At 44.6% G+C, this 576,716-nt stretch overlaps 1 protein-coding gene across 2 annotated transcripts; it reads left to right on the plus strand.

The window, feature by feature from the left end:
• The first annotated feature begins 93,406 nt into the window (after positions 1-93,406).
• On the plus strand, positions 93,407-461,627 carry RASGRP3 (RAS guanyl releasing protein 3). 2 transcript variants are annotated; one of them, XM_069234699.1, is made up of 17 exons: positions 93,407-93,678; positions 203,907-204,062; positions 247,002-247,104; positions 247,766-247,828; positions 261,527-261,658; positions 286,510-286,657; positions 295,390-295,563; positions 296,823-296,939; positions 343,870-344,145; positions 350,207-350,284; positions 378,001-378,114; positions 386,562-386,677; positions 395,026-395,173; positions 425,163-425,199; positions 430,576-430,701; positions 443,728-444,095; positions 457,454-461,627. In XM_069234699.1, exons 2-17 carry the CDS (start codon positions 203,993-203,995, stop codon positions 457,460-457,462), a joined length of 2,079 nt encoding a protein of 692 aa, XP_069090800.1. In that variant the 5' UTR covers positions 93,407-93,678; positions 203,907-203,992; the 3' UTR covers positions 457,463-461,627. The 2 variants fall into 2 exon arrangements, with proteins under 2 accessions (XP_069090800.1, XP_069090799.1); XM_069234698.1 differs by lacking the exon at positions 93,407-93,678 and adding an exon at positions 202,468-202,543 and having other exon boundaries at positions 203,905-204,062.
• The last annotated feature ends 115,089 nt before the right edge of the window (positions 461,628-576,716 follow it).

Raw genomic sequence — 576,716 nt, forward strand, 5'->3', positions numbered from 1 at the left:
GGTTATCATCTCAGCCTGTCAATTTCTACATAGAAAAGATGACTGTGTACACCAGGTACTTACCCATGTGCATGTGCTTGATTAGCCACTGATGATGATCTGTAAAGTTTTCAGCAGAGTAGGAAGGCTGTGCGTAGTATGACCTTTAGCACCTTCAGGCCTTGGGTTTTTACAGTGAGTAGTCTCTCTCTGGAGAGGTATGCATAGAGTGAACACTGTTCTTAGTAGATACTTTTTATTAATGTGTGGTGTATTCCTCATGAGAGATTGGCTATCTGCAAACAGTGTGGTACAGGGTAAAGTCTCTCCAAAGGCTAAACACTCTTATTAGTACCTATTTTTCTACTTATGTTTGCTTCATATCTCCCAAGAGGTTTGCCAACTGTGAAGAGTTTGATACAGGCTAAAGACTGTTCATAGTAGGGCATTAGTTATGTAAAAGTGGTTAAGTCTCTGGAGTAAGTTGATTTTCTCTGAACACCTTGGAACTAGAGATGGGTGCTGCAGTGCCCACTCAGGGCACTCACTATATGTTACATTGGAGACTGCGGGGGAAGCCCTGCCGGGTCCACAAATGTGCCCATCTTGGGTATAGCAGGAGCCACCATTGCTCCCACCTGCAAGAGCAAGTATTTTCTTCTGCTCCTGCTTAAGTGACTTGAGGAGGCCCCTCCCCTTTCTAGTGAAAGCCAGGCCTTATGTGGCTCAGGAAGGGTCACACATCCACTCCCCTTTTTTAAGTGGTGGCCCAGGGGATGGGTGCCTGGGGGCCACAATTGGCTTGAGGAGGGGCCAAATGGCCCTCCTGCCCCTTCATTACTATTCATCTTCGGATGATGGAGTCCCTAGGGCCTTATGTGGCTCAGGGAGGTGGGCTGTGTAGCCTCCCTCCCCTTTCTAGTGAAAGCCAGCCCCCAGGGGATGTGGTCCCCAGAGTTTTAAGTGGCTTGATGAGGGGGCCATGTGCCCCTTCCCCTTTTTAAAGAATTGGACCCAGGGGCTGGGATCGTTGGGGTTGCAATTAACTTGGGGAGGGGGGCACGTGGCCCACTTGCCCCTTCATTACTATTCAGCCCCAGGCGATGAGTATCTGCAGCCTTTAGCGGCTCATTGAGGGGGGCCACACTTTTAAAAGTTGGTCCTCATTGGATGAGGTCCCAGGACACAAAATGGGCTTGGGGATGGGAGCCCCACTCATGCTTCTCTCCCCAAGTAATAAAACAAATGGCGAGCAGCAATTTTCCTTTTTGTTCTGGCGATCCCTTGGTAGTGCCACAGGATCGCAGACATCAAAAACAGACACATTGTCTGTTGTCCCTGGGGGTTCGGGGTCCCTCTAGGGGGCAGCATTTTTTGGGGCTCCCTGCATGCGGGAGCAATGCTGGCTCCCGCTAGAGGGGAGAGCCAGCAGGGACTGCGAAGGCATTGGGGCTTCCTGCAGCCCCCCAAAAAAAGAAACTGGTTTCACTCAGTGAGGCCAGGATACCCACAATTTACTGGCTGGGCCCTGGGGGATGGGGCTCCAGAGGGTGAAACCAGCTCAGGGAGGGTGGCTGCCTGGCCCTCCTCCTCTTCAGTAATTGGGCAGGCCCAGGGAATGGTGTTCCTGGGGACGATATTGGCCCAGGGAGGGGGGCTGCATACCCCACTCCTAAATCTTAAATATACAGAGCCCTGGAGGATGGAGACCTGGGGGCTAAGTTGACCTGGAAAGGGGGGCCACATGTCCCCCACTGTCTCATTTTTTATGGCTGGACCCCAAGAGATGGTATCCCTGGGGCCAGAATTGTTCTGGGAAAGGGGGCTGCTTGCCCCCTCCCCATTTACTATATGGATAGGCCCCGGGATGGGTCCATGAGGCTGTAATTGGCCCGGGAAGGAGGGCTTCTTGCCCCCCCATGCTGCCTGCATGTGGGGGGATTGACCCCATGGCCTTGCCACCGGTCAGGCCCTGTGACCAACCATCTGCTGCACATGGCGGAAGGCCATGCATGATGTGGGGAAGGGTGCTTGCAAGGAGTTAGTGACAGGGCCTGGCCACAGGCCAGGCCCAGAAGCCGATCTCCTGCCATGTACAGCCAAAGGCCGTTGAGTTCCTATGGCTGACCCCCGCCATGCACGGCAAATGGCCAAAGGCTGTGCATGGTGCGGGGTCGGGTGTCTGCAGCCAACCCCAAGCTGTGATTGGCCAAAGTCTGTGCATGGTGCAGGGTTGGGTCCCTACATTCAAAGGCCATGAGCGGCAGGGTTGGATGAACTTAAGGTAATTAAATATTACTCAACATTAAAAACCCCTAGAAATTCACTGAAACCCAAAGGTTACAGGGACGATATAGTTAGGTGTCAGATCTTACACACACAAAACCATAGAAATTCAACAGTTATAGTTATAATTATCTTAGCAAACTATAACTTGTGCCTTACGGTAACTATAATTCGCCCCCCGCCACCATGCACAGTTTCCTCATCTATAATGTTATTGCAAATGTTGCAGTGATAATATCAATGATGCCATAGAAGATGTCATGAATGATGTAATATGTGGGGTGCTTACCGGTGCATGGTGAGGGCACGAGTTATAGTTACCTTAGGGCATGGGTTATAGTTACCTGAAATAGCTCTAACAGCTGAATGTTTATGATCTGGGGCTTGTAAATTCTGAACCTAACTATAATGTTCCCATAACCTTTGTTTTTTTCAGTAAAATTTTAACATTAGGTAATATGCCCATTGGCTTGGGCGGTGGAGGCAGAGCCTGGCCGGGCACAGTGCTGCCCCACCCTAGCTTGCTGCTCCTATCCACCTCCCTCTTCCCATTCGTTGTCCAAGTCCATACCACTCCTCCCTCATTACAGCCTTGTGTGGCAATTGTTCTGCCAATGCCTTTTCTGCCTGTCCAGAACAGTTAAGTTGCTATTCCATCCACCTCCACCCTACCCTCTATTGTCCAAGCCTTGAACCAGCCCCCTCCCCCCTGTCCTGCATGATCCATTGTGCTGCCACTGCCCTACATTTAACCTGATGTCCCTAAACACTCCTCTGCCCAATTCTATGCATCATCATTGCCCTTCTGCTTAGCCTCTGTGCTTAGATTGTTGCCCCTACCCTCCTTTCCTCTGCCATCTGTCTGTGTGCATGCTCCTTCCTCTTTGCCCAACGTGTTCCATGGACCTTTCACTGCCCCTCCTATCTACTTTGAGTGCTCCGTTGATCTGCCACTGCTCCTCCAACCTGCCTAGCAAAGCCAGAAGGCTACTGCCCTTCCCTGCCACCTCCACCCTGCCTGTCCGAATTCCATGTCTGTGTGCCCTCCTGCCTGTCCTCAATGGTCCATTTTGCTGCTACTCCCTTCTGCCCTCCATGCTCTGTTGAGCTGCAACTGCTCCAGATACCTGCTCTGTGTGGTCTGTTGCGAAGTTTCTTCCCCTGCCCTCTTTTGTCTGTGCCCCACCCCTACCCCTCCTTTCTGTCTTCAATGGTCCTTTATGCATGCCCCTTCCCTCTTGCTCAATATGCCCATTTTGCTGACACTAACCCCCCCGCTTGCCAGGCATGTCCTATCTACCCTGTGTGTTCAGCTTGCTGCCCCTGACCCCTCCTCACCTTCCCTCCGTTGTCTGTGTGCATGCCATTATAGTCTCACTGTTGCCCTCCATGGTGTGTTGTGTTTCCAGTGCCCATCCTGCCTGCCCTCCATAGTCAGTTTGCTGTTCCTGACCTGCCTCCTTGCCCCCTGCCCTCTGTTATTCATGTGCAGGCCTCTATCCCCTCCCTCCTGCCTTGTCTGGTCCGTTGTCCTGCCTCTGCCTCCTCTCTCTGCTCTTCATGGTCCATTATGCTGCAGCTGTCCCTTCTGTATGTCCGGTATGGTCAGCTTGCTGTCCTTGCCTTTTTCTCCTCTCTGATGTCCATGTGCATGGCCCTGTCCCCCTCCTAATGCTTGCCGTGGGCAGTTGCGCTGCACTGCCATCCCACTTGCCCTATGTTATGTATTGTGCTGCTGCAAACCCTGACGCCAGCCCTGTAAGGTCAGTTTAGTGCCCCTCCCCATCTTCCTCCTGCCCTCTGTTATCCAAGTCCATGTCCCTACCCCATTCCTCCTGCCCTCCGTGATCTAATGTACCATACTTGCCAACATTTTGAACTTGGTAAGAGGGACATTTTGAAAAAAAAACCTGGGGGATTGATTTTCCTGATTGCCTTACATTGAAAAATAGGAGCTTTTAGTCAGGAGTCAGACAAAATAAAGCCCTTTTGGGCTTAAAAACATCAGGAGCCTTCTGCCTGAATCGGGTATGTATGGTTGTACTGCTATTGCTTCTTCCTTCTCCCCTCAATAGTCTTTTATATTGCCTCAGCCTCTCTTGCCTCTCCTGCGTGGTTGGTTTGCTGCCCTTGCCCCCCTGCCACCCTTTCCCCTTCCCTCCATCGTCCGTTGTGCTGCCACTGCCCCTCCTGCCTGCCCATAGTAGTCAACTTGTTGCCTCTGCACTCTTCTCCCTGCACTCAATTATCCAAGTGCATGCCCCTGACATCTGCTTCCACACAGTATTCTAAAGAACAACTAGATTGCTATCATTCTATATTTATTGCAAAAATGTGGCACGCCTGACATCATTTTCATGTAATCAAAACTGTAATAGCTAAAGCATTTTCTTTAGGATATATAAAAATGAGAGAGTCTTATCCCCATAGACATTTTGGTTAGTGTTCTAAAAAAAATTAAACGAGGACATATTTTCTGGGTTCTCAAAAAGCGACAAAGCATGTTTAAATGATTTGCTATCTATGTTTTTTTACCTAGTTGTCACTTGATTATATGTTAAATTTGGCAGTCTGCTGCTGGTGTTGAAAGTGCATATTTCAGTTTGAATGTCAGAATATTTTAATGAAATAGAAGAGGAAGATGTTTGAGAACTCACTTAAAACATATCCTATTTTTTTTTGCTACAGCACTGACCATAATTTGTGTGACAAAATGAACCCACTCATGTTGTTTCTTGCTAAATTAAATATTTTACGTTTTACCAGTTTGATTCAATCAAGATGGCGTCAGGTGTGCCACACTTTTGTCATAAGTAAGACTGTTATCACTCTAATTGTTCTTTTGAATGTCAGGCTTCATTCTCATATGGCTGAGAAAAATAGTGTGAATGTACAGAAAATATGCTCTAATTTTAGGTTATAGGACACCTTCCATAACCTCTATTGGAAAATCATGGGAAAACAGGTTCCTATCAAACATGATTTATGAAATCCCGGCACAGGGCTTTTTCACATGGTAAAAGCACCTTAGAACACACCACAATTCCTAAAATCAGGATGGTGCTATCAACAAATGATTTATATTGTAACTAAAATCTGATATCACCCTTTATACATTCTTCTTTTTGTGCCCCACAAAACCTGGCTTTCACTACAATGCATTTCAATGGTGTGCTATCATGTATGTTGGTCTCAAGATGGTTGCCAGCACTTCCCGGTTGAGGTTCTGACAGCCAATCAGATCTTACAATGAGATCTGTGCTTAAGCTCCACCCAAATATCTATATTTATTTTTCCTTTAATAACTCCAAAACTACTGAATGGATTTATACCAAATAATGAAAAGCATGATCTGCGCACCAAGCTCTAGCTTCCTGCCAAATTTGGTGTCATTCTGTTCAGTGGTTCGAGCTGTAGTCATATCTAAATACCCTAAGAATGCATGGGGAAGATGTGTTTTGGGACCCCACCCTTTTCTCTGCCCCTGCTTGACAAATTACCTAAAACTTTCAACACAGCAGCTGAACTAACTGGCATACTAGTTTCGGAAATTTTGTGAAGATTCATCAAACAGCGTCAAAGTTATTGTCAAAACAAAAAACACATTTCCTATGGATACTATAATTACTTACTGGCGAGTGCAAGGATATATATGTATGTATATATATATATATATATATATATATATATATATATATATATATATATATATATATATATATATTATATATGTATATATATATATATATATATATATATATATATACATATATACATATATATATATGTGTGTGTGTGTGTATATATATATATATATATATATATATATATATATATATATATATATATATATTATATATAGCTGTAGTCTCAATTCTGCAACGTCCTGTTACATCCATCAAAAGCAGAGCGGTGCAAGCAGCGGGTGCAGGGCCCACCACATATCATCCAAAACAGCAAAACTGTGAAATCACATAAAATCCACAAAGGCTCGCACTCCAAAGGTCATTCTCCAAAGCTTTATTGGCAACACATTTCGACCTGCCGGTTTTCCTCACAGCCTACACCAAATTCTGCACTATCACCCAAATAAATATTTAACCAACAGTGAACCTCAGAATAAAACTTACAACAAAAAAATACAATTTCTTTGCATGCAATGATATTCAGAAAAATAGAAGATATTTGTAGCAACGCTTTCACTCTAAACTTGTGGATAGTATTTATTCTCTAATTTATGGACCTGTGCAAACGTCTCAGATCGTTACTGGCCAGGTGGCCTAACAAGCATTCACAATTCAGAATTTCCATATGTAGAATAATCAAAAAACGTTATTTATATTAATTATTTCCAAATAAAAAAAGAAGATAATAGGTATAAAGGCCCAGTGGCTGAAAAACATCACTGTGCAGCAATCCTTTGAGAGAAAAAAAAGCAAACAAAATAATTGGGCCCACACCATCCTATGGCGATGAAGCAAAGTGACAGAGACTTCACAAATGAAAAAAGAAACAATATAAAAATATATATATAAATAAAATACATTTTACCTTCCACCTTCGTTTATAAATTGCAACCTCTAATTCTACATATTGATGATTGTCACAAACATTAGATGAGAGATGTCATAGAACACATTTTCAAGACCATCCAAACATTCAATTCAAATCCACTTGTGGGATGGAGTTTTAGCCAAGATGGACATGAAGCTCTTCATCCAGATTGAGACCTCCAGAGCATTTGCTGTTGAAACGGATGATATACTCTGATTCTAGCATCCTTAGACTATTCTCCCTGTCCCCACCTCGAACATTTGGGTCACCCTGTCAAAACCAAAAAATGACAAAGAATCAAGGTCCTTTTGGTGAAAATGATTCCAATGTCTGGCAACAGGATCACCTTGATTATCATTTTTAATATCCCGCAAATGCTCCAAATTCCTCTTTTTAACCTGAATAATAGTGCTGCCTACATATTGCAGACCACATGGACATGATAGTAGGTAAACATGGAAGTCACTGTTGCATGTTATGAATTTACCTATTTTCATAGCTCGCCCCATCGGTAATCTATAGGACTTACAATCTTTGCTACCCTTGCATGCTTTGCATCTACCACATTTGAAGAAACCTTGCTGTTTATGTAGCCAGCCCTCACTCCTTTGGATGCCCATTTATATGCGCACCAAAATGTCCATAATTGACATAGATTTCCTATATCAAGAGGTGCTGAAATACCCCTTACCGATCATTTAATCCCATTTAACCAAAGGCCAGTGTTTACTCAACATCCTTCTTACTCGATTGGATGCAGCATTATAAGTGGTAATCAGCCTGGCCTGGTTCATGGTCGTTCTATGTTGTTTAATTAATAGGCCCTCCTGGGGTTGTTTCTTGACCTTTTCACAGGCAGTTTGTAGTACCTGTTGTGGGTAGCCTCTGTGTTTGAACCTGTTAATCATCCTCTCTTCCTTGTTCCTGTATTAGGGAGGAGTACTACAGTTTCGTTTAGCTCTAATTAACTCCCCAAAGGGGATGCTCCATTAAATCTTCTAGTGGTGACCACTGCATGCATGCAAAATACTGTTTCCAGCAGTCCTCTTACAATGAAAACTGGTTTTAACTCTGTTCTGCACTATTTCAACATGGCTATCCAAAAAATCCATTTGAGTGGGGTGTATTATGTGAGCTAATTTTAAGTATATGTCATTGTTGTTAAGATACACTAAAAATTCCTCTAACTTCTATCTGGGACTATCCCAGATTACAAACAAATCCTTTACGTAACCAGTGCAAAATGGTATATGTTTACTCCAGGCCTCATTTTTCTCTGTCCATATCCTCTGCTGCTCCCACCAAACCATGAAAATGTTAGCAAAACTCGGTGCAAAGCAGCTTCCCATTGCAGTCCTGATGAGCTGCCTATTCCACTTGTTTTTAAAAAGAAAAGAAAATGTTTGCATGCTTGCACCCCTAAATCATGGGCTATACAAGTGGAGAGCAAGACCACATCAATAGTCACCAAATGATAATTAGACTGTCATGATATGTCGGAAATTTTGGTCAGAAAATCAAGACTATCCCTGCAGTAGCTAGGTAAGTTTAAAACATAGGGCAGCAAGAAAACATCCAAATACATTGATGTATGTTCCACTAAACTATTGTTGGATGAAATTATTGGCCTACCCAGGGGTTCATTTTGCCCTTTTCAGTCGGATTAGAAATGTGCAGAAATTGGTATTCTTCACTATTCAAGAGACCTCTATCCCTCCAGTCTTGTAGTAAAGAGTAATACTTCACCGTGGCCTGTTGGTAATTTTTCTGTGTGGTCATCTCACAACTATCTGTCGTATGCGATTGTCTGTGAGCTTGCTGTGTGTGCTTATTTATGTCCCATAGAACGTTACCCCTCTTGTCAGATAGTTTTATGACAAAGGTCGGATCTTTTCTTAAAGTATCTAGGGCCTGTTTCTGACCCGACATCAGGTTATTGGCATATGTATTATGTGTGCCCTGCCAATTATGCATAAGGTCATGAGTGACTACTTCTTAAAAAGTATCACTGTTGTCATGTGTTGTGATGGGCTTGCACGTAGATTTTGGCTTGAAATTGTTTTCACTTGGTCTATCAATCTCCAACCCTAACCACATAGGAGGTACCTTTCAGAATCCCAATCCACAGAATCACCTTCCAGTTCTCTCAAGGTAGCCAACCCCTATGTCCCCAAGGCACAAATCATCAAAGGTATGATCAATAACAGGTGTAACAGTAGAAACAGCAAAAACATTTTGTTGCTTGTCTTTCTGTTGCATATAAACTTTTATTAATTTGAACTTTCATACAAACAAGAATAAATCAATGCATGTTTGGATGTAATCAAAATTAGCAGTAGGGCAAAAAGTCAGACCCAGCTGTCATAGAGATTTCTCCTTGGTAATCGGTTCATGTGAAGATAAATTAATGATATTCAGATGCTCAACCATTATTTCTTTTTGGCTTGCCGAGTTGATCTCCCATTTGGCATGATGTCTTTTGGTCTTGCCCCCTCCTCTTCGAGTTTTCGGTCTCTCCTGTTCCTTTTTCCTTTTTCTTTTCCTGCACGAGGTTTTTTACCTGGGCCCTGATTGATTTGTAAATATACATATTTATATATCTATATATATCTATATATATATGTATATATATAGATATATATATTCATATGTACACCTACACACACACACACAATATTACAGAGTGTCAGTCGTCACTCAGGAGTTATAGTTAGGGCCTAGATACCATAGGAAAATCGTTTTTTGGTTTCCTAATAACTTTGGTGCCGTTTGACGGATCTTCATGAAACTTTCCAAAAAAAAGGTTCATCTACCTCAGCTCCTGCATGACAAGTTTCACTGTAATCCCTCAAGAAGAGGCTGAGAGATAATTGGGGAAAAGAAAGGTACCAAGTAATCTGATTGGCTAGCCACCACATTGAGAAATGTATTGAGAGTGCAATTACAGGATACATAGACTCAGTCCTAGTGTCCTGAAAACAAAAATAATATAAAGAATAAGGGGGCAGAGTAGGGGTACCCTAATCCCCAATCCCTTGCGAGATGGTCCCAGAGGGACCCCACCTTGGGTCAAAATGAAAAAAATAATCAGGCCACCAGTTCCACTTTATTCTCATGGGACACACCAGTCAGATCCGGCAGGAGTCTGGTGGAACTCAGTGTGGCCACCATGTGGTAATGTAGGAGTACTTCAAGGTCACAAGAGGTACCATAAAGCAAAAACAAAAGCCTCATTACAAGCCCACTCTCTTTAGACACCTAAGCCTCATTAAGTGGCCAAGCCCCTACTATGCACACACTTCACCCTCCAGACACCCAAGTCCCATTAGGTGGGAGGCCCACTACTATGTGCACCCTTTGCCTTGTACATAAGTCTTCACCGAGAGCCCAGTTCCTCTATATACCCAATGGGCATTAAGTGGCCATGCCCCCTACTACCACACCCTTCGCATTCAGACACCCAAGTACCATTAGGTGGCCAAGCCGCTACTATGCGCACCCCTCGCCATGTACAGAAGTTTTCTTGGAGAGGCAATACCCCCAGACACCCAAGCGCCATTAGGTGGCCAAGAGCCTACTGCACACACCTGTTGTCTTGTACAGAAGTCTTCATAGAAAGTTGACTCCCTCCAGAGACCCACTACCCATTAGATGGCCAAGTCCCTCCTACTGACAACCTTTGCCTCCAGGCACCAAAGCATCATTAGGTGGCCAAGCCATACTGTGCACACCCTTTGCCTTGTACAAAAGTCTTCACAGACAGCCTACTGCTTCCAGACAGCCAGGCCCCATTAGGTGGAAAAAGCTCCTACTTCGCACACCCTTCACCTCCAGACACCCAAGTCACTTTAGGTGGCCAAGCCCCTACTATACACCCCCATTACTTTGTACAGAAGTTTTCAATGAGGGCCCATTGCCTCTAGACACCCAATGCGCATTAGAGGCCAAGCTCATGGTATGCACACTCTTTGCCTCAAGACCCCCTAAGCTCAGTAGGTGGCCAAGCCCCTACTACGCACAATGCTCACCTTCAACAGAAGTCTTCACAAAAAGCCAACACCTGCCAAACACCCAATGTCAATTTGGTGGCCAAGCCCCTACTATGCACACCCTTTACCTTAAACAGAAGTCTTCACCAAGAGCCAGCTCCCTCCACACACCCAAGCCCCATTTAGTAGTCAAGACCTTACTATGCATACCCTTTGCCCTGTGCACAAGATATCATAGTGTCCACTCCCTCCAGATACCCAAGCCCTATTAGGTGGTGAAGCCCCTACTTTGAACCTACTCCCTCAAGACATGCAGGTCCCATTATATGATAAAGCCCCTACTTTGCACACCTTTCACCTTGTACAGAAGACTTCATGGAGAGCCCACTCTCTCCAGACAGCAAAGTCTCCTTAGTTGGCCAAGCCCCTACTACACACACCCTCCGCCTTGTCACCAATGTGCTGGCACACTTTCTACAGGCTTCCCTCATCACAAGCACCTTTTTTCTATAGTGCAAGTGTGTTTATGTTGTGCTCAGGATAGTTTGTGTGCATGAAGGGGTCCTTTCCTTCATATAAGCTACTCTTTAATTATATTTCCTCTAAGCATGCACACAACCAAAGAGAAAAAATTGAAAATAAATAACATTATTTCTCCTTGTTACGCCAGCTCATAGAGGTGCATTGTTTCAGAACAAATCCATGTCTACAAGTGATTGTACATATAGATTTGCATCGAAACCCATGCATGGAATCATGGAAATCCCCAAACAACACCAGTGGAACACCCCCTTGATGTAAAGTATTGCAAGGCGCTGCATTGAATTACAATAAACCACATATGATTTATTTTAGTTAACAAATAGAAATAGATACTTTGTGTCAAGTTTGCATTAAAAAGTAACACAAACCTATTGCAAAATCTTTATAACTGTATTTTAAATATATTGTTAAGTGTTTTAGTTTTACTTACAGTTATAGCCATACCCTTAACTTTGATCATTAGGAATAGAATACAATGGCAGACTATTATGATACCCCAACACAAAGACACACACATGATAAACAACATGATTTTTTCTATTTTTAAACCAGAATACGTGGTTCTAGAAATAATAATTTTGTCTTCCTTTTATAGCTTTTTTAAACGTTGTTTGTTATTGTTTAAAGCCTTTTGAGGTAATTTAACAAAAAAGCTGAAAGAAGGCAGAATAACTAGGAAGATGTAAAAAACAACATTTTGGCACTTTGGTGCTCAATCAATCAATCAAACATTTGTAAAGCGCGCTACTCACCTGCTAGGGTCTCAAGGCGCTGAAGGGGGAGGGAAGGACTGGTACTGCTCAAATAACCAGGTCTTGAGGCATTTCCTGAAGGTCAGGAGGTCCTGGGTCTGCCGTAGGTGGGCAGGGACGGTATTCCAGGTCTTGGCGGCGAGGTGGGAGAAAGATCTGCTGCCAGCTGTAGTTCGATGGATGCGAGGGGCGGCGGCGAGGGCAAAGTCGGCGTAGCGGAGTTGGTGGGTGGAAGTGTGGAAGGTGAGCTGCTCGTTGAGATGGGCCGGGCCTGTGTTGCGAAGAGCTTTGTGAGCGTGGATGAGGAGTTTGAAGGTGATCCTCTTGGTGACAGGAAGCCACTGAAGGTCTCTGAGGTATGCTGAGATGTGGTCGCGGCGAGGGATGTTAAGGATGAGGCATGCAGAGGCGTTCTGTATACGTTGTAGTTTCTTCTGGAGCTTGGCTGTGGTTCCTGCGTAGAGCGCGTTGCCATAGTCCAGTCTGCTGCTGACGTGGGCGTGGGTGACCGTCCTTCTTGTTTCAGTGGGGATCCATCTGAAGATCTTGCGAAGCATGCAGAGGGTGTTGAAGCAGGAAGATGAAATGGCGTTGACTTGCTGGGTCATGGTGAGCGATTAGTCTAGGATGAAGCCTAGGTTGCATGCGTGGGTGGAGGTTGTTGGTGCAGTTCCTAGGGTGGCTGGCCACCAGGAGTTGTCCCATGCGGAGCGGTTGGAGCTCAGGATGAGGATCTCTGTCTTGTTCGAGTTAAGTTTGTGGAGGCTCTTCTCCATGCAGTTGGCGATGGCATGCAGTTCGTCGTGGAGGTTGGTTTTGGCGGTGGCGGGGTCCTTGGTGAGTGAGAGGATCAGCTGGGTATCGTCGGCATAGGAGACAATGTTGAGGTTGTGGGATCCGACAATGTTGACGAGTGGTGCCATGTAGATGTTAAAAAGAGTTGGGCTGATAGAAGATCCTTGGGGAACGCCGCAGATGGTTTTGGTGGCTCCCGACAGGAAGGGAACCACAAACGTATTTTGGGCAGGTGTTGATTGCTCCCTGACCACCACTATCTTATTGCATTTTCTCAAATGGGTGACCATATGCTGATAAGTAGGTATCATGCCAGGTAACTACTGTAGGAGTTGTGGTGGGACACTGTCCATAGGAGCTACAGCGGATCCATCTGAGGAGTAGGTTGCCTTTGTTGCATTCTATTGCTGTTCTGCTTTTGCCAGGGCTATGGGAGGAATGTTGTGCATATGTTTTCAATGCCACTTGTGCCATGTGAATATGTTTCCCAGTACAACAAGAGAATTCCTCCTTAAAGATGAAGCACTTCACGTTTCTAGCAGTGACTTTTTTCACTGAAGGATGATTAAAAAAAACTGCCATACAAATGATTATTTAGTGACTGGTGGAGTCCCTTCTTGCTTCTCCTGAAGATCCCCCGGTCTTCTCCTGATGCCATAATGAGCTGAATTCCCTTTATTAATGTCTAAAAATACCCAAAACACAAGAGCGCCCAACATAGAGTATCTTCACAGACAGGTGTTATTTCCAACGGAGAATGAAAGGGTGGCGACTTCATGGTGGAGGAACACAGTGATTTCAACCAATCAGATGTCTTTCATGTGTGTGTCATAGGTCTTGCGGTACTCCTGTGATACTACGGTGTTATTCCAGCTGGATCACTAAACTTACAAATAAGGCAAATTTTACAGAAGAAGGCCCAAGGGTACTCATTATTTGACCCAAGTAAAAAAGCTTTAGGCTTAAATTTAAATGAAAATCACTATTCTGTACTAAGCACAACTTTTGGACAATCAGATCCAGAAACCTTACTCTATTATGCACACATAGGCTTTCCAGATCAACTGGTTACACCTCTAGTCTGCAATGTTTCCGTAGTGTTTATTTCAGTGAGTTGTACCTACTTGGCTAACCAATATTATGACAACTGCTCCTGGTGTGTGTATGTGTTTCTGCTTCAGTGTGTCTGCATTGAGATTCCGCAGATGGCCCTAGACCCGTCCAAATCCTTAAAGACTGAGCAAAATGAAGTAAATTTTTATGAGAACTGTATGTAGGAGTGCATGTGCACATGTACGTATTGAACTAAGACAATGATACAAGAAGCATTATTCTACTTATAGTAAAGTCTGACTGAACCAAACTTGTTTATGGCCATTTTACATACACGTGCACATGTCCGTGTGTGTGCTGACACATATGCGTGTATGCCCCGAGCACACAAGTCTGTCTCTTTGTGTGTTTAATTCACCTTAATATTCTTAGCACCCACCATCTTTATAGTGATAGTAAAACTGGAATGATCCTGACAAATTTCATCCTATAAGTACTGTACATATATGTATGAGAGAAAGAGAATTTCAATGGCTGCTTATTTCTTTTTGCTTGGGGGTTGCGATTCACGATAAGGTCTTTGACCAAAGAGTTAACATGCATATTCATTTTTGATGCAATTTTTATCTGTCTTTCAGGGCTTGCCTTTTGTGATCAATGACCCCACCTCAGTCAACAATAATTCTAGTACTCACTTGAAAAAATATTATTTTAAATAAGACCCAAGGGCAAAGATTTTGTATATGTGTCCATGATAACCTGAAGCACTCTTTAATGTTAGAACTTGAAAGGGTCCCAAAATATTGGAGGGTTCCCCTTAAATTATTGATGGTACCCACAATGGTATCATCCATACAAGACCTGTGCCGCCCAGTTTGTAAAAAAAAAGAAAAAACTTACTTTTCGGTTCAGTAGAGCTCTGCCATATAATTTATTGCCAATAAACTTTAAGTGGTGGAGCTGTGAAGAACAATTGCTAAGTACAGCAAACCAGTAACATTATCATGACAAGTGTTTAATTTGTAAACTAATAAGGGCCTGATTTAGAACTTGGCGGATAGTACACTCCGTCATGGATGTGACGGATGTCATGGATGTGACAGATATCCCATCTGCAGTATTACGATCCCCATGGGACATTTTGGGATCATAATGTGGCAGACAGGGTATCCATCACGTTTGTGATGGAGTATTCTCCTCCGCCAAGTTCTGAATCAGGCCCTAAGTGGCCTTGCCCAGAGTTTTTCTCAGAAGCCCGTGGCCAGCGCTAGGAAGATCAGAGTGTCAAATACCAAATCTGTGTAATCTTAATTCCATCTCATGGCTCCTTCATCCACCACCAGGCGCAATCTGCCTCTTTTTTTCACTGTTGTAGGTTGGTTTTCATCGCTTCTTTTTACTTTTGTCACTGTTTTTCTACCGTTCTCATCCTCCTGCTTTCCTCCTTGTGTGCTGTTCTTCCTCCTTCTCTAGATCAAAGTTTGTTGAAGAAAAAAGTGGAGGACTCTTAAAATAAAAAACAGTCGGCCCCACCTGCAACCACTGATCAAATTAAGCACTGATCATAACCACTTAAGGACCAAATGAAGGCTTCACTGGGGGACTGGCAGTTTCCCAAAATATAACATTTAGGAAAGTGGCAACAAATTATGCATTTTAAACACATCTTGTCATGAAATCTGGTCAAAACTTGATAATGTTTTAGGACCAGTGAACAAAGTATCTTAGTGGTACACCCGATAAGCCCACCCGGGAGCATATATTATTTTCCACATTCAACAGTAACCAATCAGCACATAATTGCCGTTTACCAATGGCTAGGGGTTAGATATATACAGTTTATACATCGGCCCTGTATGATCGTAATAACATTTCCACACTATGTGGTAGTTAGATGCAGACATTTTCCACAATCTCGGAGTCTACAGATATTGCCAGCTTCCAGAGTGCTCAGTTATGCTCACATTCAAACATGGACAAACACGAATGGGCATAGACATAAACACACTGAGGAACACACATGCATACAGAGGCACGGGCACAACTCAGGCCCCTGCAATCCCTCCAGCGCAGGTTGGTCCCCCAACTCTTCATGGGACCCAAACTCATCAAGGGGGGCAATTCAGCCCAAGACCAGTAAATATCTGAGACTGGGGTGCCCTCTTCACATTTTGCAGGAAGGCCACATCTTTTTGTCACTCCACTGTACAGAGGGACACACATTCACACACAAAGACACATTTAAACAGAGGCACAGGAACACATTCATACACACACACCGAGCCACACGTGTACACAGAAACAGACAGAATCACATGCCCACAGACACTCAGAGAGTAAAATATACATGCATCCTCATACACACAGAGAAAGGTACACAAGACCACGGAGATATACTGTATACTCTCTCACACATACACAAACGCATGTGGATGTCCAAATGTACAGAGACACATACACACACGAAAATGCGCGCTTAGATGTATCAGTCACGGAAAGGCACAAACACACACAAAAACAGAGTTGCCTCATAAAGATGAATGCAACCAGAAAATGCACATAGAAACACACAGCAGATGCACAGACATGTGCAGATAAGAGGCACAAGAAAACACGCAGAGACATACATACACACAACCAAAATCTCTCTTAACTCAGGCCTTTTTCTTTGTTTAGGTTTTTTCTCAGGCCCTCATAACTCTTTCACCTAAACTTCACTTACTTATCAGTATTTTGTGTGCTATGAGTGCTCCGTGCAAACTTGACTCAAAACAACATCCAGCAGGGCAGATCTCAGATACTGTGTCCTAATTACAAGTCACAATTACTAATCCCATGAGGTCAGGAAATATGGGTAATACTCAGTATTGCTGACTGCATAGGGAACTGGGTCTTAATGCAAAAGGCAGTATTTGCACACCTACTCCCACAGATTTTTCACACGATCTGTTCAATTACTTTGCAATGTTTTCAGTGACAAAATACGTCCAATGAAAAACTCAAAGGTTTCGGTTTTGCCACATATCCTAGACTACTGATGCAGAATGAAAGTCCTATTTCTACCCAAATCAGAATTACCAAGAAAGCTGTAATGAGAGTCTGAGAGCCAATATTGCAGGAGGATGACAATCAGAATGAAATCTGAAGGCACTACTGTAATGTAGTATGACGTCCACGAAAGGAAGTAGTTTCTTTCAAGTTTAATGGCGGAAACAGAAGATACAATCAAGACATATAAACATCCAAACCTCCAGTCCTCAACATCTCTCTCCCTCTGCAGCTCCTTGCCTCCCCCTTCTAGCAACCTCAAGATTCCAAGCTCTAAAACCATGACTACAGATGAAAGTTCTGAGCCATGAGAAACATGAATACAACCAATACAACACATCTCCCTCCCATTTGAATTAACAAAGGAAAAAACAGGAAAACAAACATTTATAAAGAGTAAAGTATATTCTATAACTTTCAGGGCAAAATATAGTCTTTAAGATGAGAAGGCACCTTAACAATCCTTTTAGGTTTTGTTGAAACTTCATCCTCCAGAGAATGCAAGCTTCTACTTTGTCGTGTTTTGAAATTTTCCAAGTCCATGGTGTTGCCACAAAATCTGACGACTCTATTTAAATTCCAAATTCGACCATCTTCAGTCTTCACCGCATTGGTGAAGAGTTTCAGGACCTTCATAGGAGAGGATAACTTCTTCCCATAACCTTTAAGAAGAGGTCTATTGATCATGACCCAATCACCTATTTTGACGACAGTTTTTTTCACAGAGTTCTTTCTGTCAAAATGTTGTTTGCTTATTAAGGATTTCTCTTGTTCCTTACCTCTCCAATTGACATCTGTAACATTCTCCCTTTTTCCACTCAAAAATTAATTGACCCAATTCGGCTCAAGAACCGTATTGCCTCTTCTTCCACGAAATAGAACAAAAGGCATTTGACCCGTGGTGGAATGAGGAGTGTGTCTATACACAGCTATCTTTTTCATCACTTCTTGTTTCCAATTCAGCTGTCTGTCTTTAGCCATGGTGATTGTTTCTTTTATGACACGGTTAAACCTTTCGACTAAACCATTACATTCAGGGTGATATAAAGCACACAACTTGTGTTTGATACCACACCCCCTAAGAAAACTCTCCATTTCTTTTGAAACCAATTGACCACCATTATCGGTAAGAAGTGTGCTAGGAATGCCCTCCTTAGTTAGCAAGTCTTTGAGAAAAGCAATTACTTTCTCTGTTTCAATGCCTTTGGTGAAGCAGATTTCAGGCCATCTCGAATACATGTCGACCACCACAATGATATAATCAGATGAACCTCCACTATGTATAGGACCCACAATGTCCAAAGTTATATCCTCCCATGGTCTTTTAGGCTTACTTCTTATCAACATAGGCTGTACCCTGGGTTTCATGACTTTTTCGCTTATCGCACAGTCACACAATCCCGAACCACCCTCTCAACTTGAATATCCATCCCAGGCCACCAATAAGATGACTGCAGCCTTTCCTTGGTTTTGGACATGGCCAAATGACTACTTTGTGCACGATCAATTAACTGATTTTTCACACTGGACGGAGGTATCAACCTCGTACCTCTAAGAAGTAAATCATGATCTACTGCCAATTGATCCCTCACACACCAGAATGCTCCACATCTTTCACTACCTTGGGTTTTACTTCTCCAACCTGTCTGTATTAACTTCATCACCTCCTGTAAAACCATGTCCGATTTGGTCTCATCACGCCACCCTTCTTTCATAATCTACTTCACACACTCTTTCAAACTCTTCCAACTCCCCATCCAAACTAGGCTCATCAGGATTAGATGAAGCAGGTTGCACTAATCTGGATAACATATCAGCAGAATAGTTGTCTGAACCTGGAACATACTTCACCATGAAGTCATACTCCTGCAAAGCTATTATCCACCTCCAGTAATGGTATGACCTAGACAGTCAATTGTATCAACCGCAAACTTACACTTCTCAGCCTTAATGGTTAAATCATGCTCAGAAATTCTACTTAAGACTCTCCTGAGAGTCTCATTCTGCTCACAATTGTTTTTACCATACACCAAAATGTCATTTTGGTAAACGCAGACACCACTAATTCCTCTTAATACCCGTTCAATAGCCCTCTAAAAACAGATGCAGCAGAGATCAGACCGAAAGGAAGACGAATAAATCTGTACGTTCCAAAGGAGTAATAAATGCTGTCAGGTTCCTGCAAGATTCGTCTAGTTTTATCTGGTGAAAGGCTGAGGTTAGATCGATTGTGGAGAAAACCTTGGCCCCTGACACCATAGCCAACAATTCAGATATATTAGGAAGCGGGTATTTGTCTACAACCACATTCTTGTTAAGTCTACGTAGGTCCACACAAAGCCTAATGCTGCCATTAGATTTTTGAGCAATAACAATAGGGGACAACCAATCAGTCCCCTCCACTTCCTCAATGACACCTTGATCTTTCAACTTCTCAAGTTCAGAACGTGATTCATCCCTCACCGCAAAAGGAACGTTCCTAACCTTACTGCAATAAGGCACAGCACCAGGAAGTAGATTGATTTTATGGGAGTACCCTTTCATGCACCCGATTTTACTACTGAAGACCTTATCAAACTCTTTGCGTAATTCCTCTGAAAGAACAGAAGCAGACATAATGCTTCCCTCTGCAGACTTCTGTAGTTGTCTTAATATAATAGGGGGAGAACTGTTAGGGTCAAGCATCACTCCCAGGTCTTTCTGGTGCCACCAGCTTATAATACTATCCCCCTTTTTAGATACATAGATCTTCCCTGAAGCGTAACGTCGTTCATATTCAATTAATCCAATAAAATATCCATGAAGATATATTGGCTCACCACCATAAGCACACGGGGTGATATCTGGCCGCAACAATTTGACTTTACCTTTTAACACATGCTGATAAAATGTGTTAGAGACCATAGTAATCTTTGCCCCGAGTGAAATAGCACCTTAGTTTTTCTTCCTTCTAAAGTGATATAATCTAGAGGCCCACCCAAACTCTTCTCTGAAACCTGTAGAACTATTTGGCCACTTGCACAGTCTGAGTCATCGTTGACCTCATTAGAGTGATCATCAATGACACTCAGTGTCTGCTTAGATCTTTTTAGATTGCAAACAGCTGAAAAATGTCCTTTCTTCTTGCAAAATAGACAAGAACTATTAATAGCTGGACAAAGTTTGCTGTTTGCTAAGTGACCTTCTCTGCCGCATCTATGACATTTCTTTCTACTAGTACCACTTGTTTCTCTGCCAGAAAACTTGTTAGGTTTAGATTTTGTACTACCAACCACATTGATATCTTTTGAATCACTACTTTTGACAACTTGGACACATTTAAGGGAGTGCTCAATTCTCTTAGCAAGTGATACCACTTGATCAATTTGAGGATCATCTAATAACCATAATTCGTCACGTACTTTTTCAATATTACAACCCAACATGAATTGGTCACGAATCCTTTCCTCCAAAGTTGATCCAAACTTACATGAAGACGCTAAACGCCTCAATTTTGTAACATAATTTTCAACAGTTTCACCCTCCATTTGTTGCCTCTTGCCAAAGTAGTACCTTTCTAAGATAGTACTAACCTTGGGGAGATAATGAAGGTCTAACTTTCTAATGCATATCTCATAATCATTGAGATTGATAGCTTCACTATCTGGAAGATCGGGAAGATAATCAAAGATTTCTTGACCCTCTGTTCCAGTGAAGCAACAATGCCGTTCTTCTTTCATTACTTAAGGATGTACCACAAACCCTGGCATATCTTTCGAAAACCTTTTTCCATTTTCCCCATTTGATGGGAGGTTCTCCAGGAGTGGAAAGAAAGAAAGGTGGAGATGCAACTTTCTGCATTACAATTAGCTACGAGCTTCAATATACAATACACATATGTGGCATCAACTTGATACAAGGCAGCAATTAAGTGAGCAACGAGAGATGACAGTACGAGGTCTCCCTGGAAGAAAGAAAATTAAAGTTCTGAGCAATGAGAAACATGAATACAACCAATACAACAACTACCCGTACTATTGGTGAGTTCCTGTGGAAACATTAGCGGGGATGCTTAGTACTCTAGGAGTTTGTTCACTCTTCTTAAAGCCTTCTTCAGGCTCGTGTGTGCCTACGAGAAGAATGGTTCACCATATTTAATTTTGCCATTCTTTTGCTTCAATCACCCACTCGGTGTCCCCCACTGGGTGGGATTATGCTATTCAGATGTAGCACAGGCAAGCATATGGCCCTTATGCATTCCGAATAAGCCCTCTTGGAAGGCCACTACAGCTGTCATTACTTGAAAAAACTCCCTGGGTACGAAGAGGATGGAATAGCTCTGATGCCCTTGCATCACAGGGGTCTACCTAACAGGCAATTTATGTCATGGTTTAGACACCAATGCGAATGCATAAACTGTTTATGGAAGTCAGAAGTTCAAAAGCTTCTTTCTTAATTTGAGAAAAATGACCAAAGAAATTTGGGCTTTAACATGTCAAAGCATAAGGACAAATAGAAGTGATTCTGAAACCAGGAGTGGAACAGATATGACATAGATTACAAACCCAAAAACCGAAGGTGGGGTATATGGGGCGGGCGGGCGTACTTGGTGATCTTTATTGAAAGTACTTTTTCTGGATTACTATTTTTCTTCATATTTTAAAATGAACAATTTGAATTTTATGATAAGACCACGTTATTTATTTAAAACAGATTTCTTAAATTAGAGTTTGGCTGATGGGTACACCATCACAAATATGATGGCTATCCTGCCCACCTTATCACAGTTTGAGATGTATATCCTGCCGGCCTAAAAAAGCAAACAGGGTATCCGTCTCATTTGTGATGAAGCAGGGCCGGCTTTAGAGAAGTGCAAGCGGTGAGGTCGCACCAGGTGCTGGCCTGTATTGGGTGGCACTGACCTCAGGCGGGCACTGTGTTTAGCAATAACTTAAAAACTTGTGATTTAAAAGCACCTGCTGAAATGTTCCTTGTGCATCCAGCCTCCAGGAAGCAATTAAAATGTCAAGATACCTCTTGTGATTAATGTTCCTGCTGGGTAGGAGTTTTGGCTAGGGGCAGCTTTGACTTGCCATAAAGTAGTGTAGATAGTTAATGTACCTGCTGCAAAGAACAGAACTATAGTTTATCTGGATAGCTGAGTGGGTTATTAAAGTCAGTCTGTACAAGATTGAAACAAATGAATGTATATGAGAGAGGGTCTATGAAGAGATGAGGGGCACATTTGCCAGGTGGTAGTAAGGGAATCCAAGGGGGGGGGTCATGGGGTCGGGACGCCACAAAAGACAGTCATACAGAGCACCACAGCGATAAAGCTGGCCCTGTGGTGGAGTACCTGTCTGTTAAACTCTAAATCAGGCCCAGAATGTCTTACTTCTCCTGGCCATGCAGTAGACTTTAAAGTATTTTTGAAGGAACACCCAACTAGTATGGCTGTGTAAGTTATAGTTCCGGAGATGAACCAAAGGTAAGGGGATCAAAGACCACTAGTTGCATCACACAATGTACCAACCAACAGTACAGTTCCTATGCTGGAAAGTGAATGGAAGAAATGTATCCCTGTATTCCTGCTGTGACAATGTGTTTTTTAATTGAATTAAGTAGTTGAGGCTAATGCCCTGCAAATGACTTAACTTCTTCATCAACAATGAAATTCTTCACATTTGGCATGAGGATCCTTGTTATGAAAGGAGGAGGGGGATTAGTAGTTAATTTTATGACTTTGAACTGTGGTCAGAATGGTCAGGGCCGATTAATATTGGTGTCAATTAGTGATTTGATGTGAGGTGCCGTAGCATTAAAATGTGACCCTTATAATGCTTCCTGGCTACCCCAAGGTCATTTTTATTGGAGAAAAAGTTTAGGCTTTTCCATGTTTTATCCAGCATTTTTAGACATTTTTATTTTATCATAAAGTTCGCTTAGAACAACGGACCAGAGGGTTAGGATCTTTTTGTCCTTTTTTGAAGTGCAAACTTATCAAAAAGTTAATTTGTGCACTCATGGCTTTGAGTAGTGGTGACATTGATATCGTGAGTGAAAGACATCGGGGGCATACTACTCAAACCCATCAACTCGAGGGTGTTCATGTCCATACTTTTAGTGTTACAAAACCAGCTCATTGCCGTCTTATGTTAAAAATATTGCTAGCTTTGCTTCTTAGTGAGAAAATTCTCTTTCAAAATGATTTAATAAAGAACAAAGCCTTAGATGTGAGTTGGTTTACTTCAATGTTAAATAAGGTCAATATCAAGTAAGAAGGATGTAAGGGCATTCACTCTGGTCTTATGTAATTTTGGGACGGTTCATGGCTGAAGCTATTGGATTGGAAAGATTGGAAAGAGCTGTGTTTACAAATGTCGCTAGAGATAAAAGCCTTGGGATTGGAGTAGTGGCTGAGTTGCCTAGCATTCCAAACTATCATTGCTTGCAATGTATTCCTTAGTAGCCTGGAAAAAACGTAATCCCCACTGTCATAGGACTATGTTGGTCTGTTATTGCTGGGTGAAAATCAGTGGCACATTCCAAAGCTCTTTTGCTGAGAAAATAATGATCTGGCTATTACCGAAGAACAAAAAGGAACCAGAAAATTTCCATTTGGTAAAGTAAAATTTAGGGCGGTTTCAAAACGTGCTTCTTTTGAGCATGACATATGTTATTTTGAAAGGAAGGAATCATTACTCTTTCTTAGCCTGCACAAACATGACATGGAAATTTGTATTTTTTGATTATGTCCAACCCAGACAATTTAAAATGACTTCATTTTGTACTGAGTTTAACGAGAGATAGTGGATGTCTCCTAGAATGTCAAAAAGATCAAGCAAGGTTTGAAATCCTTCAGATTATGTCTAGGTAGACTGATTTGCATTGTTTGTGTTGAGCACAAAAAACACTCAGCAGGACATTTGGAGCAGCACTAGGCCAGTAGGCAACCAGTGACACTGGAGCAAGCCAGGACCTGAACCTATCTATTTAGATGTGGATGATGTCCTAAGCAATCTTGAGTGAGGTCAGCTACTTAAGATAAAACATTTTATCTGGATTGGTTGAATGGCTGGAGCATGTTCTTATCGATCAATGAGAAGCCTGGCACGCTAAACTAACTACTAGACCTGTCTGAAGGCAAGCATTTACAAGTTTTGTTCAATGGAGCTTTGGTGTTTAAGAAACTTTTAGGGTTTTGTGGATTTTACAGACATACTGCTCCAACTACCGTCCACTTGGACATTACATCTGTGACAATAGGTAGCAGGTCAGAGCCCGGCTTTCTCGTACAAAAATTGCATCTGTGAATTAAACAGAGACGTGGCAGTGCTGAGCATGGACAGAACTTCCACAAATGGATGCAGACCCACAGCATAACTCCAACCTGCAGCAACCTGGTTATTAAGTTTAAGAGAGGCACACATGGGTATTTCTGAACCACTCGTCTGGTGGTGGCCCACAGGGACTTCGGATTTGCATCTGCTTTATTGGCTTGCTTTCTGGGTTTGACTTGGAAAACTTCCACCTCCAAGTTTTCCATCCCAAAATCTGCTGGAATGTCTGTGGATCAGACTGCAGAGTGCAGAGTTTTAGCCCCTTTGTCTCGCATGATTTTGTTGCCTGTGGTCATTGCCATGCCTTTCCTTTCCACTATTGAAATTATAAGGTTGTCTTGGCATTGTCTTTTTTTAAAGAGATACTTTCTAAAATACAAAGCCTTAAAATAGGCACAGCATTTTGAGTCACATAGACATCTATGGCCCATATTTCCGTTGCCAGAGTTTTGACATCTCAGGTCAGGACACAGTGGTCTAGCTGGTGATATTCCTTATCTCAACTACTGCCAGTCTACTGTCCCTGTGGAAGTGCAAATAGGTAAAGAAGCAACCTCGCTAACCACAAAAAACAATGAAAAAGTGAAAAGAGGAGAGAAGCAGGCACGCCTAGTTCTGGATCGTGTTGAGTATATTTTCCATCTTTACATTTGATAGACAAGGTTTAACTTATTGTTCATTTTCCTAAAACTGTCTTCCATCTCCACTATTGTTAAACTGTTCAAACTTAAGGATTTATTAAATCCAATGCAAATCCAAAAATGGAAATGGCATGAAAATGGGAGAAGTGTTTCAAATGTTCAGCCTTCAGACTAATATGATGGTGAAGAATCTTTTCATCCTCGCCCGTAAGCAGCCATACCAAGAAAACTGTTGACCCTCCACTTCATCCCAATAGTTCATCTGACAAGCGTGAGCACCAAGGTCCTGCTTAAAGTCCCTATTAAAGTGTGAAGATCATCCACTGACCACAATCTGGTCAAAGTCTAGGAGGCGCTTGCTTAAATGATGGCAAGATCGTTATTGCCTCTTGCACAGTGACCGCACATGAAAAGCAATCATGTGACAGACACTTTCATAACATATGCAATACCACAAATAATTTATAACTAAAATCATGACCTACGGAGGGTGTTCTAAGACTTGAACAAATAAGCATTGGTTTGAATGCAATTGTAAAAAAATGGCAATAAAAATTCAATAACAGATGAGTGAGTCCTTAAGCACTAAGGGCCTCATTTACAAGCTCTTTATGCCACTCCTGCGTCTTTCTTTTAACGCAGTGGTGGCACTAGCAGTGCACTACACTGCCCCATATTTATAAACTGATGCATTGGGCCCAATGCGTAAGTTTGTAAAACCCTGCGTCATATTAAACCTGCACCAGGTATAATGTATGCATGGTAGGCGTTCTTACTGGAAAAAAACACACAGAACTGACACAGTGAAATCTACAACATTTCTGTGTATCATTCTGTGACTTCAAAAATTTTCCACCTGCTCAGAGCAGGCATAAAATTGACCCAGTGCTTTTTCTTATGGGAGACTCCTCGTATTGCTGGAGTTGCATCAGTTTAACAATGCTACTCCAGCAATGTGCAAGTTTAGTGCCAACAGATGCGTCAGAATTTCTGGTGCATCAGTGAAAACGTGCACCATGGAGCTCTGTATGGTAAATAAAACACATCTATGGCATGGTTAGGGGATGTGCAGGAAGCACAAGAAATCGGATGCATCAATGGAAATGCGTCAGATTCTTTCAAATGAGGTCCTAACTGTCCTCTGGTGGCCATATCAAAAACACAACTGCCACTGTCAGCTCACCCCAGGACCCACATCTCCCTCAGCAATCTCTGACAGAAGGAGGAAGGCATCAGAAGGGAAACAGGAGAAGAAATATAACCACTATTGACAAACCCAATAGATCTGGTTTGTCATTGATTGGGAAGTTTGTGTGTGGCTGAGTGGAAAGGTCTGTGCTTAAATGTAATAGTGACTCAAAGTGTGAATGGTTGAGTGAGTCTGTGAATGGACAAACGAGTGAGTGACTGGGTACACTGCGTCATCAAAGGATGAGTAAGGGATTGGATGAATTAGTGAGCAGTGGCAGGCTGGCAGAGCAGTCCATCACCACCAAAACCGACTGCATCCATCCCAAGTGCCAGTTACTCAGCCTTTTATGCACTTATTATTATCTTATTTACCTATGTATCTATTTGTGTGCTCATCCATTTGTCCAACCATCCATCCATATAATCACTCACCTGTTCACCCTTCTATTAAGTCACTCGCATATTTATTTATCGATCCATTTAGTTACCCAAATATACATGTTCTAAGTGGCACATTCTTCCATCCATTCTCCCAGATTATTGCCTTTTTTTAATATTATGCTGCAAATTGTATTTGTCTCTTAGGGTCCATGTAATGACTGAGTTGCATTTACTACCAACAACTAGAAGTGTTGTTTAACTGGATTGGTAATTAAATTGACCTGGTTGGCAGAAACCACACACCAGTAATGTAGAGTGGGCCAACAAGTGCTTATTTTGTGTTGCTAGGTGCAAGTAGTGGGTAACAGTACACATTTTGAGGGACAGAGACTTTGGGCCAAATGTACCACCCTCAGTGTTTCAACTCACAATTTGCATTTTTTTGCAACTCGCAAGTTGCAAGTCACAAACACTGATGTACAACAGTGTCTGAGACATTGTTTGGGATTCCCAAATGGATTGCAAGGGACCTGCCTCATTAATATTCCTGAGGCAGGTCGCAATTTGCTGCCCATGGAGAATGGTAGCACTCACAGGCATGGTGGCCTGCTGGGGTCAGCAGACCACCATGCCTGTGACTGTTTTTTAAATAGTGTAGTTTTTTTGTTTTTTTTAAATGCAACCTCTTTTACTTAAAGGAAACCGGGATTGATTTAAAAAATAAAAATGAAAAGTTTTCTTTTCATTTTTTTAGAGTGAGCAGTGGCCTGAAAAAATGTTGCCGTCCCATTGGCAAAGGGGAAGGGGTCCTTTGGTGACCCCTTCCCATTTGCGAATGGATTACCGCCTTCTTCAAGGAGTCGGTAAAGTATGAATATTTTGCAACTACATTCCCGGTCACAAAACATTCATACATAACAGTGCGACTCACTATTAGGAAGGGATGCCCTTTGCACGGCCCTTCCTTATAGCGCCGTGCAAATCCTATTTTGCGACCGACTTGCAAAATTAGGTTGGTACATGCCAAAATGGACCAAAAACAAGAGGAAGAAAGATAGAAAAACAAGAATGAAAGGAGAAGAGAAATGTAGACTAACCGTGAGAAAAGGAGGAAACAGAATTTTTTTTTTAAGTACTTGCATGAGGGAGATAAAGACACAGGAATCATAGGATGGTGGAAGAACAAGGCACTGGGCAGAATCTTGACGAGGCAGTACTGTAATGAAGTAAACCTGCCATTCAACCGCAGCATTGGTGAGCTCCAGAGAAAATCGTTTGGCCCCTGCTCTTCTTATTACTTTTTTCACCACTAATGTCAGGAAACTACTTTCACGCAGTAATATGGATAGAGGAAAGCTAGAATAGCATGCTTCACGAAAAAGCAAAGTACAGCAAGGCCCTGAAAGCCAAAATGAAACTTTCAGAATGTTAATACTGTTAGGAATGCGTCTGGGACTGCGTGACTGGGATATACCAAAGACTGGAATGAATAGAAAGCATTGTAAATAGAATGTTAGAGCACAGTGCAAAGCAGCGGGGGGCCAATAGATATTTAAGATGCTGTTGGGCGCGGCCATGTACAACGCCTATTTTTACAATCAACAATATTTGGGGTGGAGGGGAGTCCAAAAAAAGGCGTTCAGTGTTTCTACAATTATTTCTCCTATGTATAATTTTTGGGGCGGATCCAGTCTGCAAGCTCTCTCCTTACTGTTTGGTATTTTATAATAACTGAATAACTGCAGACGAATTGAACGGCCACGCTGCAGAGTACATGATTCTCATTCGTAAATTGCTGTGGTAACGGTGGCAGTTACGGAAAGCTGATGAACATCAGTAGGCAAGCAGGACTGTATCCGAAAGCCTCAGTGCCACATACGCCAATGTATGAGTGCGAATGCATGACTTTGAAAATATTCAAATATATTCTCAGGATGGATGTCAATTCACCAAAATGCCAGAGGTAGCGGAAGTGACATCACTCTCCCTTTGGCAACCTCTTTCACTCACATACACATACACACACACATTCACACTTACACACACACTCTCTCACAGACACACTCTCATCCGCACACAACATACATTTAAAAGCATTTTTACTTCCACAGCTGCCATGGAAGGGCATGTTCCTAGCTAATTCTACCCAATTTTTATTATGCTAATAGAGAATAATATGTTATTATTCACTATTACGGTAATACAAATTGACAGAAAACAAAGAGAGTGAAGTCCCAACTGACATTCAAACGAGCTATAATTGTGTTCCTGGCACTGAATTTGCCACCTCTGAAGCCAGGGGTCGCAAAGGCAGTGCCAGGGGTCGCAAAGGGTGAGCCAGGGGCTGCAGCTGTGACCCCTGGTGACCCCTAAATGATTCCATGATTCTTAGTAGCAGGCTTGGAAAGCTAAGCCACTAAAGACTACAAAATAAATGATAAGTAGAATGCTTGAATAAATCTCAGCCACTGTAACTGTCCGGGGCGGCATCCTAGTCTATCATTTTGTGCCCACTATGCCATCACAAACAAGACCCAGTCATATGCAAATCAGCCCTGATCCTGCTCCAATAGGAACTGTACACCCTGAACTGCCAGATCAGGTCCATTCTTAACCAGTATCGGCCAATTTGGACCTCTTCAGTAGGGTTCATCTTGGTTCCAGTAGCAAAATGAGCACGAGATCCATCTCTTGAATACCCTTCTCATTTAGGAAAAGCTTAGTCAAAAGCAGGTCCCAACTGTACTACTGGGAATATCATGTGATACTTGGTAAATCCCCAATACCGCATTATATAAAGGATACAACTCTGCTTTGGAGAAACAGTGCTTAGTGTGCAGTCACTTTCTTCATATTTTTACATTGTTTTTTCTGGAGAAAACCTTTCCCCAACACCCACAGAAAATTTAGCACTGCTATACCCACAACTCCACCTTGAAAGGGGAGCTACTCCAGACATTTACTGAAGTAAATCTCTGACCATTTCCAGAGCGGGAAATGGGCTGGAGAAGAGTTTGTGAATGCCAACATGATCACAAGTTTGTTGATGTTCACATATTCTCATGCCTTGATCCTCCCACTCTTCAGCCCTTGAATGGGATTTCCTTCTGGGTAGTTTTTCACAGTCCAGGTGTACAGGAAAACCACACCTGCAAGGTATCATTTTATATATTCATGAGACTAGCACTTCAATTCATTTTCAGCCATAAACACAGGTTTGAGATACCACAGTGGTTCCCTGTCTGTGTGCAGCAGCACCCTGGTGCACCATAAAAACTAGCCAGGGGTGCCACAATCCATAAGACATGCAAATGTTCATAATGATAAAAAGCATGTAGTTCTTTGAAAATCAAATCTGCAGACACTGAAATATGCCCACATTGGCATCATACACTTAGTCCTGAAGTGTCTCAAATATTTTTAAAAAGATACTGGCAGAATCAATTTTTTATATGCTTAGAGGGGCAACACTTAAACAGTATGAAAATAGACACAATCACATGAGTAAGTCCACACAATGAATGGTAATGATCAGAAGGAGTTCTTCATTCTTTATGTTCTTTATTCCTCTTCATACCAAAAGTGCAGCCAACACGTTTCACCCAAAAAGAGCTTCATCAGGGCATAGTCTGTCTCCAGGGAGAGACTCCAAAATGGACACCTATGATAAGTTCCGAAATCTTCCAATAAAACACTGCAATAGAAAACAAACACTGAAGTGTATATTTATGTCAAGTGTCACAATGATACTTTACAGCACTTAGGGTTATACCATTCTAGTGCTAGAAAGTATCATTGTGACACTCAACGTAAATACACGCTTCAGTGATAATTTTCTATTACAGTGTTTTATTGGAGGAGTGAGAAACTTACACAGGTGTCCCGTGTGGAGTCTCTCCCTGGAGATGGACTATGCTCTGATGAAGCTCTTTTTGGGGGAAACATGTTGGCTGCACTTTGACATGAAAAGGAACAAAGAATATAATGAATAAAGAACTTCTCATCATTATCATTCATTGTGTGGACTTACTCGTGATTGTTTCTGTTTTCACACTGTTTATGTGTTGCCTCTGTAAGCATATAACAAATGTTCATGGGTTTAGGCCACTTGGTAGCTGACCTATAGCGGTGGTCATCAAAGAGAAACTTTGTATGGATACTATGGTTTGTGCAGGATAACTTTCCCTAGCTACAATTTTTTCTCAATCAGAATCTAATGTTTTAAACTCTGCAGTTCTGTACAAGGCTGTGGCCATGGGGGCGCCCAGCGGGGCCAGGCCAGCCCATATTTCTGTCTGTCCCCCTCCCCCGAACCTCAAATCTGAGCCCCTGTATTACTGGGACTTTTAAATGTTGCTTAATATTTTTTTGTTTTTTTAGCTATCCAATTTTTAATGCTGCTACTGTTGGGGCCCGAGCAGCAGATCTCGGAGTCCCTGGCTCGACCTGTCTAGATATTGTACACCTACCAGGCTGTACTGCGCAGCTGCAAGGGAACTGGGTAATGCCGCTCTGGCTGACAGGAGCATCTTCGTATATTTCCCTTCGATTCTGCATACTGCCAACTCGGCCCATATGGAATGGTGACAAAAATGCTAAGTGAGTAGTCAAATAAAGCAGTGGGCTGGTATAGCAGTGTTGTGCACTCTTCCCACACCGTGCCTGTGTCTGAAATGATTCCTTACAGAAGCCGAGGCTGGAAAGAAGAGAAAACTAGCAGAGGCAGGTAGGAGGATCGAATAAACTAGTTTTAGAGTCTGTCAACTTGGCATTAACTGGAGCAGACTGAGATAATATCTCTCCATATATAATTTTTATGGCTTTGCAGCTGTAGAGACGTAGACAATAGACTTTTTCTAAAAATTATACCAAATTTCTTGCTTGAAAACACCTTCTTCCATGGTTAAATATGGTTAGACAATCAGTAACACTCTTTAATGATCTTGTTTATTTTTTTGAAGTGGGATGAAATTGAGTTGGGTGTCTCTAAAACAAACATGCCCATTCAAATGTATTTAAGATTGTTTTCCGGTGTCAATAAGGTCATGACTTAAAACATGTAATGCAAATGCCTGCGGTTCGCACAACATGCCACCTAACAAATGTATAGGTGCCTTCTTGTAAGTTTTCAGTTAGTTCATCCAGACATAAAAAACACATAAAAGGAGAATCCAGACCTATTAGCTTTCCCAGTGCCTGATAGTAGTATCAAATAAATTGGCAACAACAATAATTTTCTTCTGAATAAGTAGAATAAAAATATGAGACTTTTAGTTAACGATTACCAAGGTCCGTGGAAAGGGTGTTGAGAGTGTCTCAGTCACTCCTTTTCTCCCCTTTACTTTCCTCTGCAGTTTCTATTGGCTTTCATTCTAAGAGACACTGATGCATTTTTCTCCTCTCCATCTCTCTAAAATCCTCCATTTATATATCAACAAGTCGTCTATTTCCTCCTCAGCACCATTTTCACTCTTTCCTGCGCTTAATTCCTTTTATTTCCCCCCCTCCACCATCTCTCCTGCACATATAAATCACTCACTCACCTGTAAGGATTGCATTTTCTTTTCTTTTTGTGCGGTCAGTATTTCCATCACACACTTTTCAATAGGATCATAGATACAGTGGGTACGTATGTGATCATTGCTATGCACGTTCTGTGGAGAGGCCGAAGACTGGATGTGAATGTAGTCTGCACACCTCTATGATGTACTGACAGTCACCGTAGGAAATTCACGCTGCCTGCAGAATCAGCATAAACAGTTGCCCACTACCTGAATTCGGCCAGACACTTAGAGGTGACTCCGGTCGCAGTATGCAATATACAAAAGTTATGTCTTGCATGATAAAAAAAAAACTACAGATAAAACTCAATAAAAAAAATAAAGTACTCTTATGTAACATGGAGTAAAACATGTCAAATGTAAACAGGCTTTGCATCATTGCCAATAATTAACTTTTCGATTTTTTGAGTCATTATCGAGAAATCAATCAGTGTTTTTTCCTGTAAAATTAAGCACATTTCAAAGTCCGTATTTGTTAGAAATTGGTCTCTAGTTGGTGGAGGTGTGCACCCGGTCAAAATAGAGACCACAATCCTAGTCAGGGTAAGTCACAACACAACCTAAATTATCCTATGCTCACCCTCTGGTAGGTTGGCACTGAGCAGGCATGCTTTACGTAGGAGGCAATGTGTAAAGAATTTGTGCAATAACTCATACAGCAACACAATGAAAAATACCACAAAAAGACTCCACACCAGGTTAGAAAAATAGATTATGATTTTATCAATAATGTGCAGAGGTTGAGATATTGATTTTCAAAGAATAAACGGAAAATACTGCTTAGAGTCCAATAATGTTTTCAGGAGTTACTTTAGGCTGTGCTGTACTGGGGCACAGTCAAAGTCCAGGCCATCTGCGATGGAGCACAGGCTGGCTACAGGACCCATGCAGGCCCTGGGGAACAAAGAACCTTTCCTGTTCGCAGCAGCAAGATGCGTGGTGAGATGTGTCAATCAGGCCCTCGCAGGGAGAGCGATGCGTTGATCTGTCCTATGCAGTGAAGCCAATGCGTTCGTTCCAGAGCTGTGATGTGTTGGTTCTGAAGTGCGATGTGCTGGGTTTTTCCAAACAGTTGAGGGATGCATCAATCTACGTAGACTGCTGTGGTGGTGAAGAGCACTTCTGATGCGTCAGGCTCTCAAGGCAATCCGGTGGTTCCTAGAGTGATGTGCCAATTTTACTTCCGCAACCGGGTCAATGTGCTGGTTCTGCTACACACAGACAGAAGATTCACCGATTTCTGTGTTGCAGATCTCTGGGTCCACTTCCAAGGAACCAGACACAGGAGCAGGGATAGATATTTAGATGTCCCTGAGTCTCATGCAACAGGAGGCAAGCCAACAAGCCCTTGGAGATCACTTGTGGTGCAAGGCAGAGTCCAACTCTTCCTCAGCAGAGTCAGGGAGCAGGAGGCACAGGGGCAGCACAGCAGAAAAGCAGTCCTTCCAGGTCAGCAGTCCAGCAATCCCTGTCGCAGCACAACAGTTCTTCTAGATTCCAGTCATAGGTCCAGAAGTGGCTGATTTGGTGGGGCACAGACCCAGTACTTCGACCCAAATGTGCCTTTGAAGTGGGGGAGACTTCATGGAGTGGCTTTGAAGTGCACAGTCACCCCTTTCAAACCAGTCCTGTCTGCCAGGCTATCTGTGGGGAGTCATCTGTCCTTTGTGTGGGGTCAGGTCACTACCTATTGAAGTGTAAGTGTTAGCCCCTTCGTCCCTTCATGCCCAGGAAGGGCAATCAGAATGCAGATTATGAAGATGGGAACTTATCACACCTAGCTAACCTGTGTTTATGGCTGTCTGGAGGTTGACATATTTCTGAGTGACAGTCATTACAGTCAAGTGAACAGAGACAAAAAAATTATGAAATGGTTACTCAAAGATGGAATACATCAATGCCTCATTGTATCTTAATGCTGAGTACCTGAAAATTATATTTATGACAAAAAAGAATATGCCCAAGCTTAATCACTCTGTGGAGGACCAAAGCTTCGATTGGACCTCACTACAAAGTACTTAAAGACTCTGACTATTACCATTGCAGACTAAGCCAAGGCACTTTCCTATCACAATAGAGCATCCCCAGACTTAATAGTATTTTAAGACAGAGTACCTAAAGCCTATATCTTATCTCAATACAAAATGCTCAAAGACTTTGTCCAAGCCATTTTCCTATTTCCAGATGGAGAATACCAAAGGCTCTTTTGTATTTTATAAGAGAGCTTAAAGTTTAGTTAACTAACAATAAGAAGTGTCACACTGACTGTCCTATTGTCACCAGCCACAGGCAGACCCATCTCGCTGTTTGGCAACCACTGTCCCTGGCTCCCTACTGTGTGGCAAGCTGCATTTTTCATGGCCACACTGATGGTTGTGGTGGCTCTTATTTCCCTCCCACTCCATGCTAGACGTCCCCAAACATCAGGATAACGGTACCTTGCCCACAACAAGATGGCAGCCATCACTGGACACTAGGTAAAGATGGCTGCCATCTTTGAGTTCACGAGCGACCCCTAAACTTTCAGCAGTCATCTTGCTGCTGCCTCTACTTAAGGGAGCGCTGAAGTCATGCAGCACATGAGATTCAATTGCTGACATATTTGGCAGCTCTGCATCATTGCGGCCACTGCAGTCCAGCTTCTGGACATTCCGGCTTCTTGCTTTCAGGTGAGGAGTGAAACAGGCTCAGGGCCATCAGCACGGGCCGCCCCAATTCTTGTTTGGTGGTGATTTGACGGACCCATCAGGAGGACCTTTGGAGAATGGTAGAGAATAGTCTTATTGATTTGTATGCATCTCCTGCACTAGGTTATTTGGAGAGATCCTCACATTGGAATCTTCTTATGAGGATTGGAACCTAATTGAGAGAACCTTTGGCAGTTGAGAATAATCCGCAGAAAAACTGTGACTTGGCCTAACTAAAGAAACACTGAGACATTATTATATTTGGCACTTACAGGCACCTAGCTTGTTTTGCCTAAGTGTGATGTAACAGCCAGTTGAGAAAAGGAAACTGGTTACCTACAGTAACTCTGCATTTGGAAATAGCGTATGTATGTAAGATACGTGTATTGCTTATGCTAAAACTTATAAAGTGGGTATGAAAGGTGTTTTGTGATTAAGCACATATCTGATTATTGAGGAGCAGTAGTCTGTTGAGATGAAAGGTGTGATGATACTAACCTTAATTACAACTCATTGGTTGTACATCCTTGCTGCCTGATTTCCATACCTCTTGATGTTAAAGGAGAGGCCAAGAGCAAAGTACAAATTAGTTTTGGTGTACACGTTTTTGCTTTCTTTTTGCAGGTCTCCTTCCCCGCAGGTACCCTTCCTACTTTTCCTTCCCCTCATCTAGCCGCTCTGATACTCTGTAGAATACCAACCAGAGTTGGACTTCTGGAAGGCACTGGTCCCTAGAATCACCTGGTTATGATGCCTAGTCTACCACTGCATGGCATACCTAGCAGTTGTGGCCTGTCACCAGACTAGGTAGCCCAGAGTTCTATTCCACCACCATGTAAATTAGCATACAATTCTGGCTATTATCTATTTAGAGAACCATATGGCAGGATCGTATCTTAATACCAGGTGCCAAAAAGGTCTGTCATCCTATTCAGTCACCATGAGGTGTACATTGTGGGTCTATCCAATCTTCAGTGGACCATACCAAGGCGTTCTCCCATCATTGTATAAGGTATTGTATAGTTCTTTTCCCCCACCTGTAAAGGTCAGTTGCCACCATGCTAGTGTGCAGAAGAGGTGTTGAAACTGCTGGACAATGATACCTTAATATTTGGGCCTTAATTTGGAGTATCGCAAAGATTATTCTATGTTTGTGCAAAACCTTTATTCCCCTCCATGGACTGATTTAGGGTGTTTCACAACCACCGCACTATCAATGTTTGTACATGTTGTAAAGCTGCATGGTTTTAGCACATGATCAAAAACATGATTGCGGTGCATGACCAAAAATTGTTTAGTCTTACAGCTTTTTTCAGTGACTGCAGTGTTCACAAATAGACAAATCAACATCAGCAGGAAATGAAGCAAGAGAAAATAAAATGAGCGCTCATGTCACAAGTTCACTTTTTACTGCATTGTCAAGCAAAAGCATATTGTTACTACCAAAGCTGCTAGAAAAACTGGCCCTGATGAACAGTATCATTTGGAAGGAAAGATGATCCTGTGGCATCCTCTGTTTTCATCCACAGTAAAGAAATGAAGACGAGCGCATATGTACCATTACAAGCAATATTTGATGAAGAACTAACTGAGCTAAAGAGCTTGCAAAAACATATGTGCACCTTTTCAGCAACCATGTGTCATAGTTAGACTCTCGCTCCTAGCGAGACTGCTGGTTTAGGGATGACTGCACTTTTGTTTGTAGGTGATTGAGTCACTCCTACACCAAGTCGCAACTGTCAGCTGAACCCTCCCAGCTCACAAGCAGTACCGCACCAAAAACTCAAACAGTAAAAGTGATTTCTGGCAGCCTTACGCATGGACTCTAGATTGCTACATCTCAAGGGAGTCGTTGTGGAACAGAAGTTACCCTTTTCTTATGTTAGTAATAAGTCTCAGTCACACCTGGACAATAAAGGAGATGCAGGAGAGTTTTAAATATATTTATTGAAAGGAATGCAAGATATGATAAAATGCATGAGTTGCAATGTATTGGATAATGCATAATAAAAGAGGCATGATTGTAAGGATGAGATTTGTAAATACAAAGACCCCCACCATCTTGCAATAAACATGAAATGTAAAATCCCTAGCATGGAGAACCTAAACGCTAACCTACTGAGAGCTAGGTATGATAAACCTAATCTGCCAGTACTATGTCCATGAGAAGCACCACCAACCCTCGTTACCTTGGAATGAGGTCTAGGTCAGACTCCATGGGGACACAAAGGCTAATTCTGCAGCAGGGGGACATGCACCATAGAAGGCACAGATGGCATCTGGTAGGAATCCCTCTGATAACCTTGTCTGTGTGAGGTGTATTTATACAGATCTTGTAGGACCCCTGACACAGGTATGTTCCCAAACAATAGATAAGGGGGCAGGCTTGTGGTGGCAATTATGTAAACAATTCCCACCAAATGTACATTATGTTCCTGTCACACGTAAGTGGGAAAGGGACATGATGTGAATCCCTGCATACATCACTTGATTATGACGCTAATAGTGATGCCTTCACAGAGTGGCACTGATAATGCAAATCAAAACATTTCTTTAACTGCAAACAATAACAGCCATCCTAAAAGAAATAATAAAATAAATGGGCTAAGACAGAGCAAGCTAAGTAGCTTAAAAGTCACTAGGTGACGGGGGCACAGGCCTGCAAGCCAAAGGGCTAAGCTAATCTCCTTGTTCCCACTAAAAAACAATATGGATTCACCACACATGCAAGCAAACCCTTGCCTCAGTCCCAGGATATTGTGGATTTACCCGCCAAGGTAATTGCCATCTCTACATAGTCCTATGCCATTTTACATGTCAGGAAACAGCTGACTGGTTTTTGTTATATTTGTGAGTCAGTGTATAAGCTTGGGTGCCCCAGTCGCAACCCTAAAGTGTCAGCACCCAGTTGATCTTTAGGTTGCTGGGAGGGGATATTTCTCATTGTTACAGATTTGACAATTTTGTTTCATTGTTCATGGAACACCTTGAGTTAGGTGGACTATCTCTGTGCAACAAACTACTAGTATCAAACAGAGTTAGAGGAGGTGGCACTGTAGTATGCTCTACGACTTCAATATTTACCTAAAATAAGAAAGTTGATATAGGGACCAGATGTAACTTTTGTATGGATAGTCATTTGATGGGTGACTATGGTCGATTCTGCATTACATTGCTGCCTTCTCCACAAACATTTTCCAGAGTCATTAGGTTCTTGTTTCTATATAGAGCTGTTTCTAAACACTATAAATTGAAGGTGTTACAGTTACTAAGCTTACTGACCTCAGAATGAGAAAAGACTGAGTCAGCCTTCCTTGGATTTGACCTCACTATTGCTACTACTCTTTGTTTAGCTAAATTTGTAGAGGTTGGGGTTATAGTGTTGCCTATGTGGATTGCATGCATGGCTGTTTTTTCCTTTGTTTAAGGAGCCAAGGTCTGGTTTGCTGGTGTTTGCAATAAGGGGGACATGTTTTTGATAGGGATTCAGCTTTTTGCTACCTCTTTGAATGCTATGAAATTGTGAATATTTGTTAACTTTGCTGGCAGTAAATTACTGGGTTTGACTTTCTGTAGATACAGTGATGTGCCATCAATGGGCATCTTCTTTAAGGGTGGAACATACAGGGAGGTTGCCTAGCCTAGGTAGAATAGTATCAAGATGATAGTGGTGCAGACTTTCTGAGAGTAGCTTAGGAGAAACAAATATGACAGAGGGTTGGCATAATGAAGAAAGCGTTTTCTGTAACTTTCTTCACTTGTGGCCTAGTGATAGGTAGATACCAGGTTTTTTGCATGCCATTGGAATTGATCTGGTTTCTGAGGCCAGTTGATCGTATAGTGGCCATTTTCCAATTTGCCACAGTTTTTGACAAGTTAAACCTCAGGTGGTTGTTTAGTACTATTTGACCAGGCTCGTAGGCAGTGGTCTAGAATAGAGGAGAAAAGGTCAGACTTTTGACCTTCATGGTGCATTGGGAGTCTACTACATGAATGTAACAGGTCTGATAGAAGGATCAAATGAGTTCTAGTAGTTGGCTGTGATGTGGAGAGATAATGAAGTATTGTGGTCCTCCCTATTTAGTGTAGTAAGGAGTTGAAGAGTGCGGTGGGCATGATGATGCTTCCTCTTTTGGTGTGATAAGAGGAGATCCAATCTATGAAGGTTCTTTGCATATCAAAAACATCCAACCCTAGAACCCATGTGGGGTGGTGCACTGAATCAAAGATAGTAGATGGGTTTAGTCATGATAATCTATATGTATATATATATATATATATATATATATATATATATATATATATATATATATATATATATATTTAATTGGAGGGACGGGGAGCCAATGAAGGTCCAGAACCTATGCTCCAGATATCAACAGAAAAAAAACTGGAGGTGCTCTTCTTCTTGAAAGAAGTGAATAAAGAGAAAAGAGGTTGGACATGTCCTTTGGAGGGAGTCCTCACACTAGAGAAGTGGCGCCCTCACACACACCCCAAAGGATGTCATGCTTAATCATCGAGCGCACCCCTCATCCGTCTGGCTTTGCAATGCCCAACAGGCCTGCGAGAGGGCTCTTTGGCAGAGATCGTGTTAGTAATGCCATAATGATGGTAAGGCATAGTGACTGTTTACTGTTAAGGTCCCACTGGCAGCGTACACCGTTCTTAACCCTGCCAGGGGGACCTTAACATTAAATAGTCACTTCAGTACCCCTAGTTGGTTGTAGCACCCCACTTTTCTTTTTAATTCCACTTTTTTTCACCACACTACACAAGAACACAACCCCACACACTATACCTGGCGAGAGAGAGAGAGAGAGTGAGACATATATACAAGTCTTTCATATATGCACAGCCCACAGGCATCTGATATAGTTATAATATGGAAACCTCAGATTCATAACAGTATGAATCCCTTTGATATATGTATAGTGCTCAGGTGTTGGATGTATAATAATTATATCTTACTCTTACATGTTGTTCCATACTTCATTTTTGAAGACCCTACTTTTTGTAAATAACAGGTGTTCCTGTTACCCAGCTTGCTGGTACTCACTTGATTGACCGAGAAAGGATCGGAGACTAACTTGGCCTTGCTGGCTTCAAATTTGTCACCTGCAGATCACAACAGATGCCAGGGGTGAGCATTAACTCACTAAGCCATTTTGTTCAATGTATGCATACCATGCAGACACAACCTGAGGCATGAATAACACTTTTATCAGATAACTGATGCAAATTAGAGGCCTGCATATTGTTTAAAGGCCAGGGGCTGTGCACCCCTTGCAAATATCAGAGACCTGAGGAATATACTGGGCATATATGGTGTAAACAGTGTATTTACTAGAGACTGTACGCACTTGCATAAATTTGCAACATGCATACTGTTCATGCACGAGAGACCTTGCTGCACACTGCACATACCTGACTGTGCAGCCTCCGGAGTGTGCAGATTGATGGAATTACAGCTTGATACTCAAGTAATGACAGAAATCTGTCATGTCTATGTCAGGGTGCCATTTGGCAGTATTAACTCATCAATAACCAAATATTTTGCAGACTAAATGTATGCTTTTTTGAAAACCTCAAGGGTGAGTACTTGAGTGAGAAAGGGTAAGAACTGTATTGTTCAGTAAGTTCCTCTGGGATGAAGAGGGAGATAATAAAATAAATATAGGTTTTTAGGTATTTGTTGAAGCCGAAATATAGCTGCAGGAAGCAGCAAAGGGCTTTGCCATGAATATGTTTTTACGTAGAAGGTGTGGCTCAAAAGTAAGGTCCTATACATAAAACAATGTTTTGATGGGGGTCAAGAGAAGACCAGATTACAGAAACCAGAAGGCTGGGAAAGGGAGAAGGAAGGTATTGTGATTTGAACAGTACCACATACAACTCTTATTTTCACATTTTCTATTATCCATTTGCATAGATTAACAATTTAAGTCACTGGAAGAAAAAGTGATTTTCCCAGAAACAAACAGCATGCTGGTCAAGATGAGAAGCAATAACCCAAAAGACAGCCTAACTCACCTTTGTCTTTAAGATGCATTACATTCATATTTGACGAATGGTTTCAGGGAGTTGGGCTTTTGAAGCATTATCTACACTTTAGTATGTTCATAATGAACTAAGACACCCTACAGCTTCAGGGTCACCAGCTTTTACAGCATGCACCCTGGCTCAAGTGTACCCCACCGTTCACCCAGCATTAATAAACCACACATACTGAGCTTCCATACATGACGAAGGCAAGAGACCACCATTTGAGGATCTGGTCAGCCAATGGACAATCTCCCCACAGTGCACAGATTAAAAGACTTGTGCCTGTACAATATTAATCTGCTGCTTAATAGACCTGTCATTGTACAACCAGCGTTAATCGGCCTGTAGCCAATCTGTCTCGGAATGGGTACCATGTTGGGTGTCCTCCATTCATGAGAGCCCCACGAAACAGAAAGCAAACGGATGGAACACTTGCAGAGGGCACAAAGTTTTTAGTTCACCAGGAAAAGACCACAAGGATAACCAGGATAACTGAAAGGCTACGATGGTACAGCATTTACAAGCCATGCAGAGGACCTATATCCCACTAATTTAGTTAAACATTTCTCATCTTAGGAGTGCAATAAAATAAAATAATAACATTCTTTGTCCCCTTAACATCACCTTCACATGATGACTACTCCAAGAACCTTTCAAATGTTTCTATAGGTTTCGCTAATACATTCTTTGTTAATACCACAAGTCCCACAACACAGTCATAGAAATGGAAGTAAACTTTCATTGTCAGTCTATGGGACACAGAAAATGGCCTACAGAAAGACTACATGCATCTTATTTACATGCAGAAATTATAAAAGGTTCTGAGACTCAACTGCTGTGCACCGATGTCACTATATTTGTTGGCTCGGTAGTTTGAATATGGGCTGTATGAAATCTGATTATTTGTTCAAAAACTACAAACTATTGAATAAGAGGATCATCAAAACCCACAAGTTTGGAGTTTCAACTGCATCAACAGTTCTGCAAGGGCAATGCATAGATTCTGCCTTTTAACAATCACATATTTAGAGATCGGGCCAGCCAAACACACATGCGCACTGGGCTCTCTCCAACAGACACCAGACAGAGACTACCACTCAGCCACAGCAGCATGACAGCAGTGTTCAGATTGGCCACAGAGCAGACTAGGAGCCTGTGCGTGCAGCTGCAGTGAAGGCAAGAGATGCAACACGGTGGTGGCAGTGATAGCGATTCAGGTAAGTTTTGTTTTTTTTAATTAATTTTTCTCCCCCAACCCCGCCACGTGCGCCTTGCCCATGCCATGTGCCTCGAGCGGCTCCTGTACATAACTTCTGAAGAGTGACCAGCTTCACCTAGTCGCGCAAAGGATTTAATCATCCTTATCATTAGCCACATCTTCAGGTACACCTAAAAGAGCAGGAGCATTTATTTGAGTACTTGATAGCTCCATAATGGGCCTCTCAATTTACTGTATCTTGGCCCTTGGTATAATGGAGTGCCGTTCTTTGCCATGTGATCGAAATTAAGTTGGAAACATTTGAAAATTTTATTTGATGGCTATTGGAATAGTTAGATTTCTAAGGTAGTGTCATTTGGGTGAAAACTGCATGTACACCAGGTTTAGCACTACCCTGTATAAGAACATGGGCGCCAATTGTCTTTTACCTGGTTGTGTCTGTTGAAAACTGTGCTTGGTATAATAATGCACACTTGCCACTGTTTAGACAGAAGCTGGGAAATTAGTGAATCTTCTCTGCTATTTGCACAGCTACTGACCAAATTGTGCATACAGTCTTCTATTTAACCAGCTATCTGATGAATAATTAAGTTACTATTCTATTTGAACAGCTGCTGGATAAACAGTATAAGCTGCCTGGTAAATAATGGTTATTTGCTATTTGCCAGGCTGCCATCCAAATAGTACAAACTACCTGCTACTTAACAGAAAACCAATTAAATAGTGACATTTTTGCTATATGCACGGTCACTATCTAAATAGTAATTAATTCCTGCCTGCTATTCTCTCAACAGCCAAGTAAATTCATAAGTTGGTTGTGCTATTTTTTTTTTTTGGTTGATGACCAATTGTGCATAATGTCTGCTATTTTGCCAGGTAAAGTGTGAAGATTCTTGGCAATCTGCACAGGAGCTGTACAGATAGTGCCTAATGTTTGCTAGTTAGCTATTGGTTAGTGCGAATAGTGAAGTTTATTTGCTATTTTCTTGACCACTTGTCAAACACTACATAATGTCTGCTACTTGGCCACATAAACATGAAAGTTTATTTGCTGTTTGCATGGCTGCTGGTCCAGCAGTATATCATCTCTGTCATTTAGCCTGCAGACAGATAAATAGAGAAGCTTCTTTGCTATTCGGATGGCCGCCGGTCAAATAGAGCAGAATCTCTACTAATTAGCTAGCAGCCAGATAAATAGTAAAGTTGTTCTACTATTTGTGTGGCCTCCAGACAAACAATGTATGTTCTCTGTTGCTTACCCAGTGGCTGAGAAAAAGCTAAAGTGTATTTGCCATTTGCTAGGCCTCAGGGCAAATACTAAATACTTTCAACTATTTAGCCAGGAGTCAAGTAAACAGCAGCGAAAAGTCTCTATTGACCCAGCGGCCGCTAAATAGCCACTACGATTAAAAAAATATTTCCAAGTCCTTTCACAATTCCAACTAGTACATAAACTAGCCAAAGCAGTTTGCAGATAACCACGTGGCAGCCTGCAGATCGTTTCACTGATGGTTTCAAAGGATGTTGTGATGAAATCCCAATGTACCTATTTATGGCTCCTTTCATTTTCCATTTCGTCCTTCAGATGGCCGCCAACCTGGCAACCAAACGTGCAAATGGCTGGTCTATTTATAGCACGCCCTTCGATAACATGTAGTCTTTTACAAAAAACTCTTATCTTTGATGAAGGTTTCCATGTCCAGTGAACACCCTTTCATGTCCTCAGCCAGAGCCCAGAAAAAGAACTTTCAAGGAGCCACACGGCCTGTGGGCAGCTGAGCTGTGGCTACAAAAAGAGCACTGTGATTTAAAATATCAGGACTTGAAGAGTTTCAAAATGCAAATTATCTAGTAACACATTTCTGGCTGAATGCAAACATTTTTCTCATATGGCAACCAGACGTTTCTCCCCAGATTCTGTTTTAACTTGATTAGGCAGAAGACAGGTGAAGTCTTCTGGTTGGGAAGGAGGCCATATGCATCTCTGAATGTAATTCATTCTTTTACGGCTTTTAACGCTATGTGGTGCCTCAGGGTATACAGGCCCATATTTATACTTTTTGACGCTAAACTGCGCTAACGCAGTTTAGCGTCAAAAAATGTTGCGCCGTCTAACGCCATTCTGAAGCGCCATGCGGGCGCCGTATTTATGGAATGGCGTTAGACGGCGCAATCAGACCGGCGCTGCCTGGTGTGCGTGGAAAAAAACCACGTAGACCAGGCAGCGCCGGCGTTGGGAAAAAATGACGTTAGGGCGTCTTAAAATGGCGCAAGTCAGGTTGACGCTAAAAAATTGTCTTAACCCGATTTGCGCCATTTTTTCGACACCCAGACGCCATTTCATGACTCCTGTCTTAGTAAAGACAGGAGTCATGCCCCCTTGCCCAATGGCCATGCCCAGGGGACTTGTGTCCCCTGGGCATGGTCATTGGGCATAGTGGCATGTAGGGGGGCACAAATAAGGCCCCCCTATGCCACAAAAAAAATAAAAAAATAAAAAAAATTATACTTACCTGAACTTACCTGTACTTCACTGGGATGGGTCCCTCCATCCTTGGGTGTCCTCCTGGGGTGGGCAGGGGTGGCAGGGGATGTCCCTGGGGGCAGGGGAGGGCACCTGTGGGCTCATTCTGAGCCCACAGGTCCCTTAACGCCTACCCTGACCCAGGCGTTAAATTCAGGCGCAAATGCGGGTTTTTTTGACCCGCCACCTCCCGGGCGTGATTTTTGCCCGGGAGTATAAATACGACGCATTTGCGTCGCCGTCATTTTTTTAGACGGGAACGCCTTCCTTGCATCTCATTAACGCAAGGAAGGCGTTCACGCAAAAAAATGACGCTCTTTCTTCATACTTTGGCGCTAGACGCGTCTAACACCAAAGTATAAATATGGTGTTAGTTTTGCGCCGAATTTGCGTCGAAAAAAACGACGCAAATTCGGCGCAAACGGAGTATAAATACGGGCCACAATATCATCATAAAATGTAAGCCCAGGTTAATAAAAATCATTTTGCAGCGTTAAAAAGCACATAACATTCATGGTCCAGCGTTGACAATAAAAGTCATTATTATGACATTTTCTGAATGTAGATTCCTAAACAACAGAAGTGTAGGCTGCCAAGATGTTTACCCTCATATCCAGAATGCATCCAATGCAGCTTGAATCCAGTGCACGATTGGGACTAAACTAAAAGCAACAATAACTTGTTTGTTATTTAATTTTCCATAACTCAAGTTTGTCATGTCTAAGAGCTTTAAGGCGGAGTGAGCCTTATCAGGATTCGATTTTGTGACCTGATGCTTACTTTTGCGATGGTGATCACTTAACTCACTGAGCCATCTTGCCAGGAAAGCTGTGACAATTAATAACGTATAGCGGCAATGTATGTGCCTTCATTTTCCTTGTTTTGTGTTCCAGCATTCTGAAAGAAATTATAAAAAACACGTATTAGCAGCCCGACTTTGTTAGCATCTATTCTAGTCAAGTAACAACAGAGAGCAAGCCAAGAGTGTATAGCTACACAATTTATATAATATCATACCTAGCGTAGTTTTCAAGAACATTGAAATATTAACAAAAATATATGTCAAATATTTTTATTTCGCACTTTAAAATATACAAAATTGCATGTATATGTGTGTGTATATATGCAAAGTAATAAATAATAAGACAAAATAGATAAATACATTCAGTTAAAAAAAATATCCTCCTAAAAATAAATAATAGAAAAAATGTAAATGAATACAAATAATTAAAGCAAATAAATATCAATAATAATTTACAAATATTATACAAACTATAGTCCTAATTAGGTCTTAGGGGGTCTGACCATCGGAGCACTAATACGGCCGGTGGTGGGGGTGGCTGCGAAGCCGGCGGCCTCCCCACCACCATGTAACTTCCCTGCCAGGTTGGCCGTCATCGACAGTGCGCCTGCACTGGCCTTGACTCTTCCTGAGAGCCGAGGCCAATGCCGTCGCACTGTTGGTGCCGGCAGCACTCCTGGAATGCGCACTGTCTGCCATGGCAGACAATGCGAATTCCTGGTATGCTGACAGGGGAGCCCCTGTAACCCTGTTCCTGCCTTTCCACCAGCCTTTTCATGGCAGTGACCCCATCATGGAAAGGCTAATTGAATAAGTCAGTAAACTTTTGCCCATTCCTAGAATGGGATTTCTCTTTTCAGAAGGGGAGTGTTGTAGGCATCCCTGTCAAATACTGATTCGATATACGATGTATAAACGTTTTGGGACCAAATTTAATTTGCAAAACATTGAAAAGTTACCGTTTCCCAAGTCGGAGTGGTAACCTATTCACAAAAGAGTAGGGTTCCTCTGGGGTTCCCTTCCTCTTTGCCTCTTTTTGAAACCACACTCTGCACATTGGAGAAATAGCTCAATAAGTTGACTGTTTGTTGAAGAAAGAGTTAATTCACCGGTCACAAGTTTAAATCCTGACAGTCGCCCAGCCTTCTGTCTTCCCAAAAGGACGGTGTTATTTACAACACACAAATCACTGTAAGCACCTAGGTGGGTGAAGAAGAAAAGGCTGGCAGGTGAGCGACCCCACACGTCGGGAGTTGCGAGGAATGGGTTTATGTCCAGGCTGGATTGCACCAGTGCAGTGCATGTCGAGTTCATTGGGTCTTCGCTGCAAAGACTCCAAAATGTACTCAGCAGAGGAGCTCGAAACATTTTCAGAAAACAAAGGTGCGAACATATTAGACGTGCTTCTATGCCAGGGGCCCTCCTTTATACAGAGTGCAGCTGAACATGCACCAGGTAGAGTGGTTAAGGGGCGTCGCCCTTGAAAACCTTCCTTCACTATGTAGGTGTCCATCATAGATCCTGGAGGGGTCCAAGACGCGTTTTCAGTTTACGAAAGTAAATATGTTCCATTAAAATGAATCATTTGAGCATGTATCTTATCTGGAGAGGTCTAAGTGGGCCTGGGTCTGCTAGGGCTGAGCACTGGCAAAGCAACAAAACAGAGATTGAACAAGTACCCTCTGGAGTCCTCCATGTCTGTCCCACACCAGCAGAAGGAAAGGAAGTTACATCTGTGCCTGTCCAACACCAGAACAACAATGGAACATCACACGTGTTCTCCTTTGTGACACAGGGCCAAAGGAACACAGTGGATACTGTAGTTTATCATTGATGTCCCAGCACCTACGATGCTATTCATTCCACCTGAATAACCAAGTTATTACCACTGCTCACATTTACATAGACCATGTAAAGCACTTTATTGATTATGTTCTAGGTTAATGGAGTCGTATAAACTGTTAAATAAATATATTATTTGCATAAACTACTAAATAAATATCTTGTTGCCTGTGGGTTTGGTGGTTCTTTGTCCAGTAAGGCCATAGCCGTGACTGATGTTAAGCACAGGATTCTACTTCACATGCATTAGTCTATATCCTTAATTATACAGGCCTCTTGTGAAAGTTTCCTAGAAAGCTTCTTAGACCGCATTGTTTTAGAGTCCAAAACATTTTCATCCCACCTCTGCACTGGATAACCTGAAACCTGAAAATCTGGCATAGATCCTGCCCTCCAGTGTCTACACCGAATGCTTCTGTTTTACTATATATAAGCTCGCTACAAGAATTGGCTATTCATTCTTCTGATCTGTTTTTCTAACATGACCAGTGATCAGAAAAAATAAGAAATGTATGGCAACGTTTATTTTTCTGCACGCTATAGGTCAATACAAGAAATATAGAATCTATGTGAATGTTTCTACACATCCTGAGCTAAAGCATTGTTTAATCGGACTTACATTAAACGGATTCTAATATATTTTTGAAAAATTACCAACTGTTTTTGTTGTGTTTAATTTCACACCAATTATTGTGTTTGTATTCTTCATGGCTGCAGTCATAATATCTCTTTCTAATTAAAAATACCAAGCATTTACGAGTTTTTGCCTAGTTCTATATGGTCACAGAGCTTGTCAGTGACTTGCAATATCCTTATAATGTAGAGCAGAGGGCACTTTATACCATATATAATACTCAAATGCAATCACGGGCAGAATTTTGTAAGTGGATGTCCCAGTCATTTGATAGTAAATGCATTTTTGACATTGTATTTCACACTCTCCCATCCTGGAAGAATCACTAGAAGTACAAATACTCATGGCCAAACATATCTGATCAAATGGACAGCAGGATGTGCCTGTGGAATCAAGGGTGTTGATAATGTATTGCAGGACGCACACAGCAAAGTTAAATTAATAGTCGCAGTCTAACGAAAAAGAGCTAAAATTTATCAGAGAATCAAAAGTAACCCCCGAAACTAGCATCTAACTGAAGAATATAAAATCAGGCTTCTGGATGTCAGATTTTACATTACTTTCCACGACTTGAAAGAGTATTATTCATAAAGGAAGAGAATTCTACATTTGCATGCCTAGAGCTCAGAAGAACTGCCAATAAAAAATATTGAACCAGGAAGTGAAGACTTTGGGTCAAGTTGGAACCTCAAGAGATAACCAATTTCTGAACCTGATAACCCAGTGTCCCAGAATAAATAGCCTCGAAGGCAATGTAGTCAGTCTTTAAGCCAGAAAGCATCACAAAAAGAGGACGTTAATCCAACCTAGACAGCAGAGGTAACAATTATGCTTAGTTTGTGGCAGTGTTTGCTGGTGGTGGGCATCAGCACGCATTTTAAGAGCCTGGAGCTTATTGTTCATCATCAGACTTTCCACCAGGGCATGAGGAGGAAAGGCAGATGAAGAAGTAAGAAGAAAGAAAAAGAGCTAGTAAAACAGTGTCAGAGGGAGTAACCAGGGCCGAAAAATAACATGCAAGAGTGAAACATGTAGTCTAGGGTGATGAAAGAAAGTGGAATAATGGACAGGCTCCCAAGAAAATGTTCGGGCTCCTCCATGTAAATATTTACAAGTTAAGCACTAGAAAAAGTGGTGTGCATATTACCGAAGGCATGCAGAAGGTCTAAAGGAATCCCAGAGCCAGTGATGTTGAGGAGTGGACTGTGCTGTGAATAGGAGTCTTGTCCCTAGGAAGATAGAAAGCCCCTTTCCCAACTTCTGTACTTAGGATAGACTTAACACAACTGGGTGTAGGGGTCAAGAATTAACCTATGGCTTTCCTAAAGAAAACTGCCTACATTATATCTTGCTCCAAGCATAAATCAGTTGTTTGTCACAACTGATAAAATTGTATTGGCCACTGGGCCCGTTATACTGTTGAAGCTACCTCTTCCCAAGCCAACATAAAGCCATTGAACTACTTTCTCTGAATCATCGTATTATATATTATTGTGTTATGTAGTGTTAATAGATATTTGTATAACGCTGTCTTGCCGTTAGTTCAGCCTTGCAGTGTTCTCTGGTTTGATGTAAATGTATAAACACATCCTATCTGCCCAATTCCTGCCCATTTCCTACATTTCACTTGAGTCAGTAGAGAGATGACAAAGAGCAACAGGGTCCCCCTAAGGCCACTGCTTAGTCTAGAGGATGACCAATGATAAATCCATCAGAGTGAAGATGTGATTTACTGGAAGCGTGTTCAGGTATGCTGGTGTCATACAGTAAGCTCGCCTCTGCTGAGGAGGCAGAGATAGAGGATGGCGGGGGCAAAGCCTGGAGAGACTGAAGCAAGGGCTACTTACTGGGCACGACTGGACTGAAAAGCAACATGAGACCAAGCAAAAATGTTCAAACCAGCCCCTCCGGCAGGAGGCCACGACTACAGTGCAGTTGGTGAAAGGCATGGATGAACCATAGCATCCTATCCAGCGGTGGAAGCAGCCCCGTAACGTGCAGCCCACCTGGAAACAGCAGGAAAGCAGAATGGGAGATCTGGCTATGTTACTGTATAGCACACGTCTTCATTACGAAAATAGTAACTGGCATCATGTGGTGAAAGTCAAGAACATTAATAAACCAAAGCGGAAGTAACATGGCACACTCAATGACCTTTGATGACATCATAAGGTTGGCTCCTGGTCCCACTGTATGACCCTCAACAACCTCCTATTTGCTGTTCAGGGGGTTGAGGGAGGGCAAGAATGGAAAATACAGATGTTAAATATGGCTGTAAGAGCTCTGCTTACTTTCTATGCCCTGCTGCAGTACTCCTGACTCCATAGACGGGTAGTAACAAGGGCTGTGCAGGGATGGCAAAGTTAAAGCCAGGAGTAGAAGCTAAAGCTAATTTATATTCATGGTGAAAGTGCATGCAAGTAAAGTGGAATCCTTTTATTAATAGCATTGTGAATTAATCATAGTTGTTTTTATTGTTTTTTAATTGTTTTTTACAGTAAATCGGCCATTACATTCGTCATCATACAGTTTCAAACAGGAAAAACACAAGAGAGAGATAACCACCTTCTCAATCTGTAGACATACATATAACATAGCAGTGTCAGTCGGTCTAGGTAGACACTGGCGTATATAAGTTGTTGCTGATCCTAGGAAGCAAAATAAACAACAAAACATTTGTGTTTCTCTCTCACCTGACAAAGCCCGTCTTCATCCCCTCCATTGTGTAGTGTAACTGTGTCCAAGTAAGACCCACAGATGAAATGTACTATTCTAACAGTGCATACTGAAGTATTAGGCAGTCTGGGCTATCAATTCCTTTAACTTAGTCAAGTAAGTATCCAATCCCTCCAGTAAATTCCATCTCCCATCCCTAGCTCGTGCGTCTGCATGTATTGAGAATTCTGCAGAGGCCCATCGTACCACAACTGTCTACCATGTTGCGAGTGGGCCATCGCGACCTTCCAGGTCATTGCAATGCGACGCTTTGCCAAGATAAGTGTTAAACCTTGAAAGCCCATCACTTGATTTGTTTTTTTTAGCACCGGCCCCACGTGTTAGAGACAAAGAGCAGGGTCACATGGTAGAATAGAGTTAGTTATGCAGGAGATGCAGCAAGTCACAGATTGCCAGTATACTGAAATCACTGGAGATGTCCATACCATATGAGAAAGTCAGGTCCATCTTGCCGACATCTGGGACAGTGCGTGTCCACTCCTGGATACATTTTGCCTACTCTGACTGGGGAAAAGTATGTATGGTGCACATAGTTAAATTGTGTGAAACGAAACCTGGTGTTTCATGGTAATGATTTAATGCAGCTAAAACTTCTCCGCTAGGCACCATCTGTCAGTTCCACAGAGAGTTTATGCTGCCACCACTCCCTGAGGGGCTGAAAGTGGAGGCCTGACTGGCCCCGGTTCAGAGTTTCATATATAATTGATATTGATTTTTTCGTGCTTTGGCTGGTCAACAATACCTCCAGTGGTTCTGCTGTCCACTCAAGATCTGTCTCAATATCCCACAACGTACTTGCCATGCCATGGAGGACCCTATATAATGGAAATTGTCCTCGGGGCAAGTCTCCTCCCTCCACCAAGTCATCAAATGTGCATAGTTTGCCGTCCACCACTATGTCTCCCATGTTGTGTATCCTGCTTCTGTCCAGGCATCCACTGTATGTAGCGCCCACAGAGCTCTGCAGGGCTCTGCGGGGTGGTGTCTCCCCCAAAAGTAAACTAGGGGCAGAGGCGACACCTCTGCGTCGGTGGAATACATATGTCTTCCAGCACCATATTGGCATCTTTACTAATACGTTCGGCTCTGTTCTATGGGGAGCACAACTTAAAAGTCACCCTAGTAGTGAGCTCCCTCCGTGGTCAATCCCCAACATACCTCTTTCTGGGCAAATCCCATAATGTATCCACCGCAATGGCCACTGATCCGGGCTTCAGCGTACTATATAGTTCATAATGTGAATTACTCATAGTTATTCTGCAGTCAACTCATAGTAAACCACGTAGCTCACAAATTGACTATTTTCTGCTTCAAACCTCCCTCTACTGGGCAGAGACCTGGTAGGAAAGTGGATGACCTTTCATCAGAGAGGAGAGGTAGACCAGTGGGACCACCCCCGCAGTAGTGAATCCAACGTCATGGTAATTTTGGGCAGAGTATAAATGATGACGGCATGAGCTCTGAAGAAAACCGTTGGGCCATTTCACTTGTTATACTTCTTTGTGATTGCGCACTGTTGTATCTGGGTGTTCGGTACACCCTCCTCCCTAGTAGCCTGTTGTGGATGTGCTGGAAAGAAAACAACACATTCTCCTTAGATTAGAGGAACTCTGTTCGAGCACACTCTCTTTCATTCAAAGACGCTTTGATGAAAAGGTTACACATTACCTTTGAACTTGCTGCAGACACGTCAGCAGCCAGCACATGCCTAGCATATGCTGAGCCTCCAAGTGAAATACCTTTTACGTACGAAACAAAAGACGAAATGCGATTATTTGTACGCAGTAGGCCAATAATTCGGAGTCTGTCAACCAGTCACGAAGAAAATATTCCAAAGGTTTGTGCGAAGGCTAAAACACCGACTTTAAGTATAAGGGTGTTTGACGTCTGCGCTGGACGGTACCCTCGTTCCATGCAGTGCACCGTCACAGGACGCAGTCTGCAAAAGGTATTTATGGATGGAAAGCACCAGACGAAAATTTTACGGACCAAAATCTTTTTTATGTGCCGAGAACAAAAATACAGAAGGGCAAACTATCTATTCTTCTCCGCTGTTTAAATAAATGGGCAGAAGAAAGTCAACGATTAGAACGGAAAGACGTTCACCAGCTCTAGTTCAGTAAAAAGTAGATACATTTTTGCGGTAATTTTTGTTGTGCACCTTGTCATATAATTACTTTATTGCACTTCTTCCGCGAGGCAAAGTACAGTACAGTTACTTTCGGAGGCCGACACTTGACTAACGGCCCTTGGAACCCAAACTGGCCCGAGTGTGTCAACTATTTCTGTCTCCGGCGACACAACGACACGGTAGGGCGGCTTAACTCGGTAATAACAGGATTGGGAGCAAGCGAGCCAGCGACCTCGGAGCAGATCAGCTGCTCAATTGCCGAAGGACGTGTGTACCATGATTCTTGCATCAAGAATCAATGCAATTTAAAAATAGCCAATTCTCCCTCCAAGGGAAATGCCAGGTGCTTTCAGTAGCCCATTGCACCTTCAGATTGAGAAACTTCCATCCAGGCTCCAAGGGTGGAAATTATGTCGTCTTAGTTGTCAACCAGAGAAGGGACGTGGGCAATTTGTTTGTCAAGTATGGTTCATGTGGTAAGCATTTAGTGTGAATAACTGGATTGAAATCCGACTATTCACAATTTTGATATTCCAACAATGGAAAACAAAAGTTGTTTCGTACTGTTCTTCTATCACTATGGAAAGAACCTCAAGTTTTCATGTTACCCTGCCTAACGTTGTCTGTGAAGACCCAACCAAGGTAGCAGAAAGAGAGTGGGGGGACTCACTGGACTTTTCTTGCTTCTCCTGCATATCCGGAGACCCGAAGAAAGCAAGAGCATGCAGGCGGGTCTATAGTGCACCAGCCACGACAGTCCTCTTTCAGCGCGGGTCTCTGCAGAGTTGCATAGACAGGGGAATGAGAGCAGTCGGTGCAGCACTAGCTTTCCACTCCTCAAGTGAGAGCTTGGAACTAGCTTCCCACTCCACAGGCGAGAGCTTAGAACTAGCTTTCCACTCCACAGGCGAGGGCTTAGAACTAGCTTTCCACTCCAGAGGCAAGAGGTTAGAACTAGCTTTCCACTCCTCAGCTGAGAGCTTAGAACTAGCTTTCCACTACTCAGGTGAGAGCTTAGAACTAGCTTTCCACTACTCAGGTGAGAGCTTAGAACTAGCTTTCCACTACTAAATTAAAAGCTTAGAACTAGCTTTCCACTACTCAAATGAGAGATTAGAACTAACTTTCCACTCCACAGGTGAGAGCTTAGAACTAGCTTTCCACTACACAGGTGAGAGCTTAGAACTTGCTTTCCACTCCACAGGTGAGAGCTAATAACTAGCTTTCCACTCCTCAGGTGAGAGCTAATAACTAGCTTTCCACTGCACAGGTGAGAGCTTAGAACTAGCTTTCCACTCCTCAGCTGAGAGCGTAGAACTAGCTTTCCACTCCTCAGCTGAGAGCGTAGAACTAGCTTTCCACTCCTCAGGCGAAAGCTCAGAACTAGCTTTCCACTGCACAGGTGAGAGCTTAGAACTAGCTTTCCACTCCTTAGCTGAGAGCTTAGAACTAGCTTTCCACTCCTCAGGTGAGAGCTTAGACGTTGGCTTTGGGCTGGAAGAAGGAGGGAGGGTGCATAAAATCGGGCTTGGTGGCAGGAGGAGGCATGGTATTTTTTCCATTTGGGCCAAAAGGGGACATATGTGGTGGCAGTGAGTGACAAGAGGCCAGATATTTTCTTGTTTTTACATTTGCACCCCTTAGTAGCTGTGGCAGATGATTTGATTGTGGGGGGGCACATATACCATAAAATTGTTGATCAGGATGTTTATCTCTGGATTCTGCGTGACATTACTATCTATTTGATGTCACTGAGAACCACTCAGAGAAAACCAACCTCGTTATTTACTGTTAACCATCTATATATATCAGTATATTTTGCATCTACACACTGTGAGCACAAAGGCACAGAAATCTGTGTGAGATTTTAAGTATGGTGTTGCAGAAGAGTTAAAGGTAGCTTCATACTCAAATAGCTAGCTCAGTATCACACTAAAAAATGTCCAAGAAAGTATATTATATTGGGTCCAATCAATGATCTGCACTTTTGCCTTATAGCCTGCTATTGTACCTGTTTTCAAAGGCACTAAACCCGGGTTATAGGCCCGAGCCACAGGTAAAGGTCCCATAACAAGGGCAAGGGCATTTTGCAACCAGTATATTCAGAGGTGGAAAGGATATAAGGCTATTAGAACATTCCACTCACTGGGGGAAACATTTTCTAAATTAAAAAGGGAGAAGTAGAAAGACAAATGTTCGAGTAGAAGACTTATACCAGCCATTGTTAGTCCTGAGCCACTTCATTGTCTTTGATGGACCACTCAATATGCTTTAATACCGTATAAAGATTCTCTCCCTGATTCACAAAGCTCTTTCTGTGAGTAGTTGTATCTTACCCTTAGTGAGATTTGCATTTGATTTTCCAGGCCTACTTCACAAAGAATCATCTCTATTCATACATAGGTTTCTTTTATTTCAGACTTTAGATTAAGTTGCTCTTGTATATTCAGTCCTCATTTTCAAGGAATATTCCATCTGTAGGTGTGGATTACACCAGGTTTAGATGTCATTTGCTCAGAAGTTTCTAAGAGAAATACTTGCGTAATCTTGTTTCTCTGATTAATTATGTCTTACTTCTGGAAAAGACTCACAAAAGGCTTCATGAAGCAAGCCTGGATTTTCAGGGTTCTTAAAAAACAGCACTAGTAAAACAGTTGCAGCAGTGATATTTTTAAATGTAACATTTTCACTAGAAGCATAAGACAACATTTTTTTATTATTTCAATTTTTGTGGCACATTGTCACTGAAAAAAAACATTACACCAGCTTGCCAAGGCCAAACCTATCAGCTTTTCCAAAGTTTGCTTGATTATGGCTATAAGTACTAGGCAGTTCTAAAGTCAAAGCGAAGATCAATGGTAAGCAGTTTAGAAGACCCTCTTAACGTGTGGGAGATGTGGTACATCTATATTGTCTTCTTCCTGAAAATGTTCTGCACAATGGTCTCTAATGACCAGAAAATCTAAAACTCAGTACCAAGAGCAGTTTGGCGTTCAAGGGCCATCATAATTCATTCAGGTTTCTGCACTCCACAATGCCAATGAAGATGGAGAACTGACTTGGTCAATAGTTGCCACCTGCATTTAGCAAACAAAGACCTGCTGACACCTCTCTTGCTTAAGAAAACTGACTACGGTCATCTGTACACTGTCCACGGTGCCAAAATCTAGAATCTCATGTGTCATAGAAAACAATAACTAACTGCAGTTATCCAAAGTTATTCCCAGGAGACCGGTGCCACCCCCTTTGAATACTGATGTTACAGAATACCAAGGCTGCCTTTCCTTGCCACCTCATACCTCTTTCTAACAGAACCCTACATTTATAGCCTCTTTATCAAGCTCTTGAAAGTTTGTTTAATCCCTGCTTCTTGTCTGTGTCACTGTTTTTCTATCTTTCCGTTTCCTCCTTTATTCTCCCTTTTCTGCCTTTCTCCTCTTGCTCTGGTTGAAAGCCTGATGATGAAAACTAAGGGCCTGATTTAGAATTTGGGGATTGATACTTCTTACAAATGTGATGGACATTCCGTCCTTGTTCTTACAAGTGCGTGTAATAAAGTTGAAGGGAAATCCATCATGCTTGTGACAGGGTGTCCGTCCTCCAAACTCTAAATAAGACCCTTCGTCCTGGTCCCTAAAAATAACTGCAGATGACCAGGACCTTTAAACACCAGCACAAAATCAGCATTATTTAGGCCCACCTTTATCTCCCTCATTGTTTGGACCAAGTAAGTAGAGATAGAAAGCATGACTATTTCATTCCAGGATAACCCAAAGGTCCTCCTTGCAAGTTGTGTTGTTTCACCTACAGTGGTAACTCCAGGATGAATAAAACAGTTTAAAATAATGAGGTACAGGGACCACAAATATCGCGTCTGAAGTCTCTGGCCCTGATATGCAGGCCCTGGAGACGCTAGGCCTCCTGGAGAGGCTCCAGGGTCTGAGGCTGCAGCAAGCATCACTGCACAGCTCCACCTGCTGCTTGTTGTAGTCCAGTAGGGGGTAGTTTATGCCTGTGTGTGGAGTTTTAAACTGCCATTTTGGTCTGACAAAATAAACCTTTTGCCAGACCCAAACCTTCCTTTTTATTTCATACAAGCCACCCCTAGGGTAGGCCCCTGACAATCCTGAGGGCAGGGTGCAATGTATTTAAAAAGTAGGACATGTAATTTTAAGTTTTGCATGTCCTGGTAGTGAAAAACTCTTACATTTGTTTTTCACTACTAAAAGGCATAACTCTCTCATAGGATAACGTTGGAGTTACCTTATTAGACTTAATACGCTGTAATTTTCAAAAGGGAGCAGGTTACCAGTTCAAGTTTAGTGCTTTTGGAATTGTATTGAAAAATCCTCTCATGTTGTAAAGTCAGATTTTAAATTACAGTTTTGTAAATGCCACTTTTTGAAAATTGACATTTGTTCTACTTTAGCCAATTAGAGTCTGTAGCCTGTCTCTGGGTCACATGACTGGATGTAATCGAGAGTTTGGCTTTGTGTATTCTTCCTAGACAACCACCCAAATAGAGTGCTTAGGTGAGCCTGGATGGGCCATCACTGGCAGGGTTAGTCTGGAGCCAGCACAGGGAAGTTAGGACGCCTGGAACTTCAAAGATAAACGTCTAGAAGCTTCTCCCACTTCAATGGCAGAACTGGGTGTAAATACTGGACCCCAGATATCAACTCTTCAGTACACTTCTGAAGCTGTGGATACTCTGCCAGGAAAAGGACTGCTGTGTTGCTGAAAAGACTGCCACTCTGCTGGACAACTTTTCTGAAAGACTCGTGCCCTGCTGTGCTGACCTGCTGCCTGCTGCCCTCTTGCCTGGGTGAGAAGGACTGGACCTGCATCTTTTGAACGCAGGACCCCATAGTTACTCCAAGGGCTAGTTGGATGGCTTCCTAACTTGAGCCTTAGGGACACAAGGCTCCAACCACGTTGATCTCAGCACCTGGACTCTGCCATCCGTGAGGCTACACTGCCAAGTAATGCCACCCTAGTCCTGGACCCTGGAAGGAGGCCTAAGGGGCTCTGCCAGCCAATGAGGATTCAGCAGAACCAACGCATCTCCTCTGCTGTGCGGCACAACCCTGAGCAGAACAGATGCATCACCATTGCTGCATGGATTGGCTCTGTGGCAAAAACTTGCATTGCATCAAAGCCTGTCACCTCATTGGAACTGCCTGTGTGGCGCATTTCCGATGCAGGCCTTCGTATCCTTCATCAACTGAAGCCTCGACAATGACGCAGGACTCTGCATCGCAGCTCCTCTGAACCGATGTATCACCCTGACTGTGAGAGGCATCCACAATGCCAGACTTCACAACACAAGCCCTCATTGAAGGGATCCTCAACGGATGTATAGGTCCCCGCACCACAGCCTCTCTGCATCTTGGAACCGACGCATCGCTCCAGCTGCATGATACATCTTTGAGGCTGACTCTTGCAATGCTCCACTATCCAGAATTTAAACTACTTTGTTCAGCAAGCCTAACTGGGTCCCTGGAGCCAGCCTGCTTTCCATCATGCTTGGCCTGAACTTGTGACTTTGTTCTGGTCCAACATGACCAGATATCCACAGCTGGTGCTTTGTGCCATTTGGCGCTATTTCTACTGCAATCTTTAAAATTGAATATCTCTGGTTCTATTGATTGGATTTTTTTCGTTTTGGTGTTGTTTTATTAATTTAAAATTACTATTTTTGTAAATCTGGTGTGGGATCCTTTTGGCGTGTGTTTTCAGTGAGTTACTTTTTGAAGTGCTGCAGAAATACTTTGCCTGGGAGTTAAGCGCGACTGCTCTGTGCAAAGCTTTGTCCAGACCAAGCTTGAATACTGCCCTGTGTCTGTATGGGACTAATTTCAGTCCTGTTACTGCTTCTGGCTCACCACTTCTGCTGAGAGCTCTGATTTCACATGTTCACCTATCCCTTTGGGAATGCTACCAGAGTATTTTACAAGTACATGTTCACTCTCATATGTAAATATTCAGTTGCAGAAGAAAGTAAATGTGCCAACATGCACAGTGTTTATTTGTTTGTGTGTTTTTGTGTGCTATTGTTATGGTACAAATCATAGTTATGGCCTAAGGTTCCCTTGCATCTATTTCTTCTACAGTCTACAGAAGTCAAAAGGTTAATACCCACTGCTCTAGATACTGAGCTAGGTTGAAAGAACCTTTTTGCAGCTGGTGTACAACACCCTTTAAGTGTCCAGTGACTGACTGAACCAAAGACAGGGCAAGTTGTTACAATGAGAATTCCCAGTTTTTGACACTATCACATGAATAAGGGGGCTTGCTTGTGTTGGTCAAAATAAGGCCCACCAGCTCTACTAGCTTGAAATGGTTTTACACTCATGCTGCATGGTCCTGGGAGATCCTCTGTAGAATGCCCTGGACTGATTAGTACACTACTGCCAATGGGACAGCCTACCCTTCAAGGAGAACTCAAATATAATCCCATTACTCCCAGCAATCACTCTCCTACCCAGTGTACCCAGAACCTGATCGCACCATCACTTACTGCCTGTCTGGCTACCTCTACACATGTAGTCTGATACTACTAAATATCACCATCACTCCACTACCTCATCCTAATGAAACCGGCCTCTGACCTGATCCCAACAGCACTCACCCAGTGCACCCAGACTCCAAACTCTGCCCATAGTCCCAGAGAATTACCTCCATGCAGGCAGTGTGCCAGCCTGCACCCTTCTCCTTTCTCTCTTTCTCTCTTGACAAAAGCATCCTCTGTACTCCATTATCAAGCACAAGACCCCCATATCCTATGCAATAAATTTTGACCCATGATCAACCGCAGGTAATCCTCCAAAGTAGGCAATTTTGTGGACCACTCTGCAAAATCATACTAGATTTGATCAAGTCCCTAAATATAAAGTCACCTTAAGATTTATGGAAATCATGGTTCTCAAATTGCAATACATTTGGTTTCACCATCACATTAAGGTGTGGTTGTTTGTCAGAATATCTATAGCAAAACTGTCACCTGACATTGTCGTTGTGTCCTTAACAGTGCTTTAAATGGAAAAATAGAAGTGCAGGTACTCTGTAATAGAGTACCTGCTTGTTTCTGAGAAGTGCCGGTACTCTCCAATTAAAAGTATTACGTTTTTCCTGAGATATGCCGGTACTCTCCCTCTCAAAATAAAAAAGTGCCGGAACTCAGTAGATTTTCTAATATTAACTCCAATGAGACAATATTTTTGTAAATGCTATTTATGATATAATAATTGTGTGAGATGATATTTTGGTTATGGTTTTGTGGTACCGTACTCTTTTTTTTTAAAAATATTTTTTTATTAACATTTTGTTTTTACACAGTTTCATATTTGTTCATTTTACATGCATTTTTTTGCTTATGCTGTTATATTCTTCTTTTTGCTCATTGTTTGCACTCTTTATTATCGTTGGTCTTAACATTTATTATTCAATAAATTGTGCACATTTACTTGTTAAGGTATATTTCCTTTCTGCAATTCGCTGTTCTGTGTAATCAACAATCAAACAACAAACTTGGACCCCTTCTTCCTTGTAACTTGGGAGAGTGGTGCTTGGGGTTAGGTACAGGAAGGTAAGGGTGGTGGAAGAGGAAGGTGAGGGGGAGGGAGAACCCGAGGTATGCAATGTACAATTTCTATTGACAATCGTATTGAGTTAGTTGGAGGTAGGGAAAGGAGGAAGGGGAGAAAAAAGAAAATCAAGGGACCTCAAACGGTCAACTTTACGGCTTCGTGCGAATGGCTTTTGTGATTGCTAGCTTGAAGGTACTATAATGTGCCCGTTTTTGAGTGAGGGAAGATGGCAATCCAGGGCGCACCGGCGCACCGCGGAGGTGGCGGGTCACTCACGTTGCTTACTATTATTGTCAGTGGATCGGGAGTCAGAGGTCCAACTGTCCTCCCACCTTTAATCTTGGTGCGATCTATGTGTGGTTAGGGTCTGTTTTTGGGTGCCTGTCTATGTGCTTCCACCATTTGGTTCCATCCTCGGTGTGGATTGAGTTGCACTGGTTTCTCCTACTGGGCTTGCCAGCCTCTTATTTATACTCTCCCAGCTCGTCATTAAATTCTCCCACCCCGGGGCTATAGGAACCTGGCAAATATTTCTGGCTTCTTCTGCTTTTAGGACCTATAGTTCAGCTCTAGACCATGTCGATATATCCCTTTTCCAGTCAGACAGTAGGGGGTGATCTGTGGTCTTCCAGCCCCTCGAGATTAGTCTCTTATAAAGAGCCATGGAAAGGTCCAGAAAGCGCCCCTCCACTTTTCCGCAGAGCGCAGCTGGTCTGAGGCCCAGCAGGCACAGCTCAGGGGTGGGTCTCAACTCAGACTCAAACAATTCAGACAGGGTGGGCAATATTTCCCTCCAGCCCGTCTGGATCGCCGAGCAAGTCCAAACCATGTGGTCAAAATCTGCCCCTCCTCCTCCACATCTCGGGCAATTCCCCAAAGCCCCTCCATATATACGGAACAGTCTGTTAGGCGTGAGGTAGGTTCTGCGCAAATAATTATACTGAATGTATCTTAACCGTGTATTACGTGATATTTTTCGGGGGTAGGCTAGTGTTCTCCTCCATTCTGAGTCAGTTAGTTCCCGCCCAATTGTGCCCTCCCACCGTCCTCTCAGCGGCCGTAATGGATCCAAGGCTGCCTCAACTTGGGCCCGATATATTTTAGTGATCAGATGTGATTCCTCCCCTAATGTCAACAGCGAGTGCAGGACCTCGTGTGTGGTAGGCTCCGCGTTCACCGTGCCCCAGTGGGTCTTAAGAGTATGTACTAGCTTCCCATAAAGCAGGAACTGCCCCCCGGGAACCCCCCCTTCAGTTAATTCAGTAAATTCCCTCAACACTCCCTCCTTGAAGAGTCCTCCCACTACTTCTATTCCGGATGACAACCATGGGCCAAGTCCGGTATTTCCCGGCCCTTTCCCCCTGGGTTCTATGGCAAGCACCGCCAGTGGCAAAGCTGGGGAATATGGAGGGCCCACTCCCACCCTCTTCATGCATCTTTTCCAGCATGCCAGTGCCACTTTTATCATTATATTGTTCCCAGGGGGGGTTATCTTTCTGTTTGTCATGCATGTCGCAATCCACGCCGTGTCTATTGCTCCTTGGGCTGTATGTAAATCCAGTTGGCCTTGGCCCGCAAGCCAGCTAGGTATCCACTGTAATTGGGATGCCAAATAGTATGCCTCAAAGTCGGGGGCTCCCAGGCCACCCGCGTTGGGTGGTCTGCAGATAGTTGCAAGTGTAGTTCGCCTGCGCCCATTGTCCCATATTAGTTCTCTGAGTAATGCGTTCAAATCGCGGAACCAGGTTCGGGGTATTAGCAGTGGCAAGTTGGCAAAGTAGTAGAGAAGTCGGGGGAGCATGATCATCTTGGAGAGCGCCACCCTGGCCATCACCGACAGCCTCAGAGAGTGCCAAAATTCTACAGAGGATCTCAGGGATCGGAGCGCGTTACCAAGGTTGCCCTCTCTTAAGTCTCCCACGTCATGATAGATCTGGATCCCCAGGTATCTAAATGTCTGTGGGGCCCATTTCAGGTCTGTTGGGCATGTTGCAGGACAACTATATCCAGGCACCAGGGGGAACACATATGTTTTATTGCGGTTAAGTCGTAATCCTGACACTTCTCCAAATTCCTCCAGGGCGTTCAGGGCCCAGGGGAGACCACTCGCCCCATCTCTAAGATAGATCAAGATGTCATCTGCATATAGCGATATAATGTGATCAGTTGGTCCCCACTGAATCCCTCTGTCTGCTCCCTCCCCTCGCACCCAGGCCGCCACGGGCTCCATCGCCAGAGCGAACAACAATGGGGATAGGGGGCATCCCTGTCTGGTTCCTCGGTGTACTGGGTAGGCACCAGAGACTGTCCTGCCTGTCTTGACCCTTGCCAGTGGGGATGAATATAACAGGTCCACCCATTCGACCCAGCCCTCACCCAGGCCCATCTTTAGCATTGTCGCCCTCAGGTAGTCCCACCTAATTGAGTCGAAGGCCTTTTCAAAGTCCACTGCTAGCAGGGCCCCGGTTGGTGGCTTCGATTCACTGGGCATATGTATGATAGAGAAAATACGCCTAAGGTTTAGGGAGGTACTGCGACCAGGTATGAAGCCGTTCTGGTCAGGATGTATCAAGGTGGGCATAAGAGGCAACAGCCGGTTGGCCAGGATCTTACTGAGGATCTTAAAGTCACTATTTAGCATTGATAGTGGGCGATAGTCTGTCACTGATGCCTCCTTGCTGTTTGTTTTAGGAAGTGGCACTACCAGTGCTTCACGCAATGTATGTGGGAGTTCTCCGTTCTTTGCCGATTCCGTATACATTTCTATCAGCCTGGGGACTAGTAAGGTTTTATACTTTTTATAAAAGTCCATAGGAAGACCATCTGTTCCGGGGGTCTTCCCAGGGGCCAACTGTGCTATTGCCTCAACCGTCTCATCCGCAGTCACTGGGCCCCCCAAGCCGACCCTGTCCTCTGGGCTCAATACCGGTAAAGGTATCCGAGTTAGGAAATTGTCAAGGGTCCCCCTCTCCATGCCTGTGGGCCTCCTACATAGGTGTGTATAGTAATCTCTAAATGCGTCGTTAATGGATTCTGGGCTAAGTCTGCGTGTTCCCCCCCCTGTCTAGTACACTTGCAATAGGGTCACTATCTCTGTTCGGTCGCACCAACCATGCCAATAGTCTACCAGATCTTCCCTCCTCTGACTGTATGGATGCCCAGTATCTTTGCATACTATGGCATCTAAGTCGCTCTTCAGCTTGGGAGTGCTCTCTACGTGCACGATCGTACTCTTCATCCACTTGCCCTGCAGGGCCCTGTCTCAGCTCCCCCTCATGTATGACCCTCTCCAGCGCGTTTAATTCTCTCTCAAGCGTACGTTTTATCCCCACTGACTGTCCAAGGCAGTGACCCCGCGTTCCCACTTTGAGAGTCTCCCACTCTATGCCTCTGGCGGAAGTGGATCCCTGGTTAGTTTCTATATGTTCTGTTAGGAAGCATCTTAATTCCTCCCTGTATGCCTGATCTTCAAGCGCTGTCGGGAGCATTCTCCATGACGGTATGGGTGGTCTTTCCTGTGATACTCTCAATGTCAGTAATAGAGGGTTGTGATCTGATATTGTGCGGGCAAGGTATTCAGCATGGGTCACTCTACGAGCCAGTCCCGCAGTGCAAACTATCCTATCGATTCTGGTGTGTACCTGGTGAAGACCCGAATAAAACGAATAATCCCTGGTCGCTGGGTGTTGTAACCGCCAAGCATCTACCAGCCCCCAGGCGTCTAGCCACCCAACTAATTTTTTTGCTGTTTTGGTTGATGTTGCTCCCTGTAGTGGGGGGGTAGATCTATCTAGGTCAGTGTCGAGCACTGCGTTGAAGTCTCCACCTACTAGTAATTCCCCCGTGCGTTGCCGTGTAAGGTGCCTAGACAGGTTCGTCATAAATGTTGTTTGGTCCTGGTTGGGGGCGTATATACAACTCAGGGTCAACTGGAGTCCCTGTAATTTCCCTTCCAATATGACAAACCTCCCCTCATTGTCTATGTTGGAGGAATCGATCGTGAAGGGGACCCCGCCCTAATCCAAATCAGGACTCCCCTTGTGTAAGCTGAATATTCTGTGGCAAACACCTGTCCCCTCCATCTCCGCCTTAGTTTCTCTCCCTCTCCGGGTGCGAGATGGGTTTCCTGTAGCATAGCTATCTGCACCCCTCTCCTTTTTAGAAAGGAAAGGATTCTATGTCTCTTAGCAGGAGTACCCATCCCCCTGACATTCCAAGTTATGATATTGTAGTCCGCCATCCTATTCTCAAGGCCTGTTGTATGAAGGGTCGGCACGCCCAAGGCCCCGATCGATTCCCCCACAAGTTTGTACCTTCCTCATGCTCGTACCATTTCGCACGTGTAGCCGACATAACTAATAACCGCAAACCCCAACTCCCCATCCCCAGGGCACCTCCGGAACTGTAGGCTGCCCTATAAGTTCTGCAACACTGCAAATTATTCAAACACATCACCGCAATACTCGCCAGTCAGGACTGACAGGCAAGAGTCAGGTCCGGGGGAGCGGCCAGGTCCGGAGGGGCCATTTTGCTTCTTGTCTTGTCTTGCCTTTCAGCGCTGGTGTGGGTACAATCTATGCAAGTTCGTCAGCGGTCTGCGGGGTCACTCTTGGTGCGTAAGTCGAGTCCCCAGAGCCATCGGGCGAGGACACCACCGTATCGTCCGATTCTTCTTCGGAGATCTCCCGGGGCGGCGACTCTCCACCCACCTTGGCCGCAGCCTCCAGGGCCTCTCTCTTGCCAGTTTTCCTCTGTGTCCGCGTTGGTGCTAATCTCTGGCGGTCTCTGAGTCTTTTCCCCTTCGAGGCCCGCCGGGTCCCGCTCACCCCGCGGTTTTCCGGTACTGGTCGCGTCGGCTGTGTCCCCGATCTTTCAAGCCATTCCCATGCCTCCTCTGGGGTTTGGAAGAACGTGGTTTTCCCCTCCGCAATCACTCATAGTCTTGCTGGGTAGAGCAGCGAGTACTGTATCCCCTCTTCTCGCAAGGTTCTTTTAACGGCTAGGAAGGAGGCGCGCTTGTTTTGGACCTCTAAGGTGAAGTCAGGGAACAATGTCGCTTCGCCATTGGCTACTTTAAATGGGCCCATTTCCCTGGCTTTCTGCAAGAGGATGTCTCTGTCCCTGTAGTGCAGGAGTCTAGCTATTACTGCCCGCGGTGGCCTGCCAGGAGCTAGTGGTCTAGCCGGTACACGGTGAGCTCGCTCCAGTGAGTAGAAGGGGGTCAGACATCCTGGTGCGACAGCTGTGCTTAGCCATTTCTCCAGAAACTCCACCATATTCGGCCCCACGGCCCCTTCAGGGAGGCCCACCACGCGAATGTTATTCCTCCTATTTCTGCCTTCTGCATCTTCAGCTCGCTGTTCAAGCTTCGCCACTCTGCCAGCCAAGGAGGTCACCTCCGCCGATACATCATCTTGTTTTGGGACTACTTCCGCTAGCGTTGCCTCCGCTTCTTTTACTCTGTCAGCCAATTTGTGATGATCAGCTCTAAGGAGGCCCACCTCTATCGCCACCTGATTGATGTCGCGCTGTAATGTGGATTTGGTGTCCTCAATGGCACCCAGTATTTTGTCTAGAGTGTCTTGCACTTTGCTTTGCGACTGGCTTTGCGTGGTCGATTCATTTTCCCCCAATAGTGTATGTGCCGGAGGGTCCATGGTTTTACTCTTATGTTTGCCCTTGGGGGGCATTGGCTAGGCAGGTAGGGGCGACTCAATGAGGCTAGCGCCCAGTGCGCTCAGGCTCAGGTCCACCAGTGGCCCCCCGCGGACCGAACGATCGTGAGTACTGTGAGAAGGTAGCCTCTTTGTAGCCTTGTTACCCCCACTTTTGGCCTGTTTGTGAGTGTATGTCAGGGTGTTTGTCACTGTTTTCACTGTCTCACTGGGATCCTGATAGCCAGGCCTCAGTGCTCATAGTGAAAACACCATGTTTTCAGTATGGTTGTTATGTGTCACTGGGATCCTGCTGGTCAGGACCCCAGTGCTCATAGGTTTGTGGCCTATATGTATGTGTCACTGGGACCCTGTCACACAGGGCCCCAGTGCTCATAGGTGTGCATGTATATGTTCCCTGTGTGGTGCCTAACTGTCTCACTGAGGCTCTGCTAACCAGAACCTCAGTGGTTATGCTCTCTCATTACTTTCAAATTGTCACTAACAGGCTAGTGACCATTTTTACCAATTTACATTGGCTTACTGGAACACCCTTATAATTCCCTAGTATATGGTACTGAGGTACCCAGGGTATTGGGGTTCCAGGAGATCCCTATGGGCTGCAGCATTCCTTTTGCCACCCATAGGGAGCTCTGACAATTCTTACACAGGCATGCCACTGCAGCCTGAGTGAAATAACGTCCACGTTATTTCACAGCCATTTTACACTGCACTTAAGTAACTTATAAGTCACCTATATGTCTAACCTTTACCTGGTAAAGGTTAGGTGCAAAGTTACTTAGTGTGAGGGCACCCTGGCACTAGCCAAGGTGCCCCCACATTGTTCAGAGCCAATTCACTGAACTTTGTGAGTGCGGGGACACCATTACACGCGTGCACTACATATAGGTCACTACCTATATGTAGCTTCACCATGGTAACTCCGAATATGGCCATGTAACATGTCTATGATCATGGAATTGCCCCCTCTATGCCATCCTGGCATTGTTGGTACAATTCCATGATCCCAGTGGTCTGTAGCACAGACCCTGGTACTGCCAGACTGCCCTTCCTGGGGTTTCACTGCAGCTGCTGCTGCTGCCAACCCCTCAGACAGGCAGCTGCCCTCCTGGGGTCCAGCCAGGCCTGGCCCAGGATGGCAGAACAAAGAACTTCCTCTGAGAGAGGGTGTGACACCCTCTCCCTTTGGAAAATGGTGTGAAGGCAGGGGAGGAGTAGCCTCCCCCAGCCTCTGGAAATGCTTTGTTGGGCACAGATGTGCCCATTTCTGCATAAGCCAGTCTACACCGGTTCAGGGACCCCTTAGCCCCTGCTCTGGCGCGAAACTGGACAAAGGAAAGGGGAGTGACCACTCCCCTGACCTGCACCTCCCCTGGGAGGTGTCCAGAGCTCCTCCAGTGTGCTCCAGACCTCTGCCATCTTGGAAACAGAGGTGCTGCTGGCACACTGGACTGCTCTGAGTGGCCAGTGCCACCAGGGGACGTCAGAGACTCCTGCTGATAGGCTCCTTCAGGTGTTAGTAGCCTTTCCTCTCTCCTAGGTAGCCAAACCCTCTTTTCTGGCTATTTAGGGTCTCTGTCTCTGGGGAAACTTTAGATAACGAATGCATGAGCTCAGCCGAGTTCCTCTGCATCTCTCTCTTCACCTTCTGATAAGGAAACGACCGCTGACCGCGCTGGAAGCCTGCAAACCTGCAACATAGTAGCAAAGACGACTACTGCAACTCTGTAACGCTGATCCTGCCGCCTTCTCGACTGTTTTCCTGCTTGTGCATGCTGTGGGGGTAGCCTGCCTCCTCTCTGCACCAGAAGCTCCGAAGAAATCTCCCGTGGGTCGACGGAATCTTCCCCCTGCAACCGCAGGCACCAAAAAGCTGCATTACCGGTCCCTTGGGTCTCCTCTCAGCACGACGAGCGAGGTCCCTCGAATCCAGCGACGCTGTCCAAGTGACCCCCACAGTCCAGTGACTCTTCAGCCCAAGTTTGGTGGAGGTAAGTCCTTGCCTCACCTCGCCGGGCTGCATTGCTGGGAACCGCGACTTTGCAGCTACTCCGGCCCCTGTGCACTTCCGGCGGAAATCCTTCGTGCACAGCCAAGCCTGGGTCCACGGCACTCTAACCTGCATTGCACGACTTTCTAAGTTGGTCTCCGGCGACGTGGGACTCCTTTGTGCAACTTCGGCGAGCACCGTTTCACGCATCCTCGTAGTGCCTGTTTCTGGCACTTCTCCGGGTGCTACCTGCTTCAGTGGGGGCTCTTTGTCTTGCTCGACGTCCCCTCTCTCTGCAGGTCCAATTTGCGACCTCCTGGTCCCTCCTGGGCCCCAGCAGCGTCCAAAAACGCCAAACGCACGATTTGCGTGTAGCAAGGCTTGTTGGCGTCCTTCCGGCGGGAAAATACTTCTGCACGACTCTCCAAGGCGAGAGGGATCCGTCCACCAAAGGGGAAGTCTCTAGCCCTTTTCGTTCCTGCAGAAACCTCAGCTTCTTCTGTCCAGTCGAAGCTTCTTTGCACCCGCAGCTGGCATTTCCTGGGCATCTGCCCATCTACGACTTGCTTGTGACTTTTGGACTTGGTCCCCTTGTTCCACAGGTACCCTAGATTGGAAATCCACAGTTGTTGCATTGCTGGTTTGTGTCTTTCCTGCATTATTCCTCTAACACGACTACTTTGTCCTTAGGGGAACTTTAGTGCACTTTGCACTCACTTTTCAGGGTCTTGGGGAGGGTTATTTTTCTAACTCTCACTATTTTCTAATAGTCCCAGCGACCCTCTACAAGGTCACATAGGTTTGGGGTCCATTCGTGGTTCGCATTCCACTTTTGGAGTATATGGTTTGTGTTGCCCCTATCCCTATGTTTCCCCATTGCATCCTATTGTAACTATACATTGTTTGCACTGTTTTCTAAGACTATACTGCATATTTTTGCTATTGTGTATATATATCTTGTGTATATTTCCTATCCTCTCACTGAGGGTACACTCTAAGATACTTTGGCATATTGTCATAAAAATAAAGTACCTTTATTTTTAGTATAACTGTGTATTGTGTTTTCTTATGATATTGTGCATATGACACTAAGTGGTACTGTAGTAGCTTCACACGTCTCCTAGTTCAGCCTAAGCTGCTCTGCTAAGCTACCATTATCTATCAGCCTAAGCTGCTAGACACCCTATACACTAATAAGGGATAACTGGGCCTGGTGCAAGGTGCAAGTACCCCTTGGTACTCACTACAAGCCAGTCCAGCCTCCTACATTTGTTGTGCAGTGGTGGGATAAGTGCTTGAGACTACTTACCACTCTTGTCATTGTACTTTTCATAAGAGAAAAATATACAAAACAAGGTCAGTGTATATACACATAGCCAAAAAGTTTTGCATTTCCTCTTTTCACTCTTTTCTAAGTGCTGAAAAGTACTTCTAAACTTTCAAAAAGTTCTTAAAAGTTTAAAAAGTTTTTTTCTGTCTTTCCAAAAAGTTCTAAAAACTTTTGTCTCTTTCTCTATCACTTTAACTCTCTCAAAAAAATGTCTGGCACAGGCCAAAGTGTTGATCTGTCCAAACTTGCATATGACAACCTTAGCTGGAAAAGAGCAAGGAGTCTCTGTATAGAGAGAGGTTTGAGTGTAGGGAAGAATCCTGCCTTGGAACTGTTAATTAACATGCTTAGAGAACAAGATAAGGCCAGAGGTGGCCCATCTGTTGAAAAAGTACCTAATAGTTCCCAATCTGATTCAGGGACTCCCCCAGGAAAAGATTCAGGAAAGAAACTTTCTAGCCTGCCCATTACTAGACAATCTAGCATAGATGGTAATGACGATGAGCCACACCAAATAAATAGTGTGGTCTCACATCATAGTAAAAGCATTTATTCACACCATTCTGGTAGTAATGTTTCTGTAAACCAAGCTGTTAAGTTGGCTTCTGTAAGGGAGAGGTCTCCTTCTGTTCATTCCCATCATAGCTCTGTTTCTAGAAATGTCCCTCCCACCAACCCTGATGACAGAATGTTAGAGAGGGAACTCAATAAGTTGAGGGTGGAACAAACCAGACTGAAGCTTAAAAAGCAACAGCTGGATTTGGATAGACAGTCTTTTGAATTAGAGAAGGAAAGACAGAAGTTGGGTTTAGATACCCATGGTGGCAGCAGCAGTATTCCCCATAGTCATCCTGCAAAAGAGCATGATTCCAGGAATCTGCACAAGATAGTTCCCCCTTATAAGGAGGGGGATGACATTAACAAGTGGTTTGCTGCACTTGAGAGGGCCTGTGTTGTACAGGATGTCCCTCAAAGGCAGTGGGCTGCTATCCTATGGCTATCATTTAGTGGAAAAGGTAGGGATAGGCTCCTTACTGTAAAAGAAAATGATGCTAATAATTTCCAAGTTCTTAAGAATGCACTCCTGGATGGTTATGGCTTAACCACTGAACAGTACAGGATAAAGTTCAGAGAGACCAAAAAGGAGTCTTCACAAGACTGGGTTGATTTCATTGACCAGGCAGTGAAGGCCTTGGAGGGGTGGTTACATGGCAGTAAAGTTACTGATTATGACAGCCTGTATAACTTGATCCTGAGAGAGCATATTCTTAATAATTGTGTGTCTGATTTGTTGCACCAGTACTTGGTGGACTCTGATCTGACCTCTCCCCAAGAATTGGGAAAGAAGGCAGACAAATGGGTCAGAACAAGGGTGAACAGAAAAGTTCATACAGGGGGTGACAAAGATGGCAATAAGAAGAAAGATGGTGAAAAATCTCAAGATAAGCACGGGGATAAGGGTAAAACCAAAGATCCCACTTCAAATCTTAAACACGCTTCAGAGGGTGGGGATAAAACAAATTCTTCCTCTTCTTCCCAACCTGCACACATTAAAAAGCCTTGGTGCTTTGTGTGTAAAAATAGAGGCCATAGGCCAGGGGATAAGTCCTGTCCAGGTAAACCCCCTGAGCCTACCACCACTAATACATCAAGCTCTAGTGCCCCTAGCAGTAGTGGTACTAGTGGTGGGACTGCTGGCAACAGTCAAGCAAAGGGTGTAGTTGGGTTCACTTATGGGTCCATAGTGGAAACTGATGTAATCAGTCCCAAGACAGTTTCTGTCACACCTAGTGGCATTGGCCTTGCCACACTGGCTGCTTGTCCCCTTACAATGGATAAGTACAGGCAGACAGTTTCAATAAATGGTGTTGAGGCCTTGGCCTACAGGGACACAGGTGCCAGTTTCACTTTGGTGACTGAAAACCTAGTGCCTCCTGAACAACACATCATTGGACAACAGTATAAGATTATTGATGTCCATAACTCCACTAAGTTTCTTCCCTTAGCTATAATTCAGTTTAGTTGGGGTGGAGTTACTGGCCCTAAGCAGGTGGTGGTATCACCTAGCTTACCTGTAGACTGTCTCTTAGGTAATGACCTAGAGGCCTCAGGTTGGGCTGATGTAGAGTTTTATGCCCATGCAGCCATGCTGGGCATCCCTGAGGAATTGTTCCCTCTCATTTCAAGTGAAATGAAAAAGCAAAGGAGAGAAGGCCTGAAAACTCAGGATCCCTCTCCATCAACAGGTAAAAAGGGTATCACAGTATCCCCTAACCACCCTACCATTCAGGATACTATTCCTGTGGTGGGAGAAACCTCTCCTGGGGTGGCACCTGTTCCAAGGGAATCATCAGCTGGCAAAGCTGGACTCCCTGAGGTGGAAGTACCTCTCTGTGGGATAACTAACATTGGTGAGAAAAACAGCACCATTTTAGTTAACATGGAGCATCCCTCCAACCCTCCCAGAGAAACTTTAGTGCAGAAACCCTGCACTACCTCACAACACTTAGGACAGCATCCCTGCCCTAGTGTGGAGCTCATAGGACAGCATCCCTGCCCTGCTCCAACTCAAGAGAAACAGCATCCCTGTTCTCTCTTCCAGCCAGATGGACAAAGTTTTTGCCCAGCTATGGCTTTTCTGAGACAGCATCCCTGTCTGGCATTTCCATCACTACAAATAGGTTCAGTGGACAATTCCCACTGCTCTAAACTAAAACTTACTGATAGAAACTCTGAAAATACATCTTCACATTGTTGCTTAGCTAAAAAACTTCAAACAGGGTGGTTTACATCCCCACAGGGAAGTAACCATATAGTGGATGATAAAGGGAGTAACCAGTCTATTGCAGAGCTACTCTCTACTTATCACCACTTAGACAATAAAGTCTCAACTGGCCAAGGTTAGCCTTATTGTCCTTCGTTTGGGGGGGGGTTGTGTGAGAAGGTAGCCTCTTTCTAGCCTTGTTACCCCCACTTTTGGCCTGTTTGTGAGTGTATGTCAGGGTGTTTGTCACTGTTTTCACTGTCTCACTGGGATCCTGATAGCCAGGCCTCAGTGCTCATAGTGAAAACACCATGTTTTCAGTATGGTTGTTATGTGTCACTGGGATCCTGCTGGTCAGGACCCCAGTGCTCATAGGTTTGTGGCCTATATGTATGTGTCACTGGGACCCTGTCACACAGGGCCCCAGTGCTCATAGGTGTGCATGTATATGTTCCCTGTGTGGTGCCTAACTGTCTCAATGAGGCTCTGCTAACCAGAACCTCAGTGGTTATGCTCTCTCATTACTTTCAAATTGTCACTAACAGGCTAGTGACCATTTTTACCAATTTACATTGGCTTACTGGAACACCCTTATAATTCCCTAGTATATGGTACTGAGGTACCCAGGGTATTGGGGTTCCAGGAGATCCCTATGGGCTGCAGCATTCCTTTTGCCACCCATAGGGAGCTCTGACAATTCTTACACAGGCATGCCACTGCAGCCTGAGTGAAATAACGTCCACGTTATTTCACAGCCATTTTACACTGCACTTAAGTAACTTATAAGTCACCTATATGTCTAACCTTTACCTGGTAAAGGTTAGGTGCAAAGTTACTTAGTGTGAGGGCACCCTGGCACTAGCCAAGGTGCCCCCACATTGTTCAGAGCCAATTCACTGAACTTTGTGAGTGCGGGGACACCATTACACGCGTGCACTACATATAGGTCACTACCTATATGTAGCTTCACCATGGTAACTCCGAATATGGCCATGTAACATGTCTATGATCATGGAATTGCCCCCTCTATGCCATCCTGGCATTGTTGGTACAATTCCATGATCCCAGTGGTCTGTAGCACAGACCCTGGTACTGCCAGACTGCCCTTCCTGGGGTTTCACTGCAGCTGCTGCTGCTGCCAACCCCTCAGACAGGCAGCTGCCCTCCTGGGGTCCAGCCAGGCCTGGCCCAGGATGGCAGAACAAAGAACTTCCTCTGAGAGAGGGTGTGACACCCTCTCCCTTTGGAAAATGGTGTGAAGGCAGGGGAGGAGTAGCCTCCCCCAGCCTCTGGAAATGCTTTGTTGGCACAGATGTGCCCAATTCTGCATAAGCCAGTCTACACCAGTTCAGGGACCCCTTAGCCCCTGCTCTTGCGCGAAACTGGACAAAGGAAAGGGGAGTGACCACTCCCCTGACCTGCACCTCCCCTGGGAGGTGTCCAGAGCTCCTCCAGTGTGCTCCAGACCTCTGCCATCTTGGAAACAGAGGTGCTGCTGGCACACTGGACTGCTCTGAGTGGCCAGTGCCACCAGGTGACGTCAGAGACTCCTGCTGATAGGCTCCTTCAGGTGTTAGTAGCCTTTCCTCTCTCCTAGGTAGCCAAACCCTCTTTTCTGGCTATTTAGGGTCTCTGTCTCTGGGGAAACTTTAGATAACGAATGCATGAGCTCAGCCGAGTTCCTCTGCATCTTTCTCTTCACCTTCTGATAAGGAAACGACCGCTGACCGCGCTGGAAGCCTGCAAACCTGCAACATAGTAGCAAAGACGACTACTGCAACTCTGTAACGCTGATCCTGCCGCCTTCTCGACTGTTTTCCTGCTTGTGCATGCTGTGGGGGTAGCCTGCCTCCTCTCTGCACCAGAAGCTCCGAAGAAATCTCCCGTGGGTCGACGGAATCTTCCCCCTGCAACCGCAGGCACCAAAAAGCTGCATTACCGGTCCCTTGGGTCTCCTCTCAGCACGACGAGCGAGGTCCCTCGAATCCAGCGATGCTGTCCAAGTGACCCCCACAGTCCAGTGACTCTTCAGCCCAAGTTTGGTGGAGGTAAGTCCTTGCCTCACCTCGCTGGGCTGCATTGCTGGGAACCGCGACTTTGCAGCTACTCCGGCCCCTGTGCACTTCCGGCGGAAATCCTTCATGCACAGCCAAGCCTGGGTCCACGGCACTCTAACCTGCATTGCACGACTTTCTAAGTTGGTCTCCGGCGACGTGGGACTCCTTTGTGCAACTTCGGCGAGCACCGTTTCACGCATCCTCGTAGTGCCTGTTTCTGGCACTTCTCCGGGTGCTACCTGCTTCAGTGAGGGCTCTTTGTCTTGCTCGACGTCCCCTCTCTCTGCAGGTCCAATTTGCGACCTCCTGGTCCCTCCTGGGCCCCAGCAGCGTCCAAAAACGCCAAACGCACGATTTGCGTGTAGCAAGGCTTGTTGGCGTCCTTCCGGCGGGAAAACACTTCTGCACGACTCTCCAAGGCGAGAGGGATCCGTCCACCAAAGGGGAAGTCTCTAGCCCTTTTCGTTCCTGCAGAAACCTCAGCTTCTTCTGTCCAGTCGAAGCTTCTTTGCACCCGCAGCTGGCATTTCCTGGGCATCTGCCCATCTACGACTTGCTTGTGACTTTTGGACTTGGTCCCCTTGTTCCACAGGTACCCTAGATTGGAAATCCACAGTTGTTGCATTGCTGGTTTGTGTCTTTCCTGCATTATTCCTCTAACACGACTACTTTGTCCTTAGGGGAACTTTAGTGCACTTTGCACTCACTTTTCAGGGTCTTGGGGAGGGTTATTTTTCTAACTCTCACTATTTTCTAATAGTCCCAGCGACCCTCTACAAGGTCACATAGGTTTGGGGTCCATTCGTGGTTCGCATTCCACTTTTGGAGTATATGGTTTGTGTTGCCCCTATCCCTATGTTTCCCCATTGCATCCTATTGTAACTATACATTGTTTGCACTGTTTTCTAAGACTATACTGCATATTTTTGCTATTGTGTATATATATCTTGTGTATATTTCCTATCCTCTCACTGAGGGTACACTCTAAGATACTTTGGCATATTGTCATAAAAATAAAGTACCTTTATTTTTAGTATAACTGTGTATTGTGTTTTCTTATGATATTGTGCATATGACACTAAGTGGTACTGTAGTAGCTTCACACGTCTCCTAGTTCAGCCTAAGCTGCTCTGCTAAGCTACCATTATCTATCAGCCTAAGCTGCTAGACACCCTATACACTAATAAGGGATAACTGGGCCTGGTGCAAGGTGCAAGTACCCCTTGGTACTCACTACAAGCCAGTCCAGCCTCCTACATTGGTTGTGCAGTGGTGGGATAAGTGCTTGAGACTACTTACCACTCTTGTCATTGTACTTTTCATAAGAGAAAAATATACAAAACAAGGTCAGTGTATATACACATAGCCAAAAAGTTTTGCATTTCCTCTTTTCACTCTTTTCTAAGTGCTGAAAAGTACTTCTAAACTTTAAAAAAGTTCTTAAAAGTTTAAAAAGTTTTTTTCTGTCTTTCCAAAAAGTTCTAAAAACTTTTGTCTCTTTCTCTATCACTTTAACTCTCTCAAAAAAATGTCTGGCACAGGCCAAAGTGTTGATCTGTCCAAACTTGCATATGACAACCTTAGCTGGAAAAGAGCAAGGAGTCTCTGTATAGAGAGAGGTTTGAGTGTAGGGAAGAATCCTGCCTTGGAACTGTTAATTAACATGCTTAGAGAACAAGATAAGGCCAGAGGTGGCCCATCTGTTGAAAAAGTACCTAATAGTTCCCAATCTGATTCAGGGACTCCCCCAGGAAAAGATTCAGGAAAGAAACTTTCTAGCCTGCCCATTACTAGACAATCTAGCATAGATGGTAATGACGATGAGCCACACCAAATAAATAGTGTGGTCTCACATCATAGTAAAAGCATTTATTCACACCATTCTGGTAGTAATGTTTCTGTAAACCAAGCTGTTAAGTTGGCTTCTGTAAGGGAGAGGTCTCCTTCTGTTCATTCCCATCATAGCTCTGTTTCTAGAAATGTCCCTCCCACCAACCCTGATGACAGAATGTTAGAGAGGGAACTCAATAAGTTGAGGGTGGAACAAACCAGACTGAAGCTTAAAAAGCAACAGCTGGATTTGGATAGACAGTCTTTTGAATTAGAGAAGGAAAGACAGAAGTTGGGTTTAGATACCCATGGTGGCAGCAGCAGTATTCCCCATAGTCATCCTGCAAAAGAGCATGATTCCAGGAATCTGCACAAGATAGTTCCCCCTTATAAGGAGGGGGATGACATTAACAAGTGGTTTGCTGCACTTGAGAGGGCCTGTGTTGTACAGGATGTCCCTCAAAGGCAGTGGGCTGCTATCCTATGGCTATCATTTAGTGGAAAAGGTAGGGATAGGCTCCTTACTGTAAAAGAAAATGATGCTAATAATTTCCAAGTTCTTAAGAATGCACTCCTGGATGGTTATGGCTTAACCACTGAACAGTACAGGATAAAGTTCAGAGAGACCAAAAAGGAGTCTTCACAAGACTGGGTTGATTTCATTGACCAGGCAGTGAAGGCCTTGGAGGGGTGGTTACATGGCAGTAAAGTTACTGATTATGACAGCCTGTATAACTTGATCCTGAGAGAGCATATTCTTAATAATTGTGTGTCTGATTTGTTGCACCAGTACTTGGTGGACTCTGATCTGACCTCTCCCCAAGAATTGGGAAAGAAGGCAGACAAATGGGTCAGAACAAGGGTGAACAGAAAAGTTCATACAGGGGGTGACAAAGATGGCAATAAGAAGAAAGATGGTGAAAAATCTCAAGATAAGCATGGGGATAAGGGTAAAACCAAAGATCCCACTTCAAATCTTAAACACTCTTCAGAGGGTGGGGATAAAACAAATTCTTCCTCTTCTTCCCAACCTGCACACATTAAAAAGCCTTGGTGCTTTGTGTGTAAAAATAGAGGCCATAGGCCAGGGGATAAGTCCTGTCCAGGTAAACCCCCTGAGCCTACCACCACTAATACATCAAGCTCTAGTGCCCCTAGCAGTAGTGGTACTAGTGGTGGGACTGCTGGCAACAGTCAAGCAAAGGGTGTAGTTGGGTTCACTTATGGGTCCATAGTGGAAACTGATGTAATCAGTCCCAAGACAGTTTCTGTCACACCTAGTGGCATTGGCCTTGCCACACTGGCTGCTTGTCCCCTTACAATGGATAAGTACAGGCAGACAGTTTCAATAAATGGTGTTGAGGCCTTGGCCTACAGGGACACAGGTGCCAGTTTCACTTTGGTGACTGAAAACCTAGTGCCTCCTGAACAACACATCATTGGACAACAGTATAAGATTATTGATGTCCATAACTCCACTAAGTTTCTTCCCTTAACTATAATTCAGTTTAGTTGGGGTGGAGTTACTGGCCCTAAGCAGGTGGTGGTATCACCTAGCTTACCTGTAGACTGTCTCTTAGGTAATGACCTAGAGGCCTCAGGTTGGGCTGATGTAGAGTTTTATGCCCATGCAGCCATGCTGGGCATCCCTGAGGAATTGTTCCCTCTCATTTCAAGTGAAATGAAAAAGCAAAGGAGAGAAGGCCTGAAAACTCAGGATCCCTCTCCATCAACAGGTAAAAAGGGTATCACAGTATCCCCTAACCACCCTACCATTCAGGATACTATTCCTGTGGTGGGAGAAACCTCTCCTGGGGTGGCACCTGTTCCAAGGGAATCATCAGCTGGCAAAGCTGGACTCCCTGAGGTGGAAGTACCTCTCTGTGGGATAACTAACATTGGTGAGAAAAACAGCACCATTTTAGTTCACATGGAGCATCCCTCCAACCCTCCCAGAGAAACTTTAGTGCAGAAACCCTGCACTACCTCACAACACTTAGGACAGCATCCCTGCCCTAGTGTGGAGCTCATAGGACAGCATCCCTGCCCTGCTCCAACTCAAGAGAAACAGCATCCCTGTTCTCTCTTCCAGCCAGATGGACAAAGTTTTTGCCCAGCTATGGCTTTTCTGAGACAGCATCCCTGTCTGGCATTTCCATCACTACAAATAGGTTCAGTGGACAATTCCCATTGCTCTAAACTAAAACTTACTGATAGAAACTCTGAAAATACATCTTCACATTGTTGCTTAGCTAAAAAACTTCAAACAGGGTGGTTTACATCCCCACAGGGAAGTAACCATATAGTGGATGATAAAGGGAGTAACCAGTCTATTGCAGAGCTACTCTCTACTTATCACCACTTAGACAATAAAGTCTCAACTGGCCAAGGTTAGCCTTATTGTCCTTCGTTTGGGGGGGGGTTGTGTGAGAAGGTAGCCTCTTTCTAGCCTTGTTACCCCCACTTTTGGCCTGTTTGTGAGTGTATGTCAGGGTGTTTGTCACTGTTTTCACTGTCTCACTGGGATCCTGATAGCCAGGCCTCAGTGCTCATAGTGAAAACACCATGTTTTCAGTATGGTTGTTATGTGTCACTGGGATCCTGCTGGTCAGGACCCCAGTGCTCATAGGTTTGTGGCCTATATGTATGTGTCACTGGGACCCTGTCACACAGGGCCCCAGTGCTCATAGGTGTGCATGTATATGTTCCCTGTGTGGTGCCTAACTGTCTCACTGAGGCTCTGCTAACCAGAACCTCAGTGGTTATGCTCTCTCATTACTTTCAAATTGTCACTAACAGGCTAGTGACCATTTTTACCAATTTGCATTGGCTTACTGGAACACCCTTATAATTCTCTAGTATATGGTACTGAGGTACCCAGGGTATTGGGGTTCCAGGAGATCCCTATGGGCTGCAGCATTCCTTTTGCCACCCATAGGGAGCTCTGACAATTCTTACACAGGCATGCCACTGCAGCCTGAGTGAAATAACGTCCACGTTATTTCACAGCCATTTTACACTGCACTTAAGTAACTTATAAGTCACCTATATGTCTAACCTTTACCTGGTAAAGGTTAGGTGCAAAGTTACTTAGTGTGAGGGCACCCTGGCACTAGCCAAGGTGCCCCCACATTGTTCAGAGCCAATTCACTGAACTTTGTGAGTGCGGGGACACCATTACACGCGTGCACTACATATAGGTCACTACCTATATGTAGCTTCACCATGGTAACTCCGAATATGGCCATGTAACATGTCTATGATCATGGAATTGCCCCCTCTATGCCATCCTGGCATTGTTGGTACAATTCCATGATCCCAGTGGTCTGTAGCACAGACCCTGGTACTGCCAGACTGCCCTTCCTGGGGTTTCACTGCAGCTGCTGCTGCTGCCAACCCCTCAGACAGGCAGCTGCCCTCCTGGGGTCCAGCCAGGCCTGGCCCAGGATGGCAGAACAAAGAACTTCCTCTGAGAGAGGGTGTGACACCCTCTCCCTTTGGAAAATGGTGTGAAGGCAGGGGAGGAGTAGCCTCCCCCAGCCTCTGGAAATGCTTTGTTGGGCACAGATGTGCCCAATTCTGCATAAGCCAGTCTACACCGGTTCAGGGACCCCTTAGCCCCTGCTCTGGCGCGAAACTGGACAAAGGAAAGGGGAGTGACCACTCCCCTGACCTGCACCTCCCCTGGGAGGTGTCCAGAGCTCCTCCAGTGTGCTCCAGACCTCTGCCATCTTGGAAACAGAGGTGCTGCTGGCACACTGGACTGCTCTGAGTGGCCAGTGCCACCAGGTGACGTCAGAGACTCCTGCTGATAGGCTCCTTCAGGTGTTAGTAGCCTTTCCTCTCTCCTAGGTAGCCAAACCCTCTTTTCTGGCTATTTAGGGTCTCTGTCTCTGGGGAAACTTTAGGTAACGAATGCATGAGCTCAGCTGAGTTCCTCTGCATCTCTCTCTTCACCTTCTGATAAGGAAACGACCGCTGACCGCGCTGGAAGCCTGCAAACCTGCAACATAGTAGCAAAGACGACTACTGCAACTCTGTAACGCTGATCCTGCCACCTTCTCGACTGTTTTCCTGCTTGTGCATGCTGTGGGGGTAGCCTGCCTCCTCTCTGCACCAGAAGCTCCGAAGAAATCTCCCGTGGGTCGACGGAATCTTCCCCCTGCAACCGCAGGCACCAAAAAGCTGCATTACCGGTCCCTTGGGTCTCCTCTCAGCACGACGAGCGAGGTCCCTCGAATCCAGCGACGCTGTCCAAGTGACCCCCACAGTCCAGTGACTCTTCAGCCCAAGTTTGGTGGAGGTAAGTCCTTGCCTCACCTCGCTGGGCTGCATTGCTGGGAACCGCGACTTTGCAGCTACTCCGGCCCCTGTGCACTTCCGGTGGAAATCCTTCGTGCACAGCCAAGCCTGGGTCCACGGCACTCTAACCTGCATTGCACGACTTTCTAAGTTGGTCTCCGGCGACGTGGGACTCCTTTGTGCAACTTCGGCGAGCACCGATTCACGCATCCTTGTAGTGCCTGTTTCTGGCACTTCTACGGGTGCTACCTGATTCTGTGAGGGCTCTTTGTCTTGCTCGACGTCCCCTCTCTCTGCAGGTCCAATTTGCGACCTCCTGGTCCCTCCTGGGCCCCAGCAGCGTCCAAAAACGCCAAACGCACGATTTGCGTGTAGCAAGGCTTGTTGGCGTCCTTCCGGCGGGAAAACACTTCTGCACGACTCTCCAAGGCGAGAGGGATCCGTCCACCAAAGGGGAAGTCTCTAGCCCTTTTCGTTCCTGCAGAAACCTCAGCTTCTTCTGTCCAGTCGAAGCTTCTTTGCACCCGCAGCTGGCATTTCCTGGGCATCTGCCCATCTACGACTTGCTTGTGACTTTTGGACTTGGTCCCCTTGTTCCACAGGTACCCTAGATTGGAAATCCACAGTTGTTGCATTGCTGGTTTGTGTCTTTCCTGCATTATTCCTCTAACACGACTACTTTGTCCTTAGGGGAACTTTAGTGCACTTTGCACTCACTTTTCAGGGTCTTGGGGAGGGTTATTTTTCTAACTCTCGCTATTTTCTAATAGTCCCAGCGACCCTCTACAAGGTCACATAGGTTTGGGGTCCATTCGTGGTTCGCATTCCACTTTTGGAGTATATGGTTTGTGTTGCCCCTATCCCTATGTTTCCCCATTGCATCCTATTGTAACTATACATTGTTTGCACTGTTTTCTAAGACTATACTGCATATTTTTGCTATTGTGTATATATATCTTGTGTATATTTCCTATCCTCTCACTGAGGGTACACTCTAAGATACTTTGGCATATTGTCATAAAAATAAAGTACCTTTATTTTTAGTATAACTGTGTATTGTGTTTTCTTATGATATTGTGCATATGACACTACTGTAAGTGGTACTGTAGTAGCTTCACACGTCTCCTAGTTCAGCCTAAGCTGCTCTGCTAAGCTACCATTATCTATCAGCCTAAGCTGCTAGACACCCTATACACTAATAAGGGATAACTGGGCCTGGTGCAAGGTGCAAGTACCCCTTGGTACTCACTACAAGCCAGTCCAGCCTCCTACAAGTACGCCGTGCCCCGTTCCCCGGTCTCGTCACATCTACTCCATAGGCAAGAAACCAGTTTTGGGCTAAACCGGGGATAGCATGCTTTCGTAGCTTTGCGTTGTTGTGCGTATAAGCGATTGGTGTAGCAAGGCCTTCCGGTCTGGGTTGGTCCGGTCAATCAAAGGGGGCTCCGCACCTGGGAACAAGGGCATCCGGCCCCCAACACTGGTAGATGACGGCAGATGGCACAAGGCGATTCCACGCTGTCTCGCCCCACAAAGGACAGTCAGAACTCATCTTGTGCGGCTCTGGGTGTAGTAAGTCCCGTCGTCGGCTTTCGGGGGCTCCCGGGCAGCAAACACCAGAGCTCCGGTCGTGCGTTCACCAGGGGGGCGCACCCAAAGCAGACCCCTCACCGGACAGCCCCGGGGGGCCCCCCGCCTCCGTGTCTTTCCGCTGTGCGTAGTCCCTCAGTCAGGGAGCATCAGGCTCCGCCTCCCGAGCAGGAGGCCGACTCGCCACCGGCAGGTGCCCCCACCGGGCGCCCCGGTCTGCACCCCTCCTTCAGGGCGGGCCCGCATTCAAGGCCAGCGCCGGGCGCAGCGTACCGCTCGGTCCGGGGCCGCGGCCGCAATCCGGCGGCGACCCACGTGGGTCCAGGCCCGCACCGGGGCGCACGAGTCCGCCGGAGGCCGCCCCCGGGGTCGCGGCCGCACTCAAGCCGCCCCGGCAGCGTCGGCCGCTCACCTGCAATGCTCCAACACGGGGAGCCCCCCGGCACAGCGCGTCTCGGCCCCGCCCGCCGGCCGGGCCGCGACCTCCCCACAGCTCCGAGCAGCCCCAGTCACTCGGGGCTCGCTCCAGGGGGGCGAGACCGCACCTCCGCGGTTCCCCTGTCCACAGCAGTCGTCCCACTCCACTCTGGGCACCGGACCGCCCGCTTCAGCGCGTCCAGGCACCGATTTAAAGTCGGCCCCTCCGGAGCCGATCAGCTAAGCGTGCGCCATGCTCGGCTCCGTGGCCACGCCCCCATTTGTGGTACCGTACTCAAAGTTCATATGTCCCTTAGGGTTGAAAGGAAAGGTTTGCACAATTTTGTTTATAAATGATTAACATTTTCCTAGGTACACTCTGTTGTTGTTCATCTGCTAAGTATGATCATGTTTACAGAGGATGCATTTCCTGTTCTTATTCATCTAAATGATTTTATCAATAATAGCTACTGAACCAGCTGATCGACTGATCTAAAGTAGCACTAACAAGTCATGTCATCTATTGGTTCTTTGGGATGCAGCAGTGCTGTGTTTGGAGTTGTGGATCTCATGGTCAGATTTTAAAAAAACAATCTTATCATTTTCATTACATTTCCACCTTCCATCGTATTTTTTTCAAGCACCACCAGATCTGTGAATGGACCAACAAATGGATCCTTAAATCCTTCAAGTGAAAACTGCAAGATATAACCCAGCTCAACTATTGAGGGATCTAACTACCTGGAACTGCACCACCTAGTAAAGACCCTTCAATTCCTAGGGTAAGGTCTGAGAGTAGAACCCATTGAGAAGCCTAGAGAGTTACAGCAACTTCATGCAAAAGCCCTTTCCTTGTAAACCCCCTCCTTTCAAATACCAAGCCATCAAGTTTATCTTCGTCATGGAGTGAAGAGGCAACACTGGAAAGAGGAGGAAATAGGGCACTATTGAAACTCTCCACTCCTCTGACACTCTCATACTTTTCAGGAGAGGATACCAATTGGAGCGGGGCAATGTTGGAGCTATCATAATGACCTGGACCATCTCCCTTCTCAACCTCACTAGGAAGAGCCGTATCAGAGAGAAAGGAAGAACCATATAGAGAAGATCGGGAGGCCACCTTCATGAAAGAGCATCAACCACCCATTCCTTCTTCTCCCTCCACCTGGAACAAAACCTTTTATTTATTGCATTGTTCTCTGAAGCAAACAAATCCAGGATCGGAGCCCCCTCCCCATTTGCCTATCAACTTGTGAAAGATGGTCGGGTGAAGGGAAAAATGGATGGATGAAGGAATCTCCAGTCTTAAAAGATATGTTTCCATATTGTCTCTTCCCTGAATACAAACCACAGACAGAGATATCACAGTCTTTTGGGCACATCGAAAGATCTTATCAGATATCTTGTCCAGAGACTGGGATTTTGTTTCCCCCTTACTTATTTATATTGATGAATGCTTTTTCGGAAACATTGTCTGCCTGGACCAGAAAATGTTTGTGCTTAAGGAAGGGACTGAAGGATGTAGGATATTTCCTTCTTGCCTCCAGTTCTCTCCAGTTCGACAACCTCTGAGCCTGAATCAAAGACCAGGTTCCCTTGATCTAACAGGAACCCAACCATACACCCCATCATTACAAGGTTGCATCCGTTGGGATAACTATGAGTTGAGGCCTACCCTTGCTGATGTTTTTGAAGCTCTTATCTCATTGACTGAGACACTGGAATCCTGATGTTCAGAGCTAGAGGAAATGTGCTTGAGTGACTCAAAATGTGCTTCATCAGAAGATGCCTGGGGTACCAAGAACACAGTCACCCCTGGGTCTCCCTGAAATTGCATCCAGTGTGCCAATTTTGGAGTTTTAATGCTGTCAAAACCAGGTTGAGATTGTGTTTTGTGCATTCTTGATTATGGCAATGATACAATACCCAACGCAGTTTGCAATTTTGCTCTGAGGAGAGAAACTTGACTTTTCCCAATTTACTAAAAACTGTGTTGCTGAAGGACCTGGATGACACTGACCGTATTATGAGACATCACTTCTCTTTATGACACCTGCAGCAGACAGGCATCCAGATATGGATGCACATATATCCCTCTTTCTACAAAATCACATTTAGAGGAACCAACACTTTTATGAAAACCCTTGGTGAGGAGTATGAACCAAAGGGTAGAACCTTGAACTGAAAGTGTTGCTCCTCTACTGCAAATATGAGAAACGTTGATGAGATTCTCGCACAGGAATTTGAAGATATGCGTCTTGTAGGTAGAGGGAAGTGCCACTGTTGAAGAAAGGTCTGAATTCCATCTCTGACTGGAATACCATCACTGTCAGGATGACTTCTTGTCTTTAAGCCCAGTCTGCTTGGAAAACTCAACTCTGGAATAGGTTTTCCTAGGCTGATACTGATACTTTCTCCTTTGATCTAACCAAGCGTTGCATTCCCACTTCAGAGAAGATCTGCTTGAGAAACCCCAGGCCTTCTTACTAGAAGTAAAGGATCTACTTATGTAAGGAAGGGTGTGCTTGCAATCCTTACAGGCCTTAGCAATTATAATATCCAGTTGGGCCCCAAACAGCATTCTTCCTTCTAAGGGAATTTTCAAAAGCGCAGATGTTTTCGTTGCCTCTATTTTCCATTCCCTCATCCATAAATTCCTCAATGGTGAAATTACAGCATCTGATACCATAGCTGTGGATTTGATGACATCTGCTGAAATATTTACCAACAATTTCAAAAGTAATTCCAGTATCACCAGCAGATCTGAACAGTAAGTGCCTTTTTGAATGGCCTCTGATAGCTCATCAAACTCCTTGGCCATGGACTAAGGTACATAGGCAGAGTATGTTCTTGCTTTCAAAGTCAAATTCTCTGGGGAGAAAGTCTTATGCAAAGCTGCTTCCCCCTTCTTCTCGGTTACATCCATTGGAGCACGGGTCTCAGGATTCAAGATTGCTCTGCTTATTAAACTAGCGAGAGTAGCAACCACCTTCATCTTTTGTGGCAAAGAATCCTCTGCCTCCTTCCTCATATACAGTTTTTGAAGAAACCTTGTAACTGACTTTTTTTAGCCAAATCCAATCTGAAACAACCAGAACCTTGATCTTACAATGAAATGGCATTGCCAGAGAGCAAGGCTGAACATACAGGTCTGTAGAATCCCTCATAGGCAGAAAGGAAGAAAAAACAGAATTATCCCCCACATCATCTCCTCTCTTTTGACATATTTCCCTGAAGAAGTTGAATGAATATCTGCATCCGACAGACCAGACGAAGAACTGAGATGATGGAGATTTCGCCCTCTTGGACTTTGGAGTCTTAGATAGTGCTCTAGCCACTGCCTCGTCAATTGTTTGCTGAAACCTCTTAGCTCACCCTTTCCTTTCCAAAGTAACCTTATATACAGCGGAGACTGGAAAGAAATGACTTAAGATGCAATTCAGAGTATACTAATGCACAAATCACTGTTCACTTTGTGCATTAGTGTAACCAATGAGGATAACGCTGGACCGCCAACCATACACTGAGGATCTAAACCATTTAAAAAATATATAAATAAAGCTTTAAGTTGTCCACTGGATCCCTACCTCCACGCCAGAGTCTGTCAAGGCTCCACAGAAAGCAGCACTGCGGGTCTCTAGCCTCTGAACCCCGCTCCAGGATAATGCTCCCGCTCTCCTGGAGGTTGTTGCCCCAACTGTGCTGCAGCCAACCAGACCACATCCAGGACACTCCCAATGGAGATGCTCTATTCTCCACTTCCACAGAGCATGCCTGCTGCTACTGAACCAGACTGCATTGCTCACAGCCAACCCTGGTCTCTCCTGATACACGCCAGAAAAAATCCTTTAATGATAAAGTGTTTGGTGAATCCTTATCCCCCGAAACACAAAGATGCTGCCGACATGGCCCCTCCACTGCCAGACAGTGTGTGTCTTTTTGGGAGACAAAAGCAAACAGGAGGGTTTGGGGAGGAGGGGCTTTTTATGTAAAAGAAGGAGGCTGTGTCTATGGAGTCAGGACTGCCTCATATTGCACAGGCTTGAAATGATGGAGGGACACTGGGGTAATGCTCTCGACATAACAGGCATGTTATAGAAAATGTACACCAGTGCAAAAAAGACACCATGGAAAAAATAATTTGCAACATTTTTGCTGCATATATTTTAGAGCGTGGGTCAGGTAGTTTTTGCATCTGCATGAATCATGGATTAAGCAGGTTGCATACTGTTTTCTTATGTTTACATAGAAATGGTGAAAATGCAATTTCTCCAATTTTCAAATCTGTAATGTAAGATGAAGATTGAGGCAAAATCATTAGGACCCAGGTTTATTAACCGAATAGCAATAATAATGAGAAAACAGGTATTGTTTCTATTTTTAACAAGTTTTCATGGACTAGGGTTTCTTAGTTTAAATGCCTGCTAGACCCTTCGAATTATTTATATGGAAACCATATTCCCCGTGGTTAGCAGTGGTTTCTTAATTCATGTTTGCCCCGCTTCAAAATGTTTTGTGTGATACAGAATGAGGAAAAATGTGTTTTTGTACTTTAAGAATTACTCAAGCACGCAAAAAGTGCCAGGTTCATTTGCCCTGTGTGTGTTTTACATCTGTAGAAAAAAATATAAATTATATTCCCCTCACTCACCTCCCCATGTAAAATATGGCAGGCTGTTACTATGACTATTATTTACTTGATTTAGAACAGATTTGTGGGGTGAGTGCTACTTTGTGCATTACCTCAATGCCTCCAAAAGTATCTGTTGTTTTTGTTTGTAATAACAAGCATTTTAGGGTTCTTGTGCATGAGCTGTGTGTAGTGATTTGAGCGCTTAATTCATAAAACAAATAAGCGCAGAGGCCCTAAGCTTTTCTTAGGAGACTACCGAAGGAATTACTAAATGGCAGGGTTATCAAATACCAAATTCCCCTTGTCTTGATTCAACTATATGCCACTTTCTTCCACCACCATACACTTTCTGATTCATCCCTCACTTGTGTAGGTTTTTAGCCCCGCTTTCTCCATTTGTAATTGTTTTTCTATATTTGTGTTCCTCTTTTTTTCTCAGTTCTACCTTTCTCTTCATTACTCTGGGTCACAGTCTGATGTAGAAAAATAAGCCCATGCCCCCAAAAAAGAGTGCCAGTGCCCAGCACCAGCAATCACAAGTCCAAATTAGGAATGGATTAGTCCTTTGTCATGGCCTATATTTTTACCGGCATGGCAGATATTTTTATCTGAAAAAGTCAGTGAAAAATAGTTGAAAGCATTACAAATATTTTTTTTCCATTTAAGAATAAACTGGGACCTGGAAATACACGTATTAAATATTCACAGAGTAATTTAGCACCATTTACACTAGCTGTATAATTAAGACAACAGAGCATAAAGATGTTCAGTTGCAGAATACTGCTGGTTCTCTGTTAAAAATGGGCATCAAAATGTAAAGGCTGTGGTATTTGTGAAAATCCCAAAGGATGTGTACCTGTATTAACATTATGGGCATAACCGTACTGCTCTTTTGTGAATTAGTCCATAGATTAACTTGTCTGGCGTGAAGAGAGGAGTGTGTGCAATTCTATGTCCAGTACCACCCTTGGTTTACATGCTCTACATAGTGCCAAACTGATCATTCTGACAAGTATAAATAACTGGGGATATCCAAATGACTCCATGTGTGGAAAAATATGTGTAGTGGTGCACCTACAGTAAATAATAAATTGATAAAGTCCAAATCAAACTGTAGAATGTTCCATAGTATCTTTATTGTGCTTGTACAGTAGACATTTAGATCAAAGTGTTATAGCAAAACATCACAGCCAGCGCGTTTCGTTCACCACTGTGAACTTCTTCAGGGCTGTCATTTTACAAAGACAAAAACCTACATAAAATCACAAATACAATACATAATATACCAAAACTAAAATAAACCTAAAATACAAAGATCAATGTGCAGCTTCCAAACACCGAGAGATGGTATTTTTGTTTAAATACATTATCCTACCACCTACATTGATACAAAGGACACAATGGATTTTAGAACTGTCTTAAAACAATATTAAAAACAATCACAATATACATTGTGGACTGACAAGCAAACATGCCCCCCCACATGTCTCATAGCACATGTTACAATTATATCAAACACATCCAACAAATTATTCTCAATATTGGATATACCAGTCATAAGAGATTTCATAGCATACATAAACAAATGGAAGAGATACCAGAGTCCATAGGTCCAAAAGTAAATAAACATGGTTCAACACATGTTCCAGTACATGTACTAGTAGAATTCATGACATAACAGACAAAGGAAAAGAATGAAGTTGACAAAATCAATCTTTTGAATTAATATACATTTTCTATCATGATATTGTTTTGACAACAAATAGGAGGGAAAGAAAAACACAATTATCGACAAAAATGCAATACATCATTCAGTGGATATTAGTAAGACACATACTATCAACTAATATGTCTATCGTGTGACCATCTACATATATTTATAACAACAATTATTAATACTTACTGTTCTTATTTTGTACATCCAATACCATGCTATACATCCAGTGAAACTGTAGTTCACCACATGGAAATATACCATATATGGGTAGGGTCCCATTAGATTACACACCCTGGATCCTTTAAACATCAGGTCAGGCCGCCTCCATACTTCTCACCTAATGAGATAATATAGTGCATCTTCTAAGTAATCCAAACTCTAAAGTAATATCAAATAGAAAAGAGACCACATATAGCAAACAGTGCCCCTTAGGGATAGATTCTTGTCAGTTTGATAAGCAATAGCGGAGTTAATCACTATTGTCAACCAATAAATGGACAACTAATACTTTCATGTATTTCCTCACAGCATTTCCTTCAGACCCCAGTCACACACAAATAACATGGAAATTATTCATTATCTCAACTTATTCCTAATGTTCCATCAAATTATATGTAAAAACACAGGTCACTGCAAACATTGTGCCGTCCCTGCATGGATATACAGTTCTTGTATTCCTATTACATTAGGGGTGCCCAAAAGCTGTCAAATGCCTGCTACACCAAAAGAGTATTCCAAGACACTCAGTTTTCCAGGCTATTTTAAATCTAAAGACCTCCACTTTGTACTGTCCAATCCATAAAAACTGTACTAATTTGCTGGAAAGACCTATTATTTCTCAGTGCAGATCCTTGTTGGTATCGCTCTTATATTGCCACCTTTTGAAGCCATTTGTTCCTAAAACCTGAATGTATGTGAGAAATTCTATGCTTTTTGTAGTAAGAAACTTGGGAACTTACCATTTGATCCCACTATGAAGATAAAGGTGAGATTTGACATAGAGTCACTGTACACCAATATATCCCAGAATTCAGCCTTAGCAGTGGCTGCCGATGTCCTCAACAAACAAGATATCCCACATAATAGTACCCACATATTTATGTGTAGAACTGTGTTCAATTTGTCTAACAATATTTATTTTCTATTTAAATCAGACATATTTATTTACACAGGTGAAAGATGTGATCAATGGATGCAGCTTGGCATCGAATTTGCAAACCTATACATGGTGTATTTCAAAGATGGATTTGTGGCAACAACAACTTAATCAAGTGCTAAATAAAAAAGCATTTGCAATGCAATGGGTCTCGCATTTGCTCAAGTGAGAGCGATTAGCATTGCAAATTCCTAACAGGGTTTTTCTTACCACTTAAATTGAAAATGAAAAGTAAAACAGTTGCCAAAAGTGAGCCGATTCAAAGGGCCATGGCCGCCATGAGCATGAGCGCGAAGGAGAGACACAAAAAGAAAAAGAAGTTTGCTCGCTGTCAAACATATGGGCAATCGTGCAATTATGCATTTAACAGGGGTAGTCTGCAAGGCAGTAACAAAACTGCAGCAAGGAGGGACAAACGAAAAGCATTTAATTGTCCTTTTGGGCCAGACGACACAATATTGTCTTCACACTATAGATGCTGATTAGCAGGGCCGGCTTTAGCACTGGTGTTGCCCAGTGCAACAATCTTTTTAGGTGTTCGCCTTACCATGACCTCCTCCTCAGATTCCTTCTCTACCACCTGGCAAAAGTGCCCCTCGTCTCTCCATAGCTCCTCTCTCACATCCATTTTCATTTCTTTTAAAATGCTGGTAAAGGCTGGCTTTACTAATCAATTCAACTATCCATATAAAATACAGATCTGTTCTTTGCAGTAGGCCTATTATCCCTCTGTGCTACATTTTGGAGAGTCAAAACTGCGATAAGACAAATTCTAATCTCTCTTTAGCAGGAACATTCATCACAAGAGTTATCTTGACATTTTTTTTGCTGTCTAAAAGCTGGACACACAAGGAACTCTGCAGCAGGTGCTTTTAAATTGTAAGTTAATTGCTCAACCCTGTACCATTCTGAGGTCAGTGCCCCCCTGCAGCTCAGCGCCCAGTGCGGCCGCACCAGTCGCACTGCCCTAAAGCCGGTCCTGGTGATAATTCCTTTGAGGAGGTTTCCCTTTCTGCTGATAGTGATTCCATAGACAGCCATGTACCCACATACATGTCTATATGCATGAAACTTATTGTTAGTTTGCAAAATGTTTAAATTTATGTGGTCACTTCTAGGAACCAACTGAAACATTTAGGAAAGGATTTGTGGAAATCATATATTGGAGACCCACCTCACTATCACACCAAACGATACAGCATGACTTCATTTAAAATGGTAGGGCCAAGTGGGTGGTAATTGCAGTCCTGATATTAATACAAGCTTAAATCCGATTATTTAATCTTTTTGAGTTCAAGTCGTGATGTGTGTACTGTTTCCTAAACTCAAATAACAAACTCAAAGATCGCTGGTAGCCAACAGGCTTTCCATTCCCAGGCACACTACTTATGGCACAGCCCATGGGCTTGAAAAAGTTTTGACCCTATAAAAGCAAATGTGAACACAACAAACTGTTGAATACTTAGATACTATATCTGTTTATTTACGATCCATTGGTCAACATGTCATGTCATTTGTCAAGATACTTGTGTGTGACTGGGGTCCAAAGGCAATGCTGTAAAGAAACATATAAAGTACTAGTTGTCCATACATTGGTTGTCAATGGTGACTAGCTCTGCTATTGCTTCTCAAACTGACAAGAATATACCCCTGTAAGGCATTGTTTGCTTATGTATCAATCTGGCCCTCTGGCCCTTAGGCTGCAGTGTAAGGGGCTGCTTCCAGAACTGGATGGACTGCCATGACCCACCCATGACTCCTTAGCCCCATTATAATATCTGCCCCCTGCTCTGGTTTGCTGTTTTACCCTTTTGTGTGGGGCTAATTTTGGTGTCCAGTTGGGCCCTGGCTGTACAAGAATGTTTGAGCAAGGCATCTTATCTGTGCCCTGACAATTTTTTGTGAACTGGTGTAATGGAGTACATAATGTGCCAGCGACACCAAAAGCTTTCTAGAAGTTGACCTTTGTAGTGCTGACCGACCGTTTTAGCATACATTTTATAATATAGCCACACATCAGCAATCAAATGGTAATGATAAAGCCAAAGTGTTATCCTATTTTGCAGATATGTTATGAAAAACAACTCACGACTGCAAACTTTAAGAAATGTTTGGGGACAGATACACTGGGGCATACTTACAAGACCCTAGCACCACCAGAGTGTCACTTTTTTTGACGTTACGGTAGTGCTGTACACTGCGCTGTATTAACAAGGTGGCGTTAAGCCACTTTTTTTGCTTTAGCGTTGCCTTGTAAATACGACCCCTTCACATGCTGCACTTTCCGTGGAAGGGGCATGCAATGGGTGTAGCTGCGGGCGTTCCACAGCAACACCTATTGCATTTTGACATGGTCCCAGATTTACAAGAAATCGTAAATCTTTAGCAGCTCCAAAATCTAACGCCATCCCAATGATGGCATTAGCATTGCACAACCAGGAGAAATGCTCTCATTTCTTCTTGTTTTTTTCTCTTTCTATGTGTGCTGCATTCTGCGGCACACATAGAAAGTGCAAATCACCATTGAAGATTATTTTTGTGCAGGAAGGATCCCTTTCTTGCACAAAAACAATCTCCCCCTCAACGCAGCCATGCTTGAACCATGGTGCAAGGGTGGCTGCGTTGGCGCTAGGCAGCTAATTTAGGAATGCGCCATTTTTGTGTAAATGCAGCACATCCCTGTTTCAGAACTCACGTAGCGTGGCGCTGCCAATTTTGGTGCAGCGCCGCGCTGCCCCAGTTCTTTGTAAATATGTCCCATTATTTTTTAACATGCAGCGCAGCGACTGAAGTTGCTGAATTGCGCATGGAATAAAAAGCAGCGCAGAGCCCTATTTATTAAAAAAAACACGGCCACCTGCTGCTCACTAACACTGCGCCTCGAATAATTCTTGCCCCATGTAAGGGAGTGTGTGTGCTTTCTTGCATAGAATGTGTACTAAAAGCATACCCTTCAGTACAAAATCACATTTCTACACAAATTCTTAAACATTTCACACATTGTAAGTGTGATGTACAGTGCAGCACGCATGCAAAGGGTGGAATGTTGGGAGACATTAAAGCATTTCTCCTTAGTGCCTTGTTCAAAGGGTCACACTTTTATGACACAAAGCTTTGCCTGGCTTTCTTAGTAGATCGTGGTTTGCTTCATAAACTATTGGGGCAAGCACTAATCCGCCCATGTGACGTCCCCTTGACGCAAAGTGGTTAAATGAGCGCAATGCCCCAAGGTGCAGAGAAAATTATACCTATCCAGCGCAAAATACCTTTTACGCTGGACAGAAATTAGCCTTTCAAGATTTTGCACTGGTTTGTCTCACTTTGCATGAATCTGCCAGTTATTGTACAAAATATGCTGTACCTTTGTAACGGAGCAGAGCGGTTGCACACTACGTTAACTGTGCACGGGGAGTTGCAAGGTGCACTGAAAACTCTATAATATAAATACACATAACATAACAATCGGGCGTTTGAGTTCAAGACACGAATACATAACTAGAATTGTCTTTACAAAGGGCTCAGCGTTAGAGCCCCAACCAATCACTTTATTCGGGCTATGCTATCAGTTGCACAACACACAGCAAGCTTCCTGGCATTCCTACCCAGTGAGCCTCTAGCTTGTGACTCGCTTGCTGGTTACTGACTGGGTGCAAAGAGAGAAACGCCGCCTGGGCCAGCGGGGTTTTAGTGATGTGCCGCCGTCAAGAAACGGTTTTTCAAGAAAGGCAATAATGATTTTCGGATCCCGGCCCCCCCTGGCGAGGCTGCAGGGTCTGTCAGAGGAGGGGCATGTGACCAGCTGAGGAGCACAGCCTCGCCGCGAAGGGAACAGCTGCTCGCTGCACGCGCTCGCATTTGGCAGCTGGGCAGGGGAGGTGGCGTGAGCGCGTGAACACCTCGGCGCAGCAGAAGCACAGTGAGTGACGGGGGCATGGCCATGGCATGCGTTGTATTTTACGGTACACGTTGAGAGGGTGGCGGGCCACGAATAAATGGAACGGGGGTCCACGGTACCAACGGAAGTTTTTAATTTGTAAGCAGCGTTTGCAATGAACGTAGCCAACCTGCCTTGGTGACAGACTGTCATGTGAAGTCACGTTCAGCTGTTGCGTTCTGTTACGTTACATTACAAGATGTTATTTTACTGTATCGCTATTTGTATCTCTACCCCTTGTGAGGCTTAAAGTGATTGCCTTTGTCCGTTTGTATTTTTTATGCAGCGCTTTATATCCCTAGCTAGGTGGTGAAGAGCGCAGATTTGCATTGAGTTTCTGTGCGCCCAGGAAAGTTTTACGCTATGCCAGGTTGTGTCACGGCATGCTACGTCAGGCTGTGTTATGTTGGTCATGTATGGTGTCTACGTTATGTCATGTTGCACCAATGGCTCGAGTTGTTCTTGGTTACCAGGAGATTGGAATGGAGGTCCAGCTAGCTGTTCTGAATCTTGGGGGGTCCGTCGGGTGCCACACCACCTCAGCCTTCCGGTACCCGAAGACGGTACTTCCTCAGCAAACTTTCCGGTTCGAGTTATGTCCTCATTGTCGCCGAATGTTGTGGTTGTGGACTTGTAACAGGCATCCCTTTGGGTCGGTTGGCGTCGCAATGCAAAGGACTCTGGTGAAACTCAACAGCTGTCCCCTCACAACCAGTCCGCGGACTTCTGGTTCTGTTACACCAACAGAAAGACGCTGGTAGGTGGCGGACTGAGGGAGGACACGTGCACAGGGCATCGCCGTGACTAGATAATATGAGTACATGAGTAAATGGCATTGCGAAATGCTTTTGGAGTTTTTCATTTGTAAATGCGTGGTTTTAGATAAGTGTCAAGACCGCACAATTACTTTTTAAAATATCTTTTAATGTGGTTTATCCTGTCTTTTTACATCAGGAATTGTGCATATTCTGTCCAGAGACTGCTGTTAAATGTTAGTATAAATCCTATTATGGTTTGAAAATGTATTGCTAATGAACCAAGAGCTAGGAGTTTAAACGGTTATAGGCACGGGAGAGTTCGCAGGGAACCGCCAGGAAGGGTCAGTTGCCCTTCAGAGGAAGGAGTGATGCAGTCGAGTCGCCCTGCTTTCGTGATATGTTAGATGCAAAGAAAGCCACGATAATCCCAATACTTAACAAAATGCGTCTTTTAGATATCGCATGCCCTTGAGAGAAATTTGCCCTTAACTGAAAAATTCGCTTTCAAAGTGACTTTACCTTTAGATAATGCAATAATTCTGCCTGGAAGCGAACGAAGCACACACCCAATTTTGGCTTTACAAATAGAAAGGAAACGCTCCGAATAATGTTTCTATTTTATTGCATCATTTTGATGCACTAACATTACATTGAAATTGTTTAATGAACCAAAGAGAAGTCAATTCATTTCTGTGAAGTGTTGTATTGTATCGTATTGTGTATTACTGGATAGAGGCTATGCACTGCTTTCCATACTCTATAGCTCTCAAAATCAAAGCACTCATGGTATGCACTACACACACTCACGCTGCATGATGTTTTAGGGATCCACAAGGAAGATAGCAAACATGTTGCTGTTGGAAGCGATTGATGAGTGCATCTATTTTGCAGGTAAGGTCAGTGTTTGGAGATGTTTAAATCCTTTTCAAGACTCATCCCTCCTGGAACGCTCACCCTCCCACTTACGAGTGGAATTTCTCACACATAAAATTGCATCATATGTATATAATAATGCTTGACGCAGGTAAATGAATTTGTGTGTGTAAATTCACATTTGGCAAAATCATTTTTTTTCTCCAGATTTGAGTTTTTGTGAAATTCAAAGCAGGCTCCAAGAGCTCTGTAAAGAGACAGAAGGAAAGCTTATGGTAGTAAACAAAACACAATAGAGAATTTAAGTGGGAAAGCCAACACATTCATAGGGAGAGCCAAGCCTGAGTCAGAGCATGGGTCTGACTTGGCCCTAAGAGCCGAGCCGAACGAACAATGTGAAGTGTCAGACCACTGAACTTCTCAAATTTGCATACTCCCAATCAATAGGTGTCAAATATCAAGAGCGTCACTCAGTGAATAATGCTGGGGGGGGGTGTGAGTGTGAAATTTCCCATCAAGCAACGAGGTGTACCCAACTAAATGGATCGGGCTGGCTGGTGGACAGTAGTAGTTGTTTGGAAAAGTAAGGTCAGTCAGAGTAGGGCCTCAGTGAGATAGGCTGTACTAGGTTGTCCACTGTAGTCAAGTTCCTCTTCACAACAATGTAGGGCAGAGAGGCTAAGAACAGCAGGTCAGCATAAGCGCATACCTAAGATCAACAGACCAGGTGTGGGTTGGACAGTGAGACCTGGCTTTTTAGCGCCCGGTCCAGCACAGACCTCCCTTGGAAGAATAGAGAAATCACAGAGACTAGGCTAGGTGAAAGTTGCAAAATAATAACATGTTGGAGAATACCTAGCAGTTTGTAATGCTACAAGACACCTACAACTTTGAAAAAGAATGCTTGAAACTACCTGAACCATACAACCCTTGTACAATATGGCAATCTATGCAGCGAGGAGTCAGAAATCCCTCTTTTTTTCTCCCTTTTAACGGACATTATAGACATGGTATCACAAATTTGAAGGTATGAAGATTACACCCATGGATGTATGTGCTCAAAGGCATTGCAATTTGTGTTGTTTTATTACGATATACAGTTGTCCTCTGTTTGGCTTCAAATGATTGTTAAACTTTGAGCTACCATTCTAACTGTGGCTTTGCTGCCATTCTAAGTGTTTGTAGATTTGGTAGGTGATGGAATGGAAACTCCTCCACATTGTCATGGACGTGAGGAATTTTGTGTCATAGGCAAAAACAGATCATACGTGTGCACCATGACATAGGACTGGCTCACGGATTGCGGTCTTGTTGGACTGGGAGAGGCACCCAAAGTGCTACCCTCAAAGTGGTGAAAAGCTACTACCTTTCCCAGGGTTTACTAAGCACGAGTGTTGTGGTGGCAGCATGCTTTGTAATGATCAGTAGGTGTGAATAGGTAATTTTTCCTGCGTCAGAGGAGGAAGGCCTACAGCCTCAACCATTTCAATTTTACCTGCTTAACTCACCCTTGGCCTTCATCGGTTTAGTGTGTAGTGCTGGGCAGTGCATGTGTGGTATATATGTGGTGGGTGTATGTGTGCCTGTGTCTGGTACAATACAGAACTAATAAAAAACTGTGCATAGATTTGATATATGCATGTACTGGGTAGATGTGTGCCTTTGAGTGGTACAATACATAAAGGATCTAATGCTGTGCAGTGAGTGTGTGTTGTATGCATGTGCTGAGTAATTGTGTGCCTGTGAAAGGTACAATAAATGGGGCCCTCTAGGATCCATTTTGGGAGACCCAGACGTGCATGGAGAAACATGAGGAGAGGAGGTAGAGGAATCCTTCCAGACATTTGTGTATTGCTGCATTGCTGTCAGCTAGGTGGGACACATGGGAGAAGGTAGAGCCAGGCTCCACCGGTACACTTCTTTGATTCAGAGAGAGGTCACAAGGAAGGGGCCTGGGCACATATCAGGAAGTAGATGGGGCTGATAGGAGAATCACACAGAATAGGGCTGGGGCCCTGGGCTAAACTTTTGATACATATATCACTGTGGCTTACATCCTGGTGTGAACTCTAGTCACTCTCATAGCCTCTGTTGTGGAGCTTTCAGGACACACTGCTGTGACAGACTACTTTCTGGAGGAAGAGAGGGTAGAAGAGTGGGTACATTCAAAAGAAAGTACACCCCCACATAAACATCAAAGGCTCAGACTCTAACTCACATTTGGTGTCTGGAAATTGACTGTAAGAAGGGGAACTTGAGTAAGCGTTGGAACCAGGCTAAGGCAGAAAGAGAATGAGAGACACAAAGTCCAAGTTGGCACCTCCACCACCACCCCATGCTCATCAGATGATATACGGTCTTTAGTTAGATGCAAAAAGAAAGGAGCAACAAGGAATAAAGCTTACACAAGGATATCTATAACAAAAGCTTTAACTCCTAAAGCTTTCTTAATTAAATCTTCAAATGAGATCTAACAAAAATTGCCATCTGTCATTCAGCCTGCAGAGCTCTGTGAGGAGGAGAAGCTCTCAAAGAATTCAGCCTGTGATCAGTACTGGGGGCCAGGCCTGCTAGCCTCCCAGCTGGGTGAGGGCACATCACCCAGGAAATCCAAGCCAATCTTGCCTTGAGCACCAGTGCCTGCCTGCTTGACAAGATCAGTATGCTCTTGAGGAAGAGGAGAGTGTTGGAGGGAGCATGGTCCAGTGGTGAATCCTTGTGAGTGGACTTCCTTAGTGAGGTGTGAGGAGATTGCTGCACCAATCAGGTGATTCCTTTTGTGCAGGAAAAAGTCAGCAACCCTTGTATGCCATAGGAGGTCTATCCTAAAGGGAGTTGTGTTCTTTGCTGTGCCGAACGGGTCATCGCCTGTGTGCATTGAGGGACTTATGATTCCGTTTGCCAGGAGGGTCCACCATGGACAGATTGCCATGCTGAGTGGGCAGTAGCTCATGTCCTGCGCTGAGCTGTTGACTCTGTATGCCTGGAGAGGCTGCTGTGAAGAGTCTGCTGTGCCGATTTTATGGGAGCCTGTGTATGGTGGAAAGACAGTGATCTGAGAGGTGGTTACCAGGACCAAGCAAGAAGTGTGGCCTGGTCAGGATCATCACAGGAAGAGAAAGGCTGCTGTGGGGACCCCTGCAGGCCTGCACCATGACAGAGATTCAGCGTGATGAGTTTCACAGTACCTTCCCCCATGCACTGTGGGATAGACCAAAGAATTTAGTCAGCTTGGAGGAGCCACAAAGAACCTCCAGGTGCTACAGCTGCATGACTGCTAGTGAGGAACTTGAGGACCACCGAGCGCTGCCCACCTCGGCCACTTGCATAGAACTCATCTGAACCAGCTGCTGTCACTCCAGTGCCATGGAGGGGACCCTCTCAGAGGCTCCGGTCACTCCAATCCAGAAGATGCAGGTAAGACTGATTTCAAGCCAGACGGCCCAGGGGGAATTTGCTTGCTACACTGCGCTTTAGTTTGTCTTTAAGACAGAGTTAGAGTTGAACTCTTCAGCTTCTGGCTAATAGTGGGGCTTACCATGGCTGTTGCTTGTAGTGAATGGGAAATACCACTATCACTACAGCAAATAGGGAGTGAGGCATGAGGGGCTGCTTAAGAAACACTAGAGCCATGACCTCAGGGGCACTGTGGAAGATGTTTATGAATGTTGCATTTCCCTTTGTGTTGGAAGCAGTAAAATATACTTCTTTTGTCATAAAAGTGAGTATTTTGGCTGGATAATAATTTATTGATGTTGCCATACATATTTTGAGTTGTGAGCATGCGTTCACCCTCTGTATCAATTTACCACCCCACCCACAAGGTATCCTTGTACCGGTCAAAACATGCTATTAGTGAGAGACAAGTGCAGAAGGAGTACTTGGCTCAGTTGCTCAGGATCCATAGTAGGTCGGGCTCCAGGACATCCAAAGTAAAAGGTCTCAACCCTCACAGTAGGGCCCTGTAACCACTGCTTGCCTTGTGACCCTCCGAACAGGGTTCTGACAGGAGGGATAATCAAACCTTTTCACTATGGATATGTAGCTTGATGATATGATATAAATTGTTGGCATAACTTGAAATAATGTGCCACTGATGGAGCAAACGCTTAACTGTATGGCTTTGAAAAGTATTTATTGTATGATGATGACAGGAATTGTGTCTAATGTGTACTGTTATTGGATAATGTGTAATTGCAGTTTGTGCTGGATGCACTACTGATCTAGTAAACATTCTGCATGGCTTTTAGCTGATTGATTGCCCTAAGTGTTTTCTCCTCACCCCCCGGCATGTGACAAAACACCATGATGAAATGACGTGAACGGAAATATTGATAGAAAGGGTAGATGGAACCAGGAGGAGGGAGGAAGAGGATGAGAGACACTTAGTCCAAGTCAACACCTCCATTACCACCCCATGCGCATCAGAGGATGAGGGGCCTTTTATTTAGAGGCAAAAGGAAATAAGCAAGTAGGAGCAAAGCTTTCAAAAAGATATCTATAATAAAAGCTTTAACACCTAAGCTATCTTAATTAAACCTTACATTTAAATCTATCATTACATGTAATGCTCTGGTGCGGGTACATTAACCATTCCAGCTGGCCAGTATTTTCATGCAAGGTAGGTAAAACAAATCACAAAAACAGTACAATTTAGTATTTTTTCTATTTAAAATATAAACAAAGAGGCAACATGAAAAAGTATTTTAGAGCTGTCTAGACTATTCCTAAATATTATTAATGAAAACAGAGACAGCTGTGCTATGTTAGAGAAAACAAATGCAGAGAGTTAACAGAAGCTGCTATTTAAGTACCACATCTTGGTCCTTCCATATCCTCAGATCTCACAAAATCTCCAGTATTTTTCTATGTGGTACGTGGTAAGGATTCCTGTATCACTTTTACCAAGATGGGAACACCTGCTTGATATCCACAATAATGGCTAGAATCCACAGTCAGATGCACCCCCATGGCACTTGAGGACAGGTACACAACAGTGGGTGTGATTAATGAGTTTGATGCATGTGTGTTCGAAGCTTCTCCACTTGAACACATGCTAAGCTGTAAAAAGAGGCTACTGACTTTGAAGGGCTTGTACATCTATCTCCTGAGCAATGAACTATGATAAATCTGTGTGATGGGGAAGCACTGTTTCTAAATCTCATCAAGAACCCCAATACTACACAGTGACTTTGAGTTGTCTTATGTGTGCTTAGGAATCATACCAAGAAACAGGTGCTATAATGATAAACATTATATCTTTGGTATGACCCCGTGGCTTGGTCACTGCTGGCTATAAGAGAAACAGAAAGAATGAGCCATCTCAGAATGATATATAATGTTGACATGTATGTTCCAGTTCTAAGGTCACAAAGTCAATGGTGATTCCAGCAACTGTGTTAGACATATCTCCCAACTTATAAGAGTATTCATTATTAACAGTGGTTCAGAATGCCCAAAATGAAGAGCCATAACAACTAATCATTGGAATGCTAATGAACTGTCAGTTAAAATATCTGTTTTGCTGCTATTCTCAGAGTACAGACAGAACTACCACAAACACTGGCCCTGTGACCCACTGTCACCTTGCAGAGACATATGGTTGACAGTCCAAGCAGAGCCTGAGGCAAGTGGGTGATGCACTGCTGGGGGGTTTGAAGACCGGATTGACATGCAGACGCTATGTCTGATATTTCTCTGAAACACAAGGGGACTCAGATAAATGAAAACCGATGTTCCAGTTGGGGAGCACATAATTCAAGAGCTAATTAGATTTGCTGAGCACTGTCTCCCAAACGTCCAAGCACCACACCCAAGGCCTAAGAGGGGCATAAAACTTCAATGCTGGGAGTTGATCAAATCACTCTGGTCATCATCTCAGGCAGTCAGTGCATTAAGTGAGATGAAAAAGGTGTGAGGTCTCTAAAAAGGAAACTGGCAAAGAAGTGTAACTAGGAATCCTTTCTAAGAGACATGGCCAGTATAATTAAGGGTGCGGCTTAAAAGATAGAAACTAAAATTCGGTTCTTCACAAAGAATGCCACCACACCAGTGTTTGGGTATCTTTCTGTTGAATTTTGTGTTATTGGATCTGGACATATAACACGCAAACTGACATACCCTTAAAACAAGCCTGATATATTGGCTTTGCTGATGCTTGTTAGGAGTATCAACATTATGATTTTATTGTGAATAATTAGAATGGAATATGTTCAATTCTAAAAATATAATATGAGACTAAGAAATATTGCTAAAATATATGGATGGGGAGGTGTCTCAATCACTTCTGTTCCACTTCATGCCACTTTCTTCTGTTGTCTCTTACTATGTCAGATACTTACTCCCTTTTTATCTCGCCATCTTTCTGAAATCTCTATTTACACATCAACCACATTATCACTTTCTTCTTCACACTGTCTTGTCACTCTCTTCTTCTGCATGTACTTCTGTTCATCTTCTCGCTTCACCAACACCCCACACAACCAATCTACCAATTCGGTTTTACGCTGTGCATTTTATGCTATTTTGTGTTGCTAGGACACTGGTGAAAATGGTCATTTGGTACATTTCCATATTCTGACCATTTGGATTCTGTTTTTTTGGAGACTATGCTTCTTGTTATGACATGACAGACTAATACTGGAAACAATGAGATGTTTCCAACTGCTCAAACACGAATGTGGGAGTTAGGTGGTTGCTCCGTAAAGTTAAAACCACCTTCAAGTTTGATCTCGAACAGTCAAAAGGCCCAGAGTACAGATAAGGTGTTTTGCAGTGGTCTATTCCAATGCACAACTTCAACTGGATTTGCTCGGCACAGACTAAGTTAGTAAACGCTACCACAATAAATGTGGTGATCGTAGCGCAGCTGGCAACTTACAACTGACCCTGGTCAGTGCATTAGTGAAACATAGACTGTCTGTTTGAAGCCACCAGTTTTCCTTTCACTGTGTAGGCAGCGATCCAACCTGCATTGGAAAAGGTGGTAAAGGAGCCCATGCAGAAGGGTACAGCGAGTGACTGCACCTGCCTGCAAGGAGATGTTTTGGCATCCCTAGGTCCTCCTCTACTCTATTTGAAGGGCCGCCTTTGAGGGGTTGACTGACTGTGCACCACTTTAATGTGGAACACAGTCAGTGCAACCCCTGAAATCTCCTTTGAATTTGCAACACCATATATAATATGGCACAGGCCCAGAGGCAAAGTGCATGAGGCCACACTCTGATGCAAATGATGAAGTGCACCATTATTATGTTATGTTACATGTTATGTTATGTTATACGTTATTTTATATCGATATGTATATGTGCATCAATCACCTGAGAGGATGGTGGCACTATATGTGCACCAATATGATGTGTATTTCAGAAGGTGCAAAGCTTCTGCACCCCCTTCTATGATATCTAATATTGAAATGTCTTTGAGGTGCCTAAAGCAGCACACATGCCTGTCGCGTTCACGGGGCACTTTTAATAATGTAGCCATTAATGACAGTTCTTTGATGTCTGTTACATAAACAACTGCATTTGTCTTCTTCTTCATTATCTTCTCTTCATATGATTTTTTTCTTATTTTTATCCATTTTCTTCTGCCTTTTCTTCTCTTCCATTTTCCTTCTGGTTCCTATTTTTCTTCTTTCTTTTCTTCTTCTGCTTCTTGTTCTTCTTCCTCCTACTCTTTTTCTTTTTGTTTGCCTCCTTTTTCTTCTTTATTTTCTTCTTACTTTTTTCCTTCTTCCTCGTTCTTCCCCATCTTTCCTCTTTTTCACCTTTATTATTATTATTATTATTATTTTAATAATAGTAGTAGAAGAAGTAGTAGTCGAGGTAGTAGTAATACTATTACTACTACTAGTGCTACTGCAAGTACTACAACTCTGGTACGTAAAACTGCACCTTGAAAACCAACAAGCTACATTGCATTGGTTGTCTCTACATATGGGTCACCTACTCCTAGATCCCTCTGACATCATTCATCATATTTAAAGTTTCAAGTTTATAAGTTTTTGATTTATGGTATTATTGGCAAACAAGCATATTATGTATACTGTATTTTAAATGATTATTTCTATCATATGTAACTGTAATACTATAAACAATAAAATCAGTTATCAAAATTATACCACCATCAATAATAAGCTTTTTTAAAATTCATATAACTATACTACATATAAAAATTATCGCTTGATTTTTAGCTTTTCCAAACATTTCATGTAACTTTCTAAGCATACTGTTAAAAAATACTCTGTTTGATGCATAGGGTAATGTACTCACAATTGTGTATGTAATCTGTAACAAGAGATAGATGAGGAATGTTCAGTCTTCTCATAATCAGTATTGGACCTGGCCCTTTTTGCAGAGTTATTACCAAACCTTTGCCTCTGACCTCCTGTTTTTGATTGGGTGCTGCATTTCCCTTTTGCTGGCTTTGGGACTCTGGGTAGGTGCTCCCTGTCTACATTGTATTGGTGATTGGTTTATCCATCATTGGCATATTTGATTTACTGGTAAGTTCCTAGTAAAGTGCACTATGTGTGCCCAGCGCCTGTAAGTCAAATGCTACTAGTGGGCCTGCAGCACTGATTGTGCCACCCACATGAGCAGTCCTATCAACGTGTCTCAGACCTGCCACTGCAGTGCTTGTGTGTGCAGTTCTGAACTGTCAGTTCGATCTGGCAAGTGTACCCATTTGCCAGGCCTTTTACTACATGCTAGTCACCCTAAAGTAGTCCCATGGCTCCCCATGGGCAGGGTGCAGTGTATTTAAAAGGTAGGACACGTACTGATGTGTTTTACAGGTCCTGATAGTGAAATACTGCTAAATTCAGTTTTCACCATTTCACAGGGTAACAGGGGAATTGCCTTGAAATATCTAAATATAAGTTTAATTTCCCATTGGGAGCAGATAGAGAAAGGGAGTTTGGGGTCTCCAAACTCACAATTAAAAAATACAACTTTTGGTGACATTGGTTTTAAAATTGTAAGTTTTAAAATGTCACGTTTAGAAAGTGGGTATTTTCTTGCTCAACCATTCTGTGCCTCTGCCTGTCTGTTGAATATACCTCTAGATCAGGATGACAGTTGGGCTGTTTGTGCATTCACTTTAGACAGTCACACAAAGGGGGCTTAGGTGTGCCCTGCATATCCTGGTGAGTCTTTCTAAGCTACTGTGGTGGGAGGAGCTGTCACCTGCACCTGAATGGGATTGTGCCTGTCCTCACACAAAGCAGTCTCCAACCCCCTGGAGAGTGTCTGTGGCCATGGCTGGGAAAGGCAGGGTCTTGTGCAATGCACACACTTCTATGTTTGCCTACGTCGAAGGCAGAAATGAGTATAAGTGCTGGAGCTCTTACACCACATACCTAGAACACTTCTGGACTGAGCACATTCTGCCAGGAAGAAGTGCTGGTCTGCTGCTTGCTGTTTCTGTCCTGGGAGTGAAAGGACTAGACTTGGCTTTCTACATCCTGCTTTCCAACGTTCTCCAAGAGCTTTAACTGATCTTGACTCCTGTTAAGAAGTCTCGGGGACCTCAAAGACCTCCTCTGCCAGCACCTGGGCCTTCTTGCAGAGAGTACTTGCAAAGATGTGCCAAATTCAGTTCCTGAGCCCTTGGTAGGGATTTCTGGTGCAATCAAGAAGAAACCAAGCACATTGATTCCCGAGCAACTTTGAAACCGGCGCCGCTATCCTACTCCACACCGCTGCCTGCACTGGAGCTGTGGTCCCTGCTTAGTAAAATGACAGCGACCAAGGCCGCAGGCCCAACGCCACTGCAGCCCCTCCAAAGACCCATCACAGCGTGAGTCCAGAGCTCTGTGTCACCAACATCCGTGGCACCCAGCTCCGATTCCACTTAGCACCTGTGGCCTCGTGGTGTGATGGCAACAGCACGAAGTTGACACCTTACGTCTTGACCTGCTGGATTCATCAACCCTGCCTTGTAAGGAACCGACGCCTCACCACCGACACTGCATCACCTCCCCTGCAACCATTAGGAACTGATGCCTCGCCTCCCCTACCTAGCAGTACGGAACCAACACCTCACCTTCTCTGTAGCAGTAAGGAACCAATGCCGCATCAACTCCAGCGACACCTCACCTCCCCAACTCCATTCAACAGCTTTGTTTTCTCATAGTTTCCCAAGGTACTGTACCTTGGGTCTGTGCAACTCCATGACCAGCCCGCACTCCCTCGCGAGTGGGGTCGGACTGTTGGTAACGACTAAGTCCAGACATCGTGATAGCCCTAATAAGAGCTATTGTGTTTCAAAGATTTAATCTTAGAAAATTCGTATCTTTACTTGTGTATGTTGGTTTATTGTTGTTTTGGTCTTGTTTTACTCAGATAAATATTGGCTATTTTTCTGAACTGGTGTACAATACTTTGTGATGTTTTCACTGTGCAAATACTTTACACATTACCTCTGAGATAATCCTGACTGCTTGAGCCAAGCTATCAGGCCGGTGAGCAGACTTATCTTAGCTGTGTGACTCCCTCACCCTGCATAAAGTGAGGTTCCCTACTTGGACAGGGAGTAAACCACTGCCAACTAGACACCTTATTTCTAACAATCAGTAACAAAATTCTCCATCTTTCGATATGTAGAGTGGTTCAAAACAGGATTGGATGCTGTAATATTAATACATTCAACCTGCATTATGAACATGTCAGTGAAAGATCAGCGCAGCGATTAAATCCTATTTTATTTTGCAATATTATCTAGCCCATTCTCATTTTTAGCACACACCTCCTTATTTCCTCTGAATGCAAATTTAGCAAATACGAACGAGAACAGCTTTTGCTTCAGGACTTCTCTCATGGTTATCTCTGATATTGCTTGTACATTGTAATGAATCGCGATCTTACCAGGTTTGCTTGGTTTCCACTTTAAAGACTTGTTCCATAAATTTCCTGTCTCCGACCATTCCAGATTGCTATCTAAAATATTGAAACTTAGCTATAGCTTAGATGTCTATTTATTCCAATTTGGATCAAGTGTAGGCATTATATAATTACATATCAGATATCTACAAACACCAATAGGAGCTGTTTTGATAGCGGTACCATCAATTAAAAATTATTTTATACTTTTCAAAAATGATGTTCACCAGACCCAGATCTAATCGTAAAACATGAGTTAGGGACCTAGGTAGAAGATTCATTTTTTCCACTCTGTTCAGATTGAAGTTCTATACCGTCTTTTTCCTTGATGACTTCACTCAAAATCATAACCTGACGACTTTTGTTTCGCAAGTTCATTCATTATGTAGCTGAAATGCTGAGGCCTTCGTCGCACAGAACTAAAACCTCAGTATATTTGCCTGCAGTTCCCTTCCTGGGCTCAAACATTGTGCTAGTGCTCAGAACGTTCAGTCGTTCAGTTCCTCATTGACAAATAAAAAACACCATAAATACATGTGGGACTAGATCATGTTATATTTTATTTATATTAGATTTTTTTGATTTTGGGCCCAATTATGACCTTGGCGGATGGGATACTCCTTCATAAACGAGACGAATATCCCACCCGCCTTTTACAAGTTCCATAGGATATAATGCAACTTGTAATATGGCGGACAGGATATCCCTCACATTTGTGACAGAGTATCCCTTCCGCAAGGTTATAATCAGGCCTTATGTATTTAAAAAAAAGATTGAAAAGATTGTGCCATGGTTAACACAATCCAGTCACATTTCGCAATTTTAAACAGAATACATCAATGAACTGAATAACATACACTTTCAAATTAAAACAACTTTACTTTCCACTGTTAATTAGCACCCTCTGAAACACAATCATAACTTTGCCATACCGTACCCTAACCAGAAAATAGTCTACTTTGTAAGCGTTGGCATCCTACAAACCATGTTTATGGTTATGGTTATACATTATTTGCCCACTTTGCACTCTGCACAACATCCACTTGCAAGAACATCTGGCATGACACTATCCTAAAGTCAATTCAGGAAAAAATTTAAAATGGCTGTGCCAGCCTATGGAAATCCAGAAACTACAAAAAAGACTAAAAGTATCACAAAAGAATACTAATGCAATACAAACATGGCAGTCAATACCGTCTCCCAGCCCATCAGACCCTACCTGCCATGAAACCCTCTGCAAAGGATTCCTGAATGGATTTCTTCACTTTTTTATGACTATAAACAAAAGTAATTATAGAAACCACAAACACTCTCTGATGATGATTATTATTATTATGTAGTATTATTTAGAACTTATTAAAATTTTCACCCAGACAGACACCAGTCCTACAGACAACCACAAATGCAGGTTTTCTTGCTCAAATCCATACTTAATTTTACCCGTCAGAAACACAATTAGTAGAGTATGGGACTGAAATGCACTCCCTGGAATAACTGAAATACCCATATCATGAGCACAATCAGGAGTGCACACCTTGCACTTGGAAGCAATCAGCCTTTGGAAGTAGCCCCTGTGGGAGAGACAAAGGGCTAAGCCCTGCCTCATGATTCCGACTGCACATCAAAGACCACGGTCTCCATCTTCTCACACACTTCATTAAGGTAAACGGTGGTGCTCAGGAACAGTCAATCAGCAGGTCTCTGTTACAAAGGTCATTGCTGCTTAATTAAAGCAGGCTTGTATTTTCCCTCCAATATCTTACTGTCTGATATAAAATCACAAGCCCTGGAATGACAGCAGCACAGTTTTCTAGTCTAGAGAGGCAATTTCTCAGATTTGATCTTGTGGCATGCTTTACTAGATGTGATTGATAATGGATCCCCTGGGCCTCACATCCGTCCTCTTGCATTCGACATGGAGTGATATCGTTCACCAAATATATTCCACATGCAGATACACCACTCATTCAGGGATGTCAGTGCAGGGTCTGGGCCTATCAGAGTGGCAGAAATTTACCTGAAGGAGTCTGGTAGGCCTTCCACTCTTCAAGAACTAGAAAGAGACGTATCTTGTGCTACCAATCAGAAAAATAGTATGCTGTCACCAATGCTCTAAGACTAGACCCCACAAAACAGACAGCACCCGCGTTTTCTAGAAGGCAAGCATGATGCACCCTTCCATTCCACTGAGCCACATTCGGGGTCTCAGAGCCTTTCACACATCTCAGACTTCAATGCAAGTGCATAAGTGTCATGTGAACTTTGCACACAAAAATCAGGATACCAGTGAAAACTACAGCTAAGTTTACTGAGGGATGTGGTACAAACCTGTAAAATCACAAAGGAGACATTCCCATCTCAATATCCCAATTGCAAAATAAAGGGCTAGAAATCTCAGGGTGAGAACTCACATTCGTAAGAAGTGGTAATGGGATCCTACTCTTCCATGTTAAGTAATGCACATAGCAAGAGTAAGTACAGAAGAGGAAATTGATGAAAAAGGGGTCTCATAATCCTATTCAAAGGGCCACAGAGCAAGCAGGGGCTACTAGGCCAAACCATAGGGTGTTGAGGCCTTTTACCACTGATTTCCAGGGGCCCAGCCTACTATGGATTCTGAGCAACTGGACCAGGTACCCCTTCAGCACTTGACTCTAAGTAGTAGCCCATGTTGATCAGTCCAAAGCTTCCCTCAGAGAAGTAGACACAGGGTAGGTAAAACAGGTTCACAACTGAAAAAACTCGCAAAAGCAGCAATAAATAATTGTCCAGTCAAATACTTGGTTTTATATAAAAAGGGGTATTTATATACAAACACAATGTAAAATACTACAGTCATAAACAACACATACAGTTCCCCCTGGTTAGGGCTCTAAGGCTTAATAGGTGGGTCCCCGACTCCCACTCGCTTCTCTCCAGCAGTCCCACTCTGATTCTTTATTAACGTCAAAAGTCTTCCAGTGCCCAAGTGCTCTCTGACAGGTAAGTTTCCCCTGGTGCCCTCTGGCCCGATAATCAGTCTTACCCACACCAGCAGGATCAAGCAACCCACCAGCTTACGGGAATGCAGCAATACACAAATTTGTCCAGGGGAATTCCTCTACCTCCTCTCCTCATGTTTCTCCAGTCAGCCCTGTGTCGTCCAAATTGGAATTCAGAGTCTTCCATGCATTGTTCCATTCACAGGTACATATGCACCCATGCAGATAACACCCACGCACTGTTAAGCACTACATCTTTTATGTATTGTATCATTCGCAGGCACACATATACATAGGCGGTCATTCCAACCGCCGCCCGCCATGCGGTCACCGCCGAATGACCGCACCGCGGTCAAAAGACCGCAGCGGCCATTCTGGCTTTCCCGCTGGGCTGGCGGGCGACCGCCAAAAGGCCGCCCGCCGGCCCAGCGGGAAAGCCCCAGCAACGATGAAGCCGGCTCCGAATGGAGCCGGCGGAGTTGCTGGTGTGCGACGGGTGGAGTGGCACCCGTCGTGATTTTCAGTGTCTGCTTTGCAGACACTGAAAATCATTATGGGGCCCTGTGAGGGGGCCCCTGCACTGCCCATGCCAGTGGCATGGGCAGTGCAGGGGCCCCCAGGGGCCCCACGACACCCGTTCCCGCCATCCTGTTCCTGGCGGTATTTACCGCCAGGACCAGGATGGCGGGAAGGGGGTCGGAATCCCCATGGCGGTGCTGCAAGCAGCGCCGCCATGGCGGATTCCTTGGGCCAGGGGTAAACCGGCGGGAAACCGCCAGTTGCCCTTTTCTGACCGCGGCTTTACCGCTGAGGTCAGAATGGCCCTGGAAGCACCGCCAGCCTGTTGGCGGTGCTTCCGCAGTCCCCGGCCGCCAGGGTCGGAATGACCCCCATAGTCCATTCATATAATATACATGCACTGCACAACACAGCATTATTCCTGTATTGTACTAAACTCAGGAACACATACACAGAAATTGTGTACCACACATGCATTGTGCAGTACTCCATACCAAACCTCATGCAGACCAAATGTGAGTTTAGCACATAGCAGCAGAACTTTAAATGAGTCAGCCTGAAGGCCTCACTCCAGTGACAAAGGTAAAAAGGACCAGTTCACACCTACTGATCACTACACACTATGCTGCCACTACCGCACTTGTGCTGCTTATTTCCTGGTAAAGACAGTAGGCTTTTACTGCTATGAGGGTAGCGCTTTGGGAGCACCTCCTGGTCCAAAAAAATCCAATAACCATGAGACAGGGCTATCTCATGACACACATGCATGATCTGTATTCACCCATGACAACAAAAATCAGCATTAGGGATCCAGACATCATATCGGTTTGGGGCACTTGGTGCGGAGATGCATATTCATTTCCATACAAGGTCCCAACAAGAGGACAGGAGAGAAATCCTGAGAAAGGGATAAAAGAAGTGCAGTATTATTTTTTTATTTATTTGTGTCATGTAACACTACTCGGCTCCATAGATTTTCAGCATATTTGAGTGTAAAATATATGGATACAAAGGAAAAATGTGAACCATGACAGACACCCAGAAGTGTGCATGATAACGAGATTTTTTCCTATAGTAGGCTGGCAGAGCTTTTTCTATGTAAGAACATAGATTCATGTAAAAGACTGAAATACTGTGGACGGGTGTGGTTTCTACTGAGTAATCTGGAAGTAAATAGGAGATGAAAAAGACTGAGAGCTTGATGTAGAAAGCAGGAGCACAATTGTAGATGTAAGGCCTGATTTAGAGATGGGAGGTTATATAAACCTCGAACTTCCTCTCAAATGTGGTAAATTTGCATGGCAGAAATACCATCGCCAAACCCTGCCAATGTGATTGAAAGAATCCTGGACCTCAGAGCTCCTACACCACTGACCACAACAGCTAAATGACCTCCCCAGATCCATCTCCAACTTCAATCCCTGAATCACCTCTGGCGCAGACACCACTGCCTTCCTTAAGACCACCAAGGCCACCAGAAATAGAACACAAGCAAGTTGGCACACAAGAGTGCAAACTCACAAAGCGCGAATGCAAGCAGCTAGGATGAAATGGAGACAAAGCCAGGACAACACTGACAAAGAGCAAATACAGATCAGCTCTCAGGTAATAACAACAACAAACCAGAGTTGGTACACAAACCACCAATGCTCCATCCTCACCAAGTGCATTAAAAGTAGCCCCAAAAGCGTCAAAGGAATATTGCCATCATGAAAGATTTCACCTTTCTGGCAGCAAGCTCTATCTGCGGTGGCTCCCCCACAAGACCTCTGCATCCAGCTGTTCCTCTTCTTGAGTAGCAACATCTCTACCATCTGTTATAATTTCGAACCCAAACTGGATCCCTCCACCCATAAAGACACCCTACCCATCACTTCCAATGCCCAGAAGACTACCCTAACCTCCTGATCCACCATCACCTTTGAAGAAACTGCAGTGACCACATGCTATATACACTCTGAAGTACCATCAGACCCCTGCACTCATCACTAAAGGACTGGACCCCATCAGCTCGGACTCATCCTAAATGGTTCAGTCCTCACAGGCACCTTATGCCCCAGTTCTACCACTCCTAAAAAACCCTGAGCGAATCCTAAAACACTAGCCAACTACCTGCCCATATTTCTATTCCCTTCCCAGTGAAAGGTATGGAGAAGATTATGAACAAACATCTAGCTGTCCACTTCAATAAAAACAACTTTCTCAACAGCACCCAATCTGCCTTCAGACCCAACCACAACAATGAAACCACCCTCATCACCACCACAGATGCCATCTGACTGATTATGGACAGAGGAGACACCCTTGCCCTTATTCTTGTAGAAGTATCCTCTGCCTTCGATACTATCTCCCACTGCATTCTAATTAAACACCCACACTATGCCAGCACTCATGGACCAGCGCTCCGCTGTAGCTACTCTATCCTCACATGCTGAACCCATTCTGTCAGCCTGCCTCCTTTCACCTCAGCCTCTGCAAAACCTATCTACAGAGTACCACAAGTATCCTCGCACAGCCCCACGCTGTTCAATGACTGCATGGCCCCACTAGCCAGCATCATTAACACCGACTGAATCAACTTCATATCCTACACAGATGACACACAGCTCATCCCTCTCCAACAAAACATTTTACACCTGGGCTAACTGCTCTGCCTGCATGTCCATAGTTGCCAGATGGATGAAAACCAACTGCTTCAAGATCAACAGAAACAGGATAGAAGTAATCATCATAAGCAAAGATACCTCATCACGGACTCCACCTGGCGACCTCCTGATCTCAGACCCACACCCAACTCCACCACCCATGAGAAAAACCATGGAATAGAAGTCAACAACCAGCTTGCTTAGACAGGTCAAGGTGATCAAGAAGATTTTCAAGAGGCTTCTCTTCAACACCCACAGAACATCAGCCAGGACCTCCTCACAACCAAGATGGACTACTGTAATGCACGCAATGGAGGAATCAACGTGCAACTGACCATGAGACTCCAAACCATACAGAACTGAGCTGACAGGCTCAGACTCCCACCCCGCACCCACATCATTCCACACCTCAAACACCTCCACTGGCTCACAACCCACAAACAGGCACTCTTCAGACTCTTGACACACACACATTCAAAGCCTTGCACAATATCTACCTACTGACACCTCTGCCCCACTAAACTCCTACTTGTACATATCTCCTGTGGACGCAGAACAAGACCCGGTTGGCTGTGCCTTCTCCAGCCTCACTCCTTCAGCCTAGAATGACCTACCTCTGTACATCAAGGCTGCCTCCTCAGCTCTTGAATTTTAGTAGAAACTAAAGACATGGCTCTTCACGTTGGCGTGGTCAACTCCGCTCCTGCTTTTCATCACTAGGAAATCGTCATGGTTGATTCATGCACTCTACAAACACCAATAACATAATATTAATCATCAGCCACTAATGCAGTCACTAATTCTGGAGTTCACACAATGATGCTTTATGCCTGTGGGTGATACTTCTGTGAGTAATTCTGCCACATACCTTCCTACCAAGGACTGAATTACTGCATCCACTGGAGTCTGACCGATTTTCTGTTACCATAAATCTTAAACTGGGCCTTTATTCGTGAAGTGCAGGTAATAGGAGCAGGTTTGCCACCCTTTTATCCTTGTTTTCATTTCTCTAGAACTGTGCTTTTAAATCAGTAGGCTTATGTGCTTTTTTAAATTACAGACACAATTAGGTAGCATTTGACTGAGTTATACATGTTTTCAAGAGCATTCTATTAATGAGCGTTCTTATGAACAGCTGTATTTAATGGTTATTTTCTTTTACTTCCTCCGGGCACCTCTTTTTCGAGGCCGAGCATCCCTCTATTCTTTGAATGCAGAGCAGGCTCTACCGGAAGGAATGAAAATAGACGACCTATTCTTGTACACTTAAATGGCAGGCGGGTTCTGCTTTTTAAAAATTTCGTATTCATTGTTGTTGCTGTATTACTAAGGAGCACAGAAACAAACGGTTCAATACTGAGCGATCTTACCTCTAAATCAGCACCGCAGGAGTATGCACACAGGTTGCACTAGTTTATAATTTGGGATTCCTGCTGTCAATGTTTATTTTTGTGATTTCTGCTCGTGTTTTTCCAAGTTCTGAAATTCTCTATTTATCAGTGTCCGCAAATTCATCTTCCCAAAATATGAGCCTGTTTAGCCAACTGTATTTATTTTTAAAGTGCTTGTAAAACATGCGTATTTCATTTGCAAGCTGTAGTAGACTATAGTGTTGGTAACTCCACCATCGCTGTATATCGATAGTCCCGCCAATAGCGGATTTACAACATTCGCCGGGATTCTGAACATTTTACAATACTTTATTTCTTTTACTATCATTTTCATTGAAGCAGCAAAAATACTGAAGTATATTGGTGTTAATTTATTTAAACATGTAGCGGGAAGGGTCTTTTCATGTATTACTGCATCTTCAAATGTTAAATGGATAGATAATCAAAAGGTGGATTTGCCCACATGCATAAGCTTCCACTTGCCACCTACCACTCTGGATCCTCCATTTCACTTTAGATCTGTCTCAGAACATTTTGAAAGACAAGTAGGACTTGTCCCATCCACTGACAATGGAGTGGAATTTGTAGATGGTAAGAGAGGTATACAGATAATTAAGGCTGAACATTTCTTTTTTTTTTTTTTTGGTCAGCTCTATTCCCCAAGAGGTCCATTTAAAATTTTTCTTTTTTAACATGTAAACTCCATTGAAGACAGTATAGAATGAAGTGATGTATTCCATCACTTCAGTAGATGTATATTTTTTAAATCTCTTCTACAGACATCTTCAGCTGTGTCTTGGCAAATTTCCTGTTGCATCCAAGTTAGACTTAGAGTGGTCTTTGTGTTCACCACTTGTTCATTATAGAATGGCTTTCTTGTCTAATTATTTTAGTTCCACGTTCCCTATTCGATGGCTTTCCTTCTATATCTTCTCCTTGTCTCACCAAAAGAGAATTTTGGTCTCACTGTCTTCTGACTAGATGAGCTGTATCCGTCTGCTGCTGATTTCATAACCTTGCACTGGAGGGCATGAGGGACTGTTTTTAACTCCCTATATGTGTCTCTACTTGCAGTGTCTATCCCTGTAAGGCCATACGTACAGACAAAAGTGTAACTGCCTGCTTACTAAGAAGCCAAAGATGCAAGACAGTTTGCAGATTGGTCCTACCCCAGCCTTCATTTGTATTATAAACCCTCCATTATTTTGCACGAACGTTGGAGCATCGGAAACGCACTCCTTTTTAAACACTAGTAGATAAAAAAGTTTTCCAATTAGCAATGGTGTAGGAAAGTACCATCTTGCCTGCCATATTACCCCCATTTTTAAATGTATGTAAGTTTGTTTTTGCCTGTCTCACTGGGATCCTGCTGGCCAGGACCCCAGTGCTCATAGTTTGTGGCCTAAATGTGTAGTGCCTAACTGTGTCACTGAGGCTCTGCTAATCAGAACCTCCGTGCTTATGCTTTCTCTGCCTTTAAAATTGTCACTATAGGCTAGTGACCATTTTCACCGATTCTAATTGGCACACTGGAACACCCTTGTAATTCCCTAGTATATGGTACCTAGCTACCCAGGGTATTGGGGTTCCAGGAGATCCCTATGGGCTGCAGACTTTCTTTTGCCACCCATAGGGATCTCAGACAAATCTTACACAGGACGGCCACTGCAGCCTGAGTGAAATAGCACACACGTTATTTCACAGCCATTTTACACTGCACTTAAGTAACTTATGAGTCACCTATATGTCTAACCTTCACTTGGTGAAGATTAGGTGCAAAGTTGCTAAGTGTGAGGGCACCCTTGCACTAGAAGAGGTGCCCCCACATAGTTCAGAGCAAATTCCCGAACTTTGTGAGTGCGGAACACCATTACACGTGTGCACTGCATATAGGTCAATACCTATATGTAGCTTTACAATGGTAACTCCGAATATGGTCATGTAACATGTCTAAGATCATGGAAATTTCCCCCCATACCAAATATTGCATTGGGGTGCCAATCCCATGCATCCCCGTGGCTCCACCATGGACCCGGGGTACTGCCAAACCAGCTCTCTGGGGTTTTCTCTGCAGCTACCGCTGCTGCCACCCCGTAGAGAGGGTTCTGCCCTCCTGGGGTCTGGGCAGCCCAGTGCCAGGAAGGCAGAACAAAGGATTTCCTCTGAGAGAGGGTGTTACACCCTCTCCCTTTGGAAATAGGTGTTAAGGGCTGGGGAGGAGTAGCCTCCCCCAGCCTCTGTAAATGCTTTGAAGGGCACAGATGGTGCCCTCCTTGCAAATGCCAGTCTACACCGGCTCAGGGAACCCCCAGTCCCTGCTCTGGCATGAAACTGGACAAAGCACCACTCCCATGTCCATCACCACCCCAGGGGTGGTGCCCAGAGCGCCTCCAGTGTGTCCCAGACCTCTTCCATCTTTAATCCAGAGGTGTGAGGGCCCTTTGGAGGCCTCTGAGTGGCCAGTGCCAGCAGGTGACGTCAGAGACCCCTCCTGATAGGTGCTTACCTGACTAGGTGGCCAATCCTCCTCTGAGGGCTATTTAGGGTCTCTCCTGTGGGCTTTTCCTCAGATAACGACTTGCAAGAATTCACCAGAGTTCCTCTGCATCTCCCTCTTCAATTTCTGCCAAGGATCGACCGCTGACTGCTCCAGGACGCCTGCAAAACTGCAGCAAAGTAGCTAGAAGACTACCAGCGACATTGTAGCACCTAATCCTGCCGGCTTTCTCAACTGTTTCCTGGTGGTGCATGCTTTGGGGGCTGCCTGCCTTCATCCTGCACTGGAAGCCATGAAGAAATCTCCAGTGGGTCGACGGAATCTTCCCCCTGCTCCAGCAGGCACCAAACTTCAGCATCACCAGTACTCTGGGACCCCTCTCATCCTGACGAGCGTGGCCCCTGGAACACAGGTGGTGGACCCAAGTGACCCAGACTGTCCAATGGTCCAACTGTCCAAATTTGGAGGAGGTAAGTCCTTGCCTTCCCTCTCCAGACACTAATCCTGTGCACCACGTGAACTGCAGCTGCTAGGGCTCCTGTGCACATTTCCAAGGAATCCTTCGTGCACTGCCAAGCCCAGGTCCCCAGCACCATGTCCTGCATTGCTCATTTCTCTGAGTTGACCTCCAGCTTCGTGGGACCCTCTTTTGTAGTATTGAGATGACTGCCATGCTCAGGCTTCTTGAACCCAGGTTAAAGGACTACTTCTGCGGGTGCTGCCTTCTTGTGCATGGGCTCTCTACATTGCTGAGGGCCACTTCTGTCTCCTCTCCCTAGTGGCGACATCCTGGTCCTTCCTGGGCCCGGGCAGCACCCCGTTTCTTCAACCGCAACCTTTGCAGCTAGCAAGGCTTGTTTGCGGTCTTTTGCCAAAGAAACAACTCTGCATCCTCCGTGGGACATCTTCTGCATGAAGGAGAAGTTCCTAGCACCTTTCGTTGTTGCAGAATCTTCAGCTTCTTCCATCCGGAGGCAGCCATTTTGCACCTTCATTTGGGGTTTAGTGGGCTCCTGCGCCCGCACACTTTCACAACACTTGGACTTGGTCCCCTTTCTTTGCAGGTCCTCAGGTCCAGGAATACGTCTTCAGTGCTTTGCAGTCTGTTGTGGTCTTTGCAAAATCCTCTGTCACCAGCTCAGTGTGTTTCTGGGGAAGAAGTAGCACTTTAATCCTACTTTTCAGGGTCTTGGGGTGGGGTATCTTGGACACCCTTAGTGTTTTCTTACACTCCCAGCGACCCTCTACACACTACACTAGCCTAGGGGTCCATTCGTGGTTCGCATTCCACTTTCTTAGTATATGGTTTGTGTTGCCCCTAGGCCTATTGCATCCTATTGTATTCTACATTGTGTGCACTAATTTCTGACTGTTTTGCTTACCTGATTTTGGTTTGTGTGTATATTTTGTGTTTTTTACTTACCTCCTAAGGGAGTATATCCTCTGAGATATTTTTGGCACATTGTCACTAAAATAAAGTACCTTTATTTTTTAGTAACCCTGAGCATTGTGTTTCTTATGATATAGTACCTCTATGATATAAGTGGTATAGTAGGGGCTTTGCATGTCTCCTAGTTCAGCCTAAGCTGCTCTGCTATAGCTACCTCTATCAGCCTAAACTGCTAGAACACTACTAATCTACTAATAAGGGATAACTGGACCTGGCACAAGGTGTAAGTACCATCAGGTACCCACTATAAGCCAGGCCAGCCTCCTACAAATGTCTATTTTTGAAAACTGCAATTGAAGTGCAAAAGGATCTGTTGATAATACACTAAGGTGAATTGCACATCAATATGTGTGATTTGTTCGGCATGGTCATAGACGAGTGCTGGACGAATGTTAGCAGGCCTTTATGAGTGGCTAACAAATGTCATTTTGTTAAGTCACTGTTGGAACTGTAAGGGAAATAAGGGGATGTAGTGAGAAAAAGTAAAGATAGTTGGTATTGCTATTGGTGGAGTTACACAGGTGCACGTGTCAAACTCAATGTCTACAGTCAAATATAAACACAGGGTAATTTGTGCACTGCGGGGAACAATGGCAGAGTGTTTTGAATGTTTTTTCTAGGCCAAAATTACTTACAAATAGGTGACTTAGGGGGTCATTCTGACCCTGGCAGTCATCGACCGCCAGGGTCAACGACCACGGAAGCACCGCCAACAGGCTGGCGGTGCTTCCTCTGTTATTCTGACCGCGGCTTTACAGCCTCGGTCGCCCAGCCGGGTCCGGCGGTTTCCCGCCGGATTTCCCCCGGCTGGGCTGAATCTCCATGGCGGCGCTGCTTGCAGCGCCGCCATGGAGATTCTGACCCCCTTCCCGCCATCCAGTTCCTGGCGGTAAAACCCGCCAGGAACTGGATGGCAGGAACGGGTGTCGCGGGGCCCCTGGGGCCCCTGGGGCCCCTGCACTGCCCATGCCACTGGCATGGGCAGTGCAGGGGCCCCCTAACAGGGCCCCAGCAGGATTTTCACTGTCTGCTTTGCAGACAGTGAAAATCGCGACGGGTGCAACTGCACCCGTCGCACCCCTGCAACTCCGCCGGCTCCATTCGGAGCCGGCTTCCTCGTTGCAGGGCCTTTCCCGCTGGGCCGGCGGGCGATCCTTTGGCGGGCACCCGCCGGCCCAGCGAGAAAGCCAGAATCGGAATGAGGCCCTTAGTGTATTTTATGTGTGAGACACATCAATTGTTTTTGTACCACAAACCAGAGGGAAGTGGATGACTGTCCATCTCAATTACAACCATGAACAACATATCTATTGAGAAAAGTAAAATTCGCAACAGTGCACCTATCTATGCGTTTATAAGGCCATCTAAGAGTAAACTAGCAGCACAGATGCGATAATTTACCAAGGTAACTATAATAATGTTCTAAGCTCTGCTTTGCTCAACACTAGGTGCTGCATGAAATGTTCTCCCTGTGGGGCATTCACGATGTTGTGGGGTTCTAAGGGGTTTGAATGTTGCCAAGGCAGTTGTTGGCCGTGCCTAGCTTGGGATGGTGTGAAAGGAGTTTTTCTCTAACGAGTACACTTCTTGTTCACAAATAAACTGCTGTCCATCTAGTTTTCTACAGTAACATCCTAATTTCGTCTTTCTAAGTGAATGTACTCACATTTAAAATTCTGCTTGTACGTTGGAATGTTATCATCATCATATTGCCTCGCAGTGATGGGTTATGTGTGTTCTGGGTTGGTTAAACAAAAATGTAATGGGTGTAATAGTTAAATTAATTCAAGCTACTGCTAATTATTCTAGACCATATTCCATTCCAGCATTTTTGGCCACTGTGCCACTACGGAGATCAACAATATGCAATCATTCTTGGTCCATTCCCAGTAGATTCTACCAACAAATACAAGAGTCTGAGGGTAAATTTTCAGGATCATCCTTATATGAACATACTCAGAAAAAGAAAAGGATCCTGAGGAGACATAACTCCTACGTAAATAAATGTAAGGAAAAAATATTGCACTTGTTTTTAAAGGAACACCAGGGGCCTTATTTATACTTTTTGGTGCAAAACTGCACTAAGGCAGTTTTGCCCCAAAAAGTTTTGCACCAGCTTGCACCATTTTTTAGCACCAACTGGGCACCATATTTATGGAATGGTGCAAGCTGGTGCAAAGGGTAGGCTAGCTTAAAAAAAATGACATTAGGCAGTTTTGAGTCAAAATAAATGATTCTGACCAGATTAGCATCATTTTTTGACGCTAAGGGGCATATTTATACTCTGTTTGCACTGAATTAGCGTCATTTTTTTTTACTCTAATTCAGTGCAAAACTAACTCCATATTTATACTTTGGTGCTAGACCCGTCTAGCACCAAATTTATGGAGTTAAAGTCATTTTTTGGAAGTGGAAACCTACCTTGCCTTAATAAGATGCAAGGTAGGTGTTCCCGTGCAAAAAAATAACTCTATGGCCTTAACACCATATTTATACTCCCATGTAAAAATGGTGCAAGGGAGGGAGGAGGGGTCAAAAAATGGGTCAAAGCTTGCTTTGCCCCATTTTTTAAGACCTGGGTCAGGGCAGGCGTTAGGGGACATGCTGGCCTATTTCCATGGTGGAACACCACGGAATAAGCCCAGAGGTGCCCTCCCTAGGCCCTAGGGGCACCCCCACCCACACTAGAGGGACTGCGAGGATGGGGGCCCCATCCCAGGTAAGTACAGGTAAGTGCATTTTATTTTTGAAAGTGCCATAGGGGGCCCTGAAACGGGCCCCCATACATGGCACCCGGTGCAATGGCCATGCCCAGGGGACCCCTGTCCTCTGTGCTGGCCACTGGGGTGGTGGGCATGACTCCTGCCTTTTCTAAGGCAGGAGTCATGTGGCATGGTAGGTTTAGCACCCTAAAATGACGCTAATCTGGTTAGAGTAAATTTTTTTTACTCTAACTTGCCTAAAGCCATTTTTTGGTGCTAAACCCTCTTCTTCTATACTGCCAGCCCCACCCGACTAAAGTCATTTTTTAAAACTCTAGCCTACCCTTTGCACAGGCTTGCACCATTCCATAAATATGGTGCCCGGCTGGTGCACAGAAATGGTGCAAGCCGGTGCTAAACTTTTTGGTGCAAAACTGAGTTAGTGCAGTTTTGCAGCAAAAAGTATAAATAAGGGCCAATATTTTGTACGTTTGCGCCACTTTTGCGTCATAAAATGACGTTAATGCGGTGCAAAAAAAGTTTAAATCAGGGCCTTGGTCCTGGATGGGTCTAGCACCAAAGTATAAATATGGAGTTAGTTTTGCACCGAATTAGAGTAAAAGAAAATTACACTAATTCGGTGCAAACAGAGTATAAATTTGCCGCAGAGTATAAATATGCCCCTAAATATGGCGTTAAGGCCATAGAGTCATTTTTTGCACGGGAACGCCTACCTTGCATCTCATTAAGGCAAAGTAGGTCTCCACTTTCAAAAAATGACTTTAACTCCATAAATTTGGTGCTAGAGGGGTCTAGCACCAAAGTATAAATATGGAGTTAGTTTTGCACCGAATTAGAGTTAAAAAAAATGACACTAATTCGGTGCAAACAGAGTATAAATATGCCCCCAGGTGTCAAAAGCATGAGAGATGCTCCTTGGAGGGTTACCAGTCTAAAACAATAAGGGCCATATTTATTCTTTTTTAGCGCCGCATTTGCGCCGCATTTTGACACAAAAGTGGTGCAAACTTACAAAATACAATTGTATTTTGTAAGTTTGCGCCGATTGTGTGTTAAAAAATGACACAAATGCGGCCCTAAAAAAGTATAAATATGGGCCCAAGTGAAGAGTAAACATTGGAGGGGAACGCTCATGAGAATATAATTGAGGGTTAAGGGCCAGATATAGAACAACGCCTTGGTTTTTCATAATTGGTGTAACCTGATTAGCTAGAAGGAATGTCAGCAGGACTGACCTAAGTGCTGTATCCTACGGCTAGCGCTATATCCTTGCACAGAAGGATGATGCTCTGGCTAAACACTGACCATATCAGGAACGTAGTTACCAAGAGTTGTGTAAAAAAAGGGTTGTACACAGATGAGTCGTTAATGACAATATACAACCACTGACTAAAATGTGTGTGGACACATGTAAGGCTTCAGTGTGTTATAAACATGTATTCACACATATATTTTCTGTTCTCTGGCAGAGTAGAAGCTATCTGTGCCTTGTCAACTGGAATTTCCACCAGTTCAGAGGAATCAACTATGACCTTATTGATGGAGTCCTAGATCAAAGAACTCTTACTTAAGGGTAGTGTAGCCAGAGCTATTAAATCAAAAGAGTTCAGTCCTGTGCAAAATCACGTTCTTAGATTTGATCAAATAGTTGTTACAGAACAGTGTCTTCGGAATGTTAAATTATAGAAAAAAGGTTTATGAGAGCAAGAAACATTTCTTTGTCATGTTTAGAGCAGACACTTACCTCTGACAACATTATGTGCCAGCACAGACATGGAGACTACTGAATGAAAATACATACGACCAAGGGTTGAGCCAGCATTGCTAAAAATATTTTTTAAAGTCATACTAAACTGAATTGCGCTAAAAAGATTACATTGGTCTCACTTAAAGACTTCAAAGAACTTCAAAAATGCATGAAATTGTGGCTTCACTGTGACATTTGGATGCTAGAAAGTGCCACTTCCAGCTGTTTAGGGAAAATGGATCACAGCAGAAACAAAAACAATGATACATTATTTACAGCTCCATGTTCACGTTGCCAAATAGGTACAAGGAAAAGAGTGGTGTGAATGTGGAAATATTGCATTAACACATATCCAGACCCTCAAATGTGCCACAGAACTCACGAGAATTATGATTTGAAGCATTTCTTCTCCCAGAAAATCTAAAAAATCAAACACCACACTAACAGCACCAAAAAAGCGAGCAACCATCATCCATCTGTACCCTCCAGGCATGTACCCAAACTCAGAGCAACCATCATGACCAGCTATTTATAGACCATAGATAAGTCAGGATTTAATTTGCCATGAAATATTAATCTAAAGCAAGATAAAATGAGGAATTAAGTGTTTGTGACTACATTACAGCTATGAATCCAGTGAGGAGGGTGCTGAATATCACTTATGTGCTTTTACCTTGTAATAAAACTCTGTAATCACTGCTAATGAGTTGATTATATAACCTTCTGTGCTGGCCTCTCTCCTATAGTATCCCAACACCACCATTCTACAAATACTCTGCACCAAAGCGTGACCCAAAATGTATAACTGCACTTCCAAAACACGTATCATGAAGATGCACATTCTGGTACTCTGTGTCTAAAAGAATGGGTGCTGGTGCCCAAAGCTCTGTTAAGAAGATATATTAAATGCCGTAATTAACAATGCCAAGGCTACGTAATCTTAAATCTACCTCATGCCACTTTAATCCACTATCAGACACTCCATGCTCCATTATCTCACTCTTGTAAGTTCCTGCTTTTTCCTTATTTGAATTTTTTCTGTCTTTCTCTCCCTCCTTCTTTCCCGTTTTTGTTTTTTTCCCTCTCTCACTTTTGGAAAATGTCTGATGATAAAAAATTAGTGCTGGTCCCCAAAAATGAGTGCCGGTGGGCCCCACTAGTAAACACCCGCTCAAATTAAGCACTGTGCTGCATACAAATGATCCATGCACAAGTGCAGGTTTGGCAACAAATCAATCTAGATACTAAAGAGAGTCTGAGTGAATCTCCTTCAAAACACCAACACTCTCTGACCTCACTGAGATTCCTATGCAATACAATCACACCAATTTACGGACAATTGTACATCTAACCTTCCTTGCAAAACAGTAGACAATACAGTCACAATCCAATTGCAAGAACAAATTAGTATTAACTCTTTCCTACCTTTAAACCACACTGTAGCACAGATACAGTACCATTCTGGTTTTTAATAAAGTTCAGCTTATCATTGGGAACAGCAACTTCTTCATCCTAGTCATCCTTCAACTGTCTGTACCTTTCGGTACCGTGAACCTTCAATTTTGCAGTCTTCTTATCAACACACTTGGGATTTGGCGACACTGTACTCCTTTTGTTCACCTCCTCTTCTGGTTCACTTCCTACCTGATGAACTCCCCTTGCCCCAACAGATACCACTGCATATGGAGTACCCCAGAGAATACATCCTTCCTCTGTTGATCTTCAACCTGTACATGGAGACACTGCTAACCGCAGTATCAAAATGTACCTATAGGCCATTGCCACACAACTTGACAAGAGATGGCATTAAGTGGCTTAGAGGCTGTCTCAAACTCATCCATGCTAGAATGTCAAATAGCTATCTGAAACTACCCTGTAGCAAGGCAACTTTCACCCTCATCTTCCTTGAAATAGGATAGCTAACCTGCTAGCTTAGTTACTTACATTCCATACCAGACAACTGTGCTCTAATTGTGGTGTTGACACTTAAACCAAAATTCATGTGAATCTGGGAATATTGCTAGTATGGTGTTATCTTGCTAAGAAAAAAACTACAGCAGAGACAGTCCCAAATTACACATGATTTTCATTAAACTAATGCCTAAATTGGATGGAAGGCATGACGGAATCAAACAATGAGTCTAATGACAAAGGGACAAATTATGAGTTTTGCAGCCTGAGGACCGCCGAACTCCTGGCGGCCTGACCGGCAGATTATAACCCTGGCGGTCGGACTGCCAGGGGAAAGCAGCCACTGCTAGGACCATGGATCCTGGCAGGGTTGTGTCATAGTCAGCCACAGCGGCACTGAGTTCAGTACCACCCTCCTGATCACGAGTCCTCTTTCCGCCAGCCTTTTCATGATGGGGTCCCTTCCATGAAAAGGCTGGTGGAAAGTCATTGCTTGGGGCCACAGGGGGACCCCTGCACTGTCCATGGCATGGGCAGTGCAGGGACTCCTATTCCAGCAGCCTCGGATTGCATACTGTCTACAATGCAGACAGTGCACATTCTGAGGGTGCTGTTGTGCCACGGCTCTGGTCTGGGCTCCCTAAGGGTCTGACTGGCAGAAACGTCATAATATGATGTTTCCTTCGGTCAGCCCAATGGAAACATAATAATACGTCTGGGCAGAGGCCACTAGTATGACAGCAGCCTCCTTCCCGCGGCTTTGGCGCTCAGATCATTCTGACCACCAAAGCTGTAATGAGGCCCTAAGTCTTTGTGGAATATGCTGAAAGCTATCACAAAAACACAACAGAGTGGTGTTCAGCGGCAAATCTCAGAGGCATATGCCTCAGGCCATCAGAGTACCAATCATCAGCAGATACGAGTGAATCTCTTTACTACTTGTCATGTTCAGCCTCACAATATTGGCCATGTGTAGCCCTCCATTGGATCAAATGCCATGGTATCACAGAAATTTTCCACTTAATTCTTATGCAAGGACACATAATACAGTGCCAGCAGTCAAGCTTAGTATCATTGAATGAATTCCACACTACACCAGCCCATGCGTCATCATTGTAAGGGAAGGAAAAGAGTTTTGTGTGGTGGGTCAGTGGGGCCATGCTCATATTGCGAAACAGGATGAAGGAGCTGGGAGAATTCTTGCTGTGGGTGTAGATGAAGTGGGTCATATGCACTAAGTGGACATTGAAAGAAGCATCTGTTTAGTTCTCAGGTCACAGATTCCCAGGGACATATGAAGGATTGACAGAATAAACACTAGTGACTGATCTATAATGGATTCTTAATAGTCTATTTCAGAAAGTACACACACACAGACCACAGGAGAGCTGGGCATGTTTGGGGACGAATAGATTGACAGCAGGCAGGTTTGCAATATGAGCACAATGGAGGGGTCATACAGAGGTTTACTGGGATAACGTTGATACAGAGATTGCATTATATGGTTTTGTGTGATAATGTGTCTTATGTGATCAGCATGAGCCATCATAGACTAACATTGACTTTAATGCAGCAGTACAAGCCTCTCTGAACCACAGAGAGTGAAAGCAGCATCACACACGACAGTCAAGGCCAACATAAGGATGATGGATATAATGTGGCATTTTAATGTGAAAGCAAGGTCTTTTTGCCAGAAATCCATGAAGCTGCATTAGCAGTCTGCTGGGCCCATGCCACATCAGATCAATTATATCTGTTCCTTAGTCAGGAGACATGTCCATGATATAGTGATAATTAAGGAACAGGTACTGCTGGATTCTTGGTAGGTATGTCTTTCCCCCATCAGAGGCAGGTGTCAACAACCTGTCTAGTGCTGTGCCTCTGTGTAGGGTGCAGGTTCACTCTCATACATACAGTGATTGCAGTGAGGGTAGTGTTCGATCTAAGGTCTAAGAAAAAACGTACATAAATGGTTGTGCTTCAGGTAGCAGTGACCAAAATATTGCAGATGGTTCCCACTCCTTCCTTCATTTGGCCCCTTTGGACTAATTAGAACCTTGTGTAGTGCCTTTCCAATATAAGTGTTAGTAAAGAAGCTCCTGGGCCAGTGTAAACTACCTCTGCTCTACAACAGTCCCAGAAATCCCTGTTTATCCATACCAGAGTATTAGAGTCTAGGCTTTGTAGGGGTTACCAGTGATTGTCCACTGTTGATAGTTATCTGCTGACAGCTATGTTGCAGAGCATGAGGTCCACATAAATATGTCTTATGCCTTCAGTGGATTAAACCGACCCACCCTCTTTAATGTAAACTCATGAATATCTTTCTCTGCTTTAATACACTAATAGATTTATCAATGGTGCACCATATTCGGTCATGTGCTCCAACCCACTTCCTCTGATCCTAGGTGATTGATTTGTGATAGGGTATCATCAACCATATTTTCAATGGGTAGCCACTCTCACGTGTGATGGAAAGGGAGAGCCATAAGTGTGTTGGAGTAAAGTTTAGGGGTGCTGTGTTGTGTGGGCTTGTGTTTGCTCCTCACCGAGCAAGACACACTTCTGTATCTGGGTCTTCTCTTTCCTGTAAGCATTCTACTGGCAAGTAAGATACTACATCCCAATACAAAAAATCAAATGGGATATGAAGTGAAGCATATGTTTAGGTCAAATATCACCTGCATGTTGAGGCTGGTATATCTTTTGGCTACAGCAGCTGATTGGCCATCTTTGCAGATTTGTGATGGTGAGGTATATGCAATCTATCTTTAAAGGGCAGGCACTGATGACATATAAGTCTGTTTTTGTTCATTGTAACTGCAGTTTTGTCCATGGGATTTTAGTGGTAAATTGATATTGTATGCCAAATGATGATTGATGCATCCATGACTTGCCATAGTGCCTTGTAAAAATATAACTGTTTTATGCTAATTTCTTCAATCACTCTCTGATGGGACCTATTAAGATAGTATCAGAGAGTGTACAGCAATGTTGTCTTGGCTGACATGGCATTTTTGTCAGAGGGTAATACACTATGTTGATGAGGTGTTTGAGTGTGCTGTTGAGGCCTTTGGTGAGTTTCAGTCGCTGTATTCAGTGGGATCTCATTTTCATGATCCTTCTTTTCCAGTAAGCTCTTCTACCTGTACTGATGTCACACAAGAGTACCAAATGAAGGGGCTTATTTATAGGCCCCTAGCGCCGTATTTACAAGGTGGCGTTAAGCAGCTTTTTGTGGCTTAAAGTCACCTTGTAAATACTGCCCCTTTCCACGCAGCACTGTGCATGGAAGGGGCGTCCAATGGGTGTTGCTGTGGTCGTACCTCAGCAACACCCATTGCATTTTGACGCTGCCTCAGATTTATGAGATTTTGTAAACCTGAGGCTGCGCCAAAATTTAACGCCACCACCAGGGGTGGCGTTAGTAGGGCGCAATGAGGAGAAATACTTTTATTCCTCCTTGTTTTTTGCTTTTTCTATGCATTCTGCATTCTGCAGCACGCATAGAAAGAGCAAAATGCCAGAAATGATTATGTGTGGGAAGATGTCCATTCCTGCACATAAACAATCATTTAAAAATGAGGCTTTGGCACTTCTGTGCCAAAGCACCATTAGTGATTGTTTATGTGAAGGAAGGGACACCTTCCCGTACATAAACAATCATACCCCTCAACGCAGACATACTTGCACTTCTTTCATTCTCACCGTATTTCTTTCCTTCTTGCCTTCTTTCTTTCCTTCTTTTTCCTTCTTTCTTTCCTTCTTTCTTTCATTCTCAAAGGCAAGAAACTGACATCCATTTGCACAAAGATTGGCTTTTGTATGTCTGTGATAGCCAAGATCTTTTGAGTTTACTAAAATAATGTGTATGACATAGTTACTCATAGGGCTTTTCAACCACTTGTCTCTGGTTGTGTCATTCACATTTTTCTCCAACCCACTCGAGCATGCATCAAGAGGCAATGCATCACCTCCACTTCAGCCATTGGCTGACTTTACTATGAGGTAGAACACCTTTAGTCAAAGTTTTTGTTTAGATTAACAAACTCCCGACAGCTTCCCAAACAATATAGACCCATATTTATACTTTTTTAGCGCCGCATTTGCATCATTTCTTAACGCAAATGCGGCGCAAACTTACAAAATACAATTGTATTTTGCAAGTTTGCACCAATTTTGCATAAAAAAATGACGCAAATGCGTCGCTAAAAAAGGTATAAATATGGGCCATGGTTTTCCAAAAACCATCGAAAACAAGAAATGCAAAAGGGTGGCGGACAATGCCAGACCTATTGTCTTATCCAATGCTTGTTTCTATTTGAGATGTTATTTTATATCATTGTATAGCTAAGCAATACCGTGTAGTCTCTTAGTATTGCAAATTGAAAAATAATTACAATCCTAAAAATAGGGAGTACTCATGGGGCAATGCCTTTTTTTAAATTCTAAAATAATGTGCATGTATCATGATTTAAAAAAAAAAACAGGATCTAAATATACTTCGTTAAAATTAGCTAAAGGGAAGGAAAGGGCTAATTGAAAGGAACAGCTGCAGAATAATTCCGATTTCAGCACGAAATTGTGCTTGACCCAGGGCATCTTTACAGATCTTTACAGATATTTACAGATAAAGCAGAAATGATTGAACCATGTGACATCTGACAGTGAGCTGAAGAAATGCGTACACAAGACCAACAAATTTATTTATATCACTTAATTTTTAAACTTGCAGAACAACCCATGATAAAAAATGGGCACATAGCCATGAAAACATGTCACTGAAATAGTTTTAAATCTTTGGGTGGCTTACGCACCTGTTACCAAACAAATCCCATGATGCAACAGTGAGAAGACTGAAGGTCCGATGTTGTTTACGACAGTGATCAGTGTTCCACAACAGTGACTCATGGGAACAATCTTCTTGGTGTGCAAATCTTCAAACCTTTTATTCATCCCAGTACTTCCATTAGTGAAAAACAATGTGGCTAACTGGTGGTAGCCTTTGTAGGAAGCTGGCTCTGTATATACTATACCAAAGTAAGGTATAGTGTGCACAGAGTCCAGTGGATCCCCAGAGGCTTTACAGAGGCTAAAGTTGATAATACTAATGCTCTCTTTTGTGATAGTGTGGTCGAGCAGTTAGGCTTATCAGAAGGTAGTACTAAGCATTTGTTGTACACACACAGACAAGAAATGAGGCACACATTCAATGACTAACACCAGGACAATATTTTATGTGTCAAAAAATATACTTTGCTACTTTATTCCTAGAACCAAAAAGGATCGTTGTTGCAGGTAAGTACAGTTTCAAGAACATATCACTTTCAAGTATCAAATGTACTTAGTTTAGAATTCCCAAGTTGAACAGTTTACAGGTAAGTAATACTTTTCAGTTTCAAAAGTGAACACAGTGCAATTTCTCATAGAAAGCAATGCGGTCCTAGGGGAGGAAAAGCAACAACACAATTTGCAGGTAAGTACTCAACTTACAATACCAGTCTTTGAGGGGTAAGGTGTCCTCAGGGAAAAGTTTAGGAAGACACCAAAAGTGCACCACCAGCAACACGGGGCCGGCCGGGTGGAGAGGTCAAAGTTGGTGTGGGGTGCCGAATAGAATTGTATGGAGACTTGGGGCACTTAGAAAGAAACAGCTTGCAGATAGTTACCCTCGACTTCTGGCAAAAACAACTGTCAGGGCACTCATGAATCAATGATTTAAAGTTCTCAATGTGTCCAATCTTGAATATATAGTCACAATGACACCATGAAAGGTTCGAGCCCAATTTATTCTTGAGGCATAGAGTTCATCATAGCAACCAAAGGCAGTCCTTAAGGTCAGTATTCATGTAGCAACCACAGCCAACACTTGTTTCGTCCACTGAGATAACACTCTCAAAGACTTCATCAGGGCCTGGTTAAATTGGACAATAATCCAAAAGGGTCTTCAATAAAGCGGTTGCATTATCTGATGTGATATTGTGAGTCAAACGTAAGTAGTAACATGTAGTAATCTCCTATTCAATCCTTTCGTGTTAATTGAAGCTGTAGATAATAAAGAAAAGAACACCGCGGTCATGTCATCGCGCGGCGTTCTCAGTACCGGTGTTGCGAATATATGTCATTGCGACTATATATTCAAGATTGGACACATTGAGAACTTTAAATCATTGATTCATGAGTGCCCTGACAGTTGTTTTTGTCTGTTTAGTTTCCTTGGAAACATTAGAGGAATAAGGAAGATCCTCTTGCCAGGAGCACCGTGCCACAACTGGATGGTTATTAATACTGTGTGGATTCATTGTGAGCGCCCATATCCTATGAATGTCTTCCTACTTGCTATTGTTTTGGTACCCTCGACTTCTGGGCACAGACCTGGGGAGTTTAGATGAGCACCGTGGGTGCCACATGTCAGCACAGTGCCCAATGGCCTGGGCATGGCCATTGGGCACAGTGGCATGTAAGGGGGCCCAAGTTAAGCCCCCCTATGCCACTTAAAATAAATTACAAAAAATACTTACCTGTACTTACCTGCACTCACCATAGATGGGTCCCCCCATCAATGGGTGTCCTCCAGGGGTGGGCTAGGGTGGCAGGGGGTGTCCCTGGGTGCAGGGAAGGGCACCTGTGGACTGCTTCCATGGTCTTCCACCATGGAAAAGAGCCCACTGGCCCCCTATCGCCTGCCCTGACCCAGGCCTTAATTTTTGACGCACATCGGGATTTACGTCATTTTCTGCCTCCGCCTCCCAGCCGTGCGCCATTTTTGCCTGGTTGGATAAAAATGGCGCACAGGTGTTTAATTCATTTTTTGGACGGGAACGCCTACCTTGCATGTCACTAACGCAAGGTGGGTTCACGCATTCAGAAAATGACGCACACTGAGAAATTTTGACATTCGCGTGCTCGGGCGTCAAAGTATAAATATGGTCTTAGTGTTGCGCCGAATTTGCGTTAAAAAAAATGACGCAAATCCAGGGCAAGCAGAGTATAAATATGCCCCTAAGTTTTCACCCGAGTAGATGATCTGAACAGCAAGGTGAATGTATTTGCAGTGGATTTGTATGCCCAACTGTGTGTGGGTACATGCGAAAATATGAATGTACAATGAGCTCCCAGCGGCAATGTAACTGCCAGCCATCATTTGAGTTTGCACTCTTTGTAAAAGCAAATTAAGTTTTAAAGCCACTCTTGAGTGCTGGCTACGGGTTCACACGTGTGACTTCAGAGAAATAATGATTAACATTAATGAAACTGTATTGATCCACAATAATGAAATTAAGATTTTTCTGGGGTGAATGTAAAATGACAGAATTTGTTTTTGTCAGTCTAACAAAAAGAATGAGCCACTTATGCTGCTCTCAGCTGATCTGACTCCTGAAGTTCTTGCAGCCAAAATAAGATCACATGGTGCAGTAAAAATCAGCAAGACCCATATTAAGAAACGTCCTGAAAATTTAGATTTTGGACTTATTGACAAATCTTGTAATGCCCCAGAGCTCTGCAAATCATGGGAGTCAAGAATGCCTGATGTTGTCTTAACATTTTTTACATCATTGTTTAATATCAGCAAAGCAGAACTGTTTTAAACTAAAGTTCTTGAGTTTGGAATAGAAGCCAACAACAATGATGATCGCTTTTAAGATATAAGCGAAGAAGTGGAAGTCAGTCCCATTGACCAACAGGCGTATCCTGTGCAAATGTACTGTTTTTTCCAAATCATGGTTTATGAATTACATCACGGCAAAAAGAAAACTCTGCTACACATGATGACTGCCCACACAATCTATGACAGGTGCAAGAGTAGTGAAATAATCACTTGAATGAATAGAGTTGGTGTATCAACAAGTTATAATGCCATAGTACGGAGCAGGAGCTTATTAGCATCATTAAAATCTTCTGCTTCAGACAGCACACCACTTCCAAGTCACTTTACCAGGACATGGATCTTCTTCTACCTGATGTTGCGGTCTGCAAAGCAAATTTAACGGAATTTATCAAATTGCTTATTTGGTGCGGACTGAAGGATGAAGGAAAGCCAATTCCTCCGTGGGCTGGAATCCATGCTCTGATCTCCCAAAATACTGGCCCACTGAAAAAGGTTGGGTTTTTACCAGTAATACCATCTTGAGTCACAAACTACGCAACAGTATACACAGAACTAAACAATTTCCAAAATGTGCATGATCAAGAGCCTTTCCTGTCAATTTTCTGTTTTCCATATTGTAGCTGACATTTGTATGAGCAGTCCTGTAGAATGTGATGATCTTTATCTAATGATGGACATTTTCTATATGATAAAAGTTGTGTTGTGGTGTGCAGGAAGATATCTCAGTGGATATGGCATGGACAATGCACTTATTGAGGCTGAAATCTTTGAATGCAAAACTGTCCAGTCAGTACTGAGTGGAACTCATTACGTTCATTCATTACAAGCTATGCTCATCATATCTGAGGCTATAGAAACATTGCATTGGAATGATTTCTGGAACAAGCATGACAAATTATGTTTTGCATGACTTAACTCGGAAGTGAGCAAGGCACAGGGTGAACTTCATTCAAAATACATAATACAAAGCCAGGCAATGTTCAATACACTCAGTCCAAAATCAAGACAACCTGAACACCAAGTATGTAGAGTTTGTCAAAGAATGTGAAGAAAAATCCGAACCTTGCAGGTACTGGGGAAATGTTTTACACATGATAGCTCTAGTGAAAAGCTTGGTACATGCTGATCAGGAAAGTGATTTGGAGCTGCACGTGAAGACTGTGGAGTCACTGATTACTGAATTTTGCGAATTCAATTGCATAAAACATCTGAGATTTGAGTCCTGGTATTTGAAAACAGTGAAGAAGCAGAGATGGAAAAAACATACCTTTACATAAAATGATTCCAAAGACATTTTGTGGTGAAAGACAAAGAGGGAAGGTTCAATGCTGTGGTTCCAGATATGAAACAGGAACATACGATCCAAAGGTCACATAAGAGCTCCTAGGGAATTGTTGGTCAGACACTTAAAAGTGAATATGTTTCTCACTGGCAGCTAGTATACCATGGAGTCCTTTCTATTTGCAATGTTTTTAGAGAGATGACAAACTCAAAATTAATGGACCATTGTGAAACTGTTCCTCACCACGAGCTTGTAGGACAGAGAGGGGAACATTTTAATAAACATGTTCACAGCCTTATTCATTTCATGCAGCAGCAAGGAAACAGTGGCAGCCCATCCACTGGGACAAATGAGCGTTGTTCCAACACTTAGAAGCTGGCAGTGCTACACACTGCCTGATCGAGCTGCACTGTCAGTTGCACAGGAGTAGGAGGCGTGGTCCTCCTCTCGTAATGTGCTCTCAAATTGGTCAAAGGACTGCCCTAAATTAAAGTGCACATGACAGGCTGAACAAAAACTAGAGTGAGTCCAATCTGACATGTTCACTTTAAAGGCCTATGGTCCGGGACTGTTAGAGTGCCTGGGGTGCAGACCACAGGTGTCTGGTCTTCCATGGAGCACTGAATTGCCCTGCTTAAGCCAATCCCAACACTGCTCTCATACACATCAATGAAAGTGTAATGCTCTGTATTTTAAAGAGCAGTGTTGGGATTGGCTAGGCTGTACTTGGTCGATGTCAACAAACTCCCCCCAACTGAATGAGTGTGGCCGGCAGAAAAGCATTTGGCTGTCAGAGATCTGAGAAGGGGAAGAGTGACACATAGAGCCCTTGCAGATCGGAATCTTCCTGCAATACATTTAATGGGACAGCACTAGCACTTCTCATGAGCAAACAGTTACTCAACATAGTGAGTACCTACAGGTCTAATTTTCCAATGAAAGCACTGGCTACAATGCTGAATTAAGTATGCTTCCCTTCTGTACCACTCTAAGAATGAACGGAAAGCAAACGATTATTGCCTCTGCCTGCTTTTTTGAAATATGTGAATTGAAGCATACACATATTTCAATAAAGCAGAGATAGGCAAAAGAGTTTGCATTATGTTAATTCTTGGAGTGACATAAAAAGAATATGCGACCCCCATCACTTTAAAAAATGGCACCAGCTGCCGCTGCAAGGAAACCCCTTTGAAATGACTGAGCCAGTGCGACTACACAACTTTGTGACCAAACAATATGTGCATAACGATATAAAGACACGTCTACTAGATGTCCTGTGATCGAAACTATACACAGAAATGAAGCAGTAGAGATTTGTATTGAAAGATAAAAAGCTGTTTGACATAATCACTAAAGCAAAACTTCCACGCTTTAATTGCCATGGTAAGAGTTTCGTCCAACCAGCCACTATAAAACAGGTTACAAAAAAGCACCTTTCACAAGCACAGAAAGATGGATGTAGCAACAGAAAGGAGTGAATTTATCAAGAACATTCAGTTGCATGATCTTCTTCCAACAAACGTATGATTTGATGTAGATTCTGCAACCAAACCAGTGATGCACAAACTCGTATAAGAGCTCGTAAATAACCTTTCACCTCAATTTGAAAAGGTATCCTCATTGAAAACTGCTGTTGTTGTGGACCATATGTAACAATTTCGAATGGTCAAGAATTCAACCATGCAAAACTTCAGAGAGGTCGTTCAGGCTGCTCTTCAGATGTCAAAGTCAGTGTGCACCTTACAAGAACTGCACATTCTCTTTGACAGTTATCTTAATCTTTCTATAAAAGAATGTGAGAGAATCAGAGAAATGTCTACAAGTGGAACAATTGATCTGCATCAAAAACTTGACAGCTATACCTGTGGAACTTGATAAATTCTGGTCATCAACATTGAACAAAATTAACTTGGAGATGTTAACTCGCTAAAACATTGCTGATACATTAGTGAACACTGAATTTCCAATTATTGGAAGTGAAACGATTGTCAACTAGGAGTTGGTGCCTGCAGAGATATATTCAAAAGGTATGGGCCATATTGTTCAAGAAATTAACAGCAAATTGGAGGAAGCTGACCTTGTTGTGCCACATATTGAGTGGCCTGTTCGAAATGGTTCCAATAGGGTCATTATACTGTCAAATGACACAGATATTATTATTGTAATACTTAGATTTGTTGCAATGCTCATAAGTCAAGGATTGTCAGAGTTATGGATACATTATGAAAGAATTGACAAAAAAAGACACTTAGGCCCTCATTATGACCCTGGCGGTAAATCCCGCTTACTGCTGAGGTGACGGTCGCCATCTTACCACTGCGCTGGCGAATATCCATTCACCATATTATGACACGTATACACCAATCTGACAGAGTACAGCCACATACACAAATCCGCCAGACCAAAGGTCAGTGATAAAGTGGCAGTCCCAAAACTCACACCATTACAGCAACAAAAGAACGCCCATCACTTTATGACCCACGAATCACCAGGGCGGACATTCAACAGCGGTAAACCATTGGCGGTACATACCATGGCACTCAGAATGGACGCCCACATACAAAGCAACACCACATTGGACTATACTAAAGACACACACCTGACACTCATGCACACACCACACACACACACCCACACCACTATAAAACACCCACCCACATTACCCACAACCCCTTACGTACAACAATTGCCACCAGGAGATTGAGAAGGAGAGCACAGAGACAACTAGACACACACCACATACACCCATACACCCCCAAGCACTCCATATCACACACCACACCACATTACCAAACACGCCCTCACCAACACAAATTACACAACACCCATGACACCACAAAGGCACCCCCTTTTCACTGAGGAGGAGTTAAGGGTCATAGTGAAGGAAAATGTCAGGGTAGAGCCACAGCTCTTTGGAGCACAGGTGCAGCAAATATCTTTAGCAAGGAAGATAGAGCTATGGCGGAGAATCGTGGACAGGGTCAACGCCGTGGGACAGCACCCAAGAACAAGGGACGACATCAAGAAGAGGTGGAACGACCTACAGGGAAAGGTACGTTCCATAGCAGCAAGGCACCAGCTCGCCATACAGAGGACTGGCGGTGGACCCCTACCCTCCTCCCCCACAACTCACAGCATGGGAGGAGCAGGTACTAGCAATACTGCATCCTGAGGGACTCGCCGGAGTTGGTGGAGGACTGGACGCTGGTAAGTTAACTTTCAACAGTTATCACCCACCATACCTGCATGCCATCACACACCCTCACACCCATCACTCCACCACATTCCACCCACTCCACCAACACATCTCACTAATCCCAATGCCAGGCCCTACATGCTGTACCAATGCATGGACACCCCTCCCAGCTCTGCATGGACACTCATCACTAAAGCATGCACAGCATAGGGAAACTAACATAACCACAATACACCAACATACACAAGCAAAAGCTGGCAGGGCAACACCAACCATAGAGGGGAAACTACAGAAGTACAAATGTCATACACTTGAAGCATAATACAACATTTACATCCCCACAGGTATCCCAGCCAATATCACTGGAGAGGAAGTGCCACCACTATCCAATCCCCCAAGAGTAGAGGCCCACAGTGATGACAGAAACTCTGTACTTCAGGATCTGGACAACCTACCTGGCCCATCAGGGACCACTGGACAGCTGGTCACCCAAGCCCACTCACAGACCACCACAGAGCCTCCCCCATCAGGAACCAACACGACAGCACCCAGCTAGCATACCCACACCTCTGTCCCCAGGACATGTCAATCAGCAGTGTGCCCACCTGTACAGAGATCCCAGGACACACCTTGCACACAAGACCATCAGGGACCTGGGGTCAGTGGCAGTGGTCACACCGTTCAGAGGACAGAGGCACAGGCCAACAGGGACACTGGGAGCACTGTTGTGAGCCAGGGGGAGGACTGGAGCAGGGAACCGACTCTCCAGGAGGCACTTTCCGAGATCCTGGGAGCCTACCAACATTTCCAGGACACGATGGGCCAGATCCTAGACAACGTGCAGGAGAACAGGCGGCTGCAGGAGGGACAGTATCAGGGGATCAGGGAGGACTTGCAGGCCATTAACAACACCCTGATCTCCATAGCAGGGGTGCTGGCAGGCATGGCCAACATCATGAGGGAGGCAACAGCACACCAGTGGGCCCCTACCACTAGCCAGTCATCTGAACAGCCCTCCACTTACGCTGCCGCTAGTGGCCAGGAGGCCCCGCCACAGGACCCACAGGCCACAAGCACCCCTCCCCCTTCAGAAGGTCAATCACCCCGCAAATGTTCCCTGCGAACCAGACAGAAGCCAGAGACTCTTGCCAAGACCACTGCCAGGAAATGAGACTCTTGTGATTGTCCCCCCGTGTCCAACACAGTCACCTCGTCCACCTTGAACTTCCATTGCTCCCCCTCCTATGTCCTCATGGACACTGCACCTGTGCTACAAACAGACTCGAACAATACCCTGGACTTTCCTCCATCATCACCCCATTCCATTGCTCTTTCCCCCCTATATTTTAGCACAACAATAAACACCCTTGGATAAAACTCGATTACCCATATTTCATGCATTGCAAATTTGTATTCATTGAAAGAGCTACAACCATTGCAAATGAACTGTACACAGAATGAGCATAGTCTGAATGACCTGTTGCTGGCTGTTATGATCACATCAGGACAATGTTGTCATATCACCAACATCTGGAAAATGAATATCCATAGGTAACAGTAAGTAGGGGAAAGAAGTGGGTAATGCCAGCATGTCAATGCCACACAGAATACAACAATAGTCATAGAAATGTGAAGTTGCACTATCTCACCTGTGTGTCATTGAGAGTACTGACGTATCACCAATGTTCTGTTGTCCACATCCTCATCCTCTGCCTCCTCATCCTCACTGTCCTCAGGGTCCACTGCTGCCACAGGGGCATCTCCAGTCTCCTCCTCCTGAAGAAATGGTACATGGCGTCTGAGGGCCAGGTTATGCCACATTCAGCATGCCACTACTATCTGACAAACCGTCTCGGGTGAGTAGCACAGGGATCCACCTGTCAGATGTAGTCACCTGAACCTGGCCTTCAGGAGGCCAAAGGTCCTCTCAATGATCATTTTGGTTTGCCCACGTGCCTCATTATAACCTTCTTCTGCCCTTGTCCTGGCATTCCTCACAGGGGTCAGCAGCCATGATAGGTTTGGGTAACCAGAGTCACCTGCAAATATTGAATGACAACATTTAACCACACACTATCCTATATGGCTAACAGCATAGGCATACGCCAACATATACTGTGTGAGAACCAAAGCTCACTTATTAGCCACACCCTGTGCCTTTGTAGTTGGGACATCACATTTAGGATGCTGCTATTCCTTAGGACAAAGGCATCATGCACCGACCCAGGATACTTAGCATTGACGTGGAATGTGTACTGGTCCGCCAGGCACACCATCTGCACATTCATGGAGTGGAAACTCTTACGATTCCTGAACACCTGTTTATTTTGCCTGGGTTTGGACAAATGCAATATGTTTTCCGTCAATCGCCCCAATTATATTGGGGATATGTCCCATTGCATAAAACCCGGCCTTCACAGTGGCCAAATCCTTTACCTGGGGGAAAGCAATGTAGCTACACTTGTGTTGTATCAGGGCAGACAAGACTCTTGCCAGCACGATTGAGAACATTGGCTGTGACACTCCTGCTGCCAAGCCCACTGTCACTTGAAAAGAACCAGTTGCCAGGAAATGGAGCACTGAGAGAACACGCACAAGTGGGGGGATCCCAGTCAGATGACGGGTAGCTGAGATCAGGTCATGTTCCAACTGGGCACACAGCTCTGTTATTGTGGCCCTGTTTAGTCTGTAGGTGAGTATACTGTGCCTGTCCTCCAGGGGTCTGTACACGGGGGTATGTCTCCATCTCCTATTCATCCGCATTGGTAGATATCTAAGGTACACAGGAGTGAGTAGGCTGTCACATTTTTAACAACTATACCACAACAGCAGTCCACATCATGCAACCATGTTTGGGGACAGTGTAATTTAAAAGTATGTGCCTCTATATCTTGTGAGGCATAAATAATCCATAGGCCTGTTCACCCTCCCCTGAAATGGCGACCGCCTGTCCTGTGTGGAGGGACAGGTAGAAGTGAGGTAATTCCGCTGATGTTGTGCGCCGTGGCAGTAGGCGGGCGTGAACCGCTGTGCATTTCCTCATTGGTTTATATTGGACCCTGTGGGGTACAGTGGCCAATGGGGATCTATGCTGGTCGTGACGGTATGCACCCCGCAGACGTGACCGCCATTTTCTATCTCAATCCTCGCTTGTTTCCTGACCTTCCATAGGAAAGGACCTACACTGCATGTGCTGCTGTGACCTGTGTCTGGAACCTACCACTGCCCTTTTGACCAAGGAAAGAGCCCCAGCCTTTACTTCTGAAGAGTTGGAGCGACTGGTGGATGGGGTCCTACCCCAGTATGGACTGCTGTATGGGCCACCAGACCAACAGGTGAGTACATTGTGGGCACGATGCCTGTGGCATGAATGCATGGAGTTGTGTGTGAAGGCATCGTGTAAGGGGGTGGGTGGATGTTTTCTTGGCGGTGTACATGTTGTGCGCTGGGCTATGTGTGTGCCAGTGGTGATGCTAACGGGTATGGTGGTGATGGTAACAGGTACCATTCAGTGTGACAGGTTGGACTGTCTGTAAAAGGGTTTTCACCTGTCTGTATTGCCTCTGCAGGTCAGCGCCTATCAAAAGAAGGGGATATGGCGAGCCATCGCCAAGGAGGTGAGGACCCTGGGGGTCTATGGCAGGTGGAGCACCCACTGTCAGAAACAGTGGGAGGACCTGAGACGCTGGACACGAAAGACCGCAGAGGCCCAGCTGGGGATGGCCTCCCAACGAGGAAAGGGGCTCCTGAGCTGGATGGGCGCTTCAGGGCATCTCAGCAGCCACAAGGGGGTGAGTACAGTGGCTATCATTACAACGTACGGTTAGTGGGCTGGTATCCGGGAGGTGGTTGTGTGTCCTTGGGTGCCCCTAGGCCATGCCAGACATAGCAGCATAGGTCCTCTGTTGGCTAAGGGTTTGAATGTAAAATACTGCTTACCTACCTTGTTAGTATTCACTTCTGGGCAGGGCTGTGTGGGTCCCAGGTGTGCTGCAGTTGGCGGTGTGTAGCCCCTCCTCATTCCTTGGTGATTAGCCAATTTCACTGGTAGTACAATGCATAGTGCGTAGGCCTGTTCCCTGTGTGTGAGGGTGCTGTGTACGCCAACGGGGGTGTTGGTGCAGTCATTGACCCAGTGTATCCTTTGTCTCTCTCCCCCTTTCTCGTTTTGTCATCCTGTCCTCATGTGCATTAGCATCAACTGGTGGAGGAGCAGAAGCACCAGCGACAGATGGAGCTGCATCCCACAGGACCCTGGAGGCAGAGTCCACTGATGCTGAGGGAACCAGTGGGAGGTAGGGCGAGAGGAGCACCATGGCAGAGACTGGAGGGGACAACACAGACTCTGATTCTCCTCCGATGGGAGCTCCCTGGTGGTGGCAGACACCTATGTGACCACCCCTGCTGCAGGTACATCCGCCAACCCCGTACCAGCACCGCCCTCTCAGTAGCCCCTCAGCGAGTTGCCCCTGCCCGCTCACCCAGGCGGGTTGGCATCTCCTTTGCCCCAGGCACCTCAGGCCCTGCCCCAGTGACACCTGCTCCCCTAGTTGAGGAGGCTATTGACCTCCTGAGATCCATCTCTGCAGGGCAATCAACCATTGTGAATGCCATCCAGGGGCTGGCATCCCAGATGCAGCAATGCATTCCCAGAGGGCATTCACGGTGGATTGGCGGCACAACAGAGATTGATTCAGGCTCTGGCCTCCTCTTTGATGGCAGCCATTGTCCCTGTTTCTACTGTCCCCCCTCCAACTTCCACTTCCCAGTCCCATTCTCCTCAACCTTAACCCATAGCAAGCACGCAGACAGACGAGCATGCACACAAGGCAACACACAAGAGTGGCACAGGTAAACACAAGCACCACACTTCATCCCAAAGGCACTCACATAAACACCATTCAGTTGCAGACATGACAACATCCACTGTCTCCACTGTCTCCCCCTCCTCCTGCACCCAGGCACATCCACACTCACACCTGCATGCACTACATCAATATCCACTACCAGCATCATCACCACACCAAGCAGAACACACACCTCACTGGCAGACACCTCCACAACATCCAAGCACTTGTCCCCTGTGTCCTCTTCCACCCTGTCTGTCCCCACCCTCCTAAAAGATACAAACACAAGCACTCAGACACCCAACAGCCATCCACCTCACAACAGTATACAGTCTATGCACCTACACCCAAATCCAGCAGACATACACCTCCAACAACCAATCCCTCATCCTCCACTCCCATTACTCCTCCCTCCTCCCGCCCCAAAGTCCCTAAAAAGCTTTTCCTTTCTACGATTGACCTCTTCCTTACCCCTTACCCCCATCCTGCTTGTATGGGCAAGTTAGCAAGGACACAGCCAAGCACCTAAGCCAAACAGTCCACGGGGACAGTGGTAGCACCACCTACGCATGGTGGTAGGGATACCAGACCAACAGCACTGAAGGGGAAGGAGGCAGCACAACCTGGGATTAGAGGGAAGAGTCCGGCACCAGCTAGGAAGAAGGGGAAAGAGCCTGAACCAGCTGTGAAGAAGTGGAAGGAGCCTGCACCAGCTGGGAAGAAGGGGAAGGAGCCTGCACCAGCTGGCTGGGAAGAAGAAGGAGCCTGCACCACCAGGCATCCACCCCTGCCAGGAAGGGTAAGGTATCCCCAACCCATGACCAGGAGGAGAAGAGGCACTCTACGCCAGCGGAAGCTGTCGCCAAACACCGCCACCACCACCAGCTGTCACAGGGCCCCCACCACCAACTGTGAATATGATGCCATCACAGAATGCAGGGGCTGTCCAGGAGCCTCCCCCAACCACCACCAGCATGCAGCCATCAGAGTGCAGTGGCTGTCCAGGAGCCTTCCCAACCACCACCAGCATGCAGCCATCACAGAGTGCAGGGGCTGTCCAGGAGCCTTCCCCAAACACCACCAGCATGCAGCCATCACCGCCGGCAGACGCCATGTAGTCCACCTCCTAGGGGCTACTGTGCAGACTGCCCCCTCCAGAACCAGTGGACAAGACACCCACTCGACAGACTGTGGCCTTGCACTCCCCAGGACAAAGAGCACAGGGCATGTTGCCCCCTCCAGAGCCAATGGGCAAGACACCCGCTCGAAAGACTGTGGCCTTGCACTCCCTAGGACAAAGCAATGGGCACGTTGCCCCCTCCAGAACCGGAGGGCTTGTTTCCGCATCCGGCTGAGGTACCCCTCTTCCCTCCCTGAGGTGCCTGCCTATTTGACAACTGTCAGTGTTCTATACGGATTTGGGCAGGATTCGAATTGGGCCTTGGACTGTGCCCTGTGGCCATGTGGGCCCTTTGAACTATGGACTGGGCAGTGTCTCTTTTTTATACAAGTGTACGTATCTGTTTCATGGCCAAATTGCATTATTAATTTTGATGTTGAACTGATTACAATCACTTTCGCCAATTCTTGTTGTGCCTGCATTATTCTGCAGATTTTCGGGGTCAAATTGTTTTTGTAATGCATCTGGTTGTGTGTATGGTTTGTGTGTGTCGGGATTGTGTGTGTCACTCTCACCCACCCTCCCGTGTGCTAGGCATCTGTACTCACTGTTGTCGTCTTCGCTGGCGTTGGTGTTCCAGGTGGAGCATAACGTAGAATATCATCGGGAAAACTTGCAGTTCGGGTTCCATGGTGGCGTGGTTCTTCCCTGTGTCTCAAATGGTGAGTCCTTTGATTTTTGTGCTCTGTTTCTGCCAGGCTTTTGACGACGTTGGTACTGCCCCTGAAAAGGTGGTGGTTTGCAGGGACTTAATATGGTGGGCAGAACTTTGTCTTCCACCTGGCTGTAGGTGGCTACCGCTGTGGTGACTGTTGTTTCTACCCTGGCAGTCGGTGTGGTACATTGGCTGTATATTGGAGATATCACCGCCATGGTCATAATTTGGAGGCACTTACCACCAGCCCGTTGGCGGTATTACCGCCACTTTATCACCCACCGCCAGGGTCGTTATAAGGGCCTTAATCCCGCTTCATGCCTATTGTTCTTATCAAGACACATATTCTTACGGGTGATGACACTACGAGTAATATTGGAATAAAGCTTGGAGCCTTAACTGCTGAACCTGTGAAGTTTCTAAAAGGATTTGCTGAAACAGAAGACAAATGTGACTTTAAAGATGTAGAAAAATACATTGCGCGTGTGTGGAAAATGAGTTCTGACTGCCACACATTTGATGATCTTCGGTACAGTGAGCTCAAGAGATCAGTCCTGCTAAGTGAGCTTCCACCAACGTCATATTCGGTGCGTGGACACATTAAAAGAGCATTTTACTTGATCAGAAGATGTGTAGATGTTTTGGATCATGCATATGTAGAGAAAGATCTATGTGAATTTAGTTGGGAAGATATTGATGGGGTGCTGAAACCTACACAATTTCTAAAGCCTCTACCACCAGAACTTACGCGTACATGTACTTGCAAAACCTGTGCTACAAAAAGATGTCCCTGTCGATATGCTCTTCTCAAATGCTCAACATTTTGCAAATGTACCACGAGAGACTGCTGAAACAAATAAATAAAGTGAACTATGAAAATGTGTCTAAAACAGGAGTGATAAACATTATTTTTTCATATTCAGATAATAAACATTGTTTGGTGTACACATAATAGGATTAAAAAACATTCATATTTTTTCTATTTCTATATATGTCTCTTCTTCCTCTAGTGTAGCTGCCATTTTGGAAAATGGCAGGAGGGTTGCTCTCAGGAGTTATTTTCTGTCTCTATAAGACTACTTAATCCCAAACACCTATGTTTTGACACCAAAATGAAGTCTAAGGCCCTCATTACGATCTTGGCTGAAGCCGCCCGCCAAGATCGGACCGCCGGGTGGCCGCCAATGCAGCCGCACCCCCGCCGTGGCCATTTGGAGATCCCTGCTGGGCCGGCGGGCAGAAACTTGGCAGTGATCTCGGCCGCAACACAGGAGCCGGGTCCAAATGGAGCCGGCGGGGTTGCGGCCGTGCGACGGGTGCAGTTGCACCTGTCGCGCTGGCATGGGCAGTGCAGGGGCCCCCAGGGGCCCCGTGACTCCCCGTACTGCCAGCCTTTTCCTGCGGTTCAAACTACTAGGAAAAGGCTGGCGGTAGGGGGACTCGTAATCCCCTAGGCAGCGCTGCTAGCAGCGCTGCCCTGACGGATTATTACCGCCGGGCCATTGTGGCAGGAAACCGCCGGCCCCGGCAGTGCGACTGCGGTCCACTTTTCTGTTGTGGGTACAAGTGGTAGCAGATCCAACCCTTGGGGTTTCTCTCCACAGGTTTCACGGCAGGTGCAGTCCTTTTGTCTTCCACAGGTCCTTAGGTATTCTGAAGGAGTACTACTGGGGGGGCACCTTTGTGCCCAGTGTCAGTCTGGTGTGGGTGAAACTCATGGGTACTCCATAGCTAATGGGATAAATGATGCCAGAGGTGACTGTATCCACTTAGCAACACTTCATCAATGTTTTAAAGTAATCTATCCCACAGTGTGCCTCTCTACCTAAAACCGACATGGCAGGCCTTTCACCCCTTGGGCAAAGCTCCCTCTGCCCTCCCAGCAGTGTGGCTAGTTTAATGGACAAACCACCCTCTGTGGTCACTAGAAACCATTTGTGGGGCAGCCACTCTCCTATAAGGATTGGTGCCTGGTTAACTAGCAGGGCAATGAAGGGGTAGGCGTTGGCATGAGTTACATTTGCTTCCTTCTGAAGTGTAAATAATTCCTTGGCACAGTCCTGATGGCCATCCTGTCAGGGGGAAAAGCATCTCCTAACACTCAAGCCCTTTGTCTGCTTCCTTCGGAGTGGTATTAACAGTCATGTGACACTTAACACTGGCAGAAAGGCACATTTGGCTTAGGTAGAAAAATGCCCACTTTCTAAAAGTATACAAAAAAGTGATGAATGTGTGAAGGGTATGCTCAGTCGTCAGGCCCATGCTCACAGTGACACCGGATTCAAGATATGTACTGCCCTAAGTGGCAAGGGTATGCCCAGATGTGGGTCCCTTGCCCACTGTGACACTGGAAGTAAGATACACCTAAGTGAAGAGTCTCAATCAGGGTGAAACCCACCTTGAGTTGCTTGTGTTCCAGTTGAGGGAGGACCTGGCTTGGCAGTTTGGGCTGGCCTGTTTCTATTGGAGCTGGGTCAAGATTAATTTGCATATAGCTGAGTCCCAACTACGGTGGCACTGTGGGCAAAAGAGCAATGGATTGGAATGCTACCCTGAGCAATTGCCAGTGGTTGAACGTATTGCAAGCATTCCTCCCATCACCTTTTAGGTGCTCAACTTTCTAAAAGTGGCATTTTCAAAATAGTAATTTAAAATTCAACTTGACCATTAGATTGTATTTTAAATTATTAGAAATTGGAGCCCTTGAATTATTGTTAGAGCTATTCACCAAACTGAATGTATACACCAGTTCTTTTCTATGGGACATCCAGCCTTGCCACAGTGACAATCTACTTTGGAGATTTCTTTTTGCTGCCAGGACAGGAAAAGCTCACATGTCCCACGTTTTAAATACCATGCCCTTGCCACATGGGCATTTAGGGTCTACATTAGAAGTGACAGGCAAGTATTAAAAAGGAAGGTTTAGGCCCGGCAAAAGGTTTAGTTTGCCAGGTCGAATTTGCAGTTTTAACACTGCACACGCAGGCTGGAGAGCAAGGTCTTTGAGTCACGCTTTGCATTGTCACTTTAGTGATGGCACCTAGATTCTGCATTCCCATAGTAACATTTAACTTACAGGCCATGAGTACACTATGCACCATATACTATGGGTTTAGAGATAAGTTAAATGTGCCAATTAAGTTTCTAAAACAATTTGATACTTGTTTAGTAATCAGTCCAAAAAACAACATCAGTTACAAAAATGGGGGTGATCATGCAAAAAAATAATTTTTCTTTTTTACACAAAAAATGCATGTACACTTTAATAGTCATGGTGACAGTCCAGAGCAGCAAAAAACAAAACATCCTTAAAAACATTTTTTATAAATATTGACTGCAAGAAGAAGTGTCTAAGGCCAATCAATTATTTAAATCCTAGAGACCAATTGAACATGCTTGATAAATTATTTCAGAGACAGCTTTCTTCTTCTGTGGACCTTTTTTAATTCTGGTTGGATGGTTGGGGGAAGGCCTATCATGATAATTAAACAAAATTGATGGATCATAGTCATATAAGGAAGGAAAAAGCTTGGTTCCACAAATGTATATATTACAGACAGTATAACCAGCCTTAAATCCTTATTTTACAAGTCCTAAGATATTCTAAGAAGCTAGCAACTTTCAATATTTACAGTTTGTGGATGCTGGGCATCCACCAAAAATAGTAAATGTGAGGCATCCACCAAAAAGTGGTAGATGCGTCATCTACCAGGCTCACATGTCACCTGCCCTATTTAGAGGTGGATAAAGGGTTAGATTTCTGTTGGTGGAGCCTAATCTGAGTCTGCTGCCGCACTCCTTTGACTGCCAGCCTGCCCAACACAGGGTGTGTGCTGGACAGGCTGTACTTTAGAAGGTCCAACCTATTGAGGGTGGTGTTGTCTGACATACATATTTCCCCACCAGGCAAGTGGGGATCTCTAACTATGTAGGAAGAGCTCTTTCAGGGGACTGGCAGGCCGACGTTCGACCCACATTTCTGTAAATTACCCACATCCTTAGATTAATAAATATTGGCATTTTGCCTTCCTCAAAGGCCTGCATTTATCTTATAATGAAGCTGCATATACTATACTTTGCACTTGTGAGATGAAGATTATGTTTTACAGCTTGCAGGAAAGGAAGCCGACAAAAGCATAACAACTTACTCCAAATGACCAAATCTAGGCTGTAGATGACTGACTGTGCTGGCAGCAAATGATTCTACCTGCATGATGAGCCATTTTATCTCATGCTTGGACGCTTTTGGAGTAACTATGCTGGGAGGACCACAATTCCTGCTACACCCCAGAGGGGGGGCTTGCATTTGGGTGCAGGTCGGGCACAGAAAATACTAATTGTCTGCCTGGGGTGCAGGATGCATGTAGGACAAGCCCAGGCGCGTGCCCGAGTGAGGGCCAGGTGGAGAATGGGCCTGTATGTGCCTGTCAGAGACCAGAGGAAGGTGGGACTCCCCAGTTATATTGCTAGTTTAAAGAATAAGATAGGTAAGTGAGAATGCCCTTGTCCCCCTGGCCCTGTTGCCCCCTTATGGGTGGATTCCCAATCGATGGTCACAGTGGTTGAGGTTCATCATGACCCAGTTACCTCCCCTTCGGAATTGGTTCAGTCTGCAAGAAAAAAGAAGAAGGATCTTGGTGTTAGAAAGAGGACAGTTACTCTGAGGGTTAGTCCAAGTAAAAGAAGCAATGTCCTCTCAGAAATCGTGGACTCACAAAACCATGATATAAATGTGGACTTAACTCGTAGTATTTTAAACATGCATATTGAATCTTTGAAGAATACTTTTTATGAGAGCATTGAAAGTTTAATTAAAAGTGTTGTGGAGGGTTTATCTGATAAAATGTCGAAGTTAGATTTTTATAGTGAGAACCTGAGCCTCTGTTTAGTACAGAAAATAAATTCAGTGGCCGATAATTTGCACACCATTTTACAATCGCCAAATGTGTCCTATGGTAGTCATAGCAATTTGGCTCAAAAGCAACATTCTAGCAATAACAACAGAACAGTAATGGCAAGGAGTGAGTCGCAAGGTAGACCCTTGTACACTTCAACAAGAGTCTCAAATGAGAAGGGCTTGTTTTCAAACAAGGCCACTCATACCCTGGAACCCCTTATCCAGAGGGACTGGTCCACATTGAGAACTAGGGATTGGAATGGTAGTTTCCCCATTACTTTCCCAGTAGGGAATTGACCCTAAAAATAGAAAACATCTCCAGCCAGGGTCCACCCCTTTTGTGGTCATTCATACTACAGTTCTGCCATTGAGACCAGGAACAAGATACACTGCTCTCCAACTCTAAAAAATTAAGTTTTCCATTGGTTTAACAGGCAGATCAATGAATTAATCAATTAACCAGTCAGTATTTGTACTGTCATCCCAGGGGTATCTGGGAGCAAGGGTGCGGTGTCTTTGTCGAAAAAACAGGTCTTGAGTCTCTTTCGGAAGTCTGCCAGTAAGGGTGCTGTTCAGAGGGAAAGGGGAATGTCGTTCCATGACTTGGTGGCGATGTAGGAGAAGGAGCGGCTGCTGCTGCAGCTGTAACAGATTTTGTTTGTGTCTGTGCGGGGGCCAATGAGGAGGAGCGCCGGTGTCTGGCAGGCTGGTGGTAGTTTTGGCGGTGGTTGATGCAGGCTGGTCCTTGATCATGTAGGGCTTTGTTGGTGTGCAGAGGGGGGAGGCATGGTCAGAAGACTAGAGTGGATGGGCAAGAGGGAGAAAACTTGGGAGAGGGTTTGTGTCATTATTAATTTCTATCAACCGGATGTTGCCAGTTATTTAATACAGCAAGTATCCCAGATCAATACTTTCTCATCTAGGATTAACCTACTGCCTTTAGGCTATTTTCATAGGCCAGCTATTAATCCAAATCCTAGAGACCCTAAGAAGTTTACCGTAAGACATACAAGTCAAGAGGATATGGCTATGACTGTTCAGTTAGTAAACAGATTTGACCCTCTTAGTTCACTTGATTGCAATGACTGGCTGACCATCCCTGATAGAAGCTCTCCCTCTCACAGAATGTGGCTGATGGCCAGGTGACAAATCAAGCCCTTGCCATAGTATATAAACCAAATAACCTCATTAAGGTTTTGTGTTGGAACATAGCTGGGGTAATAAAAAATCATATCGTGTATGTTGTAACTTTTTTTAAGCTCATTATATTGTTGTGCTGCACCAAACATGGGTTACAGGTAATTCTCTCCATAGGAATGGCTATATCTCATTTTTATGTCCAGCACTACCCTCTTCACCATATAGAGCAAGGTGTGGTTCAGTAACTTTAGTTTCCTTAGACATTATTTGTTAGATGTTTCTAGACAATACTGGATGCAGTATTTTCTTGCAGTCAATTTAGTTTTTACAAAGCCCCAAGCATTTTGTTGCTCAAAAGCATTTGTTTTAGTTCAAATGTTCCGACTAAAACACCAGAGCATTTATTATTCTTAAAGGCCTTTTTGAATGCTGATGCTGAAAAGCAATACTTTCCATATACAGAGGTCTTATTAGGAGATGTTAACATACTAATAAGGTACTACCCATGTCAAGCTATTGATAAGTGTCCTCTAGATGAACATCAACATCTGGAACACACAAGACAAAGATATTTCCTTAGTGCTATTTTGTTTGATAATAGTCTGTTTTTTGCAGATCAGAATGATAAAGTTTGTGGAGTTCTAGAGGTCATCCCTACATTTACTGGTAAAGGTCTTAATTCCACTACTGATTATATTTTTAGCTGTGCCTAGCCCATCTTGTTAAGCAATTTGGGGTTATTTGGAATCACTTTAGTCACCATAACCCATTATAGCTTAGCATAGAATGAGGACAAGAGGAGGAAGTAGGGCCCAAAGAAGGACCAGCTACCAGGATATCAGGTCAATTGACCAGGATCGCAGACTGAAATGCAACACGGTGGCCCCTGAGTCTTTTTAGTAACTTAATTATTACATGTGGACAGGACATCAGTTTTTGTCCAGCAGCTACATCTAAACCAGTAGCATTATTAAAAGCCTTTAACAGGGTTTGTAAGCAAGTTTCAAAGTGATTAATCCATTTGGGCAGCATGAATAAGGAGCCTATTAACAGATGGCTTGACCATGTGTTTGAAGGCTCATCAAAATGTATTTACAGCCTTGAAAAAACTCCCAAGAGTAATTCAGAGGTCACGCTGTACCAGAAGAGAGATAACATAGCAATAACTGATTACAAAAATGAAATTAGTAATGGAGCATGAGACCAGCTTCTTCAGGCTAATATTTTAAAACGGAGTGCCAGATTTTGGTAAATAGTTAATCGCCCTTATTTTGCAGGAGTCAGAAGAGGAGCAATAGATTGTCATATTGCTTCTGATAATTGGACGCCGCACTTTGAAAGGACATATAGTTCTGATTCTGATTAAGTCAGAGCCATTAACAGGGAGCGTGTTCGAGGTAAATCTAACGTTGAATTCCTTGAGGAGGAGGTAAATGAGGCAATAATTTACTCGTTCAAAAGCAGGGCCCCAGGCCAGATGGAGTAACTGCTCTCTTGTATAAATTTGATTCAAAGAGTTGGGTAAAAATGTCAACTTTTATCACAAATGCCACATGTAAAGTAGGCCTTCCTCCATCATAGTCTAGGTCAATAATGATACCTGTGATTAAATAGAGCACAAAAATGACTTTCAGTGCTATAGGCCTATATCGCCTTATAGATTTAGTGATCAAGGTTATGGAATCTTACCAGGTTAACCACCTGGCTAGATGAAAACAATGTACTATCTGATTTGCAGTATGATTTTAGGCCAGGCAGGGGTGTCTTATATCAATGTTTGAATTTACAGATGATAATAGGAAATACACAATTGCCAAAGATGGCTCGCTCCATTTAGCCTTTATGGTACTCACATCAGCTTTTGACAGACTTAATAGGAGTAAACCATGGACAATCCTCCTTAACATGGGAATTGACAAGGACATAATAAATGCGCTGCATGAACTACACAGAGATTTGACTGCTGCAGTAAAATATGATCAGAATGGGAGCTCTACCCCATCATTTAAGGTTCAGCGGGGTTGGTCAGGGGTATCTTTTGGCACCACTTCTGTTTACACTATATATAAATAATTTGGGCCTAACAGTATGTACTGCATGTAAATATATCCCACGGGCCGGGTCTTGAGTTGTGCCTGCCCTACTGTACGCTGATGATGCAGTGTTAATAGCGAGAACTGCTGTGGGCCTGCAACAACTTTTTAAGTCCTTTGTTAGTTTTGTGACTAGTTTGGATTTAAGAACCAACTAACAAAGCACACATAATGGTTATGGGCTCTAGGGTCATGGGACACAGAAAATGCATCCTAGAAGGATCTGATATTAGTAGAGTAAAGGAATTTTCTTGTCTTGGGGTCTTATTCAATGAGAGAGACTCATTTGCCCCAATCGTGGGAGCTAAAAGAAACTCGATGGCCATGGTAGCCACCTCAGTGTTTGATTTTGCATCCCATTTGGGAGCGAGGCTCCTTAAGGCCCTGATAAAAATGTATCATTCTAAATGTATCTCCACAGCCAGTTATGGCAGCAATACCTGGGCCTCCAAAGACGTCACAGAGCTACAAGTAATTGAAAATGAATTTATGAGGCGTTTATTATCCCTACCTCAATCCATCCCTTCTTATACCTTTCACAAAGAATTAAGGCTAGGATACATATCAGATTTGTTAACTTTGCAACCTTTACTTGGATGGATTTAATCATGGCTAAATACAGAGTTCGGAACGAATCAGGCTATATTGAAGGACTGTATGGATCTGGACAGGGATCGTAGTACTCACTGGCCGTAAACAGGCACATGCATCGAAGCTTATCTTATAGTGAACACAAATCCTCACTGTCCATATTTATTAATAAGATTTAGGTTAAATTTATTGCACTGTCTTTTTAGCAGAGGCTCATGTCGGAACAAATTTGAAATTGTAGGCTCTTACAGTTGTGATTCCTTCTCATATCAAGACACTGCACATTTTGTAATAGTTTGTGCCCACTTAAGATTCCTGCAACAATAGTTTATTTTACTTCAGTTGAGAGGGGAACAATTTGCCCAATTTAGACCTGCTCTAACTTTTTTACCAATGTTGTCTAATTAATTTATATGTTTTATTGTGGCTAGTTTTTTAATACGGGTAGTAAAACATAGACATACACGAGGTACACAACCACCATGATAATAGTAGTCTAATTGAAAACAATGCTGGATGAATTTGGATTGTATTTGTTACTCTGTGTAAATTTTAATGAGATTTAACATTATCATTATTTATCTGATTGTATTGTCTTTTATGAGAGCAGATCTCAATATGAATTTAGGATGGTGTCATTTATTATGCTAACATTGAATAGGAATTATTCATTGACTCAATATGTGAGTTCTTTTAAAATGTATATATCTTGTATGGTTTGAATTAACTGAATAAAGAATAATTGATGATGATGACCAATTCTGAAGACTCATAAAGCTCCCAGAATGTTTTTGTGGTGAAGTCACCTAATGCTTTGCAATACCATCTTCACCAAAATGAAGATTGTTTTCAACAGTGTTTGCCAAAATTGGCATAGGCCTTTGGCCACACTCCTTAAATATATAGTGCAATTTTTCATATGTCTGAGCTTTCACAGATTTGCTGAGAACCAATTCTTAATATATCTATTACTTTACATTTTGCCGAATTACTGCTCTTCTTTTCACTCAAAATGCAACTCATGAGTCAAGTGAGTGGATTTAATTTTTGAAAATGCAAACTAAACATTTGTATCCCTCCATTTATAGTGTATATTTTTAAATGTAAGGATGTCAGGCATCACTGGGCCTTAAAACAAAATCTACCTAACCAGACCTACACATACAACTTATAAAGACACATAATTGATATGTGCAGCTCAGCATAAAACTCCACTTACATTACAATAAGGTATTCCAGAGAGAGGAAAGAAGGAACATTGGCACAGAGATATTTCCAGAGGTTTTCATTTTTATACAGGAAAAATAGCCAGGTGCAAGGTAATTGCTGTCTTCAAAAACAAAAGGTGAAACTACTCATATCACCAGAAGGTTACAGGATGTCATTCTTATTTTCATTCTAAACTTTTCAATACATATCTGCAGGCACAACTCCTGTATCTGTTCCAAACCTGGCCTACCAAGATTATATTTGGAGTTTTGTTCCTTCTTGTGAAACCCTTATGTCCTCACAGAAATACCATCCAAATTGGGGTTCGATCTGTGTTTGCTCACTTTGCTGTATTCCAAGAGTGTTCCTCTCTCAGTTCTCTCAATGATTGTCAAGTGCTGCTTTCAGCATTATGGAGTCTATGATGGTTCTATCAAATGTCATTGTCTTAGTTTTGGTGTAAATTATGAGGATATCTTCAAGCCCCCAATATTATGTCCGACAGTTTGGAGAGTGCCGTGAGCATGTTGTTGTCAACTTTATTAAAACAAAATTGCCTGACTGCTAAAACGGTAGTCATCCGTTTAGTCGATAAAATAGGTCTCTGTCTCAGACATTATGGTAAATTTCAATATAATGATTAATTAAGAGAACTAACCTTGTGGTCAATATTTCACTCCAGACTGAGGGTCTTGTGTCAAACTCCCGACTGCTCTCAATTCCAATTTCACCTAACCGTTCCTGTCTAACTTAAAATGTTATGTAAATGGCCTGCACCACATACCCATTTATACAGTTTACACCAAAGAGGACGGTGATCCACATGGTGAAAATTCCCTAGTGAAGCCAATGAATTTTCATAGTAGGGGCACCTGGTTGACCTACCTACATTGGCTTCTCTTAGCTTCTCTCGGCCCACCCGCTAAGCAGATCCCACAGCAAAGCAGCGAATAGTACAGGGGTATTTGAGCCCATAATTTTGGGGGTCGGGTTCGGAAGCAATTCTACTAGTGCACCACGACTCAGGGGAATCAATGATTTCCCCATATGTATGTTTTGCTCCTAGTGCAGGAGGTCAGATCCTGGTTAGGACCACCCCAATAAGATCTATTATCCAGATTACAGCCGAGCCTGCGATTGACCAACCAATGTGATGTGTTTTATACAGCACTTGCTATCACATTTTGTCATTCTATACCACTATATATAACAGGTGGTGCTATTAACCAGTCTGATGGTACTCTTTTTAACAACAACATGAAGCATGAAAGGATAACTTAGCATTGCCAGGATTCAAACTTGAGGTCGGCATGTTACAAACAGATTTCACATGTGTGGGCTTTACTTATTAAGAAATCACATATTGAACACATGCAAGAAATTAAACCCAAGGCCCAGATAGTAGTAACGTGAGGTATCAACACAAATGTTGGACTAAGAAAACACTTGAGCCAGGTATGGATAGTAAAGAACTGCCAAACTCACTAGAAGTGGGAGGGAAAGTGGGGAAGACAGCTGAGATGTGGTTTCCTTCCTCTATTAGGAACAGGGTTCCCACCTTGCTCGACGTCATCAATACAGGACGCATCGAGTCTTGAGCTTTCATTTGACAAGCTAATACTTTCTGGGAGTTACTATTGTGATAGCTTTCTGCTGAACCAATTTGACTAATACACCTGTTAACAATAACCTATGACAGGAAAGGAAATGTAGAGTGGGTGAACGAGAAAATAATACCCACAACAGGAGCAAGGTATGCGAAGAAATCTTCTTTATTTTTAAGGAGTAAAGAACCCACAACCAGTTGGCAGCCAGCTGGCTCTCAGGACTTCAAGCAGTATGCCACCCTTGAGATTCTCAGAACCAAACAACATTCTACTGGTCAATGGTGGCATCAATTTAGGCGAGCCCTCACATGGGAATAATAATGAAAAGTAAACTTTCCTATAAATATCTAGAACATATTAAAGGAAGGACAAGGAATATGGTGTAATAATGAACAGTAGGGGTTTGACGCAAAACATATGCATTCCAATAGCTCAGAGCGCAGGATAACGGATAAATAGGTGCCAAATTGCTGATAAAAGTTGCAAATCTACTCTTGATGGTTTTCTCCTGCATTTGTGACAAATTTACAATATTTTTAAAATTCTCTAAGATGGGAAATTGTGGCAGTTGCAGCTTTATAGAAATGATAACGTGTAAGCATGATTAAAAATAGCCTAGGCAGCGTTCCACATGTGTAAATGTTTTTAAAAAAAGAAAACTCTGTAACGTCAAGTTTGATTTTTTATTCCTTGTGGAGAAAACCAATTTGGGCATGATCTCTCCGGTTTCCAAACAGACCTCTGAAAGGAGTAAATATCCATTGACACCAAAGGTGGAAAAAATTGTGTCTTACTAAAGATCATGAATACCCCAAAAGTCGCATATTTCTGGATGTTCACTTGTTTTTGAGGTGTCCGCACTGTGGAATGTGGTAAATTTGTTGTATTTGGAAATAAAAACAGTTGCTCTCCTAAGTTCGATTTAAATGTATAATTGTTTGTGAGTCGTGTCAAAGAGAAGGCTTGAAAACAGCAGGAGGAGGATTCCCTAAACGGTTGGCTTTGTAGTGTAGGCCCCCGCGTCTGGTAGGGCCCAGAAAATACATGGGCCAAGTAGTATGGTGGCAGCGTACTTTATTAAGCTTGGAGCTGCATGCTGAATGCTGTGCATGCATTTTCCTTCACATTTTATAACTTTGGGGCCGTCCCCCAGGCCCAACCATTCTGCTGCTCATTTGCGGGGAGAAGGTTTTTCCTTCCTCTCATTGTCCTCTACCCGGGCAAACACTACATTCCTCCCCAACATGAAATAATTAAAAGGAAAACACAAAAAAATCTATCCTGTTGCCTGGTTGACCAGGTCAAACCATGCGACCCAGGAAACAGTAAAGAGAAACAGTTTTGTTTATCAGTCATAAAGTCAGCATACCATTTGGAGGTGTCCAGGTTAGACCTCAATTAGTACCGTTTAGCCCTGCTAGTCCTGACAGTGACCTTTGAGTCCCACCTGATAAAGGCACCATCTCCACCTGGCTTTGTGCTCCTTCAGCTGTTGAGCCTAAAGGCCCTGATGGTGTAGGCTGCTCTGACGCCACGCTGCTCCTCAGTAGGGTTTCTTCGTGCATCGGAGATACAGGTGGAGAAACAGAGTCTCCCTGGTCAATCCAACATCCATCACTCAGACAGTTGGACCCTCCATTGACTGGGGGCCTTGATGGAGAAAACCGTTTGAACTGGGGCACATTTCTGGTTATATGCTCCCTATTCATTTCAGCATTCACCATAGTACCTTTGACAGCGGTCATAGTCCACAGCTCCGTTTCGAATGGCAGGCGGAATTTTCCTCTGGGGTGTCGGTCCTTGACCAGTACAGTGTTACCCTCTTGTATGGTGCTCTGTTGTGCCGCATCCTCCGGGAAGCATGGTGGTTGTTGCAAGATCTCTTTGATTCACTGATTGACTGGGGGGAACTGCTTGGGTGACCCACCGAGGGTGGTGTGGGATGGCACCCGTGACTGCTCTTCCAAAATATAGTTGGATTGGGGCAACCCCTGTGGTGGCATGGGAGGTGACCCCATATTCGCAGAGAAAAGTATACAGGGCACATTCAATGTTCTGAGCCTCCACTGTGGCGATGCAGATCGTTTTTGTCAGTGTCTTTACAAACCTCTCTACCTCCCAAATTGCTTGATGCCACAGAGGCATGATCCATCAGTGTTTGGTTTTTCGAGATCTTAGGAACTCAGCCCACTCATGGCTGTTGATTGGGGTCCATTGTCTGTACTAATTTCTCCAAAAAGGCCATGGATGGCCATTATCTTCTCCAGTTTTGGGATGACCTCCTACGTGGACAGCACTATATCCACCTCGATATAGAGGAAGTAGTCATCCTTGACTATGAACATGTGGGTCCCATCAGGGAGACTCCCAAAGTCAGCGCTGACGCTCTGCCATGGGACCATAGGGCCTTCCTTGGTAATCACCGGTGCTGGCAGGTCGGGCAGCCCACTTGCTTGGCAGACAAGACAGCTCTTCATGGCATCATCTACCAGCTGATCCAAACCAGGGAACCAGACCTTGCACCGGAGTCCCTGGTGGGACCCGTGCACTAACAGGACAGCCCATCGCCTTAGGCATGGAGGTAGCACAAGGTGAGGCCCTCACAGTAGACACCCCTCTTAGCTCAGTGAGAGCTTGTTGTGTACGTTATAGAATGTCTGCAGCGTGGCCTTGGCATCAACAGTGCGAAAAGTTGCAGGTTCCTGCATAGAGCGCCAGTCCCCAGAAAGGACAGCCCCAACGGCTAACCACAGACAGTCGTCTTGGCTTGTGGCTTCCACTACCTCAGCGACTTCCACTACCTCAGCGAGAGGGGTGGGTAGTGGACTTGCACAGTCCACCACAAGACTGACATGTTCTTCTGTCTTGATAGCTTCCTCGACTTCCAGGGGGTTGGTCGGACAGGCGTGGCGTGATAGGAAGTCTGCTGTTTTTTTTGTACCTGGTTGATACTCCACGCTGAATTTGAGTTCTTGCAACTGCAAGATCCATTTCTCAATTCAGGGTGGGGGCTTGGATGAAGACCCTTTGAAAAGGGGACGGAGCAGTTTGTGATCGGAATGCCTTCCCATACAGGTAGAGGTGAAAGTGCTGACACTCTCAGTAGATGGCGATTGCTTCCCGCTCTATGTGAGAATATCGCTGCTCTGTGGGTGTCAATATTCTGCTGCATATGCAATGAGTGCCCATTCTCCACAGTCCTGCGTTTGGGCTAATACCACCCCTAGGCCCGTAAGGCTGGCATCGACTGCCAGCTGAGATTCTCATCATGGGTCAAAATGTGCCAGGGTGGGATTGGCTGAGAGGGCCTCCTTCGTGTTCTCAAAAGTGCACTCTTGCTCCTTGCCCTATGTCCAAGGGTGGTTGGCTTTGGTCAAGTCTCACAGTGGGCTAGTGTGGTCTGATAGATTTTTCATAAAACGCCCACAGGTGACCATACCTAAAAAAACTCTGGACCCTAGTGACAGAGGTCAGGGCAGGCTCTTCCTGAATGTTCTTCATCTTGGCGGGGTCTGGGCCGATACCCTGCTCAGAGAACTTGTACCCAAAGAAGGAGATATCTCTCTCAAGAACCCGCATTTTTCGCAGTGCAAAGTCAATCCGCAGTGCAAAGTCAGAGCCTCACGAATATTGCCCGGAGATGCTTTAGATGACTCTCCAGTGTTGAGGCGTGCACTAGAATACCATCACTGATGTTCAGGACCCTGGGCAAACCTCGCAGGACCTCCGTGATTGTGTGCTGGAACACTTCAGCAGCCCTGGATATGCCGAAGTTCAGGCGGGTATACCTCCAGAGGCTGGTGTGCTTAGACAAGGTGGTTATGGGTCGGGATTCAGGGTGCAGCATGATCTGGTGGTAGTCTGACCAGCGATCTATCTTGGAGTACTATTTGGACTCAGAAAGCTCCCCAATTATGTTTTCTATGGTCAAGGTCAAATGTCTCTATCTTTTGATAGCCGGGTTGGGCAGTCGCATATCCACACAGATGAGAACTGCATCAGGCTGCTTGGGTTTCTTTGTGACCATTATCGGGGACACCCACAGAGTGGGCCCTGACACCTTCTGTAAGATCCCAGCTTGTTCTAGGAGCTGCAGCTCACGTTCCACCTTTGGGGGTAGATGGAAGGCTACCCGTCTGTGCCTGAGTGTGACTGGGGCTACTGACTCGTGGATATGCAGCTTGAGTGCTGGGCCTTTCAGGCAACCAGTGCCAATGAAGAGGGGTTCAAACTCTGTGGTGAGGTCTCCCATGCTGCTGACATGTACGCCACATACAAACTGGACCGGATTCAGGTTTTGCGCAGTCTGGCAGACAAGCAGGAACCTTGACCCTTCTTGGGGCACCAATCTCTTGGTTGTGAGTTTTCACTTTCATGTGCAACCTCGGCCGTAAAGACACCAGCTATCTGCAGTGGTTGAGTGTTACTGAAGGCGTACACTTGCACTTGTGTGGGCTTAAGGTGTGGAGGGTCAGGTAAGTTGCGGTACATTTCAGTGGCCGTGAGACTGATCAATGCACCGGTGTCTATCAGCTCGGGAAGGGGGTCCCAGTGCACAACCACTGGCATGTGGGGAGCTGCCGGCTGTTGGCTTTTCCTTCACCCACCACTCTCACTATGTGGCCCTTCTCATGGTCGTTGTCCATGTCACTGTCTGATGAAGTGGTGGGGAACGCAGCTACTGCCTTGATTGCTTTTATGGGAACAGTTGGCGCTACCCTGGATGTCGAGCAGCAGACCTTGGAGAAATGGTTTAGTTTTCCACATGCGCTTCAGGTTTTCCGTTTTGCCCGGCAGCTGCCTGAGTGAGGCAGGAAACCCCCCTCTCCATCTGCAGAGCTTGTCTTTTGGTTTTGATCTGGTGCGTTCAGTCGTGGCCTTGGTTGTCTCTGCGATTATGGCGTTGGCAGGTTCTGACTTGACCTGGATGGCAGGACTGTGCATCCCATGCTCTGGACAGTTCCTTTGAGCAGCACAGGGTGAGGATGTCCCTCATGTTGGGCTCCTGCAGGACGCGTTTGCAAAGTCTCGAGGACGCGCACCGTCGGATGAACTGAACTCTGAATTGATCCTCCTCATCCGGTACAGTGGAGGTGCTAGACAACTCTCTCAGGTGCACATAGAAGACATCTATCAACTGGTTTTGGCACCCCTGGCGTAGCAGGAACCATTATAGTCTGGGTTGGCGTAAGGCTCAAAGTGTGCCATGATAGTGTCTTTCAGCGTGGAATACATGTTTGGGGTCGCTTCTGTCACTGATTTAGAAATCTTATGAAAGTCTGCCCCTCCTAGGTGAAGGAGTAGTGGCCGTTTTCTCTCATCCTTGACCTCTATGGCCTCAAAGTAGGTCTTGAGACGCTAAGTCCAGGCTTTCCATCTAGCTGCTTGCGTGGGGGTGGGGCCAATGATTGCGAAATGTTCCAACACGGGAATGCTTGACATGGTGAGGTGGGGAGAATCGTTGCTGTAACGGCAGGTGTGAGTAGTGTGGAGTGACTACAGTGTCTATAGTTCCCGCTCTCCAGAGGTGGTGTCCAGTGTGGGAGGGTTGCACCTTTTTGCCACCTTCGGCCGGGTTGGATGCTGACTGGTGGTTGGCATGTTTCTGTCCTCCTCCCAGGAGCTTATGACCTCTGGAGTTCCTCCCCAGATGAGCCACGTTCCTAACTGGGCAGGCCAGTGCCCGGCCAGTAAGTCTGAGTGACAAGTAAGTAGGTGCTTGGGGCTCCGCAGGTGTGGTGAATTACGGCCTTCGGCTGGAGCCAGCCAGGGAATGGGGGCCAGAGCACTCAGGCGGAATGCCGTCGCGTTCTTCTTACATGCAGCCGGGTGATGGTCAGGCTCCGATTGAGCTGTGCGGCAGACTGCACAGGCTGCCGTATCGAGGGGTGAGGGGGGCAGGTCGCGCTGACTGGATCAGCCTTCTGGCGTGCACAGTGCCACCAGCAGTTTCGCAGCAGGCACTGTCTCACCGGGACCACACCCATGCTGCAGCAGGTGGACAAGAGGTGCACGGGGATGGCGGCGAGGCCCATCATCGTTGCCAGTGCAGCTTAGGCCCCCGCGTGTCGTAGGCCCCTGAAAAGACATGGGCTGAGTAGTATGGTGGCAGCATACTGTATTAAACTCAGTGCTGCACGCTGAGTGCCATGCGCGCCTTTTTCTTCATATTTTTTAACTTTGGGACCGTCACCCAGGCCCCACCATTTTGCTGCTGAGTTGCGGGGGGGGGGGGAGGCTTTTCCCCCCTCTCGCTTGCCTCTATATTGGTTTGCCCAGACCCCGGCAAACACAACAGGCATGAGGGTCCATACAAGAGAGACTCTGCTCTGCCCTAAGGAAACAGTTCATACCTCCTCTGAATACATACTCTAAGCTGGAAATCATCGACAGCAGAAACCCCCTGATAAACATAAAAGTTTCCTGCTTTCTTACTGCTTCATGTGTGCATCACGACGAACACTATGATTCACAATCCACACTGCAGTGCATGCTGTGGTATACATACATCACTTTCGTCCCAGATCTTCTCCAGACAAGAACACTGCCAAACTATAAAACTGATATTTTTTTTACAATAAGTTATGTTTATTTTCTGTTTGACCGCTCAACACCAGTGAGGTAACGATAATAGCCATGGACTTCTCTGTAGGTAATAAAATACAACATAATGGCGGTTTAGTAGGCCCTCCAGGCTCTGGGGCCCCCTCTGCACCTGCTGCTCGAGTGATAACTATGCCTCTAAGCAAGACTACGCCCACTTCATTGAAAATTAGGAGAGCTGAACTAAGAACTGGTGATTTCCACAGAAAGCTGCACGAGAATGTTGCTGAACAATTGTTATTGATCTAAGAGAGTTTTAGATAGTACTTCCTTTTACTCATTTCATTTCTCAACTCTTCGATGATGTTTTGATCGTTTGGTGTTTATTAATCGCTACACGCTGCCAATGTCAGCTTCAGAGACCCGCTCTGTAAATCAAAGTACAAAAAAACTGCTAAAAGCTGTAAATCATTCAATGGAAACTAAACAGATAAGTTATTAAATAACAAAGCAAATGGCAAAAGAGAAAAACTCAGAAAATAAGCTGTAGTGCAAGGTGAGCTCCTTAATTAAACATAATGGACTGTCTCTGATTTTAGGTAACTAACTCTAGAAGCCAGCCGCACTTTTAACATTCTCGTACATATTGGTTACTGATTACATTTTTGTACGTTATTTTTTATTTGCCGCAGAACGTAAACTATTACTCAGAATTACGATCCTTGTATATCTATCGTAATTTACTATAGTTGTAGTACATTAGTATTGTAATTGTACACCATGTTTTGGTGTTAGAGCAGGGGTCCCCTTTCTTAATGTAGGTTTAACGTACTACTCTGCTGGCGTATGAAGATGCACAGTTACATAATAAGGGTTTATTTTTTGACCACTAGAGAGTGTGTGATCCAAATGAATGCACTGTGTCTAGGTAATGAGTTCTTTGTCGTTTTGTCGTCATGGTGAAGTAAGTGTCTGTTTCACCTTTAGACTGGTACAGACCAGTAGTGTCCTCATGCAGATCTCACTGCCTTGGATGTTTTTGTCACTCCCTACTGTTCAACAGAATAGTCACTGCCTTTTCCGGTAGGAATGTCTTCTTCAGCACAGCAGCCATGTTTTATGTACAAGTAATGAGAGCTGGCTCGCTAGTGGTAGTATGGAAAGGAGGTAAATCATATCTACTCTATAAGAATTGTTCGTTCTTCAAAAGGGCCCACTGCTGTCATCTGTCCTGGTATATGTACAGATTTGTTTCTCAATGACAAGTGCATGCCTGTTTTGTGTAGTGGCGGTTCTGTCAATGTTATTACATCATATGCAAGCTCAGGGTGGCCTCAGCAATGACACCTGTTCCACAAGTCAAGATAGCGGAGAGATTAGCAATTATTCCTCTTCGCCCCTGTGATCGTTGACTGAGAACCTTCTGTCATTCATTCCTCTGGTAAACTGGAGGCTAACCTGTTTTAAATAAATTACCACATTTAAGTTTGGAAGTTGTGCTACACATATGTATGACAAAGCTCTATAAAATTGTGACCTCTCTGAGCTTCCTCACCTCAGCCTGTCCTCAACTGTTCCTGTCAGTAACTTGATGTTACTGCTACATTCCTACTCACGTTTAAGTGATTCTACGCAGTCTATCTGAATGGCAAAACCACCAAAACCTCCACAAACCAAGGTGGAAGCTCAGCTTAAAACTAGTGTTAATTATTATGTACTGTGCTAAAGCTTATATGGCAAAGAAAATAAGTAAATCGCTGTAAGCGTGTCCACTTTACCTATTAGGCAATCTACAACGTCATTATACAGTGACAACTCCAAGAAGTCGCCCCCAAAAAGCATATAATCATAACAAACATTTTCCAACAGTAGTCTATCTATGCCTTCGCATTATGATATGGTTTAATCTCTTTGGTTGTATAGTACAAAGTAGTATAATTGATGATTTTTAAAGAATTAGCTTTGAGGTTCATCCAATGGGCCCTGAAGTGTGAGGTTCTGTACTGCATTCTGAAGTGAGAAGATGGGTTTTTAGAACTTTGAATCTTTGTCCATAATGTCCAGCTTCTTATCAGGTGATTGACATATTATCTGCAAACATTGTAGGCCATTGGTCCTCTACGTTTTGACTTTTGTGTACCCCCAGTGAATCATCCTTCGTGGAAGGCAGGGAACCTCGCCTGAGCAATTTCTTTACTTGACCCTCAAATCAAAGCGCAAAAATACATAAACAAACATAGAGCAAACAAATACACAAATAATTAACTATTTATTTGGCAAACACAAAGAAATATACAAACGTCCTTATTTTAATTGGAAGATTGAGGTTTTTCAAAATGTGGTTTTATTTCTAAACGAGAAAGCAATAAGCTATACTCTTGCATAAAACTTTTTTTTTGCTCTCAATGAATGCGCTTTTTTAATTGCACATACTGCTGCTTCAATTTAGGCCTTTAATCGTTCATGCTGTTCTTATCATGCTCCCACAAATCAACCTAAGAATATCGACTTAATTTTTAAGCCCAAACTTCAATTTCCTTTGCATTTATGAAACATTTTAAAATTGTTAATATTGGATGTGCCTTTTTATTTATATATACTTTATTAATCTGGTAATTTTTTAAACAGTTGCAGACCCCTTGAGTCGCTGTCTTGGATCTCAGGAGTTCGTGGAGCTTAGGTTACAAACTGCGATTTTAGGATACTCAGCAGAACTCTAAAAGAGTTTAATGACCGTTTGATGCATCAACAGTTCCTCATTTGGGTCCAAAGCCCAGATCTTCCGGACAAGCCTAGAATCAAATTAATCCAGCAAAGTCCTCGGGGCACTGTTTGCCTCTCTGCTTTGCATGCATGTAATTATACAGCTTCTAACTGAGGTGTCTAAAGTATCCCTAACCATATTTAAACTTACATAGCATTCATATGTAACATAACATACAGAGACACAGATTAAAACATTGGTCAGCCAGTCAGAATGCCCCTTTCTCTGGCAATATTTAACACGACAGGTCCACAACTGGAGCATTGTTGACAGGCCAGCTCCCAAAATCCTCAGTGTTGCAAGTAGGGAGCACTGTAGGAGTATGAGCAGCCTCTCACCTGAATGTGTGATTATAACGGCTCCATTCTCCCACAACACCTCCTCTGTCTATTCTAACTGAGCTGCTCGCACACAGATTGCTGTGTGGCTCCTCCTCTTGCTTTTGGTGAAGTAAGCTCAATCACCCCAAAAAAGTACAAAACTCAATCAAATACTTATTGCTTTTCTAAGGGCAGAGTGAGCGCTGCAAGGGGACAAGGCCTTTTCAGATGAGAGGCTGCTCATGCTCTGACAACCTTCCCTATCCTGGATATTTGTGTAACTGAGGGGGCGTGCTAATAGTCTTATGTTGCCCACACCTGTGGATCAATAACAGCTGTTAATAATTAAGTGAATGGTAATTAACAATCGTTATTACTTGCCAATGCGGCGAATAAGGCTTAATTACAACAGGGGAATGTTTAGAGCTTTATTGATGACACTGTAGAGTGGGGGGATAACGTGGCTTATAGAGGTCTTTTGGGCCGACATTACAATGTTTCTCTTTCGATTCTTCCTATGTAATTGAAGTCATTCTATCCATTGTGCTTGGAATGTTTGAGAGCACTGCAACTCTCTTGCCTAGAACTTCACAGGTAGGTAAAAGGACCTATCTCTCATTATTGGCACTCGCCTGCAGCTCCATCTAATACTGGCGCAGTTGGTATGTAATAGCTGGTTTATCCACTGCAACTTCAGGAACAAATGGCTAAAATCAATGCACACAGAATTTGGCTTACAAGATCTTTTATTAGACTGCATGTATATTTTTTATTAACAACCGTTAAAAATAGGATAATGGTTCATGCAGCACGGCTGGGTTTTACAAGACAAAAGAGGAATAATGATTTTGCAATCAGTTTAGTTAGGTATATTGCTCAGATAGCTGTACTGGGTTAAAGTATTTACTGAACATTTTTTTTGTTTCTCTTATTTTCTGTGACAATAAATGTAATTAATAGATGTATTTGGGAGCTCTGAACTGAAAATCTTTAAATAGTTTTGAAGAGGGTATTACAACAAAATTCAACATTTTTCTCTCTGTGTACTCAATGATCAAAGTGAAATTTAAGAGTGACTGTTATTAAAGTTGTTTTGCACACCATTCTAATAACAGAAGTGTCACGAGCGAAGCAGTCATTGGTGCAGCAGGAGCAGTGGAACCATAAGTACTGCTGGCTATTGTGTGTTGACCTTTTGGATGCCAGACATGCCTCTGCTGGAGCTGATTCGGCTAGGCAGGAATCACTCCAGTGCTTAAATTTGTAAAGGAATAAGGAGGTCATTCTGACCCCGGCGGTCTAAGACCGCCGGGGCCAGGGTCGGAGGGAGCACCGCCGACAGGCCGGCGGTGCCCCGCAGGGCATTCTGACTGCGGCGGTAAAGCCGCGGTCGGACCGGCAACACTGGCGGTCTCCCGCCAGTGTACCGCCGCCCTTTGGAATCCTCCAAGGCGGCGCAGCTAGCTGCGCCGCCGAGGGGATTCCGACCCTCCCTACCGCCATCCAGTTCCCGGCGGTCCGCCCGCCGGGAACCGGATGGCGGTAGGGGGGGTCGCGGGGCCCCTGGGGGCCTCTGCAGTGCCCATGCCACTGGCATGGGCACTGCAGGGGCCCCCGTAAGAGGGCTTGGCAGACAGTGAAATACGCGACGGGTGCAACAGCACCTGTCGCACCTTCCCACTCCGCCGGCTCGATTACGAGCCGGCATCCTCGTGGGAAGGGAGTTTTTCCCTGGGCTGGCGGGCGGTCTTTTGGCGACCGCCCGCCAGCCCAGGGAAAAACTTAGAATACCCTCCGCGGTCTACTGACCGCGGTGCGGTATTTCGGAGGGGGGAACTCTGGCGGGCGGCCTCCGCCGCCCGCCAGAGTTAGAATGACCCCCTAAGTGTTGGGATCCAAAGTATTTCTCAAAACTCAAAGTTTTTGTCAGAAGCCCACCATCGGGGTTGCGAATACCGTGGCTGTAGAGTTTTGATTCCATCTCATGCCTCCTTCATTCACCTGACCGTCATGCACTCCCTGCACCTTTATCTTACTCTTGTGGTTTCTTTTTTAACTGCTTTCTCCCTCTGCCACTGTTCTGTCTTTCTCTTCTTCCTTTTTTCTCCCTTTTCGGTCTTACTCTTTGTGGCTTTGTGCCAAACACCGATGATGAAAAGTAAGCCTTGGTCCCCAAAAAGTAGTGCCGGTGGGTCCCACATGCAGCCATTGGCTCAGATTGCCTCTGTCCTCCTCACTCTTCCAGCAGCCACATTCCTGCCCATTTCCGAATTTGAGGTTCCTAATACCGTGGATGCTGTGCGGGCAATGCTGTACTGACTTGATCAGGCTTGCTACCATGTTTATCATGGCTTGCTATATTTCTACAAATTATGTTTTGTTTATTGAAGAGAAATTATTGATTCTACATAGTAACAGCAACAGAACAAAACCAACCAAAATAAAATCTTGTATAGTAGAGAAATAGTTACGAACCGGCATGAAAAAGAGTGGTGATCAAATAGGTAAAGCTATTTTGTTAAGAAGGTGAAACCAAATCTGTCACCTGTTTATCCAGATAATTAATTATAGGACACCATTATTTTCTACTACAATGAGTCGTCGCTAGTATATCTTTCATTGAAACAAACCCCAATGTCCGCAAGCATCACTGCATGCAAGGAAGAAGGAAACAGTGATGGAACTGTGGTGAGACAAGACATTGAGATAAAGATGCTGCACCACCGAGATTATGAACAGCACATAGTTGTTTCAGTGGCAACAGCAAGAACAATCCCATGGCAAAGCCAGTAGGTCACGCCCATACAACAGCTATTGGCTTTGGCAATGTGCTGTGTCATGTTGTACACCAGTGTGGCTGCTGTTCAGCATGGTTAAAAGCTAGTGGGGTGGAGCGCCAGAGTTTAGTGTGGGAGTAGAGTGTCATAGAGTTACTTTCAAGAAACTGTCCCCTATAAAGCTTTCCTCTACACAGATACTGTGGACAAATTCAGTCAGCCTGAAATGCCTAACCAGCAAGATATATTCTGTTCCAAATTGTGTTGCCACTGCCCTTCAGACCATCCTTGATCAAAACGCTGACTGTTCTGCTGGCAAAATGCTAAACCACAGCAAGGACAGGCAAAATGGACAGCTGGGCACAGTAGAATGGAACCAATTGTACCCTCTCTTTGAAATGGGTGAGCATCTTGATCAACCAGAACCTGCTTCCATCTCAGACCCTGAAATCAGACCACAAGTTGTTTTTCATGGCCATGGATTCTACTATAGATATAGATCTCTGTGTGATTAAAAAGCCCTCCTGCTACAGTTTCATTCACAGCTCTGTCTATCTCTGCTGGGCTAAAAGAGACTTCAACACTATCGAAATATGTTAACAAAAATAATCAGTTTTAGTTGCATGCTCATCAACTATTTGAGATTATTCTAGAAGAAATTAGTGAGTTTAACAAATCTCTAAGTCAGGCAATGCCGCAATTCCAAGGCAGTTTCAGTAACATTGATCAAAAAGTCCCACTCATTAGTGAGAAATTAGAAGTATTAGAGCAGAGGGTTCTGACCTCGAAGACCAGAGACACCTTCTTCAGAATAATTCTGTGGAATATGTGTAACAAATCAGAGCATTAAAAGATAAACAAGATATGCTGAAGGATCACCACAGCTGTTCCAATTTTAGATTTGTTGGAGTCCTTAAAAATTGCGAGAAAGTTTGTGGAATGATTCCATTAATAGAGAGACTAAGAAAAAAAGATATGTTGCTAAATGCAACCGCTAACTTCATATTTATGAGGGCTCTTTGAGCTCCTGGTCCTGGTCAGACCCGCAAACCACATTTGAAGTTTCCATGCAAAATTCTTGTTATTTTTTCAGATTGCCACATTAAGGAACATATACTATCCAATGCAATCCTTAGCTCACAACCTGCTCTACCCAATCTAATAATCCCAGATTATCTATTCCTCATTGTATTTCTCACCATTTTTTGGAATCTAGTAGTGCTGCCCATTTTAAAGTGACTATTATTTTTAAGCATTCACTTAATTGCAATATAATTGATTCCAAAATTAACCCTTGAGGAAGATGGCCGTCAGCTAGATTTAATTATGCTTCTAGATCAGTGGTTCCCAACCTGTGGTCCGGGGACCCCTGGGGGTCCGCGAAGCCTTCTCAGGGGGTCCGCGAGAGCCTAGAAAATTGAAAAATATTAACAAATATTGACAAATTAGGTCCCCAGCTTCCAGTAATGACTCAGACGGGGCTCCCCAGATTCCTATGATGATTCAGTGGGGGTCCCTGGGTTCCATTAATGCTAAAGTGGGGGGTCCACAGAAATCAAAAGGTTGGGAGCCACTGTTCTAGATTGTATTTCTTTTTGATTTCCTAAATTTTAAGAATTAAGGGATCCTCAATAATTGCTAATAGTTTTCTAGACCACGCTGTTATCTCTGTGGAGTTTGAGGTCAATTATTCAACTAAATTTTACAGGGTGAGGAAGCACCTGCTTTTTTTCAGAACCAATATTTGACAGTATTTTGAAGAAAAAAAGAAGCCTACTGATAAACACAATTCCAATAGGACGATCAGCTTGCTGAACTCTGAATAATAGCTTTTTACAAAATTCTTTGCTAAAGGACGAAAACAACAAAAAAACCACAAAATATGTTAATCCGACAAATTTACATGTAGTAACGAGCTCACCTCTCGGGCACCACAGTGGTGTAGATCTGGTATAGAATTACTTTTCAACAATCCTTGCACCAACTGACCAGTGCAGATAATTGAACGATGCAAAATATATTTGCATCAACCTTCATTTGCAAAAATGGAGTTTACATTGCTGATGGCGTCCATATATCGTGTCACATTAGCGCGGCTTTCAAATCGGAAAAATACTGAATGTAAATCCAGCTACACAAATTACCGAGATAATCCCATGGAATGTTCAAATCAATGCATAGAGCACTTTTCAACCCAATACAGCCCATATTTCTACTTTTTTAACGCCGCATTTGCGCCATTTTTTTACGCAAAAGCGGCGCAAACTTACAAAGTTTGCTCCGCTTTTGCGTTAAAAAGCGACACAACTGCGGCGCAAAAAAAGTATAAATATGGGCCAAAATTAGCAAAGATCTCTTAAAGCCTTCAAGGTGGCTGTAATTTCTTGCTCTACTTCACTCAATCAATAGTAATGTATTGCAGTCAGCAGTTATTTCCACAGTATGCAGGCTGGCATGGCAGAGGTGAAAAAGCGTATACTGACATGACTTGTGGAAACATACTATGATGGGTAAAACGGCTGAATTATTCTCAGCCATTTGTAATCGCTCTGGGCAGCTTCCAGGTCATTCTTTTTAGCTCAGTGTGCCTGGAATTAAATAAACGCATGTAAATCAGACTGCTCTCAATAGGCACAGCCCAGGTCGAATTACTAGCGCCCCCCTCTCTCCACTCCTCCCCTCAGAATGGCATCAAATTAGCTCCAAAACAGTGTAGCGTTATTGGGCCCCATCAGGAAGCTGCTGGTTGAGTCGAACGGCACTAGGCGAGAATTTTGAGGCTTTCAGTGGCTAGCCGGATTATGTCTCTGCTTGTCAACGGTCTTGAAGGTTTCACTTTAATGTGAAAAGCAGCCTGACAAACCTGTATGCCAAGTTAGAACACTATTTGGACCTCACACTTCCTACTCAGACTCCATCCCTTTGAGCAGGGACTAAGCGTGCATTGGCTGCCTTGCCTTTGCACCTGCCACCTTGCCTTTGTCTGCCTTGAAAGAATCAACAAAAGGAGGAGCACCATACACAAACATATTGATAGAATTACATTTTTGGGACAGAATCGTGCATGACCCTCGAAAGTGCCACACAATAGTTTTAGCAGCTTGTTCAGTGCTTTAAATGGGCCGGTACTCACCAGTACTAAGTACTGGCACTTTTTTTTTTTCCTCCCAAGAGTACCGGAACTTCTCCGTTACAAAGGAGAGTACCGGTACTCACTGTAACAGGCCCGCATTTAAAGGGACAAATAGTCATCATGTGAGAATGCACCACATTTCTACAATGCGGCGCATGCTCTCATGATGGCCATTTCACACTGTCACGGCAGAGCAGTGTGTGACGTCACCCGCCAGGTAGCTGTGTGGCGGGAAGAAAAGAAAGCCCTTTAAAAAGCGAAATTTGCGCTGGCTTTCACTTTCTTCTTTGCCAGCACAAGCACAGCAGACGGAAAAAGCCATCATCAGACAAGGGGCAGAGGAGAGCAGCTGCAAGCAGGTTTGCTGCCAGATTGAGGACCCAACCAGGAGTCATCAAGCAGGACAGGACTCTGTGCGATTATCGAGCGACATCGAGTTTCAGCAACTGAACCCTCGTGCCATCCAGAAACAGATTGCTTGAGGTCTTTTAATGTTTGTCAGTAGCCCGCCCCAAGCCCCGCCCCAAGCCCCGCCTCTAGCCCCACCTCCTTGCCACGCCCCCAACCAAAGCTCAATATGAAGAGTACCTGCACTTTTTTTTTCCATTTAAAGCACTGAGCTTGTTCAAGAGGCAATTGAATTGTGTCACTTGAGGGGGTCTCATACGCTTCAGGGTATTCCTAAATTACATTAAATATATCACCCAAATTACATATACATAAATTATTTGATGCAAAGCTGGTGACTGGAGGAAAGATCAATGTTTCTAACCACCAGAACAAGTTGAATTATTCCCTTAGTCATCATTTTATCCAAACAGTATTTTATACTACAAGTAGACTGACCTGACCCTCTCTGCAGGGCCACCCCCAACTTTACAGGTACACTGTTTGACCTGTCCCTCCCTGCAGGATCACCCCCACACTTTTTGCCTTCACCGCTCCAACTTTTGCTGAATTGGTTTTTGTTGACCATACGACTCTGTGCACTTCACCACTGCTAACCATTGATAAGATACTTGTGCTCTCTCCTTTAACAATTTGTAAAATTGGCTTGCACATGATTAGCATGTTTAATTTACTGACAATTCTCTTTTAGAGTGGTATACCATATACCCAGAGCCTGTAAATTAACTGCTACTAGTGGGACTGCCCTTTAGCACTTACTGTGCCACCGACTTAAGTAGCCCCTTAAAACATGTCCCAAGCCTTCCATTGCAGCCTGAAAGCAGTTTTAAACAGCCAAATCAACTTAGCAATATAACCCCCTTGCAAAGTCATCAACTCCCCTTTTATTGCTTATAGGTCACCACTACAGTAGGCCTTAGGAAGTCCAAAAGACAGGGAGCATTGAAATCTAATAAAACATTCTCATTACTGGTAAAGTCAGATTTTAAATTACAACTTTAAAAATCCCACTTTTAGAAAGTTGGCGTTTTCCTGCCCTTCCTTGCAGCCTGTCCTAGATCACATGACTAAATGTAGATGGCAATTGGACTTTGTTAATTCCGTCCAGATAGTCACACAATAGAGAGATTAGCTGTGCCTTAGCGGGCCTATCAACAGGCAGGATGGGGGTGTGAAGGTGGGCACCACTCCACTTGCAGCTAAATAGGTTGTGTTCTGTCTTCAAACAAAGGACTTGTCCCACTGCATTGGTCTTGCAGCCAGCTTGGAGCCAGAGTAGGGAGTCAGGAAACATCAAGCCCTTCAAAGGGAATCCTCTAGAAACTTCTCCTACTTTGATGGAGGCACTAGGCCAAAAAACATAGACCCTCCGATCCAACCCTTCAGTACACCTCTGGATCTGTGAAAGACTCTGAAGGACCATTATGCTGCTCTCCCAGAAGGACTGCTACTCTGTTGCCCTGATACCTGAGTAAGAAGGACTGTACCTACATTTTGATCCCAGGATCACCAGAGGGATTCCATTGGCCTGTTGGCTGGCCTCCTCATCAGAAGAATCAGGGACAGAACAGGCCCCAACCACCATGAACCAAGCACTTGGAGTCAGTCTGCCATGAGTCTTGACTTCCAAGTGGTGCCACCTCAGTCCTGATTCCTTGGAGTGGGCCGGAAGTTGCTCTGCCAGTCCAGCTGTTGTTCCAACACAGCACAGCCCATGTCCTCACAGCTCTGCTTAAGCACCACTCCAGCGCGATGCATCTCCGACACAGGACTTTGCATCTCAGCTCGCAGTGTCCTCAGAACCGCTGCAGTGCAATGCTTCCTCAGGGCAAGCCTTTGTATCACAAGCCCCTCATCAACAGCATCCTCGACAACAAAGCAAGACTCTGTATCCGAAGTCCCACTACATCTTCAGAACCAGCCAGTGCGAAACGCATCTTCAAAGCAGAACTGTGCATCTCAAGCCCCATCCTCAATAAAAACTCAGGATCTCGGGGGTGTGGTATGGCCACGGAGGAAGATGGCTGCCTGAAGGAACAGCTCCGCGGAGCGGCGGGACTGGAGCCAGGGGGGGACCGATGAGGGGGTGTGGGACCCCTTTCGTTAATGCCGGAGAGGAGAACGGAGAGCGCCACTGCGGAGGGAGCGATTCCTGGGGGAGGGCAGGTCTATAGCCCCGTGAACCTTGGTGCTGCAAAGTCGAGGCCTGTGGCGCAACAACGGACCGCAGTCTCCCGCATTTGACGGCCCGGCACCGCCCTCGAAGGGGCCTGGAACAGAATTGGCACTGGTTTGTCAGGCCCCGGCCCTGTAGAGCTGTCATTACAACGCAAACCCACAGCGAAACTTGGAGCGGCACCCTCCCGAGCCTCTCGTACAATCTGCATCATTTTATCTGGTGCCACCCCGGAGTGCTCGGAGTGGGGTCGGCACCGGGAGTCATAACACTTTTGTGCTCGGTGGAGAGCGCACGGTGAGTCTGGAGGCTGTCGATCCTTCACCTGGGGCTTTACTTTTGTTTTCCTCCAGCCGCCCCACCCTTTCCCACTGGGTGGGCTCCTTCCTTCCTTCCCTTGGTGTTGCCGGAGCTCTCCTAACCAACCCGTACCACACAGGACAGGCCTACCTGGCGACGAGGAGGCGAGGGGTGGCGGGCGGGCTGAGGGGACGGCCCTTCTTCTTTTTTTTTTCCCTTCCAGCCATGATAACAGAGGGCAGGTGCTGCATGCCGTGGCACTTCACACAAAAGTGGCGGACAGAGACAAGTCTTGCTCCCCTCTGAGGCCCCCTGCGGACACGTCTTGATCTTGCTGTTTCTGCTGGGCCTCGGGATGGTATGGGGACGGAGGCTCCTGACACTCCCGGATCTTGACCAACAGACACTTCGCTGCTCTGATGGCGGGATGAGTATCGATTCACCTTGCTGTATAATGTTGGTTGTGTATTTGTAATAGTGCTGCAATGTTCTTTTGTGGGCCTCATAGATACACCAAACAAGTTTATAGGGTAGCCCAGCCCCAGTCGGGACAGTTGGTACTCTAAACCTTGTGCCCTCTGTGGTCTTGGTAACCCCTCAGTTTGTTAGTTAATCTGTCAGCCTATCTTGCATTAATAATTGGCTTTTCATTTGATTATTTGCCACATATATGTACCTTGAGTGATTAAGGGATTCGGGCTGATGTAGCTATGTTTATTTGGTCACGCTATGTACTTCTCCTTTGCCTCTGCTCTGCCCATCCCTTCCCCTCCTTTTTCCCCACCCCCCCGGGGCACATGAGGCGGCTTTGTCGCCATAGTGGCCCCTCGGCACTCCTTCCCTTCTTCTCCCCCCTGCTACCAGGGGGCCTGCTGGGCTCGCAGATGCGCTCTCCGACACGCTAGCCCTCCCGTGGCATTGAGCGGCACTGACTCTTATCAGAAGCTATCGTGTAGAGGGACACTGCTGCCAAGGCCCTGGGACATTCACGTTCACGGGTGGGGATGGTTCTGGGCCGCGCTCCCCCCTCCCCTGGCTGGGGTCCCGGTGGTCAGGCATAGGGGCTCTTAGGGTTCAGGCGTAGACCAGCAGATTACAGTTTAGGACCTTTGGGGCTCGTGTTTTGCTCCAACATTTTCTTCCTTTTTACCTTTCCCTTCTTCCCCCCACATTTCTCCCCTCTCCCCCCTATACTGGGGCTAGCTCTGTTATTGCTGTTATATAAGCTTCATTTCATCTCTTTCTCCTCTCCTCTCTGCTCCCCTTTTCTGTATCTTCTCTACTCCTTCCCTTCTCTCTCTTTCTCCTCCCACTCTTCTTCCCTTCCCTTATTCTTCGTCTCCCACCCTCTTGTTCCCCTCCTTCCTGGTGTCTTCCTCAACCTCATTCCCTTCTCCCCTTCTACCTCGGCCCCCTTTCCTTTCTTTTCTACCCTCCCTCTCTTTTCCTACCTTCCCAACTCCTACATACTAATCCTCCCTTTCCCCCTCTCTTCTCGACAGCTGGAGCCCCTTGGACTCTACGCCACCTTCTTGCCTCACACCACCTTGCACCTCCCCTACACCCGCTATTCCTTCGGCCTTTTACTACACAGGTTTTAATTCCCCCCATCTGCTCCTCCATTTCCTACATACCACCTACCCTAGCCGCATCCTCTAGCCTTCCTTCATGGCTGGACACTCGCCTTCCTCCCCCGCCCCGCTGAGGGTTCTCTCTTGGAACGTCCATGGCCTCGCCCATTTCATCAAAAGGAAGAAAATACTCTCATACCTCAACACTAAGTGGGCTGATATCGCTCTCCTTCAAGAGACCCATCTGAATAGCATTGAATCTGACAAACTGCGGCTGGACTGGGTGGGGACAGTGTTGTCTAGTTGTAGCCCTCCCCCCCGGAAGCTGAAGGCAATGTGTCACGAAAATGCGGCGTTGCGATCTTACTACGGAAAAGTCTACCTTATACTGTCATTAAGTCATGGATCGACCACGTGTTCGCTAAACTGAAACTGGGGGCTCTTCAGATTGCGTAGGCTCTGTGTACGCCCCAACTGGTTCGAAGAGACAATTCTTTCTCTGCATCAATCACCTCTTGACGGGGATAGGGGCTACCCGATACATTATTGGGGGAGACTGGAACTAGCCAGTGATGTGATACTAGATAGAACCGGACCTTTGGATATCACTAATAACGGAGGCAGGGCCTTACAGTCTGATGTTATGCAAGATAACAGTCTAGTAGACTTCTGGAGGCTGACACATCCGGCAGATAGGGAATCTACCTTTTTATCCCCGGTCCACGGTACTCAATCTTGAATGGACTATTTTCTTATCTCACTAATAACGTGGCATTCCCGCAGAACACTCGCATATTAGACAGAGGTCTGTCGGACCACTCCCTGATCCTTTTGGTTATCCAGTTGGGCCTGATGTCCCCTGGGCGCAAACCATGGCAATTTGCAGTCCATCGCTACCGAATCCCTCAGGGGAAGGCGCAGTTACAGGCGCATGCATCTACTTACACATGAGACAATGTCGGCTCAGTGTCGTCCAAAAGGGTTATGTGGGCAGCGGTGAGGGCGACTATATTAGGTTACATTATGCGTGATGCCACGCTGGCGAATAAGGACAGGAAAGCATGACAAACGATCTTAGAAACTGACATCAAGAACTTGATAAGCCAACATACAGACCACCCCTCCCTCTCCATCCGTAGGCAACTTGAGAGAGCCCGAATGGCTTTGAATGAACTCTTTACTTCTCAGGCCGAATACGCGATGCAAGGCCTACAGGGGCGATATTATGAGCAGGGGGAGAAGGCTGGACGCTTGCTGGCAGCCCAGCTCCACCAAAGCGCGGCAACCCTGGCTATACCAGCCATCAAGGCAGGTACGGGGGAGATCCTCACGCATCCTCAAGAGATAGTTGACGAATTTGCAACCTTTTACCGGCACCTCTACGTGCTAGAATCGCAGTCCTCTCCTGCCCAGATAGAGGCTTTTCTTGACAACATTGCTCTTCCCACGCTCTCCGAGGAGGGCCACGGACTGCAAGAAGGGGAAGTCACCAGGCAGGAGCTCTTACAGGCATATCACAAGTCTCCCGGGGTGGATGGATTCCCAGCGGAATTATATAAATGGGCAGTGGAAGAAACACTAGATGTCCTTCACAAAGCGCTAACTGAGGCATGTAGGGAGGACTCATTAAGTGTGATTTCCAATACTGCCATCATCGCGGACATCCCCCAAACCAGTGGCAGCTACCGACCCATATCTCTCCTGAACTGAGACATCAAGATTCTGGCCAGTGTTCTGGGGACCGCCTGCGCAAAGTCATACTGTCTCTTATACGCCAGACGCAGGTAGGGCTCGTACCGGGCCGAACCTCACATAATCATCTCCGTACCCTCTGCCATACTCTCTGGGGGGGCCAGGCCATGCCAGAGGCTGCGCTAGCATTGTCCTTTGGATGCGGAAAAGGCGTTCGATCGCATAGAATGGCCGTATCTGTTTGCAACTTTGAAGAAATTTGGGTTGGGCGACCAATTTATTTCCAAAGTCCGAATGCTGTATGAGCACCCTACGGCGTCGGTCAACTGCGGGGTTTTTTTTTCGGATCCCTTCCCCATCCACAGAGGAACCCAGCAGGGTTGTCCACTACCCCCCCTTTTGTTCCTCTTAGCGATGGAGCCGCTGGCGGCTGCCATTCGCGCCTCCCCGATGATAGCGGGTCTCCCTCTGCCGAAGGGCATTTCCAAGCTCTGTCTGTATGCGGACGATGTCCTGCTGCCACTAACAAACCTTGAACACTCCTTACCAGCCCTGATGGGGATTATAGATGGCTTTGCACCCCTCTCCCGATATCGGGTGAATTGGGACAAAAGCAAAGCCCTCCCCCTTTCATGGGTGACGACGAAAGCAGCACTCTTGGGCTTCCCGTTCCGTTGGACCCCAAAGCACCTCAAATACCTAGGGGTCCTAGTCAATCGAGGCCTAGAGCATATGGTGGCAGATAATCTGGACCACCTCATTGCACGCATGCGTCTGGACTTTGACAAATGGACCCAACTGGGCCTTTCCATGTGGGGCAGGTTGCAGGCGGTACAGATGGTCAAAGTGCTGCGATTCACCTGGGTCTTCTACCCCTTCAGATACCTCTCACCATGTTGAGATCGATTGACGTGGCAATCAGATCCTTTGTTTGGGGCTCTATGCGCCCACGACTTTATTGCATGACCTCGCATCTTCTAGTGACTTGAATCCGATATTGAAGGCGACACGTTCTGCATGGCAGAGGGCCCATCTTCTTCTGGGGATACACCCCTTCCTCCACGCCCAGGCCCCCTAATGGTACAATGACAGTCTACGCATAGGTGGGAAGGCTTTTCACTGGCCAGAATGGAGGGAAGCTGGAATAGACCGTCTCGTACAGGTGTTGGAGGACGGTAAACTTAAACCCTTTGCCAAGTTACGGGAGGAATCCCGCCTTCATCCCAAACAAGAATGGAGATATCAGCAACTACAGCATTGTATGTGTCAACACACTGACACTATCCGACGGGGGCTGCAGCCCTCGCCTATAGTAGGTTACCTGAAAGCATGGGGAAAACACAAATGAGTAATGGCTGGTCTTTACGAGGTCATCACAGGTCACCTATACTTATACCCTACACTGGACACCTTGTGCCTCCAATGGCAGGTCTTTGATGTGGAAGACTGAGCGGGTACAGTGGATGCGCTAGATAGAGGCACACGTGAAGCCCGCTTAAAATTCTGTTCTCTTCAAGGTTCTACACAATTGGTACTGGACCCCGGCGAAACTGCACAAGACCGGCCTCCTCCCACACTCAACATGCTGGCGTTGCACAGAAACACACTGTGATCTGCTTCATGTCCTCAGTGGCTGTCCATCGGTCCGACCAATGTAGGCAGCTGTAGAACACACCCTGACGGAATCCATGTCGCTCCCAATTCCCTTATCCCCCTCTCTTATCATGCTACATGACATGAACTTCCTCCCGGCTCTAACACGCCCTCAAAAAAGACTATTACATACAGCCCTAGCAACGACGAAAATATGTATCCTACGGCACTGGAGATCTGTCACCTCCCCCACGCCTGGAGAATGGATGGTGGCGATGACTACTATAGCTCAATACGAACGAATCATTTATAATCTCAAGACCAGGCCGCCATCTTTACTCAGGTGTGGGCCCCCTTTCTCTCAAACATCCCAGACACGCCGCCATCATTTCCGATCCACAGCTAACCCTCCGTACATCCCACTCCCTTCTCCCCCCCATTCAGACCTTCTTCTTTTCTTTCTCTCTTTCGCACCACTCCCCCCTCTTCTTTTCCTTTTTTCCCCTCTTCCCATTCTGGGGCCGCTGTCATTGCTCACCTGACCTCCTCTCCTTCCACACCTCCCCTCCCTTTCCCTCACTCCCCCCCCCCCCCCCCATATTTTATCCCTACCCTCCTCCGTTTCTACGATACCAGGCCCCCCTCCATTTCTCCCCGTCCTCCCCTCTTTTCCTGTTCCTCCCATTCATTTCTAGTCCCCCCCTTTTTCTTCCCACTTCCTCCAACCCTTGCACAAGCTAGCGATACATCACCTCTCTCTGCAAAGGCCTTTGCAGATTCCTCTCTAGGGGTGGCCGAGAGCCAGATTGCTGTCTTCCTTTGCTCTTGTAAATATCTTACTTGGCGGGCTCCGACATGGGACGCTTCACACTTGCGTAAGTTCTGAAGAGCCTTTACCCATTTAGAGTCGTATGGCTGCTGTACCTTCTAGCGACAAACTGGCCGAAAATCTGCATTCCCTCTATACCCTTTTTTTCCCATTCCCCCCACCATGTTGATTTCATCGTCATTATGGATGTTATCATTTATTCCTACTTTTGCCTTCACCATCTTTTACCCACATCTGGTATGTCATTGTTCACATGTACTGTTGCGTGCGACTAAATGTTTGTCCATCCGGACTGCCTTGAGTCAAATTCTCTAGGTTTTTACGTTCTTTGGTTAACAATGTGAGGAAAATGTGATTTCTTGCCCTTTGTTTATTCTTGTTTATTATTGCTGTGTAACAATATACTCGTATTGACATTCTTAACCAATAAAAAATTGCAACACAAAAAAAAGAAAAACTCAGGATCTCACATTACAACATCGCCGTTCCTTGGAAACGCCACTTCACAATGCATCCTCGACACAAGATCTCGCAATGCTCCATAACCAGGGTTTAAGGTAGTCTTGTCCAGCAGGCCTTTCTTGGTCCCTGTTTTCAGCCCACAATCCATTGTGGTCAGCCTGAACTTGTGGCTGTGCCCCAGTCTGGCGTGACCACAGTTGGCACTTTGTTCTTCTAGGCACTGTTTTCACTTAAATCATTAAAATTGCACATCTCCAGTTCTTCTGATTGGATTCTTCTTATTTTGGTGTCAAATAAATGCATTACATTTCACTTTATTCATCTAAATTGATGTGAGACTACTCTTGTGTTGTGTTTTCACTTTATTACTGTTTGAAGTGCTGCATTAAAACTTTACACATTGCCTCTAAGTTAAGCCTGGCTGCTTTTGTGCCAAGCTACCAGAGGCATAAGCGGCAGAATAATTTATGGTTTGCTTGTGTTTCACCCTGCCAGAAATTGTGGTTACTGCTTGAGTAGGGTTTCACTCCCCTCAACCAGTAACCTAATTTCCAATATACACCAACAATATCCTAAGAGTCCAGATAATATTAAGGTGTCATATGGTATGGTGTAGTGCACCTGTTACTTAGCAAAGTTCTGGGAATGTCCCGCTTGAGAAATATATGCTAGTATAAAAGGTCAACAGATAACACTGGAGTTTTTATCTCATATGTCACATTTTTTGAATTCTAAAGTTTTGTCTTGCAGATATTACGGATACCCATTAAGCGTAAGTACATTTTAACTTAAGTATGTGCATTTTTTATTTGAACTTGTAAAACCCTATCTCACATCTCAATCGACTCAGACTTTAATGAGAAGCAATGTCCCACTGTAAGAATTACCTTTAATGGCCCCATACATTTATGCCCCAGACAGTAATGGGCATTACAATCCCCCACTTTCTGTATCAATGGGGCCAGTCGTTAAGGAACTTGAAATGCCTCTATTGCTAATCAGCATTAACCCAGCTTGTAAGGAGCATCAATAATTTCAGCCTGTAAGGAACTTTAATGTCTCACAGAATTAATGAACATTAGTAGCACCAATAGGCCCCAATAAACAATTGCAGGAATAAATATTAATGGATATTCGACAGTGCCCAGAGAGGGTAATAAGCATTAATGTCCTGAGGCAATAATGAGCCTCAATTGCTGAAGCCAATAATGAGTATCAATGTGCTCGGCCAGTAAAAAGTGCAGATAGTGGCCCTAGGCAGTATTGAGTCTCAATGCCCCCTGAAACTAAAGGTGCTTAAAAGGCCCAAGCCATAAACATTGCCAGTGGTGCCATACATTGCCTAAGTGTTATTGCCTTTACCTGCAGGCAATAATGTCTGCTAACTACCCTCCATAATTGTATGGCCCCAAGCCATAGGCACTGGAGCATAATAAGGAAAGTGACTAACAGATGTTATGTCTGTACAGATAAGGCTATAAGTACACCCTGCCCCCTAACAAATGATGTGCATCAGGAGCAGACGTTGCCTCGTACCTGGAAGATAGGCTGAAACAAATGGCCCCATTTCGAAGTCTTGCACCCTCAGCCTCTTCTGAGGCAGCCAGTTGGACATGGCTTTCTATGCTCTTCCCTTTGATTTTGCTTAGATGGAAGCCCAATGTACCCATAAAAATTAGAAAAGCATTTAATTATGTTTTTCTATGTTTTTAACTAGTCGTACTTTGCCAATGCTTGTCTGTTATTTGTGGCTAACATTACATCTGGAAACATACATGTTAAAAGTGAAACCTACTTTTGCCTTCCCTTTCTTTTAACTCCTAATCCGCTTGATCAATCTGCAATTAATTTTTAAAGATGAAAGTGAGCATCTGGCTTGTGTTTTTACAAAGCTGCTGGAAAATGGTAAATTAAGAAAAGTTATTTACAATGTAAAAATTGATTTCACTAGAGAGGATTGTGTCAACCTTAACTACAGAGGGGCAAATACTGCCGCCGTGATATACAGCATGGGAATGCACTCCTGCTATAGGACATTGCTGTAAGGGGTGAAGAAACCTAAGCAGAAGATATGAATGCGGAGAAATAGCTGGTTATTGCACTGTGTGGAAATCCTCAATTTAAGGCTAAATTGGGGATGTCACATCACACATAACATCAGTAAACTATTGAACTTGATCTTGATGATGACGGCACTTCAGAGGCAATGGTTTATCTATTTGTTCTGTTACATATTGGGTAATTAGTCAAGGAGGCTGATTACTCACCTTGAATACTAACCACAGTCCTTATCAGGTTGAACCCTTAAGGTCAAAATATTAACCTGAGCGAAACCCACTGGTCAACTGGATGCAGTAGACCAGGACCTAGGTGCGAGTTGAGGCCAACCGTGATAGAGCACAGGTCAAATACAGACAGCAGGTTTGACCTAGTCAGTGGTTTTTCCTTGGGACTCCACTAGGGTAGAGAGTTGTTGGATATGGTTCCGAATAATCTATTGGTTCTGGTGGCAAAAGCGCAGAGCTTGAGAAATTCAAAGAAAGTCCCCTTTCCAGCCAGGTACTTTTGGTGCCTCTGCCCAGTCAAGATTTTTACGTTCTTGCTTAGTTACTTTTGCAGCACGCTAAATCCTTTAGCAAGGCAATGCTGTACAAGCTGTAGCCAGAGAGAGCTCCACAAGGTCAGATACGTTCTCTGCAGGGTCCAGCTGAATGGGATTTGCTGTTGCAGAGAAGCTCGAGCAAAGAAACCTTAATATCAGCCCAGCAGTAATGCACCATGGTCAGGTCAGCTTGGCAGGTTTGTCCCAGGCCTCCAGAGGACTAGAAGTTGAAATTGTTTCTAAGTCCCAGTCTTTCAGGAGTAGTAGGAGAAGACCAGTCAGACACAGCCAAGTGTTCCAGAACAGCACGTGGAGGTCAGGACTCACTCTAGCCGAGGCAAGAGCACAGTCCAAGGCAGGTCAAGTTGGAACTAATCAGCTTGGCAGTTGCAGGAAAATGTCGTTTGTGGCCTGTTGGGTACCCATAGCTTGAATACGGTTCAGTCTTATCATACTTGAAGTCCACATTTTGTCTCTTGTTATAAGAGTGAGTAGGTCCACTCCTCTAAGGCCTATCTCAGGTCAGGTCCAAAAAGTGTTCTGGGGAGGGAGCCAGGGTATGCCACATTCATGTTTGGCAGTAACTTGTGGGTGGGGGTGCTTCTTGCCTCTCAATAACCAGTGGTGAAAAAGCTCCCAGGTATAACCCTACCCACTTTGCAGCAGTTCCTGTCTGCCTAGTTGCAAACAATCCAACAGTGCCTCTCACTCCTAAAATCCAAAATGTTGAAACCCTTCTCTCATTGAACAGAACCTGTGTGGTCACCCAGAGTTATGGCCAAGCTCCTGAGTAGCCCCTCCTCCGTGGTCACTACAAACTTGTTTTGGGAGCAGCTCTCCCCCGCTAAGTTTGGTACCTGTGTGACTTAGGACAAAAGCTGTCATCATCTGACATCTGTCCCTTTTAAGTAATGTAAGCTCCTGGGCATAATCCAAATGGTCTTCTTGCCAGGGGAACAAAAACACCCTCCAAACCCAGACCTTTGTCTCTGCTCTGGGAGCTGTTTTACACCTCATTAGCCTCCAGATACTTTAGGTAGGTAAAAGGTACCTTTCTAAAAGGTACCTTTTCATAATATGTATTCAAATTCTGACATCGCAGTTGAATTGGACTTTTAATAAATATTAGAAATAGCTGTTGGATCATATTTCCCTAATAGAAGATAGTGAAAACAATATTTAATTATCCTTCCTAGTGTTTCCCTATGACCCGGCAGCCAACCTTCCTACAGTGAAATTAGCTTTTGGGTGCTAGGCAATGTAAGGACATGTTAAAACTGAAAATCTTCATGTCCTACTTTTAAATACCACGTATCCTGTACCCTGTCAATGGCTACAATGCCTACCAAGGGGTGATTTATTACTTCTTAAAAGGAAGATTTAAACCTGTCAAAGGGGTTTATTTTGGCTGCCCAAATTGAGGATCTTATATTGATACAATCAGGCTACAATGGTAGGCCTGAAGCCATTTTCTACTGCCTCTACAGTGGATGGTACATTATGTGCTGCAGCCCAGTAGTGGCAATTATCTTCCAGGCCCTGGATACTCTTGGTACCATATGCTATGGATTTATAGGTGTAAATACACCAGTTAATAGTAATCCAAATCAACCATGTTAAAAGGGGAAGCACAGGCACTTTACTACTGGTTAGCAGGGCTAAAGTTCACAGAGTTCTACTGCCAGCAAAACAGGAAAGCACAAAATTCAGGGATTACACCAAACAAAAAAAATTCATTTCCACAAGATCCAATAGGGGAATTATCCCTTTTCAAATTAGCATTGAATAGACATGGCATTTAAGGCAATGTCCTTGCTGTGGTGGTGTCTCTTTAGGAATTATCCAGAGCACTGGTGATCACCAATGTGTTCAAACCACACCCATTTTGTATTGTCTAGCCAATCCAGAAAGGAATGAATGACATTCACATCATCCACACAATACCATTTTAACCTTTGACTCTAGTAATTGTTACATCCAATTGTGTTGTATGTGGAGTGGGCTCCCTTTGATGCTGACCAGTCCCACCTCTTTTGCCTAAATGATTTCCTTCACATCCACTCTACAGGATATATGCTAGACCTGTTTTTCCAAAGCCGCATCAACTTATACATAACTGTTGATATCACTTTACACTCAAAATCAGAATGCAATTATTGAAGTTTCTATTCCAATGAATCCAGCACAGTTTTTGTATGAATGCCTCACCAACTACATTCTATAAAGTGTTCATCCTCTCTGTATGTTCACCCAACTCCACCGATGATAGCCCAGGTGTTTTTCTTGACACTATACATCTCAAAATATCTAGAACACTTGATTCATTGTACCCACTGCAATTTAAAAAATCAAAACAATTTAAAACGCTTACAATTAATAGTTGAATTTAGATCAGGTTCTGATACCTTATCACCCTGTCATTCCATATTCCTGAATAAATCTGAATTAGAAGCTTTAATTGCACTGTTCAATAGCTATTTTTCATCATTACTTCTAGCAACATAAGATACACCTTTGAGTATTTGTGAAATGATGAAATCACGTTTTCAAGCCCCATTAAAAGTCAACATAGAAACAAAATTGATAATGTATTAAAGTGACTGATTCAATAAAAATAGTTGCAAAATAAAAATTAAAAATATATTTTTGAATAATTTATAAATATAATGCATCTTGAGTTTACAATGCAAGGTAATGCTTGGAGCCCAGATTAATTCAGAATGACAGACAAACGCTGCAATAAGTAAAGTGCTCAAAATCTGTAACCACTTGGGGAATATTTTCCACTGTTTCAAGACACTCAAAGCTGCACCCTCAAATTTAAAAAGAGCTAAGTCCCTTTCATCAGCAAACTCATTTTAAATCAGGCCAATATGGAAAGACTAAGTGAGAATTTGGAATGCAGTGTAGAAATATCCAAGTGGACGATAACAACGTGCAGATCCAACACAAAAGAATATCTAAGAGAGATCCAGAAAGTAAAGAAGGATAGAATTGAGAGCGGAATTTACTAAACCTCCAACCACTCTAGGGTGCTGTCTAAAGTATTCTGGGAACTTACAGGACTGAGGTTATAAAGAAGGCTCTTGCCACCATAATCCAACACTGTCAAAACCTGACTTTATTTGAGATTAAGACCCAAATGATCTGATCTTGGAGAAGTTGGAAACGTCATCTGGCATATCTACTTGACCCCATAGAGTAGATGTTATTCTCGTCTTTTGCAGCACTGAATCTTGAGCAAGTGTCCAATGTAGCTGGTGAGCTGGCATCACAGTTGAGCTGTCCTTCAATTGTGCCATAGTAGACAATCAAATTAGTGTTGATTAATTCTATTCAAAGCAAAGGTTGTCTCTGTCTAATATGGTGATCCTGTAGGGATCTTCAAAGTGCCCTCTTCTCTTCAACATTTTGATGAAACCATTTGCACAATAATTTCTCAATACAACATTAAATTCCAAATGCATGCAGACATCCAACTACACATCATGAGGTGCTGCTATAGAGATCGTCTCAAAATGTTACCCACCAACTGAAAAACATACATCTTGGATGAAGGGAAGCTACCTCTGCTTAAATAGTTCAAAGACTGAAAGCCTTAGAGTGATTTAACCATCAGATCATAGTCTACAATTCATCTGGCTGGCAGAAGTAGGGGCAATGCCCAGTCAGCTCTGCTGAAGAAAATACAAATTTCTAATCACAACTTAGCTAAAACTACCAGTGTTTACCATGTGTAGCTAGGAAAGATCCTTTCTTTAATCCAGTTGTTACCCAGGATCAAATCAACTAGAGACTTGGTGATGTTGAAAGTGGACTCCTACTACATTGTCTTTGCAGGAAGCATCAATAAAAAGATAATGTAAGTACAGAGAATACAAAACCAGCCAGCTACACTCTGCCTCGTCTTAATGACATCAACCTCCTGGTGGCTCAGAGAATTTTCCTGTACCATTTTCAAAGCATGAGAGGACCACAATCCAAAATGCTTAGTTGTACTTTTTCCAAACTGTGCACCCAGATGCTTGCCCACAGTAGCCAGTTCGAGTTTCAGTGCAAGTCACCCAGAAGCATCTCCATCCAGGTGATAGGAGGATGGCTCTGGAGTGAACCATACCCAAAGGTCTAGCCCAATTATATCTAGGTGCCTTCAAGAAAAAAATTAAAACATGCATTTTCAAAGAGATCTTCCATTCCCATTATAATGCTGCTGAAACAATCCACAGAGTCCCACTTCATGCTTGTCTGGATCTGAAAATCCACGTGAGATTCTTGTTACATGACGGACACAGATTCACATAGTACATGTTAATCTACCCTTAGCATTAGCCATCATCTACACCAGCAATGCTACAGAGTTGCAATTGTCACAAACTATCACTTTATAAGACTTTTAACCAAAGAAATAAACAAATATTAGGAAAGAAATGTCAGATGTTTATGCCGTATCTTCTGTGATAACTACTGCAAAGACGCATACAAACACCTTAATATAAAGTGAATGTTTTATTACTAACATAGGGTCCGGCAAACTTTACAATGCCTTGGCCATGCTCTTGTCAAAAAAGCAATGGAGCAATGAGCAAAATTTACTCACCCAGAGAGGAGCTATCAATGTAGTTCATCACCTAGGTGCTATTTTAGATTTAGCAAATATAGCCTAAAGAATGTGCCTGTGTTCCTTCACTGCACTAGCAATTGAGTAAACTCTCTGACCCACTTTCAAATGGAGGACGGGAATACCTTTGAACAGATATTAACATTGTAGAACTAGTCATCCTTTCAGTATTTATCAGGCTCACCCTGCACCACAGATCCTGAAGCTAAAGGCAGCACAACCATAAGATGAGGTAAGCCAACCACCCTATAATACCACCAGCAGGAGCAACAAAGAACACCATATAGCATGTAGTTGATGCAAATACTGTGCTTTTTATATTGGTTGCCACAGTAAAAAAATACATACTTTCCTATAACACCAACAGTCCTTGGAGCACTCCTCATTTAAGGTGGGTCTGATAACACCCAAGAATGGTATCATTTGGACTGCACTAACCCTTGTGGAGGCTATTAATGGGCTTTTATAGCACTCTATAAGGTGTATTGTGGAACCACCTGCACAAATACTGAAAGTATTGGATGAACCACCGTTTCTGTTCTTTTTTTATTTTCATAAAGCTTTATTGATTTTTTGAGACATACAGACAACAGAGAAGGAGAGAGAGCATGTGATCCACAACTATACACGATTGCAGGGTAGATATAATAGCAGAACATATGATATACAGGATGCATTTATATATGGTGACCTACAAGATGAAAGATGATATATTGTAAGTATAATGATCAATATGACGCAATTCTGAGACTGAATGAGGTATCGAAATATGGGTCCTGATTATGTCTCTGATTGACAGTGAGCTATTAAACCCTATAGGTGCAACAATATTTGTCTTGTGATGGGTGAGTTAGGTTCTGGATATAGTTCCTAAGTAGGGGAGAATTATATGAACATTTTAAATGATGAAGTGAATCCATTGAGGACCCGAGGAGGTATGTTTATCATCTTGTAGAAGTTGTGACAGCAGAAAGTATGTAATCAAAGTGTATCACTGTTAGAACTAATCAAACTGATATATAAGGGTTCATGTGATATCTTAAGTATTGATTCCTGTGTATAGCCAAGAGGAGGGGTTATTGCTATTGCTGGGCATGTATCTATCGTTAGCCAGACTTCATTCGATATCTTAGGATTGGTTGGGGAATCATCCTGGGATTTGTGGGCTCTCCTTAGGTAGGTAATTCATGCCCATCACGTGTGGTGTGATATATTGGAAAAAGATTTCCTTTCTTATTGGATGATTTTTAATGCAATTGTTAATAGAAGGTCCAATATGGCCTTGTCATTGCGCCGAAGATGTAAAATCATCGGGGCGGCCAAGAGTCCAAGGGCAAATATTGGTAAATTTAGAGATATTGTTCTGTAGAATAATGTTGCTCAAAAGTTTTGGATTGGAGACCAATATATTGTTCATTAACCCGTTCTGTGCCTTGGACGAGGTGACCTTGTCCAAGGCTACAATTCCCGTGTGCCTTGGACGAGGTGACCTCGTCCAAGGCACACGGGAACTTGGGGAGTGCCAGCGCGCCCCCCCTGTGCACCCCCCTCCCCCCCAAGGCGGGGATGGAAGGGGAAGACCTTCCCCTTCCACCCCGCCCCCCCCACCCCCGTGACGTCAGCGCACGAGCGCACGCTGGTTTGTCACAGGGGCCTCCCCCATCGCGCTGGAAGCTCTGCTTCCAGCGCGATTGAAAGAGAAATGCAAAGCATTTCTCTTTCAATCACGTGGGGGAGGCCCGGAGGGGCTTCAAAGCGAAGGAAATGTATTTCCTTCCCTTTGAAGTCTCTTCCAGGGTTTCAAAAGCCGGATTGCTTGCAATCCGGCTTTTGAAACCCCACTAGACACCAGGGATTTTTTTTTTCTTCAGAAATTGACATAAGGGAACGACCCCTTGGGCAAGGGTCGCTCCCAGGGGGGGGGGGCATTTTTCAGGAAGGCCTTTTCTGCCCCCCCCTGGGGGCAGATCGGCCTATTATTAGGCCGATCTGCCCCCAGGGGGTATTATTAGGCCGATCTGCCCCCGGGGGGGGCAGAAACCTCTAGGCACCAGGGATAAAAAATTTTATTTATTTTTTTTAGGTTTTTTTTTTTTAGGTGGGGAGCGACCCCTTAGGCAAGGGTCGCTCCCCTAGGGGGCAAATTATATTTAGGCCATTTCTGGCAGATTGGCCTATTTTGCCAAGGGGGGCAGAAACCACTAGAAACCAGGGAGCTTTTTCTTTGCGTGAATTTCACGCAAGGGAAGCGACCCCTTAGGCAAGGGTCGCTCCCTGGGGGGGGGGAGTTGTTTTAGGCCATTTCTGCCCCCAGGAGGGGCAGAAACCTCTAGGTGGCAGGGCAATTTTTTTTGTGTGTTTTTTTTTGTTTGTTTGTTTTTTTAGAGGTGGGGAGCAACCCATTAGGCAAGGGTCGCTCCCCTGGGGGGTAAATTGTATTTAGACCATTTCTGCCCCCCTTGGGGGCAGATTGGCCGATTTTAGGTCAGAAACCACTAGGCACGGGGGATTCGTTTTTTGGCGCCAATGTCACGCAGGGGGAGTGACCCCGTAGGCAAGGGTCGCTCCCGGGGGGGTGGGGGTTGGGGGGGCAAATTTATTTTAGGCCATTTCTGCCCCCCCTGGGGCAGATTGGCCTATTATTAGGCCGATCTGCCCCCGGGGGGCAGAAACCTCTAGGCGCCAGGGCAAACTTTTTTTTGTGTGTTTTTTTTTTTTGTTTGTTTTTTTAGAGATGGGGAGCGACCCATCAGGCAAGGGTCGCTGCCCTGGGGGCCAAATTGTATTTAGACCATTCCAGCCCCCCTTGGGGGCAGATTGGCCGATTTTAGGTCAATCTGCCCAGGGGGCAGAAACCACTAGGCACCAGGGATTTGTTTTTTGGCACCAATGTCACGCAGGGGGAGTGACCCCGTAGGCAAGGGTCGCTCCCGGGGCAAATTTATTTTAGCCCATTTCTGCCCCCCCCCGGGGCCGGCTGAGCTAGAGGCCAAAATCCACAGGTAGGCACTTTGCAAAAAACACCTCTGTTTTCTGTGAAAAAGTATGTTGTGTCCACATTGTGTTTTGGGCCATTTCCTTTCGTGGGCGCTAGGCCTACCCACAGAAGTGTGGTGCCATTTTTATCGAGAGACTTAGGGGAACGCTGGGTGGATGGAAATTTGTGGCTCCTCTCAGATTCCAGAACTTTCTGCCACAGAAATGTGAGGAACATGTGTTTTTTTTGCCAAATTTTGAGGTTTGCAAAGGATTCTGTGTAACAGAACCTGGTCAGAGCCCCACAAGTCATCCCATCTTCGATTCCCCTGGGTTTCTAGTTTTCAAAAATGCGCTGGTTTGCTAGGTTTCCCCAGGTGCCGGCTGAGTTGCAGGCCAAAATCCACAGGTAGGCACTGTTTTCTATAAAAAATGTGATGTGTCCACATTGTGCTTTGGGACATTTCCTGTAGCGGGCGCTAGGCCTACCCACACAAGTGAGGTATCATTTTTATCGGGAGACTTGGGGGACCGCTGGGTGGAAGGAAATTTGTGCCTCCTCTTAGATTCCAGAACTTTCTGCCTCTGTTTGCCAAATTTTGAGGTTTGCAAAGGATTCTGGGTAACAGAACCTGGTCAGAGCCCCACAAGTCACCCATCTTGGATTCCCCTAGGTCTCTAGTTTTCAGAAATGCACAGGTTTGGTAGGTTTCCCTAGGTGCCGGCTGAGCTAGAGGCCAAAATCTACAGGTAGGCACTTTGCAAAATACAGCTCTGTTTTCTGTCAAAAAATGGGATGTGTCCACATTGTGCTTTGGGGCATTTCCTGTCGCGGGCGCTAGGCCTACCCACACAAGTGAGGTATCATTTTTATCGGGAGACTTGGGGGAACGCTGGGTGGAAGGAAATTTGTGCCTCCTCTCAGATTCCAGAACTTTCTGCCACAGACATGTGAGGAACATGTGTTTTTTTAGCCAAATTTTGAGGTTTGCAAAGGATTCTGGGTAACAGAACCTGGTCAGAGCCCCACAAGTCACCCCATCTTGGATTCCCCTAGGTCTCTAGTTTTCAGAAATGCACAGGTTTGGTAGGTTTCCGTAGGTGCCAGCTGAGCTAGAGGCCAAAATCTACAGGTAGGCACTTGGCAAAATACAGCTCTGTTTTCTGTCAAAAAATGGGATGTGTCCACGTTGTGCTTTGGGGCATTTCCTGTCGCGGGCGCTAGGCCTACCCACACAAGTGAGGTATCATTTTTATCGGGAGACTTGGGGTAACGCTGGGTTGAAGGAAATATGTGCCTCCTCTCAGATTCCTGAACTTTCTGCCACAGAAATGTGAGGAACATGTGTTTTTTTAGCCAAATTTTGAGGTTTGCAAAGGATTCTGAATAACAGAACCTGGTCAGAGCCCCACAAGTCACCCCATCATGGATTCCCCTAGGTCTCTAGTTTTCAGAAATGCACAGGTTTGGTAGGTTTTCCTAGGTGCCGGCTGAGCTAGAGGCCAAAATCTACAGGTAGGCACTTTGCAAAAAACACCTCTGTTTTCTTTAGAAAAAATGGGATGTGTCCACGTTGCGTTTTGGGGCGTTTCCTGTCGTGGGCGCTAGGCTTACCCACACAAGTGAGATATAATTTTCATCGGGAGACTTGGGGGAACATAGATTAGTAAAACAAGTGTTATTGGCCCTTGTCTTTCTCTGCAAGGTGCAGCTCATTTATTGGCTCTGGGTACCTAGGGTTCTTGATGAACCTACAAGCCCTATATATCCCCGCAACCAGAGGATTCCAGCAGACGTAACGGTATATTGCTTTCAATAATCTGACATTGCAGGGAAAAGTTACAGAGTAAAAAGTAGAGAAAAAGTGATGTTTTTTTCACCTCAATTTCAATATTTTTCTATTCAGTTGTTATTTTCTGTAGGAAACCCTTGTAGGATCTACACAAATGACCCCTTGCTGAATTGAGAATTCTGTCTACTTTTCAGAAATGTTTAGGTCTCTGGGATCCAGCATTGGTTTCATGCCCATTTCTGTCACTGACTGGAAGGAGGCTGAAAGCACAAAAAATTGCAAAAATGGGGTATGTCCCAGTAAAATGCCAAAATTGTGTTGAAAAATTGGGTTTTCTGATTCATGTCTGGCTGTTCAAGAAAGCTGGGAAGCTGCTGAGTTTAGCACCGCAAACCCTTTGTTGATGCTATTTTCAGGGGAAAAACCACAAGCCTTCTTTTGCAGCCACCTTTTCCCATTTTTTTGAAAAAAACGAAATTTTCACTGTATTGTGGCTAATTTCTTGGCCTCCTTCAGGGGAACCCACAAAGTCTGGGTACCTCTAGAATCCCTAGGATGTTGGAAAAAAAGGACGCAAATTTGGCTTGGTTAGCTTATGTGGACAAGAAGTTATGAGGGCCTAAGCGCGAACTGCCCCAAATAGGCAAAAAAAGACCTGGCACTGGAGGGGGAAAAGGCCTGGCAGCGAAGGGGTTAATTGGCAGCTAAAGAACATATGTTCCTGGGAACCTGCCACCAGGTTACAGTTCCAACAAGTGTCACCATCACAAAGTTTTAGCTTGTATAGGTTGTATAACCTGGCTGGAGTCCAGTGGAGAAACTTCAGTGTAAAAAATGTCAATTGTAAAAGAGATGGTGTGATTTTGTTGTATAGTGTTGTTGTGCCTATTTTTGACCGTTTATCATCTGTGATGAATTTGATGCTTTCAGGATCTAGGTGTCAAGACCATTTCGATTTCAGTGATGCTTTTAGTGCTGGGTGAGGACCAGAAATGGTTTTATATATATTAGTAGCCATTTGTCCTGAGGAGTGGCAAGTTTCAGTTGTGAAAGGATGGTTTGGACTTCATCATGTTGAACTTTAAATAGTTTTACTGTACATTTCAGAAAACATAAAAATTGAGGTTAGAAAGGTTGTATGTACATTGAAGCTTGGAAAAGGAACATGGACTATTGTTTGTGTTGTATAGGTCTCTGATTATGATTATGCCTCCTGAAGCCTACAAGGTGTCGAAGTTCTCAATAGTCTTGATTTTGGGGTTATGCCAGAGTGATACTAACCTGGAGTTATGGATTGAGTTTGGAAGATTTTTGTCTAATAAGTGGAGTGCATTTGTAGTGTTAGTGAAAGTTTGTTGAGAGTGTCTACATTTAACCTTTGGCATTGTGATAATGGAGGTGGTACCGAAGGGAGAATGTAGTGAGCTTTCTATTTCAACCCATTGAGGGTGTTTGCTAGTGTCAGGTAGAGTTCAATAGGCCCGTTGTGATGCTAGCAAGGCAGATTGATAAAGATTCCAAACCAGCCCCCATCTGAAAAATTGTGTCTAAGTGTTTTGTAGGAAAACCACACTCTTGTCACTCCTATGAAAATACAATGTTTTTTGTCTTTTGCGATTTGAAGAAGGTTGGGAGTGTTTCAGGGGTAGCATAGATGATATGAAGTATACTACTAGAGTAATCACCATCTTAAGTGTTTGGAGTCTGCCAGCCCCATGAACTGTGTTTAGGAAACCAAGAAGAGAGTAGGTTTTGGACTTTAGAGATGGTGTAGGATTCATTTTATTTTACTGTTTCAGTTAAGTCGCTGGTGAACCAAATCCCCAAGTACCTGAGGAATTCTTGTTGCCATTTAAATCATGAATCTCCCAGATGTGGTGGTAGACAGTATGGGTTGGGGGAAGACCTCAGTTTTGTCTTTGTTCAGAGTGTAGCCAGAGTCCTTGGAAAAAGCTTGGATAATATTGGTGATTGCTGGAATAGCCTTCTCAATGTCATCAGAGAAGATGAGGATGTCATCGGCATATGCAACCATTTTGTAAGCCTTAGTGTCAAATTGAAAGCATATGACTCCAGTAGAGGAGTTAATTATTTGGAATAAGGCCTCAATAGTGAGTAAGAAAAGAAGAGGGGAGAGGGGGCAGTCTTGTTGTGTACTTTGGTGCAGATCACAGAAAAGAGAGAGTGTACAGTTTACTCTGATATTAGCTTTGGGGTTGGCATATAGAGCCACAGCCATGTTAGTAAATGGCTTGCCAAGGTTATGTGATTCAAGAATTGCATGAAGAAATTGCCATGAGACTTTATCAAAGGCCTGTTCTACATTGAGTGTGATGGCAGCTGCAGGTAAGGTGGATTGTCAGGCTTTTTCTATTATATGACAGAATGTACGTATATTGTTTCTAGCTAGTCCACCTTTAACAATTCCATTTTGGGAGTTATAAATAGGTTTAGGGGTGCATGTTTCTAATCTTTTGGCTAATATTTTTGTGAATATTCTGGCTTCCATATTTAGGAGTGAAATTGGTCGAATTTTTGGGATCAGTGTGGCCCTTGCCTTCTTTAGGAATCACCATGATCATGGCCTCAGCTGGAGTGCCAGAGACTTTCCTTTGGAGGACAACGTGATCAAGTGTATTCTTTAGTGGTTTAAATATGGACTTAAATCATTTTATAGAGGATAAAGGTAAAGCTGTCAGAGCCTGGAGCTTTTCCTGGGTGGATCAATTTTATTGCATTGATAATTTCTTCAATTGCTATCGGTTTGTTTAGACAGGCTGTGTCCGCCTCAGTATCTGACTTAATTGTTAGACATCGAGAAATGCTATACACTCTTCTTTATTACTTGTGAATTGAGGGCTATAAAAGTCTGTGTAGATGTCTTTAAAAACCTCTAAAATATCTTTATTTTTAAATTCGGAAGAGCCATCCTCTGCTTTAGTGTGTGGGACCTGCTTATTTATATTTTTGTATTTGAACGTGGCTGCTGGGGCCTCGCTGTTAAGCAATAGTAGTCATTTGGATTTTTGAGCATGTACCCATAGGTATGCCCTCATACTAACTATATGGTTCTAGTCATATTTTAATTGCTTTATGTCTTTCAGAAGCTTATTATCTTCGGAATGTCTGAATCAAGCCTCCTTCTTTTTTATTTTGTCTCCTAGTTTTTGTAGCGCTTCTTTAAACTTTCTGTTTCTAAAAAGTTGTCCTCTTATGGTGCATTTGAACACGTTCCATAACACCACAGCGGAAGTGATCAAGTGTTCCATTTTCTTTACAAACTATCTCAATTTCGGTTTATAGACCCAATATGTCGGATTCGGTTTCTAGGAGTTCCATATTTAAATGTCAAATAGAGTGTTTTTCTTTGTTGAGGAGATTTAAAATCGACACTAAGATAGGTACATGGTCTGAAACAGGGAGAGGGTATATCATGGCATTGGAGGTGGCCTGAAGGAGGGAGGCATCTACAAAAACTTTAATCAATACAAGAAAAAGTTGAGTTAAGTGGTAAGAAAAAGGTAAAGTCATTACCTTTCGAATTATGTATCTTCCAAATATCTAGGAGCCGGTGTGTGCTGCATAGATTAAGCAGTTGTTTGTGTGCCTTCGGAGGTCTGAACTTGAATGCTGAATGACAGTCTAAAAAAGGATCGAATGGGAGGTTACATTCACTTCCCAGAACTTTTTTGCGTCCTATGGGATATCTGTTAATTTCTTATTATGGGTGCACCAGAATAGAGGGTCATCCACACTGGGTGCATAGATGTTTGTTACATAGAGGTCTAGTTTCCCATTATCAAGCCTTGTAATTAGCCATCTAACGTTAATGTCATGTTCTGTGGAAATAACTGTAAGGCCAGATCTTTTAGAGAGTAAGGTAGGTACCTCATTCTTTCTCCAGCATGCTTCAGAGCAAACTCAACTAAGATTAGATACCACAGCACACACAAGTAGCAGTCCAAGAGTAAACATGTCAATCCATCACATAAAGTTCCACAGACCGTAGTTCCAAAACAGTTGTTTAATGAAATCGTGGAAAAATCTCTGTACAATCCAGTATAGTCACATCTCTATAGCAAGTGTTTCTTCATTTAAAGTGACTTTTTTCAAGGCTGTAAGTACATGCACCAAATACAGATACAGGATAAAGACAGGGATAATACTTGTTTGATTACTTACAAAAGTTTCAATATAGTCAATAAACTGTGCAATACCCATATTTTAAAAGGAGTAAGTAAGGGGGTGGAGTAGAGATAAGTACTAGGGGGTGCTAACAGCCAACTTTGGTATCTTACGTGGGTTTTAGTATCATCGATTGGTGATCTTGAGCCCCCTCCCACCTGGGAGTGTCTGTGAGAGACAGCATGCAATGCGCAGTGAATTGTGGAAGGCAGCTTGTGGCTGTGTCCGGCATAAAGGACTGGTAGTCACAGCAATCATGCAGTTGTTGGATGATGTGTCTAATTCACGGCATGCACATAATGAAATATTATAGTACAATTTGGGAACATGAAAATCAGTTTATAAAACAGGACGTGAACATCGACACAAACCTGGAACAAACTTGCCAGTACATCTTAGAATTAACCTCCTAAATGAGAAAATCTTAATAAGGGCATGTTAAAAAATGCAATCTTCAGAATAAGAATCAGGGGTTGTGAACGTGTACCAGTAGTAAGGAACTAGGAATCAACATATCAATGCTCGGGTCATTGCAAGAGAGTAAGGGCCAGATTTACAAGAAACTGGCACAGCTCAGTGCTGCACCAAAATTAGCAGTTCAGTTGTGTCAGTTCTAAAATACAGGGATGCACTGTATTTACAAAAATACAGCACCCCCCTGTGTTTCCTCTAGCAATGGTGCTGAATTCAGCTGTCAGCTACAATTCAGGCATCCTTGCATCAAAGGGACACCTTCCTGCACATAAACAATCATTCATGACATTTTGCTCTTTCTTTGTGTGCTGCAGAATGCAGCCCACATGGAAAAAGCAAAAACTTGGAGAAATAAAAGTATTTCTCTTTGTTGCACCATGCTCATGCCACCCCTGGGGTGGTATTAGTTTTTGGTGCTGCCACAGATTTACGAATTCATGGAACGCCCACAGCAACACCCATTGCACGCCCGTCTGCCATAGAAAACTGCGTCGGAGGGCCCATATTTACAAGGCGGTGTTCAGCCACAGAAAGTGGCTTAACACCGCCTTGTAAATATGGTGCAGTGCACAGCGCCGCCGTAGTGTTACAAAAAGTGATGCTCTGGTGGTGCAAGGGGCTTGTAAATATGCCCCTAAATGTGTGTATTTTAAGCCAAACCTTAAATGCATATGTCAGCATGGGACTCGTATACAGGTGACCCTAGATATGCAATGTATGTGATTGATACCGCCATATGTGAGCAAAAATTTTACATTTTTGAGAGAAACAAAATAAATCTAAAACAGATTAGCTTTCCCTAAGGGGGTAAGGGGGCTGTGGTTCAATATAACCTCAACAGTTAAACCTTGAGCATCATGTCTGACCATATCCTGCAGAGTTAACATGTGAGGTATCCATCTGTGTTTCGGTATTGTTGTCTAGAAAGAAAAATAGTTCAGTTGCATCCTTGAAATATGATTTGAAACTTGGACGGTCTGGTAAATGCATATGGGATCTCCATTTCCAACAGTATTTACCGTAGGGTTAAAAAACGCTTATGACAGATTAAAGTATCTTTTACATAGTCCTGAGATATGGGAATTTAATGGTTTTGCCATTTTATCACTTTAGTTTTCCTCATATGAGCCAAAATCTGTTGATGTCTTATGGCTGAAGATCAAAGGTTGTAGTGATGACATAGGTCCTGATTACAACTTTGGAGGAGGTGTTAATTCGTCCCAAAAGTGACGGTAAAGTGACGGATTTACCACCAGCCGTATTACGAGTCCATTATATCCTATGGAACTGGTAATACGGCTGGTGGTATATCCATCACATTTGGGACGGATTAACACCTCCTCCAAAGTTGTAATCAGGCCCATATTCTTTGGTTTGAAGGTCGGAGCCCTTTAGTTAAAGTCTTTGTTCAAAGATATTTTAAGCACCTTGGGGACCCATGTGATTAGGAAGTCCTCCATCGACTTGGATGCATTTTCGATTCCTTTTGTAATTTCACGTTTAAAGTGGTCACTGAATGCTCTAAGCCATTAAGGCGGTTATTCTGACCGCGCCGCCCGCCATGCGGTAACCGCCGAATGACCGCACCGCGGTCAAAAGACCGTGGCGGTCATTCCAACTTTCCCGCTGGGCCGGCGGGTGACCGCCAAAAGGCCGTCCGCCGGCCCAGCGGGAAAGCCCCTGCAACGAGGAAGCCGGCTCTGAATGGAGCCGGCGGAGTTGCAGGGGTGCGACGGGTGCAGTGGCACCCGTCGCGATTTTCACTGTCTGCAAAGCAGACAGTGAAAATCTTTGTGGGGCCCTGTTAGGGGGCCCCTGCACTGCCCATGCCAGTGGCATGGGCAGTGCAGGGGCCCCTAGGGGCCCCACGGCACCCGTTCCCACCATCCTGGTTCTGGCGGTGGGCAGGGAAGGGGGTCAGAATCCCCATGGCGGTGCTGCAAGCAGCGCCGCCATGGCGGATTCCCTGGGCCAGGGGAAAACCGGTGGGAAACCACCGGTTCCCCTTTTCTGACCGCGGCTTTACCGCCGCAGTCAGAATAGCCCAGGAAGCACCGCCAGCCTGTTGGCGGTGCTTCCGCCGGCCTCCGCCATGGCGGTCATGGACCGCCAGGGTCAGAATGACCCCCTAAGTCGTTTAGACTGGGCGTTTGTTGTAGTCTCAAAGAGTTCATTCTATTTTCTGCATTAGAAATTCTTATCATTAAGGTGGTCATTCCGATTCTGGCGGGCGGCGGTTGCTGCTCGCCAGGCGGGAACCGCCATTTGCCCGCTACGCGGTCAAAAGACCCATGGTAGCGCCGGCCGGCCCAGCAGGAAGGAGGCCTGCAACACAGAATCCGGCTCCGAATGGAGCCGGCGGTGTTGCGGGCGTGCGACGGGTGCAGTTGCACCCGTCGCGCTTTTCACTGTGTGCTAGGCAGACAGTGAAAAGCTTCATGGGGCCCTGTTAGGGGGCCCCAAGACACCCGTTCCCGCCAGCCTCTTCCTGGCGGTGACAACCGCCAGAAACAGGCTGGCGGGAAGGGGGTCAGAATCCCCATGGCAGCGCTGCTTGCAGCGCTGCCCTGGTGGATTCGCCCAGCCAGGGGAAAACCGGCGGAAAACCGCCGGTCCCGGTTTTCTGACCGCGGCTTTATCACCGCGGTCAGAATGGGCATGGAAGCACCGCCAGCCTGTTGGCGGTGCTTCCGTCATTCGCGACCCTGGCGGTCAAAGACCGCCAGGGTCAGAATGACCCCCTAAGTGTCTTAGGTCCTTGTGAAACTCATCCACCTCGACTTGAAGCAGATCGGTGTTTGTTTTGGTTCTTTGTGCTATCTCATCCACTGTATTCAGTTTTTGTAGTATGGCATCAAGCGTGGAGGAAGAGTCTGGTCTTTCTTTCACTGGGGACTCTGGAACAGCAGGAGTTTTTTTATCATTTCAGGCTAGCTTTACTTTCTCTCTCCTTTGAGTTAGTTTCTCTAAGATCAGCCATGGTTTCCGATAGCGAGCCAGGTCACTGGTATCAGATGGGTGGTTGCCTGTGCCAATACCATTTTTAATGGTTAAAGTCATAATGGGTACCACAGTGTCTGTTGAGAAGAGGGTCACCAGGTATCATTTTAAGAGCACCGTACCAATATTGAAACTGTTGGTGGGATCAGCATTATGGTGGGGTATACAGCTCTTGTGCAGTTGATTAGAGGCGGAGGATTGATTGTTGTTCAGGCCTTGAGGTTGGTGATGGATTGGCAGCATGCTTTGAGTTGTAATTAGCGTGCAATAGTCATTGTGATGCGGTTGTGATATATACTGAATGCAACTTGGCAGATATTTTCTATTATAGAGTTTAATGTGAAGCCGTACTCCTTGGTGTTACAAAAGTGATGTTCTGACTGTGGTTGCTTTCCAGGGCCACTCAGTAGATAGCAATTTGAGCGTCACCCCTTATTTTAGCTTACATATCTGTGCATAGCATTAACAGTTTTTGGTTATGGGGAGAGCCCGCCTGGTATCACATTGTATCACATGGTGTTGCACTACATTCAAAATGGAGGCCTGAATGTGTATCCTTGAGAGGTTCTTCTTCCTTAAAGGAATTAGGCTGTCAAGCACATTGGTGGATGATCACCATTGGAGGCCCGGGTGAAAATTCCTTTTATTGCATTGCATTGTAAACCAATAGGCTTTGTCCATAATCAGCGCTGCAAAGAGTACAGGTGATCGCGGAGGGGCCACCACCAAAGATGATGTGGTCAATGTCAGTGTCAGGAGGTGAGTTGCGGGAGGGTGTCCTGGCTGTAGGGAGAGCCAACAGTAGCGAGTGGCATGGGGTGCTTGGTGACGATTGCAGGAGATAGTGGGATTTGTAAGATAGCACACCACTCACTTCCTGGGTCTGCTTAGGAAGGGCTTTCATCCTCGAACTATTCTGCAGAAGTGTAAAGGGCTATTAAGGATGTGGGGACCACTGCTGATTCAAGCGGTAGCCGCCATTGTCACCATCTTTCCTTATGCTGGGGATCGAGCGCATGCATAGGAGGGCAGTGAGCTGCCATATTCACTCTGATTTGGGGGTCCACTGGTATGTTTCTTTGGTATTCAATGGGTACAAGGCATGATTAGCAATTTGGGGCACATTGAGTGAAGTGTTCGGCCCAGACCACGGCGGAGGTTGGTTGGAGCTCAGAGACGAGCCACGTTCCTAACCAGGCTCCAAGCCATGCCCCAGGTTTCTGTGCTTTTTATTTGCATTAAGGTGTATGGTCCCAACCTGTACAAGCTGCACGTAGTACCAATCATAAACTAATTCCATGTACACGCTGGTTTCTGGACCGGAGCCCTATGCATGAAGCATCCCATCTTTATACGCAAGCAGAATTTTGCCATAGTCATTGGCATTGTATTTACTCAGTGCAGTTTTGCAGCTAGTGTGGCCTCATGGCATCCTTGCCTTGTCTGCCAAGGTGTGCAGGGGCATAGGTATAAAGACAATAAAAATTATCTGTTATGTCAAAGCATCTTGAATTCTTTATGTTACAAGAGGAATTATCAGAAAGAAGAGTTGAGGAGATCTTAAGCAAGCATGCTTGCAAAACAAGGATGTTCATATGAGAAACTGGTAATGCTTTAATATGGCAAGTCACCTTTGTGTTGTGTGACAATCTAAAGACCACATGATTACGCAACACATTACATAGCTTGTTAATATTTTCCTAATGCTCAGCTCTCATTTTTTCCTCTGGCTACAGAATATGGTATAGACTTTGCATGTCATGACTGCATTTTAGTGAACTTTTACTTGATATATTCCTTGGTCCAAATGTTTATAGCTACTGGGATTGTTGTTATTGTTATTTGACACTTTTCTGGAGCACAGTTGATAAATAGTATGACAATTTTTTGTGCACAGTTAGTGCGCAGCCTGATGGGGTCTTTGCCTCTTAACCTGCGTACATAATATGGTGAAGGCGCATGAGCAAAGTGTTTCTTTCATTTCCCTGGAGCCACATCCAATACAAATGTGGAAGCGCCCTCTTAAGATAGCTCCAGCGCTGTATGCGCACTGTTGCTATCTGTTTATAGAAGTGACCGTGCAAGCATCTACTCCTGCCTCTGGAATACCAAAGTGCTCAGGGGAGCAGATGCCCATTGCACCCCGGGGCACAGTACGTAATATGGCACCTGCTGTTATTGGGGTAAGGAATTAGCCTTAGATAAGTGAGTTTGTCTGACTTAGCAACTCACCACAAGTCGTTTGCAGTAGTAGCTTTCCCCCCAGATGATTTTAAGTTTTAGTGGGTGTGGAAACAGGAAAGGACCGGAACCGGGGATCTCATGCAGATTAGACCTGATATTTCCTGATGCCTCATTTTATTCCTCTTTGAGGCCCAGTACCTTGTAATGGCCAGCAATGGGTGGACATACCATTAGGAATCATTAACTCCAGGCACGACATCTCTCCCTTCAGTTACCAGCAATTTAGTAGTGGGGCTATTAGTGGGTTGTGTCATTGGAGGGTGAGTTTAGATTATGTATCTTTACATTCAATACACATAACCTTTGTGTAGCAGATGTCTATTAGTCGTAGGTAGTTCATGGAGGTGTCTGCTGTTGGGTATCAAAGCAGCCTGTTACGTGGATATTTGGGCAGCACTCAGTGCATTGTGTTGTAGGAGAGACGTGGCTACTGCATAGTGTTGTGTGGTTAGTGATGATTGAATATGTTATGTGTCTCTTCTCCACTGTGTTTTGTGTACATTTACTGTTCTATTTGAAAAGTATTGTTGCATGTTATGCCTCTCGCATTTAGCTACAAGTGCATGCTGTTCTGAACATGTGTCTATCAGTTCTGTGTTGGGTTAGATGTGTGTGCAATATTCTGTCTAGTATATACAATCGGATTCTGTGCATAATGCAACAGAGATGGTACCAGCATTTAATATACAACTATATGGCTTATCAATTCCAGTCTTGAAGGTATGAACAGAATTTGTCTGTTATGTACTGGTGACGGCAAGGTGAAGAGACAAGTAAAGAGCTTTGGTTTTCTGTGTGAGTAGGTTAAGTACCCCATTATGAGAAGAGTTCCAGGAGTCAGACGTTTATGTTCCCATTCCCTTTACAGGAGCAGATAGTCGTTGTGCTGGTGTCTACCACTGAGTCGTTGCTATCGCTGCTTCTGGTCCGGGATTACCACCTCCATGGTATTGAACTCCAAAGCCTTCATTCCCCCCAAAAATGTACTATGCTGTAGCGTTTCCCCACAGAAATATTTTGCCACGAGATTCTGAGTTGATTAGACTGAAATGAGAAGTAACCTGTAGACTCAGTTTAAACTCACCCACAATCTGCAAATTTCCCCCATTGTCAACTTGTTTTCCCACGCAAAATGTGCCTTGAGGAATTTGCGTTGGGAAAACTCCAACAGTCCGGTCATTTCTCGCAACTCAATTTCTGACTTCGGGTGGAAACACTGTTTGCACCAAAATGCGCACTTCCATTGTGCTAAGAATAAGGTTGTGATTCTATGGTCCTCATATTAGCCTCAAGCCATCAAGTTAACATCACAACATGTCTCAAAACCAAGGTAGACACCATGAAACAAAGGAGCATTCTAGAATCCATATAGTTGATGGCTGTTAATAATTAAGACTGGGTAAAGAGTGCTGTTTTCTCTCTTAGTTAAATGGCCTTTTAAGACCACTATGGGAACTTAAGTAATAACTAGCAGTAATTACGTAACAATAGCTTTTTAAGACCACTGTGGGAACGCAAGTAATAACTAGCAGTAATTATGTAACAGAGTCTATAGTAAAATGAATCGACCACAAAGTCTGGCTTTTATTGCTTTCTGTATTTTTAGACAACTTTTTCTTTTTCACAGAGAGTTGCAAACATTGTAGATCGTTGAACTCATCAAGAAACTTTTCTTTTGCCTTCCAGGTGTGAAATGATTTAAGGTGAATATACATGAACATTTTGTTGAATATAAATATGAAAACGTACTAGGATTGACTCACACAGGTTTTGCATTTGGTCGCACCAGTAGCGTGGTTGACATTAAGAAATGGTGGGGCAAGCAAATATATTTATACTTTTTTAGTGCCGCGTTTGTGCCGTTTTTTGATGCAAAATCGGCGCAAACTTACAAACTACAATTGTATTTTGTAAGTTTGCGCCGATTTTGTGTCAAAAAATGACGCAAATGCGGCGCTAAAAAGTATAAATATGGGCCAAATTATTTTGACCCACTGACAGGCACTGTGAGAAACCAGCAGTCATTAGGGTCAACTCAAAAGTTTTCAATCATGACTCGTTGAGAGATCTGGGGTTGAGGTTGAAGGCAGTGAGGTTTCTCACAGTGCCTATGAGTGGGTCATAAAGTAAAAAATAAATCCTGCGGTCCTCGATAGCCTTGCAGTTTGTCCAGCGTGTGGTCTCAGAGCCAGCTCTCCTAACCACTCCAGATGCTGCTCTCATGCTGTTAATAATGTTAAGCAGCATAACAGAAACACCAGCATTGGTTGAAGCAGGCTGGCTTGACGCTTCTTCAGACACTGGGGTGTATGTGCCTGCTCTCCATCCAGCTGTCTAAGACAGCTCGGGTTGGAGTGTTTAAAGTGCACAGTACAGACTGGCCATCCCAGGACAGCTGGACAAAGAGTCATGCACACTTTAAACTGAAGTGGATATCACTCCTCCCCTGTTGCCAATCATCATTAGCCCTCTTTCCCACTGCTTGGAGCAGTGAAAAATAAAATGGTAATATGGTAATAAATTAATTACATTAATTAATTATATTACAATTTTATTTTTCACCTTTGCCACGCTTGTAGCAATGGGGGCGACACTGCTCCTTCCTAATGGAGGAGCCACCACTGGGTCGTGATAAAAAACAGAATCACAAGGCATCTCACTCTATAATCAAACACGGCCCAATAAAATAGAACTGCAGCACTGGCTTGTTCATAAATTCTATATATATTTTTGTGCTTCCGACCTTACATAATTTGTTATGTCTTTTTATAATGATTAATCCTAAAAACAAATTGACAAACAATTTGATTCACATGACAATTACATGAAGTATAATTAAACAATAGTACTTTCAATTAGACATTTATTTTAGTTTTAGCTTCATAAATGTTTGTCACCTCTATTCTTGACTCATTTGTCACGTTGTCCCAGCAAATACAATTTTGTAAATACCGCCAATTTTTTTGTTACGAAGAAACACAATTTGTTTGCAGCTCTCCTTGGGCAAAAGCATAAACATTAAAGACTGCAGACAATAATTATTCTTTTCATGCTCTTCTTTCAGAGTTTTGATGGCATTCATGCGACAAAAAGAGCAGGAAGTCATCAGCACTTGAAAATGCATCTGAAGCTCTCACAGTAGATGAAGGGAAATGGGATCCAGCACACTTGGAAAAGCTGCTTCTCTGGATGAACTTTTACACACGTGCATTGGGATGTTCGGTAAGGATGTTTGACGCACTTTCAGGGGCGGTTTCTCTTTTAGGGCTGAGAGGCTGCGCCCCTCTGAAATTCCTGCACATTCATATACAAATATTAAATAGATCGAATTTTTTGGGAGATTTGATAGTAACTCTAAACATATCAATGCATTTATGTCTGGGGTGTCTGTCCCAGGCTGCCTGCCCAGCCTCACTTTGAAGCATGAAATGGAAGCCAGGTAGTAAATTAACTTTCTACACTGTGACGCACGATGCAGGGCTGACTGCTCTAAAGTCCTTCATTTCCATTGTGGTCTATGGCAGTATTCACTATAGGCCAGTGACGCTTCTAGCGTCATTATTTTGGGCGTTGGAATCTTTATCCCCTCATGAGGGCAGCCATCCATTATACAAAGGCATAGATCCCACCCTTCCCCATTCGCCATGCAGTAGGAGTGGATGCAAGCATGTGTGATTTAGTGCCTTGTCTTCAGTAACGGTAAGCATTATAATGTTAATCTTGTGTTATTTGTTTTGTACTGAGACCCCTTGTCACACTAACCTCCCCCATGTGACACCCCAGGCCCTGGCTGCAGATCACTGACTCCTTTAGAAGTGAAGCTGCAGTATTTGTTCATCATGAAACTGTTCCAAACAACAAGCAAGGTTCTTGCTCCATTGCAGAATGGATCCACATATCTGCGTTAAGCACAGGGGGAGAAATACGTCCTTACAGTAAAGGCAGTTATCTGCTGTATGGCGTTAAAACTGGCCCAATGTTCATGCCCTTAACATTAATGCCACAAACATGGATTGATATGCGAACAATGAATGACAAAATGTGTGTAATGTGTGTCAGCCACTTAGTTCCTCTTATTTCACTTTTTACGTAATGTTGCATTCCCCAAGAGAGTTTGCTTTTTCATCATGCTGTGTTTCTGTGCATTGTATTACTCTTGCATAGTGCATACTTTGACCTGTGCCAGGTGTTTATGAGGGCTTTGATTGAGAGTGCTGGTCCTGAGGCTGAAGGCAAAGCAAAGTGCCTGACAGTGGGTTGGACTCTCTGCAGAGCACACAGAACGAGGGTCATGTATTTCAGTTGCAAATGAAATTCAGTGTAAATGTGTGTGAAAGGGTGCGTAGAGGTCAAAATACCTAGAAGGCAAAAGCAAAATAAAATAAAGTGCTTAAATGTGAGTGAGTGCAGTGTATGTTTGGGGTGGTAAAATGAGGAAGATGCGAGCAAGTGCATTCAGGGGAGAGGGAATCAAGGGTGCTGAAGAGGAAAGAGAGGAAGTTGAAAATGTGCAGATGGATGAGATGTGAAGAGAAAAAGGGCATAGATATCTAACGTAAATCACACATAACCGAAGGCCATACTCCCTCCATAGGCCTCAATAATATTTAATTCACAGTCTCACAATTTCAGAATTTAAACATTTCCAATGTTAATTATTTATAACTAATCACTGTTGTTGTTAATGTATCTTAAACAGCTAAAAACCATCGACAAAGTCAAAAGTACTGGCAGGTTTTAGGTGTATGTCAGTTGTTGTGTTATATTTTTGGATGCAATAACATCTCAGACAGAAACCAAAATACAGGCCAGGTGGCACACTATGGAAATCACAGAAATTTATTTTACATATTCCCTTTAGAGAGTCCCCACTTTTTTATCCCACTTAAAGATCTGTCTGCACATATTTCTGTATAATTGATTGAAGCCTGCAGCTGTGTGTGCTTCCTGGTGCCTGGTTAGAGCATTTTCTCCCGAAGCTGATGCTGCATGCAGTGCAAGGCACTGGGCAAGCACACACTTTAAAGGGCCTGAAGTTATTGCGCTGTACAGTTTGCACATTGTAGTAACTTGAACGTATTCATGCAGTAAGGTAAGGGGCAGTTTTTAATATGTTTATTATTTCAAGACTATAGGGTCCCTCTGCTTTATAAACCTTGCTTTCTCATTAAATTAATTTGCTTTCAAATACACATTTGTCAATCTTTCGTTTTTTTCTTGGGAGGAGGACTCACCTTGGACCCCACGTTTGTCCATTAAGCTTGCTTGTTCCACTTGCTACATAAAAGTCATACCCCAATTTTACACCCCACCACTTTCAAATGTCACCAGCCGCCACTGTTCACGTTCAGAACAATCACCTAGCACATCATGCCACTCTTTAGAGACTTTAGTTAATATGGCTATATGCCTCTCATCTACAAAAGGCTGTCCCTAAATTATTTTTTCACACATCTGAAAGAGTGTAGAATATTCAAGACTCTGTCTATTTATCATTAACATAATACAAACAGTTGTGACATGGTAACGATGCAAGTGCACCATGTGACGGTAATAAGCGAAAATTTGAGATTGTGCAGTACAACCCCATTTGTGCTTTTGTCGTCTGCAAAGGGACATGTTGTTGCTGTTGGCAGCAAGTGAGCCTTAAAAATTAAGGTGTGCCAGAGCCAAGTGCAAGAGCTGGGTACTATTATATTTTGGTTGTAGGTAGGTCATTTTTCATCCCATGCGGATGTTACTGTCAAAGGGTTGTAAGCACAAAGTTGCTGTGTAGAGTTAACCATAATTTAATCTCTTGGTGGGCTTTGACTACAGAATTAGGGCAGTAATACTATTTGAGGAGAGTGAGGCACAGTGCACTTTTGTGGTCAAGTCAGTGCTTTCCTTGTGCGTTGGTAATCATGTTCACAATTTCATGACTGTGTCAATGCTGTTTTGTTTATTCATGTTTTTTTGTTTAAACTACAATGCTGTGGGACCTGCCAGGTATGTTTTTCGGTCAAAAAGCACACATTACCTGAGTAGCCATATGCAATGAGATGAGGTACTTTTGTGCAGATGTATTCTTTGTGAAAAAGCAAAATGCTGTCACACACATTGAAGTAAGCCAAGAGCTGAAGTGGTCTGACCCAATGCCATGTGCTGTATGGCTGGACGAAAACTGTGATTGACACAACAAAAGACCAATGAACCAACAGGGCTGATTGAATGCCCCAATACGTAAGCATTTCACTTGTGAATAGGTTTAGTGAAACCTAAGGTATTGGCTAATGGAAGCCCTAAAAAGTGCACTTTACTTCGGTTTTACACACCCACGGCTGCTTGGCATCCATTCCCTTCTATGTCATCTTTCTACTGTAATGTTTGACCATTGTCACAAGCCTTGATGGCCCTGGTCTTGTCTTATTGCTGAGGATGTTGTCCCTGCTGGTTCTTTGTTATGTTTTGTTAAGTGGATTGTTTTGAGGACAGCCGTTACCTCCACGGTGTAACCTGGTGATATGACACATACTATGGCGAGGACCTCATTTAGTAATAGACCTAGCAATAGAAACTGATGCCACAACATTTTTGGGGTGGCTTTTTCAGACTATTACAATACTGCCAGAATGATGCCTTGACTAGTTTTGTAAAAACCCAAAATATAATGTCGATTCAGTGCTTAATTTGTAATGGAATGAGTGCCATGCCCAAGGCTCTGCTCTGAATCCCACAGACGGTGCAATTAAATGTCGGCCACTGACACCGGGCCAGCAGTAGACTCAAAATCAGTCAATGTGACCCTGAAGCAGTATTGAGGAATAGCTACTTGATATTGATTTTTAAGCTTATTGTGCGTGCTTCTGAGTATCAAAAAGTTTGACTGTTTCTCCGAACTGGAGTCACTCAAAATTCATGTGATCTGAGTTTAAGCTGATTAATTTTATCTAGGACTATCCCTTTACAAAGAGTACTAAGTGCATCCTTTTAATCCATGCTCGGAAATGTACAATTTCAACTCTGGCCTCCTTCATTCATTCAGGCCTTATGTCTTTTCTTTTTCCTCCCTAAAAAATCATTCTTATCTACTTACGCTTCCCCTGGCTTCCTCTTTAACCCTCTCGCTCACTTTTTCCCACAATCTCTTTTTATTTGTCTTTTTTTATCTCTCTTTTTCTCTTTTCTCAGCGGTTCCTCTCCTATACATAAATACTCTTTCTATCATTATTTTTACATTATCTTTTCAGTCCCTTTGCAGATTAAAATTTGTTGATCGCACAGCTTCCATTAGATTCTACACTCTGAGTTACATGTATATGTGAAACAATGGATACCAGCATTAAAAACTGTGGCATTTTGGTTAAGCTCTATACCAAAGGTTTTGACAGCAGTCTGGAAGATTCTTTAGAATGGAGGTGGGAGCTATAGACTGAATATATTAAAAATTCCTTCTATGTGTTGGGCTTTCCCAACTCCTTGGACTGTTCAAAATGCAACACCAAATGTGAATTTAGCACTTGTGAAAAAAAGGAAGAAGATAAACTTGTTATTCAAATGAACAAAATTATGATGAGCGTGCACTACAAGAGGTATGAGTTTTTTCGGTGGAGGGAGGTGTATTTGAAATGTAATTTTCTCGTATTAAGCTCACTTTACACCACACGGAGAATGTATAATTCACTGTTTGACAGTTACTAAAAAACTGAATAAAAGCTACAGCTCACACTGTTCTTGCATTGATCTAATATTTTTTCTTTAGGGAAAAAAACAATACATCGTTATTTTAACTCAGTTAGAGGCAAGAGTATTTCGATCTCAGGTTTCAGCACCAGAACGCCTTCACAGGAAATCACGTGCTTTTGAATTAGAATAAACAAAGAAATAAGTAAATAAACAAACAAATAAATAAATAAATTGAAATAACCATTAATGCAGAACATCTTCTTCCACCTTTGCAGATCGCGCATTAGTCATGACATTACTGGTGAAAGCTGTGGAAGAGGATTGGTGTTAATATGCTGTATAATATAGCAGAAGTCAATATTTTGGGAGGTATATTTATCTTCTGACGCACCGACTATATATTGATGTGTTTTAAGTCTAGCATTAGCCGAAACGTTGTGATTTTACTAAAATGATATATTTTGTATACTTAAGAGCGTTCAGCCAGCCCTCTTTATCTATTATTCACATTTTTCTTCTACCTACTATGGCAAACCGCATGGGGGACAGGGCCAACCCATTCAGCCATTGGCTAACTTCACTGTGTGTGAAGGCGTTCTGCCCTTTCACATGGAACCAATCACCATACAAAGTAGTTGCATTCATTGCAGGAACTACTATGGGAATGTGTGCTTTACCAAAAATTACTTTTGCTTTTAGACAATTCATTTTTTTTAAAAGCCGAAAGCTGAGCAGCTTCCAGAAAACAAGCAATGACAAAACCAAAAGGCTGGGTGCCAACACCAGTTCTATTAGCTTTCCCAATGCTTGTTAATATATATATATATTTTTTAATTCTTTGAAAGCAACTCGCAAAGTATAAAATATCACTGAAGTGAGCGTCACCTCGTGGCTTTGCACAATAGCAGATCATATTAAAATTCGGTTTACCTTATCAATATCTATCTGGAAGGTATGGGGCTACTAAAGGCAATTATGAACCTCAGATTCAAATGCACATAAATATTAAATAAGCACAATCTTCTTTTGAGAACACATGAACAAAAAATGAAGTTGGATCAAGTAAGCAATTTTGTGGCAGCAGTATCTGAATTTGACAGTGGTATTGACCATGCACTGAGTCATGTGCTTGTGATGAGATCGATTCTGGCTCCATTGCAGCACCAAGACTCCGTCCTCAACCAAGGTTGGAAAGCACGCTTCTACACTTGTACTATTGTTAGAAAAGCTTTCCTGATTGCAAGAAGTTTAACTGATCTTAGAGTCTGAATCAGTAGAGAGTACGGAGCTGGAGAGTCCGTCTTCCCTGTCAAATCCGTCCCTGCGGCTGGCTGCAGTTTGCCGAAGCATCTGCGGTCCCAGCTGCTCCCGCCGCCTCACCACCTTACCACCTACCGCCTTCTACGGCCTGTTTTGCAGCTGCAGCTTGCCGTGGTTGCCTCGCGGTGCCTGGGGGACCTCCCGCTGCTCATTGCCTACGGCTATGGCTTTGTTCTTCTCTGCAGCCCTCGCGGTCGTGCCACCAGCAAGGGACAAGGGACAAGGATTTCTCCACACAGGGGGCCCGGCAACCGGCAGAAGGCAGAAAGGAAGTGCGCCTCACTTAGTCAGTCCAGTAGCCCCAGGCCTCCTTCTAGTCTGAAAAGTAGTTGGCGGCTAGGACCAGCTAGCAACTAGAGGGGTGGAAGAAGATCCCCTTTTAGTCCGTGACTACAGTGAGAAAACCACCAGAGAAGGCTGGAGAAATAGCTGGGGAAAGTGGCGAGACGCAAGGTTTGAGCGCTGGAGCGCATCCTGCTGTCGCCGACTATCGACCGCTAAAGCCCCCACCGTCAGGGAGACTAGTGAGCCTACACCTAGTTGGGAGCACAGGAAAGGTCTGAGTGGAGCCGAGCAGTGGAGGGGCAACGGTGATGCGGTGAGGGCGACTCTGACTTTAGAAACCCAGAGACCCAGCCCGACCTGACGAGACGCAGTGAGTTTCAGACTTCTACACCCACCTATATCCTTCCGTATTCATTGCCGCTTGTTACAGCACATTCTTCCCTGCCATTCACCTGTTTGTTTTGCCTTGCCCTGCCTTGCCTGCCTTTCTCTTGGGTTAAGACCTGGGAAAGATCTCCAGCAAGCCTTGGGAAATTGAAGAGATTTAAACATTGAGATTTAAACATCGACAAACAGCAGCTTGTCAGCTGCTTGTCTGCCTGTGAACACAACCCTACAGAGGCTGAACCTGTCTGTGTGGACACTCAGTCCTACGGACCCACGGACCAGGGGCGAGTTCTTGCGCAATCCCCCAGCCTCGCCATCCTTGTTACCTGCAACTTCTAACTTGACACCATAAGGATCTGTAGGCTCAGGCAAGGCCACCAGCATCACCACCACTAATTGGGACAGCTGAAAGTCCAGCACCCAAGCCCAATGCCAACAACCTCGCCGACTCAGTGGTTGAGACTGTCTCAGACGGCGGCCTTGGCCTCGATTAGGGAATAGGGCACAAAATTTGGGAAAACTGCAAGCTGCAAGCAGCAACGAGTAGCAGTGGGGAGCGTGCTCGTGCCCCCTCCCACTCTCGGAAGGGCAGGTGTGGCGGCGCTCAATCCACTCCAGCACATGTCCAGTGCAGCCCACACAGTTTGATCAAGTGGCGTCCTTCCAGGTCCTGTGTCCTGTGTTCTACTAGGCGCACTGTGCACTGCGAGTACTGCAGCATCAATCAGAATGAAGCACCAAGAAGGAGAGGCAAATGAAACAAGAGGCACAGCAGGCCAGCAACTAGCAGATGAGAACAAAACTCCAATGGACTCCAAGACTGTCCTCAAGCGGAAGGCTTCCAGATCCAAGAAAACTTACATTCATAATTACTTCACAAGAACAAGAGCCGGGGCAGGAGAAGGAGATGAAGAGGGGGACTTCATCACTCCTCTGGATAACCCCGTCCCACAGGCTCCACGGGCTCCACAAGCACTAGCCACCCTGCTATCCTCAATACTGGAGCACGCCACAGTGCCAAGGCCGACACAAACCGAGCACAAACGAGAATATGGACAGGAGCCAGAGCAAGAGCTAGACTCCATAAGATGTGTGAAAATCTTTGGTATCGGCTGTTCAATAATCGAAGAATTGGTTGTATTGGCAGACACTGCCTTGGATGAGTGCTGGAATAGCCCCAAAGGCAAAAACAATGACAAAGCCAATGACAAAAACGTGCCTTGTGGGGGAGCCAAAAGAAGCAATTCGTACCCGGTGAGTCCTGAGTACGAGCTGGAGGCATCAGGTCCAGCATCCATTAGAGGGATCGTCAACTTGGAACCAGGGAAAATGAAGACGTAATCTCCAAGTGGTAACAGTGGTCGAGATTCACCAGAAGTCTCAACCACAAATTGAGGCGGTTTAAGCAAACAAATCCACACATAAGGGACGATGCTACGCAGCTTAACGAAAGGCTCACGGGAATGGCCAACCATACCACACAAAATGGAGATCCACCTAGAACTAATCCACATGCTAACCTAAAGCATACTAACTATAGGTAGTAAACTGAACTCACTTTGTGGGAAATTAAACAACTGGGACCAGAGCGGGAGAGAGGATAAGGCGGCCATGGGGGCATGAAATGATAAAATAATAGATACTCTGGTGACCCTCCCAGATCTACTAACCCGCATTATCCAGCACTGCAAAACAGCTGTAGGAAACTGCAAAAAAAAACACCTGATATGGGAGCAGTGGACATCCAGCAAGAACTGTGCCCTTTGAGTTACCCTCCAAAGAAGGCCCAACAGTGCCCAGAGAAGGGGATGAGGGAAGTGGGGAGTCGGAATCAGACAAAATGCAATAAAAAAGCAGAATCCCTAGAACTACAACTTTCTGTAGCAACTAATATGTCAGTAAACAGTATAAAAGAGCAAGTTACTGACATAAACCACAAGCCATTGTGCTAGCATGATCTTAGGGCCAAGCAGCAACCACAATTAACAACACAACAGAAAAAGAAGCTGAAAAAAACAGTCGCAAAGCAAAAAAATAAAAATCACAGATATAGCGGATCTGGGGACCCCCAGTAGCCATCCAGGTAGATTGAGTCATATCCAATTTTCCGACAGAGGCCACAATCAAATGTGACACATGAAACCTGTGTCCAGGAACACACTTGTAGAGTAATTGCCCTGCCCAGAACAGGGAAGATAAAGTCTTATAAGAATATAAAAATGGAAGAATGCTCTACCATAGGGCCGATTGAACACAAAGCGGCCACGGATTCAACACTCTCTAATGGCAACAAGATTGAAATAGTAAAGGATAATTGAACTCCAACAGGCGAACAAGCAGCCTCATTGACCGGTGAAACAGAGGTTGTGACGATCGTAGAACAACTGACCACGGTGAAGGGAGGCGTGTCCGACATAGAAGGGGCAGTCACCAAGAACCAGCCCCCCTCGACCAGTCAGCTGGTCCCATTCGATAGAAGGAGCATTGCACAGGATAAGGAAACAGAAATTCCATCATATATCAACAATGACGCTCCCAAACAGTATGAAACATACAATAGAAAGGTCACAACGAGTCCCGCAACTCGATACCAATACCAGGAACCACTCACACAAGGTCACAGTAACCAACCGAATGGAATGGAACAGGAAGGGAGACAGGAGGAACACCTCCGGGAATCTAGCCCATGTGAAAAAAGAGCCGATTGGAAGCTCATCAAAGAATTTCCTGCACGCACAGATGCAATGGAGATTGCTCAGGGAGACGCCTGGAGCAGAGATCATAGACAGCAAATATTTGCACACACTGTCCAATCAGAACACCCCATCATAAATAAGCCAGAGAAAGAGCGGGCGTACCAGGGGTTTTTAAATACAAATAGCATAAATTGGAAGGAAATCGGCGAACAGACAACAATAATATTCTCCCCCTATACGCATCACAGGGCTCCTGGGATATACTAAACAGGTCAAACATCCTGAGATTATTGCATCACATATCATCACTACTGACTCTCACATCAGGGGACCTCCTAACAGTAAATTTCAACGAATACCCATGGATCTGCCCTGGAGAATCTACATTAACATCTTGGGCTAACCAGGCCTTGGTTGATAAAATCTTCGAATATGAGAGACTCCTGGAAGATTGGGGTATAAAAATTAGCAAACCAAGAAAGGAGCGCTATCCACAAGTGCTGACCAGGGAAATTCAAGCCATACGCCTGATTAAAAAAACATTCAGCGCCTTGAGAGGCACTCCGGCGGTAGAACCATTGATAATAGACAAGACAATCTCTGTACAGTTAATAAAGCACACTGGAAAGCCCAAACTAGAGAGTGCAAGAACGGATTATTGCATCTCGAGTAGGTCGACCTGGGACTGGCTCCCTACAGCTTTGAACATCAATGAAAAAATGTGCCTTTAACTATCTTGGTGCCCCGCAAAGTAATACAGACAATATGAATAAGGTCATCATTTGGAAGGTGGCTTGGCTACCCTCTCCCATTGCTAGCCCCAACATTAATGACTTCCTAAAAAATGATGATATCCTCTGCTTCCAGGAAACTGGGATGAAGGAACCACAAACCATCTCTGGTTTCGCAACCACTCATACCCACGCAAAAAAGAAAACTTGTTTGGAAGACACATGGGTGGTTTCACAACATATGTCATTTTAGAATGCGCAGTGAAATCAGTCCCATGGGAGAAATCAACCAACCAGGTTCATGTAATAACCACATATGGATTTGCTCTGACTAATAAAGCAACACCAATTGCAATCATAAACTTATGCTTAAATCCTAACCGAGAAACTAAACAGACTAAACTTAAGTCAATCTTGTCTACATTAAAGGAATATGCATATGAGTACCCGGAACATGAACTTCTAATGACAGGTGATTTCAACACTTGACAACTTGGGCAGGGCGCAAGTCTCCCCGGAGATTCTTCGAGATCCCCCTTAGAGACCTTTTTTACAGAACACCAACTGAGATCATCACATGTTAAGATGACGAAGCAGGGCTCATCTATTCCAACATTTAAAAATATCTCTATATTAGACTATGGGGGTCATTACAACATTGGCGGTATAAGGCGCTTACCGCCGTGCAGAAGACCGCCAATACACCACCGCGGCCGCGGTAGACCGCCACAGCTATTATGACACACATCACGGAATCCGCCGAAATTCAGACACCCACACAAGTCCGCCACACCAAAGGTCAGCGATAAACATGCGGAAACAAATCCTCCACCTCCATGCCAACAGAAACACACCCATGCTATTACGACCCACGAATCCACGCAGCGGTCTTTCAAACGCGGTATTCCATTGGCGGTACACACCGCCGCGCTCAAAATACACACACACCTCCAAAACACCGCCACATTGGACAATTCCAAATACACACACCTGATACACATACAAACAACACTCCCACACACCCAACTCAATACAAAACACACACCCACATCACACACAAACCCCTACGACCAGAATTTCCGAGAGAAGGCCAGAGAGAGACAGCACAGAATAGAGAACCCCATCACACAGAGGCACACTACACCATCACCCACACAACATGCATGCACAAAACACCACATACCACTACACTCACCACACTCATCAACACATACACCACCCAACACCTCACACACACCACCCCATGGCACGCCAAAGACACCCCCGCTTCTCCGAGGAGGAGCTCAGGGTCATGGTGGAGGAAATCATCCGGGTAGAGCCACAGCTATTTGGCTCACAGGTACAGCACACATCCATAGCCAGGAAGATGGAGCTATGGCAAAGAATAGTCGACAGGGTCAACGCCGTGGGACAGCACCCAAGAAATAGGGAGGACATCAGGAAGAGGTGGAACGATCTACGGGGGAAGGTGCGTTCCACGGTCTCCAGGAACCACATCGCAGTACAGCGGACTGTCGGCGGACCCCCACCTCCTCCCCCACAACTAACAACATCGGAGGAGCAAGTCTTGTCCATCTTGCATCCTGAGGGCCTCGCAGGAGTCGTTGGAGGAACGGACACTGGTTAGTCAAATCTTAACTATCATATCCCCCACCTTACCTGCATGCTATCACACACCCACACTCTCACACCCTCCCCTATCACCCCAAATCCTCACCTATCTACCCATGACACCAACCACCCATCCCAACCCCAAGACCTGCATGACATAACTAAGCATGGATACCCATCACTAAAGCATGCCCACTGCACAGACCCACAACACCCCCCAAACAACAGCACACAAGCCCCCACACAGGAATGCCTGCACTGGTGTACACGCACACCCAACCATTGCACACCATGAAACACACACATGCAATAATCATGTACTTATACCCCCGCAGGAACCTGAAGGAACGTCACCACACCGAAGGAACAACACCACTCCACCCCCAGAAGAGGCCCACAGTGACGACAGCAGCTCTGCCCTACTTGATCCTGATGACCAGCTCGGACCATCGTGGGCCTCAGGACAGTCGGTTCCCCTTGCCCAGCCACAGCCCAACACCGAACTTCCACCCTCTGGGAACACCTGCACAGCACCCACCCAGCGGGCCCATACCTCCCTACCCAGGACAGGTCAATCAGCGGTGTGTCCACCACTACAGGGCACCCAGGGTAACCCAACACCCCAACAACAGGGACCTGGGGGCAGTGGTAGTGGGCACACGGTCCAGGGGACGGAGGCACAGGAACACAGGGGAACTGGGAGGGCTGCTGTGCGACAGGGGGAGGACAGGCCAAGGGAACCTACTCTCCATGAGGCCCTCTCCTCCATCATGGGAGCATACCACCACTCCCAGGAGACGATGGCAACGGTACTGGGCAAGTTGCAGGAGACCCTGCGTCTGCAGGAGGAGCAGTATTTGGGGTTCAGGGAGGAGCTCAGGACCATCGGCTCCGCCCTGGGCACCATTGTAGGGGTGCTGACGGACATTCAAAAGACCTTGAGGGACACTGTGGCACTCCAAGGGGCCCCTGACACTAGCCACGACGATGAAATGCCCACCACCTCCGCCGGCGCTAGTGGACAGGACGCCCCGACACAGGACCAACACACCAGCACCCCACCCCCTGCAGACGGACAACCACTACGAAAGCGGGCCCTGAGATCCAGGAACAGGACAGAGCAAGATGGCAAGACCCCCGCCAGGAAATGAGACCACCCTGATTATCCCCCCACTGTACCACTTTGTGACCCTGTCCAAATCGGAACTGCCCCAGCTCCACTTCCAATGGCCAGATGTGCAATGTACCTGTGAGACTAATAGATTGGATTCTGCCATGGACATTCCTCCACCATCACCCATCCCCATTTCACAACCCCCATTCTTTGTTATGCACTTAAATAAACACCCTTGAAACACTAATAAAACTTGAGTCAGTCAATGATTTTGAACTTTGTATTGTCAATTACGGTGTCAAAAATGGTTACCCATTGGAAGGCCAACATACCAATGTCACAAATCACATGCCTTTCAAGGGTGCAAGGTGTTGACAAGTAGGTTACCACATTTGTGAAACTGAAATGGAAGGGGACAACTCAGTTAACAAATAGTGAGTGAAATGGAGGTACAGGATAGAGGTAGACGTGTGAAAGTTAATATTATGTTAAACATGAAAATGTACTCACCTGTGTCTCACTGGAAATATTGCTGTATGACTGACTCCCTGTTGTCGTTTTCTTCTTCATCCGCTTCCTCCTCATCACTGTCCACAGGCTCCACAGGCTCCACAGCTGCTACAACACCGTCATCTGGATCATCCTCCTGCAGAAAAGGCACCTGCCGTCGCAATGCCGAGTTATGGAGCATGGAGCAGGCGATGATGATGTCGCACACCTTCTTCGGTGAGTAGAATAGGGACCCACCTGTCATATGGAGGCACCTGAACCTGGCCTTCAGGAGGCCGAAGGTGCGTTCGATCACCCTCCTAGTCCGCCCATGGGCCTCATTGTAGCGTTCCTCTGCCCTGGGATTCCTCACTGGGGTCAATAGCCAGGACAGGTTGGGGTAACCAGAGTCCCCCAATAGCCATACACGGTGCCTCTGGAGTTGACCCATCATATCAGGGATGCTGCTATTCCGCAGGATGTAGGCGTCATGCACTGAGCCAGGGAACATTGCATTTACCTGCGAGATGTACTGGTCTGCCAAACAGACCATCTGCACATTCATGGAATGATAACTCTTCCTGTTCCTGTACACCTGTTCACTCCTGTGGGGGGGGACCAGAGCTACATGGGTCCCATCAATGGCACCTATGACGTTGGGGATATGTCCAAGGGCATAGAAGTCACCTTTCACTGTAGGCAAATCCTCCACCTGAGGGAAAATGATGTATCTCCTTACGTGTTTCAGCAGGGCAGACAACACTCTGGACAACACGTTGGAAAACATAGGCTGGGACATCCCTGATGCCATGGCCACTGTTGTCTGAAAAGACCCACTTGCAAGGAAATGGAGCACTGACAGCACCTGAACATCAGGGGGGATTCCAGTCGGATGGCGGATTGGTGACATCAGGTCTGGCTCCAACTGGGTACATAGTTCCTGGATTGTGGCACGGTCGAACCGGTAGGTCACGATCAAATGTCTCTCTTCCATTGTCAACAGGTCCACCAGCGGTCGGTACACCGGCGGATTCCGCCATCTTCCAATATGTCCCAACTGTCGGTGCCTAAGAAGGACAACAGCGAAGAAACTGTCAGCATTCCTCCAGGTATGTACCCACAGTCACACACAAGACTACAACAGACAATTAACCCATCCGGGAAATGTGTAGAGTGTAGGCCTCGGTATGTGTGACACAGTAGTAAATGAAGCCATGTGGGCCCCTGAAATGGCGGCTGCCTGACCTCTAAACTGGGACAATGGAATTGTGGGGTAACTGTGCTGGCGTTGCACACCGTCGCGGTAGGCAGTCGTAGAGCGCGGCGCAGTGCTGCATTGGTTAACATTGGACCCTATGGGTCCCAGGAGCCAATGAACAGGTGCGCTGGCGGTGATGATGCCGCGGACGTCACCACCATTTTCTATCTGTTCAATCACTAGATACCTGACCTTCGACAGGAGAGGACCTACACTGCTAGTGCTGCTGTGACCTCGGTCTGGAAGCGACGATGGCTGCTGCGTCTGGGGAAAGGGCCCCTGCCTTCACTGCACAGGAGTTGGAGAAACTTGTGGATGGGGTCCTCCCCCAGTACACGCTACTCTACGGTCCTCCAGACCAACAGGTTAGTACACAGGGAGCACGTTGTATGGGCTAGGCCTGGGTGGAGAGGGCTGGGTGGAAGAGGGAAGGGGGCAGAGTACATAGAACAGTTATGCATGGGGATGACTGGGCCACATGGACAGAGTTGGGAGGGGGCCACTCACATTGACGGTGCAGTAGGTAATGACTGTTCCTCTTTCCTTGTGCATGTCACGTAGGTCAGCGCCCACCAGAAGAGGGACATTTGGCGTGCCATCGCCAAGGAAGTCCGGACCCTGGGGCCCACCAGAGATGGGGCACCCACTGCCGGAAGAGATGGGAGGACATTCGCAGCTGCAGCAAGAAGACGGCGGAGGCTCAGCTGGGGATGGCCTCCCAACGTGGGAGGGGTGCCCGTCGCACCATGACCCCCCTGATGTTCCGGATCCTGGCGGTGGCCTACCCGGAGTTGGATGGGCGCTTAAGGACATCACAGCAGACACAAGGGGGTGAGTACAACCTCATTCTGTGGACTTTGCGTGCAGTGGCCGTGTCTGGGTGGGGGAGGTGGGCTGTGGGTGTCCCTAGGCCAGGGCGAGTTAGGTAGGCAAGGCCCCTCCGTAATGTAGGCCATGTGGGACTCTACCCCAGATCAGAACAGAGGCAAGTTGATGTATAGTTGACCCTTTGCCATCCATGTGCGCTTACTTCTACCATTGCCATGTAGGCCATATCCCAGAAATTGCATGTGCGGAGGGCAGGAGCACGGCATAATGCATGGGGCTGCTGCGTCTGTCTTGTCCGCCAACGGTAGCGGTATGCCATCCACTAAAACTGTCTTTCTTCTGTCTCCCCCCCTTTTCCTGCTCTACCTGTCCTTTTGTTCATCAGCATCATCAGGCGGAGGTACAGTGGCACCGGAGCACGAAGGAGCTGCATCCCACATGGCCATGGAGGGCCACACCACAGACTCTGAATGCACCAGTGGGACAGAGGGCAAGGGGAGCTTCAAGTCAGCCACAGCATCACCAACCAGCGACACGGACTCGTCCGCCGATGTGAGCTCCCCTGTGGTGGCGGCACCATCTGTGCTCCCCACTTCTACAGGTACAGCCGCCACCTCCCCTACCAGCACCGCCCTCCCAGCAGCCCCTCAGCGTGTGTCCCGTGCCCGCTCACCCAGGAGGGTGGGCATCACCCTCGCCCCAGGCACCTCAGGCCCTGCCCCAGTCACCCCTGCTGCCCTCAGTGAGGAGGCCATTGACCTCCTCAGGTCACTCACTTTTGGGCAGTCTACCATTGTGAATGCCATCCAGGGTGTAGAACGAGAGTTGAAACACGGTAATGCATTCCTGGAAGGCATTCATTCTGGTCAGGCTGTCCTTCAGCGAACCCTGCAATCTCTGGCCTCAGCACTGATGGCAGCCATTGTCCCTGTGCCTAGCCTCCCCCTCCAACTTCCTCCACCCAGACCCAAGCCCCTGTACCCCAGCCCATCCTAAGCACACATAAAGACCAGCAGGCACACAAGTCAACACACACAAGTAGCTCAAGCAAACATAGGCACCACACACACCACAGGCACTCACACAAGCATCACACCCATACAGACACCGCAACATCCACTGTCTCCACTGTGTCCCCCTCCTCCTCTTCTCCCTTCTCCCTCCCAGTCTCGTCTACACACACACCTGCATGCACCACATGTACAGGCACTAGGACTCGCACCAAGACACCCAGCACCACAAGCCGCTCACCTGCACTCACCACCTCCACTCCCATTTACACGTCCCCTGTGTCCTCTCCCAGTGTGTCTGTGACGCCCCCTCCCAAAATACCCAAACGCCTGCAATCACTCACCCAACATCCATCCACCTCACGACAGCCTCCAGTACCTGCACCCAAAACACCTAAAGTGACACCTCCTACAACCACCTCCTCTACCTCCACTCCCAGACCCCCTCCAACTACCCATCCCAGTGTCCGTCAGAAACTGTCCCTCTGTCAAATTGACCTGTTTGCCCCCCCCCTCCAGTTCATCAGTCCCGTCGTAGCACCTCAGCCAAAAAGCCTCCAGTGCCAGTGGTTCGTGTTCCAGGTTTTTGGAGTGCACCGTCCACCAGGGCAGGCAGTAGGGCCCGGAGCCAAGGCACTGGCAGCCCACCCCCTGTAAAGGCTCTGAAATTGGAGAGTGGACGACGGGACCGTGTCAAGACTCCTGGTAGGACAACTACTGACATGGGATCGAAGGCGATTGGTGAGTCAGCTGTAACTTCAAAGAAGGTGGGGAAGGTCCCAAGGAAGTCTGCCCAGCCTGTTGTGAGTGTCACGGCGGAGAAGTGCGCCATCATTTCCGGTGGTCGAGACACAACCGCCAGCACCGTCGTTACTGGTCAGGAGACCACCGCCAGAGTCAGTGCCCAGGAGGGCCCAAGTATTGTTACTGGTCAGGAGACCACCGCCAGAGTCAGTGCCCAGGAGGGCCAAAGTATTGTTACTGGTCAAGAGACCACTGCCAGAGTCAGTGCTCAGGAGGGCCCAAGCATCGTTACTGGCCAGGAGACCAACGCCAGAGTCACAGCCCAGGAGGGCCCAAGTATCATTACTGGTCAGGAGACCACCGCCAGAGTCACAGCCCAGGAGGGCCCAAGTATCGTTACTGGTCAGGAGACCACCACCAGAGTCAGTGCCCAGGAGGGCCCAAGTATCGTTACTTGTCAGGAGACCACCGCCGGAGTCACAGCCCAGGAGGGCCCAAGTATCGTTACTGGTCAGGAGACCACCGCCGAAGTCACAGCCCAGGAGGGCCCAAGTATAGTTACTGGTCACGAGACCACCGCCGGAGTCACAGCCCAGGAGGGCCCAAGTATCGTTACTGGTCAGGAGACAACCGCCAGAGTCACAGCCCAGGAGGGCCCAAGTATCGTTACTGGTCAGAAGACCACCGCCGGAGTCAGTGCCCAGGAGGGACCAGGATCCCACAGCCCCGCTGGGCGATGATGGAACGTCAAGCCACACACCAATGTCCAGTGTGGAGTTCGTTATGCCACACACCAATGTCCAGTGTGGAGTTCGTTATGCCACACACCAATGTCCAGTGTGGTGTTCGTCATGCCACACACCAATGTCCAGTGTGGAGTTCGTTATGCCACACACCAATGTCCAGTGTGGAGTTCGTCATGCCACACACCAATGTCCAGTGTGGAGTTCGTCATGCCACACACCAATGTCCAGTGTGGAGTTCGTCATGCCACACACCAATGTCAGTATCCGAACCGCCATGTCAAAGCACCGCTGAACAGACCATAGACCGCCATGTCAAAGCACCGCTGAACAGGGCAAAGGCTGCCATGTCAAAGCACCGCTGAACAGGGCAAAGACCGCCATGGTGAAGACCGCTGAACAGGGCAAAGACTGCCATGTCAAAGCACTGCTGAACAAGGCCAAGAACGCCATGGTGAAGACCGCTGAACAGGGCAAAGACCGCCATGGTGAAGACCGCTGAACAGTCCATAGACCGCCATGGCTAAGCACCGCTGAACAGTCCATAGACCGCCATGTCAAAGCACCGCTGAACAAGGCCAAGACCGCCATGGTGAAGACCGCTGAACAGAGCAAAGACTGCCATGTCAAAGCACTGCTGAACAGGGCAAAGCCCGCCATGGTGAAGACCGTTGAACAGGGCGAAGGCTGCCATGGTGTAGACCGCTGAACAAGGCCAAGACCGCCATGGTGAAGTCCGCTGAACAGGGCAAAGACTGCCATGTCAAAGCACCGCTGAACAGGGCAAAGACCGCCATGGTGAAGACCGCTGAACAAGGCCAAGACCGCAATGGCTAAGCACTGCTGAACAAGGCCAAGACCGCCATGGTGAAGACCGCTGAACAGGGCAAACACTGTTTGGGTATGAATAGGCCGCCACATCAGGCATCCTGATCCCATGTGCAGCTGGGACAGTGACAGGACAGGAACTTTCACGGGGAGACTCATCCAGTCTGGGCACCAGTCCCACCCAGTACCAGTTGAGAACTGCATCTACTTGCGATAATGTGCCTTTGCACTCCCCAGGATGGTCCAGTGGGCAAACCACCCACTGTAAAGACTTGAGAGACTGTGGCTTTGCACTCCCCAGGATGTAACAGTGGGCAACCCACCCACTGTATAGACTTGAGAGACTGTGGCTTTGCACTCCCCAGTATGTAACAGTGAGCAAACCACCCACTGTAAAGACTTGAGAGACTGTGGCTTTGCACTCCCCAGGATGGCACAGTGGGCAAACCACCCACTTTAGAGACTTGTGAGACTGTGGCTTTGCACTCCCTAGGATACATCAATGGGCATGGAGCCCCGTCGTGGATCTGGCTTTGCATTCATCCGGCTGAGGTGCCCCCCCTTCCGTTCCCCCTGAGGTGCCTGTAGTGTTTCAATCTGATGCCCCAGCAGTGTTCTCTCGGATTTTGGTCAGGTATCTGATGTGGGCCTCGCCCATGCATTTTTGGACTGTTTGTGCACGGACATTGTTGTGTACATATCTGCAATACTTAAAGGATAATTTATGTAAATAAGAGTGATTTTGGAATACATATATTTGTATATTTTTGTATGACATGTATATTGGCACATTACAATGTTTGCCTGCAATTCGCTTTGTGTTTGCATTCTTCCGGGGGAATTTTGGGTTGTTCATGTGATATTTTTGACTGCATTGGTGTGTATGTTGTGATATGCGAGGGTGGGGGTGTTTGGTGGGTGTCCCCCTAACTTTTGCCTCCCCCTCCCCCGTGTCGTAGATGCAGTACTCACCGGTATGTTCTGCGCCTACGTCGCTGTTGTTCGTACAGGAGCAGAAAGACAAGGGCAGGTAGGATTTGGAGTTCCGGCTCCATGGAGTCGTCGTTCCTCGTGGGCTGTGTTCAGGTGAGCGTTTTCCCATTGCAAAAGCTGTTTCCGCCGTGTTTTTATCCACAGAGAATCCGCCCCGGAAAAGGTGGCGGATTGGTAGGTTATAATACTGTGGGCGGTACATTGTCTTCCGCCTGTCTGTTGGCGGTGACCGCCACGCTGTTTGTCTGTACCGCCGTGGCGGGTGAAGTGTTAAAGTGGCTGTCTTTGTTGGCGGTTACCGCCAGGGTCATAATTCCCTTTTTTTGTCCGCCGGCCTGTTTGCGGTATTTCCGCAGCTTTAACACCGTCCGCCAGGGTCGTAATGACCACCTATATCTTCCTGAATCCCACCCTATGGCATAGATGCATAAATTATGAGGTGATCCAAAGATCTGAGGGTGACCACAACCCCGTTACAATAGAAATCACCCTGGAGGCAACAAGTATGCTGTCCTACTTAGCTAGTGGCCAGCAACTCATAACTAACCTGTGTCCATTGACAAAGAGAATCAAATGGAGTGAGAAGGATAAGGTAAAATACGAGCTTTGGAAGAAGGCGTATGGACCCCCAACCTTAGAAGGAGAGATCAGCAATATTGGTAAACAGTGGGCACAAATGATAAAAACCTTACACTCCACATTAAGCGGCCCAGCCCAACATGGGATCATGGACACCAGCAGACAAAAGGTATGGACCTAATTCAACAAGGGAATATGTTCAGAGCAAACGAAAATGCAGGCAGGTAGAAAAAAGATACAGACAGAACAAATCCGTGGCAGTAGAAACTCTCAGGAGACAGGCGAGGAACGATCTTAAGGGGACGGCTTGGAAACTGAAGCAGAAGGAGATTGTTGACTAGGTATAGTTTCAAAAAGAGCAATTACGCGATCCACCGGTACTTACATATGAGACCCAACAGAGACCCTGAACATTAGTCCACTGCCACAGGGGGCAGGACTCGAATGGAGGTGGATTATGCATTGCAGGATACCTGTATCTCCATTTTAAAGTCCTTTAGTGAACTTTTATACCCACTGTCATAGATTTGGCCTACTTCACATTTTTGTTTTGTATTTTTATTATATTATACTCCTTTTAGGCAATAATTTTATTTTTTGCTTATAAAAAGTTTGTTTTATTTATGTTGTATAGGTTTGTACACTCCATGCACATGGTGGCAACTCCTACATAATTCTCTCTAATAAGCTTTTATAAGCCCACCCAGATTCTACAATTTTAATAGGTACAAAGAATCCTTCTTATGCAACAAGTAACTAACACGTATTGCAAGATGTGGGTATGTTACATTTTTAAAGATCATCTACACGCCATTTAGCATTCTATAACTATAACCAAGTTTGGTGATTTAAATCCACACTAATCCAAGAGAACTTTAGGTAATGGCACGACAATAGATGTCGTGAAGTGTAACTTTTGGTTTGTCCTTGTTTTATTGTATCTTCTACTATTGGGCTTTTTGCAAAGGTTTTAAATAATCATGCAAATAAAGATTATTCATTCATTCAGTGGTATTAACAGTTCACATAACCTGATTTGCTGTCTTGGTGTTTAGTTTTTGTAAAACTACATGATGTGTAGTGTTTTGAAATTGGGTTTACATGCCACTGCAAGTCTGATGAAGTGGCATGAGGTGTGGTGTTGTGTACCTCATCTCATTTCCAGCCGAGGAAAGACCTAGCAGTCTGTATTTGCTGTCATTTTTTTATCTAGTTATTGAGTAGGCCCTGAGAAGACCCACATGGAACATACTACAGTAATTTAGATGGAATATGGTCAATGATCTTTTAATCACAGCTCTATGTTGGAATTGACACAAATGAGGCAGGCATAGTTTGTTGCATAAGTGATTGATTTCTGCTAACCCGTAGCAGCTACCAGAACTTATTATCATCACCATTAAATAGGTACACAAAGCACATCCTATCTGCTACACACCTGAAATCACTGTTCCTCATTCTTCCTCAAGGAGGACCCCCAGGTAGGTTGAATACCTTCAAATGCCATAATTGAATGGGGTGAAGTGTTAAAAACTAATCCTTTTTCCATTTGTGGTTAATAAATGTTTCTGCTACTTGTTATCCATGGCCATGACCAATAGCCATGCTGAAAACTTTTTACGAATTGGCACAGCTTGTAGAGATGCCAGGGGCTACATTAGCAATTACTGGTATCACACAAATTTTTTCATACTGAGGTTGTATTAAAATTATCATTCAGGGACTACCATATTAGTGCCCCACAAGTATGACATATGACATAAAGCACCAGAAGTGCTATGTCAATTTTGCTAAGACATTCTATGGTTGCTCGATTTCACCATGCCAAAGTCTAGACATAAAGACTTAAAAGAAATACAAATGTTTTAATCAAGCTTCAAGATTCCCACTATGTCTCGTCTGGACATCTGCCTGATGATGATGGCTTGACATGCATTCTCAAACCTACTCACTGAACCACGAGTCCATAATTGCTTGAATGAATTGTTCATAAATAAATCTTTATGAAGTCTGAGTCATTACCAGGGATCAAACATGCCTATGTTCAACATCTCAGGTAGATGCCTCCCAATTTTCCCAGAATCCACCATTCACCTATATTGAGGAATCACATGTTGCCCAACAACTCATTCACAAAACAGCTACTATTTGTGTGAAAGTATGGAATGTGAAATATTAGATTTACAGCAATGTTCCTTTAAAGGAAGACACAAAATCAGTCTCAGAAGCAGACGTTTAGTGAAAATTGGGAACAGGCCCCAAATCACTTCAAACAAAGTCATGTATTCTTTGGGTATATCAACATGGAATCTCTTTGGACTCTTTGATATTATTATAAATATTGGTGTAAACAAGGGTGGCACTTTTTAAAGATTTTTTGAAAATTTCAAATCAAATTTCATAATTCACAAAAGTATCCTCTTCAGAGCCTATCTCAATGCACTGTTCACTTTGGCACAACAGTGTGAGGTATATATACTAGAAAAAAGGGACAGTTTTAGCAGCTCTTTGTAGTAGAGGGCAACCACTCTTGCTGCTGCTGAGGCCCAGCAGGACAGAAGGTGCAAGTGTTATTGTTCCTGCCGAAAGAAAACAAAGGGTTCTGTTAGAGATGGTGTTAGAATTTCCCTTGAGAGAAGTGTATGGTGGAAATTATGTGCATGTACCTTGAACTAGAGTTGATCTTTAAGCATTTACGACAAATTCTCTAAAACTGAGAGAGAAACCTGACACATGATTCAAGGAAGTTCATAGATTATGAACAATTTTGAAAACGCTTTGGACTGATTTGAATATGTTATTTGAGATTATTGTTCCTAGTGATTTATGGACTAAGTGTAAGGCTGCTGTTGCTTGGACTATGGAGGAATCAGCTGGAGTTGCAAATAGTAATACTCTATCAGATATGGTTGCTGACATCGCATTCACGGTCGCATTACTTTTTCCTCCTCCCCATGAATACCTATAAGGTGTCAGGGGATAGGATTCTCCAGAGGATATTGTCTGATCACCCACCAATAGAGATTGTAATGGGACTGAATATATGCAGGCCAATTTCATATTGGGGCCTGCACGGAGGGTGGTTGAAGGATACTAAGTTCCAGGACTGTGAATAAGAAGAATTAGATTTGCATTTCGAGGCTAACTTCACCCTAGATATATGTCCTGTGATACTGTGTAAGGCCAGGGAAGCGGTCCTCCGTGGGAAAATAATTGCATTTATAGCCAACAGGAACAGCTATAGGGAGCAGGAAATTTGGGCACTGGAGGGTAAAATCAGAGAGATGGAAAGACTCTATGTCCAGAAGAGGGAGGATGATAACCTCTGCCACCTTGAGGCGAGAGGCCCTTAATCAGCAGATGCTGGGAGAAGCCAAAACTGCCCTAATGGACTTGCAAAATGGACATTAGACATTTGTGTTCAAAACATGAAAACTAATCCATACACTTGAACCACATTTTGGAAGATACGTTTTTCCCTCAGACTAAGCACGCAGGCTGGCAGGACGACTCAGGATGTATACAAAATAGCTGAAACCTTTGCACAATACTATGAGCACCTGTACCAATTGATTAAACCAAGCCAGGCAGAATTTCAGAACCCAATAGTTGCAGATTTAGTAGTGCAGAGGCTTGCCCCGGAGAAGAAGGGTGGACCTGAATAAGTCCCTGACACAGGAAGAGCTCCTCACTGCATTACAGGATATCGAATCGGGGAAAGCAAAAAGTTCAAATGACTTCCCTATGGAATTCCTAAAAAGGTTGGCATCTACTCTCTAGTTCATGCCTCATTCAAAAGTCCCGGAAAGAAGGCACTTTTCCCTGCCTATACTGTGGAGTCACAGTGGTTCGCCCCAAACTGGACAGACCCCTTACGGAGTGTGTATCCTAAAGATCGATCTCCTTGATTAACTTGGAGGCTAAGCTATTGATGAAGACCCTCACAAACTGCCCCGTCCCACGAATAAGGTCTTTGGTACACTACTACCAGAATGGATTTATGCCTTCTGGGGTCACCCGGCACAGCTTTAGGATGCTGAACGTGATATTAACCCACCTGGACACGGTCTCAGATCCCACAGCCCTCAAACAATTGTACCTTGAGAAGGCCTTTGATTCTGTTGAATGACCCTTTCTTCATACACTATTGGAGAAAATGAATTTCAGCCCCACATTTCACACCTATGTGAATCTGTTATATACTGACCTATGGGCAATAGTCTGGTTCAATGGTACCTTGTCTCAAACGTTTCACATCAGTAGGGGCACCTGGCAGAGTTGTCCTCACTCTCCCTCTTTTATTCAACCTGGTTATAGATACCCTGGCAGAACATATCAAAAGAAATGTCCAAATCTGAGACTGAGGAGGGAGGAGATATGAAAGATGGAATCTCCATATACGCAGATGATGTGCTGTTATATATCGAGCATCCAAACTGATCGCACACATGATGCACATGCTAGAGATCTACGGAGAGGCAGCTAGCCTGAGAGTGAACTGGGGAAGTAAGTCATAATCCCACTAGTGGGCGCCCCTCCAGAGCTATCCTCGGCATCCCAACAGTTCTAATATGTAACAGGGTCATTTAAATATCTGGGGATGTACATAAACAGGGAGCCTTGGCCTTCTGGTATAGCAATATTACTCCTCTTTTCCAGAGCTAGTGATCCAGACTCAACTGAGATTGATTTAATGTAAGTATTTTCATAGGATAAACTATGCCGCAGTGAGGTTGTGAAATATGGGCATTGGCAGCGGTCCCAAATTCCCCGCTGCGGCTATGCCAGGGGAGTGCAAACACACATGGTATGGGAATACCAGCTAATATCATCCTTCTGGGACTCAATATTTTGTACACTAGAAACAGTGGTCGGCATCTCGATACAGCAGGATCCCAAACTGGCTATCTTGGCTATCTTGTTCCCAGTGTGGGAAAGGAATTGGGAGCAAAAGCTATTGGTTGGGTTTGAGTGTATGCTTGCAAAACGGGACATCAAAGGTCATTGGAAATCAAGTGTAGCTCCTCCAAGGGTGAAATGGTTGAGTGTGATAGACTACTGCTCATTGGCCGAAGAGGCTGTATAAAAATCCAGAGGCTGCTCCCAAAAATACCTTAAAATCAGGGGGCAGTAGAGGGAACAACACAATATTCTGTGACTTGCAAATGTGATAGGCAGCACACATTTGGAAGGGTGGGTCATTATACTGAAGACTGGGCAGCTGTCTAGAGCAGTGAGCTTATGTTGGGTTGTGTGATATTTGTAAAACCAGGACAAAAGGGGAGGGAGCACATGCCCGTGTTGTAACAGTATGGTTTCGTTTGACTGTTCTGTTCTTGATTTCAAATCCACAATAAAAGGAATTTAAAAAAAAAAAGACGTGGTAGAGTATTTGAAAAAGTAGGTGCTAGAGAATGAAGTGAACTGTGCAAAGATCCTGAGAGCTACACAAGAGCTGAAGAAGTTGGTGATGCTTACACTGAGAGGCTTATGCAGATTTATGGAAAGCAGAGTTGAAGATCTCAAAAAAGGTGTTAGCGGCTTCGTATTGGCTTTCATTGTAGGCTTGCGCCCTGAGCATAGTCAGTAGAGTGTGATGCGTTGGCAGACTGAGACTATCAATGAGATCCTGAAATATGCTGTGACGATAATGGTGTGTTCCATAGTATGGTTGTTCGACCTTACCATGTAATATACTTGTAAAACTGTCTTGGATCTAGTCAGGTTCATTTGTAAAACCTCTAGCTCATTCCTGGGTAACTGTGGCTTCGAGTAGGAAGTCTTAAACAAAGGAACTAACGTAAAGCATTGAGAAGCACCTAGCAAGAAAGTCACACAACACAAAAGAAATCAAACACCAATTTATAAAAGTAGTTTATATTTTTTTAATGAATTTTAGACACCAAGATGAGCAAAAACCACTGTCAGGTTTCAGAGATGTAGATTTTTAAGTAAAATGTAATCTTTTGAAAAGTTCTAAAGACTTGTGTTCCGCTACTCTGGCCGGAGTATTTGGGCAGTTGCCTGGTCACCAAAGCAGTCCCAAGTTCACTTTACATCAAGACCATCAAAGACTTCAATGGAGTGGTCCTGATGCTGGGTATGAAGGATGCTGAGGATGCTGAAAGATACTCTAGGTGGTGTGCGGTCAACAGGCGTGTCCTTAAGGTTATTCTGCAGCCCACAAGTAAGATGGAGTGCTTTGGCCACAGGGTCGGTGTCCCTTGAAGTCCTCATTGAGCCAGTAAGGCCAGCTGCAGCCAAGCTACTGATATCTATTCACAGCAGGTCCAGCAGTATCTTTTGGTGATGGCTGTTGTCTGTCTTTTGTGACCAATCTGAACTCAGATGACATCCGCACATCCAGCAGACTTGGGTGCAAGTTTTGGGAACCAAGGGCCAGTCTCTTGGATCACCCAATGGTGGTCAGGGGTGATTCAAACAATGTGGCTACTGACTTGCCGGAGTGGGGTTCTTCTGCATTGATGGCCCTGGTGCTGGTTCCAAGGTGTCAGCTGACTGACCCTTGGAGTCACTTCTTTGGTCTGTGGCTCAGTAGCGACTTTTCCACGCACCGGGAGACACATGCACAGTTCTCTCTTTGCTAGCCCAAGGTTATGACCATAATCACCATTTGCTCACCAAAAGTGGTTTCACTTTTAAAGCTCACCTTTTGGGCTAACACCCTAAGTGGCTACCTGCAAGGGGTAGGTGACATCTCCTTCTGTAGCAGGCTACTATTGTTCCTTAGTCTGGGAGTCAATTACACTACTCCCCAGGAGGGCAGAAAGCTGTCTAGTGGCCAACAATCATGCAAGGCCACTGGACAAACAGGACAACAGACTGGCAGCTTTCTGAAGTTTTTCTTTCTTTCATAGGGAAACTAAATTTGACTTGGGCATCAAGTCAGGTTTAATGCCACGATTAATTTGATACCTTGAAGTACCCATTTAGTAGTCCCATTTAGAAGTTAGCCGGACTGAGAGGTCATCTGGTAACTGTGTGTTAGCCAATAGGGCTAGTTGCCTTTCCATAACAGACACAACAATTTGGATGTTTTGCTGTTAGGATATGTCAAAAGTACAGGTCCTATTTATCCTACTTAAAAATATACAGCTCCCTGCCTTAGGGCTCCATAAGCCTTCCTTAGAGGAGACCTACATATATTGTTCAGGAAAGTGGTGGCTTTCCCATTGGTTTAAATGGCAAAGTCGAAATAGAAGTTTTCAAACTTTCTGTTCCAGACTGCAGTGCCAGGCTGGAAGCCATTTTGTACTTTGTCACACACCGGGTGGCTTAACCAGTGCTGCGGCCTTGGTGGGGGAGACTTTGGGGGTCATTCCTACCCTGGCGGTCTATAACCGCCAGGGTAGGTGATGGAGGAAGCACCGCCAACAGGCTGGCGGTGCTTCCAGGGGCATTCTGACCGGGGCGGTAAAGCCGCGGTCAGAAAAGGGAAGCCGGCGGTTTCCCGCCGGCTTCCCGCTGCCCCAGGGAATCCTCCACGGCGGCGCTGCAAGCAGCGCTGCCATGGGGATTCCGGCCCCCTTCCCGCTAGCCTGGTTCTGCCGGTTTTCACCGCCAGAACCTGGCTGGCGGGAACAGGTGTCGTGGGGCCCCTGGGGGCCCCTGCAGTGCCCATGCCACTGGCATGGGCACTGCAGGGGCCCCCTAACAGGGCCCCACATAGATTTTCAGTGTCTGCGTGGCAGACACTGAAAATCGCGACGGGTGCAACTGCACCCGACGCACCCCTTCGACTCCGCCGGCTCCATTCGGAGCTGGCATCTTCGTGGAAGGGGGTTTCCCGCTGGGCGGGCGGGCGGGCGGCCTTCTGGCGGTCGCCCGCCAGCCCAGCGGGAAACTCAGAATGACCGCCGCGGTCTTTTGACCGCGGTACGGTCTTCTGGCGGTTCCCGCTTGGCGGGCGGCGACCGCCGCCCGCCAATCTAGGAATGACGGCCTTTGTCTTACATACCCTGGATACCCTTGTTACAAATACTAGGGACTTATGAGTAAGTCAACTTTTGCCACTTGAGGGTGACTAATTCCACATACATTTTGCAATGAGTTAGAACACTGGCACTGAGGTCTGATTAGCAGGCCTCAGTGCACGCTCAGAGTGGAAAAACTGGCAGCATCAGTTCTGAAATCTAGGGGTAATCATGCAAAAGGGGCATTATCTTACACATGCCAAGGACATTAGTGATTGGTTTGGCACAACATAAAAAAAATCAAGAGAAGTTGATGGATTCCCACATAAAGCCAATTCAGAAAATGGCAGAAATCATATGACAGGTTCTGATTTGGATTTTATGCCACCTGATAATGACAGAATGAGTAGAGTCCATCTCATGTAAGGTGTAAGAATGGGAAATCAGATGATACAGATGCAAGGTCACGGTAGAGGAGTTATGAATAATTCTGAAGTAAATGCAAATATTAATTTGCTAAAGAAGAGCACGGCTTGTTATGTCTGTAGCACTGGGAGCATTAGTGCAGACAAATCCAGATCGAATCTAGAATTATTTTCTTCCCCAGATGCAGCAGAATGCGAATCAGATGCAGACACAGTCTGTGGCCCTAGTTAAACAAGTTGTTGTGCATAATGTGCAAAATCCCAAAGTCGGTGCCTGAGGGAAGAAGAGGATTGCATGTTTGGTGAGGTCCTAGAGGTAGACCAGAGTGGCCCTTATGTAGATGGGAGGCAAATGACTACCCAGTATTATTTCTGATAGACATTGGTGTTGCCACTCTATGGTTAGATCTGTGGAAGTCCCAAACGTACCCCTCTCAGGAAGAGAAGTCTACATTGTAGGCATCAACTGTAGCAGATTGTTGACCATGTTATGGCAGATGTTCCCATTGCAATAGGTCTACCAAACTATTAAGACAGATTGCAAGACTCATTTTAAAAATTATATTCTCAACTTGATCTGTACAGCTCTCCAAATTAATCAAAGAATCTGTAGACATCATATTCAATAATCTGGTTCAGTGGAAAAGATTAATTGAACTGTCAAAAACAAAGTGGATAAAGTATGTGACTCCATTAGTATGAAATGGCCAGATGCTCTTCTTCTTGTTCTGATGAACATTAGAAGTACCACTGACAAAACGACTGCTCTCTCACCCCATGATGTGCCAATAGGAGTGCTATGCAATTGGCCTACATTTCTCCAGCTTCACTTGTATCGATAATTGATGACGTTGTACTAGATTATGGCAAAGATCTGGCTGATGTGGTAAAATCTGTTTCTCATCAGGGGAATTTGGCAACAGTACCATCAAAATAAACTCAGTATCATTCATTGCAGCCAGATAACTGAATTGTCATGAAGAAATATGTTCACAGAAACAGCCTTGAAAAAACTTGGAAGGGTCCTAACCAAGTCGTACTTGTGTCTAACACTGCTGTGAAGTGTGCCGTAGTCCCTCAGTAAATCCACAGTATTCACACAAGAACAGTGAAGGTAGTGGGTGAAAAAGTGGTGACAGCAACCACTGATTTACTGTGTGAAGCTCATGTTCATAGCATGGATCCAGAGGGAGGTTAAAACACATTTGAAACTGATTAAGTTGATGAAAGTGAAGGAGAGGATCTTGGTGAATTTTTCAGTGGTGACCAGTTCAAAATTGAAGATCAGAGTGAAAACCTGTTGGAAAGTCAGGTGTGTCAGCAAGAAGAAATAGTCTTTAATCCATCCAGTGAACAGCTCCACTTGAAAACATGAGTGTTGAGAACCCCAGGAGGGAGAAAGTGGTACACAGTGAGTTGATTTGCTGATAATAATTGAAGTACAAGATCATCATTGAGTGAAGAAGATTCAGAAATAGTCACAAGTGAAGAAGCAAGAACTGAAACACTTAGGGCATTGAAAAGAGCCTGAAAGAGAAGGCACCGGCATACTAAATAGTCAGAATTGATCAAGGAAGAACCAGAAGCAGTTGAAATCAATTCAGAGAACAGTGGGGATAGATTGGCTGCTGCAAAATGACCAGCAAGAAAGAGAATTCTAAACAGAAAGTTTGCTTCACCTGAATAGTTGTATCTTGCATCTGTGTCTGCAGAAGAAGAAGTAATAGATACAGAAATCTATAGTCCAATAAACTGGTGCCACTTTATCTTTGGAAACGAGCTGGAAGAAAAAGAGCCACCTTGAACATTTGAGAATCCTGACAACCATGAAATAAGTTCAAACTTTGCAAAGAAACCAAATTAAGACATGAATCTTGGAGACTGAGATTGAGAATTTAGTCTCTTTGGTCCTTGTGACATATGATACAATGCTACATTAGATAGGATCCTGTTGTGCATACTGAATGTTATGACATACTTCTGTACCACATGTTTTACCATATGTATATTACTCAACTGTAAAAATTTAAGCATTATAATGCAGCATAATGGGGGTCATTCCAACCCTGGCGGTCGGTGTTAAAGCGGCGGCCAACCCGCCAACAGGCAGGCGGTCAAAAAAATGGAATTCTGACCCTGGCGGAAACTGCCAACACAGACCGCCACTTTAACACTCCGACCGCCACGGCGGGACAAACAAACAGCGCGGCGGTCACCGCCAACAGATAGGCGGGAGACAATGTAACGCCCACCCTATCACAACTCACCAATCCGCCACCTTTTCCGGGGCGGGAGCCCCGCCGATAAAAACACGGCGGAAACAGACTACGAACGGGAAAACGCTCACCTCTACACACTCCACGAGGAATCTGGACAGCATGGAACCAGAACTACACATCCTACCAGCTATTGTCTACCTGCTCCTCTACCAGGAGCACGAACGCCGGCGCAGAAGACAACGGTGAGTACTGCACCTACGACACAGGGGAGGGGGGAGGAGAAAAGATTACGGGCACACACATACGCGACACACCCACCCTCACCCACAACTACCTACACATCAATGCAGAGCAACAACTCAGAGTGACACCCCCAAACCCCCCAGAAGAATGCCAAGACAAAATAAAATGATCATGAAATTCAAATATATTGTAAGGCTAAGTAAAAAAAAAAATCCAACATCTATAACTATATACACATATGTAAATTGTCCTGTCCAAATTGCGTTTCAGTCATTGTACGTGGGCCAATGGGCCTCAACACATGGGCAAAGCCCACACAGGAGACCCGAATCCATTGGAGAGAACACTGCAGGGGCATCAGATAGAAAAACTACAGGCACCTCAGGGGGAAGGGAAGGCACCTCAGCCACATGAGTCCACGACGCCAGATCCACGAGGGGCCTCCATGGCCACTGTTCCATCCTGGGGAGTGCAAAGCCACAGTCTCACAAGTCTCTACAGTGGGTGGCTTGCCCACTGTGCCATCCTGGGGAGTGCAAAGCCACAGTCTCACAAGTCTCTACAGTGGGTGGCTTGCCCACTGTTACATCCTGGGGAGTGCAAAGCCACAGTCTCACAAGTCTCTACAGTGGGTGGCTTGCCCACTGTGCCATCCTGGGGAGTGCAAAGCCACATTCTCACAAGTCTCTACAGTGGGTGGCTTGCCCACTGTTACATCCTGGGGAGTGCAAAGCCACAGTCTCACAAGTCTCTACAGTGGGTGGCTTGCCCACTGTGCCATCCTGGGGAGTGCAAAGCCACAGTCTCACAAGTCTCTACAGTGGGTGGCTTGCCCACTGTGCCATCCTGGGGAGTGCAAAGCCACAGTCTCACAAGTCTCTACAGTGGGTGGCTTGCCCACTGTGCCATCCTGGGGAGTGCAAAGCCACAGTCTCTCAAGTGGATTACAGACTCCACTGGTACTGGAGGAGGCATGGTGCCCAGAGTGCATTGTGCAGCCCTGCCCGACACAGATTCGGGCCTGCCCCTTCTGCCAATGGGCCAGCGGTGCTTGACTTGAAGGGCCCAGCGGAGCGGTGCTTGAGATGAAGGGCCCAGCGGAGCGGTGCAGAGATGAAGGGCACAGCGGAGCGGTGCAGAGATGAAGGGCCCAGCGGAGCGGTGCTTGAGACGGCGGTGCCCAGCGGAGCAGTGCTTGAGATGAAGGGCCCAGCGGAGCGGTGCAGAGATGAAGGGCCCAGCGGAGCGGGGCAGAGATGAAGGGCCCAGCGGAGCGGTGCTTGAGATGAAGGGCCCAGCGGAACGGTGCAGAGATGAAGGGCCCAGCGGAGCGGTGCTTGAGATGAAGGGCCCAGCGGAGCGGTGCAGAGATGAAGGGCCCAGCGGAGCGGTGCAGAGATGAAGGGCCCAGCGGAGCGGTGCAGAGATGAAGGGCCCAGCGGAGCGGTGCTTGAGACGGCGGTGCCCAGCGGATCGGTGCTTGAGATGAAGGGCCCAGCAGAGCGGTGCAGAGATGAAAGGCCCAGCGGAGCGGTGCTTGAGACGGCAGTGCCCAGCGGAGCGGTGCTTGAGATGAAGGGCCCAGCGGAGCGGTGCAGAGATGAAGGGCCCAGCGGAGTGGTGCTTGAGATGAAGGGCCCAGCGGAGCGGTGCTTGAGATGAAGGGCCCAGCGGAGCGGTGCAGAGATGAAGGGCCCAGCGGAGCGGTGCTTGAGATGAAGGGCCCAGCGGAGCGGTGCTTGAGATGAAGGGCCCAGCGTAGCGGTGCTTGAGATGAAGGGCCCAGCGGAGCGGTGCTTGAGATGAAGGGCCCAGCGGAGCGGTGCTTGTCTTGAAGGGCCCTGTTCAGCGGTGCTTGTCTTGAAGGGCCCTGTTCAGCAGTTCTTGAGACGGCGGTGCCCTGTTCAGCGGTGCTTGTCTTGAAGGGCCCTATTCAGTGGTTCTTGACATGTGTCTCCAGGGCACCATATCCAGCCAATATATGGAGTTCACTCGCCATCCGACTTCTCGCTTGCGGGGCCCTCCTGTGCTGGAGTCCCGGGCCCGTGGGTGTCCTCCTTCACACCCGGAATGGGGCTGGTGGGGCCCTCCTGGGCAGCTCACCTGCTGCCGGACTTGTCGGCCGTGCTGCCCTTGCCATCCTTCCGTGATTCTCTGTGGCCCTTGCCTCCCTTTGTAGATGTGCCAGGTGGCACCCCACTTCCTGACGGTGCCAGGGTAGTGCCTTTGGAGGCTGCCGTCTCTGGCCTCTCGCGCCGGGCCTTGCCTTTCTTGTTTTTTTTCCCAGGGGGTGGGCTGGCTGTCCCTTTACTGCTGGCCGATGTAGCTGCCCTTGAAGGTGGTGGACTCCAATATCCTTGTACTATGGTCCTTGTAGGTCCAGGGGTTGTGGTGGCTGAGGTGCTGATTGGACTCTTACGAGATGGAGGGGGTGGGTCAGGTGATGGAAAGAGGTTAATTTTGGACAGGATTTTTTTTTTAGGAGCAGTGGGAAGGGTTGGTGCAGTGGGTATGGGAGTGGAGGAAGAGGATGTGGTTGTAGGAGAGTCAAGTGTGGTGTCTTTGGGTGCAGGTGCTTGTGACGGAGGCTGTCGTGAGGTGGATGGCTGTTGGGTGGGTGGCTGCCTGCGTTTGTGTGGTTTGGAAGAGGGGGTGACAGACACCTGGGAAAGGACACAGGGGACGTGTAAATGGCAGTGGGGGTGGTGACTGCACGTCTGCGGAGTGTTCTGGTGGGTGTGCTGGTGATGGACGTAGTGGCTGATGATGTTGTGCATGCAAGTGTGAGTGGAGACGTCACAGGGAGGGAGGAGGGAGACGAGGAGGAGGGGGACACAGAGGAGGCAGTGGCTGTTGGTATGTCTGCATGTGGCTGTTGCTTGTGTGAATGCTTGTGTGATGTGTGGTGCTTATGTCTGGATGAGCTGGCCTTGGGTGTTGAGGTGTGTGCAGGCTGGTCTGTAGGTGTGTCTGGGATAGGCAGAGGAACAGGGGAGTGGGACTGGGTGGAGGAAGTTGGAGGAGGGAGGCAGGAGACAGGGACAATGGCTGCCGTCAGTGCTGAGGCCAGAGCGTTGAACGATCGCTGATGGGCAGCCTGACCCGAATGAATGCCCTCCAGGTATGCATTGCTCCGGTGCACCTCCCTTTCTACCCCCTGGATGGCATTCAAAAGGGTAGACTGCCCAACAATGAGCGTCCTGAGGAGGTCAATGACCTCCTCACTGAGGGCAGCAGGGGTAACTGGGGCAGGGCCTGAGGTGCCTGGGGCGAAGGAGATGCCCGCCTTCGTGTGCGAGCGGGCACGGGGCGAACGCTGAGGGGCTGCTTGGAGGGCGGAGCTGGTGCGCTGGGTGGCGGCTGTACCTGTTGCGGTGGGCACCGATGTTGCCGCCACCACAAGGGAGCTCCCTTCCGAGGACGTGTCTGTGTCGCTGATGTCTCCACGTGTCCCCGTTGTGGAGCTCCCCTCGCCCTCCGTCTCACTGGTGAACTCCGAGTCGGTTGCATGGCCCTCCAGGGCCATGTGAGATGCAGCTCCCTCGTGCTCCGATGCCACTTCTCCTCCGCCTGTTGATGCTAATGCACACATGAACAGGAAGAGCAGCAAAAAGGGGGGGGGGAAATAAAGACATGTTGAGTGCATGCATTGGCAACACAGTTGGCGGAGAGGACAGACACAGAAGCCCCCTGCACTACGCCGTGCACTTGGGGTACACTACTCAATCATTGGGACTTGGCCTACAAGCCTATGGACGACAACTGCACACATAGGTGACACAGGGCCATGGATAGCTGTTCTTGGCACCCTACAGAGGTGGGGGACGGGGCACAGGGCCATGCCTTACGGAGGGGCCTAGCCTACAGAAATTGCCCTGGCCTAGGGATACCCACAGCCCTCCTCCCCCACCCAGACACCTCCACTGCGTGCTAAGATAGCAGAATGTGCTGGTACTCACCCCCTTGTGTCTGCTGTGATGTCCTCACGCGCCCATCCATATCTGGGTAGGCCACCGCCAGGATCCGAGACATGAGGGGGGTTAATTGACGAGTGGCACCCCTCCTACGTTGGGAGGCCATCCCCAGCAGAGCCTCCGCGGTCTTCCTGCTCCCGCGGCGGATGTCCTCCCACCTCTTGCGGCAGTGGGTGCCCCGTCTGTTGTGGACCCCCAGGGTCCGGACGTCCTTGGCGATCGCACGTCAAATGTCGATTTTCTGATGGGCGCTGACCTATGTCACATGTACAGGGGGAGAAATAACATTATTATAATTTTCTGCATGCTCGATGTGAGTGGCCCCCCATCCCCACCCTTGCCATGTGGCACATGTTCTCATCCGTCGTTTGATGCATGCCTCAATCGCTCCCCTCCCCACCATCTTTCATCCACCCGACTCAACACAGGCATTGCCCCCAAAGCATGCTCCCAGTGTACTTACCTGTTGTTCTGGAGGACCGTAGAGTAGCGCATACTGGGGGAGGACCCCATCCACGAGTTTCTCCAATTCTTCAGAAGTGAAGGCAGGGGCCCTTTCCCCAGTCGCAGCAGCCATTGTATCTTCCAGACCGAGGTCACAGCAGCACTTGCAGTATAGGTCCTCTCCTGTGGATGATCAGGTCTCGAGTGATTAAGCAGATAGAAAATGGCGGTGCGTCCCGCGACCGCCGGCGCACTTCGTCATTGGCTCCTGAAACGCACAGGGTTCAATGTTAACCAATGCGGCTTTGCGCCACGGTCTTCGACCGCCTACCGCCATGGTGTGCCACGCCAGCGCATTGACCTCACATCCCATTGTCGCACTTCACAGGTCAGGCAGCCGCCATTTCAAGGGCCCACATGGCTTAATTTCTACTGCGTCACACATGCCTAGGCCTTGCATCGACACTCATACAAGCCATTCAATGCATAGAGAATCGTGTACTGTGCAAGCTGTGGGAACGTACCTGTGGCTTGATTGACTCTGTGCTCGCTGTTGTCTTTCCTAGGCACCGTCCGCTGGGACTTGCGAGGAGATGGAGGAATGTTCCCGTGTACAGACCGCTGGTGGACCTGTCGACAATGGAGGAACGACATGTCATTCAGACATACAGGCTTGACCGAGCCACTATACAGGAACTGTGTGCCCAGCTGGAGCCAGACCTGATGTCACCCATCCGCCAACCCACAGGGATCCCCCCTCTAGTGCAGGTGCTGTCAGTACTCCATTTTTTGGCAAGTGGGTCATTTCAAACAACAGTGGCCATTTCATCAGGGATGTCTCAGCCTATGTTTTCAAAGGTGTTGTCCAGAGTGTTGTCTGCCCTGCTCAAACACATGCGGAGATACATCGTTTTCCCTGAGGTGGGGGATTTGCCTACAGTGAAGGGTGATTTCTATGCCCTTGGACATATTCCCAACATCATTGGTGCCATTGATGGGACACATGTGGCTTTGGTACCCCCCAGTGAAAGTGAACAGGTGTACAGGAACAGAAAAAGTTATCATTCCATGAATGTCCAGGTGGTCTGTTTGGCTGACCAGTACATCTCCCATGTAAATGCCAAGTTCCCTGGGTCAGTGCATGACGCGTACATCATGCGAAATAGCAGCATCCCTTATGTGATGGAACAACTACAGAGACACCGTGTGTGGCTACTTGGTGACTCAGGTTACCCCAACCTGTCGTGGTTACTGACCCCAGTGAGGAATCCCAGGACAAGGGCAGAGGAACGGTACAATGAGGCACATGGGCGTACTAGGAGCGTGATCGAGCGGACCTTCGGCCTCCTGAAGGCCAGGTTTAGGTGCCTGCATATGACGGGTGGATCCCTAATGTACTCACCAAAGAAGGTGTGCCAGATCATCGTGGCCTGCTGTATGCTTCACAACCTGGCTTTGCGCCGCCAGGTGCCTTTTCTGCAGGAGGATGGTCCAGATGGTGGTGGTGTAGCAGCTGTGGAGCCTGCGGAGAGTGAAGAGGAGGAAGACGAAGAGGACGACACAGACAACAGGGACACAGTGATACAGCAGTATTTTCAATAACACACAGGTAAGAATCAACACCGGCATTTTACATTTGCTTACAGTCTCCTGCCTCTCTACTGTCTGTCCTTTTCACCCAGTGTATGCTAACAGAGTTGTGACTTTCCCTTCCAATTTCAGAGATGTGGGCCCCACTGCGTGACCTCTGCTTTGTTTGCCCATGGACTACAGCTGTGTGACAGTGGTATGTTGTCATCACAATGTAACTGGTCATTTTGGCACGTTTATGTCTAATACATATTTTCAAAAATACAGGCAGACTCCAGATTATTTGTGTGCAATAAGTGTGTTTATTAAAGTGCTCAATTTTGGGACATGGTTGAAAATCGGTGATGGGTGATGGTGGAGGAATGTCCATGGCAGAGTCCAGATTCTCAGTCTCACAGGTGCATTGTCCATATGCCTGTGGAAGGTGGAGCAGGGGCAGTTTAAGGTTGGACAGGGTGACAATGTGGGACAGTGAGATGACATCAGGGGGTATCCTTTCCTGGCGGGGGTCTTGGCATCCTACTCTGTCTTCTTCCTAGATCTCAGGCCCGCTTGCGGGGTGGTTCTTCTTCTGCAGGAGGTGGGGTTCTGGTGGCCGATTGTTCCTGTGTCGGGGCCTCCTGTCCACTAGCGCCGGCGGAGGTGGTAGCCTGTTCCTGGTCCATGCTAGTGACAGGGGCCCTTTGTGGTGCCACATGGTCCCGCAATGTGGTGACAATCTGGTTGAGAGCCACAACGATGGTGCCCATTGCGGAACTAATGTTTCTCAGTTCTTCCCTGAACCCCATAAACTGTTCCTCCTGCAGTACCTGGATCTCCTGGAACCTGGCCAGGACCGTCGCCATCGTCTCCTGGGAGTGGTGGTATGCTCCCATGATGGAGGTGAGGGCCTCGTGGAGAGTGGGTTCCCTGGGCCTGTCCCCCCCTGTCGCACAGCAGCCCTCCCAGTTCCCCTGTTTCCCTGGGCCTCTGTCCCCTGGACCGTGTGCCCACAACCACTGCCCCCAGGTCCCTGTTGTTGTTGGGGTGATGGGTTAACCTGGGTGCCCTGTAGTGGTGGACACACCACTGATTGACGTGTCCTGGAGACAGAGGCATGGGCCCGCTGGGTGGGTGCTGTGCTGGTGTTCCCAGAGGGGGGTAGGTCTGCTGTAGCCTGTGGCTGTCTGAGGGGAACCGACTGTCCCGAGGTCCCCGATGGGCCGGGCTGGTCATCTGGGTCCAGGGAGACAGAGCTGCTGTCATCACTTGGGGCCTCTTCTGGGGGTGGGATGGACATTTCTGGACCCTCCTGGGCAGTGTGCTGGCGTTCGGGTCCTGCAGGGGTATAAGAGTATGGTTATTGCTTCTGTGTGTGCCATAGCGTGCAATGGGTGGGTGCCCGTGTACCCCAGTGCTGGCATTCCTTTGTGGGGGCTGTTGTGACGGCGGTTTGTGGGGGAGATGGGTATGTGCAGTGGGCATGCTTAGGTGATGGCTGTCGATGGTTTGTGGTGGCATGCAGGGTTTGGTGTTGGGATGGGTGGGTTGTGATGGTGAGACATTAGCAATGAGGATGTGTGATGGTGGTGGGGGGGAGGGTGGGGGTATGCGTTGGCATGCTGGTGGGGTGGGGGGGATGAAGTAGTGAAGATGAGACTTACCAGAGTCCATTCCTCCAGATACTCCTGCGAGGCCCTCAGGATGCAGGATGTTCAAGACCTGCTCCTCCCATGTTGTAAATTCTGGGGGAGGAGGTGGGGGTCCGCCGCCAGTCCGCTGCACCGCGATGTTGTGCCTGGATACCATGGAACGCACCTTCCCCCGTAGGTCGTTCCACCGCTTCCTGATGTCGTCCCGATTTCGTGGATGCTGTCCCACAGCGTTGACCCTGTCCACTATTCTTTGCCATAGCTCCATCTTCCTGGCAATGGTGGTGTGCTGCACCTGTGTCCCGAAGAGCTGGGGCTCTACCCGAACAATTTCCTCCACCATGACCCTGAGTTCTGCGTCTGAGAACCTGGGTTGTCTTTGGGGTGCCATGGGGTGGTGTGGATGAGGTGTGGGGTGGTGTTTGCGGTGATGAGTGTGGTGAGTGTAGTGGTGTGTGGTGTTTTGTGCGTGGTTGTTGTGTGGGTGATGGTGTAGTGTGCCTCTGTGTGATGGTGTTCTCTATTCTGTGCTGTCTCTCTCTGGGCTTCGTCTCTGATTTGTGGTCGTAGGGGTTTGTGGGTGATGTGGGTGTGTGTTTTATAGTTGATTGGGTGTGTGGGAGTGTTGTGTGTATGTGTCTCAGGTGTGTGTATTTCAAATTGTCCAATGTGGCTGTGTTTTGGAGCTGTATGTGTATTTTGAGCGCGGCGGTGTGTACCGCCAATGGAATACCGCGGTTGAAAGACCGCCGCGTGGATTCGTGGGTCGTAATGGCATGGGCGTATTTCTGTTGGTGTGACGGTGGAGGTTTGGTCTTCGCCAGTTTAACGCTGGCCGTTGGTGTGGCGGACTTTTGTGGATGTCGGGTTTTTGGCGGTTTGCCTCTTGAGGGTCAGAATGACCGTGGCGGTTTACCGCGACCGCGGCGGTGTTGTGGCGGCCTTCTGACCGGCGGTAAGCGCCTTTTACCGCCGAGGTCAGAATGACCGCCAATGTGTTTAAACAACAACGTGCAATAAAACAGATTGAAACTAAAAAACCTGCAAACTATATAAATATTGTGAACCGGTTGCAAAGATGAATCCATGAAGCAGCAGTTACCTTGAAAAATCTGTCATGTGCATGTTACATGCAGGGATGGTGTTGCTGCTATAACATTCTTTGATCCTGGGCAAGTCACATATTTCTCCATTCCTAAAAAAAATATGTCATCGCCATGTTACATGATGTGCTTGACATTTGACGTCTGTCTTTGAATGCACAGCAAATGTGAGGATAAAAGAATAGCATTTGCGGGCCTGTTTATAGGAAGGCTGCTCTCTGATGGATACCGTAAATAAGGCTTTGGCATGGGAGGGAGGAAGTGAACCTGGAACCCCTCAGCCAGCAATGAAAATCAAGAAAACATAAGTTACAAACCACAAAGCCAATGGCAAGCAGCAGGCAGAATGGTCAACTTTCTGAAATTCCCCAAGATGTCTTCCATATACCTAGATAGCTGCACTGTCTGGTAGACTGCAACCTAAAAATGTTGTGTGAATAAATTGACTTTATTGGGGTGAAGGGTTGCATGGTGTACACTTCTCTTCCTTCTTCTGCAGGTAAAGGTGCAACTAATGTATCTTTTTTATATGAACTATCATGCATTGTGTTTGCTAGTATATTTAATAAACAGGAGTTTCTATCGCCTTACCTTTCAGAATTCAACATTTCACTGGAGAATCTTCCTATTTTTGAAGCATTTGGTAATAGAATAACCTATGGTGAATATTCTTTCATGTGAATGGAATGAATGATTACTTTGTTCTGAAAAGAGTGAGGTGTGTTTTGGGCAGGTATTATTAGATATATTAAGAGCTATGATTCTATGTATAGTAGTGACTGTGAATGATGTGAAAGTTAGAAGATTATCTACGCTTGTAGACCTGCTTACTCCTAATGTGCCAGAATATTATAACAAATTAAATTTGAGCTAATAGCTATGCGCACAGTGATTGTGCAAAACCACTTAGCACATGATATGCTTCTAAGGTGACGTTTCGAAGGTGAGAGATTAATGTTCCTTCATTCCAGAGACCAATAGTGTTATTAATAGAAATGGCAGTAGTATTACTAATATTTCTCATGACATCCAAGCTTTAGAAGAACATGGCTTGTGAAAAGCAGTAAGTTCCTAGATTAGTGTGACAGGAAAGGGTCTGAGAAAGGTTTGTGAATGGATCAATAGTTTGGGAAGTAGTATGTTTAGGTCTCTATGAACCCCTGTAATTATTGTGTTGTGCAATTGTGCTATTTATCTTGTTGAAATTCTCTGAAATTATGTTTCTAAATTGTGGGTGTAAAGAAAAAATAGATTTGTCAAAGAGGAAACAAGATGACACTAGGTAGAGGATGGCAGAAATTGAGTTTATAATCAACTGAAGCTGTTCAAGGAATCAGATCATAAGAAGCAGAAAGCGATGCAAACTGTTTTAAGACTGCTAGATTATTAATGGGGTTTTAATAATTGCAGAATATTTGGGGAGGAAGTGTGTTGATGTTTTTGTGTATTTAATATTTTTGTGTATTACTAACGTCAGGCAGAATTTTAATTTACATTTGATTTTACATATAAACTTTGATATTGTGCCAATGCATTTCAAACAATTTTGCTATGACTCATAAAAGTGTGTTTTTCAGACTTATGTTAACGAGGCCTCAAATTCGGCTATGACACCATCTTGTTCAAAATAGATGTCTCCTTCTGCAGGTACACTGTTGATCATTTCTGCAGCACTCAATCAGGCAGAGCCATGTTTGTTTATTTCGATTGAGGTTGTTCTTGCTCCTCTCGAAGAAAACGTTCCAGCATGGTCACAATCAATTTTCTTTTGTCAAAGGCATTTTGCTGGCTCACTGTATCCCATTCATCTAATGTTGTTGTTCATGTAATAAGTTTGTCCTGCCATCTCCCGAAAACATTGGCATATAGTAGGTAGAATCTGTATTTATGTAGTTGGATAGTGCTTGGATGCTAAGGCACTATGACGTTTTTTAAAAATGCTCTGGTTTGCTGTAAATGTAATGTAATTCTTCTGTTTGCACCATGATGATTTAGCAGAATTTGATGATTTTCCATGAATGAAATTGTATACACACCCTCAGTTTTGGGGGTGAGTCAGAACTTTCCTGTAGACTTTTCTGTGCTACTAGGGATGCTGTCCATGTATCTATTGAATCTGATGCTCACTTGAGACTCGGAAATATTCTAATATTGCATTTTATTCAGTCCTATTGAATGGAGAGTATTCGTGTCAGTGCCTTTTTACATTTGCGTTTATGATTCCTGTATTGCTCCTTCTGAATTTTTGCACGAAATACTTAAAATGTATTGCTGCTCTACACCTCAGTTATTGAGTCTGTCTTTGCTTTGACTGTATTTTTGATATGCTATTAGGTGCCTTAGGTTGGGGATACATTGCCTCATGAAATTGAGGTTTAACACTGTCACTGATTCATCCACCCGAGGTCGTACAGTTGAGTTAATATTTTGGGCGTAAAATGTTTGGGGTTCTCCGTGCTCACATTGCAGATGTTAAGGTTACTGATAGTCTGTAATTCGTTATGGTGATTTTGTCAGGAACAGCATATAGTTTTCAGTGACTGGCATGAAGAACTTGATTCTAACATGAGACCATTTCCAATGTTCATCATGTTTTTTGCTGGGTGTCTTGTGTTACTGATGGATTCATGGTTTACTTCTCTATTATCTGGAAATGTAATTAATTTTCTGTTGGAGTCCTTTAAGAAAAGCTTTAAAAAATAATAATGATATGTCATCTTTCTTTCTTGTCATCTCCAAATTAATAATTTGCTTAATTTATGACCAACATTTTGGCCATCATTTTGATGATGCTGAAAACTTTTGAAATATGCGTTAACTCTTGTTGCCAGACATAGCACAATTCTGAGTTTTGTGATTTTCATCACACCCGGTAAACACTGAGTGCAATAAAAATGTCACCTCAAGGATTAATTTCTTATGACCAAATCTGCTGATATTATACAGAGGAAAAATCCCGGGTAAATAATGCAGACTGTGGTGCAGTATGCACCAGAATTCGCAGGTTATGCTACATTTTAGAGGCAAAACTCGTAAACGATGATAATTAGCATGGATGATTAATTATGGACAGGTCAGTATTGGTTTTTATGTGCGATAATTATCGCACATAAAACCAGGCTATTCATAACAAGGGCCTTAACGATTTACCAAATTCTAGGTGTTTTCTGTACATCAAATTAAAAAATGTTTTTTTTCACATATGCATGTGTGAATACCAATGAAAATTTCTGGTTCTTTATTAAGTTCTCCAAGAATTCTGAGTAAATTATTTGCCAGCTGTTTATTCACAGGAAGTGTTTATCTATTTTTCACAGATCACAAGGGGAAGTTAGGCAGCAACCAGTTACCAAGAATTGTTCTGCTAATGCACAGATGGTATCTGTCTTCCAGTGAACTTGCGAGCAAACTTCTCTTCATATATCCTTTTACACCTTTTGAGATTGTGATCTCCACCTGAACGTACTTTGATGTTTTTGGTCTTCACCTACATTATGAGTGGTTTGCTTGGAAATGTGTGTAATTCTATGATTATTCCATCAGGCTTCAACATCATGTGACTATTCCTGCAGGCTTCGTATTCTGTTTGTAACATTTTGGGGTACAGCTGTGAAGTTGAGATTGCACTAACTGGTTTAAAACATATTTAAATGTTTGAAATACATATGAGAACTAAAAATGTTAACTCCAGGGAAGCAGAGCTTTGTGTCGTTCCTTCTATGCTTCACAAATTTAAATATTATTCAATAAATTTCGCATAGGAAGATAGCAATATTTTAAAATGGCTTGGACCCCTAAACTGCATAAGAATTCTTATTGTTGCTGGTCAGTGGGAAATGAAAAAAGGACTATGTTACTGGAAGCAAGTTACTTCACCTATTTGTATCTAAATGAAATGTCAGAGGAAACTGTGCTGGCCTTGTCTAAGAAATCCTGATTTACTTCTTCCCCTACAAAACTGTTTGCATACAAAGTTAAACCTTCTGTGTAACACACATGTCGTGCAAACGACAAATAAAACAGAAAACCTCCAGCAGGCGCTTGTGTTGTTAAAAATATAAATTTTCCTCAACCTCTACACTTATCAGAATGCCAGCGGGGAAAACTGTGGTGACCTTCGTCTGAAAATCTGTCAATTTATGAGGTATGGAATCCAATAATCTAATTCAAGTAGACTTTCTATTTTATTTAGAGATGATTGTGTGTGACAGGCGGTGCAGCAGAAATTATATTGTAGTTTGCATATAATTTACTGAAGGATCATCTAGGTTGATTGAGATATCTGCAGGACTCTTCAGTCCACAACCAAATACTCCCTTAAAAGATTTGGTGCAAGGTTGAGGCAGATACAAAATGTTAAGAAAGAGAAAAACTTTATGTTTAGAACAATAATGACATAAAAAAAACAACTAGAGGAAATACATTAGAATTGAAACTGCTTACAGGTTTCCAATCTTACATTTCCGCATGTTGCTACCTGGTTGGCTCAAGACATGGCTGTCTTCTGAGAGAAAATGTTCCTAACTACTTACCAGTAATCGTCATTACTCTTAGTCCCAACATCTTCATAGCAGTCATTACTTCTGAGGTAATTACCTCAAGAGAGGAGAAACAACCAGAAAACTGCTGTGAAGCAAGTCCTGCCTGTTTACTACTCATCAAGGATCAAGGGGAGTGGTGAATTTTTCATCCTTGCACTAGGGCCTAAGGAACTCTTACTATGCCACTGTTATATATACGGGCTATGTCAAAACTTTACACATTTGGGGACATATAAAATTAGAAGGATATAAAATAACACAAGAGTATTAGGTTAATTAAGGAATATCAGCAGATAATTTATATGACTGCATGAAATACCCTTTTCCGCCTCGTGCAAATTTAATTCAAGCTACTGAGCTGATGACTAGATGAAACTGAGCAAAGTATTTTTCGTTTGATTTTCTTGACTCTACCAAGGCTTCCATCAGTATTTTAACATTTCAAATCACAAAACAAAAAATAATTGACGATGTTCAATAACTAAGTTATCCTGGTTTCTTTATGAAACATAGCAACATATTTGCTACATATTAAAAAAAATTCCAAAGCAATAGACCTTTGACACTTATGGCATTGTACCAACAAATTTACACTTTAGATGTATTACCTAGAGAAAAGTCAGTGTATTATTTGCCTTAAATCCTGATGCAAAATTTTACTAGTGGCAAAGAATGGGTAAGTGGAAACTTTTGTGACATTTGTAAATCTAGGGTGCAGTTTCTGTGAAATTCCACATTTTACACTTCTTTAACTTTACCCATTGTTATCATGTACACATTTGTACTGGTGAGTGCACTTTAAATACAAATGTCACACAAAAGCCTACTGTCTCTCCTTTGCGTGTGTGGTGCAACACTTAATGCCACAGTAAAATGGCATATATTGCACAAGCACAGTCAATGACATCATCAACACTTTGTAATAAATAGCGCTGCATAATTTTTTACAGTTCGCCCAAGACAGTGCTACAGATTTTCAAGCAGACCTGAGCTGCCTGTTAGTAAAATATGGGCAAAAGTTTGAGAGTTATGGTCAAACCCATGAAGAGCACGATATATTTGGCCGTTGTCTTGTAATTAAAGTTTGTAAATGGAAATTCAGCTGCATCTTTCCACAAACTACTAATAGTGTGTGTACTATACATCTTACTATGTGGTGGAGGATATATATGTCTAGTTTAGTCAATCCTCTCTGTATTGGCGTGTCGAGCTCTGAGTAGGACTAGCTGGTGCTTTCAAAGAAGGTCAGACCGACCTCCACTTACTTATTATACACAAAATAGTTGCGGTTCTCCAATGACCGCTGTTTAAACATACACTAACAGTAATAAGCTGCCAAAGCGTTTCAATATCACTGTGTTGTTCGCAGCCAGTAAGTGGTTTTTCACTAGCTGTTTACATAATTTCCCATAAACACTCGAGTAGGTACTCTGGCATATGTAGTCCAACACAAAGTGACAAAGGCGATTTTCTTTCCAAAGTGACTTTTGTGCAAAATAAAGTGTTTTAACATCAATAATTTAAATCACGGGTCAAATTAAAATAAGCAGTGAAGTCCGTCTAGCAATAATTAAATCCATACATAATCTGATGCTTTCTTTCTTAAAGAGTATTACCATAATGGTGTATTCTGGGATTTGTAGTTTACAGCGACGAAGTGTCAACTGCATAAACATTTGACAGCAAATAATGAAGCTACACAAAACCATCACATTATTTTTGCATCATTAACCATCTTGATTTTTTATTTAAATTAGATTGAGGCACTGTAATATATGTGACTGGTGGCAATTCATTGACAAGTGCCCCCTCCTTTAATTAGCATGGGCCAGCCCCGAGGAGGTGGTGGTCCAGGGTTGCATATATGGCCCGGGAGGGGGATCGCGCAGCCCCACCCTCCCAGTTTTATATATGTATTTGGACCCAGGGAGGTGGTGGTTCCTGGGGGGTCTGCCTGCCCCCGCATTAGTGTTTATTTATCCCTACGGAGGTGGTAGTCCCCGGGGCATATTAAAGCCCCAGATATGGGGGGTCCGTGTAGCCCCCCTCCTTATTTTTTTTTAAATAAAGGACCAAGGAGGTGGTGGTTGCCAGGGCTCAATGAGGCCAATGGAGGGGGGTCTGCGCAGCCCCATCCCATTTTTGAAAAAAGCCCCAGGGAGGTGATGGTCCCCAGGCATCAATAGAGCCCTAGGAGGGATGCCCTTTGTGCCCCCTCCTTTTTTTAAACACCCTCATTCACCTGGGACGAGGACCAACAATGGCTAAACTGAAAACATGCGTGGGAGACTGTGCTTGATTTAAAAAAAAAAACATTTGCCATGGACTTGTGAATCTGCAGAGATTTTGCTGCCAAATTTCTTTTTTTTTAAATGCTTTTTTGCCCTGGTTGGGTCCCGGGGAACTCCAGTGCCAAGACTAGGGGGTCAGAGTATCCCTAGCCTGCCCCCTTTTCTTTATATATTATATTTTTATTTGGGACCCGGCTGTGTTTGAGTCCCAAAATGGCTTCCAACATTTCCTGGTGAAAGTGTTAGCAGCCAATCAGATCTCTGTGTGAGATTTGGAGGATTTGTGAAGTGTTCAAACCTCTAAATATACAATTTTGTGTTTTTAAAAATATCTCAAAAACTACTGAATAAATTTACACCAAATTAAAAAAAAAAGGATGCTTTCTGGACCAAGACCCATCTTTTTGCAAAATTGGTGTAATCCGTCCAGCGGTTTGGGTTGTAGTCATTTCTAAAATGTCTATGGGAAATTGCATGGGGGAAAAGCGTTTTGGGACCCCCCCCCTTTTTCTTAGCCCCTGATTCACAGATCGTCCCAAAACTTTCAAGACAGCAGCTGACTGTCGTACTAGTTTTGAAAATTTTGCGAAGATTCGTCAAATGGCACTAAAGTTATTAGCAAAACAAAACCTCCTTTTTCTATGGAAACTACATCTTAACTATAACTACCTACTGGCGAGACCATGAATTATGCTGTATGTATTATTGTGATAAAATGTTGCCCACACCATTAGAGTTATGTAATATTACCACAGCTTCGATCCATATTGTTGCAAAGGAACTTAGCCCATTCAGGGCGCAATTGTCGGAAAGAAGAGAATGCTGTAGAATCTTCATAAATACTGGTTATTATATTTCCAATTAATTTTGTTTTTATTTTTCAGTATCATAATGAGATAAATCATTGACTGGCACTTGTATAGTGGATTATGACAATACGTCATTATTATGATTATATAATAGAGTTCAATTTTGTTTATGCAATTACATGAATTGTTGAATTTATCATGTAATGAATCATGTGATTAATTATAGGTTGAAATGGGATTACTAGTGAAAAGATGATGCCCACGTGATTTTGACCAGAATGTATTGCCAAGCAATATAGTCCGTTATTCATGTTTGTGAATAGGGATGATAATGGATATGTTAAAAGCAAGATCAAATCTCAGCGTTGAGAGGCACTGAGCAAGGTCGTTAGCCGAAATGCGCTGTCTTGTCGTTATTTTTCCTGAATTGGTGGTGTAATAAATCTATGGCGACAGAATTCGACTCAGTGAGTGCTTGGGAACTTTTTGGTTAAAAAACGTATATATATATATATATATATATATATATTTTTATGTATTTTTTTCACTGAAAAAAACAAAGGTTGGAGGGACGTTATAGTTAAGGAATAATTTTTGTTTTTAAAACATAGAAATTCACTGAAAAATCCAAAAGCTACAGGGATGTTATAGTTAGCTTAACACTTCAAACCTACAAAACCAGTGAGATTCAGCACTTTTGCCCCCATAATGCACTGCTTGTGACCTCACATATTACATCACTCATGACATGGTCAGTGACATGACTGATGACATCACTGGTGGCATCTAAAATGACATCAATGATGACATTACAGATCACATCATCCAATAAGTGTAAATGCCTGTATCAATGTATGAATGGATATGTGAGTGGTTGTGTGGATCAGTGAGTGGTTGAGTCATTTGCTCTAAGGGACCATGAGTGGATTTGTGTTTTTTTCAGTGAATTTCTATGTTTTAACAAACAATCTATTTCCTAAACGTCCCTATACCCTTTGTTTTTTGTGTGAATTTGTATGGTTTATTTTTACGTATAGTAATTTTCATTACTATACGTTAATCCAACCACTGCTGCACACGGCCTTTGGCCGTGCACAGCGGTGACCAGGCCATGAGGCCACCCCCTTATAAGCACCCAGACTTGCACGTCCTTCCCCCGTGTGCAGGGAAGGTTACCCACAAGACCTGGCCTGCAGCCAGACCCTGCAGCTAACTCTCCCTAACCACTCAACCCCATGCTGTACATGGGCTTTTGGCCGTGCGCGGCACGGCAAACTTTGTCTAAGGCCTCTCTGGGTGAGAGAATAGATGTGAGAGGGTGTATCTAGGGTGAGAATGGATGTCAGGTTGTCTGTCTGGGTGTGAGAGTGCGTACATCAGTGTTTTAGTGGGAGCGTCAGTGTGTGCACAGGTCTGTGAGTGTGTACATGAAAGTGTGAGTGGGTCTGTGAGTGGGTGCGTAGCTGTCTGAGTGGGAGAAATTAATAGAAGAAGAGAAAGAGAGAAAGAAATTGAGAAGGAAAGAGAGGAAGATTTGTTAGCCTTTAATATCTCAAATAGTTAGAATGAGATATTTGTGCTCAATTTAAAATTAAAAAAATGTATTTATTATTTTGAATAAAATATTTTTTTATTTAAAAAAATGGTAATGAGTCCAGCTGGACTTGAACCCCCAAAGCTCAGTGTGAAGGTCTAGCAACCTTCACACTGTGCTTTGAAAATTATGTGTGTTTTGTTTTTTAATTTAAGCCCTTTATGTGATATCTGGGACTGTGTGGGAGCCCTTAAGGATTCCCCAGTGGTCCCTCCTTATTGATTGATTGATTTTTTAAAACTTTTAATAATAAACAGCCCTTGTGGGGTACCTGACACTGCAGGGGAAGCCTTAAGGCTGGGCACCCCTGGGACATAGCAGGAGCCGGCCCTGGGGAGTGGCAGTCCCCAGGGCCATCAGTGGCTCCACGAGGGTGGTGGTCCCCAGGGCTAATGGGAGTCCCAAAGGGTCCCCTTTTTCTTTTTTTTATTATTTGCCCTGGGCGTGGTGGTCCCCAGGGTGCGGGGCACAAGCCCTCATATTTCATTTGTAAAATGCCCCAGGAAGATGGTGGTCCCCGGGGCAGCAGAGGGAGCCAGAAGCCTCCCCCCCCCACAGTTCTAAACAAATGCCCTCAGGACTTCGCCCACCCGGGGGCTTCATGGTAATGAATCGTGGGAGTCTGTTATTTTATTTTTATGTTATGGCAGATCTGCCACGGATTCTCCTGTAAAATCAAAAACAAAAATGCCTTTTAGCCCTGGATGTCCCTGTAGGACCCAACCACCTGAGCTAAGGGGTCAGGGTGTTCGTACTCTGGACCCTTATATATTTTTTAATATTTATTTTTGAGTCTCGGCTTCAGCTGAGTACCAAGATGGCTGAAAACACTTCTGTTGTGGAAGTGTTATCAGCCAATCAGATCTCAGATCAAGATCGTTAGGGTTGCGAATCCATTGCGTCCAAATTTGGATTTCTTTAAATTTCTCAACAACTACTGGATGGATTTACACCAAATAACAAAATGGGCTCATTCTGGACCAAAAGCTACCTTTCTGCCAAATTTGGTGTAATTCCATCCAGTGGTTTTTGTGCTATCGCTGTTCAATTTTTCCTATGGGAATTAACATTGAAAAACCTCTGAATTTCACCCCCTTTATCTCGGCCCCTGCTTGACTGATCACCCTGACAATTTCCAGACAGCAGCTCACATGACTATCAAACCTTTGGGGAAAGTTTTGTGGAGATTCGTCTAGCGGTGCCAAAGATATAAGCAAGGAAAAAACAGCTTTTTCTATACAAACTAGGTCCTAACTATAACTACCTACTGTCAGTAGGCAATATATATATATGTAAATATATATATATATATATATATATATACCCTCAGTGGAAGGACCAAAATTGAATTTTTCTGGGGAAATGCGCCTGTATCACATGGAAACAAGAGTAGTACAAAACAGAACAGGCACAAGGGCACAAGTGTATCCCAGAGGAAGAGGAAGGAGCAAAAGATGAGGAGGAGGATAAAAGATGAAAGTTTAACAGTACAGGAAACTTTGGTGTTCAATCTCTCCTCAAAAAAACTTAACCATAAACATTTTCAATTATTGAACAAAGGGAGTAAGCTTCTGTCCGACCATAAATATGGATCTAGCAACTGCTAGAATTTACCTATATAAGTTTTCTAGGAAACTAAAATTGAAAACATTTTACACACTAAAAACTCAGAGACAAAAGGAGATTAAATCCTAAGAGATCTCTCCTCTGAACACAGCTGACCTGGGACCATTGCAAATCCTTTCGGCTCTAGAACAAGAATCAGAGAGAATTTCAGAGGAACCAAATTATAAAAACTTATCTGATTATGAGCTGTGTCGTACATTAGGGTACCAACGGATGCAACTACTCCTAGCCAATGCAGACTTAAATCACAATATTGCCCTCAACTCCTGGCTGGTAATAAAATAGATATATTTCAAGAGGTAATGACAGATGGACTAACAAAGATGGCCTTGGGATCATCAAAAAATATGGACATATGAACATGACGCAGGAAGACTGGATAGCATTAAAAGACTTCCAAGAAGACAACACAATTGTTATCAAACCATCGGACAAAGGAGGTAACATTGTGGTGATGGATTGTATGGACTATATTAAAGAATGCCTCCCATGCCACTGGATTCAAGCTAGCCGGTCCCAGGATGCTTGTTTTCAGTCCAGGGAATATCTGGCATAGCAGTTCGGGCTGGACTGTTCCCATGGGGAACAGGGTCAAGACTGATTTGCATATGGCTGGGTCCAAACTGGAATGGCATGGGCAGCAAAAAAACGATGGATTTAGGCCCAGATCACTGTAGTGGGGGTGAATGTTGGACATTGTTCAGCATTCCGTCCATCACTTGTTGTTTTTGCTTTGTCGCCCTAAGTGGGAAGGGTATGCCCAGACGTGGGTCCCGTGCTTCCCATGCCACTGGATTCAAGCTAGCCTTGCTGATGAGGGGTAAAACCCCGAAACCGGTCCCAGGATGTTTGTTTCCAGTCCAGGGAAGACCTGGCCTAGCAGTTCGGGCTGGACTGTTCCCATGGGGAACGGGGTCAAGACTGATTTGCATATGGCTGGGTCCAAACTGGAATGGCATGGGCAGCAAAAAAACGATGGATTTAGGCCCAGATCACTGTACTGGGGGTGAATGTTTGACAATGTTCAGCATTCCGTCCATCACTTGTTGTTTTTGCTTTGTCGCCCTAAGTGGGAAGGGTATGCCCAGATGTGGGTCCCGTGCTTCCCATGCCACTGGATTCATGCTAGCCTGGCTGATGAGGGGTGAAACCCCGAAACCGGTCCAGGGAAGACCTGGCCTAGCACTTCGGGCTGGACTGTTCCCATGGGGAACAGGATCAAGACTGATTTGCATATGGCTGGTCCAAACTGGAATGGCATGGCAGCAAAAAAACAATGGATTTAGGCCCAGATCATTGTACTGGGGGTGAATGTTTGCCATTGTTCAGCATTCCGTCCATCATTTGTTGTTTTTACTTTGTCGCCCTAAGTGGGAAGGGTATGCCCAGACGTGGGTCCTGTGCTACCCATGCCACTGGATTCAAGCTAGCCTGGCTGATGAGGGGTGAAACCCCGAAACCGGTCCCAGGATGCTTGTTTCCAGTCCAGGGAAGACCTGGCCTAGCAGTTCGTGCTGGACTGTTCCCATGGGGAACAGGGTCAAGACTGATTTGCATATGGCTGGGTCCAAACTGGGATGCCATGGGCAGCAAAAAAACGATGGATTTAGGCCCAGATCACTGTACTGGGGGTGAATGTTTGACAATGTTCAGCATTCCACCCATCACTTGTTGTTTTTGCTTTGTCGCCCTAAGTGGGAAGGGTATGCCCAGACGTGGGTCCCGTGCTTCCCATGCCACTGGATTCAAGCTAGCCTGGCTGATGAGGGGTGAAACCCCGAAACCGGTCCCAGGATGCTTGTTTCCAGTCCAGGGAAGACCTGGCCTAGCAGTTCCGGCTGGACTGTTCCCATGGGGAACAGGGCCAAGACTGATTTGGATATGGCTGGGTCCAAACTGGAATGGCATGGGCAGCAATAAAACGATAGATTTAGGCCCAGATCACTGTACTGGGGGTGAATGTTTGACAATGTTCAGCATTCCGTCCACCACTTGTTGTTTTTGCTTTGTCGCCCTAAGTGGGAAGGATATGCCCAGACGTGGGTCCCGTGCTTCCCATGCCACTGGATTCAAGCTAGCCTGGCTGATGAGGGGTGAAATCCCGAAACCGCTCCCAGGATGCTTGTTTCCAGTCCAGGGAAGACCTGGCCTAGCAGTTCGTGCTGGACTGTTCCCATGGGGAACAGGGTCAAGACTGATTTGCATGTGGCTGGGTCCAAACTGGAATGGCATGGGCAGCAAAAAAACGATGGATTTAGGCCCAGATCACTGTACTGGGGGTGAATGTTTGACAATGTTCAGCATTCCGTCCATCACTTGTTGTTTTTGCTATATTAAAGAAGCCAGGTGACAACTGGAAGACAGGGAGAACTATAGTAAATTGGAAAATAACCCATAGAGATACACATTGGAGATTACCATCAGAAGCTACAAGTATGGCTGGGCAAGGGACTATTAGAAGAGGAAGAATATAGATACCTCAGAACTGAACATCCGATTATCTGTACAATTTATTTTTGCCAAAAATACAGAAAAACAAGTTCAACCCGCCTGGTCGTCCAATTGTAAGTTCCATTGGATCATTACTTGAAAATACCTCTAGATTTATAGATATCCTCTTGTTTCCATATGTCTCGAGTCTTCCATCATATTTAAGGGCTTCCATGGATTTCTTAAATAGGATTAATAACATACCATGGAAAGACAACTACATAGTGGCAACGATTGACGTAGTCTCCCTTTACACTTTGATAAGGCATGAAGATGGTTTGGAAGCATGTTGATTCTTTTTTAGATTTAGATCCATCAGTTTCTTAGAGCACACTGAGATGTTATTGTTAATGCTGCAATATTGTCTGACCCACAACATCTTCACATTTGATGGAAAGTATTATTTACAAAAATGAGGGTTGCTATGGGGGCTTCCTTTGCGCCAACATATGCAAATCTCACAATGGGATTCAGAAACAGTATGGCAAGACAAAAATCAAGAAACATTAGAACATATAATCTTATGGGTACGTTATATTGATGATCTTGGGAGAACAGGAGATTTTAGTGCATTTTATAACTTCCCTCAATAATAATCCCCAACATCTGAAATTTACCTATGAGATCAGCAGTACGGAAGTAAATTTTAAAGATATTGGGGTTTATATCAAAGATGAAAAAGTCTGTACAAGAATGCACAGAAAACCAACTAGTGCAAGTAGTCTACTACATGCGAGCAGTGGACACCCTAAAGCTCTAAAATGGAGTGTTACATATGGTGAGTTTTTAAGAGTGAAATGTAATTGCTCAGAAGATGCAGAACTGAAAACCCAAATGGATGACACGTATGAGATGTTCTCCCACAGAGGGTACCCCAGATCAGTCCTAATTGATGCTATGGAAAGGGCAATGAAACGTAAAAGGGATGAAGTATTGATACCGAAGAAAGAGATAACCACGATGGATCAGGAAATAATGACGTGAGATACATCATGAGGTTTGATGCAGCTAGCCAAAAGACCAAGAAACTGCTGGAAGACAATTGGAAATTGTTGTTACTAGATAGAACATTACATAAGGCATTGTCTGATCACCCACGATCACCTATAGGAAAGCACCATCATTGGGTGACCCTTTGAAGAGAAGCTATGTGATCTCTCAAAATAGATGTGGATCTAATTGGCTAATGCACAACCAAAAAGGCTTCTGGAAATGAACAAAGAGCAAAGCATGCATGTCTGGAAAAAACACAACAACATTTAAAGTAATTAATGGTAGAGTGATGCAAATTATAGAAAGAATAAACCGCGATACCGCATATGTGATTTATGTATTAGAATGCATCTGTGGAAAAAATATTTAGGCAGTACTGTGAACAAACTGAAGTTTCGCATATTACAGAATCTCAGAGCAATTAACAACAAGGACCCCACATATTCAATGGCTAAACATATTTGGGGACAACATCAGGGTGAACACAGAGGACTAAAATATTATGGCATTCAACATATAAAGCCCAGTGCCAGAGGAGGATATCATGAACTGATATTACGAAGAATGGAATCCAAATGGATTATCCTAGTTGGAACTGAGATGCCATGGGGCCTGAATGTGGATTCAGAATTACATAGACACCTATAGTGGACATTTAAATGTGTGGACTAGTTAACATCACCAGGAATCAAGGATAGTTCTTGGGAACACATGATGCACTTTATAAATGTGAAAGTGGGTTCGCATAGACATCTATAAAGGACATCTAATATGTGGGTATAAAATCAGGGAGAGTTCTTAAGAATATGTGATGCACCTGCACTTTATCACTTTATAAATGTGAATGTAGAATTACATGGACACTTATAGAGGATAATTAATATGTGTGGATTGAATTAGTCTTTAAGCACAATATGCATTATGCCTTTGCACTTTATAGTATAAGAATAGTATATCCCCCTCAACTGAAGGACAGTTCTCTACAACATTTGATGAATCTGCACTTTATATCAATATCAGCTACCCTTATCCTCTTTCCTTATGGGCACTTGAACATAAGATGCACTTGCACTTTTTGGTAACCGCATGTAGAGATTATGGGTAATTGTGACTAATGTGTATTGGTAGGATTGTTTCTCATAATTATGTTTTCATGATAAATAAAAATAATGTGTTCCTGATGAATTTAGAAGGTTTAGAAAGTATTGATTATGGGTTGGATCAGAATAGGAGTAGGTACTTTACCAGAATAAGGATTCTCATTCAGCCATTTTGATGGTAATCTGAAATTCAAATATATGAGTCAACTGAAGAGGCTGGTAATGGGGTTGAGAACATTAAATTGGAATCTAATTTGACATGTTTTTGTATGCCTTGTTAAAAAGTGAGCTTAAGGTACTTTATCCTTTTAGGTTAAACAATTGAAACTAGGTATTAAAACATGGACATGAGGAATCATGAATGGTTATGATTATTCTAAATAGTCTCACTGCCATCAGAGAGGAAAAAATAAAAAAAGAGAACGAATAACACTGAAGGGTACCCACACAGTTTAAGTCATTAGCAATCAACCAGAAACTAGATTTTAACTGGTAGATGGGGGGTGGTCACATGGTTTAAATACACTCTGGTTGCGTGTAACTCTAAGGCCAGTAGAAGGCTCAGGCCGAAACGCGTCGCCATTTGTCTTGGATTTGCACTCAGCACTTTATACTTCATGCATTGGAATAAATGGAACTGTTTGGTTTCAAATTGGTGGTGCCGTTGTCAGTTTTATTTACGAGTGAATCCAGGGAAGACTGGAATGTGACAGTGGAATGCCTATTTAGCAAATCTCTCTCTCTCTCTCTCTATATATATATATAGATATATATACAATTAACACCCTTTACATGAAGTTTGCAAAGAAGAAAGCAGGGAACGGTCCAAGACTGTTCACCTCAAATTTCTGCTTTTCTACCAGAGTTTTTAACCATAGGATTAGCATAGTGCCATCCAGGCCAAGCTAGAAAAGTGAGAAGGTCTGTTCCCATTTTTACACCATAGAATAGATTTTAGGCATAGAATTAGATAGTGCAATCCACATCAAGCTGAAAAATTACAGAAGCCTTTTACCACTTCAGGCACAGTATTACACCATTGGATTGGTAAAATACCATCCAAGCCAGCGTAAACAAATAAAAGCAATCCCAGAAATATTCTTTGCTCTCATTATAGCTCGTCACAGAGACATGAGCTTTGTCCAGACACAAAGAAGCATCATATATAAGTCAAAGCAATACCCTTTCAAGGTGAGAGTACTGAAAATGTTATGCAAAAAAGGTAGCAGGGAACCATAGGTAGTTCTCATGTTTTAGGTGAGCTGAAAAATGACAAAAGCCTTTTACCACTCCTGGCACAGTATCACAGATTTGAATCAGTAAAATACTATCCACGCCAGCATAAAATGAATAAAATCAGACCCTGACATGTGGTTTGCTCTTCCTGGTATGTATAGTGTAGATGTCTTCTTCAAAGCAATTCATTTAACCTGATTTGACCAGATATCGATATTCATGGTGCAGGTTGAAAAACAAATAGAGTCTGGGGCTCCTTAATTAACACTGAAGGTAAAAATCATGTTCTTGTAAAAGGATAATTTCTGCTTGCTATCACTTAGTTGTCATTTACAGTAAGCAGAGATCTCTTTCTGGATGATCATCTGTTAAGCTGAAATGCTGAGCCTCCAGTACAGCTCCTTATTTTGAAGCCTTTGGGCCTGATTTACAGAAAGACAGACAGGTTACTTTGGCACAACTGTATCAGATATCCCTTCCACCTAATTAAACATGCATTATGTCCTATGTCACAGATAATAATGCAGATGGGATATCCATCACATTTATATCAGAGTAACTAGTCTAGCATACTCTAAATTAGGCCTGTATTTCTTTATCTTTTCAAAACCAACAAAATGTACTCAATCTCAATGATTGGCCCCAAGATACTACTTCAAAATGGTCAGTGAATATAGGCACAGAACTCCTGATATTAGGTCGAGAGTTTTACATACTATTTCTTCCTGAACTGCTAGGATGCATATGCCCACCCATACAAAAAAGGGGAGATGGCCAACAATTCACCATTTACCACCTTGGATAACCATACCAACCATTCTATAAGTTATCATTAAGTAAGGGCCATGATTACAGTTTGAAATGTGGCAGGGAGTCTAATAGTAGATGAAGGTAATTTGATATGTGATGCCTTGTTTTTAAATATAGAAATTATGTTAATATAAATTGACACACTATGCACGAATGTGGATGATGGAGTGGCCCCTAGGTGGCCAAAACTAGTTCCTCCAGGTGAAGTTCACTGGTGGCTATCCATAGGAGAGTTGTCTCTTGTTAGGTAGCCCTATGAAAATTGACTAAATATCAGCACCAAATCTTCTTTAACCTTTTCACACTCCAATCTTTACAGCTGTTAATATTTTGATTACTGCTTGGATTTTAGATACTGGATACTGGAATTCCCAGCTGAATTCAATCTGGACCTTGGTTTAATCGGCCGGACTGAGGAGTTCCGTGAAGTGGCCAGCCAGCTGGGATGCGAAGAACATATCAAGCTGATTGACATCTCAAGCATGTAAGCTATCAGCTTGTAATGTTGTGGTATGAAAACCTGATGACCTAGAAAAGAGGATCCTTACCTGTTTGTTATTCAAAACTATGGCCCTCATTACAAACATGGTAGTAATGACCACCCCACTGACTGTGGCGGTCATTACCTCAAACGGCATTGCGCTTCAGACCGCCATATGAAGAACACAGTAGTGAACTGGCTGAAAAGCAGCCAGTTCACTACTACCCACCGCCAGGCCAGATTTGACCTCCGGGCCGACAGTAGGCACTTTTGACCCGGCGGTGGAGGCCATACCGACGGTGGGATAATGTTCCCATTTCCACCAGGGATTTCCTGGCTGGATACCCCACCAGATAATCCCTGGTGGAAAGCATACAGGTGACAAGAATTTTCATTCCTGTCACCTGTATGTGACACACCATGCCCCCCCCCTAGCCACAACCCCCACCCATCCCTCCAGGTCCATAGAACCACCCCCACCCGAACCTTGAAAACGACTCCCCATCCCTCCTCCCTCCAATCTCCCTGTAGGCCTCCCCAACCCCCCTCATCCCCCACCATCCCCGCCCACCTCCATACAGGTCAACCCCAAACCCCCACATCCACATGCACCCATATTCCTACATTCACACACGCATTCATACAAGCAAACACACATCCCCCTTCACAAACATACATGCACACCCCTATGCACTTACTCAACACACACACACCCCTCCCCCTTCCCTCTCGGATACCACTTACCTGTTGGTGGCGCTGCTCCGGGAGGAAACTGGCTTCTTGGATGCTGCTCTGCTGGCATCGCCATACCTCCACTCCATACACCTCCACGCCAATGACTGCATCGTTATAGGCATGGCGGTGTCTGGACTGACGTGGCGGTGAGGGTGGAGCAGCATCCACCCCTGCCACCGACCGCCAGCATGGAGCATGGCGGCCCTCATCGCCATCAATGGCGGTGTGGCTCCATGCGTCAGAATATGGCGTGATGCCTGCCGGTGGCACTGGTGGTCTTCCATCGACTATCAGCATGGTCAGCGGCGGGCTATCCCGCCATGTTCATAATGAGGGCCTATGCCTGTTAATGATATACCCATCCCAAAATATTATTTCAAGTTTTTGACACTCCATGAACACATCACAGATACACTATTATGCTTAACTACTTAGTGGAGCTAGATGGGGGAAGTATATGGTGTGAGACTAATTGATGTGTTCAAATACAGCATATTCAACTGCTTCTTTAATGCTTTTAACTATTTTGAAGTACTTCACTTACATTAGATGGGCAGTCACTTAATTTGAAGGCATATGTCCCAACTAACATGTTCTGTTTTGTGTATTCATAAAGCATTGAACTCATAACAGTGTTCCTGAGCAAAATCTAAAACAAGACCAGTGTGCAGCTCCTTGCCACTGTCCAGTGAACTTAGAGGCAGCTAGGATGGCCCTGTGAAGGCATCCATTGCATTCTTACTAACAAAGGGAATATAGGAGTCTGACATAGACCACATATATTTTCTATAAAGAGGAACATGTAAGAATGGGTCTTTGATTGCCAGTTGATTTATTCAGAATACAGCCTCATGGTTATCTTTCTATATGTGAATATTTTGATGATGCAAATAAGCCAAAATGCTTTAATATAATACAATACTGTTTGCATATGTGGGTCACTATTTTCACCATCACTTTACAAAGTGATGGTGAAACAGTGTCCACTGGCAGAGATAGCTAGTTTGGTGCCACCACCCAAATGTGGCTTCTGTGGTCTGTGTCTACTTCCCAAGGTAGGGTGGGGGTTCTCTGAAAAATGCAGAAACTCCAACCCACTGCTCCCTGAATGCAAGCTCATGATAATTCTTTTGCCATCTTGGTTGGTTTAATGTTTCTCACTACCCATAAAATAATGTTTAACCAGTCCCAACTGGACGTGCATTAGGATCCCCATGTAACATGGGCAAATCTGAATGATAGCCCCGTCTGCTACCAGATGGGAGTTAGTACCTATTACTTGATATGGACTATGAGGTCACCTGAAACATGTGACTACACTGCCCAGTCAAATTGGAATCTTTGTGGAATGATCAGCTGAAGTGCTGCAATTCTTGCCGGTATTTCTTGCATTTTATTCATTTCTCACGCTGTTGTGTAGCCATTTTAGTTATAGCTCCATGCACGTTATTTTAGCAAGACCAGGCCTGCAGCTGTTCCCTTTGTTTATTATTTTAACAATAGCCACATTTGTGGTCTTGTTTTATTTCTCTCTATCTAGCTGTTCTTTGCCTAGGCCAGCCCTGCGTTCTTAAACAAGAAATTTTGTTCACTCTGCCTCTCTCAAGGCTGCAGTAAGATAGGTTGCTCGTAAACGTGGTAACGCTTTGTCTCTGGTATTCATAGAAACATACACATCCTTACGTAGAGACATTTTCTCAGAACATCAGCTGTTTTATTATTAAAACACTTCTCTGTCCCATACAAGTTAGAAGGAGATTCCAGCCAGATGGCCACAACTGTATGCTGATTGCTGAACGCTTCGCTACAGCTGCTTATGCAGACTTCAGGCCTTTGCTCAGGTATGGGGGATGATGTCTTCCCAGGGGAACATGAAGGGCAGAACTAGAGCTTAACATGCCGTGCTCTAATATAGCCTAGGTATGAATTAGTCCATTGACTCTAGTGACAATATGGTAGTGTTATTTCTATGCTTTACTCTCCTTGTCACAATTTTAATCCTGTCAAGCTTTATCATCCTGGTTATTGCAGTACATGATTTATTATCTAAGATGCAGTTGCTTCATTAAAACCTTATTGAAACCCATACTGCCTCTGCTTGTCCTTGTATATGTGAGACTAATGTAACTGAGAGAAACGGACAAGATCTGAGTGACCACGATTTCCCTGAGGAGTCAAATGTGTCATGCGCTCGGCTGCCCAATCATCCCTGCTCTTGGGTGGAGATGAGGCACTGCTAGTTAGCCGGAGCAAAAAACCTGGATTGGGGCAACAGGTGTCACCTGTAGTGGGTTAAGACTCAGTCTCCCACACCGCAGGCGATTCTGCCACTCTAATTCAGTAGTCTCATTAGAATAATGAGAGCCTACATGACAACACCTTGTCCCCAAGGAGTGGAGGAAAAGGTTTAGTCTGTTATTTCTGCAACCACAGCTATGCATGCTGGGGCTGGCACTTTCACTTTTGCTTTATAAAATAAATATTGACCGACATGTCCAAACTTGCTATTGAATGAAAACTAGCAGTAGCTGTATTTTACATTTTGAAAATATTTTATTTATTTTTCTTTAGTTATTAAGTGCATCATTGCCACACAGGCTTTCAGACACTGGGGCCACCTTGATGTAAAGTCAGCAGTCTGAGAAAGATTCTTGATAAAAGAGAAGATAAATATTTTTAATAAACAGAAGGGTATTATTTATGGAACCATTTTATTCTTTGCATAAATAATCCAATACCCATAAATATACTTTTTAAAATTCATGCTGTATACTTTGGCACCTCCCGCCTTGTATTTCTTATCTTTACACTCTTGTCAATTGAGCACTAAGTTTTATTTCTGTTTCTAAAAACCTTCCATTTGATATTCTTGGTAGTAATGCCTTTATCATGAGTTTTTCTCATGAGCCATACTGGCGGGAGGCGGGAAGTGGAGGTTGCTCCACCTCCACCGCCACGCCAACAGAACACCGCCCAGTGAATCACGTCCTGTGATTCGCCGTGGCGGTGTTCTGTTGGCGGTGTGGTGTCGGCGGAGCTGCCCCCATGGCTCCCGTCCCCTCCCGGAGGATCGATGGAACAGGTAAGTCAATCGTCCATTAGGGGAGGGGGTGGGGGGTGTTGGGTGTTGCGTGCCTGCATGGGGGTGTGTATGTAGAGGGGGTGTGTGAGTGCGTGTATGCTTGCGGGGGTGTTGTGTGTATGGGAATGAGTGTATGTATGTCTGTGGGTATGTCTGTATGGATGTGTGCGTGTATGTTTGAATGTGGGTGTGCGTGTCTGACTGTGCGTGTGGATGTTGGCATGTATGTCGGGGTGTGTGTGTTGGTGGTGCCTGCATGCGTGTCGGGTGTGTGTGAGTTTTGTGATGTTGGGGGTCGGGGTGGGGAGGGGTGCCCTGCCACCTTTGGGGGGTGGCAGGGGTGGTGGGGGGTGTAGGGGAGGGAGTCGGGGTGGGGGGTGGGGGAGACCCCTATCAGTGCCAGCTAAGGAATTCCCTGGCACTGATAGTGCTTACCGCCATGGATTTCATGGCGGTTCAAACCGCTGGAAATCCACGGCGGTAAGCCAGGTCCAAATACTGCCGGCGGTATAGTGACGGCCTCCGGGCTGGAGACCCAGGTCTCCAGCCCGGCGGGCGGAACAGAGAACCGGTGGATGACCATGGCGGTAACCGCCATGGTCATAATTCCCGAAGGTAAAACATTCAGCCTATTGGCGGTCTTACCTCCGGTTCTCCGCCATCTGCCAGGGTCGTAATGACCCCCATATTCTCTGTGAATGGCTCATTCCTGGAAAGATACTATATTTAGAGATAGTAAATAATGTAAACGCTCTTACCAGTTCTGCCGTGCCCTTTTCTCTTCGCATGTATCTACTCCCTCAAAGAATCCTGGAGTTGATTCTGGCTATAGCCATAGCCCCTCCTGATTCTGTCTTCCTTGTTTCATCTTTGAGGCCTTCTTCTCTAAAAAAAAATCCCTTTGCCTCCCCCTTTTTAATGGTACTAATCTCTGTTCCGTACTTCAAATGGCCCTGCTGTTTGTCTATCAGAGTAGTTTCTGCGTGTAGAGGATTCAGAGTAATTAGCTTTTTATGTTGGTCTAAAACGTTTTTCTGATTGTCCATACCAGGCTGCATATTGATTCAAAATCTTATAATGATTTCTTTTTTGGATATAGGCATGCTCTGTCGTTTGAAAATATACTTACATCATTTTATTAACTTGTACATTTCTTTTTGTTTAGTGAATCTCCATTAAATTTTGATATTTCACTCTGTACCTTTTCTTATTTCCTTTTACTGTCTCTTAATGTAGTGTTGGTAAGTATTTTCTTCTCTGTTTTTCTATTTCTATTTAAGCACTACTAGAATCTCTTCTTTTGTTTCATATATTGATTGTATCCTATCTCTGGAGCACTTGTTGGCTCTGTATTAACACCTTTCTTTAAAAAGGTTATTCTCCACAATCAGAACTGGATAATGTTTAACTGTAAACTGAAATGAATTGCGCCGGCCCTGCAGTACTCTGTCATATAATTTATCTACTATTAGGTTCTCCCTTTTTCACCTTTTTAGATTGACTAATCTTTCCATTGTTCGTTATTTTTTATATTCTCTGCATCCGTATCACCTAATAGTGAAGGACAACTTAAAAAGGACGGCCTCTTCGCAATGGCAAAGGAGTGTCGCTCCCCACTGGCTAAACCAAAAGCTGAAAGATAAAACAATATTTCTTTATCGTTTTATCTTTCAGCTACTGGCTCACCCAGCAGCATTTGGAGGGAGGGGTGGGGTGGGTCACAGGAGGTGGGAGGGAGAAGGAGGAGAGAGTGAACCTAAGTGCACATGTGTATTTGGGCAGCCATTTCAGGCAGGCCAAACACAAATGTGCACTTTGGTTTCTCAAGCCCGGCTGTGTTAAACAGCCGGGCTGAGAAACTGCTCAAACCCCAGGGATGTGTCTGAGTGGCAGTCCAAGCCGCTCAGACCAATCCTGATGCTGCTTTCATACTAGGTTTAGCATGAAAACAGTGCCAAAATTGCTATGGAGCCTGTGATGGCATCCCTGTGAATCCTGGGACACCAGAAGAGGATTGAGGCGGCAGGTGGCGGCGGCGAAGGGAAGAGGTAAGTTTATTTTTTTATTTTTTTTTATTCCCCTGTCCCCCCCCCCCTTGAGATTTGTGGTGCCCGGCGCTGCACCTTATCAGTTTTTCAAAATGCAGGATATTTCCATAGGCTACTCTGAAAACCAGGACCTATCCTTTTCTATCAAATCACTAATCTTCAACTAAAATATCAAATCAAAATCTTACATTGTTAAGAGCAAAAGCCCTTCCAAACAACAAGGCTGTAAAATAACATGAAATAATGACAGAGGTCTTCATACAGATATAAATTTTATACATTGCATAATAAAAGCTTCTTCAGGGGTAGTAAGCGCTATTTAAACACAATTACAGTTCACATCAAGCACCCGTAAATATACCATACTTTTAAAAACACAAAGGCCCTTATTAAGAGTTTGGCAGGAGGCGGAGGAACTCTTCGGGTTAGACAACTGCCACTCTGGTTTTCCACCCGCTGGCCCAGCGGGAAACTCACCACAACATTGACGCTGGCTCATAATTGAGCCGGCAGCAATGTTGCGGTTCATCATGCTTTTCACTGCTCGTAATTCAGGCAGTGAAAAGAACAACGGGCTGTCCATGGAGGCCCTGCACTGCCCATGTCAAGTGCAAGGGCAGTGCAGGGTCCCCAATGGGGTCCCCGGCACCACGTCTCTGCCATTTGCATGGCGGTGGGATCACTATGCCAAAGCCGGTGGAGAGGGGAGTTGTAATCCCCAGAGCAGCGCTGCTCGCAGCGCTGCCCTGGTGGATTAAGACCACCAGTATCGCTAGGCTGTCCACTGGTGGCAACCTGGCGGTGCCGGTGCGCGGACCATGGCAGCTCTGCCAAGGTCATAATGTGGAGCCAGACTGCTGCTTTGGCGGCGGTCCGACCGCAAGACTGGGAGTCCCAGGGCTGTCAGACTCGTAATGAGCACCATAGTGTATAACTTTCTTTTTTATCTTTACACTCTTCTTAAATGAGTACCACATTTTATTGTATCTTCAAAGACATTTGATGGCAACAAAATCTGATCACCAACAAGTATAGCCAGCTAAAAGCCACAATAGCAGTTATTTTTAAGATTGTATACTGATGACTATATAATTGCAGGTTAGATGATTACTGAAGAATGACATTCTAACAAATCAGATGTCTGGGTGTACCTTAAATGGGAACTATTAGGAATCTCCTACCCTTAAAAACACAGGAGTCAACTAGGACACACCGGGCCTACTTATGGCTACATCGGCAGCCATATTAAAAGTATGGAACTCTAAGTACTATTTTTCAAGGTATAGGACTAAATAGTGTGATGATTAATACAAATAAAAGGAATCCCTACCGCAAAAAAATGAAATATTAAAACACTGACAAATGGAGAGAAATCTCTCCATCTATGGAATTACCAGCTAGAAGGTCAATTGGACAGAAGTCTTTTTAGTAATTAAAATAAAATGTTTTGCTTATTTTACAAGATAGCAAAGGTAATAAATCTAGGGTAGGAGATATTTAAGGGAGCAGTATGGATTTTTAAAAGTATATTATATTTACCAGCATACAATGTGGATTAATTCAGCAAATACCATTTAAAATATTTTAGAAAAAGATTTTGGTGTGTATATCTCTTTTTTATAAAGGTCATTTTGTTTTATTTGCTATTGTTGCATCCCAACCTGCAGTTAGAAATTTGTTTTAAGAGACTGATCCCCTGCAACTTATACATAGCAATTTATTTAGCCTGGGCAGAAGAGACTAGGGGCCCGCTACATAAACTGCAGCCCCTGCATGTGCCACAGTTTGGTATTATACAAGGGATGCACGGCCGCTGCTTTTAATGCTAATGCAAAGGTATTGTTGGACCCAATGTGAGTTCAAAATTGTGAATATCTTGGTCAGAGTCCCATGCAAAGCAGTGACATCTGCTTGGCCTGCATGTTTCAATTGTGGTACATGCACTAAGCTAAGCTGCCTTCCAAAGATTAAGGAAAATGTTGCATGCCTAAGAGTCTATATATTGCTCTTCTTCTCCTGTTGGGATGTATTTATACCATCTTAATCACCAGGTGGGTAAGCAGTTGTGTATCATGATTAAGTTGAAGTTTGTTTTCATGATTCAGAAGCTATCCGCATGGCCAGCCTGGCCTCTGCTACCTAGCTTCCTCCCACAGATCCACGCAGGGGTCTTTGGTGTGGGCCTTAGTGCCCCACCACATTAGTGTGGTATGGAATTTACTCTTGTAGGCCCCTACTCTTGTTGGACCCACTTGTCAAGGGTTTGTCCAATTATGCAGTGTACTCAGTGTAGTTTTTTACTGTGAAAAGGTTAGTTCAAAAGGATCCCAGAGATAGGCAACATTTTCTCTACTCCATCCTCCAAAAGCAGCAAAATAATGCTGTGAGAATTTGTTCTTTTTTGCTCCTTTTTCCAAATATTCCCTAACTGTTAGCTAAACACAAAGACATCTGTAAATGCCAATATCCTTCCAGTATTAGAGTCTTAGGAGTAGTTTGTGGACCGAATAATATTAAGACTGTGGTTTAGATTGTAACTTCAACATGACACAAATATGAGGATAGCTTTATTAGAAGCATCTGGTGCTATAGGCTGTTACTTAATGCAACTTAAAAGTGGGAATTAGTATTATGTCTCCACAGGCCTGGTAGATAGCTGCAATCCTGTGCATACAAAGATGTATTGCTACTCCCAAGTATTGTTGAACTGGCCGGCCATATCTGCATCATTTACACAAAATAGCCACCATAGCCAATTTAAACTGGATAAATATCACATACTCTTCTTCAAGTACTCATCCTTGTGCTCTGTCCTGCAATTCCTCATTACATCTAGATGTTCTCACAACTGACATTATCACACTTCTTAATTTTCTGAACTCCATCCTGAACAACAAACATAGAAATAAACAACTTTGTGAAAGCATGATCAGCTCAGCCAAAGCTTCCTGATATCCTCAAGAAGTCTACAACACCAAATGATCCAAAAAGAAAGGAAGAAATGAAGGAAGACCAGCTCTTATGACAGCATACCATGAATAAATGTCCTAGTAAACACATCATCACCAAAGCTACCTTTTACAACGCAGATGTCATTCAAAGGTCCACAAAAGTACTGCCATCCTCAAAGTGGGGAATTAACATATCAATTTTAATCCTCAAACCACTTAGACCCTACCAAGCTCACACAATGCAATTTAATCAATCATTTATTTTACTAAAAGGCCAGGCATATCAGACTTCAGGTTTGTAGGATGAAGCAGGTCACAACTGTGCTCGTCATCCCAGATGCAACACCCCAATTGGGTTGCATTCAAACGTCTTTCAATTAAGACATTAACAACATTCTGACATTTTTCAAAGCTCATCTCTTGTGAACACAAAATTATGTTTTCAACCATTGTGGCTGACCTCTTCAGAAAAACATCCACACTTCCCTTAGACATAGTCTCTGCCTCCCTTACTCAAAATATCTTCTCAAATGCAGCTGATCCTTGAACTGTTAAAGAAAACAATCTTTTGGCCTGGAGATTTTGACAATTACTCACCTATTAGGTATATGCTACTCCTTGGTAATAAGATCTAGAAAGCACTCTCCATCCACCTGAAATGCCAGTTAAAGAGAAATAGCCTTCAGCAAGGTGTCATGAGGTCTGACTCCAACATAATCTAATGGTTAGTGGGATAGATAAATGTGATGTTTAATTATAATCTCTAGTGCCGGTGGAGCCCAAAGGCCTATGGAAGTAAAGACATTCAAGTGAAAACCTTTACTTTCACCACAATGTAACCAAGTATTGTAAAAATACCCAATAGTTTTTTAGAAAAATAAATAAATTACATAATTTGTCAAGAAATAATGTAATTTATTCCTCTTCCTATCAATTCTTTATTTATGCAAGTGTAAGGAGAGCCTTTCAATATCAGAAGTCAGATTTATTTTGGAATTCCTATTGAAATGTTTTTGTAGTGCTGTGGTTCCGTTTTTTTTTAGCAGGAAATGTCTCCAAGATGTTTGGTGGCTTCCACAATGTAATCACTGTAGGGTATGGCAATGGAACCCACTTTATCTGCTTCTTTTATTATGGTCTAGGCGCAGCCCTCACTTAACTGTGACCGGTCCTATGACCAGTCATGGTCCCTTCGACCATACACACTCACCTTGCTTCTGCAGCAGCTCTTGACTCTGCATATATATATATATATATATATATATATATATATATATATCTCTCTCTCTCCTCGTCATCTATGTCTGTAGCCCACTTGAACTGCAGAGAGGTCTTGATTTTTGTAGGTTCTGCCTTGACCCAGGTAGGGGCGGCCCTTTCTGGTAGCCATGGTGCCTCCAACGGAGGGAACGCCAAAAGCAGTCCGTGCCCTTCAGAAGGAGTCCCAGAGGGAAAAAACCCAAAAAGGTAAAAAAACATCTAAGTAGGAACTCCCTGGAACAAGAACAAAAGTAAAAAGGCAAGTCTTTTCAATAGGACAAAAAAATAGTACTGAAAAAAGCTGGAACAGGCTAGGAAAAATTATAACTGGCGAAGAAAGAAGCAGGAGCGTAGATCACCACCAAAGGAAGTGTTGCAGCGCAAGGAGAACAGGAATCACTCACCTTATACACCCAAGAACAGGAAGTGACCAACAGGAAGTAAAAAGGCACCATATTGGATTGGGAATACATCATAGAAACATAAATAGAAAGACGCCATGTAAAAAAAGGTTCCTGAGGCATGCAGGGAAAAAGAAGGCATGCTGGGAAGAAGAAAGAACATGGCAGCTGGAAAAGAGCATAAATACAGGACAAAAAGAAGAAGAAAAGAAAGGAAAAAAGGATAGACTATAAGGTAAGTGAGAGTGTGTGGGGGGGAAGTGTTCAGGAAACTAGTGAGGGCGCGCTGCGCCCGCAACTCGTCGAGGCCCCATGCCCAATTTGAGGCCTCAAGAAAAATAAAGAATGGCAGGTGCAAGGTACGCATGGCTTCCACGGACTGCACCCCGAGATGAACGCTCGGCTCACGCTGCACACTTTCTTTCTGTCTCTTCTTTCTCTTTTTCCCCCATTTTTAAAGCCATTCTTTCACACCTTTCTTCTGCACCTTTTGCACTTTCCTTTGCTTTTTGCTTGGTCTCAGGCAGTTTTGATTCTTCTCAAGCCCACTTTCTTTGCTCTTCAGCCCACTTTTGCTCTTTTGCAGCATCTTTGCCTGTTTTTCAGTCCACCTTTGCCTTTGCCTTTTTGTAGCACCTTTCTCTTTTTTTCACCACACCTTTTGCCTTTCTGTACCTCCTTTCTCCTTTTCTACCTTGTTTCAGGCCTTCTGCTCTCCTCAGTGGTGCTCCCCTCAGCCCCATCCTGCACCTTCTCCCACCTCCCTCCCACTCCTCACCAGGTTCTTCCTCCTGTGTCTTCCTCCTGATTCTTCTTTCTGCGCCTGTGCTGCTCCACCCCCCTTGCCCGTGTTCCTCCCCCCAACCCAGGATATACTTATTAGCAGTCGGTGCCCAACACCAATAAGCTGGTGCCTAGACTCAGCCCCATCTTACCAGCCAAGGCCCTTTTTTTCTAACAGATTTAATTGGTATTTCAAATAAAACACACCAAACAGAGGGTTGCACACATGTGTCATACACTAATCATCATCTGAACAATTATGTGTATTATGTGATGCATACAATCCACACAATGAAGAACAATCTAACATTGTCAACTTACACGCTATATTGCATCGGCTACATAGCAAGCAAATGATACCGCCTGATCTACTCATTCTGTTCAATGAAATGATTCACACAGATTTAATATTACTTATGTGGTCATTACTTCTTCAGTGTCTGCATGGTATGAAGGGGACAAGGAGGTGTCAGGGGTACACAAATCAGGATCCTTTAAATAGTCAACTAGAAGGTTCCAGTACCTGGCTTTATCAGTAGTATAACACCCTTTCGCCACTTCTAGGTATAACCAGTGCTTTAAATGGGCCGGTACTCTCCGGTACTGAGTACCAGCACTTTTTTATTTTGAGAGGGAGAGTACCGGCATATCTCAAGAAAAACATAATACTTTTAATTGGAGAGTACCGGCAGTTCTCAGAAACAAGCAGGTACTCTATTACAGAGTACCTGCACTTATATTTTTCCATTTAAAGCACTGGGTATAACACTTGTCCTTCTATGTCTGCACATAGCAACAAGGTTTTTTTCCATCAGTCTATACATGGGCTCTTGGAAGCCATCCAATGTATTGGTATGTCTCTTTTAGCTAGTATGAGAGCCAAATCTATAAATTCCATAGTCAGTTTTTGTGAGTGAGGGCTGTGGAAAACCCTCCAGTAAGTCATTCATAGGAGTGGCCAGGATCCGCCTCTCTGTAACCTGAGCTATACAGTGGAATACTACCTCCAAAAAGTCCATCATCTGCGGGCAGGACCACATCATGTGACAAAATGTGGCTTTCTGTTCTGAACATCATGGGCAATGGGGATCATCTGTATTACAAGTTCATGCTATTGTACCAGGAGTGAGATAAGCCCTGTGCAGTATAAAGACATTTATTAATTTGAAACAGGTGGTCCCATATATTGTACTTGTGTGTGATAAGATGGTGAACTATTTTATGTCGTCTATAGGGAGGCCAAGATCGTCTTCCCATTTAAGGTGCAATGTATCTAGCAGAAGTAATACGTCCGACTGCCGAAGCCACAGGCGCCAGAAGACCGCCGTATTACCAGTACTGAAGAATTTCCGCCACAATTTGGGCAGAAATCGTCCAGTAGTCATGCTGGCGGTCGGAGGTACAGGGGCGGTTCCACCAGCTGCCCCACCCTGCTGAAAGCACTCCACCAGCCGTATTACGGCCTGGCGGTGTCCTAATGGCAGGGCGCTGCCGATGGTGGAAGCGCCTGTTCCCGTTCCCTGTCGGACGACCTCTTCGCCGTGCAAGGAAAGTCGTTCGTCTGACAGGGGAGGAGGTGGTTGGGTGGGCAGTGTTGTGTGTGCATCTGTGAGTGGGTTTTGTTTGCGTGTGTGTATGCACGTGTATGGGTGTTTGAATGTGTAAATTATTGTTGAAGTGCGTGCGTGTTGGAATGTTTGTGTAAATGCGAGTATGGATGCATGTATGGATGCGTGTGAGTGAATATGTATATGGATGCGTGTGAGTGAATGAGTGTATGGATGCATGTGAGTGAATGCGTGTAAGGATGCACATGAGTGAATGTGTGTATATAAGTGTTGGTGAATGAGAGTATGCAGGGTGTGTGTGTGTGTGTGCGTGTATGTGGGGAAGGTGTGGGAGGGTGGGTGGTGTTGTATGTGCGTGTATGCGGGGAGTGGGGTGGTGGCGGGTGGGGGAGGAGGGTGCTGTACTGGAAGGGGGTGAAAGGTGGGGGTGCTGTACTAGAAGAGGGGTGGAGGGTGGGGTGTTCTGGTATGGAGGAGGATGGGGGAGTATTAGGATTGCAGGGGGGTTGGGGGAGTCTTCTGCCGGTGGCAGAAAATAAATCCCATGCTGCCACCATTGAAACCCTGGTGGAAAGCCGACTCGTGATACTGCCAGCAGTCTTCAGTGGACCGTCGGATCGAAGATGCTAATCTCCGGCCCAGCTGTCCAAATGCCCTGGTGGTACGGATGGGGATGTGGCGGGTTGGCAGAGGCCAACCCGCCACACTCATAATGTGGTGGTCTCCACCACGGCCTTTGGCGTTCTTGGGACCGCCAGGGTCAGAATGAGGGCCTAAGACGGTATACCAGGCACTCTCTGTGCCACTCTAGTGATATCAATAGGGGTTGTGATCAGACAGTGTCCTACATAAATACTCCGATGACTGGGCTGTACTATGGACATTTGGAGTAGTCGGGAATGTGTCAAGCCTAACATGAAGGTCATGCAGCACTGAGTAAAATGAGTAATCCCTCTCCCTGGGGTGCATTTGTCTCCAAAAACCCACCAAGCCCAAACTATATCGCCATTCTCAAATTGATTTGGCTGCTCGTGTCACTGGGGAGTTACCCAAAGGAGGGTGTGACCTGTCAAGGCAAGTATCTGATACACAGTTATAGTCTCATCCCAGGATTATTGCATGTGTCAAGAATGGAGCCATAAGCCCAGAAAGCCTGGTGAGGAAGGCTTCCTGTTCATACTTGGGTGCATATATTCTCATCATAGTGAGGTCCTGGCCTACCCACTGTCCGGATACTAGGACATAGAGGCCGTCCCGGTCAATCAGTTCTGTCGTAGCCCAAAAAGGGACCCTGGACAAACCCATATTAGAACTCCCCTAGCAAATGCAGAATAAGTTGTAGCTCATAGTTGGTCATGCCACTGTTTCTTAAGCGAGTTCAGTTCTGGGTCACTTGGATCACTGATATGGGGATCCCTCTCCTCTTCAGGTAATAGTGTGTCTTGTACCATTTTGCCATGCTGTTGAGTCCCCTAACATTCCAGTTTATAAAGTTATAGGTTAAGGAGGATGCCATGCAGACTGTGAAACATAGAACCAGCAGTACCTCGGTGGTGTGAATAGGTCCTCCATCTCAGCCTTGGTGCAGTTAGGCCATACATGATATCAAGTGTGCGGATGCAAGTCTAGAACAGCTCTCAAACAACACAACCATAATGCAAACTACCCAAATCCCCTACTCCAGGACAAGGAAATATAACCTCCCCATCCAAACCAGCTTGTAAAACAGCAACTTTTGTGCATTTTGTATGCATGCAATTTTTAACTGGTGTGGGGTAAAGCTCTTAGTACAGGCCCTCCGAGCCTCGCATCACACCAGCTAGGCTGTTAATAATATCACAGTATCATTCCGGCCCACCACTTCTATGTAAGCCCCAGGCATGTTAATAGTTGAACTTTTCGCCAGGGAATCTGTCACCATAGGACTCGCAGCAATGGAGCTCAGGTGGTTTATACACTGGTGGCCAGTGGAAAGCTGTTATCTCTGAGTTACATGATTACAGTATATACTTGCACTTGTTGTATCCCAGTAGAGACAGTGACAGTGGAGCACCAGTTCTTTAAATAATTTCATCCGAAGTTCCGGGGGTAACCACAGGCAGCCAGACCTCAGAGTCATTAGAAAAGGTCAAGACGCATTCAGAATCTGAAGCTTTGTCTGAAGTGTTGCTTATTCTTAGGGAGGGGCTCTGGTTGGTCGCACCCAGAATGCCTGCCACTTCCACTGCCTTTTTATGCTCCTGCAAGGCCTGGTTGTGAGAGGGGGCCGCACTGCTCTTTCATTTGCAGTTCTCTATGCTTGTTTTTTTTGGTCTTTGGGTCTGGATTAACTTTTTCTTTGGAGGCTTTCATGGGAGTTGAGTCCAGCCAATGCCAAATTTGTTGGAGGGTTGTAAAAATAATGTTCTGACATTATGAGTTACTTTGAGTTTGGCTGGAAATAACAAAGCATATGGGATTCCTAAAGATCTTAGCTTCTTTTTTGCATCAGTGTAGGAGGCTCTATGTTTCTGGACTTCCTTGTTAAAGTCTGTCTTGCGTGGGCCAAAATATAATCTGGGTCCTTAAAGTATAAGGGTTTAGATAACACTGCCGGGGAGGGACAACCGGCGGAGGCGAATGGGATGGTACTCTGTGAGCACGTATGAGCTCATAGTAGGGGGAAAGACCCTCAGGAGGGACATTGTTATTCTAATATTGCTCCTCCTGGATCTGTTTTCTGCGTCTTCTGCTCCGGATTCCAACAATTTCACTTTATTCTCCAATGTATTCATGCATTCCCTGATTTGGTGAATGTCCGATGGTATGCTTTTCCAGGGTGCGTTCTGTGGAGGAGACTTGATCCGATAGATCCCCAAGTCTGTCATTATTGTATCTATTTTAAGTTTCAACGCTTCCCTGGATGCCGCTATAGCTTGCAATATGGTGTCCAAAGTCTTTTTGGTGGCTGTCCAGGGTCAGCGTGGGAGGTGTGTACTGCATCTGTAGAGCCTGGCGAATGCAGAACACCCCTGCTCTGTGCTTTCTTTCTTCTTCAATTCTTTGCCCATGGTGCAGGGGTGGCAGGGAGCTGTAGTGCCCCACTTAATTAGTTTCAGCGGGTTAACGATCTTCAGAGGGTGCTATGTTGTAGTAATTATAGATCTCACACACTCAGAGCTGACCCACCTTTGGCAGCACCCCCCCCTCCCCACATCAGCGCAGAGTGCCCGGTCTCCTCAGCCCGATCAGTATTGAGGCAACAATAAAGTAGGGGCAGGTTTCAGGGCCAGCACTAATTAGGCACGCACGGTGGCAGTCGTCTGATATCCTGAAGATGATGACCTCTTCATGCCGCACATGTGGAACTACTCAAGGCCGTTTTCCCTCCAGTTGCCGAGTTGACTGTGGGGAGGCGCACCCCCCAGGGCTGCAAAGGCGTGAGGCCCAAGCAGCACGACATCCACCAATAAACAGACCCAAACAGTGCACGAATAGTCCAGTAGAAGTCAGAGCAACACCACTATGCCGGGCTGCTGGAAGGTCAGTTTAAAGGAGACGCCTCAGTTAATGTCTCAGGTCTCCACCGGCTCTGCAAAGTTCACTCCCCCCATTTCCTCCTGCTCAGGTCTCCTCTCTGTTTTTGCCTCGGAGCGCAATTCATCTAGGCCCTATACCCCCTCCTCCGATCGCCACCCCGGCTCACCGTGCATCCGCATTCATCAGAGGAGCTCTCAGGACCCGCTGAGTATCGCCCAATCTGCCCACGACATCTGCAGGTCTAACATCCCCCTCCAGGCAGTGCCGGGGCGGAGCTCAGTGGAGACGAAGTCTAGGCAGGGGCCCTGATCTCACTCACAGGGTCCTGACTGCCGTTGCATGCCCTCTCAATAAGAGGGTCAGTCTGGCAGCACGCAGGGGTCCACAGGGGGGTCTGCACATTTTTCCTTCTACTGGCCCATACTGACTGGCCATCCACCTGGGAGCGCATTGGTGGGTGCTGCCAATTTTCAGCTGAGTCCTCCAGGCCCATTGCTCGCTGTGGTATAAAAAGGACGATATTTGCTGTCAGGAGCTGGGTCGCTGCACCGCTGAACACTCAGACGACACATCTCCAGCACTCGGGGGACTCTGTTACCGGACAGGAAGCAAGGATTAGAGCAAACCGCGGAGGTCTGCCGGGAGAGCCGCGACTCATGCGTTAGTCCATTTGCCTCAAGCCACACCTCCCCCAGTCAAGGCACTTTTTGGACCCCGCTCTCTCACCTCAAGGCTCTCTTCTCACTCCTGGGACTCTCACCCCTTCAACTTTCTCTCTTTCTCTCTCTCCTCTTGATCAGCCGTTCTGTCACAGCTTACTTCTGTACTTTTCCTTTGCTTTTTGCTTTTTCTCAGGTGGTTTTGCTCCTGCTCAAGCCCTCTTTCTCTACTTTTCATCGTGGTTTTGCCTTTTTTGTAGCATCTCTCTGTGTTTTTCACCCTGCTTTTGCATTTTGCCTCTGTTATGCCGTCTTCTTCCATTTCGCACCCTACTTTTGCCTTCTGCCTTTGCTTTTTTGTAACACCTTTTGCCATTTATCATCCCACTTTTTCCCTTTCTGTACCACCTTTCTCCTTTTTCACCCTGTTTTAGGCCTTCATCTTTCCTCTGTTGCACTCCTCTCAGCCTGCCTACCCCCTACTGTTCATTTTCCTGCCTCCCACCACTCCTCACCTACTTCTTCCGCTCACATCTTCTTCCTGTGTCCTCTTCCCATGCTCGTGTAACCCCAGTGCTCCTCCGCCCTCCTAGGACCTATTAATCGGTGGCTGCTGTGCATCCACACTACCAGTGTGCCACAGGTATCCCCGTCATGCCTGGACTAGGCCCAGAGCCACAGAGTCCGGTCCAATCACCCCCTCCCCATCAATACACCTCAGTGCTCCTGTGATCGCTTGACCCAGGATGCCTCTCCTCCCACTGCTGCTGGGCTGCACACCAGAATAGGAGCCTTTGCCTGCTCCTACTTCTGATTCACCTGCAGCAGCTTACCCACAAATCCCATGCAAGCACCAGTAACATCATCAACACCCTGACACAACACTCCACACTACAGAAAAACCCATACCTCAACACTCACTCACATGCCTGCTACTCAATACCCACTTGTTCATCAAAAACACAACTGAAATCTGGGACTTGCTGTGCAGCGAAACACCAGACCTCCCCTCTATCATGGAAACCTGGCTCACATCGGCACCCGACATCAAAATAGCAATTCCAGAGGGCTAAAGGATTTCAAGACATGACCACCTTCATAAACTAGGAAGGGAGCTCGCAGTCATATACAATGACTCCATCAATTGCTCAACAACCACGGGAAACGCCACCCATTTCATAGAACATATTCACTTCAAGCTACAATTCTCTGAAAATTCAACGTAAACTGAACCCTCACCTACCGACCACCATGATAGCAAACTACCTTCCCTAGCCACATCATTGACTTCATCGCCCCTCTCACCATCAACTCCAAAGCCTATATGCTCCTTGGCTACCTCAACATCCATTTAAAAAACAAAACGGACCCCTGCTCCACAGTCCTTCTCGAATGCCTATACAACATTGGACTAACCCAGCTCATCACAGATCCAACACACATTGCCTAAAACATGCTGGACCTGATCTTCACAACCAGCAGCGGTATCAAGTACAACTCAGCCAAACCTCTCACATGTACTGACCACTCTATAATCCACTTACAAATCAACACACCCCAAACCAACGCACACACAAACATCAGCCTACCCAACTGAAGCAAACTTATTCTAAGCCTTCAGCATGGGTCTCTCAACCCAACAGACAACCTCAACAAGGACATCATCAATTCCAACAAGTAGATCAAGAACTGTGCAGACACCCAAAAAAGAGTGCTATCTGAATGCTTCTAAGAGAACTCCAACAGCTGAAAAGAAATGTTCTCGGTCATCAATCAATCAATCAATCAGGGTATTTGTAAAGCACACTACTCACCTGTGAGGGTCTCAAGGCATTGAGAGGAGGGGGGGGCTGCTACTGCTCCAACAGCCATATCTTGAGGTGTCATCTGAAGGTAAGTAGGTCCTGTGTCTGTTGCAGGTGGGTGGGAAGAGTGTTCCATGTCTTGGCGGCGAGGTGGGAGAACAATCTGCCACCGGCGGTCGTTCTGTGGATGGGTGGGACGGTGGTGAGGGCAAGGTCGGCAGAGCAAAGCTGTTCGGTCGGGGTGTAGAAGGAGAGCCGTATGTTGAGGTATTCTGGTCCGGTGTTGTGCAGTGCCTTGTGAGCGGGGGTGAGGAGTTTGAACGTGATTCTCTTGTTGATGGGAAACCAGTGTAGGTCTCTCAGGTGGGCTGTGATGTGGCAGTGGCGGGGATGTCCAGGATGAGGCATGCGGAGGCGTTCTGTATGCGTTGCAGTCTTTTCTGGAGCTTGGCCATGGTTCCTGCATAGAGGGCATTGCGTAGTCCAGTTTGTTGCTTACGAGGGCCTGGGTGACCGTCCTTCTGGTTTCAGTGAGGATCCATTCATAGATCTTCTGATGCATGCAGAGGGTGTTGAAGCAGGAGGAAAAGATGGCGTTGACTTGCTGGGTCATTGATAGTGATGAGTCCAGGATGAATCCCAGGTTGCATGCATGGTCGGTGGATGTCGGTGCGGTTCCCAGTGTGGCAGGCCACCAGGAATTGTCCCATGTGGAGGGGGTGGAGCCGAAGATGAGGACCTCTGTTTTGTCAGAATTTAGTTTCAGGCAGCTGTTCTTCATCCATTCGGCGATGGTCTTCATTCCTTCGTGGAGGTTGGTTTTGGCTATGGCGGGGTCCTTGATGAGTGAGAGGATCAGCTGGGTGTCATCGGCGTATGAGATGAGGTTGAGGTTGTGGGATCAGGCGATGTTTGCGAGTGGAGCCCTGTAGACATTAAAGAGGGTCAGCCTGAGGGACGATCCCTGGAGTACGCCGCAGATTATTTTGGTGGCTTCAGAGCAGAATGGAGGGAGATGGACTCTCTGAGTTCTCCCGGTGAGGAAGGTGGTGATCCAGTCCAGGGCTCTGTCGCGGATCCCTTGGTCGTTGAGGAGTGTGCATAGGGTGTGGTGGCAGACGGTATCAAACGCGGCTGAGAGGTCCAGAAGGATGAGGGCTGCGGTTTCATCAAGGCTTTACCACTTCCACGGCCTCTGTCAACATCATCACCCCTCCCAAGAACGACCTAACTTCTTCCACAGTAAAATAATTAACATCTAAAGCAACTTCACCCAAAAACCAGACCCGAGCGATCTCATCACCAACCTGCCAATGACTAAGCAAGATGACCACCTGGCCAGAAGGAAAACACTCATCAGAGAAGAAACAACAACTATCATGCTATCATGCAGGCTATCCACCTTGGGCTTCACCATGTCTGCAACTTCAGCATATCACCAATCAGCACTGCCCTCACCCACATCAACACCTCCATCACATCTGCCACCTTCGTGGAAGACCCCCCTCAAGAAACCATCGGCCAACCTAAGTCAACTGAGCAACATCTGCCCCATCCTTCTGTTCCCCTACCCAACCAAAGTCAAAGAGGAGGCCATCAACAAGCAACTCACAAGCCACCTCGAGCTACACTACCTCCTGCAAAAATCCAATCAGGATTCAAATAGAGCGACACCACCATAACAGCACTCACAGCAGCCACCAATGACTTCAGGGGCATTCTTGACCAAGGAGGAGCAGTGGGTTTCATCCTGCTTGACCTCTCTGCGGCATTCACCACAGTCTCCTGTAACCCACTCCACTCCATGATATCAGCATCCAAGGACCAGCACTCATCTGGATCTACTCCTTCCTCAAGGGAAGAACCCAAACATCAGACACAGGAAACTGACGGCACAAGACAACACAATGAGCTTCACCTGCTTCCACATTCTACGTATGCTGCAAAAAAATCAATTGGCTGCCACAGAACACCAAAGGAACCATGACACAAGCCCTTATCACAGGTAGACTGAATCTGTGGAGTCCCCAAGGGATCGTCAACCAGCAAGACCCTGTTCAACATCTACATCACACCACTCGCCAACACCATCCGATCCCAAGAGATCACCATCAGCTCACAGGTAGACTCAACTACAGCAGTACACGCTACACCTAAATCTCCAAGCAGCTCCCGCACAGACTTCAGATCATTTAGAATGCCGCCTGAAGACTCAAACTCAGCTTTCCATGCCGCACCCACATTTTACCTCAGAGCGCTCCACTGGCTCCCCATTCTCATAAGCAGCTGATTCAAACTCCTCACACAAAGCCCTAGACAACACTGGACCAGCATATCTAACCAGCCACATACACCTTCACCACCCTACCAGACCACTACACTCAGCCTCACTCTCACTTGCCCACACTCTCCCCCACATTCGCAAAACTAGAGGTCGCTCATTCTCCTACATTGCACCCAAAACATGGAACGACTGCCCACAACACTTCTAATCCTCCTCCTCACTTCTTGAGTTCTGCAAGAAGTTGAAGACTTGGCTCTTAGAATAACTGCTCAGACCACACACCGACGCACAAGCTCAAGCACCAGGGTAGCCTCACAGGTTATTAGTGTGCTCTACAAATCGACATAACACGACCTAACATAGGTTTCAGTGGCTGTATCACCACTCTTTCTGGTATGGTAATAATAGATGGTAAGACTTTTTATCTTTTTTGTTGTTTATCAAAATTGTTCACCAAATCCTTGATAACTGCATTGTAAAAAATAGGTCTATTAAGAGACATGCAGGTATAGTTGGTGTGAATGTAAATTTAGATTTGAGTGTACTCTCCAAAGAATGGATAGTATGAATCCCGAGTTCCATTGCTGTTTTGTAGAGTTCTCCTAAGGAGCAACATGAGGGCAGACACAATGCTGTGATTGCCACGTCTGTGGGCTATATATTGGTGAACCATTGACTTTGAAAAACAACCTTTGAATACCCCTGAAACTTCTACCATATCAGTTCATCCGCTATACCCTGAGAGACAGGCCAGCTATTAACCGAGTAAAAGTGCATACATTCTACATAATATATTTTTAAGGGTGTAAAATCCTTTTTTGACTAAAAATTTAGCAAGTGCCAGGAATGGGTCAATTCACCCATATGACTTTTTAAGTTTCTTCTGCTGTTTGTACTAATCTCAAATATCTATATGATTTGTATTTCACCTTTCTGTAGCGAACTTCATCTATATATACTCTATAGCGATTTGTTCCAATGTTTTGTGATCATTCTAAGCTGCCTCTTTACTATTTTTGTAGCAGAAGTGAAAGCACTGTCACGCAAGAGTACAGCAGTGCATTCTTTTGTTGCAATTTTATAGAGCAATAGAGAACCGGAGAGCAAGTTAAGAAGCTTTATAACACAGGCTAACCAGCAGGTGGTTGTTTATGGTTCCTTGCTGCAGTGAGAGTAGACAGGTTCCCGGCTTATGGCTTGCCCCATTCACACATGGATGATACTAACTATTGATTCACGGTCACTTGTTTTCCCAGATATCATCGACTCAGCAACTCCTTTAATAGGTTGTGTGTGCTTCAATGTGACACACTAATGTCCAGGGGCGACTGGTGTTCATGGGAAAAGGAGTTTTGCCCTACTCCCCTCTGGGGAGAGGGAAGAACAGGAAAAAAAAACACTGTAGCTGAAAATAAATCACTGCTCTGAAACAGTGTGCAGAATCCCTTGGGTGAACTCTATTGCACAAGCGCCAGCTGGGTGAGGATTTCTTTGACCTGCAGGCACAAGCTACAGCAGTGACATCACAGGAGAGGAAGTGTTGATTTAGAAAGCAAGTGATCAGGTTGCTTTTGGGAGGCATAAACGGTGACCATGGGAAGAATTACAAATCTCCATTCACTTTGATGGCTAGGGGCGGGGCAGGCTGAGGAGTACAAGGAGGGAGTAGGTGGCAGCAATTTGTTGGTCATCAGAGAGGGGCAGGCTGTAGGAGGGGTGCAGGGGGCTGTTCTCCTGGCAGTAACACATCTTTAGTACTGCATTTCGTTTCACTTTGAAAAATAACATTATGGAGCTGAGCACACAGAATGCCCCTTCTCTCGACCATAGAGGCCAAAGAGAGGAAAGGAACGAGCTGCAGACAGCAATTGCACAAGTAGACTAAGACATAAGTGTGCAGTTAATCTTCTACATCAGGAGCATCTTCACCCCCCTGCACCACTCCTATGCTTTAGCAGCTACAGTGGGATGGGGTTCTTGATGGGCCTCTTCTGTCTGCAGCTCGGTAGACATAGGTTCATAATGAACTTAGAAGGGTAAGTGAGTGAAAGGAAGGATGGGTGGATAGATGGATAAATAAAAGGGTGCATGGATAGCTGCATGGATGAATGAGTGAAAGAATGAACATAAGGATGGAAGAGTGAAAGGCAAGGAGGGTGCACGAGTGAAGGGGAGGATGGATGGATAGATGGATGGATGAATTGACTGATGATGACCGAAAGGATGGGTGGGTGGTAGAATGAGTGAAAGGATGGATGGATGAGCGAAAGGATGAATGAGTGAAATAATGTATGTAAAGATGGATGAGTGAAAGGCAGAGTAGATGGATATCAATGAAAAGATGAATGGATGAATGAATGAAAGGGTGAATTGATGGATGGATGAATAGATGGCTAGATGGATGAGTGAGTGAAAGGATGGATGGCTGAGTGAAAGGTTAAATGGAGGAATGTATCAATGGATGGATGGGTGGGTGAAAGGATGGGTGTGTGAGTGGAAGGGTAAATGAATGGATGAACGGATAGATAAATGGAGTGAATGTATGGATGGAAGAGCAAAAGAATAGACGAGTGAAAGGATGTATGTAAAAATGGATGAGTAAAACAATGGATGGATGAGTGAAAGGCAGGGTACATGGATGTCTGGATGAAAGGATGCATGGATGGAAGGATGAGTGAAAGGGTGAATTTATGGACAGATGAACAGATGGATGAGTGAGTAAAAGGATGGATGGCTGAAAGGGTAAATGAAGGGATATACGTATGGATGAATGGGACGAAGCTTGGATGGAAGGGTGTACGGATGGATGGCTGAATGAAAGGGTGGATAGATGGATCAGTCAAGGGGTGGATGATGGCTGGATGGAGTGAAATGATGGATAGACAGAGCAAAAGAGAAGGATGGATGAGTGAAAGAATGGATGGGTGATTGAATGGATGGATGAATGGCTTGATGAAAGGGGGATGGATAAGTGAAAGGATGGATGACTGAGTGGATGGATTGATTTGCTGGATAGGTGTCCCTGGACCAGGAGCTGCACTCCTTTATGGGCTCCACAGCTACACTACACACTCCTTGTTTTGTGCTCCATTTCTATTGTATTAGGAGTGAAAAATTATTCACTCTTGATGTAATAAAATTAAAATGCAGCCCACTTTGGGTCCAGCAACAAACTTAAACAGCTAGTGACATTGTTTGATTGCTGTCACTGGTGCATGAAGCTGCGGGCACTAGTTTTCAGAGCGAATGTTCAGAGCTTACGAAATCCCAGCACTGAGAGCATGTCTTCATGACTATGTGTGTGAGTTAAAGTGAGAGAGAGTCATCGAAAGAATGAGTCGGAGTGAGTCAGAATGAGTGACAATAAGGACCAGTATGTGTGAGAATGAATGTGAGCAAGTGAGAAAGAATGAGAGTGAGTGTAACTGAGTGTTACTGTATGTGAGACGGAGTCACAGTTAGACTGATTAATTCAGAGTGAGTGAGAATGAGTGGGACTGATTGAGACAGAGTGGACCAGAGCAGAATGAGTGAGACTGTGTGAATTAGTGAGACTGAATGAGTCAGAGTGAGACAGTAAACTTAGTGCAAGGAAGTGTGAAAGAAACCTTCAAGGAAAAGCTCTTTGGAATTCAAGCCAATTATTACGCCCCACCACTGTTAGAAGTCGCCAGCTGCCACTGCTAATGTCACCAGGAAACTGGTAACTATAATGTAGAGTCACTTACAATGTTGATCATGCCTGCTTCTCTGTTGCAGCCCCTCGTACGACTGGATGAGAAGAGTCACCCAGAGAAAGCGGTCTTCGAAGAAAGGAAAGGTTTGCCTGCTGTTTGACCACCTAGAACCCAGGGAACTGGCTGAACATCTTACCTTCCTTGAATATAAAGCCTTTAGAAGGATCTCTGTAAGGAGTCTGCCATTTTTTCTTAATGCAGCTATATTTTAGTTGGATTGTAGTGGTAGATTTTTTTTATGTGAAATACAGAAAATCAACTTTTTCCTGAGTGATAGTATTTTTGCTGATAGGTAGGTGGGAGGAAGGGTACTCAGACCAGTCAACAGTGTGTACTAGCTAGCTCTAATGTGCTATCTTTTATTCCCCTTCTTCCTACCTACTGATTTGGCTTCCATTTCCTACTATCAAGGTCTAAATATGTTTTACAAGACACTTAAATCAGTTCTAGCATAACTGAATTTGTTATTAGTCAGTTGTGGATAAATCAGTGTCTGCCCTCCATGTGCTCAAGGTAACTAGTGCTAATTTCTTGAAAAATATTATTTAGAATTATTGTCTTGAAAAAAACATACTGAGATATTATGTACATAAGAGCTCAGTAAAATCACAAAGCCCACAATGGAAAAGGGCTGGATGTTCTGGCGTTACAGTCTCGTTCTTCATCTTCAACAACCATGATTTGGCACCCTCCCAGCCTAGTGGGCATCTACACCTTCTTATGTCTCTCTCAATCTAAGTAGATGCCAGTGGTAAAGGACCATACTATCAATAGGTTTGTGGAGAATGGGAAGGGGAAAACAGTCTTTATAAAGAAGTCTTAATTGCACATGCCACAAAGCAGTGGCTTAACGAAACTTGAGGGGGGCCCCTGTAAAGCACTTGGAGGGGGGACCCTCATACAGTCCACCACCTTACACCTCCCAGATCCAGTCAGTGTACTATGCTGAGGGGGCCACCTGGGGCTCGGTGGCCCCTGCAACGCAGGGGCTGTGGGGGGCTACAGAGGAAAATGAGGGTGTCCCAACACATTTTTTCCCATTCAGCTTCCCATAGGAATTTTAGACACCTAAATGACTGATGGTAATTACACCACATGTGGCAGAAAGTTAGATCTTTACAAAGAATTGTGTGTTTTTTTGCGATCTGGTGCAAAATCCATTCAGTAGTTTTTGAGTAAGCAAGGTTTAAAATATATTTATGTTTCATGACGTGGAGGATCCGTAGACCCGGCAAATAATAAGATAAGATCTGATTGGCAGCCACAACAGCAACAAAGATGTTGCAACAGCCATTTTAGGACACAGTCTTCGTGTCCTCAAAAAAATATAAGAATGCATAAAAAGTGGCAGAGTAGGCATACCCTGCCCCTAGGCCTGGTGGGTCATGGGGGGCGGTCTCTCTGTGACCCGCACCCCTGGCCAAAAATGTAATTTTATTTTAATTGGACTGCGTATCCATAGAGGATACATGGATCTGTGGTAATATTTTAAAAAGAGCTGGCTCCGCTGTTTCTAAATAAAAGCCCCACTGAGGTGGGACAGGTCCTTGTTGGGCTCAGAGGATCGTACATTTTTTGGGAAAAGGGAGTGTAGCCCCTATCCCCGAGCCATTTGAAGGCCCATGGGCCCCATCCCCAAGGGACAATCTATTTTTTTCTGGGGAGGAGGCCTATGCCCTACCTCCCTAAGCCCTTTGAAGGGCCGGGGGTCCCTATCCCCCGGGGCCATGCACTTTTTTACAGGGAGGGGACATTCAATCCCTCCTCCCCACTGAGCCTTCAAAAGGCCTCGTGGACCCCATCACTCAGGGCTAATGCCTTATAACTGGTGACTTTCAGTGTTGGTTTTGCGTTTACTATGTTATAGTTCGATTGACATTTTTGCTTAATTGTAAAGTCACTTTAACCATTGTTTTTCTCACTGTAAGTTTGGTCCTACTTCTTCCTCTCAACTTACTGACATCTAGGAGACAGAGGAGAATGGGCTGGTTGTCAACAATTCATGTAGTGTCAATCCTTTTTCCCCCCATTATTAGTTGTGGCGGGAAGAATGCAAAATGCTTGCATTGCATCAGGGTCTTTACCCATCTAGGAAGCAATGTCATAGTTGCAGTACTTGTTGAGTTGTTTAGGCGTGTGAGAGGTGTCTGGGCCTCAGGAGATCTCCTCCATCACTAAGAGGTTTCATTGTGACATTTAAATAATTTCCCAAAATTGTAATCTAAAATTATTTATACTTTGACACAACAAAAGAAAATAGCATTAAATTAAAAAGAAGATATTTTTCAGAAACATAACATGAAGGTAAATACAAGACAGAAATGCAGAAACAAGATATCTTTAGAGTTTTGGAATAAAACCTTATGGATTCTTTCCCCATGATATTCTCCTTCCCTGTCTCTTCCACTTTAAAGGAGATTTTAACAACTTAGAAAAATACTTAAACCTACCTTTTCCAGCAAACCTTTGATTGTCTTTGTAGCAGTTCATCTCAGCATTGTAGTGTTGGCGTATGCCCTACCTCTCCAAGCCCTTTGAAGGGCCCTGTCCCCTATCCCCTGGGGCCATGCACTTTTTTACATGAAGGGGGACATGCACGCCCTCCCCCCCACTGAGCCTTTAGAAGGCCTTGGCGACCCCATCCCTCAGGGCTAATGTCTTATAAATGGTGAATTTCAGTGTTTGTTTTGAGTTTACTGTGTTATATTTCAACCTACATTATCCAGCAAACCTTTTAATGTCTGTGTAGCAGTTCAGCTCAGCATTGTAGTGTTGTCATTGCCTTCAAGACATAATCCCCGATTTTGATGGATCACCACCACTTCTGACTACGCTTCTCCTCTCCTTTACTCCCACAGAGAGCATTTTCAAAATGCTCACAAGCAGTGTTCGGCACTTTATAAAAGCAAAATGAATAAATAAAGGTATTGAAAACTGAAAGGGTTTGAACAAAACAAGTGTCTATAGGCCAGAAAGAAAAGTAAATATATTGATTGCTTGTAACATGGTGATTCTGCAACCATATTGATATAGCATTTGTTTATCCCATTGTAACTTTTATGATTTCATTACAAATTGCCTGAACAAGGCTTATTGCTTTCCTTCAATTATATTAATGCAATATTTTCATAATGTCAATTTAATGTTGATAATTTAGAAAAAAGGCTAACATTAATGATTCAAAGAAAAGTAGGTAAGTCACATTACACCATCCATCATTACTATGTGCTAAGTTTGTGCTTACGTGCCTACACCATCAGTATCTGTTTTTCTGTAATGACATTTGTCAAAATTAACAAAAAAGACTTGTCCCATATTTGATACCTACTAAGCGACAGTTTTAGCAATAACTTAAAAAGGGAAACCACATCATTTATCCACCAAATCTGCATCTTTGCCAAATATATTATGCTGAAACAATGCAAATAATTATATCCTCCTGATTTGAAAAAAAAATGAACAACTGTAATTTAAATAAGATGATTTGGAATGCCGGGTAAACAAGAGATTGGCTTTTCACTGATAATTGGGAAATAAAAAAAAAGTTATTTCCAAAGTGACAATTAGTTCTACTTGCGTAATTCCAAATTATGTATCATGTAAATTTCATCATTTAAACACACCTAATTGGTCTCCATATGGTCGAGAGTAAATGTCTTAGCATGAGTATGAGGAGATAACAGAATGATTGCTTATATTCAATGGAGGTCAGTGTCAAATGGCTCTACATTTATATTTTAAGTATTTTATTGGTCATTATGTAATACCATTACTCTACATACAGTCAGCAAAGGCAGTTCAATTATCAAAAAAATAATTAATAAAGAAGGTTTGCAAAAAAGCAGATAACATGTTTTTTTTTGTGGTTGGCGTAACTGAATGTTGTACAGTGGCTGTCTTTTGTAGTAGAGTCATCGTAAGGTAACACAATAATGCAATTCGCTGGTTCCTGCAAAATTTTAGAATCAAATGCATAATTCTGCACGCCTTGTTAATAAGTTAATGATTAGTCAAGACACAACAAAAATCTTACTGTTTGGTGAGAAGAAAGTTGAATAAATAAAATCCTAAATGTGACTGCAGGGCTGCTGTCAATTACTGCTTCATATAGAGAATTTTCAAATGCTTCTGTACTTTCAGTATGTGAAGGAGAATTAGAACTAATAGTTCTGTATGGAACTGAGGTAATGGTGCTGGACAGTAAAATTAACTTCGAGACTAAAGACGGGAAGGTTCTAAAGCAAATGTCTATCTTCTCAGGTTGGTTATGGTGCAAAGCACACATCTTGATCTGAATTGTTTTTGGCTAAAGTGAGATGTATTTGTTTTCTGATCTGATTAGAAAATGATACAGAGACAAACTTGCCCTTAGAGTGCTATACAAATCTGAAGAATAGTCCCTTGGCAGTTAGGGTCTCTCCGAAGACCCAATGGACTATGTCCCAGTGGAGGAAGCACACTATCCCATCCAGCCTATCTAGGGTGGACAGTGTAATGCCTTTTTTACCTGGCCATAACCGTTAGGGCAAACCTGAGGGTTGGTCCAGCTGTGTCTTTTCTCCAGTCTTTTGAGTCTGACAAATCTTTTTAGGAGTCCCGAGGGGTAAGGAGAAACACATTCACACACTGTATAAAATGACAGTGTAAACTGTTCACACATTTGGGGCCAGATGTAGCAATCTTCCAAATTGCGACTTGCAATTTGCGAGTCCCTGCGACTCGCAAATTGCAACTCGCAATTTGGAATGCAGTACGGTGTCTCAGACACCGACTGCGACTCGCTATGGGGGTCGCAATGACCCACCTCATGAATATTCATGAGGTGGGTCGCAAATTGCGGCCCCATAGCGAGTAGAGGCACTCGCAAACATGGAGGCCTGCTGTAGTCAGCAGACCTCCCTGTTCGTGACTGCTTTAAATAAAGCAGTTTTTTTTTTTTTTTAAGTGTAGCCCGTTTTCCTTAAAGGAAAACGAGCTGCACTTAAAAAAAAAACGAAACCTTTAGTTTCGGTATTTTGTCAGGGCAGGGAGTGGTCCCTTGGACCACTCCCTGCCCTGAAAAAATATTTTTGGGTCCATTCACAAAGTGGAAGGGGTCCCATGGGGACCCCTTCCAATTTGCGAGTGGGTTACCATCCACTTGAAGTGGATAGTAACTGCGACTCCATTTGCGACCGCGTACGCGGTCGCAAATGGAATTGCATCCCACTGCGAGTCGCAAATAGGAAGGGAACACCATTTCTGCATTCCGGTGAGGCTTTTGCGACTCGCAAACAGCGTTTTTGGCCATTTGCGAGTCGCAAAACCCTTGCTACATCTGGCCCTAAGTCTCAGAGAAATACTTGAAGTTTAGAAAAGGATTTATTATAGACTCAGGGTCCAACTTACATAAATGAGTCTAAAAAATACTAAATATGTAAAGACTCACCAAAGGAGAATTAAAGCATGGACAATGTTAAATTTCACCAACATATGAAATACCAATATCTCAATGGCAACAATACAGAAAATTAGGAAATGCACATGATGCTTTGAATTCAGGTTCAGATCCTCCTGCCTAACCATTTGATCTAAGTTCCTAACTATTCTAATAAACTAAGGATGAGTTTAGAGAAAAGTATCACCATTACAGAAATTTCAGTAGATGTTCTGCCCAGAGAGATGTGCGTGGCATAAAGCCAGTTCGTCTAGCAAAAGGAAAGAGGTCTGCACCTCTCCAGAGAGTCCACTCTAGTCAAGGGGCAAAACGAATCTGAATCTTAAACTAACTAAACAACACTTTAATTGACCTCAGAACCTTCAGGCAGCTGATATTACAGCCAAGAAAATTTCCACTGACAGGACACCATTGTAAATTATATCAAATTAGCCTTTTATCCTATTCGGAGTACATCTGCATGACCTCGGATGACTCTCATGCTCAGGAATCCGAAGGGGGAGTTTGTTCCTACAGCTCTTCATCACTGATCCATGTCCTTTGCAACACATCTTCACACCACCTTATCTGTACTTAACAATGTGCTTCTCATTAACTTAAGACTGGTACAGAGGCACCTGGAAATCAAAGCATTAAACAAGAACAGACTCGCACTGCAAGTTTAAAGGCAAAGCAAAGGCACAGGCCCTAACTCCAACCTGTTCAATACAGATTTCTAACACTTTTGACTATGAAGTTATTCAAGCAAGTCCCATAGCACAAATAAATGAAATGATCATATAAAACGCATCAGTCCTAAAATAGGATAATATTAGTACATGGAATAGTGTGGCATAATGTGATTACATGTGATATTTTCTTCATCTCTACTTGCACTTTCCACATGTTATGTATGCAGCTGATTGCTTAACTATTTCTCCTTCTCTGAAGCATAGTGGCACAGCCAAGTTATGCTCTTTCAGGGTGAAAGACAGCAAAAAACAATAATGACCTCCGCACCATGGGAAAAAGCTCCAGAGGTGTGTGAGGGTATTGTTGTCAAATCTTAAAGTGGATGTACACAATACTTTAGTATATTGAAAGGAACCACTTTGAAGACAGTTCGTTTCAATGTACAGAGTTGACTGCAGGGTGTTCGGACATCTCTAAATTTGGTGGGTGGAGTATCTTTGAGATGGCAGAGGTAATGTGTTCTACTGTCCCAATGGACACTACTCAATCTGCTAAACGCTAGATCAAGCCCTTAGTTATCTTGAGTACTAAGATGGATGAAATTAGTCACACTATTCAACTCCTAAGGGGATAATTAGTTTTATTTCTGTAAAATGGCTAGTTAAAAAGATCTGAGTTGCATTAGCTACATGGCAGATTGTGTATTTTGTCTGTCAAATTAACTTCACCCTATTTGGGCAAGAGGATGGTTTTAATTATTTGGATAGATTTCCTGAAGCAAGATTAAGAACGGAACCACCGAAGTGGTGGTTGCATTTTAACTATGTTAGGTCTTTGAAAGGTTTGAAAGGTGGAGTAAGATGAGGCAAATTAATATTTATATTTACACATGATATGCTGTATTCCCCAGTGCTTTTAATGCTCGACCATACTTTATTCTGTGATTCCATATTGAATATTTTGGTATTGGGATTGTTGTAGGAAAATGTTTTATTTGCATTGACATAAAATACACTTTGTTTTATTGTTATGATATAGGGTCAGTTGTTAAAAAAATATTATTTTGAACTGAACTAAAATTTCTAAAGCAAAGAACTAAGGCAATGCTACCCTAAAGTATCTTTATGCCTGGATCGTTCATTGCCTGTTAAAAGTAGGTCCCTGCTAAACGGTGTGGGGTAGGAGGTGTGAACCCCCACTTTAGCAGCTACAGCAAAGGTGGGTTTTGTATTGGGCTTATTATATGCCTTTCGGCAGATAACAGCTCATAATTAACACTAAAGGGAAAAAGAAGGATGGGCTTATAAAAAAAGGGGAAGAAGTATGGACGAGTGGATGCATGAGTAGGTGAAAGTATGAATGGATGAGTGGGTGAAATGATGGGTGATGAAGGATGGATGGATAGATGCATGGGTGGAAGGATGAGTGGGCGAAAGGATGGATTAGTGGGTGAAACGATGGGTGAGTGAAAGAATGGATAAGTGGTTGAAAGGTTGAGTGGGCGAAAGGATGGATAGGTGGTTAAAAGAATGGATGGTGGGTGGGTGAAAGGATGGTGGGTGAAAGGATGGGGAATGAGTGGCTAAAAATATGCATAGATGAGTGAGTTAGAGGAAGGGTGGAGAAAAGAATGAGTGGGTGATACAATGGGTGGATAAGCGGATGGTACAGTAAATGGAAATCTAAGAGGCTGGATTGATGCGGGCTGAAAGGATGGCAGAGTAAATGGAAATTTTAGATGATGGGTTTCTTTTTAGGTGAAATTATGTTAGGGTAAATGGAAATCTAAGAGGATGGATGGATCAGTGGGTGAAAGTATTTTATAGTGAATTGAAAACTCAATGGATGGATGGGTCTGGGTGTAGAGGCATGGGAAAAAGTTGACAGAGCACATAGAAATCCAAGAGGATGAATGAATGGGTGGGTGAAAGGATGGTAGAAGGAATGGAAAACTCAGAGGATAGGTGAATGGATGGATGGGTGAGTGGGTCGGATGGATAGATAGATGGACAGATGGATAGGTGGGTGGGTCAGATGGATGGATGGATATACGAGGGGATGGATGGAATGGTGAAAGATAGAACACATTTATGACACAATGCAAAGGTGAAATGGTGTATATCAACGAGTAGATGGAAGGGTGAAAGAATGAATGGATAGATGCTTGGATGGGAGAGAAAAGGAACTCTTCTAGGGCAGTTGAGGCTCACATGCTTTGCTTGTTCGGTACCATCAGAGCTTTGTTTCCAAGTGGTGGAGTATGCAGGGACTGGAATTCTGAGTACCCTGGTAATTACTGTGAATTTATGCAGGCAAGCCAGCTGAAATTCACCAGGTTAAACATATGTGATATACTTTCACATATGTATAACCTGTGGTAATTTTTCCTGCTTTAATATGGAATGTTTTTATTTCATTTAGGGCTTTTGTTAAGAAAGTTGTGGTAACGGTCCGGGAAGAAATTTAAGAGCATGTCATTAATAGTCTTGCATTTGTGTACTGACTATTTTACATGTTTGATGGGTTTTTATATTTCAAACAATAGAAAGAGAGATTTGATTGATTCAATGATTGAATGCACATTCCAGGCAAACCTTTTCCTTATGATTTGTGTTGTTGGTTTGTGGCCATCGTGAATAATCTTATTATTCCTGTATCTGCTCATGCATTTTTCCCCCAGGGGAGTGAATGTGACCATGTTGATGACTTCTTTGTTCCATCTTTTTGCATAAATTCTTTAGTTGCACACTCGTGCGCTAGGTGTTCCTGTATTTAACCTTTGTTGTTTGCCAGTTCACAGATTACCGAAGCTATGTGATACACGGCTGTCTGGAGGACAATCCAACCTTAGAGAGGTCCATTGCTTTGTTTAATGGCATCTCCAAATGGGTGCAATTGATGGTACTCAGCAAACCGACACCCCAGCAACGTGCAGAAGTTATCACAAAATATATCCATGTTGCACAGGTGAGGGCAGCCATGTCAACATCTGGAATTCAAATCAGTAAAAACAATGTTGTTTGCTGTCTAGTTCACAGAGCAGTTATTTGTTTATAGAGGTTCGGTTGATTCCTTTTCTATGCAAAGGAAAGCATATACAACTACAGCATATTTAATTCAAATATATGTGATGCAGTGGGGAACTACATTTATAAGCATGATCAAGATTTTAATAAAAGTCAAACCTGAGACCTCTCTGTCTGTTTCTCAATTTCTGGAAAGTTAAGCCAACTGGCGCAATTCAGCATGGTCTCTTCAAGGACCGGAGCCTCATGAGGTGATATTTGAATTCACATTAGCCTCTGTTGGTCACGTTTCACATAACATAAAAAAAAATATATATATATATACATATATATATATATATATGGTTACAGGAACGTTATAGTTAGGTTCTGAATTTAATAGTTCAAAACCATAGAAATTCAACAGTTAAGAGTTCTTTCAAGTAACTATAACTCCCGTTCCCTTACAAATGGCTGGGAAAGCAGGGACGGAGGACTGCAAGGAACAGTCGACCTCTATTCTTAATTTCACTTTTCCTGGAGGAAAATTTGTTTTAAAAAAGCAGCTTGTTGGGGAGACCATGCAGTGGTCCCCAAGCACTGATGTATATCACTGTGACTCCCAACTAGGGGGAATTCTGTTTTCATAAATCTTCTTGATTGCGTTACAACGTGTCTCAACCTCCCTTTTGGAAGTCATAAGACGTTAAAAGCGTGTAAAATGGATTCAGTACATTGCAATACATATTGTGGTCGCAAAAAAAAATGCATTTTTCTGATTGCTGCCCTGGCGACCACAAAGTGTTTTGCACACGAGGCCTCACTAAAGCATTGAAAAAAACGTGTGTGCTCTGCTGAACAAGAATTTGCAAACTACTTAAACATTTGTTTGCTTTTATTACACTGAGCAGTCCCACTGCTTCTTATCTTACTAAACTAAGGAAAAGGCAAAATAATGTGATAGAAGTGATCTGTATCCTAGACACCCTCTGTAGAAACAGCTGAGCAAATAGCCTTACAAGGAGGCAGCAGGGAAAAAAGACCCAATAAGATTGCAATGGAAGTACTCATATAGTTCTTTGTAATGTTAAGACGTAACATAGACTTTTTATGGGTTACCCATAACATTAAATGGGTTAATACCCCAATGCAGTTGTTTTCTGTCACTGTTAACACCAACAAAGCCTTACGGGTTTTATTTGTGCTTTGCTTTTACTACAGAAGCTTCTTCACCTCCAGACATTCAATACACTGATGGCCGTGGTGGGTGGACTAAGCCACAGCTCAATTTCTCGTCTAAAAGAAACACATTCTTATCTGTCAGCAGAGGTAACAAAGGTAAGTGAAAGACGTGCCACAGCCAAATTAGCACCACAGAGAATGAACTCCACAAGCTTGATTACAGTCCTTAAATATGACTCTTTAAGATTGGAGCCATAATTACATCTGAATTTCTGCCAGCGGTAGATATATAAGGAGTCAAGACCAATTTTCATTTTTAACCCCTTTCTGCCATGTTTGAAAACTGATAAGAATACATGTTTGGCATACAACTTTTGTAAAAAAAAAATACATAAATAAATAAAATAAAATTCCAGTGTGGCATATACACTATTCAGACCATTCTCTTGGCCATGCCAAACCCAAACAAGTTGGTAAAGTTGTTCCAAGGTTAGACCTGCAATCTATCATTTAGAGACTGGGGCTTACAGCTGTAATGAAAAATAACTATCATATCCGCTACAGTATAAATTGGGAAAATATTTCACTGTTTTGAATTTTATATTATGAGTGACCAAGAAGGTATTGCTAGTGAATATGTCTATGAAGTGATAGATAGTTGAGAGCAAAGGGTACTGGCAGTCTGCCTACGGCATTAAAAAGTTATTGGTTCAATACTCAACTAGGTCAATATGAGATATTAATAATAAAGATGATTTGGAGTAATGATGAGAAATTACAGTTTACATTTTCATATTTTAAAACAAACTTCTCCACAGTTTTCAAATTCACAGCAATGGAGTATCTCAGTATTCAGCATGTTTGAGAATTACTTATTATTTACTTAGAAGAATTAGCATCTTAGATTTAGTGGGACATACATTTTGAATGATCTCTTGAAATAAATGGTTAAATGGTTTCGAGGTATTTAGCCAGTGGTGGACTCAGTGAGCAACAGTAAATTAAATGTATCCTCCGCCTTACATTAAAAACTAAGTTATAGTTCTGGCCCAAAAGTGTAAAATACACAAATTTTCCAGTTATTTATAGCAGTGCACAAACTACACCTAATAACTCACACTACCCGACATGCTCATAATACCAATTTGCCAATGGCCTACACCTGCAAACAACATGGGGGGCAGTGGGCAATGCGAGTTATTGCACTTGCTGTTGTTTATTTTAGGGAGTACGTATATATAGTCCTCATATCCTAAGCCTTACAGTAAAAAACATGCAAGGGGACAGGGTAGATGGACTCCGACACCTTGCAGGTATGGGAGGCCCTAGAAATTTGTCCGATGGCTAGTTCCGAGGCGATCTTGCAGGACCACATGAGGGTGGCACTGATTCCTACAGGAGTACCATGGAGCTGGCCATTGTAGGGGAAAACAAACTTACAAATAAAAACCAAAGTGCCACAAATGTTGCCAAACCTCTACTGCACAAACCTTACACCTTGTACTCAAGACTTCATGGAGAGACTGCTCTCCAGACACATATGCCTCATTAGGTGGGGAAGCCACTACTAGACACAGTCTAGGCCTCCTAGAGAAGACGCCATGTGTAGTTCATTCCCTTTAGATGGCTATGCTCCATTAGGAGTGGTAGCCCCTATAACACACACTTTATGCATTGTACGCAATTTGTTACTAAAAGCTCACTCGCGCTACACATCTACACCCAATTATGTGTGCTGGCTCCTACTATGTACACCCAGCACCTTGTACAAAAGTCTTCACGGAGAGCACACTCCATTCTACGCTAAGGTACTACAATGCACCATCTACGCCTTGTATAAAAGACTTCAGTGAGAGACCACTCCCTCCACATACATATGTCTCATTTGGTGGGTACGCCACTAGTATGCACACCCTAAATCTTCTAATGATCTCAAGTATAGCCCACTCCTTCCAGAAAGCTATGCCAAATTAGGTGTATTAGCCACTACTACACATACTAAATTCCTTTTAGAAAAGTCATTACGGAAAACCAACTCCCTCCGGACATGAACGCCACATTAGATGGACAAGCTGCTACTAAACACACCTTATGCCTTGTACACAATTTATTATGCAGAGCCCACTCACTCCTCATGCCTATGCCTAATTAGGTGTGCTAGCCTGTACTACGTACATCCAATGCCTCATACAGATGTCTTTAAAAAGAGAACACTCCCTTCATATACTTATGCCCTCTTAGTTTGTACAAAAAGACTTAATGGGGAGCCCACACCCCCCACACATATATGTCTCATTAAGTGAGTACACTGCTACTATGCGCACCCTATGCTTTCCACAGAAAATCTCATGTATAGCCCATCCGTTTCAGAGACTACACCCATTAGCACTATCTATTCTATGCACAATCTATACCATGTACATATTGTTTTGAGGAAGACCCAATGTCCTCCTTACATCTACACCCAATCAGATGTGCTAGTCTCTTCGACGCACACCCAGTGCCTGGAACAGAAGTCTTGATGGAGTGTTAACTCCCTTCAAGACATGTATGCCCTTGTAGGTGGGTAAGTCACTACTATGTACACCCTAGGCCTTCTACATAAGATCTTACTTATTGTCCAGTCCCTTCAGAAAGCTATGACCCACTAGGTTTGCTAGGTCCTTCTGCACACACCCCATACCATGTACAAAAAGTTTATGAAGAGCACACTCACTCCTCCCATTTAAACCACATTACATGTGCTAGTCTCTACTATTCACAACCAATACTTCAAATAGAAGTGTTCACAGAGAGCTCACTTCATCCAGATATTTACACACCATTAGGTGGGTATACCCCTACTATGCAAACACATCATCATCTATAGAAGTCTTCATGGGAAGCCCATTCCTTTGAGATACCCATGCCCATTAGATGGCCAAGTCCCTTTATGCACATCATAGATCTAATATAAAAGTGCAATCCAAAAGTATGCTCCCTCTACATACTTGTGGCATATTAGGTGGCTAAGCCTCTACTATACACAGTCTTAATCCTGTACAGAGCTGTTTACACAAAAACAAGGTCTTTACCATAGCAATGCCCCACTATGTTAGCATGTTCCTATTATGAAAAGGGTTTGTTCTTGTGAGGGGAAGGTTAGGGAGCAATACATTGTTACTCTGAAAGTGATCCCACTGTACTTCTGCAGTACTTGTTAAATATCCCAAAAATTGGTTATTTATCTGGTTCAGATCTGTGGGAGTCCCACTGTACAAGTAAAATTTTGTTAAAAATATTCTTCTCAAAATAATTTTTATAATTGGGTCATTTGGTGACTCTAAAAATAGCTGGTATGTTAATAGTGTGGTTTACACACTCCTAGGTAGAACTGGTGTTCTATGAAATTGATTCCATCCCTGCGTCAGACACCAGGGTCCGTATTTATGGATGGTTAGCGCTGCCTTATTGCCATTTATTTTGGTGTTAAAACAACGCTAACCTAACTTCTTATTTATATTTTGACGCTAATCCCAACTAGCATCAAAACATTGGGGTTAGAGCCATGTTTAGGATGCGCAAACCACCTTGCATCAATGAGATACAAGGTAGGCGTTCCCGTCCTAAACACAATGCTAACCCCCTAGTGCCATATTTACCTCCCAATGCTAAACGATGCTAACTAACGAAGCAGACTCAAAAAATGGCACTAAGTCCGATTAGCGTCAAATTTTAACGCCTGGTCAGACCAGGCATTAAAAAGAGGCTAACACACCACCACTCAAGGAAAACACACTGAAGGAGCTTTGGAAACGTCCAGGATAACATGGAAATGGTACTGCTCCAGCATAGTACACACTGCAGACGTCTGCGAAGACAGCAGATCCCTCCACCACCACTGCCACAGCAACCCCAAACACCAACACAGCCACCACAAAGGAAGCACAGAAGGAGGGAAAGGATATTCAGACAGCACACAACCATCTTTGGAATGAGGAAACAAGATGTGGTCCAGATGTACAGACTCAACCGGGAGTCCATTGTACGCCTGCTGCACCATAGTGCGCCACACATCACGGCAAGGGCGCAAACTCCCCATAACATTCCACCCATGACAAAACTCCTCCCTGCCCTCCATATGATGGCATCTGGAACATAATGGGTGCACAAGTGCCTGGTATCTCCCAGTCATCCTTCTCGGTCTTTCTACCAAAGGTCCTGGGCACAATCCTATGCCTCACACCCCACCACATCTGCTTCCCAAAGACCCAGCATCTGCAGCAGGAGACCAAGCAAGGTTTCTGTCAAATTGCTGGGTTTCTGCAAGTGCTGGGTGCAATGGACTGTACCCATGTGCTACTGGTGCCACCTGTAGCAACAGAACACCTATATAGGAACTGCAAGCACCCACATTATATCAATGTGCTGTAGGCTCTTCAGCAACATCCTGGTGAAATATCCTGTCAGCGTCCATGATGCATACATCTTTCGCCATTGCACCACCAACCAGTGGTTCCAGGATAGCCAATATGGCAATGGGCTACTCACAGGTAAGCCACCATACTAAACATAGCACACAGCACATCAACCATCTAGGACAAACACCACACTAAATACACATTGGCAGGGCCACAGAGATGTACAAGCAACAACACATATGCAACATGCCATACTACACTGCATACATTGCATGTCAAAAACACACCTAAATGTACATAACACAGCCACACACTGACTGGTACACCACGTGTGGACAGGTGGAGCCAAATCCCCTTTGCGTACAGAACCTGCTCACAAACCACTACAAGTGGGCACAGGTTGACAACTAAATACAGTTCACACACACACACACACATTACACCAAACAAAGAAGCGCACAGGCATGTCAATGGTATAAGCTATGGTCATTTTGAGGAAGTCACACATAGGCACAGTCCCACGTAAACCATGGTGTGCAAGCCTCTGGCAGAACCTAAATCAAATGCCACCCAAGTGGTGCCATAACCAAATATATATCGGCTACACATACCTGACATACCAGTAGTGTGCACATACACCTGTCTGCTGCTTTGTATTGCACACATACAAATACAAAATTACCTGCCATTAAAGACCATGGGTCTGAATCATGAGAAATGAGGCAGCACCTACTCCAGTGCCACCTCACATGAGCCCCTAGTGCCCCCTAACAACACCATGTCTTTTGCAAATAACAGAAACAGTCCACCATGGTGCTGAGTATATGAAAAAACACTAACAATCATGGATGTCATAGTAGGAACGGTAGAAGTATAGAGGACATACCTGACCTTGTATGCACTGTACTGAGGGACTCATATGAAAAACTCCCAAAGCCTGCACTGTGCATACGTAGAAAGTGTCTGTCAGAAATCATTAATTGGAAGCTAGGAGATAAAACTGCACGAAATGACGTCATCCTACTAATGTGTGATACACACTCATACACTTGATGGCTGGCACAGCCATCATCTGCCACAAAGGGTCACAAAGTGTCACACTGCATGCGTAATGCCACATGGTAACATGGACGGCACAGTCTGGCTTTGTAGGGCAACTATGGTGTTTTAACATCTGACACCATTGTGGTGCTAGGAGGTGAATGGTTCTATTTAACAATAGCTTCAAATATGGACTACACAACGCATTTACCTAAATCATAACCATCTTTTTGGGATCAATTTAAATGTTCCCAGGCCCTTGAGCCACTACCCAAGATTGTCATGTCCATCAACATGTTTCAATGAAACCATTTTACAAGAACAGGAACATACACTATTCCACAAGCAAGTCTGTCACCACTCCAACTAAAAAGTACAACTGCCATTGTATGTTCCAGACCACTATCAACACTTATCAACACACCTTCTCTCTATCCTTTGCAGCTGATCAAGGGTACGGCATACAGCCATAGGTGATGACCCATTTTCCAATCCTACAACGGTGGAAGAGCGGGCCTACAACTAGAGACACAGGAAAAATCACAATGTGGTGGAGAGGACATTTAGGCTTCTGAAATCCAGGTTCAGGTGCCTGGCCCTGACAGGAGGAAGCCTCTTGTATGCTCCACCACTTGTTTGCAACATAATTCTGGCATGTGCATTCATCCACAACATTTGGGTCAGAACAAATATCCCCTGGTATGAACAGGTTGATGTCCCCAATGAGGAGGAGGATGATGATGGAGTAGATAAGGTGGAGGGGGAACAACAGAACACTGCTGCAGGAGTTCGTAGGAGACTCCACTTTGTTGAGAACTTCTACACATAGTCACTATACTATAAACATCAAATTGTAAACAAATAAATCACTTTGCAGCTGATTCCCCTTGGTCTACTCATTCTCAACTACATACACCATGGAATGTGACTCAAACCTCAGTGAGCAGGTAAGTAACACAAAGATGACCAGTATGGTAGCAACATCGTTTGTGGCGTAAGAAGGTCTCTACTGCCACCATCTCACATATCAGTGACACACAGTTTGCAGCCATGTGACTCCTGAAGGTCTAGATCCCTGCACCACTACATATATTGTTCCGTGAAGTGGGCAAGGTGCTAATACCTAGCCTATTCACAACAACAACACCATGGATAACCGGATGTATGCAAGAGGAGCACACACAAGGTAGGGGCTATCAACAAATGGATATCAAGTTATGTAGGAACAGAACACTGTCACAACTCATGGTGACAATAGCTTTGCCTGCATGGTACATGTGTGACAGGGTGGAACATCATTGCTAACTGGTGTCCTTCAGTAAATGTAATCAATGTTCGTTGCTGAGCCTGCACAGTGTATCTATGGGAGTGTGTCCTGGCACTGCCATTGGGCACCACCCTGGCACCTGGTGGAATGTACCTCACATTTAGCACATACACGTTGGCTGTGTAGTGCGCAATGGGTTGCCTGACTAAATTATCAGCTATGGGTGCAGAATATCTATCCAAACACATGACCCACAGTCAAAATACATGGATTTATTGGGACAATGCACCACCAAATTTTTATCTGAGTCGAATGTAGGCAGAGTGTCTAATATTCACTATGTAGATGAGGTGCATACTTTTTACACAAATCAGCTGTCTTGACACATGCCTAGAGCAAATCGAGGCAAACATGTGAAGACTGATGTAGAAGTGTATGTCCTAGGTAACAACAGGTTTGCAGGATCAACAATTCTTGACGTGTCAGCATGTATACCTAGTATGATGTGTATAACTACGTCACACAGCACAAAGCAATACACACCACTTATTATCACTCACATGACAGAACAAGTGCATAATAGCATCAGTAACAAATTGTCCCATGCATGTTCTGGGCTCCAGCATCATGATCAGGTGTGGGATGTGCTACTATGTTCAGCATTGTTGAAAATGTCTGAGACACAACAGACACAAGAGTGGGAATAGACCTAGCCATATTTGTAGCAATTGGCAAAAGAACTGAACAGCACTGAGATGATTTCACACCTCAATGTCATTCAGTCATGGTAAGAGTTACCTAGGTTGTGGCATGCTGGAAGAAACGCATAGACATGTTCAATGGAGGTTGTGGATGGACAGCTTTGAGACACCCACAAATACTTGCAAATACAACACATGGGTTGAAATGGAGACAACACAAGTGCTGTGGCAGGAGTAATGTCATGTGTGTGTGTGGAACTCATGACATCTCACGAATACCATCAATGGAACCGTAACTATCAAGTAGCCAGAAGAAAGAGATGTGTACATCTTCCAATTACACAAGTCACATGTTGCATCATGTCCATGTATGACCACACAATGTTGCTGTAGAAGATGTGTACAAAATGCAAGCAGCCTAAAGAATGGGAGCAATGTAGGTGACAATACATGCCTTACCAGTAGTGCAGAAATACATGGAGAAGGGACACACATAGACCAACACTGACTGTACAGCAACTCAATGTCTACATTGTAACATTCACATTTCACATATGTACAGAGAGGGTGGTCAGGTCATTACATAACCCAGTCATGTTGGGCAATAGCATACTATGGTATTTGCCCATCGCATGCCTCCATGACAGGAGGCTGTGACAGACAACACCATCTGTACCCTGGCCCGTTTCCAATATTGAAGTCACAACAGGTATATAAGCCCAACAAGCTGCCCAAGGACACAACTAAGGACATCAAATAATGTTGCATGTCCCACACGTGCAAGCACCCGAGCTCTGTACTTTAGAGGGGAAAGCTGACATCAAGTACTGCAGAGGAAAATGTGATATCCTGCTATGTATGACCACCATTGTGCATGTGTCTGTCTGCGGGAGAGTGTGCATAGTTCTGCTGAGTAGCAATCATGAAGAGGCTAGGTCACTGCTCAATAAACCCATACAGCACTGCTCTCTCTACATTAACATATTACATTGTCAGGGCCTGATGCATGTGCACAGGGGGCTGAATAAACTGGAGCTCCATTAACTTGGCCCTTCATATGCAACCATGTGTTTGTGTTGCCATACAAACTCACACAGTTGTGATGAAGAGTAGGCTGCCATCCATGTCAGACTGCAACACTGCTACACAGTGGTATGCCATTGTTTGTGAGAGTCATAATAAACATGATGTGGTCAAATGTGAGTGCCTAGTTGATGACATGCACACAAATGCCACACCTCTCAGCACATATGTACCACTGTAATAGCTCACGCAAGGTAATGTGTATGGATTCTGAGCAAAAGGCAACCTAGCACAATAGTAAGGGCATAGGCATCACAAGATCAGTGACTGTAAGAAATGTCCTTCACATGTGTTCCAACATACGGGAACATAGGTGGCACTGATGTGACAACGCATGCATTTCTCAAATGCATACATGTGTCCATGCAGGAAGATAGTAATTTGAGGTTTCACATCCCATGAACACACCACTGTTGTCATATGTTACAGATATTATAAAACACATGTCTATACCCACACGCTGCATATACCAATCTTCACCAACACATGTGTACTTAACATCTCCTACAACTAAGATGCATGGGGGACCAATTGGCACACATGTAGCAGAGCAACATGAAGTAAAATCCATCAATACACAACAGAAAGGACACACATGCACACACAAATTGGCAGGGTTTACGTGATGTCAATGCAGTCCAAGTTCACTGAATACTGTGAGTAGAATCAGTCATGATTGTCACATGCTTTACCATGTGTTGGACATTGGCGACCATATATATTGTGTTGTAGTTATGTGTACATTTGTATCTCAGATATAACAATGTAATCCACCCACAAATTAGTATACATACACATGTGTACCTACATAGCACACATGTGCCAACATTTATGTGGACACAGTGTAGCTACACATGCACATATGCACAAGGTATGAGTAATCACATGCAGCAAACTCAACTTACCATTGTCACCGTAATGACAGTACTGGACATTTATGCACATGTTGCTATACCACATATACAACATTGTTGCACAGCCCATGTAACATGTTAAGTTAATCAGGGTGCACTCAAGGCCTACAATGCAAAAATCCATGCTATTCTGTCATGCGTCAAAAAATTATGAAGCAACAACTACACATTGCAACATTTGTAAAATTATGCCTAGGCCCTGAGTGGCAATTACAAGTTCGCACACCTCTGAACACACCATGATGTATAATCCACTCATGACTGTCATGCATTAAAATTCCCCTAACCTAAAACACGCCTAGCCTCTGAACGTCTATCACACGTCCAAGGCAATTTCACGCAAAATGTGAGAAAAACAACACATGACACTCATGCGTCAAAAAAATGACGCATGACTGGAAACGTGACGCACACGCCCAGGAATTGATGAAACAGGACATCCTGCCTCCAAACATGGTACAATGAGTTCACTTTCACCTTCACTTCACAGTGTTATTCTCTGTGAATGAGTGAGGGTGTGTGGATTTGGTGTGGTACGTGGATTGAGTGTTTCTTGTGCTGTGTATTGTAGGTGTTGTCCTTAGTTGTCTTTAAACTTGTCTTTTGTGGTGCAATTGTACTGTTTTTGTCTCTGTATTGTGGGGTGTTTGTCTGGGGTAGAATAGTTGTTGAGGTAGTTGGGGTAGTTGGGTTAGGTGTTAGGTTTACTTTTTTTTTGTTTTGGGTGAACTGCATTTGCAGTATGTCTGGGAACAGAAGGATGCCGCGGATGTCTGCCGATGAGCCGTGGGTGTTTATCTGGCTTATTCAGCATTACCTCCCTTTGATGCTGTAACTGGGCGGCATTGTAATCCTTGGCTACCTCACAGAGGCACGGTGGCTGCAGTCGGGCAAGGTGCTCCACCACCTCACAACAGCAGTGTAAAGAATGACCACCAACTGAAACATCGAAGGTAGATCTGGTTACAAGGAAGAAGGTTCTGCTGGATCATCTGGGAATTGAGATTGGTGGAGCAGTTGGTAAGTCTCACATTTCAATACAAAGTCCTTACTTTTGCATGTCCATGACAGTTGCAGATACTGTTGAGTGCTGCATGTAATGCTTTTGGATGTGGATATGTGGTATGCTACCTATATGACGAGCCCAAGCGCCACCATAGGCCTGCAAGTCAGATGTACAATGATGAATCCAATACTGGGCAGATGTACCATTTCTCCTGGACAACCATTACAAAGTGTTGTGTTGCATTGATAGGGCACCAAATGAGGCCTGCACCATGCATCATGTATGAAAGGTGGTCCCAAAAACTGTTTGGGTGGCATATGTATAAGACACTGAGTAAGATGAGACATCCTTTAGTATAAATATACCGTCATTCTGAACGGCTGCTGACAGCAGGTGTTATATAGGGGGATGAAAATGTATGAGATGAGCCCACAATGTACTCAGCAGAAGTCGTGAGGATCTGTTGCATCTCCTGCTGAGTACATCATTTACTTACACATAAATATATGCATTTGGACCCTACCTGCATCATGCTGTGCCTTAATTCTCATTAGGCGCACACATTGTGGGGGTAAGAGGTATACTGAGGGCCACAAGGACTGTATTGATGCAATTGGTGCTGCACCCCTGTTGTTCTATTTGCCCCTTTGTGTCGTTGGCCAGGGTCATGTAAGGGATCCTGACCATGCACTGGGTCCAGACTACTAGCACTTCCCTGTTCCAGTTCCTTGTGTATCACATTCACCTTATACTATGTCTATTATAACATGTGCAGAGTCTGTTCCACAGGCCTGCCGCTTCTCACTGACAGTATGGGGCTGCCCTCCATCTGCTCCTTCACTGGCACATCACTCACTAACCTGCGCCAACAAATGCATCCTTGCACCATAGACCAAGTGTTTCTGTGTTGAGGCATTTTCTATGCCCATGGCCTTATCCCTCCCTGGATAAATAATGGTATACCATGGCAACAATGCCTGGCCACACACTATGGGCAATACATTCATGATTTCAATCAGTCATTTTGCAGGTAGGTACAACTATCTTCACATTAGTATACTCCCATAGCAATACTGCTCATGTGTGTGCCTTGTGATGGCACACACACATTACTTACTTCACTGAAGGATGTATAACATTATTCCTCAACCCCTGGACAGTTGTTTGTCAGGTTGCTGTGGCAGTGAGTAGATGTCTACAACATTTGAGGCAGCCTCAAATGCTATGGGTGTCACAATGAGACAGCCACTGCAAAACCATTGCATGCCCCTCAGATGCAATATACAGTGTGAAGCAGTCCCAAATGGTCATGTGAGTGTAGAGCTAACAGATACCTACATGACAATGCCATGTATTAATGGTGCAGTGAGAAGCACCACAGGAGTGTCAGGGACAGGGATGATTTATAGGTGTGTGAGTCTAAATTATCTGAGAATATGTGTGATTGACTGATCACAAATGTTTGTTAGTTGCTCTGCACTCCCACTAGGATGATGTACGCACTCAGCCTAACAAGTTAACAGTATACAATGTTGTCTGTTTACTGAAATTTACGAATTACATTAACCAATGTTTTCCACCCATGTCTTGCAGGTGGACCTACACCGTATGAGAGGTTATGCCCGTCAGACATTGCAGCGCCGGTCTGACAAGGAGCAATTCCGATAATGAAGCATGACACCCATTTGGGTGTGTGAGGACTCTTGTTCCTAGAATTAGGACTTCTTTGTGTTCTTTCTCTTGTCACTTTCTTTTTTGGAACAGTGTATCTTATTGTTGTTGCATAGTATAACTTAGAGGAAGGGTATACACTGGACCATTATTCCTCCCTATCCCTTTATTTTGTATTTATATACACAGCATGCCTGTTTACAACGATTTTGTCACAGCACCATTGTCAGCACAGTGTGCCACACATAGCTTACACTTACTGACAAGACGGTACAGATGTGGGTGGCATCTGCAGATGTCTTTAGAAGGCTTATGAGGGAGATACATACACCACAGGTGCCTCAGTACCTTCAGATATAATGAGTATGTAGTACTGCAAGGAGCCATATTGTGCTATACAACAATCAGTAGTGTTAGAAGTTAGAAGACACAAATGTTGATCATGGACAATTTTGTCCACTCAGCTCTGGGCCCTGTTGTTTCTAAATTTATTTCCGTCATCCCAGTGACATGTACATGATACTGATGATGGCTGGTAGGAAATAGTCATAGATGAGGAGTAAGTCATTTTTGAGGAATGTGTGTTGGGCTATATGTGTTATCTGCAGTTGCAGTATACATTATATGGTTCTGCAACCTCCACCCAGTGCTGATACTGATGATTGCTTCTCCTCATTTTGACTGAAGTACAGAGGCGAGACTTCCATAAGAGGGTCAAACGATACCGCCACATAATAGAGGTTGATGATACCTACCGCCGAATGGGAAGGAGGTTCAGATGAGAAAAAGCATCAGGGGAATGGCGTGCCTTTCCCCTTGGGCGACCTCCAAGACAGCCAAAAAAGGACGCTGGAGACAAGCCATCAGGAGTACAGGGGGCCACAGCTGGACCACGTCCCTCTACGTCAGCTGCACCAGTGATGACACAGCCACCACTACAGCCACCCGCAGCGGCAGTCCCAAGTCAGTTTGAGAAGGACATGAGGAGGGAAATTGGGCAGATTTTGGCCAGACTGACTAAATTGGAGAAGGATGCAACAGAGGACCACAAGTTGTTGCAATACATTAAGAAAAAGTTAAAGAAAACCAGGAAGTTAACTTATACTGTATCGTGCAGCCTCCCAGTTCATTTCCCTCTCTTTTACTGTTTTTTATAGTTTTATATGGGATTTTAGATGTGTAGTGTTAGGTTAGTGTAGGGTAGGCCTAGGTTAGGTTAAGTATAGTGGACGGTGGATTTTTTCTACAATATTTCATTGTTGGAGGGTTGAGTGGGGGGTTATTTGGGGGTATTTTGTGTATTACAAAATATATATATTAAAAAAATACCAAATATATATATATTTGTTTAGGCCATAGGTTAGGTTAGTACATGTGTAGTCATAGTTTCTGTACTTGTATCTCGTCCCTTATGGGGACCCGGGGGGCCAATGTTTAGAGTGTGGTGTTACATGTGTAAGATAAGTTTAGAATAGGTTAGATAGTTGTAGTTTTAATTTAAGGATAGTTAGTACAAGTTAGTTTAGAATAGGGTAGGTTTTAGGTTTTCATTTGCATGATGGTTTTAAAATAAATACTGTTCATCTTAGTTAAATTAGTATTGTAATTGATTGTGTCTGGGGCTTGTCATGAGTGCACTGGCCAAGTTGGGGGAATGCCCTATGGTATGCTTACTGTCTTGATTTCCCAGTTTTCCCATATGCATCCCCATGACCAACAAGCTGTCAGATTGGCTGCTACATACTGTCTACTAGTGTAGACATTTGCCATTCTGTATTCCAGCCATTCACAATGTGTATGTAATCTTTATCTTGGACAGGTAAATATGGCACTTCACCTGTCATTGGTGGGGTCCTGCTAATTCAATATTGGTAAGCGTGGTGCAACTGACAACTCCCAATTTTGGAACTGTATTCTGCAACACTGACAGGTGGCCATCACTGATAAGGTTAGCTTTTCCTGTTCTGCACAAATCAGTTACTCCCATCTGGGTAAATTATAATTGATTGGGTAATGATCCATACATGCAGCATGTCTACTTCAAAGGATATGGGTTCCAAAACATTTAGTATACACAGTTGGTTGTAGCCCACAACACCATCTTTCAGCTTCCTCTTGTTTGGTTCCTAGTGTGTGGCTTAGTGTCTGACAGTCATGCACTCATTTACTGATATTCTATACACATTGACCAGGATTGACACAATGCTAACTTTTAGCTGAGTAGATGGATCACAGTAAACATAGAAATGCTACATGTGTACAAAGTGCTTTATTTACAGGTGCAATTGTTATTGTGATTTCTATACAATAACCATTTAACAGATCCCATGATTGAATGTTTGCCATATGTAGCACAATCGGAGTCCAGGGTTGAGGGACATGTCATGAGACACGGTTAGGAGTAGTGTGCATTAGTGAAGAGTGCATAACATTGCCATTTGGTATGGTAGAGACAATGACAGCACATAGCAAACATGTCTAAAGTGGTTAGGTAAAGAGGGCACATTTCATACTGTCACAACACTGGCATGATCTTAAGCCCAGAACTAAGGAGAAACTGTCCATGTGGCATAGACTGGGGCTACAGGGTTCTTTTCCTTGTGAATGTTATTCCTTCCACATCTTCATCCGCTGATATGTGTGGTGCCTCCTGTGCCATGGCTAATGCTATTGTAGAGGTAGAGGGGGCCACACACACTTCAGGGGATAGAGCTATGTAGTCAAACGACCCTACAGCTGCCATTTGTGGCAACACATAAAGCATCATTGCTGCAAGGAGGAACTGCTGATTCTTCAAGACCGCAACAGCATCACTGTGGTAGGCAGCCATGTTCTCTCTGAGTGAGGCCACTTCCTGCTGTATGTACTCCAGGGTATTCTACATGCTGCTGGCATTTTGGGAGGGCGCTTGTCATAACTGCTCCTTCATGACATCAGCTATGTCCGCCAGAGACTGCTGGACTCCACAGAGCAAGGAGTGGGAGCCTCTGATGGCAGCTAAGTTGTCCTTATTTGGACTGAGGCACGTCATGACTACCTCTAGGCTGCCTGGCATACTCTCCATCCCCACCAGAACCTGCTTTTCCAGCTCCCCCTGGAGTCCTACCACTGTCCTGTGAAAGCTGATCTCTGGGTCCTCGTAGTCTAGGGCTGTGTGAGTATTGGCTGGTGTGTGTGTTGGTGGCTGGGTGGTTCGTGCAGAGACCCCGCAATGCTATGTGTCCTCCCTGCAACTCGAGGTGGTGTATGGAGTGCTCCTAGGACATCTGGAGGGTCTGTTCATTGAGGGTTGGCAGCTGGTCATCCATGTCATCAGGAAAATCCAAGACAGGCAGGTCGGCAGGAGGTAAGCCATCATCCTCTGCAATGGTATAGTGTACAATAAATATTGGATTAGATCGGCTGTTGACATGGAACATCATGCATTTGTCACTGGAGGCTTACTGACATGTCACTGACCCAAGGTTGTGGTTGTACGTATATGTAGCATTGTGCATCACACATGGGTCAAGCTCACTAGTAATGGAATATGATGAGTGCAACGCTGCGCTAAGAGTGGCAGCACCCCGCTGCATCCGTTGCACAACAAAAGGATGCACTGTATTCATTTGCATACCGCGTACCCCTGTGTTGTCCCCTGCGCTGGCACTACATAGAGCTGCCTAGCACCAACATAGGCATCCTTGCACCATCATGCAAGGATGTCTGTGTTGAAAGGTTTGACTGTTTATGTGTGGGAATGTGTCCGTTCCCGCACATACACAATCACTTATGGCAATTTGGGTCCTCTATGTGTGCTGCAGAATGCAGCACACATAGAAATGAATAAACAAGGGGGAAAACATGTAAACCTCCTCATTGGGCCTTGCTGACACCACCCCTGGGATGGTCTTAGATTTTTGTGCTGCCACAGGTTCACTGATACTCGTAAATCTGAGGCAGCATCAAAGTGCAATGGGTATTGCTGTGGCATGCCCACAGCAACAGCCATTGCACGTCCCTTCTACACAAAGTGATGGGTCTGAAGGGGCCGTATATATAAGGTGGCATTAATGCACAAAAAGTGGCCTATCACCACCTTGTAAATACGGCGCAGGGCATTGCGTTACCGGAGCATCACAAAAAGTTGTGCTCCGGTGACACTTGGGGCTCATGAATATACCCATAGATATTTTTGGCCATATGAAGGTGCCCCAAATGTCACCTGAGTGTAAGTTTTGGTGAGGCTCAGGTGGCACAATGCCCTGCCCCGTATGTGCTAGGTGGCATGAAGCCACTTTATGTGCCTTGAATCCATCTTGTATTTATGGCCCTTTGACACCCAACACTATGAGTGGAAGGTGTCTGCAATGGGTGATGTAGTGGGCGTACCACAGCAACACCCATTGCGTTTTGACACTGCCTCCGATTTTTTACTATTTGTATTCTGTACACTGGGCCAATATCTTACACGAGTCCCAGGGTGGGTTTAGCATGTCAGAATCTAGGAGTAATTCTTACATTTGTACTGCATTTCTTGCTTTTATTGTGTGTGCTGCATTATGCAGCACACAGAGTGAGAGCAAATCACACTTTCAAATTGTTGTTGTGCAGGACAGTGTTCCTTTCTGTACATAAACATTCTCTCACTCAACACAGCCATCCTTGCACTATGGTGCAAGAGTGGCTACACTGGTGCCCAGCATCTGATTACCACTTGCACAGGAAAGTATACAGAGGAGCGGTGTATTCTGATGTATATGGTCCATCGCTGTCTTTTTTAATACAAAAGTGTGTGATGCTGCCTAATTTTGCACAGCAGCACACACCATCATTTTCTGTTTGTTCTAGTCCTCTAACTTGGCAACTGGTGAGATTGCGGCCACTTGGTCAGCTTCACACATGATGTTCACATACCTGCACAATGTGTTGTGTGCATTTTATTTTGTCGCCATTCCCATATGACGCATATGGTTATGTGTGAGTTGTTGTGATTTCAGCCTGTATGGGTTTTGTTCCACAGGTTGTAACGTTTAGGGCAGATATTTTCCCATTTGGCATGGCTCAGGCCAGCTGCTTGATGTGTTGCAGTACACTTCAGCAGTTTCAATACGCAGTGATGTGCCATATTTAGCAGTATATAGTACAGCACTGCAATTCCCCCTTGCAAAAGCACAGATTAGTGCTCCCTGCAACAACAACAGGCATTGTTGCAGCATGATGAAGGGGTGGCTGCCTTGAAGTGATGATTTGTTCATGTGCGGGGAGGTGTCCTTTCCTGCACATGTACAAACAATTTTGGTGGGGGGTGGCATTTCAGTGTAGCTGCAAGATGCAGCACACATGGGTAAAGGCAATACGACATTGAGGTAGGGAAGCATTTTGGCCTGATACACCACCCTGACACCTCCCATGGGGTGGTATTGACTTCCGTCCTAGTCTCTGATGTCTACGTTGTGTTGGTACAGGGGCTTTGACTATATGCAATGGGTGTTGTAATAGCACAGCCACAGCCACATTATTTGCAAGTGCCTACCAGGCAATGTGGTGCATATTTACATGGTGGAGTATAGCCATAGTGAGTGGCCTATGTTGACGTTGTGTATATGTTGGTGTGCAGAGCACAACCAAAACATCAGTACATATGTGGCGTGGATGGTGCATCTTGATTCAGGGCCTATGTCTCCGGTTGCAACCCTTTAGCATGCATTGAGAGTGTCCTATGTGCATCCCCCTTCTGCCATTAGTGGAATTCCCGTTATCCCTCCCCTGCAACTTTTCCCTGCATTTCAGGTGGTTCCTGGTAGTCTGTGCTGTCCTATCCTGCGATTCCAGTGACCAGCTCTTCCGGGATGACCACTGCAACCATCTCCTCCAGCCCACCCAGGTCCTCCTGTGGTGCAAGACTTCCACCTCCAGTCTGCTGTGCTGCCTTAAGAGTCCTGGCAAATTTCTCCTTAGTACTGCGCTTACAATCGTGCTAGCGCTTCTTGACCTCAGTGACAGTTCTCTTCACCTCAGCGACACTGTTTATTTTGTCCACTATTTGCTGCCATATTGCATCTCTCCTACCAACTGGCTATTTGGAGGTGACGAATAGCTGATGTTGGTGCTCAGTCACCTCCCTGACCATTATGTCATGGTCCTCCTAACTAAAGCAACACTTGCACTTTCTCTTCTCCTTCTTCTGTGATTTTTCTGTACCCTCCTGGCTGGTACTTGGGTGTTTGGGGTCTCCCTGGGGTTTCTCCTGTCCTTTTGCTTCCATCATCTGTTGCTTTTGCACTCTCTCCTGCCGTTGCTTTTTATTTTGATGTTAATGCGGGGTTAAAATGGTGCTAACCCTTTTGTGACATGTTTATGTGCTGCAATAGTGTGAAGCACCATTTTTGCAGCATTAACACAATTTTTCCTTATCGCATTGTGCAGCTGTTAGCACTTTATTTACACTTTCCATTCCTTAATGCCATCCTACATCATTTCATGAATATGGCGCAAGGATGGTGCTAAGAAATGACACTAGCTCAGGTTAATAAAATGATGCACAACTGCGCTAGCGCAGCTGTGAATCATTTTTCATAAATATGCCCCCAGGTATGTTAAAGCAAATGTTGTTGTGGTTTAATGAGCCCATCCCATGGAGAACTGCCACAATTGCTTTGTTGACATGTTCCCAGGATTTCTCCATTTTTTGACACAATTAGTATGGCCACTGCCACTTCTGGCTTGGACATATGTTAGAATACACAAATGCAGTGCAAGGGAAGAAAGCCATTAAATGTGAGAACTTCTCCTTCATTTGAATTTCAACAGCAACCCCTGTCACTGTGCACAAGTCATTGCCACCAGAGTAGACAATCATACGATCAGGGTACTCACATTTGGAAATGCTTTTAACCATATATAACAGTTGATGCCACTACACAACTGCGTGGTCAAGCCAAGTAATGTCCACTTGGGAAAATCTTACACGCTTGTCAATTCCACAATTTTGGCATGCAATGTAGCCCAAAAGACAAAGCTGTGGCCTGCAAATCACACTGGAAATATGACTGGAGTATGCTGGAGCTGGTCACAGATGGAGTCAGCAGCAGAATGAGCAATATTCTAGAACAGCATGCAGTTTGAAGAAGCAAGAAACTTTTTCATAGTTTGCTTTCTGATTGGTTGCTGTTAGTGGCTTAAAACTATAGGTTTCAAAGTCAGTAACTGGGATTTGTATTGGGACTTGTGATTAGAAATCAGAGAGTCCTATATGTAGTCTTTGCTGCTGCTGGTGTGTAGTGTCTAACAGTACATTTAGACTGCCAATGAAAATGTCTAAATGTGTTTTACAGAAGACGGTGCTCTGTGAAGTTTTAAAATGCTGCTATAAATTAGTTGTCCAGGATACTAATCTTGAATATTTGCAGAGGTGGAATGGGTTAATGACTGCTATAAGTGAATATTTCTACTCAGACAGACATCCAAGTCCCCTATGATGACCAAGTCTGTAGTATGCTCATTCCATACCTTGTTCAAAAACTCTTATGGACAGTCATCTTGCAGACATTCAAGTACCTTAGGTGGCTAAGTGTCTACTATGCACACCCTACACCTTGTAGAAAGTTCCTCATGGAGAGTCGCAACCAAACCTTTTCATCCCCACTCTGTTCCTATAGGTCCTGTGGGACTCACACAAAAGTCCCCCAGAACAAAGTCATATGCTTCACTGCTTGATGCTTGCAACTTGGTCCAGTGGGGCTCTCACAGAGGCATGCATGTCTGCGCTGAGTACCACGGGACTCAAGGAAGTGACAAAAACAATAATGCTCTAGAGAGTTGGGGAAATGTCACCAGCTTCACTTCAGAAGCAAAAGGGGTCCAGTCAATCAATTCCTTGTGTCTTCATTTTTAAAACAAATGTTGTAGGCTGAGGTATTACATAACAGTATGATATCTTTGGAAGCAATGCTGTAATGCAGATGTGTTTGTTACTAATGGAAGACTGGCGAGAGGTTACATTAAGCTTAAACAATGGTTCCCTCTTTTTTTTATTTTATAAAAAAGCTTCAATCTGATTGGGTAAAGGGGTTGAAGCTTTGAGATGTATATATATGTTCGATGTACATCTGTTAGTGGCATGAGTCGCTGCAGATTCACATGCTGTGCATTATCCTGCCATCTAGTGTTGGGCTCGGAGTGTTACAAGTTGTTTTTCTTTGAAGAAGTCTTTTCGAGTCACAAGACCGAGGGACTCCTCCCTTTCGGCTCCATTGCGCATGGGCGTCGACTCCATCTTAGATTGTTTTCTTTCTGCCATCGGGTTCGGACGTGTTCCTCTACGCTCCGTGTTTCGGTTCGGAAAAGATAGTTATCCATCGGAAAATTCGACGGTATTGTTTGCGCTCGATACCGGGTTAGTGCTAGCACATCGACACCGAAGAAAGAAAAGTTCCGGCAGCCCTTCGGGGTTTCCACGCCTCGGCGGGGCCTGGTCGGCCCGACCGCGTCCATCTTCAACGCTCATGGACCGGACCCCCTTCCGCTTCTGCCCCAACTGCCATGCAAAGTATCCTTATACAGACCAACAATTGGTCTGTAATCTGTGTTTGTCCCCTGAACACAAAGAGGATACTTGCAAGGCCTGTCGGGCATTTCGATCCAAGAAGACACTGCGGGATCGTAGAGCTCGAAGACTCCAGATGGCGTCGACATCGGCCGGACACACCGACGTCGAAGAAGAGGAGACATTCTCCATTAGAGATTCGGACTCGGACGAGTCTGACAGTGAGCAGCCGAAGACGCAGCAAACCGTGAGTAAACCAGCCCCGTCAAAAACTCACTCGAAGATCATGAAGGCCCAGGGGACGCCACCGCCAACAGGCCATGGCTTTACCCGAAAACACGGTGACCAAACATCGGCACTGAAAAAGGCCTCCCAGCAGCTGAAGACATCCGACTCCGGTCGAGATACCGGCTCCGAACAGACTCGGCACCGAGATACCGGCTCCGAACAGACACGGCACCGAGAGTTTGGCACACCGAAAGTCAAAAAGGTTTCCTCGGAGCCGAAAAAGACTGTCGAAAAAATTTCTGTACCAAAACAATCTTCCTCGGAGCCAAAACAAAGCTCCTATACAGAGGAACAAGGCCTTTCCACACACTTACAAGGCCACAGATTTGAACAAGAGCTGGGCATGGGAGAGCCTGACCACACCCAAAGAAGGCTCCATATCCAAAAGGACACGGAGAAAATCTGAACTCTTCCTCCAATCAAAATGAAGCGGAAGCTCGCATTCCAAGAGGTGGAAATGCAGCCAAAGGCAAAAGTGGCAAAAAAGAAAACTCCACCACAATTTTTGCCACAACAATCACCAATACATTCGCCACATCTGTCCCCGGTAGCAACACCCTCAAAGATGCAGTCACCAACGCACACAGGGATGAGTCAAGATGACCCGGATGCATGGGATTTGTATGACGCACCGGTCTCTGACAATAGGCCCGAATGCTACCCGGCAAGACCTTCACCACCTGAAGACAGTACTGCTTACATGCAAGTGGTTTCCAGGGCAGCTACATTTCATAATGTAGCATTGCATGCAGAGCCCATAGAAGATGACTTCTTGTTCAACACCCTGTCATCTATGCACAGCCAATACCAAAGCTTGCCAATGCTGCCAGGCATGTTAAAACACGGTAAACAGGTGTTTCAAGACCCAGTCAAAGGCAGAGCCATCACACCTAGGGTGGAGAAGAAATATAAACCTCCCCCTACTGACCCTGTGTACATCACACAACAGTTAACTCCAGATTCAGTGGTAGTAGGAGCAGCCCGAAAAAGGGCGAACTCACAAACTTCTGTAGACGCACCACCGCCCGACAAAGAAAGTTGGAAATTCGATGCAGCAGGCAAAAGGGTGGCAGCACAGCCAGCCAATCAATGGTAAATTGCCAATTCTCAGGCTCTTCTAGCAAGATACAACAGGGCACATTGGGATGAAATGCAACATCTTATTCAACACCTTCCCAAAGAGTTCCAGAAACGTGCCCAACAGGTTGTCGAGGACGGCCAAAGTATCTCCAACAACCAAATAAGGTCGGCCATGGACTCAGCAGACACAGCGGCCAGAACAGTAAACACGGCGGTAACCATTCGGAGACACGCATGGCTACGAACCTCCGGACTTAAGCCCGAAATTCAGCAAGCAGTGCTAAATATACCATTCAATGAACAACAACTATTTGGGCCGGTGGTGGATACAGCGGTAGACAAACTGAAGAAAGACACTGACACGGTCAAAGCCATGGGCGCGCTCTACTCCCCACAGAGCAGAGGCACTTTTAGGAAGCCACACTTTAGAGGGGGGTTTCGGGCCCAGACCACAGAGCCTTCCACCTCACAAGTCAGACCCACATATCAGGGCCAATATCAGAGAGGAGGTTTTCGAGGACAATATAGGTGTGGACAGTTCCCTAAAACAAGAGGGAAATTCCAGAGTCCAGAAACCCCACAAACTAAACAGTGACTTCAACGTCACAATACCCCACCACACAACACCAGTGGGGGGAGACTCACAGATTATTACCACAACTGGGAATACATAACTACGGACGCGTGGGTCCTAGCCATTATCCAACATGGTTATTGCATAGAATTCCTACATTTGCCACCAGATGTGCCTCCAAGAGCACACAACATGTCCAAACAACACTTAGATCTGTTACAACTAGAAGTCCAAGCATTGTTACAAAAAGCAGCAATAGAACTAGTACCCAACCATCAAAAAGGAACATGTGTTTACTCCCTGTATTTCCTAATTCCAAAAAAGGACAAAACACTGAGACCCATATTAGACCTCAGAACACTAAGGCCCTCATTCTGACCTTGGCGGGCGGCGGAGGCCGCCCGCCAAAGTCCCGCCGTCAGGTTACCGTTCCGCGGTCGAAAGACCGCGGCGGTAATTCTGACTTTCCCGCTGGGCTGGCGGGCGGTCGCCTTCAGACCGCCCGCCAGCCCAGCGGGAAAGAGGCTTCCACGATGAAGCCGGCTCGGAATCGAGCCGGCGGAGTGGAAGCTGTGCGACGGGTGCAGTTGCACCCGTCGCGTATTTCACTGTCTGCGCAGCAGACAGTGAAATACATTTAGGGGCCCTCTTACGGGGGCCCCTGCAATGCCCATGCCAGTGGCATGGGCACTGCAGGGGCCCCCAGGGGCCCCGCGACCCCCCCTACCGCCATCCGGATCCCGGCGGTCGGACCGCCGGGATCTGGATGGCGGTAGGGGGGGTCGGAATCCCCTCGGCGGCGCAGCAAGCTGCGCCGCCTTGGAGGATTCAATGGGGCGGCGGTACACTGGCGGGAGCCCGCCAGTGGTGCCGGTCCGACCGCGGCTTTACCGCCGCGGTCGGAATCCCCATTGGAGCACCGCCGGCCTGTCGGCGGTGCTCCCGCGGTCCTCCGCCCTGGCGGTCTTTGACCGCCAGGGTCAGAATGACCGCCCAAATCTTTACATCAAATCAGATCACTTTCACATGGTGACACTTCAAGACGTGATTCCCTTGCTCAAACAACAGGACTACATGTCAACATTAGATCTCAAGGATGCTTATTTCCACATACCCATACATCCTTCCCACAGGAAATACTTGAGGTTTGTTATCCAAGGCGTGCATTACCAATTAAAAGTGTTACAGTTCGGCATAACAACAGCCCCAAGAGTATTCACAAAATGCCTTGCAGTAGTAGCTGCTCACATCAGGAGGCAGCACATGCACGTATTTCCTTACTTAGACGATTGGTTTCTAAAAACCAGCACTCAGCAACAGTGTCTTCTACACACAAAATACGTCATACAAAGCCTTCACAAACTAGGGTTCTCTATAAACTACCAAAAATCACATCTACAACCGTGTCAAATACAACAGTACTTAGGAGCAACAATCAACACACAAAAAGGGACTGCCACTCCAAGTCCACAAAGGGTACAAGCCTTCCAAAATGTAATACTAAACATGCACCCAAACCAACACTATCAAGTGAGGTTTGTAATGAAACTCCTAGGCATGATGTCTTCATGCATAGCCATTGTCCCAAACGCAAGACTACACATGCGTCCCTTACAACAATGTCTAGCAACACAATGGACACAAGCACAGGGTCAACTTCAAGATCTAGTGTTGATAGACCGCCAAACACACTCCTCGCTTCAATGGTGGAATTCTATAAATTTAAACCAAGGGCGGCCATTCCAAGACCCAGTTTCTCAATACGTGATCACAACAGATGCTTCCATGATAGGGTGGGGAGCACACCTCAACCAGCACAGTATACAGGGACAATGGGACGTTCAACAAAGGCAACTGCATATAAATCATCTAGAGCTCTTAGCAGTGTTACTAGCATTGAAAGCATTTCAACCGCTAAAAGCCCACAAACACATTCTTGTCAAAACAGACAACATGACAACAATGTATTACCTAAACAACAGGGAGGGACACACTCATCACAACTATGTCTCTTAGCACAAAAGATTTGGCATTGGGCGATTCACAATCACATTTGCCTAATAGCACAGTACATCCCAGGGATTCAAAACCAGTTAGCCAACAATCTCAGTCGAGATCACCAACAAACACACGTGGGAAATTCATCCCCAGATACTACAAACTTACTTTCTACACTGGAGAATACCAGAAATAGACCTATTTGCAACAAAAGAAAACGCAAAATGCCAAAACTTCGCGTCCAGGTATCCACACCCTCAGTCCAAGGGCAATGCGTTATGGATGAGTTGGTCAGGGATATTTGCCTACGCTTCTCCCCCTCTCCCATTCCTTCCTTATCTTGTAAACAAATTGAGTCAAAACAGACTCAAACTAATACTGATAGCACCAACCTGGGCTCGCCAACCATGGTACACAACACTACTAGACCTGTCAGTAGTACCTCATAACAAACTACCAAACAGACCAGATATGTTAACTCAACACAAGCAACAGATCAGACACCCAAATCCAGCATCGCTCAATCTAGCAATCTGGCTCCTGAAGTCTTAGAGTTTGGACATTTAGACCTTACATAAGAATGTATGGAGGTCATTAAGCAAGCTAGAAAACCTACTACAAGACATTGTTATGCAAACAAATGGAAAAGATTTGTTTATTATTGCCATCATAATCAAATCCAACCACTACACGCTTCTGCAAAAAACATCGTAAGCTATTTATTACACTTACAAAAATAAAACCTAGCCTTTTCTTCTATTAAAATACATCTCACAGCAATATCTGCCTATCTGCAGATTACACATTCAACATCACTCTTTAGAATCCCAGTCATCAAAGCATTTATGAAGAGAATCATACCCCCAAGAACACCACCAGTTCCCTCGTGGAACCTCAATATTGTATTAACACGACTCATGGGTCCACCATTTGAACCCATGCACTCTTGTGAAATGCAATACTTAACCTGGAAAGTAGCCTTCCTTATAGCTATCACATCTCTTAGAAGGGTAAGTGAAATTCAAGCATTCACTATACAAGAACCCTTTATACAAATACATAAACATAAAGTGGTTCTCCGGACAAATCCAAAGTTCTTACCAAAAGTTATATCACCGTTCCACCTAAACCAAACAGTGGAACTCCCAGTCTTTTTTCCACAACCTGACTCAGTAGCCGAAAGAGCCTTACATCCGGTAGACATCAAAAGAGCATTAATGTATTACTTTGATAGAACAAAACAATTTCGCAAGACAAAACAATTGTTTGTAGCCTTTCAAAAACCTCATGCTGGAAATCCAATATCCAAACAAGGCATTGCCAGATGGATAGTGAAATGTATTCAGACCTGCTATATTAAAGCAAAAAGAGATCTGCCTATTACGCCAAAAGCGCACTCCACTATGAAGAAAGGCCCCACAATGGCCTTTCTAGGAAATATACCTATGATAGAAATCTGTAAGGCAGCCACATCGTCTATGCCTCATACATTCAAAAAACATTACTGTGTAGATGTGTTAACAACACAACAAGCCACAGTAGGACAGGCTGTATTACGAACATTATTTCAAACAACTTCAACTCCTACCGGCTAAACCACCGCTTTTGGGGAGATAACTGCTTACTAGTCTATGCACAGCATGTGTATCTGCAGCTGCACATGCCATCGAACGGAAAATGTCACTTACCCAGTGTACATCTGTTTGTGGCATGAGTCGCTGCAGATTCACATGCGCCCTCCCGCCTCCCCAGGAGCCTGTAGCCGTTATAAGTTGATGAAACTTGTACATTTATAAATTTGTAAATATATAATATTTTTTATACACATTATGTACATACATACTCACTCCATTGCATGGGCACTTTTACTATATACACAACTCCTACCTCACCCTCTGCGGGGAAAACAATCTAAGATGGAGTCGACGCCCATGCGCAATGGAGCCGAAAGGGAGGAGTCCCTCGGTCTCGTGACTCGAAAAGACTTCTTCGAAGAAAAACAACTTGTAACACTCCGAGCCCAACACTAGATGGCAGGATAATGCACAGCATGTGAATCTGCAGCGACTCATGCCACTAACAGATGTACACTGGGTAAGTGACATTTTCCATATATATATATATATATATATATCCCATACATAAGCTACGATAGCTGATTTTACCTCTTTTACTTCTGATGCTCAGAGATGTCCTGTTTTGACAGTGCCACAGAGTACTTCACTCATCTGTTTTCAAAGTACAGCTTCTTTTACAGGTAATAGAAGATGTAATGATTGTAGGTTTTTACTGCATTTGATTGAGCAAATAATTATAAAGATATTTTTATACAACATTCTACAAAATTATTTGTGTGTTAACATTATGCTTCTTAAAGAAGTTCATATTTAAAATGTATTGGGGTAAATAATACTGGGAGTAACTTGTTCTATATTTGAGATAGATTGGCAAGTGTACAAATTACAATATTAAAATAATAAATTATGGACAGTATGTTTCATAATGTATTTTGAACTACTCAAAATAATGATGTGGTTTCTTTACTTGAGATTCCAAACCGTATTTATTTGCTTTATTTGAAAACAAATTATATTAAAAATCTGGAAGCACTTCGCATTGAAAAACAGCTGAAAACAAATAGTATATTTTGGTTCCACCAATGTAGTAGTTATTATGCTTCGTCTTGGACTATAGAAGTTACACAAAATTTAAATGCTTTATATCCCAGTACTGTAGCTATGATTGTTCTTCAGTTAAGCTTTTGAAACACAGTGTATACAAGATTGTGGAAAGCATAGATAAATGATGTAGATGTGAAACATGGTTTGCATTTGTGTTGGAAGAATGCTTATGTAAAATTATTATGCAGATTGTTCAGCAAAATGTGCTGTATAGTGAGAAACTACTAGGTAATATATATATCTTCGTGAAGTTTATCTGTGCTTTGAAAGTGAAAAATAATGCACTATATGATGTATTAGTGTTATTTATTCTAAGTTATGTTGTTAGGCTATTTGTTAGGGCTTCATAGCTTTGAAATGAGAAAATGTATCACAGATGATATTCAAATGGCATACTTTGGTCCTGAAAGAGAGACTGAAGAAAATTAAGTGTTAGTGGAGGTAAGCAATGAAGGGATAACTGAAGAAAACATGTTAGATAGTTTCAAAAAGAAAATGCTGAATTTATTGCAACATCAGCAGAAGTTCCCGATAAAAGGTGTTGGACAAACTACAAGGCACAAGTAGATATTTGTAAATAAAAAACGAAGTTAGAGCTCTAGTACAATCGTTCAAACGTGCTTTGTACTTAATAGCAGAGAAACAATTTAATCTATGTTTCAGCCATATTGTGCACAAGCACTGTAATAGCAAACTGGGTGACAATAAAATACCTGCAAGAGGCATTCAAAGTAACTTAGAAATCTCCCCGGTTCCCCCTGAGCTTCAACAGCTGAATGTGTATGAGAGTATTGTTATCCAGACTGTGCACCATTTCCAAGCTGTAGTACGAATGCAGACAAATGCTTCAAGGTTACCACCAACAGAGTTACTGAAAGGCCTAAAAGGGAAAGTTGTATATTGTCTATTAGACTTGAATGAGAACATTGAAACTCTTAGCTTAGACCAGTAAGTTGAAGAAACACTAGTAGTTTTATTGAATGGTATACCAAAACTATTAGCATGAACAGGCTAGAATAGATAATAAGCATTGCAATGTTTGAAAGTAGAAAACAAATTCTGCAAGTTATAGATGTTGATGCACATTTGAGTTCACTGGACCCACACCCTTCAAACTTTAAAGAAAGAGGTCAGTTTGAAAAAGTAGAGCATGCAAAAGCAGAAGATATTTTTGAACATTGTAATATTCACAACTTACACTCTAGAGATGTGATAAGTAATGTGGTAGAAGTATATCACATGAGGCAAGTGAAATGTGAGGTGAATAGTGTATGGCAAAACATTTTAGAAACCACTTGTTTTCCGCTTCCCTTTCCCAAAGAAGAGGGAGGTCAGTATGATGATCGTCAAGTGCAGATTCATGCTTTAGAGTACAGCTGGACTAGATTGTATTCTGAAGACCCTTGTTTCAGGGAGTATATTGCATACATGTTTCATCTTCTGTTGGAAAATCAACTGGCTGCTGTGAGCTATGCTGTAGCACGTACTCAATACAGATGCATGATTCCCAAAAATGACTGTAGAGTTTTATGAAAAGAGTGTATGGAAAAGGTAGAATTCTTGAGGGCAACCTCATGAATCTTATGGCATGTCAACATAAAACAAATGATGGTCGTGTTGGCATGCCAGGCTAAAGTGCATCTTCCGTAACTTAAGTGTACCTATCTGGTTAGTAACTCTGAGTTGTGATGATCTGATTATGCTCAGGATAATCTGAATGACATCCTAAGGGAATCTAACTCAAATATTGCTGGTATCAATTTTAAAATGTCTGGACACGTGTTCAGTGTAAACATTTATAGGTTTTTAACCATAGACTTCAAGCCATATTTTGCTTTATCTGCAACAAAACAAATCCTGCTTTTGGTGCTGATGTTGAATACTTTTGGAATAAAGAATACAAAGCTAGGGGTGCCCTACATAAACCCATGTTACTGTCGTTAAAAGGTGCAGCAAAATTTGGACTGGATACCAATGAGTCAGAATTGTTATTCAGTGAGAAGTACCTTAACTGTGAGATTCCAAATGAGTCTCAGAACAGCACTCCTAGGCATCCAGTGTTGCAATTCCAGTCATAAATGTGGAAAGTACTGTCATCACAGATACAGAGCCAAAAGGAAATACTACATAAAGTGTTGCTTTGGATTACCCATGCCTGGTCTCTCTAAAGGAAGAGTAAACAGTTTCATATTTGAAATCAAACATACAGTCACTGGTAAATCTCATAAGAATATATATAATATTAGGAGATGTGAGGCTTCCAAACTTATCAATGTCTACAACGCTGTGATTCTAACTTTGTGGAATACAAACATGGACATTTAGTTTGTGGCAGACAGTTTTATTGCTGTTGATCGATACGTCACTTCATATATAACAAAGTCAGAAAAGACTGAAATGAAAGAATTATGGGAAGAGATCTCAGAAGAGAAATATTTAACTAAATAGCTATAGAGCTTCAGTTTGTTGATGCTTTTGAAAAGGGAGATTGATTCGAATGAGTCTGTGACAGTATGAACTCTTTTAACTTAAATGGAAAAAGCGAATACATGCTTTGGTTTTGTTTAAACCCAGCTTCTCCACGCAAAAGAGTGTTGAAGTTATTTCCTAAGATTCAGTATCTTACTCACTTTGTTCCTGGTAGAAATCAGATTGTGAAAACCAATATGGTAGATATTTACTAGCCAAACCATAGTGTTCATTTAGAAAACTTTCTGTGTGAAGTAGTTCAGTTCTACACATATAGAAACATTGTTGAACAAAACATTGGCACTGGCAATTTGCTGTCTCTGGCTCTCAAGATTGCTTAGTAAGGCACAACAAAGTGAGTCTCATCAACCAGCACAAACTCAGTTGCCAAACTGAAGATAAGAAAGAGTTCTCCATGTGCCCCGTAGCCACCTACATATGGGGGAGCAAAACAGGGACATGTCACTACTCGAGGACAGGGTCCTCACAGAACTGCTGTTGGAGCAGGCAATCTCAACAATTTACAGGAAACTGACTAACAGTTCCCCTAATCTGAATGAGCGGTTGAGTGTGGCATGGTAAGAGGATGTAGGTCCCATAGATGAGGATGAATGGCCTGACATCTTGAAAAGCACCAGAGAAATTGCAATTCGGACCCACTTCCTACTGGTGCAGCTTCAGATAGTGCACAGGTCTTATCTTTCCCGGGTGTAACTACAGAGGATGGGGCAAACTCCATTGGATCTGTGTATACGAGTGTGCAAGATGCCGGGGACATTTTATCACATTCCATGGTCCTGTTCACAGATACAGTTGTTTTGGAGGGAAGTGGTGGATGAGAAGTCACGAGTGATAGGAGGTACAGTCCGGATGGACCCCAAGTGGCTGATCCTATCGATTCCTTGGGAAAACATATGGAAAGAATATATGGCTAAGGTTAGCAGCAGGGGTGGCTAAGAGGAATGTGGCCAGGGCATAGGGAGCATCCTTTAGACCGAGAGTGGTGGATTGGGTGGCGCATATGGACGGGTGCTATAGGTCAGAAAGATTGGTCTACCAAAGCAGGGGTTGCTGAGCAAAATGGGAAAAGATATGGGGACAGTGGAACACCATGCAGGCCATGTGAAGAGGAGGAGGGGACAAGAGGATGGGAGGAAGGCTGAAAGGGATATAGAGGCAAGACCACTTTGGTTTGGGGAGAGGGTGGAGAGAGGGAGTGGTCTAAGTTGAATCTGGTGGTCAACCATCCTGAGAAGTTTTGATACTCAGTTGCACCTGTTCACCAAATGTAATGTCAAGTCTCCGATGTGAATTGTATGTCACGCAGAGTTTAATAATTTTCTTATTTTTTTAAAAGAAAGAGTTCTCTATGTGACTCTTCCTCAACTCTTTAAACCTTGGCGTACTGAGGAAAAACTCTGATGTCTATATGACTGCTATGAAGATGATTTCAATGCAATTAAAGAAACAAATAAATGCCCATTGTTTCCTACCTGAAAATGCTAAATGACAAAATTCAACAAGAGGAAACAATAATAGACAAGGTTGCAAATGACAATTTTCAAGGCTGACAGAGTTCATACAAAGGTAGTCAAGATAAACTTGGTCAGCCTATTATTAGAATTGAGGGAAGCATAGCTATGAATGACATTGGAAATGCTTTGTATCAAGTAGGAGGCCATTTATTGACTTAGAAAATGTAGAAGCTCAACTTAATGAGGAGCAGCTACATATTTACCAGCAAATAACAACATCAGTTGACCATGGAATTCTATACAAAAATCTGACTGCCCATGCATCACATTGAAGCCCACACATCTGTATATTAGTGGTCAAGTTGACTATAGGGATTTCCTGATAAACATGCGTATTGCATATGTCCATAAAAAGACAGATTACAACCTTTCAATAACCTGGGCAACAACTTGGAGTACCCCTAGTTATCAAGAGATGATAGTATGAAGTCTTGAACTTAGAAAATGTAAAAGCTCACATCATCAATAAGGTGAGCATGGTTTCAAACTTAATGCTGGCCTTTGTTCATCTCAAAATCCAAGAGGTTCTCAAAATTGACTTTGATTTTCTTTTTAGTGGATACATGTCTTAGTCTTTGGTGATTTACATCAGAGGACACCTCTAAAACGTTAGCCAGTAGTTAACAAACTGCTCCAAAAAGAAACAAGAAACTGTGTTTGCAGTGTGTTTATATGTGACATTTCAAGACCTTATGAATAACACTTTGAGTGACACTTTATTTTGAGTGAAATAAGGTAGCTCCATCCATGTCAAGAGATCATTTTCAGAACTGAATCCCTTTTTTCATATGTGATGTTCTCAAAGGGGCTTTATAACAGCTGCAGCAGCCTGCAGGTGAGGAAGACATCAGCATGTCAAACCTTTTCCATGAGTTGTAGTGTATGCATAAAATTAAATTGGAGCCTTTACTTCTGCATCTCTGTTATAAGTTAGACACGGGAAAGTACAGAGACAGGTTAGAGCCTCAGTGCACAACCATTTGGAGAACAGCACAATAACTGTCAGTGAATACACTGTGCCTCAACCTGGCTCCCTTTACTCCATCTTCCCCCATCATAATCCTTTTTTCTCCCTATTCTTTTGATTTTCTCTCCTCCCACTCTCCTTTGTCGTGTTTTGTTTCTTCACCCTTCTCACTCCATTCACTCTCCTTTCTTCCTGTTCTTTCTTCTTCTCTCTTTTTGCATTTCTCTACTCTTACAGCTTTCATCCTGTTTTATTTCTGTCTGCCCACCTTTCACATGTCCTTACTTTTTGTCTCACTCTCCCCTCAAACATGTCATTCCTTTGTACTTTTGTCTGCACATTTTGTTATTTCAAGAAATGAGGACTTGTCTCTCCTCTCAATTCCTCCCCTCCTCATCCGTCCGATGTGAACACCTGCTTCCATCTAACCTTTCTCCATTGTAGTTCTCTCTATTCCTTCCCACTTAACCCTTTTTCTACCCCCATTTTTTCTCTCCCACTAGCCTGTGTCCCTTCTCTGAATCTCATGTCAAGCTCCTTGTCTCACATCTCTTGCTCCAACCTCCTTTTGCCCCTCTTTCTTCTGGGAGCACCACTTTTCTACCTCTTTCTGTCTCATATACTCTCCCAAGTCGGTGTGCCTCCAGCTTCTTTTTAGCATTCCTGTCTCTTTCAGTGTGAAAAGCCCTCTATTATTTATTTAGTTGCTAAGCGACCCCATATCATGTGTGATACCTTATTCTAAATATGCTTTTTACCCTACATCATGTTACATTTTAGGAACTCTTGGTTTTAGTATAAATGTAAAAAGTGTAAAATTACTTTGACTAAAAAGCCACACTGAGCACTGGCTAAAAGTTTCAAATATGACACAGCCACTTGCAGTTATGGCAACTGAAGGAGGTAACCTCGTGTTGTGATAGAGGTAAGCTGAGCTCCTTACCATAAGGTGCTTCCGCAGCCTCCCCAGGTCTCCTTCTGAGATGCAACCAGTTACATATCAGAAGATGTACAGCCCATTTGAACGTGATCACCATGAGGCCCACAGAAGGTGCTGGCGTTCTAGCGTCACAGACTAGGCAATGGAGGTGAGAGGGGGCATGCTGAATGGGAGAGAGGCATTTGACATCCCCAGCTGGGTGATAGTGGATAGTATACATGGCCTGGAGTGCCTGCTTCTAAGCACTTCTTTCAGACTCAAGGAAAAGAGCAGAGCCTGAGAGAAGAAAGAGAAAAGGTAGAAACAGTGACAGTACTCCATTTTGCTGACAGGCAACAAGTGAAGACTTGGCTTCTCCAATCACAGCAGAGAAAAATCAACCAAAAGAATAGAGAAGTCTCTAGAGCAGGGGTCTCCAACCTATTTTGCAATAAGAGCTACCTATGTTCAATGAAAATCATCTTGAGCTACTGATGTTAGTGATGTGATTGCGACCACCCCATCAGCAGTGATCACATGGGTGCATTAGGCAGGGTTGCCAGCTGTAAAGTAAAAAAGCATTCTTAATTTGAAATGCATCTACATAACATATCACAGTCATAGCTGCAATCCACCTGGCCCTAAGGTAATAATATGAGTAAGAAATCTCTTCAACTCAAACAATAGTCCTAAATTAATTTTGAAAATGTAATCATTTTTCTCCCACCATCAAATTATGAGTTCTGAGAATACACACATTTTTGTGTCAAATACATGCTTTTTAATTTTGGTATACACATAATAATCCAACCATGCAGAAGCCTCTATGTTAGTAGGCTGGGCTGCACACAATAGAGCTACTTGCAAGGAAGATGGAGAGCTATTGGTAGCTCACAAGCTACTCATTGGAGGCACCTGAGTGGTCTTAAACATACTTGCAGGCTGGTGGCCAGACGTCCCTATATTTGGATAGGGGCAGGAACAACCCTTTCTGGGCTGGACTGGAACGACACACACATGATCGCCAGACCTAGCACAATGAATTCTGTTTCTGAAAGGAGAAGGGGAATAGAGGGAAAGAGGGTGAGGCCAGCCAGATCCAGGGCAACATTTGATAAGGGCTGTGCAATGCTTTAACCAAGACACTGCACATCACTGATCAGTAAGTAACTCTGCTAATCAGCCATGTATTCACTGTATACACAAAATGAAAAGAGCTGCCAGGTAATTCAGGGCATTGTTTAACGCCCAGTTTAATTTGGTTGGCTGTGCAAGCCTTGTCAAGTACAGTCATTTGGGTGAAAAACTCAGACATTATGGTGTTGCAGGGATATTACTGCGAAAATGTGTTAGTCTAACATGAGATGTGTGGCACTTGGCAGGGCTGCATATTTTCAAAATGTAGAATTAACAAGAAATATCGAACAGGCAGCACATATCGAGTACGGTAACATATTGAAAGGCTTCCGAATAGGTGTAGTCACTAAAAAAGCTAAGGCAACTCTAAATAGTTGCACTTCACGTACTCTTTTCCACCACAAAAAGTCAGTTACCTCTGTAATGGAGGAGCTCCTCAAAACTTGCAAGCAGATTGCGTGTCACATGTCACCATTGCACAAGTTAATGCCAAATGCTTCAGTTAGAGAAGGAGGGATTATTCAGTTTACTTGTTTAGATAAAATTGAGCATCAAGGCTCAAATATACCATAGTGTGAAAAAGTAGTAAGGAGGCTTGAAGGACTGCTGGTTTCGAAAAAATTCTAAGCCTCTGTAGAAACTGTAGGATTATTTTGCATCATAATTTGAACGTTAATGGGGCCTTGGGAAATATTGGTGATTTTATCACACATCCCAATAAAAATGATTGTGAGTCCGTTTTGGTGATCGAAGAGGCAAAACAAATAGGTAAATCCTGTTAGTCCAATATCTCAACATATGTAGATCACCATTTTTTCTGTGTTTTACGTATGCCCTCATCATTTATAAATCACAAGGATAAAATGTGGTTGCAGCAATGATAAATATACACCAAAATGTTTTTAAAGAGGGTACGTTTTATGTTACAGTGTTGCGTTAGGTCCCTTTCAGGAATGTACCTTGTAGATTTTGATGAGAGCAAAGTAAATGCAGGCAAATCTTGTGTCATAGCGTACAAAGATTGAGAGATCTGCATGCTCTTTATATGGGCCTATGCCCACTGAAAGACATACAAGATGTAGTGAGTCTAGGCTTAATAAAACTTTTGAAAAAAAAACAAAGGCATAAAAGATGGCTAGGGGAAGCAGGACCTGCAGAAAAATTTGAAAGTAGAAGTAGAGGATATGGTAGGGTCTCACTTTTCAAACTTATCTGATGTAAATGGTTATTGTACTGAAGTTGGAAATGTTCTTTTTCAAGAAACTCTACTTTTTAGAGAAAAACTGAGGAAAATAAAGACAATCCCCTTTGCAGAGCACTGTCAACTCTAATGAGTGCAGAATGAGCTGATAAACATGTGTCTCATTCTGGGACAGGTATACAGGACAGTCTCAACATCTGTACTATTTAGGCACAATTTACTTCAAATTCTCAGAGTTATGTCCAGGACTGTCTTATGGGAGTGCTAGGTATTCTAGAAAATAGGCATATTCCAATCGCTCAATTGTTTGGCGTCAGCTATTCCTCGGAAAAGTAATGTGTGAGTTGCATCCATTCATTAGAAAGTGACACTGATGCAGAGAATTGTGTGTATCTACCACTACCAGATTCCAAATTACTGTCATTCAACACACAAACCCCATAAACTTATGAACCCCTTCTACACACTCTGCCTTGTACAGAAGTCTTTATGGTGGGCACATTTCCTACAGGCATCTAAGCCTCATTAGCTGGCTAAGCTGCTGCTGCGCACTCCATTCACCTCAAAACACTTGAGACCCATTAGATGGGCAAAGCTCTACTACGCACAGGCTTTGCCTTTTACAGAGGCCTCCACAGGGAAATGAGTCCCTCCATCCACCCAAGCCCCATTAGGTGATAAAGGCTTTCTTTTGCACACTATTAATCTTGTAGACAAATGGACAATATATGATTTAGAGCTGTCACTAATGACATATTGTTACAAAATATAAAAATATTTTTGAAATGCCTCATCATGATATTTACTTTTTTGTATTTTTTAGTACAGAGAAGAAACATTAGTAAGAACATCAACTACAGAAGAGGCAAAACTCCCTAAAACATATAGATACAAATTAGTTAAGATACTTTAACAAATGTGGCCTTTGAATTATGATAAAATTCTCTGTTTTCAGATTAATTAGAGATTGCCAAGTCTACAACAAGAAATGATAGCTGTGAGGATAACGCTCTTGCTTTCAGTTTACTGATGAATGATAAAATGTGTGTGACAGGAATACATTTGTTTATTGTAGCACGGAAGTCCATTTGAACCTCATTTATGTTCAGCTTAGTGTTCCCATTTCCTGTTTTTTTTTAATGAACTATCCTGTTCAGAGGTTCTGTTACAGTTTTATAATAGAATAGAAATATTCCTACCAATTAGCAACTTGTAGGTCGTGATAACAGCAGATTAACAATTACATGCACAATTCTCCATAATGCACATCCAATTTCTGTACAGAGCTCTCCAAGGAGACGTAACACACAAAATCAAGGCAGATTAAAACACACTTTGCATAGGTCTTCATGGAGATTTCCCACCCTCCAGATACCCAAGCCTTATTGGATGCTAAAACCCATATTATGCACAGATTTTACTTTGTAGAGCTCTTCATGAAGATACCTGAAGGCACATTAGATGACCAAGCTCCTATACATACATTGTTAGTTATCAACATTCACAGAGAACCCTCTCTCTAAACAGTCAAGCCCCATTTGGTGGCTAATGCCTTCTACACACACCATTCAACATGTATGAAAGTCTTCACAGACAGTCCACTCCCTTTCTGGTACTCGGGCCTCATTAAGTGGCCACGGCTATACTACACATGGCCTTCACTCCATATACACATCTTGAGAGAGACATGAGTCTCTCCAGACACCCAAGTTCCATTAGACGGTCAAAGTCCTACTACCCATAGTCTTCACCGTGTGTACAGCTCTTCAATGAAAGGTCAGTGTGTTGAGACAATCAAGCCTTATTCAGTACCAGGCTCCCTCTACATACAGTATTCCCCATGTATAGTTTGTCATAGAGAGCCCACTCTGACCAGACACTAATGCCATATTTTCTCACAAACAGCTGGTACACTCAGCCTTTACCTTATCTTGCCAGTCTCTCTAGACATTCAAGCTCTGCTATGGGGCCAGGAGATTACGTTATATAGCGCTCAAACTTCACACGATTATACACGGGAAACCTTCTCCTTTTCAACATTCAAATTTCATGAGGTAGCCAATCTGCTACTACACAGGCTTCACCTTGTACCCTGTCTCATTCATTTTCAAAGAAAAGGCACAGTTGTACTCTATCAATGTGCTGGCACACTTTGTGCACACTTGAGTCAACACAGGCACTTTTTGTGCTGTACTGCAATGGCGTCTGCATTGTACTTAAGATGGTTTTTGTACTAGAATAGCTCCCTTTGTGCACTAAAACTATTTGTTAAGAGTAATTCTTCTATGTATATATACTACAAACTAAAGCACACTTGCAATGAGCTAAAATCAAAGAGAAATACACATATTCTTTGCTATGCCAGCTCAGAGAGATGACCACTTCAGCACAAATCTCTGTCTACAATTTTTTGTAGATATAGACTTCCATCAAAATGCACAAGTGAGTCCACGAGGCTAGCCATAGAACATCCATAGAACATTTTCTTGATGCCAGGAAATATAAGGTAGTGTACTGTATTGCATTGTATAACTGTTGATCATAAACTAAAAACAAATATTTTCTGTTAGATAATTATTAGAATTATACATTCTATCGCAGGTATGCATTTCAGAAGTAACATAAACCTGGTGCAACTTTTTTCTAATGGCATGATAAAGCTGTTTCTATATGTGCTTGGGTTTTATTCCAGCACACAACAACAGAGTTAGCGTATTTAATATTTATTTATAGACTATTATTATATAAAAACACAAAAACACAAACAATGACAAACAACGTGACATTTTTCTATTTTTGAACAAGAACAGATGGTTCTTAATTTTTTTTCATTTGTGAAAAAAAGGGATTTGAACTTAGAGGTTATCAACTAAAAATGTACTGTGTGGGACATTTATGCTTCATCACAATTTTGTCAGGGCAAAGGTTGATTGCTTCCCAACTACCATGATTATTTTGCATGTCCTATATAATAGGAATATTTCTTATTCAGGGATGATCTCTGGTGCCTGCTTCAAACATCTATTGGGTCAGTGTCCCCAGGAGCCACAGCTAGCGCAGACAACATTGGTTGCCCCTCAACTTGCTTCCTTTGTGCTTGAGCTCAGTGCTGTGGGTGAATAGCTTGCATGTGTTTTCACATGCTTATAGTAATAACATTGTACTTTACATAAAAAAACATGAAATTCACAGAAAAAACAAAGGTTGAAGTGATATTATAGTTAAATTATAGGAAAAAACCTTAATCTACATTAGAAAAAAACATTTGAAATCCACTGAAAATTACGAAAGGTTAAAGGAACGTTATCATTAGTTGAAACTTTTATTCATTATGTGATCTTTTAACCTACAAAAACATTGAAATCCACCAGTTATAGTTTAGTGAACTAACTATAACTTGTGCCCCTGCCAAGTACTACTCATAACCTCATATATCCATCATTCACGACATGCTCAATGACATCATGGATGACATCATAGATGATCTCTCAAATAACATACTTGATGACCACTGATGACCTCATCCAAACTACTACTGTTTAATTCACTCTACAAAGCAGTACATTCTTCCAAATATGTACATAAGTAGCAAATGGTGCACAACTATGTAAATGCATAAATTCCATCAGGACATGTGTGTATATTAAATAACTATAGTATAGCCCATTTCCACAGGTCAAAAGTCCCCTTACATGAACATGTATCTACTACAAACAGCCTTTACCCTGTACACAACTGTTTACAAAGACTGCATTTATGTAGACACCCAAGCCTCATTAGGTGGGCAAGTTCCTATTAGGCACACCCTTCACCCTGTGCACAATTCTTCACTGACAGTTCACTGCCTCCAGTCACCCAAGGCTCATTAGGTGGCCAAGGCCCTACCATGCACAGATTTCAATCTGTGCACAAGTCTTCAGAGATAGTGAACACTTTCAAGACACCCAAGACCTGTTAAGTGTCCAAATTGCTACTACATGCAATCTTTGCCCTTCACCCTACTCTTGATGAACTGTCTACTCCGTTCAGGCATCCAAACCGCATGATGTTGCCAAACCCCAACTATGTACAGTGTTCGCTCTGTGCACAGTTCTTCACCAAGAGCTCACTCCCACCAGTCACTGAAGCACCATTAGGTGTCAAAATCTCTACTACACTCTCCACCGTGCAAACAATTCTTCACAGAAAGCCCACTACTACCAGGCACTCAAGTCCCATTACTTCACCAAAACTCTACTACATGTAGCCATCCCTATGCCAATTTTTTCATGGTGAGCTTACAACCTCCAAACTCTCAAACCCTGTAAATTAGTCAAGCCCCTACTACACAATGTCTTTCTCATGCTGACAACTCTTTTTGGAATCACCATAAGGAGGTGAATCATGTTACAAAAGCACATATATATATATATATATATATATACATATATATATATATATATATATATACATGTATATATACATATATATATGTATATATATATATACACACACACACATATATATATACATATATGTACATACACATTCATATATTCCACTGAAAAACCAAGATTATACTTAGTTGAAAATGTCAGCCATAACCTGAAATTCAACAGTTATAGTTCAATAAACTGCTATGTGTGGCAACTCCAAGCATGGTTTAGGAACTCACATACTACATCGCTCACAACATGTTCACTGACATTATTGATGACATCTCAAATGACATCACTGATGACCTCATCCAATAAGTTTCATGGTGCTCTACACTATTTAATGAACTACTTTTCATGCATTATGTAGACTGCCAGTAGAAGTATAATTGCAGGATGCTGATGACCTCTGAGTTTTGAGGAATTTTCCATAGTGAGTTTCCAAAAAAAGCTTTTAACTTGTGATTTTGTTGTTTGGGTTAATTAGGTACTACACACCATTCCAATATGGCCACCGCATTTTTGAGTAGTTTGTTTGGGTTTATTTAAGGAGTCTGTTTTTTGTGTTGATGTATACAGGTATTTGATGGGTTAATATGCTCATTTCCCCCATCTGTGAACAAGGCTACGGCTGAAACTCGTTGGGAGGAACTCTCTGTGTGAAAGTAAACTTTTTTGCAACTGGCTCGAAGTGTCCTGACATTTTCTTTGATTACAAGGAAATGTTTGGTATGTTTTATGGAAATCCCCGAATCCATGGTCGGACCGCCACGTTAATGAGCCTCAGTATTTCAGGAATTGCTGGGCGATATATATATATATATATATATATATATATATATATATATATATATATATATATATATATATATATATATATATATTAATATATATATACATTTAGATATAGATATGCATGTCTGTTTACTTTCGTAGGAGAAGAGTTGGTTTGTGAAATATATATATATATATATATATATATATATATATATATATATATATATATATATATGCTTCTGAGTGCGTCTGGAACCCTGAGATGGTACTATAGGATCATATGATTTTGATTAAAAAAGCTATTTGCTGAAGGGTGCAGATAAAAGTGGATACTGAATGGAATTTGAATGTTTGGGTTTTCTGTAACTTTCACAAATAAATTATTGATAAAACAATGGACAGCGGGGGGTCACTAGATTTTTGCAATTCAGTGACTGCAGCATTTACCTTATAAATGTATCACATAATTTGTTTACTAATCTGGATAATTTCCAGATTTCACAAAGCGTGGTGTTTCTAGTCAAAATTGATGAAAATATTACTGCTAATGATTCACTTAATTTAAAATTGTATTCTGTATTATTTAGGTAACCTTGCCGTATAATTTACATACCCTTCTGGTATAATGCTAAGACAATGATAATGCTTTGTAGACTATAACACTGAAAAACATATTTCATGATGGACGTAAAAGAAATGAAGTCCTATTGGACGAGGGAGATTTTTTAAATGTCATTTTTAGATCCACAACCGGGGGGCTGAAAGTCTTTTATTGGCTGCTTGCAACAGAAAACAATCTGTTGCAGTAACCATCACGGGAGGCAGGACTCTGTCACTGCATCCTGTAAAAAGCTGACGAGTCAAATGGGTAGAAAACGTAAGACTAGGTGTGAGGGCCCAAGGAACCCCCCAGTAGTGTATTTTTAAAAAAAGCATTTCTTTATTATAGAATTTTCAAGGTACATAGGATGAACAACTGCACTTGTACAATGAGCCAGATACAGAAATAAAAGGGCTTAAACACAAACCTGTACATGAACAAAGAGCATTTAATAAACACTGATTGGACCTGCAGGAGAACGTTAGCCATCGGTATCAGCACAAGAAACAGGGTAAATAGATTATCATGTGCCAGAACAGTCTGTTGCCCTACTCGTTGCCATTGACAACAAAGATAATAAGAGGAAGAAGGACTTTCAGGCCAGAGTAGAGCTCCCTCTTCCAACTAGGGGGTTTAAGGCGACCCAAGAAACAAAATCTGAATCAGTATTAATTGAAGGTGAGCGCGGTTTCAAATGTGTCCAACTTGTCCATGAGGCAATAGATGATTTGCTCATGAGACGTTGCCACTGACATGCCAGCATCCAGTCAGCATGTGTCGGAGGTGAGTGTTGTTTTGAACACCTGAGGATTGACATCTTGGCAGCAGTGTCTATCCAGCATTTGACATGGTTGATGAGGTCTGGAATGGACAGGGTGTCTTGAAGGAAAAGCAGCACAAATGTTGGTCGTATGCCCAGGACCATCAAGTCATTCATTATGGCCAGGACCCCTCACCAGAAAGGATGTAAAGAGGGGCAAGAGTAACCCAGGTTCAGGATATCCAAGTCCTGAGGGCTGCATCTCCAACAAGCAACAACTGGGGCCAAGTGGGCTTTATGTAGTTTCCCTGGTGACTAATGCAAATTGTTCAGGAGCTTGAAATAGCTGAGCTTGAGTTTTGCCTCACATAGGCCTCTGTCATGGGAGTCCAAAAGTTCAGCCCAATTGTCATCTATATTTTCCTTCCCAGTTCTGGTAATCCATCTTTCTCTCAAAGGGAGGTGAAGAGTGCAGCAGTGCATGACCTCCAAAAGGGTTTATAGAGCCCCAAAATAACCTCTAATAAGAGCTCCAGCATTTCAAGCATTCTCTGAAGGCGGGAGTCAGCCCTGAAAGGACCTCAGATAATGTGAAAGGCATTGTTGCAGATGGATATACCTCCAATGTTGATGTGGCCCGAATTCATACTCCTCTCACAATTGCTCAAAGGATTTCATCTCAGAGTCATGCACTAAATGATTGAAAGTAAGCACTCCTTCATCACACAGTGCCTTTCACCTTACCAAAACATCATCAATATAACTGGTTTTGTTGTGCCAAATCAGAGCATTTACATGCAAGTAAGCATGGACATGGACGTGCAGTAGTCCATGGGTGTTGTCCCAAACCTGAGTTTTAGTGCAGTGTAGATTATGAGCCTGATTTAGAACTCGGTAGATGGGTTGCTCTGTCACAACAGTGATGGATATACCATCTGCCAAAATCTAAATTCCAGAGGATAGAATGGGATTTAGATTCCACCTTATGGGATATCCGTCAACAGTGTGACTGAGTAACCCATCCGCCAAGTTCTAAATCATGCTCAATGTTGCTTGGCTTCATTAGAGATATCAGGTCTGTAAATCAAGCCCACATCAGGTGGGCTTCCCAAGGGATCTTGTTCAATGGACACCTAGTTATGCTTCTCCAGGGTGGGTGAGAAGAGATACAACACATTTGGTGCAGGTATAGGCCAATCGAGGATGTATCGTCCTGTAGATTGGAAATCTTAAGGTAAGGCTTTTGCTGGTCTCATACGAAATATTTAATCATTTTAGTTAATTTGGTTATCATGTAGGTTGGAATGGCTATAGTGGTCATCTCATATTAGAATGGCCACTGTGATCATTTTGACAGCTTGCATGAGGACCCACATTGAGGGGTGTTATACCTGACACGCTGAGGTAGTATTTCTGCAAACATTTTGCTGTTTATACAGTTTTTCTGATTCTCTTTAAGTGCCTTTGGGGCCCTAGGCGCTTTCCCACTGGGAATACAGTGTGAAACTGCGTGCACCTTCCTACCTGTGCCAGGAAGGTGGCGCTGACCAGTATGTGCACATATGCAAACTGGTGTGCTCCTATGTATGGGGCCTGTCACAACATTGCACCCCGTGCCATGTATGGGGGCCCATTTCAGGGCCCCCTATGGCACTTTCAAAAATAAAATGCAATCTTACCTGTACTTACCTGGGATGGGTCCCCCATCCTCGCAGTCCCTCTAGTGTGGGTGGGGGTGCCCCTGGGGCCTGGGGAGGGCACCTGTGGGCAGCATCTTGATCAATTGCAAAAAATGTTCATGAAACCTGCCCTTTGCAGCGTCCTGAAAAGATAGAATCATTCAATGCAATTACACACTTTTTGTGCATCTAGGGAGATCGCCACTTTGGGTTCTCATTCAGTATCTGCTTGTCAGATGATGTGGGGCAGTAGGCACATGTGATTAGTCTATGACCTCCAAGGAACAAATCCCACCAGAGACCTATGAATTAAGGCAGGAATGAAACTTCGCAGTCTTGTGGTGAGAACCTTGGCCAAGATTTTCATGTCTGCATTGATCAGCGAAATAGGCCTGTAGTTACCACATTGCCGAAGGTCTCTGCCTGGCTTGGGAAGGAGTTTGATTGTTGCTGCATTGAATTCAGACTGGGGGGGAGGCGGCACTTGTCTCAGGCTCCTATACACTGAGCTTAGAAGTGGCGCCACTGTTTTAGTGGTCATTTTGTAAAACTCTCTAGGGAAGCCATTATTGCCAGGGACCTTCCGAGAGGACATGTCCTTGATGGCTTCTAAGATCTCTATCGCTGGGTTGTCCTGGTCCACTGCCTCCAGCTGTTTTAACTGGCAGGCTAACAGTCCACTGGCCTTTTTGCTAAACTCATATTGTCTTTGTTTTATGCGTCCAACAGCCCTCTCAGTCAGAGATGTGCAGTGAGAATTGAAATCTAATTTGGCCTATACCAGGAGGCGGAAGGTAGCACCTGCCAGGGCACTGCCATATTGTTTAGAGAGTGTGAGGATTTGTCTTCCCATTTGCCACTAGGTGTCTTGGGTTTTCTGTTTGAGAATTGCTGATTCTGCAATTATTGGCCCTGAATATACGACTTACAGGCAGCCCACAAAGTCTGCGGAGAATCGACTGTGCAACCATTAAATTCCAAGTATTCTTGCCGATGTCATTGCAGCATCCGTGAATATCTACGCTGGCATGATCTAGGGACCAGACGGTGGATGGAGACCTCCTAATTCCAATTCTGCCCGAAGGAGGGAGTGGTCCGATACCCTATGGGCAATTATTCTGCTATCAATGAGATAGTGAGCTAGAGAGCCAGCCACAAGAAAGAAATCTATTAGAGATTCCGTAACATGCAGGTGAGAATAGAAAGTATAGTCTTGGTCTCTCAGGTGGAGACGGTGCTAGGAGTCCAACAGCAAGCGGTCAGATATCAGCTCGTGGAGGGTCATTCAGTCTCTTCTGCAGTGCAATTCTGGAGACTGGCTCTATTCAAGATTGGGTCTGGGCTGATGTTCCAGTTGCCCCACACCCCAAGTAAGAATGTGGATGAGTCAGCCTCATTAAGCACTCAGTGGAGCCTGGGGAAGAATTGTAATTTAGCGCCAATAGGGACGTAAACACTGCCCACCATTATACATTAGGATTTAGTAGCTAGTTTAGCAAGCTCATATCCGCCATTGGGGTCTATCCGGGAGGTAAGCAGGTAAGTGGTGAGGCATTTGTGTAAAACTATTGTGGTGACACCCTTTTTGGGCTGGGAACCAGTTGCAAAGAACACTGTTCCCACCTAGTTGTGCTTCAGCTTGGAGGACTCCGAGGCTGCAAGATGTGTCTCTTGTAGGGCAATGTTGGGGTATAGAACACCAGGAAGGACAGAATCGTCTTGCATTTAATGAGCTGTTAAGGCCCTGAACATGGAGGTATAGCAATGTCAAGGCTCTCGGGGCACAGTGAGAGAAAGTGTCTCCCAGGCAAGAGGGCTGGGCGCAAAAACAAACTATAAGAAGGGTTAGAGGTTTGCGGGTCTGAACCAGTAAGGGAGACAGCTGAATTTCAGGCGGAGCATAGAGAACAGAAACCAACAAAAGGAGCTTTAACGAAGGCTTAAAAGCAAGTCCCAGCCTGTAGATAAACAGGAATGAAAGTGCTAATTGGGAGTCACCCCTATTACGGCTTCGAGGTTGACCTGGATTTGTCCCTGTCTCTGACCAAAGGGTTCAAAGCTTTGTGAGTGTTCCCTGTGATAGAGTGAGCGATTGAGCAGTCGACCGTGTCTTCACCTCTTCCCTAGCTTGTTGATGCATGGTTGTTGGAGTCAGTCAAAGAGGAGAAGGAACAGGCCATGGATGGGGCCATATCCATTTGTGGGTTGGGTAGATGGTACAAAAAGTTTGCTAGTACTTGAGGGTCCAACAACTCCCTGATAATGCTGTCACAATCATGACCGTTGGTCCAAAAGGCCGAACCAGAGAACCTCACAGAGCGCCCATCAATGGTTCATGAGTTTTTGAGAATTTTTTTAAACCCTCAGCAGACCCTTATTTTTTGTTAAAGTGCTTGGTCTGCTGAAGACCTTCCACAGCAAGAGTTGACCACATGGGCCGACTGTAAGAAGTGGTGTATGATCAAACAGAAAACTGAACTTTACTCCAAAAACCCTGGTTAAAGAGAAGTTGTGGTTAGCACTGATGACATGAGTTTAAAAAACAATGTAATTCACTTAACAAATACAGTTAGAGTATTCTTATGATTCCAATAGTCATGAAGTAAAACCTAAAAACCTCTGAAATGTGCAATACCTCACAAAAAATAAAACAAATAAGTAAAAATATATGAAAGCACAACATCAAATCAAAACATTGCATATTTAAAAAATAAATAGCTATATATTTACTGTTGTGTCGTTGGTAGTGTTAATGCTAATATGATAATAAGTTTGTAGTTTTTAGGTTGAGCGTGCAGTGCTCTGGCCTGTTGTAATTTATCTGTGAGCTTTTAACCACGCCCACCACATGTCCTTCACTATCACTTGTTCACAGGCTTGCCTTTCAAAAATCCTCTGTAATCATTGGAAAATGCTTTACATTTGTCCCTCCTTGGGGCAGTTTTGTTACGCCTTGGCCATCAACCCTGTTAAATGGATAATTGCACTTTGCCGATACGTTTGACTTCGAGCAAACTTCTTTTTCCTTTTGTGTCTCTCCACACTCACGCTCATGGTGACTGTGACACTTTCAATTGGCTCGCTTACGTCAACTGTTTTACTTTTTATTTTCAATTTATGTGGCAAGAAAAGTTCAGTTAGGAATTTACAACGCTAATAGCTCTAACTCAAGCAAACGTGAGACCCACTGCATTGCAAATGCTTGTTTTTATTCCATCTGCCACATACAGGGTGAGATCATGGGTATTACATTTCAACATGTGAGTTCTGGTTTGCATAGCTGTTGGTCTACCCACAGCAGTGTATATTTGCTTCACAATTAATGAAAAGCAGTACCTTATTTCTGACCTTTATTACTAGTTTTAACAGATTTGCTCTGTACTTTCTTTCCGTAGGACTGGAATGAAATGACTGAGCTTGTTTCATCAAATGGAAACTACTGCAACTATCGAAAAGCCTTTGCCGATTGTGAGGGCTTTAAAATCCCCATTTTAGGGGTTCACCTAAAAGACTTAATAGCCGTTCATGTCGTCTTTCCAGATTTTATAGATGAGGACAAGGTGAACATTGTCAAAATGCAGCAACTATATGTTACTCTCAACGAACTGGTTTCCCTACAGAGCGCATCTCACAACTTAGAACCCAATATGGATTTGATCAACCTTTTAACGGTAAGAGCTGCGTCTGTTTCTGTCACATGGACACCCACCTACTGTCATCACTATGGGTTATGCTAACATGATACATTGTGATATATCACACACAACTGTGAAGGATGTTTCTAGTACCAGTGGCCAATTAGTGCTGATGATAAATAGAGCAGTAACTATTGAAGAAATGTAGATAGCAAAATGGTTGACTGACTATCTATTATATTCAATTTCCAGGTCTTCCCTTTAGTGCTTTGCATATGTCTCCAGACACTTTGAAACTCCCACTTGCCTCTTCTTCACCAGAATCTCACCAAATGATGTACACAGAAACCCTAAAACCTCACCGGTTCTACCTGGCATAGGGGCAGTTTTAGCTTCTGCTCTGATGTTTTCCCCTCTATACACAAGTGTCCTGCCCTCTCAGCTTTGGAAGCCTTCCAGTGCATCTACCATCCAGAAGATTAGTGCACAACATGACTAAATAATGAATATTCATAGGTCAGCTTTGCACCTTTGATTCAGAAATTTCCTTCAAGTAGACCAAAGGAACTCTGTCTCAAAAGAAATTTCCCAAAGACTTTACTGTCCTATTCAAAATCAAAGTAACAGAATACATAGGTAGAGACACTGACATAGACCTTGACTCAAAATGTAATGACAGCTGACATCAGCAATACTATCAAAGATGTATTCCAGAAGTGCTTTCACATACTGCATTGACCTACGACAGGGCTCTCCATCACTGGCCCAGGGAAGGATACCCCATGCCAGATTATCAAGATACACTTGCATACTATTAATCTACTTCAAAGTAATTTATGTCATGAGTGGCTAGCATATAAATGTAGCATAGAAGGCCTCCCACGGACTGATGTTGGGTCTTACGCATGGGCTAGTCATTCTTGGCATTATCAATTAATATAATTTTGCAGTGTAGTAGAATAAATCAAAACAATCCTAATAAATGGTGCTGATAGGGGAACCTGACTAGATGCGCCTAACGCTGTTACAAGTGGAGTCAGGTAGGTGTTCCAGTAGTGTAGTACTTGGGTGCAGAAATGTCCTAAGCCATAAACATGTTTAAACTGTACATTTATCTAGAAAAGTAGCTTTCTGTCTTTGCGGAACTTGCTAAATTTACCCTTTCCGCAGAGGAAAAGGGAGAGAATGTTCCATTGCGCAGAGACTTTAGTGAGAAGGGTATAGTTTCTGATGTCCAGTACCTAACTTGTGTCGCAATTTGCCAGTGAGCCCCACCACCACTTGTTTTAGGGGATCAGGACCCTTTTGCACCTTCTGCAGTCCCCTACTCCTGCCTTAATAACAGGGAGCATGAGACACTAGATCTGCACTTCATTTAGTTACGCGCAGATTCCCAGAAATAGGACAGATAACACACTGATCTTTCACCATTCACTGTGTTGAATCCCCTTTTCTATGTCCTCAAAGCAACAATGAAATTGAAAGAAAGACTGTTACTTTCCTTACCTGGAGTTGTGTATAGAAATTACGTTTGGGGCAACTGTCAGAGGTACCTGTCAGGGGTTCGAGGCAGGTGCTGCAGGAAACTTGCAGAACCAAAAGTAAAGGTACGTTTTGCCTCCCTGGCCCACCTCAACTCCTTGGTCGGCCTCACAAGAAAACTTTTGGGAACGGTACTCATTTATTTACCAAAATTAAGCAATGTCTTTAAATTGCAAACCTGCTATACCCGAAATTTTAGGCAACATCCTTCGTTAATGCACACTTTTCAAAGTGCTTTACGGACATTGGCACTCAGGCAGGTTCCCTCATGTCAGTGTAACTAATATGGAAACTTGAGTGCAAAAGAAAATGTTTTTGTATGACAGTTCAAAGCTGGTCTAGCGATTTGATACAAACATCAATCATCAAATACGGAAACACCTGTGGATTATATATTTTGAGTATTTTGGGACTATTTTATGGTCTTTTGTAATTTGGAGGGAACACAATCTGTATAAACTCAATCATGAATGATCTTAAAGACAATGAAGATTGAATGTGGTATTAGTAGTAGTATTAAAGAGTTTTAAGTAAACAAGTGGAAATTAAGTAAAGGACTAAGAAATTATATTTGAAAAGAGAGTGTCAGGTCTGGGAGTAGTGATAGGCACCATTCATTTTAAGCTTATTAAACACTGTAAGACTAGACTGCAATTATGTTTTCGTTTCATTAACTGTATGCATCCAATTGTTTTCTGCGAAATAAGGAAATGTGCCTAAATGAGTTCTAGATGCACCATTCGCTTGTTTATTAATTATATGCCCAGGTTGGCACTGGTGTAAGGGATGATGTTGTGAACCACAGTGTACACAAAGCAGCAATGGCCCTTCTCAGAACCATCCTACATAGGACTGTCCATCTTGCCAAAGGCTCAAAGAAACCAGACCACATAACCATCATCATGAAATACCTCGACTTGTTCTCTGAAGGGGCCAGCATCTCACTTCGAACTGGAATGCATTAACCTCATTTGACTACACCTCAGCCTTCCAACGCCTCAATTTCCCCATTTGAAGGAAAAACTTTATGAGAAAATTGTGAAGATTTGGGCATAATATATGATATAGCTTTGGGGTCTTATCATGCAGTATACTCTCAAATATCATCTTGGGTCCTGTCAGGCTCATTTACTCAACCTTCAGCTCAATCCCAGATAGCTGTGACTGCGAGCATTAAGGCTTGGCAGAGGCACTTAGGTTAAAGCATTCAAAAGTACCAAACAATGAAATAAGAAAGTCACACAACACAAAAGAAATTGGACAGTAATTTATAAAAATAGGTTACATTTTTATGCATTTTTAGAAACATTGATGAACAAAATCCACCAGGGGGTTCCTGGTCAATAAAATGTATGTAAACTTTTGAAAAGTTTGGAAAAGTTAGTTTGATTAGTCCAGCCCAGGTTGAGTGATCAATTCCGACTGGACAGCGGTCCAGGGGGCCAAAGTGGAGACTTTGGAAGTTACCGGGCCACAAGAACATTTATAAGGCAAGTACCAAACTTTATAGGATGACCTCCATAGACATCAATGGAGCGGTCCTGATGTGGAGAAAATCAGGCAAAAGATGCTCAAAGGATGCTCTAGTTGTGGTGCAGTTGACAGGGGTGTCTTTGTGGTTGCTCCTCGGTCCAGTGGTGAAGTGGGGCATCTTTGGCCACAAAAATCAGGGTCCCTCGAAGTTCTCTACATTGCAGTAGCAGGCCAGCTGATGCTTGGCTACTGGTCTTTTTGCACCACAGCTGGCATACAATCCTTAGGTGGGTGCTAGTGTACCTTAGGTGTGACAAATCTGGTCTTGGACAGCATTACCAGGTTGGGCAGACTGAGGTGCAGCTTTTGGCTATCTTGGATTTGTCCTCTTGAGCGACAGGCGACTGGTAGCGGCAAAACGTCTGCAGTGGCTATCAGCTTATTGGTGTGGGCTTCTTCAGCTCTTGTGTCCCTGGAGCAGGTTCCAGGAAATAAGCCAACTGATCCTTGGAGTCTCTGCTTTGATCTGTGGTCAGAAATCAAGTTTTCCTCTAGCCAAGAACTATAGACACAGTCCAAACTTACTAGCACAAGGTGCAGCAGGTGCAGTCCTTCTGATGGTGCAGCCTCTCTCTGTGCAATTTCACCAAATCCACCATGATCTCAGGAGCAGGGTGCCAGTGGTGTCATATTTATCTCAGGAAAGAGCCCCAAGGGGACCCCGTGGTCACTAGTGAATGGGCTACTGTGTCCCCTCCTACTAGTGATGGGTTTCCTGTGATGTGTGACATCTGGCTATCCCTTAGTGCATCATTTATGCCCCTTTTAACATGGCAGTACACTACGTTGGTCACTGGGAGCATGGTAGCCAACCCTGGAGGTGTGGCTACCAAAGGGCTAGACACCCACGGAAAAACTGGTTTGGGTATGAGTTTTTCCTCTCTGGTCTTGTCTCCACTTTGTCTGCAGGAACAAATGGCATCCTACTGAGGGTCTTATTACTACTGCCCACAGAAAGGCAGCTTCCCATTTGAAGCTCCCCATTAGGGCTAACACCCTAAGTGACCATCCTGGAAGAGGAGGCAGCCCATCACACTGCGGCAAACGTATTGCTTCCTGAACTGAAGAGTCATTCACATGTCTCTCCAGGTGGGCTTAAAGCTGTCTGCGTGCCAGGGCATTTGTGAGGCTGCTGGGCTAGCTGGAGAACAGAGTGGCAACTTTCTAAACGTTGCTAAATGTTAATTGTGGTAATAAATTCAACCTGGGCATCAGGTCTAGTGTAATGTCATGATTAATTTGATATCTTACATGGCCCAGTTAGATAGTCCCATTCAGAAGTTAGGCAGGCCGGGTGCCAAGTGGTACTTCTGTGTTAGCTAATGAGGCTATTAACTTATCCACAGCCAAAAGACAATTTGGAAGTGTTGCTGTTAAGACATGCAAAAGAAATATGCCCTACTTAACAATGCACAGCTCCCTGGCATAGAACTCTATAGTGCCTCCTTACATATATTGCTATGGGAAAGGGTGGCTTTGCCATTGGTTTGAATTGCAAAATCAAGTTGGCAGCATAAACACTGTCCTTCCAGTCTGCAGTGGCAGGCTTGGAGCCATTTTGTACAGGGTGGCAGAAACAGTGCTGCAGCCCTGAGTGGACACTCTGCCTTACATGCACTGGGTACACTGGGTACCATATACTGGGGATTTATAAGTAAATCAGTCCTTGCCAATTGGGTGTATCCAATTCCACATGTAATTTGTATTGGGTCAGAACACTGGAACTGAGGCCTGATTAGCAGGGCTCAGTGCACTCTTCGTGTTGAAATATAAGCAGCATCAGTCCAAAAATTAGGGGCTGAACATGCAAAAAGAGGCATTTCCTTACACAAATGAAAGAAACAAATACCAGAAATCCCTAAAGAAGAACAACTAAAACAGCCAAGCCTTCTTATGTCTAACTCCAAGGCTCCAGAAAACCTACTACATTTGACTTAACCCAAACTCCTATCCTTCAAGAGAAGCCTCAAAACCCACCAATTGACAACCTATCTGAAAAATTGAACTCTCCGAATGAGCACTCAAAAAGCTGATTCACCATCTGTTATTACTGGTATAATTGGCACACTTGTTGTGTTCTCGTTGTATTTTCTAGTTACTTGCAAAGCACTCTCTTACCCCTGTGACTAGGCCCATGCTATAGACATACGTGCAATAATAATAAAATCCCAGGTGCTGCTGAGTTTCCTAAATATCAACACAAAGGTAAGTGAAATGCTTTATGTCATTAATACAAAGAGATGAAATGCAAATGTTTAAAAAATAAACCTATGGAGATCAATATATGCAAAGACTTTTCAGAAAGGCAGCACATCTGGAATATGTTCAATTTGATGTATCTACACCATTGCATCTGACTTCTTGCTAATTATTCAAGTTTAATTTAGGCATAGATGCATCCCTCGCCGTTGTACTGTTTAGATAGTCCAAGAGGGCTGATTTATTTAAACCCTCTCAAACTTACCTCTCATAATTAAACCAATTAGTAACAACTTAATTCAAGAGGAACACATCAAATATGGGAGCCCTGAGCCATATAGAAGGTGAAGCCCTGCTGAATAACATCTATTTTCAATTTATTCAATTGGGATAAAAATCTGCACGTGCCTTTTACAAATTATCAGAAAGGATTACATATGACGTTGGATCTTTTACCACTTTAGCAAATTAATATTCAGGATCCTGGCCTAGCACACATTTGGAGGTGATTGCATAGGGATATTTGCAGCACAGCTTCAAAATGACCTAGTTTGTGAACACGGGGTATTAATGAAACATGCATAGCACCACTGTCAGATGGCTCTGTCCAAAATACATATTATCTTCTCTCACCAATAAAAATGATGCCCTTGTAAAATCTTGTGTTGCACAAGGAGGCTGTAGCTCCGAGATGAATACGCCAATTATCGTCATTGGACATGAATTACGCACCTACACGGAGGTATGCATTTGCCACGTCAAAGTCAAGTTCATCCTCATTTCGCTTTCATTTCTCTAATACATTCTTTTTTTTTTTACGCAGCTTTCCTTGGACCTGTATCACACGGAAGATGACATCTACAAGCTTTCATTGGTGCTGGAGCCAAGAAATCCAAAATCGGTGAGACATACACTCCTTTATAGACATAAAAAATATGCCACATTCATGAATATTAAATGGAAGGAGAGGTACAGGACTATTACCTTCCTACCATAAAGCTAACATGTTCATGAAGGGAAAATCTATGCGTATGAGGCTCCCAAAATATTTTCACACCGTTTCCTAGTTAGTATGTGCATTTCTCTATTTACTGCTTCAGATAGCATTCGGACGTATCCAAAAACCTAGACGCCTAAACAAGAATGCCTCCTTAATGCTTAAGGCCAAGGAGACAGCCATTTTATTTTAAACCCCCTCCCTACTGATACTGGTACAATGTTGGTAATCCTTGGCAAACTTTTGCCCACCCCTGGTAAACGTTGTCCCTAGTATGATGGTGGCAATCCTTTGTATACTGTAAGCATTCATCATATAATGGTGCCTATTTAAGGCAATGTGCTAGTCGTGACAGAGTGGTGGTCATTCCTGACATATTGTGTGTACCCAAGGCACTGAGGTGTCCACACATGACACAATGGTGCTTTTTACAGTGTAGTGGTTATTTTTTGTATATTGTAGGCATCCACTTCACAATGGGACTCATCCCTGGCATATTGTTCACTCTGGCACATTGATGTTATTTCCTTTATTTTTTTGAGTCTCCATGGAGTAATAATGATTTTGACAGTATTGTATTGTTGTGTGAGTGTGAATGTTGGAGACCTTTTAGCGCCAGAAAGACTCCATAGAGTGGTGAAGAAGGTTTTAGAAAGTTGTGAGGTAAATGCTGGTTTAGAGTGTTACACGCAGAGGAATAAAGACGTGTAATACGTAGCTCCATGTGTGGCGTATTCATTGGTGGGTACTCAGGCAAGGGAGGACATTACATCTGGCTAAAATATAGGGGATAAGTAACCCAAAGATTCACAGTACACTCTCAAAGAGTTTCAAAACTGCTTGTGCATGCCATGTGTGCTTTTGTCGAAGCGCTGAATCGACGTTTGGCAAATGTGGAGTAAAGCGCAACTCCAGATGGTGTGAAGCACTTGAAGATAAAGAAAACTTTACTGTGAAGTCTACACATTGTTGGTCAAGAAACTGCTAGCAAGGTCAGACCGAAAGGTACTGCACTAATATGCAATATAAACCTATACAGTATACAGAAAGCTACTGCTGAAGGTGGATACAACTAGGTTTCGAACATTCAGCAATTAGCAACAGCAAATTACACAACAAGGCTGCGATCAGAAGCGCTGCGAGACAGAGATCAATCAGGTGTCAAAAACACAACAATTCAGATACAAGGAAAGGTCATCAGCTTACCAGAACCAATTAAAGAGAGTCATCATACTGCTGCTGGAAGTGGCCCAATAGAAGTGCCCGGGGTTGTGCTTATGGAGCCATCCATACCTGCAATAGTGAGAGGCCCAGTATAAGGCCATTTTTCCAATGGAGATCAAGAGACAGGCTACATTTCCCGCAGGCATAAAAGATGACACCAAAGCCAGCACGTCACAGGGCCTGGCAGATGGTATGAATGGAACAGATCCTGATGGACGGCTGATGGAGTCAGAGAGAGCTTTCGTAGTGTCAGACATTCTCATAAAAAGTTATAATGCTGCCCCATTCTTGAAACCACTACCACCTACTGGTACCACCAAAAAGCAAAATATTGGCAATAGATGGACTGCTTGGATAGAGACATTTGATGATTTAATTGATGCACTAGAAGAAACAGATAACAAAAAGATTCTCAAATACCTCAATAATCTTGCTGGTGATGGTGTAAAAGCAGTCACAAAGAAAATGCGTGAGCTGAGGAAGATACGTACTGTTAAAATAAAGAAGCCTTGACTCTCAAATGCAACCCAATCACAATAGTAGATTATGAAAGAAACATCTTCAGTCGAGAATAACAAAGAGTTGTGAAACCATACACTAATTTGTTGAGACTGGATTCATTAATAAAACACTGCAGATTTGATTAATTTAATAAGGAAGAAGCAATACGTCTTAGAGTAATTGACAGATGTCTATTAGATTAATTCAGACGATGAATGCTGAGGGAAACTCTTAGCCTGGAGTGAGTTCTTATAGCTGCCAGAGCTGAAGAGCATGCCCATTCGCAAAAGGCTGACATGGAGGCCGGTGGTGCCCAAAGTGAATAAGTCATGTGCATAAAAAGTAAGCAGAAACACAAAGCTGGAGGACACAAGGGCATATCTCCTCGGAAGAAGCTGTGATTCAGATGTGGATTGTCATTTCCACATGAAGGTAAATGTCACCCCATTGGACAGATACGCAAAGTCAATGGAAAAGAGAACTATTTTGTGATGGTTTGCAAAGTGAAGGAAAAAGTAAGTGAGTCTCGGCAAGAACACAAAATGGCCGACCAAACAGTCCAGAAGTGGCGCTTGACGCACACCCAAAAGACCAAGCATCAACATAATTTGAGACAAATCAACATCAAACAAAGTTGATTGTCATCTAAATAATTCTCAAAACGTTTGTCAGTATTAGTATCAAGTGAAAGTGAAGAAGATGATTGTAAAATGTCGATATCTTTCTCAGAAAGATGCGCTCATGTTGGACTGGCTGTATGTGAAGAAAAACACCAGTCAAAGAAAAGTCGACATGAAAAAGCACCAAAGTCATTCAAACATTGTCCAAAGATTTCACTGAAAATAAATGGTTGTTCCTTACTTTTTCTCATCAACAGTGGAGTGTCAATAAAAATTACACCTAAAGTGAAATCGCCATTGAAAACCAAAGTGTACACATGGGATGCATCGACACCTGTTAAAAGTAAAGGTTCATTTGTAGCGACTATGAAACACAAGAAATCAAAAGTGCAAGAAACCATCCACATACTTCAAGGTAAAGCATCAAGTGCCCGTTTGCTCAATTTCAGCACAGCTGCTGATTTGGGACTGATATCAGTGAACTACAATATGAATACTTATCACTAAATAGTAAGTCAGTTTACTTCATTGGTTCATGGATTATGAACAATTAAGACTATGAAAGTACAATTGCATATCAATGAGAATGATTGTCCTGTTGCACAAAGACACAAAAAATACATTTCAGTTACAAGAAGTTATTGAAAAGAACTTGAATCATTACTGAAGCATGATATCATTAAGGGTTCTACTGGTCGCCGCCATGGGTTTCTCCCATAGTTGTAGTGTCCAAAAAGGACAGTGAAGGAGCTGTATGCATCTGCGTGGATATGCATCAAGCGAACAAGGCAATTGAAAGAGAACAAAATCCAAGTCTGCCTATTGCTGATTTGATAACACTACTGAATGGTGCAAAAGTATTTTCCCACCTTGATTTAAATAAGGGATATCATCAGTTGGAACTCAAGGCGAATTACAGGCACATTACAACCTTTTCTACACATAGTGGTCTGTTACTATACAAAAAATTAAGTTTCGATGTGTCGAGTGGAAAGATTAAGACCCTGCTAAATACTTCCCCAAAGTGTCTATACAGTGTCTAGATACCCCATCAAAGACAGCTGTGTCCTACATAAACTTCAATGTGAACTCAAACACACTAGCTGCTATTTGGTTCAAACAAATTGTCACTGCCACAAGTCAAGATAGTGACATGTCAAGACTGAAAGACATTATTACACATCAGTCACCGAACCAACATTCCTGACCTCTTACAAGTGACTGTGGATACCAGAAGTATTGAAAATGTTAAACATAAACACTCCATGACACAAGAAAAAAATCATACTGAAGGGTTTAAGAGTTGTTATGCTGGAGAGTCTGCAACAACAGATAATTGAAGTGGCCCATGAAGGACATTGTGGAAGCGTTGCCACAAAACAAGCTCTCCAAGATTGAGTCTGGTTTCTTCATCTCAATGATCGAGTTGAGAGAGTTGAAAGCCTGCCATCTATGCAACTGCCTGTCATCAAAAAACACTCATCAACCCCTAAATGTGTCAGAGTTGCCAAAGAATGCATGGGAAAGAATTGCTATTGACTTTTTTTGTCCACTTGACAATGGACATCACCTGAGGATGATTGGGGATGAATACTCTTGCTTTCCATTAATTGAAGATCTCTCATCTATCACTCAGGAAAGAGTAATTGAGATTTTAGATGGCATCTTTAGAACATTGGGGCATTCCTATAATTTTAAAATCTGACAATGCCCCATCTTTCACTAGTCGAGAATTCAGAGAGTTTCTCAATCTGCTTAATCCGAAGGATCAGAAGAGCACACCTCTTTGGCTACAGGCTATCGCCTTGTTGAACGTTCCATGAGTACCTTGAAGAAAGCTGTTCAGCATGCTGCATTAGAAAAGTTCGACCTTGTTAGAAATTGGGTCTCTAGTTGGCAGATGTATGCACCCTGTCGAAGTAGAGACCACAATCAAAGGCAGGGTAAGTCACAACACAACCTAGATTATCTTGTGCTCACCCTCCAGTAGATGTATGCAAGCTTAACTTAGAAGGCAATGTGTAAAGTATTTGGGCAATAACTCATAAAATAACACAGTGGAAACACCACAAAATGTACTCCAAACCAGTTTAGGAAAATCGATCATATTTATCTGAATAAAATAAGACCAAACCAATAAAGATCCAATATGCATAAATCAAGATATCCCTTTTTAAAGGTTTACATAGTCTCAAGAATCAGTGGTTGTATCCTTTTAACACACAGTACCTAGGACGCATCAAAAATAATGATGCAGAAGACCGCAGAGGAGGACATGCGTTGGAAAGTAGAGTGATGCGTCATTTTTTCCGGCACGGCGAATGTGATGCGTTGTTTCTTTCCACGCAGCAAAGTGATATGTCAGATTCTGGGATCGCAGCCTTAGTTCCTCACTGGCATGCGGGGATATTTTGATACTCGGCGTTGTGTGGAAAATCCAGATTGTGTTGTGAAGAGGCAACAGGGACCACGTCAATCTGACAGGCAATGCGGCGATTCTTCAGCCACGAGACAGGCGCTGTGATGATCTCATCCGGCAGGCGTTGAGTCGAATTTTGCAGACGTTGCCAATTTTCAAATGCTCTTGATTTTCTTCTCTTTGGTGAAGTCTTTGATGGCCCTTAAACATCAGAACAGGAGACAAGCTCAGTCCAAGCACTTGGGGGCACTTGTGGATGAAGGCAGAATCCTTCCAGCAGAGTCAGGGGCCAGCAGGGCAACAAGCAGGTCAGCAACACTTCCAGCAAAGCAGTCCAGATGAGTCCTTTGGGAAGCACAGCAGTCCCTCTGACAGATTCCTGTTTTAGGTTCAGAAGTGTCTGATTTGATAGGGTCACAGACCCAGTATTATACCCAAAAGTGCCTTTGAAGTGGAGGAAACTTTGAAAAGTAGTTTCTAAGTGCACAGGTTCCCCTTTCAACCCAGCCCTGTCTGCCAGGAGCCCTGTGGGGGGTTATCAGTCCTTTGTGTGAGGGCAGGCCTCTGGACTTTGAAGTGTAAGTGAGAGCCCCTCCACCTTTCCTGCCCAGGAAGACCCATCAATATGCAGATGTATGCAGCTGAGTGTCCTGTGTTCATGCTGTCTGGGTAGAATGCACAAGGGGAGCTGTCATCCACACACAGACCAGACATGGATTGGAGGCAAGCTGTAAGGCACAGAGAATAGCAAGTGCAGAGAAATGCCTAGTTTCTAAAAGTGGCATTTCTAAAATAGTAATGTAAAATAAACTGCACCAGTAAGTAGGATTTCTCACTACCATTCCAACCATACCAAACACAACAAGGCTATTCCTCTCAGATCAGAAATTACCAGAGCATATAAGGGAATTTCTAATGTTGGCCCATAAGAGAAGCAGTCTTCTCAGTGGTGAAAAGCGACTTTGGGAGTTTTTCACTATCAGGACATGTCAAACGTAGAAGTACATGTCCTGCCTTTTACTTACACAGCACCCTTCCCTATGGGTTACCTACAGCCTAACATAGGGGTGACTTATATTTATTAAAAGGGGAATTTAAGGCTTGGCAAGTAGTTCTAAATGCCAAGTCGAAGTGACGGTGAAACTGCACACAAAGGCTATTGCAGTGACAGACCTGAGACATGGTTAAGGGGCTACTTATGTGGGTGGCAAAATAAGTGCTGCAGGCCAACTAGTACCATTTAGCTTACAGGCCCTGGGCACATCTAGTGCACTTTACTAGGAACATATACGTAAATTAAATATGCCAATTGGGTTTCAGCCAATGTTAGCAAATCTGAGATCAGAAAATGAAGGGAGGCAGGCAAAAAGGTGTCAGCCATCTCTATAGTGGCACTGTCAGAATGCTGTCTTAGGTTGAATTCCTATCTTTGTCTACCATCCTTGGAGTCTAATATACACTGTCATTCTTGCAGAGGAGGCCCTAAGGATATTGCTACACAGATGGAAATTGCGACATGAGCTTACACTAATTATGAATTTGAAAGAGGGTGACCAAGCATACTAGGTTGAAGTTTAATATTCTGATACTCCATGGAAATTCATGTAGTGGTTGTATTTTGTATTTTTGTGGAATACCATTAAAACAATACATTTAAAAAAATGAAATGTTAACATTTTCGATAATTTGCCTTGATGTGATATGTCCCGCTCTTAGCACTCCAACAAAACCACATAACTCGTGTGCCTTAAACTTTGGTTCAATGATGCCCTTGACACTAATATCGAAATCCTGAAGGCAGTACTTCAAGGAGAGATTGAATCAATGCTCATACCACCCTACACATAACAAACAATATCTCTTATGATAGCTTTTGTAGTATTAAAATGAACCATTAGTGCAGGGGTTCCCAACCTTCTGACTCCTGTGAACCCCCACTGAATCACTACTGGAAGCGGGAGACCTCCAAGCAACTCATGTGATTTAAATTTCAAATATTAAAACAGTAATTCACAACAAATAGACAAGTAGGTACACATCAAACAAATACTCAAATTACTACAGATTTGATTATTTTATATTGAAAAAAATATGCAAAATTCAAAACATTTTAATGGGAAGGTTGGTGGTGAATCTTGGTGACTAACTTTTCAATGTTTGATTTTATTTCAAAAAGCTGTGCCCTCAGTCATATTCTATATTTCCCAAGCAATTTCTGTGTTTTCTTTTTAGGTACATCAGATCTGGGAATGCTTTTTTCACATAAATATGTGGTGGGACAAGGAAGTAAAACCCTAAGTGCCTGTCATTTCTCCATAGTCCCTCTGTCACATGTATTTCATTTGTTTTATAGCACCTCTCATACCAGTTTAGGGTGTCGGAGCACTTTACATCACACGCATACAGAAACAATTCATGTGAAAATATGTGTAAACAAAGGGGACTACAAGGTCCATACTGGTAGGCATTTTTTATGAGAGCTTGTTCTGGAAAAGCACAGACTCAGGATTCAGAGCATAACACAGTGGTTAGTATTGACTTTAATAATAAGAATTGTTTATACTCAAACAAACATTTTTAGCAGCATGGGGATAATGTGAGACAGGGAAAAAACATAGGGGGTCATTACGACCCCAGCGGTCGGTGCTATAGTGGAGGTATTACCGCCAACAGGCTGGCGGTACCTACCTCCACTATTATGACACTGGCGGTTTGGCCAAAGCCAAACCGCCAAGTCAACTCACCGACCGACACGGGTCCATGGCATTTTGACCACACCCGCTGCCATGGTTTCTGTACCCCCACGGAAACCGGCAGTAGTCACTATCCGAGCCAGGGATTTCCTTTCCTGGCACTGATAGGGGTCTCCCTGGCCCCCTCCCCAGATTCTCCCCCACCATCCCCCTCCCCGGCCCACCTTCCCACATATACACACATACACGCACATAAATACACACCCATACACACAGGCATACACACATTCACCCATGCATGCATACATACATACACACTCATAGCAAAACTCACAAACATACATCCAGGCCACACGCAAGCACACAACACAACATGCACGTACACACACTCATGCACACACGCATTACACATGCATGCACACATTCAAACACAGTCACACACACCCACACACACACACAACACCCCCACCCACCTCTCATGTCGGAGAACCCGACTTACCTGCTTGCAGGGGATCCTCCGGCAGGAGACGGGATGCGGCGCTGCTGCCAGCAGCGTCCGCCTGCAAAACACCGCCAGGCAGTGTTTTGCTGGCGTGGCACTGCTGCTGGCAGCAGTGCCACCTTACCACCGTCCGCCGCCATGGCAGGATTCCGGCTACGGTCATAATGGCATGGACGGTCAGTAACCACAGTGACGGTATGTTGCCAGCCGCCGCCGTGGCGGTAGGAGGCATTTGCCGCCAATCTCTTAATGAGAGCATAATTTTCTAACTTGTACCATGCAGTTTGCATGCAGCTCTTTGATGGAAGCTCATAGCCTACTGTGCTAAATTATGATTGTAACTTATGAACTGTACAGTAACAAAAGAGTCTCCGTGACAGAAGCAGTAACCCACTGAGATATGCACATAAAATACTGTTCTATGATACACATGGTACACGTTCTTTGCAGCAGGTATATTGACCATCTGTGCTACCTTAGATGAATCAAAACTGCCACTAGGCAAAACTCACATCTCTCTCCAGCAGGTTCATTATTCACCAGAGTTATATCTTCACACTTTTATTGTTGCCTGAAAACTACTGGATATACAGGAAACTTTGCCATGCTTTGAAAGCTGCTGCACAAATGAAGTAGCAAATATAAAAACACTAATGTGTTTCTTTTGAGAGACCTCAGCTGGAGAAGTGCCTCCTTCTGGCCCATGCCTTGAGCTGTCAGAAGGCTGTTCAGCCTCAAAACAACAAGAGGCGTAGCTCTTCTGCAAGCGGGTGACACGTAACCAGAAGTGGAGAAAGAACAGGGGCATCAAAAGGCTCTGAGCCCAAACACAAACACACACTTATACTCAAGAGGACACCAGCACTGCCATGTGAGTAGGACTCACAGACAGATAATAAAATAAGGCTGATCATTCTTCAGCATGCACCCAAGGCTGAATGGTAATTGGCCTGATTTTATTTTAGTACCGCTGACCCTGCGCTGTCATTCACAGCTCTTGTGGGCCGTGAGGATGCAAAGGCGTTTCCTTATCTAGCAGCTTATTCTAATGCCTTCAATTATGAGAGAAGGCTTGGGTAGGCGCTCGAGACCTGCAGAATCCCTTGGAATGTGTCATGGACCCTTGGGAATCCGCGGACCACAGGTTGGGAACTGCTGCTCTATTCTATGTGACGCACTTGCACTGCTCTCACAAATATATCTGAGGATACTAACTTAATTTTTCATCTCCAATTTCACATTTCTTCACATTTACAGAACATTTTAAACTTTAAAATTGTACATTCATCATCTTTATTTATATGCACTTTATTAATCAGTTAATGTTATTTCATTTTCTAAGTAATCGCTGAATCCCTGAGTAGGCTTCCCTGATCACAGGTTGGGAATCGATGATATAGATCCTTGGTTAAGTTCATTTTGTGTGCTTATTCCTTAAGAGAAATCAGCCCTTCCCCTAACCTCAGCCGCATTCCAAATCAGGACTGTTGTTTTGGAGCATAAATTCACAAGAACGTTTAACTAATAATCTTGAAACCTCAGGCTTGCAATTTGTTTGGAAGAGATAAGTTTTCAATTAAATCAAAAGTAGACAAAAAAGCTAGAAACGATTAATATATCAAACTCCACTGTGTTCTTACATACTCTTCAGGTAACTCCCTTAAAATGAAATTATTATGTATCTTAGCTTGTGTAAATTGACCTCCTTCCAAGATTCTAAAATGCTCCTTCACAAATTCTGTTATCTTCTTTACTCATCAACACAACTCCATCATATTATGCTTACCTCTTACTTGTTTCTGGAGAGGTATCCTCCAAAGATCATGTTGTTTTTATGAGTTATATAATTGCCCCCCTATTGTGGGAATGCTTTTATTGCCTTCACCAATTATCTAAACAACGTCATCGGGTAGTGGTATCTTATAATTTCAAAATTACTAAAGAGAATGACCCTATGCTGTTGAACCTTTCCAGGGGCACTTAACAGGTTTAACATGATGGGTACTTTTGGACCAACCTCTGCAAATGCAATAAAATGTTTCTTAATATTAGCACCCTCTCACTTGAGTCTTTCATAACTTACCATCCTATTTGCTTACATAGGAATTGCAAGATCCCTATCATCTACCTTTGCTTGTTTCTTCACTGGTTGCACACAAAAATATAGATGTCTGCAGATAAATGCTGACCTGGATTGGGGGGCTCTGACCTCAGGGAGGACACTGTGTTTAGCAAAACCAAACAAAACTAGTGATTTAAAAGCATCTGCTGAAAAGTCCCTTGTGCCTCCAGCCTTCAGAAAACAATTAAAATGTCAGGTTACCTCTTTTAATTAATGTTCTTGCAAGGGAGAAAGATGGGAGTTTTGTCTAGAGGCAGCTTTGACTCTTCATAAAGTAGTGTAGAGGGTTAATATGCCTGCTTCAAAAAATATAACTATATTTTATGTTGAAAGCTGAGTTGATTAGGAAAGACAGCCTTAACAAGTACTTTAAACCTAATGTCTGTATGTGAAATGGGGGGCTATGGAGAGATGAGGGGCACATTTGCCGGGTGGTAGTGAGTGAATCCGAGGAGGTGGTCACGAAGGGGGCGGTACCAAAAAAGACTGTCATACAGGGTGCCACCAGCGCTAAAGTAGGCCCTGCTCAAGAACACTGTGTTCAAAGAATCCTCTGACTACTAAAACGATTGCAGGCCCGCATTTCAGCAGCCAGCCATGTGTGCCAGAGCTCAGCAGGATAGTTGTGTGCCCAATCTACATTGCAATCAAGCGATTGTTTTGGTAGTCAGAGGATTCCCTGAACACAGTGTTCTTCAGGGTTTGATTAAATACCTTCTGGTGGCTACAGAACACCAATGTCCTACAGCGTCGTTTTTAATAACCTGTAGATTTTTTTTAAACAGCGACTCACCTAGTGTAGCATTTTGAGGCAACTTCGAATTTAAGGCTGCCATTCATTAACCATTGCATTATTCCCACAGAGCCATCTTCTCCATGCTGAATGGATCCCGCTACTAATCCCAGGATATTTTAACTGGGGACCACACACAACAGATTTGGATTCATTTTCTGACACATTGAAGTAATTTGATGCAACATGACTCTTCGACATTTTTCCTTGCTTATTCCACATCCAGTTTACAGATTGGGTGCTTCCCAACCTGCGTCCTGATGATGACCTTATTTAAATTGAATGTATTGGGTTGAAAAGTTGACACATTAAAAGTGTACTGTTTCATATTGGGTTCTGGAGCATTTCACTCAGCGTCATAGTGTGTATCAAACACCCTGGCATCCCGAATCCGTTGCTATTTATGTACACACACCACACCAGCGCAATTTACACTCACTTATCTCACTTGCACTGTGCCGCTGCGTCATTTCAGATTGCATTTTTCCTTTTAATTTGGCATGATGACGAGTTTTCAATGATTTTTGTCTGTTGTTGAACAAACTGAATAAAATTGATTTGTAATGGAACCAATTGTTGATGGTTTAATCAATATTTTCAAAGGGAGTAGAGGTTTACACTTCCCCCTTGAGGGATCTTTTTTTTTATTACTTAATTACCAAGGTCCCAGGGTTACTGGGTTGCCCCTTGTCCTTTTATTTACCAAAGGCATGGTAGAGCAGATCAATTTCCATGTCTCTAGTTCAGGGGCGGCTCCTCCACTAGGGCGGAGGAGCGTCGCCCCCCCACCAGCAGCAGGAGCTGCAAAAAGTTTATAGAAACAACATAATAAACTCAGTTTATTATGTTGTTCTGTGAAAGTGGGTGGGGCTCTGGCATGATGTGGATGGAGGGAAAGTGCATAGCACTCCCCCTCAGTGCTAAAGTATGTTTGGCTGGCCGTCTGGGGCCGGCTAAATACACATTCGCACAGGGCTGTCTCCAGCCCAGCAACATGGTTGCTGGGCTGGAGAGAGCCAGCACAGGCTCCCAGTCTGCCTCGGAGCGCCATGGCTGGGCGCCCCCAGCCAGTCCTGATGCTGCTTTGAGCCGCATCAGGATTCACTGCAGGGCAGGCTGAGAGCCTGTGCCTGCCTGCAGCCTGCGACGGAGAAACAGGGTGGAGCAGCGCAGCACGGGAATAAAGGTACGTTTCATTTTTATTTTTTTACCCCCCACCGCGCCACCCCACCCCATTTCCGTAGTGCAATCTGCGACTAGTCTAGTTATGTCTGGATTAACCATTCCCATTTCTGTGGTTTTCCAGAGCAATGATTTGGGTGGTACTGGAGGTGGTGCAAACCATATATTCCATTTGTCAAATTTACTAACCTTTGGCCCAACAAAGTGCAGTAGCCTTTCTAAAGTTGCTGTATTGCGTTTCGTCAAAGGCGAGAGAAAAACAGTGTCATATCTCCTGAGATATGATACTTTTTTTCCTCTCTTTGCCCTGGTGCACTTTTGGCTGCCCTATGTTAATGCACATGCCTTTGCATCACTGTGTGTGTGCATGCTGTGATGCATCAATTTAGTACTGGAAGGATCCCCTTCAAAGGCAAAAACTATGTTTTAACAAAGTTAAATAGTTCCCAACATTGCATGTGGGTTGTGGATTCCAGCACACATCCAAAGTTGGAAATGTGTTGAGAAAGGTAAATGTTTCATAAACCTTACACCTGCCTCAAGATGGCAGATATTTTTGGTGCAAACTCCTTGTTGCCTAAAGTGAGTCTGGCTCAGCTCTACAAGGCTTGTTTTCACATGGCAGCCCCGCAGTACCCCACCCAGTACATAATTGAGGTGAGTTGTGGGTCAATGCTTTTGGGTTACTAACACAGAGATGTGGTAATCCAAATGATCATTCATTAATGATTTACACATTCATGTTCACTAGAAACAGAATATATATTTTAACATATTTACTTCAAAATAGTTAATTTAAAATTCTGGGATCTAGTGCACATTGCGTGGCTCTGCATTACTTGGTTAATGTGGAGTAACGGAAGGCAGCACAAGTCTCTGCCTTGCATTACTCTACGCCAGGCATGCATTACATGTGTGGAAAGTGGGTGTTCCCACGTATCCACCCATGTATTGTGGTGCATTCCCAGATTCATCAAGACAAATAAACCTTGTAATGCCCCCAAATATTTTGCCTTCCCAATAGACGCACAACAAAGAGAAATATCTTGATTTCTCCTCGTTTTTTCCTCTTTCTAAATATGCTGCATTCTGCAGCACACTCACAAGGAGGAAAAAACTCCTCTACGGATTGTGTTTGTGTAGGAAGGTGCCCCTTCCTACACAAAAACAATCCTGCATGCAAAGCAGGCAGCATTGAACCATGGCACAAGGGTACCTGCTTTGGTACTAGGCACCAAATAGTGCACCAGCGTAATGAGAGAGCAGAAATGTGCCATTTATTAACAAATATGGCACGTTCCGACCCTCTTCATTTGAGGCTGTACAGCAGAGCAAGTTGTCTTGCTGTGTTGTACTGCATCAAGTATTGATCAATCTGTCTTTTGATATTGTTGCAAGTCTATATTTTTACCATGATATTTTGTTCTATCCAGTGGAAAACAAAGGCTATCCTGAAATTAGATACAAATAAAGTTGAATGCAGAATAGGATGGTCCCTGTTTCCCAGTTCCTAGCCCTGCAGGTACATAACAGAAAGAAAGGCACAACTTTGAGTCGCCCTGTGAGGCTGAGCTTAAAGTGAACAAAAATGTCCATCCAGCATGGTATGAGGTATAATTGCTGCTGCCATCATGCCAGTTTACTTTTCTTTTCCTGCATTGCACTGCGAAATAGTGCTCAGTGTGAAGCGCAGAAGGATAACTTTAAAGAACAAGCATTTGCAATGCAATAGGTCTCACATTTGAGAGAGTTAGAGCTATTGGTGTTGTAAATTACAACGTTTCTTTCCTATATGTTTTGGTTTGGAGTGAAGTGGATGTATGTAGTGTGGAGTGGAATTATGTGGGTTTGTATTGGAACTGGCAAGTGGACTACCAACCAAAGGAAGAATTATGCACCCTAAACCTGGCAAATAAATGTTCTTCTTGTCACTTTGGTGTTGTTTGGTATTTCAACCAGTGTCCGGTGCATGTGATGATTGCACAGTCTACTGGAGTCCAGCAGTTCAGTACCCACTGGGATCCCTGTTGGGAAGTGAGAAATATACAAGGGATAGTAGCATTACACCAGGATGCCCACAATACACCAAGAATAAGCTTTTTGCAAGGGAACTATAGTGAAGGATCTCTGATGGCAAAGATATCCATAATCGTCCAGGAATGGCCATTATTAGTCCTCATGTGCACCATCATGACATGTATACCTACAACACGCAAATAATTATCATTGTAATGCTAAACATGGACTTGGAAATACAGACCAAATTGCATGCTGCTTATTGTCTTGGCCTCCCACATTTGCACGGGTCAGCTTCAAATTAATAAAATAGCTTCCAAAACAATGATTGATTACTGCATCTCACTTTAAAAGAGAGGCAATTTTATTTTTAACTCTTCACTACAATGGCCTCTCTATGCCATTAGGCAAACATGTGTGTGTAAAATAACTGAACATAACTAATGAATGTGAGACAAACACGTTGCAGCAGACAACAATAAATACCGATATCCACCCTATGTGTTTTCATGGGAGACATAGGAGTGGGATGAATGAGCACACACTCTACGCCTTACTGCCAGTTGGTGCATGAATAATAGAGGACAAGTGTAGGCATCAGATGGCCATGGGTACAGTTACACTTAGGAAGCTGGCTAGAAGACTAGTCACCTTTGCTTGGTCTCTAGCCAAAGCGTGGCTGCCTATTTAGAGTTATGTGCAGGTTCGGCCCCTCTTGGAAAGCAGTGGGTAAAAGAAAGGAGAAAATATAAAAGCAACTGTAGATAAGTGGGTTGAAAAGGGGCACTGCAGAGTGATGCACAAGACACAACCAGCACTTAACGCTGTGGAAATGACAGAGGCGAGAGACAATGTGGAAAACCATAAGTACTGGCACTAGTGGGGAGGGGTAAGCCTTTCTGCATGGGTTCCACAAAGAGACTGAGTGGCATGGCAAGCCACACAGGGTCAAGGGTACACAAGCACCACAGTGTTGCAGAAAGTCAGGGGCAAGCAATTTCTGAGTTAATTCGTCATGGGAGATACTGGGCATAGCAAGTGATTAGTGTTGGTGCTGCTATGGTAGAGGGTGATGGAAAAATCTGAAATCCTGGCAATGTGTGGAGAGACAAGCATTGCAGGGGGTGATGAGTGCAGTAAAGGTGACGGGGGTGCTGGAGGGAGACGTGGTAGGCACTGGGGAAGGGAGTGGACGAAGGCAATACAGTGGATTGCTGAAGAGGGGGCAGGATCAGAATTTGAAAGGGGGCACCGGGCGCAATAGGAGTGAGCAGTGGCATAAGCAGCAGAGGGTGCGGGTAGGGGCAGAGTCCATGAGGATGCTTACTGCGCTCATGTCCCTTTATTTCAGGAAGATTATCTAATTCGATGTCACCACAAAGCCATTTTCCAGGCCCAGTCTTTTCAACTAAAATGTTTGTTTTCAGGTGTATTAGTCTGTTTAATTCAATACAATTAAACAAAGACTACAACAACCACAATGCATTAGGCTGTCACATGAAAGCCTAGACTGGAAAAAACTGCGCGGGACATGAAGTGAAGTGGCTATTATTCTTTGAGTACGTCCCAAACGATCTTTATTACGCAAGCACTGAAAGCAGTTCGGCTGCTCTTGTCTGTTCGATCACATTTTCTCAGCGCATGAGCTGAAAATGTTGAAAGAACTGTATTGTGAAAATAATGTGTCTCCTCTACATCTGTAATTCAGAGGCTTCATTGCAGTCAGTGCCCTCTTTTCCTTCCACTCTTTTATCTTCTCAAGACAATTCGGCTTATATCTGTTTAAGTTCACCATATTCAAATTGAAAATGTTGACAGAACCAGACCTTCTGACTCCAGCCGAATAATCCTAATTATTTGTATGCATCACTGCCAATCTATAAACAAAACAGTATGTGCTAAATTGTCCCAGCTGCGAGAGGAGTGGCAGGGAGGGCAGATAACACTAGACAGGTAATCTCTGTTCATAAAATTTCAGCACTGACAATTAAACAGCGCCACCCCGAGCTTCTGTGTGATGCAGCTTTGCCAGAAACCCTATTCTCCTCGCCTCTCGCTTGCCTAGCCAAATTCCGAGTGGCGTCTTTCTAGTGCTCTCGTATTTCCATAGACATTTCCGTGTTTTATTGCTAAATTTATGATTACTTAAATCTCCCCTTTCTTGGAACCAAGGTGTAGAAAACATCCACTTATTAGCTTCGAATGTGTAATTCAACTCAGGCGGCGCAAGGACATCCAAAGTGACTGTCAATGAATTCCCTTCTCACATGCAATATATTACCCGATAAAGATGGAGGCCCTCGATAACAATAATAAAAAAAATCTAATGAGGAACCAACCCAGTAGGAGGTGCAGGGTGGAAGAAATAGTACCTCAACCACGCCGGGGGCAGTGGATGGACACTAATCAAGTAAAATCAGTCAGTGCTTGGTCCCAGCTCCACGACAGACCGGAAATTATGTCAGGCCTGAAGTGGACGAATTACGATGCCGTAAAGAAGAATGCCATGCAAACCATCAAATGGTGAGTAACAGGTGGGCTCCAATCCCTTTTCCAACTACAACAGAGTTTTGATAGTTTCGCTGGTGAAACGCATGTGTTGGCGAGTGCTATCACAGGCACAACTCAACTCTAAAAAGGGCAGAAACAGGGGTAAGGGGATGTTTTGTTATTAGGAAAAAAGAAGAATGGGAGTATGGAAGAGTACCTTTACAATAACAAGTCACAGGCACCAATGTGTAGCTCTTATAAATTAGGATCGATGATGCTGGTTAAGAAGCAGTGACACAAAACCTACAGCAGTTAGAGAGTGGTTGGGTGAAAATAGACGTAGAACAGGCACTGGTAGAATGTCTTTACATTGCTTTACATGGTTTTGCAATTACTGGCAAAATAGTAATGGTTTACCTGTAGCCCAGTGCATGCGTCATGATTTGGAAGGATGGTCCTGGTAAAAGAGACACCTGGGAACTAGATGCTATATAATTATAGTTTAGACACATTCACAAGTATAGAAGGCCAGGGTACTAAATAGACAGTGATGCACAGGGAGCGCTCTGGTTCTGGGCATGTGTCGATGGAGTGGAATGATATTCGGCAGTGAAGCATGTATTTGAGGTTAACCATAACCATAATAGTGGTTGAGCTAGGAGGTGAGAGTGAAACAAGCAGCTGAGAAGATTTATGGCCCCGATGAGGGAGATAAGCTATGCATGGAGTGTGGATGTTGGTGAGGGCTGGGAAAACTCCATATATGTGAGGCTCTGCAAGTTTTGAGTAAATGTGCTTGTCCAGGTACCATGGTACCATGCCTTTGAAACATAATTATTCTCTGGGATCATTGTACATGAAGCTGTATTTATGAAGTTCTTACCTTAGTGATGCACTATGTATTTAGGGTAGCGCTCTCCTTGCTTTGGGGCAAACCATAAATAAACAAACGTAAGACAGCATGGAGGAGGGATGGATGAAGTCTTGGAATGCACAGCAAATGTGATCAGATAAGATTTACAGCCCTGTTTCCAGCAGAGCTCAGAAAGACAAGCATTCCTTTCAAGTGCTCCTGATGAAAGATCAATGTAGTCCCTGAACACATCTTAAAATGGTGAGCAGTGTATTTAGACAGTAGTTGGTCCGATCTCCTTGGAGGAGACAAAAAAGAAAAAAGTGGTACAAAGAATAAGCTTCCCCAGTAGCAAGCAAGGAATTTTAAAGGACACTGGCATACAGACTGGGTGAATCTGAACCTCAGAAACCATCTATTTCAGGTCACTAAGCAACAGCACAAGCGCTGTCTAGGCTCGACCTAAATATAGACATCATAAGAGAAGGCGGCCGATGGAATGGACTTGGAACGGACCAAGAACTAACTATGAATCAACAGATTACAAAGGTAGCAGCCACTTACTTTGGCTTATTGAAATGCCTTAAAAAGATTCTCTATTGCCTCCCTATTGCTGCCCAGAGAACCATAGTCCAAGCATCAGTTACCTCCAGATTGGTCTATCAAAATGTTTTACATTTGGGGGTGGCAAAATCATTACTCAAACGCCTCAAAATTGTGCAAAATGCTGCTGCTCATCTCCTACTATGTCCCCTATGTTTGCCAGGACCACAAGCTTGCTAAAGTCCCTTCTTTGACTGCCTATTGAGCAGTGGGTACAATTTGAAGCACTGTGCTATATGCACAAATGTGTACATAACACCGGACCCACTTACTTGCAATGATTGGTCTCTCAATATTTCCCTAATCGCTCGCTGAGGTAGAGCAATCAAAAAATGGCCATAATCCCCTGAATTAGGAAATCTCATCAAGGAGGCCAGCCTTTTTCCTATCTGGGGCTTAAGCTCTTGAATGATTTGCCAGTGACTTTAGGAGAATGTGATTATCGCCTTGCTTTCTGGAAGCTTCTAAAAACATGGCTGTTCTAACCATCTGGTCTTAAATAATCATTTCCTTTAGTGGCTGAGTGCTGTTATTCTGCAGCGCTGGGAAACCTTTTTGATAGCTATGTGCTTTAGAGAACATGTATTATAATAATAATAATAATAATAATAATAATAATAATAATATGTACAGGTACTGCTCAACTCCTTCAAGCTCTTTCCCAGGGACAGCTGTTCCCCTAATGCATGTAACGTACCATTGAATAATGACAAATACAAGAAGAATAAGAAGTAATTTGGATGTTGGAGGCCATTGATACTTGGAGAGTATTGTCCTAGTCCACAAAGAACTGAATAGACTTGAAGTCAAGGGAGCTTCCAGTAGCCTTTGAGTAGCTATTGGGTACAGTCTAAATTTCAAAATGGGTCTTCCAGTCGGTTAATTAGTCCTATTAATTGTTTTGGAGAAATCATGTATTAATGTTTTGCAGTACTGGATTAATTACTTTGTTAAAGGGTGGTTTATTAATTTCAAAGATGTACTTTTTAACTACCAAAGTTATCTTAAACAATCTGGGAATATTTGCTGGAAAGGGATGTATTTTTATAGTGGTAAAATTTTAAAATAATTTTTAATTTTAACAAATATTGCTTAAAAACTACTGATTTAAGGATTCATATAGTCCCACCCTTTAGACCAATGCAATTGGGAATGCCACAATTCAGAGCTTACTGCTTTCAATGGATGAGAGCAGCATGACCATTAGTTACTTGGACAATCAGTACGAATAGGTTGTAGGTGAGAGAGCTCATGTTAGTCAAAATTGAGATATCAAACCCAAAACATTTTTTACTACAAAGAAAAACATATTACCTTTGATCACATGTCATGTACAAAAGGGAAGGAGGTCAGTCTGGTCGCTTTCCACAATTGTGTTGTCTTCTTTAGCTCACAGCCTTGCTTCATGGAGACATGTGACCTTCTACTGTCCACTTGTAGTTCAAAGGCAACAGCAGAAAGGCTTTCTCTATGAATGAATTAATACTTTTTCAAAGTCTTTTTTAGATGTATTTTGTGCAACACCTAGTTTTCATTTTATGTGAATCCCTCTTGCATTTCTGTACTTGCTTTGCACAGGATTAGAGCCGATTATATGACGGAACACCGAATTAAAAACAACTACTAACCTTACCAACGAGGTCGGAACACCGACCTCGTCCTTACTACTAATGATTTTACCACGAATGCCTTAACAACGATATTTCGTTGTAAAGGCATTCCTGATAAAATCATTAGCAGTAAGCACCATTCACCCTACATCCCTCACCCCACCCCCCCAACCCCACCCCAAAACCTAAAACCCCCTGACCCCCCACCCACTCCCCAAAACCAAAAACGCCCCACCCTAAAACCTAAAACCCCCTGACCCCCCACCCACTCCCCAAAAACGCCCCACCCCCCAACCCCACCCCAAAACCTAAAACCCCCTGACTCCCCACCCACTCCCCAAAACCAAAAACGCCCCACCCCCCCAACCCCACCCCAAAACTTAAAACCCCCTGACCCCCCACCCACTCCCCAAAACCAAAAACGCCCCACCCCCCCAACCCCACCCCAAAACCTAAAACCCCCTGACCCCCCACCCCCTCCCCAAAACCAAAACGACCCAACCCCACCCCAAAACCTAAAACTCCCTAACCCCCCACCCCCTCCCCAAAACCAAAAACGCCCCACCCCCCACCCCCCAACCCCACCCCAAAACCTAAAACCCCCTAACCCCCCACCCCCTCCCCAAAACCAAAAACGCCCCACCCCCCAACCCCACCCCAAAACCTAAAACCCCCTAACCCCCCACCCCCTCCCCAAAACCAAAAACGCCCCACCCCCCAACCCCACCCCAAAACCTAAACCAACCACTTACCTTCGCCAACTCCCTTCTTTGTACCTTAACCACGCATGTTCGTTGTTCAGAACATACGTAGTTAAGGCACAAAAATACGAAGTCGTGGTTAAAAAAAGCGTTGTTACGCTTTCGTTAACCACGACTTTCGTAATAAAAAAGTCGTAAAAAAGGGTGTTTCCCATTAGAGCCAAATGGGTTCAGTGGAACTTGATGGGCCCACACACACAATAAAGAGAGTTGAAGAGCCAAACTTGTGCAGTTACTGTTATAAATTTCTTATAGGTTTAATATTTTTGAAATCTTCAATTAGCATCCAAAGAACATAATAAAATAAGTGGTGCATATCATAATTGGTTGTAGTTTTGTCAGCAGGAATTTGCTTCGGTTGAAAGGACTCAATTTAAATCTTGGCAGGTGGCCCAAAGGACGGACCAAATTACTCAACCACCCTGATGGAAAAGCCACCTGCTAAATGTAGAAATGTCTGTAGTCCATCGTAATGACAGAGGTGATGCCCACCAAGTTTAGAAATCTCCACTGGCCCAGTGGACATTTCTAGCATTGGCAGGAACTGGTGTCAAGGTGGTTCCTGTCAATGTATTGTAACTTTGACGGATGGTTCCCTCAACATGACACAGCCGCACAGCAAACTTACAGTGTGTTTTGTTTTTTATTTTAAAAAAGTAAGGCCCATATTTATACTTTTTTAGCGCTGCATTTGTGTCATTTTTTGATGCAAAAGCAGCACAAACTTACAAAATACAATTATATTTTGTAAGTTTGCGCCGCTTTTGTGTAAACAAATGACACAAATGCAGCACTAAAAAAGTATAAATATGGGCCTAAGTCCCAAACCATTTTCTTATAGAAAATAAAAAAACAGTGCCCCCCCTTGCGATGGGAGCTTCGTCCCATTGGGCGGGGGCATTGAGCACTTTTCATTGCCCCTTACCACCATTTTGACAGTAACTGGCATTAAAAATCAGCTGTATGTCCAACCATCTAAATTAGGTGGGAGGACAAACAGCCAAACCTCTGACGGTCCTTACTCCATTGGGCTGTCAAAGGGGTTAGACCATGGTGGAGACTGAGTAGTCTACACCATTATCAAACCTATGGTCTTCGCAGACAGGCGGACCATATTGTTGGTGGGGAGGGAACTCTGTCGCAACGGAGTACCCTTTTTCCAATATTTAAATCAGACCCATAGTGTTTCCAGTATGTACTTAGAAGTCAATAATTGGGTAAATTCTCTAGGAAAATCAAAAAACTTTTTATAGGTGTATATAACATAGGTACCTGAATTCACAAGTACATCATATATTTATTTTATTTATTTTACTTCCGTTTCTATTGCACAAATTTATAGGTGTGAATTACATAGGTCCCTAAATTCAGAAGTACATCATATATTTATTTTATTTCTTTTCTTTCCGTTTCTATTGCTTCGTACCTACATAAAAAGGGTACAATGCAATAAAATCATAGTAAACAAATGTGCAGTAAAACAGCAGTGGTAGGCATTACACAGAGGTTGGGGAGCAGGACGTAAGGAGTGGGGCAGGAAGAGGTGACTGAGAAGTCATTAAGATAAATGATTAGTGGTAAAAGCAGCTCATAAAGTGTGTTGCAGCCCTAGGCACACAAGACAGTCTATTGGTGATCAGAATGGCTCTAGGTAAGGTTAGGTAAGTACACAAATGACTTTTAAATAGAATAAGAAAGTGAGTTCTAAATTCTAACTGCCAGAGAAGGATGGACCATGCAATGCTAGCCATTTCATTAGGAGTGAATCCTTGCTGCAAAGAGATGGTCGCCTTCCACAGATTGCCTTTATATTTAATACTTTGTAACTCTTGAAGATAATAGCTAGCATTACTGGGCAGCCATTGGAGAGATTGTAAGATATACGTCATATGTTCCAATTACCATTGACAAACTGAGCTCCAAAACTGCTTTCAGTGGAACAAAGTGTTTTTTTTTTTGTAAACCAATAAATATTGAGTTGCCATGGTGAAATCTTGAAAGAACAAGGGATTTAGCATTATTGTATGATTGTGAGATAAATCTTAATTCCTAAAGATATAAAAATGTCAATCATCACTGATTTCCAGCCCGAGACGCGAAAAGATTCAGTCCAAAATTGTATCTTTGACTGTGTTAGAGAAATTAGGAGAAAGCTAGTTTTTAATGGACTAAACTTCAAATGATGAATTTGCATTCACTCATGAATGATATGCAGGTATGGGTGAGGTGATCAATGTCCTCATATGAAGGTTCCTTAGATACATTTGAATTTCATCTACACATCTGAGGTGAAGGATCCTCACGTTCTTTGACAGTACACCAAAGAGGGTCAGAGCCAGACTGGAAGTATGTGGTAATCCCTAAATAAATTTACAGATGAAGAAGATGGATATATTAATCTGCTGAGTTTCATTTGTCAGCCAACATGAAAAACACTTAGGCCTGATTACAACTTTGGAGGAGGTGTTAATCCGTCACAAAAGTGACGGTAAAGTGACAGATGTACCACCAGCCGTATTACAAGTCCATTATATCCTATGGAACTCGTAATACGGCTGGTGGTATATCCGTCACCTTACCGTCACTTTTGGGACGGATTAACACCTCCTCCAAAGTTGTAATCAGGCCCTCAATGAGTATGATATAAAGAGTTTTATTTTAATTTGGAATGTTTAAAAGAGTATGATTATACCTGTTTATGGAGGTGGCAGATAAATGAAGGAGAACAAGAAGGCCTACATTACCAATATCAAAAATACATACTGTATTATCAACAATCTGTAGAAAACAGTCTTCATGCCAAAGCACGTTCAGAAGCCTAGTTGAAATTCACTGAAGAGGTTGTATCACGTAAGTATCGTTTCAATAGCTTTTACAAGGAAAAAAGGGCAGAGACAGGTAAGAAGCTATTAAAGTCCTCAGTTTCTTCAACAGAGGGAATAACTCACCAATTTTAAGGAGCTCTAGTAAGACACGTTGCACCAAATATACAAGTACGAGATAGGTGAAATAAGGCAATAGCTGGTAACATAAGACTTTAGCAATGTGACCATTGGGAGGGTTTCACCTTACCAATGAGTTTCAACAAATCACTGTGCGATACTTCTTTGATCCACAGCCCATTACCCCCAGATTTGTAACTGTTAGTAAGTGAAAGGTGAGAGTTTGATTGCTTTGACTGCCTCAACAGAGAGTAAAGAAATTCTTTGTATTCGGCTCCAGATCTTTATTGGTGGTAGATTATGAGTCAATTTTACAACTTCAGAAAATTGTCTGGGTTGGTTGTTCACAGTATTGATTACAGACTTGGTGTAATAAGCTTTTGTGCTGAATATGTCTTTAGCAACCGTAAGATTATTGTGATTTGAATTTGATGGCAAGCATCTCCACATTCCCTCCATTACCTGTGACACGGGAGTCACCTGTGAGGAAAGTAGTTGGTAGATTCTTCATGGATCTTAATACCCAGAAGGTGATGTTAATATTTTTGGTATTGTGAAACCATGAAACCATGTTATGAAGTTCTTGACCAAGTGTTTTGCTGTTGGTGAACCCTGAGAAGAAAACTAACTTGAAATGACCTCGCCAGGCAGCTGTGATTTGGTCTTCAATGCTCAGAAAATCCTTTTTGTATACTACTATATCGTGATTAGAGTTTTTTGTGTAAATATGGTTATAGCAATGTTGTATTACTTCATTGTCAACTAAGAAAGAGGAAATTAGGTTAACTGCAGTGACATTAACATGTTCACTGCAGTCTCATTACTTTTCACAGGTTTACTACTGTGCAGCCTTCTGTCCTTCCCTTATTTTAATCTGTCAGGTGCACAAATCTGTGCTTCCTTTCATTGTTCATATCTCTGGGATTTCATTGAAAACAATTTCTTGCTTTTATATGCTGGGTCTGATTCACATACGGTCAGGTGTAAAAACTGTAAATGCACTCCCAAAAGCGTGTACCTCCGTCTGAAGTACATTACTGACGTTTTTGGAGAGCCCAAAGAATTACTTGAGTGCTGGGACTGTTGTAGATTACCCAACACACACAAATGCTTTATAGTTTACTCATATGCAAATATAACGGGTACTTACTTTTCCGCATACAGAGTTTGAACTTGCGTTTTTTTCCATTGTATTCGGTAAAATATTTTCCCTATGTAAAAACCTCTTTATTTCAATGATTTTAGGGGATGATCCCTCCCCATTCTACTTCACTGATCCTCAGAGTGAAGTTGATGAGGTTTCAGTGCGGGAAATTAGTAATGAATTTTCGGAAGAAAACAAGAATAATCTTTCTGAATCTGAACAACAATTTTTGCTATTAATCACTCGTAATTGAATGTAATTATAATCACACAAATACCGTTTTTGCAAGAGTGTCATGGACATGTGAAAACACGGTTTGTCACCTTGGCCTTAAGTACTGTATAAACGAAGAGTGTGAATAGCAGCAGGTCGTTGAACTGTTACATCATCACTGCCCTTCAGAAGTTTTCTGTCATTAATCAATAAATACTCAGTGACAATCCATATTGTCAGAATTCTGCAAGTCAAAAGAATGTATGCGAATGAAACATTGATTTCATGTCATAATAGAAAAGTGTAATCACCCAGGCGGAAAGAAGAAGGCAGAATCAAAGATTATGCATTTTTACTTGTTTTATACGCAAATCGTGCATTCTAGCATGCACGAGTTGCCACTACAAAGAAAGAGGAACTTTTATTTTTAAATGCATGTCGCTTATATAAGGCTGCCTCTTGGTTTGCATTAGTTGCCAAAACACCGGAGTGGCCTACTAGCTATTAAATGAATCTGTTTGTAATATTGAAATGTTTAAAAAGTGTGTGTTTGATTAACACTTCAAAACACAGAAGAGGAAATATTCTTTTGTGTAACAGAATATGGGAGAAATAGGCCCTAATTACAGTGCGATTTACTAAATTGTGAACCTGATAAAATCCGACACCAATATGTTTAAAATGTTCCCTTCTTGCAAGTTCTGCCCTTGAAATCGGGTATAATGTGTATTCGTATGTTTTCAACAAAATAAATGCATGCCCTGATATTTGTCGGGCATTTAAATACAAGAAGGCTTGACTTGATGAAATTTAACAAGGGTGTGAATTGTACTGCACCAGCTAACAACCAGGTGCAATGAAAAATTGCAACAGTCATTACTGTGATGAGCAGAGGCCGCAGTTCACAGGGCCACTTGTAACAGGGCCATCAAGGAAAGCGTTCTTGATTAATTCTAGATCCAAAGGGCCCTTGTTGCGAATCGTGGGTTCTAGAACACAGCAGGGTGTGGGATCCTAACCAACAGGTGCAAGTCTTAGTTCAGTGCACCATCACTGAGTAAGAAAACGCATTTTAACTGCACCCCCACACAACCACCGGAGCATTCTTCGGGCATAGTGTTTATGTTTTCTGGGTTATTGAGAGTTCCATAAAGGGTTCAGGGACACCGTGATAATTCAAACTCAGTTTCATTCACAGAATACAAGACACAGGCATGGAACTAAAAAAGGTACTATATATATTTTAAAGTGTTTATTTCAACAGTTCCATTCTTTTGTTTACCCAAATGACCACACAGATTATCATTAAAACAGCACTTGTTCATGGTGTTAGCAGCAAGAATAAAATGTACAATGCTAACATGTTTTTAGAATGTTCCTATAGCAAACCACCCTCAGGCCACATCTATTCTCTATACTAGGAGAGCATGGACTAGCTAACTTGCCTCCATTGTGTCTTGGGGCCCTGTGCACTGCATACCTCTTCATAGGGGATCAGCTTCGGTGTCAGAATTTAGGTGGGAGAGAGGTTTCCTCCAGAAAGAAAATACTGAACAACTGGGCTCGACTCCCCTCGTCACTGGATCAACTTTTGGCATAAGAGTGGATGCTTTAGCAATCTTGCAGAACCTCTTGTGATACCAAGGTGTGAAGGCCTCTCCAACTCAGTGGTCAATTCCTGTGGTCTAGATGGGATACTGAACACAACCTTTAACCTGCATTGCAAATTCGAGTCAAAATTTTCCAAAATCTGAAATGCAACTGGTCTAAAGCAACAAGATAAAAATATGTCAACTTGGAAAACATGTTTACTCCTCATGGCTACTGTTAAACCTTGAGATGTACATATTGAGGGATTTGTGTCAGACTTGTGTTGTCCAATGTAGTAACAAATCAATGTTTAGATGAAATTACACTTTCACAAGTTCTGCAAAATATAATGACTTGCTGAAGTTAGACCAAAGGCAGACAGTCTAACATAACATTTAAAAAATGGAGGCTGACTTGGGAGTTCATGACATCCCAGCTAAAGAGGGATGTGACCCATTATTTGTAGGCTCTACATGCACTGACTGTTCAGCACATTCTACATTTCCATACAAAGCACATAGGTCGAAAGAAGTGGAGTGGTGCTGTGGGTGACTTCAGATGCTTGTGCCTCTGTGTAGCTCATGCCCCGACTCAAGCAGCTCAAGTGGTGTACCATCGCTCAAAGAGGATTAAAGGAATGTGTGCTTTTTCATGCCATAGAGCCTGTGTGTTTCCATACCGTGGGTTCCATGTGAATTGGTGAGGCTGGTCTGAATGCAGGGAGATGTGTTTAATGTGTTCTTTGTTGCTCTCTCTGAAAGGTTACACTTGTTGAGTTTTTTTAATGTGGGATTGTACAGAGGTAAGTTTTAGTCTTGGTTCAATGCAGACCGTCACTATAGGCTGTTAAATGGATTTGAAGATGCAAGGAAGGTGAGGAGCTCAGAAAGAACAATTAGGTTTGCAAACTGGGGTCCGTTGGGTTCTTGTGTGTCAGATCAGAAGCTAGACAGCTCTTTTGGCCTGGGATGGTGGGTTACATTAGCGGTCAGGAGGGGATTAAAAGTTTAATCTATTAGTTTGATACCATGCAATCCTATACTTGGTGTAATGTTTGTGAGCTGACATGTATTATATTAAAGTAACTTTTTTCTCATCTAAAGAAATGTTTGATCTGCTCAACCATGTTGGCCAAAAGTGTTAGTCAATAGATGGGTCTTCTAACTGAAGATGCTGATAATTGAACATTTTAAATAGCTTAAACTGAGCGACTAGTTCTGTTGTCTCCGATTAATCCCCTTGATTTCTGAAAATGTGGACCCTGCCCAGGGTTCAGATGGGGAAAACTGCTATGTATAGCATGAATGATTAAAACTGATCTAATTGAATTTTTTGTCAACAGCCAACATCACCAACAACTCCTAACAAACCAGTGGAGCCATTAGACTGGGCCTCAGCAGTGACTCCCAAACCAGACCCAACGATCCTCAACAAACATATCAGGAAATTGGTTGATGTAAGTATTAAGAGATACGGTGCCCATAATGTGAACTTGTTAAAAAAAGAACCTCCTCACAGACAAAATGAGTTAAGAAATCTTTGGAATCAGTAGTGCCAACCATTTCCATGTGTAATTTGCATTTGTGATCCTTAATTATTAATTAGATTTCCAACAGCTGTTTTATCATGATGGTTGCTACTTCCCTTCAGTGCCAGCACAAGTATCCAGTTACACCATTGCCCCTTGTCGCTGTTTTGGGTTCTGTATATTTTTTACCCTCATTCCTTAAATTAATAACTTCAAGATTCCTCCGTTAACGTCCTCTTCCACATAGACCAGTTGCCTTTTTCATTTTTGTCAATGGAGGCCTAAGGGAATATTACAAAGAGTTCACAGAATGCAGCTCAGGAAATAAATTTGCTGTTCTGCGTTGTATGAACGGGAGAGATCAGAAAAGCTCCACATCTACTTAGAAGTGTTGCAGGTCTGCCATCTCCTGTGCAGGCACACTTGTAATGCCATGCACCAACGCAGTCACCCTTGCATCATAGCGCAAGAGGTTCTGCGTTGTAGTCAGCATAGCTGACTATGCCTTAAGGCATGTTCCTATTTCTATGTGTGATGCAGAACACAGAAAAGTGTCATCCCAGTAAGGCAGGATTTTAAGCCCACCCGATCATGAACAAGCTCTGATAGTTCCAAAATTAGTATGATATAGGATCATGGTAAAATATAGCTGAAGGAGGGATGCCAAGCGATTACATATAAGCAATTAAGTTTGTTGTTTATTGTTGATAAATGCCCAGGGGTAGACTAGCAGTTCCTCCAGGAAAGTCGGGGAAAAAATGACTTGTCAACCGAAAGAGCTACAATTTATAGATAAGAGCGTGAGTATACTGTTGGAAATGGGCACAAGTGGGCAGTAAAAATGAACATCGCAAATTTCAAACAAAACCATGCCTCAGGGAGCATGTAAAAGAAACTGACAAAAAATATCACAGTGGATGTAGCTATTACTAACAAACAAGGAGAATAAATAGCACATCACCACAATAGCCTTATTAGCAATTAAAATCAAAAGTGACTCTACTTTGTTTAGCTATCTCCTTCATGGAGCTAAAACCAAAGTTTATGCTGAGAATAATGTGATTTATTTAGATTATGACCATGAAAGTATAGAACGAGCATTGAGTTCAATTTCTGAACTTTTAAAGGTTTGATGCTATAGAATAAATCAAAATAAGACTAAAGGGCTCCTACTCAATTCTACCAAGAGCTCGAAGGCCGTTGACTTGATTTTTGTACCATTATTGCCCAAAATTAAGAATCAATTAAAATGTTGAAATGCATTATCACATACCTTGGTGTTTAGCGTCAACTTGTTTAAAATGACAGGACTCACACAGTGTATTTTTCTGTTACAGGTGATTTATTGCTAAGAAGTTCTTGAGCTCTTTGAATAGTGTGAAAATAAAATTCACCTAGGAAGATAAATGCAACCAGATGAGGTGTAATATGTGCCTGTCATTGTTTCTTTGGAGTCATGCCTCCTTCCCACACTCAACATTAGTAATAAATAGCATAATACACTCTGCACATCTTCATATGTGCCCAGGGCCCATCTTTGGTCAGCATAGGTCGGATGCCTAGAAACGATCGCATTGGCCTGCAGGGCAATCAGACACTGCCTGACATGCTGGGGTTAGGATGTCAGACTGTGGACCTTATTTGACTATTCTTTTTGAATCTCTTTATTGCATTTTCTGAAAATGTTACATTCACAAATAAAACAGTACAGTCATTGTAATCAGTGATAACATGAAATCTGCCATAACACTGTGGGAATACAGCAGTTAACAGGGCTGTTAAAGGCCTGCAATCCAAAGTAAAGGTGATGAACAGCAAGGTATAAGGGTAAAAATAAAAACAAAACTGGAAGGAAAAGTAGAATATACAACATAAAAGCCTATCACTAACATGAGGGGAATGGAACTAAAGAGTAAGATCACAGCTTGGGAAAAGAGGGTTAGGGGTAGTGACTGCCAATGGCAGATTGGAAAGGTTCAAGAGACATAAGTGTCTCAATAAGTGCGAATAGAAAAGGTAGGGAAGGAAGTAGAATGCAGTGTGGTGAAAATCAGGTGTTAGATATAGTTGAGTCGGGGGAGCCCCGATGACTGCAACAGATGAACAGGAGATGGTTCTTCCTGATACGATGTGGATTGGCAGGCTTTGAGAATAGGGCCCCAACTAGCAGATACAGATATCTGCGGAGCCCATGTGTATCCTACCTACGCAATGATACCCCTCAGCACTAGCTCATGCCTTCATAGACATCTGCCGGGCAACAACTGTAGGCGCAGTGGTGACTTCCATCTTCTTGTGGTGAGGCATTCAGCCAGGATTAGACCTATATCAAAGAATCTAGTGGTCGCTCTGTGTTTCTCATCCCTATGTTTGAGACTCAAGAGGCAGGACTCCCCTCAGTGTGGTACCGATCAGTCTGTTGCGTGGGCTAGGCGAGACGTCACACCCCACCAGTACTGTTGGAGGGAAGGGCAATCTCATGACATGTGCACCTGGGCAGCATCAGGCTGATCACAATGAGGGCAAGTAGCGTCTGTCCTATGATAATAGCGATATATTTTCACAAGTGTGAGATAGGCACTGTGGATGATGTAGTGCTGAATGAGACAAAAGTGGGCATTTCGTGGGCTAAGGGCAGGGTACTCCGGTATGGCAGTCCACTCCTCATCAGTACAAGGAGGGCCAGAGAACCTGCTCCCACGAGCACGCAATTGGGGCAGTGAAGAAGCCGTGTGTGTATGCAGTGAGTCAGCAAACCAGCACGTTAGGTGGCAGCCTGAACTTAAAGCATGCAGGTACTGGATCTTGAGATGCATCAGGCGTTCCAGCTGCATGTTGCCCCAGGCATTGTGAAGAGCGCCAATCAGTGAATTATATAAATGGAAGTTCCCTATTGGAAGCCCTTCCTCCTTTGACAAGGTGTCAAATGTCGTCAATGTCCTCCCACAATATAAATCTCCTAGTGTGTGTAATCCCCTCTCATGTCGAGCAGAAAGCTTCTTAATTGTAGTAAACCACCACCCCTCGCGGTGCCCAACAAGGGGAGAGCAGGAGTGTATGATGGTGTACCTCTAGTGATAAGGAGACTATGCTTAAAGCAGCAATACGCTATCTTCAACAGCAAGAATTGGGGAGTACAATGTTAAGAACAGGGGGGAAACAAGTGTAATAGTTGCAGGAGACTCCAATGGGTCAAGGCAGTGGTGGTGTCGGATAGCTGTAACCCAGACAACCATCTGGCCACCTCCTGCAGCTTAGAGGCCAGATAGCAGTGTTCACAACTAGGGACTGACAGTCTGCTACTCTTAGTTGGCAATTGGAGTTTACATAGGGCCACCCTACATCTTGCATTATGCCCTATTAGGTCACGTGTAAGGCCATTCAACATGCTAAAAAAGGACTGATAGAGGTATAGGGAAAGGTTAGCAAAATGATATAGCAGGTGGGAGAGTACAACCATTTTGACCAGCGCCATCCTACCCACCACAGAGAGGGGAAGAGTTCTCCAAAACAATGTTTCGGAATGTATCAAGGATACTGTGCACATAATGTTGCCATCAAGTAAATCTGCTGATTCTGCTGAGTCATAGTAGATTTGAATGCCCAAGGCATTTAAAGGTAGTGCCATGTGAGACAGGCACCCCAAAATAGAAAGCTGAGTCCAGGACCATGGCGGAGAAGGAGTAAAGACAGGATTTCTCCCAATTGACTATGAGGCCAGAAAGGTCTGCGAATGAGAGATATATCTGCCAAACCTGATTGGATGTCGAAGACATCTCAGAGGTAAAGTAGTGAATCATCATCGTATAGGAACACCAAATTAACACCGTCGCCCAGAGGGATGCCCCATGTGTGGCCATGTGTGTGGAGAGCTACTGCTAATGGTTCAACTGCCAGAGAGAAGAGTAAGGCGAGATGGGACAGCCCTGACAGGTGCATTTCTGTATTAGGATTAGGTATGATATCAGTGGACCTGTTTTTATGTGCATCTGTGGTTGGGTATATAGAAGTCTCACCAGTCTAAAAAATCTGGGTGCATATTTATACTCTATTTGCGCCACATGTGCGTGAAACATTTTGGCGCACATTCTACGCGAACCATGCACCATATTTTAACTTTGACGCCCAGGCCCGCGGACGTCAAAATTGCTCCATGTGAATAATTTTTTGGATGCAGGAAACTGCCTTGCGTTAATGACATGCAAGGTAGGCGTTCCCGCCCAAAAAATGACTTTAATTGTGCGCTGTGCGCTGTTTTTTAACGCCTGGGTGAGGGCAGGCATCAAGGGACCAGTGGGCTCACTTCCATGGTCTCTGACCACGGAAGGAGTCCAGAAGTGCCCTTCCCTGCCCCCAGGGACACCCCCTGCCACCCTCGCCCACCCCTGGAGGACAGCCATGGATGGGCGGACCCATCCCAGGTAAGTACAGGTAAGTTGAGGTAATTATTTTTTTTAAATTATTTTAAAGTGGCATAGGGGGGCCTAATTTGGGCCCCCCTACATGCCACTGTGCCCAATGACCATGCCCAGGGGACAGAAGTCCCCTGGGCATGCCCATTGGGCAAGGGGGCATAACTCCTGTCTTTGCTAAGTTGGGTGCATAAATAGAGCCCAGACATACATGACGGTTATTGAGATGGCCCTCAACAAGTGTATATCGGCCAACTGTGTCTGTCACAGGTGCTATTGGGACAAAAGGGGTGCCAGCCCTTATCCAGATCAATGTACCTCTAGTGTAGGTAGAAAAGTTGATGAAAAATGTTGACCCCTTTAGCCCCACTGCAACCACACAGCCTCCGTGAGTACAATTTGTGATTCTTGTAGTAAGGCTATATGGGCGGAGTGATGGCACAGGTAGGAGTACAAAACACTGGAGGACTTCGAAGGGCACTTCATCTACATCGGACAAGGGTGAGGATTCATGAAATAAGGAAGCAGTTTTCGATGCCTTTCTGCACTCAAGAATCAATTGTTCAAAGTTTGGAGTACCTCACAGCTTTGAAGAGCGATCACGGCGTTTGCGCCCTCGTCGTCAGTCTCCTCCTGTCATGGTGGGGGCAGGTGTATCTCCGCAATTAACTTGGTCTGAAGCGCTTAGGCCCGACAACTCAATCCAGTCCCAAACATCCTTAGAATCTGTGAAGAATCTTGACTTACCTTCATGGAGTCTAGGAGGGAAGAGAAGCGAGTATTGGGATCCCAGCTCGCGCAGGTGTCTCTTACCAGCAAGAAAGGAGCTTCTCTGTAATTGCACCAGCAAGGTGTAGTCTGGAAACAGCAGGATAAAGGCATTGTCCATGGTCAGATCTGGCAATTTGCAGGTTTCACACAATATGGTATCATAGTCGTGATAGTGTAGTAAATGAACTATCATAGGTGTGGGGTTCAATCCTGGGAGAGGATGGCAGGGTGGCACACTATGGGCTATCTCAATAGCAAAAAATGAAGACAGCATAGACTCGGGCAATATTGACCGCAGTCAGGTTTTGACATCGGAGACAAGATCTGAACCCTCTATGTTTTCAGTGAGGCCTTCAATGAGAACGTTGTTGCAGTGAGAGCATCTCTCTCCATCCTCTGCCTCTCCTCCAGTAAGTGAATCTGTTCCTTCATAGTCTGGAAACATTTATTGGTGTCCTGTACCTTAGGTTGTAGCCTGAGGATGTTTTGTTCAGCAGCCCGAGCCTTGTTGGCCAGATAACAATGGTCTGCCTGCAGCAACATGAGGTCGACAGCAATAGAGTCTATGCGATGTTCCAATAAAGTCCAAGAACTTTCAATGACAGTCAAAACTGCATCCAATTTGCTATCAATCGATGTGGTGTTTGCTTGTTGTGTTAACTGAGGAGGATCTGGGGCAAGCGAAGAAGCAGAGTCCGTAGATGATACAGTCGGATTGTGGGTGTCAGACCGAAGGCGCTCCATGTTAAAAGGCCAAGGTGATTTAGTCCAATTAAAAAAAGACTACAATGGCGGGGACCTGCTTGCAAGCACCCAAGGGGGATGAGGGCACCACACAGCACGGGTAGTCCAACCCACAAGTCAACAGTGGCTGGGTCCCCTTGCATTGATGAGGTCCAGTCTGTGTACAGCAAGAGCAGTCCGCCAGATCTGAGTTGAGCACCCAGAGCAAGTGAGCAAGGCAGGTGTGCTAGCCAGAGGTAGAGTGCCCAGGTAATGTATTTGGGGTGAATAAACAGTAATATGCCTCTTATGTGGACTGGAGGCATCCGTATTGATCTGAAGTGCAAGATGGACAGGGTCCAGACATACATGGCCCAGCAAGCAGTAGAGAGCCAAGTAAAAGCCAAGTACAGAGTCCAGCGAATAGTCACCGAAAGAGGGAAGCAGTGACTAGCAGCAGAGGGAATAATCAAAACATAAGTCCATTGAGTAAGAGTCCGCTGGTGGTCACTAAAATAAGGATCACTGCACAGTGGGTGGGTTGTGGTTGCAGAGAGTCTGATCAGTAGGATTAATTTGAGATATAAGCGACTCAGCATACACTTCTGCAATGTCGGTAATAGGTGCAGCACCATTACTGAGCCATAACAGCCCCAGCTTGAGCTGTTAATGGTCGAATTCAGTGCACTCTGTGTTGGCATCAGTGCAAGGGCCCACTCACGTGCAAGGAAAGAGGGGGTTAGCAGGCTTCCACAAGAAAGGGGTGGTGCCGCACTCCACCAGGGGAATCCTCAGCCCAGGCACTGTTACGGGGAAGGCCCTCCTATTGGTGATTAAGGAGCCATTGCGGTCGGCCACAGTAAAGCTGCGTGGCGCTACCCTCAAGCAGAGAGCATGGTAGATGGGGAAGCAGTCCTCTCCCCTTCTGTCCCACAAACCCACTCCCATGCTGTTAGGACATGCACAACTTAAAAGTTTAGTTACACAGCACCATGCCCTTTGGGCTACCTAAGGCCTACCGTGAGGGTGACATATGTAATAAAAAGGGAGTTTAAGGCTTGGTAAGGGGTTTTAATTGCCAGGTCGACATGGCAAGGCGACACTACATTCAGGTTGCAATGGCAAGCCTAGGACATGGTTTGGAGGGCTACTTAAGTGGGTAGCACAATAAGTGCTGTAGATCCACTGGTAACATTCAATTTTCAAGGCATCGGTATATGGTAAACCACTCTACAAGAGAATAAATTAAATATGCCAATTGTGTATAAGGCAATATAACCATGTTTTAGGGAGAGAGCACAGGCAATTTAGCACTGGTTACCAGTGGTAAAGTGCACAGAACCCTAAGGCCAACAAGAACGAAAATCCAGCAAAAATAGGAGGAGGAAGGAAAAAGTGCTTGGGGGTGACCCTGTTGAGAGGGCCATTTCCAACAATATTGTTTATAAAAATGTATCTTTATTTATACCAATTCCTCAACATGCAATAAAAATGTATTTACAATTTCATTGGATATTGCCAAGAGAACACAGCTAAAGCATTTCGTTAAATAAAAGTGCCTATCTGTCCATTCTCATACTACTAATTCATTGAACCATGTATGTAGTGCTGGAGTATATTGCACGAATCTAACATAGGTTATGGAACAAATACATTACTGTATCCATTTAATATCAATGCCATTTCTTGAAAACATCATAAGGTTTAAGGACAACGTTTTGCCTACTGTGTTATTTCTTTGCCTTCAGGATTCATGTTGAGATCCTGGCAACAATAAAAACAATTCACACAGTTATTAAGTGAAGGTTGTGTATTTTCTATAACCTGGCTTCCTCGCTTTAATTTCACTTCAGAAATATTGTTGTGGATAGGCAAGATGGCTAAATTAAGAGCAGGGCCCTCTAAGATTAGTCAGTAATTCTGGCATGATTGTGCTATTGCTCTAAGGCAAACCATTCCATTGCTATACCTGCACTATTTAAGGCATGCCTATATACAAAGCAAAGAGCTGTGTTCCATCCATTCTTGCAAATAATGATTTCACCATTGGCCATAGGTGAATGTGCCAACTTAATCAAAGAAAGTGATATACTTCTAGCAGGTTTCTTGTAGAATTGGCAGTGGTCTTGATTCTGCTGCTGCAACAAAATATCTCAACGTGTAGAAGATCATAGTCTCCACATTGTCACAACATATTGGGCATTAGTGACACTCAGTTCCAGAGTTTACTCTGTGGTCACCGAAGATGCAAAGTGCAAATTCCACAACATGAGAATCAAAAGGCTTTCCCTTTGTATAGAAGTGTACCTTTTCACTTGATTGTTTTAATGTACGTGGCCTTGAAAAGCCTAAATGTAATCTAATTGCCCAGGTGCACTAATATTTCATGAAGTGACTTTCCTACTTGTACTTCGCTGGAACCTTCATTAGCCAGGTAGATACAGCTCACATTCTGTTCTGTTCTCACAGTCTGTTTTTAGGAACTACGACCATGACCACGATGGTTACATCTCTCAAGAAGACTTTGAAAGTATTGCGGCTAACTTTCCATTCTTGGATTCCTTCTGTGTTCTGGATATGGACCAGTAAGTTCAACAAAATATTAGACATTTAATATGTGACTGAAAAACATATTGCCCCGATTCACCTTTTTTACCCACTGCTCAGCATTCTTTGTTTTTACTTATTGATTGTAAGATATATGGAGTTTTAATGCCTATGAGCGCTGAGTTGCCATGAATTCCATCATTGCATCTGCTTTACATTGGAAAATTTGTGGTAATGAGAGTACTTCACAACAGTCTCCATCCTGCTGATTCTCTAATCTGTATTCCACTGGTTATCGCATGAGCAACTCGTGAAATTGTTGCATCATTGGCTCAATGGAAGAAAATGACAACATCTAAGCTTCTCCCTCTAAGTGGCAGTGGGCATGATGTTTCCTGTCTGGTAAGCAAAATCACAGGGGTTGAATCAGAGGAGTCCTCTATAAATCAGCATAGTGAACATTATAGATTGAGGCATTACCCCCTGACCTTATTCTTTGTTACTATTCTTATTAATATTATTATTAATGTGAGGGTAAACCAAAGCAGGATGTTTTCATTCTACCTAAACCAAAACAAACATGCAAATCCAGGAGCTGTGCGCTACACACAGGCATTTATATGTATCCAATAGTATATGTGATCAGAGCTGTGGCACCAAAGTAAGTGCACTTCAAACCACACCCATTGACTCTGGATTCCCCAAGTCGAGACTGTAACAGAAAATAAATATAGAGAAATAGCTTCTTTCCCACCAGAAGTCCTCAACAGCGGCACTGTTTGTACCTGCCTGAGATAGTACTTTATTCTTTATCTGGGGAGTTTGTAAAGTGCTACTAACCACCTTGCCGTGGCTCAGATCACTTTTGGATAAAGGCACTTATGAGTAAACGTTTTCAATCTAGAATAGTTGCAGAATGTCATCCAACGTGGGTGGAGAGGTTTAGTAGGTATCCACTATCAAATATTTTCTCGAAATGATGGAAGGCTCTTGCAAAGAGTGAAAGTCACGATAACGAGGCAAAGCAGGACTAAGACATCTGACAGGTAAAAAATTTGGAATTGAATTTGAAAGGGGTTCATTGACATGGTTAATCAAATTTCTAGGTGAAGAAGTGGATCTTTAAGGATCTTTTGCATTTGAGATAGTCATACTCCAGTCTCAGTTAAAATATCAGAGACTTCAACATGAAGGATTCCTTGGTGTAAAGGGTTCTATGACCGTAGCACTTGTACCTAAAGGATAGAGTTGTCAATATACCTGATTTGCAGCCCAGAGATTTCTCTACAGACGGCAGGAGTGAAATAATTTAGCAAAACAATACATGGCGTGGTCATGTTGTGATCTATGTATAAGGCAGAATGTTTTGAAACTAGTGGAGTTCTCTCGGGATGGTGTGATGTGATTGTGTTGCTCCAGCCCAAATAACAAAAGTTAACATAATTCTAGACTCTCCGGAGTTTTAAGAGTGTTATATAGGCTTTTGCATTAAGCCATTATGGACAGGATGACTTTTCTAATAGTAGATGGATTTTGTGAGAGCAGTGGAGAATCATCAGAATACATTTTAGCAAAGTGGTAGAATGCTGATTTGGTTATCACCTTTTTTTTTTAGATAACAGATAGACTAGAGTCAAAGAGCGCTCACAATGTGTGTACTTGTTAAAGTGGGATGGGGGTTGTCAGTTCCTCTTACCAAGGTAGATGTTAGGAGATAAGACTGACAAGGTCAAGAAGCAAGATTTCAAATTTGTTGACGCTTATGCAGAGCCATTGTTTAATGCTCAGAGATGCACCAGTGAAAGGCAATGGGACAAGCTAAAAAGATTGGGCAGCTAGCCACCACACCAGAGGTAAGGTTGAGTGCCATATGCATACAGGTGATATGCAAGTTTGTAGGAGCTGAATATGTCAGCATGTCATATCTGTTTGTGTAGGAGTCATAGATGTCAATCTGTGACTCCTACAATCAACCAAGTCTGGGCCATGGTGGATGCAGAAGCAATCATCAACTGATGGTCACCATGAAAATATTTACATCGTTTCCTGCAGCCCCAAAGTTGACAGACCAGCTCTTGTAGTACACAGTACAATAACTCAGGTTACCTGGTGTAATCATAATGGACCCAGTAAGTCAATTAATTTACGGCCTTCTGATCTGAAGATATTAGAGGTAACCTTAAATCAACCAGTTACAATTCTAAGTACTTTGTAGCTGTTTGTTTCATGCACAAAGAAAGAGAATGGACTTCCTCCCTACTGGGAGACTCAGTAGAAAAAGAAGGTAGAGTTATTCCCTGTGTAGTCTATAAGGAAAGACTGAAAGGTAAAGAGGACTTGCAAAGGGTAGCTATGCTCACCACAACACTCAGCAAAGGTTATTGCAAACAAGAAAAAAACATTAAGGAGGAAAGAATGTTTAATCAAGAGCAGAGAAAAGATGTGTATGAAAAGAGATCCTGAAATGAAGCCAAGTCCCAAACCTGATAGAACGTCTTAATGATCTGACAGAAGAGAAAAACAACCCCCAACAGCTGAACTGCATTGGCCAACCACATCAGTGATTCACAGTTACCCTTCTGATGGATTCTTAAACAAGTAAAGTAGACACTGCCTGGAGTACCCGTTCAACATTGTGGCAAATGGGTGGTAGAATCCAGTTGGAATGTAGACTTTGTTCATCTAGATTTTACCTTCCAACTGGAAGCAAGAGAACTGAGGGGACCAAAATTCACCACAATCACTTGCTCTAACATCTGGGCTTATGGCTGTCTGGGCAGGGCTTGCTCCCTATGTTGTTTATCTATGTCTTCATAACTTACCCCTAGAGGAAAGGTCTTGAGGGAAAGCTTGGTTTGTGTCAGCTTGTCACTGTACAAGAAGCACCTAAAATTGGAAAAAGAACAAAGGCTTCGCCTAGAGAGTGAATCTGTGGTACCCACTCTACCCTCCCCCACCATAGCCAGTTGCTTTGGTTGTAGGAAACCTGGTATTGGAAGGAGGAGGAGAAAACCTCCTGGGGAGACCAGGATGATGCAGCCTCCAATGCAAGTCTTCCTTTCATGCTGAGACTGTAATAAGATCCTTGGCATACTGGAAATGGGAGACAATGGACCGGCTGCATCCTGGCCCAAGGGATCACAAAGTCAATGGCAATTGAAAGTGGAGACAGGCCTGTCAAAGACAGGATGACCAGACTGTCCACAGAAGGCATCACAAATCATATGCCTGCTTGGTGGGAAAACAACTAGCTCTTAGCCACCTACTTAACTGAAAATAGTGACCGTGTTTTTTTTTTAATGCAGGATCCCTTGATGGTATCATAAGCAGAAAGTTGGAAATGATCATCATGGTAGCTAAAATGTATTATATCAGGCACTGACTCTGCCTGAATTTCTGTGACCGAGGGATGTGCATTTTCAACAGAGCATATTTGCAGTCACAGAGTTAGCTTGTGGATGATGGAAGAATTCTTCAGAAATATCTCAAATTTCTACTAAAGCATGGCCTGTAATGTTTACCCAGTGGGGTGAACCTGAATAATTTTATGAAATTTTCAACAAGTACCATTTCGAAGTGAAGTCCAGAAGCAAGTCCTTTATGCATAGCAAAGCTTCAGAATAGTTTAAACATGAAATTGAATGAACAAGACTCCAGTTATATTAGCCTGGATTTGGTTAGTACTCAGGCTGGTGAACACTGCAGGCATTCAGGACAATTTCCATTTGGCTTTAGAGTCTGCAGCTGTCTACTCATCACTAAAATGCAGAAGGGCAAAACCAAGCCATGAAGGGGAGGAGGATTCAGGTGAGACAGAGAATCTGGCGAGGGAACCCACCACTCATTAATGCACACCTCTTGCAGTGGGTATCTGGAGCGAGTCAAAGAGATATTCTGTAAGGCACTCATATGGTGTCTAGAGAGTAAAAGATGTGTAGACCTGCAATGCTCCTGACTCCTTGAACACATGTTGTCTTTGCAAAAACACTACTTCCTTGCACCTAAGGCATTACCTGTATTTCCATGTTTTTACAGTTATATACTTGTTAATTATGATTGTGATGAACTTTGCTACAGAGCCACAGCAAATGAAAAGTGGTCCATTTCCTATTTAAGATGTAAACTTCACGATATGGATCTTTGCACATCCCTTACTTCCATAGTGCCTGGCATCTGTGCTGCTCAGCTATGTCAGCATGGCATGTGTGTGTGTGTGCGCGCGCTCACACTCAGAGGTGGATTAACAGAAGGAGATCTTAAATGCCCAAAAAGAATGATACACATGGCCTCCTTCAACATCTGGCCAGCCTGGAGCACAAACTCATTCCTATTGAAACACCTAAGCCTTCATGCAGGGAATGTGACTGAGGTGCTATTCTTTCGCTTACCTCTGATTCAGTAGGGCCCACGCTCATGAGGTATCCAGGAGGCTAAGCATCTGTGAAACAAAGATACACAACAGTGGAGCTCTTTAACCCCGAGAGAACAGAAAAGCCTAAAACACATCACCAAACTTGAAATAAAATAACACACAAAGCAGCTATGACAGTACCAGGGTCTACAAGAATTCTGTGGGTGGTGAGCCTTCATTGTCACGTACGGTGAGGGGTTCTGTTGTGCTTATATTTTACTGAGGAAGCTGGGTGCGTGTCTTATGATGCACAAGCTCACCTCAGGTTAGCAAGGATTTAAATGAATAGGAGGATGAGAAAGTAATTGCTATCTGACCCCTTCTCCACCTTATACCATGTGACTTTTTTGATCGCTTGAAAGGGCAAGACATCATGTTTCCTCAGCCTTTATTTAAAAAAAAAACAAGCAAATGAACCCAAAGTTGTATTGTACTTTTATTTTTAAGGCAAGAAAACAGTTCCTTATGAAAGAATTTAGAAGCATCTGCACCTTGAGTAATCTTTATTTTGGACTGCCACTTTTCATTGTCTAATGTTAGCAAAGCGATTTATAAGTGACACTCATAGAGAGAGCTAAGGTACTTTGTTAAAAGAAAACGAAAGTTGTACACTCACAGATCAAATCACAGAAAAGAAGAGGAAAAATGCTTAGGAACGATTCCTTGTAAACTGAATATTAGCTGTCATGCTCATAAAGAATGTCATTAAAATCACAAAGAGGCATTCTAGTGAGGACTTTAAATTATATAGCATTGCTTAATTGCTAGTTTCACGTTACTCTGATTCGGCAGATTTGAAACGCTTTCTATGCTGTGGTTGGTCAGGCACACATGTGAGTTTCTCTAAAAGATATAGCACAAAAGAGAGAGTGAGAAGTTTAATATGTATCGCAGATTACTCCTTTTCTATCATAGCTAGCCACACAAGGGTACCTAGTCCTGGGGTGATAACGGAGTATTAGTTATAAACGGCCTAGATATGAGATTTGTGTGTTTTTTTTTCTAAAACGGACGGAGACCCTCACCCATCGATGTGTCATGCTTCTTCATGGGGCTCCTTCTTATCACATCGCCCAAATGTTTGACGGGTGTGGTTGGCTGTACATTACGAGGTTATTGTTTTATTTTTAAATTATTTAATTACATCTAACTTGTTATGAGCACTAGGACCCTAACTTAAAAGGAGGGATAAGAATGTGACTGGGAAGCGCTTAGTCGACATACACATTAATGACAACTTTTTTTGACAAAAGAGGGTACACATATTGCGCTGGTTTAGCGTCACAAACGTGGCCCTAACCAGCACAAAATGTTTCTTTCCTGATTTACTTTGTTTTGCACTGGAAATTACCCTAAAAGTAACGCAAAGCAGGGCAAAGCACTGCTTTGCGTTAGTTGGCACCAAGGGGGTGTTGAATGGGTGGTACATGGGTGTTCACATGCAACCACCTATGCCTTTTGACACAAAACCCTATTTACAAACAATAGTGGACAAACATTTGCACGAAAAGTTAACAACTTTTAAATGCATGCGTTAAAAGGAGAAATGTTTTCATTTCTTCTTTCTTTTCCGACTTTGCATGCAGTACTGTGCAGCACATATTCAAGGTGGGAAAAGTTTTAAAGTGTGTCTAAGCATAGTATTTTGTACTGGAAGGGTACCCTTCCAATACAAAACCTATGCTAGACTGTCACACACACTTGCACTTTGGCGCAAAGGTGTGTGCATGGTGCACAGCAGCTAAAATCTGCACCAGCGCTAGAGAGAGGGGAGGAGAGTGCCATATCTTTGTAGATATAGCGCTGTCCTGCTCCCTCCCTGTCACACAGCACAGCACAGCATTTTTCACTCCTGCGCTCGGTGACAGTTTTGTAAATCTGCCCCTAAGGAACCTATCTATGAGGATTGTCACAGATTGCAGAGCAACAAGTCACATTGCTGCTAGGAATGTGCCATATGTTAAAGAATATGGTGCATTCCTGCCTTGTACCCCTGCGTTGGTGCCCTTTTGGCTGCCTGGCACCTGCACCCACACCCTTGCACCATGGTGCAAGGGTGCCTGTGTTACATACAGGATCGTTGAAGTGCTGGAAGGGACACCTTCCTCCACAAAAACAATCCTAAGAGGCATATTCCTCTATTTATGTGTGCTGCAGCATGCAGCACACATAGAAAGAGGAAGTAACAAGGAAAAATAAAGCTATTTCTCCTCGTTACTCCTCCCCTTAGAAGGTGTATCTTTTTGGCATATTCCCAGGTCTACCAATTCTGGTGAATCTGAGAATGCGTAAAAATCCATGGGAGTTGCATGGAGACACCCATGCAACACCCATGGAACACCTTCCACGGGCAAAGTAAGGAAACGCAGCGATTTGTACTGTGTTGCTTTACTCCAGATTTATGGAGCCACTCAGGGACATGCAAAGTGACCTTGCGTGGCTTCATAAATCTCATTTCACGCAAGCACGGCACAACTGGCCTCATAACTACGCACCTAAGACCCTTACTACAAGCCAGCTGCAGCCTTAACTGGTAAGGCAATAACTAACCCAGTTTTACCATGTTGATTTCTGTACCCAGTAAAATTAGCCTCAGGGTAGGGTAACATTTTCTACATGCTTAGAGCTGGTCAAAAAGGGTCATAGGTAAGTCCTCACAATCAGAAATCCAGATGTGGTAAATGACCCAGTACTCCTGTGCATGAACGTTATTCCCCTATATAGAAACTTTAACTAGTAGTGCCTGAATTCAGGGGTGAATATACCGACCAGAGTTGGTAATTCCAACTTCAGTACCTCCCCGCTGAACTCTGGGCAAACCATAGGGGTTTCTTAAGTGGGAATGCTCAATTTGGGTGTGAAAAAAATGGAGATGGTGGTGAATATGGCTAAAGTAACAACTTTGTGGACGTTCATTACCTTCCAATTCGCTACTCCATTCCTCTTCTGTGAGTACCGACATTGCTATTCCTAAGTTCAATGCTGAAGAATATCCACCATTCTAGTTAATTTTCCTAGGTATTGAGTTTCATCTGCAGATGCAAATGTACACAGATCCCTATTCTTTGAGTTATAATCTGGAAACAATACTTTTAGATGAAATTTTTAGCTCACCTAAATTAAGTGTAGGTGGACCAAAAAAATGTGAGTTGGCTCCCTCTTTCGTTTAGGTAACCAATAGTTTAATTCCTTACAACACTACCCCAATAACACTACCATAATACCAATAGTTTCTAGCTTCTGCGGGTCTGTAGGATAAACTTGGAAATTTTCAAATGAATGTCTGATTTCTGTCAAAGCAGCTAGCAGGAGAACTAGACCATGAATCCATTTTCAACTTCAAGGACACCCAAGCTCAAATAGAAAACTGTAGAGACAACAAACATTCCTAGGACATTGGTACCTTTGAGAAGTGTCTGTCTTTATTTGTCAAAGTCACATGTGGAGTTACGCGGCCTTTAAAATGTAATATAATTTTGAGCATTGCAGCGCCTTGATTATGGGGCGAAATCCTTTGACTACATTTGGTGAATAGTATATAAATTGATGGTTGCGGGGCATGCATGTGGAATTTTTCCCTTTAAATAAAAGAACAGTTTGAATGGCGCCTGAGAAACAGAGAGCCTGCGCGGTCCTTGTGTCAATAACCTTTGAGTGGTCATAACGTCTTATGCCGTGGGACATTTCAGTCAGTCAGGATGCTTTTATGAGACATTTTAGGAACAAGTCATGCTTTCTAGAGAACACATAAAAATTAAAACTAGAATGCCAAACATCCACCAGCGTGTCATCATGAGGTTATCAGGAGACAGCTGCACATGCTGCCAGACAGCGTGCTTGGCAGTCCAGCACAGAGGCCCCCTGTTCATCAACTGTGATAGCCAGACGCAGACGTGTTCAATGCGCTCATTGACAGTGATATCATTTTTTCTTTAACATCCATCCCTACCCTCTGTTACTACGTTCTCCCAACAGGGATGGCCGTATCAGCAAAGATGAAATGATGGCTTACTTCCTGAGAGCGAAAACTCAACTACAGTGCAAAATGGGACCCGGCTTCCTCCATAACTTTCAAGAGATCACCTACCTGAAGCCTACTTTCTGTGAGCACTGTGCTGGATTCGTAAGTCTGAACGTGATGCTCGTAGCTTCACAAGCGTCCGTTTCTTTATCAATATTATGACTAAAATCTGTTATCACCCTTTATAAGTGCTCCTATTTGTTGCCCTCAAAAACAGATTTCTTTAAAATTCATTTCAATCGGACCACGACCCATCACCTAGAGGTATGAAATGGCGGCTACATCTTACTGCCCAAGAAGTGGCCAGCCAATCAAGAGGGGGAAGGCTTTGAAACACTCCAGTAAAGATGTGCTCACCCCGCCACCTTATTTATTTTTTAAATTCATTTTGAGGACAAAGGGGCCCTGTGCCTGAGTCCAGTAATGGCAGTCACAACATGTTGTTAAGGTTGTGACTTGTAAAAACGTTTATAACTACACGCATAATAGCATTAACATAGTAAAATAAAGTAACTTGTTATTGAAATAAATGCATCATGTAGAGGAAACTGTGCTGATGCTAACATTAGTTAAAGTAGGCCTCAGTTTCAAAATGGTTGGTGCTGTGTGCAGCCATCTTTCCAGCATGTAATTCTGTTATTTCTATTGCACCTTGTGCACAGACAATGCATTTACTAGCAACTCTGTAGCATTGCTCCAAGATATAACGTTATTTTCTTATCTATATACTGATGTTTAGTTTCTTTGGAGTTCTTTAACACACTATTTAACTAAGAGTCAACTGTTTCAAGGCCTCATCTATTCGTACTACAACAGTTTTTCGTGAGAACTTGTCTTTGTATATTATGTAGCAACATTGTATTAATAATGTAGGTGTCTGATTGTCTCAATAATGTCATTTAGGAAATATGTCCTGATTGATTCTAGCAATGGGGTTGAGGATTAAAAAAATACTTAGAGGATTAACATCACTCGCCGTCTGTTGGAAGCACTTTAAATTTGACATTAGTATAAAAAGCACTATGAGATCTGGTAGGTTAGAAAATGGACCTGGATGGTTTGAAACTGGATATGGATAGTTAGAAACTGGTTAGCCTGAAACTGTATCCTGATGCTACAGTTAACTAGGTCCAGGAGCTAAATTGCTGTAACTCACTCTGCATTCCTAAATTCCAATAGTCATGTTTAGTGTTAAGGCATTATTCCGGTGTTCTGAAGCTGGACCCTGAATTAAGGAGAAGTGAGTATAAATAGAGTGATGCCTCGTAGTAGAGTCTGCTGTTTAGAACGATATATTGTATGCTGAGGAGTCAACTTTGAGATTTAAAGTTTGAGCTTCCGGTGACATGAAAAATGTATGCAGACAGTGCTGTGTGATGCAGCCTTGATTGGCGGAATCGTAGGGGTTTTGGTTATTGCAATTTTAATGATTTTTGTATCATTTTGAGTTGAATTTTATAGTGTTTATTAACTGTGTCATGTGTAAATTTAAGTTATCATTTATTTGTGCCTCACATTTGTTTATTAAATGCATTATTGAGTTATTCGTTATTAAATGTGTTTGTTTTTTAACGTTTGAAAATAGGTTATTGAATTTCATTGACAATCCAAGATCTTGAGTTATATGCTTGTTATTGTAATTCTCTGCTTAAGTTGCGTTGTATGTTACGAGGCACTACTTCCGAATCATGATAGGGGCTTACTAAAGGTTTAGTTGTGAATGCATAAGATCATTTTTTCTTTGGAGCGCAGGAGTAAACACACTGATCAAGAATAGGTTACCGCTAGTTGTGAACCTGCTCTCTCTGCTTTCCTTTGTGTGAAATCTTTTAAAACAGGATTTACCTTTCCTTTTCTTAACTTACGTAAAGCACACAAGGATTGTTAATCATTTACTTGTTTACGTGTGCCAAACTCAGATATCACAGTGCTGCAAGCTGCACTGTGGTTGATTGCTTGTTGTAGGGTGACACACAGACATGCATTAGCTTTTGAACCAGGTGCAATTTGTTCTAGCTGTGCTGTGAGCCGTGATGTGATTTGTTGGTTATGTCATTGGGAGCCGCACTAGGATTGTTTGGTTGTGTCCAGAGCTATGCTGGGATGGGCTAGTTATTGCTAAGTGATGTGTTAAGATTGACGAATTGCTGTTGTTTGTAACAAATGATTTAATGGGGGGTTCAGTAAAGGAAAATGAGAGTCTTGTTTTGGAAACCTTCCATTCCCATTTGTAAGGGAGATAAATTGGAATCCTAAGGCACACCTATCTATGATATGGCACTCAACAAAGGTTTACATACTTGTTTGTGGATTCAAGATTGGAGCAGGATCGCTTCTAATGACAAGAACATGCAATTGCAATTAAATGGCACCTTGGACTGCCCCCGGAGAACTGAGAGCCGGTGAAACTGAGAGTGCCAATGTAGCCACTGTGCAGAGTGCAGCAGAAGAGGGAAGGCCTTCTGCCATACTACAAACATCCACAAATGCAAATAGCACAACTACTGTTAACTATTGTTACCGTCCTAAATCACAGCCTCTTTCTGGAGAGAATGTGGCCTACAAAAGTGACATATTGAGATAAGGAAAGATTTGTGAATGAATTTCAAATTGGTAATGGGTGATACAGAAATAAAAGAGATGATATTTCCAAGTTTAAGAGAGCAGATTAAAAAATTAGAGAACTGCACCACACAATGGGCTAAGTCCAGTGGGCAAAAAAAGAAGGGGTCACAGTGAAAAAGAAGAAGCAGCGAGTGGAGTTAAAAGGGAAAAAGTGCAAGTGACCCTGAAACAGGAATAATTACCAGAATCCCTTTGCATGAGGAACAAATGTGCATGTGCATTGAAGCTGCTACGTCCTTTTTAAAAAACAAAAAAAATTACCAAAGCTTTGGTAATAGCTCAGTAAGTGACCCACAGAAGTGGAACGACATAACTGCTTCAAGGGTAGTTTGGAAAGCTTTGAATGTGTTGTTTGAGATTGTGGTACCAAAAGGATGGGATGTAAGCGGTTGTAAATTGGCTAAAAGAAGAACTGGCAAAGTTTGTCCCAAATAATAGTTACTCTCCAGAAGTGATGAACGAGTACAAAGCAGTAACTGGGCATTTGAAACTAAATGTTCCAGAGAGAGAATTAATTGGTCTAAATGTATGAGGGCAACACTAGAGCCGAAAGAGTCAGTGCATGCCCATTATGAGAGGCTAATGCAGATCTATAAACAGTGCAGTAGAGGTCAAGACCCATCTCTTGAAAGCCTTATTGGATTTGTTCAAGTATTTGTGCTTGCTATTCACATTCACTAAGAGAGAGACAGAGGAAAATAACCCCCACTACGGCCTCCTAGAAAGTTACATATATCACAAAAAAGTACTTGGGTTGCAAGTTGTCTGCACTACAATTTGCTCAAAAAGTCACTTGAAAGATTTATAAGAAATTGGAGACGCCGCCCCACCCACAGCTTATTGTGGCATGCTTCATCCTCAGCAGTCTCCCTGAGTAGCTCTGAGTCATGAGAAAAAAGGTTATTTTGTGTCAGATTTGGTCTTGACTCTTTTTCAGGTTCAAATGTGAATATAGGTGTGTAAGGAGCTGATGTTCAAGGTGGTGTTCAGTGTGCACAAACAGGGAATGTTGTTCCTCAGGGAGAAAGAGGTTTGGTTCATAGTTCGAATGTGAGTGTGAGCATTAGCACCCTGAAACGGAGAACACCATACCAATATTATAACAAGATTGGACGTTGGAAACAAGAGTGTAGACTGAATCCCAACAGAGTGCAAAATTATTCTGATAAGAATTCTGAATGATGCAATGCAGTCAACAGCCTCAACCCAACTGACCCAAGTGCAAAATATGCAAAATCAAAAATCATTTAATGCAAAAATGCCACAATGATGCAGCAAAACACACAACACAAATAATTTAATTTTCAACAAAATCCTAGATTTCAACAGAACCCTTTAATAACCAATGGCAGTTTTCCCCAGCTTTTCGCTGCTTCTGAAAGTCAAAATTGACTTGGTCCTAACCAGTTGCAATGATGCTGGCTGAGGAGAGAGGAGGATTGCATGCTTGGTGCAGACCTGAAGATAGACCAAAGTGGATCAAATGTAGAAGGTGAAGTGAATGGTCACCCAGTATCATTTTTGAACAAAGCAACTGCTACCTGCTCCATGGTTCATCCGACGGAGGATCCAACCCAACTTCTCTCAGGAAAGAAAATCCAAGCTTTAGGCATCTCAAACAAACAGATCACAAGTCAGGTTAAGCTAATGTAAGCCTTGTGCACAGACAATTTATATACTAGCAAATTTGTAAACACTGCTCTAAGATGTACTGTCAGTTTCCCAGGTGTAAACTGATGTTTCTTTTCTTTAGAGGTTTGTATTGGATTGTTTCATTGAGAGTGCATTGTTCCAAGGCCTCAGCAATTTAGACCACAATGGTTTCTCATGAGAACTTATCCTTAAAAATTATGTAGCAACATTGTATTAACTATTTAGGTGTCTGACAGGCACAAAGGATGGGATTACAGTAAGTGGTTCTGCGGGCTAGAGGTGAATAATGGGATTTCAGAAATGTGCTGTTCTTTCCTCAACCTGATTGGTCCTAACCATGGGACGCCTACATAAACATATTGAATTATCAATTTCAATTGTATTTTTCATTATAAACGGGGCCCTTTTTCAGGGGGCGGGAGGGTGAGGGTGGCTCAGTCACTGTACCCTGATCATTTGGAGACGACTCTATGTCGATCTGATCTCTGATTTATGACATATTTTAACTGAGCTGAACTATACTTTGTTCTGCTATGTTATTCTTTGCAATTTGTTCTGTCCTTCATGCTATTATTATTTTATTCAAGTGACTAGGTGGCGGATTTCTAACAATTTCTGTAATGATTTAGGCCCTCATTACGAGCCTGGCGGTCTTAGACCGCCAGGCCCGCGGTTGGCGGGAGCACCGCCGACAGCCTGGCGGTGCCCCGCAGGGCATTCTGACCGCGGCGCTTTGGCCGCGGTCAGAAATGGAAAACCGGCGGTCTCCCGCCGGTTTTCCGCTGCCCGTTGGAATCCTCCAAGGCGGCACAGCTTGCTGCGCCGCCGAGGGGATTCTGACACCCCCTACCCCCATCCTGTTCCTGGCGGTTCACCCGCCAGGAACAGGATGGCGGTAGGGGGTGTCGCGGGGCCCCTGGGGGCCCCTGCAGTGCCCATGCCAATGGCATGGGCACTGCAGGGGCCCCTGTAAGAGGGCCCCGCTTGTATTTCACTGTCTGCTTAGCAGACAGTGAAATATGCGGTGACCGCGCGCCCGGCGGGAGCCGCCAAAATACCGTACGGTATTTTGAGGTTTCCCCTGGGCTGGCGGGCAGCCTCCAAAAGGCCGCCCGCCAGCCCAGGGGAAAACGTCCTTCCCACGATGAAGCCGGCTCGTAATCGAGCCGGCGGAGTAGGAAGGTGCGACGGGTGCTACTGCACCCGTCGCATATTTCACTGTCTGCTAAGCAGACAGTGAAATACAAGCGGGGCCCTCTTACAGGGGCCCCTGCAGTGCCCATGCCATTGGCATGGGCACTGCAGGGGCCCCCAGGGGCCCCGCAACACCCCCTACCGCCATCCTGTTCCTGGCGGGCGAACCGCCAGGAACAGGATGGCGGTAGGGGGTGTCAGAATCCCCTCGGCGGCGCAGCAAGGTGCGCCGCCTTGGAGGATTCCAACGGGCAGCGGAAAACCGGCGGGAGACCGCAGGTTTTCCATTTCTGACCGCGGCCAAAGCGCCGCGGTCAGAATGCCCTGCGGGGCACCGCCAGGCTGTCGGCGGTGCTCCCGCCAACCGCGGGCCTGGCGGTCTAAGACCGCCTGGCTCGTAATGAGGGCCTTAGTCTTTTAATAAACACCCTTGGGTTCACTATACTATTAGTCCAGTTCATATTGTGAAGGCTAAAGTGCTTTCCTACTTATAATGTAATTTGCTATTAAATATGTTGGACAGGTCCATTTGAGGAGCAGCAACATTCTTAGGGGATTTCACCACTCCCAGCCCATCAGAAGCACTTTTAATTTGAACCTGCAAGAAAAAGTGCTATGATGACCCACCAATATAGATTAACTAGTCCCCTTTAAAGGGGTCAGTCAGAGCATATCTGGAAATGTCTGAACTAGATATCTTCATTTTTCTAACATTAATTTCTCAAAATAGTTAAACAGATTTACACAAAATCGCAAAAAGCATACTTTGTGGGTAAAGTTATAACTTTCTGACAACATTTAAAGTAATTCTGTTCAGCTGTTTTCCTGTCTCATTGTCTAAAATCTCCCATGGAAACAGCAGGGTAAATTGCATTTTGGAAAAACTAAGGGGCATATTTATACACCATTTGCACCAAATTTGCATCATTTCCTTTGACCAAATTCGGCGCAAAACTAACTCTATATTTATATTTTGACGTTAGACCCGTCTAACGTCAAAATATTGGAGTTTGCACAATTGTTTAGATGCGGGAACCTACCTTGTGTCAATGAGATGCAAGGTAGGTATTTCCATCTAAAAAATGGTGCTTAGCCCCATATTTATCCCCTTTGCTAAAATGTCGCAGAGGTGGGAGGACGGGCTAAATAATGGTGCAAAGCTTGCTTTGCACCATTATTTAATGCCTGGGTCAGACCAGGCATTAGGGGACCTGTGGACCCATTTCCACAGTTCAACACCATGGAACGGGTCCACAGGTGCCCTCATCAAGCTCCAGGAACACCCACACCAGAGGGACACCGGAGGATGGGGGACCCCATCCCAGGTAAGTAGGGTAAGTATAGGTAAGTATTTTTTTTTTATTAAAGTGCCATTCGGGGCCCAATGTGGGGCTCCCTGCATGGAACAGTGTGTAGTGGCCATGCCCAGGGGACCCTTGTCCCCTGTACTGGCCATTGTGGTGGTGGGCATGACTCCTGTCTTTTCCAAGACAGGAGTCATGTAGTATGGATGGTTTTGCACCAGAAAATGACGCTAGGCTAGTTAGAGGCATTTGTTTTGCCTCTAATCAGCCTAACGTAATTTTTTTGTGGTAAACTCCCTTCTCTCATACCGGCACCCCCACCCGGCTAGCGTCATTTTTTTTTTTTACGCAAGCCCATCCTTTCCGCCGCATTGCGCTACTCCATAAATTTAGCACCCGGCTGGCGTCCTGGAATGGCGCAATCTGGCGCTATACTTTTTGATGCAAAACTGCACAAACGCAGTTTTGTGTCAAAAAGTATAAATATAGGCCTAATTTTTCTCGAACCTGTGTATTTTGCACTGTTTGACAAATCTGCACAAAATTTCCCCCCCAAAAAAGTTCATCCACATCAACTTTTTCCTGATAGTTGCTGGATGATCGGTCTAGTGGGGGCAGAGAAAATTAAGGTGGTGGGATCCCACAATGTGTTTTCCCCATGCAATTTTCCCATAGGAATTTTAGACCCAGCCAAAACGGCTGAACAGTATTACAATAAATTTAGCAGAAAGCTAGACCTTGATCCAAAAAGCATGTTTTTTGTGATTTGGTGTAAATCTGTGTAGTTGTTGATGAGAAATTAAGGTTTAAAATGTATAGATATTTCATGACCAAATACTTTCACAGCACTTCTGCAGTGCACTGTTACCATGGTACAATAAGTAAAAACATGTGATCTCATTGGCTGGTCATGAAGGGAATGTTATGGCTGCCATTTGGGACTTGAGGTCTTGGTTCCCTTGTCCTAAAAAAAAAGAAAAAGAAGGAATATGTGGGCAAAGTAGGGGTAACCTGACCACGTTGCCATTGTGGATCGAATGAAAAAGATTTTCTCAACTACACAATACATTTATACCCTGACGCAACATGCACATGCTCAACAGGGGGGGTTGGTTGTGCATGTGGGCTCTGCAGCCATCCCCACATTGCGCGCAGCCTTCAGCCATGTGCAGTGGAGTGTCAGCCAACCAACGGAGTGGTTGGCAATAGTAACTCACTTAAAAACAAGGCTTAAAGTGATGTTAGGTGAAAATTTCAGTTAAAATATTTTTAAACTGAATCAAACTATGAAATTCACTAGTTATTGTTAACTGAAGTAACTGTTACTTGGGCAATTGCCATGCACTGCTTATGACCTCACACATTACATCACTCATGATATGCGACATGATATGGTTTTACAGCTCATTGTGTGACACGAAGGCCCATATTCATACTTTTTTAGTGCTGCATTTGCGCCATTTTTTTATGCAAAATCGGCGCAAACTTACAAAATACAATTGTATTTTAGAAGTTTGCGCTGCTTTTGTGTCAAAAAATTACGCAAATGCGGCGCTAAAAAAAGTATAAATATGGGCCGAAATGCCATATGTATGCTTTGATATTGTATGACAAAATAAATATAGCTGAAGCCCTTGTAGCTCACCACTAAACACGCCTCACATGAAATGGCTAGGTGTGAGCTATAAGTGCACAACTAGTGGCTAACCTTTTGAAAACGGTTTTGCAGCACGCAATAGCAGAAAACTGAGACAGTTAAGCAGGAGCCGTTAATTAAGCTGCTTGTTAATTAACAATAAGGATGTGAGTTGCAAACAAAAATGAAAATACTTCCCAAAAAAAAATTAAGCGGCATACCAAAACAGTGTGCGCCCCCAGCCCAGTATTAATTTCTGGGTGTCTTGGCGTAATGTTATTAGAAAGCATCATGGGTCACAAGACAAAGGGTGTGTGCGCAGAGCACAAAAAAACAAGTGCTTATGCTTGTAAGAGCAAAGCTGAAGGAGCCCAGAAATTATTCAACTTCATGATAAATCTTTGAGGATTGCCTCATCCTTTTAATTGCAGCAGGAATACAAGTGCATCAAATTTAAAGAAAACGCATGTCAGATGTATTCACATCTAAAGTGTTACAAAGTAAGAGTTCTGTTGTTTGTGTTTCCATGTTCCTCACATTAGACATGGCAATTCATCACATATAAAAGTCACACATAAATGAACTCAAATATTGGCGGCACGGCACGCATAGATCATGTTCCATCGAGCTGCGCTGTACGACGTTAACCACAGTTGTGAAGTTAAAACGCAAACATGAAGGGGATTCATGGCAGAAGAAAACAAGAAGGGAAAGCGCTGGATACTCATCGTCATTGTTCTAATATCTACACTCCTCCCTATAACGGTGCGTGCCGTTTGACATTCTTACTTCAAAAGAAATGCAATTTAAATACAAAACTATACTGTTTCCTTAGGACACCGCATGATTCTTACCTGAACATTCACTCAGAATTCATGGGCTGCTTCAGCGTGTGCATTGGTAATGGAACTACCCTTGTGACCTGCTTTGTTGTATAGCTCAGCCCTCCCGGCCCTGCTTCCTCATGTGTGAATGACTAGAGAGGCTCCTGAGCCAACCTAGACGCTGCTCTCTTGATGTTTATGTTAGTAAACAGCATAAGAGCAGCACAAGGAAAGCTCGGTCAGATGAACCCAGCACTCCTCATGAGACTTGGGGGACTGTGTCTGTAATCCCCCTGACTCCTAACATTTATCAGGTATGAGAGGGTTCAAGTGCGCATGTAGGGCTGGGCACAGCAAGCCACCCATTCAACCTGACATGCACACTTCACTCAAAGGCCAGTTGAACCTGTGTAAATTAAGCCCCACCCACCCACGGGCAGCCCTTACTCATGCAGAAAGGCACCTAACTCGGCTTGTGATGAAAGAAAAGCACTGCGGGTAGGGAAAAAAATGTAACCAAACATTTATTATGGGCCCGGGGGCAACAAAACAGGAGGGCAACACCCCAACCCCAAATAGAGAAACCACCCTTGCTCCTTGGAACACTTTTCTCTGTTTCTGATTGCTTCTACATAATTTTTGTAGTAAACTGCAAGAAAGTTTACTTTGAGGTTGGATCCATGAGATCAGTAGTTGGGTTGGTCAAGGGCAAGTGAACTGGCCCGTGACTAGATTCATATTTGCATTTGCAGGGTGCTCCACCAGTGAGGCATAAGACAGGACCTATGACCTGGAGGTGACTTGTGGAAAAAAGGAAATAGTCCACATTTAGGGGTTCATTCTGACACCGGCGGGCTGCGGTTGCCGCCCGCCTGGCGGGAACCGCCATTTGGCCGCACCGTGGTCAAAAGACCGCTGGTGCTATTCCAACTTTCCCGCTGGGCCGGCGGGTGCTAACCAAGGTAGCGCCCGCCGGCCCAGCGGGAAAGAGGCCTGCAACACTGAAGCCGGCTCCGAATGGAGCCGGCGGTGTTACAGGTGTGCGACGGGTGCAGTTGCACCCGTCGCGCTTTTCACTGTCTGCATGGCAGACAGTGAAAAGCAGGCTGGGGCCCTGTTAGGGGGCCCCTAGACACCCGTTCCCGCCATCCTGTTCCTGGCGGTAAAAACTGCCAGAAACAGGCTGGCGGGAAGGGGGTCAGAATCCCCATGGCGGCGCTTTACCGCCGCGGTCAGAATGGGCAGGGAAGCACCGCCAGCCTGTTGGCGGTGCTTCCGTCGTCCGGCCCTGGCGGATGAGGGCCTTAGTATTGTATGGGAGGGATCCAGTTCATGACCACTGCCTACATTTGCCCTCTGAGGCTGAACAAGTGTGAATGTGTGACACTTATAAACATGGATAGCAGCATTAGAATCTGTGAGAAAGTGGGTCATTATTTGGGCTGGATGGGAGTCCACCACAAGTAATAATGTCACTATCTTGTTATGCAACACAAAAGGGTGATGGACGGAGTGTTGAAACTTTTCAAACAGGCCCTACCTTTCACAGATCTGGGTTTAATCCATCATCTTTTGCTAGCCATACCACCCCTGTTTGGACCCAGCCATATGAAAATTAGTCTTGACCCTTCTCCCTATGGGACTAGTCCAATCTGAACTGGTTTAGCAATTTGGACTGGACTTTTCCCATAGGACCCAAAATGCCTCAAAGGCCCTACCGCCTTATTTATCCTCCCGTGCAAAAATCACGCACGGGTGGAGGAGAGCCTTAGATAATGGTGCTAAGCCTGGTTAGAGTTATTATTTAACGCCTGGGTATGGGAAGGCGTAAAGGAACCTGGAGTGAGATTTCCATGGTCAGGGACCATGGAAATTGCCCACACGTGCCCTTCCATGTCTCCAGGGACACCCCCACCCACCCCTACCCACACCAGAAGGTCACCCACTGATGGGGGACCCATCCGAAGGTAAGTCCAGGTAGGTATTTAATTTTTTCTGCCAAATGCCGCTCGGGGGTCCTTACTTGGGTCCCCCTGCATGGCGCTGGCCCCAATGGCCATGCATAGGGGACATTTGTCCCCTGGGCATGGCCATTGGGGTGGTGGGCATGGCTTCTGTCTTTACCAAGACAGGAGCCATGTCCATGGGGCTTGTGCACCAGAAAATGGTGCTACACTGCTTAGAGGCAATTTTATGCCTCTAAACAGTGTAGCACCATAATTTGGCACCCAAGCCCCGGTTCCCCCTATGCCCACCAGGCCCTGTATACGTCCTTTCTAAGGATGCTAACAGAGCCTTAGCGCTGGCTCGCGCCATTCCTTAAATATGGCGCCCAGCCGGCATCTAGGAATGGCACTATCCGGCGCTATATTTTTTGCTGCAAACCTGCGCTAATGCAGGTATACGGCAAAAAGTAAAAATCTGCCACTAAGTGGCTGGGATGTGCCCAGACTTGGGTCCTGTGCTCGCTGTGCCACTGGATTCAAGCTAGCCTGGCTGATGAGGTGTGATACCCCAAAACTTGTCCCAGGATGCTTGTTTCCAGTCCAGAGAGGACCTGGGTTAGTAGATCGGGCTGGACTGTTCCTATAAGGAGTAAGGTCAAGACTGATTTGCTTATATCTGGGTCCAAACTGGGATAACCTAGCAAGCAAACTAAGGATGGAATAAACCCAGATCTGTGACTGTTGGTGAGTGTTTGAAAAGTTTCAACACTCCGTCCAACATTTTATTTTGTGATGTTGCTATGTGCGCCCTAATTGGCTAAAGTATGCCCTGATGTGGGTCCCTTGCTCGCCGCACACTGGATTCAAGCTAGCCTGGCTGATGAGGGGTGATACCCCGAAACTGGTCCTAGGATGCATGTTTATGGTCCAGGGGGGACCTGGCTTAGAAGTTTGGGCTGGACTCTACCAATAGAGAGCAGGGTCAAAACTTTTTTGCAAAAACCTGGGTCCAAACATGGCCAGCAAATTAACTATAGATTAAACCTAGATCTGTGACTGGTGATAAGTGCATGAAAAGTTTCAACACTCCGCCCTTCATTTTATTTTGTGATGTTACTATCTTGTTAGGTCCAGTATAGTTTTAAGTAATTTTAACCTGATCTCAACCTTTGATAGTTATGGCACAGAGCAGACAGGCTTAACATAAGAAAATGTGTAAAGCATTTAGAAGTACCTAAACAGTTAAGAAGTGGAAAACACAACACAATAGAAATCCCACTGCAATTTATAAAGATAGAGCAACATTTATTGAAGAAAATGTCACAGAAACAACAATATTCCAATAATGGGAACTGGAGATATGATTTTTTTCAAGTTTTAAATACAAACAGATTAACCAAGCATTCAACAACAGTTTGGATTGAATGGTCACGATAGACCATACTTGGGCTTGATATGAGGCTGACCACTACGGAATGTGGGTTGGATACATCGGGCAGGTTCATCCCAATGGAGGCTTAACTTTGGGACTTAGCAGTCTTTTTTGGCAGTGAGAATTCTTCAGCGGGGGCAAGGCAGCAGACTGTGTTTGTAAAAGAGCTCCTCCACGTTGGATAGGTATTGGAGGAGATACTGGTGAAGCCATTGGTTCAAGTTAGAAAAGCTCTGAGTAGGAGAAAGTAAATATTTGTGCCAAGGGAAGTCATTGCACTAGGCGGATTCTTTTGGTGGCTTTGCATGTTTTCTTCATTCAGAATTAGGGCCTGAAATACAGTTAAGCGAATGGGTTACTTCATCACAAACATGACGGATATCCTAATCCTCCATATTAAAAGTGCCATTGGATATTATGACCTTGTAATATGGGTGACAAGATATCCATCATCTGCCGAACTGTAAACCAAGCCCTTCATCACTTTTATGGAGCTCAGAATAATGCAGTGCGGCAAGGCTGCAGGCTGCAGCCAAAATAGCTCCACAAGGCCATATACTTTCTCCATGAGGTCCTAATAAAATTGATTTGCTTTTATAGAAACCTGAATCTTTAGCCCAGCAGCAACGCATATTGGCCAGATCAACTTTGCAGGTTTGTCCCGGCCATTCGAGGACTTTAGAGCCAAAATGTTTCTAGGTCGCAGGGTTTTCAGGGTGTTAGGAGGAGTACACTATGACACAATCAAGGGTCCTAGTACCTTGGACCTCAGGAACAGCACTTTCACCTCAAACCTCACTCTAGCAGAAGCCACCAGCAGGAACCACGGTAGATCCAGTTGGAACTGGTGAGCTGGGCTGTTCAGGAAAATACTTCTTGCAGCTTGCTGTGGTCCTGTAGCTGAACAGGAGGTCAGCTAACTGACACTTGGATTCCTCTTCTTTGTCCTAGGCGCAAGTCGGAGAAGGTCTAGCCGATCATGTCCCCTCACAGGTCCCATGCAGCATGTGCAACCCTTCTTCTGATCTTACAGAGCTCCAGAGGGCCTGATTTAGATATTGGCGGAAGGATTACTCCATCACAACATTGACGGATATCCTGTCTGCCAAAATCTAAATCCCATAGGAAATCATTGGTATTAGATTTTGGCTGATGGGATATCCGTCACCGTTGTGACAGAGTAACTCATCCACCAATATCTAAATCCGACCCAGATTGTTTTAAAGAAGCATGTTCTGTAGAATGAGAACCCAGGACTGTCACATTCATGCCTGCCACTAGTTTGTGGATGGAGGTGGCTCCAAGCCCCTCTCTATCCAAAACAGAAAACGTTACCCCAGGAAACCCTACCCTCTTGTGCAGCAGTTTCTGTGTGTCCTACTGCAAACAAAAATCCCACAGTGCTTCTCTCTGGCTAAATTCAAAATGGTGAAACCCTTATTCCTTTGTGCAGAGCCTATGTGTCTGTCCCTGAGGTGTGGCTAGGGAAATTAGCATTCCCTCCTCTGTGGTCACTTTAAACCAGTTCTGAGTGCAGCTCTCTCACTACTGTGGTGGATGCCTGTCTGACAGAGGGAACAAAGGGGCCTGTCAAGTATCATTAGGCATCTACGAAAGGGAAGGCCATGATGTTATTTAAGTACCTGAGCGTTGCCCAAATGGTCATTCTACCAGGAAAGCAATAGCAGTATTCATAATTTAGAGAGGGCTTGAGCACTCAGAGTACTTGTAGCTGGGGTCTAATGCACATTAGCCTTCAGAGCCTTCAGATATGGATAAATACCTGTTCATTAATATGTATTAAGAATCTGACTTCAAGCACAAATATGGCTTTCAATAAATATTATGACAGGTCCAAGAATGATATTTCTAAGTGTCTCCTACCTGAAGGTACCATTATTAAATGTAATAACACATCTCAGTGTTTCAGCTAGCCTTGCTACAATTAAAATGGTGTTTTGGTGCTAGCCACTGTAAGGACATGCTAATTATAAACTTTCTAAATGTTCTGCTTTAAAATACCACGCACCCTTCCTTATGGGGTATAAGGCCTCCTTAGAGATGACCTATTAATATTTAAAAGGAAGGTTTAGACATTTTTCAGAAGGGTTTATTCTGACAATTTGAAATGCAGTTTTAATCTGCCACAGTCAGGCTACAGTAGTTGGTGTGAAGCCATGTCCACCAGTGACATTCAACTTACAGGCTCAGGGTACAGTTTCAACCTATACAAGCTATATTAGGGACTTAAATGTACCTGTTAGGAGTATAAACAATGTCTTCATGTTTGAGGGGTCAACACACAGGCACTGGGGCCTGGTTCAGAGAGTCCTAGTGAATAGTCAAACAATCAGCAGCATCAGTCCACAAACATGGGGGCGACCATGCAAATAGAAACTCTTTCATGCAGAAACTGACATCTACCCAGTCTGTTCTCTCAAAATTAGTACAATGTCAAGATCACCAGTAACTACGGAAAATGGACCAAGGGACAAATCTAAAATCCCTTTAAAACAGTTTGATTGTGATGGCTGTGTTATTTTGGGGCTGTTTAAAGGTGTTGTCCTGAAATAAAGTCTTTTCAGTCTAAATACAGGATTTGTTAGATTGCATGCTTATTTTGCACTGAAGTTCCACCACGTGCAATATGCTATTGGTTGTTTCTTTAGAAAGCATACAGGCAGGAGTGCCTCCAGTTACACATTGTAGTTGGTGAAATTGTTGTTTGGAGCGCTTGCCAGGTGTATTTTGGCAAAATGAATAAAAAGGCAGTTTTTTTTTTTAATTGTTTATTTATGCACAAAAAAGAACACATACAACTATGCACTACATTATATCACATTACTTTTAGGGGTATATTACAGTCCAGCCGCACGGCCAATGTCTATACCAGTTTAGAGATCCCAGCTCCGAGTCTACAGACTGTGGTCTAACCTAGCGTGCATGGAGAAATAAGATATTGATGGTAATAGGCTAGGTCGACCCAACCACCACAAAACACAGCAAGCACATCGATTAGCGACGCCAACCCCTACAAATTCAGTGCAGTACATTCCATTACATTAACTATCAAACAGAACACTGTAACCATAGTAAGCACTGACAGACCACAAGAGAGAGCAACAAATGTCCATCATTCATCCAAGGCATCAAGCATATGCGGGTGAGGAGATGCCCGGGGGGAAGCACCATAACAACAGCCCATAAACAAGAGAGGAGAAGGGCTCGCTCATGGCGACTCCCACACCAAAAGCAAAAGACGGAAGCACACCCTCCCATAAAATACCAAAACTCACATCCATGCCCCTATAACTCCCAAACTCATTCCTCAAATGGCCTATCTATGGCCAGAGCTCAACTAGCGGTAACGTCTGTTAAGGAGTCCTCCCCCTCGCTCTCCTGCACACCAGATAACTCATTAATCATAGTACGCCAGATCTCCAAATCACGGTCAGCATGCTCATCCACTCGAACCTTTTCGTAGGCAACATTCCTCTGCGGTTGCCCATTCAGTTAAATCACTCAGCCAAGTAACATACAGCGGGGGTGCGGGCTGGCCCATCAGAGCGCAATGCGCCTTTTCGCCAAAATAAGCCCCAGCTGCGCAAATCTATATGCCATTTTGTGACCCTTTTTAGGGATGGGGAGCAGGCCCATCAGGCAGTGTTTCATCGTCGCCTGCACTCTCACAGCCGTCACCTCCTTCAGTGTCCTCACTACTTGAAGCCAAAAGGGTTGGACCGAGCCACAGACCCACGTTAAGTGGTCAAATGAAGCTGACGGCACTTCACAGTGGCCACAGCTGTCAGGCCTGGAAGGAAATATTCTATGCAAGCGTTGAGGTGTCAGGTAGGCTCTATGCAAGTAATAGAAGTGCATCAACTTAAATCTAGCATTGCTAGTCGCATCCCACACCAGAGAACAGGCTCTATTCCATTCTCCATCCTAAGTGCCATTCCCAGGCCAACTTCCCAGCGGTCCCTAATCCCTGTGTGCCCGTTAGCCTGTCTCCCTTGAGAGCCTTTTTATGTTCGGAACAGGAAACCGCGGTCACCTCCAGGATCAAGAAGTGTCACCAGGAGGTGGGATTCAGCCAGCTCCTCCGGAAAGGACGTATAAATCTCTCTGACCTTCTGCCAAATTTTTGCATACTGTAGGAACTGCCTCTGACCCATTCCAAAAAGGGATTCGGCCTCTTCCCTTGTAATGAATGTGCCATTGTGATATAAGTCACCCGCATTATTACAACCCCCTGCACGCCACTTCGCAAAATCCATCACCTCAGCAGCCTTGACAAAGGGTTGGATCCACCATAGTGGAAGCAGGCGCGCGTATGGGGTCTTGCGCAGAACCTGCACAACAGCACTCTCCCAGGCTCTCAATACCTGCTCCACCAGGTAGGGGGCATCCTGCGGAACCCCAGAGCCTCACATTAGTATATGCGGGAGGTGCTCCACACAGACAGAGCAAGCTACCAAATCCTTTTCCCACTTGGGGACATCCTCACACCACCGGACTGCATACTGTAGTAACCCAGCTAAGTAATATAAATATAGGTCTGGCAGCCACAGGCCTCCACTAACCAGGTCTAACTTCAAGACTTCCATGCGGACTCTACATCTTTTGCCCGCCCGAACTAGGGATAATAGCAATTTATCAAGCTGTCGGAATAGCAAAAGGGGGAGCTCACAGAGAAAATTCTGCATAACATACAGGCACCGAGGAAGTAAGATCATTTTACTAAGTGCGATTCTACCCATAACCGATAATGCAAGAGAGGTCCAGAACTGAATAGAGGCACGGAAGCCCTCCAGCCCTCTCCCCATATTTAAAGTAAATTGCAATTGTGGGGAATGCGTAACCTGGATGTGAGAAATGTGAGTGGCCCGCATGGAGAACCTTCAGCTTGGCTTGATACAGCAACATATAAGTATAGCCCGTTCTTTTAGCTTACGCTTAACACCTGCATAAGATTGTCTTTGGACCTGCACCGCCCTGGTGTAGTCAGGAAAAAAGGGGATGGTGTGCTTCTCAAATGTAGGGTCCCCATGCTTGCGCACCTCTTGTAAAATTACAGGTCCTTGGGCCAAAACCGACTAATTAAAGACACCTTCAAAAGCAATATCAGAATTGAACAGTAGCACCACAGTGTATTTGGGGAAATAGAAATTGTAATTATTGAACGAATCTCCAGTAAGAACCGATATGAACACTATCAGGGTCCCGGTCTCATAAAGGCTTTTGCTCACAAGGGCAGTCCGATTTAGGCGCGTCCTACTATCTGGTTGTAGATAGTAAACAGGACTGAAAAAAAATAGTCTGAGTTTTTAGGTTCTGCTTCTCTTGCCGTTCGTTATGTGACTGCCCAAGTCCCCACGTGGTAGCATAGTTTTTGGAGAATACGAGTGTCTGGACTTACTGTGCATCCAAGCTCTTGAGCATATAGGAGAAATCAGTGTGCAGAAGTAAGCTAATTAGTGTGCCTTGATTGAGACGGTAGGGAACCCACTGATTTGCCTCATGTTCCTTGTTCTTCCATTAAGAGCAAGGCTTGGTCCTCGTTATGTGCCAGGGTATGTGAATGGTGTAAAATGTGGATTTTGTTGTGTGAGCACAGAGCGGTGTTGGTGCATGGTGGCTGATGGGACCTGTATTTACATGATCTAGGGCTGTGTTTATAGTTAAACTGCCTACTTTCAGGCAACTAAGTAACATTTATTTTGAATATTGCTCACTTTATGCATTGCTGTAATTAATTTTTTCTGGATCCTTTAATGATCACTATACAGAGTGAATGTAGATTAATACGATAAAAATATTGGTTATGATTTTTTTTTAATAAAATAAAAAGAGGCTAAGAAAATTATTATTACACATATTGGGTACACATACTTCTGTTCAATGGGTGTAAAACACATTTGACACAGGAAGAGTTGATCTAGAGCCATCACACCAAGGCCCATAGTTATACTTTTTTTGCGCCACATTTGCATCGTTTTTTTACGCAAAATCGGCGCAAACTTACAACTGTGGTGGACATTACAACCCTGGCAGTCGGTGCTAAAGCGGCAGTAAGACCGCCAACAGGCCGGCGGTAAAAAATTTGCAATTACGACCGTGGCGGAAACCACCAACAAAGACAACCACTTTAACACTCCGACCGACACAACGGTACAAACAAACAGTGAGTCTGTCACCGCCAACAGACAGGCGGGAGACAATGTACCGCACACACTATTATGACAGGGCAATCCGCCACCTTTTCAGGGGCGGATTCACCGCAGCTAAAAACATGGCGGAAAAAGGAATCCCGTAGGGAAAACGCTCACCTCTGCACACCCCACGAGGAACGAGGACGCCTTGGACCCGGAACTCCAAATTCTACCTGCAATAGTCTTCCTGCTCCTCTACCAGGACCGCGAACGCCGGCAGCGAAGACCACAGTGAGTACTGAACCTACGACACAGTGGAGGGGGGAGGCAAAAAACAGGGGGACACACACGCAACACCCCTACCCTCACCCACTACAACACACACACTAATGCATATCAATACATCACAGTTACACCCCCCAAACCCCCTGGAAGAATGCAAAGACAATAGAAAATGAGTGTAACCATTGTAATATATTAAAATCAAGTAGGGAGAAATATATATATATATACCATGTACATAATATATACCAAGCATAGTAGTCCAGGTAGTGCTCTAAGAAAGTCAGTGGAACACTGGGACCACACGATATGGGCGAGGCCCACACAAGATCCCCCACCATGACGGAGAGAACACTGCAGGGGCATCATAGAGCAACTAAACAGGCACCTCAGGGGGAGGGAAAGGCACCTCAGCCGCTTGAGTGCACGACGCCAAATCCACGAGTGGGCCACATGCCCACTGTTCAATCCTGGGGAGTGCAAAGCCACAGTCTCTCAAGTCTCTACAGTGGGTGGTTTACCCACTGTTCAATCCTGGGGAGTGCAAAGCCACAGTCTCTCAAGTCTCTACAGTGGTGGGTTGCCCACTGTTCAATCCTGGGGAGTGCAGAGCCACAGTCCCTCAAGTCTATACAGTGGGTGGGTTGCCCACTGCCATATCCTGGGGAGTGCAAAGCCACAGTCTCTCAAGTCTCTACAGGGGGTGGGCTGCCCTCTGCCATATCCTGGGGAGTGCAAAGCCACAGTCTCACAAGTGGATGACAGTCTCCACTGGTTCTGGAGGGGGCATGGTGGCCAGAGTGCTTCATCCTGCCAAGGATTGGGGTAGTGGATGCTTTTCTCCACTGGTTCTGGAGGGGGCATGGTGCCCAGAGTGCTTCATCCTGCTAAGGACAGAGGTAGTGGATGACAGTCTCCACTGGTTCTGGAGGGGGCATGGTGCCCAGAGTGCATCATTCACCCCGTGACGGACTCAGTTGAGTCAGTGCCCTTGCCGTTCATGGGCCAGCGGTGCTTGAGATGGCGGTGCCCTGTTCAGCGGTGCTTGAGATGGCGGTGCCCTGTTCAGCTGTGCTTGAGACGGCGGTGCCCTGTTCAGCGGTGCTTGCGATGGCGGTGCCCTGTTCAGCGGTGCTTGAGTTGGCGGTGCCCTGTTCAGCGGTGATTGAGATGGCGGTCTCCATTGCAGGGTGTCAGCTGCTGGCGGTCCTTCATGGCCCAGCGGGGCTAGTGCTGGCGGTCCTTCATGGCCCAGCGGGGCTTTTGCTTGCGGTCCTTCTTGGCCCAGCGGGGCTAGTGGTGGTGGTCCTTCATGGCCCTGCGGGGCTTTTGCTAGCGGTCCTTCATGGTCCAGCGGGGCTAGTGCTGGCGGTGGCCTCCTGGGCAGGTGGGCTGGTGCTGGTGGTGGCCTCCTGGGCAGGTGGGCTGGTGCAGGCGGTGGCCTCCTGGGCAGCTGGGCTGGTGCTGGCGGTGGCCTCCTGGGCAGGTGGGCTGGCGGTGGCCTCCTGGGCAGCTGGGCTGGTGCTGGCGGTGGCCTCCTGGGCAGGTGGGCTGGTGCTGGCGGGCCCCTCCTGGGCAGGTGGGCTAGTGCTGGCGGTCCTGTCCTGGGCAGCTGGGCTTGTGCTGGAGGTGGGCTCCTGGGCATCGGGGATGATGGCGGTCTTCTCCGCTGTGCTGCTCTTCCCAGACTTGCCAGGTTTCTTGTGGCCCTTCCCCAACTTGGAAGGTATCACAGCTGACTCCACATTCCCACCAGGACCCCTGGGAGCGGCTTTGGTGGCTGGAGTCTTCCCCCTCTCCCGCTGGGCACTGGCCAACTTCTGATGCTTCACAGGTGGGGGACTGTCTGTGCTGTGGCTCCGTGCCAAACTGGCTGCCCTGGTGGCCGGTGCACTCCAGATTCCGATGACTACAGGCACCACTGGTCCCGGAGATGTTGTGGCTGAGGTGCTAGTTCAGGACCTAAGAGACGGACGGGGTGGGGGAGGTGTGGAAAAGAGGTCAAGGGTGGACAGGAAAAGTTTTTTGGACACACTGGGACGAGTAGCTGGACGGGGTTTGGAAGTCGAGGAAGAGGTGGTGGTTGTAGGAGGTGTACTTTTGGTGACTTTGGGTGAAGGTGCATGGGCTGGAGGCTGTTGTGAGGTGGATGGCTGTTGGGTGGGTGTGTGCCTGCGTTTGTGTATCTTGGGAGGGGGCGTCACAGACACACTGGGAGAGGACACAGGGGATGTGTGAATGGTAGTGGGGGTGGTGACTGCACGTGAGCGGGGTGTGGTGGTGGGTGTGCTGGAGAGGGACGTAGTGGCTGTAGAGGTAGTGCATGCAGGTGTGAGTGTAGACGAGACTGGGAGGGAGGAGGGAGACGAGGAGGAGGGGGACACAGTGGAGGCAGTGGATGTTGGTGTGTCTGCATGTGTGTGATGCTTGCGTGGGATGTGTGGTGCTTATGTTTGCCAGAGCTTCCCTTGTGTGTTGACGTGTGTGCATGCTGGTCTGTAGGTGTGCTTGGGATAGGCTGAGGTACAGGGGATTGGGTCTGGGTGGATGAAGTTGGAGGGGAGAGGCTAGAGACGGGGACAATGGCTGCCATCAGTGCTGAGGCCAGAGTCTGAAAAGCTCGCTGAAGGGCCGCCTGACCAGAATGAATGCCCTCCAGGAATGCATTTGTTTGTTGCAACTGTCTCTCTACACCCTGGATGGCATTCAAAATTGTAGACTGCCCAGCAGTGAGGGACCTGAGGAGGTCAATGGCCTTCTCACTGAGGGCAGCAGGGGTGCCTGGGGCGAAGGTGATGCCCACCATCCTGGGTGAGCGGGCACAGGGCAAAGGCTGAGGGGCTGCTGCGAGGGCAGTGCTTGTAGGGGGGGTGGCGGCTGTACCTGTAGATGCGGGGGGCACAGATGTTGCCGCCACCACAAGGGAGCTCCCATCAGAGGACGAGTCCGTGTCGCTGGTGCCAGCTCCTGTCCCCGCCGTGGAGCTCCCCTCGTCCTCCGTCCCACTGGTGAACTCTGAGTCCGTAGTCTCGCCCTCCAGGGCCATGTGGGATGCAGCTCCCTCCTGCTCCGGTGCCACTGCTCCTCCGCCTGATGATGCTAATGCACACAAGAACAGGGAGACCACAAAAAGGGGGGGACGACAGAAGAAAGACATGTTGAGTGCATGCATTACCGCTACCGTTGGCGGACACGACAGACACAGAAGTCCCCTGCACTACGCCGTGCTCTTGGGGTCCACTGTTCAATTCCTGGGAAATGGCCTACAAGGCTATGGACGACATATGCACACATAGATGACACAGGGGCATGACTAGGTGTACTTGGCACTCTACAGAGGTGGGGTGGGGTGCCACATGGCCTGCCTTATGGACGGGCCTTGCCTACGGAACTCGCCCTGGCCTAGGGAAACCCCCAGCCCACCTCCCCCACCCAGACACCTCCACTGCGCACAAAGTCAGCAGAATGAGAGTGTACTCACCCCCTTGTGGCTGCTGTGATGCCCTCAAGCGCCCATCCAACTCCGGGTAGGCCACCGCCAGGATCATCAGGGGGGTCATGGTGCGACGGGCACCCCTCCCACGTTGGGAGGCCATCCCCAGCTGAGCCTCCGCCGTCTTCTTGCTCCAGCGGCGAATGTCCTCCTATCTTTTCCGGCAGTGGGTGCTCCGTCTGTGGTAGACCCCCAAGGTCCGGACGTCCTTGGCGATGGCACGCCAAATATCTTTTTTCTGGTGGGCGCTGACCTACATAAAATGTACAGGGGAAAAAGAGAAGTTATTACCAACTGCACCGTCAAACTGATTGGCCCCCATCCCTACCCTTGCCATGTGGCACATGCATTCACCGTCTTTCATGCACACAGCACTCTCCCCCCGTCCTTCTTACATCCAGCCCTCTCCACACAGGCATAGCCCATACAACATGCTCCCTGTGTACTTACCTGTTTGTCTGGAGGACCGTAGAGTAGCGTGTACTGGGGGAGGACCCCATCCACGAGCTTCTCCAACTCCTCTGATGTGAAGGCAGGGGCCCTTTCCCCAGACACTCGAGCTATTGTCTCTTCCAGACCGAGGTCACAGCAGCACTTGCAGTGTAGGTCCTCTCCTGTCGAAGATCAGGTATCGAGTGATTGAACAGATAGAAAATGGCGGTCACGTCCGCAGCGGTGCATACCGTCACCACCGGCGTACATCGTCATTGGCTCCTGGGACCCATAGGGTCCAATGTTAACCAATGCAGCATTGCGCCGCGGTCTTCGACCGCCTACCGCGACGGTGTACAACGCCAGTGCAGTTACCTCACATCCCATTGTCCCACTTTACAGGTCAGGCAGCCGCCATTTCAGGGGCCCACATGGCTTCATTTTCAACTGCGTCACACATACCTAGGCCTAGACTCTACACACATACAGACCATCTTTTGTGTATGAATTGTGTTCTGTGTATGCTGTGGGTACGTACCTCTGAGGTGTTTGAGTCTGTGCTCGCTGTTGTCCTTCATAGGCACCGTTCGCTGGGACATGTGAGGAGATGGCGGCATCCTCCGGTGTACCGACCGTTGGTGGACCTGTCGACAATGGAGGAGCGACATGTGATTATCACATACAGGCTTGACCGTGCCACAATCCAGGAACTGTGTAGCCCGTTGGAGCCAGGCCTAATGTCAGCAATCCGCCATCCCACAGGAATCCCCCCCCTCAAGTGCAGGTGCTGTCAGTGCTCCATTTCCTTGCAAGTGGGTTTTTCAAACAACAGTGGCCATAGCATCAGGGATGTCCCAGCCTATGTTTTCCAACGTATTGTCCAGAGTGTTGTCTGCCCTTCTGAAACACATGCGGAGCTACATCGTTTTTCCTCTGGTGGAGGATTTGCCTACAGTGAAAGGTGATTTCTATGCCCTGGAACACATCCCCAACATCATAGGTGCCATTGATGGGACCCATGTGGTTTTGGTCCCACCCCAACAGGAGTGAACAGGTGTACAGAAACCAGAAGAGTTATCATTCGATTAATGTACAGATGGTATGCTTGGCAGACCAGTACATCTCCCATGTGAATGCCATGTTCCCTGGCTCAGTGCATGACGCCTACATCCTGCGGAATAGCAGAATCCCTTATGTGATGGGTCAACTCCAGAGGCACCGTGTGTGGCTGTTAGGTGAGCACCTGGAAGCAAGTCAGTGGGAATGGTTGTCTGGGTCTGGGGACATCCCTCCAGGTTAGTGCGTGTCTAACAGTTGTCCCTCACCATTTGCAGGTGACTCTGGTTACCCCAATCTGTCATGGCTACTGATCCCAGTGAGGAATCCCAGGACAAGGGCAGAGGAACGCTACAATGAGGCCCATGGGCTAACTAGGAGGGTGATCAAGCGGACCTTCGGCCTCCTGAAGGCCAGGTTCAGGTGCCTCGATATGACAGGTGGATCCCTATTCTACTCACCAAAGAAGGTGTGCCAGATCATCGTGGCCTGCTGTATGCTTCACAACTTGGCTTTGCGACGACAGGTGCCTTTTCTGCAGGAGGATGGTCCAGATGGAGGTGTTGTGGCAGCTGTGGAGCCTGTGGATAGTGAAGACGAGGAAGCAGAAGAAGAGGATATCAACAACAGGAACTCGGTGATCCTGCAATACTTCCAGTGAGACACAGGTAAGAAGACAAACCTGCCTGCTGTATGTACTTTAACACTACTACCTCTCTACTGTCTGTCGTTTTCACCCAGTGTATGGTCACTGAGTTGTCACTTTCCCTTACGATTTCACAGATGTGGGTCCCAGATGGCGGTGTTGTGGCAGCTGTGGAGCCTGTGGACAGTGAAGACGAGGTAGCAGAGGAAGAAGACATGAACAACAGGGACTCAGTGATCCAGCAATATTTCCAGTGAGACACAGGTAAGAGTACAGACCTGCCTACTACATGTACTCTAACACTACTACCTCTCTTCTGTCTGTCGTTTTCACCCAGTGTATGGTCACTGAGTTGTCACTTTCCCTTACGATTTCACAGATTTGGGTCCCACTGTGTGACATCTTCTTAGATTCCTCATGGACTAGAGCTGTGTGACATAGGTATGTTGACATTACAATTGAAAGAGCATTTTGTCACTGTAATTGCTAATACACTATTTTGAAATCACAGACAGACTCCAGATTGTTTTGTGCTTTAATTGTGTTTATTTAAGTGCTCAATATTGGAGGGGGTAGTGAAATAGTGAGGGGTGATGGCGGAGGAATGTCCATGGCAGAGTCCAGTCTATTGGTCTCACAGGTGCATTCCCCATATGGGCATAGGAAGTGGAGCTGGGGCAGTTTAAGTATGGACAGGGTGACAAAGTGGGTCAGTAGAATGACAATCAGGGTGGTCTCATTTCTTGGCGGGGGTCTTGGCATCGTGCTCTGTCTTTGTCCTGGATCTCAGGGACCGTTTGCGGGGTGGTTCTCCGTCTGCAGGGGGTGGGGTGCTGGTTTTGTGGTCCTGTGGTGGGGCGTCCTGTCCACTAGCGCCGGCGGAGGTGGTGGGCAGTTCATCGTCCATGCTAGTGTCAGTGGCCCCTTGTAGTGCCACAGTGTCCCTCCTGATGTTGAGTACTTCCTTCAGCACCCCTACGATGGTGCCCAGTGTGGAGCTGATGGTTCTGAGTTCCTCCCTGAAGGCCATATACTGTTCCTCCTGCAGGCGCTGGGTCTCCTGAAACTTGCCATCGTCTCCTGGGAGTGGTGGTAGGCTCCCATGATGGAGGAGAGGGCCTTGTGGAGAGTGGGTTCCCTTGGCCTGTCCACCCCCTGTCGCACAGCAGCCCTCCCAGTTCCCCTGTGTTCCTGGGCCTCCGTCCCCTGGACTGTGTGCCCACTGCCACTGCCCCCAGGTCCCTGTTGTTGGGGTGGTGGGTCATCCTGGGTTCCCTGTAGTGGTGGACACACAGCTGATTGACGTGTCCTGGGGACGGAGGTATGGGCCCGCTGGGTGGGTGCTGTGCTGGTGTTTCCAGAGGGGGGAAGGTCTGTGGTGGCCTGTGACTGGGTGAAGGGAACCGACTGTCCCGAGGTCCCCAATGGGCCGGGCTGGTCATCTAGATCCAGTTGGACAGAGCTGCTGTCATCACTGTGGTCCTCTTCTGTTGGTGGTGTGGACATGTGTGGTCCCTCCTGTCCGGTGACATTGGGTAGGGGTCCTGCAGGGGTATAAAAGGATGGTTATTACATCTGTGTGTGTCATGGTGTGCAATGGGTGGGTGACCGTGTACCCCAGTGCTTACATTCCTGTGTGGGACCTTGTGTGATGATGGTTTAGGGGGTTGTATGGGTATGTGCAGTGGGCATGCTTTAGTGATGGGTGTCCATGCTTTGTTGTTGCATGCAGGGCTTGGTGTTGGGATGGGTGGTTTGTGATGTTGGGACATATGTGAGGAGTTGGGGTGCTGGGGGTGAGGGTGAGGGTGGGGGTATGTGCTGGCATGCAGGTAGGGTGGGGGATGTAATAATTAAGATTTGCCTTACCAGAGTCCATTCCTCCACCTACTCCTGCGAGGCCCTCAGGATGCAGAATCGCCAAGACCTGCTCCTCCCATGTTGTTAGTTGTGGGGGAGGAGGTGGAGGTCCGCCGCCAGTCCGCTGAACCGCCTGTTGGTGTCTTGAGACCACGGAACGCACCTTCCCCCGTAGGTCATTCCACCTCTTCCTGATGTCCTCCCGATTTCTTGGGTGCTGTCCCACTGCGTTGACCCTGTCGACTATTCTTCGCCATAGCTCCATCTTCCTTGCTATTGAGGTGTGCTGCACCTGTGATCCGAATAGCTGTGGCTCTACCCGGACGATTTCCTCCACTATGACCCTGAGATCCTCCTCCGAGAACCTGGGGTGTCTTTGCCGTGCCATGGGGTGGTGTAGGTGATGTGTGGGGTGGAGTGTGTGGTGATAAGTGTGCTGATATGTAGTGGTGTGTTGTGTGAGGTGCGTGGAAGTTCTGTGGGTGATGGTGTTGTGTGCCTGTGGATGCTGTTGTTCTTGCTGGTGCTGTCTCTCTCTGGCCTTCTTTCGGAAATTTTTGTCGGAGGGGGTTGTGGGTGATGTGGGTGTGTGTTTTATATTGTAATGGGTGTGTGGGAGTGGTGTGTGCATGTGTATCAGGTTTGTGTATTTCGAATTGTCCAATGTGGCTGTGTTTTGTAAGAGTGTGTGTATTTTGAGCGCGGCGGTGTGTACCGCCAATGGAATACCGCGGTTGAAAGACCGCCGCGTGGATTCGTGTGTCGTGATAGTGTGGGCGTTTTTCTGTTGGCGTGACGGTGGAGGTTTTGTTTTCGCCAGTTTATCACTGACCTTTGGTGTGGCGGACTTGTGTGGGTGTCTGAATTTTGGCGGATTCCGAAATGTGGGTCATAATAGCTGTGGCGGAATTCTGCGGCGGTGTGTTGGCGGTCTTCTGCACGGCGGTAAGCGGCTTTTACCGCCAATGTTGTAATGAGGGCCTGTATTTTGTAAGTTTGCACTGATTTTGCATCAAAAAACGATGTAAATAATGTGCTAAAATAAGTATAAATATGGGCCTAAGCTTTCTTCCAAACTAGCGTCCCTGGGTTAATCACCTAAAAGATGAAAATCGGATGGCTGCATTGCACTTTAATGGTACGTATTTTTTTCTTTTGCTTTGTATTTCATGTGCTCTTTCACCTAATCTGGGAGCTGGAGTAGCACTTTAGTAACAACAGCAAATCTATTACGGTTTTAGAAATGTGTTTCAGGCAATAATATACCCACGGGTGATGGGACTTTCACACTCTGGCAAGTTGCTAAAAGCTCGCAGACAACCAGGGCATAACTATGTGAAGACCTTCGGATGTGTCTGTACAGCTAACAGTCACACTGACTGAAGGCAGGTAGCCATGAGTCTTCTATTTGGGTGTAAGTCACTTTCTTGTGGTCCAGTCACTGTTGATTGACCGTCGCTGTCCCCATTAGCCTGCTGTTTCCCTGACATTATATCATGAATCTGTATGTTTTCCATTGATTCGCAGGCTCAAGTCCCAGGAGAAGCAAGAATATTTTATCTGATCCATTTAGCAACTCTGCCAGTAAACATCACTTATGCCCCATGAGTACTGCCTGCCTCTTACTGAGCATATCTACAAACGCATCTTAAGTACACTCTTATGCATGGTTCTGTTACCCAAGTCCACACTGGCAAACAAGTGCAGCAAAAGTAGGGCATGCGGCAGAAACAGGCATTAAACTGAACTTCTCTTTTAGGATCTTCCCAGGAGTTGAGCATCTTCACTTTATCATCAATAATTATTTTTCCTCTACTTTTTCATATTTTATCTTGATATTGTTGATTTTAAATACAAGTAGTTACTTATATGATTGATCATCTTCTTCAAAGAATGTGGTATGTTATTCCTATTTAAGGAATTCAAATAGCATAGCTTTGATGCCTCACAGGCTATTGGTGGACGACGTTCTGCAACTTCACATTCCCCTACTTTGTGAGGTTCATTTTCAGAACTTTGCAAACTCCACAAAGTTTGCAAACATAACAAACAGAAAGAAAACTTCAGCCCACTGCTCAAATTCGGACAACTCCACAAACTTTGCAAGTTCGTGAAGTACCAAAATTATGCTAGTGAAATGTTAACTTCCCCAGCTTTACTTACGACCAGTTCAGAGCGCCAGATAAAAGCATAATAAGCCACATCTTTAGGAGGGGCACACCAGTTCGTGTAGACACTTCTTTGCGAGGTAGGGTAGTGCTTCGGCCAGTCTCTTTGCTTTTTAATTCCCAACCAAGTGCTTAGTATTGCAGTAAGATTAGGAATGAGGTTACTGGATCTTGTGTTCTTTGAATATAAAAGAAAGGGGGTAAAATGGTGCATGGACTGTCGTTCTTTTTCGTATAACAATACATTAAAAAAATGGGAGATTAACCGTCCGTTTTCTGGTCTGAAATTGTGTTCGTTGTCTGAGCCCCTGGGGAAAGGTTCCCCATCCTTGAATTCCACAATATTCCTAAACTCTTTATCATGGAACACAATGGGTTACTTCTTCAAAAAACATACTAACCACCGGCAGCTGGAGTTTTTTAAAACATATTATTAGGAAAAAGATCTTCACTTCTCAGAAGTAATAACTACTTATGAACTTCCTATATTAGAGAGCTACTCCTGCTGTTATATTTGGGGAAGAGCACATAAAAGTGTTTAGACAAAAATACAAAGTAAAAGAGAAAAAATATGTATCATGCTCTTGTATTGCATCATGAAAATTGAAAAAGCCTTTCAGTCAGACAACATGAATTCCGTAGCCCCGCTTCCCTTAGCATGTCACTGGACACCACGCCGAGTAGTTTGTGTGTAATTAACTCAACATTCCCCTGTTTCACTTCACATCAGAGTTTTCTGCTACCAGGCGCAGTTATTGGGGCCAGACTTGCTGATTCTGGACGGTATTTCCAAGAACCTTCTTCCAGTACAAAACTTATGTTAGACACTGACCTCTCCACAGCGGCGTAACATAAGCCCCTGCAGTCCTCGGGGTACAGCTCCAGTGGTCCCCGTCAGCAAAGGTGGTAGGTGGTGGGCAAGGGAGAGGGGCCCACTCCATGTACTTTTGCAGGGGTGCCCCCTCAAGTTTCGTTACACCACTGCCTCTGCGAGGCTGTGCATAACTCAAGGCAGCCTTTTAGAGCGCAAGCGCAAAGGATGACATCAGCAGTACGCCGGTCTTAATAAGTGTGGCTCTGCAGTGCACTTCTCCTCTGCGCCATTAGAAGCTGTGCTCTTTTATGGGCAGGAATGGTAAAACTGCCTCTTATTGTTGACCGTATTGTGAGGTACTAAGTAGCTTCGATTTTGCATTCCATGGCAAGCTGATATGTTTGTTGTATAGCAACACGTGGCTGCATTACAGCTGGGTTTATCGTGGCTGCGTGGTTCCCTTCCGCAGGAAGGGTGTTTAGCTGTTGCATCCTGTGACGCTCTTGTTACTTCCTGCCTAATGACCCTTGTTTTCCTTCAGCTCCCCCTGACATTCTTTTGTCTTTCCCTGCAGCTCTGGGGTATAATCAAACAAGGATACAAGTGCAAAGGTAAATAACAATCCCAGCTTGTTTTAAAAGCCTAAATACAGCACTGTTTTGTAAAACAGTTATGTCATCAAAGACTCAGATGCGTCAACACTAATTTGGGTCATTCAGACCAACGGGGCTGAGAAATGGTGCCATGCAGTTGCAAAATGTTATTGTTAGCTGCATGAACGGAAAGAACTGGAGCATTGTACGTGTTAAGATACTTACTGTAGTCTTAGCCAAAGAAAGCTCAACTACGTCAAAGAGATCTTGTAAGACACACAGCAGTAAAATGTCTGCTATACTGTTAAATATGCTAGATGTACTGCTATACTGGTTTCTTATGCTATGTAATGCTGTTGTGTTATGTTGTATAATTTTATGTCATGCTCTGTTTTGTTATGTTGTTAGGCTGTTATGTTATGCTATGTGATGTTTTGTTATTTTATGATACGTATCCTATGCATGTAATGGCTGCAGTTATTCTTTTCTTCATTTCATATACTAACATCACCTCTATGAGACCCTGAATGTTATGCTGTTTAAAATTTTCGGATGCATATAGTGAATACAGCCAATTAAAAAACATACATAAAAGATCACAGTGGTGGAGAGTATACCATCTAAGTCTCTCACACAAAAATAGATCACAATTGCATGGTAAGTGTTCCCACAATCATCTCATAGCAGAGATCTGCATTGTCAATAAACACTTGAAAGTAGCATCAACCAGTGTTAGTGAGCGCTCTAAGAGAATGTTTTTGAAAAATTGATTAAATGAAGAATGAAATAAGGAGTAAGACCGTTTCTATGACTGTTTTCTGACCGCACAGCTGTCAAATAGGCCGAATTTGGTGTCAGGGAGCATTCCTTCCACCACCCCTCCTCCAGTGCTTGCGTTGAACTTCATGACACAATTCTTTTCAGCTATAGACATCTCTACTCCTGTGGCTTTAACGTGCTTAGGCTGCATGTGTTAGCATCCAGACCTATTGACTTTGTCATGTTTGCTCAGGTTACCTTTGAATGAGATCACTGATATGCAGTGATATGTCACACCAGTCGACCAATTGTTTAAATATCCTCTGTAATACAATACTTAGTTGACAGATAATTAGCCCTCCATTCATACTTAGCAGAAGTGTGAGTAAATATACAAGTAATAAATGTCTTTAAAGGAAGCATGAATTGAAATGTGTTGAATATCAAAGTCCATTAAAACCATCTGTACACCCCAGGCAGAACTAGATAGCACAGAATAATTAGTGGAGTTCAATATATTTGATGTTTTCCAGCCTGTATCTTTTTAGACGTTTTCTTTTTGGGATGTAGACCTCATAGAATATATTGGCACCAGAACAGATAAAATGTTTTGATGCAAAGACATTATTTCAAAGAGTAAACTTCACTAGTAGTATTTCACTCTATCATTTAGGCATGTTAAAGCTATTGGTTTCCATCAAACTTTAGAATATTTTAACTTACAAAAACATCATTGTTTATGGTAGTGAATACGAGTTACAGTGAAGATTTCACAAAAAGTTTACGCTGTCTCTATTTGGAAGGTGTTAAAAATCGTTTTTTCGGGTCTTAAAAACGTGAGGTTGTACCTTTAGTAAAGCATTACAGGTAGATGTATACACCAAGTTATCGCATAGTGATAGAAAAAGCGTGTTCACCTGAATAATTTACAGTAGAACAGGTTAGAAAATGAACGTTCTAATAAACTCATAATTGCATCAATGTTAATTGTTAGATGAACCTAGAATGATTTTCTCCACTGGTTCCTGTCTGAAAATAATCAGAGTATTGCCATGGATTGGCCAATCAGTGCCATGGACTGTACATTGATATAAGTTAGCCCCTTAGGCCCAGATTTGCATAGGACTAATGTAATGCAGTACATCAAGCAAAGTTGCTGTGCAAGGAAGAGAGCAGAACAGCACAATATCTAAGAATATGTGGCACTGTTATGCTCTTTTCCTGCACTTGTGCACTTTTAGCTGCCAGGTGGCAACACTGTCACCCTTGAGCCAAAGTGCAAAAGTGTCTGCATATTGGGAAGCATAGGTTTTGTGTTGGAATAGATCCCTTTGATTACAAAAACTATGCTTCAAGTTTTTTCCCACCTCGTACGTGTCCTGTAAAATGTAGCATACATGCTGAGTGGGAAAAACGAGGAGAAATGAAAACATTCCTCCTCATTAACGTGCATTAAGGAGGTGCTGGATTTTGGTGCAAATTTGCCTCAGAATCCATGGATGTTTGCTTACATTCATGCTTACACTCATGCACCACCTATGGAACAGTCATATGATGCACATAAATGCAAGGCAGCGCATTGTGCAGCTTTGCGTTACTTTGGGTTACACTCGAACCCAAATCACAATTTACATTGGATTCTAAATCCCACCACACTTTACCCCAGGTTTGTATTTTTAAAAAATCTAACAATTGAAGCAAACCCAATACAAAGTGCTTGTAAATCTGGGATTTAGGACATAATTATTGATTATTTATACAACGCTGCAAGACACCTTGCTGCGCTGCGTGAAAGGGAGAGGGCAGGAATGCCCAATATCTATCAATTGGTTGAAACAGGCAAGCCATTTCCTTGTTTCCCCCACCATCACATGCTTTTAGGACTGATATGAAATTTTTTTGGTAGATGTGACTCATAATTTGGCTTTTAGAGCCAAGCTGCCCCTGGCTTGGCTCTGGTTAGACTCTTCCCCTGAATTCTCTAGCTTGCCCACATCTAAGAGAAGCTATAGATCAGTCCTTCACAATAAGAAAAAGACAAATAAGTTCTTGCAGATATAACTAGTAGGGCCAGCATCCACTCACTCTAATATTGACCCTTTAACAGAGAACAATCCCCAAAACAGTAACCTGAAAAAGCCAACCTAGGGATCTTAACAAAGCTGCAACCACTACTTAGAACACAGAACTACACTGATTCTTGTTTTCTAAACATCCACGTTCCCCTGCCCAATCACATTTAAAATACCTCAGCCTTTCTCTTGTACATCAACACTCTATATCCTATCCTCTCTCCTACTGCAACTTCTCCTCTTGTATAACTCTCCTATTTTTGCTCCGTAAAGAGTACAAGAATACCTTTGCATCCTCGCGATCCATGAAGACATAACTTGTCATACTTCATATAGCTCCTGCCTCTGTTGTGTTCATTGGCTAAAGTCAGGAAACAGAAGAATTCTAAATTGTTGAAAGTACAGCACTCCCCTATTCCTTGCTTTCTTTATAATCACCTCCCTCTCTTAATTGCCACATAAAATTATCACAACCAAAGTCCCAGACTGATGAGCACCTTCCCTCAGTCCTGCAATGTAAATATTCCAAAGAACTTATAGCACAGTTGCATACAGGTCAGGAACAGGGTTTTCTGAAGCATCATTTCATGTCAAAACCTGTTAAATTATACCCTTCTACATGCAAGAGGAATCCAAGGTACCTCAATACACAGTCTCGTCTAAAATTTTCTAAGGGCTCATTTTTTTCAGAATGTCAATTCCATGCTCTAGCAGAGTTTGACACATTTATTTTAACTTCAAAGGTCTTCTGGATGTTTCACATAATAGATCTAGAGCAAATATCTTCAGCATGGCTGACTGAATCTAATTTGTGACCATCCTCATTAATCATATCCAGCTTTGATTCCATTTTTTCAGTACTCCAAGGTATTGTTATTATTTCACCTCCAGAGGAAAAAAGGGATCCTGAAGAAAGTTTACAGGAGGGATCCCTAGATGCTGCAGTATGTTTGTGCTCAAATAAGTCTTTCCTTTCTGGTTTCTTGTACTTCTTCGATTCAGGGGACTTTACTGTCCTGTGTAGTAATAATGACCTGTTTCCTTAAGGAATGGATGGAGTCTCTAGACCCTGCCCTCCCTTGTAAACAAACACAAATGGGCAACTGCCAGTGAACACAATTCTATGCATGCCTCCCTCTTTAAGCACCAAAGGCTGAGGTTGGTGAACACCGACACGAACTGAAGAATAGTGCCTGAGCTGGAATACATATTGCAGCAGTATGGATCTTTTCTATGTTTCTCTTCACAAAGCCAATCAATCAATCAGTGCTTGTAAAGTGCAACTACTCACCCGTTAGGGTCTCAGGGCGCTGGTAGGGAGGGAGGCATTGAGTGTAGCATATACAGGTGAGGTGGTCCTTAAAAAAGCCATTTCTTCAGTTCCTTCGAGAAGCTGTGGAGGGAGGTGGTTTGTCTGATGTGGGGAGGAAGGGCGTTCCAGGAGGTGGCTGTGAGGTAGGAGAAGGAGTGTCCTCCTGTTCTGGTTTTCCTGATGTGGGGAACTTCTGCAAAAGTGAGCTGGGCTGAGTGTAGGGCCCTGTGGGGTACGTAGAAGTTTAGTCGCTGGTTCAGGTAGGCTGGTCCGGTATTGTGGAGGGCTTTGTGTGCATGGTAGAGGATCTTGAAAGTGATTCTTTCTTCTATGGAAAGCCAGTGCAATGTAGCAGGTGTTGCGAGATGTGGCAGTGTCGAGGTAGGTCGAAGACCAGTGTGGCGGCGGCGTTCTGGATCTTTTGTAGTTTGCGGGTGAATTTCTTGTTGATTCCGGCATAGAGTGCGTTGCCGTAGTCCAGTCTGCTGGTAATGAGAGCGTTTGTGACGGTCTTTCTATGTTCGAGGGGGACCCCCATAAAGGACTTGCATTGGAGGCGGAGGGTGAGGAAGCAGATGGAGGTGACTGAGTTGATTTGATGGTTCATGATGAGGTCGGAGTCCAGCCAATGAGCCTGCAATCACCAATAGGTTTCCCATTAAGTCCAGAACCTCTCAGCCAACAATCCACAGGCAGGAGAGACAATGGGCTGCCACAAGGAAGAGTGGGACAGAAGACATAGACACAGCTTCACAAAATGATAGGCCAGTCACCACTCCACAGATGTGCTAGGAAAAGCAAAACAAACAGGCATCAGACAGTTGTTTGAAATACAACTGGTCCCCTTCCCTGTGTCTGTGGCTCGTGTGCCTCACTGAGTCCAGGACGGTCAAAGACAAAGCTTCACTATCTGCCGCCCAAAAGCAGTGCGGCCATGTTGATCAGCTTTAAGCTGCCCCCGCCGCACACACACAGCAATGCGTTATTAAACAATGGATGGGCATTGGTATATACAATACTTTACAGCCCAAAAGGATGGAAAGAAAGGTGATAGAGGAACATTAAATAAAAGCAGCCCAGCTTGGTCCCTGATTGCCAACTGTCTCTACCCCCGCTTCGTCTTCTAATTTCTTTACCTTCATCTGTGGTAGAAGCCAGGTCGATTGTACTACTTTACATTTATGTTTATTTTGCTGCCATAGCTCACACGCCAGAACTATTGTTTCAGTTTGTATTGCCATTTTCTTACAGATTGTGGAGTAAATTGTCATAAACAGTGCAAAGACCTGCTGGTGCTGGCATGCAGGAAGTTCTCCAGAGGAATGTCGTTTGGCAGTGGCCACGGTTCTTTGCCCAGCAGTCCATCACTGCCTCCAGGTAAGAATTGCACTACACACTAACGGGGTAACCCAATAAACCTCGAGGCCCGGGTAGCTATTGGTAATTAATTAATATGGCCCTGTCGGTAGATTCAATAGCACAAGCCTGCTTGTAGAGACCTATTTTACTTTAAGGAACCAAAACATAAGACCTTTGAAACAACTTACACATAAAAGAAATTAATGAAACACAGTACCAAGTAACAGATTATTACTCACAATATATATTAATTTACACAACAAAATGAACACAGTCACCTTTTTCACGAGTCACGTTGCACGAGCACTTTTTTTCCACAACCGTTGCACTTAATTGCCGCAATCATTATTGATATGTGTACATATTGTTGTGTAAATTAATTTATATTGTGAGTAACAATCTGTTACTGGGTACTGTGTTTAATTAATTTATTTTAAGTGAAATTTGTTTCAAAGGTTTTGTGGTTTGGTTCCTTAAAGTAATATAGGTCCCTACAAGCAGCTTCTGCTATTGAAGGTACCCACAGGGCCAAATTAAATATGTAACATCCAGGTAATAATGCAACAGCTAAAAGATGCACTGTTCTTTGTAAAGCATGCCTTTGCCCTTTTGCACAATATTACCAATAAAATGGGCTAACCCCTTTATTGTTTCTAATCAAACTAGAATGTTTACAAAAGGCTACCTTAATAGTGAAACAACTAAATGGTGTACATTTTGTTCACTTAGCTTTTGAGTTGCTCACTGGAAAACACTGATTTTTTTTGCATTGCTGTTATAAGCATAGTCCCCATAACTGTCAGAAATTATTTTTAGTTGAGGTCTGTATCCAAAAGGTAAAAACAACTACTCACCATCTAGCACGTTTGAGAGCACGGAGTGTGCCTAATTTTAGCAGGAGAGTTGAGTTATACTGGGCCAATTTCATACTCAAACTATTTTGATGCCTTTACCTTACTGGCAATTTAAACAACAAAAAACATTTTCAGGTAGGACACTTCCTATTGGACAAGTGCCAAATCTAAGCTTCGTTTATATGGCCTCTGTTTGAAGTGTGAAAAAAGGATACAAAACAATGAACTGGACTGAGGGCCAACTGTTTAGGCTGAGGTTATTCCAAGCGTTCTGAACATCACGTTTTGTTTTTCTCTTTGAGGCACCCAGAATATGATGTGTATACCCAGACGTGGCCCTTTTGTTCAATGTGCCATGAAACGCCAGGTGCTACTCACTGATGAGGCCCAACAAGACTGAAACCAGTCTGGAGTTGAATGGGTTCCTGTCTAGACACGACATGGTCTGAAAGTTTGCGATTAACGGTTCCTGTTGGCTGGGATCAAATTAAGCATTCAATCCATGATAGTAGCTTTACAACAATTCTCTCAGGAGCTGCCCTTTTCCTGTAGCTGGCACTGCGAAGGCTCCACAGTAGTTATGTACACGAAATTCTGGTAGCAGTTCATAAATAGGCCCACAAATGCCACAATGTTACCTTGGTTTGGTGCCTGGGTAACTGGAACTGTCCTGTCCAAATTTGCAGTCTGTTCTCTGTCACCTGATGTACACAAAATACTGGCGACAGTCATAAGAATGGAATCTCTCGAATTGATCCCTTCTGAGCAAAAATAGGTGATTCATCATTATTGTGTTCTTTACTGATGTTCTTTCACTTACTTCTATCTGGTATTTCTGTAAATGCTTCTCTACACACCATGACCTGGACCACTTAAAAATGCCAAGAGTTGCCTATTTGTAGCAAGGGACTCTTTAGCACTATAGTACATATTGTAGTGGTGTGCAATATTGTTACATTCATTTCTCACCTCATTTGTCACTTCAGTGGACAGTGATGTTTTGAGGAATCAGCAAAAAACATTGTCTGCATATTGTCTTTAAGGCCAAATACGAGCACTGATCACTGATCTTAAGTGTGTAAAGAAACAGTAGGTATTGCAAAATTATTTGTAGCAGGCTAGGATCGAGATGCTTTTAATCACTACTGTTACCTATTGCCAGGATGGCTTTTTGGGGGAACAATTAAAAATAAAGAGGAAATATGTGCAGAGATACCTGGTGGTCAGAATTTATGATTTAGGTCGATGTCTCTGCATATATTTGCACCTTTTATGCATAACCCCTAAGGAACATGGAATAACTGTTTTGATCCAGATTAACTGGGTGAAATTCTTCATGGAATTCCTTATTTTGTGGAGTTTAACAGACACCGTTACCGCCTTCTCTGAGGTGTTGGTAACTGTTTTTGAAGAGGTCATTGCCAGGTTTGGGCAGTGCAAGAGCAGGACTTATCGGTGACAACTTCAAAACCTTCCTGGCAGGGGAAATCAGCCTGCTACCTCTAATAGCAACCTTGGTCTCCAGGATTAAATAGAATATTGAAGGTGGCACTGGAAGTCAATACGTGGAAGGAAGGACTGGTGCACAGAAAAACCTTCCAGCTGCTTCAGGTCAATGAAGAGGACGAGCAGTATGATGAAGACATATAACTCACTGGACAAGAGGCAAGGAAGAGGGTGGAGCACTTAGAAAAGACCAAACGAGCGAGCAAGGAGGAGTGCGAAGCTGCAACGCAACAAATTCAATTCATCCACCTTATTTATAAATTTTCCAGGAATTGAACATGCAGAGAGCAGGAAGTAGAAACCCACTATATTACCTCGGAATAAAACACACTGAATAATGAAATAATAGCAATTATCAAAATTAACAAAGTGTGCACTGGGTTGCTTAAACATGGGAATGGTTAAAGGAATGTCACCCAGGTTACTACGTCCTTACAGAGATGCTGTAGATACTGAATCACCTGAACTTTTCTTGGATGCGGCATAACAGGGTTGCAGCTCGTGAAGGGAGCCTAAACTCGCCTTATAATACCTAGTGTTGAAGGCCACACCAGGTTCAGTGGAGTTCAGAGGCTCGCCACGGTGGAGGCCCAGCAGAACAAAGCTAGTATGCAGAACGACTGCCGCCTTAGCACCTGCTCAAGGAAGTGAAGCATCAATGTGAGTGTTGTGGTGAGGGAAAGGGATGCTATTCTCTGGCAGGTGGAGCATTACGTTTTCCACCCTGCGTGTACTGTAGCACATTCCAAAGTCATTTTTCCTGGTTGGATTTTCTAGCCAGTAAAATCAGGTCTGGTGCTCCAACCCTGGAGGAACACCTGCCCATTCATATTTGAGCAGAGTGGAAATCCCATCATGGAATTCTGATCCTCTCAAATTGTAATTGGCATTATGTATTTGTTCTGTTTTTTACCCGTGGGCGGTGATTTGTCTTCGTTTTATCTATGATTACAAAAACACACATTTGTTCTTGCTACTGCAGTATAGAATTTATCATCGCACAAAATAGCACACTGTGCCAAAAGGTTACATCCTGCTGAAAAGCAATAAAGTACAAATTACAACAGTCTAGTCGGTTTATCTAATACTGCTTCTTAAGCTATGTGCTTCTTACTGGTACCAGTCAGGAACCAGCTTTTGGAACTTTGGAGAATAAAGGTGTGTCAAAGGCCTGCTCCTCTGTTCATCTGCGAGGAAGAATGAGCACAGGGTACCTTAACACTAGTGAGTATCAGGGTCGTAGCTATTACCCAAAGCAGGGATGTAAAATAATTACCCACAAACAAGCCATCTCAAAGATTTATATACATTTGATTCTTGTTTTGGACCTGCTCAGTAAGGGATGTAACATAGCAAAATGTGCAAGCCATTAATTGTTACTTGCTATGAAAACAGCGCCTGCTGAGATAACTGCAAAACTTTAATTTTGTCTATAAGAACACATATGAATCCTTACAAATTGTCAATAAGGCATAGTTGTAACTGTGTAATGACAAATGACATCGTTAGACCATAATATTTTAAACTTCCTTTGGCCAAGCCCTGTGGATTGTTTTCAAACATGGAGCTCATATTTTGTGTACAAAATGAAATGAAAGTCGGTGGCAAGTTGGCTGAAATCTTTATTGCCGTTTTTCATGAAGAAATGGATGGTATTACAGTTGTACTGAGCACAACTGACAGTAAAACAACAAGCAACATTCTTCATTAACTGCCCTAAAACACAAATACACTGAGGCCCACTATTATTTTCTGTGAGGCACTTCATTGGTACCAAACTTGCACTTTTCTCCTGATCCAACATGTGTTCTACGCTCTATCCCACTTTCAACATCTTGCTTGGTTTTAAAAAAACAGGCTAAAGAAAATATAACAATTTTAAAAGGTAGTGGTGTTGGTCCTTTTCTTAACAATTAGTTATTAATGCATATCACACGTCAACTTATAGGCAATAAAACAGCACTCGAATGCAATTTCCTTGCACACTGGTGGGTGTTCTCCACTCGGATATCTGATCCTAGGCAGTCACATGACGTTTAAGCAAGGAATGGGAATGTTCCGATTTATAAGCAGCACTTACTTGATCTTAAGATTGTTATGAGGAATCCTTAAGCAGTTTTCAGCTCACTACTGATTATTACTAGTGGCTTGGTCTTGGCTGGTCTGATCTTCTTCTATAAATACCCATGTTTAGCATTCATAATATCTGCAAACAATATCCCACTTCCGGCTAACTCCGGAAACCCATCCAACCCTAACAGTGCGTGTTCATCACGTTCGTTCTTCAGACGTTTTTTCCTTGCCTTATATATGTCTTCCTTAACTTTATACTATAGTTACTCATCTCTAGCAATATTATTCATTAGTTACCCTTTGGCTTTATTCACAAGCTAGAGGTAGGTTCCTATCAAATGCAAACGCAAAAACAACCAACCATTGGATGAGAACATTAATGGCACACGCACTGTGTCACTTAGTGTACAAAATGAAAAATCAGGTGCAGGGTTCTTGCTGACAGTTTTCCACTTTGCGGCCGTTATGGGATTATCACAAATTCCGCTCATTTTTTAGGTTTACACAGGAAAAGTTACATAGACAAGCAGTGCAGCATGCGCAATAAGATCCGCAAATATGGGCACAATGGAGGTCCAAGCATGCTATTTATTACATTTCAATTACCAAAGATATGGCAACTTGTTGCAAAATACTGTACACGAGCGGTAATTTTTTCAGGGTGTATTTTTCCCTGTGCATTAAAAAAAGTATGGGAACTGTGATGCTCCATGCAAAGAGGCGGGGCCAGTGAGCATGGAGGCGGGGTCAAAGGTGTGGCTAAAAATAAAATATTCTGGGCCTGATTTATGAAAAGCTAGCGCAGCCTTTATGTCATTTTTTGACGCAAAAGCGGTGCAAACTTTATTATATTTTGTAAGCTTGCACCACTTTTACGCCAAAAAAATGGCATAAAGGTGGCGCTAAATTTGCATAAATCATGCCCTCTGTATGTTTTTTTGGTCTTTCACCATCAGGTAGCTACATATAAAATAGAATGCAACTTAAATGAAAAATTAATAAAAAAAGCTTCCAGTCACTGGGAAATACACTATAGTATATTATGAAACCTCTATTAGTTAATGCACTGCAGAGGTCTGTACGTAACCGAAGGACCACAGAATCTTAGCTGCTGCAGTGGAAAATAGTGACTTGTGTATTTTTAATGCTAAGAGGTCAGAGCCTGTGTGAATATACAAGTCATTCTTTTAAACATGCATTACACACAGTATAATGTAGTCTGCTACACAATGCAACAAAAGATTTAAGATTAAATGGCACTTCCAAAATATAGATTTTGGAAATACCCAGAGTGAACTTAATGCCATTTTTTTGACATAACTGTCCCTTCAACACCTCCTCACAGGTAGTAAACTCTATGTTAATATAATTTCAATTAAAAGCTTGCAGTTCCCAGCTCAGTTGTTAATTTTTTGCACTACCTCTCAAAAATAAATCTTTGTCACCACAGCTGTGAGTGATTGGTCAATTAAAGCCTTTACCAGCTCACAGGCGTCCTTTTCATTTGCAGTTTACCCTATACATTTGAATAATAACTCGTTGCACTCATTTGCGTGTCATTTAGGGAAGCAAGCACCCTGGTCGAAAGGTATGTTTAGCTATCTGGCGGCCATGGTTTCACAGCACAGAAGACTCATTGCATGAAGTTTCAGCTGAAGCATTTAAAATACAGGAAATAACTGCCCCGGGCGGTTATCTTTTTACAAGAAGTAGGGGAAAGGTTTCTGATAAATCAGATAATTAGGGGCATGCGGTGCTGCCCCGACCCTGCCCACTTCGACCACTGCTTTAATCACAGGTCCAAACTTCCAGTGAAATGATGTGCTCATTCCATTCAGCATGGCTATCTGTAGTCCTTCTTCTAAACGAAGGGGTACAGTCACTTCTTGCTTCCACGAAGTATGCTTCAGTTGACAATCGGAGTCAGAGTCTAAAGCCACGCCATCCACCGAGGACGTGTCTTGATTAAAAAAAATATCCTGAGACAAGTCGGATTTATGCTTAACTCGGTTCAGCTGTAAGTGGCTGTGCCCTCATGGTTCATTGGATAATATTGACGAGCATTCCAGTCTAGGGTATGCCATGTTTCAGCTTACAATATGGTAGAGGTGTATTCAATGACTGCCCAGCACCCTGACCCCAACAACCACAGCCCCCCCCCATACCCGCTCATTCCCTTTGGTGAACAGGTATTCTGGAGAGTTGTGTTTGTATAGTTGTATAAAAGAGAAAGACTTATTTTGGGCAGACATAGCTCTCAGAAGTAAAAATAAGTCGCTCCGACTTTCTCAGTCTGCTGCTGCTGATGAAAGGCTCATCAAGCTGTGCGTGATTAATTCTTTTTGACGGAGACAGCTAAACAAATTGATTTCCAACTGAGCCTCAGACTTCTCTCTTATTTCGTGTGTGTGTGTATGTGTTTTATTCTGTACCTCTTAAGATTTGAAGTGCTGGCCCTGCTAAAAAAATATAGCAAGATGGAAACATCTCTCAAAAAGTGAGGAGAGACTATTTCAAATGATATTTCTTTAGATTTAGAGAGCTAAAGGTGTGGCACAGAATCAGAAACATATATGTTAGAACTGAAATAGTAATCGTACATAATTGATGACTGGTCGCATCTACTCATTGCAGGCAATTGGGTATTGTAGGAAGCTGCCTCTGTATATACCATCTCAAAGTGAGAGATAGTGTGCACCGAGTCCAAGGGTTCCCCGTAGAGGTTGATAGTGACAAAATTAGATAATTCTAATGCTCTATTTTGTGGTGGTGTGGTCGAGCAGTAGGCTTATCAGAGGGTAGTGTTAAGCATTTGTTGTACACACACAGGCAATAAATGAGAACACACACTCAAAGACTTAACTGCAGGCCAATAGGTTTTTATATAGAAGAATATTCTTTTCTTAATTTATTTTAGAACCACAAGATTCAGATTTTTAGGTAAGTGCATAAATTGTAAGGTACTTCACACAAGTAAGCATGGAACTTTTAATTAAAACATTAATGTACACAGTATTGGCAAAAATGGCAATAAGCTATTTTAAAAGTGGACACTGCAAAAATCAACAGTTCCTGGGGGAGGTAAGTAATAGTTAGTTTCTCAGGTAAGTAAAGCACTTACAAGTTCAGGCTCCTGGGCATAGGCAGCCCACTGTTCGGGGTTCAAATCAACCCCAAACACCCAGCACCAGCAACACAGGGCTGGTCAGGTGCTGAGGTCAAAGTAGCACCCAAGTAGCATAGGTGACTATGGAGAACGGGGTGCTCTGGTCCTAGCCTGCTAGCAGGTAAGTACCTGTGTCCTTGGAGAGCAGACCAGGGTTTTTTTGTAGAGCACTGGGGAGGATACACACAGGCACACAAAATACACCCTCAGAGGCACAGGTGTGGCCGGGTGCAGTGTGCAAAGTAGGTGTCGGTGTTGCGTTGAAAGCAATGGAGGAATCCGGGGGTCACTCTGGCGATGCAGGCAGGGTACAGGGGGGCTTCTCGGGCCAGCCACCAACTGGGCTAGGATGAGGGCCGCCTGCTGGTCACTCCTGCACTGATGATTCGTTCCTCTTGTCCTGGGGTCTGCGGGTGCAGTGCTTTGTCCAGGCATCAGGTTCCTTTGTTACCGGGCAGTCGCGGTCAGGGGGAGCCTCTGGATCCTCTCTGCAGGCGTCGTTGTGGGGGTGCAGGGAGGTCGACTCAGGGTGTCCACGTCGTTGGAGTCGCCTGGGAGTCCTCTCTGCAGTGTTGGTTCTCCTGAATTCGAGCCGGGGGCGTCGGGTGCAGAGTGTGGAGACTCACTCACTCTTCTGGAGTGAGGCAAGAGTCTCTTTAAAGTTGGTTTCTTGGTTGCTGTTTTTGAACAGAGCCTCTGTCCTCGGGTGTTTTTTTGGTCCATTAGGTGCAGGTCAGTCCTCTGAGTCCTCAGAGGTCACTGGTCCCGCTGGATGCATCGCTGTGCAGGTTCTTTGAGCCTGGAGACAGGCCGGTAGGGCTGGGGCCAATTCAGTTGTTGTCTGTGTTGTCTCTGCGGGGCTTTCAGGTCAGCAGTCCTTCTTTCTTCCGGTTGCAGGAGGTCACCCCTAAATACTAAATTTAGGGGTGTGTTTAGGTCTGGGGGCTACTGTCCTGGAGGGTGGCTACACCCTCTTTGTGCCTCCGTCCTATGGGTGGGGGGGGGGGGTACATCCCTAATCCAAATGGGGGGAATCCTCCAAAACAAGATGGAAGATTTCCTAAGGAAGGGGTCACCTCAGCTCAGGACACTTTAGGGGCTGTCCTGACTGGTGGATGGGTCCTCCTTGTTTTTCTCATTGTCTCATCTGGACTTGCTGCCAAAAGTGCGGGCTGTGTCCGGGGGGACGGCATCTCCACTAGCTGGGGTGCCCTGGGGGCATTGTAAAACGAAGCCTGAGCCTTTGAGGCTCACTGCTAGGTGTTACAGTTTCTGCAGGGGGGAGGTGTGAAGCACCTCCACCCAGTGCAAGCTTTGTTTCTGACCTCAGAGAGCACAAAGGCTTTCATCCCAGGGGGTCAGAAACTTGTCTCTCAGTGGCAGGCTGGCACAGACCAGTCAGTCCTGCACTGAAGGATTGGGTAAAATACATGGGGCATCTCCAAGATGCCCTCTGTGTGCATTTTTTAATAAATCCAGCACTGGCATCAGTGTGGGTTTATTATTCTGAGAAGTTTGATACCAAACTTCCCAGTATTCAGTGTAGCCATTATGGAACTGTGGAGTTCAATTGACAAACTCCCAGACCATATACTTAATATGGCCACATTGCACTTACAATTTCTAAGAATGGACTTATACACTGTAGGGGCATATTGCTCATGCAGCTATGCCCTCACCTGTGGTATAGTGCACCCTGCCTTAGGGCTTTAAGGACTGGTAGAGGGGTGACTTATCAGGCAGTATTTTGTGTGCATGGCATCCTGAGGGGGATGCTATGTTGACTTTGCCTTTTTCTCCCCACAAACACACACAATCTGAAATGGCAGTGTGCATGTTTTAGGTGAGGGGTCCTTTAGGGTGGCACAACACCTGTTGCAGCCTTTATGGATATTCCCTGGTCCTAGGGCCCTTGGTACCACTGGTACCTTTTACAAGGGACGTATCTGTGTGCCAGGGGTGTGCCAATTGTGGAAACAATGGTACATTTTTAGTGAAAGAACACTTAGCAGGTTAGCAGGGTCCCAGCATACTTCTTAGTCAAGTCAGCATCAATATCAGGCAAAAAGTAGTTGAGTATCTGTTTTATGTCCCTCTAGCTCCTTGGCCACCTCTCTGTATGTAGTTGGCAGATGTCTGCTAAGGTTTAGTCTTTAGCACTTATTCTGTTCCCCAGATTCAACCACCTTCTACAGTACAACCTCCTCATTTTGTTTACCCCACCACCCCTTGCTGATGACACTCATATTGCTTTCTCCTTCATTCCCTTCCAACCTCATTATTGCTGGCTACCTTTTGCCAGAGGGCCACATGTTGCTTATAGTGTCCAATTACACATTGCACAGAACCAGAGAAATAGAAACTCCACACCAATAAACACAGGTTCCATGTATTAAAACCCCACCAATATCGTGGAAATTATAAATTAATCCCCAGGAAGTGGGGAATAACTGTGCAAACTCTTTTTTAAGGTCGATCCTAGGCAGCACACAAGCGCTGTCCCTCAACATGTTTTAATCTACATCTGTGGGCTTGCAAAACGCCCATCTCACACCCATCCCTTTCATTCATTCCTTGGCCTGTCTTTCAAAATTCCCTTGATTTCATAGAGAAATGCTTTAGGTTTATCCGCCATGAGGCTGTTTTGTTACCACCTTGGAGATTGACCCTGTTACATGGATTATTGCATAATCGGCCATATACCTTAGGGTTGAGCACTACTTTTTTCTTTTGCCTCGCACTTCTCTCCTGATGGCCATATGTTATTTCTTCCTCTTCCTTGTTTTGCGCATGCCGCTGTTTCTTTGTGGTGTCTGCATCCAAAGGCTGCAAGCATGAGGGGTGTTCTTTTTATTTATTTAATACATTTTTTGGAAGGTTTATATATTGCAACTCAATTGGAGGAGCACTTTACATGAGGGCGTGAAGTTTTATATAGTGCAAATTCGATCGGAGGAGTGCCTTAGATGACTATGTGAAGTTTCCTATAGATGACCTCTAGCTCTTTACATGAGTACCACTGAACAAGTTTGCAGTTGTAAAATATACAAACTAGAGCATTTAAAAGAGGAAAAACACATAAATCCACAATGCAGCTCCCCCGGCACTGTGGGAGAGCCGTTACTGCAATATTCACTGCACTCTGGAAACTCGCCCCATAATGTTTTGAGGGGCATATCTTTTTCAAAACATTTTTGTCCATAACTCAGCCTGTGGTGGTCTATGACAATGGGACCATCACCAAACTGTTCAGCATGACATGCTCTTTATGTCTATGTCATCTCTAGGCCCTAACACTAGGTTGGGAGGGACCCCAAAATAGTAACTCTCCCACCATTCATTGTCTTCTTAAGCTCTCTCATAGCTGGAACTTTTGTTTTACAGTTGGGAGTAGTTTGTGTTTTAAGGGTGCTGTTTGTAATAGTATTGCAGTAGGCCTGCTAGGCCTGAAAATGTGAAAGGCTCTACACCCTCTAGGGACTACATATATGGTTGCACTGGTTACATTACTTTCTGCCATTTCGTTTTCATGTTGTTATGCCCTCTTGGGGCTCACTATATGGTTACATGACGTTTCTTACAAATGCTATTTTTACTATGGTTTCCTCTAGGGGCTGATCTGAGCATTACAATCAAGATACTACAGTATTCGCTGCACTCATAAACATTCCCCATAATGCTTTGCGGGCCATTCCTCTTACAAAACGTTTTTTGCCCATAACTCACTGTGTTGTGGTCCTAGCACAATAGGACCACCATCAACATGTTCAGCACGACACGCTCTTTCTGTCTAAGGCATCTCTGGCCCCCCACACTTGGTTGGGGGACCGCAAAATAATAACCCCTCCCACCAGTCAGTATGTTTTTAAGTTCTCTCATGGCTGGAACTTTTGTTTTTCAGCTGAGAGTAGTTTGTGTTTTAATGGCCTTGTTTGTAATATTATTCTAGTATGCTTGCTAGGCCTGAAAATGTGTAATGCACTATGATCTCTAGGAGCTAAATATGTGGTTACACTACATTACATTCTGCCATTCTGTTTTCATGTCGTTAGGCTCTCTAGGGGCAGACTATGTGGTTACATGACCATGTTTCTTACAAATGTTATTTTTATAGTGGTGCTTTCAAGGGGCTGTTCTGAGCATTACAGTCAAGATACTACAATATTCGTTGCATAATGTTTTTACGGGGCATTCTTTTTTACAAAACATGCTTGCCATAACTCACCGCACAATGAGCTCTTTCTGTCTAAGTCACCTCTGGTTCTCCATACTAGGTTGGGGGGAACCCAACATAATAATATAAAAAATATAATAAATCATGGCAATGTTTTCATTTTTTGCTGCCGATAGAGGCAGAAGGTAAAAAGAAGTGCTTTAATGATATGCAGGACCACTGAAATTATGTGGCAGAGAGGATCAAATTATGCATCAGAGTTGACCAATGTATGTGACAAGAAATGTCCAGTTATGCATTTACAGTGCCAAGAGCTCTAGCTCAAGCAAATGCAAGACCTATTGCTCTGAAAATGCTTGTTTAGTTTGGGGTAGCAGACTTCCTGAAGTGATTCCACTGGGCCCATAGAACTCAAAAGGTTAAGATTGGAAGCATGAACAGGCCCTTAATGATTAAGCAAATGGACTATTTGCGCTTCAAATTTGGGAATTACAGGAAGACAGAGCACCTGCTTTTTGTCCCAGTCCCATCCCATAACTGGAAGTTTCCTCTATATAAATATAGAAAAATATAGAAAACCTCAAAATATCCCTACAACAGATAGACACACTCAAAAGCAAAAGTGGATATACACTATTGTGGATTTTACTGGATATGAACAACTACTCTGTTCTCTCAGCAATTGGTATCATTACCCAGTCTCACTGAACTTTCCCAGAAATAGTTCAGATCCTCAGTGGTGACGTATACATAAATACGAGTAACGCCTTGCTCCACTGAGTTAATCCAGAATATCCTGCCCTGGTTCAAAAAACATTTTCTGTGACAATAATGTCACATAGTCAAGTATTATTGAGTAGCCAAACAAAAACGAACTCCAATAGTGTTAGATTATTGCTCTAAATCGCTGATTTAAAATCAGCAAATGGTGCATATTCCTTTTGAATTTAACTTTGTAACGTTTCAACTACGTGAAAAAAGTGCTCCGATTGAGACTAGTTTATTTGACCTTTTAAAATATAAATTCAGGTACTGTTTTCGTGAGCTGTGAATATGATCTAGGAATCTAGCAGAACAAACTATATGCAAACAGGAATTTAACAACTCTAATAGCAAGCAATACGGACACAAAGAGCGTGTGTATGTTTTGTGAACTATTTAATCGTGATTTTATACCTGCTTCAGAATGTTGTATTTTATAATTAAAAGAAGTTTAAAAAAAAAAAATAGAACTCTGAAAACTAAAAACTCTCCCACCCCTTTGCTTGCAGCTCAAGACGGAATCTTCGAATTTCCCACTATGACGACAGAGAGCCAGAGCCTGGATAGTCGAGGTATCACCCTAGTCACAGGCTCCTCCAAGAAGATTTCAGTGCGCCTACAGCGAACCACCACGAGCCAGGCAACGCAGACGGAGCCCTTGTGGCATGAGCCGGGCTGGAGCGACGCCGGATCTCACACCTTTCCCAAGATGAAGAGCAAGTTCTCTGGAAAATTGGGCAAAAGTAAAGGATTTGCCAAATGGGAAAATGAGAAGTCTAACATGCAAGCCAATGCTGACCTTGCTGAAATGCAGATAATAGACTGTGGTATCAACCAGGATAGAACAGAATCGGGACAAGAAAAACAAGAATCTGAGGTTTGTTTAAAAGAAAAATACAAACGTTTGCATAACAGTAAAACATGACCAGGGGTTTGCAGACTTAAAAAGACTTGGTTGTTACAGAGGGCATTTACCATGTGCATTTCATGAGATTAAGGTACCTAAACAGTAACAAATACAGCAAGGGATAGATATGGCTGCATGACTTTGGGGAAGGCAGGGAGGATGGTGTATAGATTATTGACTGTGTCAATGGTTTTTCCCATACAGGTCCTGGTAATATGTCCTTCTTCCAAAGTGCTTTGCTAGTTGTCTGCCTCCTTTTATTTTGATGCCCAAGTGTTCTTCTATCTGTTCGACTAATCATCCCCAAATAATCCTGCTGCTTCACAGTGGTACTTTGTTGGAGGACGGATGACTGAGTACTCTGGGAGATGGTGGAATGATTTTTCAACACCATATTTTAGGAGTTGTTGGTCCTGGCCCTTTCTACAGGGTTATCCCCAGACTTTTTGCCTTCTTCCTCCCATTTTTCTGACCTGTTTTTATTGGCTTTAGGACTCTGGACACTTTACCACTGCTAACCAGTGCTAAAGTGCATATGCACTAAAATGTATTGGTGATTATGTTCTGCATGATTGGCATATTTGATTTACTAGTAAGTTCCTAGTGTAGTGCACCAGGTGTGCCCAGGTTCTGTAACTCAAAGGTTACTAGTGGGCCTGCAGCACTGATTGTGCCACCCACATGAGTAGCCCTGCAAACATGTCTCAATCCTGCTATTGCAGTGTCTGTGTGTGCAGGTTTAAACTGCCATGTCAATCTCGCAAGTGCACACACTTGCCAGGCCCAAACCTTCCCTTCCCTTTTATTACCTGCAAGTCACCCCTACGATAGGCCCAAGGCAGCCCCACGGGCAGGGTGCAGTGTATTTAAAAGGTAGGACATGTACTTGTGTGTTTCACATGTCCCCTGATCGTGAAATATTGCTAAATTTGGCTTTCACTATTGCAAGGCCTGTCTTTCCCATAGGGTAACATGGGGATTGCCTTGAAATATCTTTTAAGTGTAATTTCCCATTGGGAGCAGATAGCGTAATGGAGCTTGGGGTCCCTGAACTCACAATTTAAAAATACACCTTTTGGTGAAGTTGATTTTTGAAGTGTAAGTTTGCAAATGCCACTTTTAGAAAGTGGGCATTTTGTTGCTTAACCATTCTATGCCTCTGCCTGTCTGCTGAATACATGTCTGTGTCAGGATGACAGTTGGGTTGTATTCACCCTAGACAGTCACACAAAGGGTGATTGCAATGACCACGACCTGCAATACAGGCCCACCGAAGTGCCTCCTTGGAACTGCCACAGCGTGAGTCCAGAGTGCTGTGTCACTAATGTCTGTGACACCAGACTCAGTTGCAGCACCTGTGGGCCCGTGGAGTGACTGTGACACAGCAAAGTCAACACCTCACATCTTGACCTGCTGGATTCATCAACCCCGCCTTGTAGTGAGGAACTGACGCCTCACCACCGACGCTGCATCACCTCCCCTACAACCGTAAGGAAACGCCACCTCAGTCCCCCTGCCTAACAGTAAGGAACCAACGCCTCATCTCCCCGGCAGCAGCAGAGAACTGACACCACACCAGCTCCAGCAATATCTCACTTCCCCAAATCTGTGCAACATCTTTGTTTCCTCATTGTTTTCCAAGCTTCTGTACCCGGGGTCAGTGCGACTCTGTGACAGGGCCACTTTCCTAAACATGTGGCACGAACTGTTGGAAGCGACTCCATCAAGACGCAGTGATAGCTCCAGTTGGAGCTATTGTGTTTCTAAGCACTATACTAAGATTTAATATTTGAAAATTCATATCTTTGCTTGTGTATGTTGGATTTTTGTTGTTCAGGTCTTGTTTTATGCAGATAAAAGTTGACTATTGTTCTAAACCTGTGTGGAATACTTTGTAGTGTTTTCACTGTGTGTGTGTGTACAAATACTTTACACATTGCCTCTGAGATAAGCCTGACTGCTTGAGCCAAGCTACAAGGGGTCGAGCAAGGGTTATCTTAGCTATGTGACTCCTTTACCTTGAATAGATTGAGGGTCCCTCCTTGGACAGGGTGCACACCACTGCCAACTAGAGATCTCATTTCTAACAAGTACCCTACCATCTCCTCCAGCACCCACTGTCATCTACCTTAACATAAAGTATATTGCTCTGTACCGATACTTTACTGCTATCTGCACTTTTTCAGCTTGAAGTTCACTACATGGCCTCCTCTCATAAAAAACCCTACACTTGCCCAAATGAGCACCATAATCATCCTCCAGTCTCCTTCCATCTTTCTTGCTCTGATACACGCTCTTTCCCCACTTTGCACTGCCATCTGCCACTTTTTAAGTGCCCTGCTGTCTGGTCTCCGAAAACTTGTCTTGTCACTTATCACATGCATAAAGCTCATTGTCACTTGCTATACCCTTGTTGTGATACCACCTCCCCTGTTCCAAATGGCACTGCCTCTTACCATTTCGTTAATTACTTTGTCATAAACTACGCTAAACTGCCCTGAAACATGCCCCTCAAAAGGATATGGCATGCCTACCAACAATCCTTCCATCTGCCCTTCCTTAAATGGGCCTGGCTTCTAACACTTATCTCAAGGTGCAATGCCACCTAGTCTTTCCAAAGTGCCTTGCCTTTTGTCCCTTAGGGTTCAACACCATTTTCATACCTTTTCAAAAACACTTCTGCCTGCTCACATGTATTCTACCACACCCCCAATGTATTTTGTCAGGAAGATCCTGGTGAGGAACTTTTGTTAATTGATTTTTCATTAGACCACTGTCCTAGTTACTGTCACAAATCAATAGTATTCTGCAGATTTGAGGTTTTTAAGTGTCTGGCTTTATAATAGCAAGACTATCCCCTGTCCAGTATTTTACAAATATGTCCAGTATTTTTGCGTCAAGATCAGTAAATTGGGAAAACTAGCAAAATCTGTTATTTTTCTCCTTTGAGGTATGTGTATAAAATCTAAAACAAGCAGTCACTTCATGTGTAGCTTTGTCCTGTTTAAACATTCCTATATGTTTGTTGAAGCATGACCGTCATGTTGAAAAATAATAAAGGATTTTATTTACATGAACAAATGGACTGGAGGCAAACTTTCAGGCCCAGATTTACTAAGCCTTTGTGTTGTCCTTGCAATGCACAAGGCAGCGTACGAGAATGCAAAGGCTTCAATTATATTTACAAAACCACACAAGGGGAGATTTGTGCCGCCTTGCGTGACTTTAAAAAGAAATGTAATGCAACACAGAAGCTTTCACTGCATTATGTTACATTTCAAGCAAGGAGGAGTGCCATGGGTGAAGCACGGGCGTTCCTGTGCATCCACCCCTGGATCTGACGTAATTTCAAACATACAAAGGTTTGTAACCCAGGGATTGAGTCAAGTCGGTACACCTGTCAAAGGAAGGGGTAACGAGGAGAAGAATATTTTTTTCTTCTCTTTATTTCCTCTTTCTATGCTTGATGCATTTTGCATCATGCACAGACAGAGGAAAATGCCTCTATGGCTTGTCTTTGCGCAGGAAGATATCCCTTCATTCACATAAATAATTCTGTCTGTAACGCATGCACCTTTGCACCATTGTGCCAGGGTGCCTGCATTGGTACCCTGGTGTGGCGCTAGGCAGCACACTGTGCATGAGTGCAAGGAGAGAGCAGAAATGCTCCATATGTTTGTGAATAAGAATCATTTTTTACTTTCTGTCTTTCACGCAACACAGCGCAAGTTCCCTTGCTGCACTGCATTGCGTGAAATAATATTAACTAACCCCCCAAGTCTTTATTTGTTTGCTTAAGAATCCAGTCAAAAACGTAAGATTTAAGTTCTCATTATTACTCAAACTTTAACTGCTTTGTATGTCATAGAAAAGAGAACAGTGCATACACATTAATTTATTTTAAAAAGTGTTTAATACGTGTTGTATAGTAAATCGAATGGGTCTAATTTATGTTACTTTCGAAGCGGGTATCAGTGTTCATGTGTTTTGAACTATGGATATAATTGGAAGATTTTCATCTGGCCTGGTGGGTGGACCATGAACTATATAGCAGGCAATTCCTTGGAATGCTAGACCATGGCGGGTGTTATGTGTTGACCTTTGTGTATCTAAAAGAACTGGGGCCCATATTTATACTTTTTGACGCAAAACTGCGCCGGCGCAGTTTTGCGTCAAAAATATTACCGCCGGCTAACGCCATTTCTGTGCGCCGTGCGGGCATCAAATTTATACTTTGACGCACGACTGCGCTAACCACAGGTGTAAGTCATATTTTTTTACACACACCGCAGCGTCAAGTTGTAAAGCAAAACAACGTTAATGCAGCGGAAATGACTGTGGGTCGATTTACGACCCCGCAAACCTGAAATGCAGCGTTTTTTGACACAATAGCATCAAAATTCCCCGCAAACAAAGCCATTTCAGCCGAGGAGAGCCAAAATGGATCCCAGATGCCTGTACAGACCCCAGGAAGATGACAACAGACCAGGAACCAGTCGGGAGGACCCACACAAGAACCAGGACAGTTTTAAGAAGAAAAGAAAGTGTCGCTTCAGTGCAGAGGAACAGGAAATTCTGGTTAAAGAGGTGACGGAACACCAGCACCAACTGTTTGTCACCTAAAAGTTGCCAATCAGTAGGAGAGAGGCAATATGGCAACAAATTGTTGACAAGATTAACAGTGTGGCAGAAGTACGCAGAACAGTCATCGAGTGCAAGAAACGCTGGCATGACTGCAAGCGCAGGACCAAGTAAAAGATGGCCAGGAAGGCAGCACTGCAGACTGGAGGTGGGAGTCCAGCACACCAGGAGGCCCTGGACCACATGGAGGAGATGGTCGCAGCCGTCATCCCTGAGGAGATCGTCACAGGGATTCAAGGACAGGACAGCGCAGACTATCAGGAGACAACACACATGCAGGGTAAGTCGTATGGGGAATTAAAATGCACTAATGTCAACTACAACTGGAGGGGGATACCGACCACAAAATGCATGAAAGTCATGATATACATGGAGTGGCATGGGTAGAAGGGTATGGCATGGGGGCATGGCCTGTACAGAGAGAAGCTGTGGCACACCATAACACAACACCAACAACAGTTCCATGGGGATATGCTGCCATGCCAACGATGGAGCAAAGGTAAAGCCACGTCAGGAGGGAAGGGCACAACGTCAAACTGACATCCCGTCACACGTCAGCCACTATACCCCCTACATTAACTAAGGCCCAATTAACAACCTCTAGCCATACCGACAACTGGAATGTAACAGTGACCACTAGCACCTCCGCTGTGTGTGCAGCTCAAGTAGCCAATGGTAGTAACGTCCCCATGGATCATACACACCTAAATTAGCGGGTTGAGGCTGACAACTTTAACAATCCTCTGTAACAAGACAAATGTTCCAGTCCTGTCAAATGTGAATGCCCATAGTTGTCGCAAACATCAGCCAATGTCATCAACATGAGGAGCCACACAGCACTAAGGTCACACCCATGCTGCATATGTCAGGGTCCACCCTGTGCCTGAGTCACAATGAAACATCCCAAATGTCATACTGCTCAGGCAACAACATTGAAGGGGAAGACACATGCATCTGGTCACTGAAATATACCTGCACTGTCAGAGGAGGAAATAGGACACTGCTACGACTATCAGGGCAATCCAATCTCCACACATTCCCCAACATCAGCTGTACCCATTACCAATGCTAACATCCATATCGTGTCATAACAATGCTATGGATAGGATATGCAACATTTCAACTACATATAAGTGGATGTGAAAGATCAGAGACTGGGGCAGGTCCAGATTGTTAAGTATGCTGCTAGTGCCATCAGAGCACCCACAGCCAGTAAAAGGTCTCACCATGAGAAAGGATGTAGATGGAGGGTTGAGTAGGACAAGAAGGTGGCAATGCACTATTTGGCCTAAGACTACACTAGAGGAGATGATGCCGACAAGTCTAATAACTTACCATAATGCATGTGACATGCAGGTGGGGCATAGGCCTGGGAGAATGCCCATCTGAAAGACTGGAGCAATGAACAGGAAACAAGATCACAATGTGAAATCATCACAAGGCGGCATGTCACATGACCAATGCCACAACACAGACACACTAATTGTACCCTATTTCATTGCAGAGGACGATGGATATCCTGTGGATATGCCTGTCCAGGACTACCTTGATGACATGGATGACGAGCTGACAAACATCAGCCACCAGACCCTCCAAGATGTCTTTGGAACCCTCCAGACCCCACCTTCAGTCACAAGGAGGAGCACAGAACAAGCAGCCATCACAGAGGACCCACCCACAACCTCAATTGTAAGACCTGCCAGCTCCAATACAGCTGAGGACTCAGATGATACAGGCACCAGCTTTGAGAGAACTGTAGTCGGAGTACAGCAGGAGCTAGCCAAGGAGGTGCAGGTGGGGATGCAAACTATGGCAGCCAGTCTAGAGGGGGTGCGTTCGTGCATGATGTCAACTGAAGAACAGGCAGCAGCTATGCAAGGGCGAACAACTATCTTGCAGGAACTTGAAAAAAGGCTGAAGGAAATCAGCACAGCTGTAATACAGTTGACCCAACACCTACAACAGCAATCCTGTCAATGCATGCACGTATGCAACATTGAACCCCTCAGGGCCGACCTGGCTGCCTACCATCGTGATGTGGCTGCTATTCTCAAGAACTAGCAGATCCTCCTTGCATCAGTACTGCCCTTAAGACCTTCACAGGTAGCAGCGACCGGGATGTCTGACTCCACGTCTTCTAACACTGAGGTGTGTGTTGCCCCTTCACAACCACCACCCAGGACAGAGGAGGTAACATCCAAATAAGTAATCATGCTGAACAGTGTCACAAATGATCTATGTGAGTCATGAACACGATACTACAAAAGTGCTTACTACGACTCAGCTATAAAGGGTTTCCTTGAACATCATACTGCAGTCAGACATAACACAGTGTCCCCAATCATAAATCTGGAAGCACTGTATGTGAATTTGAAAACATACTTAATAAAAAAAACACATTGGGATCCATAGTAACTGTGATTGGTGGTTGCAATGAATGGTCTAATCTTTGCAAGGTAGCTCTGGGATAGCTGCCAATGTTACAGCTCAGTTGGGATTTGTCCGTAGCATAGGACAAAAATGTAATACAACAGAATTCATGTACGCTTATGCCAAGGCCCTGATCTACAAGCATTTCACACATACTGTAAAGGGTTCACTAGATATTTATTAAACGGTAATAACAGAAGAGAAAACTCAGGGAAAAGCCTTACCTACCCTAATCTACCTTAACTACTCATTACCCACAACTGTCCCTAACTAACCTAAGCTAAACTTACTTATCACATGTAACGAAACGTTCTAAACATCCACCCCCCACCCCCCTTATGAGGCGGGACACATGGAGGACAACAGATACCAACCTAAACACATACTGTCCTATACTAAAGAAAGATATTTTTGTTTGTAAATTTTTTAACAATATTTTTTATATTTTTTTATTTAATTTTTTTATTTTCAAAACACACAAGAACCCCAACATAGCCAACACACACAAAAAGAAAAAGTTTAAATACTCAGGACCCCCCACCCACTAACACTAACTAAACTAACAGCCTATACTAACCTAACACTAAGCCCCCTAAACCCCAAAGTATAAGAATAAGGAAAGAGGAGGGAGGGGAGGGAATCATGTCCATCAAAAAAGTCTAGAGGTTGGCCCTCCTGGAGGGTCCGCTTAATGGACCGCACCCACCGGTTGATATGGCGAACATCCTGCCGCAGGCGACTCATTTTCCTGAGGACACGGTCCATTTTGCCCTGCATGTCCACAAAAGCATCAGGGTCAATTGTTGCAGCTGGGGTGGTCTGGGTGCCAGCGGTGGAAGTGTGGGGCCGTGTATGGTCAATGCCTGTGGGCTGCCCTGAAGGTGGTCCAGTGCTAGGGCCTGGAGCACTTCCCGATGTTGTTGGCACAACGGTCACAGCTGTTGCTGGTGCCACCTGGGTGGTAGTGGTGGTGGTGGTGCTGGTGGTGGCTGTGGTGGGCAAAGAAGGGCCACCCTGTGGGAATGCCCTCCAGGCTCCGGACGCCCGTTCGGTCCTGTACCCCGACTCTACCTGCAGTATATGTTGGTACCGCATTGCCCACCTCTGGAATTCACGCACCTGGATGGCTGTCATATTAGCAGCTGTGAAGACAAATGAAAAAAATTACATTAGGAACTGCATTGTGTGAAATGGCACAAGAAGTAAATCAGACAGTACATCTACTGTACTTGTAACAGCTCATCTCATCATACAGATCATTGAATGTCCCTGAGGAAGTACATGGCAGGCCAGCCTACAAAGGTCGTATCACACATAGCACATCCAAACCCTACAAGATGGGTAACAACTGGCATGATTTTGGCAGCAGAGTTCTGCCAGTTGTCAGCTAACAATCATGCTGCACATCCTCCGCCAATGCCAGGGCTACAAACGTCAGTGTACGGGATGGAAATCTAGGGCCACATGATCTGCAAGTTGTAAATGGACTTGCTAGTATAGTACTCATGTGCTAAACCTGAGTGTGTATACTAGGTTCAGACCAAATATTCACTGATTTACATGCCTGTGTAACACACTTGTATCATCAGTCCTAGGTACACTATTCACAAACCCATGCCTGTGTTTGAGGGTAGGGGGTTGGAGAAACAATTAATATTTTCAAACAACATGGACACCCAGGAAGCTTATGAAAGCTGGACATGTGTTTGGCTCAACACACACACCACAGGTAAGGTGTATCTACAAATAGGAGACAGCAAACCCTTGAACAATTCCAGCGCCACACATGTCTGGCAATGCAGACCTTTGTCCACATCATATACTTCCAGTAAACCATGACTTACAACTAACACAGAGATGCTAGAACACCCCTGGCCATGATTTGCATGCACACCTAGGCCATTGTTCTCAAGTGCCACATGCTCGTAGCACTACATGTGCAGCTACATGCTGCTAGGAATTTCAACCAACAGTTTAATCGGTACATTATTGAATAGGGAAGCAGAAGTCTGTGGGTAAGCATTTTGCAGCCCCATTCTGGGAGAATGTGGGTCCGACTGGATGACTAAATCACAGATTAGGTCCAGTGCGACTCTTGCTGATGCAAGTGTTATCCACATGACTCATCCCCATTCACATTGCGGGGCCTACAGGACTGACCTAGAATCCCTAAATAAGACAATAGGATAAGGATTGGCCAACTCGAAAATGGTGAGAAAATGAAATCCCACTCATGGAACAAGACAAATGATGGGCCAGCGCATCACAACTTGCTATTTGTTCAACACACAGGAGTCCATCACACATCACCAGCAAACACAACACATAACAGACATATCAACACTTACTGGAGTTGTCGGGGTCCTCGAATGAAGCCACCTCACTAACAGTGTTGGGTGCAGGTCCACCTGTAAGGCATGGAAGGGAGAAATGTGCTCAAAATCTGTGCACTGACCAACAACTCCAAAGACAAATACTATGTGTAAGATTACATAAGTAAGTCATTCCACTCAGACATGATGGTACTGCATCCGATATAGCACGGCTTACTTTTACATACCATGGGTCTCCAGTGAAATTTACACACATATCTGCACACATGCATTGGCCCTAACTATCATGTGGTGGCAAACATGCTCCTTCATTAGTGAGCAGACATAATAATGGAGTGGATTTGTCTCATCATGTGTATCCAAGATAGACATCCAAAGCCAGTTTCCTTGAGGAGTGCATTACCAGTCAACCAGCCTTTGTGGCCATGACAAATGTATGCTATCCCTAAACAAAAGGTGGTACAACAAACAGCAAATACCAGTGTAAGATGTTAGCTGAGGGCACCTTGCACTTTTTCCCTATGTCTCCAAACCCAGATCTGACATGTATCCAAAATGATGAAGGACCACAATAATCTCTAACATTTATAGAATTTCCGTGATTGCTTTCCTTACACACTCACCAGACACACAGGAGACATGTCTCGGCCACATTGCTATCAACAACTGACGTGAAGCATGCACTCATTTTCTGCATCATGTAGTGTTTCGAAAGTCAGTCTGGCTGTTGCGTCAACAAAGGTCGGCAATGTTTTGGAAAATCTATACCTCACTGGCAAATGTGACCTATATATACATAATTGGCTCCTGATTTGTGTTGCTGTCTGACACAAAGGCGGAACCAACTTACATTAAGAAAAAGTAGTCAGTAAGTTTGCAGAACACTTGCTTCCTGACAGCTAGCAATTGTGGTCCTTAAAATAGTGCATCGATGACCCAGTATGTTTCCAAAGCATTCCACACACTCAACAACATAGTCGGCAGATATTGTACAAGTCATCTGATGTCACTACAGAGCTTTTAATCGTGCACATTTACATGATTTGTACTCACCAACAGGGCCACCAATCACAATTCCCAGGTGGTCCAGCAGTGTGGCCTACATATATGTATAGCACAAATTGGGCATGTTTGGCGTCAGGAGAGGATAGCTAGGTGACGCACATAAGTTCAATACCTCAATGCCTATGGCTCAAAGTGTGTGCATTGGCTACTAATGTAGTTGTTGAATCAGTGTGTGTGCATCACAAGATGCATTAGTGAAAATATGCTTGTATGAATGTGAAGTCAATGTGTCCAAACCTTAGATGCAAGTCAGTGTGGAAATGATAGAGGACATGTGTTAGTCATACATGTAGCAACATCTGTTGTGTGCACTTCCAAGATTTTGGGTGCTGACCGGTTGTCAGCAGTATGTTTGGGTATTTGTAGTACAGTGTGCACTCCCTAGCATTGTGACTTGTGATACAGGTGTCCCTGTGTCTTCACTGGGGGTGAGATGATAGTTCTGTACACAGATTCAAATTGACAGTGGTGGTAACACGTTGGCATCTATGTACCCTGGACATCCCATACCTTTAGACTTGTGCAATGGATTAATTAAAACATCAGTGAGATGCTTACATTTTGCAAGGTGACAATTAGCCAAAATTCTCCATATGTTGTGATCATTGACGCCTTAACATTTGACTGGACACTAATTTCAGATGTGTGACATGTTCACTGCAGACCTATCAAACGTGGCTAGCGATGTCACGACCTCAGTGTGTTCCTGTCCACATGTTGCTGTCGTGGTGTATGTGTTGTGTGTCCTTGAGGGTTGCTGTGCAGTGGGTATATAAGTAGGTTTTTGTACTTACCAACAAGTAGTCCATTGCCATATCGTCCATCCTGGAAGTGTTGATTGATGGTAGAGTGACAGAAGATGAATGAGTCATGGACACTCCCAGGATACTTTGCCACGATGTTGGTGAACATGGCCACAATGGCCTGCAAATTTATGGAGTGTGTGTGCTTCCTGTTGCAGTAGAGGTCTTCAGTTGCAGCAGGTGGCACAAGGCGTACATGTGTGCAGTCGATGGCACCAAGGCTGTGTGGGAATCCATTAATGAGGCAAAACCTCTGTTCTGTCTCCTGCTGCTTCTGCAGTGTGTTTGGGAAGCAGATGTGGCGGGAGTGAGTCTAATGATGGCATCCAGTAATTTGGGCAAGAAGGCAGAGAATGATGGCTGTGATATTCCGGCAACCACAGCGCCAGTGCTTTGAAAGGAGCCACTTGCCAACTTGTGAAGTACAGCCAGCAGCTTGGTTTCTGTTGGGATGGTGCGGGTGTCAGCAAGGTGGGTGCCAACTGTGGCACTATGTTGCGCAGCAGCTGCTGAATGGCCTGCCAATTCAACCTGTACCTCTAGATGATGCCATGTTCCCTGAGGCCATGAAGGGTTGTTCTGGTGCGGAATATCCTCTCCTGCCTTCTGTGCTGCCTTTAGGGTCCCTGCTGGTGCTGTGGTAGCTGCTGCTGTTGTTGCTGGGCTATGCGTCTGCATGCACGCTGGATGAGAAGCACCTCCATGTCTCCCTTTTGCTGCTCTGCTGTTGCTTCTGTGTGTTCTGATTAAATACAGGTGTGTTTGCCCCATTTTAACGCCTGCCCTGACCCAAGCGTTCATTTTTTACGCAAATCGGGCTGTGCCTCATTTTCCGCCTCCGCCTCCCGGCCGTGCTGCATTTTTGCCCGGAACCATAAATACGACGCACGGCCGTTTAACTCATTTTTTGGACGGGAACACCTACCTTGCATATGATTAACGCAAGCCGGTTTCCCGCATCCAGAAAATGACTCACACGGCGGGATTTTCATGTCTGCAGGCTCGGGCATCAAAGTTTCAATATGGGGCAAGTTTTGCGCCAAATGTGCGTCAAAAATTTTGACGTACATTCGGCGCAGACGGAGTATAAATATGCCCCTTGGTATTTCCAGCCCAGGCCGAGTTTATGTCATTCATGCAGCACTTTTTGAGAAGCGTTGGGGAGGTGAATAAAAGGGAGGATCGGCTTTGTTTCTTAGGGATCTCTATTTATCCTTCTACATGCCTTGATCAAATCTTAAAATGGTGTAATGGCAATAGTGCGTCGGCAAAAGGAAAAGATCAACTCATTAAAACCACCTGAGCCAAATGCTAGATGTTTGTCAGAGGATGTCGACATGAAGGCTGTATTTTGTTGAGCACTGCTGCCATCTAGTGGTTAGTTTGTAGAAATGTCTGTGATATAAAACTTGTTAAAGAGCTTTTCAAACACTACATCAGTCTTTAGTGTTTCGCTAGTTCTGTATGTTTGTCTTTCCTGGAGAGGGTAAGATTTAGCTAACGATAGGGTGTGTTGTGAAAAGGGGATTGTTTCGCTGTGGAATAAGATGAAGAGCGTAGGGCCTAGTTGGAACGCTGTTTGTAGCTGGTCAGGTTAGTTATGCACCAATTGGAGACTTAGGTGGATTAGTTTAAATTTAGTCTAAATTGGCATTTTTTGATGAGTTAATTCCTCATGTTGCCTGTTATAAGTAGGATGTGAGTGGGTGTGTTCATTCTTATATCCTAGAGTTGGTCTTGTAGTCATGAAGGGGTTGCTTATCACTGTCTGAATGTTTGCGGTCTCTATCGTGACGTTCAATTATTGTTTGCAATAGGGATGTTTCCTTTATACAATATTTCATTCATAGATAGATCGATCGATAGACAGATATATAGATAGATAGATAGATAGCACCTTAATCAGAAAACTGTACTTGTAAACAGTCTAGGAGACTTGACAGCTGAATTAGTGACAGTAAGCTGCAAGAAGAACTAGGCATGTGTTATATTGCTCACATCAGAATATGTTGATTGAAAAAGTTAAGGTAAAGTGATTTTTTTTTTTACTTTGCAGGACAGCTGAACTCAGCGAGACAAGAGTAATCACTCCTGAAGGAAACACTGGAAATCCGGAGACTTTCGGAGTAAATAGAGACGGCTCAGCGCTTCACCCACAACGCACTTTAAGGTGGGTGGCATCTTCACTGGAGAGAATACTTGTAGATCTCGCTTTCAGGGACAGAAGACATGATCACCAAATGAAAGAGAAACAAAGTGCACTGATCCCACATCCAGATCCAGAATATGCTCTTCTCTATATTCATTGCCGCTGTTAGTGCTGGACGGAGATGATGTGGAAAACTATCCACCTACAAAACACAGTGGACTCCATTACAGACCCAGCGGAAGGAGTATTTTTAATCTGCACTGCTAAACGGACCTGGTCGCTCTTGGCTTCAGACTTGCATGGGAATGAAGGGGAATGTGTCATGTTCAACAGGATGAATATCAGATACCAGCTTTGAGGGGGCGATGCATTGACTCAAGATGCGATGACACAAGATGTTTATTAAGGGCCTTGTAGTTATAAACAATTTGTTGTTACCTCGGTATCCTTTAAGAGCTTTTGATGGAAGGCCTGTTGAGTTAACATTCTGCTTAAAGTGATCCAACTCTTTAGATCTTGTGTGTCAGACCGCCTGATGTAGCCTTGTTTTTGGGCGCCTACTACACCTCAATGCGAGACTTGTGTGGGCTGCTATCTTCCCGACTACTCTCCAATGTTTAAGGCTTCCAACAGTGAGCCCTCATGTTTCAAACGGGCAATGTAGCAGTCTCTAACAATAGGCAGAGACTACAGCAAACCCTGTAAATTAGCCATAATCCCAATTTATGCGATGCTAACCAACTTTTTAGGAGACTCGAGCCTAATGCTAAAATGTTTTCCAGTAACTATGTATCAACTGTTGATCAATGTTATCTTAACAGTTAAAACCATTTTCTTTCTTGGTTACAAATGTAATATTTTGACTGTCTATCATCGGAATTCACCTTGTGGGTGCACACTCTGTATGTGGTATCATTCGAGATGCAATTTGAACACTGGCCATTACAAACAAAATGCTACATTAGAAAATACATATTGTGGTAATGTTGAAACAGTTTCTGCCCTTGAAAACTGCTTATATCCTCATAAAACACAGTAAACTCTATTCTCGGAAATGTACGAACCATAGACATAAGCCTATGTTTTGAACACTTTTCGATTTTTTTTTAATTCAGAGGATTCTAGATGTGCCTCTCGGAAGTTGCAACAGTCACGGATTCCCGGGGGTAGCTCTTTTGTGTGTGGTTTTGTGAACTCCAGGTTACTCTGGAAAAAGTCGTGCATGCATAAATAAAGGTGGTGTGTACTTACAAATGCTTAAATATGCTACCCAAGTATAATTATACTTCACATTTTTTTTTTTTCTCCACCTAATAAGGATTTCCCCTTTGGAGAAATTCCTCCCCGTACACCACCAATTTTGGGGAAGTGTTTAGTCCCCATGCCCACCTAGCGTACTGATGTATACATGCCGTTGACAGATGAACATCTCCAAGCACATCCAAGATGTAATGTACCTGGCAAATGTTTCTGAATATCCACAGGTTTATGGTTTGTGGGTGCCCCTACTCAGGCAGACTTCCCTTGCAGTGGAATGTCACACACCTCACCCCTAGGAACACATTTACTCACAAATAGCACTCAGCAACTCCTCTAATATTACACGTGAATAAACTGATTTGAAAGAGTAATTTGAGTTATCTGTACACCTAAGTTCCACTTACTTCTGAAAATTAATTAATCAGGCCTAGAAAGCTAACTTGCATTCAAAAACCTTATACAGTTGCTGGTTGTATGTAACTGTGCGTACATACATTATTACATATATATATATATAAAATCAGAAACAGCCATTTTGAATCTGAGAGAGTGCTTGCTTTCCTTTCCTTTTTTTAAACAAAATTGGAGGATTGGTAATGAAGTAACAAGGATGGTGGAACTTGTCCAAGCTCATCATTTGTGTGTTTCACGCCAGTCCGTCACAAACAGTATGTATATATGTATATATAAATATATATATATATATATAAATATATATATATATATATATTTATTTATGTATATATATACATAAATAAATATATATATATTTAAACAAACATATATAGATATCGAGGGGTGCTGATCTGGACGAAAAGCAGGGCTCTGATTGGCTGGCCATAAACTGAAAGGAAAGTGGCGCCCACCACTTTCTTTGTCACTTTTCCTGGGGAAGTGAAAAATATTCTGTAAAAACACATAAGGGGTCAGGATACAAGGCAAAAATTGTCCCAATTTGTCTGGCCAGTCTGTGGATTTACCACAGTGCTCAGTGCAACCTTCGGTGTATATTGGCAGATCCAAAGGAAAATGAAAACAAAAAAATACACCCACTCTCACACCAAACCCCCAACGCACACGGCAAAGGCCATGCACAGCGTGGGAGTGGGTGCATGCGGTGAGAGTTGGCTACAGGGCCTGCCTCTGACCCCCACCACACACAGCCAAAAACTGTTTGCGGCTGTGGTTGTATTAACGTACAGTAGTTATATATTACGTTATGTTAAAAACAATATAGAAATTCACTAAAAAAACAAAGGTTACATAGACTTTATAGTTAGATTGACTTTTTACCCCACACAAAACCATATAAATTCTGCAGTTATAGTTATACGTTTACTTAGCTGAAAAAACTAACTTGTGTCGTAAAGTAACTTTAGTCCACGAGTTATAGTTTCTTAACATAAGTATAACTATAACTGTAAGTGCTTAATTTCTATGCTTTTTGTGGGTAAAAAGTCAACCTAACTATAATGCCCCTTAACCTTTGTTTTTTTTCGGTGTATATATAAACACACACACACATATATACATATAAAGAGAAAGCGGCGAGGGAGAAAGACAAAGTGAGAAGAAGAATTTGAGAAGTGAGAGATCGAAAGAAAGGATTTATTACAGGTTACCAGGTAAAACCTTGTTAAATCGGATTAGTGTGCATGAGCCCAGTTGCTTGGACTGTAAAGATACTGTAACATGGAAAGGTGAGTAGGATAGCAAGGCTATACTACAATAACAACTATAACAATTGCTCTGAAGTGATGGTAGTGTGAATGCATGTGTGTTAGTATAATTTATTGCAGCATGTTTACTTTCACTGGCATGGCATAAATACATTCAGTAATTTGTCTTAATACGTATTTGTCCTAGTGTCCATTTGGCATCTTGAAAAATGATGGACTTGACTGTACTGTTAGTATGAAGGACAAGCAATAGATGAGGTCATTTCATCCAGCCCTATCAGATGTATGATTGATATTTATTTATGCAATACACCACGTGGAGCAGGCTCTACCCTAAGGTGATTGTCAGAATTAGAATGTTTGAAGCTCGACACTAATATAAAGAATAGTGCTTAGGTGGGTGACTGAATCAGCCTTTTTCTAGTTCGAAAAACTGAGACGAAGAGATAAATAAAAGATGTGACCAAAAAACAGCATGGAAAGTATAAGAGGCAAGTGCAAAACAACTACTGGCTGCACAAGCTGTGCCTTAGCAATAGGACCATTGCTGCTGTCAGTTATGTTCTTCCACTTTTGTGAGACTGTTGAATACAGCACTCTGTCTTGTATTGCCTTCTTGTTTTATTTCCTTGATTGTATTTAATGATGATGCCTTAGGTCAGATTCATTTTTTAAATAAAAATTGAAGCCCCCAAAAAATCTATAAAATGGAAGTGCCAGTCAGTGTTTCTTTAGAGGAGCTTTGGGAATAGTGTTATTATTCTTATTTATGTTATGTTTGTTAAATGAAAACAATGTGGTATGCAAAGATACCATGTAGGGAAGGTTTTAGTCATTCACAACACAGAGGTTTCACAATTTAATCGTCACCAGTTTATCAACTACAAATGTAAACAGTAAGATGTCTCATGGACAGGTTTTTCAATATTTTCACTTACAGGAACTAAATCACCATATTTTAGTTTTATCACCACTAATACCCTTTTCTTGGTGGTTTATTCTGTGGAATGTTCTAATTTCATATTCATGTGCCGAAAATAAAATCCAAAGCTTACCGCTCAGACCAATCTTAAACACTCACTGATGACATTTTTTATTTATACAATGCCCTGAATCCATATGTCATGAAAATTAAAAAAAATCCAAACAGTACTGATGTTTGTCCATTTTGTGAAGGATGTTGTTCTCTGATTTTATTGTCATGTCTGCAGTGCTGCTTTCTTACAATTTATGTTTAAAAAAACATTTTATGGGTCTATTCGTGAAGGTATTTTCAGCTGTAAGCATAATTTTGTGGTGAAAAACACCTCCATTTACACCTGCACAAAAATTCCTAGAAGGATTCCAGGCAGGTGTAAATTAATTTACAGAAGCAACTTAGTTACTGATCTTGAGGATGCCATTTACAGAAGACATAGACCCTCAACCATGCTTCATTATCATGAAGTGCTCCACGTTGAGTGGGGTGCACAACACCGAACAGGCTTCATAACGGACCTCTTTTTTGGAGATGCTTTTTTAGATCAAATGCCCCCACCACCACCACCAATGTAGTTTCTTCAGAACTTTTTAAACAGGGCTTGATTAAAGATAAAAGTTTAAAGTTTAAAAAAACAAAGGCTGTCTTGCATGAAACAATTCCTAATGTCCTTAATTAGATGTTGGTCGACATGTTTCAGCCCTATCGCCCAATTGGGTCTTAGGCATTCATCAAGACCTTTTTGAGGATATACTCTAATCTAAATAAGACTCTGTTAAATATTATAGAGATTTCTATAGGTAAGGCACAACATATATAAACATAAACATCAAAAACAGAAATAGCGCATACAAGTATGGGTGCACTGAACCTCGTACTCTGAAGTCTGTGTCTCTGTGGACCTCTGTAAAGGTAATAGGACATGAAATCCTTTTACAACATCCTATAAACAATCATTGTCGACCTTACAATAGTTAGTAGAAACTAAAATTAAAAATCTCTTTAATCTTACCACTGTTAATTTTAATCATTAATCAAGACTTCTCTAAAAATATCTGAAGGCAGTGCAGCAGCATGTCCTTTTGATCTAAAAAGATCTAAAAACAAAACCTCTGTTATAGAGATGTTTGGGTCTTGCACAACCCACCCCACTTGGAGCCAATAACCCAGCGATGAAGCATGCCACCTACCCCTGTGTTTCAGGCTCTGTATCCTGTAAAGGTAATTCTGAGGAGCTGTGCCTAAGTTACTTATGGAAAGAATTCCCTTAGGTACTTTGCACAGAATGTCATAACTTTTGATCTAGCTTCACTCATTTTTTAGAATGTGTGACTGGTTAAAAAAGCCTTCCTGCTCACCTTCTCTTGTTATGTAAACAATCCACTATTGCAGATTACGCTGCCACAAGTGTAGATACTTTGACCAAAGTAAACACCATTGAAGGGGTGGATGAGGGCATTCCAATGCATGGTTTGCCTAGGTTTTTCCAAACACCAACAAATATTTGGGGGTCGTGTAAGGGAAGGAATTTTTCGAGGGGAAAATGTTTTTCCATTATAGGAAAACAAAAAAACTATGCATTTGCACAGTTGGCACCATTACCTGTGTAGAATTCTATGTTATGTGCTATTCCGCACAGGGTGAATAAGATCTCATAGGAAATGTCACACAACATCAACATCTACATCTCTGAAAGCGTGCTGATACCACATTTATGGACTAATTTAGATTTCAGCGGACAGGTTACTCCCAGTTGCGTAAAAAAACTTGAGGACCATTCCTTGCACAGTGCATTGAAGGTCCCTCTCTCTGGACTAACTCAAGAGGGCCAGTGTACTATATTGAGGGGGCCCCCTGGAGCTCGGGACCCCCCCACACTGGAGGGATCTTTGTTAATCCACTGGTTACTCCGTCGCAATGGTGGCAGTTATCCCATCTGCCAAAATATAAATGCCTTCTGAAATAACGGGATTTATATTTCTGTGGATGAGATATCCATCACTGTTGTGACGGAGTAACCCATTTGCCAAAATCGAAATCAGGCCCTGAATCCTGATGGAATTGCAGTAAATGGGATGATCTGGAATTGTGTTGGCCATTTTACTGCAGATCCTCACCCTACTGTCCTCAACCGGTGCTAAGCCTTTTCAGTGATGTTTGAGGTATTTTGGGCCAGATGTACGACCGTATTTAGAAGACAGCTAAAATGGCATCTGGCATGTACAAACCCTATTTTGGATGTCGGTAACCTAATACCAACACACAAAATAGGGTTTGCGAGTCCCTATTAGGAAGGAACATGCCAAGGGCATCCCTTCCTAATAGCGAGTCGCAGGGGGATGTAAAATTGTTTTGCAAATGAAATGCGGTCGCCAAACAATCGTAGTCTACACCTACTTCAAGTAGGCAGTAAACCAGTTGCAAATGGAAAGGGGGCCCCTTCCCCTTTGTAAATGGTAGTGAAAATGTTTTTTGAGAGCAGGCAGTGGTCCCACAGACAACTGCCTACACTTAAGAATTGAAACAGAGAAGTTTCACTTTTCTTTTTGAAACGCATCCCGTTTTCCTTTAAGTAAAACGGGCTGCATTTTTTTCAAACAAGTTGCTTTGTCTGCTGTGTACAGAAGGCAATCATCTCTCTGTTATCGCCCATTCCCAATGGGTCACAAATTGCGACCTGCCTCATGAATATTGATGAAGTAGGTCAATTGCGACCCCATTGAGAATCGCTAAATGTGTCTGTGACACATTAGTATATTTCCTTTTACAAAAATTTGCAATTTACGAGTCCCAACCGAAAATGGTTGTACGTTTGGTCTGTTATGCCTAAGTGTGCATAACTATTTCCTGGTACTCAGGCCATACTTGTGACATTTTTCTCTCACGTTTTTCTGGGTGGTAGCCCTTTTTTCTATTTTTGTGGTTTCTACCTACTTGCAGTTTGTGGTGGAAACTGCTTTAAGACCTATTTGTAAACCCAAAAGCTAAATATTTATGAAAAGTAGACACAACTCAGAATTCAACAAGGGGACATTTGTTTAGATCACTCATGTTTTGCCAAACTGACTAATCATTGAAATAAAAATATAAAGAAAATACATAGGAAAAAATATAAATAGGTAATGTTTCCATCTGAATTTTTTGCAGTGATGACCGCATCACCAAAGCAAAATAGTGGTATGTCCATTAAACTCTTCTGGTTGCAGGGTTGTTTAGTGTTTGTTGGTTGTTCATAAACACACAATCCCCAGAGCCAACAACTGCAGTGCAGCTTGTAATGATTTTTCTTTGTGTGCTCACCATTCATCAAATCATGTGATAAAATCTAATGAAAGAAACATGGGTGTGAAGGAAACCTGTGCATTTGTTAAACGTGCTCAGTATGCTGAGTTAAGGAATAGTGATTATTTGCATAACTCTGAATTCTGGATTATTCATACTGTTGTGTCATTCAGAAGGCATTTCGCAAAATGTGTTCTTTGCAATGGCTTACATTTACAAGCAAGAACGGAAAGAAAATCAATTGATTATAGCAAAAGTTCTACTATCCTCTATTTGCACACTTATGCTGATAAAAACAGTACTCCACTCGCAAGGCTTGGCCTATTGCTTCAACAGGAAAAAGCTCCAAAACACAAGGAAACCTCCAGATTTTGCTTTGCAAATTAACGATTCTGGCTATGTGGGTCGCTGCAGTATTTGGACTTGGGCTCGGCTGGCACCAAGGGAAGACCAAATCAAGACATTTCTGAAAACTAGACACCCACTGGAGTCAAGGATGGTGTGACTGTGTGGCTCATACTACGTTTTCTTCCTCAGAATGTCCTGCAAACTGCAAACGTCTGCTGAAATTAGAGATTTTCCTAACATTTCTGCCAGGGAAAGTTCTGGAATCTGTGGTGATCCACAATATTTCTACCACCCAGCATTTCCATGCTTCTTCACAACAATGCTACACTACTTGTGTGGTTGAACCTATTTTCTGCTTCAGGAACGGCTTCAAATGCAACAAGAAAAACAAAGTTTTTGCATTGCAAATTGTCCCATTCTGACGATGAAGGTGGTATTTTAGCTTGTGCTCGAACGACATCCAGACACACCATCTAAACCCAGACATTTCTGAAAACTAGATGCCAAGGGGAGTCCAGGATGGTGGCTTGTATAGCTCTCACTATGTTGTCTTACGCATAATGTACTGCAAAGATCATACTGTGGATAAAACCAGATTTTCACACATTTCTGAGAAGGAAAATTCCAGAATCTGCACGGATCCACAAAATGTCCTACCATTCAGCATCCCTATACTTCTGATGAAAGTGGTACTCCACTTGTGGCAAAGTGCATTTCACCAGCAATAGGAACTGGTCAAAACGTCGACCACGTGAAGTCAATCTGGTGATTATGAAATCTTTACCAAGTTATAGTTTGTGTTTCAATGATGTGTGTTAGATTCAAGTGCACATGGGAAACAGCTTTCCAATAATTAGAAGAGTGAGAATACTGGCCAGTAACACCTTGACCATTGGCTGGAAGTGCCTGAGTCTTCTGTCAGATAAAAAAAGGGGCAAAATATTTTACCCATACTTTGGACTTTTGCAGGGTACTCTGAGTTAGAAAATGTGCTGGGATCCATGCAAGCCACACTACCCTGGTTTCTAAGTTGCAGAAATTCACATGGCTTGTAAGGTCCCCTTGTTACAGACAGACCCAGAGCCCGAATAGTGCAGCCTTTCACAATGGCAAGTGAGAGGAAATTTGGATTTCCTTGGTCCTGGTTAAGACATTTTTGCTGGCAGATAAGGGGTAACCCCCATTCTTCCTCCCCCTGGTGTCTACTGGGCTTTCTGAAGGTAGGGTAAATTTGGAGTAAATTCGCAAAGGGCACAGCCCTATGCCAGGGCACCGTACCCCACCTCATTTGTGATACAATACATTCCCTGGTGGCCAATGGACCTTCTGCCCCCTAGAAAGACTGTTGGGGACTTCAGTGGTGGGGTGTCATGCTGCATATCAGGGCAGTCTGCCCTATCCCATTCTTTTTTAAATGTAATATACGGCATCTACTGGGCTTTCTGTAGCCTCCAGGAGGGCAGATTGGGGATAAATCTCCAAATCTGCCCTGCAGGACAGAAAGTCTGTTGGGGCTGTTAGGGTGGTGGGGTTTTGGCCCCATGCCAAGGCAGGCCAGCTACCCCCCATTCTTTTTTTCTACTTACAGATTAGGGGTAAGCCCCCGCTCACCCTCAGGATAGACAGAAAGATTGCTGGTGCTATTAGGGGCTCCAATTGCCCTGACTTTTCCTTGGGCCCTAACAACACATCTGTTGAAAGTGCCAGAAGGAGACAGCAAAAACAGGCACGCACCTTCCCCCACACAATAATTTCCCCAACTGCATTGCACTGAAAAGCAGTGATTGCTTGCCTATGCAGGCCTATGTGTTTACTTACAATGTTTAAATCTGACGTTGTGTTTATGTGAGTATATATCAATATCTACATACATATGTATACTGTTAGACTTGGCATCCTTGGCATGGCCTCCCCTAACTTAGTGCCTCTGCTTCCCAGGTTGTTTCTGTGTAATGGACTTTACCACTGCTGACCAGTGCTAAAGTGTAAGTGTTCCCTGTACAAATTGTATGTGTAAATTGGCTTATCCATGATTGGCATACTTGGTTTACTAGTACGTCCCTAGTAAAGTGCACTAGAGGTGCCCGGGCCTGTAGATCAAAGGCTACTAGTGGGCCTGCAGCACTGCTTGTGCCATCCACACTAGTAGCCCTGAAAATATGGCTCAGACCTGCCACTGCAGTGTCTATATGTGGGGTTTTAAACTGTCAATTAGACCTGGCAAGTGTACCCACTTGCCAGGCCTAACCCTTCCCCTTTTCTACATGTAAGGCACTCCTAAGGTAGGCCCTAGGTAGCCCAATGGGCAAGGTGCAGTGTATGTTAAAGGTGGGACATGTACTGGTGTATTTTGTATGTCCTAACAGTGAAATACAAATACTGCTAAATTCAGTTTTCACTGCTGCAAGCCCTATCTGATAGGTTGACATGGGGGCTGTCTTTAAATATTATTAAAGTGCAGATTTACTTTGGGAGCAGATTGAAATATGGAGTTTAGGGTCTCTGAACTCACACTTTAAAAATATATCTTTTAGTGAAGTTGGTTTTTAGATTGTTAGTTTGAAAATGCCACTTTTAGAAAGTAGGCATTTTCTTGCTTGAACCATTCTGTGACTCTCCCTGTTTGTGGATTGCCTGTCTGGGTCAATTTGACAGTTGGGCTGTTTGTGAATCCCCGCTAGACAGTGAGACAAAGGGAGCTGGGGTGTAGCCTGCATATCCTGATGAACCATCTGTGCTTGAGTGGAGGGAGAAGAGGTCACTTATACCTGAATGGGTTGTGCCTGCCCTCTCACAATGCAGTCTCCAGTCCCCTGGTGTGTGTCTGGGGCCTCGCCTGGGCAAGGCAGGATCTTGTAAACAACAGAGACTCCCCTTTGAAGTAGGCCTACTTCAAAGGAAGAAAGGGATTGGTCCCAAAACCCCTGGAAATCAGATTACTTCTGGAACCAAAAGGAACCTCTGCCAAGGAGAAGAGCTGGAGGAGGAGTACTGCCCCTTTGCCTGTGACTGTACTTTGCTGAGTTGGCCTGCAGTAGCTGCTTCTGCCTGAAAGAGGACAGACAAAGACTGACTTCTGTGTGACTTCCCACTGGTGAAAATCTCCAAGGGCTTGAATAGAGCTTGCCTCCTGTTGTTGAAGTCTCAGGGACATCAAAGACTTCTCTCTTCCAGCACCTGGACTCTCTGGTGGGACTCCTGCCCTGCCAAGTGGTGCCCTTACCTGCCTCTGGGCCCTTGAAAGGTGAAGCTGGTGGAAAAGCACAGAAATCAATGCACAGACCGCCGTGCGGGGAAACTATTGATGCACCATTCGCAATGCGGCTGTGAAGACACGCTGCCGGACTCGCAGCTAAAATCAATGCTCCACCTTCATCGCGGCTGGGAGATAGACACATCATGGCTGGAGAAACGACATGCAAGCCCCACACAGGGCGGTTTCCTGACACTGTGCAACCGGATTTCGAATGCAATATTCCCGGGCATGAAAAATCAAAGCAAAGCCTGTCCGGACCCAAGGTGCCCATCTGGGAATTGTAGCATCGCTCTCTTGGGGGGAGGAAAAACGCTGCTCGCGAACTCGACGGGAGAAGGAATGACGTGCAGTCTCGCTTGCGAGTGAGAAATCGACACATCGCTGGCCTTTTTCGACACACGCTGGCCCGTTCGGCTTTATGTTTTACGTTAACCAGGTACTTTGTGCGTAATTTGCGTCATTTGCATCATTTTTTGACGCAAAAGTGGCTCAAACTTACGAAATACAATTGTATTTTGTAAGTTTGCGCCGCTTATGCGTCAAAAAGTGACGCAAATGCAGTGCTAAAAAAGTATAAATACGGGCCATATTGTTTTTTAAATTCTTGTGTATGTTGGATTTTTGGCATTCTGGTCTTGTTTGATTTAAATAAATATTGTCTATTTTTCTAAGCTGTGTGGTGTCCATTTTGCAGTCTTTCACTGTATTACTGTGTGTGTTGGTACAAATACTTTACACATTGCTTCTGAAGATAAGCCTATCTGCTCATGCCAAGCTACCAAGGGGGTGAACGGGGTTAACTAATGGTGATTCTCCTTTACCCTGACTAGAGTGAGGGTCCTTGCTTGGACAGGGGGTAACCTGACTGCCAACCAAAGACCCCATTTCTAACAATCACACTTTCATAAACATCAGCTGTAAACATTTTAGGCAAACATGTATATGTATGAGTGTGTGTATATATATGTATATATATATATATATATATATATATATATATATATATATATATATATATATATATATATTCACTGAAAAGGTTAAAGGGAATGTTAAAGATGGGGTCTATAGCTGGCAATGGTTTGCACCCTGTCTAAGTAGGGACTGTCACTCAAATCAGGGTTAAGGAGTCACACAGCCAAGATAACCCCCACGTACCCCCTTGGTAGCTTGGCTCAAGCAGATAGTCTTATCTCAGAGGCAATATGTAAAGTATTTGTAAATACACAGCAACACAGTGAAAACACCACAAAAGTATTCCACACCTGTTTAAAACCAGTCACAAGCCTTCTGTATGCGAGGCACAGGAAGTTAAAAAGAACAAAAAGTACCTCGATCAAGTCGGGAGCGGCGGACGGGCACTAATTAAGTTGAAATCAATTAGTGCTTGATCCCTGCTTCACACAGAGGAATGGAAATTATGCCAGTCATGCCTTGATGAATTACGAGGCTGTAAAGAAGAGTGGCATGCAAACCAACAAATTGTGAGTGACAGGTAGGCTCCAAGCCCTTTACTGAACACCACAGTGTCTAGCGCATCCACTCGCAGGCTGAACCCTAAAAAAAGCCATTATTTATCTGATTAAAACATGACCAAAATGACAAAAATCCAACATACACAAGTACAGATATGAATTTTCAAAGATTGAATGTGGTATAGTGCTTAGAAACACAATAGCTCCAACTTGGGCTATTGCGATGGCTTGATGGAGTCGCTTCCAACAGTCCAGCACCACCCTTGAGGGAGCGCGGCTGGCATTGGTTACAGTACCTTGGAAAATTATGAGGAAAACAAAGACATTGCACGGAGTCGGGAAGGTGAGGAGTTGCTAGAGCCAGTGCGGCATCCGTTCCTTACCATCACTGGGGAGATGAGGCATCGGTTTCGTATTGCTAGGCAGGGGAGGTGAGGTGTTGGTTCCTTTCGGTTGCGGAGGAGATGATGCGGCGTTAACGGCGAGGCAGCGGTTCCTAGCGGAATCTAGCAGGTCAAGACATAGGACGTCGAATTCCGGTGTCACAATCACAACACCTGTCCACAGGTGCTGTGGCGGATTTGGAGTCGGGTGCCGTGGACATTGGTAACACAGCACTCTGAACTCATGTTGTAATGGGACTTTGGGTACGCTGCAGTGGCTTCAGACCAGCATTGTAGATCGCGGTCATTGCAATCAACGGGGACCACAGCTCCAGTGAATGCAGCGGCGCGGGGTCAGAGAGCACCACTGGTTCCAAAGTTGTTCTCGAAGTCGAGGCACTAGTTTCTTCTTTGTTTCATCAGAACTCACTCCCAAGGGTCCAGAAATTGGATTTGGCACCACTTGGCAAGTTAGGACTCTCAGATAGAGAGCCCAGGCACTGGCAGATGAAGTCTTTGATGTCCCTGAGACTTCTTAACAGGAGGGCAAGCCCAGTCCAAGGCCTTGGAGAACCTTTGAGACAGGATGTGAAAAGCAAAGTCCAGTCCTTTCACTCCGAGGACAGAAGCAGCAGGCCAGCACAATAAAGCAACAGACAGAGTGGCAGCCCCTTCTACAGCATTCATCTCTTCTTCCTGGCAGTATTTTTTCAGTCCAGAACATTCTAACTGTGAGGTTTCAGAGGTTCAGTACTTATACCCATTTCTGTCTTTGAAGTAGGCAAACTTCAAAGAGAAGTCTTTGTAGTGCACAAGACTCTGCCTTTCCCTGTCCTGACGCCAGACACACTCAGGGGGGGTTGGAGACTTCTTTGTGTGGGGACAGCACAGCCCTATTCAGGTGCAAGTGTCAGCTCCTTCCACTACTGTAGCTCAGAAAGACCCATCAGCCTGGTGATGGGCCATCAGGATATGTGACTGTGTCATCAAGATTGGGTGACGTGCCAGAGTGAATGCACAAGCAGCCCAACTTTCATCCTGACTCAGACATGTATTCAGCAGACAGGCAGAGGCACAGAATGGTTAAGCAATAAAATGTCCCCTTTCTAAAAGAGGCATTTTTAAACTCACAGTTCAGAGAGCCCAAACTCCAAATCTCTAGCTGCTCCCAATGGGAAATTACACCTAAAAGATATTTCAAGGCAGTACCCATGTAACCCTATGGAAGAGATAGGCCTTGCAATTGTGAAAAACGAGTTTAGCAGTATTTCACCAGTAGGAAATGTAAAGCACATGAGTACATGTCCTACCTTTTAAATACACTGCACCTTCCCCATGGGGTTGCCTTGGGCCTGCTTTAGGGGTGACTTACAAGTAGTAAAAGGGAAGGTTTGGGCCTGGCAAGTGGTGCACTTGCCAGGTCGAAATGGCAGTTTAAAACTGCACACGCAGACACTGCAGCGGCAGGTCTGAGAGATGGTTACAGGGCTACCCGTGGGTGAAACAATCAGTGCTGTAGGCCCACTAGTAGCATTTGATTTACAGGCCCTGGGCACATATAGTGCACTTTACAAGGGACGTACAAGTAAATCAAATATGCCAATTATGGATAAACCAGTCACCAATGCAATTTAAACAGGGAGCACCTGCACTTTAGCACTGATCGGCAGTAGTAAAATGCCCAGAGTCCTAAAGCCAGCAAAAACAAATTCCAGCACACAGTCAAAAACAGGAGGTCAGAGGCAAAGGTTTATGGGATAACCCTGCAAAAAGAGCCATTTCCAACAGGGATTGTTGTATATAGGTAACAATGTCAGACATAACATGATGTTTTGAACTCGAAAAATTAATTACATTTGCCAGTTATAATTCAGTAATTTAACTATCTGGTGCCCCCGTCATGCACTGCTTATGATGTCACATATTACAACAATCATGACTTGTTCAATGACATCACCAATGATGTCATGATCCAACCACTGATGTTCAATGTACTCTATAATCTAGTACAATATTTCATATATGAAAGTAAGCAATAAATGGTGCAGAACCATGTATGAGCATTCATTACCTCAACATGTGTGCATGTACAAAATAGTAATAGTGTTGGTCTGAGACAAGTGTTACTTACTGTAATAAAAGTTAAATAGTGCACATTCTAACTACCAGTAAAGTATTTAAACCAAACAATGCATTAGAAGAACAAGGTAAACACTGCACACATATATTTTATTTTCATGATTCACAAAGTTAAACTTACACTTTTGTGTAAGTTTTCTTCTTTTCAGATACACAAACAGAAGAGTAGTATGACTCTGCACTCCCATGAGATGGCAGATATCTGCAAAGGGGTTAGTACATAGCAAATGCTGTGCATAATATGGGCTTGGCCACCTAATGGGGCATAAGTATCTGGAGGGATTGGGATCTCCATCAACAGGTGTATACTAGTTGATGCTGTGCATAGTACCGGCTTGGCCATCTTATGCCTTGGCCATCAAAGGGGCCTTGGATGCTTAGCGGGAGTGGGTTTCCATGAAAGTGCTGTGCAGATGGTGAACACCACATACACTATATATATATATATATATATATATATATATATATATATATATATATATATATATATACATATATATATATATATATACATATATATATATATACATATATATATATATATACATATATATATATATACATATATACATATATATATATACATATATACATATATATATATATATATATATATATATATATATATATATATATATGTATATATATATATAGATAGATATATATATATATATATATATACTATTTTTTTCCCACTTCCTCCACACAGTCCCTAAGAGGACAGCACTCCAGATGCCAGCTCGCAATCTTTTATTGAGCAACCTTGACAGAACACGTTTCAGCACTGTAGGAGGCTGGCCTGGTTTGTAGTGGTACCAAGGGGTACTTACACTCTGCACCAGGTCCAGTTATCCCTTATTAGTGTAGAAGAGGTGTCTAGCAGCTTAGGCTAATAGAAAAGGTAGCTTAGCAGAGCAGCTTAGGCTGAACTAGGAGACGTGTTAAGCTCCTACTATACCACTGGTGTCATATGCACAATATCATAAGAAAACACAATACACAGACATACTAAAAATAAAGGTACTTTATTTTTATGACAATATGCCAAAAGTATCTCAGTGAGCACCCTCAGTATGAGGATAGCACATATACACAAGATATATGTACACAATACCAAAAATATGCAGTAATAGCAATAGAAAGCAATGCAAGCAATGTACAGTCACAATAGATTGCAATGAGAGCATAGGTATAGGAGCAACACGAACCATATACTCTAGAAGTGGAATGCGAACCACGAATGGACCCCAAACCTATGAGAGCTTGTAGAGGGTCGCTGGGACTGTAAGAAAACAGTGAGGGTTAGAAAAATAGCCCACCCCAAGACCCTGAAAAGTGGATGCAAAGTGCACCTAAGTTCCCCAGAGAGCACAGCAGTCGTGATAGGGGAATTCTGCAAGGAAGACCAACACCAGCAATGCAACAACGATGGATTTCCAGACGAGAGTACCTGTGGAACAAGGGGACCAAGTCCAAGAGTCACGATCAAGTCGGGAGTGGGCAGATGCCCAGGAAATGCCAGCTGTGGGTGCAAAGAAGCTGCCATTGGATGGTAGAAGCTGTGGATTCTGCAAGAACGAAGAGGACTAGGAACTTCCCCTTTGGAGGATGGATGTCCCACGTCGTGAAGAAGCTTGCAGAGGTGTTTCCGTGCAGAAAGACCACAAACAAGCCTTGCTAGCTGCAAGTGTCGTGGTTAGGGTTTTTTGGATGCTGCTGTGGCCCAGGAGGGACCAGGATGTCGCCAATTGCGTGAGGAGACAGAGGGGGCATCCAGCAAGACAAGGAGCCCACTCAGAAGCAAGCAGCACCCGCAGAAGTGCCAGAACAGGCACTACGAAGAAGAGTGAACTGGAGCTCACCCGAAGTCACAAAAGAAGGTCCCACGACGCCGGAGGACAACTCAGGAGGTCGTGCACTGCAGGTTAGAGTGTCGGGGACCCAGGCTTGGCGGTGCACAAAGGAAATCCTGGAAGAGTGCACAGGAGCCAGAGCAGCTGCAAATCACACGGTACCCAGCAATGCAGTCTAGCGTGGGAAGGCAAGGACTTACCTCCACCAAACTTGGACTGAAGAGTCACTGGACTGTGGGAGTCACTTGGACAGAGTTGCTGAGTTCCAGGGACCACGCTCGTCATGCTGAGAGGGGACCCAGAGGACCAGTGATGCAGTCTTTTGGTGCCTGCGGTTGCAGGGGGAAGATTCCGTCGACCCACAGGAGATTTCTTCTGAGCTTCTAGTGCAGAGAGGAGGCAGACTACCCCCACAGCATGCACCACCAGGAAAACAGTCGAGAAGGCGGCCGGATCAGCGATACAAGGTTGCAGTAGTCGTCTTTGCTACTTTGTTGCAGTTTTGCAGGCGTCCAGAGCAGTCAGCGGTCGATTCCTTGGCAGAAGGTGAAGAGAGAGATGCAGAGGAACTCTGATGAGCTCTTGCATTCGTTATCTAAAGAATTCCCCAAAGCAGAGACCCGAAATAGCCAGAAAAGGAGATTTGGCTATCTAGGAAGGAGGATAGGCAAGCAACACAGGTAAGAGCCTATCAGAAGGAGTCTCTGACGTCACCTGCTGGCCCTGGCCACTCAGAGCAGTCCAGTGTGCCAGCAGCACCTCTGTTTCCAAGATGGCAGGGGTCTGGAGCACACTGGAGGAGCTCTGGGCACCTCCCAGGGGAGGTGCAGGTCAGGGGAGTGGTCACTCCCCTTTCCTTTGTCCAGTTTCACGCCAGAGCAGGGCTGGGGGATCCCTGAACCGGTGTAGACTGGCTTATGCAGAGATGGGCACCATCTGTGCCCATCAAAGCATTTCCAGAGGCTGGGGGAGGCTACTCCTCCCCAGCCCTGACACCTTTTTCCAAAGGGAGAGGGTGTAACACCCTCTCTCTGAGGAAGTCCTTTGTTCTGCCTTCCTGGGCCAAGCCTGGCTGGAACCCAGGAGGGCAGAAACCTGTCTGAGGGGTTGGCAGCAGCTGCAGTGAAACCCCGGGAAAGGTAGTTTGGCAGTACCCGGGTCTGTGCTAGAGACTCGGGGGATCATGGAATTGTCTCCCCAATGACAGAATGGCATTGGGGTGACAATTCCATGATCTTAGACATGTTACATGGCCATGTTCGGAGTTACCATTGTGACGCTATACATATGTCGTGACATATGTATAGTGCACGCGTGTAATGGTGTCCCCGCACTCACAAAGTCCGGGGAATTTGCCCTGAACAATGTGGGGGCACCTCGGCTAGTGCCAGGGTGCCCACACACTAAGTAACTTAGCACCCAACCTTTACCAGGTAAAGGTTAGACATATAGGTGACTTATAAGTTACTTAAGTGCAGTGGTAAATGGCTGTGAAATAACGTGGACGTTATTTCACTCAGGCTGCAGTGGCAGGCCTGTGTACGAATTGTCAGAGCTCTCTATGGGTGGCAAAAGAATTGCTGCAGCCCATAGGGATCTCCTGGAACCCCAATACCCTGGGTACCTCAGTACCATATACTAGGGATTTATAAGGGTGTTCCAGTATGCCAATGTAAATTGGTGAAATTGGTCACTAGCCTGTTATTGACAATTTGGAAAGAAATGAGAGAGCATAACCACTGAGGTTCTGGTTAGCAGAGCCTCAGTGAGACAGTTAGTCATCAAACAGGTAACACATACAGGGCACACTTATGAGCACTGGGGCCCTGGCTGGCAGGGTCCCAGTGACACATACAACTAAAACAACATATATACAGTGAAATATGGGGGTAACATGCCAGGCAAGATGGTACTTTCCTACAAGCACCCTTGTGCCTTTCTCAACCTAAGAGGTGCCATGTTGCCTCCTTCTATTTATTACATCACATGAGACACCTATACCAATCACCTCATGTATTAATGTGTCCTTGGTTGCCAATACAAACATCATAAAATCTGTTCAGTTTTCTACATGCAACATCTTCTAATTTCATCATTTTTCAACAGAGACTCACAGCTCAAAATGTTCAATAGTTATCTTGACGGGCTGACATTTCTGACATCGCACTACAATTCATGCAATAATCTTGCTCAATTAATCATTTGTGAACGTTTGCATATCGACTCTACCTTTCCATTAATATTGTACAAGTGAGCTATAAAATCTGTTCAAATTAATACACATGATGCCTGCCTTATTTCAAATTACATCTTATTTTGCTATTGATATATACATAAATATATAACAATTACTAAAATGGGCCGTCATATCTGACCCAGCACTTCAATTCACACCATATTATTGCTGAATTACTCATTTATTGGTGTTAATACATGAAAGTGAATATTTCACTAATGTTACCAATGAACAAATACAAAGAAAAAGAAAAGAATACGTCATAAAAAAGAAAGGAAGGAACATTAAGCCCCTGGTGGCAAATTAAATTCAGAAATAGTAAATTATTTCCATTAAAATTGGCAACACATTATAGCTCCTTTGCTTCTTCAGACACAACTATTTTCTGAATATCTGAAAAAAACAAAGACAACATTATTCAATCAAAACAACTCCTAAAGATATTTGAAAAAATAAAAAGGTTGCTCTAGACCATTTAAACCATATTCCCTTAGCAATAAATTAATAATTTGATACAAAACATTTTTTAGGTTTCAAATGTGTACATACAAATCCTCTCCTGCATTCATGCTCCTTACTATCAAACTTTATGATATACCTAGAGTCTAATACTCTTAACATTATCTCCCTGTTACCTCCTTGTATATCTTTTTTTCACTGCATCAGTAACCAAGTAATTTAAATCCTCTATTTTTCCGTTGTGTCTCTCATTAATATGTCTTGCCACTGGTACACCTATTTTTTATGGCCCCAGATGTTGCAGTACTCATTTATGAACATCTAGGGTAGTGCTCCCTGCATACATTTTTGGACAAGTACATTTTAATACATAGACTACATGATCACGTTTGCAGTTAATAGTGCCTTTAATCCCGTGCACAATCTTCCCTTCTATCACAACTTAGACCCATTCCTACAAGCTTTGCACCTTGTTCACTTTTGGAAGCCATTCCCTGGTCCCAACCAACTCTCTCTCCTACTCATTCTTATATCACTTTTGACCAATGTGTCTCTCACAGATGTTCCTCTTCTGTAGGTTATCAATGGCTTTCTCAATACCTCGCTCCCTATTACCGGATCATTTACAAGGAGTTTCCAATGTTTATTCAAAATAGCTCTTAATCTTTGGTGTGCTACATTGTATGTGGTGATGAATCTGTGTTTATTGGTCTCTTTCACCTTCTTTTAGGGTTTTGTAAAGATCAAATCTTCCCTTGTTATGTTCTTTATCTTTTTACATGCCCTGTTCAATACTACATCAATATACACCCTGGTCTTCAGTCTTCCTATCACTTTCTTTTCTTCTATCTCATAGCTTTGAATACTACTGCAAATCATTTAAGTTTTTAAAAGTTCACCATATGGGATATTACTAATCAGTGGTGTTGAATGAAAACTAGAAACATGTATAACACTGTTCCGCTGTGGGATTTCTATACAGAACTGTTTCCAGTTTCTGATTGACCTTAACATCCAAAAATTCCATCTCACTGCCCCTCACACTGCTAATTAAATTTAAGTTTTAATTATTGTGGTTCAAATGCAATACAAATTCTTCTACGCTTGATCTGTCTCCTTTCCCAGATTACAAAAATAGCTTCGATGTACCGTAGCCATAGAATTATATGTGATTGCCACTCATCTAGCAGAGGGCTATGGAAACCTGCTCCTCTCACCAGTCTATATGCAAATTTGCATAGCTAGGGACAAATCAGGTCCCCTGAATTTATTCATAAATATGGTTATAAAAGAAAATAAAATTATGCTGTAAACACAATTGCACCATAGTGAGGAGCATTTTGTTATGTTTGAAAAACCTGATTGGTCGTGCTCCTAAATAATATTTTCAGTGGTCCTCAACCCATCCTTGTGTCTAATGCTTGTATAAAAGGAGATCACATAAAAGGTAAGTAGGAGAAAACCCTCTTCCCAAGAAATGTAAAAAATCTGTCTGAAAAAATCAGTACTATACTTTGCGTATGACAGCAAGTTCTGCAGAAATGGTCTTAGAAAGGAATCTATATATTCTGATACCTTTTTAAAAAAACTCTCCTGCAGATCCGATGAAATTTTTTAAAAACCGAAGCATTGGCTTCTGCACTTCGTATTTATTAAGCTTTCGGGTGGGCCAAGTCCCGGGGGCAATCTTTTTTTCCCCGGAGTGAAATGAGAATTATGTGCAGGGTGTGTGTACAGACTCCCCGCACCAAAGGTATCACCAACTCCTCGGGGCAAAATTATTTCTTGGTGCGGGGAGGCCCATCCGCCACCACCTCCCCGGGGCTTCTATAAGTAAAGAAGCAGAGGGTCATCTGGCACCACCTGCTGTCCCGGGGACCACCACCTCCTGGGGCTATGTAAAATAAGAGAGAGCTCCCTGCTCCTCTTCTGACCCCAGGGACCACCACCTCCCAGGGGCCTCGTTAGAATTTAGTAAGGGGGCCATGTGCCGCCGTCCCACTCCCCGGAGATCACAACCTCCCCAGGGCCTGGAAATAAAAAAAAGTGAAGAGGTCCATTTTGGACCCCCTCTAGCTCCGGGGATCACCACTTCCCCGGAATTATGATTGTTGAAGGGTGGACGTGCAGCCCCCCCTCATGGAGCCATGGAATACCCTGGCGACCGCCACCCCCTAGGGCAGACTCCTGCTACAGCCAGGGGTGCCTACCCCAGGACATAGCTGTTTGCTTTGGCTTGGCTGCATCTCTGTAGCTGCAGCCAAGCCACAGCAAACACTTCATTTTTTGACTGCAGGACCTGTCAAGCAAGTCTTGCTGTCAAAAACTGAAGATTTCATCTCTTTCCCCTGCATGCGTGTAGGGGACAGAGATGTAATGCTTCAGCAAGCACGGAGCAGATCTCAAAGCAATTCAGTGCTTGCTGAAGCAAAGGCATAGTGAGGGAAGCCTTAAGGCTTTCTCCACTTTGCCAGATAGCCCGTAAGAGCATTGTTGTATAATAAAAAAAAAAAAAAAAAAAAAAAATATGGAGGGACCATGGGAGAGCCCTTTAGCGCTCCCTCTGTGTCGCAGATAGCCCATAAAGGGCTAAAAAACTAAACTAAAAGAGCTATAGCTTAGTGTGAAGGTCGCAGATCTTCATACTGAGCACTCCGGGTACAAGTCCAGCTGGAATTGCTTTCCCTCTTTTTTCGTTTTTTTATAAAGTACAATTAAAAAAAAAAAAAAAAAAATGACAGATATATTTTTTTAAAGAATTGTACAGAAATATCTCATTCAAAGTATATCATACATCAAAGCATACACAATTCTCTATCTCTCTACCTCTCACTTTCTTTCTCTCTCTTTTTCTGTCTCTCTTTCAATCAATCTCTCCCACTCACACACCCACTCAGACACTTATGCACCCACTCACAGACCCACTGACACCCTCATACACCCACTCTCAGACCCACGCACACACCCACTAAAACGCTGATGTATGCACTCTCACACCCAGACAGACACTCTTACAGCCACTCTCACAGCCAGATACACCCTCTCACACCCAGAGAGGCTGTGGCCATCTCCTGCCATGCACAGCCAAAGGACCATGCACAGTGTGGGGTTGGATGGTTAGGCGGGTTGGCCGCAAGCCAGGTCTTGCGGGCGACTTCCAATGCACACGGGTGAAGGCCATGCACAATGCAAGGTTGGGTGCTTTTAGGGGGTTTGTGGCTAAAATTTATTGAAAAAAACTAAGTTTACAGGGACGTTATAGTTAGGCTCACATTTTAAACATACGAAACCATAGTCAAGTAACTATAATTCGTGCCCTAAGGTAACTATAACTTGCATCCTAGCAATGCACTGTTATTTAACCCACTCTTTATGGCACTCATGACATCTTTGATAACATCATTGATAATATCATTGTAATATTTGCAGTAATATTTTTGATGAAAAAAATGTGCATGGCGAGGGCGCGAGTTATAGTTAACTAAGGACACAAGTTAAATTTACTTGAGGTAACTCTAACTATAACTTGTGAATTTCTATGGTTTCGTATGTTTAAAATTTTAGCCTAACTATAACGTCCCTGTAACCTTTGTGCTTTAAGTGAATATATATATATATATATATATATATATATATATATATATATATATATATATATATGTATGTAGTGGCTGTCACCACTGTATAGTTATAGTTATGTTTCAATAGGAAGTGTGATTTTCATTTCACTAATAACTTTTAAGCCATTTTACAAATCTCAAAACTTTCCTAAAAGAAGTTCATCAATCTCAGCTCCTTCTAGGAATGTTTTGTGCCAATCTGTTAAGTAGGGACCAAGAAAAGGGGGTCTCAAAAAAGTTGACTTCCCATGTTAATTACCATTGGAAACCATAGAGAAAAAGCATTGAGTTGAAATACATCAAATTAGGCAGAAAAGTAGAACTTTACTCAGAAAGTATACTTTTTGTTATTTTTAATTTTTATTTATTTTGTTATTTCCCTTCAGCCATTTTTGAGAAATTCACATTTAAAGATGTGCTTAGGATTCTCATAAAGGTGTAACAAGTTAGTTATATCTGGACAATTGGCCTACAGATATGCTCTGACTAGCCACTTTCAAGGGGCTAGTCAATCCTGATTGCCCATCCACAACCTGAACAATATGTTGTGGCAGCCATTACAGGACTCAGGGACATTGTGAATGTTTTGGGCAAGATGAGCATACCCTGACCAAAAGGGGCATGTGGAGACCCCTCCCCCCTTGACTATCCAGTCACAATATGTTGTGGCAGCCATTGCATGATTTGGAGACATAGAATCCTTTCGAATGCATTGTAGTGAATGCCAGGCTTCAAGGGTCAGCAAAAGCAATACATATACAGGGTAATAACAGTTTCACAATCTAAATCCTATATTTGTGATATTATTCTACTTATAGGGATTGTGGTGTGTCCTAGTGTGAGTTACCCTGTGAAAAATGCTGACCTTCTGCTGTCCGTTTTGTCATGTCTGTTTTGTCTTGTGATTTTCTCCTAGAGATTACGTAAAGTCCTCCAGAAGGTAAAATGACAGCAAATGTTTTTTAGGTTCACACTATCAACATCAGCCAGGTGAGAACAAAGTCTGATATTCTGAGTGAAACACGTGCTTCCATCAGCACCAGCCTGTCGGTTGTGTCACCAGAGTGTTGTAAAGATCAATTATAGCATAAACATTCTGTATTCATGGCACATCTGTGGCACACCTGACGCCATCTTGATGGAATCAATGCTGTAAAAGTTAAACCATTCACTTTCAAAATTAATTAAATGAGGTGTGTGTTTTATCATAGAAATTATGGATAGTGCACTAGCTAATATGAGGACACATTTTCTATGATCTGTCAAATATCTTTCGTATCCAAGTCAGTAAAACAGCCTGATATAAAGACTGAAACATACTTTCAACCCCAGCAGCAGTCTGTCAGTTAACTCATCAGTGTTGTGCTGCTTTCTACAGTATAATAATGAACAAAGAGAGCATTCATATTCTTTATTCAGACAAAGGTATGGCTCACCTGACACCATATTGACAGAATCAAAGCTAGCCGTAAAACCTAATGCATAACCTTTACTAATGAATGGTTGTCATACAAAGTATGGTAAGTGCTCTAGAAACCTTAAATAAGGTCACCTTTTCAAAATATCTTTCTTATCTATTTCAGTAAAAGATACAGATTTTCAAACTGAAATATGCATTTTCAAAACTAGCAGTTGCTTGTCAGTTACTCCCTTGTGATCAAATGTAGCTTTACCAAATAGTTCTAACAAGCAAATAGTGTGCTAACATTCTATGGTTATGACAAAATAGTGGCATATATGAATGCCATATTGATGGAATCAAAGCTGTGAAACTGAAAGCACTTCCTACAGAATATACTGCAGTAATTTAAACTATGGACTATAAATGTGACACTGTTTTCTATTAGCATGATGAGCTCAAAGTTTTAGATGTCATGTTTGTATGGCTCTTTTATGTATTGGAATCATATCCTTTGATGTAGTAAATGTGAATTATGTATACTTTTTGTATGTTTGTTTTACAGCCCTGAGGAAGTGCACAGGTGGTGAACGAAACACGTCAGCTGTTGCCTGTTATATTTAAGAGAATAAAAGATTCCATTGGAGCAATACAGTTGGATGATTACTTCCCATATGAACTTTGTCGGTGCCCCTCCCATTACAATTCATAAATATTGGAACATTATTGGTTGCACTCTGGGAGCAGTGGGTGCCTGGTTTGGGAGCACAACATAATGTAATATTTGGGACAAAGCGGAGGTGCAGTTTGAGTATTTGGCTCACTGCTCTGGTTGGGCGATATTGGTACCTACCTGACACTGTAAGAAGAACCCAAAGTACACATGCACACACCACAAACACATGTGGGATGGCTTGAGACAGTGACACACACGTAACCACACACTGATATGCACACACACACACACCCACATACACACACCCACATACACACACGCACACCCATACTACACACATGCACCCCATACTACACACACCACGGCCACAATACACAAACCATCTTGAAGGCACACAGCACCAGCACAGTCTAACACAACAATGCACAACAGCACCAATTCACATGACACCACAACTGCTACTACACAAATGCATCGACAAGCAATTTCATTACACGCCTCCACATGACACTACATGCAGACAACAACAAGTAACAACACCTGACAACTAATATACACAATCAGACAGCCATATAACGCAGCATTACCTCAAATCACGTGTCAGGGAGACCAGATCCTCGGGGTCTGCGCACATTCCCAACATGTCCACCACTAGACAGCTCCAAGACTCTGATAGATAAATCACAGAGACTGAGAGAGTCCAAGCGGGGAAAAGGGGATTAGGATGGGAACAGCTGGGAAGGAGACCTGTAGGAAACAAAAGGTTAAAACACACAATATCAAGATTATATCACATTGACATTTACTAGACTACGATTCTAAGCATTGTCATACTGTAACCATGGATAACTTCAGAAAGGACTAATAACTAGGCCTCAAGACGTCTGGTTACCTGGGAAGGAATCAAGAATGATTAATACAACTTCTCAATTAACCTTTTCATGAAATGTTACACATTGACTAGGAATATAAGAACCTTCTAGAATTATGTTTTCAAAAGCAAACATGGTCTTTTTGCATGAGGACAAAAAAATGATTTGAACGTTTCCTGGAACACAATAGGAGTTGTATTAAGGACTTATTATGCACATATAATGTAACATCTAGAATTTTAACACTTAGGCCCATATTTATACTTTTTTAGCGCTGCATTTGCGTCATTTTTTGACACAAAAGCGGAGCAAACTTACAAAATACAATTGTATTTTATAAGTTTGCGCCGCTTTTGCACCAAAAAGTGACGCAAACGCGGTGCAAAAAAAGTATAAATATGGGCCTTAGTTTTAAATGCAGAAAAATGAATCGCGCACACTGCTGATTTCAACAAGAATATGCAAATGCCATGAAATGATCGCACACACTGCAAGTGATCTGAAAACATCACGTTTTAAATGCGGGAATGAATCGCGCGTCTTGCTGATTCGAATGCCACCATGTAAATGCCAAGAAATGGTCGTACACAATGATTATCAAAGTTTTAATTGCAAGGAATGAATCGCGCGTCTTGCCGATTCGAATGCCACCATGTAAATGCCAAGAAATGGTTGCGCACAATAATTATCAAGAATTAAATGTACGGAATGAATCGCGCGTCTTGCCGATTCGAGTGTCACGATGTAAATGCCAAGAAATGCTTGCGCACAATGCGTATCAAGAGTTAAATGCAAGGAAATGAATTGCGCGTCTTGCCGATTTGAATGCCACCATGTAAATGCCAAGAAATGGTAGCGCACAATGAGTATCAAGAGTTAAACACAAGGAATGAATCGCAAGTCTTGCCGATTCGAATGCCACCATGTAAATGCCAAGAAATGGTAGTGCACAATGAGTATCAAGAGTTAAACACAAGGAATGAATTGTGCGTCTTGCCGATTCGAATGCCACCATGTAACTGCCAAGAAATGGCAGCACACAATGAGTATCAAGATTTAAACACAAGGAATGAATCGCGCGTCTTGCCGATTCGAATGCCAATATGCAAATGTCTAGAAATGGTCGAGCACACTGTTGCCGACCCGAATCTCAAAAGTCAAATGCCAAAAATGAATTGCGCGTCTTGCCGATTCAAATATCAACATGTAAATGCCAGAAACTAAGAGCACATTCACACACACAGGGAAAAATCTCCCAATATGAAAATTAAGCCCAAGAACTCAAATGCCTTCGAAAACGGGATTGGGAGCTCAGCCCGAACTCCGTCTTACCGCCCTGATCAAGGGTCACCAATACAATGAAGGGCAAGGCCTGGAAGATCAAAGTAGGCCTCAGGAACAGGAGCTCAGGAAATTGCTGCTGCTCTGCACCGGGACCTCTGAATAGTGAGCACGTGGAGCTGGGCTGGTTCCCTTATATAGAGTCTGGCCCAGCCCACAACCACACCCAGTCATGCTGCAGAGAAAGCTTCTAGAAGATCCTAGAAAGGGACCACACCCTAACACACTCAGTAAGTCTGCAGCAATATCTTGCAAATGAATAGTTATTGCATACATCATTAATAGTGTTTTTCAAGGTTAAAGTCTGCAATGCAAAAGGTTAAATACTGCATATAAACACAATGCCTGAATTATGCTCTTGCATAAAGGCTGGGTTTTTTAATTTTTGTTGCCCGTAGAGCGTGCACTGTCCTGATGTTGACAGTACTCCCCTCTCCCAAACGCACTCTAGGGCCTGGTTTGCCTGCGTTAAGAAGATGAAAACATCTCACTAGTCGTGGAGCATGAACGGCAAATGTGGAAACCCATGAGTTACTTTCAGGACCGTAACCTTTCCAAGAGATCATATACCACAGGTTACGACCTCTAAGTTTGGAATCCAACACCTGTTTGACTTCGTATTCCACTTCCCCCTGTACTAGAACTGGAGCTGGTTGTGAGCGTACCTTCTGGATTGCTTTTTTCAGGAGGGAAGTATGGAACACTGGATGGATACGCAGTGACCGGGGCAACTGCAGTTTATAGGTCACTGGATTCATTTGCTGGAGGACATTGTAAGGACCTGTGAATTTGGGATTAAACTTGCTTTTTCTTGAAGTCTATGGTGGTCATTACAACCCTGGCGGTCGGTGTTAAAGCGGCGGTAAGACCGCCAACAGGCCGGCGGTAAAAAAAATGGAATTACGACCGTGGCGGAAACCACCAACAGAGACAGCCACTTTAACACTCTGACCGCCACGGCGGTACAAACAAACACAGGGGCAGTCACCACCAACAGACGGCGGAAGACAATGTACAGCCCACAGAATTACAACCCACCAATCCGCCACCTTTCCTAGGGCGGATTCACCGCAAACAAAAACACGGCGGAAACAGGACTTCGAAGGGAAAACGCTCACCTCTGCACACCCCACGAGGAACCAGGACGCCATGGAACCAGAGCTACAGATTTTTCCAGCCTTTATCTTCCTGCTCCTCTACCAGGAGCACGAACGCCGGCGGCGAAGACCACGGTGAGTACTGCACCTACGACACAGGGGAGGGGGAGGGAAAAACAGTGACACACACATGCAAAACCCCCACCCCCACCCTCACCCACTACAACACACACGCTAATACATCATGATACATGACAGAGTCAAGTCTCTACAGTGGGTGGTTTGCCCACTGCTATATCCTGGGGAGTGCAAAGCCAAAGTCTCTCAAGTCTCTACAGGGGGTGGTTTGCCCACTGCTATATCCTGGGGAGTGCAAAGCCACAGCCTCTCAAGTCTCTACAGTGGGTGGTTTGCCCACTGCTATATCCTAGGGAGTGCAAAGCCACAGTCTCTCAAGTCTCTACAGTGGGTGGTTTGCCTATTGCTTTATACTGGGGAGTACAAAGCCACAGTTTCTCAAGTGGTTGGCAATCTCCACTGGTTCTGGAGTGGGCCTTGTGCCCAGAGTGCTTCATCCTGCCAAGGATAAGGTGAGTGGATGCTTTTCTCCACTGGTTCTGGAGGGGGCTTTGTGGCCAGAGCTCTTCATCCTGCCAAGGACAGAGGTAGTGGATAACAGTCTTCACTGGTTCTGGAGGGGGCTTTTTGCCCAGAGTGCTTCATCCTGCCCGTGGCGGCCTCAGTAGCGTCAGAGCTTTTGGCGCTCATGGGCCTGTGGTGTCCTTGGCAGCGGTGCTTGTGGCTGCGGTGTCTTTGGCAGCGGTGCTTGTGGCAGCGGCGTCCTTGGCAGCAGTGCTTGTGGCGGCGGTGTCCTTGGCAGCGGTGCTTGTGGCGGCGGTTTCCTTGGCAGCGGTTCAGCTTCTGGCGGTTCTGTCTGTGGCAGTGGGGTTGCTGGCGGTCGCCTCCTGGGCAACGGGGCTGCTGCTGGCGGTCCTGTCTTGGGCAATGGGGCTGCTGGCGGTCGCCTCCTGGGCAACGGGGCTGCTGCTGGCGGTCCTGTGTGGCAGTGGGGCTGCTGGCGGTCGCCTCTTGGGCAACAGGGCTGCTGCTGGCGGTCCTGTCTTGGGCAGTGGGGCTGCTGGCGGTCGCCTCCTGGGCAATGGGGCTGCTGCTGGCGGTCCTGTCTGGGGCACTGTGGCTGCTGGCAGTCGCCTCCTGGGCAGCGGGCCTGCTGCTGGCGGTCCTGTCTGGGGCAGTGGGGCTGCTGGCGGTCGCTTCCTGGGCAACGGGGCTGCTGCTGGCAATCCTGTCTGGGGCAGTGTGGCTGCTGGCAGTCACCTCCTGGGCAGCGGGGCTGATGGTGGTCTTCTCCGCCATGCTGATCTTCCCAGACTTGCCGGTTTTCTTGTGCCCCTTCCCCACCTTGGAAGGTGTCCAGCTGACTCCACAATCCCAACTGTACCTCTGGGCGCGGCTTTGGTGGCTGGTGTCTTTCCCCTCTCCCGCCGGGCACTGGCCAACTTTTGATGCTTGACAGGTGGGCGACTGTCCGTGCTGTGGATCCTTGCCACACTACCTGCCCTGCTGCCTGGTGCACTCCATAATCAGGTGACTACTGGCACCACTGGTCCCGCCGATGTTGTGGCTGAGGTGCTAGGTTGGAACCTGGAGAGTCGGGCCCTAGGAGACTGACGGGGTGGGGGAGGTGAGGGAAAGAGGTCAAGGTTGGACAGGAAAAGTTTCTTAGGAACACTGGGACGGGTAGATGGAGGGGGTTTGGGAGTGGAGGAAGAGGTAGTGGTCGTAGGAGGTGTACGTTTGCTGACTTTGGGTGAAGGTGCATGGGCTGGAGGCTGTCGTGAGGTGGATGGCTGTTGGGTGGGTGTGTGGCTGAGTTTGTGTACCTTGGGAGGTGGCCTCACAGACACACTGGGAGAGGACACAGGGGATGTGTGAATGGTAGTGGGGGTGGTGACTGCACGTGAGCGGGGTGTGGTGGTGGGTGTGCTGGTGATGGATGTAGTTGCTGAAGATGTAGTGCATGCAGGTGTGAGTGGAGACGAGACAGGGAGGGATGAGGGAGACGAGGAGGAGGGGGACACAGTGGAGGCAGTGGATGTTGGTATGTCTGCATGTGTCTGATGCTTGCGTGAGTGCCTGTGGGATTTGTGGTGCTTATGTGTGCCTGAGCTTCCTTTGTGTGTTGAGGTGTGTGCATGCTGGTCTGATGGTGTGCTTGGGATAGGCTGAGGTACAGGGGTGTGGGTCTGGGTGGAGGAAGTTGGAGGGGGGAGGCTAGAGACATGGACAATGGCTGGCATCAGTGCTGAGGCCAGAGTCTGAAAAGTTCACTGAAGGGCTGCCTGACCAGAATGAATGCTCTCCAGGAATGCATTGGTTTGTTGCAACTGCCTCTCTACACCCTGGATGGCATTCAAAATGGTAGACTGCCCAACAGTGAGGGACCTGAGGAGGTCAATGTCCTCCACTGAGGGCAGCAGGGTTGACAGGAGCAGGGGCTGAGGTGCCTGGGGCGAAGGTGATGGGCACCCTCCTGGGTGAGCGGGCACGGGGCAAAGGCTGAGGGGCTGCTGGGAGGGCGGTGCTGGAGGGGGGGTGGCGGCTGTACCTGTAGATGCGGGGGCACAGATGGGCCCGCCACCGCAAGGGAGCTCCCATCAGAGGAGGAGTCCGTATCGCTGGTGTCAGCTCCTGTCCCCATCGTGGAGCTCCCCTCGCCCTCCGTCCCACTGGTGAATTCGGAGTCCGTAGTCTCGCCCTCCAGGGCCATGTGGGATGCAGCTCCCTCCTGCTCCGGTGCCACTGCTCTTCCGCCTGATGATGCTAATGCACACAAGTACAGGGAGACCACAAAAAGGGAGGGGGAGACAGAAGAAAGACATGTTGAGTGCATGCAATACTGCTACCGTTGGCGGACACGACAGACACAGATGCCCCCTGCACTATGTCGCGCACTTGGGGTCCACTATTCAATCCCTGGGACATGGCTTACAAGGCTATGGCCGATTTCTGCACACATGGATGTCACAAGAGCCTGACTAGGTGTAGTTGGCACTGTACCCATGTGGGGTGGGGTGCCACAGGGTCTGCCTGAAAAAGGGGACTTAACTAGCAAACTCACCCTGGCCTAGGGGAACCCACAGCCCACCTCCCCCACCCAGACACCTACAATGCGTGCTGAATCAGCTGAATGAGAGTGTACTCACCCCCTTGTTGCTGCTGTGATGCCCTCAAGCGCCCATCCAACTCTGGGTACACCACCGCCAGGATCCTGAACATCAGGAGGGTCATGGTGCGATAGGCACCCCTCCCACGTTGGGAGGCCATCCCCAGCTGGGCCTCCGCCGTCTTCTTGCTCCAGCGGCGAATGTCCTCCCATCTTTTCCGGCAGTGGGTGCTCCGTCTGTGGTAGACCCCTAGGGTCCGGACGTCCTTGCCGATGGCACGCCAAATATCCTTCTTCTGGTGGGCGCTGACCTACAGGAATTGTACAGGGGAAAAAGAGAAGTTATTACCAAAGTTATTACCAACTGCACCGTCACAGTCATTGGCCTGCATCCCTACCCTTGCCATGTGGCACATGCACTCACCGTTGTTTCATGCACGCCTCATTCTCACCCCCCTATCTTTCATCCACACCACTCCACACAGGCATTGCCCATACAGCATGCTCCCAGTGTACTTACCTTTTTGTCTGGAGGACTGTAGAGTACGTGTACTGGGGGAGGACCCCATCCACGAGTTTCTCCAACTCCTCCGTTTCCCCAGACGCACGAGCCATTGTCTCTTCCAGACTGAGGTCACAGCAGCACTTGCAGTGTAGGTCCTCTCCTGTCGAAGATCAGGTATCGAATGATTGAACAGATAGAAAATGGCAGTCATGTCCGCGGCGGTGCGTACCATCGCCATCGGCGGACATCGTCATTGGCTCCTGGTACCCATAGGGTCTAATGTTAACCAATGCAGAATTGCGCCGTGGTCTTCGACAGCATACCGCAACGGTGTACAATGCCAGCGCAGTTACCTCATATCCCATTTTCCCACTTTACAGGTCAGGCAGCCACCATTTCAGGGGCCCACATGGCTTTATTTTTAACTGCGTCACACATACCTAGGCCCTGGCTCAACACTCATACAGGCAAATTTCGGTTTATGAATAGTTTTCCGAGTAAGCTGTGTTTACGTACCTCAGAGTTGGTTGACTCTGTGCTCGCTGTTCTCCTCCATAGGCACCGTCCGATGGGGCATGTGAGGAGATGGCGGCATCCTCCAGTGTACAGACCACTGGTGGACCTGTCGACAATGGAGGAAAGACATGTGATCATCACCTACAGGCTTGATCATGCCACAATCCTAGAACTGTGTGCCCAGTTGGAGCCAGACCTGATGTCAGCTATCCGCCATCCCACAGGAATCCCCCCTCAAGTGCAGGTGCTGTCAGTACTCCATTTCCTTGCAAGTGGGTCATTTCAAACAACAGTGGCCATAGCATCAGGGATGTCCCAGCCTATGTTTTCCAACGTGTTGTCCAGAGTGTTGTCTGCCCTGCTGAAACACATGCGGAGCTACATCGTTTTCCCTCAGGTGGAGGAGTACATCTCCCATGTTAATGCCAAATTCCCTGGCTCAGTGCATGACTCTTACATCCTGCAAAATAGCAGCATCCCTTATGTGATGGGGCAACTCCAGAGGCACTGTGTGTGGCTATTAGGTGAGCACCTGGAACCAAATCAGTGGGAATAGTTGTCTGGGTCTGGGGATATCCCAAAGAGTTAGTGTGTGTCTAACAGTTGTCCCTCACCATTTGCAGGTGACTCTGGTTACCCCAACCTGTCATGGCTACTGACCCCAGTGAGGAATCCCAGGACAAGGGCAGAGGAACGCTACAATGAGGCCCATGGGCGAACTAGGAGGGTTATAGAGCGGACCTTCGGCTTCCTGAAGGCCAGGTTCCGGTGCCTACATATGACAGGTGGTTCCCTATTCTACTCACCAAAGACGGTGTGCCAGATCATCGTGGCCTGCTGTATGCTTCACAACGTGGCTTTGCGACAACAGGTGCCTTTTCTGCAGGAGGATGGTCCAGATGGAGGTGATGTGGCAGCTGTGGAGCCTGTGGACAGTGAAGACGAGGAAGCAGAAGAAGAGGACATCGACAACAGGAACTCTGTGATCCTGCAATACTTCCAGTGAGACACAGGCAAGAAGACAAACTTGCCTGCTGCATGTACTTTAACACTACTACCTCTCTACTGTCTGTCCTTTTCACCCAGTGTGTGGTCACTGAGTTTTCACTTTTCCTTACGATTTCAAAGATGTGGGTCCCACTGTGTGACATCTGCTTTGTTTCCTCATGGACTAGAGCTTTGTGACATAGTTATGTTGACATTACATTTGAAAGAGCATTTTGTCACTGTAATTGCTAATACACTAATTCGAAATCACAGACAGACTCCAGATTGTTTTGTGCTTTAAGGGTGTTTATTTAAGTGCTCAATATTGGAGGGGGTTGTAAAATGGTGAGGGGTGATGGCGGAGGAATGTCCATGGCAGAGTCCAAGCTATTAGTCTCGCAGGTGCATTGTCCAAAGGGGCATAGGAAGTGGAGCCGGGGCAGTTTTAGGATGGGCAGGGTGACAAGGTGGGACAAAAGGATGACAATCAGGGTGGTCTCATTTCTTGGCGGGGGTCTTGGTATTGTTCCCTGTCTTTGTCCTGGATCTCAGGGACCTTTTGTGGGGTGGTTCTCAATCTGCAGGGTGTGGGGTGCTGGCGTGGTGGTCCTGTGGCGGTGCCTTCTGTCCACTAGGTGGAGGTGGTGGGCAGTTCATCGTCCAGGCTAGTGTCAAGGGCCCCTTGTTGTGCCACAGTGTCCCTCCTGGTGTTGAGGACTTCCTTCGGGCACCCCTACGATGGTGCCCATGGTGGAATTGATGGATTTGAGTTCCTCCCTGAACCCCAAATACTGTTCCTCCTGCAGCCGCTGGGTCTCCTGAAACTTGGCCAGTACTGTTGCCATTGTCTCCTGGGAATGATGGTAGGCTCCCATGATGTTGGAGAAGGCCTCGTGGGGAGTGGGTTCCCTGGGCCTGTCCTCCCCCTGTCGCACAGCAGCCCTCCCAGTTCCCCTGTTTCCCTGGGCCTCTGTCCCCTGAACTGTGTGCCCACTGCCACTGCCCCCAGGTCCCTGTTGTTGTTGGGGTGGTGGGTTAGCCTGGCTTTCCTGTAGTGGTGGGCACACTGCTGATTGACGTGTCCTGGGGACAGAGGTATGGGCCCGCTGGGTGGGTGCTGTGCTGGTGTCTCCAGAGGGGGGAAGCTCTGTGGTGGCCTGTGACTGTGTCAGGGGAACCGACTGTCCCGAGGTCCCAGATGGGCCGGGCTGGTCTTCTAGATCCAGTTGGACAGAGCTGCTGTCATCACTGTGGGCCTCTTCTGTTGGTGGTGTGGACATGTCTGGCCCATCCTGTCCGGTGATGTTGGATAGGGGTCCTGCAGGGGTGTAAAAGCATGATTATTGCATCTGTGTGTGCCATGGTGTGCACTGGGTGGGTGACCGTGTACCCCATTGCTTGCATTCCTGTGTGGGACCTTGTGTGATGATGGTTTAGGGGGGTGTATGGGTATGTGCAGTGGCCATGCTTTGGTGATGGGTGTCCACGCTTTGTTGTTGCATGCAGGGCTTGGTGTTGGGATGGGTGGTTTGTGATATTGGGACATTTGTGAGGAGTTGGAGTGATGGGGGTGAGGTCGAGGGTGAGGGTATGTGATGGCATGCAGGTAGGGTGGGGGATGTAATAGTTAAGATTTGACTTACCAGAGTCCATTCCTCCTACTACTCCTTTCAGGCCCTCAGGATGCAGAATAGCCAAGACTTGCTCCTCCCATGTTGTTAGTGGTGGGGGAGGAGGTGGGGGACCGCCGCCAGTCCTCTGAACCGCAAGGTGGTGTCTTGAGACCACGGAACGCACCTTCCCCCGTAGGTCGTTCCACCTCTTCCTAATGTCATCCCTATTTCTTGGGTGCTGTCCCACTGCATTGACCCTGTCCACTATTCTTCACCATAGCTCCATCTTCCTAGCTATGGAGGTGTGCTGCACCTGTGCTCCGAATAGCTGTGGCTCTACCCGGATAACTTCCTCCACCATGACCCTGAGCTCCTCCTCAGAAAACCTGGGGTGTCTCTGCCATGCCATGGACTGGTGTGGGTGATGTGTGGGTTGGTGTGTGTTGTGATGTGTGGGGTGATATTTAGTGGTGTGTTGTGTGAGGTGCGTGGATGTTATGTGGGTGATGGTGTTGAGTGCCTGTGGATGCTTGTTTGTAGATTGTGGTGTCTCTCTGGCCTTTTTTCTGAATTTTTGGTAGCAGGGGTTTGTGGGTGATGTGGGTGTGTGTTTTATATTGTATTGGGTGTGTGGGAGTGGTGTGTGTATGTGTATCAGGTGTGTGTATTTCGAATTGTCCAATGTGGTAGTGTTTTGTAAATGTGTGTGTATTTTGAGCGCAGCGGTGTGTACCACCAATGGAATACCGCGGTTGAAAGACTGCCGCGAGGATTCGTGGGTCGTGATAGTGTGGGCGTATTTCTGTTGGCGTGACAGTGGAGGTTTTGTTTTCGCCAGTTTATCACTGACCTTTGGTGTGTCGGACTTGTGTGGGTGTCTACATTTTGGCGGATTCCGAGCTGTGGGTCATAATGACCGTGGTGGAATTCCATGGGCGCGTGTTGGCGGTCTTCTGCACGGCAGTAAGTGGCTTTTACCGCCAATGTTGTAATGACCCCCTATATGTCTTGTAGAAAGCCACACTTTATCACCTGGTTGGTACTTAGGTCCTTCACAATGTTTCTTGTCGTAGAGCTTTTTGTACTTTTGTTTAGCTTTTTCTAAATGCTGTAGAATCAGTTTCTGGGTTTGGTGGAGGTGTTGATTCGTTTCCGACACAGCTGGTGTAAGAGAACTTTCTTGAGGGATCATGATGGGCAAGGTATCAGGATGATAGCCCAACAAGCCAAAAAAGGGTGTGACACCAGTGGAGGTGTGAAACGAGTTATTGTAGGCTAGTTCAGCTAACCAGAGCATTGATGTCCAGGAATGAAGTGCTTTCTCAGCGTAAGCACGCAGATATTGCTTCAATGTCTGATTCAGTCTCTCAGTTTGGCCATCTGTTTGAGGATGATGGCTAGTCGATAGTGTGGATGTAACTTGAAGCATTTTGCACCACGTTTTCCAGACGTCGGAGGCAAATTGCGATCCTCGATCGGAAAGAATCATTTTTGGCAGCCCGTGGTAACGGACCACGCTATTCAGTAGGATGGTTGCCAGTTCACTGGAGGTGGGCAATTTCGTACAGGCAATGAAATGTCCATATTTCTTGAGACTATCTACCACCACAACGATTACTGAGTGCTGTTGAACCACTGGTAGTCCTGTAATGAAATCTAAAGAGATGTGTTCCCAAGGTCGACGTGGAGTTGGGAGCGGATGCAACAAACGTTTCGTTTGTGAATGACTTGTCCTGATGCGATCACAGACTTCGCAGTTATTGACCATTGTTTTGACGTCTTTCGTCAGAGTAGGCCACCAAAAGTAGCGTTGGATTAATTCAAGAGTTTTGAGAGTGCCTCGGTGACCTGCCGTAGGTATAACATGCAACCAATGAAATACTAACTTGTGAAGCTTGATAGTGGGCACGAACAAAAGAGCGTCATGGAAAGGTAGTCCTTGCTTGATTGACCTTTTGGGATCTGCTTGAGCCCATGTCTGCCATTTCTCAATGGTGAAGGAATTACGGATGTCTTCAAAGAAATCTTCAGTTTTTATGATGCATAGGACTTTGTCTGGAGCAATGATAGCTCTGGAGGGTTGGACTGTAGGCAACGTGGTAGACTCTTGGCGGGACAAGGCTTCTGCTTTGCAATTGTCTTTACCAGGTCGGAAAGTTACCACAAAATCAAATTCGGCAAAAAACAAAATCCAGCGTAATTGCTGACGAGTCAAAAGTCTGGCTGAACTCATGAACTGGAGATTGCGATGATCAGTATATACTGTGACACTGTACTTGGCACCCAACAAATGATGTCTCCATTCTTTAAAGGCGTCACGAATCGCCAGAAGCTCTTTTTCAGCAATGACATAGTTCTGTTCGGCTTCGTTTAGCTTTCAAGACATGTAAGCTACAGGATGAAGTTGGCCAGTGTCTTTGCTTCGTTGTGACAAGACTGCACCAATTGCCACATCTGAGGCATCGGCTTCCACTATGAATGAACAATTCACATCAAGGTGAGTCAAGACTGGGGCAGTGGAAAAAGCTTCTTTCAAAGTTGAAAAGGCTTGATCAGCTTCTGGGGACCATACACATTTTTCTTTCTTTCTCAATAACTTAGTGATTCGGGCCACTGTTTCAGAGAAATGGTTTATAAACCTGTGGTAAAAGTTTGCAAACCCCAGGAAACATTGTACATCTCGAACAGTCTTTGGAGTGGGTCAATCAGATACAGCTGGTACTTTCTTTTCTGCAATGACCATACCTTGAGGGGTAAGGATAACGCCTAAAAACTCAACTGTGGTAACATGAAACTCACACTTGGTTAGTTTATAATTGGTGCTTTCGAAGGGCTGTGATAATTTTCTTGACATGTTGCACATGTTTGTTTTCATTGTCAGAGTAGATAAAAATGTTATTGATGTAGACTATTGCAAATATGTTGAGATACTCTCTAAGAACGTCATTCAGGACAATTTGAAATGCTGCTGGAGCATTACACAGACCAAAAGGCATGACGGTGTATTCAAAGAGACCATATCTTGTCTTGAACGCTGTTTTCCATTCGGGTCCTCTCTCATTCTGACTAAATGATAAGCACCTCGTAGATCAAGCTTAGTGTAGATTTTTGCTTTCTTTACTTGTTCCAGCAAGACCGGAATCAGGGGCAAGGGGTATTTATTCTTGATGGTGACCTTGTTCAAACCCCTATAGTCAATACAAGTTCGAAGATCTCCATTCGCCTTAGGGACAAAAAACAAAGGAGAGGCTGCAGGAGACTTAGAAGGGCGGATGAAACCATTCTCCAAGAATTGATCTAGATACTTTCGTAAATGTTGATTTTCATGTTCTGACAGGGCGTTTACACGACAGCTGGGGAGTATCGTACCTGGGATTAGATCAATTTGACAGTCATTATGTCTATGAGGAGGCAAGGCTTCTGCTTCTTTTTCATCAAACACATCTTCATAGGATGAATATTGTTTGGGCAACTTTACTTCTTTCTCTGCTGCAGTGGCTATGTAAGAGTTGCAATCTTTGGTTACTTGAGACTTTTGGAAGCATTTTTTTTTACATAGAGCTGAAGAGAACACAACCTTCCATTCTGCCCAATTAATCTCAGGATTGTGATGAGTTAACCAGGGTAAACCAAGGATAATTCCATACTAAGGAGCATGGATCACATCATGGATGAGTTTCTCTTTATGTTTGGCTCTTTGTTTCTTCCCCTCAAAGATCACCGACAAGGGGACAGTCTGAAGAGTTACTGGGCCTCCAGTCAAGAGTTTTCCATCTACTGCTTGTATTAATTCTGGAGTCTTCTTCTCAATACATGGGATCCCCCATGCGCGGACCAATTGGGTGTCAACAAAGTTCCCAGTAGCCCCAGAATCTACGAGGGCCTTCTTGAAATAGTTCTTTTTCTTTACTTGAACTTTTATGCACAGCTTGAGATGTCTAGATTGTGAAGGGTCCACGGTGACACCCAAGAGCAACCCTTCTTTACATCTTGGGTGATTTAGTTTTCCAGCTCGACTTGTGCATTAGCTGCAAGTTTCTGGACAGGACCTTGTTTGCTCTTTGGTTTGATTGGACATTCTTTGGCGAAATGACCCTTGCCCGCAATAAAGACATTGTCTATTCTTTCTACGTAGGTCCTTTTCGTCTTTGGTCAAAGGCCTCCTGATTGTTCCGATTTCCATAGGTTCTGGAGTTCTTTCTTTCTGTGTTCTTGATTCTCTATTATCGTGAACACGCCAGGAATATTTCTCAGTCTTTTTGCGTGTTCTGCTAAACGATGATCCAGTCTCAAAATGAGGTTTGTCAGATCTTGACAGTCTGTAGGCTGCGGGTCTATTTGAGCAAGAATGTCTTTTAACTCCTCCTTGAGTCCTTTGTAGAACAAGGCTGCTTGCTTTTCTTCAGGCCAGGATGTCTTGGCTACCAGCCGATTAAAGTTAGCTAGGTAGGACACTAAGGCCCTCATTCTGACCCTGACAGTCCTAAACCGCCAGGGCTGCGGGCAACAGAAGCACCGCCAACAGGCTGGCGGTGCTTCATTGCCCATTCTGACCGCGGCGGTAAAGCAGCGGTCAGAAAAGGGGATCTGGCGGTTTCCCGCCGGAATACCCCTGGCAGGGCTGAACCTCCATGGCGGCGATGCAAGCAGTGCCGCCATGGGGATTCCGACCCCCTTACCGCCAGCCTGTTTCTGGCGGTTTTGACCGCCAGGAACAGGATGGCGGGAACGGGTGTCGTGGGGCCCCTGTGGGCCCCTGCACTGCCCATGCCACTGGCATGGGCAGTGCAGGGGCCCCCTGACAGGGCCCCAGCATGATTTTCACTGTCTGCATAGCAGACAGTGAAAATCGCGACGGGTGCAACTGCACCCGTCGCACCCCTGCAACACCGCCGGCTCCATTCGGAGCCGGCCTCTGTGTTGCAGGGCCTTTCCCGCTGGGTCGGCGGGCGCTCCTTTGGCGGGTGCCCGCCGGCCCAGCGGGAAAGCCAGAATGGCCTTCGCGGTCTTTTGACCGCGGAGCGGGCAAATGGCGGTGACCGCATGGCGGGCGGCGGTAACAGAATCACCGCCTAAATCCTGGTTACCTTGTCGCAAGTCTAATAATTCACGATCTGCCGACAATGTCACAGTTCTATGATCAAATACTCGTTCAAACTCACGAACAAAATTTCTCCAATTGTAAAGCAGGGGACTCTCTTTACGCACAAGAGGAATTGCCCAGGTAGCTGCGTCCCCAGTCAGGTATGATAACAAGAAAGCAACTCTGGATTGGGCGTCTGGGAAATTTTGTGGTCGGCAGGTAAAATGTAATTCCACTTGAACCAGGAAAGATTTTGCTTTCAAGGGTTCGGCTAAGAAACGTTCTGGAGGAGCTAGGGGAATGGCCGAAGGAACGTTGAGGGAAATGTTCGTAGGGGGGTTACCTCCAGAAGGCTGAGAAGAAGGACCAGGCCAAGACAAACCTAAGGGATTTTGTTCCTTCTTCTCTACCTTTTCCTGTAACTGACTCACTCTCTCAGCTAGGCTGGCTGCTATATCTTTTGATGACACTACCTCTGGTTGGAGCTGCGTGATTGCCTTGACTAGCTCGTCCAATGTGGCCATGCTGAGAACACACCAAACCAGGAGGATAAATAATTTGTGGGCTCACTATTCAGGGAGACCAGATCCTCGGGGTCTGCGCACGTTCCCAACATGTCCACCACTAGACAGCTCCAAGACTCTGATAGATAAATCACAGAGACTGAGAGAGTCCAAGTGGGGAAAAGGGGATTAGGATGGGAACAGCCTGGAAAGAGACCTGTAGGAAACAAAAGGTTAAAACACACAATATCAAGATTATATCAAATTGACATTTACTAGACTATGATTCTAAGCATTGTCATACTGTAACCATGGGTAACTTCAGAAAGGACTAATAACTAGGCCTCAAGACGTCTGGTTACCTGGGAAGGAATCAAGAATGATTAATACAACTTCTCAATGAACCTTTTCATGAAATGTTACACATTGACTAGGAATATAAGAACCTTCTAGAATTATGTTTTCAAAAGCAAACATGGTCTTTTTGCATGAGGACAAAAATATTATCTGAACGTTTCCTGGAACACAATAGGAGTTGTATTAAGGACTTATTATGCACATATAAAGTAACATCTAGAATGTTAACACTTAGGCCCTCATTACGACTCTGGCGGGCGGCGGAGGCCGCCCGCCAGAATTCTGCCCTCCGTAATACCGCTCCGCGGTCAGAAGACCGCGGAGGGTATTATGAGTTTTTCCCTGGGCTGGCGGGCGGTCTCCAAAAGACCGCCCGCCAGCCCAGGGAAAAACTCCCTTCCCACGAGGATGCCGGCTCGTAATAGAGCCGGCGGAGTGGGAAGGTGCGACGGGTGCTGTTGCACCCGTCGCGTATTTCACTGTCTGCCAAGCAGACAGTGAAATACTTGTAGGGGCCCTCTTACGGGGGCCCCTGCAGTGCCCATGCCATTGGCATGGGCACTGCAGGGGCCCCCAGGGGCCCCGCGACTCCCCCTCCCGCCATCCGGTTCCCGGCGGGAGAACCGCCAGGAACTGGATGGCGGGAGGGGGAGTCGGAATCCCCAAGCCGGCGCAGCTTGGAGGATTCCTGGGGGCAGCGGGAAACCGGCGGGAAACCGGCGGGAGACCGCCGTTTTCCCTTTACTGACCGCAGCTAAGCTAAGCTAAGCCGAACTGTCGGCGGTGCTCCCGCGTGCCGCGGCCCTGGCGGTTCTATACCGCCAGGGTCGTAATGAGGGCCTTAGTTTTAAATGCAGAAAAATGAATCGCGCACACTGCTGATTTCAACAAGAATATGCAAATGCCATGAAATGATCACACACACTGCAAGCGATCTGAAAACATCAAGTTTTAAATGCGGGAATGAATCGCGCGTCTTGCCGATTCGAATGCCGGCATGTAAATGCCAAGAAATGGTCATGCACCATGATTATCAAAGTTTTAATTGCACGGAATGAATTGCGCGTCTTGTCGATTCGAATGCCACCATGTAAATGTCAAGAAATGGTTGCGCACAATGATTATCAAGAGTTAAACACAAGGAATGAATCGCACGTCTTGCCGATTCGAATGCCACCATGTAAATGCCAACAAATGGTAGCGCACAAAGAGTATCAAGAGTTAAACACAAGGAATGAATCGCACGTCTTGCCGATTCGAATGCCACCATGTAACTGCCAAGAAATGGTAGCGCACAATGAGTATCATGATTTAAATACAAGGAATGAATCACGCGTCTTGCCGATTCGAATGCCAATATGCAAATGTCTAGAAATGGTCGAGCACACTGTTGCCGACCCGAATCTCAAAAGTCAAATGCCAAAAATGAATTGCGCGTCTTGCCGATTCAAATATCAACATGTAAATGCCAGAAACTAAGAGCACATTCACACACACAGGGAAAAATCTCCCAACATGAAAATTAGGCCCAAGAACTCGAATGCCTTCGAAAACGGGGTCGGGGGCTCAAGGATCACCAATACAATGACAGGCAAGGCCTAGAAGATCAAAGTAGGCCTCCGGAACAGGAGCTCAGGAAATTGCTGCTACTCTGCACCGGGACCTCTGAATAGTGAGCACGTGGAGCTGGGCTGGCTCCCTTATATAGAGTCTGGCCCAGCCCACAACCACACCCAGTCATGCTGCAGAGAAAGCTTCTAGAAGGTCCTAGAAAGGGACCACACCCTAACACACTCAGTAATTCTGCAGCAATACCTTGCAAATGAACAGTTATTGCAAACATAATTAATAGTGTTTTTCAAGGTTAAAATCTGCAATGCAAAAGGTTAACATACTGCATATAAACACAATGCATTAATTATGCTCTTGCATAAAGGATGGGTTTTTCCATTTTTGTCGCCCGTAGAGCGCGCACTGTCCTGATGTTGACACCACGCTAACACAACACACAACACCTCTGACATATCCATCAACACACGCGGAGGCCCACACAACAACCACATAAGGCACACAACCCCACCATTACACATGTCAACACAAACTGTACACAATTCATCTATATACATACATGTACCAAACACAAACATATCCTACACACAATAGACATGCATGCCAGTGGGACAAATGGCAGGGCCACTCCCACACATGCAGCCCAGGCACAACAGCTAGCACAACCAACACACACACATGTTACACACACAAACCAAAGCCGCCAAATACCAAACAGCCACGTGGAAAGAAAGGCAGGACACAAATTGTTACCATTGGATCCAACAACAGGTTGGGCCAGATGTATTAAAAATCTCCAAAATGGATATAAAAATACAACTATGTACAAAGAGAGAAGGCCACTGGCCAGTCAAAGGTTCGAAATGCCAAAGGCACAAATGGCACCTCTGTGTGCCCCAACATGACTCCTGACTGCTGTATGACCACAGGGTAGGGGCATCAAGGGGGAGGCAGGCATCTCAGGGATTAGGGGGAATGTTTGAGGAGGAGATTTTGGTTTGGGTTTGGAAGGGGGGTCTTTGGACATGGGAGGGGGGTCCTTGGGCTGGGCTTGGGAGGGGTTCACTTCTTGGCAGGGGGAGGGGTATAGGTACTACCAGGGAGTGGGAGAGGACTTGGAGATGGAAGGGCTCGACTTAGGGAGGGACACAGACTGTTTGGGCGGGAAAGGTGTAGGGAACAGGGAAAACCCAGAGAGGAAATGCTTCTTAGACACACTGGGCAGTCATGGCAAAAAGGTTTGGAGTGGAGGTAGAGGAAGTAGATGTAGGAGGTGTTAGTGTGGATGTTTTGGGTGCAAGTGCATGTGAGGAATACTTGTGAGTGCTGGGTGTCTGTTGGGTGGGTGAGTGCAGGTGTTTATGTGTCTTGGGAGGAGGCGGGGAGTAGGTGCTGGGAGAAGCCATGCTAGATGGGTGACTATGTGTCGGGGTGGTGCCTGCAGGTATGCAAGATGTGCTGAATGTGGGTGTGTTGGTAGTTGTGGTGGCTATTGATGTGGTATCTGGTGTGGATGTATGCAGGTCTGCTATTGTGGTGACTGTGGGTAAGATGGGAGTTGTGGCTGGATCAGTGAATGTTGGTGTGGTGGCTACAGGAGTTTCTGGTGTAGTGTCTGTGAAGAAGGTGAGGGAGTCTGTAGCAGGTAGTGGATGTTGGTGTGTCTGCAGGTGGATGTTGTTTGTGTGCATGCCGGTGGTGGGTGGTGCTTGTGTTTGTCAGTGGTACCCTTGGCTGTTGAAGTGGATGCATGATTGTGTGTCTGTGTCCTTTGGCTGGGCTTGGGGGGAGGGGCTTGGGCATGGGAAGAGGTAGGTGGAGGGGGGACGGTAGACAAAGGGAGACTGGCTGCTGTCAGTGTGGAGGCCAGAGCCTGAAAGGATCTCTGTAGGCCAGCCAGTGCACGGTGAATGCCCTCCAGGAACACATTGTTCTGCTGGACTTGAGCTGCTAGTCCCTGGATGACATTCACAGTGGTCGACTGACCCACAGAGATCGACCTCAGGAGGTCAATAGCCTCCTCACTGAGGGCAGCAGGGCTGACTGAGGCAGAGGTGCCTGTCACAAAGGAGACACCCACCCTCCTGGGTGAGTGGACACAGGCAACCTGGTGGAGAGCTACAGGGATGGCACTGGTAGTAAGGGGGTGGTGGACAATGATGGTGCTGGGGTGGTCCCAGAAGGGTCCGCCACTGCCAGGGAGTGTCCACTGGAGGAGGATTCCGAAGATGATGTCGATGATCTGGTCTCCCTGTGGCACTACTCTTGCCCTCCATGCCACTGGGTCCCTCGCTGTCATTGGTAGCGCCACTCCGTGTTCCATGACCTGCAGCATCTCCACCCACCTGTGCCCCTTCTCCTTCACCTGCTGATGCACACAAATAGAGAGAGAGTGAGAGATAGAGTGTGAGGGTTAACATCTACCTCACATACACACATTTAAACATGCACAAATGTGAGAATACATATACTGGCTGGGCTATCTCAGGTGACAATACCCATTCCTACATCATGTCACAACATGTCACCACTACCCAACCCTTACACCTAGCTCTACATTCAAGTAAGTCAGCAGGACTGGAGTCATCCACATGATCACCACCATAGCCATGTCTGCATGGACAACATGCCCTGAATGAAGCACCAATGTCTCCCTGATTTCACATCATACCTCTCTACACCCCAATCACCCTTTGGAAGTGCAGCTGACTGAAAAAAACACACCAGGCCTGTACAGTTACAACAGCTGATCAGTCCATGTAATTTGTTAAATATCCAAGACAGTGAAGACCACTCCACTCACACACTACATAGCATCTGCCTGTCACATTACATGGCTCACATAACACTCTGTATAGTGATCCAAAATACAGGTGACATCTGTTGTGTAAAATACAAGTGTGGGGTACAGGCATGTGATTAGTCTGACCCAATCACAGAGGAAGATCAGCAGACACCAAACACTTGTATATATCACAACTATTCATTCATCAAAGTGCATCTCCATATTGCACATATTGCACATCCATACACAATCACTGAGTGCAGTGTCACAACTGATAAACCTCAGGAACACACATTTGACATCGTGTTCTACTTACAATACCACCACACATGCAAATTCACTAGTAGAATGTCACAACATGATTACACCACCCACACTCACACCATTCTAGATTTGATGATACCTGTACCTAAGTCCAGACAACACACATCTCAGAAGGTAAATACATGTAAGCAATATGCATTCCTGGACCAACACCAATGCCTTTGCACCTTCAACACATCCCACAACTACATAAGGCAGCCTCAGGAGAGTAAATACAACATTCATGTTACATCAACATCTTATAAGTCATACAATACCCAATTCTGTATATAGTCACAGTGATAAAAAGGTGTGTCAAACAGTTGCATATACAGCTGTGCTATACTGATGGGAATGGACTGAACCTTAAAGCCACACATGTCCAACAGCAGATGGATGGGGCAGGTCATATTCAATTGGTAGGGTGATACACAAGCTTACATCCATAGTAATGGCAGGATGGAGTCACACATGTGCCAATGTGATTAGACCACCCCCACAATGCAGACATGGAAAAGTCTGGATATGGGAGAAGTACATCCACTGACAGCAAACCATCAATACACATCTACAACTAATACTCTGATAGGGTGGTTAGTACCCAGTCCTCCCATGTCTACATACATGTTGCATTGACTACATTGTCACACAAACTACAGTGAGGCAGCTAATCCCATTCTACCCGAGCCAAGCCCCAGGACATAGTCACTACTCACCCCCTTGTGGCTGCTGTGCTGCCCTCAAACATTCATCTACCTCAGAGTAGGCCACCGCCAAATGCGGGCCATTAGCAGGGTCAGGTTCTGCCGGGCACCCTTCCCTCGTTGGGAGGACATCCCCAGCTGGGCCTCCGCTGTCTTCCGGGCCCAGCGTCTCAGGTCCTCCCACCTCTCGCGACAATAGGTGCTCAGCTGGATGTGGACCCCCGGGTCGCACTTCCTTGGCGATGGCATACCAGATCCCTTGCTTCTGATGTTCAGAAAAACAAAAGGAGAAAGTTATGTACACTGGCACCATACCAACAGGAGTGGCAGATACACATCTGACTCACCAAGTGTTCACACATACCCATCCACTCTGCCCACACGCCTTCACTTTATGCCCTCAGCATGCATCAACTTCCTCACCTGTACACTTACACAATTCACCGTCACACACACCCTTATCACACATGACTATGGCATTGGGATCACCTACTCCTCTGATGCCCCATATAGCTATCTATACAGGGGTAGGACCCCTTCCACGAGCTTCTCCAGCTCTTATGGGGTTAAGGCTGGGCCCTATCACCTGCAGGACGTGGCATGATGGCTCCGAGAGACAGTACACAGCAGCTCAGGTCATGGAGGTCTTGCTAGCAAAAGTGTCAGTAGTCAAGTGAGCAAGGTTGCAGAAAATGGCAGTCACAGCCACCACATACAGGACCGTCACCGCCGCCGGTCCTCGCCGTTGGCGCCAGTCCCCCATTGACAGCAATGTTAACAAATGACAAGTTGCATGGTGGTTGCAACCGCCTATCACCATAATGACATATGCCGGCGGACGTTGGTCACTTCAAACTGTCCAGTGCTGCAGGACAGGTCGCCGCCATTTTGTACCCATATCATGCATTGATGTGCCAATATAAGTGTGCCATGCACATATTCGGCCAAATTGTGGATTAACCCTAAATTGTGCCATCATGGTAGTGCAAAGACATGTGACATGCATGACACAGTGATGTGATGTGCCAATATATCTGTTGATGGGCTTGCTTAGTTAATCAGAGGCACATAGGTGGTGGCACGATATAGGTATATCCCATTACTTTTGTAATGATCAGTGTAGGACAGCTCAGTTTACCACAGATAGTACATTACACTTCTGATATGTGTCTTATGTGAATTACAGGTTCAGCACTGAGCAGCAAGGGAGATGTCCAAAGCTATTCAGCATGCCCATTAAAGTATATGTCAGCAGTGTTACGCATGTCCTACAGTATTAGGTGTGTGCTACTTTGACATTTTCTGCTTACATGTGTCAAGTGCATTACTCGCTGTACATTCTCTTTTCTCTACCTAGATATCCTGCCATGAGGAGAATGAGACAACCACCAGTGTACCATCCACTAGTTGAGCTTGCAACCATGGAGGATAATCAGACGATTATTGTCTGAATCGTCATATCATCATGGATCTATGTACGCAGTTGGAGCCTGATCTCTTACCAGCCATACGCAATCCATATGCATTCCCTTCCACAGTAAAAGTCCTGTCAGTGATACACTTTCTTGCCACAGGCTCCTTATAGTATACAGTGTGCTTGACATAAGGGATGTCACAGCCCATGTTCTGTCTTGTGTTGAAGGATGTACTGTATGCATTGTTGAAACACCTGGACAACTACATCAGGTTCCCCCAACGTGCGGATTTGGTCTATGTGAAGGCAGACCTTTATGATATGGGACACATCCCTCATGATAGGGGCCCATGATGGCACCCATATAGCCCTGGTCCCTCCTAGTGCCAATAAACAGGTGTATAGGAACAGGAAGAACTACCACTCCATTAATGTTCAGGTGGTGTTTCTGGCAGACCAGTGCATCTCACAGGTCACAGCCAAGTTTCCTCGATCTGTGCATGACTCTTTCATTTTGAGGAACAGCAATATCCTGCACATTCAGTCAGTACTTCCAGTGACATACAGGTATGGTGAGTATGGTTTAACAAGTGTATAGCCACATGATTTCCTGGCAATAGTCCTCCAGAGTTGACTCATCAGTGGGGGTGTTATGTGGTCTTATCCCTATATGAGTGTAGGGGGAGCAGACTGATTGAATGTAAGGCACACAGTAAAAGTGTTTCAACTCTAACAAGTGTACTCACTTTCCTAGATTCACATCTCCAATGTACAGGTCAGTATTGAGCAATATCTGTTGCATTCTCCTGTTCTCATGTCATTCCACCCAATGAGTGGTGGTAAAGATGTATGTGCCTTTGCTACCTATGGCTTGAGGCATTCATAACCACTAGCCATTGCTGAATGACTTGAGAATTGAGGGTTGTGAGTGACAGATGGCAGCTACAGTGATTTATGATGAATAATCTGTGACTGGTGTTGAAATGGTAAACTCTGGGTGGCTCTGGTTATGAGGTATTTTACACTGGGCACGACATCTATGTGCAGCATATATGCTTTGTGTTGCTCCATGCCTTCCATCCGGTTGGCACACTTTGTCATTGTCTTTTTGCAGGTTGGAATACTGACTATACTCTTATGTGGGCCTGGATTTTGGACTGTCTGGCATTTGTCCTGGGACATACCTGTTGTACTGTGTCTCCTACTGATGATGCCTCCCTCTGCTGTCCATCACACTGCCTGTTGGATGTAGGGGTGCATTACCATATCACATTTAGCAATCATGACTTTTGTTGATGTTGTAATGAAAACACATATGCAGTAGCTGTATTCCATTGGTGGTTATTGTGCATATAATGAATTGGCGACAAAAAATATATGGTTTATACATGGTACAAGAGGTGATGAGTGAGGTCATGGTAGATGGACTCATCAGAGTAGGTGGTACAGCTGTTGGTTGCACAGGTCCAGTGTCCAAATGCCAATGGGAAGATGGAGTTATGTCATTGAACAGTCAACAGGGTGTCTCAGTGGCACACAAGGGAGCAAATCAGGTGAGGGTCACTTCCTAGCAGTGGGTGTGGTCTTGGCATCTGCTCCAGCTGGATGTCTGGATGGACGTCCATGTGTGCGGGGGTTCTCCAGCTACAAAGGGAGGGGTGTCTGAGGGCTGTGGTTCCCCTGGCAAGGCCTCCACTGATGTGGACGGCTCAATGTTAGGTTGCTAGCGGAGGGGCCTGCTGGTGGGCGGATTAGGCCCGCAGGCTGGTGTTGATATCCCTGTAATGGTGGCCATGGAGGCATTGTGGGCTTGCCACTATTGCATGGCCTCCTGGTGGTATTCCATTTGCAGCCTTTGGTTTTCCCTCAACATAGTGATAATGTGGCCCATCCTGCCCTGGGACTGTATCTAAGATCCCAGGACTTGGGAGATGGTTTCCAGGTCAGTCGAGTCCCTTGGGGACCCCATTGTCTGACCCACATCCCTTGCCCCCATGTGCTTTTGTCCCTGACACAATGTGCTCACTCCCAGTGTTTGCAGGACCTTCATTGTCTGGGGTGTGAGGGGTCGACTCAGGTCCCTGTACTATGGGGCACACTATAGTTTGATCTGTCCTTGGGGCACATGTCTGGGGATGAAGGGTTGGCTGGGATGTAGAAGCCACAGGGTTAGGCGGGATAGATGTGGGCAGGGTGAGACAGGAAACCGCAGACTAACCGGGTGTCCCAGATAGGCCAGGTAGGTCTTTAGTGTCCAGACATCCAGACATGTTCTTCTCACTGGGGCCTTAATCCTGAGGTGGGCTGTCAATCTCTGGTATCCTCTCCATGGATGGCACTTGCAGGGCTACCTGTGGATGGAGTGAGAGAGGAAGTCACATATTGAAGGTGCATTTGGCTATCCCTTTCTCGTAAGCATACAGTAGCTTGGCATGATTCCCAGCAATGACAATGACAGATGCTGCACAGCATACCATTGGTGGTAGATAGTGGTCTGTGACATGTGTACCATAGTCCATTCAGGTTGGTGCCATTCAGGTTTAGTTACTTTGGGTGTGTGAGCTAGGGTTCAGGCTTGGTAGCTGTGAGTGGAAAATGTCTGGACATAGCAGCATGGTGTACCAGTGGGAGTAGGGTATGCGAGAATGCAAGGTTAATTGTCCTGTCTGTGGAGGTTATGCATGTGCATTGAGCCTGCCATCTTACATTCCATGCCATGGTGGGTGACTTTCTGGGTTGTGGATCCTGATTAGTGGCCAATTGGATTAGCCTTGTTTGCCATTGTGCTGTGCCATTGCATTGCTGTCATTGCGATGTAGTGGTCCTCAGTCGAAGCATCTACTTGGTATAGATAGTCCAATAGTCATACATGCAAGAGTTGTGATGTGATGTGCACATTCCAGATATTCATGTAGATGGGGTAGTGCACTGTGGGAGTCGTAGTGATAGTACTAGCCAATACTATATGTGCCTTTGCCAAGGGCAGTGTGAGGAATTGGGCTGGGTGGAGGTGTGGCATGCAGGAGAGGGGCATTAGGTGGATGGGTGGGATGTGTAGTGAGACATTCAGTACATTGGGGACTATTTGGGTGGTGGGGAAGTATCCAGGACACGACAATTGTGTGCCATGGTAGTAGTGTGTACTTACCAGAGTCCATTCCACCAGGTATTCCAGTCAGGCCCTCGAGATGCAGAATGTCCAAGACCTTCTCCTCCCAAGATGTGAACTGTGGATGAGGAGGTGGGGGCCAACCGCCAGTCTTTTGCACTGCGATCTGGTGGTGTGATGCCATGGAACACACCTTCCCGCTAAAGTCATTCCACCTCTTCCTAATTTCCTCCCTTGTACGTGGATGGCTGCCTACTGAGTTGATCCTGTTGACTATTCTCTGACACAACTCCATTTTCCTGGCAATCGAGGTTTGCGGGTCCTGTGCTCCAAACAGCTGTGGCTCTTCCCTGACGATTTCATCCACCATGACCCTCAACTCCTCACTGTAAACTGTGAGTGCTTTTGTGGGGACATGGTAGCGGTTGTGTTGGGTAGGGTGATTGATAGGTGGGGGTGATGCATAGTGGGTGATGAGCGCTTGTGGTGTGTGTGTGTTCATTTTGTGTGTTTTGTGTTGGTAGTGTAGTTATGATGTGTGTGCTGGGTGAGATGTGTATCTGTGCCTATGCTGCAATTGTGCTTTATATGTGTATTTGCCTGCTATCGGTGTCTGTGAAAATCAATTTTGTAGCAAAGGATTGTGGGTTATGTGGCGGTGTGTTATATAGAGCAGTGGGTAGGTGTGTCTGATGTGTGTATGTGTGACAGGTGTGGGGTATTCAAACTGTCCAATGTGGTGTTGTGTTCTGATAGTAGTGGGTTCTGAGTGCAGTGGTTCGCACAACCAATGGTTTTCCGCTGTGAAAGAACTGCTGTGGTAATTTGTGGGTCAAAATCTGCTCAGTGGAATTGTGTCAGGCTGGCTGTTCTGGTCGTGGATCCGCCTCTTTCCCACCCTCCTGTCTCCTGGCGGTGTCTGATTTGTTGCTTTTTTTTGGCGGTCTTCACTGTGTGACTATTAATAAGGCAATCAGATTACCCCCAACATGGCGACCCTTTGGCAGCCGCCACCACAATGATCTTCCGAAATGACTACCAAAGTCGTTATGAGGCCCAATGTGTCCCAGATATGATACTGTTCTCAGCTCTAAATCTGCATTGCCCTCTCTCTAACTTGAGTCACCAGTCCTTCAATCTAGTCAGAACTAGTCTTAGTGTCACATCATGACTTGTTCTGTCCTTGCCATGAACAAGGATATCATCCTGAAAAAACGGAATGTCTTCATTACCCTTTAAAACTTCCTTTCTTAGTCTTTGGAAATGCGCTGATGCTGAAGAAAGGTTTTAATAAACCTTAATACTCCCAAAGGTGTAATAAATCTTCATGCAGTAGCACCTGGAGACAAGCCACAGGTAGAGCCATTACACTAAACAGTAGCCCCATTCAACGAAGGAAAAGCTTCAGTTATATTTGGCAAAGGTTGGTGATCTACCTATATACACTGACTTAGGTCTCTGAGACCAACACACATCCTTATTTTTGTGCCATTGTCTTTTGGTGCCAAGACCACTGGCGCTAACGACTCCTACTCCTCTAATTACTGAATGCCCTCCAACTGCAACAGTCTATCTAACTTCTCTTGTAAAGGTCTCAACATGAGCTAAGGTACTCTTCTCACTTTAAATACAACTAGTTTGGCATTTGTCCTTAGGATAACTGTATGTATAAAATCACCAGTCCTACACCCTCTCTAGAACCACCTCTAGGAACTCACTTACATATCTTCATCTTCATTGATAATTGCTACTAATGGAATCTGATCAGGAGAGTTAGGATTAAGTGTGATCCACAAATCCCTCTGGTGTTTCAATTTTAAAAGGTTGTACCCATGATTAGCCACCTAGACCATGCTCACCTTTCTCGCCCTTTGAAGTTGATGTTCATTATGGTGAAACCAGTTACATCTATTTTCATACCCCATTAACCACTTGGATTTATGTCAGGTGGAAATGATTCTAAATTCTCCCAGCCAAAAGTTTCCTCACAGTATTTGTCACCAATAACTTTATCCTAGGAACCAGAGTCACACAAAACTGTTACCTTTCCCCTTCACTGCAGTTTCACATATTGGCATTGATATGAGATCACGGTCTACCATCCCAACACATTCTGACTGTCTTCTGGTGTGTCACCAGAGGGAAAAGCCCTTTTTCCCACAATTTCTGCATGACAAGTTACAAGCATCACAACTTGGGCTGTTGGAAAGTCAGGGTTCTTGAATTCCTATAGCCCAATGCATATCATTTGGGGTCAAGGACAACATATTTTTATGTTTATTTTGTCCTTGGGACAAGTTGCCCCAATTCCCTGCAGCACAAACCCTTTGGCTGCCAGTTTTCAGGGAAAGAAACTGTCTGCAGTTGAAGTAATTTTTTGTGTCTATATGTTAGTTCTGTTCAACTTTTATTTATGGTTCATTAATGCAAAGCCTTTAATATTAAGGTGAGCGCTCAAAATAAACATCATAAGGTCACACTGCACTACTAACAATGACTCAAGTAAAAACATGTGTACACACACGTTTGAAACGTTTAACAATATGAGGCTATCTATAATGCTCACAGAATGCTCTGATTTGATGCAAATGTTTGCAGAAGCTTGGAAGAAAGATTGCTGATTCTTTTCTTTAAAAATAAAATGTTCAGAAAAAATTAAAGTTGGGAAAAAACAGTTTTGCAAAATTACTGTGATATTTTAGGTACTATTTCTTTGAAGCATCGTTTAGTAAAATGTGATGATGCAGGCTAGTATTTCCCAAAAATACTCATAATGGAAAATCAGTGTAGCCATTTTCCACAAGATTATGGATAACATGAAAATAAACAAACTCTGGCAAAACCAATGGATCTGACATTAGTGGTGAGTCTTTTGGTTTTTGTCAATGAGTGTCTTCTTTTGACATGGCTTTTGGAACCCTTTAATTTTTTCTTCATTCGACCACCAGACTCGTAATGACCACCAAAATGTCTTGGGTAACACCAGACATATATAGGGGCCCAATTCTTAAAGAAAGTAACAAAAGTGCACCTGTAGTGTATGTTTTTGCATTAGTGGCTTTCATAAATTCACTAAATTTTACAGAAGCGGACCAGGAAATCGTACTCCTAGAAAATATTTGTGAACTGTATGTAAGCCAAGTAAATATGCATGTGTAGTTTTGCTATTGTAGGTTTACAAATGCACTTTCCCTCCAACCACTTTTTTTCACAACCCTGGAAGAATGTCTGCTTCTGCCCTTGTTGGGAGTAAAGTTCCAATTTTTCTCAATATGGGAAAAGATTAGGGGAGAGCTGGTGAAAATCCTTAGAACATGCAGGTTAGTAGGTTTCCATGGAGTCAAAAGCATTCCAGCCTTGGAACTATTGCTTAGTGCTTCCTCCAACCCCAGTATGTAGATCTGCAGAAAGGTGGCAAAATAAGGAAATTGCTATAGTAGGGCTTGACACTGCTAGTATTCAAGTCCTATTATAGTATGAGCCCTGGCACAATGAGGGAGGCTATTATCAGAGTTCTTACATAATGAGATTGCTGCCATAATTTGTCGCTCCACTGCATGGCACCAAAGAGACAAGTAGATTTTGTTCTAGGAAAATAGATTTATGAAGCAACCTGTCCCGTGGACAAGTAGATATTTTGTTACATTCCACATTCCTGAAATTTGTCTGGGTTAGTGCACCTAAAACATTTAACCTTCAGATGCTTCTATAGGCTCATATTCTTTTAAGTTATCAGCACCCACTTTGGTACTATGAGATTGTTATCATTATTCATGATGAATCACAAGCCAACTATTCTTTCAAAAGAACATGCAGGTTTTATCCTCCACGAACAATTGCAGGCCAGGTAACATGATGCAGGCAAAGCAGTGGCTTTCTCCAGCTGACCTTCAGCTTCCACTCTCACCAAGGAAGCATCACATTCTGTTACGTTCTCTCTTGAGGACATAAAGTGGTTCCAAACGCACAGCATTGCGAAGACACAACACACTTCCTCTATACACCCATGCACTCTCAAGTGGTCAAGCCTCCAATAAGCAAAGCAATCAATCGGTATTTAACTGTTCGGGGATAGCTGACCTCTTGACGGCAACTAACCACACGTCTGTGCAAGTACCTGTTGTGTATGCTGTTCGTCCTGTGCACAACCCCTTTCACAGTGGCCCTCTCCCACTAGACACCCAAGGCCACTCAGGCAGCCACCCCTCTCCCACATACAGCCTTCACCCAATACACTACTATTCACGAACAACGTACCCCCTCTAGCCACCAAAATCACATTATGTGGTGAAACTCCCACACCCTTCACAATTAGCCCACGATTTGTGGTAAATCAACAAGAAATGGATGAATAAGCCCCTTCTGCAGACGGTCTTTACCCTGTGCAGGACCTGTCCATGGAGAGTCCACTCTCTCCAAATACCAAAGGTCCCTCAGGTTGGCAAGTCTCTACTACGCATAACTTTTGATCCATACTGAACCATTTGCAAACTGCTGATCTCTTGTGGGGAATGGGCCAGACATGGGTGGGCACGCCACTACTGCACAGTCTTCGCTACTATGCACAACCCCTCATGGAGTGTGTACTCTCTCTGGGCACTCAAGCCCTCTTACGTGTCTGAGCCCTTACTAGACATACCCTGTAAATTCCATTGCCGGTTTTTAACAACTGGAATATTACTTTATAGGAGAAGTGTGAAAAGAATGTTGGAAGGAAGGATAACACCATTATGCTCTAGGTCTATGGGCTGTATCTGTGCCAAAATAAGAAAAATTTTGGCACAGCTGAAGGATAAGTACCTTGATTGTCGTGGATATACATAGCTCTGAATGTATATTAATAACCACTACACAAACACATACACAGCAAAAGAGAGCTAGAAAAGCTACTCAAACTTCACAGGAGCAAGGGGCTGTAAAGCTTGTGTATGTTCCCGGAATATTTCTTTCCTCTATCAGAACATTTCACACTCTTAGAGTGGAATATTCCAATAGTTTTATATACTATCAAAGTAGCACCTATCAGCCACTGAAAGTCCACTCTCTTGTTCCCAGCCCTTGTTTTAGTCTATAGTGGACTTTTTATGGCTAGTATATGCTTGTAATGTTGATATATATATATACACACACAAATTCTGTGCTCATATATCAGAGTGTTTTGTATATTTATAGTTTGCTGTAGCATACTATTACAATTATTAAAGTGGAAATTTATCATTAGAAGAGTTAGCATTTTGCTTAAACCTAACAGTAGTCTTACTTTTCATTTTCCTGTGTAAACTGCTATAACAGACTACAGCAATACAGTAATGTAAAAAGACAGACATGACAAACAACATAACATTTTTCTGTTTTTAAACCCATACAAGTGATTCTAAAAATACCCTTTTGTATTCAACCCCTTCGCTGCCAGGCCTTTTCCCCCTCCTGTGCCAGGCCTTTTTTTGCCTATTTGGGGCAGTTCGCGCTTAGGCCCTCATAACTTTTTGTCCACATAAGCTAACCAAGCCAAATTTGCGTCCTTTTTTTCCAACATCCTAGGGATTCTAAAGGTACCCAGACTTTGTGGGTTCCCCTGAAGGAGGCCAAGAAATTGGCCAAAATACAGTGAAAATTTCGTTTTTTTTCAAAAAAATTTGAAAAAGGGGCTGCAGAAGAAGGCTTGTGGTTTTTCCCCTGAAAATGGCATCAACAAAGGGTCTGCGGTGCTAAACTCAGCAGCTTCCCAGCTTTCAGGAACAGGCAGACTTGAATCCGAAAACCCAATTTTTCAACACAATTTTGGCATTTTACTGGGGCATACCCCATTTGTGCAATTTTTTGTGCTTTCAGCCTCCTTCCAGTCAGTGACAGGAATGGTCATGAAACCAATGCTGGATCCCAGAAACCTAAACATTTCTGAAAAGTAGACAAAATTCTGAATTCAGCAAGGGGTCATTTGTGTAGATCCTACAAGGGTTTCCTACAGAAAATAACAGCTGAAAAAGAAAAATATTGAAATTGAGGTGAAAAAAACATCAATTGTTCTCTACTTTTTACTCTGTAACTTTTCCCTGCAATGTCAGATTATCGAAAGCAATATACCGTTACGTCTGCTGGACTCCTCTGGTTGCGGGGATATATACGGTTTGTAGGTTCATCAAGAACCCGAGGAACCCAGAGCCAATAAATGAGCTGCACCCTGCAGTGCGTTTTCATTCTATACCGGGTATACAGTAATTCATTTGCTGAAATATAAGGAGTAAAAAATAGCTATCAAGAAAACCTTTGCATTTCCAAAAAGGGCACAAGATAAGGTGTTGAGGAGCAGTGGTTATTTGCACATCTCTGAATTCCGGGGTGACCATAGTAGCACGTGAATTACATGGAATTTCTCAAATAGATGTCTTTTTTACACACACCCCTATATTTGGAAGGAATAAATGTAGAGAAAGACAAGGGGCAATAACACGTGTTTTGCTATTCTATGTTCCCCCAAGTCTCCCGATAAAAATGATACCTCAGTTGTGTGGCTAGGCCTAGCGCCCGCAACAGGATATGCCCCAAAACACAACGTGGACACATCACAGAAAACAGAGCTGTTTTTAGCAAAGTGACTACCTGTAGATTTTGGCCTCTAGCTCAGCCGCCACCTAGGGAAACCTACCAAACCTGTGCATTTCTGAAAACTAGAGACCTAGGGGAATCCAAGGAGGGGTGACTTGTGTGGCTCGGACCAGGTTCTGTTACCCAGAATCCTTTGCAAACCTCAAAATTTGGCTAAAAAAACACATGTTCCTCACATTTCTGTGGCAGAAAGTTCTGGAATCTGAGAGGAGCGACAAATTTCCTTCCACCCAGCATTCCCCCACGTCTCCCGATAAAAATGATACCTCACTTGTGTGGGTAGGCCTAGCGCCCGCGACAGGATATGCCCCAAAACACAACGTGGACATATCACAGAAAACAGAGCTGTTTTTAGCAAAGTGACTACCTGTAGATTTTGGCCTCTAGCTCAGCCGCCACCTAGGGAAACCTACCAAACCTATGCATTTCTGAAAACTAGAGACCTAGGGGATTCCAAGGAGGGGTGACTTGTGTGGCTCGGACCAGGTTCTGTTACCCAGAATCCTTTGCAAACCTCAAAATTTGGCTAAAAAAACACATGTTCCTCACATTTCTGTGGCAGAAAGTTCTGGAATCTGAGAGGAGCCACAAATTTCCTTCCACCCAGCGTTCCCCCACGTCTCCCGATAAAAATGATACCTCACTTGTGTGGGTAGGCCTAGCGCCCGCGACAGGATATGCCCCAAAACACAACGTGGACATATCACAGAAAACAGAGCTGTTTTTAGCAAAGTGACTACCTGTAGATTTTGGCCTCTAGCTCAGCCGCCACCTAGGGAAACCTACCAAACCTATGCATTTCTGAAAACTAGAGACCTAGGGGAATCCAAGGAGGGGTGACTTGTGTGGCTCGGACCAGGTTCTGTTACCCAGAATCCTTTGCAAACCTCAAAATTTGGCTAAAAAAACACATGTTCCTCACATTTCTGTGGCAGAAAGTTCTGGAATCTGAGAGGAGCCACAAATTTCCTTCCACCCAGCGTTCCCCCACGTCTCCCGATAAAAATGATACCTCACTTGTGTGGGTAGGCCTAGCGCCCGCGACAGGATATGCCCCAAAACACAACGTGGACATATCACAGAAAACAGAGCTGTTTTAAGCAAAGTGACTACCTGTAGATTTTGGTCTCTAGCTCAGCCGACACCTAGGGAAACCTACCAAACCTGTGCAGTTCTGAAAACTAAAGACCTAGGGGAATTCAAGGAGGGGTGACTTGTGTGGCTCGGACCAGGTTCTGTTACCCAGAAACCTTAGCAAACCTCAAAATTTGGCTAAAAAAACACATGTTCCTCACATTTCTGTGGCAGAAAGTTCTGGAATCTGAGAGGAGCGACAAATTTCCTTCCACCCAGCGTTCCCCCACGTCTCCCGATAAAAATGATACCTCACTTGTGTGGGTAGGCCTAGCGCCCGCGACAGGATATGCCCCAAAACACAACGTGGACATATCACAGAAAACAGAGCTGTTTTTAGCAAAGTGACTACCTGTAGATTTTGGTCTCTAGCTCAGCCGACACCTAGGGAAACCTACCAAACCTGTGCATTTCTGAAAACTAGAGACCTAGGGGAATCCAAGGAGGGGTGACTTGTGTGGCTCGGACCAGGTTCTGTTACCCAGAATCCTTTGCAAACCTCAAAATTTGGCTAAAAAAACACATGTTCCTCACATTTCTGTGGCAGAAAGTTCTGGAATCTGAGAAGAGCCACAAATTTCCTTCCACCTAGCGTTCCCCCACGTCTCCCGATAAAAATGATACCTCACTTGTGTGGGTAGGCCTAGCGCCCGCGACAGGATATGCCCCAAAACACAACGTGGACATATCACAGAAAACAGAGCTGTTTTTAGCAAAGTGACTACCTGTAGATTTTGGCCTCTAGCTCAGCCGCCACCTAGGGAAACCTACCAAACCTATGCATTTCTGAAAACTAGAGACCTAGGGGAATCCAAGGAGGGGTGACTTGTGTGGCTCGGACCAGGTTCTGTTACCCAGAATCCTTTGCAAACCTCAAAATTTGGCTAAAAAAACACATGTTCCTCACATTTCTGTGGCAGAAAGTTCTGGAATCTGAGAGGAGCCACAAATTTCCTTCCACCCAGCGTTCCCCCACGTCTCCCGATAAAAATGATACCTCACTTGTGTGGGTAGGCCTAGCGCCCGCGACAGGATATGCCCCAAAACACAACGTGGACATATCACAGAAAACAGAGCTGTTTTTAGCAAAGTGACTACCTGTAGATTTTGGCCTGTAGCTCAGCCGCCACCTAGGGAAACCTACCAAACCTGTGCATTTCTGAAAACTAGAGACCTAGGGGAATCCAAGGAGGGGTAACTTGTGTGGCTCGGACCAGGTTCGGTTACCCAGAATCCTTTGCAAACCTCAAAATTTGGCTAAAAAAACACATGTTCCTCACATTTCTGTGGCAGAAAGTTCTGGAATCTGAGAAGAGCCACAAATTTCCTTCCACCTAGCGTTCCCCCACGTCTCCCGATAAAAATGATACCTCACTTGTGTGGGTAGGCCTAGCGCCCGCGACAGGATATGCCCCAAAACACAACGTGGACATATCACAGAAAACAGAGCTGTTTTTAGCAAAGTGACTACCTGTAGATTTTGGCCTCTAGCTCAGCCGCCACCTAGGGAAACCTACCAAACCTATGCATTTCTGAAAACTAGAGACCTAGGGGAATCCAAGGAGGGGTGACTTGTGTGGCTTGGACCAGGTTCTGTTACCCAGAATCCTTTGCAAACCTCAAAATTTGGCTAAAAAAACACATGTTCCTCACATTTCTGTGGCAGAAAGTTCTGGAATCTGAGAGGAGCCACAAATTTCCTTCCACCCAGCGTTCCCCCACGTCTCCCGATAAAAATGATACCTCACTTGTGTGGGTAGGCCTAGCGCCCGCGACAGGATATGCCCCAAAACACAACGTGGACATATCACAGAAAACAGAGCTGTTTTTAGCAAAGTGACTACCTGTAGATTTTGGTCTCTAGCTCAGCCGACACCTAGGGAAACCTACCAAACCTGTGCATTTCTGAAAACTAAAGACCTAGGGGAATCCAAGGAGGGGTGACTTGTGTGGCTCGGACCAGGTTCTGTTACCCAGAAACCTTTGCAAACCTCAAAATTTGGCTAAAAAAACACATGTTCCTCACATTTCTGTGGCAGAAAGTTCTGGAATCTGAGAGGAGACACAAATTTCCTTCCACCCAGCGTTCCCCCACGTCTCCCGATAAAAATGATACCTCACTTGTGTGGGTAGGCCTAGCGCCCGCGACAGGATATGCCCCAAAACACAACGTGGACATATCACAGAAAACAGAGCTGTTTTTAGCAAAGTGACTACCTGTAGATTTTGGTCTCTAGCTCAGCCGACACCTAGGGAAACCTACCAAACCTGTGCATTTCTGAAAACTAGAGACCTAGGGGAATCCAAGGAGGGGTGACTTGTGTGGCTCGGACCAGGTTCTGTTACCCAGAATCCTTTGCAAACCTCAAAATTTGGCTAAAAAAACACATGTTCCTCACATTTCTGTGGCAGAAAGTTCTGGAATCTGAGAGGAGACACAAATTTCCTTCCACCCAGCGTTCCCCCATGTCTCCCGATAAAAATGATACCTCACTTGTGTGGGTAGGCCTAGCGCCCGCGACAGGATATGCCCCAAAACACAACGTGGACATATCACAGAAAACAGAGCTGTTTTTAGCAAAGTGACTACCTGTAGATTTTGGTCTCTAGCTCAGCCGACACCTAGGGAAACCTACCAAACCTGTGCATTTCTGAAAACTAGAGACCTAGGGGAATCCAAGGAGGGGTGACTTGTGTGGCTCGGACCAGGTTCTGTTACCCAGAATCCTTTGCAAACCTCAAAATTTGGCTAAAAAAACACATGTTCCTCACATTTCTGTGGCAGAAAGTTCTGGAATCTGAGAGGAGACACAAATTTCCTTCCACCCAGCGTTCCCCCACGTCTCCCGATAAAAATGATACCTCACTTGTGTGGGTAGGCCTAGCGCCCGCGACAGGATATGCCCCAAAACACAACGTGGACATATCACAGAAAACAGAGCTGTTTTTAGCAAAGTGACTACCTGTAGATTTTGGTCTCTAGCTCAGCCGACACCTAGGGAAACCTACCAAACCTGTGCATTTCTGAAAACTAGAGACCTAGGGGAATCCAAGGAGGGGTGACTTGTGTGGCTCGGACCAGGTTCTGTTACCCAGAATCCTTTGCAAACCTCAAAATTTGGCTAAAAAAACACATGTTCCTCACATTTCTGTGGCAGAAAGTTCTGGAATCTGAGAGGAGACACAAATTTCCTTCCACCCAGCGTTCCCCCACGTCTCCCGATAAAAATGATACCTCACTTGTGTGGGTAGGCCTAGCGCCCGCGACAGGATATGCCCCAAAACACAACGTGGACACATCACAGAAAACAGAGCTGTTTTTAGCAAAGTGACTACCTGTAGATTTTGGCCTCTTGCTCAGCCGCCACCTAGGGAAACCTACCAAACCTGTGCATTTCTGAAAACTAGAGACCTAGGGGAATCCAAGGAGGGGTGACTTGTGTGGCTCGGACCAGGTTCTGTTACCCAGAATCCTTTGCAAACCTCAAAATTTGGCTAAAAAAACACATGTTCCTCACATTTCTGTGGCAGAAAGTTCTGGAATCTGAGAGGAGCCACAAATTTCCTTCCACCCAGCGTTCCCCCACGTCTCCCGATAAAAATGATACCTCACTTGTGTGGGTAGGCCTAGCGCCCGCGACAGGATATGCCCCAAAACACAAAGTGGACATATCACAGAAAACAGAGCTGTTTTTAGCAAAGTGACTACCTGTAGATTTTGGCCTCTAGCTCAGCCGCCACCTAGGGAAACCTACCAAACCTGTGCATTTCTGAAAACTAGAGACCTAGGGGAATCCAAGGAGGGGTGACTTGTGTGGCTCGGACCAGGTTCTGTTACCCAGAATCCTTTGCAAACCTCAAAATTTGGCTAAAAAAACACATGTTCCTCACATTTCTGTGGCAGAAAGTTCTGGAATCTGAGAGGAGCGACAAATTTCCTTCCACCCAGTGTTCCCCCACGTCTCCCGATAAAAATGATACCTCACTTGTGTGGGTAGGCCTAGCGCCCGCGACAGGATATGCCCCAAAACACAACGTGGACATATCACAGAAAACAGAGCTGTTTTTAGCAAAGTGACTACCTGTAGATTTTGGCCTCTAGCTCAGCTGCCACCTAGGGAAACCTACCAAACCTGTGCATTTCTGAAAACTAGAGACCTAGGGGAATCCAAGGAGGGGTGACTTGTGTGGCTCGGACCAGGTTCTGTTACCCAGAATCCTTTGCAAACCTCAAAATTTGGCTAAAAAAACCCTTGTTCCTCACATTTCTGTGGCAGAAAGTTCTGGAATCTGAGAGGAGCCACAAATTTCCTTCCACCCAGCGCTCCCCCACGTCTCCCGATAAAAATGATACCTCACTTGTGTGGGTAGGCCTAGCGCCCGCGACAGGATATGCCCCAAAACACAACGTGGACATATCACAGAAAACAGAGCTGTTTTTAGCAAAGTGACTACCTGTAGATTTTGGCCTCTAGCTCAGCCGCCACCTAGGGAAACCTACCAAACCTGTGCATTTCTGAAAACTAGAGACCTAGGGGAATCCAAGGAGGGGTGACTTGTGTGGCTCGGACCAGGTTCTGTTACCCAGAATCCTTTGCAAACCTCAAAATTTGGCTAAAAAAACACATGTTCCTCACATTTCTGTGGCAGAAAGTTCTGGAATCTGAGAGGAGCCACAAATTTCCTTCCACCCAGCGTTCCCCCACGTCTCCCGATAGAAATGATACCTCACTTGTGTGGGTAGGCCTAGCGCCCGCGACAGGATATGCCCCAAAACACAACGTGGACATATCACAGAAAACAGAGCTGTTTTTAGCAAAGTGACTACCTGTAGATTTTGGCCTCTAGCTCAGCCGCCACCTAGGGAAACCTACCAAACCTGTGCATTTCTGAAAACTAGAGACCTAGCGGAATCCAAGGAGGGGTGACTTGCGGGGCTCGGACCAGGTTCTGTTACCCAGAATCCTTTGCAAACCTCAAAATTTGGCTAAAAAAACACATGTTCCTCACATTTCTGTGGCAGAAAGTTCTGGAATCTGAGAGGAGCCACAAATTTCCTTCCACCCAGCGTTCCCCCACGTCTCCCGATAAAAATGATACCTCACTTGCGTGGGTAGGCCTAGCGGCCGCGACAGGACACGCCCCAAAGTTCAACGTGGGTGGACACAACCAAAATTTTGGAAGAAAACAGTGCCTACCTGTGGATTTTGGCCTGTAGCTCAGCGGGCACCTAGGGAAACCTACCAAACCTGTGCATTTCTGAAAACTAGAGACCTAGGGGAATCTAAGGAGGGGTGACTTGCGGGGCTCGGACCAGGTTCTGTTACCCAGAATCCTTTGCAAACCTCAAAATTTGGCCAAAAAAACACTTTTTCCTCTCATTTCTGTGGCAGAAAGTTCTGGAATCTGAGAGGAGCCACAAATTTCCTTCCACCCAGCATTCCCCCAAGTCTCCCGATAAAAATGATACCTCACTTGTGTGGGTGGGCCAGGTGCCTGCAACAGAATAAGGCCCAAAACCTGAAGAGATAGAAGGGATAGGTATTTTTGCAATATATCATTTTGATGTGTGCACATACGTCCGTGATGTGCCAAACACTAAAATAGTGAAAAGAAACACTTAGGTTATGTGAAGAAGACCCCTCACCCACCAACCAAGTTGGTGGCATGCTTCATCATCGGGGTCCCACCCGAGGCACCTAGCGTGTCACAGGTGTGCTGCGACGCCTGATTACAGCGGAGCAGGTTTTGTCATTTTTTACAACACATACTGGTTGGATTTGGCACGAGGGTGAGTGATGGTTCAGTGGATCAAATTTTATTAACAAGAGATTTCACAAAAATGAAATGCACTGCTAATAACTGAAAGGCAAAAAAGTGAACCAATGACTCACAGCTCGTGAGCTGTAAAGCCGCGACAAGGCACCAACCGCTTTACAGTCCATTCACACACCTTTCATACATGACACGCACAAGACCATTCACACCGCCAGCCACGGGCCCAGCACATTACAACACTCACATCGACAGACCGCGCCACTCAAGGGCCCATCACTTACATACGCCACATGCCTGATACAAGAATCACACCAGCTGATGGGAGTGTGGACTGCCGTTTGGCTGGCACCGCCAGCCAAGCGCCACCCCACGCACACCGCCAGCCAAGCGCCACCCCACGCACACCGCCAGCCAAGCGCCACCCCACGCACACCGCAATCACTTTTTTTTATTTATAAACAACAAATAAACTACTAATTATAAAATAGGCACAAAACTACAAACACAAAACCTCAAACTAAATACACGACAGATGCCAACCGTGAAACATATGAAAATATAAAACAGACAGCTTACGCTCACGGTATTTCCCAAAAGTTTTTCCTTGTGTGGTAACTTCTAAAACAGCTGGGCACACACAGCCCAGGCTTTGAAGGGCATTCGGGGCAGTACATCCGGCTCTCCCTCCGGATTGATCTCCGGGCACATACTCTACATTTCTTTGTGGGCATGTCTTTTTTGGGAGTGGGAGGAATGTGATCTGGAAAGTGCCGATCTTTCAATCTAGCCACATCCTCCACCACTTCTACTCTAGGAACTCTTGCCGGTTCCACCACAATAAGGCTTTCTATCACCGACTCCTGAAATTTAACAAAAGTCATCCTTGACTCAGGTGAACAATCCTTGTATACAATAAAGGCATTAAAAGTTGCCAAATGAAATAAATGTAGGGCCAACTTTTTATACCACACATACGACTTACGAAGAGCAGTGTAAGGTTCCAACCTCTGATCTACTCTATCAACACCACCCATGTGCCTATTGTAGTCCAAAATGCACGCAGGTTTGCGCACTTCCGCAACCTGACCCCAAACAGCCACAGGGGAAGTACTCTCATCATGGATGGTCGATAGCATGTACACATCCCTCCTGTCTGAAAATTTCATAGCTAACAGCTCATTATTCCGCAAGGCACTGCACTGTCCCCTCTCAAGTTTTTTACAGACAAGCTCCCTTGGATAGCCTTTGCGGTTAGAACGGATTGTGCCACAAGCAACAGTGTCCACCCTAAACAACTCCTTGAACAACTGCACTCCAGTGTAGAAATTATCTACGTACAAATGGTGACCTTTGTTAAACAGCCGTCTAGCAAGTTCCCACACAATTTTTTCGCTAACTCCAAAAGTGGCCGGACAACCAGGAGGGTCAATACTGGAATCCCTACCAGTGTAGACCCGGAAATTATAAACATATCCTGTACTGCTTTCTGACAGCAGATACAATTTAATCCCATACCGTGCCCTCTTACTAGGGATGTACTGCTTAAAAACTAAACGCCCCTTGAAAAGGACCAAAGACTCGTCCACACTTATCTCTTTGCCTGGAACATAGACCTCTGAAAACCGATCCACAAAATGATCAAGGACAGGCCTAATCTTAAAAAGGCGGTCACAATCAGGGTGATCTCGTGGCAAGGCTAAAGCATTGTCTACAAAATGCAGCATACGAAGAAGAAGCAAATACCGATTACGTGTCATAGTTGCAGGAAATATATCAGTTGCCATCAAGGGACTAGTAGACCAATAAGAAGCCAGTGACGGCTTCCTGATCAACCCCATCAAAAAAGACAAACCTAAAAACCTTTTCATCTCTTCCAGATATGTGGGAACCCAATGAGTAGCTCTAGACTGAGGCTTAAGTCTGGCAGCGTTGTCCCGCAAATATTGCTCTGCATACACATTTATCTGCTCCACAATCTCTTCCAAAAATACATCGTCCATAAACAAGTGAAAGAAATGGACAGGCAGAAAGTTTTCCGTATTAACTCTACACCCTGGGAGACTAGTAAATGCAGGTAACTGTGGCTGCTCCATGTTTGGGGCAATCCAGGTGTCAGGTCTTCTAATGGGAAACCCTTCAGCCCCAGGCTGCTGCACTCTTGGCACATCAATGTCCTCCTCTAACTCAGGCCCTTCATCTGCACTGAGAGTAGCTTCCTCATCAGAAGAATACTCTTGGACAGAAAACTCACTTCCAGAATCTCCTGCTTCCTCCTCTGCCTCAGATGCAGAGTCAGTGTCGTAATCATGGTCTGAAGACGACTCAAAGAGCATGCGAACAACCTGCTGAGCGGTCACTTTGCGGCTAGCCATGATCCTAACAACAAATGGATTGCCAACAACAACTAGCACTAAAATAAGTAATAAACAAAGTGTAGCTTTATCACAAAGAGTTATGTACTACAAAAAACTATACCACTCAGTTGCCTGAAATAGCTACTCACCAAGCAACTACTCTGCACAGACACAGCAATCACCAATGATATCCCACTAAAAAGAAAAAAGAAAAAAGCAAATTAGACATATGACAACACAAACATCACTGTGCTCAAATCTAAGGACAATGTCAAACACACAATACTGCATTTAGTACACCACCTACAAACATGTCATTCATGCATGTCAACAATACTCCTTTGGAGTAAATTGCTTTCACTTACCTAAAACATGCAGCTATGCAAACCACTGGACAACTACTGCCAAAACCGCTAAGATCCACAGCAAAGGAAGCAAAAGCGTTGAACTAGAAGAAAAAGAAGAAATAAATTGTTATAATCACAAATACAAATACTTTGCCTGTTGACAAACACCCCACCACCAAGAACTTAGAAGTTGTCCCTGGTACCTAAGTGGATCCTGCCCCCCCTCGGGGGTAGATGGGCGTAAAAAAATTAGCCGAAATGGGCAACACCTCTGTGCCCCCTTTTAGGGGGCAACCCTTCCCAAAGGGGGCACCCCCAGCACAAAACAAAAAAATCCCTGCCGTATTGGTGGTTTCTGCCCTCCTTGGGGGCAGATGGGCCTACAAAATTACACACACACCACACAATCCCTGGCGCCTAGTGTGCTTCCACCCCCCCGGGGCCAGATCGTCCAAAAAATGACTGGTCTGCCATCGGGGGGCCGAAACAGAAAAAAAAAAACTCCCCAGGGGAGAGACCCTTGCCCAAGGGGTTGCCCTCAAAATAAACAACAAAAACAAAATCCCTGGTGTCTAGTGGATTTTGCCCCCCCGCCCCCCCCCCTGGCGGCAGATCAGCCCAAAAATTGGCAATCTGCCCCCAGGGGGGAGGGGGGGGGCAAATACTAAAAAATGTGTCCCCCAGTGGGACGCCCCTTGCCCAAAGGGTCGCCCCCCAAAAAAAACTTTACAATAAAAATAAATCCCTGGTGTCTAGTGGTTTTCAACCCCCCTCGGGGGCAGATCTGCCAAAAAAACAGCGGATCTGCCCCCCGGGGGGGGGGGGCTAAATACAAATAAAAATTCCCGGGGGGGCCACCCTGGCCCAAGGGGTCGCCCCCAAAATATACACAAAATATAAAATCCCTGGTGTCTAGTGGTTTTCGCCCCCCCCGGGGGCAGATCCGCCGAAAATTCGGCAGATCTGCCCGAGGGGGGGGGGGCGAAATACAAAAAAAAAATTGCCCCCGGGTGGGGCGACCCTTGCCCAAGGGGGTCGTCCCCAAAATAAACATAAAATACTATATCCCTGGTGTCTAGTGGTTTTCGCCCCCCCCCTGGGGGCAGATCCGCTGAAAAATCGGCAGATCTGCCCCCAGGGGGGGGCGAAATACAATAAAAAAATGCCCCCGGGGGAGGGCGACCCTTGCCCAAGGGGTCGCCCCCAAAATAATAAATATAATACATTTTCCCTGGTGTCTAGTGGTTTTCGCCCCCGCCTGGGGGCAGATCCGCCGAAAAATCGGCAGATCTGCCCCCAGGGGGGGGCGAAATACAAAAAAAAATTGCCCAAGGGGTCGCCCCCAAAATTTTGCCAAAATAACAGTATCCCTGGTGTCTAATGGTTTTCGCCCCCCCCTGGGGGCAGATCCGCCGAAAAAACGGCGGATCTGCCCCCAGGGGGGGGCAAAATACTAAAAATAATTGCCCCCGGGGGGGGCGACCCTTGCCCAAGGGGTCGCCCCCAAAATATTGAAAAAATAAATACCTGGTGGCTAGTGGAGATTCCTGCTCCACGATCGCGGGCTCTGCCCGCGATCGTGGAGCAGGAATCTAATGAAAACAGGCACCGTGGGAAAGGAAAAACCCTTTCCTTTCCCCCCGTGTCTGTTTCCACCACCCCGACCCCCAAAAACGAAGAGGACTCACCTTTTGTGTCCTCCTCAGTAGACGCGCTGGAAGCAAATGGCTTCCAGCGCGCCCGGCAACACTAGATGACGTCAGCGCGCTGTGCGCGCGCTGACGTCATCGGATTGCCGTGGGGGGGGGCGGGGGTGGAAGGGGAAGGTCTTCCCCTTCCATCCCCGCCTGGGGGGGGGAGGGGGGGTGCACGGGGGGCGCGCTAGCGCGCCCCCAAGTTCCCCTGTGCCTAGGACGAGATGATCTCGTCCAAGGCACAGGGGAACTGTAGCCTTGGACGAGATCATCTCGTCCAAGGCACAGAAGAGGTTAATTTACCTTAAAAAAAACAAGAGGAGCATCTCAGCTTGGAGTTTTTATAAACAAATATTATTTGCTCCTCTATGACAACCACCTTAGACCACTTGCTGCAGTAGATCACCAGGTTTTGGGAAGCAGGATTCACATCACTCTGTCCCAGCAGCACTTCTGTTGGAGCAGTGTCCTCAGATTTATTAGAGGGTCTAGAAGGCAATGTAGAGACGTCATGTCTATACTCAGCACAAGAATGGTTTTTGGATGTCATTACCTGACCTGCTACCTCATTCCAGAAGTGCTATACAATTACTTTTTTGGCAGTACCCTGTTGAAACATTTCTCGCAGAATTTCACGTAACAGTCTTTGCAGGGACATCTTTCCTCTCCTCGAGTGCTAAAAAAAACTGCCATATGCATGACACCATAGTGCTCCAGGGAGGCTCCTCCTTCTCTTCCAGGTCTTTGGGTCTCGCCTGTCAAGATGGCTTTTTTCTTTTTTTATTTCCTACCCCAAAACAATTTAGGCACCCAAAAAACTAACAGGAGATACCTAAGATGTAGACACATCGATGTGCTAATCCCAAATTAGGTTAGGAGAAAAACAAGGTAAACATACTGCGTGGCCCCAGGGCCCAGGAAGGATTGGGGAGGGGACTGCATGCCCCCTCTCTTTAATATATATGTTTTGGCCTCAGGGGATGTGGCCCCCGGGCCTGAAGGCCAACCCTCTGCTGCACATGCCAAATGCTGGTGAATAGGCCACAGGGCCAGGCAGCAAGCTGAGCCCTGTGACCAACCCCTGCTGTGCACGGCCAAAGACTGCGCACAGGGATGGTTTGGCTCCCTGTGGGGAGTTGGATTCAGGCCTGGCAGCAAGATAGGTCCTGCGGATAAACCCATGCCAATCACGAGCAAAGGCAATACCTGGCTGCAAGCTAGGTCCTGCAGGCAATTTCATACTGTGCACCATGAAAGGTTGTGTGCAGCGTGAGGTTGGCTGTCTCTGGATGGGTTAACCACATGGGCAGAGAGGGTGCGGGGGCTGCCAGTGGGGAGTTGGATTGAGGCCTAGCAGCAACATAGGTCCTGCTGATAAACCCATGCCAAGCACGATCAAAGGCCATGCGTGGCCTGGGGTTAGCTGCTTGCGAGGAATTGGACGCAATACCTGGCTCTAAGCTAGGTCTTGCAGGCAATTTCACACTGTGCGCCATGAAAGGCTGTGTGGAGCGGAGGTTGGCTGTCTCTGGGTGGGTTAGCCAAATAGGCAGTGTGGTGGGTGCTGCCAGTGGGGGGTTTGCCACTGGTCAGGCCCTGCAGACAACTCCCCACCACGCAGTCCAACAGCATTGTGCTTTGGAGGCTTGGCTTTATGTAGTGTAATAAAATATTACTTAATGTAGAAAAAACCCTTGTGTATTATCCCACAGCTAAAAAGTGTGGTACAGCAGTGCTTCTTTCTGGCGCACTGGAAGACCCACACTCACCACCCTCAGCTGGCCCTCATGTGAACGGCTGGCATCGATTGTACAGAAACTGGGAGCACAGTGGAGAAGGGACATCCGGAGTGATGAGATGGGCCCCCAGGGTGAGCGTGGAGCTGGACCGTGACACCCGGGAGCCAGACAAAGCTGGCGGCCTCTGTGCTTGAAGATGCACGGAGAGCAGACCCGGGAATAGTACTGGTGCTGCCCCTCAAGGCCACATGAGACATTGCTTGGCCGCAGCGTGGCCACCCCCTAGGCCTGGGGGTGCAACGTATGCCATGGACTGACAGAGTTGCACCCACTGAGCATGCTGAGGAGGTCTTCCGGCCAAAAGGGAGAATCCTGCTCAGTGAGGCCAGGCTGAGACGGTGGCCTCTGCAGCTGGAGGCTATATGCCAGTAGGGAATCCTGAGACTTGTTGAAGGGCCCCCTTCTGGCAAGGACTGCTCATGGAGGACTATGGAGTGAACACAGTAAGTGACAGGAGAATGTAAGCTGCCTATCCATGGGGAGGGGCTCTCCTTCAGATACCACCCCTCCTGGGACTGCTTTGGGCTGTGTGGAGGGGCTCATTGGTCAGGGGATGAGACTGGGCTCTTTGTCTTTTGTGACCTTTGCCCTTGGGGACTTTGTGGAGGAAGCAGCAACAGGCCTGGGCAATAACCAGTAAGCCTGTCCTGGGATGTGACACTGTGGAGTGGCCTCTCCCCACTGGAGAGCACTAGACTGGTGAGTGCCCTCTCGGCTGAAGCGAAGCAAGGGAACCGGAGAGTAGGACCACCCGCAACCACAAATATCCAGCTCCCACCTGCTGAAGTGATTCCCCGGTGTCAGTGGACCCCCTGCCTGCTCCGGGGAAGACCGGTGAGTGAGGGCGCGAACGAACGCCGAGTAACATAGTGATACGGGCGGGAGAGGGCAGAAATACCCACCCGATCGCAGCCGGGGGTTCGCGGCCGCTTTCCCGGCCTGTGACATGGAGGTCCCTGGAGAGCTGCAAACAACTTGGGGGGCACCTCGCAGCGAGGCGGGTGCTGGGGGGGGGCGTGGGTGGACTGAATGTAGTCTCCACACGCCACTTGCCCAGCGCAGGATAATGAAATAAGAGCACTCTAGACCCTGACCCCTCCCCCGCCCACTTTGGGCCATGGGGCTCCTGCCAACGGCCCCCCAAAAAAAAGAAAGGGGGGAGAAGGAAAAAAAAAAAGAAAGAAAGAAAATAAAAACACAGTAGGTGAGAGGACATCTGCTTCGAAGCACCTAAACCCTGGTGATAAGTGGTGAACCCTAAGGGCAACAAGAAGATTTTCCAGAAGAAAATCTCAGGACTGAGAACCTCCCAACTCATTGGGCAAATTATTTCCCCATCCAAACAAACAACTGGTATAATAATGGGTAAACCCAAAAAACGAGAGGAGCAGAATCAAGACGTGGCCACAATCACCAATCACCAAATCGCCTAGTCAACCCACAAATTCAAACTCCCAGGATAGTCCGTTACAACAAGAGACAATGCTGGACACGGTCCTCCAGGCTATCAAGGAATCCCGCGAAGCACTCGAACAAAAAATTGACAACCTAACAACGGACCTCTCATTACTGCGGGAGGACCACCGTAAACTAACGGAAAGAGTGGGAACGGATGAAAAGACTCTCGCCATAGTGACCTTAACGCAGAAATCTGCATCTACAGAACTTGCAGAACTCACAACCCGAATCAAAACCCTGGAAACCAGAATGGAGGATGCTGAAAACTGCACCCGCAGGAGTAACCTCAGACTGGTTGGGGTACCAGAAGGGGCGGAATCCTCAGCAGACAACATGGAATCCTTCCTGGAAAACTGGCACAGAGAAACAGTAGCTCCAGAGGGCCTTTCGGCTTTTTTCGCGATAGAGAGAGCCCACAGGGTACCCAGCAGACTTCCTCCCCCTGGAACCAGACTACGACCAATAGTAGCAAAATTGTTGCACTATAAAGACAGAGATTATGGGGCATATTTATACTCCGTTTGCGCCGATTGTGCGTCAAAATTTTTTACGCACAATCAGCGCAAACGTTGCCCCATACTTAAACTCTGACGCCCGAGCCCGCGGATGACAAAATTCCGCTGTGTGCATCATTTCTTGGATGCGGCAACCCGCCCTGCGTTAATGATATGCAGGGTAGGCGTTCCCATCCAAAAAACGACGCAAACGGCCATGCGTCGTATTTATGCTTCCGGGCAAAAATGACTCTCGGCCGGGAGGCGGAGCAAAAAAATGACGCACAGCCCGATTTGCGTCAAAATTTAACGCCTGGGTCAGGGCAGGCGTTAAAATGGGGCAAACACACCTGTATTTAATCAGAACACACAGAACAAGCAGCAGAGCAGCAGAGCAGCAACAGGGAGACATGGAGGTGATTTTTATCCAGCGTGCACGTAGACGCAGAGCCCAGCAGCAACAACAGCAGCTACAACAACACCAGCAGGGACCCCAAAGGCAGCGCAGAAGGCAGGAGAGAATATTCCGCCCAAGAACAACCCTGCATGGCCTCAGGGAACACAACATCATACAGAGGTACCGGTTGAACTGGCAGGCCATTCAGCAGCTGCTGCGCAACATTGAACAGCAGTTGGCCCCCACTTTAGTGACACCCTGCACCATCCCAATAGAAACAAAGCTGCTTGCCGTACTTCACCTGCTGGCAAGTGGCTCATTTCAAACAACTGGTGCCCTGGTTGGCAGAATATCACAACCATCATTCTCTGCATTTCTGCCAAAAGTACTGGATGCCATCATTCGTCTGACACCCCTCCACATCTGCTTCCCTAACACACTGCAGAAGCAGCAGGAAACAAAACAGGGGTTCTACGCAATCAGTGGTTTCCCACACGTCCTTGGTGCAATCGACTGCACACACGTACGCCTTGTGCCACCTGCTGCAACAGAACACCTCTACCGCAACAGGAAGCACACACATTCAATCAACGTGCAGGCCATAGTCGATCACCAGGGATTGATCAGCAACATCGTGGCTAAATATCCTGGGAGTGTACATGACTCATTTATCTTCCGTCACTCTACCATCAACCAACACTTCCAGGATGGACGGTATGGCAATGGACTACTTGTTGGTAAGTACAGAAACCCACTTATATACACACTGCACAGCAACCCTCTAGGACACACATTACATACACCACAACAGCAATATATAGACAGGAACACACTGAGGTCCTTACATCACTAGCCATGTTTCTTAAGTCACCATTGAACCTGTCACACATTGGAATTTACTGTACAGCCTAATGTGAAGATATTAATGAGTGTGGTTGCCTAAATGTCACCTTGCAAATTGTAAGTGTCCCAATGACCTTTACATTGATACATTGCCTAAGTCTAAAGGTATGGGATGTACAGGGTACTTTGATATGAACGTGTTAACAACACTTCCAAATTTAAATGTGCATGGAACTATCATCTCACCCTCAGTGAAGACACACGGACACCTGTATCACAAGTCACAATCCTAGGGAGGGCACACTGTACTGCAAATCCCAAAACATACTGATGACAAACGGTTAGCAGACAAACACTCGTTCAGCCAAGGAAACAACACAATGCAGATGGTATAGCCTACAAGTATAGGATGTCACATTAGTACGCAAAAGAGTCACAGACAACACAAGACAACTACTGCCATTAAAGGTCTTTTCAATAGTGCCAGCTACATCTACATGATCCCATTCTGTGTTTTTCTTTCAGCTGATCAGGGGTATGGCATCCAGCCATGGCTAATGACACCATTTGGGAACCCAAGTACTGCTGCAGAGCGGGCATACAACGACGCCCATAAGAGGACACGCAGCATTGTTGAGCGCACCTTTGGGATCCTCAAGTCGAGGTTCCGCTGCCTTGATATCACTGGCGGTAGCCTACTATATTCCCCCGAGATGGTCTGTAGGATCATACTCACATGTGCAATATTGCACAACATTTGTGTAAAAAGGAACATTCCCCTCCTCGAACCAGACCCATACATGCCTGAAGACGAAGAAGAGGAGGATGCTGGCCTGCAACAGGAGGGGGAACAACCAAACACAGCTGCTGGAGTGCGTAGGCGCCAACAGATTGTAAATAATTTCTTTTCATAATTATCACCATCACCACTTAATGCACTATTGTAAATAAACACTGATAACAAACACCACATCATGGTTTGGCCTATTCATTTCTGCCCACCTTTAGCTTGAAATATCTGAAGAAGAATGTCGTCTCATTGAGCAGGAATGATATAACACTCATGACACAAAAAAATACACCACAAATGTAATGGCCACCATACAATGGTCAAATACACACACAATGTAAATGACAGACATCCTGTACAGTTCACCTTTTAAGGGCAATAGCTGAGGACCACACATAGGACTCACATACATGTAGTAATCATGGATCATCGCAGCAGATGGCACACAACTAAAACACTATCACTCAACTAGGGGAAAACAGGCCTCATACATCAGGCAGTTCACATGCTAATGCATCAGGAACAGGAATGTAGTACTAGACTCTTGCCAACAGTAATTCCAACTACTTACTATCATTGCAATGACTATCTGTCACTAGAGTTACACATAAGCAGAACATACACAGCACAAGTGCTACACCTATGACAAGCATCTAGCACATCACATCCCATCTACATGTCAGCCCTTTTCTAAAAACATTACACACACTTGCAGCTGCTCACACCCCATCTGTCTGAAGAGGTCCCTGGAATGCCGATTTGTGTACACTGAGATTCCCTCATCTACACACACACACTCACAAGAGTCATCCAGTGTGCCACACCCTTTCCTATGCCTACCATTGTCATACTACCATCTCACTGCATGGAACTCAGCTCATATAATACACTGGCTTGGAGTTTATAAGGCCTGGTATCACCTATAGATTGATTCTTCTTTGAAAGGTACTGTAGGCAATTTATCAGCAAATCCCATCTGACAGGACTAGTGAGACACAGATGGAGGCCACACCAGTGATCCCCTCCATGCACACCACCCAAATGTACATGCCCCGTCCCTGCTGATGCCTCCTACTGCATACATGTTTCAGTTTGAGCTATTACATCATTAAGCTTTGACACTAATGTTGCCGTAGAAAACTTTATCAGGGTTCATGTGTCACCTTCAAAACAACACAGGACATACACAGTGTGACATCTCAACTGTCTACTGCACCCTCTGACCAGTCCTAGTCAGAACACGTGATCATGTAATTACTGAAAGAACTTGCTCCTGATTGACCCAGCATCCTGTCAGCCTGACTGGCACCTGTCCGTGGGACACTCTACAGATACCTGGGGTCCACCTATGGACCACACGTGCTGTCCAAAACCTCTTGTACCTCAGACACTAATTTGTAATTAGCCTCATCAATGTATACTCAAATACATAGTATTGCATCATCTGACTGTTATTTGCATCCGATTTGTGACAGTGCCCTTGAATAGCCAAATCTTGGCCCTTCCATTGTCTGGCCCTCATTAATGCCTAAACTACAAAGTGTGACAGTGGACCAGGACCATAGTGTATGATGGTGTAAATGGCCTCCATCAAAGCCAGCAACCTCAGATAATGTCCATGAAAAGGTAACACATATGAGGACCCTGACTGTTCAAACGCTGAGTAACATTTTTCAAATGATAAAGATGAGTCGTGTGTTGAATACCAGCCATTTACTTCTGCACAGAGGCTATGATGTTTCCTGATACATTACCATCCACAGAGGCCAACTGGAGTAGAAATGTTGCATTGACACATGCCGGATCCAGACACCTGAGACATTCTCTCACTCAGCACACCAAGGTTGCCCAGTTGAAAGTCTCATTACACGTTTTCAGTGACAGGGTGGGACCATCCATGTGTAGGTGACCATGTCCTCAATGGCTTCTCTCAAATTTTGCTACAAACAATACCCAATTGAAACAAGATTAGCTGCCACTAACTCATGAGGAGACCTGGAAGTTACAGTGACAACATACACCCTGACAGTTGATACTGGATCAATATTGGACCACACACATAAACATGTACCATCCAATCAACAAAATATTTGCAAGCAGCCGATCACAGTAGTGTCCCAGTTGTAACCTAGCAGGAAGAATGAAACATGCCACTAAACCAGGTAATGCATAAAGGGCCACATACATCAACAACCTATTTGCCATCAGGACATGAAGAACGTTAAGATTTAGCAAAAAATATCAATGCAAAATGGTATGTCAGATTTCTCCAAAGAATCAATAGGGCAAACGTCAAATGGGCAAATGGGATTACAGAATGGCAAACAGTGAATCATACCCTATTTGCTTCCATGAGCCTGCTGCTGCAGGTTTAGCATTACTGAATTTGGGAAAACCTTGGATAAATTTGCAAGTCTGGAAGAGCAAACCCTAGGGTGCTGGGGGCCTAAGTCCACCTCTACTGCCTCCCAAATAGACATTATATATGCACATGTGAAGCACACACATGCATAAGGCACATATGTGGCCTACATGTCAAAAGTAAAACACATTTAAGATATATTAACTCGTAATTAGGACATGGTTACCCCCTTAAAAAGTGTAGGCGACAATTGCACTACCTATTTGGCCTTTATATAATTTTGATTACTGTGATAAATGTGGACACATTTTTGCTAAGGAATACATCCTGGTATCTCATTCATATTTTGAAATTAGCCATCAGCAATTACCCACATATGTGTACAATTATGAGTAATATCCATTCTGACCAATCATTACTATTGCACTGTGAATACCCTCGATACATCCTATAAGGGACATTTGCCATAGCTAACCGCAAATGTGTATCACTTAGCACCGTTTGGTCATGACAAAATTATTTTCACAATTTGACAAATGAAAGACATATTTGTCATAATGCGTCATATTTCCACGCATACAGCTTGTGCGTCATAATTTTTGATGCACAGGAGTGCAGATAATGCAGAGTCAAAATTATTTTTCATATTTACATATCATAATTGCCAGCGGCTTAATTTTCAACTCTAGAACTGTAAAATAAGCCTCAAACAAATATAATGGACCAATGATGAATTTTTTTTTGACTCTGCATTATGTGCACTCCTATGCGTCAAAAAATATGACGCACAAGCTGTATGCGTGAAAAAATGACGCATAGTGGGGAAAAACGGCAGCCATTTTATGCAGGATGTGATGTAATAGGATATCCTGTTTACAGAATCTGTACAGTGGGTGTACTTTCACTTTCACTTTGCAGTCTCAGATTATTCTAGACTGTGTGGCTGTGTGGAAAGTGTTGTCCTGTGTATTAGTGCTTTTGTGTCCAGTGTACCTTCTCAATTGTGCTTTTGTCATCATTGTCTTGTTGTTGAATACTGTCTGAGTCTGTGTTGTATTATTTTGTCAAGTCCAGTGTTTCATTTATTGTCTGTGGGAGTCTGTTGTGGGTACTGTAATATAGGGGTTAGTTGGGCTCTTCTTCTTAAGTTTTCTTTGTTTTTTACCACTCTACCTTTCCCCATTTCCCCCTTTTCCTTTTTCTCCAACTTTTTCCCCTTTGTCATTGCTGACATGTCTGGTAGGCCACGGCTTGCCAGGATGGGTGAGGAGGAATTGGGTGGATTTATATGGCTTGTTTGCCATTTCCTCCCACTCATGCTGGAGGCTGGGGGTAGGGTGATACAGGGGTATCACACGGAGGCCCATAAAGTCCGGTGGGGGAAGGTGCGCTATCACTTGGTCCGTGTATATGGTAGCCTAAGGAATGAACATCAACTGAAGCACCGCTGGGCTGATCTGATATCCAGGGAGCAAGATCTGCTGGACCACCTGGGAATCTGGATTGGTGGCCATGTTGGTGAGTACACATCAATTACATGTGCACAATTTAAAGCTGTGTGGCGACATGTGATGATTGTTACCCAATCTGCCAGATAAGTAGCTGACTGTGTGTAATGCTAGGGAAACCTACTGGGTAATTGTTGCACAATGTGAAGGAAGACAAATGCTAGCAGTCAGGTAGCTCATGTTTTCGACACATACCGGTTGCCTGTAGCAGTATGTAATGTAGTGCTGCCTTTGTGTCAGACAAGCAACACGTTAATGACTCAATTAGAACTCTACAGGTCACAATAGCCAGTGAAAAATGGATGTTGAAACATCATACCTACATATGTAGACGCCATAGCTAGACTGACATTTGTAAACCCAACATGATGCTATAAATGAGTGCTTCCTTCACGTCAATTGAAGTTAGCAATGTTGTCCACACATATGTCACATGTGTGTCTGGTTGGTGTGTAGGGAAAATGACCACATAGGCTGTTTGAGTTTGAGAGGTCATGCAGTCCTCAAGTAACCAGCTTTTGGATGTCTCTCTTGGATGCACATGATGAGATGAATGCACCCCTATATTGTTGGGGCATACTAATGGAGGTGCATCTTTGACACCACATGACTGTCCAGGCCACTGCATGTGTGTAGTAGGGTATGTAACTGTAGCAGGACACTCATCCAATGTAAATGTTGCTCAAGAATAATTCCATGCAGTATGAGCATGTGTGAAAGTGTTTCATTACTCATGTCATATTCTCACATTGTCTTTGTAATTGCAATTGTTTGTCAGTGCACGGATTCTGAGTATATTCTTCCTTCCATGCTTTACAGGTGGACCTGCACCGTACACTGTGGGAGAGGTGGCTCATTTTGCAGACCCCGACACCTACAGTGAGTGTTGCATGTGTGCTATTTTTAATGTTTGCTGGTGATGCATGATGGACTACTGTGTGTTCAACAGAATTCAAGGTTTGATGCGCTGCCCATTCATTAGTATTGTTCCATTAGTGGGATTTCAATTATCATTTCATTTTGAGTAGACCTATGCTTATCCATTTCTCAGATTTTGGGTCTGTAGGCCATTCCAGTAGGGCCCGCTATGGGGAATAGGGTGAGTCATGTGGAATACACTGGTTAATATAAGAGTTGCTCTGGGACTTGTCTCGGACTGAGTCTGCATTTCAGACTGACATTCTCCCAGATAGCTTCTGCAAAAGGCTTGTCTGAAATATGCTGCTTCCCTAGTTAACGATGGACTGAGTACACTGTAGGTTGGATCTTCCGGGGGCATGTACTTCCACAAGTTGAACTAGAAGTGTGTGGGACTAGAGTGCAATGGCCTAGGTGTACATTCTACTCATGATCATGGGTGTTCTTGCTCCTCTGTGTGTGTAGTAAAATATGCCTCACTGGTAGTATGCGATGTTGGCCTAAGTCAGTACATTTTGACATGTGTGGACCTTGGATAGGACAAAGTTTAGCTGACTCCAATTTGTTGCTAGGCCTTCACTGGTGTTGTGTGTGTGGAGGCAAAAACTTGTTGAGCTTTCTAGACACTCCTGGGTGTGCATTGATTATGGGATTGTTGGTTGTTTTTCCCACCCCACCCTCAAAGACTGCCATGTGTTTGGGAATAGGGTACCTAGGACTGTAGCAACCAGTATGTTACACATACTTGTGACCATTTGCAACTTTGTTTTGAACCTAGTGTACACACTCGGTTATGGCACATGAGTTCTATACTAGCAAAAACAATTACAAATGGCAGATATTGAGGGTTGTGATTGTTATCACATAGACTGACATATGTAGTCAAGGCAATAGGCGGAGGAGGTGCAGCCATAATGTCAGCTGCATTACCAATTATTTTGATGAGAAGTTTAGGCTGATGTCACCCATCATGTATAGACATGTATATGCTAGGTGTGAGATGCCCTTTTGTATGCAGGCTTCCCATGTACTTCCTCTGAGACTTTCAATGATCTATGTGGTGAAATTAGCTGTTACAACTACAGTAAAAGTAATTTCCAATCGACCCATTGTGCTATTCCACCCAATGCATTTCCTATGGTAAATAGTTGCCCTTTCTCTTCACAGCTGCAAACATGAGTGCTGCACAGAGGCATGATTTTGAAAGGCGGGCAATGAGATACCGGCACATCCTGCAGGTGCAGTCGGGGTTCCGACGGATGGCCCGAAAATACCAGGGGGATCGGGCCTCCGGAGCATGGTGGGCCTCACCACAGGGTGGCCCAACGTTGCCCACTACAGCCACCACCACCACATCCACCAGTTCTCCCCAAGTGGCCCCAGCAACGGCGGGGACAGTTGTCCCTGCCTCTGCAGCACGACCTGGACCCATCAATTTCAGAGCTGCAGGACAGTCCAGTGGGCTACAAACAACTCCCACACCGAGCACCTCTGCCAGCACACAGACAGCAGCAGCACCTCCAATTGACCCTGCGGCATTCCAGGCTTTAGACCGGAAAATGGACAAGTTCATTCGGAAGGTGGACAAGCTGAGTCAGGATGTGGCGTACATTAAGAAGCGGGTCAGGTCCATCAGGCAGACCCTACGGAGGGCCAACCTCTAGGACTTATTTGGTTCATTTAAATTTATCCCTCCCCTCTCTCCTCTTTCCTTTTTATCATGATAGGTGGGTTTTGGGGATTAGTGTTAGGTTAGTATAGGTTGTTAGCTTAGTTAGTGTTAGGGAGGAGGGTGGGGGGTCCTTATTCTTTCTAGTTTTCATTTTTGAGTGTGTGGGTGGGTGTCAATGTTGGGATTCCTGTCTGTTTAGAAAAAAAAAAAAATTATAAAAAAAATACAAAAAAATATATGATTGTTTAGGATAGTATAGTATGTGTGTAGGTTAGTATGTGTTGTCCTGCATGTGTCCTGTCTCATAATGGTGGGTGGGGGGTTGATGTTTAGATCGATTCGTTATATGTGTAGGGTAAGTTTAGATTAGGTTAGTTAGGGACAGTTGTGGGTAAGGAGTAGTCAGGTTAGATTAGTGTAGGTATGACTTTTCCCTTAGTTGCATCTGGTGTGAATACATATGAATAAATATATAGTTAACCCTTTGCATTATGTGTTAACTGCTACTTGATCATGGCCTCGACATCAGTGTAGGTGATTGTTTTTCTATGACATTTGTGTCCTATGCTACACACCGAAGAAAATAGAGGTTTAAAATGGCAGCTACCCCTGTGCTAACTTGGTAAGTATCCACCATTTGATAGAACCACCATTTGTAGTTTACATGGATCACCAAGGAATTGTGTTGATGAGTATGTTTTCTACATCACAAAGTGTGCTTCTAGACTTGGTATTGTGGGTAATTTATTAGGTCGGACTGCAGTGTGATGTTCAGGGGCATCTTTGTAGATGAGGTGTTGTTAACACTCTTGTCTTGTTGTCTTCATTGCTGACATAGATCATGTGTGCAAAAATTCAGCATTACTTCCCTTCATGGAAGTATACTCAGAAAGGGTGATTGATGCTATGTTTAGTTGTGTTTGCTTAGATTATACTGCATAATTTCATGTTTTAGTATTGCATGGTGCCCACATTTATCAGCCACCATTAGTTGACTTTGATTGCTGTTGATGGAGCATTATTCTGTCCAACACAGCATGATTGTGTGTGGTTTCTCCCTTCATCAGTTATTCTCCTCAGGATGGTCAGGCTATGATGCAATCCTGGCCACTGCACAGATGTCTCAGACTACATGATGCCCGGACAGTTGTATTGACAAGCTACATGGTTGTCACACAGGCACTTTAGAGTTATCTACTGCACAGTTGATGTGTCAAATAACACAGAGTCATATTAGTTGGGCAAGTGCTATTTATTGATAGGTGCTGTAGTGCGAAATGTACATTGTCCATGTTTGCTGAGTCCGTTCTAGTTCATTCTTACATGCTGATCCTACAGAAGGGGTGTGGATGATGCTCCTGACATGCTGGGGTGATGTTACAGACAGTGTAGAGGGACAGGATTTGCCGATTAGTAGGAGAGAGACATTCACTGGCAATGCTGACAAGTCATACAGTGGTTAGCAGAACAGTCATTGAGTATAGTTGTACTGAGACTGGCAATCGACAAAACGTAGGACCTTGGTCAAAGTAGGCCATGGTGCAGGGACTAGTGCTTCTGGGTACTCTTCCGTGTGAATGTGATCTGTTCCATGTCTTCTTCTTCTGATGTGTGTGTTACCTGCTTTGTCCTTGTTGTTGTTGGTTGTGAAGGGGCAACATACACCTCAGTGTTAGAAGACGTGGAGTCAGACATCCCGGTGGCTGCTCCCTGTGAAGTTCTTAAGGGCAGTACTGCAGCAAGGAGGGCCTGCTGGTTTTTGAGAATAGCAGCTACATCACAATGGTAGGCAGCCAGGTCGGCCCTGAGGGAGTCATGATTGCATTCGTGCATGCAGTGGAAAGTTTGGGGTGCGAGGTGTTGTGGCAACTCCCTTACTGCAGTGGTGAATTCCTTTATAGTTTCTTGTAGTCCTTGCAGTATGGATGTTAGGGCTTGCATAGCTGCTGCCTGATCTGCAGATGACATCATGCACGAGCGCACCCCCTCAAGGCTGGCAGCCATAGTTTGCATCCCCACCTGCACCTCCTTGGCCAGCTCCCGCTGTACTCTAACTACAGTTCTTTCAAAGCTGGTGCCAGTGTCGTCAGAGTCCTCAGCTGTATTGGAGCTGGCAGGTCTTGCAATTGGGGTGGTTCTTCTGTGATGGCTGCTTGTTCTGTGCTCCTCCTTGTGACTGAAGGTGGGGTCTGGAGGGTTTCCAGGACCTTTTGGATGGTCTCCTGGGGAATGTTTATGGGCTCGTCATCCATGTCATCAGGGAAATCAGGGACAGGCATATCGGCAGGAGATCCATGTTCCTCTGCAATGAAACAGGGTACAATTAGTGTGTCTGTGTTGTGACAATTTTGACGTAACATGCCAGCCTTTTGATGAATTCACTTTGTGATCTTGTTTGGTATTGGTATCTGCTGTCCTTCATATGGGCATTGTTATAGGCCTATGGCCCACCTGTGTGTCACATGTATGATATAGAGTTATCTGACTTGTCTGCCTAATCGCCTCTAGGTGTTGCTTTGTACCAAATAGGGAATAGCCATCTTTTTGTCCTACTCAACCCTCCGTGTATATCTATTCTTATGGTGAGACCTTTCACTGGCTGTGGGTGTTGTGATTGACCTGGCAGCACACTTGCCTCTCAGGACCTGCCCCAATCCCTGATTGTTCACATTGACTTAATTGTAATTGACATGTGGCATATCCTATGCATGGCAATGTTATGATGTGATATGGATGTAGACATTGTTAATGTGTCCAGCTGATGTTGGGTAATGTGTGTTTAATTGGATTGCCCTGTTTATCGTATCAATGTCCTATATGGTCCTCTGACTGTGCAGGTGTATTTCAGTGACCAGTTGCATGTGTCCCCTCCTCAATGCTGTTGTCTGAGCAGTATGACATTTGTGATGTTGCCTTGTTAGCCAGGCACGTGAAGGACCCTGACATATGCAGCAGGTGTGTGTCCTTAGTGCTGTGTGGCTCCTATTGCTGTTTACTTTGGCTGATGTATGTAACAACTATGGGCATTGACATATGAGTGTACTGGGGCCTTTGTCTTGTTTCAGGAGATTGTTGCAGATGTCATCCTCACCCCCTAATTTAGGTATGTATGTTCCATGGGGAGGTTACTGCCATTGGCTACGTGAGCTGCACAGAGATCAGAGGTGTTAATGTAACTGTTGTCGCAGTTACATTGCAGTTGTTGTTTTGGCTACTGGATTACTGATAGGGCCCTAGTTGATGTAGGAGATATTTTGGCTGACGAGTGCCAGGATGTAAGTTTGACGTAGTGGCCTTCCCTCCTGTCGAGGCTTTCCCTTAGCTCCATTGTTGTCATGACAGGATGCCCCCATGGGACTGTTGTTGGTGTTATGTAATGTTGTGCCCCAGCTTCTGCATGTGCAGGGCATGCCCCCCTGCGGTGCCCCTTTACCCATGCCACTCCATGTATATACTGACTTACATGCAATGTGTAGTGGTATTTCCCCACCCTGCAACATTATTGCATTATAATTTCCCATGTGACTTACCCTGCATGTGCGTTGTCTCATGGTAGTCTGTGCTGTCCTGTCCTTGAATCCCTGTGACGATCTCCTCAGGGATGACGGCTGTGACCATCTCCTCCAGGTGGTCCAGGGCCTCCTGGTGTGCTGGACTCCCCCCTCCAGTCTGCAGTGCTGCCTTCCTGTTCCTGGCCATTTTTTCCTTTGTCCTACGTTTGCAGTCATGCCAGCATTTCTTACACTCAGTGACTGTTCTGCGTACTTCAGCCACACTGTTGATCTTGTCAACAATTTGTTGCCATATGGCCTCTCTCCTACTGATTGGCAACTTAGAGGTGATGAACAGTTGGTGCTGGTGTTCCGTCACCTCTTTAACCAGTATTTCCTGCTCCTCTGCACTGAAGCGACACTCTTTTTTTTCTATATATGTCCTGGTTCCTGTATGGATCATCCTGGCTGGTTCCTGGTCTGCTGTCATCTTCCTGGGGTCTGTAGTGGCATCTGGGATCCATTTTGTCTCTCCTCTGCTGAAAGGGCAGTGTTCGCGGGCATTTTTGATGCTATTACGTAAAAAAAAACGGCGCTTTCTGGGTTGCGCTGTCGTAAATCGACCCACAATCATTTACGCCGCGTTAACGTCGTTTTCCTTTATGACTTGACGCCGCGATGTGCGTCAAATAAAATGACTCCCACCTGTTGGTTGCGCCGCCGTGCATCAAAGTATAAATTTGATGCCCGCACAGCGCATCAAAATGTCGTTAGCCGGCGGTAAAAGTTTTGACGCAAAACTGCGGCGGCGCAGCTTTGCGTCAAAAAGTACAAATATGGCCCTATATACTATCGCAATCACGTCAACAAGGTGAAATTATGCGCAACAACCAGCGGGTCATGATTTTTCCAGATTTCACCAAAGGAACACAAGCGCAAAGGGCCTCTTTCAATGAACCAAAGCGCATCCTACACGAGAACGGTATAAAGTATGAGATGCTCTTCCCTGCCAAGCTCAGAGTGGAATACAACGGCAAAACACACTTCTTTTTATCACCACAACTAGTGGGAGAATGGGCAGAATCCCTGAACATAACCAAATTAGCCCTCCCCCCTAGAGCCCCCTGCAAACCTGGCAGGAAACACAGCAGATCTACCAAACGAGTCACAGAAGCGGCTCCCCCAAGGCACCAATCTCTTCAGGAGATGCAAGATGCTGTGGATGCGGCAGCAGCACTGAGCGGAGGGGTTTGACCCCTGTGCCAGACCTCTGCCAATATCTCGGATCCCGACTCAAGCTGCGGAGGCTCCTCAATATCTTCGCGAGACACCCTCATCAGTCTGCCTAAAGTAACCCCTAGAACAGCGGAGGAAATTATCTGACCCCTCTCTGAGCGAGCCGAATAGACTGTGAGTACTAATACGAACATAACTAACTCATAATGTTTATCAGATGAAGAATTGTCAGAGACAGCCGACACTGTTGCATCCTAAGTAGATCTTCATGGGACATGGATACAATTTTGCTGGGTCCTGGGAGCGACTCGGAGCGTAGGCTCTCGTTCTCTGGAACGCCACCCACCTTTAGGACTCTAAATTAGGAAAGTTAATGTTTTGGACGGGGAGAGTTCTGGTTACTGGTCCTGAGGAGTGGGAGTTGGGAGTTGTGTTAGTTAATATAGTAAAAGGGGTAACCTGTGCACTTGTCCTTAATGAAGTAGACAATTCTCGACCTAGATCCTCATCAGTTAAACACAATGTCAGACTCCGCAACTGTCATACTCATGCTAGCAGTCAACAACTAAAAAAAAACAGATCATGTCCTCAAAATATAAAATAATCACCCGGAACATTGGAGGTCTAAATAATATGTCCAAGCGGTATAAAGTATATAGTTATCTCAAATGCAGGGTGATACACATAGCCCTGCTGAAGGAAACCCACCTACTAGAGCAGGAGGTTGCAGCTCTTAAGAAAAGATGGAGAGGCCAAATATTTACCACTAACTATTCAGCGTTTGCAAGGGGAGTGCTACTGTGGATCCGTCCTGGAGTGCCCTTCCAGGTACTGCACAAGACCATAGACAAGGAAGGGAGGTATGTAGTAGTCACTGGGAGATTAGATGGAAGGGAAGTAACCATTAGCGGCCTATATGCACTGAACCAAGACCAAGGGACATTTTTCGACAAGTTATCCCGCGAGATAGGCCCAATCCTCACAGGCCCAAAAATAATTGGTGGTGACTTTAATTGTATAGCTAACGTCAACATGGATAGGTCACACCGACCCCTATTGCAATCTCCAATCCTAAAAACCTCCAAATCATTCACAGAATGGCAACAACATTGGCAACTAAAAGACTGCTGGAGGCAACTTAACCCACACTGCAGGGACTACTCATACAATTCGATAGTGCATGACTTGCATGTCAGACTTGACACCTTTCTAATATCCCCTGAAATACAAAACGATGTAGTAACAGCCGAATAACTTAGCCGCACCATATCAGACCATAAACCTCTGCTAATTTCGCTGGCCTGGAGTAGGGAGAGCCATCAATTCCAACTTGGCGCCTTAGGTTGGAAGCACTAGAAGACTAAGCATTCAAACACCTCTTACATAAAAACATTGATGAATATTGTACACAAAATACAGGAACAGCATCCTCTAGATCCCTCGAATGGGAAACTTTCAAAATAGTAACCAGGGGCAATTGTATTAATGAGAATATTGGAGTTCGAAAATCAATTGAAACTGAACTTAGAAGTCTTGAGGACTCCCTTAGAGACATCAAGCGTAGGCACCCTACACATCCTTAGTTGACCCCCCTGCTGAACGAAAGTAAAACCAAGAAAACCGAGGCGAATACTAGATTGTCTCGCTTCGATTATATGCAGTACTTAAGCAAACAACATGCGGAAGGGGACAAGGCAGGTGCCCTGTTGGCTTGGCTTGCTAGGCCCCCTAAGCAAAAGACTATTATAGTCGAAATTGAGAAAACACCAGGTAATAGCGTATATAGTCAAGGGGAGATAAATGGCAGCTTTTTTAACTACTATTCAACTTTATTTGCACCCCCCACCGCCCAGATCCAAGAGTTGGAGGTTCTCGCCCTCCCCAAATTGGGAGCCGAGGAATGCATGGCCTTGGCTACACCTATATCAATCGCTGAAATCAAAATAGCAATCCAAAGCATGGCAAGGGGGAAAGTCCCGGGTGCGGACGGACTCCCAATGGAGTTCTATCTCCTATACCAGGACCTACTAGCTCCAAAGCTCAGCACACTGTATGCAGAAGCATGGAACAATAATAGTTTACCTCAGTCAAACAACTAAGCCATAATGATACCCCTACTGAAGACTACAAAATATTAAGCCGGGTTTTGGCCACCAGACTCTTACCTCATATGGCCTCACTGATTCACCAAGACCAGTCGGGCTTCATCCCAGAGCGCAGCACGGTGCAAAAAATTAGACCGCTGGTGTCAGTGCTCTACTCCATACCCCTAGCAAAGCCTCAAGCAGCGATTATTTCAGTGGACATAGAGAAAGCCTTTGATAGCCTGAGGTGGGACTACCTAGAGCAGGTCATGCTAAAGTTAGGACTGGGAGAGGGATTCACACATTGGACAAAAATACTATGGACAAAAATACTATGCACCAATCCCACAGCAAGAGTGCGCACAGGCAGCACTATTTCCGACCCTTTCCCAGTAGGCAGAGGAACCAGACAGGGCTGCCCTTTGTCACTCCTTCTCTTTGCTGTAGTGGTGGAGCCTCTTGCCCAAATGGCCAGATCTGGGAGGTTCTCAATAGTCAATCAATAGTTGGACACATTATATTGCCCTTTATGCAGATGACATGCTACTCTACCCTCAAGAACCTGGAAGTAGACTTACCAGGGGCAATGGACATGTTGGAGAATTACAGAATGGCCTCCAGACTCCGAATCAACTGGAGAAAATCCTCCATTTTTCCTCTGATCAAAGGCACCTCGGAACCTATAGACACTAGAGGCCTGCCCTGGACCCCAAACACATTTAAATATTTAGGGGTTAACCTATACCACAAGGTGGAAGACTTGCTGGAGGGGAACATACACGGAGCAATCAGGGGACTCAGGGCTAGTATGCACTTCTGGGACACCCTACCCCTAACGGTCTCTGGGAGAGTTGCCTTGCTCAAAATGATAGTGTTGCCTAGACTACAATATTACTTCTCCACTATCCCACTCGTAATCCCGAAAGCAGTGTTCAGAAACATAGAATCCATGACCGCAAGGTTTATATGGGCATCGAGCAGGCACAGGATCACACTTAACACCCTCCAGAGGCCCACCACAGAGGGAGACTTGGCTGCCCCAGATCTAGAGATCTACTATTGGGCGGGGCAACTTCAATGGCTGGCAAAATTAATTAATGAACCCCCAGTTGCAAAGGAATTGCAGATCCCCCTGAACTGCCCACTTGAAAAAATCCTGAGTATTTTGCTGAACCCCAAAAAGCCGAAACAACAACTACCTTTAGCGACGAGATACTGTTGGGAACAATTCCTAAAATGCACCTGCACAAAGACCCCATATGCACCAGAGGCCCCCCTAACCTGCTTGGAACACATCTCAGGAGGCCACTTGTCTTTGAGCACTAACAAATTAGTGACGTATAACATCACAAAACTGGGAGATTTATTTAGCAACGGGAAACTCTGCACCTATGTAGAATTACAAGATCAGTTTGCCCTCCCATCAGGATTGTTCCTCACCTATAATGCAATAACCAGAACCATTAAAAAACTATGGGGCACGGGAGCATTTGAGCCGCCTACCCATGGGGGCTGTAGTCTTCTCTGCTCAATTGGAGACCAGAAGGGGGTGATCTCTGGAATATATAAATCCCTACAGAACAGCACAGGTTTACCACTGAATAAACTCAAAACCAAATGGCAGACAGATTTAAACACCACTATAGATGTATCACAGTGGGCTAGGATTACCTCCCATATTTTCCCAGTGTCTAGAAATGCAAGGTTCAAACTAATACACTTATATATCTACCACAGAGCCTGCTTAATCCCGCAAATGATAACTAAAATATATAGCGCATACAACTCTAGCTGCCCCCGATGCGCTGAACAAGCAGCAGGTCTTGTACGTATGCTGTGGAGCTGCCCTCAACTCAGTTCGTACTGGATTGAAATTTTCAGGAAAATATCCTCCAGCACTGAAAGGTCACTCTCCCCGTCCCCTATAGTGGCAATCTTGAGAGACTTCCCGCCCTCTGCTCACAAAATAACCAACAGGTTCACTGACCTAGCGCTGATTCTAGCTAGGAGAGAAATAACCTTGCACAGGAAGGACTCGAGGAGCCCTCAAGTGAATAGATGGCACAACGCAATGGAGAAATGGGCAGAAACCGAGGGAACTGTGCTACTGAAAGAGGCACTACAGGGACTAAGGCCTAGAGACAATGCCACACAGTGGGACTCGATGCTGGAGAACCTAAGGACCATGGACGCTCCCACCTCAGAGGATGACATTACTACCTCAGACTCCGAATCCGAGCAGACAACCACGCCTACCACAAAGAATGCTATGGAGTTGTGAGTCACCGCTTAGCTACAGAGAATTGTCGAAATAAGAACTTTCATTGACGAACTATGTGCACAATGGGGGGTTTGAGAATTTTGTTTGGGACTACCATAGTAATTACTATTTGCAACATGTTGTCACCATTCAATAAACGCAATAAAAGATATATATTAAAAAAAAAAGGTTGTTGATGAGTGGCATGTGCTCACTGGGGACACAGCAGGATGCCATGCAACTGTGAGGAGGTCTGCAGTGTGGAACAGGCACAGTATTGTTGAGAATGACTGCTGCACTTGGACAACTGAATTGCTGGGGCAGTAGCCCTTTCCCCACCTAGCTTGGTGCCTTTGCCGTTGAAGGCCATACACAATGCTCTGTAATATTAGGGAAATGGGCAGAACCAAGCGAAAGGAAGATATTATAGGGGTGGAGACCCAGCAGGCGTCCTGGATGGAGGAGCCACCCCCATAAGCTAACATGGAGCACCCAGCACTTACCCTACAGATCACTCTGGACAGAATACTGGCAGCTATTGCAGACTCCAAGCAAAAGCTCTAGCAACAGATTGGCAAGGTGACAACGGATCTGGGCCTTACCAGAGAGTACCACCTAAAACAGGCAGACAAAGTTAAGGTTATGGGGCAATTGTGGGTGAGCTCCAACCAGCGCAAAGCTCCTTGCCCCAACCAATGTCTGACCTACCTGAGCGAATGAATGTGTTGGAGCAGAGAGCCGAAGTTGCTGAAGGGTGCAAATGTGCAATAATGTCAGGACCGTGGGGTTATCCGAAGGGTTGGAGGGCAGCAACATGGTCGCATTTAATGAAAACCGCAGAGGCGCCCACTGACCTTTTTCCTTTTTTCACCCTAGAATGGGTGCACAAGTTCTCGACCAGACCTCTGGCCCTGGGGTAGCCACTGCGTCCAGTAGTGGCCAAACTGCTGCATTATAGAGATTGTGATACACTATTCCAGAGAGCATGCATGGCTGGCCATTTTCATATAGAGAATGACCATGTTCTTGGATTTCACGGCAGCAGTTCAGGCTAGAAGAGCATCTTTTTTGGAAGTAAAAAGGAGGCTGCAAGAAGCGGGTGTGCAATACTCCCTCCTATTCCAGGCTAAGCCACGAGTAATGCTAGATGGAACCCAACACATCTTCCTGAACCTCTTAGATTCCTGGGACCTGTTTGAACGCTAACAGGCTGAGGGCTTAGGCGGGGGGAGGTGAAGGAAGGGCCCCTGACTGTGACTAAATCACTGTGACCACACATCGTGAGCCTGTAAGAAAGCTGAAGAGGCAAGGGCAACGGCACTACAAGCAGCCTCAGGGATAATTGGCAGGGGCAACACGGACTCTGAGGATGGTGCACATTCGGATAGCCACTCCGAGGAGGTCCGTCTCTGATCACCAGTAAACAGAGCATGCCCCAAGTGTCCCCACAGACAAACAGAAAAATTGATCTGATATTTAAGACTCTTGTGGGTGAGAGAGTTCCACAGTAGGTAGATGTGTGAATGGTGAGGGACACTGCTGCACTGTTTTCGGTGGGTGTCCACCAGACAGCCTGCTTAATAGTGTGAGGTCTTATGCTGATCCGCATTGAGGTTTGGGCCCTTCAACAGATCTCTGTTTCATGCCAAGGGAGGGGTGGCTTTCTCTGACTCGTGCTGTTGTGAAAAGTGTGTCCATGAAACGTGGTTCATGCTTCTGTGGTACTCTCTCCAGAATAGCTGAAGATGCAAGTAGCCAAAGGATACAAGATAGGGGCAGGGAGGGGTGCCTACATATGCTGCCTGTGTGACTGGCTTGCCCTTCCTATTGTCCACAAACTTGTGGATAGCGGTGGTACATTGCACTTACAGTTTGCCGTACCTATGATTGAGTAGCATGTCGTTGCTGGGCTGCTCTTGGGTTGGGGAGCTGGGATCTGTTTGTTTTTTAATTGGACTTTATGTCTTGCACAACCTGGTTTTGGGGATTTCTCCACATGAGTGAAGGGGGGGCCAAGATGGGACGGCCAGGCCACAGGGCACACTCTCATATAATGGCAGCATCACATAAAGGGTTTAATGTGCTGATGTGGCACATATTCAGCAGCTAGACAATCAGATTGGTTTTGACTGGGGGGGCGGGGCTAGCAGAGGACAGGGAGCAGTACAGTGTCCTTTTAGAGAAGGTCGAATGCCATGGTTACAAGGAATATATTGCCCAGGCCATAAGAGCAGGGGTAAGTGAGGGTGGTTACTGGCATTGGTTAGCGAGGTCAGAGAGTTGGGATCTCCAATTACTCAGGTGCCCTTGTCAAATGGAGGACTGGTGTACTCCCATTCAGAAATCAATACAGTCTTCCAAAACTAAAATATGACACTCTATGGGAGGCAGGCTGGGGATCCCTTGGAGGCCACTGGAATCTTCCTGAGCACCTTGTGACTGCACAGAGTTAGGGCCATATTTATACTTTTTGACGCAAAACTGTATTACCGCCGGCTAACGCCATTTTGGTGCGCTGTGCGGGCGTCATATTTATACTTTGACGCACTGCAGCGCAAACAACAGGTGGGAATCATTATTTTTGACGCACACCGCGGCGTCAAGTCGTAAAGGAAAACGACGTTAACGTGGCGGAAATGACTGTGGGTCGATTTACGACGCCGCAAACCGGATATGCGCTGTTTTGTTTAACACAATAGCATCAAAAAACCCAGCGAACACAGCCATTTCACCAGAGGAGAGCCAAAATGGATCCCAGATGCCACTACAGACCCCAGGAAGATGACAGCAGACCAGGAACCAGCCAGGAGGACCCACACAAGAACCAGGACACATTTAAGAAGAAAAGAAAGTGTCGCGTTAGTGCAGAGGAACAGGAAATTCTGGCTAAGAGGTGACGGAACACCAGCACCAACTGTTTGTCACATCAAAGTTGCCAATCAGTAGGAGAGAGGCCATATGGCAACAAATTGTCGACAAGATTAACAGTGTGGCTAAAGTACGCAGAACTGTCATCGAGTGCAAAAAAACGCTGGCATGACTGCAAGCGCAGGACAAAGGAAAAGATGGCCAGGAACAGGAAGGCAGCACTGCAGACAGGAGGTGGGAGTCTAGCACACCAGGAGGCCCTGGACCACATGGAGGAGATGGTCACAGCCGTCATCCCTGAGGAGATCGTCACAGGGATTCAAGGACAGGACAGCGCAGACTACCAGAAGACAACGCACCTGCAGGGTAAGTCGCATGGGGAATTAAAATGCAATAATGTCATCTACAACCGGGGGGGGAATACCTACTACACATTGCATGTAAGTCATCATATACATGGAGTGGCATGGGTAAAGGGGCACAGCATGGGGGCATGGCCTGCACAGACAGAAGCTGGGGCACACCATTACACTACACCAACAACAGTCCCATGGGGGCATGCTGTCATGCCAACGATGGAGCAAAGGGAAAGCCACGACAGGAGGGAAGGCCACTACGTCAAACTGACATCCTGGCACACATCAGCCAACATACCCCCTACATTAACTAGGGCCCTATTAGCAATCCTCTAGCCATACCGACAACTGCAATGTAACTGCGACAACAGTTGCCACTACCACCTCTGCTCTGTGTGCAGCTCAAGTAGCCAATGGCAGTAACCTCCCCATGGATCATACACACCTATATTAGGGGGTGAGGATGACAACTGCAACAATCCCCAGAAATAAGACAAAGTCCCCAGTACTCTCAAATGTCACTGCCCATAGTTGTCATAAACATCAGCCAATGTAAACAACAATAGGAGCTACACAGCACTAAGGACACACCCTGTCAAAGCCCAGCTCACCTGAGTTCTTGTTCAGTTCTGATGGAGGTTGAAGACAATCCGACCCCACCCTGAAACTGCTTGTTCCAGCACACTAGTTTTTAAAACAGTGCACTAAGAACAGAAGCTCAAGGGAAGGGGGGAAGTGGATAAAATAAAAAAGAGAGACAACACCGTTCTTGCGTTTCCACTGTTGAAGTGCTGCACACATCTGCAGCCCTTTCTGACTTCTGTAGAAACTGGTGCCTAATGAAACATAAACAAAGAACAGATAAGTACATCCTATTCCTAAATGGGTTCCTGACTATCCCTTTATTTATTAGAAATTCTCTTCTAAAAGTACCTCTTGGATCCTGGTCTCTAGTTTCCAGGTTTGGAATGTGTTACTGCTCTGGGATGTGTTTTCTATTACTGTAAAGCTTCGAAAAAAACATTAAACAAATACCGTTATCAGAATTACCAATATCAAACATTCATCATAATATAACTAAAGCCTAAATTCCCAATAGCAGACTCACTTTTCCCATATTTCCAGAATCTTTTATAAAACAAATACTGTACTTTTACATCAAAATACAGCATGTAATTTGTGCAAGTCCTTGATTTACTGTTTGCCTTGCTGTTAATGGTTTCCACTGTTCGATTCTTAAAAGTTCCATGAGAAAAAACAATGTTTGCTTCACAAAGTTCTGCAAAATATTCTTGTAACAAAGAGTTTGAATCACAATGTTCGTGGAAGGTATTTCGCTTCAAACTGTCTATACACGAATCCAGAAATTGTTGTCAAAGTTCTTTCAGGTAATAAAAGGTTTTGCACTTATTTGTTGCTGGCAAGAGATACTGATCAGTCTAACCTTGTCTTCTTTCTCTTTTGCAGGTTACTCATAGGAGAGAGGCTGAAGCAAGGAGGAACCGGAAACCGGAAGAAGGAAGAGCCAGAAGCTGCGCCCATTGAAGTCAATGAAAGTCTGTAAAGAGCAGGAGTGCCAGCGCCGAGGGATCTGTTCTCAGGTAAGCGGGAGGTAGACGAGTACAAGCACTGGGGGAGGCTCGGGGGATGCCTTTTATAGACAGGGCTGGGTGTGGTTTGAAGGGCTGGGTGTGGTCCTCACATGCTGCACATGTTCTTGGAAGGTGTGCAGAGCTGGGTGTGGTTTGAAGAGCTGAGTGTGGTCCTCACATGCTGCACATGTTCTTGAAAGGTGTGCAGAGTATCAGTTATTATACAAATGAGTTGGATTAACACATGGCCTAGGGAGGAGTATTTTAAAGAAGCCTTGGTAAAAGCAAGGCCCAATGTGTAAACAAAACAGCACATTAAACAACATACACAGAAGCCTGGGGGGGAAGGTGAGATAACAAGAAAGGCTTTCAATAGTAAGTTTAAAAGGGAGCTATTACAGAACCCACTAGTGCAGTGAGAGGGGACATGCTCTTTGCTGTGTACAAACCCTAACAGTTGCCCCCCTCAAAGGCCCTCCTACAGGACGGGGTTTTCCTGGATTTTTTAAATAAAACCGTCTAATCAGCTGTGGGGCATGTACATATGATGCTGGTTCCCATGAATTCTCAGATTCATCATATCCTTTCCATTCTACTAAATAAAACAGACGTCCACTAATTCTTTTTGAGTCTTTTATGCTTTTCAGTTCATATTCCAGATTTCCCTTAATTGGTATGGGTGGAGGTGGTGGTTCAGGTTGGGTTTTTGAGTTGTACGGCTTAAGCAAGGACACATGGAATGTAGTATGTACTGGATATTCTTTTGGTAAATCTAATTTTACTGTTACCGGGTTTACTAGGGCAGTTATACTAAAGGGTCCAATGAAACGTGGTTGCAGCTTTCGGGATCCCTCTATGTTTAGGTTCTTTGTGGAGAGCCATACCTTGTCACCAATTTTATACATTGGGGCCTCAGACCTGTGTTTGTCTGCTTGTCTTTTCATGCTTTCCTTGTACTTTAATAAATGTTTCCTGGCTTTGTCTTGTATGTCACCTAACCTCGTTAGTCTATCCGTTACTGTAGGCAACAGGGAATCTTCTAACAAAATGGGTATAGCTCTTGGATGATACCCCTGCAAGAAATAGAATGGTGAGCAAAGTAGAGCTGAATGCTCAGTATTATTATAAACAAACTCTGCTACAGGGAGAGCTTCCAACCATTCACTAGAATAATCAGCCAATAAACAACGTAGCGTTTGAAGTAAGGTTTGGTTCAGTCGTTCAGTCTGTCCATCTGTCTCTGGGTGGAAAGCAGTGGATAAGGCCACATCTATTTTCAGTTTTTCACATAATTTTTTCCAAAATCTGGAGTTGAATTGGCTCCCTCGGTCTGACACCATTTTGCTTGGCAAACCATGTAAACGCACAATTTCCCTTATAAAAATATCGGCAAATTCTGCCGCCGTGGGTAATTTCCGTAATGGTACAAAATGTGCCATTTTAGATAAAAAATCCACTATAACCAACACTGTTGTGAAGGATTTTACAGGTGGTAAACCTACAATAAAGTCTACGCTCACAGTGTGCCAAGGTTGTTTGGGTGTTGGCATTGGTATTAACAAGCCGTCAGGAGCCTTATGAGAAGATTTATGTCTTGCACAAATTGGACAGGTAGTGACAAATTGCTTAATGTCCTTTCTTATAGTGTCCCACCAAAAGTGTTTTTGCACATTTTCCAGGGTTTTTACCCAACCAGGATGACCTGCCAACGGTGAGGCGTGATGCCAAATTATCACCTGTGTTTGTAATTCAGAGGTGGGCACTAACAGCATGTTGTCGTGATACAATAAACCTCGTTGTATTGTGTTATGGGAATCCTTTAACCAATCCTGAGGTGCTATTTGCATGTGTGCATTATATAGATCTGTGATGAAATCCTTCTGTTGTACTGGTGCCAACAACTTTTGGGGAGGAATAATGGGTTCTCCTATTTTATCTTGTTTCATGTCTGAGGTATGTCCGTATCTAGATAACACATCAGATTGAATTTGTTGTGCACCTGGTCTATAGGTTATAACAAAGTCAAATGTGCTAAAAAAAATTAACCAGCGCATCTGACGTGGTGTTAGTGCTTTAAGTGATCCAAAAAAAAGGTAGGTTCGTATGGTCAGAAAAGATTGTAACTGGGTACTTGGCTCCCATTAAATGGTGCCTCCATTCTGAAAAGGCTACTTTGATAGCTAGTAGTTCCCTTTCAGCCACAGTGTAATTTTGTTCAGCTGGCAATAACTTTTTAGAATAGAAGGCTATAGGATGTAACTGGCCATCTACTGCATCTCGTTGAGAGAGAACTCCTCCTAAAGCTACTTGTGAAGCATCCGCTTCAACAAAAAAGGGCAAGTCAGGATCAGGATGTTTCAGAATTGGGGCTGAAGTGAACTTTTGTTTTAGGAGTTGAAAGGCGTGTGCCGCCTCATCAGTCCAAAGAAATCGTTGCCCTTTCCGCAACAAGGTAGTTATTGGGGCCGCAATGTCTGCAAAATGTGCAATAAACCTCCTATAAAAATTGGCGAAACCCAGAAATTTCTGAATATCTTTTACAGAGGATGGTTCTGGCCAATCAGCAATAGCACTGATTTTCTTTACATCCATAGTTATTCCTTGAGGTGACAGGCAGTATCCTAAAAAGTCCACCTTGTTGACATTAAAAGTACACTTTTCTAACTTAGCAAAAAGATGATTTTCTTTTAACTTTGATAATACTGCACGAACATGTTGGGTATGTTCTTCTGAGTTCTTAGAGTAAATGAGGATGTCGTCTATGTATACTATGACACAAACGTCCAGGAATTTGTGTAGGACCTCATTTATAAAGAACTGAAAGGCCGCAGGGGCATTACATAACCCAAAGGGCATTACTGTGTACTCAAATAAACCAAACTTTGTCTTGAAAGCTGTCTTCCACTCATCCCCCTCTTTTACTCGGACCAGGTGGTAAGCTCCCCGCAGATCTAGTTTAGTGTATACAGTAGAATGTCTTAATTGATCCAACAACACAGGTATTAGAGGAAGAGGATATTTATTATTTATTGTAGCCTTATTTAGTCCTCTATAATCGATACACGCGCGCAGGGATTTATCCGGCTTCGGGATAAAAAAGAGTGGAGATGACACCGGAGATGTGGAATGACGGATGAACCCAGACTGTAGTAGGTCATCTAGGTAGGTTCTTAAGTATTTGGTTTCTTTGTCAGTCAAAGCATATACTCTGTTATTAGGTAAAGGGGCCCCTGGGATAAGATCTATACGGCAGTCATAAGACCTATGTGGGGGCAGCACACTAGCCTTTACTGGATCAAAGACGTCTTTAAAGTCAGAATATTCAGGAGGGAGACTTGGTTCATCTTGTGTAACACTAGCACAGTGTAATACTGTGCTCTGTTCTGTACCTGCTTCTTGATAGCAATTGGTTCTACAGAAAGAGGAATCCAAAGTAACAGTTCTATTCACCCAATCAATTTTTGGGTTATGAGTTGTTAACCAGGGTACCCCGAGAATCAAACCAAAATTAGGAGTATCTATCAGATCAAAGCTAATCACCTCTGTGTGCCCGTTCTGACAGACCATAACAAGTGGACTTGTTTGTTTTGTGATTAATCCAGAGGTCAATTCTGACCCATCCACTGCACATACTGCTTCTGGACAAGGCTTTAGGCACATAGGAAGTCCTAAGATTTCAGCTAACTTATTATCCACAAAATTTCCTGTCGCGCCTGAGTCCAGTAGGACAGGGAGAGAATGCCTCACTTGGGTAGTAACAATTAAAACGACCTGAATTATGAAATGTCTAGGTATGTGCGGTACCCTGAAGGCTGCAGCATTAGAGGTTTGATTAAGATGTTTTCTCGAACAAGTAACCTCTCCCCTTGTCGAGCTTAATCGTTTCCCGATTCAGTTGAGGAGGTGGAGGAAACAGCACCCTTTCGTGGAGTTTTAGGCTTTACTGGACATTCTCTGGCAAAGTGACCTGCCCTGCCACAATATAAACATAATTGAAATGTTCTCCTTCTTTCTTTTTCCTCTGATGTGAGTGGACCTCTGAGTGTCCCTATTTGCATAGGCTCTGGTTCAGGGAGTTTATTATCTGTGTCTTTCTTCTCGTGTTTAATAAAAGTTAACTGTGATTCCAGTTTGTATTTATCTCCCTTTCTTTCTCCTAGTCTATGTTCTAATTTCACAACTAAATCTACAAAGTCCGAATAGTCTTTTGGCAAATCAACGATAAGAGCCAGCGCGTCTTTTAACTCGTCTCTCAAACCTTTATAAAAAAGGGAGACACGCTTTTCTTCTGGCCACTGTGTCTCGGTGAGTAAACGATTAAAACTAGTGAGATAGGTCAATAAATCCTTGTTGCCTTGTTTAAGATTTAAAAGCTCATTATCACTTTCCTGCATGAAAGTGTGTTTTGCAAAAAGGCTGGTCATGGTACGTTTAAATTGATTCCAGTTATGGAGGATGGGATCATCTCTATCCACGAAAGGAATTGACCAATTGGCTGCTGTGCCACCCAAATAAGACAAGACGAATGCCACTTTCGTATCATCAGTAGGGAACTGTTGTGGCTTACAAATGAAGTGTAATTGACATTGATTGATAAAGACATGGAATTTGTTACTATCTCCATGAAAACGTTCAGGTGCTGCTAAGGGCACAACATTAGGAACATTAACAGTAACCTCAACTGGGGAAGGCAAAGTTGTATGTTTTGATGGCGCCCCTGTCTCTGAGGAGGTTTTAAACAAAGGCGTAGAAGCTGTGTTCCACTGAGATCCCCTAAATTTATACCTGCTTAAATCCTGTTTTAAAGAGGTATTCTCCATCTTTAATCTCTCTATTTCCTCTTGCATATGTTGCAAGATGCCAGACACTGATTCATTATGAGCCAAGTCCTCATTTAGGGCCTGCGCCATATCCGTGACGTCAATGCCCTCTATTTCTTCCCCGGTATTCATCGTCCACCAGAACTGACATTTTTTAAGGCTTGTGCTTCTGTCAAAGCCCAGCTCACCTGAGTTCTTGTTCAGTTCTGATGGAGGTTGAAGACAATCCGACCCCACCCTGAAACTGCTTGTTCCAGCACACTAGTTTTTAAAACAGTGCACTAAGAACAGAAGCTCAAGGGAAGGGGGGAAGTGGATAAAATAAAAAAGAGAGACAACACCGTTCTTGCGTTTCCACTGTTGAAGTGCTGCACACATCTGCAGCCCTTTCTGACTTCTGTAGAAACTGGTGCCTAATGAAACATAAACAAAGAACAGATAAGTACATCCTATTCCTAAATGGGTTCCTGACTATCCCTTTATTTATTAGAAATTCTCTTCTAAAAGTACCTCTTGGATCCTGGTCTCTAGTTCCCAGGTTTGGAATGTGTTACTGCTCTGGGATGTGTTTTCTATTACTGTAAAGCTTCTAAAACATTAAACAAATACCGTTATCAGAATTACCAATATCAAACATTCATCATAATATAACTAAAGCCTAAATTCCCAATAGCAGACTCACTTTTCCCATATTTCCAGAATCTTTTATAAAACAAATACTGTACTTTTACATCAAAATACAGCATGTCATTTGTGCAAGTCCTTGATTTACTGTTTGCCTTGCTGTTAATGGTTTCCACTGTTCGATTCTTAAAAGTTCCATGAGAAAAAACAATGTTTGCTTCACAAAGTTCTGCAAAATATTCTTGTAACAAAGAGTTTGAATCACAATGTTCGTGGAAGGTATTTCGCTTCAAACTGTCTATACACGAATCCAGAAATTGTTGTCAAAATTCTTTCAGGTAATAAAAGGTTTTGCACTTATTTGTTGCTGGCAAGAGATACTGATCAGTCCAACCTTGTCTTCTTTCTCTTTTGCAGGTTACTCATAGGAGAGAGGCTGAAGCAAGGAGGAACCGGAAACCGGAAGAAGGAAGAGCCAGAAGCTGCGCCCATTGAAGTCAATGAAAGTCTGTAAAGAGCAGGAGTGCCAGCGCCGAGGGATCTGTTCTCAGGTAAGCGGGAGGTAGACGAGCACAAGCACTGGGTGAGGCTCGGGGGATGCCTTTTATAGACAGGGCTGGGTGTGGTTTGAAGGGCTGGGTGTGGTCCTCACATGCTGCACATGTTCTTGGAAGGTGTGCAGAGCTGGGTGTGGTTTGAAGAGCTGGGTGTGGTCCTCACATGCTGCACATGTTCTTGAAAGGTGTGCAGAGTATCAGTTATTATACAAATGAGTTGGATTAACACATGGCCTAGGGAGGAGTATTTTAAAGAAGCCTTGGTAAAAGCAAGGCCCAATGTGTAAACAAAACAGCACATTAAACAACATACACAGAAGCCTAGGGGGGGGAAGGTGAGATAACAAGAAAGGCTTTCAATAGTAAGTTTAAAAGGGAGCTATTACAGAACCCACTAGTGCAGTGAGAGGGGACATGCTCTTTGCTGTGTACAAACCCTAACACACCCATGCTGCATATGTCAGGGTCCATCCTGTGCCTGGGTAACAAGGCAACATCCCAAATGTCATACTGCTCAGACAACAGCATTGAGGAGGGGACACATGTAACTGGTCACTGAAATACACCTGCACAGTCAGAGGAGGAAAGAGGACACTGATACGACTATCAGGGCAATCCATTGTAACACACATTCCCCAACATCAGCAGGACACATTAACAATGTCAACATCCATATCGGATCATAACATTGCCATGCATAGGATATGCCACATGTCAATTACATTTAAGTATATGTGAACGATCAGGGATTGGGGCAGGTCCAGATTGTTAAGTGTGCTGCCAGAGCCATCAGTACACCCACAGCCAGTGAAAGGTCTCACCATGAGAATGGATGTACACGGAGGGTCGAGTAGGAAAAGAAGGTGGCAATTCTCAATTTGGCAAAAATCAACCCCTAGAGGCGATGAGGCTGACAAGTCTGATAACTCAATAACATACATTTGACACACAGGTGGCCCATAGGCCTGGAAGAATGCCCATCTGAAGGACTGGAGAAATTAACACAAAACAAGATCACAAAGTGAATTCATCAAAAGGCAGGCATGTCACATCACAATTGCCACAACACAGACACACTAATTGTACCCTGTTTCGTTGCAGAGGAAGATGGATCTCCTGCCGATATGCCTGTCCAAGGTATCCCTGATGACATGGATGACGAGCCGATAAACATTCCCCAGGAGACCATCCAAAAGGTCCTTGAAACCCTCCAGGCCCCAACTTCTGTCACAAGGAGGAGCACAGAACAAGCAGCAATCGCAGAGGAACCACCCACCACCCCAATTGTAAGACATGCCAGCTCCAATACAGCTGAGCTCTGAGATGACACTGACACCAGCTTTGAGAGAACTGTAGTTGGAGTACAGCAGGAGCTGGCCAAGGAGGTGCGGGTGGGGATGCAAACTATGGCAGCCAGCCTAGAGGGGGTGCGTTCGTGCATGATGTCATCTGCAGATCAGGCAGCAGCTATGCAAGCCCTAACATCTATCTTGCAGGAACTGCAGAAAACCCAGAAGGAAATCAGCACAGCTGTAATACAGTTGACCCAACACCTACAACAGCAATCCTGTCAACGTGTGCACAAATGCAACATTGAACCCCTCAGGGCCGACCTGGCTGCCTACCATCGTGATGTGGCTGCTATTCTCAAGAACCAGCAGGCCCTCCTTGCTGCAGTACTGCCCTTAAGACCTTCACAGGGAGCAGCGACCGGGATGTCTGACTCCACGTCTTCTAACACTGAGGTGTGTGTTGCCCCTTCACAACCAACAACAACAAGGACAAAGCAGGCAAAACACACATCAGAAGAAGAAGACATGGAACAGATCACTTTCACACGGAAAAGTACCAGGAAGCACTAGTCCCTGCCACATGGCCAACTATTACCAAGGTCCTGCGCTTTGTAACATGCCAGTCTTACAACTCTACTTAATGACTGTTCTGCTCACCACTCTATATCTTGTCAGCCTGCCCAGTGATTGTCTCTCTCTCTTACTCATTGGCAAATCCTGTCCCTCTGCACTGTCTGAAACATCACCCCAGCATGTCAAAAGCATTTCCGTAACCCCTTGTGTAGGATCACAATGCAAGATGTCACTCCAATGTACATATAGCACTACAGCACTTTTCAATAAATAGCACTTACACAACAAATCTGTCTCTGGGTAATGTGACATATCAACTGTGCAGTAGAGAACTGAAATGTGCCTACTCTCAAATTACATAGCTTGTCAATACAACTGTCCTTATATTATGTAGTCTGATAATTCTGCACAATGCCCATGATTGCATCATACTCTGCCCATCCTGAGGGACACATCTGATGAAGTGAGAAACCATACACCATCATGCTGTGTCGGACAGAATAATGCTTCCTCAGGGGATATCTAAGTCATCAAATAGTGGCTGCAAAATGTTGTCACCATGCAATACTAACACACATAACAGTGCACACAAATCTAAGCAAACACTACAAAAACTGCATGAATGAAGCTGTCTGAGTTTACATACTAACAGGTACTCATGCTGAACTGTGTCACAAATGACGTATGTGAGTCATGAAGACAAGAATACAAGAGTGCCTACGAGAACTCATCTTATAAGGGTGTCCTTGATCATCACACTGCAGTCAGACCTAAAACTGTTCCCCCAATACCAAGTCTGGAAGCACTGTTTGTGACTTAGAAAACATACTTATCGACAGAAACACATTGGGATCCATATTAACTGTGACTGGTGGTTGCAACAAATGGTGGAAACTTTGCAAGGTAGCTCTGGGGTAGCTGCCAATCTTACAGCTCAGTTGGGATTTGTTTGTAGCATAGGACACAAATGTAATAGAACAACATTCATGTACACTAATTCCAAGCCCATGATCAAGTAGCATTTAACACATATTGTTAAAGGTTAACTATATATTTATTAAATGCTAATCACAGAAGAGGAAACTGAGGGAAAAGTCTTACCTACCCTAAACTACCCTGACTACTCATTACCCACAACTGTCCCTAACTAACCTAAGCTACACTTACTTATCACATGTAACGAAACGTTATAAACATCTACCACCCCCCCTTATGAGACGGGACACATGGAGGACAACACATACTAACCTAAACACATACTATACTATCCTAAACAAATCTATATTATTTTGTATTTAAAAATTATTATTATTATTATTTTTTTACACACAAGAACCCCAACATAGCCAAACACATGTAATGAGTAAAAAAAGAAACAAGCAGGCCCCCCCACCCCACACCCACTAACACTAACTAAACTAACAGCCTATATTAACCTAACACTAAGCCCCCTAAGCCCACTAACTATAAGAACAAGGAAAGAGGAGGGAGGGGAGGGTATCATGTCCATCAAATAAAGTGTCTAGAGGTTGGCCCTCCGGAGGGTCCTCTTAATATCCCTGACCCGCTGTTTAATGTGCCGCACGTCCCGGCTCAGGTGGCTCACCTTACGCAGCACTTTGTCCATCTTATGTTCAATTCTGTTGAAGGCTGCAGGGTCAACAGATGGAGCAGTGGCAGTCTGGGTACCGGTGGAGGAGGTCTGTGTGGGCTGTCCTGCACCAGTGGCAATGCTGGGGCCAGGAAGTCCTTCAGATGTTGGACCAACAGTGGCAGCTGTGGGTGGGGCCACCTGGCTCTGATTGGTGGTTCTGCTTGTGGTGGCGGTGGTGGGCAAAGTAGGCCCACCCTGTGGGAAGGCTCGCCATGCCCCGGAGGCACGTTCATGGCGATATCCTCCGGAACCCCGACTCCACCAGCAGGATGTGCTGGTATCGCATGGCCCGGCGCTGAAATTCACGGACCTGGCCTGGCGTCATGTTAGCTGCTGTGAAGACAAATGCAGATATGCTACATTAGTAACTGCATTGTGTGAAACGGCACAGCAAGTTAATCAGACATTACGTCTACTGTACATGTAACAGCTCATATCACGATACAGAGCATTGAATGTCCCTGAGGAAGTATATGGCAGGCCAGACAACAAAGGTCACATCACACAAAGCACATCCATAACCTACAAGATGGGTAACAACTGGCTTTGACTTGCAATCTGAGTTCTGACAGTTATCATCTAAGAATCATGCTGCATATGCTCCACCAAGAGCTGGGCTACAAATGTCAGTGTACGGAAAGCAAAACTAAAGCCACATGGTCTGCAAGTTGTAACTGGACTTGCCAGTATAGTATCAAGTGCCAAACCTGAGTGTGTATACTAGTATGCAATCAAACCGTCACTTATTCACATGTATGTGTAACATACTGGTAGCATCAGTACTAGGTACCCCATTCACAAACCCATGGCCGTGTTTGAGGGGGGACGGTGGATACACAACTATAATTTGCCAACAACATGTACACCGAGGAGTGTATAGGAAACTCCACACATGTTTGTCTCTACAGACACACCACTGGTAAGGTCTTTCTACAATTAGGAGTCAGCAAACCCTAGAGCACTCAGAGGGTCAGACATGTCAGGAAATGCAGAACTTAGTACACAACATATACTTCCAGTGAGGCCTGACTTACATCAGACACAGAGTTGCTAGAACATCCATGATCATGAATTGCATGCACACCTAGGCCATTACACTCAGGTTCCACAGACTTGATGCACTACATGTGGAAGTACATGCTGCTAGGAGGTTCTACCTACTGTTTCAAACTTACGTAGGTAAATAGGGAAGCAGATGTCTATTGGAAAGCTATTAGCTCTACCAATCTTAGAGAATGTGGGTCTGACAGGCTGACTAAATTGGGGCTTACTTCCATTGCGACTCTTGGTGATACAAGTGTCATACACATGACTATCCCCTGTACTCACAGTGGGGCCTACAGGGATGTCCTACAATCCCTACATGATACCATTGGATACGCATTGGCAAACTCAAAACATGTGAGAACTGCATTCCGACTCATGGAACAAGTGAAAAGCTTGCCCAACGCATCACACCTTGCTATGCGTCCAACTCACATGAGTCCATAACCAGCAAACACAACACATAACAGACATATCAACACTTACTGGAGTGGTCGGGTCCTCAAATGTCGCCACCTCTTCCACAGTGTAGGGTGCCGGTCCACCTGTAAGGTATGGAAGGAAGAAATGTGCTCAAAATCTGTGCACAGTGCAACAATTTCATAAACATATACAATGTGTAGGCTGACTAAGGAAATGGCAGCCTTTCAGACATGATGGTACTGCATCTGATATATCACGGCCAACTTGTACATAGCATGGGTCTCCTGTTACAGTTACACACATATCTGCACACATACATTGGCCCTAACTATCATGTGGTTGCAAACATGCCCCATAATTGGTGAGCACTAATAAATATGGAGTGTAATCATCATGTGCATCCAAGAGAGACATCCAAAGCCTGGTTACTTGAGGACTGCATTACCAGTCAAACATGCCTTGTGGCCATGACACATTTATTGCACATAGGCCCAATGTACAGAGGGAGGGGCAGGGACTCTTGTAAGCCATCCTGTTGTTACAGTATAGTCAATTGATGTGGCCCAGCTATGGTGATTTGCACCAACCATGGAGATGTGAAGCCATGTGCATACACTTGGACTGCCATCCATATGTGGATTGTGGCTCAACTAATTCCAACAAACATCTTAAGATGTTAGCTGAGGGCACCTTACACCTTTTCACAATGTTTTCAAATCAAGAACTGACATGTATCCAAAAAGATCAAGAAACACAATAATCCCACACATTCATAGTACTTCTGTGAACGCTTTCCTTCCACACTCACCTACTCACATGAGACATATGTCTGAGCCACTTTGCTATTATCAATTGACGTGAAGGCAGCACTCATTTTCTGCATCATGTAGTGATTCTAAAGTCAGTCTAGCAATTGCGTCAACATAGTTGGCTTAAATGTTGGTACATCTGTACTTCTCTGTCAATAGTACCCTATATAGACATGATTGGCTCCTATTTTGTTAGCTGTTCTGACAAAAAGGCCGCACCAATTTCCTTCATGGAAAACTAACCTGTAAGTTTGCTGAGCACGTGCTACCTGACAGCTAGCAATTGTGATCCTTGCCATAGTGCATCAATGATTCCCTTATATTTCCCCAGCATTACACACAGTCAGCAAGTTAGTTGGCAGACATTGCACTAATCCTCTGATGTCACTACGGAGCATTTAATCGTGCACATTAACATAAGTCGTACTCACCAACAGTGCCACCAATCATGATTCACAGGTGGTCCAAGAGATCCTGCTCCCTGGTGATGAGGTCAGCCCACCGGTGCTTCAGCTGGTGGTCACTCCTCTGGCTGGCATACACACGCTGCAGGTGATGTAGCACCTTTCCCCACCGGATTCTGCGCGCCTCTGTCGGATACCCCTGTATGACCCGGCCCCCTGCCTGGATCATGAGCGGCAAGAAATGCGTCAGCAGCCAGATGAAGCCCCCCAACTCCTCTTCCTCCATCCTGCCAAGACGTGGCCTACCAGAAATACTTATAATTGACGATAAGGAATAGGGGTAAAAGAAATAGAAAGGGGAAAAGGGTGAAAGGGTGAAAGTAGGGGTACAAAGACAGAAAAAAAGTAAACCTAAACACTAAAAGAGCCCAACTATCCCCAAACTATCACTACCCACAACAGACTCCCACAAACAAGAAAAACACAAGATAAATGAACAAATGTAGACAGAACACAGTACTACAGTATTCACAAACAATATTTATTTCACAAAAGGACTTTACAGATAGCACACAGGACAAAAACAGCACAAAATCTCACGACAACACTCTACACAGCCACACAGTCTAGAAGAATCATGGACTGCAAAGTGAAAGTACACCCACTGTACATGATCTGTAAACAGGATATCCTATAACATCACTTCCTGTATGAAAAGTCCCACCTTTTTCACGTTATGCATAAATATTTCATTTACCAAAACTGTTTTTGCGTCATTTCTTTTGACGCACAGACGTGAATATTAACCCGCATCCACATTATGATACATGGACTGTACAAATATCTGGATGCGGGCCAAATTTCACTCCTGTGCGTCAAAAAAATGACGCAAATACAGTTTTGGTAAACAAAAAATGACGCACACCGCTAGGGACGTCAAAATTACAGTGCATTAACTGGTTTGGGGCATTTCTACTTGTTTTGTGTTTATTTTACATTTGGAACACATCAGAGATTGGCTAATTGAAAACAGTATGGTGTTGATGGTGTATGTTCACATGTGTGACATCATACTGCAGCGGAACATCATCCACTACTCCCTTCACAGTATTTTTACAGTTGGCTGATGCAATAGATGGTCATAAGTGTGGCCTACATATATGTGTCGCACAAATTGTGCATGTTTGGCATAACGAGAGGATAGCAATGTGACGCACATATGTACAATACCTAAATGCCTTTGGCTCAAAGTGTGGGGTTTGACAACTAATGTGTTGGTTGACCAAATGTGTGTGTGTCACATGAAGCATAATTGTACATATGGTTGTATGAATGTGACGTCCATGAGTCCAATCCTTAGATTCAAGTCAAATTGAAAATGAGCAAGGGCATGTGTTAGTCATACATGTAACAACACCCGTAAAGTGTACTTCCAAGTTTTAGGATCACGTAGACACCACAAGTGACATAGCATGCACCAGATGGATGGCAGACGCTTGTTCATGTCAATGGTCCACATTTTCTACATCCTATGTCCTAGAGTATTGGTAAGAGCTTCCTAGGCACTAGTTGGTGAATCCCACAGTGAGTCATACACATGCATTGAGGAAGTGGGTACCATGTTGTTTGCACAGACATACAAGGGTGAATCTCATATGTATGATGACACCACAGTTGAGGCAATAGAAGTGAGCCCCAACTATCAAATGGCTGTGGTGGACCAGCATACAAGACAGCACATGTCCACATATTTCCAATGATCAATTGCACATAGGTGTCTTGTTCATGTGTGTGGTTCAATGATGATCCTGTAGATTGTTTGGGGTTCTAATTTGTCACAGTTCGGTCCAGGACTCATCATGAGTCAGTGGCAGCTATTCCTGTACCTACTGAGTATCCTTGGTTGATCAATGTGAGTAAAGTAGATGTGGACATGTGAACCAACATGTGGATGGTCCCACCCTGTGTCATCACTAAAGACGTGTAATGAGACAGTCAACAGGGCAACCTTGGTGTGCTGAGTGAGATAATGTCTCAGGTGTCATGTTCCGGCAGGTGTCATTACAACATTTGTACACAGGTTGGCCTCTGCACTTCCCACGGCATCTGGGAAAATCATAGCCTCTGTGCTGATTATTCTCGCAGCTATTCACCACACACGGCCCATAACTATGTTGTGCGCACTGTGATGCTGTGTGTGAACTGTCATGGTCCTGACATTTGTGCATTATTCATGGACATTATCAGAGGTTGCTGGTTGTGCTGAAAGCCCCGTACCCAATCCCTGCCTACCGCCCTAGGACACTGTCACAATTTGTCATTCATGCATAAATGCAACCCAGAAAAGGGATGGGCCATGAATTTTGCTTTTCCAAGACGATGTAACTCAAATGGTACAGTTTAAAGGCAGATGATGCTATACAAGTTATTTGGGCATGCATGGAAGAAGCCCATGCCCAATGCCCCCTGATGAATGGCAGGTTTGCTATCGCAAGTGTGGTACATATGTAGACACAGGGATACTTTAGTGTGACGCACAGACAGTTGCCAGTCACGCTGACAGAATGCAAGGTGATTCAGGATCCAGTTACTTGACAAGTTACGTAATCAGTGGTCTGACTGAGACTGCATTGAGGACAAAGTAGACAGTTGACATGTCAAACTGTGTACGTCCTGTGTTTTTGAAGGTGACAAATGAACCCAGTGGCTGTGTTACACGGCTTAATTAGTATAAATGGTTGACGGTGTATTTGACATAATGGCAACTCCTATGCTGTTCCAGGCATCATCAGGGGCAGTGCTTTTTGAAATGTGTGGTGTGCATGGAGGTGATCATAGGTGTGGGCTGCATCTGTTTCTCACCAGTCCTGTAGGTGAGACTTGCATTCTAAGGGCCAACAGACATTTTCACAAGGGGAAGCAATCTACATGTGCTAACAGGGCTTTGAAACTAGAAGACAGTGTATAAATTGACCTGACGTCCTTGCAGTCAGATGTTCCATGACAATGGCATACCATAGGAAAGGGTGTAGCACACTGGTTTGCTAATGTTGGTCTGTGTGTGTACAGGAGGTATTATCAGGGTACACATCTTAGTATTCCAGGGACGTCTTCCGACAGATGGGTTGTGACCAGGTGCATGGGTGTGTAATGAGTTAGGAAATGGCCTGACATGTACATGGAATGTCATGTGCGCAATGCATGTCATATGTGTGGCACTTGTGCTGTCTATGTTCTGCTTCTATGGAACTCTAGTCACAGATAGTCCTTGCAAATATTGGATGCAGTTGGACTAACTGCTGTCAATGGTCTGGTCAGGCATTCCTGTTACTGATGCCAAAGCACATTGACAGCCTCATGTATGAGGCTTGTTTTCCCCTTATTGAGTGATGGTGTCATAGTTGTGTGCCATATGCTGCGTTGGACCTTGCTTTCAACATGTATGAGTGAAATAGTTGTGGTCCTCTCCTATTGGCCTTCAAAGGAGATATGTACATGCTATATGTCATTAAGAGTGTGTGTGTATGTGACATTGTATGTTAGGCATCACATTAGCTCTGGGATGTTCTGTGTCCTACTCAGTATCTCAGCAATGCTCCATGAGGCAACACTCTTATTTTGATAAGTAGAGATGAAGGTGTGCAAAAAGGAATAGCCAGACCATGATATGGTGATTAGAATAGGTGTTTATTTAAATTAGTTAACTAAAGTGGTGAAGGTGATCATATTCAGAAGAAATTATTTACAATCTGTTGCCGCCTGCGTATACCAGCGGCCGTGTTCTGTAGTTCCACCTCCTGTTGCAGGCCAGCATCCTCCTCTTCCTCCTCTTCAGGCATGTGTGGCTCTGGTTCCAGGAGGTGAATGTTCCTTTTGATACAAATGTTGTGCAATATTGCACATGTGAGGATGATCCTACAGACCATCTCGGGGGAATATAGGAGGCTACCACCAGTGATGTCGAGGCAGCGGAACCTTGACTTGAGAATGCCAAAGGTCCGCTCGACAATGCTGCGTGTCCTCCTATGGGCGTCGTTGTATGCACGCTCTGCAGCAGTACTTGGGTTGCCAAAAGGTGTCATAATCCATGGCTGGATGCCATACCCCTGATCAGCTGCAAGAGAAAATGAATGGGATCATGTTGATGTAGCTCGCACTATTGAAAAGACCTTTCATGGCAGTAGTTGTCTTGTGTTGTCTGTGACACTTTTATGTACTAATGTGGCATCCTATGCTTGTATGGCTGTACCATCTGCATTGTGTTGTTTCCTTGGCTGAACGAGTGTTTGCCTGCTGACCGTTTGTCAGCAGTATGTTTTGGGATTTACAGTACAGTGTGCCCTCCCTAGCATTGTGACTTGTGATACAGGTGTCCGTGTGTCTTCACTGGGGGTGAGATGATAGTTCCATGCACAGTTAAAATTGAAAGTGTTGTTAACACGTTCATATCAAAGTACCCTGGACATCCCATACCTTTAAACTTATGCAATGTATTAATGTAAAGGTCATTGGGACACTTACAATTTGCAAGGTGACATTTAGGCAAACACACTCATTAACGTCTTAACATTAGGCTGTACAGTAATTTCCGATGTGTGACAGGTTCAATGATGACTTCAGAAACATGGCTAGCAATGTCACGGCCTCAGTATGTTCCTGTTGACATGTTGCTGTTGTGGTGTATGTATTGTGTGTCCTAGAGGGTTGCTGTGCAGTGTGTATATAAGTAGGTTTTTGTACTTACCAACAAGTAGTCCATTGCCATACCGTCCATCCTGGAAGTGTTCATTGATGGTGCAGTGACGGAAGATGTATGAGTCATGTACACTCCCAGGATATTTAGCCACAATGTTGGTGATCAATCCCTGGTGATCGACTATGGCCTGCATGTTGATGGAATGTGTGTGCTTCCTGTTGCGGTAGAGGTGTTCAGTTGCAGCAGGTGGCACAAGGCGTACATGTGTGCAGTCGATTGCACCAAGGACGTGTGGGAAGCCACTGATGAGGTAGAACCCCTGTTTTGTTTCCTGCTGCTTCTGCAGTGTGTTAGGGAAGCAGATGTGGCGGGGTGCCAGTCGAATGATGGCATCCAGTACTTTGGGCAAAAAGGTGGAGAATGATGGTTGTGATATTCCGCCAACCAGGGCACCAGTTGTTTGGAAAGAGCCACTTGCCAGCATTTGAAGTACGGCAAGCAGCTTTGTTTCTGTTGGGATGGTGCGGGGTGTCACCAAAGTGGGGGCCAACTGCTGTTCAATGTTGCACAGCAGCTGCTGAATGGCCTGCCAGTTCAACGGGTACCTCTGTATGATGTTGTGTTCCCTGAGGCCCTGCAGGGTGGTTTTTGGGCAGAATATCCTCTCCTGCCTTCTGCACTGCCTTTGGGGTCCCTGCTGATGTTGTTGTAGCTGCTGTTGTTGCTGCTGGGCTCTGCGTCTGCGTGCACGCTGGATTAGAATCACCTCCATGGCTCCCTGTTGCTGCTCTGCTGCTCTGCTGCTCTGCTGCTCTGCTGTTTGTTCTGTGTGTTCTGATTAAATACAGATGTGTTTGCCCCATTTTAACGCCTGCCCTGACCCAGACGTTAAATTTTGACGCAAATCGGGTGGTGCTTCATTTTCCGGCTCCGCCTCCCGGCCGTGCATCATTTTTGCCCGAAAGCATAAATACGACGCACGGCCCTTTAAGCCATTTTTTGGACGGGAACGCCTACCTTGCATATAATTAACGCAAGGCGGGCGGGTTGCCGCATTCAAAAAATGATGCACACGGCGGAATTTTGTCATCCGCGGGCTCGGTGTCAAAGTTTAAATACGGGGCAACGTTTGCACTGATTGTGCATCAAAATTTTGGACGCACAATCGGCGCAGACGGAGTATAAATATGCCCCTTACTGAGGAGGCAGCTGGGGAATTAGGGGATTCACTCACACCACAGGAGAGTAAATGCGTCATACATTACATGGAGCGGGGGAAGATCCTGGGACCAGATGGCCTATCAGCAGAGCTTTACTCAACCTTTGCTGGGGTGGTGGGGCCAAAACTGGCTGTCATTTACTCCATGGTTCAGAAAATGGAGAACTACCGGCATCCACTAGGGATGCAATGGTAGTCCCCCTCCACAAGACACAAACATGAGGGGTGTGCTTGCTATAGCATGTAGGCAGTCGTCCATGCTGAACATGAACTTAATATCTTAAGTAGGATCCTAGCGATGTGACTGCTCCCAAATATACAAATGTTGGTGCACCTAGACCAGTGCAGATTTATACCACAACACAATACCTCTCTGAATGTACACCGCCTGTATATGCTAATGCATGCTCCATCTCTATCGGGTGAGGGGCAGATGGAGCTTGTGTCGATCGACTTGGAAAAGGTGTGTGACACAGTTAACTGGTCATACCTGGAGAGGGTCATGCTTAAAATGGGGTTGGGAAGTGCCTGGGTGCAGTGGGTGCAACTGCTATTCATTAACCCTACTGCTCCGGTGCAGATGGGTTGTTGTGTTTCAGGGACCTATGGGGTTCAATGGGGCACTAGGCAGGAATGCCCATTGTCTCTGCTCATTTTTGCAGTGGTCACTGAATCCTTGGTGGCGTTATGCAGGAAGTGAGGCCAGGACAGGAGCATTGTGTTGGATGGGACTGAACAACTTGTATGCTGATGTTTTGACAGTATATGTTGTAAATGAGGAGACTGATGCCTCCCACATGAACGTAAGAGGCCCATCTCAAAGGGGGGCCTGGGAGTGCTAGATTTTGAGAACTTATATTTAACTGCCCAGCTGCAATGGATCACCAAGCGGCTGGATTGGACAAATTTGCTGGAATTGGAATGACTTGGGGCTGAGCCTAATCCGGTGGAGCTGATGTGACCCTGCACCGGGTGCCAGGGAGAGGGAAAGACCGCTTGTTACTGTCCATGGTTCTGTTAGCGCACCTGATTCTTAGTAAGTAAACTTACAAGGGGACGCCTATAGGCTGACGAACCTTTGGATCGCATAGAATATCCTAATTATGTAGTGATTAATGGCATCAATAATCAGTGTAACCAATTAATAACATTTAAAATCAATACAACTAAAACCATCAATTCATGAATAACCACAACTCGGTAAAGCGTTTAACAAATTGTATTTCCCTATTAGTTACAATACTAAGAGGGTCATTACGATCTTGGTGGGCGGCTACCGCCGCCCGCCAAGCGGTAACCGCCGTGCGGCCACACTCCCGCGGCCCCCATTACGACATCCCCGCTGGGCCGGCGGGGATGAGGCTGCAACATAGGAGCCGGCTCCTAATGGAGCCGGCGGTGTTGCGGACGTGCGACGGGTGCAGTAGCACCCGTCGCGATTTTCACTGTCTGCTTTGCAGACAGTGAAAAGCTGGCCGGGGCCCTGTTAGGGGGCCCCTGCACTGACCATGCCAGTGGCATGGGCAGTGCAGGGGCCCCCAGGGGCCCCAGGACACCCCTTACCGCCAGCCTCTTCCTGGCGGTGCAAACCGCCAGAAACAGGCTGGCGGTAGGGGTGTCATAATCCCCAGGGCAGCGCTGCTTGCAGCGCTGCCCTGGTGGATTATCACCGCCGGGGCTAAAATGGCGGGAAACCGCCGGCCCCGGCGGTGCGACCGTGGCGCTACCGCCGCGGTCGTAATATGCCAGGAAGCACCGCCAGCCTGTTGGCGGTGCTTCCGTCGAAACAGCCCTGGCGGTCTTGGACCGCCAGGGTTGTAATGACCCCCTAAGTCATCAAATTAGATCAACTTTATTAAAGCCACACAGAATTAGTTCATTAATCACCATCAATACCATATACCAATAGAAACTAGAGGAAACATATGCTTGAATGCTTCAACGTAAGCCAATAAAGATAAATACAATGGCATTAATAGCAGAGTTCAGCAAAACAGTCCGTCATTCATTTGTCACTGTCAAACGTCACCCGTAGGAAGCCTACCTGACCCAGATTAGCATTGGCATGTGGGACTTAATGCAAAAACAATTTAGAAAATGTGAATTTGGAAAACCATCTAGCTAGAAGGAAAACTATAAAACAGCGAGGTTGGTACCTACAAGAAAAGGCACAAATTAATCAGTCACATTGTCATAGCTACCTATCCATGGAATGGATCAGCAACAAAGTCAGTCTTTGTCTTCAGATCATCCATTGATCAGCAACACTTCAGGCTCTCAAGAGCATGAGCCCAATGACAGAATCTCGAACCGCGTCTCCTGACGTCATCAATTCTCCCATCGCATCTGCCACATCATTCTGAAGTTTTAGCCCCTTGTCATGACTTTTTATTAGAGTTTTTCAGTCCATCCCCCTATTTCCTAAGTGGTCAGTCAGTCAGCAGATATGACTCTAACCTATAATATAAATTTCTCAAATCTATGAGTTCTAATTTCTCTTCTTTCACAGTACACACATTGGTCCACTGTACGATGTCCTCATCATTCGGCTCTTCAGGTATCGAAAATGTTGCATGTTCCTCTTTAGTCAGAGCTCTCATTGTTCAAGTCCTGGGAAAGTACATTTAGCCTACTGTACACATAATTGTATCAATTTGACTTCATCATCTCCTGTCCATTGGTACATAGCAGAAAATTTGAGCTAAGCAACTTTAACATCGGGTGGCTCAAGGACAGGTCATGCATCAGCTGTTCTGCAGTGAGTTAGAATTTCAGCTCCTTGTGTGAGACCTGGAAAGGAATAGGCCTTAACCACAGCTAAGTAAACTCTTCAGATTAATGCAAAACATAGGTTATACATCTTACTATGACATATTACTACATTATTCTTTCACATTTTCATTATTTCACACATCTTTAGTTAATTTTAGTACAACTTCGTATAAGTGGCTGCCACTCCCAGTGGTCACAATTCCAAATGTGCACTTTATTTTCTCTACAATTAGTTTCTCTACAAACTTTTCATTAATCAAAACACATAAACATTCATTAATAATTTCTAATTAGCATATTTATGTCAGCAGCTCTCTACTTTTTGTGTGTGCTTGACACACTAAAGGCTGCCTACTGTATGCTTCAATGCTTCCGCTGGTGGACCTGCCTCATGGCCTGCCCTCCTAAGCTTGTATGTGGCTATTAAGGCATTTGATATTCACTTAGACCCAAATGTTTACATAGTTTGGTTATGGTTAATGTTTTCAGGTATGTTCTGTATCTTATTGTAAAGTGTATACAGTGCAAGATTTCCCTATTCAAATGTAGCACAAGAGGGATGTACCTTCAGAGACACTTTGGCCCATATTTATACTTTTACACGCAAAACTGCATTAGCGCAGTTTTGCATGTAAAGGTATAGCACTGCTAGCCCCACTCCTGGACATCGGCCGGGCGCCATATGTATGGAATGGTGCTAGCCAGTGCTAATGCCCTGTTAGCGTTCTTATAAAGGACGCCACCCAGGTGGGGAGGCATAGGGGAAACTGGAGCTTGTGTTCCCAATAATGGCGCTACACTGTTTAGAGGCAAAAAAAGCCACTAAGCAGTATAACGCCATTTCCTGGTGCACCATCACCATGGACATGGCTCCTGTCTTAGTAAAGACAGGAGCCATGCCCACCACCCCAATGGCCATGCCCAGGGGGCGAATGTCCTCTGGGCATGGCCATTTGGGCCAGCGCCATGCATGGGGCCCCAAGTCAGGGCCACCGAATGGGTGAATTTTTTTTTATACTTACTGGGACTTACCTGGGATGGGTCCCCCATCCTGTGGTGTCCCTCTGGTGTGGGAGGGGGTGGGTTTGGGGCCAGGGAAGGCATCTGTGTGCTCTTTCCATGGTCTCTGACCATGGAAAGAGGACCACAGGTCCCGCAACGCCTGCCCTGACCCAGGCGTTAAATAATGGCGCTAAGTAAGCTTAGCGCCATTATTTAAGGCCCCCATCCCCGTGCTAGCTTTTAGCATGGGGGATAAAAAATGGTGCTAAGACCATATTGTCATTTTCTGGATGGGAACACCTACCTTGCATCTCATTGATGCAAGGTAGTTTTTCACGTCCAGAAAATGATATAAACTCCATAAATTAAGCGCTGGACGTGTCTCACGCCAAAGTATAAATATGGAGTTAGGTTTGCACTGTATTTGCGTAAAAAAAATGACGCTAATTCAGCGCAAACCGAGTATAAATATGGGCCTTTATATCTTTTGGAATATGGAGAATCAAGTGCGACCATTACTGCTATGGTATAACTGCGGTCCTTAGCTCCACGAAGGCATGGAGTATCCTCCTAACTGAAGCGTTGATATGTTGTATGTACATTCGGATGTGTGAAAACTTAAAAAACGTTCAAAAAGTTAAAAAAACAAAGGTGTGACCAAAATATCTGTTTTTGTTTTAAAAAAATATATAAGTTCAGATAATAAACCCAAGGTTAAAGAAACATCATAGTTAGGTGAATATGTCAGTGACAAAATTAACATCTTAAACTCAAAAACCCACACAAATTCACCAGTTATAGTTATCAGAGCTAATGCACTGCGTATGACTTCACATATTACCTCACTCATGACATATTCTATGACATCATTTATGGCATCACTGATGACATTTCAAATGACATCATAAAGGCAGAAATTATATACAGCTTGGACAAATCATATGTACGTTTGTAATATATGAAATAGAAACCGTGTAATAAAGTATGGTAAAATGTATACGGTTCCGGATTTCGTTACTGGTGAAGTTTTATTTGCAAGCACTACTTCATTTTGAGTATGATGAAGACTGAATGTGAGTTGCACATGTATGTTTAAAAAATGTTTAGGCTTTAATGAAAAGTCAGTTGCGAACAAGTGTGAACACTAAGGGGCATATTTATATTCTGTCTGCGCCAAATTAGCATCATACGTTTTGACGCAAAGTCGGCGCAAACCTAACACCATATTTATACTTTGACGCCCGAGCGCGCCAACACTAAAATTCCTCTGTGTGCATCATTTTCTGGAGGCGTGAAAACGCCTTGCGTTAATGACATGCAAGGTAGGCATTCCTGTCCAAAAAATGACTGAAACACCTATGCGCCATATTTATCCTACAGCGCAAAAAGCCCGCAGGGCTAGGAGGCGGAGTCAGAAAATGGCGCACAGCCCAATTTGCGTCAAAAATTAACACCTGGGTCAGGGCAGGCGGTAAAATGGGGCAAACACACCAGTACTTAAGGAAAATACACAGAAGCAACATCAGAGCTCCAAAAGGATGACATGGAGGTGCTATTTATCCAGCATGCACGAAGACGCAGAGAAAGGGGAGCAACACCAACAGCTTCCACCACACCTGCAGGGACCCCAAATGCAACGCAGAAGGCAGGAGAGGATATTCTGGACCAGGACAACCCTTCTGGGCCTCAGGGAACATGACATCATCCAGAGGTACAGACTAAACTGGCAAGCCATACATCAGCTGCTGCGCCACATTGAGCCACAGTTGGTACCCAGCTTGCAGACACCCCACATCATTCCACCAGAGACCAAGCTGCTAGCTGTCCTCCACATGTTGGCAAGTGGCTCTTTTCAAACCACTGTTGCCCTGGTTGCTGGGATCTCACAGCCCTCATTCTCTGCCTTTCTACCCAAGGTACTGGATGCCATCATCTCCCTCACACCCCGCCACATCAACTTCCCCAACACACAGCAGAAGCAGCAGGAGACCAAACAGGGCTTCCACCAAATCAAAGGCTTACCTTGGTGCTATTGACTGCACACATGTACGGATTGTGCCACCTGCTGCAACCGAGCATCTATATCGCAACTGGAAGCACACACACTCCATCAATGTGCAGGACATTGTGGATCACCGGGGGTGATCACCAACATCCTGGCAAAGTATCCTGGGCGTGTACATGATCATTCATCTTCCACCACTGCACCATCAATCAACACTTCCAGGATGGACGATATGGAAATGGCCTA

The sequence above is a fragment of the Pleurodeles waltl genome, chromosome 5 (assembly GCF_031143425.1).
Source record: "Pleurodeles waltl isolate 20211129_DDA chromosome 5, aPleWal1.hap1.20221129, whole genome shotgun sequence".
Taxonomy (NCBI): Eukaryota; Metazoa; Chordata; class Amphibia; order Caudata; family Salamandridae; genus Pleurodeles; species Pleurodeles waltl.

Excerpts from the sequence above, each read along its gene's own strand:
- RASGRP3 (XM_069234699.1), top strand. The coding sequence starts at position 203,993 with ATGGGATCCAGCACACTTGGAAAAGCTGCTTCTCTGGATGAACTTTTA. Across the intron at positions 204,063-247,001 it reads CACGTGCATTGGGATGTTCG|ATCACAAGGGGAAGTTAGGC; the intron begins GTAAGGATGTTT and ends TATTTTTCACAG. Across the intron at positions 425,200-430,575 it reads ACAAGGATACAAGTGCAAAG|ATTGTGGAGTAAATTGTCAT; the intron begins GTAAATAACAAT and ends ATTTTCTTACAG.